This window comes from Haliotis cracherodii, unplaced genomic scaffold (assembly GCF_022045235.1).
Source record: "Haliotis cracherodii isolate W230 unplaced genomic scaffold, xgHalCrac1.p SCAF_8, whole genome shotgun sequence".
Taxonomy (NCBI): domain Eukaryota; kingdom Metazoa; phylum Mollusca; class Gastropoda; order Lepetellida; family Haliotidae; genus Haliotis; species Haliotis cracherodii.
Window position 1 is genome coordinate 23,973,444 of NW_027266341.1, and position 576,716 is coordinate 24,550,159.

Consider the following 576,716-nt stretch of genomic DNA (forward strand, 5'->3'; position numbering starts at 1 on the left):
TAAACCTAAAAAACACACAGTCCTTTTAGTCTCCCACTGCATGGTTCTGATGCCATTCTTCTGGAGGAAGTCTCTTGTTGCTCTCGCAGTGTGGGCACGGGCGTTATCATGCTGAAACTCGTGGTTGCGGCGACGTGGTCTCAAGACTTGATCAATGTACCGAGCTGCTGTGACACCATTGCCTCTCCCTGGACCGATGTTCCGGAAGACCACAGGGCCGACCTTCTGTGCAAGACCAATTGCAGCCCACAGCATGATGCTCGGACCACCCCAATGGTGGGCTGTGTTGCCCACTGAAGACGGTCCCCGCGATGTCGTGGTGTCAAATTGGGTCCTCGGTGTGGCCTGTGACAGTGGAGGTGTCTGCTCGCCAATCGTCGACGCACGGTGTCCGCACTTATGTGTCGCTGGTCTGTCGAGGCGTTTCCACAGCAGTAACATAGCGATCTTGAACATGCTGTCGCACAATCTGACGATCCTGACGTCGGGTGGTGAGCCTTGGTCTTCCACTACGTGATCGGTCATCTGTAGTGTTGGTGGTCTGGTACCGTAGCTGGAGCCTGTATATGGTCCTTACGTGGACTTAAAATGCACTGGCTACTTGCCGGGCGGTTTATCCAGGTTGCAATCGCCCAAGAGCTTGGTGTCGCTGATTGCTTGTCAATCTTGGCATGTGGGAGCAATTCAATAACGATCTGGGTGGATTTTGATAGGGCAAGAAATAGGGGAACGCATGTGCATTTCAATTTGCACGGAACTCACGTGCATCGGGTTACCATGGCCGTTGCCGTGATGCGTTTGGGCGATCGGTTTTATTGTCATCTGTTCTTTTATCATCAAATTTCATTTTTCCGGACAAGGTAATGTTAAATTTTAGAAACTTTGACAAACATTACCCAGATATTTAAATGACAACTTTTCATGCAATGTTACTTGGGGTGACGTTTCTTTTCCGGTTCAGTATATGTGTGAACACAATGCTATTTAAAAAGTTGTCAAATGTAACACACGTTATATTTGGGATAACACTTTCTGAGTAAAGTACAAATTCCCGTACTTTGTGTACAATATTTTTGAAACCGATGAGTACGGGTATGTTGCTGACAAACCTAGACACATAATCATGGCAAATCTGGGATTAGAACGCATATTTATTGATAACTGGCACGTCTGGGGGAGGCCACCTTGCACAGTGAGTTACGTCCCCTTAGACAGGCCCACCGTACTTTGGAAGTACACGTGCCAAGTTCTGTTCAAACCATCCTGTAAAAAAATAATTGTACTTGTTTGTCTACATACTCAGTGGAAAGGAAACAGAAATATAGAAACATAAGGCTTTATTGAGCAAAGATTTCATTGAAGTAGTTATACTTTAGGATATCATCAATCGTTACTATACATTATTTGCATTATGTTTACAAAATATAATATTCTGAAAAGCAGGACGACAAAAACGGCTATGAAACATTTCCTTCGGATAGCACAAAGGCACTTTGAATAAGAATATTTGTGACTGAAAATATAAAAAATAGGAATTATTAGCCAACTGTGTTTCCGTGTGGTATATATCGTATATTTAATTATGAATTGTATCTACGAGCCTGAACATAACACATACATATACTCTCCATTTCTAATATACGATACGGACCGCCTCCGTGGTCTAGTGGTAGAGCGTCCGCCCGGAAAGCGGAAGGCCCAGGGTTCGATCCCCGGCCGCGTCATACCAAAAGACGTGTAAAGATAGTACTTGGTGTTACCCTGTCTGGCGCTCGGCATTAAGGGGTTAAAGCAAGGATAGGTCGGCTCGGAGTTGGTATACTGTGTCTGAGTGGGGTATTTATGTTAAACTGCGGCGTGGTATCTTAGTGAGCTGGCACTACAAATCGGACTAGTACAAACACACACACTTACACACTTAATCTTGGACGCGACGTTAAACCCCATTCCACCTCACCTTATATACGATACGGATACAAAGGAAGGTAATAATCTTAGAGCGTATTAATAATACGCCATATTTATGGTGCTTTCCACATGCTGATTATGCTCAAAGCGAAATATCAATCGGTGTGGATTGGGATCACTCGAATGTCATTCTCAGCGCCCTGGGGAGTGTACACAACCTAAGCTGCCTGTGAGGCGCTAGATGGCCAACTCACTGCTGGGTAAACAGGCACATTTCGAACAAAATCCGTACCACGCGTGATACCTGTTGACCGAAGCCCTAGAAACTCTCAGCAACCTCTCCCGAAGAGTCCCCAAAACAAGGATTCTCCACCATCACGTCATTCTTAAAATAGTATTAGTATAAACACATTTTCATTCATTTGGGTAACTGCAGGAAACGCGTAGGAATACACAGGCTGAGTAAACCGCCTCATTTATTATATAGTGCAAACAACTGCCCCAAACTATGCATCACATCTACGGATTGAACATCTGAAAAGCTCTTGTTACATGCTCCCACTTGCATACTAGTATGTAGTATGTATCAGACCGTGATCCCACGTTTACTGGATTGGATTATCGCAGCATTACAAACCATGGCAATCAAAGGTCCACTTTTTGTAGCACGTTACGTTTGATCGCCGTTACCATAATCACCACCATATAAGCTATATAACCGCAACCAAGGGTGATATCACATATTTGCTAAAGGCGTTTTAGTGTACGAATGCACATGCATTTCTAAAGTCACCTTTTCTTTCCGCATATAAATTTGATAAGTTGAAAAATGTAAGTCGAATCGGCCACAAGAAAGAGTCCACCGGTTGCAACAAGAAGTGCAATACCAAGAAAGCCAATATTCTGAGCACTCGGTCTATTGTCAGGGGCACTGATTTTCTTTCGAATACTCTTGGATGTTTTCGTTTTGTCGACAATTAAATATGCGATAATTTCTTCAATTTTCTCCTCAAGAGTTTTGTTGTCAGTTGAATTGCACTTGCAGGAACATATTTCAAACCCCGTCTGGTTCCAAGCGCCTGTGAAAAAAACAACAACAATTGTAAGGCTAGATGTGGTCGTATAATACCTATGACCATTTTATGATTTCAAAACGTCCACGCCAGAGAATATACCACTGGGACAAAGTGGCAAAAGAGTCATGGGAAAATATGTGAATGGATCACTGAGACCGTGTGATCGCGAAAAGGGTAAGCATTTCCTGTCCTACTGGTTGGGGGCACGGGTGGCCCAGTCGTCTAAGGCGCCGCGATTCGCTGTGCAGAGTTGCGTCCCTTGGGCACGCCAGGAACCAATGATTGTGGCTTCGAATCCCGGTTCGCTCCGATTATGTTTCTAGCACCATACCCGTTCTCGTGGGTTTCACCGAAGTGGTAAACGTCTGAGACCTGCTTCACTTCGGGCTTTCCTCCCATATTAAGCTGACACGCCGCGATATGACTGGAATACTGTTAAAAGCGGCGTTAAACCCAACTCACTCAATCACTCACAGTCCTACTGGTCGCTCCCGTCGTTCACACAAAGTGCCTGTTTGTGGCCTGACTCTTATAGCAGTACACATACCATACTACTCATGCCATACGCGACAATATTCCAGTTACATGAGGTCGGTTTGTACATAATCAGGGCAGTAAATCCAGTGACTGACATCATGATCATCGATCTATACAATTAGGATACGATCAAATACATCAAACAAGTCACAAAGTCTGTCCACCCGATCTCCCATGTCAACTCTGTGGACAAGCATGAGTTACTGTGGACTTATTCTAACCCGGATCTTCAAGGGGCGATTTGTAAGTTATGAGTAATTCCGATAATGAAAGTACCGCGTATTCATAAGTTTAGATTTAACAAAATTAAAGACGGTGCCATAAGATGTTACTTTTATAACAAAAATATGTAACCTATAATATTGAAATATCCGACCTAATTTCAACATTTTCTATGAAGATTTTTTTTACAAAGATACGATTAATAAAGTAAAATGTATGCGAACACTCGATCAGAAATAGAATTCAATATTGACGGTTAATTGTTTATTGTTGTATGACGTATGGAGGCCATTTATTTAAGGTTTCGGGGGCATTTGAATTGAATTTGAAAAGGGGGAAGGGGTGAAATCATGTTTTGCCTGCACTGAAACTTTGTTGTCATCATACACTAAAATGAGGTGGCTATGATTGGATAACTGGTTCATTTAAAAAATTTTTTTTTTTTGCTTAACGCCGCACTCAGCGATATTCCAGCTATATGACGGCGGTCTGTGAATAATCGAGTCTGGACCAGACAATCCTGTGATTGACATCATGACCATCAATCCAAGCAATTGGGATACATTGACATACATCAACCAAATCAGCGAGCCTAACCACCCGATCCCGTTAGACAAGCATAGTCGCCTTTTACGGCAAGCATTGGTTGCTGAAGATCTAGTCCACCCCGGACCTTAACAGGTCGGAAAACTGGTTAAAGGGTGGGTTGGGATTAGAATCTATTTTCCCTGCTGTATCCAACATACTATTTATTTGCTGAGCACCATCAAACAAACTATTCATTTTCACTATTAACACTAACATTTTGACGACGGTTATTTTTTAGAAAGCAAACTATTCACTTTTCTGAAAAAACAATTCATTTGAAAAATTCCCTCCCCATAGGAATAAAATGGATGCTACCTTATTTACATCACAACTTGAAAACCAAAAAAGAATTTAATCCAAGCTGTCAACATGGATTTTTTTATGTTAAAGATTGCATACCAACGGTAGACGCTGTCCATGCTTGTGTAGTTGCGCTGATTGTTGGTCCAGTTGCTGTTGTAGTCGTCGCTGTTGTTTGTAAAACGGTTGTCACCGCTGTTGTTACTGTTGAATGAGTGGGAGTATTAGTTGTCACAGTTGTGAACATTGTTGGCGCAGACGTAGTTGTTAGTGTGGGTGTAGTTGTAGTTGCACTAGGTGTAGTGGTCGGGGTTGTGGTCGTTGTTGGAGTAGCAGTAGCTGCACTAGGTGTATTGGTCGGAGTGGTGGTCGTTGTTGGAGTAGTTGTAGTTGCACTGGTTGTAGTTGTAGGAGTATTCGTCGTTGTTGAAGTAGTAGTTGCCCTAGTTGTAGCGGTCGGTGTGGTGGGCGTTGTTGGAGAAGTAGTTGTACTACTTGTGGTCGGAGTAGTGGTCGTTGTTGTAGTCGTAGTTGCACTAGTTGTAGTGGTCGCTGTAGTAGTAGTTGTAGTGGTTGTAGTTGTCGAAGTAGTGGTCGTCATTGCCGGAGTTGTTAGAGCTGCAGGAGAGACATACATTCAGCATTACGTCATGAAGAAGTATCAATTCATTCTTTCCTTGTGTTATACAAATGAAAATCGCGATAAACACAAATGAATAAGACGATCCGAGCTGCTACCAATTTAAGCGACCCGTGAAGATTTTGGGGTAGAATAGGTCTTCAGCAACCCATGCTTGCCATAAAAGGCGACTAACGGGATCGGGTGGTCAGGCTCGCTGACTTGGTTGATGCATGTCATCGATCCCAAATGCGTGGATGGATGCTCATGATATCAATCACTGGATTGTCTGGTCCAGATTCGATTATTTACAGACCGCCGTCATATAGCTGGAATATTGCTGAGTGCGGCGTTAAACAACAAACCAAACCAAAACCAATTTAAGCAGAGTGTTCCTTACCTTGACCTAGAATGCACCCAGTATTGGGGTTGGAGCTGGTGTCTGGACTGTTCTGGTCATCTGTGCCATCATAGTCACCTGGAATCGAGGATATATAAACCGTTCGTTGGATATTCTATATCGGATAATACATTCTGCAAACAACAACACAGGAATGAGTGCATTCGATGTAACGCCGCTTTGGACAATATTTCGTTCATAGCATAGGTGCTAACAGTGAAAGCAAAAAGAGGCGAAAATGTGAGGCGAGGTGAGGTGAGGTGGGGCGAGGTGATGTGAAATGGGGTCGCGTCGCGTCCAAGATTATTGCACTTATATAACGACGTGCATGTCCGTGTGTGTGTATGTGTGTGGCTGCTTGTACTAGCCCGGACTATCAATACCCCACTCAGACACCGTATACTGACTCCGAGCCAACCAGTCCTTGTTTTAGCCTCTTCCTGCCGAGCGCAAGGCAGGGTAAGAACAAGTACCATTTTTAACGTCTTTTGGCAACCACGGACCTTCCGCTTTCCGGGAGGACGATCTACCACTAGACCATGGAGACTTTGAGGCGCAAACGAGGGGCGTAGCCTTTTTACCATTTAAGACAGACAAACCAAGGATCGTCATCAGGGTGATCATTATATTTGCTTAACGTCGCACTCAGCAATATTCCAGCTATCTGACAGCAGCCTGTAAATAATCGAAGCTGACAAGACAAACTAGTGATCGATAACATGAGCGACACCCGACACCGCCAGGGTTCGATGATAATCTTTGTTTTGTTTGCGTGTTTGTTGAAAGACGCACTCATCAATATTCTAGCTATATGACGGCGGTCTGTAAATAATCGAGTCTGGACCAACAAATCTAGTGATTGACATCATGAGCATCGATCCACAAAATTCGGATACGATGATATGCATCAACCAAGATAAGAGCCTGACCACCCGATCCCGTTAGCCGCCTCTGACGATACGCATAGTCGCCTTGAACGGCAAGCATGGGTTGCTGAAGACCTATTCTACCCCGGATCTTCACGCTGATATGATAAGCAATCAGCCAAGTCACTGAGCATTAACGTCCGATCCTTTTAGTTGCCTAGTACGACAAACATGGGTTCCTGGGTACCTATTCTAATCTAGATCCCCACCGGGACACGGCACAGTGCCGCATCACGCCACTGGATACCCATGTCCCCAAAACGAGTGAGTGAGTATGGTTTTGCGCCGCTTTTAACAATATTCCAGCAATATAACGCCGAGGGACACCAGAAATGGGCTTCACACATTGTACCCATGTCGGGAATCGAACCCGGGTCTTCGGCGTGACGAGCGAACGCTTTAACCACTAAGCTACCCGACCGCCCCTTCCCAATAACGAAGAACTTATACTAAACTTCAGTTCAACATGAGCAAAGTAAAAGCTATAAATAATATTATTATCAAGAAGAAGGCTGATGAAAAATGTTTCCTTAGTCCTCTGTCTGAACAAATATGTGATAGGGCAAACTAACCATTTTATCTCAGAATAATTATGTAGTTTATCATTTAACCGCGTTTCTATAAGAATAGAATATATATATATATTTTGGACCCGGCTTTTTGTTGTATATATTATCACATAAAACTTTAGATATGCTTATAAGGAACAACGGTTATAACGAACTAGAATTAGTGGTCCCCTTGAGTTCTTTGTAACAGTTTACTGTATATGAACTTTGGATTTGTTTCGAAGTTCTGTGGGTTGGAGAATACCGTGGTGACAGTGGTCACAGAACAGTTGCCAAATCCGATGACGTTAATAAAAGCGACAAACCCCTTCCATTCTCACAGGAAATAGAACCCAATGTACGATTACGACTACCATATACATGTGTTTATGAATCACTGTAAAATGGTGATGATATCAGGTGTTCGCGAAAAGTGCATCGCATCCTGCCCCACCTGTACGCCTATCCTGACCAACATTTGTAGTGGAGAGTAGGTAGACTGATAACCCCACTAGGCAAGCTTCTTGGGGTTCGGTTCTGACCCACACCTAGTCGGGTGAACTAGTTCAATACAAACCTCTGGTTACCCAGCGGCATTTGGATAAGCTCGTTGATAAGATAGTCATATGAATCTCCAAACGAAATGTTAGCTTTGGTTGAAGAAGCCCGTATGAACTATTTCCTAAAATTGCCTTTGAAAATAAAAATTGGCTGGTCCCACTCTGCAAGAACATATGAAAAGACCAACTGTCATAAGCTTCGACCCGTGAAGATCCGAGGTAGAATAGGTCTTCAGCAACCCATGCTTGTCGTATAGGGTGACTATGCTTATCGTAATAGGCGACTAACGGCATTGGGTGGTCAGGCTCGATGACCTGGTTGATGCATGTCAATGTATCCCAATTGCGTTGAGCGATGTTCATGATGTCAATCACTGGATTGTCCGGTCAAGATTCGATTATTTACAGAGCGCCGTCATATAGCTGGAATATTGCTGAGTGCGGCGTTAAACAACAAACAAAAAAACACAAAAAAACGTAAGCTGTCACTAAAAGTGTGTTTATGTTTGTTAACCCACCAATAAAACATTGCTTGGCGTAGAAAGTTGACGCAGTGTCCGGGCTGAGCAGTTGAACAGGGCTACTGGCTGTGTAGAAAGTGCACGTCGAACCGTAAGATACGCCCCAACACTCCCCGGATCCTCCTGTGTAGGTCAAACAGTCATTCTTACACTGAGCGGCGCTCGATATCCCTGATCTGGAGATGGTCACTAGCAAGTTTATATCCGCACTCTTAGTTTGTTGATGAAATCTGCAAGCTCCTGTGGAAATGAAAGCCAAATATATACTTTAATTACCGTTCGGAATCTTATATACAGACCACGAACAAGGGAACATCACTGAAACGCCTGCATTTGGCATTAATTTGTTTTGTTTTAATTCAATCTCATTAAAATCAGATCTAAGTTCTCGCTGCCGCTTAACAAAGATCTGAGGACATCCCATTTTGGGTCACGTCAGAACGACCTTTCGCGAAATTTGACCGACCACTGAAATGACTAACAAGAAGTCGACATCAGACAATTAGAAAGCAGCTTTCTCGAGCTTTACGGCACTCGTTTCAACCTGGCGACTTCCATTTCAGACTACGCTTGAAAAATATGTTGACACAGTTCTCTATTAAAATATTAAAACTGAACAAACGAACTATCCGGAATGTCTAATATATGGTTGCGATTGTATGAGTGCTTCCCACGTACTTTGCAACGCCTCCTCCGTTCAAATCATTTATCCCACGGCAGCGAGAGACAGACGATCATTGTGACGGAATCAGTCGTACGGGCCGGAACTGTCGTTCGTATTATCCAGTGTTAACATTTTCGAGGTTGCATGATTAGAAGACACATTTCGCCTGTCACTTTCATGATCTGGTAAGCGACGCTTTGATTGGTCGGATGAAAGGTCGTTATGATGTGACCCGTTATGGGATGCACTAAGATCTTTGTTTAGCGATAACTAAGATCTGATTTTAATGAGATTGGTTTTAATTCTACATTTAGATCTTCACTCTCAAATATGTATGCGCACTCAAACCTGGCTTACAAACAAGCTAAGCGATGCATGACTTACCTCTCACTTTCAACAATTTTGGGCGGTCGGGTAGCCTAGTGGTTAAAGCGTTCGCTCGTCACGCCGAAGACCCGGGTTCGATTCCCGACATGAGTACAATGTGTGAAGCCCATTTCTGGTGTACCCCGCCGTGATATTGCTGGAATATTGCTAAAAGCGGCGTAAAACCATACTCACTCACTCACTCATTCAACATTGTTACATGAAGTGACGGTAAATTCAGTTAATGGTTTTCAGAGACTGTAGATAACTTTGCAAAAGCTGCAGTCAAAGGTCTCTTCCAATTGAAGAAATATATTGACCTTGTGAAGAAACATTATGTTCTGACATGTGAGCAGGGATAGACTCAACATAAGAATACCTGTTATCGTACACTTGTAAATACTGTATGTATATGTCTGTAACTCTTCTATGGGGGAATAAGGAACACACACACACACACACACACACACACACACACACACACACACACACATCATTGTCACATACGGCCACAAGGTTGGGCTGAGCTCAGTATCTCGCACTGACTGGATAATTACGAATTCTGTCCTACGGAATTCTGCGCCATTCTGCTTGTAGCGTGTTGACCAGTTGTGGGAGTCTCTGCGACGTGTTCTGACGTTGACGTACACGTCGATCGAGTTCATCCCAGAGGTGCTCGATTGGTTTGAGATCTGGAGATATCGACGGCCAGGGCAAGGCGTTGATGTTGGCATTATAAAGGTAGTCTACCGTGACATGAGCTTTGTGCGGTGGAGTGTTGTCCTGTTGAAACATCTCCCTCTGGCGGTCAATGATAGGAAGAAGGTGAGCTTGAAGAATTTGATTCATGTAGAGATTTGCTGTCCTGAACCACAACCAATCAGATCTCGTGGTGTAGGATATGGTTCGTGGTGGTCGGCCGGTTCTCGGACGGTCTGCAGTGGAATTGAACTGCGTGTATCGGTCCCAAAGGCGGCAAATGGTGCCGTTCAAAAGAATACTGCGATTCCCCTCTTTGGATAGGTCCTATGGCGATGTTCCGATCGGCAGCGCTGAGTCTCGGCATTTTCGAACTTGAAAATGTTGACAATTGAATGACAAATTATTGGCTTATGCTTGCCTTTTTATAGCCACTACCACGAGTTACGAATGCCATAACTTGCACGTGCATTTTGCTTGACTGTTTCCCTCCATGACATATTTGAACAAGTGTGAAAACAATGCCGTTTAAGACATTGCAAATCGACAATGGCTGCGTTTTGAAGCTCCGTTTGTCGGATATGAAGCCACCAACTTTTTCCAATAACATATATCCAATTTATATACCGGACTTTTGTGTTGTCAGTTCATCAAGCGTCATACCAAATGACGTTGGTAAAGATGGTACTTGTTGTTGCCCTGTCTGGCGCTCGGCATTAAGGGACTAAAACAAGGGCTGGTCGGCTCGGAGTCAGTATACTGAGTGGGGTATTCATGTTAAACTGTGCCATGGCATCTCAGTGAGCTTGAACTATAAATCAACATCAGTCCGGACTAGTACAAGCAGCCACACATACACATTTGCACGTCGCTGTATAATTGTAATAATCTTGGACGTGACGTTAAGCCCCATTTCGCACCATTTCATTCACCTCACCTCACCTCACCTCACCTCACCTCACCTCACCTCACCTCACCTCAGATATCTTGAGAGCCTTACAAGTGCCAACGGCATCGTGCACTTTCTGCTGACAACGTTAAAATAGTTTATATATAACGTCAACGTTAGAGAGAACCCATCTCGATTTACCCACGAAACAGTTTCCATTGGACGTAAAGGCCAAATAGCAGTGAAACGTATATTGACGTAAAGGCCAAATAGCAGTGAAACGTATATTGACGTAAAGGCCAAATAGCAGTGAAACGTATATTGACGTAAAGGCCAAATAGCAGTGAAACGTATATTGACGTAAAGGCCAAATAGCAGTGAAACGTATATTGACGTAAAGGCCAAATAGCAGTGAAACGTATATTGACGTAAAGGCCAAATAGCAGTGAAACGTATTTTAATGGATCACTGAAAATCAATGGTGATACCAGGTGTCTGCGGAAAGGGTAAGCATGTCCTGCCTACCGTTTTTACCCGCCACCACACTAATAGCATAAGAAGGTAATTGTTGGTGACCCAACAGCGCACAGCAGTATTCATGTAAACAAACCAGACAAACAAATGATGGACCAGACTTCCAGTTACACTGAAGCACATTACTGTCTTTGTGAAACTTAAAAAGATATGTTAATTTTGCAATGCGTATGTTGTTAAAGGTTATGCATAATTATGCATGTATGACCGACACTCGGTAACACGCCTGGGCCCCGTTCCACAAAGTTATCTGAGGTCGTAACTCCTATACTTTAACATAGACTTACGACAATCGTAGCTCTATGATCGCTTGGTGGAACGACCACATGGACGTTTCATGCAACATACGTCGTACATTTTGGCGATTGTTGTAAATCGCGGCTCTGTCATTTATTTTAATGGGGGCACGGAAGGCCCAGTCCTCTAAGGCGCCGCGTTCCGCTGTGCAGAGTTGCGTCCCTTGGGCACGCCAGAAACCTATGATTGTGGCTTCGAATCCCGGGTCGCCCCGATTATGTTTCTAGGTTTGACAGCACCATACCCGTGCTCGTGGGTTTCACCGAAGTGGTAAACGTCTGAGACCTGCATCACTTCGGGCTTTCCTCCCATATTCAGCTGACACGACGTGAAATAACTTGAATACTGTTAAAAGCGGCGCTAAACCCAACTCACTCACTCACTCATTTATTTTAATTAATTTTACCTCCGACAGACTCGCAGAATAGCATTTTCTTCTGACTGCATGACTCTGACCTCCAGGCAAATCCAGCACCACTCTTGACAATCTTGACGCACTTGTTAGTCTGTTGGTTGAGTGGTTCCCCGCTGAACCAGTCAAACCAGGACGTCCCGCCTGCGTTTTGTGGAGTACAGCCCTCAGCCCAGCTGTACCCGAATGACGACGGGGATGCGATGCCATGTAGGCCTATCCAGCTGTCCTGGCTGGAACAAAATTGTGATATGAATTTTTTGCCTGATGCGAAATCAGAATCAATAAGGGTTTTTATAGCAATCTACATGTAGCTTACGTGAAGATCCGGGGTACAATAGGTCTTCAGCAACCCATGCTTGCCGTAAAAGGCCACTATGCTAGTCGTAAAAGGCGACTAACGGGATCCGGTGGTCAGGCTCGCTGACTAGGTTGATGCATGTCATCGATCCCAATTGCGTGGATCGATACTCATGATATCAATCACCGGATTGTCTGGTCAAGACTCGATTATTTACAGACAGCCGTCATATCGATGGAATATTGCTGAGTGCGGCGTTAAACAACAAACCACCACCAACAACAACCCTGGTTGGTTGACTTCTGACGTTATAGTAGAGAAGGTATGGAAGTTGACAATGGTTTATGCAGTTTTCGCAAACACCAACATCACCTTACACATTTCGGAAATTTAAACTTCAGTGTACTATTTACACTGGGCCCACTGTTCTTGCATGCTTTTTGTCTCAAGTTAAAGGGCGGTGGGGTAGCCTACAGATTGAAGTGTTTGCTCGTCACGCCGAATGGTCGGGTTCGATTCTACATATGAATAATTGTGCAATGTGTGAAGACCACTTGTTGAGTCCCTCGCCACCCCCCCACCCCGTGATATTGCTGAAATATAAACATTAAAATAAGTATCACGGCACCCATATATTTTTACCCTCATCTGCACGTTGATACTGATATATTTTTAATCTGTTTGCTCGCTGACTTGGTTGATGCATGTCATCGTATCCCAATTGGATGGATCAATGCCCATGATGTCAATCTGGTTCAGACTCGATTCTTTACAGCCCGCCACCATATAGCTGGTCTATTGCTGATTGCGGCGTTGAACAACAAACAAACTGTAATTTGTTTGAAAGAAAATTTTGTCCTTTTCTGTACACCATACATTATGTATAGGCCTGCGCGTGCCTTTGTGGTAGGACTGCAGCAAGGCAATACAGTTTGAGGTTGAAAAATACAATTGATTTCTGTGTCAATAATTCGCTATGGGGGACATAGCAACTGCCATTAGAAGAAAGATGGCAAATTATTAGAAATGCTGAATGCCGGTATGTCTCTCCGAGAGATGTTGCATGAGATGTCGGTCATCGTCCATCCACCACTAGCCGAATGGACAGGAAACACCAGCAAACGAATGACGTCAAGACAGACAGCGTTTAGGGCGACCCCTTGTGACAACTCAGCAGGGTGCTGGTCTTTCCGAGACTTACCAGACGTCATCCGTCCAGTTCAAGCGTCGAATGAAAACGAATGTCTTCTGTCTGACAAAATGGTGCGAAATTGGCTTAAAGCCCTTTCTTTTTGGCTGTAAAATGCCTCTTGTTTACAGCCTCAAGCCACCATTTACCTATTGATCTAGGTAGGTGGCACAAAATCCCTGCCAATGAACGAACGTGTAAACGTGTAAACGACATTAGCGACGTTGGTGATAAATTCCATTAAATTTTTCTTTGTCCTTTTCTAAAAACACCAACGGAAAATATATGTTCCAATTTCAAATGCTAAACCCAAATATGTTTAAATTTAAAGAACCTTTTAATTAAAAAAAAAAAGTGTTATAAAACACTTTGTACATTCTGTAATGTCATTATGAAATCTTCCATGTAAATCTCATGCAAATACTGTTTGTACCTCATTTGCCGAGTATCCCGGCCTGAGTGTTAAAAACGTTCTTTTCTCTTCTCACCTTCATATAAACGTATGGAAAGAGATCTTCCGTGTTTGTCTTTGCCGCTCATTTAACCATTAATTTCAATTTATGCAGATGGTGCAGTAAATTGTCACTTGAATGCGCATATTTGATATAGTGGATGGTAACATGGAAGTACGATGAAACATATGGGTGTTGCAATATCTTTTTCCAGGTGTATATTTCCAAAAGCAACGTAAAACCATACAAAAGATGACACTTTTTGATCACTGCAAAAATAAAGGGAACTTAAAGTCGGTAACCAAATAAGTCAGTTTAATTACATGTAGTCTCGGACTTTTTCATTAAGTTTTTTGTTGTTGTTTATTTCGTCCATGTATTATGGGATAGGGGTGGGTACATGGTAGGCAACGTCGCCCAAGGCGCCGCAATTCGTTGTGTAATGATGTATTTTCAAAGTCATGCCAGGCGCTGGTCGTTGGGTCGAATCCCTCCGTCCTACTGACTGCAGTCAATGGTTTGTTAGCACCATACACGTTCTATCGAAGTTCTGTGGTGAAGATATGGACTTTAAAGTGACATGCCGGGATATTAAAATCGAATGGTGCTTGATCGTTACATGATCATGACAGAACTGTTGTGATACGTCTGGCAACGACCGCTTTGTTTTGTGCGCAAATTGTGTGAGTGGCGGATGCAACCGGGCTTTCCTCCCACATTAAGCTAACACGCTGGGATATAACTAGAATACTGTTAAGAGCGGCGTTAAACCCAACTCACTCACTCACTCACTCACTCATCGCCCCATAAAATCTATATGGTGGCTAAAAGGGGACATCGCTTTATCGACGTCAGTTACGGCCGTGAGAAAGCGATAAAGCGATAAAATGAGACGAGAAAGCGATAGCACGCGAGGAGAAAGCGATAACACGAGGCTAAAAAGAGATAGCACGAGGGGAAAGAGCTATAGCACGAGACGATAAAGCGATATCATATATCGATCGCGTTCTCATCTCGTGTTCTCGCTATCTCGCGGTCGTAAATGACGTTTAATAAGTTCGTGTGTCTGTGCGTGCGTGCGTGCGTGTGTGTGTGTGTGTGTGTGTGTGTGTGTGTGTGTGTGTGTGTTTGTGCGCGTGTGTGTGTGCGCGTGCGTTTACCATTTTGATATAACAAGCCAGAATCTATATTGACAAGCATTAACGACTGAACAACGTACAAACAGCATTTTGGCTTGGGAATACATAGCTCGAATCAATCAAAGCGTGATGGACAGATAGACCTTTTGGGGTATACCAATGGCAATTACACGTTATTTCCCTTGTGGTTTGCAACTAGTAACGTGAAAGCTATTATAAATAGTAAACGCTGTTGTAGCAACTGAGTGTCGTAAACACCGCAGTTCACCCATTAACAGACAAGGGAGCGTCAAGACAACAAATGGTCATACGTTTTACAAGCTGTGTCAGGGAGCGTTGTTGAATAAACACAATAGGAAATTAAACGAAACCAGTGTTCATTTCGTTGCCAGTATTCTTTCACTGGACCGTGACGAGGTCTGTGGAGCTTGTCATTGTTGTCCTTTATACCTTGACTGAAAAACGCACAAATAAACATGACTTTATCCTTAGGGATCCCAACTGTTAGCCTCTTTTTGCCAACCATGTTGGTCTGATAACAAACACAGGGCCAAGAAAATAATTTCTTTATAGTTTTAAAAAGATGTAAGGGATCATAAAATATAAATGTCACTTCAAAGATACTTATTGCATCAAGGCCGGATGCATAAGAGTTTCATTATAATAGGTTTACATATACATCTTGATGATAAAGAAATCGTTTCTAGGATCGTTTTCATGACACAGCATCATCTTTAGAAGATAGGAGAAAAATAAAAACAGGTACAGGATAATTTGACAGATAGTGTTCTGGTATAATCTTGTTTCTTAGATGACAGTAATACGGACATACAAACGGAAAGTAAAGTTCATTTTCGAATGACATTATGGCATAATCTCTTTCAGTGGACATTTTCCTTCCTTCATTTATCATGAGATCTAACCGTCGAAGTCTAAATTAAATAAATGAACGTCTAGGGTTTTTAATGTTAATGTAGATAAGTACTTTTCTGGGTGAATAAGACTCTTAAAGGTTGTATGCAAGTCACACCTTGAACTGTTTTCTATGGTGGAAGACCATTCTTGGTGAAACTTATTTAAAGATTGTTTACGAAATAGTTTCAAAAAGAGTTTAACATCACCAACTGTTTGGTTTAACCATACAAAGCCGTAGCTTGAATGTACAAGTTAATTATAAGAGAGTTTCGGGATTCGGCGTCCACACATTCCAAGAATATTAAATAAGTATTTCAAACATCCGATTTGGGAATTGATATACAACGGGTATCTGCCACACTCGCCATTGACCGTACTATTTGGTGTTGAAGGACCAACAGATAAGATTTGTTTACAGGCTAAAAGATGTAGCTTTTCGAGATAGTCGTGTCGCTGAAATCCCCATACTTTTGATCCATATCACAGGATTGCTTGAATTTGGGCATCAAATAAAATATATATTCGCTGTAAAAGCTGCAACTTTCTGCGGGACAGACATTACGTTAATCATGGGCTTTTGTGAACGTGATGTTACAATGTAAATCCGAAACACATTGCTTCATGTTCCTAGGTCAAATGGTTCCACATTACACCAGGATATGTATTCAGAACAGTTACACATAAACAATCTTTCATTAAATGCCACCCGACCTCCTTTTCTGAAAATGTCAATATTTATTTTCTCGTAACTATCTGATATTTTCCACTCGTTGGTGTAAAATATTATGTTGGTTTTGTAATACAACAACAGAATCTGATACTAAAAAATGACGCCATCGGCAAAAAGAAGCGTCAGATGGTCTTTTACAACTGGGAACATTTGAATATCACGATAACCATTAGCCAAAATGTAATAATACAGTTCACTAATAAAATAACAGAGCAACAGAGCTTGAGGGCTCAAGATACATCATTGTCGTAAGCCAACAGAACAGTCAAAGACATCGTGCATATTTGGAAAAGAATCTATGAATGTTAACTTCTTTATCATGAGTAACACAGCGTTTCGGGGTACATACTTACTCCTTCATCAGGTGAATTAATGCTATGAAGCAGAGAATATGTCTATGTAACACCAAAAGTAATAAGACAAAGGGGGGAACTTGACTTAACATCCGTAAATTCTCTTCCTTATGTGTCTCATAAATGCCATTCAAAGACTTGATCGTACACATGATTTGATATTTGAATACATACTAGCTTTCAATATAGAGTACAACCCCCCTGTAGACCAATAGTTCTTAAACAGTGCCATAGTTTAAAACGATCAAGGGAGTCAAAAGCTTCTTTAAAATCGGGATTTTTGGACTATTGCTTACAATGTAAACATATGATCTGATGTTGAATATATTTTTTCCAACACCAGCCTGAATTTCGGGAATCTTTTCTCGCATAATCAGCCTAATTCGTAATCCTCGAATTAAGTACTAATGTAAAACATCTTCTCAAGAATACTCATTAAATATATTCCCCTATGGTTGTCTGGGTTGTTAAAGAGTCCTTTCTTTTGTATAAGGGTAATTATCGAACAAGATCAGCTACTAGAGAATATACCTCTATCAAGAATCCTACTGGCACATTTATGAAGAAAAGGCATCATCTAAAATTTGGAACATTTTATCATCTCAACAAAAAATATGGTCAGGACCAGCAGCCTTCCCACGTTTTCGGTACAGTATAGCGTCTAGAATTGCATTCTGTGATAGAGGTTTTTCTAAAATATGTTTGTCAACATCGGTGTAACAAGCAGAGGAAGCATCAGGCACATCGTCAAACACATCACTGTCAGTGTTGAAAACGATATCATTTGTAAAAATACCTTTCATAAAATGAATCAGCCACTCACTAGTAATCACACTAGACCCATGCGATTCGCTTCCATATCTTCGCCGCTTCGAATGACAAGACACAAAACAGTCTACACTTTAAATTTGTGCGCAGTGACAAATGGTTATGTAACGTCTGAAACGAAGTTTATGTGACTATTGGTTTTAGGGTTTTATCATAATTGAATGGATATATCAACACTGTACTATTGAGGATGGGTCATAAGCACAACTATGAATCACGCTCGATCCAAGTCTACACCAGCAATGATCGCATGACTTGATACAAGACTAAATAGAACAGATAATAACCCTTTACTTACAATTTGTTGTACCATATCCCAGTTTCGGCGTGAATCCAATCGAGAGCGTCGGCTTTGTCCTTGGTCCTGACCTCCAAGAGGTTCATGGACTTGGCGGAACAGAATTTGAGTGCATCATTCCATGTCCGCTTTGCTTGGAATAGCTTTATCGTCGTCAGCTGCCTCTGGCTATCAGTCACTAAAACATATCAAATGTGAAGAAGTATTATTATCTATCAACAACAATGATTTACAGTGACATTTTAAGCTTACATTCCTAATGCCGACTAATGAGGATTCGCTGGTCACAATGTGTAGGCTGGCTGAATTGTGTGTCATCGTACCCGGTCGGCGTCGATCGTTGCTCATGCAAATTGTATCCACCACCGTTGTTCCTGTTGGTTTTCTAGAGATTATTTCGAGATATGACTGGAATATTGCTAATAGCTGCGAATAATAACATTCACCCATTCGCATAATTTTAACCAGTAAAACAAACATTTAGAACAAATAATCGTCTTTAATCTGATAATTTCAATAACTGCATTTTCAATGCTTTAGCATCCATACTAAATCAAAACTCGTAAAACGTCAACGCCAGAGAAAAACTCTCGATAAGCCGAAGAAGCAAATTCCATTTGAGATAAAAGGAAAAAAATTAATACCATATGAATGAACCCCTGAAGGTCATTCCACATTAAGCTGACAATCCGCGACATAGCTGTAATATTGTTCGAAGCGACTTTTATCCCAATATACACACCCATTGAATTATTTCATTAATTCATTTTCGCACAAATAGACGTTTTATATAAAACATTATCGAAAAAAAGGTTAGGAACATATAACTATGTATACTATATAAATATAACTAAGAATGAGTGAGTATGGTTTTACGCCGCTTTTAGCAATATTCCAGCAATATCACGGCGGGGGACACCAGAAATGGGCTTCACACATTGTACCCATGTCGGGAATCGAACCCGGGTCCTCGATGTGACGAGCGAACGCTTTAACCACCAGGCTACCCGACCGCCCCTAACTAAGAATGAATATATATGAATTATTATGAATATACTGAAGAAAATCTGTTTAAATCCATTGGAATATTCTCCCATTACCAGACGTGTCATCAAATCCAGATATAATTTCACACTGCAAAAACATGATACGTCAGTCCTTGGTAGATATTAAGACTGAGTTTAAGTAGTTTAAGTAATTATTTTACGTTAATTACATGCACAGTCGGAATACATGACAAACGATCGAACAGAGAGAACACGGCACACCCATAACCGATGTACCTGTCAATATGCACTGTGCCATTAATGCAAATGACATGCAATGCAAAACTTTCATACGTTGATTAATCAAAGGAGAGTCGGTGTCTATTACTAGTCTTATCGATGAGACAAGCATTTCATGCCTTTCAACACGCAACTCCAAATATCTACATGTATATCGCTACCTAATTCAATCGTTAAATAAATATGAAATCAATATGCAGGCACGCTTATTTCTTGCACGGTTTGACGCGCTGGCCTATGCGTGTTCATTACTTCTTAAATAGTATATTGTTGTGGTAACTAAATGTATTACAAAATATTAATCATCTTATGTCGTATTATTTAAGGGATATTTGAAAATCGTTTATATCTACCGCGAGGAACATATGAAATGTATTTAGAACCATTTGTGTGTGTCATACTCTGAATGATTTCAAATATTCCCAGATGAATTTAATTGTTAAATCTAAGAGTTGGATATCATAAGAAGAATCCTCTTTGAGAGCGAGTGAGTGAGACTGTGAGTGACTATAGTTTTACGCCGCTTTTAGCAATATTCCAGCAATATCACCAGAAATGGGCTTGGCACATTGTACCCATGTCGGCGTGACGAGCAAACGCTTAAACCACTAGGCTAACCGACCGCCGCCCCCTCTTTTTGAAGTTGAATAACACTCCATATACACTGGCCAAAATAAGAAAGTTTTTAACGTATAACTGAATAATCAGTGTTTCATTACATGTTTAATGAAATAGGATTACACAATAAATAATGAAGATACAACAACCAAATTTTACACAGGATGAGGCACATGTTTCTTACACTACAAACAGTCTTTTAATGCTCTAAGGGACGTCTGTGATGGCACTGTGCCAAAGTCAGTACCGGGTGTTACCACGACGAGCATCGATCACAGCTCTGCACCGCCTGGGCATGGACTGTATGAGTCGTCAAATCTGGCGTTGTGGAATCCCTCTCCACTCATCCTGCAATGCATGGTTCAGCTGTTGAAGCGTCTGTGGTTGAGGCTGTCGGCGTAGTACACGTCTGTCTAACAGATCCCACAAATGATCAATGGGGTTTAGATCAGGCGATTTGGAGGGCCATGGCAGCACAATAACATCGTTGTGGGCAAGATAACCCATGGTAACACGTGCAGTATGCGGTCTTGCGTTGTCTTTTTTAATACTTTTTTTTATTTTTTCAATCATTTTACATTTATTTGATAAAAATGTGACATTCCAGTACATAGTTGATTAATCATCTAAATAGATGATGGCAAGTTGACCAAAATTTATAGAAGGGGCCAATGTCACACTCAATAATCGCTGAACATTTAGTAAGGTTGTAGTAGTTTCTTATTTCGTTCTGAAAGACTTGAAATGACGGGAGTCTCTTATTTAACTTACTGTTAAAATATAAGATCTACTGTTATCAAAAAGATGATATTTAGAGGGTCATTGCGCTTTTCTGGAAAACAAATCATCACATGTTTCTTTGTAATTTCGATTGGGATGTTAGCCTTTTGAAGTAGCCAAACTTCAAGTTGACGCCAGATTTGCTGCACCATATTACATGACCAGAAAAGATGGATTTGGGTCTCGATATCAACTGAACAAAAACTGCAATTTCGACTTTCAACATAACCTAATTTACACAAGAGAACATTAGTCGGAAGTATATGATGAAGTATTTTGTATTGGAGCCATTGCAGTTTAGTGTCTTTCGTACATCGAAAAGGCATTCTATTGTATTGGGACCAGTTATCAATTGAGTCATCCTTTAGGCTATTCTTTTCCCATTTCGTACAGTGTACATTTTTTGTAGTGATATCTGAAATTAGTAAGTTGTAGAAGCATGTCGATCCATTTGCAAATTTAAGCACATTTTCGATACTTGGGGGTATAATTGGATTTTGCAACTTGTTCAATTCTTCTAGTTCAACATTACTTGTCTTGAAATAGTGTTTAATGGCCACGATAAGGCCGTTATATAGTAAGAAGTTCGTTTTTTTCGCGAAAGATTTTGAAAAGGTGTTTGTTGTGAGCAAGATAATCAATGGTAACACGTGCAGTATGCGGTCTTGCGTTGTCTTGCTGGAAAATCTCTCTTCTGACGTCAATGGCGGGAATAAGGTGACATTGAAGGATTTCATCACGGTAGCGTACAGCAGTTAAACTTCCCTACACGTGCACCAGATCTGTCCTACCCTTCACGGATATGCCTGCCCACATTATGACACTTCCACCGCCGTATCGGTAGACTCATGGCGATACAGCATGAACCGCGACTCATCACTGAATCATATCCTTCTCCAGTGCACTGGGGTCCATGGTCGAACATTTCTGCTCCATTGCAGACGTACACGACGATGATGTTGCCGCAGAACGGGCGCTGTATATGGTCTCATTGACCGTATCCCATGCTGTCTTAGACGATTTCTGATGGTTTGCGCTGAGACTCTACGAAGACCAGGAACATTGTTAGTTGTTCTGATCGTCCGGTTGCGAAGATGCAACACCCGGATGAAGCGGTCCTGCGCCGCAGTTTTGACCCTTGGTCTTCCACTTCTCGGTCGATCTCTTGTAGAGTTGTGGAGTCTATAGCTCTGCCACAGACGAGAAATGGTACTCTGCCTCACGTTAAAGTGCCTGGCTACTGATGTCTGACTTTCTCCAGCTTCCAGACGTCCAATGGCTCTGTTTCTACAGTCTTCATTCAGTCTTGGCATCCTGAGAGTCACGCATACAGAATATCGGAGAGTGATTCGGCTCAGGACTGTCAAAGGTATAAAGGTTAAGTAGCCGTACTTGCACGTGCAGCATGCTTACAGCTTTTTCTCCATGCAATTTCTCCCAGTTTGGTTTCAAGATGCTGTATTTTGGCGACAAGTCACCAAATGTTGTGTTCGGGTGCAATAAATAAGTGTAAGGTCAATATTCACAGTTAGTAATGACATTTAATATTGAGTTCTAGCCTTCATCTTTAATAACAGTTGAAAAACAGATTTCAGCTATGCGTTTCTTTTTTTTGGCCAGTATACATCAAACACAAACATACGCTTCACTTTTTTGTATTACGAGGGAAGATATCTGTTCGGTGATATATAGTTTATGGTGAAATTCCTGTGAAGTGAAACACATCGTAAATGACGTCTTTTCTATGAAATCACCATTGTTAAATCGTGTATATCATGACTTTTAAATATCGGAGAATAAAATAACAAAAATAAGTAATTGATCACGGGTATCTGTGATTTATGAAAACACCAATAATCAATCTGAGACGTCGTGAATAACCCTAGTTTCGTTTTAGTGTATTATAGAAAGAATTAGTTTACAGTAACTGTTACATATCTGTCCATGCTTATTGCTTGACCTTTGTGCGCTACTGCCAGGTATTATGAGTGAGTTGGGTTTAACGCCGCTTTTAACAGTATTCAAGTTATATCACGGCGTGTCAGCTTAATGTGGGTTTTCCACCCACATTAAGCTGACACGCCGTGATATAACTTGAATACTGTTAAAAGCGGCGTTAGCGGCCCGAAGTGATGCAGGTTTGTTTACATGAATACTGCTGTGCGCTGTCGGGTGACCAACAATTACCTTTTTATGCTATTAGTGTGGTGGCGGGTAAAAACGGTAGGCAGGACATGCTTACCCTTTCCGCAGACACCTGGTATCATCACTGATTTTCACTGATCCATTAATATACGTTTCACTGCTATTTGGCCTTTACGTCAATATACGTTTCACTGCTATTTGGCCTTTACGTCCAATGGAAACTGTTTCGTGGGTAAATCGAGACGGGTTCTCTCTAACGTTGACGTTATATATAAACTATTTTAACGTTGTCAGCAGAAAGTGCACGATGCCGTGCGCACTTGTAAGGCTCTCAAGATATCTGAGGTATCTGAGGTGAGGTGAGGTGAGGTGGGGTGAAATGGGGTTTAACGTCGCGTCCAACATTATAAAATTGCGTGCGAGCACGTGTGTATGTGGCTGCTTGTACTAGTCCGGACTGATGCCGATTGATAGTGGTAGCCTACTGAGATGCCATGCCGCAGTTTAACATGAAAACCCCACTCAGACACTGTATACTGACTCCGAGCCGACCAGCCCTTGTTTGAGCCCCTTAATACCGAGCGCCAGACAGGGAAACAACAAGTACCATCTTTAAACGTCTTTTGGTATGACGGGGCCACTTATTACCACTTCGGTGAAACGGGTATTGTGCTGACAAACCTAGAAACATAATCGGGGCGAACCGGGATTCGAACCCATAGTTCGGTTTCTGGCGTGCCCAGGGGACGCAACTCAGCACAGCGAATCCCGTAGGCTGCTAAGAGACTATTCTAATGGGGAATCCCCATGGGGTATCAACAATATAAACTAGTATATAACTTTAACACTAATAAAGCCTCGCTTCTTTTCCATGTTATATTTTGGCTGGAATGGTACTCTAAATAATTAAGTTATCAGAATAACATATTTCAAATATTTCAATTATTTCAATAATATATTTCAAAATATTTAAGGTTATATATGAAATGTAAACGTGCTTCTCTTTGATCTTCTTAACAGTTGAAATTAATTTACGTTTCTTGTTTTTCCAACCGCCAGCAACATTCCAGTTATATCTTGGCGGCATGTGGGCCAAACAAACCAGTGACCGAGAGAATGGGTAATACATCACTCTGTCGGTGTACAGTGTAAACGATCTGCAAGTCACAAGGTCTGACAACTCGACCAAACTTTGTCTCCTATCAGCATCAATATCAAGCGTGGACATAATCCTACCCGAGTTTCCACGTAGGTTAAATGATAGTAAAATGTAAAGTGTGGAAAGTCTTACCTCCACTCAAACTCAGCAACCAAATTAATCCGATCAGAAGAACCATGCTATCTGAAAGATTGAAAATGTCTCAGTAAGAGCGTGTACGTCCTGGCACAGAATCATTCGATCCCTGCAGTGCCAGGGATAATCAATACAATTGATCAACGGGCTCAGCCAATACCTCAACACATCGTAACAGTTCTGGCCAACTGCTGGTAGATGTGTAACTAGGGGGAAAACAAACATGGTAATATTAATATAATTCCCCAAGTGTTTTGCATTAGGGGAGATGAAATGGGGTTTAACGTCGCGTCCAAGATTATTGCACTTATATAGCGACGTGCATGTACGTATGTGTGTGGCTGCTTGTACTAGTCCGGACTGATGCCGATTTATAGTGCTAGCACACTGAGATACCATGCCGCGGTTTAACATGAATACCCCACTCATACACAGTATACTGACTCCGAGCCGACCAGTCCTTGTTTTAGCCCCTTAATGCCAAACGCCAGACAGGGTAACAACAAGTACCATCTTTTAACGTCTTTTGGAACCCCAGACCTTCCGCTCTCCGGGAGGACGCTCTACCACTAGGCCACGGAGGCTGTCTGTTTTGTATTAATGACTTTAAGCTCATATCATTGTAAGATAAAGGAAATACATCGTTATCATCAGCCCATAACCAACCTTTTCCGAACCAAAGAGGATGCGTTTATAGTACTCTTATATTGGAGAGACAGAGAAGAATCAAAGAACACTGGACATAAATATATATTACAGATATGCTTATGACTTAGTCGGAATCATTCACTGTATCGCTGATGGTATTCCTATAACCCCATTGCAAGTCGCTACTCAATTGCGAACATGTGGGGAATCTGGTTGATTGGACCCTTACATTCAACGCTGGTCGTAAGAGGCGATTTATGGAGCTGGGGGTCAGATGCCTTAACGTGTCCGCATACCCCACGGTGTATGTCGTCGCTCACAATATAAAAGGTGGATTGTCTGGTCCAGTCTTGATTTTGTACAAGGGTATTGCTGGGGTATTGCTGAATGCGGCGTTAAACAAGAAACACACATGACCACATCTTGTCAACACCCAGCCAAATTGCTCTGTGTTAACTGCAGCTTCGTTATCTTCTCATCTCGAGAGTCATACTCGTGTTAACTGTGTACGTTACTTCTATCATGTTAAGACTGAGTGAGTAGGGTTTAACGCCGCTTTTAACAGTAGTCCAGTCATATCACGGCGTGTCAGCTTAATGTGGGAGGAAAGCCCGAAGTGACTCAGGTCTTAGACGTTTACCACTTCGGTGAAACCCATGAGCACGGGTATGGTGCTGACAAACCTAGAAACATAATCGGGGCGAACCGGGACTCGAACCTACAATCATCGGTCCCTGGTGTGCCCAAAGGACGCAACTCTGCACAGCTAATCGCAGCGCCTTAGACGACTGGGCCACCCGTGCCCCCTATCATGATATGAATTGACTTCGATATGTTTAACGTTCATGGAAGTATAAATATATAAATATAACCTTATTGTGCGTGTTTTCTAATCCATATTTTCGGAAAATGTCTAATCTGCCGGGCAAAAGATGTATACACCCATGCTTGATTGTGGCTAAAATGAGCAAACAAGAAATGGTTATTCTATGGTGATGTATTTCATACATATACCATAGTTATGTTTTGGACCTTAAGTTTTCAGTTGTTTAGTAACGTTCTGATAACGTTTGTAGTGTATTGGTCAATCCAATTTTCAAGTGTAGACTTTCTTTTGGCTGGAGGTGTATGTTTAAACAATTTTCAAAGGTTACAACGCATTTCGATTCTCACTTAAATCAATATTGCAACTTAACACTGCTGATTCAACACGTAGCGACAGTACAAAGTAAGACAACCTTTCAGAAAAACCAATACAGTTACCAAGGAATAAATAAATCTTCTTTCTGAAGTCCGTTGTATGTTGTCGATAACCTGATATAGCCAACACGCAACTCATGGCGATAACGACATACCAAGAGAAATTAGCGTTAGTTAGGTTACAACGTCGCCTGATCTTTAGATATACGGGCGCCAAGTGCCAGAGTACGGCTTTTGAAAGTTTAGAGACTGTAACTTCATAGGTTGTATAGTATATTGATTGACCTTAATCACTGATCGATTTATACATTAAAAGCCTGATTGTTTCAGCTTTTTGTTCCTCAGAAATACTTAAGTTAGTGAGTGAGTGAGGATGTTTGATGATTATAGTTTCACATGTCTTATTATTATTATTTATAAAAAAGGACAAGATCAGGTTTGTTGGCCTGGGTAGGGCTTAAGCTGTATACGGGCCTATTCCAAAGAATTTTGTATTTATCATTTTTCATGACGCCTTTTACATATTCTGGGTCGTATCATGGATGGACCACTGTGTCAAATCCACAAGCATGGCGAAGACGGTAATAGAATGATCGAGCCACGCAATCATGTCGCTTAAGATACTGTGCTTGTGCCAAAGCGGGGCAGCCTTTGACAATGTGTTGGACAGTCTCATTAAATTCATTGCATATTCTACATTTCATGTTCAGATTTTGATGCTAAATCACACCTTGACGGTTTCGAGTGGAAAGTGACTGGTCTTGAGCAGCAAACAGAAAGCCTTCTATTTCACTTTTCGGGCCAGCCGACGTCATCAAAACGAAGGACTCTACAGAGTTGCTGATCTTCTCAACATACTGCCCACTGTTGATGCAGTGATCGTTCAGATGGGGCCGATTATATATGGCACTTAGCTTGGTTGACACTCATTTCTGTACCGTCCAGCAGTACAGAATCATCAACAATATCAAAACTGACATGGAGATAATGTCCCACATACTTGGCTCGTTTAAAAAAAACAGTCTTGACATAATTCTGAGGATCATCAGACAAATAAATGTGTGCAAATGTGCACACTACAATTCTACCATGAAGAGCCTCCACGTAAATCAAACCACGTCCTCCCATTATAATTGGTTAACAAAAGCGATTGAGGGAAGAGCGAGTATGGTGGGATCTATTGTCTGACATGATTCTTCGTGTGAAGGTGTCATTACCGAGAATTTCTTGTTTCGTCCATTCAACAACATCAAAAGAATACGAAAGGACGGGTATAGCATAAGTATTTGAGGCTTTACCTTTATTGCGAGCGTTAAGCTCTGAACTCCAGAATTTCTTAAGTGTTCATTTGTACTATGCCCGAAGTTTGTCCTTGACATGGGCATTCGGGAGTTTGTGTCTGACCTGCATTCCCAAGTACGTATAGGCCTGACGTTCCACAAGATGGTCAATAACTCCTCCTCGAAGTAAACTGACTGATCCTCCCTCTTGTACCTTGCCACGTTTCAGATAAAAAATGTTGCATTTGTCGAGTCCAAAAGACATACCGGTGTCATTAGAAAAGGACTCGTAGAATCTGTTTTTTTTTTAGTGTGGATCCTCCTTTGACAATTAGTTCAAGATCATCCATGTAAAGGAGGTGAGTAAGGGGTATTGGGGATCTTTGTTAAGGAGGTCACGGATGATACCCTTCCTCTTTGTTGAGCAAAAAGCTTGAAGGATTTAGTGACAAACAGAAAAGCAAAGGGCTAAAAGAATCGCCCTGAAATATTCCACTTCTAGTAGAAATGGGTTCCGAAGTCATCACCTGCCCCTGTGAATACATCTCAAGTTGAGTTGACCAGCAATTCATTAAAGACGTGAGTAAAACAAGTAGTCGCTCGGGGAGGTCAATACATTCCAGTGACCTCAAAATCCATAATCATAAGACCCATGAAGATTCCGGGGTAGAATAGGTCTTCAGCAACCCGTGCTTGCCGTAAAAGGCGACTATGCTTATCGTAAAAGGCGACTAACGGGATCGGGTGGTCAGGCTCGTTGACTTGGTTGATACATGTCAACGGTCCCAATTGCGTGGATCGATGCTCATGATATTAATCACTGTATTGTCTGGTCCAGACTCGATTATTTACAGACCGCCGTCATATAGCTGGAATATTGCTGAGTGCGGCGTTAAACAACCAACCAACCATAATCAAAAACTTTTCTGTCATTGAAAGGTTGCGGTGGTAAGTTTTAGCCTCTTCAAGGATCATTTTCTGAACTAGAAGTTGGTCCTTACAACCCCAACATCCCTTTTTGGCTCTTTTCTGCTCCATGTTAATAATGTCATTGGATGCGCAGTATGACGCAAGATCTGTAACACACCCTGTAAATATTTTGTATTGTGTATTCAGACAAGTAATAGGGCGGAATGTTTTTGGATCAGTCAAATCACCTTTGTTTGGGAGAAGTATTGTTCGACCTTTGCACAACCAAGGCGGAACATTCCATGCATCCACAAGAGAATTAAAACAGTGAAGTAATTGTGCTTGGGCACAAGGGAATGCTTTCCAAACACGGTTACGAATGCCATCAGGCCCTGGTGCCGTATCAGAATTAGATTTGGACCTTTTAATTACATTTTTCAGGCAATCAGGTGTAATGACACACAACAATGGTGATCTTAATATTTCGTGTACAGAATCATTATATTCCTCTACCCATGGTTCCTCGAGGTTACAGTTGTCGGGTATAGAACACAAATGTTTCCAAAACACTGGAATCCATTGTGGGTACTTTCTAATCTTTGCCATTGGTTGCATTTAGTTGTCTGTAAAAATTGTTTTGTTTTATGAAATTATTTTTCTTGTCCGACTTTTTTTTCTCTTTCTGTCCAAACCTTTAACTTTGCTTTCAGAAAATTAAGAATTTGATTAAAAAATGCAGCAAAGAGGGTTTGGGTATTCCTGGCACAGTCAGGCTGGTTAGGCTCATCAAGCCTGACATTTCGAAAGCGAGGTCTGCATATTTGCCATGTTTTTCCTCAATCTTGTCAATCACATTAGTGTCAAAAGGGACAGATATTTCAATATTCGTCAGTTCTAAATCGTGTTAGTTATAAACGTAGTTTACTGTATATTCGAAAATGGAAACTCATATAGCTAAATTCAAGGACATTTTTTAAAGGGCTTCTCATTTGGTTGCAAAGACATTTTGATTGTCAGTTCTTGAAGTATTTGGTTACAAAGATAGTTTGTTTGTCAGTTTTGTAAGTATTCAATACAAAATGAGCAATGTCACTGGTTACAGAGGTCAAGGACACAACACTTCATTATCGTGTATGACCACCATTGGATTCAATACTAGCCTAACACCGAAGGTCATTGGAAAAAGGTTATTTCACAATGCCACAATATACGATTTGTCATTTTACTGCAGCATACATTTGGTTGTCAAGACACGTTCATCAAAAGTTTTTTTCTTCACAAAATATTGGTTAGATTTGTTTGATTCCTCACCTTCTCGTCCTTGCCGAATGGCAAATGAAAAGTCTTCCTCTTTCAAGAATTGCACCAGTACGTTTATGTTACAATCGAATTGCAAATGCATGCAAATATTGCAAAATTTATTCTTTCACATTTGATGGGTATTTAGAAAATGATCAATAGAAAATATTTCAAGTTCATATGAAATGGCTGAAGCCTACCACCACATACCACCTTATGCAATATAAAAAAGAGCAATAAAACGAATGTAGTTACCATGGTAACAACGGTAAACCCACGAGGACTTATAGATTATCATTCTTGGAATAGTGACGGTTTTATAAAAGTTTGAGTTAATTCAGACCCGTCTTAACTTTACATTTGCATCTGGCATATCAAAAAAGAAAACACAGTCAACAAAACAAATTTCTTTGAACTATATTTGCTTATTACTTCCCCGATAGAGAACTACCAATAAGCACAATACACAAAATGCAAATGTACATCGATTATTTAAGGGAAAATACAGTTTATTTATTTGGGGTGTAGTTGGTATTGTCTAGGGACACACACACACACACAACACACAACACACAACACACACATGCATACATACCAAAACATTCGAACTTATAGTCCTCAGAACAATATGTACATGGTGCATATATGACCCATACGTAGCATTTATTAACATATCATTAAAGTATTATTCAACTCATCCACATCTCAGTCCTGACTAGTAGTTGATACACCATTTTGAAAGAAAACATCTTGTCCTTCCACTGGTCTCTGACTAACGGACTAATGGCCGTGCCACTCTATAACAATAAGAACATAAAGACGACTTACTATGTATCTCCTGCGGTCGTGAATATATCCTACAGCGAATGCATGTTTTCGCATTTTCTGAACGTCCAAGCCATTTGTATAGCTCTTTCATTAGAAATTCTACCCGTGAAGATCCGGGGTAGAATAGGTCTTAAGCGACCCATGCTTGACTAACGGGGTCGGGTGGTCAGGCTCGCTGACTTGGTTGATACATGTCATCGTATCCCAATTGCGTGGATCGATGCTCATGACATTAATCACTGGATTGTCTGGTCCAGACTCGATTATTTACAGACCGCCGTCATACAGTTGGAACATTGCAGAGTGCGGCGTTAAACAACAAACAAACATAGGAAATTCATGTTTCGTTTGCCGTTGATCCTGTATCTGATACTACCAGTTCTAAGTTCCGTCAGACGCATTTGTTTGCTATGCAGTTCTTGTAATCGTGTCATTTCCCTGAAGTATTTTGCTAATGTAAATATGTAAATGAAGTTGTTTATGTGAATGGAGCCCAAGAACCCATTTCACCTTGGTAAAAGAATAAACTAGTAATATAAAACCGCGTGTACAAATGCACCAGTCAGTGCTACAATGCCAACTGCCAATACGTTCAAGGCAATTACCCCTTGTAAAGTAAGGTATAACTAGCCAGTATGTGTCTGCTATCGACCATACGTCAGTATACGTGCCTGTCACGCAACGTGTGAACATTGACGCTTTTAACCCAGTGCTCAAGTAAACCGACACCCTGTTGAGTTGATGGAGATGTAGGAGCTATCTGCCAACCATAACAAATATTCGTTTATTTTTCATCAAGTACCTTCAACAAGAACATTTTTTTACATATAAATTGAATTTTCGTATAAATAAACACTAGAAAATGTTAGGGTATGTTTAAGGCAATAATGTACAAATTAAATATACACTGATGGACACTCTGTTTTTCCAAGGGGGCACCGGTGGCCCAGTCGTCTAAGGCGCCGTGATTCGCTGTGCAGAGTTGCGTCTCTTGGGCACGCCAGAAACCTATGATTGTGGGTTCGAATCCCGGTTCGCCCAGATTATGTTTCTAGGTTTGTCAGCACCATACCCGTGCTCGTGGGTTTCACCGAAGGGTAAACGTCTGAGACCTGCTTCACTTCCGGCTTTCCTCCCACATTAAGCTGACACGCCGTGATATGACTGGACTACTGTTAAAAGCGGCGTTAAACCCAACTCATTCACTCACTCACTGTTTTTCCAGGTAGATGTAGACACACAGGTACATTGTTCTTGTTAAAGGAAATAATAGCTGATAAACTGTCCTCCTCGATAACTTGGGCATGTCTGGAATATAAGAAAGTCTTTGATGTCCAAATATCAAATGCAGGTTAAAAAGAAGAATGGAACAAACCTGACAAATACCATTCACGTTGTATTGTATTTTCGACTATATATTGTTTCTTGTTTGGTGTGAGGGACGTTTGGGTAGGCTTGTGGTTAAAGCTTTCGCTCGTCACCCCGAAGACCCGGGTTAGATTTCATACTTGGGTACAATGTGTGAAGACCATTTCCGGTGTCCCCCGCCATGATATTGCTGGAACATTACCATATATAATCCCTTATCACCGGATTGTCTGGTCCAGACTCGATTATTTACAGACCGCTGTCATATAGCTGGAAAATTGCTGAGCGCGGCGTTAAACAAGCAACAAACCCTCATTACCTACACTTGGATACCGTCACCATAAAACGTTATCATCGATATAGGACTTTTATCTTCCACGCGTGTGGGTAAGTTTAATTTATCACCGCTCTGGACGTTATCTATGAATAAGTTATATATCGGAGTGTCAGCTTTCGATTTAAAGGTCGCAGCGACAACGATGAAATAGTGGTAGGGCTGCGGCATTCAATCAAATTCATTGTCACAATGATGACGTGCAATAAATGTAGACTGGATAAATGAGAATGATTATACAGTGTATATAAACCTAATACACCGAGTTGTCTTCTCCGTTCCACACGCCAATTGGACCATAACAGCTTTTAGGCGTGTACATATCAATCGATTGTACACGCACATAGTCAGCAGGCTGCTATAAGAGCTCAGCCTTTTGAAACACCTATTGATCACATTTGTTGAACGTCTATTCCAACAACCTTTGGGATTTATCTTCATGTTTATTGTACACTAACAAAGCATGTGCGTATTGACAGATTGTACTGTGATGAAAGCACCAGATAGATCCAGCAAATGCATGTGTGAACCAAAAGTGCCTTCAGTATCGTTTTTACTTTTTGTTGTTGTCTAACGCCGCAATCAGCAATGTCTCTAAAGATTTGGGTTGGGTGGTTTGGTTTGTTGTTTAACGCCGCACTCAGCAATATTCCAGCTATATGACGGCGGTCTGTAAATAATCGAGTCTGAACCAGACAATCCAGTGATTAATATCATGAACATCGATCCACGCAATTGGGACCGATGACATGCATCAACCAAGCCAGCAAGCCTGACCACCCGATCCCGTTAGTCGCCTTTTACGACAAGCATAGTCGCCTTTTACGGCAAGCATGGGTTGCTGAAGATCTATTCTACCCCGGATCTTCACGGGTCCCACGCAATTGGTTTCGATGCCATGCATCAACCAAATCAGCGAGTCTGACCACCTGATCCAGTTAGTCGCCTCTTACGACAAGCATATTCGCCTTTTACGGCAAGCAAGTGTTGCTGAAGACCTATTCTATCCCGGATCTTCACGGGTCTAACAATTGACTAGACTATCCAATGATGGATATTTTGAGCAACGATCCACGCCATCGGGGTATGATGACACGCTAGGAAACCGAGTCTCACCGCCCGATTCATTATGTAGCCTCGTAGGGCCAACATAGGTCGCTGCCTCTGTCGGGGACCTATTCTGAGACGGAATACCCAAGGTTGCCTTAAGTGAGTGAGTGAGTTGGGTTTAACGCCGCTTTAACAGTATTCCAGTTATATCACGGCGTGTCAGCTTAATGTGGGAGGAAAGCCCGAAGTGACTCAGGTCTCAGACGTTTACCACTTCGGTGAAACCCACGAGCACGGGTATGGTGCTGACAAACCTAGAAACATAATCTGGGCGAACCGGGATTCGAACCCACTATCATAGGTTTCTGGCGTGTCCAAGGGACACTCTGCACAGCGAATCGCGGCGCCTTAGACGACTGGGCCACTCGTGCCCCCGGGACCTACCCGGAATTCCCAAGGTTGCCTTTAGTGAGATGTTGATATTTAAGAAGTAATGTCAAGCGATCACTGTTGAAAACGTGGGTAAACAGTTTGTCTCTTTCACACAAAAATCAATCCGGTTATATTTGTCTTCTATCATCTTTTGTATTTATAATATTGAAATCCATTTCCAGCAACTATTAAATTGCCTACTCGATCACGTGTTGCAGTCAATGTTGTAGTGAGGTAGCTCACGCCTGATCAGCAACACTGGACTGACCGGTATGGCATGATTTTTTAACCGTTGTTTGAAGGAAGTGAGCTGCTAGCTCCAGACATTGAGTCAAGGCTATGTTTGAACAAACGCAATCTTGGAGGTTAAGCTAGACTCACTGATTATAATGAAAATAATGCAGGAGTGATTCGGTCGAGTGCAATCCATTTCAAAAATATTTAAACATCAACACCAGAGTAAATCCAATCTCGATTATCCGCCGAAACCGGTTCCATTGGTCGTAAAAGACAAAATAGCTGGCGAAGGTTATATGAATGGATCACTGAATGTTTTGAGTTCACTTTTGAGTTTAAAACTGGGTTCAATTTTGAGTTTAATTGTCTGTATCACTGGAGATATTCCACAAGACATAAAGATAACTTCCTTTTTTTCCTTTGTTGCCAGACAAATTACACCAACTTTCAAACCGTTTCTGAAACATCCATACTTACATAACGCATGTCCTTAGTGTTCTGTTAAGAGTGAAATTAATTCAAGAAATAATATTTTTTACTTCAAAATAGTATTAGTCCTTTTAGTGGGTCACCAGTAAAGTAAGAGCGGGAAACATTTTCTAATGTCATACTACAAACGTTTCAGACGCGAGGGTAGTCATGGCAAATGTTTTCGAAATACAAGAACATAAGATGGCATGTAAATAAATAATTACGGAATGATAAGTTTCGGATGCAATAATACCTAACAATTGTCGCACAGGAAATTGTAACGTTTCTTAACATGGCACGTGGCCAACTCCATTTACACTGTGTAGTCTTTCAAAGAGGAACTGACGATAAGCTCGCTTGACATCTAAATGATTCATAAAGGATGACCTTTGTTGGTTGGTTGGTTGGTTGTTTAACGCCGCACTCAGCAATGTTCCAGCTATATGACGGCGGTCTGTAAATAATAGTCTGGACCAGACAATCCAGTGATTGACATTATGCGCATCGATCCACGCAATTGGGTTCGATGACATGTATCAACCAAGTCAGCGAACATGACCACCCGATCCTGTTAGTCGCCTCTTACAACAAGCATAGTCGCATGTTACGGCAAGCAAGGGTTGCCGAGGACCTATGCTACCCCGGATCTTCACGGGTCGGATGACCTTTGTACATTGTATGTGTCGTGAACGGTAATACCTTGATGTGTCACTTTCAGTGTATTTTGGCGTTGTTCTGAGATACGAAAATAACCATCTCTTGGGTATTGCCATTTCTAATGCATGGACATGTGCTTCGGAGTTTGTGCAGTTTCAGCTAATGAGGATTGTGTGTGCATTTCATAGACCCACATGCTCGCAGACTATGGCTGCAACGGTTCACCAATACTTCGATTCGGTTCGATGCTCGATTATTTCCATTCGATTCGATTATTTTCGATTCGATTCATTAGTCTAATAATATACAATAGTCTTCGCGTTGATATCGAGTCCATGCTTTCTTTTCAAATGGTTTGAAAGATTAGTCATGTTTCCGGCCTTGTACGTAATGTTCATGTAACAAACTTTACAAGTTGCAGCATCTTTCGACTGTTGCCTAAACCCGAATTGAGCCCAAAACTTAGATTTTAGATGACTGGTGACAGCACGTCGTCTGCCATGCTTTCAAAGGGAGGTCACTCTAATCTATTTTCGTTTTCAAGTGACAGTAGTCAAAAGTTTCAAACAAATGCATTTTTGGACATTTTCACTTCGTCGATATGAACGCAAGTCTTTTAATTTTTTTCGTCAACGAGGTAGGTTATTTTTGTTAATTTTAAATTCATTACAAAAATTGGAATGAACCGAATCGAAATCTAGACATTGTAGATCGAAGATCGAATCGAGACGACAAGTACCGCTTCTCGGTGCATCGAACCGAACCGTTGCAGCCCTATCGCAGACGCCAATGAATAACATTTGATTTGTTTCATTGGAACAGTTAATCAGTTTGCGTACAATTCGCAGAATATATGGCTTTCCCATGGGACGAGAGACCGGTCAACTGACCTCGAAATTGGCGTACATAAGCGTTTAAAGGTGAGTGAGTTAAAATTTAACTTCACATAGGCAATATTTCAGCCATTTCGTGACGAAGCGTTTAAAGGACAAAGTTTGAGAGTCATATGGTTTTCACGAGACTGTGGACTGTAAATTTGTTGTATTTACCTCTTTACATATTTATACATTAATCACCACATGTTCAGTAACAACTTTTTGAAAATCTCTCCCTTTGCGTGGATCGTGTCTGTCATTTGGATGTCACCATTGCGATAAATTTACTCTTGTCACGGTCTCGTGACCATACCGCTCCCTCGCTATATTTCCGACATCGCATTTGAAGCTGGAGAATTAGTGACCCTCATATTTTGTTCACTTGTTGTTTAATGGCACACTCATACCATGTATTGACTTGATGATTGTTATCTCCTACATGTTCGCTACCTTATTCATGTGTTAAAAATGTCTTTGTAAATATATTTGTCAAACATAAGAGGAATGTATATACTCTTCAAAAAAAAGAAACGCACAGGTAGATTTTCAGTAAATTTATTGTTCCAAATATAATCGATATATTTAATTTAATATCATGAATACAAATATGAAATTTTGGAGCTCAATAGTCACATGTTGTCGTTTTACAAAGGCATTGAAAACTGTCCATTGTCATGTCTCATAAGGCCACAAGGTTGCGCTGAACTTAGTATCTCGTGTGACCGCCCCGGGCAGCGATCACGGCTCTGCATCTCCTCGGCACTGACTGGATAAGTGTACGAATTCTGTCCTGCGGAATTCTGCGCCATTCTGCTTGTAACGCGTTGGCCAGTTGTGGGAGTGTCTGCGGCGTGTTCTGACGTTGACGTACACGTCGATCGAGTTCATCTCAGAGGTGTTCGAATGGGTTGTGATCTAGAGATCTCGACGACCAGGGAAAATCGTTGATGTCGTCATTATGAAGGTAGTCTACTGTGACACGAGCTGTTTGTGGTGGAGTGTTGTTACGTTGAAACAGCTCCATCTGGCGGTCAGTGATTGGAAGAAAGTGAGGTTGAAGAATTTGATTCATGTAGAGATTTGTTGTCAAATTTCCCTGAACCACAACCAAGTCAGATCTCCTGGTGTAGGATATGGCCCCCACACCATGACACTGTCGAATTCACGTTCACAATGTTGGGGAAAACGCTCATTTCGACAACGATAAACACGTTGTCTTCCATCTCGCCGGCAAAGAATCGTGATTCATCGCGAATCCACACTCGTCTCCAGTTTCTCAAATTCCAAGGCCATAAGATATGGCACCAACGCAAGCGTCGCTATCAATTGAGCTGTGGCAAAACTGGTACGATAACTAGTCTTCTGGGTCGGATTCCAGCCTGATGACGTAGTCGAATGTAGCGATCCTGTGCAGGGGTGGTAACTCTTGGTCGGCTGGTTCTCGGATGGTCTGCTGTGGAATTGAACTGTGTATATCAGTCACAAAGACGGCAAATGGTGCTGTGGTGGACGTTGAAGTGGCAGTGGTGTTGGATCACGAGTTACGAATGCCATAACTTACACGTGCATTTTGCTTGACTGTTTTCCTCCATGACATTTTTGAACAAGTGTGAAAAAAATGCCGTTTAAGACATTGCAAATCGACAATGGCTGCCATTTGACACACCGTTTGTCGAATATCAAGCCACCAACATTTTCCAATAACATATATCCAAGATAGACACACTTTTTATGGATAACAACTTCTTTAATACTGTGAAAAGCGTCGTTTCGGTATAGATCCTAATACCGTTGTCAAGCAAGACTGAATGGGGGACATAGTGCAGAATACATATAGTAGGTGGGGGATTAACAGTAAAGGATTAACAGTAATAACAATAGTATGCATTAGTCGGATAACATAGGCAGGTGTGACAACAAAGGGATGGTGCTGTCACAACACGATGGACAGAAAAACACATAGCTGGAAGCCAATAAACAGGATGAGTGATTATTGTTTGATGAGTTCATAGTAGGCGGTAGGGATGAAATAGCCTTGATCTCTGTTGATTGATGGCTTGTGGCAGCGAATGTGGACTGCTTCTGAAATCATGGAGGTTGTTGGCGAGGATTTGGACGTTGTCCCAGTTGATGATGTGATTGGGACAGTTGCTTATATGGTCCAAGATGGCTGATTTGCTGTCGGATTTGATGGTGTAGGACAGCAAATCAGCCATCTCGGACCATATAAGCAACTGTCCCTATCACATCATCAACTGGGACAACGTCCAAATCCTCGCCAAAAACCTTCATGATTTCACCAAAAGAAAATTAACAGAAGCAGTCCACATTCGCCGCCACAGTTATTAAACTATAACCACCAGGGGTATTTCCAAATAACGACATCTGGTGAGTTCCCACTGTTCTTTGTGTCTGTTTCTTCAGGCTGAAGAAATGAATTAACATGTGCCCTTTGTCGAAATCTTCATAGATCACGGGTAACCAATCAGTGTTCAAAAATGCGTAAAACAGATTTTTATTTAGCTATCCCTAGAGACGACAGTGTTTTTTCACGCACAGTTGTGTGTGTGTGTGTGTGTTTGTGTGTGCTAGTCCGGACTGATGCGGATTTATAGTGCTAGCCCACTGAGACACCACGCCGCAGTTTAACATGAATACCCCACTCAGACACAGTATACTGACTCAGAGCCGACCAGTCCTTGTTTAAATCCCTTAATACCGAGCGCCAGACAGGGTAACAACAAGTACCATCTTTTAACGTCTTTTGGAACCCCGGACCTTCCGCTCTCAGGACGGACGCTCTACCACTAGACAACGGAGGCGGTCACCAGGAGTTATTAGATATTATATATACTACTGAAGATGTAAAAGAAAACCCGATTTGTTTTCACATGACTACAGTTAATCTGTCATGGCTGGTGGATATTGCAACACACAACCTTTCAGTTGGGTGTTCTTAAACTGGTTTTGTGTAGTATATTTTGCTTTAGTGAACTATCGCAACCTTGATATCAACAAAAGCAATATTCCACATATGTGACGTCGGTCTGTAAATAATCGAGACAATCCAGTGATTGACATCATGAGCAATTCACGCAATTGGGATAGGATGACATGCATCATCCATGTCAGCGTGCCTGACCACCCGATCCTATTAGTTGCCTCTAACAACAAGCATAGTCGCCTCTTACGGCCACCATGGGTTGCTGGGGACCATCTAACTCGGAATCCCGACGGGGATATATAGCTCGACCCGAACCTACTGATTGGACTATCGGGACCTGCTTGTGGTAAAACGAATTGATTTAATGTAGTGTCACATACATCTAGGTAAGCAATCAATAGTTTTCGTTGTACCATGGTTAGGTGTAACACTAGACGAGAATTAAACACCTGTGGTGAACCAGGAATTATTAGGTGAGGTGAAATGGGGTTAACGTCGCGTCCAAGATTATTGCACTTATATGGCGACGTGCATGTACGTGTGTGTGTTTGTGTGGCTCCTTGTACTAGTCCGGACTGATGCCGATTTATAGTGCTAGCTCACTGAGATACCATCCCGCAGTTTAACATGAATATTCCACTCAGACACAGTATACAGACTCCGAGCCGACCAGTCCTTGTTTAAGCCCCTTAATACCGAGCGCCAGGCAGGGTAACAACAAGTACCATCTTTTAACGTCTTTTGGTATGACGCAGCCGGGGATCGAACCCCGGACCTTCCGCTCTCCGGGCGGACGCTCTACCAATAGACCACGGAGGCGGTCGTATTGTTTAAATACTAGAGGATATTATTGTTTAACATTTTCAGATACAAACTGCTGATATGATATTTTTGAAATGACTTTCCCTTCGGCAGTGTTCATTGGCGCACGAATCTACATTGAGTGAAGGCCAAACATGGTATGAGCGTCGTCGCAAGCTCCGCTGTTATATTTTAGCCGTAAACTCACGCAAAGTAAAAGTCATTGCAATGATTCTTCAAAAAATAAATCTATGGTTAAACGATTCAAATCGATTTGTTGTAACCAAACTAATAATGTTATTACTGGAGAGGAAACATACACTAATATTATCGCTCGTTTTGACGTCGTTTTCTGCGGCACAGAGGGACGTTAAAGGACCGTCAGTGTTCACATAAAGTCACATGTCTCGAATATACTGGTGTAAAAATTGTTCCACGGCAGTGTAGATCACCTGGTTATGCAGTACACAGCTTGGAATGTCATAAAAATCTTATGTAAAGTTGATGTCACTATTGAAATTGTAATATTGTCTGCATGGATATACAAAACAAAATATATATAGAACAAAAAGACTAACACGAAACCATAACTATATTTTTCATCCCAAACTTGCTCCCACAGGAGATATCGCTTGGGTGAGATCAAGCGATATCTACATTGTAGATATCGCTGCAATGAAATTGGTCATTGGTCGTAAAAGGCAAAACAGCAGTGAAGATTATATAAATGGATCACTGAACATTTGACTTTAATTGTGAGTTCACTTGGAGTTCAATTTTGATTTCAGTTTTGAGTTACGTGTTTCAATGGATATACTCGACAGGACATAAAAAAACTTCCCTTGCTTTTTTGCTTGACATGGATTACTCTTGTTCCGAACATCTTGTATGTTCAACAAGTTCTTGAAACACACAAACATAACACCTGTCCAAAGTGTGGAATTCAGGACATAAGATAGTTTTTTAACTACAAAAAAGTATTAGTCCTTTTAGTGGGTCACCAGTAAAGTAAGAGCGGGAAACATTTTCTAATGTCATACTACAAACATTTGTTCAGACGCGAGGGCAGTCATGGCAAATGATTTCGAATTACAAGAACATACGATGGCATGTAAATAAATAATTATTAAATGATATGTGTCGGAAGTAATAATACCTTACAGTGAGTGAGTGAGTATGGTTTTACGCCGCTTTTAGCAATATTCCAGCAATATCACGGCGGGGGACACCACAAATGGGCTTCACACATTGTACCCATGTTGGGAATCGGGTCTTCGGCGTGACGAGCGAAGGCTTTAACCACTAGGCTACCCGACCGCCCCAATAATACCTTACAATTGTCGCACAAGCAATCTTAACGTTTGAAAGCAACATGCCACGTGATCAACTCCATTCAAACTGGGCGGCAAAAAAAAGTATAGGTCGAGTTCCGTGATCGATAAAAAAATAACAAGAAGAGGTTTTGTTGTGAATTATAATATAATCTAGGGAGGGGTAACAAATGATTGATCAACCACAGTTTGAATGAAATTGTGCAATCAAAGGTGATGAAAGCTCAAGGTAAACAATGGTGGGGTGAGAAATTTCATTTTCAAAAGTTGTCTGAAATGTCACCAAAAGATTGTCAGACACACTACAAGTTCATTGTCGACACAGTTGCCTTCAATAGCGTGTATGACGTCCAGCTGCCTCAATGCATGCTGTGATACCCCGCCTCATCGATGACGTCAGCCTTCTGATGACGAGGACTGGAATCCGTTGCCACTCGTCTCTCAGGGTCTGCTGCAATTCTTGTCTGTTGACGGCAGGCTGATGGCGTGCAGTAATCTGTCTGTCAAGATAGTCCCACAGATGTTCAATAGGATTCATATCGGGTGAGTGGGCAGGCCAGGACAAAACGTCAACGTTCTGCTGGTTTAGAAAGTTCCGAGTCAGTCTCGCAGTATGGGGCCTGGCATTGTCGTGTTGAAACAATGTCACCTGCTGTTGGTTTTGTAAGAACGGTAGCTGCAACACTTGGTCTCTGTACTGCACAGCGTCCAGGTTTCCCTGTATAATCACCAAATCAGTCTTCTGATCTCCACAAATATCCCCATCCCCCACCCCCAAGCCGAATGGATGGACCTCTCGAATACACGCCGGAGCCAAACGTTCCCCTCTGCGTCGACAAACTCATTCGATGCCGTCATTACGAAACAAGTTAAACCGACTTTCATCAGTAAACAACACTCGACGCCAATTTCACACCTGCCTCGCCCATAGCAGTCTCAGGCGTCGATGTTGAGCACTCAGTACCATTCCTCGGAAAGGACGATACGCTCGGATCCCAGCAGCACGAAGTCGTCGTAGTACTGTACGTTGGCTAATGGGATGTCCCAACGCTGTTGCTGCCGTCGCCGTCGCCGTTACGAATTTGTTTCGCAGGTGAACCGTATCTGACCGTCTTCCACTGGTGTTGTCACTCGGGGTCGTCCGGTTCTAGGCCTGTCCTGTGTCCTCCCTGTCTGCCTGTATCGTTGAATCAGCCTGGCTACTGTCAATGGTGTACAACCAAACCTTCTGGCGATTTGGACCTCTCTCTAGATCTCTCTGCTCCTGTTACAGTCGTGGCATTTCTTTTGCGTGCTTTCATCCCTGCAGACGAGCACATTTATACAGCTAACATGCACGTGCAGTTTATGCCATAGGCGGGAAACCTGTTTCACCATTTTTTTGTCACCGCACGAGCCCCGTCAAAGGTGGCGCGTTCGGGTGAGGTGTTTTTTTGGTACCTGTTCCTGGACAGTCATATTCCCAATACCCACTTTCCACTAGTTTTCGCTGTTTTTAGGAAAAATACAAATTGCCAACCTATACTTTCTTTGCCCGCTTAGTTTACATTGTGTAGTCTTTCAAAGAGGAACTGACAATAAGCTCACTTGACATCTAAATGATTAATGAAGGATATCCATTGTTCATTGTATATGTCGCTTTCATTGTATTTTATCGTTGTTCTAGGATGCGAAAATAACCATCTCTTGGGTATTGCCATTTCTTATGGATGGAAATGTGCTTCGGAGATCTGAGGAGACAGTTGTTTGTGCAATTTCTACTGATATTGACCCAAATCCTCTCCGCCAGCAATGAATAATATTTGAAATTCGAGTAGAAGGACAATGTCAATAAGAATGAGAACAATAGTCTGTGACTGTAATTACGCCAAGCTTCCAATTGAAACATGACGTTTTTGATAATGGTTTGTCCATATGACAATACGCCCTTTTAATGATTTATGATTCCTGTTTCCATGAATTAATCTTCAAGTTAATACCTGAGAAATTCTAATGAATGTATTTGGGTCTGAAATCATCGGTTTATTCCTAAGTGGGGCGGTCGGGTAGCCTAGTGGTTAAAGCGTTCGATCGTTACGCCGAAGACCCGGGTTCGATTCCCGACATGGGTACAATGTGCGAAGCCCATTCCTGGTGTCCCTCGTTGCGATATTGCTGGAATATTGCTAACCGCGGCGTAAAACCATACTCACTCACTCACTCATTCCTAAGTTTCCAGAGGTTTGACATATTAATATTCCCTTATATCCAGAGAGGTATTACGAATTTTCATTGAACAGTTAATCAGTTAAGCGTACACTTCGCAAGATAAAAGGCATGATGCAATTAATTACATGTAAATTTGTGTGAAACGTTTACACGATATATAGTTTGTCCCACCGGACGGGAGACCGATCAACTGACCACGAAACTGACGTACATAAGCATTGAAAGGCGAGTGAGTGAGTTAATATTTACAATCACACCGGGAATATTTCAGCCTTACACAGTTCGAGATTCATATGATTTTCACGAGATTGTTTTCGAAGTGACGTGAACACTACCGAACTGCTTGCACTTTCCTGGGAATCCACGTCAATATATACATAATGAAATCTTTGATCACCTTGACACTTTAATTTTCAACACTCGGATTTCTTCATATTTTGGAATAGCTTGTGTTATTTTCTGAACCTCAGTTTTATGTCTTCGCTACGACTTATCGTGGTGAGGTGACTGAAGGAATGAGCACAAGTCCTTGTTTTATCCCTTTAATGCCGAGCTCCGTACCAAGATTGTATTCACCTGTATTCTGAAGCTTTTATTTGACACATCTTTACATTCTCCCTTAAATGATCAGTCAATTCAGCAATGATGACAAATACTAAGTCCTTGTTTAATCCCTATAATGCCGAGCTCCCGAAAAGGTAACAAGTACAATCCATTCAGGTCGTTTGGTATTGACGCGACAAGGGGGTCGACGACCTTCCGCTTCTCCAGGCAGAACAACGAAGATGATGAAACGAAAAGCAATGAAAGCCGATTAACGGGCATTATGTACTACACAACACCTCTTTGACCCTCCGAATAGTTATAAATTGGACCTTTTATTGAATACCAATACCACTTATACATTACGCACTTTCAATGTCTATTTGCCATGTGACACCAACGTCCCTTTGGCCTCTGTGCTTTTTGAATTAAACGACTCATGGATAGCGAATAGATCCACTGTATTCACTCGTGACACGGCATCAATGAGGAATCGTTAATCGCCAAAACGATTATTTGTCAGTTGGGTCGTTCACACGGCTTTGGGCTTTTTATGCTTTAATTAGCTGAAACAAATGTAATCTTTCATATCAGTTTCCTTTTTTACGCTTCGGGCAAAACGTTCAAGTTGAAAAATGTCGGATGGAGTGGGGTCGGTTTGGGGGTGATGCAGGTATGTGTGTCTAGCAGCACCCATTTTCTGAAACATACGGAACATTTAAAGTGTATAGGCCGTTCTGAAGCATACGGGACATTTAAAGTGTATAGGCCGTTCTGAAGCATACGGAACATTTAAAGTGTATAGGCCGTTCTGAAGCATACGGAACATTTAAAGTGTATAGGCCGTTCTGATGCATACGGAACATTTAAAGTGTATGGGCCGTTCTGAAGCCTACGGGACATTTAAAGTGTATAGGCCGCTATGAAGCATACGGAACATTTAAAGTGTTTAGGCCGTTCTGAAGCCTACGGAACATTTAAAGTGTATAGGCCGTTCTGAAGCATACGGGACATTTAAAGTGTATAGGCCGTTCTGAAGCATACGGGACATTTAAAGTGTATAGGCCGTTCTGAAGCATACGGAACATTTACTGTGTATAGGCCGCTATGAAGCATACAGAACATTTAAAGTGTATAGGCCGTTCTGAAGCATACGGAACATTTACAGTGTATAGGCCGTTCTGAAGCATACAGAACATTTACAGTGTATAGGCCGTTCTGAAGCATACGGAACATTTAAAGTGTTTAGGCCGTTCTGAAGCATACGGAACATTTTAAATTATAGGCCGTGCAAAAGCATACGGGACATTTATAATGTATAGGCCGTTCTGAAGCATACAGAACATTTAAAGTTATAGGCCGTTCTGAAGCATAGGTAACATTTATAGTTATAGGCCGTTCTGAAACATACGGAACATTTTAAGTTATAGGCCGTTCTGAAGCATACGGAACATTTAAAGTGTATAGGCCGTGTTTTGTTGTTGAAAATATCCCATTTGGATCCGCGTATGATTACAAAGTACTGGACATAAAATATTTCTTTTGTTTTATTTCGGAATATCCAATACGGGAAATGTTTCGTCCGAAATGTGTCTGGACTGATCCGCCTGAACATGTTTTGACCTCGTTTCGCAAGTTGACCTTTTACGCCCAATGGAATCTGGATAATCGATACTGGTTATTCTCTGGTTTTGACGTGTTTTTATTTCCCTCACACCTAATAGATCAAGATCGTAGGTTTGGATGATTCATGCCATCGTATTCCAATTGCGTAGATCGTTGCTCATGATGTCAATCTTTGGATTGTCTGGCCCAGACTTAATTATTTACCGATCGTCTTCATACAGCTGGATTTTGCAGTCTGTAAATAAACGAATCAAGGTCCTAGACAAACTAATGGTCGATATCATGAACAACATCCCACTCTGGGGTATGGTGACACGCAATGAATACTGAACTAGACCATTCCACCATTTAAATTAGTCGCCTTTTAACACAAGCAATGGAGCGCGAGGGACCTATTTGAACCACATAACCCAAGGGGATTTTGTTTTTTCTTTGTTTATTTGTTGTTTAACGCCGCACTCGGCAATATTCCAGCTATATGGCCGCGTTCTGTAAATAACTGAGTCTGGACCAGACAATCCACTGATTGACATCATGAGCATCACTCAACGCCATTGGGATACGATGACATGCATCAACAAAGTCAGCGAGCCTGACCACCCGATCCCGTTAGTCGCCTCTTACGACAAGCATCGTCACCTGTTATGGCAAGCATAGGTTGCTGAAGACCTATTCCACCCCGGATCTCCACGGGTCGAACCCACGGGGAGATGCTCCTTAAACAAACAGTATGTCATAAAACATTCTCATTCGATTGTGTTTGTTCCAGCTACATACAAAATATACACACTAGCATTTAGCTAGCAGTTTTTCAGACACAAACTTCTTTCACTTGCATTTGAAGGAAGTCAGTGTTGGTACGAGACGGAGGTCACGGAGTGAGCTCCACAAGACTGGAGCAATGCAGTCAGTTTTCATCAGAAACATGAATTTCTAATGTTTGTTTGTTTGTTGTTTAACGCCGCACTCAGCAATATTCCAGATATGTGACGTCGGTCTGTAAATAATCGAGACAATCCAGTGATTGGCATCATGAGCAATTCACGCAATTGGGATAGGATGACATGCATCATCCATGTCAGCGTGCCTGACCACCCGATCCTATTAGTTACCTCTAACGACAAGCATAGTCGCCTCTTACGACCACCATGGGTTGCTGGGGACCCCTCTAACTCGGACCTCTATAGCTCGACCTGAACCTACTGATTGGACTATCGGGACCTGCTTGTGGTAAAACGAATTGATTTAATGTAGTGTCACATACATCTAGGTAAGCAATCAATAGTTTTCGTTGTACCATGGTTAGGTGTAACACTAGATGAGAATTAAACACCTGTGGTGAACCAGGAATTATTAGGTGAGGTGAAATGGTGTTTAACGTCGCGTCCAAGATTATATGGCGACGTGCATGTACGTGTGTGTGTTTGTATGGCTGCTTGTACTAGTCCGGACTGATGCCGATTTATAGTGCTAGCTCACTGAGATACCATGCTGCAGTTTAACATGAATATCCCACTCAGACACAGTATACTGACTCCGAGCCGACCAGTCCTTGTTTTAGCCCCTTAATGCCGAGCGCCAGACAGGATAACAACAAGTACCATCTTTTAACGTCTTTTGGTATGACGCGGCCGGGGATCGAACCCCGGACCTTCCGCTCTCCGGTCGGACGCTCTACCACTAGACAACGCAGGCGGTCACCAGGAGTTATTAGATATTATATATACTACTGAAAAGAAGTAAAAGAAAACCCGATTTTTTTCACATGACTACAGTTAAACTGTCATGGCTGGTGGATATTGCAACACACAACCTTTCAGTTGGGCGTTCTTTAACTGGTTTTGTGTAGTATATTTTTCTTTAGTGAACTAATGCAACCTTGATATGAACAAAACTTGCATTGTTTTTTTTGCATTTTAAAGTAAGTATAGTGTGAAAGCAAGCCAAGCCATTTCAGGGAAATAAATGGTAGATGCCTGAGGTATTTCTGTTTGGGTCATTGACAGAATGTTAGAGATCAGAAAAAAGGTAAGATTGTTACAAATTGTCACTGTTGCCAAGATAACAAAAGCAACAAAACCACCGCCACAAACACAAAAACTCCTAGCATAATAACCATCACCAACCACTCACGACACCAGATATCCGACCCCAATGGCAGCACCCGTCACAAACACACGCACAGGCAAGAACAAAATCGGGGACGCGCTTTATGAGTCAAAACAGGGAACCGAGCCGGACACTACTCAGAGCGTCAATACCAGAAAATAACCAGTCCCGATTATCTGCCGAAAGAGATTAACTTGGAGGTAAAAGGTAAGCAAGCGGCAAAAAATATATAAATGGATCACTGACAATCCGTGATGACACCAGGTCTTCGCGAAAATGATAATCATGTCCTACCCTACTTGTAGCACCCGCTACTCACACAAAGAAATACACCAAGGAAACAAGGTGCGACAACGGTGACCACCAACAAACCGCTAGAATGGCTGTAGAAGCGTAGAGGGTCACAGTTTCATGTAAACATCATACAATACACACCTAGCGGGGAGAGACAATTGAGAAAATTGTAACCCTTGCACAACTGATGTTTCTGAATGATGGTAGGTTGTGAAGTCATAGTTTAGAGTGAGTGAGTTGGAATTAACGCCGCTTTTAACAGTATTCCAGTTATATCACGGCATGTCAGCTCATAGTGGGAGGAAATCCCGAAGTGATGCAGGTCTCAGACGTTTACCACTTCGGTGAAACCCACGAGCACGGGTATGGTGCTGACAAACCTAGAAACATAATCGGGGCGAACCGGGATTCGAACCCACTATCATAGGTTTCTGGCGTACCCAAGGGACGCAACTCTGCACAGCGAATCGCGGCGCCTTAAACGACTGGGCCACCCGTGCCCCCTATTTTTGAAGAACGCCATTATGTGACTACCAGGCTTTAAAAACAAAACATGAAACAGATCATCAAGCGTTAACGGATACGTATTTGCGCGTGCAGGTTACGTCACGATTCCGGGCTAGAATAGGTCTTTAGCAACCCATACTTGCCGTAAAAGGCGACTATTCTTGTCGTAAAGGGTGACTAACGGGATCGGGTGGTCAGGATCGCTGACTTGGTTGATACATGTCATCGATCCCAAATGCGTGGATCGATCCTCATGATGTCAATCACTGGATTGTCTGGTCCCGACTCGATTATTTTACAGACCGCCGTCATATAGCTGGAATATTGCTGAGTGCGGCGTTAAACAACAAACAAACAAACAAATCTCTGGCACAACAGCCCTAAAGCCCTGTACCGTTTGGCCTGAGTGACCACGTGACCTCTCATGTCCATAGAACCAAGAAGCACTTGGATGATACCTGGTACCTTTTTATGAGCTTATCTTAATTGATGCGGATCCTGTTGCCCTGGTTGACTTTGATAGCCTTATGTTTTTATTTTAAGGCATATTTTCCCCCTCTTTTGCCTGGGGCGGATTTCAATAGATAACCAACTAGCCGATGCAAAGAGAGGAAGCGGGCCCATTAGTAATTGATTGGGATTTAAACTCTCTAACCACAAAGGCAAACAGTGATGGCGAACATTACGACTTTGAGTAACGCAAACGTCTCTAGACAGTTCTCCGGGACACCTGTAGATCCTTGCACGACCATCAGCAGCTAAGAGAAGATCTTGGCGATGATGAACGGATTAAAAGCGTGGTATTAAGCATTCATTACAAATTTCCTCAAATTAAAACTGTTACCCTGGTAATCCCCAAGTACCAACATTCAGCGTGCTCATCAGGCAAATGTCAAAACCGCAATCCCTATAGATATCCTGTACGTTATTCCGTTAAGAAACGGTGACCACACCGGTATAGGCTTATCACGTAAACAAACGCGCTTATTCTGAAATAAGGGGCGGTCGGGTAGCCTCGTGGTTAAAACGTTCGCTCTTCACGCCAAAGACCCGGGTTGGATTCCCGACATGGGTACAATGTATGAAGCCCATTTCTGGTGTCCCCCGCTGTGATATTGCTGGAATATTGCTAAAAAGGGCGTAAAACCATACTCACTCACTCACTCTGAAATAAGAACATGCAGACCTAATGCAAGCTTGATGATGATGTTGGAGATTTAACGGGCGCTTCCGGTGCTGCCGATTTCGCTGCCGATGTTTACTACTTTGGTGAAACCAACAAGCATGGGTATGGCACGTGCTGACAAAATAGAACATAATCCCACTCCACAGTGTAATTATTTTCACAAGGGCTGAAGCATGCCGCTTGGACATTCATTTGACGTAAACACCACGGATATCATTCGATACATCTCAATGATTGTAACTGTGTAACATTGTTTCTGTTGAGACTCGGATAAAGACGCCCATTGCATTGTGGGCAGTGATCAGTCGTCAGGAAGTTACTATATTTAGATGTTTGTGTGGCGTGTAAACTCCCGGTTCGGTATACCGCGGACGGTGATCGTATGTTTTCGAAACAAGTGGTACTTTACAGTATCTGGTTGAAGTTGTATATATCGTGGGACAAGAGCGCGTTTCGAGATCTCTCGCGCATTTCACAGCTTTGGAACCAGCTTTCATGTGAGGATCGCTCATCATCCCTGATTCCCTGCCTAGCCCATCTGTCGCCGCTTGGTAAATAGACATCACTACTGTATTTGTGTATTTGATACTGATCACTGCCATCATATTATTTATTGCCATTTAATGCTGTACTACCACTCTGTTGTTTACTGCCGTTGCAATTGCTGTGTAGTAATTTGTATTGATTTGTAAACTTGTGCAACACCAATCTATGGAGAAGTCTTTCGACAAACTTTGTTGTTCTGAAATTCCCACTCTGGCAATCGGACTGTAGTAGAGATATTTAACCTCCTTCTTTCTCTCAAATCCCCATTGAGGTAACCGATACATTATTTACTTATAATTCCATCACATACTCATACACACATAGATTGACTTACACAACGTGGTGACCAAAGATCCAGTTACGTACCTACGTACCGAGGTTCAGGGCAATCTGTCAAAAAAGAGACCAAATGCCATCTGAAGTTTACTGAGAAAACAATGTGAAATGCTAAAATTTGGGGGTAAGACATTTCGGCAAGACGTAGGCATCTCCATGGATACCATTCGTACTCCCCGTCTTATTTTATTACTTCACGGAACAAGTCAAAACAAAGTAATTTGGTCAAGAAGTTTAACTTAAGCTTCATGTACATGATGTTTATTTACTTACTGTAAGGACAATTACAGGCTTCACTCAAGTTTGTTTTGTACCCTGTTGCAATTTGCATGTATATCGCTTATCTGATATCGTTCAATAACCAACAAATAGCCAATTTCCTTCCACTGATTTTGGGGCGATCGGGTAGTCTAGTGGTTAAAGTGTTCGCTCGTCACGCCGAAGACGCGGGTTCGATTCCCGACATGGGTACAATGTGTGAAGCCCATTTGTGATGCCCCCAGCCGTGATATCGTTGCAATATTGCTAAAAGCGGCGTAAAAGCTTACTCACTCACTCCTCTGATTAACCCACCTGAACCAGAAAAGTCGCTTTTATGTATTATGTACGTAATATATTTTTTAGAGTATGACTTATGAGTGAATTTCACCTTCAATATCAGGACATTCCTATTCATAGTTACAGAACAAATATAACATATGCTACTCATTGAATGTAGGTCAACGTCAGCTTGTTAATTCCAGTTAATTATGCCAGGATTTAGCCAATATATCCACGACAAAGACATCCAATGGTGTGCGTTCTTTTTGTCTAAGAAACCATATGAAGAAGAATTATTAGCAACAAATACGACACATTGGAGGTTTTATTGACAGTGGCGCCATCTGTGGGACTAACGGTTCCTATCAACGTCTCCGTGGATACTGGAGCTGTGTCTGTTAACGTCTTCGTATCTGTAGTTTTGACATCGATTGCTTTGGTGTCCGTAACATTAAGGGAGATAAATCCTATTCCCGGCAATCCTATGTCTCGGCATTCCGCTGGTAGCGGTCGAAGGACAGTCTGAGCCATGATGTCGGCAAGGTTAGGATCGCAGTTGAGAAACGCCTCCTTGTAACATTCAGCCTTCACGATTGACGCACTAAAACAGAGAATACATTTAGATATGAATATACACGTCAATGCCAGAGATTAACCAGTCCTGATTATCCACTGAAACAGATTCCATTTTCACAATAACTGTGAAAATTATATGAATGGACTACTGCACATTGTAAATAAAAGCGACAAAGCCCTTTCTATAAACATAAATAAAAACAAAAATATTTTCAAAATCATAAGAAATCACAACTCAAAATAGTCCATGTATGATTCCGACTATATCATGAGCTTGAGTTTGTGAATCACTATCAAATAGTGATGGTACCGGTGATCGCAGATCGCCTCCGTGGTCTATTGGCAGAGCGTCTGAGGACTGGTCGGCTCGGAGTCAGTATACTGTGTCTGAGTGGGGTATTCATGTTAAACTGTAACATGGTATCTCAATGGGCTAGCACTATAAATCGGCATCAGTCCGGACTAGTACAAGCAGCAACACACACACACACACACACACACACACACACACACTTCACATCCCCTGTGTTCGCGAAAAGGTGAGCGTACCCTTGCAACAACCGTACGAAAATAACATCCACTAACTTATAAGAAACAAGACGACAGAATTCATGGACATTTCAGTGTTTACCAATGCTATCGTTTCTAGTTAGGAGAAACATATCTTAAGCTAGCTACAGACACAACGCATGCCTCATCGCCACTACATTTGTTTTAACACAGCTATATTTATGCACTTTAATTAGCGAAATTCATTCATCACATCGTGCTACAATTTTTTTCTTATCTATGATCTATGAAAATTTTAAATTAAAGATTGACGTGTTGTTACTTGTAATGGGTTCAAACTCTTTGAAGTTACACTTTTTTGCACTCTGTTCCCAAACTATTTTGAACTTTCAATGTCTGGCATTATAATTTTTAGCTTGACCAGTTGTTACTTGAGTGAGTGAGTGAGTATGGTTTTACGCCGCTTTTAGCAATATTCCTGCAATATCACGGCGGGGGGCAACAGAAATGGGCTTCACACATTGTACCCATGTCGGGAATCGAACCCGGGTCTTCGGCATGACGATCGAACGCTTTAACCACTAGGCTACCCGACCGCCCCAGTTGTTACTTGAAATGGTTTAACTAAAGAAACTTTTTGTGGTTACACATCTTGCACTCTGTTCCGAGACTATTTTGAACTTTCAGTGTTTGGCATTTAACGTGACAGAGTACCAAACAAAGCCAAATTTCCTATATATCATTTTAAATAATTGAGACAAACCAGTGGTTGAAAGTATGAGCACTTATCTACGCCATCGGGACACGAAGACTAATAATCAAGTCCAATCGTTTTTAGTAGACTATTACGACAAGCACAGGGTACTGGGGACCTAATCCTTCCAGAATACCTTTCGGTTTGTTTATTTGTTGTTTAACGCCGCACTCAGCAATATTCCAGCTATATGACGGCTGTCTGTAATTAATCGCGTCTGGACCAGACAATCCAGTGGTTGATATCATGAGCATCGATCCATGCAATTGGGATACGATGACATGCATCAACCATGTCAGCGAGCCTGACCACCCGATCCCGTTAGTCGCCTCTTACGACAAGCATGGGTTATTGAAGACCTATTCTAACCCGGATCTTCACGGGTAGAATACCTTTGGGGCGTGTTTAAAGCATTGGTACAGAAGTCTATGAAACATTATACGCTTAAATCATAAACTTGTAAACGACTCATGTCCAAATGACTTTCCAGATGCTTCACTCCACTGGTTAGTATTTTTTGACACCTCGCCGAGTATTGGGACAGCTGTAAAGGTACAACTCACTTGCAGGCTGCTTCTCCGATATCCGTCTCATTAAACGTGGGATCGGTCTTCATGTCGTTAGCTGTAGTAGCAAACATGTTCTCACAGCTGCGTATGAACGGTTCAGAAATGTTGAAACAGTCGAGAGTCACCTGCTGAATGATGTCTGGAAGGTACACAAAGCTTTTAAATAAACATAATAGCCATACGTAGGAACTGGGACATGAACCATGCATACTACTCAACATTTGCTTAGAACCACAATTGAATACAGATGACTATTTTACTCCTAAGCAAATGTAGTATATTATGGCTGAGCAAGATCTGAATGCTGAGATATTGTATCTCATCATAATAAACTGCCGGGCAAAATAAAGTATACTCTCAAGTTTGATGGTGGCTAATAATGAAGCAGTTCGATGGTAATGTATTTGATAAGGGTATCATAAGAGTTTATGAGGTTATAAGAACAGACGTAAGAACAGAGTGAGTGAGTGAGTATGGTTTTACGCAGATTTTAGAAACATTCCAGCAATATCACGACGGGGGACACCAGAAATGCGCTTCACACATTGTACCCATGTCGGGAATCGAACACGGCGTGATGAGCGAACGCTTTAACCACTAGGCTACCCGACCGCCCCGTAAGAACAGAGAACACCGCGATCCACCATGTTCACGCCATAATCTGTAGTGTTTACAAACTTGTAGTTTGAACACACAGAAGTTGGTTTTTTTACAAATAAAAGACAATTACAAATACTAACATTAATGTAAAACATGATACACACCTTCAATTCTAGGGCACATCTCTCGATGACCTTCAAGGGCATTCTGAAGGTCAAATGTATACCTTAGCCATGTATCCCAGAAGCCATTGGGATACTTCAGCTCTCGTTCGTAACACTTGAATCGAGCCTCGTAAGTCCTGTGTGGAGTGAGTGAGTGAGTTGGGTTGAGGTTGTTTAAGTAATATTCTAGCAATAATACGTCGAGAACATAAAAGAATGGGCTTGACAGATATGAACCATGTTACGAAGCGAACCAAGGTATGAATATCGTTCTCGCTCATAAAACGTGCTTTTCGGCAAACTGATGTGACGAGAGTAAATTGGTCCGAGAATTATAAAAAGGGCGTAAAAAGGCAAATAATTAATGAAAATTGCGTGAATGGATCACTAACCACGTGTTCGCAAGAAGGGTAAACATGTCCTGCTCTGCTGTTAGTAACTACAAAAGTTTCATTAAAAGTAAGTGCCAGTAAGGAGGTGTTAAATCTCCACGTGAAGGTCATGGTATGGAATACATCGTCACGCATCATGTTGCCAACGTCCATACTCCTACACATCATATGTTAGTATCAGGAATTATCTGTTAAGAATGGTAAACCAATTCCTTACTGGCAGTCGACTCTCATCCCTCTGATAACTCCTTCACGGAGAGTCTTGGGCGCGGCGCCGTCCAGTTTAGCCAGTTTGGCGGACTCCTTTGCACACCGCATCGTGATTGGATCCTTGTTGATCGTGATTCTAAACAACAATAGACAAAGAGAATAACGTTTGTTTAATATCCATAAATATGAATGTGTCTGACTTAATCATTTCATTTCTGGTGTCCCCCGCCGTGATATTGCTGGAATATTGCTAAAAGCGGCGTAAAAACATACTCACTCACTCATTTAATCATTTCATATTTGAATGGTACTACTTATAATACGATTATTTATCAGCCCCTTAACGCAATGGGACGACCCTCCAAAAATACCAAAACAATGGTGACGGGCTTATTTCTACAAAGTGTAAAATATTGATTTCCTCGTGGTGTCATTGAGTAGTCGCTTATGTACGCAATAATCGAGGAAAATCGAGCATGGTATTTTAACATACAAAGGCACTATATTTTACGAACATGTATAATTCTTACGAAGTTTTGGCAACTGTTTTCACGATGCACTTCCGGGCAGTGAAGAGTGCGTAGTAATTCAGTAGGACCTGCTTCACATCCGGTTCACAAGAATGCAAGGTCTTATCCAAACACCGCGTTGTCTCGCGAGTCAAGCTGAAAACGTGGAGAAAAGGTTTCACGGCATTCAGTACCTGACAGTTTCGTAATTTCAGTTTCCAAATAAGTGTCGAGAGTTTGAACGTAACACCAATACAAAACGTGAGGTTTTACGTCATAAATCTATCAATGCGAAATATTTCTTTGATAAGTATGATAGTGTTGAAAAGTAGTAACGTGTACTTGATTGCATACAATAATAAAATAATAATAATAATAATAAGAAGAAGAAGAAAAAGAAGAAATTCAGGGTAGTGACAAACTCACACGAAGAATCATGTCAGACAATAGATCCCACCAGCCTCGCTCTGCCCTCAATGTAGATTATGCCATGAACTTAATGAAACTGTCCAATACATTGTCTGTGGATGTGCCAAACACAGTATCTTAAGCGACATGATGAAGTGGCTCGAACATTTTATTATCGTCTTCACTTTTTGTTTTGACACACCGGTCCATCCATGGTAAGAGCCAAAATATGGAGAGGGCGTCAGTGAAAATGATATATGCAAAATTCTTTGGAATAGTCCCGTATGCAGCCTCAGACCTAGAAAGGCCAACAAATCCGACCTTGTCATTTCTTATAGATCCAATGAAATCATTTATAGTGATGAATTTTCTGTTCCTTTTGACACGAATGCGATTGACAAGATTCAGAAAAAAACCATCGCAAATATTAGGACCTCGCTTTCGAAATGTCACAAGTACCAAGTTGTCCGACACCACATTGTTCTCGGTGCCTTAGGTTTGGTACTTCTGTTGTCTGACAGGAATACAGCCCTTCTGACAATCTCGGTAATGCAGACGACTGCAGTGTTGGGTAGTCTTCACATTCTTCGAAAGGTTCTGGGTAGGTTCGACAAGAGAGCTCTTCACTGGAGATGTCCCATTCGCTGTCTGGAATGCGTATAGAGTGGACATGGGCCCTGAGCTGATGATGAGCCTAACCAGCCTGACTGTGCCAGGATCACCCATGCCCTCTTTGCTCCATTTTCAAAAAAAAAATCTGTCCATAATAACAATAAGAATGCAAGCTGTTTTGGGCGGGCGGGGCTGGAGGGGAATATTTAGACTCATAGATTTAATGAAAAACACCTGCAAATGTAACAGGAGAAAAATAACTACTCCCCATACAAACTTCTGACCCTTCCAAAAAAAATATTATGATATGGTCGGTCCCCTAGAAAGTTTGTAGTTTTTCCACGATGTGTTGCCCATAACACTTAACGATCTTTGACCGAGCTGCTTCAGCTTGGGACAGACACAATGTTCTGTTATTTTAGTTCTGTGGACAGGTTTGAAAGTAGAGAGAAGTTCAGTAAGGTAAGGCGGTTCAAGGCGATGATGACATTTGGAGTCTTCAACTGGACCCTGGCATCTTCTGAAACCCCGTGCAGATTCTTGAGCGTTGGTGTAATGTGTTCACGTGGATGTTCTGGTAGTTATTCTAGCGGCTGTGATTGGATTGTCTAAACAATCGTCAGAGAATCTTGTTTAATGCCATAAAGGAGACTGTTTCGAGGACCGATCCTTGAAAGAACTAGGCCTTGGATCAAAGTCTTAGCTGCATTTCCAATGGTGCGTAAGTGGAAACAGCGTATACTGGTCTTGGTAATTATTCCTATCACATGGTATGCATATATAAGCAGTAGGTTATGTCTCTATCGTCTACCTTAATAACTACACATAATGCAATCATAACTTACTCGCAACCCAGGGGTCTCAGTGCCCCTCGAGATACGCCATTCCCGTACGCTGCGTACATGTGACGTAGTGATACGCTGAATCGTCGTGTGCAACGTCCCGCATCGGCCTGGCTGCTGTTGATGGCGCATAAGATGCGACCAGCTAATACTGAGGGATTAACAAAGATAACAATAATAATAATAATAATAAAAATAATCATCATCATCATCTAGATCAGATTGTTTCATATCAATACAGACACTGATAAAAGGCACCAACAATCACGTTATATTACTAACTCACTTACACCTGCTACACAAGACTCTATTTAAAGCGCACGTATCTCCATCATTGCCCAAACTAAGATCCAGTGCATTGTTCTTGATCACCATTCGTGAAGGGGGAAAGGGGATACTTTCACGAGTGGCGTATATCGCTTTTTCCCTTCACAGAATTAGAAAAAAACATGATATTACATTCGACACATGGGATATTCTCTCTTTCCTTTGCAAATATGTTCGAAGATGACTTTTACAAAAAGGATACCAACTCAAGTTTTATTTCCATTTTTTACCACTGAGGGTTGTTTAAATCACGAAGATAGTATTCGTGTTTCTTATTTAAAATTACATCAAGTAAAATATATAATAATATTTTTATTTTATGGACCTCACCTGGAATTTCGCGGCAAATGTCTTTGCTCCTTTTCTTCAAGTTCGAAGGGTTGAAGGTCAAAGCGATGAAGAAGTCAAGAGGGTTCTTTGCAGCCTGTCGAGGGATCCCCTTAGCCAGACACGGTATAATCTTCTTGTAACCCCTAGTAAACGACTCATTTTGTCATTTAAGGTTTTCTCAAACAAATCATCATTAAGTCTGAGAAAATATACCATGTAGAAAGTGTATGCATTGCCCAAAACTGATGAGAAGATTTCTGTCGGAATGGAATTAAATGACAATTTGAAGGAATGTTAGTTCCGAGATAAATGGATCTTAGTAGCATGTCAAACATGTTGCCAGGTAATAGTATAATGCCCTTAGTGCTTTAAGGCCGCATCAATGTCATTATCCTAAGTGTGGTCGTGGTTCGAACCCCAGGTTCGCCCTGACTATGAGCATTGCTTTGTCAGCACCTTTTTTTTGTTTGTTTGCCAAAGCTGTAACTCTTGTAGGACCTGCATCACTTCGGATGTTCTACTGGCACTGAGCTGATATTACTGAAACTCACTCACTCACTCGCCGTTTTTCTCTTATTTGCGAGATATTTCCCCCAAAATAGCTTCATGATTTCCGCTTGAATTTAATTTGACGATGACTTCATTAATCGGTGCTAATCACGTTAGTGCATCTTTTTCCTTGGATATTACAGATGGTCGCCCTGACTGACATATCGTCATGTACAGAAATACGTAAACAAGAAATAATCTCAATAACATCCCTAAGGAATCATGCTGTATCTCGACACAAAAACTATACAGACATCAGCTCATCGGAGCATGTGTATAGCGTCTATTGACTTCGTGGGTAATTTAGTCCTGTTACATTAAGCCTATTGAACATGTTCGTACTGTAAAGATCAATGTCTGCCATTTTCTGATTATTCCGTTGAGTCATATATTATCCCGAGCGATCATATCTTACAACTGCGAAAAAGGTAATAAAGTGCATTGGGTATTATATTTACAAATTAAAGAACTTGCGTGTCCGCCTCACGCTAACGTGACAAGAGTGCCACGGTGAAGGAGGTTTACACTGGGAGCCGTGGTCATTAAAGTGGCAGAGAGTTTACAGCCGAGTACGTCACTGCATGTTTGTGTTGAACGCTATTGTTGATGTTGCTCATCTGTGTGACATTGTTGTAAATACCGACAATAAAACTATGCTAATATCCAGTATACATTAAACAAAACACAATCAAATGACCTCATCGCGTGTCATCACCTGGTTTAAAAACATGAACCTGTCATCCTTTTTTTAAATTTCAAAACTTTGAAACGCTGCATTAAATCTCATTTCGTGATGAAGAACAATAAAAAGTGTTGATACAAGTAACACGTGTTTGTAATATCAATGAGAAAAATTGTTTGACTTGTATTTGACATCAGTAAGCACCAATTCTTGAGGGTTAATAACAACCGCGTTGTTATCCAGCTATCATAAGTAGGCTCACACATCGGCTTTACAGATAGTGGGTCTCAACTCAATGGCTACTACAAATGAACTATGGGTTACGCTTGTTTGATTGTCAGTATTTGTCACATGTTTGTGACATGTGACAAATATAACTGTTACATAAGATGTCACTTTTGTCTTGTTTGTCTCATTTGATCCCCCGGATAATATTTCACAGGGTGCAGAAAAGAGAGAGCACCTTTTGCTCTTGGGAATAAAACCCGAGGGATTTCTAGTACCTTAGTTGGACGGGAAGACCCCCAACAGATCCAGTCTACATGTAGACGTCCTATTAATCATGGCCTGAGAGAAATTGAGGCATTGTCTGTGTCTTATACTACATACAACCACTAGAATGATATACTCTATTAAATATTTAAGTAGCATTCAACCAAAGATAGTGTGGATTAACTTCACCAAGCAATTGATCCAAGTTTTGTCTGTACAAAGGAGCAGCCTGGTGACGATATCGGTGTTCACGGGTATATTTTATTGTCATCAGTTGACATTTACCTATTGTATTTCTTTTTTAAACAACGCTTTGATCTTTACAATACACCCATAGTCCGTAAGAAAATCGATTACGTAAATACACTTCATGTGCTCAAGGTATAGTTAAATTGTCGTAATGAATGTCAATTAGAAGGCTGTATATATTTTGCAAACTTCATTGATATCCTGGGATAGAGAAGATCACTCTGTTCATCACAAGACAACATAATCAATACCAATACTCCATTTATCGAACCCCGAACATTCTCGGACCATGCATCACGTGAAATACACAAACGACGCCATTGAGTAATCAAGGTATAGTTAAATTGTCGTAATGAATGTCAATTAGAAGGCTGTATATATTTTGCAAACTTCATTGATATCCTGGGATAGAGAAGATCACTCTGTTCATCATAAGACAACATAATCAATACCAATACTCCATTTATCGAACCCCGAACATTCTCGGACCATGCATCACGTGAAATACACAAACGACGTCATTGAGTAATCAAGGTATAGTTAAATTGTCGTAATGAATGTCAATTAGAAGGCTGTATATATTTTGCAAACTTCATTGATATCCTGGGATAGAGAAGATCACTCTGTTCATCACAAGACAACATAATCAATACCAATACTCCATTTATCGAACCCCGAACATTCTCGGACCATGCATCACGTGAAATACACAAACGACGTCATTGAGTAATCAAATAAATTAATGAAGTAGACACAATTTATGGACAACAACTTCTTATATAACTTATTATAGCGCGAGCAACCGTTACGGTTTAAAGCTGCATACTGGAACGTCGCTACGATAGTATATTAAAGAAGTTGTTATCCATAAATTGTTTTCACTTGACAACCGACAGAAATGCCTATCAAACAACAAACAGGTTGATTATGTGCACATAAAAGTCGTTTTTACATCGTAGCGTTTCTTAACAATCGATAATCTGAATATTGTTTTTGGGAACATTGTGTATGATCAGCAGTGCCTGAGAAAAAAACCACTGACTTAGAAGCTGTGACTCAACTTTGCATATATACAACTTATATGATTATTAATTGTTAACAACAATGATTACCCAATGTTGTCTGTGATTGAAACAATATTTAAGCAAATATATATTGTCTTTGACAGAAATAATTATTATACAAACAGTGTGTGTGACGGAATCAAATAATATTGATTACCAAACATTTTTAGATTGACAAAACACTTATGCAAACCTTGTTTGACAAAACAACACCCATAGATGTGGTGGTGATGGTGGTATTAAGAAAATGAATTGTTTTAAAAAAAAAATGAACAAATAATTTATCCTCAGATATCATACCTTAAAATATATTATTCAATATGCTGAATGGCCTGAAAAACTTTCTCGAAAATAATTTAGTTTTTCGGATAGTCCGTTCACAGAACCCCTACATACGGTACATCCATTTAAAGGGTATAGCTCACTATCCGCTGACTGACATACTCCGATGCGGTGGCGTTCCCACACCTTCCACACACGTACCTGCTTAACCCCTCCCCCCCCTAATATAGCTGGCATATTGCTGGGTGCGGCATTAAACAACAAACACATAAAACAAACACAGTTAACTCAACCAAATCTTATAGATATACATATGTTTAAACATTTTCATATACTGGTGAAGATATCTTAGCTCACCTGCACCATGAGATCAAGATGGCGACAATGGTGGACTCGTCAGCAGTTCTGTTCCCAGCTGCTTCTAATAAACACCTGGACCAGGCTGGCATCTGTTCCACGGGTGGGGCATCGGTGACGGTGTAGTTGGCAGTATCTGTGATGTTGCTGACGTCAGTAATGGCGTCAGTAATGGCGTCAAGGATGATGTCGGTGGTCACAGGGGTGACAGCGGTGGTGGCGATAGGGATAAGGCTGACGTCGGTGGTACTTGAGACAGGAGTGACGTCAGTCGTCACAGATAGAACGTCGACAGAACAAAGTGATAACACTGTGGCGACGACGACGACGACGGTAACTGGTGGATATATTATATATTCATGATGTCAATATTAATGAACGTAGTCGATTAGTGAACAATTTTAAGGGAATCAATATTTGAACTAAACTACCGGACAAAAGAAAGTTTACACTTGAAACTTGACCAAAAAATTACAAACGTTATCAAAACGTTACTAGGCTGAAAACAGTACCGAAATACTCCAAATTTGAGGTACAAGATACAACTATGATACCCATATCAAATACATCACCATCGAATAACCATTTCTTGTTTGTTTCATTTTAGCTACCATTTTTAACACGTATGTATACTTTCTTTTGCCCGTCAGTATACTTGTATGGAAAGACTACACACGGTTTAGTTATTCCGTATGCGAGGGCAGTGACATGGTTTGATCTTTTATTAGTTTGACATGGATATACGTTTTAAATAATTTTAAATGGATGTTCAAACACCTAATTCTATCACAGTGTTTTACCGTTGGATACGAACGAAAATCATGGTCTGGGTGCCGTTGTAAAAAGCGATCTTAGCGCTAAGGTGATCGTAACTCCCATACCTTATATAAACTCAAGTGAGTGAGTGAGTGAGTGATTATGGTTTAACGCCGCTTTTAGCAATATTCCAGAAATATCACGGCGGGGGACACCAGAAATGGGCTTCACACATTGTACCCATGTCGGGAATCGAACCCGGGTCTTCGGCGTGACGAGCGAACGCTTTAACCACTAGGCTACCCGACCGCCCATATACTCAAGACAGTCGTAGCGCTAAGGTTGTTTTGTACAACGACACCCTGTTCGTTTGAAGTCATATAATGCCACAAATAAGATATATCAGCTGAGAATTTAAAGCGACAAAACCATTTCCTTAATCATAAGAAATCTCTGCTGAGCGTAAAGTATCGGACTATATACTATACGATACTCTTAATGACGGCGGGGGCACGGGTGGCCCAGTCGTCTAAGGCGCCGCGATTCGCTGTGCAGAGTTGCGTCCCTTGGGCACGCCAGAAACCTATGATTGTGGGTTCGAATCCCGGTTCACCCCAATTATGTTTCTAGGTTTGTCAGCACCATACCCATGCTCGTGGGTTTCACCGAAGTGGTAAACGTCTCAGACCTGCATCACTTCGGGCTTTCCTCCCACATTAAGCTGACACGCCGCGTTATAACTGGAATACTGTTAAAAGCGGCGTTAAACCCAACTCACTCACTCACTCACTCTTTATGACAGCAAATGTAGGCCAACGTCCCATGTTTATATTTGATTATATGACGTGTAGAATACAAACAACGTCAACATATTTATATAAAATAGTTGATAAGAAAAAACATTTAATTTATGACATTATATTCTCAGAATGATTTTATATAGGAGCATCGCATGATAAAGGTACATGGCTAGATTTTGAATACACGTACCGCTTCCTGTGGCCATTAAAATTATATTTAAAATTTATTCTCCTCAGGATAAAGGCTATAGGCTTCTTTATATATTTTGTACGTAGATGTTTGTACGCAGAGCAACTAATAGCAAGTGATATTCATCCTCAAGATGACCATAAACTCATGAACAGGATTGGCATAGCATGCTTCAAAACGGAACCAAATCATCATCATATTTATTGTTTGAAGTTACTATTGAAACAGAGCTGTACCTCAAATGTATATCTATCAAGAAATTCATAGTGGCTCTAGCACAATTTCGATGTTTTGTCACCTCAACTGCATATTGAAATTCGTAGATATGTTAATATACCGCAAAGTGATCGACTGTGTTAATGTTGCAATTATGGATATATTCAGGAATATTGTAGGCGTGACATGAATTCAGATAAGAAAGATTTTGGATGGTGAAAAAACTGGTGTTCCCATATATATCCAAAACCAAAGCGAAACAGGATATATTCACATTTCGAAACCCAGTTGCGTTTGCCTTTATAGATGCCTGTGATATCAGCCGCACTCTTCACGCACGATGTGGTCAGGGGTAATCATCTAACACCAAGAAAGGGCTTACACGCCAACATATGTAGAGTTTCCGTCTTATCATTTTGATACAACCCCCATACCTCCCGGGCTATATCATAAGTTTAAGCATCACTATTAGGTAGCAGTGTGGCGGTGGACTGAGACGCTTGTTAAATATCGATCTTTTCATTGTTGTGGCTAGGTTTTGTTCTTTTACCGGCCCACGGCAGCTCTTTAATTGGAGTGACCTCCCTTAGTTGTGTACAGCCCAAACTTCGTACCAGCGCTTGACACCATCGTCACACTTCCGGTATCGAGAGCTCCGCTGTGAGGAGCTGGTTAAAATGCGTGTAAAGTCTGTGCTTTGTTTCTAAACGTTTTGCTGTACATGTGTAATTACGAGACGAGGGCGATTCGAGGTCCGCTTCTACTTCTTGACTTGTGACTTATTTACTTGCACAGGAAGGACGCGATACCTACCTTTTGTGCCTGTTTCCAACACTGTTTCCTGGATTCAAGTGAGTGAGTGAGCTGTGTTTAACACCGCTTTTAACAGTATTACAGTTATATCGCGGCGTGTCAGCTTAACGTGGGAGGAAAGCCCGAAGTGATGCAGGTCTCAGACGTTTACCACTTTGGTGAAACCCATGAGCACGAGGGTGGTGCTGACAAACCTAGAAACATAATCTGGGCGAACCGGGATTCGAACCTACAATCATAGGTTTCTGGCGTGCCCAAGGGACGCAACTCTCCACAGCGAATCGCGGCGCCTTTGCAACTGGGCCCCCTCCTGGATTCAAGAAGAGCACGCTGACTAATACTGGACTTATGAAATAGGGCTATTTATTTCTTGATGCTGTCCAATATTTATATTGCCTTCTTTGTAAACATAACCCCGTGTGCTCCAATATAATTTGTTAATTCTTCATTAGTCTTGTGATTATTTACTGATGCCACAATCAAGTTCTCTACGAAAAGATTTCGTGGTTAACATTCGCATTTCAACTTGGGAACAAATTCGAAACAACCCCTTATAAATATTCATAACGGGTGTTCGCGAAGAGGTGCCTGTCACAAACACATGCAAAGGTAAGTCAATTGTTCACCTGAAAACAACACGGGGAGATATGGTACAAGTCAAATTCGGGAATGCACCAAACATTATGTTGATGCTTTAAATTTGGAAATGTCGCCCACCATATAAATTGTTGAAAGCTTTACTGAGGCATTGAATGTTTTAACCCAGATTAAACAACTTATGAGCGAGAGAAGTATGTGGCTCTTCGAGGTGGATACACTGTATCTCAAAAGTTTTGAAATGTAGACACCAAAGGCTAGAGCTGCTACAAAACTGATGGACATAAAGGGGAACCTGACCATTGGAAAGTTGAAGCCATCCTTCTTGTCATACAGTCTTGTCGGTAGTGTTTTATGCAATTGCACTGGGCGCTTTCATTTCTTGCTCAAGTGGGTAAATCAGTACAAACTGGCAATGTGACAATTATTGAACGATATCCGATCATCGATCGACCTGAAGCTGGAGATGGCTTATATTTTTGGAAAGTGTTTTATCTCAATACGAGAACAATTTGATGTCGTACCAAGTGGGACGAAAGCCCAAAGTGATGCAGGTCTTAGACGTTTTCCACTTTGGTGAAAACGCCGAGCACAGACATGGTGCTGACAAACCAAGACACATAAAACTGGGATATCTGATACAAACCCACAATCATAGCTGAAGATTTCTGGAACGCCTAAGGGACGCAACTCTGCAAAGCGAATTCCGGCACCTTGGACGACCCAAGTTGAAAAAAGTAAACGATTGAATATTTCAGAAGAGTCCATAAACTATGTTATGGTCTCTGATTTCAGTGCACATCACGTCACCTACCTTTCCCCATGGCTTGATATGGTCCAATGAAGCTGTCTTAAGGGCACCGAATTATGACGAGCTTATGATCCCCGGACAAAGTATCCCAAATCAGTCAAGTCAGATATTACATCGTATGTTCCATGCCCCCTGTAACAGCTGTTCCTCCCAGAGTAGGCTTCGTGTGGCTTAAACTGGTGATGACACACCGCTGCGAGCCCCGAGGCTTGGTTCCGATAGGTGGCAGTTTGACATGCGGGATGAGTAATTAAATGTTATTTGAATTAATGTCTTTTAATATACTACTTTTTTGTGCTGTCACTGTCCCACAATAGGACAAGCACATCACGGACTTCGTGTTCACTTCGTAAGGATAAACAGGATTTTTTAAAGAGTTTTATCGAAAGTTCATGTTGTGTGATCTTTAACTTATGATTGATTTTAAATCATCAGTTATAATTCAAGAACCAGTTGCAGAATATTATCAAATAGTCTCCACTATATATGTGCATTAATCTTAAGCTTCAATCAAATGGTAAACCCCATGTCAATTAACCTCACCTAATGAATCATGGGGTTAGAAAACATGCCTTAAATGTGCCTGTTCTCTCGTGTTTCAAGTGGATCGCTCTGTCAGAAGGTGACGCCAGTGAGCTGTTGTCGAGTGTGTCAAGTAGATCGCTCTGCCAGAAGGTGACAACAGTGAACTGTTGTCGAGTGTGTCAAGTAGGTCGGTCTGTCAGAAGGTGACAACAGTGAGCTTTTGTGTAGTGTCAAGTAGATCGCTCTGCCACAAGGTGACAACAGTGAACTGTTGTCTAGTGTCAAGTATATCGCTCTGTCAGAAGGTGACAACAGTGAACAGTTTTCGAGTGTGCCAAGTAGATCGCTCTGTCAGAGGGTGACACAAGTGAACTGTTGTCGAGTGTGTCAAGTAGATCGCTCTGCGAGAAGGTGACAACAGTGAACTGTTGTCGAGTGTGTCAAGTAGATCGATCTGCCAGAAGGTGACAACAGTGAACTGTTGTCGAGTGTGTCAAGTAGATCGATCTGTCAGAAGTGGACACCAGTGAACTGTTGTCGAGTGTGTCAAGTAGATCGCTCTGCCAGAAGGTGACAACAGTGAACTGTTGTCGAGTGTGTCAAGTAGGTCGGTCTGTCAGAAGGTGACAACAGTGAGCTTTTGTCTAGTGTCAAGTAGATCGCTCTGTCAGAAGGTGACACGGGTGAACTGTTGTCGAGTGTCAAGTATATCGCTCTGTCAGAAGGTGACAACAGTGAACAGTTTTCGAGTGTGCCAAGTAGATCGCTCTGTCAGAGGGTGACACAAGTGAACTGTTGTCGAGTGTGTCAAGTAGATCGATCTGCCAGAAGGTGACAACAGTGAACTGTTGTCGAGTGTGTCAAGTAGATCGATCTGTCAGAAGTGGACACAAGTGAACTGTTGTCGAGTGTGTCAAGTAGATCGCTCTGTCAGAACGTAACAACAGTGAGTTTTTGTCTAGTGTCAAGTAGATCGCTCTGCCACAAGGTGACAACAGTGAACTGTTGTCGAGTGTGTCAAGTAGATCGCTCTGCCAGAAGGCGACAACAGTGAACTGTTGTCGAGTGTGTCAAGTAGGTCGGTCTGTCAGAAGGTGACACAAGTGAACTGTTGTCGAGTGTGTCAAGTAGGTCGGTCTGTCAGAAAGTGACAACAGTGAACTGTTGTCGAGTGTGTCAAGAAGATCGCTCTGCCAGAAGGTGACACCAGTGAACTGTTGTCGAGTGTGTCAAGTAGGTCGGTCTGTCAGAAGGTGACAACAGTGAACTGTTGTCGAGTGTGTCAAGTAGATCGGTCTGTCAGAAGGTGACAACAGTGATCAGTTGTTGAGTGTCAAGTAGATCGCTCTGTCAGAAGGTGACACCAGTGAACTGTTGTCGAGTGTGTCAAGTAGGTCGCTTTGTCAGAAGGTGACAACAGTGAACTGTTGTCGAGTGTGTCAAGTAGGTCGGTCTGTCAGAAGGTGACACAAGTGAACTGTTGTCGAGTGTGTCAAGTAGATTGCTCTGCCAGAAGGTGACACCAGTGAACTGTTGTCGAGTGTGTCAAGTAGATCGCTCTGCCAGAAGGCGACAACAGTGAACTGTTGTCGAATGTGTCAAATAGGTCGGTCTGTCAGAAGGTGACAACAGTGAACTGTTGTCGAGTGTGTCAAGTAGGTCGGTCTGTCAGAAGGTGACACAAGTGAACTGTTGTCGAGTGTGTCAAGTAGGTCGGTCTGTCAGAAGGTGACACAAGTGAACTGTTGTCGAGTGTGTCAAGTAGGTCGCTTTGTCAGAATGTGACAACAGTGAACTGTTGTCGAGTGTGTCAAAAAGGTCGGTCTGTCAGAAGGTGACACAAGTGAACTGTTGTCGAGTGTGTCAAGTAGGTCGGTCTGTCAGAAGGTGACACAAGTGAACTGTTGTCGAGTGTGTCAAGTAGATCGGTCTGTCAGAAGGTGACACCAGTGATCTGTTGTCGAGTGTGTCAAAAAGGTCGGTCTGTCAGAAGGTGACACAAGTGAACTGTTGTCGAGTGTGTCAAGTAGATCGGTCTGTCAGAAGGTGACAACAGTGATCTGTTGTCGAGTGTGTCAAGTAGATCGCTCTGCCACAAGGTGACACAAGTGAACTGTTGTCTAGTGTGTCAAGTAGATCGCTCTGCAAGAAGGTGACACAAGTGAACTGTTGTCGAGTGTGTCAAGTAGGTCGGTCTGTCAGAAAGTGACAACAGTGAACTGTTGTCGAGTGTGTCAAGAAGATCGCTCTGCCAGAAGGTGACACCAGTGAACTGTTGTCGAGTGTGTCAAGTAGGTCGGTCTGTCAGAAGGTGACAACAGTGAACTGTTGTCGAGTGTGTCAAGTAGATCGGTCTGTCAGAAGGTGACAACAGTGATCAGTTGTTGAGTGTCAAGTAGATCGCTCTGTCAGAAAGTGACACCAGTGAACTGTTGTCGAGTGTGTCAAGTAGGTCGGTCTGTCAGAAAGTGACAACAGTGAACTGTTGTCGAGTGTGTCAAGTAGGTCGGTCTGTCAGAAGGTGACACAAGTGAACTGTTGTCGAGTGTGTCAAGTAGATCGCTCTGTCAGAAGGTGACACAAGTGAACTGTTGCCGAGTGTGTCAAGTAGATCGCTCTGTCAGAAGGTGACACCAGTGAACTGTTGTCGAGTGTGTCAAGTAGATCGCTCTGCCAGAAGGTGACACAAGTGAACTGTTGTCTAGTGTGTCAAGTAGATCGGCCTGTAAGAAGGTGACACCAGTGCGCTGTTGTCTAGTGTCAAGTAGGTCGCTCTGTCAGAAGGTGACAACAGCGATATGTTGTCTAGTGTCAAGTAGATCGCTTTCAAGAAGGTGACACCAGTGCGCTGTTGTCGAGTTTGTCAAGTAGATCGATTTGTCGGACAGTTTACCTGCTATATTCTTTATAGTTAGACCGACATGATATAAAGGTGGGCCCTGCAGAATGATTACACCATCACCACGTGTAACGGATCAGCCGACTGGCCGAGAGTTAACATGAGTGACCTGGCTGATTGTATGTCATGATACCCCTACGACGTGAATCGATGGCCTTGCTATATTGAGACTCCCTAATTGACTGGATGCTGTAATATCATCAAACAAAAAGGGTGGGTGGGTAGCAAATGGTTAAGCGTTGGCTCGTCACACCGAAGGCCCAGGTTCGATTTACCCACATGGATGCAATGTGTGAAGCCCAATTCTGGTGTCCCCTGCCGGGATATTGCTTGGGAATTTTGCTAAAAGGAGCTTAAAACTAGTCTCACTCACTTAAAGAACGTTTATTAAATTGATCAATTATTCGCTCCAAGCTTGCTCCCCTCGACCCATATGCAATATTCTAAATAAGCGCGGTGAAAGCTTTTTTGTGAAAAGAGATAGCGTTTATATTATTTGGCAAATCGTGTTCTGTCACCGTGAAAATATATCAACAAATGAGACGGTCACTGTATTGGTGTAAGTTTAGTGTACCCGATCACCTATAAACTCTCGGAAATTAATTGATGTTTAGTTTGGTGCACAAAGCGATGCGGGTGGTCACCCCACTGGATTCGTGTGAACTAAAATGGCTTATTCCTCTTTCACGTACTGTTCACCCATACACATTGCGTTTATTTTATGATCTGTGTTCTTCCGATAGTAATGGTAAAGGTAGAAACTCATATTTCACTATATTCAGTGCTTCGCAATCTCGAACCTTGAAACCACGAGCTTGTTCACCCCAAGATCATGTGGAGTAAATCAGTGATAGAAGCAGTCATAAAATATCATAAACATTTGGATTCTGTTGGTGAGAAGGGTGATTAGGAGTGAGTGAGTGAGTTTATTTGACGCCGCTTTTAGTCATATTCCAGCAATATCACGGCGGGGGACACCAGAAATGGGCTTCACGCATTGTACCCATGGGAATAGCTCGGGAATCGAACCCGGGTCTTCGGCGTGACGAGCGAACGCTTTAACCGCTAGGCTACCGACCGCCCGTGGGTAATTTGGAAACAATGTATTTTAAACATACATTTCTGTCATATACATTAGTTGGATATTTCCAGTTTCGCTGTACACATTGTACATACTGCCCTGTGCTCAATAATTGAGACTTCGATTTTATATAATTAGGGTAATGATTAACTGCTAGATTGAAACATATGATAGAATTTCAGTTATAAGAAACCAACCTGTTCGGACATGAAAAATCAAATTTCTGCCAGGCATAGCCCTCACCATCACAATAATAATAATAACAACAACAACAACAATAATAATAATAATAACAACATCACCACCACCACCACCAACAACAACAACAATAATAATAATTGTTATGTTAAAACAGATTGGATTAACTAGTAAATTAGTACATCTAAACCTTGACTGCAAACAAGCAAAACATGACAATGATCTTATAATATCTAAGCCAAATACAACGATCACCTCATATGAATAAACAAATAATCTAAAATAAGAAATGTATATCATCACGACCTCATTTTGGATATTTCAGAAACACGTATTTTAGCATTTATCTTAATATCTGCAATCTGCATCCAGATGAAAGGCTTCATAGTTCATACTTTGTAACGTTGACCTGGGACGAGAGAGCAGTAGGTAAATCTTGACGTCCATGCCAACCTCATGCACACACATGACCTCCTGTGGGGATCCTGGCTAATACCTCAGCAGTATTTCAGTGGACTAGTGTTTGGAGTAGACGCGACGGAGCGACGTGGACAGATATAAACGGAAGCGTGCATTAAAAATATAACTGTTCAGCTTCTGCTTGTTTTCTTTCCTTGCAGTTTAACATTAGAATTTGGATTAAATGCATTCCTTACAATACTGGCATATTAAGTTTCTCATCACTTGATTTAAGTTTATGTTAAAGGATTACACATTATTCTTATATTTGATATGACAAGCAGTAGCACAATTTTGGCATTAGGCCTTGTGTTTATATTAAATGGTTGGCAATTATTTTAACACAATAGGGTCGATTGCAGTAGTCACATAAATTATGGTTTCTCAAAATTATTATCAATAGGTTGAATTGATTAAAGACAAAGCATGTGAAAAGGGGAATCGATACAGTGACTAGTTAAAGTAAATCTTTCATCCCCTACCTTAACCTACTTTTAAGGTTTCTATTTCTATAAAAACAAAACAATATCAGACCCGAAATGTCGGCCGATCTGTAAATCTGGTAATGAAGAAAAAATAAAACACTGTATGAAGTCCAACATAGTTAATGAAACAAAAGGGCTATCGATTAAAAATTATAATGATCAAAAGGGTGACTTCAAAGAACGTCATATAACTCTTGCTCAAAAGTGGTTTGATCAGTGTTACAGCATCTTTCAAGGTCATGCATAGTGAAGCTTTCAAAAGGTTTTGTGGTAGACATGTAAACGGTTTCAGGTATCATTGACCAAACCAATGTTCCGATGCAATGCAATTCCCAATTTTGACTTGTGCCATATGTTCCATGTTTCTGCAGGAGACATGGCCCTTGCATGTGTGTGATTGAGATTCGTTCATATTAGTGGCCGACCGTTTGATGATGATGATGATGATGATGATGATGATGTGTGTATGTGCCATCGTGCGTGTGCCTTTGCATGTGTTTGTGACGGGTGCCACCTTTTTGCAAACACCTGGTATCATTGTTCTTTGACAGTGATTCATAAACACATGCTTATGATAAAGTCGGAATTGTACAATCGACTCTGCTATATGCAGAGATTTCTAATGGATATGGAAAGGGTTTTGTTGCTTTAATAAACTGTTATTTTATCCTTATCCTCCACATGGGCAACGGTAACGGTCCAGTATGATAAAATAAAAACATAAAAAAGTTTCCTTAATATGTTTTTATTGCATAGGATAATGTAAATCTGAGAGAACATGTAAATTGGGTAAATAAATAATTCATATGATCTGGATGACGAATAATTTACAAATCTAAAATCTAAAACATACAAGAAATGAAATGCAATTTATGCAGGTACAAGCTAATGTTTTCAATACAGAATGATCATGAAGTGGTGTGTAACCTAATATCGTCAGATATATGTTATATGATTTAATACTGTTAAGCTAAGTACGTTTTCATTGGGATGATGGATATGTCATATCGATAGCATTATGTTTGATTGAATAGTCACTGTTAAACCTGCATGGGCAGGAAATAAAATTCTACTTAAATATTTTTGTCACTACAAAAAAGCATTTCAGTAAAAACAACCTTTGCTGTCTCCTATACTTTGACATACAGCGGTAAACAAAGATTTAATTCAACTTACATTTAGGTTTTGCCGTCGGATGCTAACCCTTAATTGTCCAACGTGTGAAATTAGTTCCACTTGTTGATATGTCGAATTGCAATATAGTTCTCATGGATTCGTGTTACGAAATTCCATCTTGATTTAAGGAGGTAATGAGGCACATATTGTTAGCACGAAGCTCGAGTATTTTACACTATATACATCAATCAGAGACCATTTGGTGTCTGCATCAATTTAATCATCATCTTGCTGTTTTTATTTTTCGTTCTGTTTTTGGATAATATATTCCTTCATTTTAATAAATACCAAAAAATAACATTGAAACATAAACAACGGGTATTTACCAACAAACATGTTCTTGGCAACATTGTTCCCAAATCCCTCCATCGTCTCACATCGTGTCACGTGACGAGGTGAGAGACTGCTGAGTGATGGTGATGTGCTGCCACGAGTAACAATGGACCCCTTGATGATATGTCTTCCTCAGACACATCATGTTACAGATAAATCTTAAGTAGAGCCCCGATCGGCAACAGCATCATGATTGCAGACACGTGGGATATTTCAGCGCCATTCAATCTTCCGAACATGGCGGAATAACGGGAGGTAACTCCTGTGTTTCTTCGGCACCGATTCGGAAGTCCCGCGAAGAAGAAACTGCGCATGATTTCCCCAGCCTGACTATTGCAGAAGGAGTAGACTTGGGTCTCACACTGGTAACGGGCGACAGACACACTGGAAGGAAACACAATGCGCAAATACAATAATTAATATATGTTAAGGCGCGTTCTGACCACAACGTGAACTTTTTGATAATAGAAAATTAACTAAAAATACAACACTTTAAAAGTGAGTGAGTGGGTGAGTATGGTTTTACGCCGCTTTTAGCAATATTTCAGCGGCGGGGGAGACCAGAAATGGGCTTCACACATTGTACCCATGTCGGGAATCGAACCCGGGTCTTCGGCGTGACGAGCGAACGCTTGAAACTCTAGGCTACCCGACCGCCCCCAAACACTTTAAAAACGATACCCAAAGGTACATATGGTGGGTTATTATGACAAATACGCATAACCAGAAGCATTAATTGATAGAAGACACTACGAAAATATGAAGTAAACCTACATATTCCGTTTATCATCAATCGGCAACATAGTTATCATTTTCTTCTTCCCTCATTCTACAAAAAACAGTCAGTTATCGAGTGAGTGAGTGAATGGCTGAACTGGGTTTTACGCCGCTCTGAACAGTATTCCAAATATATAACGGCGTGTCAGCTTAATGTGGGATGAAATACCAAAGTGTTGCAGGTGTCAGACGTGTATGCACGAATATGGTGCACGAATATGGTGCTGACAAACCTAAAAACATAATCGGGGTGAACCGGGATTCGAACCCACAATTATGGGTTCCTTGCGTACCCACTCTGCATAGCGAATCACGGCGCCTCAGACGACTAGGAGATATCTACAACCGGTGACCAACAGGCGGGTTCCATGATCGTCTATGTGATACAACATCGCAGGCTGTCTGTGGTTGTACCCGTTACTTACTTGCAGGCCACGTTCTCGAGGTCACCCTGGTTGAGACGTCCTTGACGACCGATGTTGACTACCTGGACGACGGACTGACGGAAGTTGTCATAGCAACGCTGCACCTGGGGTGTTGTCAGTAGACATCTGATGTTATCTTCCAGTCCTGGAACATGGGAACAGTACCTGTGATGCATGAGGTTCATTGGACGTATGCCAGTCAAGAGGGACAGTCTAACGGAGCTTGTTGGTGAATATGTAACAGAGTTCATCTCAATCTGCATGGGTGTTGAGTCACCCTATAGAAACATCGAGTGTTGTGGTCAGTATACAGAGGGCAAGGGATATATCATGGCGGTCAGTACACAGAGGGCAAGGGATATATCATGGTGTCAGTACACCGAGGGCAAGGGATATATCATGGTGGTTACTACACAGAGGGCAAGGGATATATCATGGTGGTCAGTATACAGAGGGCGAGGGATATATTATGATGTCAGCACACGGTGCGCAAGGGATATATCATGGTGGTTACTATACAGAGGGCAAGGGATATATCATGGTGGTCAGTATACAGAGGGCAAGGGATATATCATGGTGGTCAGTGTACAGAGGGCAAGGGATATATCGTGGTGGTCAGCACACAGTGCGCAAGGGATATATCATGGTGGTCAGTATACAGAGGGCAAAGGATATATTATGATGTCAGCACACAGTACGCAAGGGATATATCATGGTGTCAGTATACAGAGGACAAGGGATATATCATGGTGTCAGTATACAGAGGGCAAGGGATATATCATGGTGTCAGTACACAGGGGGCAAGGGATATATTATGGTGTCAGTACACAGAGGACAAGGGATATATTATGGTGTCAGTACACAGAGGGCAAGGGATATATCATGGTGTCAGTACACAGAGGGCAAGGGATATATCATGGTGTCAGTACACAGAGGGCAAGGGATATATCATGGTGTCAGTATAAAGAGGGCAAGGGATATATTATCATGGCAGTACACAGAGGGCAAGGGATATATCATGGTGTCAGTACACAGACGGCAAGGGATATATCATGGTGTCAGTATACAGAGGGCAAGGGATATATCATGGTGTCAGTATAAAGAAGGGCAAGGGATATATTATCATGTCAGTACACAGAGGGCAAGGGATATATCATGGTGTCAGTACACAGAGGGCAAGGGATATATCATGGTGGTCAGTATACAGAGGGCAAGGGATATATTATGGCGTCTGTACACAGTGCACAAGGGATATATCATGGCGGTCAGTATACAGAGGGCAAAGGATATATTATGATGTCAGCACACAGTGCGCAAGGGATATATCATGGTGGTTACTACACAGAGGGCAAGGGATATATCATGGTGGTCAGTATATAGAGGGCAAGGGATATATCATGGTGGTTACTACACAGAGGGCAAGGGATATATCATGGTGGTCAGTATATAGAGGGCAAGGGATATATCATGGTGGTTACTACACAGAGGGCAAGGGATATATCGTGGTGGTCAGTGTACAGAGGGCAAGGGATATATCGTGGTGGTCAGTATACAGAGGGCAAGGGATATATCGTGGTGGTCAGTATACAGAGGGCAAGGGATATATTATGATGTCAGTACACAGAGGGCAAGGGATATATCGTGGTGGTCAGTAAACAGAGGGCAAGGGATATATCATGGTGGTCAGTGTACAGAGGGCAAGGGATATATCATGGTGGTCAGTACACAGTGCACAAGGGATATATCATGGTGGTCAGTATACAGAGGGCAAGGGATATATCGTGGTGGTCAGTACACAGTGCACAAGGGATATATCATGGTGGTCAGTACACAGTGCACAAGGGATATATCATGGTGGTCAGTATACAGAGGGCAAGGGATATATCGTGGTGGTCAGTACACAGTGCACAAGGGATATATCATGGTGGTCAGTATACAGAGGGCAAGGGATATATCGTGGTGGTCAGTACACAGTGAGCAAGAGATATATCATGGTGGTCAGTACACAGGGGGCAAGGGATATATTATGATGTCAGTACACAGAGGGCAAGGGATATATCGTGGTGGTCAGTAAACAGAGGGCAAGGGATATATCATGGTGGTCAGTGTACAGAGGGCAAGGGATATATCATGGTGGTCAGTACACAGAGGGCAAGGGATATATCATGGTGGTCAGTACACAGTGAGCAAGGGATATATCGTGGTGGTCAGTACACAGTGAGCAAGAGATATATCATGGTGGTTACTACACAGAGGGCAAGGGATATATCATGGTGGTCAGTACACAGAAGGCAAGGGATATATCATGGTGGTCAGTATACAGAGGGCAAGGGATATATCGTGGTGGTCAGTATACAGAGGGCAAGGGATATATCATGGTGGTCAGTGTACAGAGGGCAAGGGATATATCATGGTGGTCAGTACACAGAGGGCAAGGGATATATCATGGTGTCAGTACACAGAGGGCAAGGGATATATCATGGTGGTTACTACACAGAGGGCAAGGGATATATCATGGTGGTCAGTATATAGAGGGCAAGGGATATATCATGGTGGTTACTACACAGAGGGCAAGGGATATATCATGGTGGTCAGTATATAGAGGGCAAGGGATATATCATGGTGGTTACTACACAGAGGGCAAGGGATATATCGTGGTGGCCAGTGTACAGAGGGCAAGGGATATATCGTGGTGGTCAGTATACAGAGGGCAAGGGATATATCGTGGTGGTCAGTATACAGAGGGCAAGGGATATATTATGATGTCAGTACACAGAGGGCAAGGGATATATCGTGGTGGTCAGTAAACAGAGGGCAAGGGATATATCATGGTGGTCAGTGTACAGAGGGCAAGGGATATATCATGGTGGTCAGTACACAGTGCACAAGGGATATATCATGGTGGTCAGTATACAGAGGGCAAGGGATATATCGTGGTGGTCAGTACACAGTGCACAAGGGATATATCATGGTGGTCAGTACACAGTGCACAAGGGATATATCATGGTGGTCAGTATACAGAGGGCAAGGGATATATCGTGGTGGTCAGTACACAGTGCACAAGGGATATATCATGGTGGTCAGTATACAGAGGGCAAGGGATATATCGTGGTGGTCAGTACACAGTGAGCAAGAGATATATCATGGTGGTCAGTACACAGGGGGCAAGGGATATATTATGATGTCAGTACACAGAGGGCAAGGGATATATCGTGGTGGTCAGTAAACAGAGGGCAAGGGATATATCATGGTGGTCAGTGTACAGAGGGCAAGGGATATATCATGGTGGTCAGTACACAGAGGGCAAGGGATATATCATGGTGGTCAGTACACAGTGAGCAAGGGATATATCGTGGTGGTCAGTACACAGTGAGCAAGAGATATATCATGGTGGTTACTACACAGAGGGCAAGGGATATATCATGGTGGTCAGTACACAGAAGGCAAGGGATATATCATGGTGGTCAGTATACAGAGGGCAAGGGATATATCGTGGTGGTAAGTATACAGAGGGCAAGGGATATATCATGGTGGTCAGTGTACAGAGGGCAAGGGATATATCATGGTGGTCAGTACACAGAGGGCAAGGGATATATCATGGTGTCAGTACACAGAGGGCAAGGGATATATCATGGTGGTCAGTACACAGAGGGCAAGGGATATATCATGGTGGTCAGTAAACAGAGGGCAAGGGATATATCATGGTGGTCAGTACACAGAGGGCAAGGGATATATCATGGTGGTCAGTACACAGAGGGCAAGGGATATTATCGTGGTGGTCAGTACACAGAGGGCAAGGGATATATCATGGTGGTCAGTACACAGTGAGCAAGGGATATATCGTGGTGGTCAGTACACATTGAACAAGAGATATATCATGGTGGCTACTACACAGAGGGCAAGGGATATATCATGGTGGTCAGTACACCTAGGGCAGGGGATATATCACGATGGTCTGTATACAGAGGGTAGGGGATATATCATGGTGGTAAGTATAGAGGGGTCTAGGGATATATCATGGTGGTAAATCGTGATTGCCAGTCTACAGAAGGCTAAGGGTGAATCGTGGTGGTCAGTCTATAGACGACTAAGGGTGACTCGTGATTGACAGTCTACAGAAAGCTAAGGGTCAGTCGTGATGGTCAGTGTACAGAAGGGATATGCTGTGCATACTCGGTAAATCTCCGCAAAGGCCCCTGTAAGCAGCTCGCATGTCGTCGGCGTTGAAGATCAAGTTGAGGAAGTTGTCATTGGCAACAGTTGAACCTCGGAGGCGGGTCTCAAAACAACGGATGTAACTCTCAAAGTTTCTGAAAGATACACAAGATGTGCCGATTGAGGCTAAGAACGGCATGTTTGTTAGCTGGAGACACGGACATATGTCTCTCATTTCCCCGAATACATCATATTCATCATCATATGGAAAAAAGTTCATGTGCTAAGTAGTTACTCCTTTAACGTGTCGGCGGAGTCTTCGTGCTGACGAAGCGAGCCTTTAGATTATATATTTTTCCTAAACGAAAGGCGTTGCCTGTGAACTGACATAAAACTTTACTTTGCTGCACACGCTCAATCGTATTTCAGCATTGACCTCATTGTGATCCTTCGTTTGTGAGCGCAGTACCCCTGCTCTTGGCTTTCACCAAAATGTAAGTCTGCGGTAGCATTAAACTAACACTCCAACAATTATTTGAAAGACAGTTTAAAGAGGCTTTAAACCTAACTCACTACGATTCAAACTTCAAGTTAATTATTTGTCAAAATCTCATGATAAGACATCATTAGGCAACACGATTGTTTAGTCTCACTGGCAGATGGCTCTGAAGGCATTCAAGGTGGCTGTCTGTGCGTTGTTCCTGGTTCGGGCCTGTCGTCTACCGTTGGCCTGTGTGGTGCCAAAGTTATTTTGGTTTGCCCGGACCTGCTCCGTTAAACACTGCTGGGCCACCGATTGTTGCTGGGCCGACGCCAGGTAACACTGGACACCCACTGCAGGTGAGACAAACATAGGTAAAGGTAACACTCGACGCCCACTGCAGGTGAGACAAACATAGGTAAAGGTAACACTCGACGCCCACTGCAGTTGAGACAAACATAGGTAAAGGTAACACTCGACGCCCACTGCAGGGGAGACAAACATAGGTAAAGGTAACACTCGACGCCCACTGCAGGTGAGATAAACATAGGTAAAGGTAACACTCGACGCCCACTGCAGGGGAGACAAACATAGGTAAAGGTAACACTCGACGCCCACTGCAGGGGAGACAAACATAGGTAAAGGTAACACTGGACGCCCACTGCAGGTGAGATAAACATAGGTAAAGGTAACACTCGACGCCCACTGCAGGTGAGATAAACATAGGTAAAGGTAACACTCGACGCCTATTTTAGAATTTAATTATGATTGCGTTTTTTTAAATCAACGCGTATGCCAACACTCCCAATTGTCCTACAATAAAAGCGCCAAAGGTGCGGATGAAAGATGTTTGTCATGATCGTACGATTGTACTATTCCTGGTAGTAGTAGTAGTAGTAGTAGTAGTAGTAGTAGTAGTAGTAGTAGTAGTAGCAGCAGCAGCAGCAGTAGTAATAGTAGTAGTAGCAGCAGCAGTAATAGTAGTAGTAGTAGTAGTAGTTTGTTTGTTTGTTGCTTAACGGCGCACTTAGCAATATTCAAGCTATATGACGGCGGTCTGTAAATGATACAATCTGGACCAGTCAATCCAGTGATTAACATCATGAGTATCGATCTGCGCAATTGGGATACGTTGACATGCATTAACCAAGTCAGCGACCCTGACCACACGATCCTGTTTGTCGCCTCTTTCGACAAGCATGGGTTGCTGAAGGCCAATTCTTCACGGGACCAGTAGCAGCAGCAGCAGCAGCAACAGTTGTAGTAGTAGTAGTAGTAGTAGTAGTAGTAGTAGTAGTAGTAGTAGTAGTAGTAGTAGTAGAAGTAGTAGTAGTAGTAGTACTTGTAGTAGTCGTTGTTATTGTAGTGGCACCATTAGTTGTACTAGTTATATTAGTATTAGAAGCAGCAGCAGCTGTAATAGCAGTTGTAGTAGCCGTAGCCGTAGCCGTAGAGAGGTAGAAGTGGTCACGGTAAAGTTAGTAGTATATGTGTAAGTGTACTTAACAAATATTTTAGAGCTGTAGTATACGTGTCTATCTACATAACCACTGCTGTACAGTTGCTTGTGCGTAGGTGTACATGTGAATAGATGCGAAGACAGCAGCACATCTGACTGTATGTACATCGTAGCATACATAGCAATGCGCATTCCAGGACTAGGTGAGGTGAAATGGGGTTTACAGTCGCGCCCAAGAATATTGCACTTGTATAGCGACGTGAATGCACGTGTGTGTGTGTGGCTGCTTGTACTAGTCCGGACTAATAAATGCCGATTTATAGTGCTAGCCCACTGAGATACCATGCTACAGTTAAACATGAATACCCCCCCCCCCCCCCCCCCCTCCCCACTCAGACACAGTATACTGACTCCGAGCCGACCAGTCCTTGTTTTATGCCCTTAATGACGAGCGCCAGGAAGGGTGAAAAGAAGTACCATCTTTTAAAGTCTCTTGGTATAACGCGGCCGGGGATCGACCGTCCGCTCTCAGGGCGGACGCTCAACCACTGGACCACGGAGGGGGTCATTCCAGTCATAGAGACAATAGCATAGATGAATGAGTGCATGACAGTCAGAGTGACAATAGGTGTAAAAATAGACAAGTACATGTGTAGACATGTATTATGACAGAACTCGCCTGTTCATGCTGTTGTCATCAATATTACATCAATGTTACAGCGATGGAGTTAAGGTAGTACTTGTGGTAATAGCTGATGTAAGAGACGTGATAGAACAGATAACGGTACTACGTCAAAGAACCAGGTGCATAAGATCATTATTGTCCAGTTCCTACCGCAACTGTACTCAGATTGCTAGCTTAAAGGTGTATCAGAAATATAAGGTGAGGTGAAATGGAGTTTCACCAATATTATTGCACTGTTATAGCGACGTGCATGCACGTGTGTGTGTCTTTGGCTGCTTGTACTAGTCCGAACTAATGCCGATTTTATAGCGCTAGCCCACTGAGATACCATGTTGCAGTTTAACATGACTCCGAGCCGACCAGTACTTGCTTTAGCCCCTTAATGCCCAGCCCCAGACAGGGTAACAACAAGTACCATCTTTTAACGTCTTTTGGTATGACGCGGCCGGGGATCGAACCACGGACCTTCTGCTCTCCGGGCGTACGCTAGACCACGGAGGCGGTCATCAGAAATATTAAAACTTGGTAGGTGTGGTAGTAGTCTTCGTGGTACATGAAGGGTGGTCAAGAGCTGTAGTATTAATGGTCTTAGGCATAACATAATAGACTACTCCAAAAGAGGTTAAAAAACATCCGATTTTTTATATTAATAAATCGTTTGTTCTTTAACTTTTTTGAGTAATATATATCATCATACCACATGCAGATGATGGTGCCACGCACTGATTTGCATTATTTCAACAAGGAGGCGAAAAGAAGCCTTGGCTGACAAAAACAAAATACAATTGTTCCAAGCAAAACCGGTGTTTGTTGTGGATGAAATTCTATCATTCACACACGTAAGGTAATTATTAACCGATACAACCTAATGTTTTCATTTCCAAGTAGTATGAGTTGAGATCACATAGGATATACAAACGCTTAGATACTCGCATGGTTCTGAGCTCCTCAAAGCCATTATTAGAGTCTAGAACAAATGATACGTCCTAATATTGTAAATACGTGACCTTCAGCATTTCAGATGAAAGTGAGTGTCGCTTCACGGTGTTTGCGTTGGGTTTAGAGAGGACCGCAGTCACCGTCCACGCAGAAAAAGACGACTGTTTCGGGGCTTAAAAACGGAATCCATTCCGAAAATATTGACACATCGCGCTTTATTCGGTGTTTCACAAATAGCAGACAAACAGTGGGGCAAAATAGGGACGCTGAACATTTCTGACGTGACTTTTCGAGAAGAAAAGAATTCATTACAATTCTTCTCTTGCCGCAAGTCAGGTGCCACATAAACATGTCGTGTGTGCACTGTAGGAGAAACACTGCAGGAGAAACACTGTTGGAGAAACACTGTTGGAGAAACACTGTTGGAGAAACAATGTAGGAGAAACAGTGTAGGAGAAACAGTGTAGGAGAAACACAGTAGGAGACTAAAGTAAAAAGGAAGTCAACGATTTGTGTAAGGGACAGACACTTGCGATAAGGGGAGACAATTTGCGGGGAGGTAACTCTTGTATGACAATCGTTCCGTCAAAGTGTTATATTCACTGCAGCATAATATCAAGTGTTATGTTCACTGCAGTATAATATCAAGTGTTATGTTCACTGCAGTATATTATCAAGTGTTATGGTCACTGCAGTATAATATCAAGTGTTATATCCACTGCAGCATAATATCAAGTGTTATGTTCACTGCAGTATAATATCAAGTGTTATGTTCACTGCAGTATAATATCAAGTGTTATGTTCACTGCAATGAAAATATCTCTTTTCTCAACTAGGAAAACTCAGTTTTTACAAGTATATAATAATATACTAACTGGTCAGTGGTATTTACTGTTCCCTAGGACGTATATACGCAAGACATGGGTACTTTCCGTTCCCAAGGGCCTACATTGCTAACGGGTCAGTGGTATTTTCTGTTCCCTTGTGACAGTGTATTTTCTATATTTTCTGATATTAATCACTGGATTTTCTGGTCCAGACTCGATTACTTTCAGACCGCCGTCATATAGCTGGGGTATTGCTGAGTGCGGCGTTAAACAACCAACCAACTGTAATATTTACCTTTGGTGTTGGGAGGCCCAGGATACAGATGCTAGGGAATTTAATCATTACCCCAGACATCGTACAAACCGGACACCGCACAGTAGGGACAATACATTAAATACACACTATTGGGTCACATGTCGTGATTTCGTGAATCTATCCAGAAGGTTAGTATAGAAAAGAAACAACACTCACAACACAAAACATACACATGCATCCCACGCAACGTGCATTACGTGACTTGCATATAGAGGAGTTCGGGCATGTTTAGAAAACATAAAATCTCTCTATTCGTTGATCAGGATGAATGTTGTGTTAAATGTTATGATTGGCCTCTTTAATTGTTGTCCTTTTTTGTTCAAATTCTCAAAACTGTTTATATATTTAAGAATACTGTGATATACTGTGTGGCCCTTGTAATATTTCATGCACACCAATAGGCATAATGTAACCATTCCATGTCTGATGCATGGTGCCTCAGTAGGCATGTATATAGCCGAGGTATAGCAGTTTTCACAGCTATTTTTCCCCTTTGCGGCAGTGGAATCTGTTTCGGCAAATGTTCCGGAATGGTTGTTTTCTTGTATTGATGTTTTATATTTATGATTATAGAAATTATTTTTGTCGCTTTAATTAATTATAATTACTTTGATCAATCTAGTATTTTTTAAAAGTCTTTTACTATTTTACTTTAATTACACCATCTAGACTTACACTGGGAATAGTCACCAGTCCGTTAACCTAGCAACTATTTACAATCATTCTTTTGGGGAGTTTCGTTATGTAATTATCCTAGCGTTTCAAATGAATAATATGATATCACAAACAATTATTTTTCATCAGAAAGACAGAAGACACAGAGGGAAGATAAAAGAGAATTCATTAATTTCTACAGGTTGAACTTAGGAACTTCATCTTAGTATTGCCGGTTGTCAAATTAGGGCATGACAACAGTTCGAGGAAAGTCCCTGAACCTTTTGTCTTAGCTATAGAGGATGATAGAGACTTCAAGAGGTTTTACATGGTCTTACGCAGTGTTGAAAAAGGTAAACTGACGGGCAAAAGAAAGTATACACCCAGTTTGATAGTGGCTAAATATGTAACCAACAGGAAATAGTTATTTGATGGTCATGTATTTGGTACTGGTATCGTAGTTATGTTTTGGACATTACCTTTGCTGCAGTGTTACAGCGACTATTTCAGCCTAGTAACGTTTTGATAACGTTTGTAATTTTTTGGTCAAATTCAATTACAAGTGTATACTTTCTTTGACAAAGTAGAGACAATGTATGGATAACAACTTCTTTATTAAATGTAAATGCAACGTTTCGGTATAGATCCTTATACCGTTGTCAAGCAAGACTACAACGGTATAAGGATCTATATCGAAACGTCGCCTTTACAGGAAAATTAATAAAGAAGTTGTTATCCACAAAGTTTCTCTACTTTGTCATCCGTCAACTTCTTAGTAATACCTATCAAACAATTTATACTTTCTTTGATGAATTTATGTTTTGGACCTTAAATAAGCAGTGATACGGGAACTGTTTTCAGCCTTGTAACGTTTTGATATCGATTGTAATTGAGTGTAATATAAGTCTTTTAAAATATATTCAAACATATCCTTCAGAGGAAGAATTCCTGAAGAGTTGGTAAACGCGTTATAAACGTGGCAGACATGGACGTCACTGTTCTTCAGCGTTCAGGTGACACGAAAGGAACAGAACTTCGCATCCGCATCTTATAACTGGAAGCATCCAGCTTCATCAACAAGATATTGATTACATCACATGTATAATGCAGGTTAAAGAAATCAACTATCATTCATCAAGTTTCAAAGTAACAAATTATATTTTTTCCAGTTAACTGTGTACAAATAAAAAAAATATACTACTTACCAAGAAGACACAGAACTACTCTCATTATGCCAACGTTAAGAATCCAACCACGAATCTCACAATATTCCACTGAGGTTTCCAACCAAATATAATACTTTGCCGAACAATGGAAGTCAACCAACACCTTCTTTCTTCTCCTTGATCTGCGGTCCGCTATTTCAGTTTGACCAAAGGCAGGGACAAGAAATCAACTAAATTCAGCTCGTATTTCCGTGGTCCTGTTGTGTCGCTGTCAAAGTCCTATGACATTGTTTGAGATGCTGGCGAGCCTACGTTCGGGAGGTCGACTCTCACTGGTTGCGCCTAGTGTGTCGACGCTTGATCCTGCCGTTCGGAGCTCCCACAGGTACGATACGTGATCTCCCGGAGTTTGAGTGGACCTCTCCCCACGATGTACGGTCAGCTGTTGTGAAAACTTCGTGTTATTACAAACTTTGATATACTGTATAGCGGTGGGGCGTATTTTTTAAAATTATTCGTGACATGGATTTTAGAAATAACGTGACATGGATTTTAGAAATAACGTTATTATTTTTTTTTTCACTTCGTTAATTAAATATATGTGGTGGAGTTCCTTTAATGAATTAATTGATATTTACTTCGGTATGTTAATATTTTTAGTATTTGCACCCTATGACAAAGGTGCGCATGTTATGCTAAACTTTCACCACTTCAGTACCAGGTCTTAGATTGTTTTATTGTTGACGACTTACACCCCCACCCCCCCCCCCCCCCCACCCCAACCCCCATTAAAATGAGAGGGACAAAAGAAACTATACATCTCAGTTGTTCTGTCATATGTTTAATTTTGATTTAAAATTGGAAATATTAATATCTACTTGGTTTGATTTTTAAAAATATAATTTGATTTAATTTTAAAAAAATAAAAAATGTAATTCACATAATACACAACTGCTGATGGGTATTTTGACATCTTGTCCTTGAAAATCAATACATTTGCTTTTTCCGGCTCAAATTCACATTACAGACATGGTAGGGGTCCTGTGGTTGCAAATTCATATCTTACCCAAGTCTTCATTGGACCAATTATTTTTTTGCGCAAAATTACTCAGCCACAGATTCCTTTTTAGAAACTGTTGCTGGAATGAATGACGACTAAATAAACATAATCATATTTGACAAAGGTTCTTTCAGTTTTAAGTTACATGGCAAATAAACTCGATATATATACAGTATATATCTCTGATGCGACAGTAATGTGGTTGAAGAGATTGTGGGTCCCTCTGAATTCCCCTGCTCGATTCCCCAGATGGGTAAACTGTGTGAATAAACTGGTTTATCTTCATTACAGGACCAATAAAAAAAATCTATGGCATGCGCATGTGTTTGTTTTCATAATCGTTTTTCATTTTCTAAAATGAAGTATCATACAAACGCATTTTACACAAAAATAGCTTTACATATTTTAAAATTTTGATCTGTGACACATGAGACTTATCGGATAGTCACTGGATAGTTCGAGATACCTACTTGATAGTCACCGGGATACAACAGAATCGCTATGAGATATGCGCTGGATAGTTACTGCATAGTCAAAACATTAGTCGATGGATAGTAACTGGATAGTCACCGGATAATCACCAGGTAGTACCGTTTAGTCGCCCGATAGTAACAAATTGTCATTGAATAGTCAATTGATAGTTACCGGCTAGTCACAGAATAGTCATGTCGGATTCTTACAGGATAGTTACCAGTCAGTCACCCAAAATAGTAACTGGACAATTACTGGATAGTCACCAGATAGTTACGGGATAGTTACCGGGTTATTATCTTAATCCAATAATCACAGGTAGGATAGTCACCGGACAGTAACAATTAGTAAGTTAAATCACACTTTCAGCATAGATATTAGATAGTTACGGGATAGTTTCAGGATTGTTACCGGAAAATCACCAGATAGCAACCAATAGTCATTGAATAGTTAACGGATAGTTAGTGGATAGTTACCGGATATTTAGTACATATATACCGGATAGTAACAAATAGACCTGAATAGTCACCTTATATTTCCGGGAAAGTTATTATCATAAACGGATAGTCACTGGATAGTATCAATTAGTCTTTGATAAGTCAACGTGCGCTTTCAGAATGGTCATTAGATTGTTACCGGATAGTCACCAGATAGTCCTCAATAGTGACAAATAGTCATTGAATAGTCATCTGGTAGTTACTGGACACTTATTAGATATATACCGGATAATCACCAGATAGTAACCAATAGTCATTGAATAGTCAACGGATAGTTGCCGGATATTTAGTAGATATCTACCGGATAGTAAGAAATGGATAGGGATAATCTCCATACTTTTCCGAGAAATTTATTATCATAATGGGAAAGTCAAAAACAAGTAGTGGGCACGGGTGGTCCAGTCGTCTAAGGCGCCGCGATTCGCTTTGCAGAGTTGCGTCCCTTGGGCACGCCAGAAACCTATGATTGTGAGTTCGAATCCCAGTTCGCCCAGATTATGTTTCTAGGTTTGTCAGCACCATACCCGTGCTCGTGGGTTTCACCGAAGTGGTAAACGTCCGAGACCTGCATCACTTCGGGCTTTCCTCCCACATTAAGCTGACACGCCGCGATATATCTGGAATACTGTTAAAAGCGGCGTTAAACCCCACTCACTCACTCACTCACTAACAAGTAACAATAAGGCTTTAGTAAGATCATCGTATTTTCCGGACAGAAAACGGGATAGTCACCAGATAGTAACAAATAGCCATTGAATAGTCAACGGATAGTTACTGGGTAGTCACCATTTAGTTACCCCGGCAGTTCATCTATGTTTCCCCCAGCCATATAAGTATACCTACAGTTTCAACACGAAACATTTGTCTTATACGACTCAGATTAGCAAAGCCTGGGTTCTGCGCAATTTTTAGTTTCCTTAAAGAAGTCCCGTGGATTAAGTGCAATTTGAGTTTCCTAAAGAAGTCCAATATTATATGCTAGATTAAAATATGTGCTTGTCGTGTGATCTGAGGATCATTATATTCGTTACGATAACTTTGATTGACAAGATACGTCTCTCTCTCTCTCTCTCTCTCTCTCTCTCTCTCTCTCTCTCTCTCTCTCTCTCTCTCTCTCTCTCTCTCTCTCTCTCTCTCCTGTCTTTGGCCAACAAGTCAATTTGAAACAACGTTTGATGTTGTATTTTGTACAAATATGTTCTCTGTTTGCGGGTTCCTTCACATCGACCTGTCATACAATTACTGTTGAAAAAGGAAGCAGGCGCAGGCCAATTCACTAAAACAACGAAAAATGCCCCCAAAACAAACTCCCCAAATCCGCACACGATTCTTCCGTGTGCCCATGCGATTTCACGGGACACTGAGAAATGATAAAAATGATGTGGTTGCAATTTCTAAACTTTTTGTTTTCTTTACTATGTGTTTTGGAGTTAGTGAGTGAGTTGGATTGAACGCCGCTTTTAACAGTGTCATATTGTGGGATGAAAGCCCAGCGTGATGCAGGCCTTAGACGTTTAGCACTTCAGAGAAACCCTCGAGCAGTGTATGATGCTGACAAACCTAGAAACAATCGAAGCGAACTGGGATTCGAACCCACGATCATAGGTTCCTGGCGTTCCCAAGGGACGCAACTCTGCACAGCGAATTTAGGTGCCTGGGAGGACTGGGCCACCCGTGCCCACCACTTTTTGTAAAATACACCCCAAAGTGGATACTAGTACGTACCTGGGTGGTTTTATCGCAGGTGTTTGTTTATTCCCCTCCTGACCTTGTGTTTGATTATCACAGTGACCTCTCTCTGTTACATCCATGACAAAGTCACGCTCTGTGTCCTTAATGTACACGCTCCCTATCCAACACCTTTTGTGGATTTCCGGCTCGTGTATTAGTGTACCGTTTTACCGTTATTGTCAATGAACTTCTAAATATCGGTAACGGATCTTTGAGCGTTTTTTTCTGGTGACACATTCCTGTTGAGTTTTTTTAACAATATTAAAAAGTACTTGTAAAAAATTGTTCTAAAATATTAAGACCATATGTTGACGCCTCGGCACACTCCGTGGTATAATAATCCAGGGATTTAGTATATTTGTCTTAACTTTGATATTTTAAGACGGGTTTAAATCATCTGTTTGTGTGAGCTTAGCTGAGCTGTATGATATCCTGGTTTACGCGAGTAGGAACGGGAAAGAAGACTAGTGGTCGGTGCGTTTGTCTGTCACACTTGGGTCATCGGTTCGAATCCCCATATTGGTACACTAAAAACCCTTATTGCGTTCTGGCATCGACGCAGATTTTGTTGACGTAGAATATACTCTAAAGTGTTTGTTTGTTGTTCAACGTCGCAATCAGCAATGTTCCAACTATATGACGGCGGTCTGTAAATAATCAAGTCTGGATTAGACAATCCAGTGACTGACATCATGAGCATCGATCTACGCAGCTAGGATACGATGACATGCATCAAACAAATCAGCGAGCCTGACCCCTGATCCCGTTAGTCGCCTCTTTCGACAAGCAACGTCGCCTTCTAAGGCAAGCATGGGTTGCGAAGACCTATTCTAACCCGGATCTTCACGGGTTTACTATAAAGTGAGTGAGTATGGTTTTACGTCGGTTTTAGCAATATAACACCAATATCACCAGAAATTGGATTCACTGTGGGGAATCGAACCCGGCCTTCATTGTAAATAGCGAACACGTTAACCACTAGACTATCAAAATGTTCGACCAAATGCAACTCTGCAACGCAACTAGGTTACAAACGTTACTCAGACATTCTTGTTTGATTCACTTTTCGTTTTTTATTTTATTCGTTTTATGATTGAATAGGAAATATGTGCTGCCATTATTATAATATAAGCGACAGTACTCTTTCCAGAACCATAAGACATATCAGCTAAAGCCAGAGTCCATTCTACGATTCCGACAATATCATAATCATGTGTTTATGAATCATAATCAAATGATGATGAAACCAGGTGTTCACAACAAGGTGAGTCGTGTGTTCACCTGACCAAACACGGGATCATTTAGTATAATCTAAATCGGGAATTGCATCGGACATCAGTTTGTCACTGATGCATTACATTTGGACATGTCCTCACAAACACATGCAAAGGCAAGTCGTGTGTTCAACTGACCAAACACGGAATCATTTAGTATAATCTAAATAAGGAATTGCATCGGACATCGTTTGGTCACTGATGAGCATGCTCGAATGTATTTCAAAAGTTGTTAAATGTAGACACGAAAGGCTGGAGCTGCTGGAATATACCTCGACACAGAGGGAAAGTTGACTACGGGAGAAAAATAAAGTCATCCCTCTTGTCATACAGTCTAATGTTTTATCACCCTGAATCTTTATTCATGTACCCACGTTACTCGCACCTGGTTGTTTGATAGCGGAGTTATCAGGTAAGGTTTCATATCTCAGATCTGAAGATCTGATTTCCCATTATATGATTAGGTTAAAGAATCAAATGCTGTAACAGATACCTGCACAAACGATGCTGATTGGTAATTTAAAGCGACATTACGTCGCATTATTTCATTGTTGAGAAAAATACGATATGACGTCATCCATTGTTAATGACGTCACAAAAGAAACCCAATATTGTTTCTTCATCATCTTTAAACCATTATTCTACATATAAGTCTCTACTTGAACCAGAGAAATATATTATGGAGTTATGTCCAAAACAAGGATCTTATCCGCATATTATTTAAATTCCGATGTTTGAGCTATAAGTTGGGCATTCAACACTTTCGTTACAATGACAAAGTCAATACTGATGTACCTAAGTGCAAGAAATGTAATCATAATATAATTGAAGATGAATACCATTTCTTTTCAGTTTTTTATGGAAAACAGAAAGCTCTGCATCCCAAGCTACTATTACCAGTATCCATCACGAGCAAAATTTAATCAGCTAGTAACAACAAAAAATGTTAAGATAATTAAAAATATTGCTATGTATTTGCAAAGAAATTTGCCTGTATAATGTATCATAAATATTGTATTGAGATAGTAAAACAGTTGTCCCACCTGTCCATGTGCAAATGTTTTATCTCATGTATTGAACTCTTGGCCATGCGGCCTTTGATACCGAATAAACTTCTTCTTCTTCAATATCTCCCTGCCTGAGTGTATCGCGAGCATATGTTAATGTCATTGTATATAGAACGTCAACGTCAGAGAGCAACCAGTCCAGATACATGACGAAACAGATTCCATTTGCCTTAAAAGGAAAAATAGCGGTGAAAATTATATTACTGGATCACTGAAAATCAGTGATGACACCAGGTGTTCGCGAGAAGAGTGAGCATGTCCTGCTCTACCGGTAGCACCATCTCGTTTCCTAAGCGCGGTCATAATATCGATAATCAACTTCTTTCAGTGGCATTTAGAAGTTGGTGTGATGAAGTAAGACAAGTTCTATGGATGAACCAGACCCACACGGCCACAACATCCAGTGGAACAACATCAAGATCCTGGCCAACAATCAATCAGACTACAAAATCAGGAAACTCCTAGAAGCCATCTACATTAAAAGGATCCAGCCAGCAATGAACAGAGCTCAAGGCTAATACATCCCGCCTGCTTACCATCACCTAATTGCTAAATCCCTATGTCCATCCAATTAATCCACTGGCTTCCAATCATCTCTATCAGTCTGCTTGTTGACTCTGTGTCCATTAGTCATCAACTGGCTTCCAATTATCTTAATCAGGTCTCTGTGTCCATCAATCAATTTACTGTATAAACATCGATGTTAACAAGTATATACACCTACGTTGTTTAGCACTATCCTATCCTTAAACTTACCCATCTCCAAATCAGAAATTAAAAGTGTCAACAAACCAAAAATCACCAATAGAAAAATGGCATAACCTATATCAAAACTCAAATAGCCAAAACAAAAAGGTTCTAAAAAAAACAACAACTAACCTAACCAAAAATTCTACATCCGTCCAAAAAAATCGACAGAGTAATTACTAAACTCCAAACAGGACATACCAACCTAAATAACCACCTCAAAATAATAAGAAAACACACGACAGGAACCTGCCCACATTGCAAACAACAAGAAACCCCAGAACACGCACTCATACACTGCACCCACTACCTAACACACCGAACTACACTACAAACCACCCTAAATCTAAATAAGGCTCTTACTCTAGAAGCAATCCTAAACCCACAAATAAAATAGAAAAATTCAAAGCCTTAGGCGTATACTTAATCAAAACAGGACTAATAAATCGCAATTATAACCCCAATAAACTACCAAAACCTAACCACATAATCAAACTAACAAACTTCCATACTCAGGTCCCTTAGTTCGCACCCCAAACCCTCTTGGCATTTTTTCCAAATCTCAAAATTTCCAAAATTCTATATAAGCAACCACTAAAACACCCCTACTGGATTGCCAAACAACTTTTTCCCCTTTTCGGAAACACATTAAGTAAGTAAGTAAGTAAGTAAGTAAGTAAGTAAGTAAGTAAGTAAGTAAGTAAGTAAGTAAGTAAGTAAGTAAGTAAGTAAGTAAGTAAGTAAGTAAGTAAGTAAGTAAGTAAGTAAGTAAGTAAGTACTATCCATCACCTGCTTGATAAAGATGTTAGGATCTACACCGAAACGTTGCACTAATTGTAATAAAGAAGTTGTTCATCCATAGAACTTGTCTTACTTCATTGATAATCAAGCTGTGTCGTTCAGGTGTTCGGGCACAATTATTATTAACAGAACACTATGCTAATCAAGTACCCAGTTATCTTATTAGCAGAATATTCAATGTTGTTTATTTATGTTATTTTATATTTGACGAGCTACATGCAATGTTTACATCATACAAGGGGGTCTACACGCGCTAAACCGCTTGTGACACGTACTTCGTCATGTATTAGAAAGCATGTTGTAAGACATTTCAGGAGATTAACAGCGGGTGTTTGTTTAATCCTTTATGGGCGTTTAGTATTAAATGACTTATGGGATTAGCCGCGCTTGAGCAGCAGGTTATAAAGCGACTGAGGTGAGATTTGAAATGATAATTCCAACATAGATATTTATCTTCCATGTGTAAATATGTTAAGTTGCGTGTTTCTTCTCAATCTTGGCAAAGAAGCTCGGAACATGGATTGGGTTTTAAAGTTACTGATATATTAACAAAAAACACAACAGGAGAATGTTTGCTACATCCCCTTTCGGAGAGAAAACGTTTGCCTAGAGGCGTTTGAAAGGATTAGATATTTATACAACTTGCCCTTGATGCGATCTGTGTAACAACAGTGTCAATCGTTGCAAATGAACTGGAAGCTTTATTAAACGTTTAAAAAAGGTGCATGCGCACTGAGAATCTTTACAAACAGCGGTAATAGAATATTTGTATTTGTCTGAGAAAATAGGCAAAAATATGCAAACTGGAGAAAAACACGTGTCAGTACTATTAACTTTTGGCTTAAATCTTAAAACCTGAAGACACGACAATTCTTCTTTTTTTAAATATAAAATTGGTACTAAGAGAGGTATATTGCTGGGTCCACCTATTCCCTGTTTCAAAGATTAACCATAATCCTTAACACAGCCGAAGAAGGTTTATTATTTATTTTAGAGTGAGTGAGTTGGGTTTAACGCCGCTTTTAACAGTATTCCAGTTATATCGCGGCGTGTCAGCTTAATGTGGGAGGAAAGCCCGAAGTGATGCAGGTCTCAGACGTTTACCACTTCGGTGAAACCCACAAGCACGGGTATGGTGCTGACAAACCTAGAAACATAATTGGGGCGAACTGGGATTCGAACCCACAATCATAGGTTTCTGGCGTGCCCAAGGGACAGCGAATCGCGGCGCCTTAGACGACTTGGCCACCCGTGCCCCCATTTATTTTAGAAAGTATTTGGGACAAGTTGAATTAATATATTTGGATTCTCAAAAACGCAAAGGATTTGCTTTAACTTTTGCAATCTCAGAAACGAACGAGGTTCAATTATGTAAAAACATTTTAATTTTCAACTTTTTACACCACATGACAAACTTATGGAAATACTTCATTCCTTAATCTATGAGGAATTTGTTATTAAACGTGATACCCATACATATAGATACATCTCTATCGTCAAATTTGTCAAAAATAATAGCAAATGTTATCCGAAGTTTACTTAGAACCAAATATGTGAAATGCTGGACTTTCTCACAGATAACTTTAGATTTGAGGATAAGACTTTTAGGCAGGAAACTGGCCTCCCATGGGAACCTATTGTGCTCCCCTCCTTGCTGATCTGTTTTTTATGCACATGAATTCAAGTTTCTGCGCGGATTGTCAAAATCAAAACAAGGGGATTTGGCAAAAGAGGATAACTTTAACCAATTCCCTTTTATGCATAATAAAGAGTGATAAAGCATATCAACAAAACTGTATGACAAGATGTATGACTTCAACCTACCCATAGCCATCTTTTGAAGTACAATCGAGAACTACACAGCAGACGTAACATTCGTCAACACTCGCCCCTTTCCGTAACCTGCAAGAAGACTCGTCCCCCTATCGATGAATGTTATGTGCGAAAATACGACAAACCAATCAGAATGCGCGTATGATTTCAAGTTCTTCGTCAAAGAATCCCTCAGAAATCATTTTTGATTTTACATATGTCTTGCATCTAAAAATATACCCATGACACAGTTACATGTGTTCAATCATACTGTATAAATCCGTATGTCCCGATGTGCTTTAAATTGCATCTGAAATATATATAATATATGGGGGAATATATGTTAACCATTAGGCAACGAGTTGACAATTGTTTTAGGTATGCCCGTTTGCGCTAAGACGGAACCCGGTCACTAAAATGGCCACGAGAGGGGCACGAGTCGCTATTCGGCTTGTCCCGGAATAACACGAGTTGGTCACGAATGCAGACGTAATTCAAAATTGTACATCGTTTTTATTACCATAAAATCAGTAAATGCCCTATCGTGTAACTGAATTTTCTTGTCCATCAATCTCAATTGATGGGTTTATTTACAGGCCGTCGTCACATGGCGTCAGGCGTCAGGCAATAAATGGTTACTTATTTCCATTGTGTGAATGGCGGATTCGACCGGTACGACAAGACATGATTACCCTTTTCGCGAACACCTGGTGTCACCACAGATTTTCATTGGTCCATTCATTTGATTTTCACAGCTGTTTTGACCTTTACGTTTCGCAAGGATAATCAACATTCGTGACCAACTCGTGTTATTCCGGGAAAGGGGCGAGTGTTGACGAATGGGATAATCAAGACTGGTTATTCTCTTTATATTTTCTACGAAGATTTCAAAGAGCGTCATACCACTCTTGTTCAAAAGGTGATCGGTCAAGGTTACAACATTCAAACCATAACCCGCACTGAAAGAAGTCGCGCAATTCATTTAGCAGACGACGAAGAGGAAGAAAACATTTTTTATTTATAGCCAATCAGATCGCTGGCTTTTATTCAGTGTTGGGTATGTCAAAGCCAAGGTCGTCTAGGGCGGACGGGGCACGGAAAAGGGCTTATTGAGACGAATAAATGTACGTCAACTCATTATACCATTAAGTTTATGTGTCGTGGAAAGAATGACGATGGGCGGGCTGACAGGTGCCATCGATTAATGTTTGGGCGCGTGATCTTTGTGTAGACGATCCAATAAACAAAATAATCGGTAAGTTAGCGGTACAAATTCGAGTAGGGAATTTGGCTCGGAAACGAAAAATCACAATATTTAGAGCTTCTCAAGCTTGATCTATGTTTCATTGTGTAGCCGAATGTATTGGCTTGAAATGAGTGTATAGTATTATAGGAGTATTTACAGTGAACATTGTTGAATTCGTCCTCGAACGAACTTGGTGTCATTGCACCCCTTTCCTTTTTATATAGTACTGATACTGGGTGTGATCATACGTCCTGTAGCTGCTTTTTACGTCACAAGCCCCTGTCTCTGATGCAAGTTCTATATATTCAGGTGGACAATTGACTTACCGTTGCATGTGTTTGTGACTGTACCAACCTGGTGGGGCAGGATACGCTCACCTTTGCGTACAATTGACTCTGCTTTTAGCAGTGATTTTTTATGATTATGGGAAGAGGTTCTAGTTTAGTTGGTTTGTTTGTTGTTTAACGCCGCACTCAGCAATATTCCAGCTATTTGACGGCGGTCTGTAAACAATCGAGTCTGAACCAGACAATCCAGCAATTGACATCACGAGCATCGATCCGGGATACAATGACATGCATCAACCAAGTCGGCGAGCCTGCCTCTTACGACAAGCATAGTCGCTTAATACGGCAAGCATGGGTTGCTGAAGACCTATTCTTCCCTGGATCTTCGCGGGTCGCTGTTATTTCTACTTATGATTTTGACTCTAATGTGTTTCTTTATTCGATATCTTTTACAGATAGTTAATTATTTATAGCTTCAGTAAACTTCTTAGTGGATTAACTTCTATGAATAGTGGATTAACTTCTATGAATAGTGGATTAACTTCTATGAATAGTGGATTGGGATTTACTAAAGATTTATATTCATGTCCAGTGATTCACGCCAACTGCTAAAATATGTACTCACCGCCGAAACTATAGAGACATATAGAGAAGTATTACGTTAAGAAGAGATGTTTCCTATGTATACCACTTAATGACAAAACAAACAATCAGCGAAGTGTTACCACAGCGTGCTTTAGCCTTAGTACGCTATGCTGCACATAATTTCCAAATGTACACACGCATCCTGCACGAGACAAATGGTGCATCTCGAGTCATGGATCTATGACGTCACATGTGATGCGTTCATGAATGTCGGTTCACATAACATACGAGTATGTTCGTTTATGAATCGAACCAATCTAATATCTCTTGAATATGAGTAATTCTTCATATGTTAACCAACATGTATGGTCTTCGCGTTTCTCTTGTCTGTGGGTATATAAACTTAGTATACCCCAGGATGCCTTCAATAGAAGACCCAAAACAATAAATAATGACAGAACACCGACAGTAGACAGTGAGTCAGAGAGCCGGCAAGGAGTGCGTGGATTTACGCCGCTTTTAGCAGCGACTCAGCAATAAAACGACAAGGGTCACGAGGCATGGTTTCTTTCGTCACCATATCCAGGAAATCTGCCCCCGGAAATCTGCCACTTTTCCAGGGCCCTATAACGCTTGTGTGGGATCGAACCCGGGTCCTCGTCGTGTCGTGTGAACCTTTTCACCATTGGACTACCCATCCCTCCTTAAATTCAACATGAAAGTACACTTCTCAGTTGCCTAAACAAGAGGTATCTTTTAATGAAGGCCCCGTGGGGTCATATTGCAGGGATAATGCTAATTGGCGTGTAAATAAAAGCGACAAAACACTTTCCATATTCATAAGAAATCTGTGCCAAAAGCAGAGTCGATTGTACGATTCCGACTGTATAATGCGCTCATGAATCACCACCCAATAGCGATAATACCACGTGTTCGCGAAAAGGTGAGCGTATCCCGCCCCACCGGGGGCACCCGTCACAGACACATGCAAGAACTTACCGTGTTGTTTCAGGTGAACAATTGACTTGTCTTTGCATGTGTTTGTGACGGGTGCCACCGATGGCAATATCGGATTCGAATAGACAATGAATGAATGTCTTGTTACGCCTCAGCCACAATTATCATACCTGAATCACGGCGACATGTCTGAAAGTCGGAGAAAGACAAACCAGTGCTTGAAAGTATGAGCAAAGATACACAACCTAGAGTACATTGACTAATAAGCGAACAAGTCGATTATTACATTTAATTATTAATTAACCATTGCAACAAAAGAAAAACTATCCTGCATGGGTAGGTATCAAAACCCAAGATAAGAATACAAAACTATATTTCGAAGATTACAAATATTTTTGTTCAAATATCACTCGATATCTTGAAGACAGAAATCAAACGCGTGAGCTACGTACCTGACCGACGCTCTCACTGCAACTGTTGCACTTTGAATGCATTATTTTCGAGGAAGTTATCTAACTATTTGAATCAGTTGACTTACGTGAGCTGTTAAAAGACTAGCGTAACAACATGAGTTTACCACATTAAAGCGACTAGAACTGATGAAGTAAGGACTTTGATATATAACCGTGCGGGACGTATTAATCAAGATCTCCGTCTCCGTCTCCGCTTCCTAACACAGCTTTAATGATATATATCTTTAAAATATCATTTCTGCACGTAAATCCTAAATGTATTTTTTGCTGCACGACACAATTGTATATACTACAAAATCTTTTTTGTGTGCATATATTTTGACATACTGTTTCTTCGTTTAGCTTGACCTGGCGTGGACTGACATTTAGTCCCAGAAATAAAGTTATCTTTTTTGAAAATATAAATTTATATCTACAAAATAAAAAAATTAAAAATAATTTCAAAAAGGACCACAGAACAATGCTTAATTGATTCAAAATCATTCTAAATTTGAGTTGGACTCCTTTTTGTAATATAAGGTGTAATGTTTTGTCTCTCCGGTCAGGGAGGCAGACGAGACCTGGCTCACAGAAGAGACTCGAAACTTTGGGTTTCGACAATCCTCAGTCCTGAGTTGGGGTATCGGAATTACGAGTGTTTTAGCACTAAACAGCTTCCTGAATTGGCAGCCAGATCTTCACCCGGATCTTCACGAGGTGTTCGAGAGTGTAGTGTAGAGAGTTCAACTGGACAGCTTCGCTGAATTGGTTGATTCGACAACGGTGTTTACCTGTCCAAGCAGGTTCGATTCCCACGTATCTTTGAGGTCCAAAGTGTTGATCCAGTTGTACAAAATCACAGATTGAATTTACCGAATACGTTGTTCGAAAGTAACGGGATAGAGTACTGCATTCTCTGGAGGCAACAACTGAGCCAAACACGAACGAGGCCAATCACAACATCAGCAGAAGAGAGACATCGATGTACACAAACAACTGATGAATGAACATTTATTTATATAGAAGTAAAAAATGTGAAGACATGTGAAACAACAAAGTGAAATATCTAAACGTCGTAATCAGTAAACGTGGATATCCCAAAACGTTTTCACATTAAGCAATATATACAAAACCAACGATTACTAATATTTCATAATTCTAATCACATATTCATTTTTTAACAAGGTTGTTTTGCTTAAAATCATAAATTAAAGTAAAATATAACCCCATTAGAAGAAGCTAATTGGGATCTTTACATAATGAAACGTAAATATCAAAATGAAATAACACCGCTATGTTGAACGTCCTAGGCAAGAATGTTTGTATCAATATACCATTGAAAAAAGTATTAAAAAAGCAAGTAATCGATAATAATATTTTCAATATATACAGTTGACTAAATTCTAAAGGAATTACTTTAGGAAAACACAAATAATATGAGTAAATGCCATTTTTTGAGTATTTTATAAAAAAAAGTGTAGATCAATGTTTAAAATAACTTTTCAAGGAACAAAAGTATTCCCAGATAGACATAGTGAAAGTAACTTTAAAGTCTTAATGTTATGTAACACACACACACACGCACACACACACACACGCACGCACGCACGCACGCACACACACGCACACACACACACACACACACGTTAAAATAGTATCTGTGAATACCTGAAAACATGTTCACATATCTTTGGACAAAGTATAAAAGACACGAAGTGGAATTAGATTGACACAGGAATTGGTTGAACACACATACACTAATCAAGAACTCACCCTAAACGTACCTCGCTTGGGGGGATACCTCCATCATTCCAGCGTAACACCAGATCCAGAGGTGGGGTACAGTTCGGGTGTGGTAGATCAGGGAAAAGATTCACATGAAGATATCATTTATTTTGTGACGTCATCAACAATTGTGACGTTATCCAATGGTGTCATTTCAAGCAACACCAGTATATGGGAGATGACATTTAACGTGCAATATGGTAGTATTCTAGCATAACAAGGCTTTGTAATATGCATTGATGCACCACCGTGCATTGTTGTCGATATAATGATCAGCTGCAAACAAACATCAATTATATTTGAAAGTTAAAGCGTAATATTGCTTAATATCTTACTTGTGTCGGGGGTACCCCCACCACACATTTCACAAATGCGAATAATTCAAAACAACTTTGTGGAAATCCCATCCTATTTAGTGAACGCTATGGTTTTGAAATAATAATCCGATATTTTGACAAAGGGATATATCTATTTCATCTGAATAAAACGTAATTATTTTTAGGTATTTTCACGCAAATATGATTTACTGGAGTCTACATTTAAGGACTCCAAATTAAACACACACCCTAAAGTGGATTAACAGTGTTTGTGTAAAGTTTACCATCTATCATATGTTTTACAAAACAAAATCCTATCTGAGCCGCTGTACTCTTTCAAACATATATATCCCGTTTCACCTTGCTCTGTATATTTTTTCCATGAAACTAAAGATATTTTTTAGATTGCTATTTTAACAGGAATAGGAGAATTGCCGACAACAGAAATTTGTACGAGTAGAATAACAGTACGTGATGCCATTTCTCATGAATGACACCCTATGATTCTAATAGTATATTATTACATATAATATTTATTACATATTACATACATTTTATGACGTTTCTGAGTATATGCTTACTCCGTCATCAGGTGATTAAATGGTAAGCATATACTCGATAATGGTAAGCGAAACGTTGTATTCCTCATAATAAAAGAAGTTGACATCCATAAATTCTCTTCCTTATGTGTATCACTTCTAAATGCCTTTCAAAGATTTATTACATATAGTGTGTACTAAAAATGGATATTTGCGATCATTGCCACGTGAGTTTTTCTCGATCCGAATTTGAATGTCGGTAAACGTGTTGCCAAATCGATGTACTCCACGTTTGGTGTGCAGTCGTTAACTTGGCACGAGACCTTGTAGGAGTAATGATTTCTATTGTATTCTAATATCGGTTTCCTTCACAAAAGAGTCAACACGTTAATGTTAACCCCGTCAGTATTTCTAAAATTATTGTCAATGTCAAGGATGAATTTGTATACAACTAACCGATTTTGAGGAACCCTTGTTACACGTCATATCAAGAGTATTTAGGTATGAGTAAATATAATGTATAACACCTTATGTACAATGGCGTATGTTTCCTGAAGAGCAATACAACACAAAATCAGTTGAGGCATTTAAATATCTTGCGAAAAGGCAAACTGTATACCACAGCATGTGAAGACGACCTGTGATTGTGCAGCGCAGGCTCACCCAATAAGGTGGCATAAAATGGCGTCTGGGTTTGACATCGGGATGCAATGAAACTTGCAAGCGAGAGATGCCAAACACAATCGTATGGGAAGACATTGAACGTGAACATACTATACAAGTCATGAGAATCCTAAGGCCACGTGCATATTTTTCTATGGAAATATTGTCAAATATATCCTATTTAATTATATACATACAAGTCTAGTGTTATCACACAGTGTCGTTATTTTTATTACAATATGATGCACGTGATTTCCAAACTTCACGAGACAAATTGTGCACCTCGAGTCATAGATATATGACGTCACATGTGATGCGTTCATGAGCGTCGTTTGCACATTTTCAATGCAGGACATCTTGAACTAATACATAATGTCCTGAAACACATTTAACAATGAATATAGTGTCAACGCTCAGCATACATTCATATCGTTTTAGGACATCTTAAACCAATTATACATATTGCTCTGGATGGATAGTGTTAATGTATTACGTACATCAAATCGTTTCACTGCTAGAGATCTTGCACCAATACATATTGCTCTTGAAACACATTGAACAATAAATAGTGTTAACGCATTACGTATATCATATGGTTTCACTGCTAGAGATCTTGCACCAATACATATTGCTCTTGAAACACATTTAACAATAAATGGTGTTAACGCATTACGTATATCATATGGTTTCACTGCTAGAGATCTTGCACCAATACATATTGCTCTTGAAACACATTTAACAATAAATAGTGTTAACGCATTACGTATATCATATGGTTTCACTGCTAGAGATCTTGCACCAATACATATTGCTCTTGAAACACATTGAACAATAAATAGTGTTAACGCATTACGTATATCATATGGTTTCACTGCTAGAGATCTTGCACCAATACATATTACTCTTGAAACACATTTAACAATAAAAAGTGTTAACGCATTACGTATATCATATGGTTTCACTGCTAGAGATCTTCCACCAATACAAATTACCCTTGAAGTAAATTTATCAATGAACATACTGTTAATGCAGAATGAAGATACACACATATGGTTTCACCACTAGAGAGCTCTAACCAACAAGTGTTTACCCTAAGGCTTGAAACACATTCACAAATGAAGATACACATTGCAGCAAAACGTTCACGCACAGATATACAGATATGTCGCATGATCAGTATTAAGTAAAGCACAAAGGGCCATGCAAGGAACCTTTCCGATGAGATCAACAAATAAATTAATAAATTTAAGTCTATAATTTGGTTAATATCACAATGCATCCAACCGGGGTTTCACTTGGTCGAGGACGAACCCCACAGATCTATAGAATGTGACGTCAAAGTCTACGACCCCTCGTTGTTCTTCTTTGACGGCGGTGAAGTATCTCTCTTCCATGCACTCATAGACGATGGGCTCAAAGTCAATGTGGAATTTGTTGGCGAATAATTCTTGGCGTTTTTGGAAGCGGGACAAATCGCCGACGCCGAAGATGCAAATGTCGTGGACGTATTTGCCTTGACAGTCGTCCATGAGGAAGTGGACTCCATTGTCCCAGATCTTGTAGCGGGCCAAAAAGGGCTTGATCTTGTAGTGAGTTTCTGGGACACCTGAAGGGATGAGATCAGTTCGTTAGCTAGGATTACAGGCGCAACTGTGACATCAGTGACTGAGTACTTGTATATTAGTGATGTCATCGTGGTCAAAATGTAGTAGTGAGTGAGTGACACCGCTTTTAACAGTATTCCAGTTATATCACGGCGTGTCAGCTTAATGCGGGAGGAAAGACCGAAGTGATGCAGGTCTCAGACGTTTACCACTTCAGTGAAACCCACGAGCACGGGTATGGTGCGTAAAAACCTAGACACATAATCGGGGCGAACCGGGATTCGAACCCACAATCATAGGTTTCTGGCGTACCCAAGGAACGCAACTATGCACAGCGAATCGCGGCGCCTTAGACGACTGGGCCACCCGTGCCCCCTACAGAAAACAGTGACAGAGACTTCACAGCTGTTAATGCGTAAAATCATTTCAAGTTTGTTTTAATGAAAAAGAGTGGATGACTGTTGTTTAATGGGCCAGCCTATACCCAAGCTATATCCGGGAGATATAAAGACAGAAAATTAGAACTAAGCCATTTATTAATGAATGAAAGAATGTAATATGTTTTACGCGGCTTATATTCAAACCGTTTTAGGGGCGTTGGGCTAGCCTAGTGGTTAAAGCGTTCGCTCGTCACGCCGAAGACACGGATTCGATTACCCAGATGGGTACAATGTGTGAAGCCCATTTCTGGTGTCCCTCGCCGTGATGTTGCTGGTATATTGCTAAAATCGGCGTAAAACCACACTCAATCATTATTATCATTGATACGGTATTAGCATATCGCTGGATGTATTGGTTCTATCCTGAACTCGAGGCAGATTAGCCGTTTCAAGGCGGGGGCATCATTGTCAATGACAGGCATCGAACCGGAGCCTGATCCTTCGGTTTATCTGTTTTACTGCTCCACCACCCCTTAACACTATGCGGAGATATGACACTTTAGCCAACAGTCTTTCTTCCGTCGTGCAGGTATCGATGATTCAAGACACAACGGCTTCATTTAACTAACCTTTGTAGGTCCCCGGTATCTGGAGCTGAGGGTTGTGGTTGAGTGTGGAGAAGAAGGTTTCATCCGGAATTATGGTCTTTCTAACCCAGTTGAGCAAATCCTTGGCAACCTGATTGTTTATGGCATAATCCACGAAGTCCCTGTTGGCGATGATGTGGACCGACCCCAGCACCGGTCGGATTCCGTGGGGTGGACTGCCGGCCAGCCACCACCTTCTGAGGTTCTCAATGTATCTGAAAGGGAAGACAAAGCAGCTCTTTGTTATTCACACGGGGATTTCTGATCCATGGGCAAAATTCATAATTCAGGGTTGGTCCCTATCCAACGAACCATTACGCACATATCATACTAGACTTGGTTCCGAGCAAAAACACACACACTCTCTCTCTGTCTCTCTGTGTGTGTGTATGTGTGTGTGTGTGTGTACTCGTGCGTGCGTGCGTGCGTGCGTGTGGGTGGGTGTGTGGCAGCTTGAACTAGTCCGAACTAATGCCGATTCTATAGCGCTAGCCCGCTGAAATACCATGCTGCAGTTTAACATGAATATCCCACTCAGACACAGTATACTGACTTCGACCAGGCCAGTCCTTGCTTTAGCCCCGTAATGCCGAGCTCCAGGCAGGGTAACAATAAGTACCATCTTGACATCATGAGCATTGATCTACGCAATATTCCAGCTATATGACGGCGGTCTGTAAATAATCGAGTCTGGAACAGACAATCCAGTGATTGATATCATGAGCATCCATCCACGCATTTGGGATACGATGACATGCAATAGCCATGTCAGCGAGCTTGAGCACCCGATCTCGTTAGTCGCCTCTTACGACAAGCATGGGTTGCTGAAGACTAATTCTAACCCAGATCTTCACGGGGAAAGAGTTTAAATGAAGATATAATACGCTTGGTACTCGAAGGATGAGCACAGGCGCTCAATCAATTGAATTCCATTGGTCTACCGGACACATTATGTATGCCAATCAGCTGCATTGCTGATCTCGTTAAATACTTCGATTCATACATGCGCTTTCGACATAGAATTTCACTTGACTGTTTTTACATGGGCACCTGTGTTTTGTCTTATCGTTGAGGGGCGCTTGGGTAGCCTAGTGGTTAAAGCGTTCGCTCGTCACGCTGAAGACCAAGGTTCGATTCCCCACATGGGCAGATTGTGTGAAGCCCATTTCTGGTGTCTCCCATTGCAATATTGCTGGAATATTGTTAAGATTAGGCGCAAAACCACATTCCCTCTTATAATTCATACGGTATTAGCATCTCGTGGGTTGTATTGGTTTTATCAGAACCCGACTCAGAATAGCTTCATGTGCCTTGAAAAGAGGATTAGATGGCCACAGTGAATCGACATCGTTGACCTTTAGCTCATGTTATCAACCATCGGATTGCCTGACCCAGACCCAGAACTGAAATCAGAATCCAACAGGCACTCCCTAAAGCAGAAAAAGAATATTTTTATCCGCGACGGAGCATTCTTTCGGATGTAAAATCATTCATGTTTGGCGAAAGAAGCGTCATAAAATACAGACCTCCAACGCAGCCTGTTACTGAATTCCAATAAGTCGAGTTGAATACAACTTTCTGCTTCGCGACATTTGATTGCTTCTGTCACAGTTTCCGATAATCAATAGATTCGTTTCCATAGTATAACCTATTATCTAATGTTGATAGCGGGTTGATGGCCGCATAAAGGCGCATGTCACAACCGAATCCAGATGACACCGTTCTCGCTCAACCTATAGTCAATAATCAATGAAAACCTCTTCAACCCTAACGGGAGGAATTCGCCGGCTTGCAGAGAACAGAGCTGGAGGCTGACAACGAACACCTGTCATGTCATGCAAGCTCCTCGACAATTTGTTTCGAAATAGTTACTAGGAAGGTGGCTGGATTTTTGGTCCATCACTTGATTGTCTGACTCGTTTAACATACCGTCGTTGCATGGCAGGATTACTGCTGTGCGGAGTCAGACAACAAACACACATTTTTTTACCCAAATTGGGCGAGTGGTGGTGCTACTTGTAGAGCAGGTCATGCTTACCTTTTTTTGTGAACACCTGGTGTCATTACTGATTTTCAGTGATTCATTTACATAATTTTCGCATCTATTTTGCCTTTTGCTCCCAATGGAATCTGTTTTGACGGATAATCGAGACTGGTTATTCTCTGGCGTTCACGTTTTTCATTTTGAGAGGGATGTGGGTTTGGTGTTGCTTTAAACAGTATTTCAGTTATATTGCTGCCTGTCCGCGTAATTGGGATGGAAAGTCTGAAATCATCAATACATTTACCCTTTTGTCGAACATGTCATCGATCCCAATTGCATGGATCGATACTCATGATATCACTCACTGGATTGTCTGGTCCAGACTCGATTATTTACAGACCGCCGTCATATAGCTGTAATATTGCCGAGTGCGGCGTTAAACAACTAACAAACAAACAAAACTTTTGTCGAAACCAACGAGAACGGCCTTGTGTTCTACACATTGGAAAAATGCAACTTCTTGTCATCTAGAGCAGGCAATATCGCTAAAAGTGTGAGATACAGATGGGTGGGCGTGTCTCCTGGGTCTGTAATATCAAATACCATTACGTCGGGTATCTTAATTTCGTGAGTATCTTATGTTCGTGACGCGATTTCAACCGCTTTTAACAGTATTCCAGTTATATCACGGCGATTCAGCTAAATGTGGGAGGAAAGCCCGAAGTGAAGGGAGAACCGGTATTCGAACCCACAATCAGGTTTCTTGCGTGCCAAGGGGCGCAACTCTGCTGAGCAAATTGCGGCGCCTTAGACGACTGGGCCACTTGTATCATATCACGCTAAACATATAAACGCCTTATACATTCTTCCTATGTCAATATATCAATATGTATATGTATCAAGCAGGTTGTGGGTGGGGCACCATACGTTCATTGTTTCGCGGACACCTGGTAATATGGCTGGCTCTATTTGATTTGTGATTCATAAACGCATGCTTCTCATATGGTCGGAAGTGTACAATCGCCTCGGCTTTTGGCATAATGCATATGAAACGGGGTTTTTTCGATTATATTAAGTAAATGTAAACGCCAACGTCTCGATTTTCCGCCCAAACAGTTTCATTAGGCGTGAAAGTCAAATTAGCGGTGAAAATTATGTGAATGGTTCACTCAATATTAGTGATGGCACCAGCTGTGTTCGTGAAAAGGGTTGAACCGTTTTTTGTGTGGAAACGCCTATGAAATAAAAAAAAGTATTTTGTAGTATTTTGTAATATTTTCCTCTATTTGGTTATCTGACTTTTTTCGATGTGCATTATGGTTCCAATATAAAGATGCCGTCAACATATCTCCTTAATGTGTTATTACAATTATTCATTCGGTTTCGAAAAATGAATATAAAGCCATTTCTGAGGAGAATTGATGAGTTCATCTCACAACTGTTATGCCAGTGAAATTCCTCACGCCACAAACATACGCTGATTTTATAAATAGCTTCATATGATTAATTGGGATAGCATACTTAATGAACAAATGAGGACAATATGATATGAAAATAGTTTTTAATATCTCAGAATTAATTAATTCAGACTTACAGCACACTGATCGTGAAGGTTCATGACACTGCCCTTGACCTTTACCTTGAGACACGTGACAGACGGTGAGGAAAATCAGGAAAAGTGTATTGAAAAGTATTGATTGAATTCAAAATTTTGTTTTAATGTTACATCTGACAGCCTTTACGTTGGACAAAGGTCAGTTTATTGAACTGAGACCTTTAGTCACACTTTTAGTCACACCATTAGTTAATTACAAATAAAAAAACTTAAATAACATCATAAACCGTTTGACCTTCACCTCGTCACCAGAAATTTGCGAGGACACATCACCGGTCTTTACTAGTGGTTTAAACATATAGTCCCAGAAATAAAGTTACAGGCTGAGGCAACGTTTCTTTTCATAAGTTATCTAGGGTCTCCTGAGACAGAATACAAGAGTTTAAACAGAAAACGGTGAGTGGGTGAGTGGGTGAGTGAGTTGGGTTTAACGCCGCTTTTAACAGTATTCCAGTTATATCACGGCGTGTCAGCTTAATGTGGGAGGAAAGCCCGAAGTGATGCAGGTCTTAGACGTTTACCACTTCGGTGAAACCAACGAGCACGGGTATGGTGCTGACAAACCTAGAAACATAATCGGGGCGAATCGGGATTCGAACCCACAATCATAGGTTTCTGGCGTGCCCAAGGGACGTAACTCTGCATAGCGCATCGCGGCGCCTTAGACAACTGGGCCACCCGTGCCCCCTACAGAAAACAGTGGTCAAGATGGACATTGAACTAACATTGTACCTCACGGGGATATCAGGATTTTTTTTGGAAAACTCAAATGCAGCATGTCGTGGGAAAGTCCTGAACATCAACAAGTTCTATTATTTACAGGCGGCCTTGAAATAGCTCGAATATTGCGGCGTTAGACGGCATTCCCGCTCTATGAAAAAAACACACACAATGATTGGAATTTTCATGTTTACTACTGAAACGAAGTTAAAGAACGCTAGGTTTTTCACATGAATACGACTCTTGCTCAGAAGTTGTTGATCAAAGTTACAGCATTCAAGGCTTTCAAAACGTGTTATGGTAGACATGTGGAGGGCATTTCCAAATTCCGCATCCGTGACAAAAAATATGTCCGATGCAATTCCCTATGTTGACTTGTACCATACCGTCCTGTGTTTATTCAGTTGAACAATTGACTTGCCTTTGCATGTATTTGTAACGGGTGCCACCGATGGGACAGGATTCGCTCACCTTTTCGCGAACACCTGGTAACATTACTTTTTGATAGTGATTCATAAACACATGCTCATGACATAGTCAGAATTGTTCAATCGACTCTGTCTTATGCAGAGATTTCTATTGGATATGGAAACGTGTTGTTTCAGTTAATCTGTCATGGCTAGTGGGTATTATTATCAAATAGGTGATCTGTCTTGGCTGTTACAACCGCAGCCTTCCTATTTAACTTCAGCTCACCACATGACTAACTCTGGCACTGGGGGCGGATGGGGAAAAGAAGCAAACCGACTAATTACAACCTGTCCTTATGTTTCCCTTCATCCTCATCACTGTCGTGCGAAGTGTTCCGAGCAGCAAGCACCAATGCGTGATTAATGCACCAACGCCCGAAGCGAGATGAGCATACCGCAATTAATGACGGATGATAACTGACATCCAAGTATGCGCTATCTAAGTCATGTTTCGACACATATCGGAACGTGTGGACTAGTTCGGTAGTTATCTAAATTTAGGAAACCTTAAGCATTCCACGTTGTTAGAGTATTGCAAGGGTTGCTGCTATCCTAGTGACCTTGACAAGGTCCTATCCTCGAGGGGATAGAAAACGGTTTTTTTCTAAGAGGTTGCCAATATAGATAAGATTATAATTAAACGTTGAAAGCCAGTGATTAGACATATCTGTATATTTTCTTATATATCGCGGTGCTGAATTAATGTTCCGTTCATTGGGAAATGGTCCCCCAGTTACTCATTCACCGGCTTGAATAATATCTCCCCGTCCGAGAAAACAAAACCCAATATCCCGTTTCATAAAATAGTATATCGTGAAGAAGTATTGTTTTTGTTTTCAGCGTCTTTAAAACCTCTCCGCTTTCGTAAAAAATTTTAAATTCACACCTCTGTTAAACAACTCTAAGTACTTACTTTTACAAAATGTATCTATGTACATTTATCATGCAATGATACACAGAAAAAAGTATTATGTTATAGACTCTACTACTGAGAATGTACAACTCATAAATGTACTATAGGCCTGTGGCCTCCATCAGTACGGAAATAAAGAAATTGATTCTGATTCTGCTACTCTGAGAATCTCATTGGGATACGCGCGTAGTCAGAAGCGCTACAAACACTTCCCCACCGTGATGGAACAACCGTACCTACATTAACATATAGTCCCAGATATATAATTATCTTATAAAGAAATATGTATCTAGGTATTAAAACGTAAAATCAATGGAGTCCAGAACAATACGTATTTCCTACCGCTGGGGAAATCTTGACTAGGCAAAACATTCTAGATTTGAGTGGAATTCATTTGAAAATGTATTCTAAAGGATCTGGGTTTGGTTTGGTTCGTTGTTTTACGCCCACTCAGCAATATTCCAGCTATATGACGGCGGTCTGTAAATAATCGAGTCTGGACCAGACAATCCAGTGATTGATATCATGAGCATCGATCCACGCAATTGGGATCGATGACATGCTTCAACCAAGTCAGCGAGCCTGACCACCCGATCCCGTTAGTCGCCTCTTACGACAAACATAGTTGCATTGTACGCCAAGCATGGGCTGCTGAAGACCTATTCTACCCCAGATCTTCACGGGTCCCAGGGATCTGGGAGACAGATTAGACTGTACGAGTACAGTAGTCAAAAGTGTTTATAGGGGGTCGGCGAAGCAGTCTCTCGCTATTTCGGTAGGAGAGAAACGTATGTCTCAACTGTATAACAACTACAGATGTAATGATCATAAAACTCCATTTCATTACGTTTATGTAATGCTGCCCTCATACACAAACCCATTTAACAATTACAGGCTGCAGTGCTATACAAATAGGAGCATTACAAATGTTAGCTGGGTCCCGTTTCTCAAAGCGTTGTGTGGTTACACCTGTTAGTTGTGTTAGTATAGTGGAGTTATGGTAACAGCAGTGCTTTGTGCAGTAGTGATCTCGTTTCACAAAGCAACATTGCTTAAATGTATTGGCATTCGTCACGTCTCTTACAAAGGGGAAATGAAACTAACACCATGTATTACAGGAATGTTTCTGTCCAAACGAACGACCTCTCTGACGTTATCTTAATAATGATAATCATCATCACCATCATCATCATCATCAATAATAATAATAATAATAATAATAATAATAATAATAATAATAGTCCTTATACATGGTGCTGTATAAGCATGCTCTAAGCGCTTAGACATGTATTACCCCGTCAATTGATCAGTGTGCACTCAACAATCATTCTCAGCTCCCTGGGGAGTATACAACATGCAATGGCATCTGTTATCTTGATGTTATTGGGACCAATATAAAAATCCGACCATGTAAAATGCACTGCCGGGCAAGAGAAGTATGCACATCAAAGTTGAATGTGCCCCCAAAAAATCAAACGTTATCAAATCAGTTGCCGAAACACTGCAACCTGAAGGCCCAAGACACATATGATACCTGTATCAAATACATCACCATGGAATAACCGTTTCTTGTTTGTTTCACTTTTAGCCACCATTAAACACGGGTGTGTACTTTCGTTTGCTCGGCAGTTTAGTAGAGTCTAGTATGCGGGTACGGAACGTTATATACAATGTCAGTATCGGGCGTTTAACAGTAACAAACTAGTAGAGTGTGTGTGTGTGTGTGTGTGTGTGTGTGTGTGTGTGTGTGTGTGTGTGTGTGTGTGTGTGTGTGTGTGTGTGTGTGTGTGTGTGTGTGTGTGTGTGTGTGTGTGTGTGTGTGTGTGTGTGTGTGTGTGTGTGTGTGTGTGTGTGTGTGCTTGTACTAGTCAGGACTAATGCCGAATTTATAGATACCATGCCGCAGTTTGGCATAAATACCCCACGCAGATACAGTATACTGACTCCGAGCCGACCAGTCCTTGTTTTGGCCCCTAAATGTCGAGCGCCAGGCAGAGTAACAAAAAATACCATCTTTTAACGTCTTTACGTATTAAGCGGCCGGGGATCGAACCCCGACCTTCCGACCTCCGACTAACGCTCTACCACTAGACCACGGAGGTCTTGCTCTGATATGGCTTAACAGTGCTATAAAGCGCATTTATCTTACTCAAAAACTGTACACACATTCACTAGGACGTTACCTTGAGACGGTCCCATCAATATCGTTGGCGCCGTTATACGCCTTCAGTATCCTCACCAACTGCAGATTCGTCTTTAAGGGGTACTCCTGACCAGTTAAGTTGATAAAATATTTCCATTTCTTGTAGCGTAGCAGGTCATTAATACACACAAGCTCTACCTCAAGAACCGAAAACTTTCCCCACACAACGTCCAACGTCTTGGACGCCATATTGACGTTGTCGAAACACTCCGTGAGTTTCCTCATGGCGGCGTGCACCGACCTCGGCGCCTTAGCGTCCACGTGTATACAGTAATGGTTGTTTGGCCTATACACAGCTCGTAATAACCTCTCAGCTTGCTGAGCGTCTTTATAAAGAACAATACTGAAAGCAATGGGGAAATCCTCCTCTTCCTTTGACACATCCATTATGTATAAACGATCCTGTTTAAACTTAGAACAGTCATTCGTTCCTGTTCTGATGTAAGCGTCGTCCATGTTAGCCCGGTAGTCGTAATCGTGAGCCATTTTGTATTTGGCTCTCTGTATTTCGGTTTTATTTCCATTGAAGAGGTACTGACAGTTGACAGCGGCGATGTCCTTCTCTTCGAGGTAGACAGGGACATTGTATGAGATTCTGCCAACACCCACGGCGTTTCTGAACACGTCATCAAAAACCGCCAGCACGATGAAGAATGAAAGCGAGGCTATGAATCCAATCCCCAGTTTCCTCCTCCACATTCCTCTGAAACGAACAAGTCCAAATATATAATACAAAGTTAGATGAATTCAGAAGATCTCGCTCCACGTCCCCTTAATTGTCATGAGGTGAGGGGGTGAGATTAAATGGGGTTTAACGTTGCGTCCAAGATTATTTTACATATATGCGCGCGCGCGCGTGCGTGCGTGCGTGCGTGCGTGCGTGCGTGCGTGCGTGCGTGCGTGCGTGTGTGTGTGTGTGTGTGTTGACTAATGCTGTTTTTTAGAACTAGCCCACAGAGATACCATGCCGCAGTTTAACATGAATACCCCACTCAGTATACTGACTCCGAGCCCACCAGTACTCGTCTTATCCCATCAATGCCGAAGGTCAGGGTAACAACAAGTACCATCTTTCAACGGGGTATGACGCGGCCGTTTGGTCATATTTTACCTGCGCCTTTAACATCTCTTACCTATTCACACTTTGTGTAAAATATTCTCACACCACGATTCGCACCACATCCACATTCTCGTTCCCATCCACTTTCATCCACACACCTCTCGTGTATCTTCGCGGCAAATCTCACTTATCTACACATCTCTAACCTGTATACATGGAAACGGCGCATCCCTCCTCCACTCGCTGCCTGTATCCCGTCAATTATCCACACATATAAGCTATATAAGCTGATGAAATGTTTTTGCTCGGTTAATGCCTCCACAAATAATGTCCAACAGTATTATTTACAATGCAAAGTTGAAAATATTCCTTTTCATCTCGGCGATAGTAATCAAGTGACGCGCACCTGCTACTATTCAAAGAATGTATTACTTCACTGTGGGTTGTCAATCATTCATTACCAGTTACACCACCATACTACCAATGCCATGCATCAAACAAGAGTTGTCTATATCAGCTACCTGGATGGGTATACTACATCATATCACCTCCTTACTGTCAGTGATATATTTCACATACATCTTTCACTTAGTCCTTCTTTGATAATATTGCTATGGCTATATAGATACATGTTGATTACAATTATTATGGAGGCTCTGTAATACATCTGTGTACATCTGTCATTTAGTCCTTCTTTGACAATATGGCTATGGTTATATAGATACATGAACACATAATGCTATTTTAGGAAGTCGTAAACTGTAATAAATGTTATATTTGGGATAACCCTTTCTTATTTAAGTACAGATGCTAGTACTACCTAGATCTGGATCTAGATCCAGATACAATGCCATGTAGATTACAATTATTATGAAGGCTCTGTAATAACGATTGTAACTCAATTACAAAGGATCTATTCCGTACTCACAATACTATTGTTAATATTAACCGGCCGGTAAGCGCGGGCAGCAACCTTCTATATACTGTAAAACTATCATTTAAGAAACTGTGTCAAAGAATATATTGATTGCGGTTCATTCTCAAGTAAATCTGCTGGGCCAGCTATTGTAATCAAATGAACAATACATTTGGAGCGAGACTAGCACAGAGACCATATCTCCCACGATATCATAAAATTCTTACGCGCTTACAAACGCATGTTCTTTATATGATGTTTTGTTTGTGAGTTGTTTTACGCCGCACGCAGCAATATTCCAGCTCTATGACAGCGGTCTGTAAATAATCGAGTCTGGACCAGACAATCCAAGGATTACATGATGAGTATCGATCCACGCAAACGGGTCCAAGTGTGATATGATGTATCTCTATTTCCCATTTAAGATACCCCTGCAGCTTTTTACATTAAAAACAGACAAAGAGCAAAAGTGTCGAAAGAATGTAACCATTGTCATTGCTATGACAATGCCATATGACTTTGCAGTGTGATTTTTTTATGTCTGACAACAATCATTACTTTTCATGTCTAATTGATAAACATGACGTTGATGTATATGTGAAAATAGATATGCTTGTTTCCCGGTGCAGATGTTCATGACTTAACTGACGAAATTGAGTATGATACTTGATACATCATACTGTCTTTTTGCTTCGTCATATGGAATTTAAAGAAACACAGGTTGCAAAAGTATATAAAATAAGATCGCTATATCATGTTTGTTAGTTATATGATTTAGTTTGTTATGTCATAAGTTCGACATAGCCGCGTTCGTTATATGAGCTAGTTCGTTTTGTCGATGTTCGCTATATCCATTAGTTCATCATGCGCATCAATATTCATAAGATACATAGTGTTAAAAGTGGGTATGCTGACGGGTTCGTCTTATCGGCAGTTCAGCATACTATGCATCTTCCCGAGGCAAGTGAGTCAACTGACTATAAAAGTCCAGTCCCACCCTTGCCGAACTAGACTGGTATTATGGAGTTACATTTTGGCTGGACTAACGAGTCTATGCATAGTCCAATCAAAATCACGCACCGAAATCGAAATCCGGTTCGTAAACTGTCGTGCAGATTTCGGTCGATTGAAAGATTTGCAAAGCATGTGCACCGCCAACTCGTTCTCAGCAGATATTTTCCGAATCTTTTAATGTTTTTAATCAAGGCGCCCCCGTGATTTGATGCATTTCGCGATATAAGACCCGTTTTATCCCAATACAGATCTTGATTATCGATCAGATCGTCCTGGCTCGGTGCCGCCATTTTGTGTGAAGCAAACGCAAATGATACGAGAGGTGGAATCTGATTAGTCCATAGGAGAGGCTTAGAAGGGACATAACTGGTAATAGCCACTGGTGGCGCAACGATCGAGTCCAGTAATTCCAGCCTAGTTCGGCAAGGGTGGAAACTGGACTTTTAAAGTCAGTTAGCTCTCTTGCCGCGGGAAGATGCATACTATGTGAAACTTACAATATCAAACCAGATATAAGCATACATGTTTGTTTCATCGTCTAGTACCGCGCTCCTTGCATTGGCATCGTGTTATTGCATTTTGTATATTACTCGTACAACACCGTTAATAACTGTCCCAGAAAATATTTCGTCCCACTACACGGGGCGGTCAGCACTGCACAATATTGTCAATCAGACCCGAAACCCCCAGTTGTCAATACGTGCAGAGCTATCCGTGTACCAGCTTGCATTGTAATTATTACTTGTGCTGTTCACACATTTTATTTAGTGTATAGTCCAGGTGCGAGGTTATACCTGTTAAGCTAAGGTAATTATCCATATAACGTATTTCAAGGACATATAAACTAATTTTCCTGTAACTAAATAACTCGTCATTGTATATCTGCTGAAGTATACATTTCGAAGCAGACAATTGTTCGATTGTTAATTCCCTTTGCAGTGGTCTGTTAATAATCGAGTCTGAACCAGACAGTTGTGATGACATCATGAGGGTCGACCTATGACATGTATCAACCACGTCATCGAGCTTCATCCCCTGATCCCGTTAAGCCAGTTAACCACAGTATGGGTTGAAGACCAATTCTTACCCGAATCGTAGACAATTAAGGTATCAGTCATTTTTGATATGGTGTGGGAACATATTTTGTCTCGGAATTGACCAGATAATAATATAGTTTGTTGTAAGGCGTAAGGTAAAACAAAAATAAAACAGAATCCTCTGGGGTAAATTATTTTTCAAAAACAAAAGCCAGCCTATCAAATCGTTGGTCCCTAATGACAATGATCCTATATATGCAGTTCCCATATCCCGCTCGTCGATATCAAACATTCTGTATGTCACTTCTAGGGGCAACTGATCGACCATTTGGAAACGTCTGCAAATATATGATGTAGGATTTACAACGCATATTCTGCCTTAATTAATTACCTCTTAATTGGTATACTTTACTCCGTCGAAAGTGAACGTTGGATATGTATTCCAAATCATGTAATTTAACTGTAACAAAAATATTCCCAGTGTTTCTTTCTGCACCAAAACCTTTTCATGTTAAAATAGTATGGAGAAAATACATATGTATATAAACCAGTGTGTATCACTGTTTCCGTCATTCGTGACCAACTCGCGTTATTCCGGGACAAGCCGAAAAGCGACTCGTGCCCGTCTCGTGGTCATTTTTGCGACTGGGTTCCATCTGAGCGCAAACGGGCAAAGTTGAAAGAATTGTCATCTCGTTGCGTAATGATTCACGGTATATTTCCCCCATGTAAATATATCGTCCAGGTGCGATTTAAAACACATCGTGACTTATGGTATTTATACAGTATACTTGAACACATTTAACTGTATCTAGAGTATATTTTTAAATGCAAGACAAAAGTAAAATCGTAAATTATTCCATAGAGATTCGTTGACTTGAAGTACTTGAAGTCATACGCACATTCGGATTGGTTTGTCGTATTTTCACACATAACATTCATCGATAGGGGGACGAGTCATCTTGCAGATTACGGAAAGGGGCGAGTGATGCCGAATGTGTTTCCTTGCCACGTCCCGTGTGCTTTGAGCACCATGTCTGTAGTCACCGCCTTACACAAGAATGCAATAATGTCAACCCACTACAAAATGTTCGCTTCCGCACATTTTAGATAATTTCAAATAATATTCCCAGGACAAAAACATAGTTTTTTTACTCTCATGTATACTGATGAACAGAATAGATTTTCTTCTATCTATTTACAAATCAGTTCGAAAGTTTTCTCTATCTATTTACAAATCAGTTCGAAAGTTTTCTCTGTTTAATTACAAATCAGTTCGAAAGTTTTGTCTGTTTAATAACAAATTAGTTCGAAAGTTTTCTCTGTTTAATTACAAATCAGTTCGAGTTTCAACAAAATACATAAGCGTGTATCTTTATTTAAAAAATCCACTAAGCAGTGGATAATTTCCAAAGATTGTGAATCGATATAAACGAAATATATTGTAGCCAGGCTCCATGGTTAGAGTTTTGTTTGTTTGTTGTTTGTTTGTTGTTTGTTTGTTTAATGCCGCGATTTTGCGTGAGTCAGCAATAATTCAGCACTATGACGGCGGTCTGTAAATAATCGAGCCTGTACCAGACAATCAAATGATTGATATCATGAGCATCGATCCACGCAATTGACATTCACCAACCAGCTCTATGACGGCGGCTTGTAAATAATCGAGCCTGGACCAGACAATCAAATGATTGATATCATGAGCATCGATCCACGCAATTGACATTCACCAACCAGCTCTATGGCGGCGGTCTGTAGATAATCGAGTCTGGACCAGCCGATGACATGCATCAACCAAGTCAGCGATCCTGACCACCCGATCCCGTTAGTCGCCTCTTACGTCAAGCATAGTCGCCCCTAACGACAAGCATAGGTTGCTGAAGACCTACACAGATATGGTGGAAACCTTTTTGTGAAGGGTCACATAATGTATGAGAAGTAAGCACTACGTCGGATGACGTCACTCATGACTGTTGTGTATAAATGCGCCACTACGAGAAGAGACAAAATGCATCAATTCGATGCTAAAACGGTGTGTAAGAAACAGATTATTGCACTCGTGCCTGTCAAATACCATTTGATTTACATCTCGTTGTTTCAAAGCATATTTAACTCGCTTTCCCGCGTTGGATATCTATACGTTTTGAAAAAAAACTCGTTGTAAGGTAAATGGTATCTGACAGACACTCGTGTATTAAACTCTATATACATTTGGTCATACAGCTATTATTCAGCTATTTGTACATAAAGTCAAATAGCTTCAGTGTTTTTCAGACAGTTATACATATATTCATACAGCTGGTCATGCAGCTGGTTCTGTATACGGTGCAGCCCACGATGGGCATTGATCATGACATTGTCAGCTAGGATGCCGGTATTATCGATGGAGACAGGATGATGATAAAACTATATGTGCACAAATGATACATGTGGTATTGGACTTGGCATTGAATAAAGAAGAACACATTTATTACACATTCTTAATAAGCCTCCTCTGGTTATTTGTCTCTCTCCTAAAATGTGGGGGTCTGTTTCTTTCGAATTCCTATTAAATAGTGCAAATTGTATTTGTATTGGATTTCGCTGCACGTTTGAATGTTTCTACATTGTGATACCACCTCAAGAAGCATAGACGCCAACTGTTGCCGACATCGACGTGAGTCATGTGACACATCAATGTCAATCTCAATCACACAATACCGACCAAAAGGAGATGTCATGTGCTGTGGTTTGGCCAGACTTTAGCCTATCTAACGTCTGACAGCTAGTTTCTAGCAACATGGCTTTGTTTGACACTGCAGTCAGTCATATCCCATGTATACTACCTAGGGAGCTGAGAATGAAAACTACACTGATTCGTTGACCTGAGTAACTAGTATCATACACATTTACATTTGCTTCAGTACCAGACAAGTCAGTGGTTAATGGCATGATCAACGATCTATGCCCTTGAGTGAGTGAGTGAGTGAGTGAGTGAGTGAGTGAGTGAGTGAGTGAGTTGGGTTTAACGCCGCTTTTTTACAGTGTTCCAGTTATATCATGGTATGGCAGCTCAATATGGGGTTAAAGCCCGAAGTGATGCAGGTCTCAGACGTTTACCACTTTGGTGAAACGCACGAGCACGGGTATGGTGCTGACAAACCTAGAAACATAATCGGGGCGAACCGGGTAACAAGGGTAACAACCAGTTCCATGTTTTTCGAGAAAGACATGTTTGATAATTTTTTTAGTAATTTTTTAGTAATCTAAGTAATTTCGTTATCGCTATCAGGATTCCCGTGTTCTGTTAATGTTTTTTTATGAAGAGTTGGAAAAAATGCATACGAACTGTTATATGAATATACTGCATATACACCTCTTTTTGTTGTTACGTACATTTAGACCACCGAATTTTATGCAATAGTTAATAACAGTTCACATTTTTATATTTATGATAATAAACTGCCCAGCAGTATTTCAATTAAATAACGATCAACCTATATTATAATAGTTTTATGAACAATGGCACTGGCAGCCATCTTGAATATACTCCATAAATAAGACAAACATAACATGATTAAAAACATCAGATCACCGTTTAAATAAAATGCAACAGTGCCAAATGAAATATATAATTGATCACAGATGCCTCTTACCAATTATTTGTAAAGGATAAGTTGTAAATGGCAAGTCGAGGCATTAATGAAATCAGGCTTGTTGAAACAGGTGACGCGACCTGTCAATAATATGTTAACACAATATTTTTATTTAATCTGTTTTTTTTAAGAACACAAAGATTGAAGTCAGACAAAAACGAAATAACATTAAGCTCGCATATTGCAAACTTGAATATGAACAAACCGGCATTTGCATAGTGACAAGCATCACTTCCGGAATTGTCGCGTAAGTTTCAAATGCAATTTTTGATCTTCATGTCTCTAGAAAATCGTTGCGAGTTAGTCATATCAGCATTCAAATTGTGTATGTTGCAAATCGAGGAGTGCACGACATGGTTTCGAAAAATAGTGAGTGAATGGGTAAGATGGGTTTAATAATTGCCGTTTTTAACAGTTTTCCAGTTATATCACGTCGTGTCAGCTTAACGTGGGAGGACAGCCCAAAGTGATGAAGGTCTGAGACGTTTACCACCAATGAAACCAACGAACACAGGTATGGTGCTGACAAACCTAGAAACATTATCAGGACTAACCGGGATTCAAACCTTGATCATAGAGCTCTGGCTTGCCAAAGAGACGCAATTCTGCAATAAGACGACTGGGCCACCCGTGGCCCCTGTCAGTTCTCGAAGCATCATATGACACGCCATTTTCCTTAGGATGCGTCATGTTGGTCATGTTTGCATTGTCAGTCACAATGGCGGACACAAAGGAAGAGCACAAGGAGTGCCCAAATATAGTGATGGTGTATGAAAGAAAACATTGTTTCCACGAAGGATCCAATTAAAACAAAAGTAAAGACTTACGGCCTTGGGCGCAGCGCTCGGGTCAGCCATCGCCTCGTCATCTTTTGAAGTCCCCACATAATGTTTTTGACCCAAGATGGCCTGACGAGATTCAAACTTACAAACCAAACGGTGCAGAATAGGACCGGTGTTCCTATAGCTCCACGTTGAACTATAGTTATCTGACGAAGGCTGAATTTCAATAACAATTGATGTATGTGTAATGTTAGCGCCATGTAGATCCAAGACAAATTCGATAATTTATTGAGCGAGTCCCCAGCTGTTGTATGATGACTGAGGAGGTAGGGTCGTTTTGACAGAGTGGGATCACCAGGTGTGCTCCTCTTTCTTCACGTTTTACCCAATATTAAATCAACTAATGTGAAGGACGCATGTGTTCTTCCATATAGTAGTATTTGTTACTGTACGCTCCCATACAAAGGCTGAGTGTGAGTGAGTGAGTTAATGCTTTACGTCACATCGACAATATTTCAGCCATATCGTGACGAGAAATTATTCATTTTTAACACATATATTTTTGCTGAATTAAAACCTGTCATCGATGGACAGTACTAGAATATCACAGATTAATATGTAAAACTAGGATACAACTATAAAAAGATATCACTATAAATAACGGTACAATATTAAAAGGGCTACAGATCGCCAGCAGCTGAAGGTAGATCACCATGCTAGGGTCCATGGGGACTTACAGTACCTTTGCTTCCTGCATGGACCCCAGCCGGATTTACATCATCCCGTCAGGTGTTGGCGATTTTTAACACATGTAGCCATATTGAAATAACATATATTCTACGATTAAAGACTGTGGTAAGAACAAATCTACTTTGAATGACGTGGTCTTACATACGCTCTCCAGGGGACAATCATTTACATTACTTCAACCCCCTTCGAGGATACAGCCACGTACAAAGGCTGAAGTCCCTTATCGTGTGTGCGTGCGTGCGTGCGTGCGTGCGTGCGTGCGTGTGTGCGTCGAGTAGTTTAGTATAGATAAGCATATGTGTGTGTATGTATCTCTATAAATCCGGTATCTGACACACGCACACACACACACACGCACACACACACACACGCACACACACACACACACACACACACGCACGCACGCACGCACGCACCCACACGCACGCACGCACGCACGCACGCACGCACGCACGCACGCACACACACACACACACACATGCTTATCCATACTAAACTACTCGACGTTAAATCAAATTTCACCTCACGTCACATCACATCACGTGGTTCACGCACGTGAACTCGACAAACTAGTGCTATACGACAACGAACTGTTTGTAACCCTTTACTTTGTGAAACATATGGTGCGGCCCGATGTCGACACATTGATATCACATTGATGCGAATACAATGTACAAATTTCCATACACAAACACAGCGTTCAGCCTGTCGCCACAAAAGAATATCATTTTGATTTTGAATATCGGAACCATATATGCCATACTGTTTCATGTTGAAGCTTTTCATGAATGTACATGTATTCAATTTTATAAACAGTGGCAATAGCTTATAAAACCCTATGGTAAGTGGTTCAGCAAAAAAAAAATGCAGGATTTTAAGATTCAGTGTGATATCACAGAAGATTCATTCATCACCCAAAACATTCGTCACCACTCGCCCCTTTCCGTAACTCGGCTTGTCCCGGAATAACACGGGTTGGTCACGAATGTACCCGACAAGCCGAATGCAGGTTACGGAAAGGAGCGAGTGGTGACGAATGCTCCTTTACCATGCGACAATGTTCAAACAACGCTGGGGTTATCGTAGAACTTACACGTATTTGCATCGGACAAGGTCCGTGCCTACGATGGTCAATGGCGTTGATATTGACTGAATTAGTCTCTGTGCGCAATAAGCACAGCTCTTCACCTGTTGCATTGTGACGTACATCATCACATCTACAGCAGGTGACACACGTCTACAGAGATATCGCTGTGCCTGTAGCCTTGCTAGGGGAATTATGGTATTGAAACTGGTGACAGAACTTGTGAATTTCACGCGACAGGATTTAAATTAGGTTTACTAGACTGAAAATACTTATCGAATAACACAAGAAGATACTTCCAGTAAAGACAGGCCATTTTACGATATCTTTGTATCATCTTTCACTACCTTTAACTGAATAGATTTTTAGATCTGAATTATGTAACTTTGAATGTGAACTTTCAACTTTGACATGTACATACAGTAAACTACGGTTATAACGAACACGCTTATAACGAACTAACGGATATAACGAACTAACTTTTTAGTCCCGACTATTTGCTGTAGTTATACTGTATATATGCTTATAACGAATTACGGTTATAACGAACTAAATTAGTAGTCCCTTTGAGTTCGTTATAACCGTAGTTTACGGTAGTACTTCAAAAGCTCAAAGTCTTCACATTGAAATTTTAACACCTACAATTCCACATTAAGCCACTCGAGTAAAGTACATCTCAGTGACCTTGTATGACAGGGCACCTTTTACGTTTCATCAATAAAATATGTAACTTCATAGAGTGGCATTTAGAAGCTGGTATGATGAGTGAGTGAGTTTGGTTTTACACCGCTTTTGGCAATATCCCAGCAATATCACGACGTGGACACCAGAAATGGGCTTCACACATTGTACCCATGTTGAGAATCGAACCCGGGTCTTCGGCGTGACGAACTAACGCTTTAACCACTAGGCTACCCGATCACCCCTGGTATGATAAACAAGGGAGATGGTTCTACGACTATACAATAGCTATTACAATGAATGCTACGTTTTGGTGTAGCGTTATCAAGCAAGTCGCATTCATTGCAATAATGAAGTTGTATATCCATAGAATTATCTCCCTTGTTTGATAATGTACGTATCACACAATCACAGCGTGCAAATGACGTCACAATAGACCCAGAGCAAGGCAGAACACTCAACAAGCCTATCCATTTTACGACGGTTATCTTGACCTCGAGGCCTGTCTCTCAAAACTATGGAATCCTAGAAGGGATATTGTCACGTTCTCGCATTGTCGCATTGTCGCCCTTCCAAAAAACAAGCAAAAGTGTCAGAATTAACCAAACCTCGACAGTGCGACAAAGCGTCAATGTCTTTTCTTGGATTCCATACAAACCTCTACATGTTTGGGGGCTTTTCTTTAAATCAACCTTAGCTTTCCACGCATGCCAATAGTATCTTAAGTGCTCTACAATGATACACCGGTCATCCGGACGGTGTCGTTCCTAGGGAAATCGCCCGGTTAACTACTTCCCGGATTAACGAATCATTCAGACGTAGTAATGTCCCTTTGTTTATGTAACGTTCGCTGGACGTGCCTGAAAATCTGTTCCAGATATTAAAGAAAGAAATCAACGGCACAGTGACTCCTCTAACAGAAATTCCAGGAACCCCTCACCAATCCCGTCCCCATACCACCACCAACAACATCATCTCATCACCATCACCACCATCACCACCACCACCACCACCGTCATAAGTAATACCTATGACAAACAGTATTCCTGGTGCCATATAAGGAAATAAATACAGTAAACTATGTTGTGTGTCTATGTGTGTGCTAAGCGACGAAATGATCTGTGTGTGTGTGTGTGTGTGTGTGTGTGTGTGTGTGTGTGTGTGTGTGTGTGTGTGTGTGTGTGTGTGTGTTAATTAAGGGTCGAAGGGATCTGTTGAGTGAGAGTGTGTGTGTATGTGTATGTGTGTCTGCGTGTGAGTGTGTCTGTGTAATTTAGTAACTACATTGATATGGATAAGCACAATTGGTGAGTCAATCGGAGTTTCCCATTATTCCGTCCTGTCACGAAGAGGATCACAAAACACGCATTCACACGGTGTTTATATGTAGATAGTCAGTCTCAGTCCCTGACCCATATTATTTCCGCTTCCGCCAGCCCTTACTGTAAATGCGATCGCCATAAATGACTAGATTTTCCGCTTCCAACTTACTGCGGCTCCTTTTCAATTTACAATGAGTTGCTTGTGTCTATAAAATTATATATTACCAGAGACTAAGCATTAGTCTACTATGAAGGCATCACCGGCGTTACAGGCCAATACTTTAGACCCTAACCTACTCCACCGATACACATGGAACAACCTGGATTCTTGACACACCTCACGACACTGCCTCGATGGTACAAGAGAGTCGTGGTAAAGAATTCACCTTTCATGGAAAATAAGGGCAACGAGTAGCAGGTTACAGTTCCTGACATTCAAGTACACCATGCTGTATAAACAACTACTGGTTGTGCCCTACAGCCCCGCCCCCCTCCTGCCCCCATCCCCACCACCCGCCCCTCCCCCCTTCCTGTTTCCCCCGGGGCCCAGATGACCACAGGCTCGTCTCAAGCCGTACTTGTTCCACCCCGATCAAGTAAACAACAGTTTCATACTCCTTCCGTAAAACCTTCACGTAGACATTATCACTGCCCCGTGGTGACATCAACTCAGATCTAACTCCATTAATTCGTCACCCTATTAATGTACGAGAACACACTGTCAAAACAAATCGGTTACACCAACAAGCTGATATGTGGTAATATCGGTTTGTCTGCAAATCCTCAATATGCTGTCATGTATAGCTTGAGTTGAACACACGTTCTGGTCTGTTCTCTGTTGAGACCGAATGTGGTGTTGGCAATGTTAGCAATAGCAAAATAATGTCACGCCTTAATCCAAACCCTGTCAATCAATGTAACCCAGATGTAGTTGAATTTCCCCGCATCAAAATACCGGCACAGGTATAACTCGTGGCACCTACCTCCAGGAGATGGGTTCCTTTTCGTTCGGAAGCACTTGATTTGTTTTAAGATTCTCAGTGATCAAACAAATATCCCAAATGAAGCTTCAATCCATCCTCACCATGCGAAGCCAAAGCTGGTGTTCCCTGCGCTCTATTTCCCATGTAGACTGAATTAGTTTCCAAGTATATAGCAGTCCGCCGTTGAATCAAGTTCTCCTTCTCTCAGAACACTACCTCCCCTACATCCTCGATATGCGGCGCCAGCCGAGCTTCTATGGTGTAGGTGTGTTACAGAGCTTGACGATACAGGAGGTGTGTTATATTGGGGTAATAAGGTGGTCACGGCCTTGCCCTTAAAAGAGTGTGCAGGATACCCTGGTGTACCGAGTAAGATTTGGGAGGTGTCGTTTGTAACTGGAAAGCTAAATGTAAGTGCTAATTGGCGTTAATGAGAAAGTTCGTTTTTGACTTGAGTAGTATGCATGAGAGTAGCATGTGTCTATCATATATAGAGCATAGTACCATGCAGTGCATAAGGTACTATACGCGAGCACCTGTCCTGTCCGTCCATAGAATGTTTGAAGGCATCCTTTGAACAGATTTCCAACTGAAAGATATGTATTTTAAATCTTCAAGACTAATTTTGTTTTCATATAAAACAAAAAATCGTTCTCCGTATAAATAAAGAAATCAACAAATAAGGAACAACCATGGCCTACCAATTTAGTGTTTTTCTCAAGTTTTGGAAGATCACAGAGATTGTTAATATTATTTTTCTAGAGTCACATTTCACACCGTACATTTACACTATCCGCCCTACAAGAAACTCAAGGATTAAATGTGTCATTGTTTGTTCTCGTTGCCCAGGAACAAAACATTAGCTTCTTTGCCAACGTGCTGCTGTTTGGGCTAGCAGGCTCTCAGAGGATTCAAAATGTGCTGAATGTTTCTGTACCCTTGAGGCGGTAGTACCTCTTTGTACCACATGCAAGGCGATATGACGCCTTTCTATACCGCTTCCCTCTGGTATGGCATCTGACAGTTCTCTAAGTATGAAAGATAGGAAAAGATAACTCTTTAGTTCGAATGTGTATATGTGTTTGTTTTTTGTTTTTTTACGCCACACTCACCAATATGCCAGCTATATGACGACGGTCTGTAAATAATTGAGTCTGGATCAGACAATCCAGTGATTAACATCATGAGCATCGATCTACGCAATTGGGATACGATGACATGCATCAACCGAGTCAGCGAGCTTGACCACCCGATCCGGTTAGTCGCCTCTCACGACATGCATAGTCGACCTATTCTACCCCGGACTTTCACGGGTCCATGTGTATAGTGACTTGTGTGTCATTGATCAACTTGCTCTGTTTCAGTTAGCCCTGAACTAAGATTGAAATGAGTTTGGAGCCTGCAAACCATGCTTTACTAGTTTTAGAATCGAATCACCACAGATGTCGGTTGCCCAGTCGGTTTGTTTGTTGTTTAACGCCGCTCTCGGCAATATTCCAGCAGTATGACGGCGATCTGTAAATACTCGACTCTGGACCAGACAATCCACAGTAATTGACACATTATGAGCATCGCTCTACGCGACTGGGATACGGTAACATGCATGAACCAAGTCAGCGAGCCTCACCATGCCTCCCTCGACATGCATGGGTTGCTGAAAACCGATTCCCGATCCCCGGTCGCGTCATGCAAAAAGACGTTAAAAGATGGAACTTGTTGTTACCCTGCCTGGCGCTCGGCATTAAGGGGCTAAAGCAAGGCTCGGTCGGCTCGGAGACAGTATACTATGTCTGGGATAATCATGTTAAACTGCGGCATGGTATCTCAGTGAGCTAGCACTATAAATCGGCATCAGTCAGAAAGAGTACAATCAGCCACACAAACACGTGCATTCACGTCCCTATATAAGTGCAATAATCTTGGACGCGACGTTAAACCCCATTTCACCTCACCGCTGTGTAGATTAACCGGACGATAGAGTGTGTCAGTTTTACTGTACTTTGCGGCCGTCAATACAACAGCTATATCACACGGGTCCATGAACGGTCATGTTTGGACCCAGCAAACCAATGTGTGATAGCAAGAGCAGCGATCTATGGCAGAGACAAGCAGAGACAGAAATAAGCTTCACACATTATACTCGTGTGAGGAATCGATCCTGGGCCTTCGTCGTGAAGAGCGGTCGCTTTAACCACTGGGCTACCCCATCGCATCTTGTTACTGAGATTGCCCTGGTCCCAAAAATAGATAGACCAACGTTTATATCTGTTCAGTTTTATGATCCGCCATGTTTCGTTTCCAGAGCTGACGGCAAAAAATCAAAATATATAAAGTGGTGAAGGGATGAAGGTTTTCTGGTGGCGTTCCTATGGAAACAAGCTCGAACTACACATGTCTGTAGTAGAATTCATTAGCCGCTGGAGATTCTCCACGAAATATGTCATGTCTACTCATCAATCAAGTTTTTTTCTCACTTTTTTTTCATTTTTGTTTTGAATACGACCGATAGCATTCGTCATCACACGCCCTTTTCCGTAATCTGTCCCGGAATGGCAGAGTGGTTACGAATTATGAGAGGGCGGATTTGGATTCATTTAAAGGTGCCAACATCCTGCAGCGAACACTTATGTTTGTCTATGCCTGACAAAAGTATTTTAAACAAAATAATTTTGTCAAAATATGCCTCCTTTTTAAAAAAACATTCCCCGCCATGTTGAAGACTATACCTGTCATGTTCAATCCGAAAACCCCATCAGCCCGATGAAGTGGGAAGTTACTCATGCTTTCGACCACTGGTTTGACACCACGACGTGGTTAAGCTTGAATGTTGCTTATTACGGCATTAAACAACATTCACATATTCTCCTCTTCAGTTTGTATACACATGTCGGTTTATTGTTTGTTTGTTGTTTAACGCCGCACTGAGCAGTCTTCAAGCGATATGACGGCGGACTGTAAAAACCCCAGTGATTGACATTATGAGCACCGATGTAGTTGGGATACGATGACATGTATCAACCAATTCAGCGAGCCTGACCACCCGATTCCGTTAGTCGGAGGCTTGGGTGGATGAAGACCAATTCTAACCCGGATCTTCACGGGATTCACATGTCTGTGTTTTATATTTGATTTATGTGTTTTATGAGACACTTTTTAAAGTGACACAATATACTATGATTTAAACAATAGGACGCTTGAGAGCCATGTTAGAGGTGACTCGATGGATCGGGTGGTCAGACTCGGTAAGTTGCTTTATTGCCACTAGGGGTAGCCTAGTGGTTAAAGCAGGGTCGATTCCCCGCGTGTGTGCAATGTCCCGTGTCCTCCGACCTGATATTGCTTGAAACCGGCGTGAAACCAAAACCATATATATATCCTATAATCACTAGGTGTAAATTAAATCAGGCAATATAAGACCTTTAAAAATCATTTATTATTGAAGGTTACATAGATACATATAATCCTGACATTCCCGGCATGAACTATATTATAACCAGCCATTCGACCATCATCTTCCATGATAAATGATGGTTGAACAGCCATATGTTGCCTGATTTACACCGAGTGATTATTAACGAACAACGGGAAGCACACGGGAGCATGACTAGTCATTGTATATATGCCTTGAATTACATTTGGTACACATTGCCTTGGTAGGATGCCTTATATGATAATGTGGTGTCCTTGAGGACCCTTATATGATAATGCGGTGTCCTTGAGGAGCCTTATATGATAATGTGGCGTCATTGAGGTGACGTTTATGATAATGTGGCGTCATTGGGGAGCTTTATATGATAATGTGGCCTCCTTGAGGAGCCTTATATGATAATGTAGCCTCCTTGACAAGGATTATATGATAATGTGGTGTCCTTGAGGAGCCTTATATAATAATGTGGCCTCTTTGAGGAGCCTTATATGATAATTTCCGACCTTGAGGAGCCTTGAGGAGCCTTGAGGAGCCTTGAATGAATATGTAAAGGTTGAATACCGTTATAACGTGAAGATACGGGTTGGAATTGGTCTTCAGCATCCCATGCGTGTCGTAAGAGGCGACTTACGGGATTGGGTGGTCAGGTTCGCTGGCTTGATTGATGCATTTATCGTATCCCAATTGCATATATCGATGCTCATGATGTCAATCATTGGATTAACTGGTCTAGACTCGATTATTTACAGACCTCCATTATATAGCTGGAATTCTTCTGAGTGAGACTTTCAACAACAAACATAAATATCCAACTCAACTTCAGCAAACAAGTTATCTCTAAGTTGACCACAACATGGAAGCATCTGTTAGCTCGTCATATTTATCAGTAGGTTGTTTTTTCTATATGATACATCGTGTTTGGTCATGAAAGGATTTTGCATGAACGAAGACGAAGTTGTTTACCAATCCAGACGTTTGCGAGATATAAAGAAAATATAACGAAATATACCATAGAATTCATGACAATATAACATCATGACATCACCCTTAAATGTTCGAGTACTTTAGCTACTCATATCGCTGTGTTGTCATTTCAGAAACGTCCACCTAATTATGCACTTCAAGTATGTTTGATGAAATTTTATTGCAGGATATTCTGGAATGTCACAAACATGATGCCAATGTTAACTTAAAACATGGACAAAACACGATGGCTGTCATTCGTGGCTGTTGTTTACGAGCACGTCATCCACGACCCCAGCGGTTTAATGGAAAACAGACACTTATATATTCACGAGGTTCGGGGCCACGCCACCTGTGCCAATGCGCCCTCTATATCTCTATCTACTCCAGCAGCACAAAGCTGTCTTGCACAGCAATATCATAAGCGCTAGCCCAATTGCTTGTCTGAAAACCTATTAGAACGATACTTTCCGATAAAGACCTCATAAAGGGAAGTGGCTTGTTGTACTATAAATCAGGGGCAAGAAAAACTGCACCTCTTAGTGGATTTTTTCATGTTTGATTTTCAATTGGAAACATCTTAAGTTAGAGAGAGTGTATCCCCAAATATAACTGTACTCGCGATTAGTCAGCACTCAAAGACTATTTCTACATGGATTTAATTTTTAAAATATAAGTTGATTTAAAACTTTATAAATCAAAGAAAACACAATACGCATAACACAGTAATGCTGATGGGTATCTTATACATCTTATCTTTGAAAATCAAAAACTTGGGGGTTTTTTAACTTCAAATTTACAATGGTAGGGGGTTATGTGATTGAAAATACATTGCTTACCCCGATCCTCATTGAAACAATTTATTTTTCCAAACCAAAAAAAATTCCCAGACACAGATTACTTTTTACAAAATTGTTGCAGGAATGAGTGATGTTTAAATAGACCAAATTTAACAACAGCTCTTTTATTTACATAAAAAAAACCTCTCGGTTTAGTCGGCGGGTGATGTTGGTAGCATATTGGTTAAAACGGCGTAAAGTCATACTCACTCACTCACCCATCTATATGACGGCCAGGGTTAATAATCGAGTCTGTAACAAATGATGTATTTGGGATAACACTTTCTTAGTCAATTACAGATTCTCGTACTTTTTTGGTTTGAGTCCCGTCTGGGACTCGAACCGACACTGCCAGAGTGAGGCATCTAGGCGCCAGCACACAAAGTCAGCAATCTAGCCAGCTCAGTCACCAAGGCTTCCTCAAAATAGAAGTCCTACAACTGGTCGTCTAGATCTCGTACATTGTGTACCCAGCTGAAAATTGTGTAAATTGGCACGGTTCCCATGACCGAAAGCTATGAACACACACTAACACTTGTTACAAATGTTATACTTGGGATAACAGTTTCTTAGTAAAGTACAGGTTCTCGTACTTTCGAGGCTGGCTGGGCACACCAGTGGTTGATAATATGATAAAAGACCCAAGCCATGGGGGTACTAGGCACTCAATAATAAATTTTACCTGTTGTTGCCACCCGATTGTTATTTATTCGGCTATTACGACAGGACAACGTGGACAGATAACACAAAATATAAGGTGTGAGCTAGGTGATCGAAGTTACCTTAACAGGAAAAGGATAAAAGATAACTGGTTTGGATAACAATAATAATTCTTTTGGTTCCTAGAGTCAAGTGGCATAGAACATGTAGAAAATGTTATCACTCACTCACTCACTCACCACAAGCCCCATCCACTGGTGCCTTTACTCTCAGCATCCTCTTCAGCTTCAACCAGGGGAACCCCATGGCGACTCTGTTTTAGATTTGATTGTTAACATCCCGTTAGTCGCCTTTTCACGGCAAGCATGGGTTGTTGAAGATCCACTCTACCCCGGATCTTCACGGGTCACTCCGGGATAGAATAGATCACTAGGAACGTGTTGTAAGAGGCGACTAAATGGATAAGGTGATCAGGCTCAGTAGATTGCGTGCATCGTACCCAAACCGCGTGGACCGTTGCTCTCACTGTCAATCACTGGAATGTCTGGTCCAAATTATTTACAGGCAGCCGTCATATAGCTGAATATTGCGGCGTTTTCTAAACAACAAACAAACTAAACTAAACTTTTAATTTTAATAATCAGAATGAATCCAGGTGAGCTACAGAGCCTCGTGTTTCTTATGGTTACAAGTGCGGCGTTAAACAATGAGCAGACAAAACCTGATGTCTATGTCCGAAAGAGAGAGTGAGTGGGTGAGTTTGTGTAACGCCATTTTGAACAGTATTTCAGTTGGCTTGATGCGTCAGGAGAGCACAGGTGAGGTGAGGTGAAATGTGGTTCAACGTCGCACTCACCATGCCACAGTTTAACATGAATACCGTACTCAGATACAGACTCCTAGCCGATCAGTGTTTGTTTTAACTCCTTAAAGCCGAGCGTCTTTAAACGTTGTTGATATGACGCGGCCGGGGATCGAACCGGCGACCTTCCGCTCTCAGGGCAGTGGCTCTGCCCACTTGACCAGGGAGGCGGTCAGGAATGCAGTGTGACCCAGTGACGTACACCACTCTGGTTACTCTACGAAACATGTTAATGACATCACTAGGATTGAACACACGCTGCAGGATCTTACTGGGTCCTTTCCCTTCCCTTTGCTTTACAAAAGTGCAGAGAGATGAGTATATAAATCCATTCTATTGACTATTTACAACACACACATACTCGGACGCAAAAGCATGAATGAGTTTACTCTTTTTGTTTATATGATAATCAAACAAAATTATTAAGTACAGCTTGAAAAAAATAATTCGTTGACACTGTTGACACTGAGTTTGGACCGCTAAATAGAATAATGTTAAGATCAAAATTAAATTTGAAAATTCATGTAATAGTGATCTACGAGATTCGACATTCGAGGAGTCTGAACCACAATTAGAGCTGGATTCGCGTTGAATAAGACGGCTGTAAGAGTATTGCATGCTTGTCTGAGTCTTAAAATACCTGTGTACCTCTATTAAGAATCTTGCAATTCCATTGGTTAATCAGGACCACGTGACCCCCCAAATCACGTGACTGACATTGACGTCGCTTATCTACTCGTCACATTATCAGTCTTCGGAAGCAAGATGGCGTCTGGTAGGAAGATTTCACGGTTCGCCTGTTTCTGTAATGAAACGGTTACTTCCTGATTGGTCGAATTCCTAGAATGAATTTGAGCTGATCGGTCGAAAATCGCTTTGAGTGCATTCCATCCTGATCGGTCGAATCGGTGTAGCTGGCCAGGCATGACGGCCGTTTGGAATCTACTTATTCATTTTGTGGGAGTGTACAACAAAAGTGAATTGGTGGTGACTGGTAAACGTACATCTTTGCATATATTGGAATATATTTGTTACAATATATATCTTCGGTAATAAAAATAACACCAAAATACACCACCTTTTCACAAAATATTATTCAAAAATTTTAACACATATTTTAACTCATACACCACTAGGTTTTCTTTATATCTTGTGGTGTGCCCGACATTACATGAATAGAATATGAATGGGTGGTGAGTGGCGACCTTTCCGATTATGTGAGCATGGGCTCAAGTATGTTTTGAAAGGACGATAAGGAGATGGTTGTTTTCATATAGTTTGAGAATCAGCTTATCAAGAATGAAGGCGAGAGACACAACCTTAACCTCAAGCCAGGCGTGTTTCAGATTGACTTTGAAAAAGCCGCTGCCAATGCTGCTACTTCAGTGTTTGAAGCCGTTCAGCTGAGAGGGGTTTCTTTTCATTATGCTCAGGCAGTGTGGAGAAAAATTCAGAGCTTAGGACTCGTCTCCAGGAATAAATAAGATGACGAATAAGTCTCTTCCTTTGTGCAATTTGACAAATTAGAGTGAGTGGGTTGTGTTTAACGCCGCTTTTAACAGTATTCCAGTTATATCACGGCGTGTCAGCTTAATGTGGGAAGAAAGCCCGAATCGATGCAGGTCTCAGACGTTTACCACTTCGGTGAAACCCACGAGCACGGGTATGGTGCTGACAAACCTAAAAACATAATCGGGGCGAACGGGGATTTCGAAACCACAATCATAGGTTTCTGGCGTGCCCGAGGGACGCAACTCTGCATAGTGAGTCGCGGCGCCTTAGACAACTGGGCCACCCGTGACCCCAAGCCAAGTAGAGGGCGTATGGGTCGGCACCATGGCAGAGGGTCCAGAGGGAGAACAAGGCGAAGCACATGGGCTACATCACCACAACTTGGATTAAAGGCCCCTGGAGAGACCTACCTGGAACCACCTTGCTAATGACAGCCACAGGACCCCAAAACAACATTGAAAGGTGGAACAGTGAATGAACTCCCTGACATCATGATCCCAACATCCATACTTTATAACCAAGGTAAAGGGCGAACAGTGAAGCAGCAAAGTGATCGGACACAGGCGTGAGGCAGCTAGAAGATTTCGACACGTCGCTGAGGATCAAGGTCTGAGAAGACAGAAAGATAAACTGTGAGATTGCTGCCATGGAGAACACGGATTCCGTACGAACATGCTGGGCGTGTGGAATTAAACTGTCTCTGTGTATGAAATGTGTAATCCTATGAACCTCATGGTGCTAAAATCCAAACACTGTCATTTGACTCCCTTGTGTATATTCTATCACTAATTATTTATCATTAATGTTGCTATCTGTGATTTCCAATTATTCACTTGTATTCAGTAAAACAGTGCTGACATGCAAACATTATCTTTTTTTATCTTTACACCCCTACTAGATAAATAGTGAACAGCTCTTTTTTTAGATTTTTCATCTCCAGGTGCTGATCCGTGGAATGTGCTTGAATATACAGTGTTGATCGGTCGGACATTGTTTTCTTATTCTTAACCATATATACGAGTGACCAGGACCACGTCAATGAGACAGAGGACAGTTTAAAGGCTTCATTAACTGTAATGTGAGTTTCTGTAGAGCAAAACAAATAATTACTCTTGACAAGGTAGTATGCGAAACAAGGTACCCTCGGATCCGATCCCTTCATTGATCTGGCCGGACCTCGGCCGCATATTACTGTGTGGTGCTGACAGACGAAGGATCATAATCGGAACGAACAAGCGGATTAAACTCAAATTCACCAGTACACCCCTTGGTCCGGAAAAAAATAGTATGGAGCACTGGTTTTACGTTCTATAATTTTCAATATTCCGCTTCAACACAGTCCTTTCATTTTCTTGTTTAACAATTTCCAACAATCATCAGCCAAAAATGCATAACCGTCTTCCTCATAGCAACTCTAACAAGGAAGAAAAAGATTCAGGAATAAATACAGATAATAGTGTGCGCTTAAGCTCCTAATGTAAACAGGTTTACTGTGTCTTCAAAAAGAACACGGGCCCATTATCCCATCATAAATAGTTCCAGCGAGCGGATGTCGGTATGTATGTAGATATATGGCCTGAAGTATTCCTATGATTATGCTAGAAGAAGAGTTCCTGTGGGAATAATCTTTTAACAGTCAGATGTTGGGAATGTTATAATGTCATGGCATCATGTTCATTTCATCCGAGTTCTCCTCTGCATAGATATCGCTTCATCGTTATTATAACAATGCGCTGCGCATTGTTTTTTTATCACATGACTATTATGTAAATATTTATAATGCGCCAAATCTACACGCTAAAGCATGCTCAAACCCCTCAATATTACCCCGTTCAATTCATCAGTGTGCACTGGATTTTCATTATCAGATCCCTCGGTGTATACAACCCAAACTGCCTGTGAGTTACGTGACCATCTTATCCTACCGGGTACCCATTCACTGTTGGATGAAGAAAGGCATATTTCGAAGAAAGTCACTTGAATGAGACACCACATATGCGTTACATGTACTTCGGTGTGGGACAGGACCAAAGCCCTAGAAACTCTCAGGGGTCAAGCTGCCTAACGCGGTCACCCATGCTACTACTCTCCGCAACCAACGTTCACCTGGTTTATGACCTGTGCGCTGAGCATAGGACCACGTGCCACCACAAAGACCGTTTATTCTCAGAGCCCTAGAAACTCACAGGGGTCAAGCTGCCTAACGCGGTCACCCATGCTACTACTCTCCGCAACCAACGTTCACCTGGTTTATGACGTGTGCGCTGAGCATAGGACCACGGGCCACCACAAAGACCGTTTATTCTCAGAGCCCTAGAAACTCACAGGGGTCAAGCTGCCTAACGCGGTCACCCATGCTACTACTCTCCGCAACCAACGGTCACCTGGTTTATGACCTGTGCGCTGAGCATAGGACCACGTGCCACCACAAAGACCGTTTATTCTCAGAGCCCTAGAAACTCACAGGGGTCAAGCTGCCTAACGCGGTCACCCATGCTACTACTCTCCGCAACCAACGTTCACCTGGTTTATGACCTGTGCGCTGAGCATAGGACCACGTGCCACCACAAAGACCGTTTATTCTCAGAGCCCTAGAAACTCACAGGGGTCAAGCTGCCTAACGCGGTCACCCATGCAACTACTCTCCGCAACCAACGTTCACCTGGTTTATGACCTGTGCGCTGAGCATAGGACCACGTGCCACCACAAAGACCGTTTATTCTCAGATAATAAAATCAGTGATACAGAGACATAGAAACGAGTGTTACATACATACCAGGCTCTGCGTGGCCTTGTCCCGAGATTTCGTAGTTCTCGAACAGACCCCACAGTGTATGTTTTATAAAACAATCGCCCTACATCCGATTCTCAGATCTAGCAGACTATATTCACCCCCTTCACTATTCACTCACAGCGTAAGGAAATTAAGAGGACTTGAGTATTCCTTTATTAATACTCGCGGGTTTGAGCGAATACATAACTTTACCTTATATTGGTGCTACGTAACTTAGTGAGTTAGGAATTGGGTTTAACGTCGTTTTAAACAATATTCCAATTGGGCTGGTTGGCTCGGAGTCAGTATACAGTGTCTGAGGGGGTATTCATGTTGGACTGCGGCATGGTATCTCAGTGGGCTAGCACTATAAGTCCGGACTAGTACAAGCAGCCACACATACACACGCTTGCATACACGTCGCTATGAAAGTGCAATAATCTTGGACGCGACGTTAAACCCCATTTCACCTCACCTCACCACAAGGTGACCTGTTAGAACAGACTGCCAGGGCTCACTGTACGATTTACAGCTCACGTCTCTTATTGGCCAAGTCATCAAACATGTTTGTAATACTTGCGTACTTTTCTCTTTTTAAGTATTGACCTCCACATGCCTATTTTGAATTTTGAATGAGGATTCTAGATCGAATTGCAAATTTCTGATTTTGCACATGTTTCCCTCTTCGTAGGCGTTGGGGTAGCTGTGTGGTAAACGCCTTGTCTCGCCACCAAAAGACTCGGGTTCCATCCCATCATGGTTGCAATGTTTGACGTCCATTTCCGGTGTGCCTCCGACGTGGTTAGGTTCGGATTAATCTCATTAAAATCAGACCTTAGTTCTCGCAGAGACCATATATCGGTATATGGTCTCTGGTTCTCGCTACCGCTAAACAAAGATCTGAAGACATCCTATTAGGGGTCACGTCAGAACGACCTATCAGAGCTTTGCTTATCAGATTATGAAAGTGACAGTCGGAATGTGATTTCTTAGCATGCAACCTCGAAAACTTTATTCCGAACAATAGTTACGGGTTTAACGACTGAGTCCATACAATCTAGCCCATCTATTAGCCATTCCATAATGTTCTTTTGTTCAGGTTTCAAATTTGTAATCGAGAATTTGTCAAAATATGTTTCGAAGCGTAGTCGCCAGTTTGAAATTAGTGCAGTAAAGAACGAGAAAGCTGCCTTCTGATTGGTCATTCCATTGGTCGGTCAAAGTTCGCGCAAGGTCGGTCTAGCGTGACCCGTAATGAGATGTCCTCAGATCTTTGTTTAGCGGTAGATTGGATTCGGATATTTCTCACTCACTCACTCACTCACTCACTCACTCACTCACTCACTCACTCACTCATCCGGCCTTCCACTCACATCAATATCCTACGGTAGGGTCACTTATGTTTATCCCTTTGTCTAATTACTTTTGTTTATTAACGTTAATGTATTGGGCTTTATCAATATCAATAAACGCCGTGTGTGTTTCACCATTCGAAGTTGAACAGCATCATGCACTGTCATGCAGGACATTATCGGGACATATTTTGTACATTGAGTCGTGCGCTATTTGAATAAAACACCCTCACTATAAATCGTACCTTGCGGGGCCGTGATGTAACTTCGAGATATCCGGACATTCGAGAGAACAGAGCATGAACATCCTTATTATAGATACGTAGCAATACGATTGCATACACACGAAATTATGAATACAACACGTGTATTCCGTGACAAATTGAAATGAATTTCGCCGGGAATGATTAATAAACAACTTATGTACAGTGTGAGTGACTTACTGAGTGAGTGAGTTGGGTTTAACGCCGCTTTTAACAGTATTCCAGGTATATCACGGCCAGGGAGGAAAGCCCGAAGTGATGCAGGTCTCAGACGTTTACCACTTCGGTGAAACCCATGAGCACAGGTATGCTGCTGACAAACCTAGCAACATAATCGGGGCGATCCGGGATTCGAACCAAAAATCATAGGTTTCTGGCATCCCCAAGGGACGCAACTCTGGACAGCGACTGAGCCACCCGTGCCCTCCTTATGTACAGTGTACATGTACCTTAATGGACATAGCATCAATCACTATTTAGTCTGTCCAAAAGTAAAAAAGAAAGAACATGTACATTCGAGATAACGGGGTTCGAGATAACAAGGTTCGACTATACAATCATGCACGATGCGTCAGCTTAACATGATCAAAACCCGAAAAGTCGTCAACAAGTGTGTAACCCGTTCTTGAATATGGTGCTGAGAGACGATATGGGCCCGCTTTTCTCAAGAGAAAACGGTAAATGGCATACTATAAGTAAATTCGCCCAACTGCTGAAATGAAACTATTAAACTATGATAAGAGTAACATACAACCGGTCTGAAGGTGGACCATCTGTTTGATTTCAGCAGTATGGATGAAACGGTTTCTTCAGCTTCGCAACGGGGCGGTCGGGTAGCCTAGTGGTTAAAGCGTTCGCTCGTCACGCCGAAAACCCGGGTTCGATTCCCGACATGGGTACAATGTGTGAAGCCTATTTCTGGTGTCCCCCGCCGTGATATTGCTGGAATATTGCTAAAAGCGGCGTAAAACCATACTCACTCAGCTTCGCAACAGGTATACCGTTTCTGATTACAAACTACTATATCTATCTGTCTCGATCTATCTGGATTTTGATCAATGGCTGTCCGAGAGAGAGGCTGGACTATAGTTAAAAGCGATCTGCCCGCGGTATATGTATGTACGTGCACAATCGTATCTTGATATCAAAACTACATAATAATGCTAAGTGCACTTGTATAGCGTTAAACCGTTAAACTAGATGTGATTCGACAGCGAACCTGTATGAAAATGAGTTTATGTTACAACAGAGGTAGGTCCAAAATTATCCTGGGCTCAAATTCCAGATTCCTTGAAGTATAAGTTTTAGTTTGTCAGCATTATACCAGTGCTCTGGTCAATGTATAGGTCCTGCATCACATCACACCGTGATATAACTGAAATATTATTGATAGTGGTTATAACGCTTCCACCCACTCACATATTAGGTGAGGTGAAATGGGGTTTAACGTCGCGTCCAAGATTATTGCACTTATATAGCGACGTGCATGTACATGTCTGTGTTTGTGTGGCTGCTTGTACTAGTCCGGACTGATGCCGATTTATAGTGCTAGCACACTGAGATACCATGCCGCAGTTTAACATGAATACCCCACTCAGACACAGTATACTGACTCCGAGCCGACCAGTCCTTGTTTTAGCCCCTTAATGTCGAGCGCCAGACAGGGTAACAACAAGTACCATCTTTTAACGTCTTTTGGTATGACGCGGCTGGGGATCGGACCCCGGACCTTCCGCTCTCCGGGCGGACACTCACATATTAACATCTGCCACACGCAATATCAAACTCAATCAAAACAGTTGATGTCATTGAAAAAAAATTGACAAAAATAATCTGATGAACAAAATGATTAAGTTGATGTGGTGTAGATATGACGCATCAGCAATGTAACAATGAGCAGGGTCATTAGCACTCTATAGCCTCCTTAACGAATACGTCCCTATAAACAACTGTCGCGTGGTATGCATTTCAATCCCATTATCAGCGCTGTGCAGCGCTTCCTACGTATAAACGGTCTGCATTATACAACAAGCAAACGCCTGCATAACGTTGTCACTACCTACCAAAAATCATAGGATAAACGCCCAGCTTCAATAAACGCCGGGTCAAAAAGTAATCAATCAGTAAAAGTTTATCAATCAGACATGAAAAGAAATTATTTCTGTCAGACATAAACAAAATCACAGCGCAAAGTCATATGACATTGTCACGGCAATGTCGATTACAATTTCGACACTTTTGCTCTTTAATTGGGTTGTCTTAAATGTGAATAGAGGTACATCTTATCAAAATAAGACCCGTCTTCAGCAACCCATGTTTTGCCGTAAACTGGTTGTCGTAAGAGGCGAGTAACGGGATCGGGTGGTCAGGCTCGCTGAATTCGTTGATGCATGTCATCGTATCCCAATTACGTGGATCGATGCTCATGATGTCAATCACTGGACTGTCTGGTCCAGACTCGATTATTTACAGACCGCCGTCATACAGCTGGAATATTGCTGATGCGGCGTTAAACAAACAAAGAAACAAACAAAGGTATTTGTTACCTCTTCGAAACTTCCTGTGAGACTGTTGAATTGTTTTATATTTCAAGATTGACCTTTTGGCCTGTTCGCTTAAAACTTAAAACTAAATCGAGAAGAGACATTTGACCAAAATTAAAAAAAAAAACGAGGTAAACGCATTAAATGAAAAAATAAACGACTACCCCGAATAAATGCCGTGATTTAGAATCTTCCGAAATAAATAAACAGGCGTTTATTCAAGGAGTTACGGTACACACCGATGAACCACCAGAGTTTGTGATACGAGAGAGACGTAATTACTTGATGGTTTACATAGCTTCAAAAATTCTGAAAGCAAGTTGGAGCAATGACTTATTTAATCTATGTTTATCGTATATTGTTATATACCTTCAGAGTGACCACCAGACTGAAGCCACGACCATTGGTTCTTCGCCCACTAATGATTAATATAGTATCTTTGATCAATAATCTTCATTTACCATGTTCTACGAGCGAACTGTCTGCTTTTAGCTAAATTGTATTGAAATTACAATCGCCTGTACGTTTCTAAATGGAATTGTCACAGTGTTTCAGTGTCATGGAAACAGATGTTTTGGGGTATTAATGGACTGGGAAACCATTCATTACAATCGGCATATACTTGTAGTGACTTTTTCTTTCTATCCGTGCAGATCCGGGTTGAATTGGTCCTCAGCTAGTCGTAAGAGGCGACTAACGGGATGGGATGGTCAGGCCTGCTGACTCGGTTGATGCATGTCATCGTATCTCAATTGTGTAGATCGATGCTCATGATGACAATCACTGAATTGTTTTGTCCAGATTCGATTGTTTACATATAGTGGAATATTGCTGTGTGCGGCGTTAAACAAACAAAACAAACAAAATTATAATCCGAGATATTGTTTGGAAGATGTTCACCAATATTCCAGCTACACCACGCTGTTTGTAATTAACAGCGTCTGAGCCAGACAAACAAGTGGCCGATAGCACGAGCACGCCATAGGAGTACAATGGCACTCAGCATATCAAGTCATCGAACCCCCTCCGTAGTCTAGTGGTAGAGCGTCTGCCCGCAAAGCCGAAGGTCGGTGGTTCGATCCCCGGCCGCGTCATACAAATAAAAGACGTAAAAAGATGGTACTTGTTGTTACCCTTCCTGGCGCTCGGCATTAAGGGGATCAAACCATCACTTGTCGGCTCAGCGTTAGTATAATGTGCCTGTATAAAACTGTAGCATGGTGTCTCAGTGGGCTATGCCAGGATTAGTCCGGACTAGTGCAAGCAGCCACACACATGTGCTTGCACGTGCTATATAAGTGCAATTATCTTGAACGCCCTAGAAACAACTGATTACTGGGGACATATTACAACAAGGGGGTTGTTACGAAAGCGCCCGCAATGCATGAGTACTTGAGGGTGATCAACGTCGCTTTGGAGAAACACGCCCCGGCTGGGGACACCAGAACCGAGATCCGCGAGGTCCTCAACTTGTTGGTAATCGGAGCTCGGGCTTAAGAACTAGAAGCAATATTTAAATGATATTTCGTGATTTTGTTTTTCAGTTCATTTGGACAACATCGACTTGAAATTATGTGATTGAACAAGGAAGTCTATTTGGTGTAAGGATTAACGTTATGATTGCTACTACAATTCTGGTCAGGCTCGCTGACTTGGTTGATGCATGTCATCGATCCCAATTCCGTGAATCGATGATCATGATATCAGTCACTGGACTCGATTACTTACAGACCCCTGTCATATAGCTATGTCTGAGTGCGGCATTAAACAACAAATAAACCAAACCAATGCTACGATTCGTGGGTTTGGAGCTACGTCCCTTGGTATATATATATATATATATATATATATATATATATATATATATAATCAATCCCTTGTCTTATAACTTGCGAGCAGTAGGGTGCATGTGTCTAGTAGATATACATGAACTCATTAACACTGGAAATATGCTGATATCAAACCAAAACACACACCCCATGTGAGGCTCAGAGCCCTCAGACAGAGCCGTGTGTCTTGCGTGTAGCCAACACGATATGAAACAGCACAGAAAGGTAACAGTGACATTGGTTTGATAACTGCTGCCGACAATAAGATTATGGATCGGCGTGTTGAATAACAATAAATATCAATATCAAATAGTCTGTGCATTGTCCCTATGCTACGAAAGATCCCAGCGTTGTAAAGAGGCGGCGACAGTTGCGGAGAACATGGTGCCGCATGAGTTATGCTTCTGTTATTACATTGATACTTCGTGTAGTGCTGTGAGGTGAAATGGGGTTTAACGTCGCGTCCAAGATTATTGCACTTATGTAGCGTGTGTATATGTGTGTCTGCTTGTACAAGTGCCGATTTATAGTGCTAGCCGACTGAGATACCATGTCGCAGGTAAACATGAATACCCCATGCTTCAACTTTCCAAACTTCAGGGTTAAGAAAAATCCTTATAACAATTGGGGCGGTGGGGTAGCCTAGTGGTTAAAGCTTTGACTGGTCACGCCGAAGATCCGGGTTCGATTCCCCACGTGGGTACAATGTGTGAGGCCCATTTCTGGCGTCCCCTACCGTCATATGGCCGTGATATTGCTAAACAATGGCTTAGAAACCTCACTCACTCACTCACTCACTCTTTCAATGGAACGCTATTACAGAATTCCTTCCGTGCGATCATCGAGTTCTGTAATCAGCGTATTGTTACAGTGACGCATTGTTATCCTGTGAAATTATTATCTATACTACTGATCAAATATAAATACAAGCTGGTGAAATAGATGTCGGCATTCTGTTCATTAATAAGTCTTGTTTGATTGGTTGGCTGGTTGGTTTATTTGTTTTACGCCGCACTCAGCTATATGTAGGCGGTCTGTAAAAAATCGAGTCAGGACCAGACAATCCAGTGATTGATATCATGATCATCGATCCACGCAATTGGGATCGATGACATGCATCAACCAAATCTTACGAAGTCTTGTTTAAGCCTGTGTGTGGGAGCCAATGTATTGTATTTCAATCAGTTCAGACTAACACCTACACTGCGAATCTAGACTACCTGTAAACCTTGATCAATAACAGGCAAATTTAAATTTAGAATCCGAACTTCAGGATATAACAGAATTATTTTGAGACATGTGAAATTACAAAATAAGACATATTTAGAAATGATTTAATTTTTCGTTGTGTTCATTGAAATTCCTGCATTCTGATTAGCTGAATTGGTCATGTTTGTCCATGAGCCAGACCCCAAAAATTTATAAAGCGGTACCACATGGGGTGGCAAAATCTCAGTATGATTTTTTAGAAAGTCATATATCCATAGATGAAAAAAAACTTTGAAAGCAATTCGGGACTCACAGCTTAGTGGTAGTAATCACCACATAAAGGGGGACCCCAGACTCGAATCCAGGGGACTAGATTTCGGGGTAGGGGAAACCAGAAAGTGGAATAACTTTACAAGCAATAGTCATATGGTGAATTATGACCACTCAAAATGTTCTTAACCTGATGCTCTACATGTTGGTATGTAATATAGGACTAATACAGTAAAAATGTAGGTCACCAGAAGTCAAAAGGTCACAACATTGACCTCTGCTTAAAATATTACCACCTGTCAGAAAATAAACTGCACATACCACTACGATGGGACTTTCTTAAACCAAATGGGATATGATTGAAGCCAAGAAGTAGCCAAGTCCGTTAATAGTCTGAAAAAAGTGACATTTATTATCTTTTTTTGGTGTGGTAAAGACCGTTTTTTGATGCATTTTAAGACAAATGTCGATTTGCACTAAAAGCATACAAGATTTGTATGAAGTTGGACTTCCTGAAATATGTCATTATGTTTTGATAAAAAGGTTTGCTCATAGTCATGCCCTATCGTTATTCAGATGATGGTTAAGTTACATTTTGATGTGATTTGGTTACCACTAATCCAAGAAGAATGCCATCTAGTACCAGATATATGAACTCGGTTTCAACCTGAATATATTACAAAGTTGAGTTAGAATAAGAAGGGACCTTTATTCTGCAAAAGAAAAGACAAACTTTTTGTTTTGTACTAAAGTTGAATTTTGAGAAAATGACTGCTCGCTTTCAATTGCCTCCTCTTAAGAACAAGAACAGGGATGTGAGCCAGAAGCATTATGTGAGCATAGAATTTTTTTTTTTCTATTGGAAATCAGTTGCTAATATTTAACTCTACTTAACATATGGGAAAGTTTAAATGATCAAATACACATTTTCCAAGTCACATTACCGGTACTTAACATTCTTATAAAGGAATCCGAACAGTGTTGTCTGCTTTTCAAGAGAGATAACTCTCATCTATCGTTTTTCAAAAGGGAGCAGTTCATGTTTTTGAATTCGCTGCTGAAGGACATTTCCATCGCTCTGGCTATACACTAAGCCTGGAAAGACGCCACAAGCCAAATCTAGTGCTGCTGCAGCTTCCACAGACTCTGTTTCATGCGACCTTGACCAAATATATACCCAAATTGAAGAGTATCCATATGATACCTGATGAGAAAAGCAAACCTTCGGATTATCCTGACAAACATTGACTGAGCTAGTCAAAGAAAACCAGAAGATAAAGGAACAGCTCCTAGATGCCAAGCAAGGCACTTCTCATTTTGATAAAATGATGATGAATGTATTTGTTATGCTTAGAAATGAAGTCAAGGGATAAGATGTTACAATGTCTTGGCCAACAGTATCAACAGAAATGAAAAATGCATCTGCCTACAAGTTCCCAAAGCCTTGCGAGAAGGAATATTCTGTTGGTATACTGACATGGTGTTGGATGTTTATCAAGAAGAATCAATCAAAACTGCAGAGAGAGCCAACAGAGAATACCAGCATGACATACCATTCAGGACCCTTGCACCCGAACATTGGGTCATACAGTGAATGTCCTCCTGAACCTAGAGAACAAGGCACACCTGATTTAAGTACTTGTTACTGGCTGGAGTGAAGATGAACGGAGAAGCAGACTTGCATAAGACTAACGGTGGAGCCAGTCAACAATGTTAAAGCCCTCAGATGTAGCCAAGAAGAGGCAGACACCAGACTCTTCCTTCATGCGAAGCGCTGTGCTGATTCTGGCTTTACTGCAGTTGTGATTGTGTCTGATACGATACGTATGTCCTTATTATTGACTTGGCATTACCATCACAGCCACCATCCTCAATTTACATGAAGGGTGGAACCAGGACATGAAATGAATATGTTGACGTCCAGAAAAATGCTGACACGCAAGATTGACAAATCTGCAGGCCTTCTCGGACTGCATGTGTTTACAAGGGGATTGCCTAAAAGTCGGGCCGGCCCGGGCCAGCGGGTAATACTAAAAATGGATTGCAGAATATTAAAACGAAATATGAATATCTAGGCAGATCGCAAATGTCCACAAACGTATAGTTTTGCTCATTTAATTGAGTTTGAATCAAAATGCATCTTCAACAATGTAATAAACTGATAATTATGACTACATACCGTGAGTTCTCGTAGAAAAGTCAGTGTCTTGACTGTGTGTTTTCTTTTATGAGAAAGTTTCTCACCGACCTTAGCGTGTAGGGGTGTGATGTCCAGGGCAGGAAACGACAGTGTTTTGACTACTCTTCTTTCAGTAATTAACGTGTTGGGCATCCCTAATTAACCTTTACTAATTCATGTTAAACCAACACAGGATGTTTTCTGGAAGTGGATATTCGCGAATGTCATAGGGCTGACACGACACGTGTTAAGAACTGTCCTAGCACTTCTAAAGTTCCTAACATTCTTTATACCTAAAGACTAGTTTTATATCTAATTATATACCACTTTATTGTCTCATATTGCGGTACTTACAGAAAATACAGTGCTCAAAGTGAAGCCCTTTTCCCTCTACATTCTCAATATAGTCTATCAGAAGTTTTGTCTGTGCTGGGTCAGACTTGGCCGGGGCTGTCAAAATCAACTTTAAACACACAAATGTCTCATCAAATGTGTTTACATCTATAGACTAGTATTATATCTACCTATATACCATGTCGTCATTTTTGTCTGCTTTTACATTTACTGTTTTTGTTTTTGGTTACACTATTGTTTTCGAAGTCGAATTAAATTATAAGCATTAACTTTGGTGTTTTCGGTTCATTGGTTCATACACAGTCAATCCTTAATTGAATGTTATCCGAATCGAATTTACAGATAAAATTAATTGAATTTGAGACATCTCGAATTTAATCGAAATGAATTTGAGAAAAGATGCGATGAAATCTCGACTTTTAAAAGTAATTAAATATATTAGTCTTTAAAAAAAAAGAAACGCAAAGCCAGATTTGTGTGAGATAGGAAAATACACTATTATCATTACACTCCAGGGTCATGAGCGAAAATGTTGTGGAGAGAACACTTGGTGATTGTAGTCATCTCAGTTATCGGTACATAGGAAAAGTCCAAGGTGAAGGTCAGCTGCCATCAATAACGGGTATGTCCACCGCAGGAATCGATACTGGCCTGACATCTCCTGCCCATGGAAGAGACGAATGTGCGAATCACATCCTGGGGAATGGTAGCAACCTCGGCTTGCAACCCAAAAGCCAACTGCTGCAACGTTTGGGGTTGTGGTTAACGTCGGCGTGGCCGTCTATCCAATTCATCCCAATGGTGCTCGATCGTATTCAAATCTGGGGATCTGGAGGGACAGGGAAGAACATCAACGTTGTTGTATAGACAGGCTCTTGTGGTCCGTGCTGTCCTGCTGGAAAATAACACTGTTGCCCTTTTGCTGCACTTGGGAGGATGTGCGGTAGGAGAATTTCTTTGATGTATCGCTGAGCCGTAAGATTGACCTTGATATGGACCAAACCTGTCCTGCCATGATGAGAGATATCCACCCACATCATAACGCCACCCCCGCCAAACCTGTCCACTTCCTGTACGCAGTTTCCGGCGTAACGTTCTCCCGGCGTCTGTGGACCCGTGCTCTTCGATCCCCTCGACGGAGGAGAAATCTTTATTCGTCGATGACATAGACATCTCTCCATCGCAGTTGAAGCCATTCCCTGTGTTGACGACACCAATGCAGTCGTTGTTGACGATGTTGTCGACTCAATATGACGCGTCGAACAGGACGTCTTGTCCGTAGACCTGCTGCTCACGGTTTCGAACGGTCTGTTCGGAGATTCTGCGCAGTCCGTGTATTTTGGGAAGCGGTTGAGGTGGATGTTGTCGTCCTTTCACGTAGGTGGCGCAGTTGAATGTAGCGATCTTGGGCGGGGATGATTTATCTTGGTCGTCACGTGTTGACACATGCTGTTAAAACCGATCCCATAGCCTTCTGATGGTGCTGGGCGCTACATTGAAAACACTGGCTACAGCTGATCGGGACTCCCCTTTCTACAAGCGGCCTCTGACATTGTTTCTTTGCACTTCTGTTAATCTTGGCATGTTGTTGAACTGTCACTGTTCGATTGACGCAGATATCAGGCAATCAAAATCCCTGCACGTTAGTGATGTTCACAGTGCTTTTGTTGATGCACTGGGTGATTATTCCGAATCGTACGTGTTTCCCGAATAATGGTTTGCAAGTCCTTGTTGTGATCATCATTTTGATCAGGGAAATTTGTCACTGACACTATAATACATTAAACCGCTTCATTTTGCACCTTTTGGCCCCCTAATTTTTCTTTTATGGCCCAAAATATCCGTTTTGCATTTCATTTTTTGCAGAGTATATTAAAATGGCTTGCCATATACTATTAAGGAATAGCCATCGAGCTACGGGAAATTACGGATGTCCCGAATGAATGAGCAGTCCCTAGCTTCAGGCGAGGATGTTACAGCATCCATTCACGAGGGACCACTAATCCGTAATACTGAGATTCAAAAGGTTATTCCATGTTTTTTGTTTTGTTTGTTTTTAACGCCACACTCACCAATATTCCAGCTATATGACGGCAGTCTGTAAATAATAAAGTCTGGACAAGACACAATCCAGTGATTGACATCATAAGCATCGATCTACCCCGGATCTTCACGGGTCTAGTATATATTACTCAATAGCATTTTATAGAAGGAAGAAAACGCAGAAAAACGTATGAAATGTCAAAGAAGTTTCATGGAAGTCACCTATTGTAAAGTTGACGTAATGTAATCGATTTATGACGTTTTGAACCATGGATGACGTCATATCGTATGTTCGCAACATTGCATCACTGTGACGTCATACGACTTCAACTGACAAATCAGCATTGAGACTCACTATTATCATTAACTGTTCTCCTTATATCCATTGTCATATCTCTCCACTTATGAGATCGTTCGGTTATTGCGTTTATCTGCGTAGCCCAGCTATATCTAATTGGGAACAACTTACTAGACACTTCCCTCTCAAACATAACGCCGTACAATATATGACGTCATCAAGTTGCGAGCGCATACCCGAATCACCAGAAATGACGTCATGATGTTTTATCGTGAAATAATTAAATTTTCCTTGTGTTCATGGAAATTCCTGCAATCTGATTAGCTGAATTGGTCACGTGTTATTGCATTCATTTCCCAATGAATGTAAAAAATTAAGCCACACCCACCGCGGCGCACTACTTTTATTACTGCGGAATGTCGGGGAATCCCAATATTACAGTCGAGGGAATTCCCATTCTGCTCACGTGTGTTGTCATGCAGAGGACATGGGCGTATACAGCTTTTTTGAAAATGTAAAAGGGGGGGTGCACAATTCAATTCAATTCAATTCTTTATTGTATGAAAGTCCACAGGCCCATATACAACGGAGTTACATAACATATTTTATATTGGGGGGGTGGGGGTGGGGGGTGGGGGGGGGGTGGGGGTGGGGGGGGGGGGATGCACAATTAAGATCTATTTATTGTCTTTAATGGTAATTTATACAGAAATAAAGATTTTTTCGAAATAAAAAGGGGGGTGCTATGTGAATGTAACACACTGAAGCATATACATGTTTCCTTTGGAGAATCGCCAAATATTCATTATGGTAAATGTATATAAATAGGTTGGATAAAATAGCCACTTCGGTCATTTCTTAAGATAATAGTAAATGTTTTCTTGAAGGAAACTAGTCACATCATATTTTTATTAATCTATTCACAAGTGTGGAAAAAGCTATTTGTTTAACGTATGGATTTTATCGTTTGATTAGCGGAACAAGATATCTAAAGATTGGCCGACTATGTACTATAAAATGTGGTTACATGTTTTAGGGGCTTTTTCGTCAGCAAAACAGAGACTTGAAAACATTTAGCACTATTTGCTTTTCAAACCAGTCTAGGGGGTTAAAACTTCAGTAATATACAACTCCGTTAAGTCAGAGGTTGGCCCAGTATCACGTAACCGCAATTCTCGCACAGCGTTGATTTTTCAAAAGTACGGGTCTGAAAATTAACTCGGCAACCAGGATTCGAGCGGTAATATAGTGAATCACAAGCTTTTGGTCAGAAATCTCGCGAGATCTGTGTTGTATGCACCTCGCCGCTCTGTGAATGCCGAGTTGTATACAACTTCAGTTCGTACAACTAATTGTATACAACTAGTTGCACCGTGTGAATGTCCCTTTATACATGTACATACTAAAAATAATAAGTTAGAAATCAATTTGATATAAATATTATTTTCCCCTTATTAGAAACTACATGTCCGCTCAGCGGGTCTTTTTTTTAATTAATTTCTGAACCGCATATATTACTTTGCACCAATATCCGAACGGTCGAATCATGGAGTTTGTTTCAGTGTGTTTGTTTTGTGTTGGGTTCTATCTTGCAAGTGGAACGGAATGGCCGATGAGAAATGCGTAAGTTTCTTTCTGTTATAAATATCTCAAACGCCGCTTTGAACAATATATAGGGAATATCATATGAGTGTTCATGTCATACTATGTTTACGACATGAGTGTCTAAATTCGGGTATTTCCGTATCGAGAGCGAAGGAAATACCGGCATTTAGGCACGAATGTCGTAAACATAGTATGACAAGAACACGAATATAGAGAGGATGTTCCATGTGTCGAGTGAAATATTATGTTTCTCTCATCTCGTGACATCTCTACACCACTCGTGAAAATATCCCCCTTCCCCACGTCACTCGAGGAGAGAAACAAGATATTTCACTCGACACATGAAATATCCTATTTATTATATTCTTTTTGTGTAGTTATTTTTCACTGCAATGAAATATCACTTTTCTCAACTTCAGAAAGTCTTTCACACTTAAGTATATAATAAAATGTTCAATTTAATACCGAAGAAGAAGACCCCAGGGCACATATGTTGTTGGGTTTTTTATGAACCCCGATATGATTGCCCTCGTAACGCTATTTTTCAGGGCATTATTATTTGCAGAAGCCCGAGGTCTTCCATTAACTGCCCGACGAAGGAGGGCAGTTGAAAAGACCCAGGGCTTCTGCAAATGATAATGCCCTGAAAAATAGCGTTACCGTTATTATAGCTAAAATGGATAGAATTTGTTATCACATAAAAATAAACAACAATATCGGTTTTGAAACATTTAGTGCACGAATGTCAGACCCACTATTACAAATATTGAAACGTCATATAACAAACCAGATAAGGTCACTATTTAATTGAACGTGACGTCATCTATCCCTATCCACATGACGTCACCAAACAACGGGCGTGATAAAGGCCCGTCGTCAAGGAATATAAGGGCATTATCAAATTACATTGGCCCGCTCATTTCTGATAACATGCGGGTGGTTTAATGATAATTCTATCCATTTTAGCTATAAATTTAAGTTATGACACGGTGTGTCAGCTCGAAGCGATGCAGGTCTTAGGATTCTGACACACAATTGAATATGTGTCATTATGGGATTCGAACCATTGGATCCTGGCATGACTAAAAACATAACTCTGCACAGTCAATCACCAGAAGACTATATGACTGAAATCATGTCAATACAAGAAAACACGGTGATTTATCTTAAATATTAACTATAATTTTCAATGCATGGAGTAATACACCGTGTGGCTCTGTGTTCCGTCAAGGAAATTAATAAGTTAATTAGTTAAATGACGTGGTTGAGACTGGTAACCGTTGCTAACAAGTTTTCGTAGACCATTAACCCATGTGGGGACATAAACAGATGACGAGCGAACGCCTTAACTTTAGTTTGTTTGTTTGTTGTTTAACGCCACACGCTGCAATATTCCAGCTCAATGACGGCAGTCTGTCAAAAATCGAGTCTGGACCAGACAATCCAGTGATTGACATCATGAGCATCGATCCACGCTATTGAGATACGATGACATGCATCAACCAAGTCAGCGAGCCTGACCAACCGATCCCGTTAGTCGCCTTTTACGACGCATTGGTAGCTGAAGACCTATTCTACCCCGGATCTTTCCGGGTCAATTGTTCAGAGAAGTACTTGTGATTGCAGGCCCCTCCCTGATCGCCCGGACCCTGACCCCAGATGTTATGTAGGTGACAGGCCGTTCTGTGCTGGAGGAACTGCAGGTATCCCAACTTTTAGCGAAACGGACGAAGTCGAGATCTACCATTCTGATTCGGAACTATTGCCTTCACCTATGGCACGTGTAAGTATCTAAAAAAATAACTTTGATCCAGAGTATCAACACGGCAGAGACACTTTGTAGCAAGTACCTATTCTGTCACAAACACGCACACGTGTAACCCAGAAGGTAACACCAATTGTAATTTACATGTGGTATCTCCAGAATAAGCAATCATCATATGATACATCTCAGTTTAAATATTTATGAAATACGAAAGTAGAAATAAAACATATTTTAAAAATAATACTACAATCTCATTAAAAGTCATATCACAATTCTCGCTACCGCTAAACAAAGACCTGAGGACATCCCAGTACGGCTCACGTCAGACTGAACTTTCGCGAACTTTGACCGACCAATGGAATAACTAACAAGAAGTCGGCAATAGCCAATCAGAAGGCAGCTTAATCGAGCTTTACGGCACGAGTTTCAAACTGGCGACAACGCTTCGAAACATATACTCGATTGAAAAAAAATTAAAAACTGAACAAAAGACCATTCTGGAATGGCTAATAGATGGTCTGTATTGTGTGAATACAGACATAAAGTCCATAACTGTCGTTCGGGATACCCTGTGTGTGTTTTTCGAGGTTGCACGATAAAAAATCACATTCCAACTGTCACTTTCATTATCTGCTAAGCAATGCTATGATTGGTCAGATGAAAGGTCGTTCTGGTTTACCCGCAGCGAAATTTATGGGGAAAGAGGGTGGATAGAGCTGGGCAGTCCCCTGTGCTTTGTATCCTGGCGGCCGCAGGCTAGTTGCGCAAGCGCTCTAGGTCAGAAAAACCAGTCTAGAACAGGGCGCGTCTCCTTCTTATGATTGTGCATCTCCTGAAACCATATCAAATGATTTCTCTTAAACGTTGCACATATTTCTGTTCAGTGGCAGCCATATTGAAAAATTCTTTTGAGCTATTTACTCTGCATGTATCATTGTAATGTAGGTTCGCTCTGCAGTCCTGCCTGCAACATTATTTTCCTCTGAACGAAGACCGACTCCCAAACCTTCTTCAAACAGTTGCCATACATCTTACACCAAAATAATCTTTCAACATCTTTTTTATATGGCTCTGACCCGTGAATAGGTCTTCAGCAACCAAAGCTTGTCGTAAGAGGCGACTAACGGGATCGGGTGAACTATACCATCGCATCTCAGTTGCGTGGATTGATGTGTATGATATCAATCACTGGATTGACTGGTACAGACTCGCTTATTTACAGACCGCTGTCACATAGCTGGAATATTAGTGAGTGCGGCGTTAAACAACACACATCACGTCACATCACATCACTTGGCTCCTGGTGGCATCCTGGATGCCACTTTTATCGCTTTTATTCTCTCGTTATATAATTACACTAGCATTAAAAGTTTCATCATAGTAAACTCTGAATGTTCGCATTATACACCAACTCATCTTTACTTGCTGGTTGCACATTGAATGGTTTCACGGCCAGGCGTGGTGGCCAGGCTCCGTAGCCTGGTTAATTGCGATTTCGATTTCGGAGACGAATCTTTTTTCTTTTTTTTAGGGGGGGGGGGGGGGGGGGGGCTGATGTTAACAGGTCTGTAATATCAACTTTTAGTGTTTTTTCGTTTTAAAACAACTGTTCTAATTGTCTGTACCCTGAAAATGAACGACATTACTATCGCAGGTATAGTTAAATAAATGTAAGACAGATGTTGCAAGCTAAAAACACCTCCCATGTGTTGCGTGTTGGTCTTGTGATGTGTTTTTACCAGTATTTATGTACCATGATCTATATGCTTTTCTTTCTGAAAATCACTTGAGGATGTCATTAGTTACTCAAGTATGTTTTTAGGAGGTGTTCTGAAAGCTTAAAGAATTCATCATCGTGCTTTAGAACCGCTCCCTTAGTGATTATTGTTTTGTTTTACCAACATATCTTTTTCAGAACATGACCCATGCGTCACTCTATATCAGGAACTTGAACACCGGCAAGAACTACACGCTTGAGTGGTATTCGTTCTTCAAGTTAGCGAACTGCATAAAGCCAAAGGTTCTGGACGATGACTCTCTCCTCTGGTGCAACCAGGGTGGGTCCTGTTTCATGGACTACGTCGTACCCCGACTGAAGACGGGGGAGCGTTTTCTCGTGGCTACGACATCAGGTACACTTTATAGCTTTCGTCCATGGGAGCCTAAGTCTTGAATGACCTTCATTGCATCCCCCACTAACATACTGGCGCAACTGAAGACGCTTATACTCTGGGTAGGCAGGTGCTTGGTCTATACAAGCAATAAATGCAGCCTTCCAGGCTTTATATGATATGGCATCTCCAGTAAAGACAGGGATAGATGTGTCTTTACCAATATCATGACAATGTGAAAGTGTAGTGCCCTACGATTGTAGCAACTTTCTAAATGTTGTCTCACTGGTTCATGATTGACTACCTGACTGATGGCCGACTGAGTTTGAATGACAAGAAGCATTATTTACAGGAACAGTTTTCATGTCCAACTTCTTTTCAGAATTGAACAATTGTGGTAGACAATATATTTGGAAGTAGCACCTGACCTTTTTCTGTACCTACTTCTTCTGATAGTTCACCTTTCTTTGAGAGGCGGTCGGGTAGCCTAGTGGTTAAAGCGTTCGCTCGTCACGCCGAAGACCCGGGTTCCATTCCCGACATGAGTACAATGTGTGAAGCCCATTTCTGGTGTCCCCCGCCATGATATTGCTGGAATATTGCTAAAGGCGGCGTAAAACCTCACTCACTCACCTTTCTTTGTGAAATTGACCATATTGTGTTTATCACCAACAGCCTCAAACATTTCTGACAGATTCACGATAGCCTCCAAAGCCTTAAGCTGGCAATTGCTTAATTTATCTATAGCTTCCCAAACTTCAATTCGTGATGGCATGCTTGCCGTAAAAAGCGACTATGCTTGTCGTAAGAGGAGACTAACGGGATCGGGTGGTCAGGCTCACTGACTTGGTTGATACATGTCATCGATCCCAATTGCGTGGATCAATGCTCATGATGTCAATCACTGGATTGTCAGACCCGATTACTTACAGACCGTCGTCATATAGCTGGAATATTGCAGAGTGCGGCGTTGAAGAAAAAAACAAAAAAACAAAACAGTTTTCATTAACGTCGTTTTTTCAACAGGTGCGACGTTCAACTCCTTTGCCGACTGGGTGCGACGTGACAACAACACTCAGGTCACGGGACAAGGGTTCTACATAGCCACGTCTCCAGGTCGGCCATCTTGCTTGTTCCGGTTGCTCCGTGTTGTGTGATGTATATGTGCATTTAGTGAGTGAGTGAGTGAGTGAGTTGGGTTTAACGTCGCTTTTAACAGTATTACAGTTATATCGCGGCCTGTCAGCTTAATGTGGGAGGAAAGCCCGAAGTGATGCAGCTCTTAGACGTTTACCACTTCGGTGAAACCACGAGCACGGGTATGGTGCTGACAAACCTAGAAACATAATCAGGGCGAACCGGGATTCGAACCCACAATCATAGGTTTCTGGCGTGCCCAAGGGACGCAACTCTGCACAGCGAATCACGGCGCCTTAGACGACTGGGCCACCCGTGCCCCCATATGTGCATTTCGGTACCGACAGAATGAAGTGAATGAAACGCCGCTTGGACAGTACTTCAATTAGTTAACAATTTAAAGAAAATTGGACAAATTGATCCACTCCTTATTGGAATAACGCCCCCACTCCACTATTCATAATCCCCACAGTCCCCACGTATCGTCGCCACAGAGAACATTAAAACTACAGTTTGCCTTTTCAGTTATAACATGTCATCGTCCCTCATATTATAGTAATGGTATGTGATCGTGTATCAAGGTTTATTTCCTTGCATAATCATACTACGTAGCACGTGGTAAATGTATGTTCGATTAATACCGTATAGCATTAATATAACTCCTACATTAATCTTATATCACATACCGGAACAAGCAGCGGTAACCCATCCAGATGTTCTTGACTCACTATAGTGATAATCATCTACTTTTATTATGCTGCAGGTGGACAGCTATGGTTTGAAGCTAATGACTGCGGCACGTTCGCTATTCGTGCATACGACGCACTATCTGACTTGGGGGTGAAGTTCTACCAGGCCAGACAGCCCCACTACAGCCGAGGCTATATCTCCGCGAAGCAGCCAACATTCCTGGGCAGTGTGACAGACATCTTTGGCCCGACCGGGAACCATACGCTGGCCAGGAACCTCGTGCAGTATTACAAAGAAGACGACCGAAAAGAGCAAGAGATGGAGTATGGTTACATGTACTTCAATGAAGCCTACTGGAATTACACGAAAACTAGCACTAGTATAATAATCACTAACGTCTTGGTGCCGCTTCCTGGTGGTCAGCCGTAGCTCATCGGCTGTCCTCGGCTGACTCCGTTACCTGTATAATAATCCGGACAGCAACGATTATTTTAATATCCTTTGGATTACAGATATAAAGTAACACCACCTAACAATCCTTAGCAATCAATAGTACATCATATGATAGTGTACCCACATTGATATGATAGTATATTCTATACTTTTATGATAGTACAGGGTATTTCGAAGACTTACAAATTCTAATTGTTCACTTAAAGGCCAAAGGCCATAGAGAAGCCTGTTTCCGTATCCTATGGCTGCACAATTTGACAAAACTGTTAACATACACTAAAGCCAGATTTTTGGTTTTGGTGTGGGTGATTTTTGGCACAAATATTCAGATCGGTAGGTCGAAAAAAATATTAAAAATTAAAAAATCCAATTTCAAATTTATTATGTTCTGTTTCTTCTCGCAATTCGTTATATATTTTTTTTAAATATTTTAAGCTGAATTATCAACAGGTTTTAATTATATATATTTCTGGTCAGCGGAATAAAAAATATAAAAACCCACCGCTTTTCATTTTTTTTAAATTCACATTTCAATTTTGGGGAGTCGGCGAATTCGTGAACCAAGTTTTACCAAAGTCTGGCCTACAGGTGTATTGCAGTTCATTCTTGTGTATTCCAACAAAGCACTCAGCAATATTCCAGCTATATGAATGCGGTCTGTAAATAATCGAGTCTGGACCAGATAATCCAATGATTGACATGAGCATCGATCCACGCATTTGGGATACGAGGACTTGCGAGCCTGACCACCCGATCCGTTAGTCGCCTCTTACGACAAGCATAGTCGCCTTTTACTGCAAACAAGGGTTGCTGAAGACCTATTCTACCCCGGATCTTCACGGGTCTCTCAACATGACTATACTCAAGAAACACCTAACAACAGCAAAACATTTGCAGCATTCATCTTCTCCAACAGTTTAATGGAGAGGCTTCCAGTGCCTACGTCAACTATCTAAGAATGAAAAGCGAAAAAAGTGATGCCCAACATTCAAAGACAGGACAAAAGACTGAGGGTTTCTTGCAATTTGATTGGCTAAAATATATCGGTTTAATAGGATCGGTATAATAGGATCGGTTTCTATTCTAAAATTGGTCAAAATGGACTTTGACGTAGGTTTTTAATCAAGGTTTTGATAGTGTTATGGGGGCTTGACGTTCCCTGATACGTGTTGCGACAGTATTAGATTCTGGCGACAGTATTTTGTTCGGGCAATGTGTGTTGCCTCGTTATGAGATTCTGGCGACAATATGACGTTCGGGCTATGTGTTGCCTCAGTATGAGATTCGGGCGACAGTATGACCAAGCGATAGTTGTGGACACTCCTGCTTAGTGATCCATGCAGCCAGCCCAGTACCTCTGCCATATGTACCGATTCATCTTATCTCACACATTCCATTTAAGTCACATGGAGACAATAACCCACACTCCTACAAGAAGCTGATATGAATTGGACTCAAACTGGGCACAGTGCAGTGAATGCTGGTTCCTCTGCACTACAGTTGGTTGGTTGGTTTGTTGTTTAACGCCGCACTCAGCAATATTCCAGCTATATGACGGCGGTCTGTAAATAATCGAGTCTGGACCAGACAATCCAGTGATTAATACATGAGCATCGATCCACGCAATTGGGATCGATGACATGTATCAACCAAGTCAGCCTGACCACCCGATCCCGTTAGTCGCCTTTTACGACAAGCATAGTCACCTTTTACGGCAACCATGGGTTGCTGTAGACCTATTCTACCCCGGAATTATGTCACATGGAGACAATAACCCACACTCCTACAAGAAGCTGATATGAATTGGACTCAAACTGGGCACAGTGCTGTGAATGCTGGTTCCTCTGCAGTACAGAACTGGTTTAAGAAGGTTGCTGCCATACAATGACAAAACCTAACATTTTCCTGAGCCCAACCTCCCTTGGACATAGGGAACCAAACCTATCCCCGAACAGTGTTTCCGTGGCTGTGTGTATTGTTACTGGTGCTGTCACATACCAGAGTCAAGTGAGTTTCTGGGTTGTCCACCCTCTTCTGGTATCCAGGATGCCGAGCCCTGTAAAGCAGCATTTCAGGTTGCTCAGGTTCAGCAGATCATTTGTTTGTTTGTTTGTTTGTTTAACGTGGCACTCAGCAATATTCCAGCTATATGATGGCAGTCTGTAAATAATCATGTCTGGACCAGACAATCCAGTGATTGACATCACGAGCATCGTTCCAAGCAAATAGGATACAATGACATGCATTGACCAAGTCAGCGAGCTTGACCACCCAATCCTGTTAGTTGCCTCTTACAACAAGCAACCCGACCTATTCTAACCCGAATCTTCAGCAGATGAGAATCACTATTGTGACAGTGTGAATCTGAGGGTCAACCCCATGACTAGTAGAGTGAGTGAGTGAGTGAGTGAGTGAGTGAGTATGGTTTTACGCCGCTTTTGGCAATATTCCAGCAATATCACGGCGGAGGACACCAGAAATGGGCTTCACACATTGTAACCATGTCGGGAATCGAACCCAGGTCTTCAGCATGACGAGCTTTAACCACTAGGCTACCCAACTGCCCCTCCCATGACTAGTAGAAACCAACACATCTAAAAGTTTCATTCATAACATTGCTGTCCTATATAGAATTTGGTAAAACCCACAAGCATGGTGCGGACAAACCAAAACATCATAAGGGTGTTGGGATTCGAACCCATGCTCATAGGATTCTGGACCACTAAGCGTTGCAACTGTGCAGAGTTAACTGTGTCCTTGAGAGATGCAAGAATGAAAAAAGGGAAACACAGATTTTTAAATGTTTATGACATATTGCACTTTACTTGTGTTACAAAAAGCTCAATATTAAATTCATAAATATTGTAAGACCAAATAACGCAACAGAAGCTGTCTTGTTACTTGGAATGTTGCCATGGTAAATTTGCAAATCAAGACAAGACCATCAAACGTATACTTCATCAATAGCATCTAAACTTATTCAAAACTTCATCTTCCCAACATTTCACTCTGTCAAATCAATTGTGTGTTTGTTGTTGGTTTATTGTTTAATGCCCCACTCAGCAATATTCCAGCTATATGACGGCGGCCTGTAAATAATTGAGTCTGGACCAGACAATCCAGTGATTGACATCATGAGCATCGATCCATGCATTTGGGATACGATGACATTCAACAACCAAATCAGCAAGCCTGACCACCCGATCCCATTAGTTACCTCTTATGACAAGCATAGTCGCCTTTTACAGTGAGCATGGGTTGCTGAAGACCTATTCTACCCTGGATCTTTAGGTCTTAAAATCAAATGAGAAATTCTGTATGAATATCACTGTAACAAGGAAACTAAAGGTGACAAACTATTATTTCATGGTACCCACTCACCTTGATCAAAAAAGCATGTTACTGGCAACACAGCTGTTATTTGGTTTTGTCTGAAGTCATCACTGATGGATAAACACTAAGTACACCAGAAATGGGCTTCACACATTGTACCCATGTGGGGAATAGAACCCGGGTCTTTGGCGTGACAAGCGAACGCTTAAACCACTAGACTACCAACCACCCATTGGGATCATGAATATGTTGGGGATATTTTGATGAAATTGTGTGCTCAGTCTACACTAAAAAATAAAGTCAAAAGACAAATACCAGTGCCTGCTATACTTAGTTGCTTCATCGCCTGAGAGATTCAATGAAAGAAAAGCAGCAAGAAATGCTGACTGCTGGAGTTCTACTGTTTCATGACAATGCCTCTTCTCACACCTCTCGACTTCCAAAGGCTGCTGTGTGAAATTTTGGAGGAAAACCCTGTGTAATGTAGGTCACGTCTGTCTACAGCTGTGATGAAACCCTCGACACTTGTATGTACTGACTGACCAAGGATCATAATATGGGTTCTGGGATAAGGGCCGCACCTCTGCACAGCAAGTTACCTGTCTCATGTCTCATTGGGATCATTGTGTCCCTGTTTAACATCTCCCACTCACATTGTTAACAATGACATGTGTTTTTACCAGTTGTCTAGATTTATACGTTCTTAACGTCCTGTTCACTATCCTACTTGATATACTTCCTCAGTAATCTGCAGGGATGAAATTTCGACTTTTTTCCCTACCTGCCTCATTCTCCATGGTGATCTCAGCAGCTAATATCAATCATAACCCCCATACCTTAACACTGCCATCATAATCGCCATGGTAACTCCCAAACCTAACCATAGACATCGTACAATGATCATAACTCCCATACCTTAACATAGACATCGTAACTCCCATACCTTAACATAGACATCATACAGTGATCATAACTCCCATACCTTAACATAGACATTGTAACTCCCATACCTTAACATAGACATCGTACAGTTATCATATCTAACATACCATAACATTGACATCGTATCTCCCATACCTTAACATAGACATCGTAACTACCATACCTTAACATAGACATCGTACAGTGATCGTTACTAACATACCTCAACATAGATATCGTAACTCCCATGCCTTAACATAATAAGGCTCGTAATAAGGCTAAGATCGTTTTGTGGAACAAGGCCCAGGTGGACCAAATCCAGGGATCTTCGAAAGTTTTACAGAAACAACGGGACAAACAACGGAATTCCAAAAAGGGTTGTCGTCCATACTAACATCTCATCAACCCAATTAAAGTTAGATCCAGACTCGATTAGTCATCTATATCTTGAATATTGCTGAGTGCAGCGTTAAACAACAAAGACAATGCTGATGATGAGAATCGCATCATGACAAGGTACCACTGCATAGGTACACATTTACATGGATTAATATCGATTAGAGAAAACATAGACAAATCTATAAAAAAATAATAGTTACAAGTGCTGAGAGCGATACAAATACATGCACTGGAACAGCATCCAACTTAACAGTGTCAGATAGCACAAGTCAACTGTACAACAACAAGCAATAGCACATTAGTCATTCACAGCAATCAACAATCAATGAAGCAAATTCAAATAATTTCAACAAGTATTTCATCAGCTCATCTGGCCACTTTTAAACACTGATGAAAGTGTGACACTGTAGAGAGAGAGAGTGAGTGAGGTGGGTTTAACAACGCTTTGAGCAGTATCCCAGTTACATCACGGTGAGTCAGCTTGATGTGGGATGGAACTTCCCGAGGAAGTATAAACCAGTTTATATTGTTACTGCCTTCTCTTATTGTCCACAGTGCCATCAAGACATCTTTAAGGCCCAGTGAGTATAGCTGCAAAAACCTCAACCCTTCAATGTCATCACCTAGCCCTCAACATAACAAGACCAAAGTTGTAAGCATAATGAAATATAATGAGTGAGTGAGTATGGTTTTACTCAGCCCTAGCAATATTCCAGAAACATCAAAGCGGGGTACACAAGAAATGAGCTTCACACATTGTACCAATGTGGGGAATCAACCCTGGGGTGTTCGGGGTGACGAGCGAACGCTTTAACCACTAGGCTACTCCACTGCCCCACATACAATGAATAATAAGATATAATAATATTACAAAACAAAGAGAAAACATGCACATTGGTTTTTCTGTACACCACTGAACACTTTCAGTCTGTGTAATTTACATATTTACCAAGACATCTATTAAAAGTGGCATGCAGTCAAAGAAAGGATACATACAATTATATATACAAAAGCACTATGATGTACACTGTTTTGTTATGTAACTACAACATTGATATTATAGCATGCAGGGATGGGTTGGGGGGGGGGTTGTAAGAAAATCCTGATTCATGATCATTGCCTGATGTCTGAGCGAGTCCAGACAACCTTCATGTTGGACTGGTCAGTTTATCCCTGGAAGCATACCATACCAATGAACACACTTCCGTTTTGAATACAGGAACCAACTCAATATTACATGAGATTGCCCAAACAATTTTGATATTTTGACACAATGAGTGAGTGAGTGAGTTGGGATTAATGCCGCTTTTAACAATATTCCAGTTATATCACGGTGTGTCAGCTTCATGTGGGAGGAAAGCACGAAGCAAAGCAGGTCTCAGCAGTTTACCACTTCGAAGAACCCAAGAGCACGAGTATGGTGCTGACAAACAAAGAAACAATTGGGGCAAACTGGGATTCGAACCCACAATCATAGATTTCTGGCATGCCCAAGGGACGCAACTCTGCACAGCAAATTTTGACACAATGGATGATGCATTCATGGAAAGAAAGAACGTTTACTAGATTCTGGCTTTGGGCAAGTGTCTAACTTGGCACAGTGACTATACATGTTACATTCAGTAAAAAGCACCAATAAAATATGTTTCTTCTAGGAACATAATATTTCCCAAAGGTTAGAAAAACATAATGTTCTCAGAGTCTACCATCCAGCCTTACAAAAATAAAATAAAATTATTCCATTCAGGAAACATAGTTAAGTACACATACTAAGTGGTCTCTTTAATATTAAACATTCGAGACTCGTTTTCCCACTGATCCATGTTTTTATAAATCTATTAGATTCTTAGCGTTGATATTCAAATAAATCAGAATGTACTGCAATCAAAAAACAACACCTTACAATCAGATTTACACACCTACATGTCCCAAATTTTTTAATAATATCTTTGTAGTATATATCTACAAACAAAAGTGACTGTCAGCAAGATTATCCTTGTATTAGTTATACTATAGCAACCTGTGAAATAACTTGAATCAGACAAACCAGGGGTTGATTGTGTGAGCAGCAAGCCTGGCACTGGGGATGGGGGAAGAGAAACATGACACAGTAGCTCTGCCATTACCAAAAGTTTGTCTTCCACCACGTTTCAGCGATACCTCTCATTGTGTCCATCTGATCCACATTTTAGTCATCACTTGAGACAAGTAATGGGTACTGAGGACCTTTTCCGACCCGTCTCCAATGTATGAACATGTTTCCTATTCTCATTACTGCCATATCCCAATGCTGGTCGTAACCCTGTGGGCTTCCACGTTAGACCAGGTCCCCAGACAACCTATGCTGGTCTTAACCCCGTGGGCTTCAAGGTTAGAACAGGTCCCCAGCAACCTATGCTTGTTGTAACCCCCTGGGGCTTCCAGATTAGAACAGGTCCCCAGCAACCTATGCTTGTCGTTACCCCCTGGGGATTCCAGGTTAGAACAGGTCCCCAGCAACCTATGCTTGTCGTAACCCCCTGGGGATTCCAGGTTAGAACAGGTCCCAAGCAACCTATGCTTGTCGTAACCCCCTGGGGCTTCCAGGTTAGAACAGTTCCCCAGCAACCTATGCTGGTCGTAACCCCATGGGGCTTCCAGATTAGAACAGTTCCCCAGCAACCTATAATTGTCCTAACCCCATGGGAATCCCAGGTTAGAACAGGTCCCCAGCAACCTATGCTTATTGTAAGAAGCGACTCAATGGATCGGATGGTCAGGCTTTGTGACTTAATGAGTGTATGTCATGCATGGAGCATTGCTCATAATATCTACCACTGGTTTGCCTTGTTCAGACTTGGTTATTTACAGACAGTGTTACAATTGGTCCCCAGCAACCTATGCTGGTCGTAAAGGTGATTAAATGGACAGGTAGACAGGCACAGTGACTTGCTTGATTGCACGTCATTGTACCCCAATGGCGTGGATCGTGGCTCACAATATGAATGGCTTGATTGTCTAGTCCAGACCTGATTAGTTACAGGCCGCCATCATATAACTGTAATATTGCTGAGTGCGGTGTTAAACACGCACACACATTGCTACAGTATCTCTTCCAAGCCAAGGAGAGGGAACAGCAGCATCAGTCTCCCAGGAAATCAGTATTGGCACAACAAAAAGTTACTGTCATCAAATTTATGAAAACTTTTCCAGAACATCGTCTAGTGCATGATTTGGTCTGAAGAGGGCAGTGGTCTTCTCCTGCTCTGATAGGTCGCTGATTGATCGGATAATCTTCTCTGAGTCTGTGACGTTATTTTGGACGCTTCTGCGAGTAGATCGCCTGACAGGTGTCACAACTGACTGAGTAGGTTGAGGGGTGCTGATACTAGCTGCACGTTTTCTGTGGACAGAATAGAGTGAGTGTATGAGAGTGAATTTGAGTTTAGTGCCATTTGAACAGTTTACCAGTTACATCACAGCGTGCCAGCTTAATATGGGAGGAAAGCCCAAAGTGATGAAGATTTCAGACATTCAGTATGGTGCTGACAAATCTAGACACATAATCGGGGCGGATGAGGATTCAAACCCAAGATCATAGGTTTCTGGCATGCGGACAGAATAGAACATTACACAACCCCAAGATGTCTTCCTTCTGACCAAAGAATGCTACAACTACTACAGTGGCTACAAATAATAGCGAGAACTGTACAATAATGGCAAAAATAATTCTCATCAGATCTAAGTGTAACCCTACACAAAGTCTTATAATTACGTTAATTCTGAATTGATAACACCATATATAAAAAAAAATTTAATTTAACCACAAATCCCTCTTATATTGTTTGATAGGCATCTCTTAGAAGTTGACAAAGTAGACACAATTTATGGATAACAACTTCTTAATACACAATATAACATAGCTGTGTGATAAATCGCAAAGAACAATGAAGAACGAGGTATGGCTGTTTTTATGATAAAACATTATTCTGTCATGATGTCATTTCTGGAGATATGAACTTGATGTTGTAAATTGTACAACGCTATTTTTGAGAGGGTAGTGAGTCGGGTCTCTTATATGTAGCTGGTAGCTAGATAAACACAATGACAAAACAATGCATATAAAAGTGGGCAAGATATGGCAACTTGTTAAGGGAGAAAAGGTACAGATAATGGCCATGAGATTTGTGAAAATATTCAGGAAATACTGAACTTGAACCACCTGTTAATAAACTAGACTTATCCGACATCAGTCATCATAATTCAAATAGGGTAAATATTTTTAAAGCTTGTAAATTAACACCCTTAAAGAGGCGGTAAAGAATGTTGCTATCTTATCTCATTGTGGTCATTGTTTAAACAACTTGGGGCTGCGCCCAAAAAGGTATATTCTCTCTGCATTTTTTTATTTAAAAAATACACAACAAGTGAAGGTTGTTTATCGTACAAGAAAACACTGTAGGGAGAATAAACCATAAGGGCCCCTTATGAGATATCCACATTATGTACAGCCTGTTTGAGGATGATGACAAAATGTACAAGTTTAAAAAATATTTAAATATGTTTAAATCATGATGACTCCCTCAATAGAATCCGACCTCGGCAATGTCAGACAAGTCACAATCTCTGCACAGATGGGTATTTACCGCATATTCTCACAATCCTCACGTTGATTACCGGTACCTTTTCTCCCAGTACCGATTGTCATATGCGATCATTCAGCCATCGCGTGTATCTGTGTTTCCCAACTACATCAAAGGGGAACAACTCAAAAATCATGTTGTCATATATACCATGTCATCAAGTTGCGAGAGCATGTTCGAATCTGCAGAAATGACGTCATGATAGAACAATATTTTATGTTCATCATTGATCTTTACGATTTATCGTGTAGCTATCTTACAATGTACGACTTCCCCTCGATATTTATATCTTAACTACAATTTACATACATGAAAGAGAATCCCTCTTGACCTGCTGCTTACCTCTTCTTGAAGGGAGTGACATTAGCAACACAGTAATGAATGGAGAATGGTGCTTCCACAGCACTCTCCTCAGCTCTCACTCGCTTCGTCTGCTTCAGCTCATCAAATACACCATCATTGTCGTCCGGAGAGGTCATGTCCTCCACAGCCCCATCCTCCGTTTCCACATGCTTCGTCTGCTTCAGCTCATCCAATACTCCATCGTTGTCATCCTGTGAGGTCATGTCCTCCACTGTGTCCTGCCCTGTCCTACCTGCTCCCTCTGGTCCTCCTTGTTCCGCTGTGTCTATGATGACAGCCTGGTTAGTCGCCATGGTCACCATCTCGGTGACGATGCTTGTGTGGAGGGCTGCCAGGTCAGACGGAGGCTGCAGAAATCATCAGTCAGGTCATTGTGTGCGAGTCAACAAATAAATTGCAAGTGATTCCATGCCAAATGATTGGCTAAGCAAGCAATAATCCATATTCAATAAGCCAAAAATGCAGACTGTTTCCTGTTTGGCTGATAATGGAATGGGTGGGGTTTGAATAGTTGTGGTATCTGACGAGCGAAAGCGAGTCAGATACAACAACTATTCATGAGTTTCATAAAATTGGTAACGTTTTATAACGTTTTTAGAATTATACTATTGAGTATGAATAGGCTGATACCTACACGATCCATGGCAAAGTCCAATTGAGTTTAACAGAATGATACTTCAAACACGTCAAAGGTTGAAACGTATGAATTTAATACCACACAACGGTCCATCTTTAGAATTCACAAAATTATCGTAGGGCTAAAACTATCGCAACTCACATTCCTATAACTTAGACTAATGACTGTCGTTGCGCTACAATATGATCGCCTTGTGGAACGGGCCTTGCACCTCAAAGTTTACAATAACGTCACAATACTCGATGACGTAATTTGTGGAATTTTGTTGCAAGATCCATCAGCGAAACAATGCCATGTTACGTCAGCCTAGCAACAAGGTTGCTGGGGTCATCGAGTGTGCATAAGCACCTCTCAGTGAGGGATGTTGAGAGCTGTCAATATGTGTTCTTGAAATGTGTTCCGTGAGTAAATAAGCACGCGTTTTGGTATTACACAATGTGTAATACTGCTGTATGTTAATTAAAAGGGTGATCAATTTAGTGTATGATAAACTAAGCAATAACATCCAGAAATTGGTAAATGAAGTGTTAATGATGGCTTGAGACACTGACCTGTGCCGAGTTGCTGATGGCCTGAGCCATGACCTCAATGGTGTCCGCTGGACATCCGTGTCGCTTGACCGTGTCCACCTTGCACCTGTAGAAGGGGGTGTAGTGGCGGGCCTGGGGAATGTTGTCGTAGATGCTCTGTAGCCAGGGCAGGAGTGTGTCCGTCGGGCAGCCCTACAGGGAACAAACAACACAAACTAGGAGCCACCACACTTCTGTTACACTGTAGCCAGGCTAGTAACATGTCCGTCGGGCAGCCCTACAGGGAACAAACAACATTAGATAGGAACCACCACACTTCTGTTACACTGTAGCCAGGCTAGTAACATGTCCGTCGGGCAGCCCTACAGGGAACAAACAACACAAACTAGGTACCACCACACTTCTGTTACACTGTAGCCAGGCTAGTAACATGTCCGTCGGGCAGTCCTACAGGGAACAAACAACATTAGATAGGAACCACCACACTTCTGTTACACTGTAGCCAGGCTAGTAACATGTCCGTCGGGCAGCCCTACAGGGAACAAACAACACAAACTAGGTACCACCACACTTCTGTTACACTGTAGCCAGGCTAGTAACATGTCCGTCGGGCAGTCCTACAGGGAACAAACAACATTAGCTAGGAACCACCACACTTCTGTTACATTGTAGCAAGATTAGTAGTGTGTCCATCGGGCAACCCTACAGGTAACAAACAACATTAGCTAGGAACCACCACACTTCTGTTACATTGTAGCAAGATCAGTAGTGTGTCCATCGGGCAACCCTACAGGCAACAAACAACATTAGCTAGGAACCACCACACTTCTGTTACATTGTAGCAAGATTAGTAGTTTGTCCATCGGGCAACCCTACAGGCAACAAACAACATTAGATAGGAACCACCACACTTCTGTTACACTACAGCCAGGCTAGTAGTGTGTCCGTCAGGCAACCCTACAGGCAACAAACAACATTAGCTAGGAACCACCACACTTCTGTTACACTGCAGCCAGGCTAGTAGTGTGTCCGTCAGGCAACCCTACAGGTAACAAACAACATTAGCTAGGAACCGCCACACTTCTGTTACATTGTAGCAAGATTAGTAGTTTGTCCATCGGGCAACCCTACAGGCAACAAACAACATTAGATAGGAACCACCACACTTCTGTTACACTACAGCCAGGCTAGTAGTGTGTCCGTCAGGCAACCCTACAGGCAACAAACAACATTAGCTAGGAACCACCACACTTCTGTTACACTGCAGCCAGGCTAGTAGTGTGTCCGTAAGCAACCCTACAGGCAACAAACAACATTAGCTAGGAACCACCACACTTCTGTAACACTGTAGCCAGGGCAGGAGTGTGTCCGTCGGGCAACCCTACAGGCAACAAACAACATTAGCTAGGAACCACCACACTTCTGTTACACTGCAGCCAGGCTAGTAGTGTGTCCGTAAGCAACCCTACAGGCAACAAACAACATTAGCTAGGAACCACCACACTTCTGTAACACTGTAGCCAGGGCAGGAGTGTGTCCGTCGGGCAACCCTACAGGCAACAAACAACATTAGCTAGGAACCACCACACTTCTGTTACACTGCAGCCAGGCTAGTAGTGTGTCCGTAAGCAACCCTACAGGCAACAAACAACATTAGCTAGGAACCACCACACTTCTGTAACACTGTAGCCAGGGCAGGAGTGTGTCCGTCGGGCAACCCTACAGGCAACAAACAACATTAGCTAGGAACCACCACACTTCTGTTACACTGTAGCCAGGGCAGGAGTGTGTCCGTAGGCAACCCTACAGGCAACAAAAAACATCAGATAGGAACCACCACACTTCTGTTACACTGCAGCCAGGCTTGTAACATGTCCGTCGGGCAACCCTACAGGCAACAAACAACATTAGCTAGGAACCACCACACTTCTGTAACACTGTAGCCAGGGCAGGAGTGTGTCCGTAGGCAACCCTACAGGCAACAAACAACATTAGCTAGGAACCACCACACTTCTGTTACACTGCAGCCAGGCTAGTTACCTGTCTGTTAGGCAACCCAACAGGGAACAAACAACATTAACTAGGAACCACCACACTTCTGTTACACAGTAGCCAGGCTAGTTACCTGTCTGTTAGGCAGCCCTACAGAGAACAAACATTGTAATCTAGGAACCACCACACATCTGTTACACAGTAGCCAGGCTAGTTACCTGTCTGTTAGGCAACCCTACAGGGAACAAACAATGTAATCTAGGAACCACCACACGTCTGTTACACAGTAGCCAGGCTAGTTACCTGTCTGTTAGGCAACCCTACAGGGAACAAACAATGTAATCTAGGAACCACCACACGTCTGTTACACAGTAGCCAGGCTAGTTACCTGTCTGTTAGGCAACCCTACAGGGAACAAACAATGTAATCTAGGAACCACCACACGTCTGTTACACAGTAGCCAGGCTAGTTACCTGTCTGTTAGGCAACCCTACAGGGAACAAACAATGTAATCTAGGAACTACCACACGTCTGTTACACAGTAGCCAGGCTAGTTACCTGTCTGTTAGGCAACCCTACAGGGAACAAACAATGTACCAGTAATCGAGGAACCACCACACGTCTGTTACACAGTAGCCAGGCTTGTAGAGTGTCTGTCGGGCAACCCTACAGGCAACAAACAACGTTAACTAGGAACCACCACACTTCTGTTACACTGTAGCCAGGCTACATTTAGTCACTTCTACAAGCACTGAATATTCTGTCTTACAATTACCCACAGGATAATGGAACCTTGGGACCTACTCAACCCTGGAATCTTTACCTGGAACATATTCTGGCCCAGAATTCCCAACACGTGTGTTGAATACAAGGGAACTATTCTTCTCTGGAATCCCAAAAGGAATATGGAATGCTGGGGATGATTCTGGATCCATTCTGCACCAGGATCACCACAGAAGTATTGAGTGCTGAGTTCCCATTCTGCCCAAGGATACCCAAAGGTAGTATGGAGTATCGAGGACCCATTCAACCCCATAATTCACAAAGATGTATGAAGTATATATCACCCACATTACCCAGAATCCCGTTGAGAGAACAGGGACCGATTTTGTCCCCGAATCCCTTTGTGGAAACTCACCGACTCAACAAGATGGTGGTACTCCTGGAGTATGGCATCCAGCTGCTCGATGACACTCTTCTCCACCGCCTGGCTGCATCTCCTCTTCTTGTCCTCCACAGCAGCAGCTTCGAACAGAGATGTCAGGTTCTGGCAGACATTGTCTTCTTTGGCCATCTTCTTTTGCTGTATAGTGTAACAAAGTTCCATACTTTCAGAGCAATGAATTGTTTTGTATAACGACATTACACTTCCAAATGTCTGAGTAACAGGAGACATGAATAGGCAATGATTTGTGTTCAGAATGTCAGTACTACATTACAGAACCCCTGATTTTTTTATTATGAGTGAGTGAGTGAGTATGGTTTTACGCTTTTAGCAATATTCCAGCAATATCATGACGGGGGACACCAGAAATGGGCTTCACACATTGTACCCATGTGGGGAATCGAACCAGGGTCTTCGGCGTGACAAGTGAACGCTTAAACCACTAGGCTACCCAACCGCCCCTATTTTAAATGAGGCTATAGTTAATCTTTTGTGATGATTTCATATGTCTATAGTTATAATCTGTCGTGATGTTTTCATATGACTATAGTTAATCTGTTGTGATCTTTTTATATGACTATAGTCACGTGAGATATGTGGGAGGAAATGTGAGATATATGTGGGAGGAAATGTGACATATATGTGGGAGGAAATGTGAGATATGTGTGGGAGGAAAGAAGAAAGTGAGGCAGGGTGTAGATGTTTTTGTCTTTGGTCAAGAGCACATATGTGGCATGAATATCAAAGGGCCAAGTTCTTGCCAAACATGGAATCTGTTCCTATGACCAACAGAACATGGCAGTAAGCATGTGATGTCCTAGACATCTAGGTCCACTCATCCATGAAGACATGCACTTATTTCAACATACAGCGTATAGTTTAGCATCTTACATAATCCACAACTTTGTTGGTTGCTTTATCTCAATGTATATTGCAAGGGTGCAGGGTATTATCGGTATATCAGTAAATTGAAGTTCATTCTTTCCATTATATATATCACAATATCATGTTTCAATGCTTGGTATATCCGGTGATTTCAAATAGCAATTTTTTATCATGTGTTTAATGTTATACACTTGCCAAATACATGTTCCTTCAAAATGTTTACATAATTTCAAAATGGAATTCTTCTGTGGCAGTGGTGTAACACCAAGTCATCACTGTCCCAGAGCGTGCATCTTTGTGTATTCATTGAATGAGTAAACATTAGGCTGATCCAGCATTTTGTTTTGTTCCATTTATGAACTTCAATTCCTGCATTGATAAAGTTTGGGTAATCCAATAGCCGATCGTAAAGGGGTGATTGATCGTAAAGGGGATCCAAGGGCTAAGGACAGAGTTTGGGGTTGCCTACCCTAACACTGGCGACATTTCGATGTGTTCACTGCCAATATAATATCTCCAATAAACTGCATTCTTGTGCATAATAATGAAAATTAATTAACCAAAATAATAACATATGTATATTTGTTCCCATTTATAATCATTTTAGCCACTTGAATTACAAGAAAAACCAAATAAAAAATAAATAAAAAATAAAAGTGCTTTCGTAAACTAGCGCTTGCTATAAATGCGCTGCCGCAGGCTATATTTAGTAAACAAATATTCAACACTCTCAACACCGCTGGGCGTCTTCAATAACATTGCATATAGAGATGATAGATCACTGGGAGGAGCTTATGCACACTCGATGACCCCTGACATCACAGAGCATTGTTTTGCCGGTGTGACTGGCAACAAAATACCACAAATTACATCATAGGGTATTGCCATGTGTTTGAAAAGTTTGTAGTACTGTATTCAAAAGGTAGGCCGATGTTTCTAATTGCTTCTGAATTCAAAAATTGAATTATACAATATATTGTGATATGTATCGCAATACGGCCTTGTGCGTTGTAAAACATTGTGATACACTTTAAACATCCAATACCCATCCCTAGTATATTGGTATATGTTGATAGTATATTGGTAAAGTGAGCTCCAGTACCTGTAAGGACAGCTCCTCCACTGTGATGGATCTCTTCATCTGGGAGTCCTGCTTCTTCCTCTCCGACATGGCAGCATCAAAGCACATGAGGTGTCGGAACTTGGAGGGAGTCTTACCCTTTGCTTCCAACCATGAGTTTAACTTTTGTCTGTCAACATGTAAATGTCTATGAGAAATGACACCTTCACATTAAGAAGGCAGCATAGTCATCTTCATCAATCAGTAGCCGCAAACACCAGACAACTTGTTCAGATTAAAATGAAATGCGATCACTTTGTGAAACAGAGCCCTGGGCATAAAATTACAACAAGAATCATTTCTAACATTGATGTCACTGTAAATACCTCATTGAGTCACTACTACAAGCATCCTTTGTCTTCACTGGGGTCTTCCTGAATGCCGCATGCTGCTGTGCCGGTGTCTGGGAAGGGGTGAGGAACTTCACATGGGACTGCCCACATGAGCTTGCTGTTTCCACAGATGAAGAGGGAGTCTTGATATCTGTCTCGGACTTCACAGCCAGAGCAGGCACGCAGGACTTCCTCTTCAAGATTCCCACGGGTCTCTTGGACATGCCTGCGGACAGTCTCCGCCTCGTGCCAAGACTGTGACGCTTGATATCGGTGTGGGGAAGTGCCTTTCTCATTGTGCTGCCAGGCTGTGACCGTTGCTTGGGCGCACCTACCACTAAGACAGGTTTCCTTACTGACACTTTGGCAACCTTTGGCGCCACCTTCTTGACATTTTCGTTGGTCTGAGAGGGTCTGACCATTCCACGATGTGAAGGTCCTGCCCTGGTGCCTGGCAGGGGTTTGGAGGTCGGAACAGAGAACGTAGCTCTTCTTTCCAAGCGTTTGGGAATGATGTGAAGTTTTGAGGACACTTCCTTCTTCTGTACTGAATTTGGGGCAGAGTGTATGGAAGGTCTTTTCATCACCCTAGTCTTGGTGCTGAGAATAAATTACAGGTCAATGAGTCAGTAAAAGATATTTGTTTTGTTTGTTGCTTAACGCTGCACTCAGCAATATTCCAGCTATATGACGGTCTGTAATCGTGCTTGGACATCATGAGCATCGATTTACGCAGCTGGGATACTATGATATCCATATCTCCATTCAGTTAATGTTGTGATAAATATCCTTGTACCTCGCCATCAAAACTTCATATCAGAAATGTAGACAGTGCGGGTGACCTTCCCTAGTGTGTGAGTGAGTTGGGTTTAATGACACTTAATTTTAACATTATTCCAGTTATATCATGGCGTGTCAGCTTAATGTGGGAGGAAAGCCCGAAGTGATGCAAGTCTCAGACGTTTACCACTTCAGTGAAACCCACGAGCACGGGTATGATGCTGACAAACCTAGAAACATAATCGGGGCGAACCGGGATTCGAACCCACAATCATAGGTTTCTGGCAAGCCGATGGGACACAACTCTGCACAGCGAATTGCGGCGCCTTAGACAACTGGGCCACCCGTGCCCCCGACCTCCCATAGATGAACACTACCAAGCTACCTGTCAGACGTTTTCTAATGAACGTCACTATGTCTCGTGACTAGGCTGTCAATTGAACAGAGACATACAGAATTTAAGTTGGGGAATTCATCAATGTCTAAAAATAATGTCAAATTGGGACTGTATCATCATTCAGTTCCTTCCAGACAGATCATGTTTTATGGCAGGTCACTAAAATGAAGTGTCCATTCGAGGTTAGTATACTTACTACAAGAAAGCAATATCTAAGCTTCACACTGTCAATGTATTGCTTGAAGAAGTCCAACCATGCTGCCAGAAGCATTAATCCCTGTCATCGGCAGCTCATCTAGCCTTAGTAGGACTCAAACACTCACACACCGTTCACAGAATGTTCATATTAATCCATTTTCAACCAGGTCTGGATTTCATTCTGATTCCAACTTTACTGGGTTCAACTTACAATTTCAAGTGAATGGAGCAGTCATTTTATAAAATTTGTAAGACAAAGGGAGGTAACTCCCAATGAATTTTTGGGGACAGATGACGTCACACCAAAAGCAACTCTCCGAAATGATATAGTTTGCTTCAAATAATTATTTGGTGTTTAAATGGATTGGTTTGTTATAGTTAATGTATCTGTCAATATAAGGATTGACGTTGTATGTGTTGACATTCATCAGCTGATGAACACAGTGTGCAAATTTACCATGAAGCGCTTCACGGATCATGGAATTTGCTCATGTAGCACTGTCGTCATCAGCTGATGAATGTCAACAAATACAACTTCAATCCTTTAGTGATGTCACCATCTTTATCTGTCTTATCATCACTTAGGGCAGGATTTCAGGAGTGTAATTTGCACCCTGCGGTTGGAATTGATCTAGTAACAAGGCTGTTGTAGTGACTGGGCCCATGGGACATATCAATATAGAATGGAGACATAATACACTGGATACTCAGGGTCACTTCAAAGTGTGCAGTATCCTAGATCTCCCATTACAACTACTGGTACAATACAAATAACCCACTCTTGGGAGGGGTGGGGGGTATTCAGATGACAACAAAGAAATTATTATAACTGACTAAATGTCATTCAGGTTCATTGTAATTTAACATGTTTAGTCACGAGCATGATTCAACAATTTCTTAAATATTTACATGTTTTGAGTCTCGTCTGTGCCTTTTCTGTTCAGTTATAACTGACTAAATGTCATTCAGGTTCATTGTAATTTAACATGTTTAGTCACGAGCATGATTCAACAATTTCTTAAATATTTACATGTTTTTAGTCTCGTCTGTGCCTTTTCTGTTCATTTTCCAATAAGAAAGTCTGTCCCTGGAAAGAACAGAGTCACAATAACAATCACAATATCACAACACATCTGTATGTATGTTTATCTCTGTGTCCTTAAACATTATTGCTCAGGTGATTAATTCTTTCCACTTAATTTTGGGAACGATATTGGTATAACAATATTAGTGATTATCATGGCAAGGATGAATATTGGATTGTTGCAATGGATTATGAAAATACAATGTGAAAAAGTATTCTACAAGGAGTCAGTGCAAGGTGTCAGTACAAGGTGTCAGTACAAGGAGTCAGTACAAGGAGCCAGTACAATGAGTCAGTACAAGGAGCCAGTACAAGGTGTCAGTACAAGGAGTCAGTACATGGAGTCAGTACAAGGAGTCAGTACAAGGAGTCAGTACAAGGTGTCAGTACAAGGAGTCAGTACAAAGAGCCAGTACAATGAGCCAGTGCATGCAGCCAGTGCAAGGTGTCAGTACAAGGAGCCAGTACAATGAGTCAGTACAAGGAGTCAGTACAAGGAGTCAGTACAAGGAGTCAGTACAAGGAGTCAGTACAAGGAGTCAGTACAAGGTGTCAGTACAAGGAGTCAGTGCAAGGAGTCAGTGCAAGGTGTCAGTACAAGGAGTCAGTACAAGAAGTCAGTACAAGGAGCCAGTACAATGAGTCAGTACAAGGAGCCAGTGCAAGGAGTCAGTGCAAGGTGTCAGTAAAAGGAGTCAGTACAAGGTGTCAGTACAAGGAGTCAGTACAAGGTGTCAGTACAAGGTGTCAGTACAAGGTGTCAGTACAAGGAGTCAGTGCTAGGTGTCAGTACAAGGAGCCAGTACAAGGTGTCAGTACAAGGTGTCAGAACAAGGTGTCAGTACAAGGAGTCAGTACTAGGTGTCAGCACAAGGAGTCAGTACAAGGAGTCAGTACTAGGTGTCAGTACTAGGTGTCAGCACAAGGTGTCAGAACAAGGTGTCAGTACAAGGAGTCAGTACTAGGTGTCAGCACAAGAAGTCAGTACAAGGAGTCAGTACTAGGTGTCAGTACTAGGTGTCAGCACAAGGTGTCAGTACAAGGTGTCAGTACAAGGAGTCAGTACTAGGTGTCAGCACAAGGAGTCAGTACAAGGAGTCAGTACTAGGTGTCAGTACAAGGTGTCAGTATACATGGAGTCAGTACAAGGAGTCAGTACAAGGAGTCAGTACTAGGTGTCAGTACAAGGAGTCAGTACTAGGTGTCAGTACTAGGTGTCAGCACAAGGTGTCAGTACAAGGAGTCAGTACAAGGAGTCAGTACTAGGTGTCAGTACAAGGAGTCAGTACTAGGTGTCAGTACAAGGAGTCAGTACAAGGAGTCAGTACTAGGTGTCAGCACAAGGTGTCAGTACAAGGAGTCAGTACAAGGTGTCAGTACAAGGAGTCAGTACAAGGAGTCAGTACTAGGTGTCAGCACAAGGTGTCAGTACAAGGAGTCAGTACAAGGAGTCAGTACAAGGAGTCAGTACTAGGTGTCAGTACTAGGTGTCAGCACAAGGTGTCAGTACAAGGAGTCAGTACAAGGTGTCAGTACAAGGAGTCAGTAAAAGGTGTCAGTACAAGGAGTCAGTACAAGGAGTCAGTACAAGGAGTCAGTACAAGGAGTCAGTACAAAGAGCCAGTACAATGAGCCAGTGCAAGCAGCCAGTGCAAGGTGTCAGTAAAAGGAGTCAGTACAAGGAGCCAGTACAATGAGTCAGTACAAGGAGTCAGTACAAGGAGTCAGTACAAGGAGTCAGTACAAGGTGTCAGTACAAGGAGTCAGTGCAAGGAGTCAGTGCAAGGTGTCAGTACAAGGAGTCAGTACAAGGAGTCAGTACAAGGAGCCAGTACAATGAGTCAGTACAAGGAGCCAGTGCAAAGAGTCAGTGCAAGGTGTCAGTAAAAGGAGTCAGTACAAGGTGTCAGTACAAGGAGTCAGTACAAGGTGTCAGTACAAGGTGTCAGTACAAGGTGTCAGTACAAGGAGTCAGTGCTAGGTGTCAGTACAAGGAGCCAGTACAGGGTGTCAGAACAAGGTGTCAGAACAAGGTGTCAGTACAAGGAGTCAGTACAAGGAGTCAGTACAAGGTGTCAGTACAAGGTGTCAGTACAAGGAGTCAGTACAAGGAGTCAGTACAAGGTGTCAGTACTAGGTGTCAGTACTAGGTGTCAGCACAAGGTGTCAGTACAAGGTGTCAGTACAAGGAGTCAGTACAAGGAGTCAGTACTAGGTGTCAGTACTAGGTGTCAGCACAAGGTGTCAGTACAAGGTGTCAGTACAAGGAGTCAGGACAAGGAGTCAGTACTAGGTGTCAGTACTAGGTGTCAGCACAAGGTGTCAGAACAAGGTGTCAGTACAAGGAGTCAGTACTAGGTGTCAGCACAAGGAGTCAGTACAAGGAGTCAGTACTAGGTGTCAGTACTAGGTGTCAGCACAAGGTGTCAGTACAAGGTGTCAGTACAAGGAGTCAGTACTAGGAGTCAGTACTAGGTGTCAGCACAAGGAGTCAGTACTAGGTGTCAGTACAAGGTGTCAGTATACATGGAGTCAGTACAAGGAGTCAGTACAAGGAGTCAGTACTAGGTGTCAGTACAAGGAGTCAGTACTAGGTGTCAGCACAAGGTGTCAGTACAAGGAGTCAGTACAAGGGGTCAGTACAAGGAGTCAGTACAAGGAGTCAGTACTAGGTGTCAGTACAAGGAGTCAGTACAAGGAGTCAGTACTAGGTGTCAGCACAAGGTGTCAGTACAAGGAGTCAGTACAAGGAGTCAGTACTAGGTGTCAGCACAAGGTGTCAGTACAAGGAGTCAGTACTAGGTGTCAGTACAAGGAGTCAGTACTAGGTGTCAGTACAAGGAGTCAGTACAAGGAGTCAGTACTAGGTGTCAGCACAAGGTGTCAGTACAAGGAGTCAGTACAAGGAGTCAGTACTAGGTGTCAGCACAAGGTGTCAGTACAAGGAGTCAGTACTAGGTGTCAGTACAAGGAGTCAGTACTAGGTGTCAGCACAAGGTGTCAGTACAAGGAGTCAGTACAAGGTGTCAGTACAAGGAGTCAGTAAAAGGTGTCAGTACAAGGAGTCAGTACAAGGAGTCAGTACTAGGTGTCAGTACAAGGAGTCAGTACTAGGTGTCAGTACAAGGTGTCAGTACAAGGTGTCAGTACAAGGTGTCAGTACAAGGAGTCAGTACTAGGTGTCAGCACAAGGTGTCAGCACAAGGAGTCAGTACTAGGTGTCAGCACAAGGTGTCAGTACAAGGAGTCAGTACAAGGTGTCAGTACTAGGTGTCAGTACAAGTTGTCAGTATAAGGTGTCAGCACAAGGTGTCAGTACAAGGAGTCAGTACAAGGATTCAGTACTGGGTGTCAGCACAAGGTGTCAGTACAAGGTGTCAGTACAAGGAGCCAGTACAGGGTGTCAGTACAAGGTGTCAGAACAAGGAGTCAGTACAAGGAGTCAGTACAAGGAGTCAGTACAAGGTGTCAGTACAAGGTGTCCGTACAAGGAGTCAGTACTAGGTGTCAGTACAAGGAGTCAGTACAAGGAGTCAGTACTAGGTGTCAGCACAAGGTGTCAGTACAAGGTGTCAGTACAAGGAGTCAGTACAAGGAGTCAGTACTAGGTGTCAGCACAAGGTGTCAGTACAAGGAGTCAGTGCAAGGAGTCAGTACTAGGTGTCAGTACAAGGAGTCAGTACTAGGTGTCAGTACTAGGTGTCAGCACAAGGTGTCAGTACTAGGTGTCAGCACAAGGTGTCAGTACAAGGAGTCAGTACTAGGTGTCAGTACAAGGAGTCAGTACAAGGTGTCAGTACAAGGTGTCAGTACAAGGTGTCAGTACATGGTGTCAGTACAAGGTGTCAGTACAAGGAGTCAGTACTAGGTGTCAGTACAAGGAGTCAGTACAAGGAGTCAGTACAAGGAGTCAGTACAAGGAGTCAGTACTAGGTGTCAGCACAAGGTGTCAGTACAAGGAGTCAGTACAAGGAGTCAGTACTAGGTGTCAGTACAAGGAGTCAGTACTAGGTGTCAGCACAAGGTGTCAGTACAAGGAGTCAGTAAAAGGTGTCAGTACAAGGAGTCAGTACAAGGAGTCAGTACTAGGTGTCAGTACAAGGAGTCAGTACTAGGTGTCAGTACAAGGTGTCAGTACAAGGTGTCAGTACAAGGAGTCAGTACTAGGTGTCAGCACAAGGTGTCAGCACAAGGAGTCAGTACTAGGTGTCAGCACAAGGTGTCAGTACAAGGAGTCAGTACTAGGTGTCAGTACAAGGTGTCAGTATAAGGTGTCAGCACAAGGTGTCAGTACAAGGTGTCAGCACAAGGTGTCAGTACAAGGAGTCAGTCCATTGTGTAATCTAATTCTTGCATATTGTTGAGTCAAAGATGGTGGAGGCAAAGGAGGGTCAAAGTTCACCTGAAGGGATGACATTAAAACCAGTAATAAACACTTCTTCAACATTTACTCCTCAAAATATTTCATATTACTGTTTGTTTTGTTTGTTTGTTATTTAATGCCGCACTCAGCAATATTCCAGCTATATCATGGCAGTCTGTAAATAATCGAGTCTGGACCAGACAATCCTGTGATTGACATCATGATCATCGATCCACACAATTGGGATATGATGACATACATAAACCAAGTCAGCGAGCCTGACTACCTGATCCTGTTAGTCGCCCCTTACCACAAACATAATCGTCTTTTACGGACAGCATGGATTGCTGAAGACCTATTCTACCCCGGAGCTTCACGGGTCATGACTAAAGATACCAGTAATCTGTCATGATCTAACAGATTAACTACAGTAATATGAAAGAATCGGGTGTTCTTTAACTTCTTTTGAGTGGTATATTTTGGAAAATAGCTGCTGATTACACAATGGTACCATAGTACAAATCCCCACAATGTTTTGTGAAAAAAACCTTCAGATTAAGAACAGTTTGTCTACATGGTCTACAAAGCAAACTGCTGACATCGCTATCAGTTTCATTCTTTAATACATTGTTTTACCTTTATAAATAAGTATGAGCCTATTTACCTCATGGTAAGCTGATCTTGAGTCTTCGGCACATTCGTCTCAATGTGGACAGGTTTGGGAGGATCAAACTCATGCGTCTCAAGGGGTACAGGCTCAGGGAGGGTGACTTGGTCGGTGTCCATGGCAACAGGACATGTTGCTTCAACTGTGTGAGGTTGCGTTCCCCCACAAGGCTCATCCTGCTGAACAACCCCCTCTGACCTGTCCTCCCTATTTGGCCCATCCCCGTTGACTGTCTGCTTCTCATTCTTCACACTGGGTTTGTGTTGAGCTGCATCTGACTTTTTTTCAACCTCTTTTATGACTTCTTTGACATTTCTATTTAAAAAAACAAGATGGAATCATTGGTATTAAGAGTAGCATCATCTTCCCGAGGAAAGGGAGTTAAGTGACTGTAAAAGACCAGTTTCCACCCTTGCCGAACTAGGCTGCAATTATGGAGTTACATTTTGGCTGGACTATTGAGTCTATGCATAGTCTAATGAAAATCGCACAGTGAACTAGACATCCAGTTCATAAACAACATGGATTTCAACATGCAGAATGTCGGTCGACTGAAGAATTTGCAAAGAATGTGTACCACCAACTGGGCGTTGATAGATATTTTGCAAATTCTTTCATGTTTTTAATTAAAGTGCTCACATGATTTGATGCACTTCATGGGGCAAGACCTGTTTTATTACAATACAGATTTTGACTATCGAGCAGATTGTCTTGCCTGGGCGCCACCGTTTTGTTTGAAGCAAATGCAAGTGATATGAGAGATGGAACGTTATTGGTCAATAGGAGGAACATACAAGAGACACTGGTGGCGCTACGATCGAGCCTGGAAATTCCAGCCTAGTTCGGCAAGGGTGGAAAATGGGCTTTTATAGTCAGTTAACGCCCTTGCCTCTGGAAGATGGACCAAAATATGATACAGTCTTAAGACAGATTCTTCCCCAAGCCTACCCCACTCCACTCCCAATTTTATGTGACAATTTTTCATAGCCTCCCCCAAATTCATGTAACATTTTTTCATGGCCATGCCAGCATGTGTGCACCCCTACCCACCCCACATAATACATGACCAGTCCCAACACTGCTCACATAGCAACATATTCAAATTACATTGAGGAGAGCAAAATGATACTGAAATATCTTTATTATTTCATATTGTTTCACACCTAATGACCAGGATGTTTCACCTCAAAATCTGTGTACCAATAAAGTCATCAGAAAGTTATTCAGTATTTCTAGTAATACCAATCATCTCTTTGGCCAAGTCCAACTTGAAAACTTTTTTTTAAATTATTCAAAGCAGGAACTTTGGTAGGGAGGTCTTCTCACTGAGCTAATGTTGCAGTTGACAGGTTAATATATATGGCTGTGACAACTTAAAAAGTCTCATCGTGACCAACTGAAAAAAGAAATAAGGTTTATGAGTCAAATATTTACCTGTCCTTTTTTTTCTGAAGTGTTTTGTTGTGGGTATTTTTCTCTCGTAACGGTTTTACACATTTTAAGTTTTCCTTTTCCTTTTTCCACTGCTCATATTTTGCGAGATAGAGTTCTGTTGAAATGAAACAGGATGTTAACATGTTAAAAAAGGAAAATATATAAACATGGTTGAAAAAGTCATAGGTTGTTTGACTATAACATCATACAGGGTTTACCTTGACTTACAAAGTGGGGCTCCAAGGGATCCCCAATAACATATTTTAAGGGTCAAGTTCAGGGGCATGTACTGTACCGTATTCGACATAATAAGCGCCCAGGGCTCTCTCAAAATTAGAAATAGGGGGCTCTTGTTAGAATATTATTTTGGTGAAAAAGAACAGTGTGGAAACCTTGTAAATTTCGTGGTTTATGCTGACAGCCTGAAATGTTTATATACGGACAGATATATTTTTCCAGAATTTAATTTCTCATAATTAAGGATGCATATAACACACGTATTTTACACGAATAAATAAGTCTTGTGGACATTGATCATTCGGAAGGGATGCTAATTAGGATTGTTCACTAGCCAATGTATTAGCAAATATCGCTGTGGGCGCTTATTACGTCGAATACGGTGATAAAATTGTGTAGTGTACCATACATTTTGATTACTTTAGAGCCTGGAATGAATCAATGGTCATGTGGACAGAGGCCATGCTTTATGGATGAAATGACAGACGCCAATAAATGCTGTTGATATGCTGTAGGTACAAAGATTATTAATGTGCATCACTAGGCACCAGTATATTTTTTCTGTATCCATTCTCTACTGGACGCATACTGGACGCACATTTGTGCATCACATAAAACCCTGCACCATGAGTTGTTTGGTTATAACATTGTCAATCTTGATTGCTTTCCATGTTCTAAAATGTACAGAAAACAAAACTTCTTACCATGCTTACTGGTTATCAATATAATATAAAACATTCCTACATCAGGAAACATCATAACGGTTAAAACTAGGGCTGGGACGGGTAACTCGGTTACTCAGGTCAGGTGGGTACTGAGCAGGCCCTGGGTACCCACAGGACTACCCGGAACTGTGGTTAGTCACAGGATATATTGTTTGATGACTAAATGTATCTAAAACCCAATGGTCAGACTACAAGTCACTAATATGGCCATTTCTCTCTGCACTCATTCCATCTGACTGTTATATGTTTGGAAAAAAAAAGATAAAACTTCATGCAGTTAACTTCAGTGTATGCATGACCAGTTCGTTTTACATGTGCATCTAAATACATTTTGCCAGGGCTACGGTCAAACTTTACCCAACTGGGCAGTTTGGAGCTATGTGGCAGTGGCAGTGTGTCATTAACATCACTGCTTTGACTTTGATGTTGATGATTGCTACTGAACAGCCTTTCTGTGGATATGTAACGTCAAACGATGCAAGTGAGAGAAGTGAAAAGCGCATCTTTCAAATCAAATCTACCACTATAATGTTTATTCATAGGAAACAGTATAGAGTCTTCCTTATTTCGTTTTCGTAGGTGGCTGATATGCCATGACTGACATCTTGGCAGCATGAATGATTCACGTATGACTATTCCATGGTCGGGACACAGTAAACAGCTGTAAACAGCTGTAAACGTGCAAGAATCTAACATATTTTATTTCTCTTCAATATTCGAGCATAATTTCCTGTTTAGTCTGAATCGAGTATTTGTGGTAAAATCAGCTACCAACATGCAGAGTTTATAATACAAGTAATGCAGTTTCACAACCTCTCTTAGATTTGTTTTCCAATTCTTCCCGTTGCATTTTCCTTGCGAAATGTCTGTTTGAATGTGGCTTCTCCGGTTTGAGTATGTTTTGGTTTTCGTACTTGGCGGTAACGGGCACACTTTGATTTCATTGGTCGATATTGAATAAAGGGGTATAACTCTAGTTACTCTCAAAATTGATATAGAAATCGAGTTGGCTCCTTATTCCTGAGAGTTCAAACCTCGTTCGAAAATAATATATCTGTTTAACTTTCCAGATTGTTTTGTCTAGAGAGGCAAAGGAACTTTTGTGGTAAGGTTCTTGTAAAAAAGGTTTGAAACATTAGTGGTCAAAAGTAATGAAGTAGTATAGACAATTTTGGGTCACAATCAGAATAATTCACATGGCAACATGAAGGTTGTTGATTGTTTACATTTTGGGCATTCTTCTCAAGTAGCTGTTTTTGTTTGTTCTTGAATTATTTATCTAAAACATATCCACAGTCCAAATGGAAATAACCAGGTTCTACACAGAATATCCACCCTCGATGAGCCAGTGTATTATATGTCTATGTATCATACTAGATATAGTACACTGGATAATCGAGGATGAGGAATGTCTTGGTCGAAACATTTAAGGCAGGTCTTCTCAGCTTTAATAACACCGTTAGAGTGAGTGAGTACGTTAGACCTGACAGTCAGCATATTCCAGCTATATCACGACCTCTAAATGATCAAGTCTGGGCCAGGATAACCTGTGATTGAACCTACGAGCAACAGCATCGGGGCACGATGACACGCCGTCAACCAGGTCACCGACCCACATCACCAGCCCCTTTTTGAGAAAAAAAACACACCCCTCTCAATCACTAAAATATGATCCGAAACTTTCACAACTCGAATCCCATATGTGGGTGGCTATCCCAATTCGAGTTCGAGGTTAGCAGAATGGATTCTGCTGGAACGATATGAAACATCTGTAAACCGCCAGGCAAAGGAAAGTATTCGCTTGAAAACTGTTATTTGTCCAAAAGTTTACAAACGTTACTAGGCTGAAAAAAGTGGCCTGTTATAAGATTCTCACCTCTCTGGTGCATGTAATATCTCCCGTGATAGCCGTATCAAATAAACCACCATCAAATAACCATTTCTTATTTACTTCATTTTTAGCCACCATCAACCCTGGGTGTATAAGATACCATGCTCACGATCCGATACATATCACGATACCGTCCTCATGATCCGATATAAATAACGATACCGTGCCCAGATCCGATATATATAACGATACCGTGGTGAAGATCCGATATATATCACGATACCGTGCTCATGATCCGATATAAATCACGATACCGTGCTCATGACCCGATATATATAACGACACCGTGCTCATGATCCGATATATATCACGACACCGTGCTCATGATCCTTCATAATTCACGATACCGTGCTCATAATCCGATATAATTCACGATACCGTGCTCATGATCCGAAATATATCACGATATCGTGCTCATGATCCGATATATATCAGGATACCTCGCTCACGATCCAATATATATCACGATATTTGCCCGTGCTCTTATCTGCGGTGCGTATTGAAGTCATCTTTTTCATAGACAGCACGACCAAATATCTTCCAGGCAGTTATTGAAGCAAACGTTTAAGGTAAGAATCGATATTTTTTACTAAGTGTGCGGTGTATGGAGAAGCAAAAAATCGCGATCCACCGATGCATCGGAGTATCGCCCCACTACTAAATTAATAGATAATAATAAATAGGTTTCAATAGGCTCCAAGCAACCTATGCTGGTCGCATGAGGCGATGTAATGGATCTAGTGGTCAGACTATGTGACTTGGTGACATGGTGACTTGGATCGTTGCTCATAATATTTATCACTGCTTTTTCAGGTCCAGACTCATTTACAAGCCACTGTCATACAGTTGGAAAGGTGCCGAGTACGGCATAAAACAACAAATAAACAAACAATGTATGCAGATGATGGATTTCGGAGCATGAAATCTCACTTTATTTTTTCTGACAAGCCGCGATCAAGGAAAGAAGGAGCATGTCTTATTCATCATGCAGTCTTGATTTATCTCACCACTTCTTAATACCGTATTTATCCCCCTGTCGACAAAATAACAGTATACAGTGTATTTGTAAATATGGAAAGGTAGAGCCCTGAAGATATTACACTGTTGTGATAACCGTAACTTGATAAGTGCATTTACATTTGTTATCTTTTCCCTCCGGTCTTGAAAATATCTCCACAATTCAAGCACTTCTTGGCACAAGTATCCATGTAAAAAAGTTTTTTTTTAATTTTTATTATTTTTTTTAGTCGTAAACTGCATAACTTTATGAGCTCATATGTCTGTGAATTACGTCTATTGCAAAACACGTTTTCTCTAGCACAGAATGCATAAACATAAAAGCAAAGTTTTAACTTTACACGATTCATAACCCAAAAATCGAGTGAAGCGCTCGTAAAATATATAAAATCCCCTAAGGTGTAACGGTGCAGTTTGCAACTCAATTCAATTATAACATAGTATCAATTAAAAGTTACAGGCTTTGTCAATCTACTGTTGATAATGTTACATTTTGCTAATTTAGTATAAAAAGTTACTGTTTAGTCATAGCGATATGAGTTTTATCACATTAGTATTTACCATACTACTTAATTATACAACATTAATGGTAAATCTGAGTTCCACCGTTTGTAAAGATACACAATGAAAACTTATCCTGTTGTTGTTGTTTGTTTAACGCCGCACTCAGCAATATTCCAGCTATATGACGGCGGTCTGTAAATATTCAAATCTGGACCAGAAAATCCAGTGATTGACATCATGAGCATCGATCCACGCAATTGGGATACGGTGACATGCATCAACCAAGTTAGCGAGCCTGACCACCCGATCCCGCCGCCTCTTACGACAAGCATAGTCGCCTTTTACGGCAAGCATGGGTGGCTGAAGATCTATTTACCCCGGATCTTCACGGAAGAAAACTTATGTAATACAGACCAACGCGGATGTCGACCAAACCTAAATGTCTGAAGCTATGCTGTGAAAAACAACAAAAAAACACTAACAACCCTGATTGTCGATACAGTCAATAACGATGGCTTTGAATAAAATTTCATCTTAAATACTCACTAAAAACGAAGACTCATTTAATCTTTGTTTCCGAATACAAGTCGGGCGAAGTCTTGCCTGAAATAATTGAGATCCGAGCCGCTATCAGTTTTATTACAATAATTATTTTTTCTGAAGGCTCTCATTGTCTAACCTTTGACAAATGCATATCTGTTAGATACCCTTTTCACCGACATAAAAGACCACCAGAAATAAATCAAATCCTGTCAAGGCCGTAGGTTAATAAATGCCAAGATCCTTTACCGTTTTTAAGGAAATAGTTTTTAGCTGTGAATACTTTACATCTAATATGATAGGGGGGATTCTTACCCGATACACTTCACAACGTAAGAGAAGACTGGTGAGGAGTTTAATTGCGGCGACGTCACAACTCCATCGCGTTGTATAATCTTTACTACATAACACATATATCAAAGATTGTGAGAACTTTGGCATAAAAAGAAGGTATATTCACTAATTGCAATTTGACGTATGTTAGACACACCCGTAGCTCTTACACGGCGATTAACAAAGTAATATTCAGTTCAGGAAAGCTATGAATTTCGTGAAAACAATACTTTAATTTTGGTAAATTGCCCCCTCCGTAACCAGCCTACTCTACCACCAACCCATCCATCCACCTAACCATCCGACCCGTAAAGATCCGAGTAAGAATAAGTCTTCAGCAAACCCATGCTTGCCGTAAAAGGCGACTATGCTTGTCGTAAAAGGTGACTAACGGGATCGGGGGGTCAGGCTCGCTGACTTGGTTGATGCATGTCATCATATCTCATTTGCGTGGATCGAACACCAACCCACACATCCACTCAAACACCAACCATCCATTAACTCAAACACCAACCATCCATCCACTCAACGAACAACCATCCATCTACTCAAACACCAACCCACACATCCACTCAAACACCAACCATCCATTAACTCAAACACTATCCATCCACTCAACAACAAACCGTCCATCTATTCAAACACCAACCATCCATCCATACAAAAACCAACCCATCCATTCACTCAAACACCATCCATCCATCCATCCACTCAAACACCAACCATCCATCCACTCAAACACCAACCATCCATTCACTCAAAAACCAACCATCCATCCACTCAAACACCAACCATCCATCCACTCAAACACAATCCATCCATCCACTCAACGACAAACCGTCCATCTATTCAAACACCAACCATCCATCCATACAAAAACCAACCCATCCATCCACTCACACACCATCCATCCATCCATCCACTCAAACACCAACCATCCATCCACTCAAACACAATCCATCCATCCACTCAAACACCAACCATCCATCCACTCAAACACAATCCATCCATCCACTCAAACACCATCCACCCATCCATCCGCTCAAACACAATCCATCCATCCACTCAAACACCATGCATCCATCCACTCAAACACCAACCATCCATCCACTCAAACACTATCCATCCATCCACTCAAACACCAAATATCCATTCATCCAACCACATATCCTCCAATCCACCACTCACTCAACCACTCACCCAAGCACCACCGCCACTCAACAACCAATCCTTTGTTTATGGATGTCCCTTAGCCTCCCGTGCATGCAACCATCAAACCAACGAATCACGCTTCCCGAGTCACCACCCACCCAACACCCGCCTCAGCCCAACAACCCTGCCTTCCACCACCCGATTCCCAGTTCAGTGAACTCCAACCACCAGACTGCTTCCAAACCCATACCATTCCCAACTCCTTACTCCCCTCAACAATCACATAACACGTTGAAGACTTTGTTACTTGGCTCCAGACACAATCTACTTACAAAAGCAGAAGGAAAATACAAATATGTCTGCACTTTTCGAAAAAAGCACTGATTTGTATACCTGACTGTTTTCCTTTCTTCAAATGATGTAACATGTGTCTGAACGTGTCACAGCGCGAACCACGAATGTGTTCTTGGGAGTCCTGCTTACATGTCAATGTCATTTCTAAAATACCTAAGTATCTGAATATAAATAAATACCTGGGGGAGAAACCATTTGATTTTCAGGAGTGGGAGCGAGATTTTGTTTTAAGAGCAGCGGGTTTTTTATATATTAATGATTATGAACTTAGTCATTTATTTTAAACATTAACCTGCAGGTGCTAAAGTATTCGAAATAAATAAGTGAATGAATGAATGAATGAATGAATGAATGAATGAATGAATGAAAATTGTATTCTTTGGCTTCTTTAATATGATATGTACAGGTGGTCAGTTTAGAGGTCACAGGTGTCAGAGGTTAGAAGAAAAGGAAAACATCATATTTCCTACCATGTGGGGCATATGTCATTTTTTTCAGTAAATCTGATTATCGTTTCAGAAAACAAACCCCGTTCCTTTGTACCATGGCATTGGCTGGGGGTAATATACAAAATATGACACCCCAACCACCATCATCACCGCTGAATTTAACAGTTCGAACAACACACCCACTGAAGTTAAATATTCGAAAATATTTCCCCCTGATTCGCATCTGATCGGGACGTTTGTGTGCACATCCAAACCATTACGATGCTTCTCATATTTTCAACGAAGTTCAATATTTGCACATTTCGCTTATTGTAGATCAATGTAGGGCATGTGTTTGCTGCTAGTGCATGATATTGATATTGTTTTAGTTGCCTTACAGAGATATAAAAAAACACACGTCGAGTCGTATGTGTGTAAAAGTTTGCTTGTATATATTTCACACACCTTATATTTCATTTACAAAATATTCATTCAAAAAGAGTTCCTCTTCACCCCACTATTGACTATAAGAGCAATATTTGTATTCCATTGCGTATACATCAATGTTTGTAACTTTTCATTATAACTGGTCATGTTCATGTTTTGTACCCTGCCCCCTGTGTGTCCATATGTACAATAAATATTCTTCGTCGTCTTCTTCTTCTTCTTACTAGACGATATTACAAAAATTAACCTTTACAAGGCAGATCACCAATCAGATCAATTAAATGTTGATTTTATCAAGAAAATGTTATACATCTTTGAAAAAATGTGAAGCCAGTCTTCTTCTTCTTCTTACTAGACGATATTACAAAAATTAACCTATACAAGGCAGATCACCAATCAGATCAATTAAATGTTGATTTTATCAAGAAAATGTTATACATCTTTGAAAAAATGTGAAGCCAGTCTAAAGTGTTATCCATGCAACGCAGTCTTCATCCCCAAACTGTACAGAGTATGTCCACACAGCGCCAGGGCCTGACGGGAACCGAGCGGGTCTTGCTGTGTGTATATGTACTCTCACAGGCTTCTATTCACACCACAGAGTCGCAACACGCTGACTAGGGAAAGAAAGGGCCCCCAAGGCTATAAAAGAGGTGCGGTTTGTCGGCAACGGGGGTAACTTGAGCTAAGCCCTTTGACTTTATGAATGGACAAACTGGCGAAATGTTGGCCAGACTATAGCACGCCACACACGCGCTATCAAATAATCGATGCATGTATTTATGTTCGCGCATGCCTGGTATTTGTGGGGGACACACGTGCAGTGGTTGATGTTGGGGAGCTATGTGAGAAAGCTCGTGATCACAATTTATGAATCTATACCCACTGCTGAATTATGGAACGAAAACCTTGAATCATTTGACGTTTTTGAGCAGTAAATGTCCTTCCCCGTATAAAAGATGGATTTATGATTTTTTTTTCAAGATATTGCTATCGGGTTATTAAAGATAAGGTCGTTTCCAGATCCACGGCTTGGCAATTTACATAGGGGCTTATCGGAGTTTAGTTACAAGCCTCGATACTAGTTATGTAAATCTTCACACAGATACAGTTATCGGGAGGGCGATAAGGAATCATATCTTTGACGATCGGCGTTATCCATAGCTCTTAGTTTGCACAAGAATTGATACAGAGGTGCTGATTTGAAAATTTTAAATGGCACCGGCAGTTTAAACACCAATAGCAGCATACGACTAAACTGTTGTGGTAGAAGATGGCTTATATAGTATAGGCGACTGTGGCAGCAGCAGTAGTAGCAGCAGTAGTAGCAGTAGTAGTGGTGTTGTAGTAGTAATAGTGGCAGTAGTAGTAGTAGTAGTAGTAACCGTAGACGTAGAGGTAGTAGTATGGCAATAAGTAGTAGTCGTAGTAATAGAACAAAAAGTAGTAGATGCAGTAGTAGTATTATCATCATCATCAGCAGCAGCAGTAGTAGTATAGCATTAGCAGTAGTAGTAGTAGTAGTAGTAGTAGAAGTAGCAGCAGCAGCAGCAGTAGTAGTAGCAGCAGTAGTAGTTAGTGGTAGTAGTAGTAGTAGTAGTAGTAGCAGCTGTAGTAGCAGCAGCAGCAGTAGTAGTTAGTGGTAGTAGTAGTAGTAGTAGTAGTAGTAGTAGTAGTAGTAGTAGTAGTAGTGGTGGTGGTGGTGGTGGTGGTGGTGGTAGAAGTAGTGGTGGTGGTGGTAGTGGTGGTGGTGGTGGTGGTGGTGGTAGTAGCAGTAGTAGTGGTGGTAGTGGTGGTGGTGGTGGTGGTGGTAGTGGTGGTAGTAGTAGTAGCAGGAGGAGGAGGAGCAGCTGCATTAGTAGTAGTGCTGGTAGTAGTAGTGGTGGTAGTAAGAGTAGTAGTGTTGGTAGTAGTAGTGGTGGTAGTAGTAGTGGTGGTAGTGGTGGTGGTGGTGGTGGTGGTGGTGGTAGTAGCAGTAGTAGTGGTGGTAGTAGTAGTGGTGGTAGTAGTAGTAGGAGGAGGAGGAGGAGGAGGAGGAGCAGCTGCATTAGTAGTAGTGCTGGTAGAAGTAGCCTGGCACTAACCTCAGTAGCATAATAGTTGATCGATGACGATGACATAGATGCTACAGCAGTAGCAGAGGATATACATGTATATCAGAAACTTCAGGGATACACAGTTACGATAACACACACATACACACACACACACACACACACACACACACACACACACACACACACACACACACACACACACAGTCGTGGAGCATTCATTGGCGAACGTTGATGAGGATTGTAATCATTATTATAACAAACACAAGCAGCGTTGTGGTCTCTATCTCCGATGTTTCAATCTTGAACAAATACGACAGACGACCCCTAGCTTCATATCGCATATCAGAGTGCACTGTCTCCCTGAGTCAATAACACCAACTTAAGGTTAGATAATTTGTCGTGTGTGAACCTACAGGTCGAGAGTTATAGCTACACATGTCTGGGTGTATGTACCCCTCCTTCGCTGAATACCTTTCAATAGCAATATCTTTAGAGAAACCTTGTCGTTTTAATGTTTGATTTGAAAACATATGTTTGCTCAATTCCCATTCACGAGACTCCATGTGTTGTATGCACAAAGCAAGAAGACGGTAACGCACTTGAGTAATGGAGGTACGTGCACATTAACCGCATACAGATGTAATTATGATACTGGATTACGATGCTTTTGAAGGTAAGTAAATATCGTTTCCTGGCCATTTTAATAAAAAGTCGGAAACACAATCGTCGTTATAAGGGTAGACTAATAATGAGTCTATGAAAACATTTCTTTAAAATAATTGTAATTTTTGAAAAAGCATTCCTCTACTGCTGTTTTCATATGTGTGGAATCAATGAAATTAGACTTAATTGAGTCTGTTCTAGATATGCCTATGCATTGAGTAAAAAATCTCTCTCTCTCTCTCTCTCTCTCTCTCTCTCTCTCTCTCTCTCTCTCTCTCTCTCTCTCTCTCTCTCTCGTGAACAGGTGCTCAATTACGAACTGTATTGCTTGGACACTTGTCTGCAAGGAAAGGGCACACAATTGTTTTCCTACAATGCGAGGCATTTGCGTTTTGTTCTTAATAAATCAAGGGATTAAATGGGGTATCTTTTAGAAAAGCGAAATATTGTCTCGAAATGAAATAAATTCACTTCAAACTGGGAAATGCTGTAAAGTCATGAAAGAGGTAGCATACTATTGGTTTATAGTGGAATAGAATGGTTTTAAGGTTTAGAATAATGAAAATAAAATCGTTTCAAACTTACTGGGAAATGTTATCAAGTTGTGAACGAGGTAGCATTTTGTATATTTAGAATGTATATTAAGAAAAATGTATATTACACAAAATGATTCAAATAAAACTGATATCGCTTTGATGCTTTTTTACCTGTACTTATCATTATTTTATTAATTTCCATCATGATAGATTTGTCGTCATGGCGGGCGCTATGGTTAGTTGTGTGTACCATGCGTCCTTCTTCCTTCCGCTGCAAACTCATTCTACAAGGCCTCGCCAGATTCAGGTGAGATAGACGGAATCATGTGGTCGTGAAGCCCCACAAGTCTACGCGAAGCTATCAGCACTATACATCGCATTCATCTCCCCACACTGGGAGAGAATTTGTTGCAATACACAATAACCACGTGCTCGGCGTGTTGACATAAAACATAGCTGTCAATTAATTACTTGTCCCGCCTCTTAGACAACACTCATCGAGGAGTTAATCGATATGACACAGCGATGGGCGGAGCTTGATATATAACACCGGCTGTGATTGGTGGATGTGCGGCCCGCGACATGCGGCATGAGGTTTTTGTGTACATAGTTATGCAAATCAGTGTACCGGAAATAAACGAACAGAGGTCGAGCGTAATCTGATGCGTGTAATGTTATTGGGTAAAAAGGTGAAGTATGGCTCTAGCGGCGAAGCTAGCTCACACCAACTTTTGTGAGGAGAAGATAGTTGTGCATTTCTCACTCATCTGAGAAGATAGTGTATGCAACAACTTGCCTCGCCTGTGTTATGTCAGGCGGCCTATTGAGGCTTGGTGGATCGACAATGGAGTCCCAAATACCCCGTGCGGTACAGGTAGCCGTTGTGATTTTGAGTGTGGCTACTCTGTCCTCTCAGGTAATCCTATCACCGAGAGATATTTTAGTGGCAAATCGGAAAATAACAGTGCCGCTTGGACGTTCGGTTTTTGTAACCCCGAATGATTTGCAGATCAGGGTTTGGCCAGGTGACAGTTGTAAAGTTACTGTATTAGACACGACAGATGCATTGTCCCAGCGACCAGGTAGGCTAATGCCTTCGGAGTTTCCATGTGACTTCGATATGCAAGATGTCCAGTATTCGCATTTCGGAGCTCGTAATCCGGCCGAGGATAGAGTGCGATTACAGATTCGATATGATTCTCCGTCTCAAACAATCATCATTCCGTTCACGATTCAATTTGAAGTGTCGTTCGTGCAACTGGAAGTTGTCACGCGCAACTTGCCCATTGCAGTTTCAAAGTTGATGGGAATTAGTGAACCGATAAATAAGGAGGTGTTGGAGTTTGCCTACGATCGTCCTAACCGGCGTTGTAAAGTGACAGTTTTGAGCAGTGCCAGTGGATTACCCCGTTACGGCGTTGTCATGAACGACACCACACGTCTGCAGATGGTTGACTGTGACGAGTTTTTGGAAATGGGGGTGAGATACCAACACACTGCTGAGAACAATTCCCCAGACAGAGATTTCATACCCTTGGTTGTTGAATTAATGGACCTGGATGGGAATTTAGATAAACAGGAATATTTCCAAGTTATGGCCAGAATTCAGGGTGGGTTGGAAAACACCCGTCCACAAGCGAGTTACAGTGCCTTGTTAGTTATGGAGGTAGACCAGTTTGTCATGACAGCTATTACACCAGAGATTCTTGCAGCAGAAGATCTTGAAACCTCACCTGACAAATTGATTTTCAATATCACAACCCCCCTCAGTCCAGGAGAGGGTCATATTGTGAGTACTGATGACAGGAATCTGCCAATTAAGTCGTTTTATCAGAAAGACATTACAGATCTCAAGATTGCTTACAAGCCACCCCCGGAGGACTCCTATGTTCAGAGAGTGTTCCAGGTAGCTTTTCAAGTAATTGACTCCGATGGAATGGCATCAGTGGATCCTATAATGTTAATGATTGTTGTTAAGCCAATGAATACCCTTGCACCTGTTGTGACAAGGAATACTGGAATTCAGTTGTTTGAGGGACAGTCTAGGGTATTAAGAAGTGACATAAACTTTCAAATTTCTGATGAAAATGATTTGGAAAATGTGAGAATTTTTGTCGCAGATGGGCTCCGTCATGGTCAACTGGACATGCCTGCTGGTCAGAAATTTTTCACTCCAGCCGATCTGGACCGTGGTGCAGTAGTTTATCGCCATGACGATAGTGATACTTACAGTGACAATATCATCTTTCGGATGACCGATGGAAAAAATGAGGTTGAGTTTCTTTACCCGATTACAGTCTTCCCTGTGGATGATGAACCACCGATCCTGAATGTGAACACAGGATTAGAAATCAGGAAAAATGAAGTGGCCGAAATCTCCCCATTTGTACTGAGTGCTACAGATATTGATAGTGATGATGCTAGCATCAGATTTGTCCTGGAGCGCCCCTTCTCCACAGAGGGAGTCATCCTCCGGCGACAGTTCCAGACACCACCAGATATTGAAAACTGGCAGCTGAGGAGTGGAGTTTACGAGCAAGTTGTGAGTGAATTTACCCAGCAGGACATTGTAGATGGGAAAATGTTCTATCAACATGTTGGTCCACACAGATCTGACTTTGTGATTGACAAAATCAGGTTCCGATTGGCTGATGGGGGTGACCCTCCAAACCAGTCTGGTTTGGAAGAGTTTATTGTGAAGATTGCCCCAGTTGATGATCAGCTCCCTTACCTATATCCAAATACTCCTCTTTCCATGAGTGTCAGCGAATTTGAGACAACCACGTTCAAGAGGAAGTTCTTGAGGTACACCGATGATGATACCGATGACCGGAAGCTGAAGTATGATATCACAGTGTTGCCATTTGACACAGATCTGAACACTCCTCTGGGACCTGGAACCATTGTAAAATGTGATCACCCAGGTAGGGGTGAGCTGTCCTCTTTCACACAATCTCAGGTGAACCATCACAAGATCTGTTTCAAGCCTCCTAGCGCTGATATGGGAACTGTGCCGAGGATTATCCAGTTTGCCTATACAGTAACAGATGCTTCTGGAAATGTGCTTCCTGATCAGAGATTTACCATCAATGTGAAACCTGTGGATAACAAACCACCTGAAGTATTCAACAGAGGAGTTGAGATTGAAGAAAATGGGTACGCTATCATTGACACCAGCATGTTGGATGTGCAGGATGTAGACACTGGTGATGATGGTATCAAGTTCGAGCTTGTGGAGATCCCCCTCCATGGAATTCTGCAGCTTGATGAGGTAGACATGGTAGTTGGGGACCTGTTCGGCAAGGATGAGCTCAGCAATGGCCGAATCCTGTACTTAAACACTGGGGATGAGATAGATAATGATAGATTCAAGATAGATATTACAGATGGAGTACACCATGTTCCCATTACTTTCAAGGTTAAAGTGAAGTCCATTGATGACGAAGCCCCCAAACTGCTTGGAAATGTACAGGCAGGGATCCTTGGGATTTCAATCGAAGTGCCAGAGAGCTCTCTCGTCACCCTTACAGCTGATGATTTTAAAGCAACTGATCCTGACACAGAGGATTTGAGGTTGAACTTTATTGTGGAGAGAGTTCCTTATGAAGGATTTATTCTGAACAGAGGAGAGAATACTGATAGGTTCACTCAGAAAGACATCATTGATGGTCACATTCAGTACCAGCACACTGGTGGGGAGGTTGGAGCTAAAGGGAGGAATGACAGTTTCACACTGTTGCTGACTGATCGGTCAGATGAATTCAATGTAGAGGGGAACAAGATAAACAGAATCAATGTGGATGTCAAGATCCTGGCTGTGGACAATGAATCTCCCATTGTGACTGTAGTGGAAGCGTTTGATGTTCGTGAAAATGACAAGTCTCCAATTCTTCCCATTCATCTGGACGCCATGGATATTGATACAGACGACAATGAGATAGTCTGTACTGTAACCTCGGCACCAACCTATGGTTATATTGAGAATGAATCAGCAGCGCCTGGTTCTGAGAAATCCAGAGTTGGAATGCCAGTTTCTGCATTTACTATTGGCGATGTCAGAAGAGGCAGCATTAACTATGTCCAAAGTGTTCATGAAGGAGTCGAGCCAAGGCGGGACAGATTTGTGTTCAGGTGCTCCGATGGTATCAATAACTCCCCAAGTTACGACTTTAACCTGGGTATCGTACCAAACAATGATGAAGAACCCAAGGTGTTTCTTAGAGAGTTCATGGTCCTTGAAGGTATGAATCTGATGATTGACGAACCCATCCTGAGTGTGGTGGACGGTGATGACCCACCAGGGGAAATCACATTCTACATCACCAAGAAACCAGAACATGGTGCTATTGTTCAGCAGAGGCCAAGTGGAACATATCCCATCGACTCCTTCACACTGATTGACATCTCTGGAGAATCCACCATAGAATATGAACATGATGACACTGAAACCACATCTGACTCTTTTGAATTCCTTCTGACCGATGGAGTTCACAATGTCACCAAGACAGTTCCTATTATAGTTATACCAGTGGATGACGAAACACCGCGACTGACCATCAACAATGGACTTGAGCTGGAGAGAGGTGGGGAGATCAAGACCATTACAGATGAACATCTTAAGGCTGAGGACTTGGATTCCAATGACCCAGACATTATTTTCATTATCAGAAGAATACCCAAGTATGGATATCTTCAAAGAGATCTCGGACGTGACAGGTACCAGAACTTGACTCTTGGACAGAACTTTACCCAGAGAGACATTGATGAAAGGAAGGTCCAGTATGTTCACACAGGACTGGAAGGAGTTCGCGATCTCATCAAGTTTGATGTCACTGACACTCTTAATCCCCTGATTGACAGATACTTCTATGTGACAGTGGAAGGAATTGACATGACATTCCCATCTGTTATCAACAAGGGCGTGGAACTCCCCGAGGGAGGGAGGGTGACTCTGACAACTGATCTTCTCAGCGGAACTGATCTCAACACACCAGATGAGAACCTTCAGTTCATTGTCACCCGTGCGCCAGGTCGAGGTCACCTGGAGAGCACTGACATGCCTGGTGTCCCCATCACTGCCTTCACACAGCTGGAGTTGGCTGGAAATAAGATCAGATACGTCCATTCCAGTGAGGATGAAATGAAGATGGACAGCTTTGAGTTTGAAGTGACGGACGGATTCAACCCAGTTGCCCGAACCTTCCGGATCTCTCTCAGTGATGTGGACAATAAGAAGCCGATTGTCATGTTCCAGCCTCTGAGACTGAAAGAAGGTGACAATAAGCTTATTACTCCCTTTGAGCTGAGGGCTGATGATCGAGACACCTTGGATGAGAACATCCTGTTCACCATCACTCAAGTTCCTGTTCATGGTAACATCCTGTTCAACAAAACCAAGATTATTGCGACATTTACCTTAGAAGATCTCAATGAGAACATGATCAGCTATCAACATGATGGATCCGAAACAAACAAGGACAGTTTCTCCTTCACCGTCAGTGATGGCACACACTCCGACTACTTCGTCTTCCCTGAGACAACATACACAACCAGGCAGCCTCAGATGATGCATATCGAGATAGTCCCGGTGGACAATGGCACTCCTCAAATCGCCATCAACAAAGGTGTGTCTACGCTTGTCAGCATGGATGGTGGTAGTCTTGGATTCCCTATCACGGAGAAATACCTGCGTGTGGAGGATCGTGACAGTCCTGATGACGGCCTCAAGTACACCATCACAGTGGAACCGGAGCATGGTTACATCATCAACACCAACCTCGGCAACAAGAGCATCAGTCAGTGGACACAAGGTAGGCATCTCTTTTCTTCAAATGGGCCAAAAAGGGTTGTAATTCCAATTATTTCCTCAACCATTTGTTCCTTAAATCTCAAATAAAATGTTTGGATAAAAAAATTATTTTCAGTTTTTTTATGGTATATAAAATTGTTTCTTTTGACAGAAACATTACTTGGTTGAGATAAATAACTGTACATGTGGAAATACATATCTTGCACCATCACCTCATTTTTCCACCAAGGCTCCTGTTGCTCGTTTTGATCTGGTCTCCCCCCACCCTCTGCCACCAAAAAAAAATAAAAAAAAATAAAATAAAATACAAAAGCACTTTATTATGAAATGTTTATTGTTTCATGACGCTCCCCTGGAGACTGTCATATTTTTTGGTGACACCCCCCCCACCCCCGCCGATGCCCTCATTCATTAATGTTCATTCAGAAAATATATCATGGAACTATACCATGACGCCAAAAGAAACGTGAATACCACATGTGTTGGTTAATATATGAAGAATTACTTGTATTAAAGAGATATTAAATCGGTTCGATGTACAAAGAGGGACACGGATGGCCCAGTCATCTAAGGCGCCATGATTCCCTGTGCAGAGCTGCATCCCTTGGGCACACCAGAAACCTATGATTGTGGGTTTGAATCCTGGTTGCCTTGATTATGTTTCTAGGTTTGTCAGCACCATACCCGTGCTCGTGGGTTTCACCGAAGTGGTAAACGTCTGAGACCTGCATCACTTTGGGCTTTCCTCCCACATTAAGCTGACACGCCGTGAAATAACTGGCTTTAAGTTAAAAGTGGTGTTAACCAAACTCATTCTTTCACTCACGCATGACATGTGAAGTCATAGATACATGACTTGAGATGCACCATTTGTCTTGTGCAGGGTTGGCATGTCAAGTTTGGAAATCATGTGCAACATATCGTGATAAGAATAAAGACATTCTTTGGTAACAAGTGACTGATTGTTAGTTTTGTCATTAAGTGATGCACATTGGAAACATCTCTTCTTAAGTTACATACGTCTCTATATGTTTCTATGGTCCACGTTTCTTTTGGCAGTCAGTATATATCAACTACATTGAGTGCACAAGAATCACATCAGTGTTATCAAATATGTAACCTTCAAATTTTGTGACTGTAGATCAAAGAACCATGATCTTATGCTACAGGAGATTTGTTGAAAGAATTCTGGTTTACAGATCCTGTTTCAACGTTTAGACCAGGCCATTGTGTTCTTGTATTTCCATGCTTTAACTCAGACTACAGTCTATCCATAATTTTGCAAAATTATAAACAAATGTGCTATATTTCTGAGACAATATATGCATATTCTGAACATCTTTAATGAATATTCTTCATGAGATTTCTTATGAAAAGGAAAAGGGTTTTGTCACATGTATTACAACTGTTATGGCAAAGGGGTTTAACATGTTTAAGAGCAAAAAAGCCCAAATGTACTCCGGCAAAATCTATATTTTCTTACTGCATCTTCGTATTTTTACCAAAAAGGGTAATACCAGAATACATTTGGCTTGGACTTTTGTATTTATGTTATACTTCTCCAAAAAAGTTAATGACCACCCGATTCTATGGTTAAACTGTCTTGCCACGACAACAGATTATCTATAGTAACATGAAAGAATTGGGCGGTCCTTAACTATTTTTGAGTAGTATATATTTTTCACTTCTGCTATTGAATCCGGCAGAGGCTGTGATCTGCATTTCTGTATGTGTGTATTTAGACGTAGACAGTACTTGCACCCTTCACATTCTCTCCAGGAAAGAAACAGACACAAATTCATCATGTTTCTTTCAGCCTTTACAGAAATACTTTGTTGAGTGTGAAGAAAATAAGTATCAACATTATATTTGTGTTGTCATGGTTACATGTATTTTCTTTGCATATTGGAATATAATGAGAGACAGGTTTACCACCTCGGAATCGGTAAACTATCGTCAGCCAACACATGCAACCTGCCAGCAAGACATTTGTTTATTTCAGCAACAAATGATGTACTGGATGCGAGACATGTGATGTTATGTCAAGTCCGTTTTTTTTTTTATTATTACTTTTCGTGAACACCTGGTGTCATCACTAACTTTCAGTGATCCATTCTTATAATTTTCACTGCTATTTTGCCTTTTATGCCCAAAGGGATCTGTTTCGGCAGATGATGATTTATTCTGTCTATCAGCAAGCAAATTCTCAACATGAACAAATGAAGTTAAACGGAGACAGATTATCTATAGCATAAATATTAAAGAGTCTGTTGTTCCTTAACTCATTTTGAGTAGTATACATGCTTGTACTGGTATCCCGGGTTCTTTTTGAAAATAGGGGGTGCGGGGGTGGCCGACTCGTCTAAGGCGCCACAATTCGTTGTGCAGAGTTGCGTCCCTAGGGCACGCCAGAAACCTATGATTCTGGGTTCGAATCCCGGTTCACCTCGATTATGTTTCTAGGTTTGTCAGCACCATACCCGTGCTCGTGGGTTTCACCAAAGTGGTAAACGTCTAAGGCCTGCATTACTTCGGGCTTTCCTCCCACATTAAGCTGACACGCCACGATATAACTGGAATACTGTTAAAAGTGACATTAAACCCAACTCACTCACTCTTGAAAATAGAACTTGCTATTTCAGCAACAAATTGTGCATGTTTTAAAGTCATCTTTTTATTTTGTCCTCAACCATATTTCTCTACAGTTATCCTTTTTGGTGTATTTATGGAATTTCTTTGATAAAAATATCTGGCTGTGAGTCCATTTTCCATGTATAATTACTTTAACAGCATGGCCCATATAAACAGAGGCAACAGTTTCTGCTAGACAGTGTCTGATACCTCTGCATGGGTGACGTGGATGTTCCACATGACCTCCCAAAGGTCATAGGTCATGTCAAAGCGCTCCCTGGAGTGGTGGCTAGTCATGCTATGTCCATGGCAGTACCCTGTCGTTAGCTGGCAGTGATTGATGGCCCTGATCAGCCTTGATTCAAAACATCATAGATAAAAAATGACCCCTCCTCATCAAATAGACATATTTATTGAGCTCATCAGATTTTTTTGATGGATTGCATGATTTTGTTGAAAATTTAGTCATGGGTGAGGAAAAGAGGGTTTGATTGTGATATTGCTTTAGACATTTTCTTGACTTTGCGTTTAGTTTAAATATTCATGTATTCATATTCATATTTTAATTGAGTTAAATATGGCATCTGTATCGTAATTTTTTATGGCGTTTATTGTAATGTTTAATTAATTGAGTCACTGATTTTATTACTTTGAGCTTCTTGTCTTCATTTTACAATACACTACCCAAGGAAATGAGACTTTTTTTCAAGAAAAGGCGAGACAAAATGGATTACATCAATCAATTAGTGATTAAGACACTGTAATTCCTTCACAGAGATAACAAAATTGATTTTATGAAATTTAAGAAAAACAAAATGATCAAAGTGCCAGCCACATGATTGTGTGTGAATGCCAAAAGTTGTCACAAAACTGGAGTGACAGAGGTTTTCTATGAATAAAACAGAGTTAATCTGTTACCCAGTGACTTATTCCATTGTTGGGGAATAATGTGATCTCATCAAACAGATGTTACAGTGTCGGAGTGACATTTTCCAGGGAGTATCTGCATAAACACTTCATCTCTGCTCCCTCACAGCCAGGTTTGCACTTACCAACATTCTGAGTATAACTTCGGGGGGGCGTTGGCTGGCTCTTGATGTGGAAGGAATTAGCGTGGTTAGACATACAAAACACATCGTTCGTTTGTTACTTTCCAGGTGTAGATATGAGGTGAAAGTGGGAACATGTACAATATTTTCAGGACTTGATGTATATTTCCTTGAATAACTCAAAATCTTCCATTTATGGAGTCGCTTTTTATTTGATGAATTATTTTAAATATTAACATCAGCTGATGCATTACTCAAAATTAGTAAAAGAACACCTGATTCTTTCATATGACTATACTTAAAGGGGCACTAATCTCAGGCCCTTATACTATCAATAAAAGTGACAATTGTGCTTACAGTTGGCGAAGCACAGGTCGCAAACTAGTTGAGATTTCTGGGATATAATCTGGGTATCCATTGTTTGTTTGTTTGTTGTTTAATGCCTCACTCAGCAATATTACAGCTATATGACGGATGCTTGAGTGAATGCGTTGGGTTGAATGTACACTTGCACAAGTCTTAAAGGACATGATTATTTATTAATCATAATTCTTAGATTGTATGAATAATAAGAACAAGATGTTCCTAGACTTGACTGTCATAAGGACAGAATTACTGTACATCCTTGGACTTATCATTCAGTACAGCCTTGGAGCAAGGCTAGTTTTAACACCACTGTGAACAGCACTATATGACAGCATGTCAGCGTTACTGTGAGGAAGGCTCAAGGTGTCATAGACATTTACCTCTGTTGTGTAATCCACTGGGACAGGTTTTGTGCTGACAGACTTGGGTCATGATCACAGTGAATCTAGGAATCTTGTGAATGTATAAGAGTAGATATTATAAATATGTTTTGCTGTTTGAGTGCTATAGGGACATGAGATATAAAGTAATATTAGACTTAAACTTAATATAAATATATAATTATAATTTTGATAGAAACAAGCAACTACATTTAAATTGAAAAGGAGGCCCATATGAGAGTTCTGAACCTATGGGGAATCTAGACTTGCTTCATTTAGTACTATGGCATTACAGTAAGGCTGGGATGAAGCAAAATAGTAGGTTTAGGGACTGTGAGACAGACTATAAGCAATACATGCAGACCATGCCTCTGTTCACCCAGCAGTGAATGGGTACCCGGTAGGATGAGATGGTAATTTGACTATTAACCTTCTCGCGCCTAACAGGCAGCTTTGATTGTATACTCCCAAGGGAGTTGAGAATGAAAATTGAATGCACACTAATCCATTGACTGGGGTAATAACGTATCACTTTGAGAATGCTTTAGAGTGTGGATTTTGATTTTGTTTTATTTTTATTTATATTTTTATTTCCATGTTATTTGACCTCATGCTGTCCTCATTTCATTATGATTGGTAACTAAGAAGTACAACCACATTTTTCTTTTTTTAACAATATAGTTTCACAATTCCCCCTGTCCTTGAGTTTACAATTACATTCAAAATAACGTAGCATGACAAGGTTGAACACAGCACAGTTGATGTACCTTAAATTTAATGAATGAATGAACACATCCTTCCAGTTTGTGCAGCCTTTGTTAGCCTGTTTGAGACTTCACAATGGTGTATGTTCACGTGAACAAGAACAGAAGATGAACACATGCTATCTCATACCTTGTATACCATTGTGTCCACAACAACATTCATTGATAAACCATGAAGAAATTCGAACAAAGGTGTACAAATTTGGCAGGAAAATATTATTTCGGTATTCACCATGTTCATGGAATGGAACCTATTCTCCCAAGGATATACATCAATATGAATAGAAATGTGATTGCAGGTGTATGTCATAAATCCTTAAAAATGTTAAAGCATCCTAATATTTAACATTTTCATCGGATGAAGGTATGTGGTAGTTGTTTCATAAACAAGAGAAGTGTTGTGTTGTTTGTATAGTCATAAATTGCATCAATCTTTCAACAGAAACTATTCATGTTGATGTTATGTAAAAAAAAACAATAAAAGTATCAAAGTTGTTTTCATGAAACATCTTTTTGTGTTATCTCAGTATGTTTAGGGTAGCACACCTTGAAAATATGCCCTGAATGTTAGAGAGAATGTGGGGTACGGGGATGCGACCTCCATTGGAGTGTTAAAAAGAGATTGCCAGAATTTTCTATTAGGTATTTTCACTGCATATAAAGCCTATTAACATTATGGGAGAGGAGCTTCTAAGCCAACAATGTGTCAGGGATCTGATTAGCATATTCGTGTCTCTCAAGGTGTCGTTGTAATAGTTGTGCTCAAGTTACCTGCATTTCTGTCGGGGAATATAAACCCGTATTGACATGAGTGCATGTGCTGGTATTGAGTTTTAATGCTATCGGGCATGTCAAAGGATTATTGATGTCATGTTGGGTCATAATAATAGCATTTTTGATACAGAGAAGTTAAAGACTTAACTAAAGTGTGATTTAGCCCTTTATGTCAATGATCAATGAAATTTTTTAAATGCTGCTCCATTTTTCTCATGGGAAAAGGGTATTGATATGTTGTTATAAAATTAGGAGTGATGATTTTTCTCTTGAATGTTGGAGTCAACAAGGTGTCGAGTTTAACATGTGCAACAGGTTGTTTTTAACTTCAGCCAACTTTACTCTTCTGAAGTCAAATACTGCGAAAAACAGTCAAATCAGCACATTCTTTAAAGCTATTCTTTTTTAACTCACACTACCATACAGCCGCCTCGTTAAAACATAATTATGATTACCATAAAACAAATAATAATGTAATGTTTGATGCGAAAATGACCGATCTAATAAGATGTCAAATCGCCAACTTTAACGTTTTATATAATCAACCTAATTATTGCCAGTGTTGTTTCTATACATGATATGTACACCATATACGACCTGTCAGTTTCAACACTCTATATGCTATAGCTTTTTACATCACACATAAGATATATATTCATGCATTCCTCACATACCATGGTGTAATCACACTTTGTCACTAGGCTTTTCATAGTCAGTGGTCGATGAAATTTAAACCTTTGGATGTTTTGACTATCACGATCGTCATTTTTTTCGTTTGCGATTTTTATGGCCATTGTCATTATATGCTTATAAACTTGAGAAGAATTAGTGACTGTGTAGAAATTTGTCATTTTCATACTGTATGTGCAGTGTAATATTTTGTACTGTTTATCAAAAAGGTTATTCAACCCATGTTTTGATTTTGATATACCGAGTTGCATTATTTTGTAAACATTGGGATTTAACAAATACGTAATGGTGAATTTTCTTGAAACCAAGGGTACTGCAGTTCACTCACATTAGAAGTCTGCTAGTTTTGAGGTGGGTGCCATCTTGTTTCCCAAAATCTGTACCAATATTTGAAATAAAAATTAGGAGGTATGTGATTAAGGAAGAGATTGGTTATTACATTTTGAAAATATTTTATTATTTTAGCCAAGCAGAGATGTAGAAAGGAGCTGTAACTGCTACAGCAGAAATCTGCTAAGTTTTCTTTTGGGAAGATCTGTTGTCCCAAGCAGCAACATACAGAAAAGCTGATATTAAACGAGGAAGATTATGGTATATGATAATCGCAGCTTAGGGACTCCAATGTTAAAAACAGTCTCGGACAACAGTATGAGACGCCTACACTAACAGGTAGACATAAAGACTATTTACTAAGTTTTTAATCAGGAATTTATTATCCAAAATTATAAATTGGACAAGAACTACAAACAAATAGATAATTGTTATGGCAGAACTGATTCATCTTGAAGGGTTTAGCTGGGACGAGGGAATTATGTGAGATATGTCAAACCTTCCATTGTCCATCCTTAAGGGATATGCATACACTGTGTATAGTACATGCTCTATCACGGCGATGAACGATTGACAATAATCAACATCTGTATCCAGACCTTTGGAATAATGGGCTTCAGTTGTATAAGTACAAACTTCCTTTGACATTTTTGAAATTCCTTGGTGAAACTGCATATACACAGGTCCATTGATTGAGGTTTCAAATCCATTGAGGGGTTTCAAATCCATTGATTGAGGGTTTAGCTCCATAGAACTATATTCAGTGATGGGTTAGCTGTAGTACTGTATATTGATGATGCTTGTCAAATCAAGGTAACGCATTTCATGCCAAATCTTCGGTATAGTGTTCTTGAATAGTATTTACTCTTGGTTGATTGTCACGAATAAATAAGTTTGTGACAAATTTTCATCTGGCTGTTAATGTATGTGAAGAGTTGCTGTGACACATCTGTGATAACAATACATCAGGGTTTCATACTAGGAATATATTTGTTGTTCGTTCAAAAGAGGCCTTGGAATATTACTACTGCACAAGGCGTGAGTTAGCCTTACAAGGGGTGTCAGTCAAGTTTTGCACCTTGTGTAAAAGGTTCTAGGCTATTTTAGTCTGATGAAACTGTCCTATGCCTCACTGCCCATAAATAGAACAAAATATTTTGAAAAGGTTTTCTCAACCAGATTTTGTAAAGTATCTGGCTGCCATCTTTGGGGAAGTTAAGACATGAGACTGGTATTTTGGCACATTGAAAATAAATGCTTTTCAGGCACAGTGAAGTGTAAAGTTCTGAAGTATATTTTTGTTATGTTAATTATGTAAGGAGATATTGGAAATGTTCTATGATATAACAAAACTCAAATTTTCCCTTTTTTATTCTGATATTATCATGATTCATTATTGTTGTATTTTCTTATGAAATCCCCTTTTTTAACATTATAATAACAATAATCAATTTCTTTTGGATATTCTTGATATACAAAATGCTAAAAAACGTCTTAAATTAAATTTAGATTAATGCCCGTATAATTTCGTACCAAAAGGTATAGTCTTTACAAAAGAGATTTTGTGTGTTTAGGATGTTTTTTTAAAAAAAGTCTTTAATTTTTCTTCATTTTGAATGTTTCCCAAATTCAGCTTGTTAAATGATGGGGGCACATTTTATGATATTTGGATAAACCCAAGTTGAAATTGATATTTCACAGGAGTTTTAGGTAAGCGAACTTATAATAACGGACATTTTTAGTGCTATTGCGTTGCTATTGAGGTGTGTCACATTGAAAGACTACCCATGAAATAGTTTCTACCTCACAACCAGGACCGTTCAACTGTAAACTTACTATCGCCAGTCTGCCCAAGCAAATATGGCAATGTCTGGTCCATGAGGCCATCAAAATTGTCCGTCTTTTTAATCGTATGAATAGATGTTACAATTTTCTTCTACCCTATTTAACAACAACTGACTAATTTGTTCCCGCTCACTGATGACCTCTCCCTGATCCTGCCCAATGAATTTTATTTCCATTCTGGAATCCTAAATAGACTCCATGATCACATATAAGACAGGCTTGTAGATTCCTCCCCAGCATGCTCATCGAATGGATGATTTCCTGTAATGACTAAATCCACCTCGTATATAGCTCCTGTTCACTTAAAGAGCTCTACGTAGTGGGACTATACGTAGGTTCAGCTGTAACTCAGAGAAAAGTCGTCATTGTTGAGATTTTCAGGTGTCAAAATCAAACACTTTTCACCTTTTTGAACCGTGTTATATTCAAATTACCTGCTGATGTATTTTTGTGTGTCAAATGTGTCAATTATTGGCTTTAATTCTGTGAAATGGAGATACCTAATAGTTCCATTATGTATGTCAAATCCGTTTCACTGACATTGATAACACTACATTTAATGCTTTAAATGTTGACCTGAATTTTACCAGAGTTCTGCTTGAATTCTTTGATGCTAGGTGGCTGTGATGTCCGTGTTAAATCACGCTTCATGTGACCCATGTAGTGGCCTAGATTGTAAATATGGGGGCTTAATTTACACATTGAAGCAGACGGGAATTTAGAATTACTTTTGTGATCTGAATGAGTGAGTTTTTTCTAAAAAAAACCACTTTGTGTGTATTTGTGTTAATGATAGTTATTCTGTCCTCTGTATTGACAGACCGCCATACAAATGTAGCTCGAATATTGCTAAGAGCGGGCTTGAACAACAAACAAAAGTCCAGTGATTGATATCATGAGCTTTGATCCATGCAGTTAGGGTACGATGACATTCATCAACCAAATCAGCGCGTCTGACCATCCAATCCCATTAGTCACCTCTTACGACAAGCATATTTGTCTCTTACGATAAGCATGGGTTGCAGAAGACCTATTCTACCCCGGACCTTCACGGGTCACATGATGAAAGTTAAGAATCAGGTGTGTAACACCTTTCAATGACATTTGCAGTGTATGCTTTATTTAGTCTGAAAAGTTCATAAACAGACCTACGTGTCATTTTAAAGAAGGGTATTGGGGTTCTGAGGGACCCCTTTTCCTACTTCTGGTATTTAAACCCATAATGTGGGGCCCTGATATGACAAATGAGTGTGAAAGTTGTGTTACACCACAGAGAGCAATATTCCAGGTATATCACAGCATTTTTGTTTCTTTTTTTAATTTGAGAGGCATTTAGAAGTTGGAATTCTAAGTAAAAATAAGATATATGGATAAACAACTTCTTTATTACAATTTGGAGCGACGTTTCAGTGTAGGTGCTAACACCGTTATCAAGCATGTGATGTACAGTATGGTTGACAAGTATATATACAGGTATGAGGCAGGGTTTTTACAGTTGAGTTGATAACGGTGTTAGAATTACACCAAAACGTCACTCCAAATTGTAATAAAGAAGCAGTTCATCCATATATCTTATCTTTACTTATATCACAGCAGCATGTATACTATTGACACTGGTCAAGGCAAAAAAGTGGTTGATAACATGAGCAACGATCCACACTGTTAGGGATGATGACAATCAGCCTGGTCAGACATTGTTACCATCCAATCCTCATTGTAGTGCTGTTATGACAAGCAATGAATACTAGGGACCAACCACACAGGTAAGGAAGAACTTCATAGATTTGTTTTACTTTAAAGCTTGTATGATAAAATCTGTAATTAGTGTCAAAGTCTCATGTGAACTGTATTTTATTGAATTATTAAAAAATAACTTTTTTTCACCCTTCGTTATTTGCAAAGTGCACAAAAATATTTTCTCTCTGAAAGAGAGCTTTAGATTTCAAAATTCCTTTACATAAACCATTTCTACTTTTAATAGTTAAGATTCAATTTTTCAACATCAAAGGTTTTGCTAGCAGTAGGCATGTATACCCATGGTGTAGAATGACACCAGCAACAAAAGAACTTAAATCCCTTGCTCCGTCACCTAGAATTAGAATATAATACAACTGAAAGAAAAAATTTGACCTGCAAATATACTTCCTAACACATTTTATACAAAGCCAGTCATGGCAGATAATAATGTTTGTAAAGACTGCAATTTTTTTTTCAGCAAATATTCCCCTGGGGTATGGTAGTCATTAGAAGTAACAGTATATCAGACGATTTGGAAATCCTAAACTTGTCTACAACTTCTATTGTTGTCGTGGTAACCAAACAGAAGGTTGACATATTTCGTTGGGAGGTGAAGATGATGTAGGATGTCATCATGTCAATTTCTCTTATTAAAAGTGGCTCCGAAATATTCTTGTCTCATCTCCTGTTTTTATTGCCGATTGTTGTTTCAAATTTGAGTCATCTCTTGACACACATGGTGTCAGTTTTCTCCCGCTAGATTCAAAACTAGAGTCCAGATAGTGCCAGATGTCATCCTCATTTCCTTCTGTATGAATTAAGCAGGTCATCTAGAAGTTTCATCAACCTCATAGCCAGAGGGTTGTGTTGAGGGTAGCTAGAGATTTTACTGATGTCCTTTCACCAGCTTTGATGTTAAAGTAATTTATTCAACACGTTTCCGCAATTTGTTTGATTCAGATCAGATAGATCATCCCATTGAAAGTTATCCCATTCTGAGTGGTAAGTTAACGTCCCTTTACACCAAGTTAAATATAGAACAATGATCAGATACTTATATCTTTTTATAGGTTTGAATTCTGACGTTATATTAATAATTTGTCAAACTACAGAAAATTGCATTGTGATGTTGATAATAATCCTAAATACTCAATATGAATTAGATTTACACTTTGTCCCAGAAATAAAGTTATCCTATTTAAACCATATATATACATACAAGATAAAAGATGAAATACAAATGGAGCCCAGAACATGTGTAATTCCTTGGGCTTATATAATCTAGACTTGCCAAATCATTCTAACCTTACTTGAATTGGAGGATGCCAAATCATTAAGACTTTAAAACTGTGGATTCAAATTGAGGAGCGAAAACTTGTGTGAAAAGCGTTTACCTGGAGAATGGTTACCCTGACAACAGGAAAAGAGTCAAGATACTGGGATACCTCTGTCATTTGACAGATCAAATTATGAAAATGCATCCACGGTGATGAGTCTAAACCTACACCAGTACAGTCAGGAGTTATGTGATATCTGTGATGTCATTCATCAAATAAGTCTTGAAAGAATTTTTATAAGTGAAAATAACTTGAAAATAGCCTTACATTTGCATGTGTCACCTAGCAACAACTGAGAAGTCTAGTGGAGAGTGTCCTTGCTCCGACCCATGTTAGATTCGGGTATGGGGAACCATATACACATAGATGCTAGTCATGCTTGGCGCCACCCACGGCGATATGGCAACACCACTACTGCCAACATTGTGGAACCCCACAGTTGCCCATATAGGCTAACAGAGATCAACATATAACCTTGTTTTAATATTGCTGAAGGAATGTGTGAAATGTTCCCCTTCCTGAAATTCAAACATTGGGGTTGGGACAGCGTGACTGTCACAGTAGAATTCCACTTCTGATTTACCTCTGCAATTACATTGTGCCTCAGCTGTCGCAATGCTTGGGGATATTCCCTGATCATTTGTTAAATACTCTTTGTTAACATATGGTTTGAAACTTTCAGGACTAGCACACGGGAACTGTCCACAAACTCCAGCAGTAAACAGTGTTTAAAAACCCATCAAGGCAATTCCTGACCCAGCAAGGCATGGTCTGATGTATATATCACCACGACTACACAGTGTTATGGCCATATTACACAGTCAGACATTTTGACAGTCATAGACAAAACGGTCTGGATATCCCAGACGGATGTCATGACATGATGTAGGGAAATTTTGATAGGGATATCAAATCTGTTGGATATATTTAAATACACACTTGACATATGAGAATCAGTTTTGTGTATCCAGGAAAGATGAAAATATCCCTTTCAAATGTGAAGTAGTATATTTTAGGCACATGTTTACTGGAGGACATGGGATGGATGAGACTATTTTGAGATATTAGATTTTTGTAAGGAACTAGTTATATGGCTAACCTATCATGGCGCACCCTTGCTTTTACGGAGCGTATCACTGCTAAGACACTGTAGCGTTACTTATATTTCATTGTCTTTTTATTGGTGACTTCAAGACATGCTAAGGTTGCCTGTGATCAAGACCTTCAGAAACAATTCTCAATTTCACGCTTATATTGTTTTACCTGCCTCGACTTACTCGGGATATGAGGTCTGTCTTGAACGCGTCTTATAGGGTCTTTGGGTGTATTGTCAATAAAATCCCCATCCAATATAATCTTTTGGCTTCAGGTTATGGTGATACAAGTGTCGTCTGTCTCCTTGATCAGAGTTTGTCTGCCAACGCGTGATTGCTTGAGGTGTAAGCTGTGATTTGATTGGTCATAATCCAATATGTCTTCAGCTTATTGTTTTCTGATTGGTCTTTTTTTTAAATTTAGAAATTTAATTTGAAAGAACCATTGTATTCGCCAAAGCTCTGATCAGAGATTGTCTGCCAACACCTGATTGCTGGATGTGTAAGCTGTGATTTGATTGGTCAAACATCTTGTATGTCTTCAGTTTATTGTGTTCTGATTGGTTCAACCTTTGATTAAGAAATTTAATTTGAAAGAACCGTGGAGGGATTCTTGTTAGACACAACTCTGCACTGCTGTGGTTGTTTATTTACCAACCTGGTTGAGGCTTTGAAAAGGTTAATTTGTCAGACCTCACCACCCAAAGTGTTAATTGTTTTTGTAGTCAAACTTTGATGATAATTAGCACAGGTTTCATTGTTTAAGAGATACCTTGGAGAAATTTTATGAATTGTTTAGAATTGAGTTTTTTGTTTTTATTGTCGTCAGGTGTATCAAATTGTTCCTTGAATGTGTAATTACATATTTGCAAGGCGTTCAAGACAGGATGGGTATGATTCATCACCATCTTTTAAAACTTATTGGCATGAAACCAGAATATTTGTTTTCTTAAATGTTTTCAGGTTGTACCTCAAAATAAACCATGTTTCCAACCAGGTTTCTTCTGGAAGGAAGCGCTTAACATGTTAATTTGTACTGAGAAGCTGCAGGCATGTAATGAATGCTACAAGAGAAGCCCCTGTAAGGAGTTTCTGAGACCTATGTTTCTATGTTAATAACTCCACTATTAAAGAAAGGTATATTGATGGTTGTGTGGTAGAGTTTGCCTTGTGTTATAGTTTAGCAAAAGTGTTTTGTCGGGCGTTAATATGCTTGAAGGGAGATTTGTGTTTCAGGATTCTTCACTGAAGATGGTTTGGGCACTTTGTGTGCTCATTTAAGTTACTAAGTTGAGTGCTTTGTGAGATAGTTGTTAAAGGTATAAGGTAAAACTCTTGACTTCAAGGAACTTTGGGTCTTTACGTTTGTAGTTACAGAGATTCTAGCACTGGAGAATGGTATTGATACCAGCAATGTTGTCAACTAAAGATAGGGAGAAGGGAGAGTTAGACTACATTTAGTCCCAGTTTTATTTTAGAATATATAGCTACAAAATATAAAATACAATCCAAATGGAGCCCTTAACAGTATTAAATTTCAGCTGAGAAAATCTGAACATGCCAAGTTTTTCTAGACTTGAGTTTAATTATTTTTCTAGGGTCTAGGACACAAACTAGTCATAAGTATATATTTCTGAGAACCTTTCACCTCTAATTTAATCTTTAATCCCTACCAGATATTGTAGATTTTGTAGAATCCACAACAACCAAGATGCAAAAATATCTGTACCTTTGAAATTATCATATAAGCAGTTATAACCATTTTATGACCGAAACATATTTGTAGTTACAAAAAACTTGATTAAGATATATCCGAGATATGTAGTCAAGGAGCAGTGAGATGCATGGTGTGCTAGGTGGTACATGTGCATACACGGGTGCAAGGCATTTGTGAAACTTTAAGTTGTGTCAATTTGATTGTGCCAAAAGAAGCATTTATTATTTATCGTCCTTTTGATAGTCATAGACACATGCTCATGATGTGGTCGGAATCATTCAACTGACTGCGTTTGGCAGAGATTGCTGTTGAATATAGAAAGGATTTTATCGCTTTTTGTACAAAAATGGAAGCCGTTGGTTGATAACATGTCATCTAGACCTGTGAAGATCGGGGTAGAATAGGTCTTCAGCAACCCATGCTTGCTGTAAAAGGCGACTATGCTTGTCGTAAGAGGCGACTAACGGGATCGGGTGGTCAGGCTCCCTGACTTTTTTATGCATGTCATCGATCCCAATTGCATGGATCGATGCTCATGATGTCAACCTCTGGATTGTCTGGTCCAGACTTGATTATTTACACAGACTGCTGTCATATAGTGGGAATATTGCTGAGTGAGGCCTTAAACAACAAACAAACAACAAAAACATGTCATTTATCCTAATTGTGTGGATTGATCACTGGATTGTCTGGTCCAGACTCAATAATCAATAACAATCTAAATAAATGTATTCATAAAAATTCAAATGAAAAATGTGGGAATTGTCCATACTGTTAACGGCAATATAAAGTAATGGACCAACCATAGACCACATCCTTGACCAAGGGTCAAATCTACTCAACCATGGGATAAAATCCAACCCTTTTGGTTAAATTATCAATGTAGAAATCATGACCGTTTTATTACCTATTTAACTTATTTGTAGAAGCTATTAACTTCGTTTTAGAAATATCTGAAGCATTTTCAAGATACATTTAGATAAATGTTGAACGATGTAGTACAGATGGCTGTGATGTTGCTATGCATTAAACTGTGTTACTGCCGTAGGGTGTCGGTATGTCCATGGTGGGTTGGTTGGATGTGTGTTCCTATGAGTTTATATACCTAGAATGACCTATGGTGACCTGTGGTCAACATCGTCTTCTGAGCGGATCCACGTTGACGTTTGATGACCACAGGGAACATCCTGGTCTTCGCAGATTTTGTATTCATTTTTAATTCATTTATGTATGGTCAAGCAAGCTGAAACTCTAACTGATTTGAAATTAGAGCTGTCCATGTACAGGGCTGATTTGTTTTCTGTTATGGCCCTAAACCTGTTTATTGGATTTGGTTGTGTTGTAGATTAAATGTTATTGTCAACTGTCATACAAATCCTCCATGCATACTAAGAAGTAATCTTCAGGATAATGGGATATATCTGATCAATGCAGGTATCTACAAAAGATCCTAAACCACTGTAGACTTACAATAAGTATCCTACGCATACTCCCTGGTATGGATCTAATATAGAATTCAGTCCATAGATCCAACAATCCATTGGCAAACAGACATTTTCTTTCTATCAAGAATAATATAAATAGGCAATTACTTTGGTACAATTTTCATAAACATTTTATCAGTGATGCATTGAAATGGCCAAGTCTCTTTAGCAGTGTATATTGTGATTTTGGATGGTACAGTGCACTATGTTTATAACGAACCTGCTTATAACGAAGTGAAGTATATATCAAACTGTTTTGTTTTTTCCTGTTCATTTGGTGTATATATGCTTAAAATGAACTATGGTTATAACGACTTAAAATTAGTGGTCCTTTTTGTCTGTTATAACCGTAGTTTGCTGTACTTGGTTATTATGGATGGTACGATCTTTTAGCTCTACGACTGTCATAATTGTTATACTTTAACATGGCTTCTGAGATTATGTCATGGAATAGTTCCAGGAGCCAGTTCCGGGTTAACTTACAGCTGCAATTATTGGAAGTCTAGTTTAAAATATGGTCGTTGAAGTATGAGATTGCTTTGAGGAGCATGGTCCTGGTGGTTCTCTTCTGTTCAAGGGGCGGTCGGGAAGCCTCGTGGTTAAATCTTTTGCTTGTCACATCGAGGACTGGAGTTTGATTCCAAAAAAACATGGGTACAAGGTGTGAAGCCCATTTCCGGTGTCCCCCGCTGTGATGTTGTTGGAATATTGCTAAAAACGGAGTAAAACCAAACTCACTCTTCTGTTCTGTCTTAGTGCCCTGACTGTCATACCTCCCATTCTGACATAGCCATACAAAAGCAATAGCACTTGTGCTGTCTTATGGAACATAACCATTGCAGGTCTACTGTTCCTTCTTTTTACTACGACTGTTGTGTGTCTTACACTTTAACATAGACTTGTGGTGCTCTATTGATTAGAGCCATTGCAGGTCTCCTGTTAAGCCTTAGTGCTACGACTGTTGTAGCTCTTGTACTTTAACATAGACTTGTGATGGTCACAACATGGGACTGCTCAACTGAACAAAGCTATTGAAGATCCGGGCTAGAATAGGTCTTCAGCACTATGCTTGCCGTAAATTGCAAATAATGGGAGTGGGTGGTCAGGCTCGCAGACTTGGCATGTCATCATATCCCAGTTACGTGGATCCATGCTCATGATGTCGCTCACTGGATTGCCTAGTCCAGAATCGAATATTTACAGACACTGTCATACAGCTGGAATATTGCTAAAATGTGGTGTTAAACAACAAGCAAACAGAGCCACTACTTTTGAATCGTAGTGCCACAACTGTCGTAACTACTTCAGCATAGACTTACGATGGCCATTATGGTCAGTTTGATGGCTGATGTCCAGTTTTCTGATGAATAATAAGGTAAAGATTTGAAAAATCACAAATTCTTCTAGATTTTATTTCACTCTAGCTCTATAGTTATAGATGATACTGACTGTCTTTGAATTGGTCAGCCATCCAATAAGATGGCAGCTTTTCTAGGTCAGTGACCGCTGTTTTGTCAGAGTTGATTTGATATAGAAATTTATCATCTACCCTCCAGGATGGGAAAAACCAATGACAGCTTCATAAAAGAACATATCCGGTTTCATAAAGGGAATTTGTAGTTGTTCAGTTTACATCTCATGGTTGGGGTGGCTGGAAAAGCTGGTGTCGGAGGGTATGGTAATCTCATTTAGATCAGGCAAAGATAGGGATATCTGATATTACTTAACCTCTACGGACTTCGTGTAAAGAGGGAAATTTGATTCACAGATTTTATCGTTGTTTCAATAGCGTTTAGGTCAGCCATCAAATTGTTAGACTTCATGCAGTAGTGAGAGACTGTGCTGGCTTATCGGGGCCTTTCTTTGAAAGCAATCAAGGAGTTAGTATCAGGTTTAACACAGCTTTTCACCTACTTGTGTCCGTTTTCACCTGCGAAGGATCTGAACAAGGCGTTGGAGAGATGAAAGATTGGTCAGCAGGGTTGCTGAGATGGGTATATGATGGGGCAGGAGTGGCCATTTATGGATGGATGGTATTTTAGATAGATTGATGGATTGGTGGGTGAATGATTAGATAAATGGATTGGTGATATTTATAAATAGATTGATTGATTTGTGGGTCTATGTTTAGATAGTTGGATGAGTGTATGTTTAGATGGATGGTATTTTGATAAATTGATTGTTTGATTGGTGTATGTTTAGATTGTTGGACGGGTGGTATTTTTGATAAATTGATTGTTTGGTGGATGGATGGATGGTATTTTTGATAAATTGATTGATGGTTGTTTGTTTGGATGGATGAAAGGTGTTATAGATGGACTGATGGATGCTTGTTCAGATGGATTAACAGATGACTGGCTGAGAGGGTGAATGCTAAGATGGATGGGGGGTAGTAGGTATTTTAGATGAATGTAATTGGTGCATGTTTAGCTAAGTGCATGTTTTGCTGGATTGAAAAGTTAAACAAGAGGAAGCATCCGGGGATTCAAACCACTCTCCTTTCTGTTCTTTGAAGTTCATGCAATGATGTATACATTCACAGGAACTACCTGACATGATAGCTCTTCAGAGGCATATCATAATCTAACTGTCGAAATTCCATGGTACTGAAATTCTTTCAGTAAAAAACCAATGTATATATCATAATGGAAACTTCAATATTATACGTACACACATTACCAACAATAATAGCATTCAAAGGCAAATAACAGTCTAAAATTCCATGTTGAAATGCTTTCAGAAAAAAACAATAAACATTATCATAATTGATCCTATTGTAAAAAAATCTATTTGTCTGTAGTTTAAGGCATTGTGCAGAATAAGCTGTCGGCTAGTGTCAGCAGGAACACCTTTCATGTGTCCCACGTGACATATATAGGGGTCACAAGTGATGTACGATTGAGGAATTACTCTGTGTTCAGCTTGTCAAATCAATAGTATTATACGATTCAAAAACATTTACTCATCACGTGTAAGAGGGTCCTGATGGGGGAGGTCACAAGTCAATAGTTAGTCAAGTTTGGGACCTTTAGTCGGTAGTTATTATTTTTGCAGCTTGGTCAGAAATAGCAGACAAGCTATAAAGTTGAGCAGACAACCTATAAAGTTGAATCTGAAATACAAAATCATCTCTATACAAATTCAAATCGTTGGTCTGTCTGTAGTGAAACATAGGGGCCAACTGGTTCTGTAGTCTGTCTTACAGACCCTGATTCAAATACGTATCAAATACAGCCCATGCAAGTCTATAATCTTTGGCATGTCTAAAATGAAGAAAGTCACTGGGCTCCCTTTTATTATATTTTTATTAAGATAACTGAACAACTGTTTTTTTCTGTACAATATGTTCATTTCAGAGACTAGATGTTAGTCTACTTGTTCTGCTTTTGTTTCATTCACAATTCGTGTGTTGCAAATGCCAAACACTGACAGGTTTTGTTGTGTCGTTAGATCAGGATATATATGACTGTTTTTTTAGCTCAATCACAATAAATATAATGTTTCAATTTATGCTGAGCAGCTTTTTATGGATATTTTATATTAATCCTTTTTCGATGAAAGTTGAACTCATGTTACATTTACCATAGATATTTATAGTTGTTTTTTGCTGAACAGTGTACCCATCTAGACCCTCCTGTAATTACATTGGTGTGATGTTGTTTGTATTGATTCCTAGTTGCTCCTAGTCTGAAGTCGAGACCCTTCACATCAAGTGTTAAGGTTTACTTTATTTAACTGATGAGTCACTCAATTGATTTATGTTGGTAATTTTCCAATTTTTGAAGTAAACATGTAATTATGATAAGCCATGTTTATGAAGTTAGAAGTCAAGAGAGACCAGATATGAATGCCTCTAAACTAGGTTTATTATGTTGCGGATTTTTATGTTCACATTCTGAATTAGTTGTGTTTGTGAAACTGAGAATTAAGAAGATCAATTCGTCACCTCAATGAACAAATGATGGTCTGGTCAATATGATGTAATGCAATAAATGATCTTGTTATGCCTGGTAAAATAACTCCATTCAAAAATCAATAGTAAGCTGAAGAGGAATGTTAGTCACTGACGAAATAACTTTTTTATCTAATTTGTGTGAGTGGCGGGTGCTACCAAAGACAGGATCTGCTTACCCTTTTCGCGAACACCTGGTGTCATTACTGTATTTCAGTGATCCATCAATATAATTTTCTCCTCTATTTTGCCTTTTATGCCCAATGGAATCTGTGTTGGTGGATAATCCAGACTGGTTATTCTCTGGTGTTATCATTTTATATTCATATGAGAGTTGTACATACTCAATTCTTGTTGTATAGCCTTACGATTAGCCACTGTTTTCCTCGTGCACAAGCCATTGTTTCACAGTCTTTGAAATTCACGCTAGTCCGCTAGTCCGCTAGTCCGCTAGCCCGCTAGCCCAAGGCTACTGAATTGTGCTAAAGACAAGTAAACATCCAATGGTAGTCCTCATTGACAATCAGCATTTGAGGGCTGTAATTTTGAACAAATTTTCCATGCTTCAGTTTTGCTTCAATTTGGAACCGAATAAAACTGACAGAAAGTGTAAACAATGCAAACATTTTTGTCTCGTTCAAGCAAGACTAGCTACAAGCTCTGAGGTCGTGTTGAATATGTTTTATGCTAGACCACTTTGAGCATGAATTCTACATGGAGGGTAGCGCATTATACGTGCACATTATTATGATGATGATTATCATTTATTTTATTTTATTTTATTTATTTTTTATATTTTTTATTATTATTTTTAAAAATTATTATTATTATTTTTAAAAATTATTATTATTATTATTATTATTATTAGTCTTTAAAAAAATGAATTTCTGAGGCTGTTCCCAAGCCATTGCTTGTACACAATGTGAAGTATATGTTACAACTCATGTTCGTATTTCTGTAATATTGCTAAGAGCTGTAAAACCTTTCTCACTTCAGCTGTGAGAGTTGGGCTTTTATCCTGCATGACATAGAACTGCACCTGCTTTGAGACTGCCCAATAGATACTTAAATACATTGGCCTGTACGGAGATGCTTGGTAGTCAGGAGTGACTTGATGTCATGTTATACATGCTTGAGTAGAACTGTTTTCTCCACAACTAGTCATTGAAATGTCATATTGAAAAGACCTCCAGGAGGTAGGTATACACATGTTTTCATTGTATGCTCTGCTGGTGCTTCAAGGATCAGAACTCCCCAGAGAGAAATGTTAAAAAAACACTAGACCTATGAATAAAAGCCACTTTCCGAGTTTGGACAACATGCATGCTTGTAGTATCTCAAGCACTTGTGAAACTTCTTCTTAAAGCCTTGCATTACTGGTTTATTTGGCCCAGCTCTCCTTCAAAGTCGGCCTAAATCCTGTTTAGTCCACTCCAGACCAAGGCATTTTCTTGCTTTACAGATAAGAATACATAAATTAAAAGAAGTGTCAATGAAAGAAGTGTTTTCTAAAAACATTTGGTTCATTTATTATTGTTTTGTTTGTATTTTTGTTATTTCATATTTAAGGACAATTTGAATATATGAAACATATTCACAAAATTTCCAAACTTTCTGTCTTGGAATATATACTCCATAATGATACATGATATCTTCAAGGATGATGATGATGATGATGATGATGATGATGATGAGAACAAGATGAGAACAATATAATGTCGACCTCTGTTTTCATTTTTTTAACACTGCACTCAGCAAGCAAGTTATGTGATGGCAGTGGTAAATTATCGAGTCTGGCCCAGACAATCCAGTGATTGACTTGATCTACACAAATGGGATGCAAGGCTAACCCATCAACCAAGTCAGTGAGCATGACCATTCGTTTGCCACCCTTTATGACAAGCATGGGTTGCTGAAGAGCATTGCAACTTCATGGTGGCTAGCAATAATGAAGTCATCTATGGCCCATGTTGTAAGACCATATATTAACATATACAGCTTATATATATATGACTGGATTGTGTACAGTTTGTGATCTATTGTCATTGTAAACAATGCCTCTTTGTTACTGGCTGACATATTGAAATTTGACATTTTAAATACCTTCACTAGAAATACTCAATTGTTGGCTTGCTTAAATTGAGTAACTTTTCTGTGATTCTTTTGAAGGAAGATGTTCATAGTCTCAGATGTTTGGGAATAAGTTTTTTGTAAAGTATCATTGCAAATTCTTTGTGTGTGTTTGATACTGCATATTGACAACATGTCATTGACACAACTGTGTCCTATTGCTCTGGAAAGAATACATTATGTTCACAAGTATCAACTCCTTTCAAAACTCATGTCACCTAAGGACCATTTGAGATCAATGATACTCAATATTTTCAAAAAAGGATTTTTTTCATCATTGTTCAGAAAACTTAATCAGATCCATGCAACAGATTTACCATTATTTTTCTTCACAGCAGCAGCAACATCTGCTTATGTATTTAAGCAGCTTGTGAATTGTTGCCACATTTATTTCAAATAAATCTGTAATATTCATTTTCATATTTTCCTGTACACATGCTTCAGACAAATAGCATATGCATGAGTGAACACATGTGACCAAATGCATGCAGGATTTAGAATCTGAATGTGCTTTTAGGTAATTATATATCATTTCAATAATTGGTTTCTAATCATAATAATCCTTCTGAGTAAAATATTTATTATTCATATTGTAGAAATATGACAAAAATTATCTTTTTGAAATTTGGTTTATGAAAAGGAATCAAATTGTTTTGCCTCCAGTTGAATGGCTTGAATTGATTAACCAATATGTTAAACATTTAATTTGTCAAAGGTTTTATTTTTTAACTTGCACATGTGCCCCATATTGAGGTAATGATGTAATTATCATCAAGGAGGATTTCAACGATGAAATATGTAAATTGCTTATTTCACATCAGTAATTACTGTCTCTAACAAAATTGACATTTAATCCTTAAAAACTGTCTCTAATCATAAGCTATTTAGCCTTGCACCTTTTTATGGTGTTATTACACCAATTAGGGGGTACAGAAGGAAGCATACATGCAGAAAGTATTAAAATTGAATCTGTTAATCAATGCTTATCGATGTTTATCCCTCTGATGTTCAACAAAAGCTATCAAAAAATAATTTTGCACAATGAAATCTTTTTGAGGACATGTGCATACTCAGTAAACATTCTATTGTCAAGAACCTCATTGGGATTTCATGTCAAATTCAATCTCCAGTTCCAGGGATCTATCTGGTCCTGCTCAGAGGCAGATGTTCGGCCATAAGTCTGCAGCAGATGTCAGTCAAAATTCCCAACTTAGAATTGCAAATGTTCTAGTTAATGCTATATAATATTGAATGAGTGAGTTTGGTTTCATGTCGCTTTGACATTATTCCATTTGTATCATGGCGTGCCATGTTAATGAGGAAGGAAAGCCTGAAGTGATGCAGGTCTCAGACATTTTCAGTTTGAGCAAAATTTGAGCAAAATATTTTTTTTCTCAAAGTTACCTGCCAGGGGCAATTAGTGTGGAATCTTGGATAAATTCCTGAGTGCCTTTGGTTATCATTGTATAGCTGAAATATCGCTGACTGGGTGTAAACCAACACTCACTCTATCATCATGAGCATACTGGTATAGAATAGGTCCCAAGTGCTCCATGTTTACCTCTTCACAAACACCTGGTGTCAAATCATCTTGTTTTCACTGCTATTTTGCCTTTTTTGACTAATGGAATCTATTTTGGCTGGGACAGGTAACTCGGGTTCTCGGGTCGGGTCGGTATTGAGCAGAACCCGGGTACTTGCTGGACTACCCGGACCCATGGTTAGTCATGTGATATATTGTTTAATGACAAAATTTCACTATATAAATACACAACAATTTTAAGTGTCTAATGTTCGCATTTCTTCATGACTATGAATGCGTTGAATTATATATGTTTGAAACAAAGCTAAAACTTCAGTCAACTTCAGTATATGCATGTCCACATCGTTTTATACGTGTATCTAAATACATTCTGCCAGGGCTACTCTCAAACTATTCCCAATCAGACATTTTTTACCTATCTCTTGACACCAACAGCAGGTACCCGGGTAGGGTCGGGTAATAGGGGTGTGGGTACCCGGGTTGTAAATTTGGACTCGTCTCAGCCCTGGTATCTTTCATCGACAGTAAAAGACTAAATGAAAGTCTAGGTCAGGAGGACCACAAACGTTTATGGCCGCTTTGATGACACTGACCCAGTCACGATTGTCTTACATGACACAGCATAGGTCCTTCAAGCACATAACTTGATTATCTATCACTTCAGTGTTATATTGCTATCGGTTACCTATTACACGATCCCAGCCCTTGAACGACCAGGCACTTAGCACCATGCGACCCACAAAATCCTCCCTGACCTGTCGTCACAATCCGCCATGCACACGTTGTCACCAAACTGTTGTCGTAAGGAGCTTTTGTTCAGTGCAATTATCATGCCAAGCTCCCTATACAAATTTTTAAATTGAGACATGGAATTTTTATGTAATGAGGATTTTCTTCCCTGTGACATATTTGTAGTTTGGGTATTAATGAATCAAAATGTCATAATCCAGATGACAGCATCATTCAACAAAGAGGTTTCTGTCAAATAAACTCAAATGAAGTGACTAATCAGTTCAGTCACAGAAATAAGTAACACCAGCAGGAGGGAGTCCATCATGAAATGTTTGATGTTCATACATTGGAAAAAGTGATCGTTCAGGCATCTATAGCACACGGAGCAACCGAAACCATGGCCAATTTAGGAGTGGGGAGCTGTGCCTGTTACTGACATCAGCGATCTTATTAGAGGTTGAAATAAGTACATCTGACCCTGTCATTGTTCAGTGTGGATCAGTCGGTCTTTTGTGACCGTGATGCACTGGTAGCAACATTGCAGGTGTGGAGAGAAATAAGTGCCGTCCGTGTTTGGAATTATAAAGCATTATTGACCTTTACCTCCAAAAAATAAATCTCTTAATCACATGCTACAGATTACGTGACCTCTGTTGTAGCAGGTGCTTGCTGTGTTTGATCTGGCAAAGACCTGCATATATTTGGAAAATAGCTTGAAGGTAAATGTGTGCTATTTCAAATATCCCACAAATGAATAAGGGCATTTTTGCAAAATTCTGAACAATTTTTTTGTAAGAACATTCTAATGATCTCTACAAAGTTTTCACGTTAATTAAATCAAACATTGTGTACCATTTTATATGATCCTCCCTCGTTAACTATATTATGTCCTTTTTGGAAATATGAATGCTATTATCTTGACAACAGATTTACATTGTCAATTTGAAGGACTTGTAGGACTCTGCCATGTCAGTGACTAGTTAGTGTAAACACGGTAGGATACTCTAGAGTTATAAACCTGGTAATGAAATGTGGAAAGGGAGTTATGTACTAAATTGGTGTTAAGATTTCATCCATCAAAACAAAATACTTTTTTACGGGATAAACTAGCTTTCTTGTCACATTTACAAAAAATAATCAGTGTAAACTCGTTTAACCAGTCTTCCTTCTTAAAACATTAAATGAGAGAAACATATGCCAGAAGCCTTTGCCCAGTTCCAGACTAAACAATAGTTGTCATCATGCAGTATATTTGTCAAAGGAAGAGTTTCAGTTTTATCTTCCCTCGGGGATAAATTAGGGACTGAAGCAGTTAATCATTACACCTCTCAGCTAGTTATAGAGTATCACAGTCAATAGACCTGTCAGCATCAACATCCAGATGTCACCAAGGGGAGACGACCCAGCCCACCAGCACTGGCATAATGAGGATGCCAGGCCCACTTACACCTCAGCTGTTGTAGCCCCATGCAGTAACATAGAAGGGTCAGGAGCATCCCCATGATCATGGCTTCCACTAGATGTCATGCAGACCCTGAAACAAATATATCCAATACAGCCCATGCAAGTCTGTTTATTTGTCTTAATGTATTATTATTAAGTCTAGATTACTGCAGTTGCAGTATTTGAAAATGAAGAAAGTTTTGGCTCTTTTTTTTTATAGTTTATAACTGCATTTTACGAACCACATGTTGATTTCAGTACGCGATTTTGATTGGACTATGCATAGACTCGTTTAGACTAACACATTTCTTTAAAATAATAATTATTTTTTCTTTGAATGAACCTTTCCCCTTCTGTTGTTTTCATAGTAATCAAGGAAACTAGACTTGGTTTAGTTTGACCTAGACATGCCTAGGCTTTTAGTTAAATTATATATATATATATATATATATATTGATTAAGACTCGTTAGTCCAGCCAAAATATGACTCCATGATTCCAGCCAAGTTTGTCAAAGGTGGAAACTATAGACTTTTTTAGTCAGTTAACTCCCTTGCCTCATGAAGATAGCTGATTTGTAAATCCTGGCCCTCATTAATCCAAATAGATTCACTGGGAATTGATATGTCCAGATAAACAGGGTTTTACTGTTATGCTTAGACTGACACAGAGCCTATGAAATCTTGTTTTACACAATACATTTTTCTCCTCCTATATTCCACTGATGGTGCAATGTAATGTAATATTGATGTTCAGATGTTGAAAACTGTAGTACTTCCAAGAACCCTGATGAGTTCTTGTAATAGCTGGAACCTAAGCCTGCTTCCTGTGTGTCCTGAAGTCTGTGCATGAAGATCTGGCTACTAGAATGACACAATGGCTGCAAGGAGAGACAATGTCAATACACACGCACAGGATCAGTAGATGGTATTACAGTCATTGCCTGTCTCACATCACTGCGTTCTTCTGCAGCTCTCAGTTCAAATTCCTTTTCCAAGTTTTGCTTGATTGACTCATTTTTTTCCATTTTAGTCTTTCAAAAGCTTTTCTTCATATTCTGAAGTGAACCCTTGCTGAGATTGTAGGTTTTGCATATATTTAACTTTATGATATTGGTTTTCTTGGCCTCATGGCTCTATGATTCATTGTAACAATGTTACAAGTTTAAGACAATGAATTATATGGTAACTTCACAGGGCATCATTTTACACTGATTTCCATAACGTATGTTTATCTGTTTCAATATAATTCAATTTAGACTAACATATAGTCTCTGAAATGAACATATCGTACAGAAAAACAGTTGTTCAGTTATCTTAATAAAAATATAATAAAAAGGGAGCCCAGAGACTCTCTTCATTTTCAGATACTGCAGTAATCTAGACTTGCCAAATATTATAGACTTGCATGGGCTGTAGTTGATATATTTGTATCAGGGTCTGTAAGACAGACTAAATTCAATTGGGCACGGTATATGTAGTGATAAGAAATATTGCCAACTGTACTTAAGAGAAACAGAACATGAATATGTTCTGTAGTTTGTTGTTACATGATTTGAAGTTGGTGGCACGATTCCAAGATGTCTGCAGCCCAAAGTCATATAAGGAATATGCAACAGGGAACTGTTGGATACAAATCTGTTATGGCATCGCTTTTTTGTATGCATTGTATTGATAAGAACAATGTAGAAAGGTTAACGTGTGTTAGACTAACATCTAGTCTCTGAAATGAACATATCGTATAGAAAAAACAGTTGTTCAGTTATCTTAATAAAAATATAATAAAAGGGAGCCCAGAGACTCTCTTCATTTTCAGCCTGCAGTAATCTAGACTTACCAAACATTAGAGACTTATAGACTTATAGGGCTGTATTTGATATATATTTGTATCAGGGTCTGTAAGACAGACTAAACGTGTGTCTACAGAGGTAGATGCTATGGTTAGTTTCGTCACAGAGTGCACTATTTACGTATACAGTTATATATCTAACAGCGCAAGAAAAACATAATGAACTGACTCAAATGGTCTTTTTTTATTATTCAAATACTTACAAGTTATCCAAGTTCTTTTTAAGTCTATTTGATACGGTTTATTTATTTTTAGGAAACATAAAATTTAACTGAGATGCTATTAACACCCTGATCAAAATCACAATAGCTGTGATAACTCAGTATTATTTTAGTAATTAACTATTACAACAAATGTTACATCTGGACTCTTACCACATTCAAACAAGTCACAAACATTGTTTAAGTGACGCAAAGTCTACCAGATACTATCTACTGACAACTAATCTGGTTGGAGAAGTATTCTGTTGCAACACCTTTTCACACCTCTGTGTATCAGATCACAAGATAGGACCACACCTCCTTTTACAACCTACAACTCTACGCAAGGAATATTTTGCCATACTAAATTCGGGAATATTCTTATCATTTCAGATGATGATTTTAAAATTCAGAATTGTATAAATGAGCCATTATTGAGTGTTGAAAGGTGACTGAAGATTCCTTATTTCATGGTGAAAGTTTACACTGTAAAGATAAGTGACCTGCTGTGATACAAACTTGGTAGCAGATTTTATCGTTTTGTGTGTCCCTTTCTCTAGTATCTGCCCTGACATGGTAGTGTATTTGGAGGAAATTGTAAAATTAAAATGATTGGATATTGTGGTTTGTCATCATTCACTGATACTTTTTTTTAGATGGAAGAAAGCTTCTCATAAGAATAAGTCCACTTCTATGGTCTAGTGGATAGAGCATCTTCCCGGAGAAGTAAAGTTCACGTTTATCAAGAGATGTTAAAAAATGGGATTTGTTGTTACCCTGCCTGGCACTCGGCATTAAGGGAATGAAACAAGGACTGGTTGGATCGGAATCAGTAAGAACTATTAATCTGGCAGTAGTTCAAACGAAATGTGCATGCATCTCCTGAAGTACAATAATCTTAACGTGAAGTTAAACCCCATTTCATCTCACCTCTCATAAGAAAAATGCAGAGGTCTTATCTATCAGAATATACAAACCATATGTATGCATGGAAACTCTGGTCTGTGATGCCAAAATAGTCCACTGTTTTTCTTCTAGTAAGTTCTTGGGAAAAAGATGCTTCTTTAAATTCTGCTTGAAATGCCAAATTATACACATTTTGCTCCTAAAAAGTCCTTCCTTAAAACATACATAAATATTGCTCTGGAAAAGCCATTGTAGGAAAAATGAAGGCAGTATGTCTGATGTAGTCCGTGCATGAAAATATACGCTCTGAAACCATCCTAAACTTGATGTTTTTGTTGTTTGAGGGAATATCTTTCTTCACTCCAGCTGTTGAGATGGTTATTACAACAGTCATAACAAGATAATAAGTCTCTTAACTTTTCCAATTTTCTTCAAATGTGATGGTAATGTGTATATTCAGTGTTCGGCTAATTACCTTGTGTCTCAATGATCTACAACTAATATAGCTTCCAAGAATTTCAATTATATTTCTTTGAAAATATGTTCTGTTTATCTTAATTTTTATAGTTATGTTTTAATTTTTCCTGAAGGATATTGACGTCTGAATCATCATGAGAATAAAGTATTAACAAAAGTAATTTTTAATAAAATAATATCCCCAATTATTAGTCAACCCTATTCAATTTATATTTAGCTAGCTCACCTTCACTGCAGCATCTACATCCTTACTGCATATCAAATAAGGAGATAAACCTACTGTTTTGTCGTCACGATATGGCTGAAATATTGCCGATGTGACGTAAAGCATTTACTCACTCACTCACTCACCTACTGTTTTGAAATTTGGGGTAGTCTAACTGTAGATATAATACCTCTTATTTTAATATGGAATCGAGTGCTTCAATTTCCAAATTCATTGTAGAATTTCACAATGATGCATGAAAAATGAAAATATTTAGGTTATGCCGCTTTTGAACCATCAGAAATTGTACCCACCTTTCCTTACAAGTTCCTACTCATTGATAACATCTTTCTGGGCAACAGACTATATCCTAAAGACCAAAGACTAAACAGTTTTCCTGTTATGCATTCCTATCTTGTTCATTATAACAACATTCAGTTTCCTTCATACTCATATTAGTAGGGCTATATCAATGATTGTCCAGTCTCGTGTATCCACGCCAGAGTTATAAAACCCAGCACACAGACAGAGATATATATATGTATATTCTTTTCCTGGCCCAACACATGTTCGGGCTGGTGGGTAGTTGGGATGATGTTTTGCATCCTGGAGCTTGCTATTAATACATTTGTTTTTTGTGGATGATCATGTGTACGAGACACAGTGACCATGTGGAAGCTCTGGGAAATGTTGGGAACATTCAGATGTCATGGATTTAGAGTGAGTGCATGAGTGCTGGAGCGTGCGTGTGTGCCAGCAATATCATGGCAGGGAACACAGAAATGGACTTTACACACTGTGCCCTAGACTAACATTTAGTCTCTGAAATCTTATATTACACAATATCCTTCTTGACTCTAAAAATAAAAAAATTCCCTATGCTGATTTCAGATATAGCTAGCTTGAGCTGGCTAGACTTGCTTTTTTATGCATTTCTAGATTATTATTTTTTCATAAAATAAATATATTCCACGGTCATGGTGCAGGACTAACTGTGCCCATGTGGTGAGTCGAACCCGGGTCTTCAGCGTGATGAGCAACAACTTTAACCACAGGGCTACTGCAGTGCCCCGATGGATTTAGATGGTTTTATTTTTTTTATAAATAAACACAAGGTTTGTAAGGTAGTGTGGTGGCTAAGTGGTTGAAGCATTGACTTGTCTCGTTGACAGTGTAGGTTTGGTTACCTATATTGATAAAGTGTGTGAAACCCCTTCTTGATACGGTTGATCTGTACTACTCAATTTATGATAGGGATAATCAGATATGTCATTCTCTATGAAAAAACACTTGACATCTCATGAGAATCAGTTTGTATGTCATGGAAAGATAAAAATATCCCTATAAAAAATGGAGTATTATACTTCTAAACTCAGATAATAAACTCTCTGACTGATATCCTTTGAAGAAACACTATCTTGCATTTTATCATAAGCATCGCAGATTTATCCATACCTTTATCTCGTTATAATAAATATGTGATTATACTTCTACTAAAAAAAAGTTAAGGACCACCAAATTCTTTCGTATGACATGCCAGATTAACTATAGTAAGTTTAAGGGTCCTTAACTTTTTTTGAGTAGTATTCATAAAATGAAGATTTAAACTAGTAAGCTGGAAGTTACACCTATGAAAATGACATTAAAACCAGATGTTAAGAAGATGGATGACATGTTCTGTCAGGAGTATTTGTAAAGGTCTGCATCAATGTACCGTTGCCATAGAAATATTCTACATAACACATTCCATGGTAAAAGAAGGACTTACTTTTTAATTCATTTAATTAAACTTCAAACCATGAATTGTGGCGGTCGGGTAACCTAGTGGTCACGCCATAGACCCGGGTTCGAATCCAAACATGGGTACAATGTGTGAAGCCACTTTCTGGTGTCCCTCGATGTGATATTGCTGGAATATTGCTCAAAGTGGCGTAAAACCATACTCACTCACTCAACCCATGAATCAAGTTATCCTGGCTATAGCCACAAGATGTGAGTATACAGAAAGCAACAGACATGCTACATTCCTTATCCTCAGTTACTAGGAAAATTTCCGCTTTTTGATCTCTACATCATTGAAATGGAACAAGGAAATAGTTTAATGGAATATTTCCGATGTTTAAATGAGAATGTGTGATTTTAAGTATGAAGAGTATTGAACATAAAAGCATATTTTCGTTTCTTTGTATACTAGTCCTTTGTATGAGGCCACATACCACCATGACCATGTTTTCACCTTATACATTTCGAAGGACACATCTCAACTAGAACTATTCATTCTAGTTGTACATCACTGACTTCAGATCCTATCATTGTTCAGAACATAACAAGTGTGGACACTTAGAGTCAATAAAGTGCAAGTTGGTGCTTCATGTATGTTTTCAGGACTAAACTCATCAAAAGTGGAAGTTGACTTTTTTAATAAGTATATACATGCCATTTAGGAGAATCTTTTTACGCCATTATAAAGTTGACCTCCGGTTGATTTGTCGTCTATTGAGATTAGAGTGATACTCGCGTGCATGTTTTTAATGTTGTAGCTACATATGCGTTTATTCCTACATTTTCCAGTCTGGTGAAAGCTTTATCCTTGGTCACGGAGCGTAAGACCCTTGCACCTGCTTGAACCACCTCGTCTTCTCCCTCGCTAATTAAGCAGATACTTTTTGTGCCCATCAACCAAACTGTTTGAAACACGCTCCTCGCAGTGATGTATCCGCTCTGAACAATACCTGTTGTCAGAAGAATCATTCACACCTTGAAAATATTTTACAGTAGACTGTCTGTGCATTGCTGGTACATGAAAAGGTTTTGGTAATACATGATATATCAGGTTCTAAACAATATGAGTTGTCAGAAGAACGTCATTCGCACTGTGAAAATATTTTCCAGAGGACTGTCTGTGCATTGCTGGTACGTGAAAAGGCTTTGGTAATACAGGATATATCAGTTCTAAACAATATGAGTTGTCAGGGTAACATCATTTGCATCTTGGTAACGTTAGCCTGAAGGCTGCTTCTTTCTTGTGATGGTACCAAAGCTGAAACGACTATGGTAAATCAGTCATGTGCTGGCTCCTTGTCCACCATTTATACCATGAAACACATTTTTTTGAACACTAGGAAATCTATTTGTAGTATTTGTTGGAAGATATCTTCTGCCTCAGTATGTACATCTGTTAAAGCAGTAAACAAAATGTAAATAGCAAGGCTTGTTTACACTATGTGGCAGGAGACAAAAGCTGAATTGAAATCAGATCAGAGTACAAAGATGCACATGATTACTTTGAGAGGTTTTATTTTGGAACAAAACTAATTATAGAAATGTTTTGTGCCTTATGCTTTGTTTAGCATCAGTTGTACCTGAACTTGATGCGTCAGTGAAGACTATGATGCTGAGCTTCGTATGGGGTTTTGATAAGAAAGCAACAGTTATTCACAGCTAATCAAATCGGAAGAAACAACTTTTTTCACAAATAAAACTTATTGTATCTAAAATCTCTTTGTCATAAATAAGATATGGAAATAGATTTGTATCACTCAGGAAAATATAATAAATAAAATTTCAGTAGCCGTAACTAATTTTCAAAACAGATTGATTCTATTTTTTAAAGCACACAGGTCATAAATAAGATGTTCTTGGTCACTGAGGTTTGAAATTGCCATGACAGTTCTATGGTTTGAAAAATGACCAGTTCTGGTGTTTCTGACAGTGGAATCTCCATCCAATTGGCAAATATATGAGTTTCAAATAAGTTGTGTTGAAAACATTATCTGTCATGTACAACTGAACTGGCTATGTAGACTGGACATGTTTACAGCAATAAATCTTTAAGTTACACAGCCTAGTGCACGAGCACATTGGACAGACTACTCGACTGACAACTGTTTTTGTATTGCAGCTGTATGTTGGTTCTCAGCCAAGTGTGTCAGGTTTGGTTGGCTGACAAGTGGAGACATCTTTGACAGTTTATTGTGTATGAGGTTAAAGACATGCTTAAAATGTGACTGCTTGTTGGCAGAGACTCCGAGTGGCGATGCTAATTGGAAATACTAAGTCATGTTCTGCTAAAAAATACAACCGATTTAATAATGTAGGGCAAATGATGTTTTCTTTCCTTTGCATAACACTGTTACATGCCAGTACTGTTTTGGCGGTCTGGAGCAAGCTACTACACTTAAATAACATGACAAATAGCTGAGCACATGTCCAAAACAGAAGTGCAGCTTTTTGGTAATCTGATATAAATTCAACCAAACACTTCCTTGGTTCTTGCTATTATTAACATGAAACTACAAAGAAACTGTTTGTTGATGAGTTTAAGTTAAAGATGGGAGTCAGACATGACCAAGGATCATAATCAGTCTGAAATTGGATTCAAATCAACCGTTTTAGATCCTGGCACAACCAAGGAATATAACTTTGCATCATGAAATATAGCATCTTAGACCTCTGGGTCATTGTGTCCCCTAGCTTGTTAGTGCTTATACTCGCTTATCCAAACTGGCAAACAAAGTTTTCTGGTTTCATGAGGCTGAATTTTATAGCATTATCTCTTAAATCTCAAAATTTCTAGCTGAGATAAATGAACAATTACCATGGAGGGAGTAGAGATTGACTTGAAGCCATGTTGAGAATCTAGTAATTTACAGATGAATTGTTATTGTTAAATGAATGGTTTTTTTTCTGATATTCAGGATTGTTTCACTTGTATAGTGAAGCACATGTTTTTGTGCCTGCTTGTACTAGTCCGGACCAGTGTTGGTTGTATAGTGCTAACCCACTGCCATGCCAAAGTTTAACATGGATACCCCACTCGGATATATCCTACTGACTCAGACCCGACCAGTCCTTGTATTAGCCCCTAAATGCTGAGTGCCAGGCAGGGTAACAACAAGTACCATCTTTTAACATTTTTTCTATGATACCCCAGGGGGTTGTGCCATGGGGCTTCTATTCTCTGATCACACTTACATATGATTATGTTGGATTTATAAGCAAACACCCAATTAATAATGTGATACTTTGTCCAGTTACGCCCTCACAACACACTCACAACTTCTGTTGATAATATCCTTGCACATGAGGTTCAGGTTAGGCGCACATTAGTCCCAGAAATAAAGTTATGTTATTTAAACATATACATGTATCTTCAATAAAATCCAAAAGGAGCCTAGAATGATGTTAAATTTCAAAGCAGAGGCAATCTAGACTTGCCAAACATCCTTGATTTGAATTTCGATTCATTATTAATTTATTCTCTAGTATCTAGAAAACAAACCAGCTTAAGGTATGAATGGTAGCTGAGTGGTTAAATGGTTTGCCCAACACAAGGGTTTAATTCCCACATGGACAAAAGGTATAATGCAGTTCTAGCTGTCTCCATCACAAGGCCATGACTGTGTAATTTATATATATAGAGAGAGAGATATATATTTTTTTACTAGAAGTCTAGGCAAGTCTAGATAAAACTAAACCAACAGAAGAGGAAAGGTTCTTTTGAAGAAAAATATTATTATCATTTTAAAGAAATATTTTCATTGACTATGTGTTTACCACATTGCTAGAACATGGCTTTAAACAAAACTAATGTGAAACACATTATTTTAACTAGTCCACAGAAAATGTTCAACATGAATTGCTTTTTTTTTTAAGTAAAAGCTTCAGACTCGAGTTGTGCATCAGCTGTATAAGACAGAGAATTCCAGGCAGCAGCGCAGTGTGTTGTCCTGTCGCCTTCATTAAAGCCTCCTCACGTACAAGCCGTTCCGACCACCTCCGACTGAGATAAGCATATGTTTAGAGTCGGGGCAAGGGGGACCTGCAGAACTGGCAACATACAAAACAGCTTACCTGTCATTTAAAGATTGTTATCATGCATGTTTGGCAGAATTAATGTGTGTAATGATGGTGGTTGGAGAAGATGAAAAAGTTTATTGTAATCTTTAAATGTTAGTTTTTTTGTGCACTTCATGGAAGCTGTTGGAGTGTGTTAAACATGTTAAACAGCTTTCCTTTTTAGCTCACCCAGGCCATAGATATATCCAGATTGCCTGATTTAGAATTGAAATTAGGTTTTAGTGTTAATTGAAAATAAAAAAGTAGGAAACGATGTTTAGCATTTTTTCAAATAAATAAGACCCTTTCCATAGCCCCAAGAAATAAGTCACTCCTCAGTAGTGTGACGTTAGACTTCATGTCATCATCTAGCCCAAATAGCTGCAATGTGCTGATGTCACTTAAAGTAATATTTACTCACTCACTCATGACCTCAGCAGCAATGCCTGGACCCTGGTTCAGCAGGTGAGCTACAGTGTCTTTTATATCAGCTAACTTTACATAGAGATATGAATGTAAGTTTAATAACAAGAATTATTAATTCTTTGCAGACTATAGGATACTGTTACTGGACAAAATATATTTTTTTTATATAATTATATAAAGTAAATGTTAATGTTTGAATATATAAGCTCTTGAAGAATATTCATATAAATGTAACTCAAATGCTGGGTCAACTATTTTCATAAATTTATGGTGAAAAGAAATTTATGTAAATCAAAAGTCTTAAATAAACCAAATGATCCCGATTTTATAAAACATTTCCCCAATTTATGAAAAAATAAATTAAAAACCCTAAATCATAATAACATGTACAATACAAATTTTTTAAAGTGTAACGTCAAAACATATCATTCACCAGTGTAATAGAAGTTGCTACTGAAGTAGCATCGGAAGGCCAAGTAAGTACCTATTAATGAACCTCCCCCTGCCTCACCATCCAATACTGACCCTCCGGACCACACAGGTATGATAATGTATCGGGGAGTCACTGTGAAATAAAGGACTTGAGACCATGGTATTGACAACAGTGGCTAAGCATACTACAGGTAATAAACCCACAAAGAGCATGCTTTATTTACACAGTGAGCTCGGACACTTGTTGAGTGTGGTCAGTTCTGTCCACTGACCCAGACGTGACCTCCTGCTCGTTACAGGTGTTAAAACCGATGGCCAGGTAGGGCTGGTGACGTTCTGTCTGTGGCCACCATTGCTGTGTCACAGATCTGGTAGATTGATGGTGCAGTTGGATTCAAGTTAATTAAACATGTTTGGGAGGATTTGCGACACAAATTATAGATACTCTTCTTATGTATACAGCTCAGATATAGTATAATAATAATAGAATAAAATAGATATAATATAATTATATAGTATGATAAAATTGCTGTGAAAATTAATGCCATGAAATCTTAATTCTTTGACAAGGTTAATAATATACTACTAAAAAAAGCTAGGTACCACAAGATTCTTTCATATTACCAAAAATAATCTGAGAGAATTGGGTGGTCCTTTACTTTTCACTTTTCAAGGTGAAAAACTGAATGAGAATTTATGACAATACGCATTCAGTGACAAAATTATTTGGTAATTTCTTTTCAATCTGAATAGACATTCCTATCGGTATGATTACACAATGCCATTGTGTCCCTGACGGGACTCAACCCCAAAAAGTACGAGAATCTGTACTTTACTAAGAAAGTGTTATCCCTTTGAATAATATTTTGAATGCTTGACTGTGTGAATGTTTCTTAAAAATCACCTTGGCACCATTTCCAATACTTGTATTTAATTTTTCCCAAATGTAGACATACATTGTCTTCAGAATGTAAGGGTGACTATTGCCCTAAATGGCCATCCTCCTCATGTAACAGGGAAAAGGTGAAATAAAATGTATACAACGAAAAAAGAAAGTGTTATCCCAAATATAACATTTGTTACATTCCTATCGGTAGTCCTTCAGAAAGTAGTATTTGCAGATTTGGGGGGCCAGACTAACAATTTTAGCTATTATATTTCCAGACTTGATCCCTCCAATATAATTTTTACTGCATTTATGTATTTTGCAGTAATAGTATAATTTTAATGCAGAAAAGGGTATTTTAATTTTTAAAAGTATCATAAGCTTTAAAACAATTTGGTCTATATATATTTGGTCTAGAAATATATATATGTAACATCAATCTGGTAAGTATAGACACTGGAATGAAAAGAATCAGCTGGATATGAGGGCTCACTATCAGCTGTGATCAATGGACCTATTAAAAACAAGAGTTGTTGGCGTATATCACGCCCAGAGATGAAGGAATAACAGTGTCCATTTAGGAAGTTTCTAGGAAAACACTTTTGTTTGTACAGGACCCTTTGAGGTTGTTACTTGTAGGTTAAAATGATAGAGGATATCTGTCTCTGTACTTTGTCTTGTCAACATTATTGTTTGAATCGTCAGATGTGTGATAATGGTTTTGTCAGTGAAGCATTACATTGTAAACTGTTTGATAATCTTCAGTCCTATATTTAGATTTGAGACAGTTTTGGAATTTGACTTAGAGGCTTTCTTGCATAGTTTTTTATATAAATTGTGTGAGTGACAAGTGCTACTGGTAGGGAGGACATGCTTTAGCCTTGCTCCAAGGCTGTACTGAATGATAAATCCATGGGTGTTTAGTAGTACGCCAGTCTCTTAAAGTGACAACTTGGTCTTAATATTTATATATTAAACTAATAGTTATTGCCTTAGAGACTTGTGCAAGTCTAGGCATGTTTAAACAATCACCCTTTTCACGAACCCCTGGTGTCATCACTGATTTTGTCATATTTGTCACTGCTATTTTGCATTTTATGCCCATTGGAATCTGTATATTCGGATAAACGAGTCTAGTATTCTCTGGTGTTGATGTTTTATATTTGCAAGATTCACATGTCAAGGTAACAGGTTATGTTTCTAGGTTTGGCATCACCATACCTATGCTCATGGGGTTTAAGCAAAACTCTCGAAAGGAAGTTTTCCAAGAAACTTAATCAAATTAAATAATTTTACAAAGAAATTACCAGATAGTAATGCTGTAACCGCTGCTTCCCTCTCTTATAGCTACACACTTGAAGTCCAACTGAACCATATGATAACCTGTTATATCATCCCAGCCTTATGGCACCTATGCACCCAACTGAAGACCTCGAGCATCAATTCATCGCTGGAGGTCATCTTCATGCTGAGTCAATTATGAAGCGGCAAACAGTGCATTACAAGTGCACAGTTACATAGACAACTGTAATGAATTAATTTCCTGTTTGTGTTCGGACTTCTCGCCCCGAAATGTGCCACATCGTCCAATGTGTTGCGCCTCACTTCAAACACTCTTATGGCTGAAACAGATGGGAGGAACTAGCCGAAGGGCATCTGGCAAAAGAAGTGTTGTTTCAGCACGGGGGTAGTTGAGTCTGGCCTCCTGTGAACCCAACCCTAGGCTATCTAATGCCACAGATACCTACATTGGGGTGGGACGCTTGATGGGCAGGGTAAACTGTAAAACATTAGGTTGCAGTTTGGAGAAGGGTTTTATTTATTGACTTGATCTGAGGGTTGGCTTCTCGATGGACATGTGCAGGGGAAGTGGGAGGCCTGACTGTAACAAGGTTGAAAGGCTTTTTATTGAAGTATTTCCTTGCATGAAGTTAACCTGAGACTGCTGGACGCATTGGATACCGACAGGAGGGTGGGGAGGTTGATGGGTAGGGCAAATACTAAAACATAAGGTAACAGTTTGAGGGATTTTGGTGATTTGATGTGAGGCTGAGTTACATGTGGACAGTGTACAGATACAAAGGGATGGGGTGAACGTTTGTACAGATGCAAGGCTGAAAGCTTTCTTGTTGAAGTTTAATTTACCCCCTGAAACAACTTCTTGGATTAGTCAGAGAGGGAAAGTCCCGTGGGATTTCCTCTGCTGGTTGTAAGATCAGGTGGTCAGGTTCGGTGACTTGGTGTGTTTACAGGCTGGTGTGATATAGCTGGAATACTGCTGAGTGTAGTGTTAAAGAACACAGACATACACTCACACACACACGCAGACAGAGACACTCACACACACAGATACAAAGAGACAAACACACACACACAGATGCACACAGACAGGCACACACAGACAGACAGACAGAGAGGCACACACACACACAGATACAAAGAGACAAACACACAGATGCACACAGACAGGCACACACAGACAGACAGACAGAGAGGCACACAGATACAAAGAGACAAACACACAGATGCACACAGACAGGCACACACAGACAAAGACACACACACACAGACAAGGAGACAAACACACACAGATGCACAGAGACAGACAGACAGTCAAACACATAGATGCACAAAGACACAAAAAAGACAAACACACACATGTGCACAGATACACAAAGACAGACACAGACAGACACGGATGCAGACACGTGAGTGAGTGAGTGAGTTTGGTTTTATGCCACTTTTAGCAATATTCCATTGTACACATTGAACCCATGTCGGGAATCGAACCCGGGTCTTCAACCTGACGAGTGAACGCTTTAACCCTAGGCTACCCGACCGACCTTTGAAGACACATGAAGCAGTCTGTGAATTCTGATCTGCTTCAATACAAGTACCAAGAACCATTTCCATAGTCATTGGAAATCTCTTCTAAAAACAGAGTCGATTGGCTATATTATAAGCATGTGTCTATGAATCTCTCTCAAATAGTGATGAGACCTGTGAAGATCTGGGTTAGAATAGGTCTTCAGCAACCCATGCTTGTCGTAAAAGGCGACTGTGCTTGTCGTAAGAGGCGCCTAACAGGATCGGGTGGTCAGGCTAGCTGACTTGTTGATGCATGTCATCGTATCCCAATTGCATGGATCGATGCTCATGATGTCAATCACTGGATTGTCTGGTCCAGACTCGTTTATTTACAGACCGCCATCATATAGCTGGAATATTGCTGAGTATGGCGTAAAACAACAAACAAACAAACAAACAAATAATGATGACACCAGGTGTGAGGTGTGAAAGGGTAAGTGTATCCTGCCCCACCGATGGCACCGTCACAAACACTTGCAAAACTAATGCAGATAAAGAGGTCATGCTGAAACAGAAAATTTAAACATCAATGTCACGAAAGCATAACCTAACATAGTATCCGCAGGGGGAACATTACTTGTAACGTATTTGAAAAGAAAGTTTTAATTTTTATGAAAATTTGATAGATTGTGGTAATGAAACCAAAGAAGATGAGCAAGTCGAAATTTGATGATTAACAAGTTTATTTGAAGTGTCAATCAAGAGTTCCCTGAGGGTTAAACACATTAATTGGCATAAAGAGATGAAACATCACACCCCCTCTGTGTGCATGATCACACTCAGCTTGTGAACAAGTCTGTCTCCTAGACCCTGCAGATTGAATTAGAAGCCTAGATGGCCCCAGCTCGAGGAAATTAAGCATTGTTCTGGGCTCCATTTGGATTTGACTTGATATTTTGTTGATATGTTTTTGATAATTAGATAACTTTATTTCAGGGGCTAAATATTAGTCTACCTCAGAGCGCAAAGCTTAGTTTTGTCAAGCGGAATTGGAGTTTGTTATTTCTGTTGCTGATGTGATTGCTTCAGCTTAACGTTAATAACTTCATGGACTAATTTGGGTCTTTGTTTTCCTGAAATGAAATGTTTCCATTTGTTGAGATTCAGTAGTACTATCCTGTGAATCTCAAGTCTAGGTTCCATTTTGACTATATCCTGCTGTTAAGAACGTTGAAACAAAAACAGATGTTTGGAGAGAATGGTTTTCGAATTTGATTGTTTCAGTTTGAACAAGATCAAAGGTTGACCTTGTATGACCTTGTAATTGACCCAGGACTGTGTTGTAAAGTCAGCCTTGTCTCACATGTTTGGAAAACAATTCTTAAAATTGGCAGAATTGAGGTGGAGAACGAGATCAAGATGGATGTATGGGGAGCATGGGATCGGGCACAATGGAATAGCAATGTTACCAGTTGGTGTTGTCTGCTTCTTGGTTCACAAGCATTGCCAAATGTTGAAAGTTAAAGCTGAGAACTGTTGTGTTAAGTAAGTATAAGCGTCGGATATGATACAAAGTGGGCATTCAGTGATTTTGTACGTAAACTGTTGTGAAATAATTTGTTTGGAACCATTTGTTGGGGATTTACCACTACAGGGAAACTGAAGATCATCATCCAGAACAGATATGTAAAGGTGAAAATAGGACTGTGAAGTCTTGCCACCAACCCCTTCAGTTCAATAGGACTTTCCTGGTAGAATCTTATTCAGCACTATGTTATAATATATATTGTCACTTTGCTTTGTCACATTTAGTCATTCTCAGGGGTGGGGTTGGTTTGATTTTGGGTAAAAAGTGTGAAACCCATTTCTGGGGTTCCCCTGCTGTGATATTGCTGAAATATTGCTAAAAGAGTAGTAATACAGTGTAAAACCTCACTCACACACTCACCTCACCTCACCTCACCTCACCTCACCTCACCTCACCTCACCTCACCTCACAAGTAATAATAACCAAGGACAGAAAGTAACAACGCATATTTATAAGCTCTTCTGGGGGTTGAGTAGCCAAGTGGTTAAACCGTTGACTCACTCACTCAGTCACTCACTCACTCACTCATGCTGCCAATGAAAGACATTTTATCCCTCTCCCCACCCATCCTCCCAGAATATGAAATGACTCACTGGACTCATTGAATGCGACATTGCCTTTTGGCTACTATTTTCCTATGAACAGAATGTAAGACACCAACACTGAAAGTGCTGTATATTTAATATAAACATTGTGTATCTGTGTCAGCATAACAGGTTTACCTTACAAAATGTATGTTTGGGTCAGTGTCATGTTTTCTGCTAACAATTCTCTTCCTGTTTACCTGAGATAGCAAACTGAGCAGACCTAAGAAACTCTCATGGTCTGATTAGCTGTATCCTCAGCATGTGTTCGACAAACGCTCTACCATGCCTCGTTACCGATTGGTCACATTCAGCTGCTACACTCTTGTAAAAGGCAACTAAATGGATCGGATGTTCAGGATCTCGTTATCTTGGATGTCATCATATTCCAGTTGTGTAGATAGATCCTCATGATGTTAATCACTGGATTGTCTAGTCCATTATTGATTGTTTACAGACTGCCGTCATAGCTGGAATATTGCTGAGTGTGGCATGGCTTAAGAAACAAACAAACCTCATTCAAAGGTCAAATAAATGTCAAACAATTAAAACATGATCGTGTAAACAGATTTCCCCAATTTACCATAATTTTTACACATCAAATGGAATTTTGACGAATTTAAAAACATTTTATCAGAATTTGGTCTTTGATTACAAGATATTTCTTTTTACGATATTGGAGGATGTTTTTGTGCAATATCCGATGCTTTTGCTCATGCTGTTAAAGTTAAGTTATCTTTTGTGTACAAAACTACAAAACATCTTAACAAATGAGACATTATTTACAAAACTTATCATTGTAATAATGGAAAAACAATATTTATAGATACATGATATATTTAATTATAACAAGAACACTATCACAATTCACTGATAATGTCCCAAGCTGGATATTCCATCTTTTCCATGTACGGACTGACAGATCCTGGTACAACTGATAACTAACATCTCACTTTTCATTCTATATATCTCCCAAGACAGGCCTTTCTCTTCTCAATTCCTCAACATGTCAACAAGGCTGTTTTCAAGGCTGTTTTTACAAATTTTCTTCCTAACCCTGGCTATATTTCATTTTGAGATGAAGGAGCCGCCTCGTTAGCATGGTTCCTTGACTCAGGATGGCTCCAATATCCAGTATCTCGGTGCTCATCCCACAAAAAACAGACAAACGTTGTTGACATTATCAATACGATGATGGCCGGACATGATATCCCGTGAAGACATATCAATGCAGACAGCTGGGAGAGGAGTCTTATTACTGCATAAATATACAAATATAATTTTAATGAAATCGTGTCACTATTTCAAAAAAAAATTAGTGACAGATCTTAGCTTTTAAAGTATCAACTTTCATTAATTTTTGCTGTTTATGTGTTTTAGAAATTTTGTTTTGAAGAATGAAAAGAATATATGTGTAATTGTTTAGAAAGAAAGTTAATGTATTTAAATCATATCTATTGTCTAAATACTTTTTTTATTATTGAATTAATTCATTTTTGCTCTTTACAACAATATACTTCTCAGAGTTTGAAATGGAAAACAAAGGTCGCATGAAAATGATGATCTCCTGGAAACTATTCCCATGTACATGGAGGGCATCTTGTCTTTCACATTTCACTTCTCTTGTAATTGATTCTCAAGGGGTGTCACATACAGGCTTGTTTCATAGTGATGTCCAGTGGTGGGTACACGATGAGCAACATACGTAATTTTATAGGATGGTAGGATAAATAGCCTAGCGGTTCAATTCCTTGCTTGAATGAAATGTGTGAAGCCCCTTCTTGTTTCCCTTGATGTAACATATGTCTGGAATGTTGCACTAACTCACTCACTCACTCATGAACTGGTGAACTCATAAACTCATGAACTCATAAAACCCACTCACTCATGAACTCACTGCTCCCATGGAATAAAAGTTTCATGATCAAAACCATCTACTCATTCAACATGCATGGCATCGTATATGAAGACGTCTTCAATGACCTATTCATCTCAAAGTTGTCAGTTGGTACAAATTTCAACGTTTTCGCCGCTGGTATGTACGGGACAGCAGCCATATCATTCCCCTAAGATGTAGACTAAGATATGCAGCCCAGCCGAGCCAAAAAAATAGAGCACAGCATCTACAAGAGACAGACAGGTCCGAGACTTACCTTCACAGGATATAAAAGTCTTTTATTATCCTGTCAATGAATAAAAAATACATTATCATTACTGATGAGTCCTCTCGCCTTTCAATATCTGCGGGTAGGCCAGACTGACAATACTTTCCTGAAGATAGACTATGTGTATACGATACAAGAGATGAGGAAACACTAAAACTGAGAACGTTGTGAAAAAATACCTCTTTTTTTGAAATTGTGACATACCATCCTGTTTCTGAAATTATATCTTGTCATCCTATTATATTTTAGCCAATTATTTGTAAGATCTTTGAACTTTGACCGAACTTTTTGATGTTGTTTCAAATTAATACATTTTGATAGTGTGGCTTCTTTTGAGGAATTTGGTTTAGGTGTTGAACCCATTGTGGTCATTGTGTACCTTATCGTAATTCTCTGATGAGAAACTTGCTCAAGTTACATCGGTCGGTTCAACAAGATCAAAAGGCCGAGGGACATTGTTTGTTGATCCTAGGGATGGTGCATTGTGGGATGAAGGAGGGTAGAGAGTGCTGGCAAGTCAACAATCCAGAACTGAACACATGCACAATGTTTTCTACTCTGAGATATGGTTTATTTTCTTGGAAATAGGGTCAGGATGGATTTTTTGGGTCATTGGATGACTTTTCAACAGTCGTAGTTATGACATCAATATTTGATTTTGGGATTTGTGTGATTGAAATGTATTTCTGACACTAGTCGTTATACCTATATCAACAGAAAAGGGATTTCCACAATTTTCATGTTTACTTTTAATAAACAATCATCATCATCATCTCTGTATATAAATAGGTATTCTTGTTGTTATTCTTATGTATTGTTTACCTTTTCATGATAAAGACCTGAAGCCCATTTCTGGTTCCCAACATGGGTACAATGTGTGAAGCCCATTTCTGGTGTTCCCCGCCGTGATGTTGCTGGAATATTGCTAAAAGCGGCGTAAAACCAAACTCACTCACTCACTCACTCATGATAAAGAAGACATATAGGTCATTGTGTAATCGATCATATCTCACATAAGCTACTTTACAAAACCATTCAAGACTTAACATTAGTATCACAGCTTTTTTCCTCACATAATATGACAACATAGGTGTTTGTATTGTCTGGTCGGGATTAAGAATGATCTGTCAGACCTAGGGGAACTAAAGCAAGAAGTCTTCATGATAATATGATATAGGTATGGTGTAGTGTGTCTCAAACAGTGATTGGCATGTCATAATATTATCCTGAAACTGCTTATGTACATTCTCCTCTGGTCTACAGTCCTGATCCGTCACTGTCAAGATGGCCGCCAACATGGCCGATAGGACAATGACAGTGCTGACTGGACCCAGACCAGTATAATATGATGTATTATATGTCTAGATCACTGGGGTCTTTCTATTCAAGCAGATTTAAATGTATCCAAGGACATTATTTAGGTTGGTGACAGCAAAGATTAATGTCCTGCATGTGGTACATATGGAGTCAACAACTGCTGGAAATATTTTGTTTTGCTGAATCAATATCATCAACACAAACATGATAAGTCTACAGTCATTTAATAGTAATTTTAGGGTGAAAACTGAATTTGTCTGTTCCATAATATGTAAATAAATACGGTCTTGTGAGTAATAAAAAGCTTCAGTGGTCATGTATGGGAAACATTTCAATATGACCCTTATCGCTCTCACAAAAACTTGTATCGGAGTCAAGCCTCAAACCCCTTCTAATTTATCGTCCATGACCAAAGAGGTTTTTTTGTCGCAAACATTAGATGATGTATCGTTACAATTTCCGAGCTGACAAAAGAAATAAAAACATTGTGCATTCTGTGAATGAAGAGTTTAAATTATGCTTTGATAGGGTTATCCCATTTATTCCATGTTGACATGATCTGAGTGCTATTGGCCTGAAAAGCTTCTATCTCAGTGCCCCTTTCAAATTTTGAGTAGTATACAGGGATTTATCTAGACCTGTATAGAGGTCAGTGTTCATCCCCACACAATTAGGATCGATGACATGCATCAACCAAGTCAGCAAGCCTGACCACCCGATCCCGATAGTCGCCTCTTATGACAAGCATAGTCGCCTGTTATGGTAAGCATGGGTTGCTGAAGACCTATTCCACCCCGGATCTTCATGGGCCAACGTGTATATCACTGACAACAGGACCAATACAGAGATTTAGGTATTCATGCTTATCTCTACAATGTTAAAATTAAATGTTAAAATACCTCTGAATTTCGGAGGGGGCACGTGTGGCCCAGTCGTCTAAGGCGCCGCGATTCGCTGTGCAGATTTGCGTCCCTTGGACATGCCAGAAACCTATGATTGTGGGTTCGAATCCCGGTTCGCCCGATAATGTTTCTAGGTTTGTCAGCACCATACCCGTGCTTGTGGGTTTCACCGAAGTGGTAAACGTTTTAGACCTGCATCACTTCGGGCTTTCCTCCCACATTAAGCTGACACGCCATGATATAACTGGAATACTGTTAAAAGCGGCGTTAAACCCAACTCACTCACTCACTCACTCTGAATTTCGGAAAATAATAACTTTTAAGAAAATCCCAATTTTGAATAAAATGATGATTTTTCCCTATTTGCCTGCCAAGGGGTCTTTAATAGTTTCAAACTCTAGATAAATCTCTAAGTAATCATGAATGTACAGAGTAGGAGCTGCACCTGGTTGTAATTGTTTCATGTTCTTCAACATTCAGTTTGGGGATAACAGTTTTCAAATCAAGTAATTAATGTGTTATTTTCCACATTGTGTTCAGAGGATTGTCTCAGAACCATACCTTTTGGAATACTGGAGTGACTGTCTCCGTGGTCTAGTGCTAGAGTGTCGGCACGGAGAGCGGAAGGCCCGGGGTTCAATCTCGGCCACGTCATACCAAAAGATGTTAAAAGGTGGTACTTGTTGTTACCCAGTCTGGTGCTCGGCATTAAGGGGCTAAAAATAGGACTGGTCGGGTTGGAGTCAGTATACTGTGTCCGAGTGGGGTATTCATGTTAAACTGTGGTACGGTATCTCAGTGCAGTAACACTATAAATCGGCATCAGTCCGGATCAGTACAAGTAGCCAAACACACAAACACGTGTGCATGCATGTCGCTATATAAGTGTAATAATCTTAGACGCGATGTTGAACCCCATTTCACCTCCTCTTGAATACTGGAGCAATTCGCTACAAGTAGAAATTGTGAACTGTTTGTGATGTTGAAATCCTGCTGTTCCTGTATAAGAAGAATACAGTGTTGACCTATATGTATCCATATGCCGTCTATGTATTAAACATGATGTGATCAATCATTGTGAGACTGGGAGGATCATTTCATGTGAAGCCTCTGCCTAACTGAGATCAAGAGTTGCTCTCACAGAAGTGTGTTTCTATGTCTATTCTGGCATCCCCTGTGAAGCCCCACTTGTATTGGTATACGTGTCTACGAAGTCAAGAGTTGCTCTCACAGAAGTGTGTTTCTATGTCTATTCTGGCATCCCCTGTGAAGCCCCCACTTGTATAGGTATACGTGGCTACGAAGTCAAGAGTTGCTCTCACAGAAGTGTGTTTCTATGTCTATTCTGGCATCCCCTGTGAAGCCCCCACTTGTATTGGTATACGTGGCTATGAAGTCAAGAGTTGCTCTCACAGAAGTGTGTTTCTATGTCTATTCTGGCATCCCCTGTGAAGCCCCCACTTGTATAGGTATACGTGGCTACGAAGTCAAGAGTTGCTCTCACAGAAGTGTGTTTCTATGTCTATTCTGGCATCCCCTGTGAAGCCCCCACTTGTATTGGTATACGTGGCTATGAAGTCAAGAGTTGCTCTCACAGAAGTGTGTTTCTATGTCTATTCTGGCATCCCCTGTGAAGCCCCCACTTGTATAGGTATACGTGGCTACGAAGTCAAGAGTTGCTCACATAGAAGTGTGTTTCTATGTCTATTCTGGCATCCCCTGTGAAGCCCCCATTTGTATAGGTATACGTGGCTACGAAGTCAAGAGTTGCTCTCACAGAAGTGTGTTTCTATGTCTATTCTGGCATCCCCTGTGAAGCCCCCATTTGTATAGGTATACGTGGCTACGAAGTCAAGAGTTGCTCTCACAGAAGTGTGTTTCTATGTCTATTCTGGCATCCCCTGTGAAGCCCCCACTTGTATAGGTATACGTGGCTACGAAGTCAAGAATTGCTCTCACAGAAGTGTGTTTCTATGTCTATTCTGGCATCCCCTGTGAAGCCCCCACTTGTATAGGTATACGTGGCTACGAAGTCAAGAGTTGCTCTCACAGAAGTGTGTTTCTATGTCTATTCTGGCATCCCCTGTAAAGCCCCCACTTGTATAGGTATACGTGGCTACGAAGTCAAGAGTTGCTCTCACAGAAGTGTGTTTCTATGTCTATTCTGGCATCCCCTGTGAAGCCCCCACTTGTATAGGTATATGTGGCTACGAAGTCAAGAGTTGCTCTCACAGAAGTGTGTTTCTATGTCTATCCTGGCATCCCCTGTGAAGCCCCCACTTGTATAGGTATACGTGGCTACGAAGTCAAGAGTTGCTCACATAGAAGTGTGTTTCTATGTCTATTCTGGCATCCCCTGTGAAGCCCCCATTTGTATAGGTATACGTGGCTACGAAGTCAAGAGTTGCTCTCACAGAAGTGTGTTTCTATGTCTTTTCTGGCATCCCCTGTGAAGCCCCCACTTGTATAGGTATACGTGGCTACAAAGTCAAGAGTTGTTCTCACGGAAAAAACACCTCTTGAGTAAACATTTTTACCTGAGTGCCATTGAAAAGACATTTGAGAAAAGCCTATGCACAATTTAACAATACAAATTACAATACAATTCATTTTTTGTATCTGAAAGACTTGCTTCTCTTGCCCTCCTAATGGCTGGGGCTTTTCACAATAAGATCCATAAACCTACTCTTGCCCAAATTTTGACAGGTCTCGTGATCTTTACTACAAGAAATCATTCTTTTTTTATCTTGTATATCCTTTTTAGTGATGCAATATTATATCTCCTAGTTGTGCAAGGATAGCAACTGATCATAGGTTCAAACCTAGCAACCCATGCTTGTTGTAAGGGTACCCGTGAAGATCCGGGTTAGAATAGGTCTTCAGCAACCCATGCTTATTGTAAGGGTACCCGTGAAGATCCGGGTTAGAATAGGTCTTCAGCAACCCATGCTTGTTGTAAGGGTACCTGTGAAGATCCGGGTTAGAATAGGTCTTCAGCAACCCATGCTTGTTGTAAGGGTACCCGTGAAGATCCGGGTTAGAATAGGTCTTCAGCAACCCATGCTTGTTGTAAGGGTGACCTATGAGAATGGGGTGGTCAGGCTCTCTGACTGGTTTGTGAATGTCATTGTGTCCCAATTGTGTGGCTCAGTGCTCATTATGTCAATCACTGGATTGTCTGGTGCAAACTCAATTATTTATAGACTATTATCATACAGCTGGAATTAAACAACAACAAAAAAGTGGCAAATGTCTATGACCTGCAAAACTTTAGGCTTTCCTATAGCAACAAAACTCATTCAACACTGGACTCAAAAAGTTATTTGTGGCAAGAATTTAAAAAAGGATAAGAGTGGTTATTAGTGGTAATACTGTGTTGGTGCTAGGAGGGCCTGAATTATATAAATTATGGTATTTGGAAAATACGTCATTCAGAATGATCAGCAGAAACACTGGCCTGGCTCCTTTCAATGCTGTTAATATCTGACATTATCGCATTTCATTTCAAGAATGACGTTTTAATGACGCACACTGGTTTCTAAATTTGTAAATACTATCTCTGTCCAGTGGTTTGACTGACACAAGGTGGTCCAGACCTGCACGCCACATGGCGGCTGCTCTCCGACTGCAGACCTGCCCCCATGTAACAGAATCGTGTATATCAAGACCGCTGACGGTGTACTTTTCAATTAAACGTTACTTGCTTCTCATTTCATGAAAATTTGATAAGATACTCTTGTTGTAATCTGCAATTGGGGGATGTCATCAGTTTCGCTGCTGATGTTGGTTTACTTTGAAAGTTTTTATCTTGTTTATAGCAGATTATCAACGACCAAAGTTACAAGCATGCATAAAAACACTTTGAAGGAAGGGAGTGTTTGTGGCAGTAATTGTTTTTGTTGGAGGATGAGTGAAAAGGGGTTATAAGTGCTCAAGCTATCAACCACTGGTTGATTTGTTCCTTTTTACATGAGACAATGGTATAACCTCATTCTTGAATGACATTTTAGCTTACATGAAAATACAAAATATCCACTCTCAAGCAAGTCTGTGGTCCCGTAGCAAGTTTAGATTTCTTCATTTTCATTGTCTGGGTAGCCTAGTGGTTAAAGCGTTTGTTCGCTCATGACACCGAAGACCCGGGTTCGATTCCCGACATAGGAACAATGTGTGAAGCCCATTTCTGGTGTCCCCCGCCATGATATTGCTGGAATATTGCTAAAAACAGCGTAAAACATACTCACTCACTCACTCATTTTCATTGTCGACAAAATTAAAGAGAATCTTAGGCGTCTTTCTATAATATATTAAAAGACAATTATTTTCATTTTGGTGACAATATTTGTCTCGTGATCAATAGCATCAATTGCAACACTGTCCTCTGTTTGCCTCCAACTGGTCACAAGATGGAGTCTCAGGATCTGACAGATATGAACTCTAACAATCTTTGTTTGGAACAGTAGAGTACAGTATCATTCCTAGAATGTTCTTTAAACATTACACATATCGCACAGAAATGGTCTGCCAATTTTATTTTATTTCCAGTTTTTTTATTTGAAATATATTTTAAAGAAGCAGCTATAATTGTCAGCATATAATGCACGTTGCACATCAGTATCAAATGAACCATCAAATTTATTTCGACACATTCCTCCCAGGAGATCAGAACTTCATAAACACTGCATCATAAAATTCACTTCCGAAAACATCCTGTAAGCAGTTTATCGGAATGATTCATGACTGATTCTACATAAATCATTTCCGAGGTTGCCTTCAACAACCACAGTTGTTCCAACAAACACATCACCCTAGCAAAGGCCAGTGCTCTGCTACTTGAGATGGCGATAAGCCACGATTGTGTCTCACTTGTAGAAGAGAAATTATCCCGAGTTTATCAAAGGGTGGAGTGCTCACTTTTCCTTTTGTGATCGGTGCCTAACATTGCTCCAGCTGTGTGATAAGGATTCTGCAGGGGCAGATAATTTGGAAGACTCGGGTGATGAAGCTGTAACAGGTTGCAGGGGAATAGTACGAGTATTGGAATGTTTGCGACTATTCTGGGATTTTTTCGAAGGTTGATGTTTGAAATTAGATTCCTTATCGATCAGGTGTGATAAAAAAGTTTTTGTTTTTTTCTTTCCGTAAATTGTATGAATACTTTCGGAATCATCCATGTTTTCTAACTGACATCACAATTGCTATTGTCTGTGAAGAAGGTTGTGTTTTTTTCTTTCTGTAGTGTGGTCTTTGGTAATTTTGAACATGATTTATGTGTTTGATGTTTCTTCTCATGATACTGAAACCTTTATATTCTGACCTTGCTGCAAGTATTGACGTCACATTATTGGATTTGTGTTTGAAATGTGAAAGACATTAATTTGTTTGAACTTCTGTTGGTTTGATTAGCATGGATATAAGCTCCTTGATACATACAAAATTAAATTGAATGAAGTAAAATAGATATAATTAAATAAGATCAGATACCTGGAGCCACAAATTTATTTGCAGAGACTTCAAATTGTTAATGTTTGACAGTCTTATTAGAATTTGCTCTCAGTTAAAGACTCAAGGTCCCCTTCTCACAAAGCAACCTGAGCACTACGACTGTAGACTAACATCTTGTCTCTGAAATGAACATATTGTACAGAAAAAAAATAGTTAAATTATCTTAATGAAAATTTAATAAAAAGGAGCCCAGAGACTCTCTTCATTTTCAGATACTGCAGAAATCTAGACTTGCCAAACATTATAGACTTGCATGGGCTGTATTTGATATATTTGTATCAGGGTCTGTAAGACAGACTAACTACGACTGGTCAATGTACGGGAGTTGTGATCACTTAACCTTACGATCGCTTTGTGGAACAGGTCCGGATCTATGTTGGCTTTGGTTTACATGTGGTACATTATTTCCTCATCAATGCATGTTAGACACTAATTTGTAGAGGACTGTTTGTTCCATTAACCAGCATTAGACACTAAAGCTGGTCCGCTGGTTCAAGTCTAGTACATTTTCTAAGGACCAGTGAAATTAAACAAATGCTGGTCAGGTAGTCTTGTGTTATTTTGGGGACGAACAAAGTAATTTAAGTTTATATGTATTTTGAAATCAGCGATAGATTGAGTTTAAACTTGAAGCATCACCGGCCACCTTAACAACCTGCGTGGTACATCACCGGCCACCTTAACAACCTGCGTGGTATATCACCGGCCACCTTAACAACCTGCGTGGTACATCACCGGCCACCTTAACAACCTGCGTGGTACATCACCGGCCACCTTAACAACCTGCGTGGTACATCACCGGCCACCTTAACAACCTGCGTGGTATATCACCGGCCACCTTAACAACCTGCGTGGTATATCACCGGCCACCTTAACAACCTGCGTGGTATATCACCGGCCACCTTAACAACCTGCGTGGTACATCACCGGCCACCTTAACAACCTGCGTGGTACATCACCGGCCACCTTAACAACCTGCGTGGTACATCACCGGCCACCTTAACAACCTGCGTGGTATATCACCGGCCACCTTAACAACCTGCGTGGTACATCACCGGCCACCTTAACAACCTGCGTGGTACATCACCGGCCACCTTAACAACCTGCGTGGTACATCACCGGCCACCTTAACAACCTGCGTGGTACATCACCGGCCACCTTAACAACCTGCGTGGTACATCACCGGCCACCTTAACAACAGTACAGTTGTTTCCTTCTTGACTGGCTTCTCTTTCCAACTGCCCAATGAATAATACCTTTTAGAAGCCTTTTGGGTCAAGTCGATTGTGCCAAGTAGAGATCCAACACGACAAGTAGATTTTTCTTTGTGCTGGTCCTTTGAACCACTGACATGTTTTGGTCCGTGTCAGGCACTGTTACCTTGTAATAAGACCGTGCAGTATGGAAGATGAGAAACGAAACATTGTTGCTTGTACTTCAAAACAATGCCTTGTGTTCAAACAAGAGAGGGACCGCCTCCGTGGTCTAGTGGTAGAGCGTCTGCCCGGAGAGCAGACGGTCCGGTGTTCGATCCAAGGCCGCATCATACCAAAAGACGTTAAAAGATGGTACTTGTTGTTGCCCTGTCTGTCAGCATTAAGGGGCTAAAACTAGGACTGGTCGGCTCGGAGTCAGTTTACTGTGTCTGAGTGGGGTATTCATGTTAAACTGCGGCATGGTATCTCAGTGAGCTAGCACTATAAATCGGCATCAGTCCAGACTAGTACAAGCAGCCACACAAACACACACTTACATGCACGTCACTATATAAGTGCAATAATCATGGACGCGACGTTAAACCCAATTTCACCTCACCTCACCTCACCTCAAACAAGAGAGATTTCAGGGGACCAATTCTAACCAGGAATCCCCACAGAAGGTTAGCAGAAAGTAATGTTTTGAAATCAAAGTCATTCTTTGCAGTGTCTGATGTCTACCTCAGTGGAATGCTAGCCTCATGTCATCTACAGCAATTAAGGAAATCTGTGCTGTCTCCACATGGCTAATTAACTAGTCTAAGTGACGTATTTATTTATACCCAGGTCAAACCTATGCAATTTATATACAGTTAAGTTAGCTTCATGAGTGCTTGGCCATAACTTTTATCTTCATGGCTTTAAATTATTTTCAACATACCTCTGGCAACATTTTTAAATGATGTTATCATTCATGAAGCATGATAAAGTTCGCTGTAGGCATGTCTTGGTGGGTGCTATACTTTGGCAGGACATGCTTACCCTCTTTAAACACCTGGTGTCATAACTGATTTTCAGTGATCCCTTCATATAATTTTCACTACTATTTTGCCTTTTACGCCCAATGGAATCAGCTTCTGACATTGATGTTTTATGTTCAGATGGGTGGTGTCTACTGTTTGTTAGTTCCTGTCCTTTTAACATTGTTAGTCAGATTATATTATATTTCGCTTAATTAAAACAGGGGCGCTCAGGTAGCGTAGTGGTTAAAGAGTTCGCTCGTCATGCAAAAGACCTGAGTTCGATTCCCAACATGGGTACAATGTGTGAAGCCCATTTCTGGTGTCCCCCGCCGTGATATTGCTGGAATATTGCCAAAAGCGGCGTAAAACCTCTCACTCACTCACTCACTCACTCACTCACTCACTCATTAAGTAAAACATGAGTTAAATTCAGACAATTGAAGTTTTAGGAACTTATGATGATTGTGATGATGGAATATACAAATGACCTAAACTGTACCATAATTATGAAAATATAATACCTGATGAAACATATCTCCTTTTTAATAAGTTAAAAAGTATATACCTGCAGACAACAGAAGTGATACCTTCAGTGTACGGTGAAGTAATGGCTGATACATTCTGAGATACTAAATGATGTAGGTCATCAGGATACAATAACTTATTTCATAAAATACTTCAGTATTTAAAAATTAACTTTGAGATGACAGCAATGCATGCTCATATAAATGATAACATTTAAAGTAATAAACTACTCATAGCTACCAATAAGAGAAATGAGGTCTTTTGTAGCCTTATGCAACCTTGAGTAGCCATGGTAATAAAACACATCAGAAAGTATATTTCAGAGAGGCTCTAACTCAAACTGCAAATACGCAAATGGGCTCCTTATCGCTTCAACTTAATTAGAATCAGTGTATGCAGAGCTGTGTCCACCCACTTGAAGTCAAAGTTCAAAGCCAGGTGATTTAGACCGAGTCTGGTGAACAATGCCATGCCATGGCTGGCCCCTTTGGTTCATGTCAGCAGGGTCAGAAGGGGCCAGTCAGATGGACCTGTGGAGACATTTGTATTCATGAAATGCCGACTCAGCTCTTTGTTTAAGTGATGATAGCAAATGCATCCCATTACAAATTGCAGGATCAGCTTTCCCCATTCTGCCGAGTTTCTTTTGATGTGTCATTTTGTTTTAATGACTTTTCTTGAAGTTTGGATGAACTGATTGATTTGAGGGAATGTTGAGTAAAATGTTTTTCTTGGCACTGTGATGAAATGGATCTCATGTCAGTGAAAGGTCATTGAATAATCATGTTGATTTCCCACAGTGTTACTTTTTTTGTGATCCTTTTGAAAATCTGTGAAATTGGGAATTCATTAAATGTTTACATATACAACAACACTTTTGAAAAGGATATTTGTATCTTTCCATGATGAACAAAACTGATTCTCATATATATCTGATTATCCCTTTCAAAAGGTGAATAGTATATTTGTTACTACTACCCAGTACACTGACTCCAAGTGAGTGAGTATGGTTTTACACAGATTTTAGCAATATTCAAGCAATATCACCGCGGGGGACATCCGAAATTGGCTTCACACATTGTACCCATGTCAGGAATCGAACACTTTAACCACTAGGCTACCCGACTGCCACCACTGACTCCAAACTGACCAGTCCTTGTTTTATCAACTACACATAGAGATGGTCGTCTTATAATAGAACGTTTTGTGATCAGTATGTATATTACATTTAATCAGTTTCAATAAATAATCAGAAAATACCAAGTTAAAAAATGAATATTATTAAGTTACATTGTTTATATTTTAAGGATCCCAAACAATGATATTGAATCAGATGTGGTAAATGTGATCAGTTATTTTGCTTGAATCATTAAATATCCATGTACCAGCGTAGAGTCAAGACACAGATAATTACGCCTCCATTGCTTATTAAAACAGGGTTGTCATTATAATTCATGAAATGCTCAGTCACATCTGGAGTTGGAGGTGAGAGGAGGACAAACTAACATGGATTTGGCATGTTCTTCCCTCCAGTGGTAGCTGGTAGTGCCTTCTGTCTAAACATGGCCCCTCGTAGGTGGTCAGGCATGCCACTACATATGGTGAGAGATACGCGGAGACCCTCCCCTGGGGCCACTTCGCCACTCATGTTGTGTATCCTTGTTATTCGATGTGTTCACAAAGTTGTACACCACGGACAAGTGCTGGGATTACCTACTTGCAGTGCCATACCACTAGATATGTGTAGGAGTTTAAGAAGTGGTAGTGGTAGTGGTAGTGGTAGTGAATGTTTTGGGTTTTTTTTATTGAAAGTTTGTCAGATTTTTGGTTCATAAATTTTTAATATGTTGGTATTTTAAATAATAATGAAATTATGTGAGGTACCATTTATGTATTATTTTGATGTGTTCAGTAATAACCTGTAAGATGTGGTGTGATAATATAATTTTTTTCTAAGAAAACTGGGATAAATAGCCTGTGGCAAAATGATGGAAATGTTCGACAACCCTCTTGGTTTAGGGTGGTTGAACCTGTACTACTCACCTATGTAGAATTTGTGGATTTCAGTAGTTTTATGTGTTTAAGTCTTCATGGCATATTAAAGAATGACTGAGATATGAGTTAAAACTATTTATCAAATGTTTTCAGGAAAGTGGTGTGAGTGCTCAATAACATTACCTTGAAGTAATGAAGTAAATTTAGGTCAAGACAGTTTGAATGGTTTTTTTAATATTTTAGGTTGCGTTGATTTATGATGTGCTTGTACTTTACAGATTTTGAAAAATGTAGCTAACGTTGAAGAAAATACATCAGGAAAGAAGACAGTATTCCAGCCATATTTTGAGAACACGACTCAATCTTGGAATGTACTGATGGCGTAGATGGCATTTAATACATTTGAATCAAAATAAACACACAATAAAGAATTTTCGTGCACAGCCCTGTATAGAGTTTAAGAATGAGAACAAATCACCTTCATAGAGGACTGGCTTACAGTCTAGATTAGAAACAAATTCTTTCTTACCAAAATACATTCTACCTCAAGCCATCACTAAATTTAAGCTCCAGAATTAAGATGAAAGTGACCCAAGTTGTAAATATTGATAAATACCACCGACAAGAGAGTCAGAGAAAACATATATTACAGTGAATGTTGTGTGTATATTTGGTGTTGTTTTATCATCTTCATGCAGATCAAGTTCTTCTCTGCACCCTCTTTCCCTTGAACTATCTCGAAACTTGTTTAAGAAACATTAATTTCATTTTTTCCTGAGAAGACAGCAATGATAAAACTCAGTAATGGTTTCTAGCAGATTTTATAAAAAAAATATTTTAACTACAAACATTTTGATTAATTATCTGTACAAGGATAGAAATAGCCCAGATGGGTCAAACGTTGTTCTAGGGTTGTTAAACTCTGCTGTGGCGTAGATGTTAACATTGCAAGTGCGAACACTGTCGCAGAGGACTTCTCTAAACATTCTGCCTTCAGCCTGTAGTTAGCGATAACATGATAAGGGGGAACAGATAGCACCCTGGATGGCAAAAGGTGAACTGCAAATGGGAATTTGTTGAGAAATCTTTTTAAAAGCTACAAATGTCTTTCAATTAGGAATTTGGAATCAATTTTAGCTATTTTTAGTTAGATTCATTATTACACAATTGCGTTTGTCTTTTTGAGGTCTGGCAGAAATAATGCCCATGTGACATTGAATTTTAACTCACTCAGTCATGTAATGATCATTAGGTCAACGAACCAGACCACCAATTCTTTTGGTCGCTTCTAATGACCAGCACAGGTTGCTGAACTATCTGAACCAAGAAAGCTCCACCTTGTTCTCATTTGTCACATATATACATGTGTGTAGTGTTAATTGCTGCAGTCAGCAATATTATAGCAATATCATGGGGAATGTTTTAAGTTATTATTCACTAAGAATCTGGACCAGTCAAACCAGTGGTTGATAGATTGAGCAACCAGCCGACTGGATTATGTCAGCCAAACAACCAGGTGTGCCTGGTGCTCACAATTTGCCACCGATGCATATTGGTAAAGTGGCGCTGATTGCACCGTGGTCTAAGGTACTGCAGCTCAATGTGCATATTGGTAAAGTGGCGCTGATGGCACCGTGGTCTAAGGTACTGCAGCTCAATGTGCATATTGGTAAAGTGGCGCTGATGGCACCGTGGTCTAAGGTACTGCAGCTCAATGTGCATATTGGTAAAGTGACGCTGATGGCACCGTGGTCTAAGGTACTGCAGCTCAATGTGCATATTGGTAAAGTGGCACTGATGGCACCATGGTCTAAGGTACTGCAGCTCAATGTGCATATTGGTAAAGTGGCGCTGATGGCACCATGGTCTAAGGTACTGCAGCTCAAAGTGCATATTGGTAAAGTGGCGCTGATGGCACCATGGTCTAAGGTACTGCAGCTCAATGTGCATATTGGTAAAGTGGCGATGATGACACCATGGTCTAAGGTACTGCAGCTCAATGTGCATATTGGTAAAGTGGCGCTGATGGCACCGTGGTCTAAGGTACTGCAGCTCAATTTGCATATTGGTAAAGTGGCGCTGATGGCACCATGGTCTAAGGTACTGCAGCTCAATGTGCTTATTGGTAAAGTGGCACTGATGGCACAGTGCTCTCAAGTATAACATCTTACTGTTATGTGTTCCTTAGCCAGGATCTAGTAGTTATGGCTTTCAGATTTATCCAATTCATCATTTAAATTTGCCAATATCATGCATTTTCTCGTGTATTCCACATTCTCAACTTTCCAATACCTATTTTAGTCAGATCCTGCAAGTCTCTGACAGATTACCATATTTGTCACTATATTACCAGATGATTCACCCTCGATTTACTGATGTGATCAGTTCAGTTAACTCAATCATTGATCAGGATGCAAAAATCCAAATATTCTCCAACTAGCCATGTGAAAACACAAGATATCCAAGATTATTTTCCTTTCAAATCTTTGTATTGATTTTCTTGATTAGTCATCAAAATGTTTGGAGAAAGCTAAGATATTTGGGCATTTAAACAGGTTATACCACCGATTCCATCAGTGCTGCGCTTAGTGGTTCTACTTCGTCTCTTTGATGAGGATGCCTGTTCCTGAAAACTTGAACGTAAACTCACATACATGTTTGTTGTAGGTCTACCGCAAGTCGTAATTCTGGAGTTATTACACGCGTCTCTCTAACTGCAAGGCCACATGGGATTCCTGTTCTTTGCATGCATGCGTAAAAAACACAAGCATGCAAATAGACTTAATGGCACGGTGCCAAAACTTTGGGTCACGATGCATTGCACTTGAGTTTTAGACTCAAACCACTGCCAGATTCCTCTTTCGCGTTGAAATGTTAGATGAAGTTATAAACACTCTTCAACTTCAAATTTTCAAACCTGCTAATTGATTCTGGAAGACATTTGGCAATAGTCCAGAATTTAAACGGTTTGCACATATGGTTTGAGGAACATTTATTTCTTGATGTAACTTGTGGACATTTAAGGGTCATGCATGTGAAATATATATAGACTTACAGACTGATTCAACATCCGACCCATGTGGGATTTTAGGATAGAAGAGCACCATGAGTTAGTGAGTGATCTTGGTAGGGGTTTGTATTGCTTTTATTAGTATTATCAGTTATATCACAGCTTTTCAGGGGGCAGTGTGGTAGCCTAGTGGTAAAAGCGTTCACTCATCACACATCGAAGGCCTGGGTATGTGCCCGACACGGATACAGTTGGTGTCCCTTGCTGTGATATTGCTGGAATACTGCTAAAAGCGGTTTAAGATTGCTCTCACTCACTCACTCACTCACTCTTGTCATGATATGGCTGAAATATTGCCGATGTGACGTAAAGCACTCACTCACTCACTCACTCACACACTCACTCACTCACATATTGTCAGCTCGATGTGGGAAGAGATCCAGAAGGGATGGTTTTAGATGTTTACCGCTTTGATGAAACCCTCGATTAGGGGCATGATGCTAACCTACTGAGAAACATGCCATATTTTCTTGTGTATTATTTGCACCGCTCGTTATTGCATACATGTTTCGGAAATAATTGTTATTTTATATACTATGTGCAGTCAACACCTTGCCTTCATCAAATATTGCTTCAAGTAAACGAACAGGGTCAATGAAAATTGCCATAAAACATTACTAGGCATAATTTTCAGTCCATTTTCTGTTATGCTAGACATTTATTTAGATGCAGTAATTAAGATTATAGCATGTAATTGTCTTATCATATGAGCCCGAAATAGCAATCAGTTGTAAACACATTTTCTCTGTGATCTGCCTGTGATTAAATTATATAATACCTTACTTACAGAAAAACCTTATGATAGATTATGTAGATTTTACTATATATATATTTTAGATACAGTTAATCATTAGGACAGCTTTATTATTTTCTACATATGAAAATGTTTGTTGAGTCAGCATTTGAGATCAACCAATCTCTATTTGAGATCAACCAATCTCTATTTGAAATCAACCAATCTCTAATTGAGTCAGAACTGACTATCGACTCTTCTTTGAGCATAGATTTCTGATGAATATGGAAAGGATTTTGTCGCTTTTATTTAGGAATTTAAATGAAAGGAATTAAGTTAATATGGCCTGAAAAAGGGCAGTTTCTCAACTAAGATTTTAAGGCCCTATGTGCAGACAGGACCATCTGAAACACAGCACAGTTTAAAAGCTTGCAATTAACCCTGGCTGATTACAGGGCAGATAAAAACATTTCAAATGTTACAAGCCCAAATACGCTAATGTGCAACAGTTTATGTAAGAAAGGAAGTCTGGTCTGTGTGTAGAGGAAGCATGGTTCTGTCTTCAGTTCAGTAATTCATTACTCCAAGGCCGTCAGTCACAAGGGGAACTAATCCTAGATGGCCATTTGGAACACTCCTGCTTGGTAATTGTGGCTGGGCAAAGGATTAGTCGTCCTAGACATGTTTATTGCTTTGGAAGCATGGATGAATGATGTTCATATCTCACACTGATTGCAGGCCCCACCTCCATATCTTGTCCAGGTTGATATTGGCCTGAGGTTGTTAGCTTTGAGTAATGGTAGATGCTTTTGATGTCAAATCAGAAGCAGATCACAACAAATGTTGATTTGCTGAATGTACGTTGTTGTATTTGAAGATGTTATATAGGCTCTGATGCCTTTATGGTTGCATATGTAAGCAACTTTGTAAGACTACGCTTTGTTAATCATGAGGCTATGTTGAGATATTTTGCTATGAAAATGTGGACATCGCAGTGTGTGAGTCGTGACCATGGCTTTGTTAATATGGAAATTTGGGGATGACGGAAAAGAAATGTAGTTATTGTTACTGTAGGGAATTACTTAGTCATACTGCATCTAAAGTAATATAACCTCCACACGAGTAAGGTTAGAGAGGGTATGTTTTGATAGGTGACCACTAAGCAAGGCTCTGGGATATGACTTGTGATAATCTCCACTGTAGGCAGCGACTAACATGGCATCGGATGACAGGCAAGGTTGGGTATATTGAATATGTTACCACTAAGGAAGGCTCTGAGTCTGAGTTTGGATCTGGTTGATTCTGCCTGTATCAGTTTCAGGTTTCCTAGTCTCTCATGAAGACCCTGAAACAAATAAATATCTGAAATATCCACAGCAAGTTTACAATATGTTTGAAAAGCTATTCTTTATATTTAAAATTTTCATTTTCAATTTATTTTTTTAAAATATTGAAATCTTTAAATATTTTCATTTGAGTTACTTAATCTTTTTTTAATGGTTTCACGTATGGGGATCAGGGCCCCATTTCCACAATGCCGTCTACGCACTAAGAACAGCATGTGTCCGTCAACATTGGGGAGTTACTCAAGTTACAGTCCTGGCCAGTTATGTTAGTTAAAGTCCCAGGGAGTTATGGTAGTTATAGTCCCAGGGAGTTATGGTAGTTATAGTCCCAGAGAGTTATGGTAGTTATGGTCCCAGGGAGTGATGGTAGTTATTGTCCCAGGGAGTTATGGTAGTTATTGTCCTAGGGAGTGATGGTAGTTATTGTCCCAGGGAGTGATGGTAGTTATTGTCCTAGGGAGTGATGGTAGTTATTGTCCCAGGGAGTTATGGTAGTTATAGTCCTAGGAAAGTCCCAGCCAGTTACAGTAGTTATTGTCCCAGGGAGTTATGGTAGTTATTGTCCTAGGGAGTGATGGTAGTTATTGTCCTAGGGAGTGATGGTAGTTATTGTCCTAGGGAGTGATGGTAGTTATTGTCCCAGGGAGTTATGGTAGTTATAGTCCTAGGAAAGTCCCAGCCAGTTACAGTAGTTTAAGTCCCAGAGAGTTATGGTAGTTATTGTCCCAGGGAGTGATGGTAGTTATTGTCCCAGAGAGTGATGGTAGTTATTGTCCCAGGGATTTATGGTAGTTATAGTCCCAGGGAGTTGTGGTAGTTATTGTCCCAGGGACTGATGGTAGTTATTGTCCCAGGGAAATATGGTAGTTATAGTCCTAGGGAGTTATGGTAGTTATTGTCACAGGGAGTGATGGTAGTTATAGTCCTAGGGAGTTATGGTAGTTATAGTCCAAGGGAGTTATGGTAGTTATTGTCACAGGGAGTGATGGTAGTTATTGTCACAAGGAGTGATGGTAGTTATAGTCCTAGTGAGTGATGGTAGTTATTGTCCCAGGGAGTGATGGTAGTTATTGTCCTAGGGAGTTATGGTAGTTATTGTCCCAGGGAGTGATGGTAGTTATAGTCCAAGGGAGTTATGGTAGTTATTGTCCCAAGTATGTGTTGTAAAATGGGGCCCAGGGCTGGCCTACAAGGAGATCTGAGAACTTTGACTTCCATAAATCTATGTCATTGTATAGCCGTTTTTTATTCTAATTTTTTTTGTATCTTGGAGCCCTGTCACAGATTTGGTCCATCACTCCCAGGGAAAATGTCCCAGCAGCCAAACTTGAGGGTGATACAATCACTGTTGCTTGTAGCTCCAAGCTATTCATATTAAGATTTCAGATTATTAACCCATCCGAATCACTGTCATCAAACTTTTTATGTCTCTAAAACAACATTAGTGGATAGAGATCCAAGTTTCGTACATACATTAACGATAAACTAGTCCCATCTGTGTGAGAGCATGAGTGATTGTTACTTATTGCCATACAGCAATATACAGCTATATCAATGGCCGAGTCTGGATGAGGCAAACCAATATCAGAAAGCACCAGCAACATTCCACCTGATTGTTTTTTGTCTGTTTTTTGTTTGATTGTTTGATTGATCATTGTTAAACGCCACACTCAGCAATATTTTCAGCTTTATGACGTCGGTCTGTAAATAATCGAGTCTGGACCAGACAATGCAGTGATCGATTATTGATAATGATGACATGGAGTAAACAAAGTCACAGAAGCATGAATCATCTTGTGCTATTCTGAAGCAGTCTTGTACAGTCTTCCCACTCCTCTTGCCGTTCTCTTCCATAATGCACCTGGCACCGACCTGATCACTTGTTAGTCACCTGCAAGCTTTAACTCCTGATTATCATAGAACTATCAGCGATGTTACACAGGCCAGCACTTCTGTGGTAGAGTTGTAGCTGTGTGTGACTGTGTGGTCCAGGGATTTAGTACGTGTAACATGTCAGTTTGCTGGGACCTTCTCGAGTGGCGGGGACTATTTCAAGTACCGGAATTGTCTGTTTCACCATACTTCTGGCTCCAGTGATGATCCACAACAAGTGTTTGTGTACCAAAGTGAAAGCTTCTAAGATATGGTACTAAATATACCTGGGGACTCTGTATGTTAGGATTCACTGATAAAAACTATTTACATTCAGTCCTGTTATCCTTGGCACTGAAATAATGGCCTAAAACGTAACTTCATGTTTTGTGTCAGGCCTTACAATCCACATGGGTAGCACAGATGTTATGGTGTTTGCCTTCTGGCACACAGCCTGGGTTTATTTACAACGTGGGCAGAATTTGTGTTCTCCATTTGTAGTGTCCACCAATGTCCCACAGCTTCAAACCAGGATTTTTTAGAAAGGTTGGCTGCACATTATACCCAAGTCTGAGGATGTAGTTAACATGTAAGGTGTCTGTAACATCCCATCCCTGCACCCCCAACCCCCTACCCCTACCCCTATCCCATCCCTGCACCCCCGACCCCCCTACCCCTACCCCTAACCCCATCCCTGCACCCCCAACCCCCGACTCCCTACCCATACCCCATCCCTGCACCCCATCCCTGCACCCCTGCACCCCCTACCCCTAACCCCATCCCTTCACCCCCGACCCCCTACCCCATCCCTGCATCCCGGACCCCTGACCCCCTACGCCATCCCTGGAACCCCCAACTCCTCTGGATCCACCAGTGAATACTACTGACTTGATGTCTCCGGGACATAAACTGAATCTTTGCTTGCTTGTCATGGTGATCTTGAATCAAGCTTTGGATAAATTCGGGACTTGTGACTTTAAGATTTTCTAGTTTTTTGTTTGGTTTCATTCCACACTTAACACTTATAAGGTGTAACTGAAAACCCTTTTTCTTTTTTATTCAGCCAATAAGAGCTTAGGCGATTCCACATCACTTGTTTCAGTTTGTTCCGTACAAGTCTACATGTGTACACTCTCTGGGGGCTGTTTAACAATGTATGACATTGGAAATTTGATTTAGCAGTTGAAAAATATAATTGTTGTACCTCTTCTCAGCAATTCTGTTAAAGTTTCAAGGCCTTTTATTCAAAAACATAAAATGTAACTGCAGAAATAGATATTCTTGTCAATGTTTATGATAAACGTTGTGCGATAAAGAGCATATGTTTAGCATCAGATCTGTTTGAAATGGTTTGAAAGGTTTTGTTTCACTTAAATTTCCTAATCAGATTACAGCATTTTTATCTGCTGCTTTCAATTATCCAACTACTCAATATAAATAAAATATGTGTTTTGTTTTTAGGAAACATCTGTCCTTCTTAATGATATGATCTTAATACAATTAGTGTTAATGAGGTTTGTATTCTTTGTAAAGGCGACAATGGAATCTGAAGATAAAGGTATTCAGTTTCTGGAAGATAGTATCTTTTCCAGATCCTGAAAGTATTCAAAACATGAACAAAAAAAACACATCGCTTATGTTTGGCTTCTATCAGGCATGAACAACGCAAGACCAAATGTGGTGGATAAATTGAATTTCCGCATTTGTTTTCAGTGGCTTAGCATATTTCCAGCTTAAGGTCTTGGTGACCCAACTTCCCAGAACTTCAGATCCTTGGGATTCACATCATAAATAATTGAAGAAGCATGTAGAACTTTGAAGCTTCACGTTGAAGACTTGGCAGCGAATATTGCAGTCAAGGCCTCTTTTGCTCTGACTCATCTGTTATGAAATGGCATTGTTTGATGTGCAGTTAAGGCTTCCAACTTTGGGAGAAATGTTTCTGTTCAGATTTCTTGGACCAAAGTTCACTGAAAACCCAGAATTTTAATCATTAAAAAATGGATTTTTTTTGCCATGTTCTTTATGACTTGGCATCAAATATGTTTTGAAAGTCTACAAAGTTTTGATTTGGTTTTTAGAGTTTCGAATTGGAACTATGAGCATGTAATGAAATGTGTTTCCACGTACACCAACATAATATCACCCAGCACACATGAATGTCAGTCAAGGGTTAACGCTTTCAAACCTTGGTGTCCCATGTTTCATAGTGCAGTGTCATAAGACTGGTTAGAGGAATTGTGGGTATATATTTCCTCCCAGTGATACAGTTCACATGTTCCCCCCTCACTCATACAGGGGGCTTAAAGAGTTTGCTCATCAGTCTAAAGACCTTGTGCATTTATTCCCCCATCTGTGAAATGAATGAAGCCATTTCTTCGTGTTTCTGACATAATATGGCTGGAATAATGATAAACGGGGCATAAAACTGTACCCACTAACAAAAACAACTTCTTTATAATACTGTAATAGCGACGTTTCGGTATAGATCCTTACACTATTGTCAAGCAAGTTTTCCCCCCACATTAAGCTGACACGCCGTGATCTAACTCGAATACTGTTAAGTGTGACCACTCACTCACTCACTCACTCACTCACTCACTCACTGTAGTATTTACCATTTCTAGTTTTTGTTTGACATTTCCAGGAATTTGAATCCTGATAGTTTTGAGTTTAAAGTGCCTACAGACTAATGGGTTCTTCTTAATCAGGAAAACAACTGGATATTCTTCAATTTCTGTTTAGTTTGTCCAATTTTCACCTCTCCAAGAATATCAGGAATTCTAATGGGATAGTAGCTTCTCCAGTGCCAAGACCAAAGTACAGGCACATGCTGATTGCTGAGCTAATGAGGGGAGACAGGTGACAGTTCTTGTTGGTTTGCCCTGAAATGGCTGCTCAGTGTTTATGTTGCATGATTTAATAGACACTGAAAGAAGGGGAGGAATTGTGTTTATCATTGAGCAGCGCCATTCATTAAAGTACCCATGCACCAATTTGTATGCCGTCATTGAAAGCATTTGTTTTTGTACATGTAAGGAAAATGTGCATGGTAAGCAGGAAGAAGTAAAGAAAACATCTTGGAAGTTTTTTATCTTTGTTGAAATAATAGTCATATTGTTTAGTGTTTGAGAAATATTGGCTTCCATTATTATGATTTGGTTTGGTTTGGTATGTGCATGTGCCTTTAATTTTTCATATAATTTTTTAGATTTCTAAATAACATTTCTAGTGGTTTTAGATGATTTGTGAAGTATGAGATTATATTTTGGGGAATCAATTTATGAAAGTATTTAATTTTGATGAAACAAAAAGTACATTCCACTCTACTGCAATGAACAGACTGCCTCTGTAGTCTAGTGGATGGAGCTGTAGGTCATGGGGCTGGGTTTGATTCTCTGTCATGTCTTCGCAAAAGACGTTTAAGGATGGTACTATTTAGGGAACAAAACAAGGACTGGTCGGCTCGGAGTCAGTATACTGTGTTTGAGTGGGGTATTTATGCATTTCTCCAATGAAGAGGTATACCAATTCATCAGTACTCAACACGGTGACTTAAGCAAGTCTAGATGGTGTTATTTGATGACAGTGTCCTCAGTGTTATCACTAAATTCTTGCAAATTATTCTACGTCAATAACATTTGTTTTACATTGCAAAGTAATGTTGTAAACAAAGAAAGAACAACCCATAAAGAAAAGTAAGTGAATAACATGTTCTTAGACTAATGCCTAGTCTCTAAAATATATAATTTTTAGGGAACCAATTTCATTTAATTTCAAAAGGAGCCCCAAGTGAGATGAGAGATTCATGACCTGAACCTGTGGAAAATCTAGACTTGCTTCATTAGGGCTATGGCATTACAGTTAGGGCTGAGAGGAAAGGAAAATAATAAGGGACTTAACATAAGGAAGAGAATGTATGGATGTCAACTTCTTTATCATGAGGAACACAACGTTTCAGAGTATATGCATTGTGTTCCTCTTAATAAAGAAGTTGACATCCATATATTATCTTCCTTATGTGTATCACTTCTAAATGCCTTTCAAAGACCAGGGACTTGACATGTTCTATACTCTAGTCTCAGCTGATATTAGCTTATGTCTACTTGAGTTCATTTACATGTAGATTCCCTAGATAAGGCATTTATTGTTGTTGAGGGATAATGCTTCCATGACAAGATCTCAGCTGATAAGTGTATATTGTTGGGGTTCTTGGTGCAAGTTTTTACAGCACCGTCTTCTCTGAACCTGTTTTGTAGGCTTCAACAATAAAGGTATTTGATATGACATGGCAAGCCATCATGCTGATGTAATGAATGATCAGCAGGCAGTTTTAACCGAGAGCTGTATTAATCACAGCGATCATGGTTGAGTGACACAACATGAACGTCAGTTTCATCAATCCTCGTCTTTATGTTGCGATCACTACACGCAGCCTGGAATCAGAGAGGGCCATGTATTGTATGTCTTGGTCCCCCACAGCTCCCTCTAGACGCAAGGACCAAACACTTTTTGTTGCATTTTGATTAAATCTGTTCCATGGTCTACTAAGAATGGTGTCAGTCTAGACAGGATCGTGTTTTGGCCGAGAACATAAAAAATAATTTTACAGAGGAATCAGGTTTCCTGCATATTATGAGATGTGTATGGTTATTTATTCATAGTTTTACAAAATAATGCCCAAGTATTCTTTGGCCAAGTTATATTCTAGATGAAGTCTCTTCCCCTGCAGTCAATCAGTTATATCCAAGGCTTCAAATTCATGCACACAACAATGGCACAGATCACAGATGGTCGAATTATATGTTGGACCAACTGATTGTTGGATGCTATGATAATTGTTTGATTTGTTGGTTGACTGATTGGGTGGTTATTTGATGGGCTGGTTGGTGGATTGGCTGGATGGTTGATCAGTTGGTTGGTTAATTGATTGGCTGATTGGTTGATTGGCTGGATGGTTGATCAGTTGGTTGGTTAATTGATGGGCTGGTTGGTGGATTGACTGGATGGTTGATCAGTTGGTTGGTTAATTGATTGGCTGATTGGTTGATTGGCTAGATGGTTGATCAGTTGGTTGGTTAATTGATTGGCCGATTGGTTGATTGGCTAGATGGTTGATCAGTTGGTTGGTTAATTGATTGGTTGATTGTTGGATTGGCTGGTTGATTGGCTGGATGGTTGATCAGTTGGTTGATTGGTGGATTGGCTGGTTGATTGGCTGGATGGTTGATCAGTTGGTTAATTGATGGGCTGATTGGTGGATTGGCTGGTTGATTGGTTGGATGGTTGATCAGTTGGTTGGTTAATTGATGGGCTGGGTGGTGGATTGACTAGTTGATTAGCTGGATGGTTGATAAGTTGGTTGACTGATCAGCGGGTGGGTTAATTGATGGGATTGATGTTTGATTGGTTGACTTATTTGTTGACTGATTGGCTGGATGGAAGGTTTAGGATGATACAGTACATGGTCTTGTTACTCTGAGCAAATGGAAAGATAAGGCACACCATATGAAGGTTTCACATATTTCTTTCGACCTGTGAACATCCGGGTTAGAACAGGTCTTCAGCAACCAATGCTTGTCGTAGAAGGCATTTATGTTTGTCATAAGAGGCGACTGACTAGATCGGGTGGTCAGGCTCACTAACTTGGTTGATGCATGTCATTGTATCCCAAATGTGTGGATCGATGCTCATGATATTCATCCTTGGATTGTCTGGTCCTGACTCAATTATGTACAAACCACCGTCACATAGCTGGAATATTGCAGAGTGTGGCATTAAACAACAAACAAACTATTTCTAAACTGTTCTATCATCAAGATATATGATAGGGAAAAAAGAAGTTCTGTCATTGCCAAGTGGTGTTTTACTAACAATTCAGTTAGTTACACCACGTTCAAAGACAAAGGAGGTATGGTTTAATGTAATTTATGCAATGGCCAACTATGCCTGAATTAGTAGAACAGCATCCATCAAAGGCAGACCAAATACTGATGGAGGTGTTCCTCGATTACACCAGATCATCTATCCAAGTGATCAGGGAAAGGAACCAGCAAAGGCAGTTGGTACACATGCATCATACAGGACACCAATCCGCCATTTTTGTTTGAAGCTTCTTATAAAGTATTTTGTATCTACTTTGGTAATTTAACATTTCATTTACTTACGAAAGCATTTAATTCAAGCCTTTGAATGGGGGGCAAACACACCAAACCCCCTGTTGTTTTAACGAGGCAAAACAAATGGCGTCTGAAAAACAGGAACCATTACTAAGGAATGAGCTCACGCACATGCCTTACCAAAATGGAGGAAGGTGTTCGGTATACTGCATTCTTACCAGGCAGTTTACTAGATCCTGCCCAGCACCCGTAGACCCTCCCGTGGGGGTCAGGTAAACTAGTCTTTGTGTGTTTACGCCTGAGGTGTGTTCTAAAAGTGAAAATTACCTGTAACGAGTTTATATGTGAGACAAAGTAAATGCAATGAACTTGGTGACACGTGAAGGAGTGCCTCTTCCTGAATTGATGGCCATTGCTGAGAACACATTTAAGAAGAGAAACCTCCATGTTTGGTTCATGTCTCTCCATTGTATCCCTCTTTGATTAGATACCCAATCTGGTTGATTTGTGAGAACCACATTTAAGCAGAAAAAACGCCATGTTTGGTTCATGTATCTCGCTTGTATCCCTCTTTGATTAGATACCCAATCTGGTTGATTGCTGAGAACCACATTTAAGCAGAGAAACCGCCATGTTTGGTTCATGTATCTCCATTGTATCCCTCTTTGATTTGATACCCAATCTGGTTGATTGCTGAGAACCACATTTAAGCATAGAACCCTCTCTGTTGTGTACATGCCCTTGTTGAATCCCTCCTAGATGGGATATCAGAGTTCATAGTTACATTGAGGAAAATAGATGTGGTTAGATTCTGCATATCTTAATATAATGGGCTCTGAAAGAGAAACACTTGAAAAAAAAAAAAATTTGTGAAATGATATCATATTATGTAGTGGGTGACAACCTTGTGTTTATATGTTGTAGTTATCTCCCCTGATTGTCTGAAGTTTGAAGTACATTTCTCATTGTTTTATTTTCCCTTTAAAATATTTACATCAGCCATAGAGAAGGTCTGGACTGCATCTGCTTCTGTTTATTATGATAACATAAAATAAATGCATCACATTGTCTAAATACAATTACAGTAAGACAAACAATTACAAAAATGAGTTAGTTTTTTTTAGAATTTTTACTGGAACAGCTCCATGATGTAGCAACGTTTGGAAACAAAAACTGTACATAGCCTGAAATTTATATGCACCTGATACAACCTAGTGGTTTTGTGGAACACTCAAGGCTTCAAACACATCTGCATAAACAAATACTTCAGTACCAACTTCTTGATGGAGCAGGGGTTAGGTTTTCTGCTTGTTGTTTGCCTCGTTGTTAACTTCAGGAATAGTTCTGTACCAAGGAACTTTGCTTGAAAGGTGTTAACACTAACCCCAGTGCCACCCTACTTCAGCAAACCATTCTTGCCGTAAAAGGCGACTATGCTTGTCGTAAAAGGCGACCAACGGGATCAGGTGGTCAGGCTCGCTGACTTGGTTGATGCATGTCATCATATCCCAATTGCGTGGATTGATGCTCATGATGTCAATCATTGGATTGTCTAGTCCAGACTTGATTATTTACAGATTGCTGTCATATAGCTGGAATACTGCTGAGAGCGGTGTTAAACAACAAACAAACTGATTTACCCTGTGGGTTGGTCTTTCTCCCAGACCCTCAAGAAGAAATAAAATAGTCTCAAGTCGAGAAGAGTTTGGCAAGTCCAGATTGCCTCGTCTCCTTTGATTAAGCATTATTCTGGGCTCCATTTGGACTTTATTTTGTTGATATATTTTTGTGAAGACTAGGACTTCTTTCTGGGACTAGATGCGAGTCTACATGAACGGATGATGGGTGTGAATTGATTCCCAGTATTTGAGTCATGTCAAGGGAGTTAACTGAGTTTGGGATTCAGAGGTCAAGGTCTGTGAGGGATATTTGCTCATGTTTTTGGTCACTGGTTTGCAAGGCTCAGACTCAATTATTTACAGGCCACCTTGACATAGCCTGGCTGTAGCTGATGGGTGTAAGACAAAACAAACCTTCTGATTCAGGTTTCCATTGTTAATAGAAGCCACAAAACCCTTTCACATTCATAAGAAATCTCTGCTGAAAGCAGAGTTGATTGTACATTTCTGTCTCTATATATCATGAGCATGTGATTATGGTTCACTATCCAATAGTGACCATTTGCATATTTATATTTCTGCAAATAAACATTTTAACGAAGACAGAAAAAGGAAAAAATCTCATTTCCCACTGTGGTGTCAAATGCTGTATCTCGCTCTATCACGAACATTTCTCCAACTTCTATTTCAAGAATACATGTATTTGGGCTGAGTTGCAACCTATCTTCAGACACTCTAAGAAAATGATAAATGAATACAATTTTAAAAAAACATGGCATGATTGGAGGTTGTTTCCGTCTTCCATTTTCAACATATGGCAGCATAGTTTTGCATTTATTTGTTTCTGCTGCATCTGTTTCATCATGTTATCAAACATCCTCTCCTAACTGAGCTCCTTCTCTGCCAGTCTGATGCAGCCCAGACTGTGTGTGAGACACAGGTTATCTTATCTCAGCCCACCTGTCATCAGGTGGAACCAGTTCAGACATTTTCCAAACTTAAAATGCAGAAAATATCATTCGTTGCTGCCTTTTGTAATATTGTTCCCAGAAAGGTGAATCTTCGCAGGCAGTGGCTGCCCTCAGGATGAGAAAGGCTGTTATGTTGGAAGGCAGGTTCTAAAATAGCCTTGCTCCAAGGCTGAATCGAACATACAATGCTGCAGACATCTGAAATAGAATTTTTAAACTGACACATCATAAATCCTTTCAATATCATACAAACAGAACAGTAAGTCCAAGCCTTGCTCCAAGGCTGTACTGAATGATAAGTCCATGGATGTGTTGTAATTCTATCCTCTTAAAGGCAAATCCAGGTGATGTGGACAGTGCAAGGACTCCAGTCTCTTATATAGGGACAACTTGTTCTTATTATTTACATATTCTAGAAATTATGTTTTAAACTAATATTTATTGCCTTAGAGACTTGTGCAAGTCTAGTTCTGGAAGGGCTTCTGAGCTTGTGGGATGTACTTAGACTTGCACAAGTCTCTAAGGCAATGATTATTAGTTTATATAATAATTTCTGGATTATGTAAATAATGAGAACAGGTTGTCCCTATATAAGACTTATCTGGACTTGCCTATTTTAAGGATAGAATTACTACACATCCATGGACTTTTCATTCAGTACAGCCTTTGAGCAAGGCTTGGATTTACTGTCTATTAGTTTGTATGATATTGAGAGGATTTATGATGTGTCAGTTGGGGAATTCTATTTCAGATGTGTGCAGAATTGTATCATCGATTCAGAAGGGCTATCTTTTCCTGCCCATTAAATCCTATTGGAAGATAAATGTTGTTTGATGGTGTGTACATTATGAGAACAAATATCCCGTAGATTGATTTACAAGGTCAGATTGATTAATGTCTTATGAACCTTAATATTTGTATTTAGAGTGGGTATTCAAAAGCAAGCAAATTTTCATTAGCATACAATTAAATCAATGTTTGTTCAAAATATTATTTTATAAAAAAATATAAATGAGTTATATGAAACTTAGTCTTTCTCTGTCATTCAAGTTCATATGTGTTCTATCAGTAAAGATTATCTTATCTTTCATTGGCTTCCATCAGAGTGAGGTACAATGTGTGAAGCCCATTACTGGTGTCCCCCGCCGTGATATTGCTGGAATATTGCTTAAAGCCGCGTAAAACCATACTCACTCACTCACTCACTCACTCACTCCATCAGAGTGAGCATTATCAGAGTTTAAAAGGAACAGTCCAGTAACGGCTTTGTCTGTCTTTTATCTGTCTGGTTGTAAGAGTGAAACGGGTAATCCTGGCTTGTTGACAGACTCTGTCACTGTTTGGCCATCTTTCTGAGCATGAAGCAGCCAATGATATGCCAGGTACAATCTTCCTTCAAGGATAATGATGAAAACTGTTGATGGAGGTTTTTCGACATGATTTCATCCAACAGATGACCAATTTAATAATCCTAAAAACTTTGAAGGAAACATTCGTGAACATTTTAGCAACAACTGGAGACATAATAATGCAGATAGAAACAGATTGCATGTTTTTCAGCGACTAGCCATTGACACTCATCAAATACATAAAGAACAAAACACAAAGTGGCTCAAGTCGTTCAGTAGGCATTTGATAAGCACACTAAGACTACTTAAAATAGGAAGCTCTCTGGAATCCTATTAACGTTTTCCACTTGATGTTCTATGGGTTACTGAGGCCAGTCTTTATCAGTATAATGTTTATTATGGCTTATTTGAAATGACTGTGAGGAAAGTTCTTTTAAAACCACTGGGGTACTTTGAGTGATGATTTGTTTAATAGACAACTCTGCTTTTGTTGAATACTATAGGATGCCTGCTCCACTGGAGTAGTCTGTGGGGGTAAATGAAAGTACTTACATGAATGTCCTTCAGCTTGATGTTCTGTGTGTCTTTACTAGGCACAAGCCACGGTGTGATGCTATTAAGCAGAAAAAATATTGTTTGCTACAAATCCTTATATTGTGCTGGGCCAGTGAGGGGGGTAATAGTGAACCATTATACTGAAGTGACTTCAGCTTTTATCATTTGTTGAATGGCTTTTAAGAAATTATTTTCAAGAGGGCTGTGGCTGAATGTTCATAGAATGCCTTCATGTGTTTTCTCTGGCTGGTTGGAAAGTAACTGTTTAATGATCATTAAATGAATTCTGGTATAGATTTTCTGTGGTGTGTAGCTGAGGCACAGTAAGTCCCCATGATCTTCTGTTTGGTGGTAGCCTTAATCAATGATGGCCTGTACCCGATATGTCACTAGTTTAAATGTAAATATAAATGTAGATGACTTATTTAACATTTTAGTAGTTGAACAAGTTTGTTTTAAATATTCACGCTGAGATACATTTCTAATATTTTACTGTTTGTTGTTGACAATTTGTTGCCTTATCTTTATCATGTTCTTATCTCTCTATGTGGTTTAAATGTTGCTGATGTGAGGAGATCTATTTAACTCACTTTCATTTGTGGTCTGCTGTTTGTGTCAATTCACCAAATCATTTTTAGAATTTTCTGCTTTTAACTTATCACTGTTACATTGCCTCATCTAGTGTTGCAAACTTTGGAATATTATGTACATTCTGTCAACAAATTTTTTAATTTGAAATATTTATCCTAATCTCAAGAGAAGCATACCACCTTTAAATAAACCCGCAGAAGGTATCCGCAAACCTTTATCTACAAAGGTGTTAGGAAAGTATCATCTCTATATTATTTGAAAGAAGACGTGTTGAGAGAGCTGTTGACAGATGGGAGGGACCCCACCTCCACAAGATAATGACCAGAACATGCTCTCCTCACGATGAAATATATATGATAATTGAGGCTCTGCTATACACTGACCCATTTCTGTGATCATTCCAACCCCTTTGATGCTAGGACACAAATTGTATGCTACCCCCTGTCTGACAGCCTTCCATTCAAGTTGGCTAAAGTTGTCCATCTGGCAACCCCAACATGTTATCATTAGTTGTAAGGAAACTAGTATCTATTCCACAATCAGTTGTATGGAAGATAGTATCTGTTCCAGCTCTCTCACTAAAACCCTAATAGAATCTTTCTAATACATGTAAGACACCTCACAAGTATGAATGTGTAGTACAATTACAGGGTCAAGTGGCGCTAATAAAAGACATATAATTCCGTGGATTTCTTGTGTAGATTGTGTAGACAAGGCTCATTACTCTTGTATGAAAATCCCAGACGTAAACAGTCTTCATGTTGGCATGTATTTCACATGCTGACATGATACTCAATATTGGACAAGGACTGTTGGAAGTAAGTGTCCGTGGGTTATCTAACATGGATTTCTGTATATGTACAAATTGTTGTCATTTTTGTAATGTACAAGGTAGGTAGGGCAGTATTTGTATAACGGACACTTGAGAGTACAGTAGATTCACTCAATTTGGAAAGGAATTTCTTCAAGACAGTTTAATGCATTTGCCATGTGTGTTATCTGTCCGAGATAGACGTGCTTGTATTTCACATCGACACATCTATACACAGTGCTGTCGTTCAAAGTGTTGTCAAACCGGCTTAGCCATGCCCAAATAAAGAATCAGACTTCATCAGAAAAGTTTAAATTTCAAAACAAAAATCTTTCAAGTGATAAGACCCAGCATGGCTTGTGTCCTTTGGGAAGTTAAGTTTCATAACATGCCAGGCTGAATATTTTGATCCGACAGTAATGTTTGATGATCAGATAACATCCTTCAAACACTGGTAATAATCTTCTCTCCATGCCCCAGTGCATGGAAACGGCCTTCATTAGCACCGCACTTCACTAAAATAGAACCTGCATGTCCATATGTCTCAGATCAAAACGACCTACCCAGGGGGAGATAACTCACTAATTAGTCATTTTCCTTGAGCTGCCTATCACTTCATTGGAGATAAGTTATTAATTAACATGATTCCATGCAAGGGTAGTCAATGTTTTTGACATCAATCTATTCCAGATAATTGACTTGTTAGGCTAAGTTCTCTTATCCTAAAATCAGTGAGCCATTTTGTTGAAGCAAACTTCATCACCAAGATGAAAAAATGGAATTAATGAAGTGCAAGATCTTGAATCCTTTGCACTGAAAACTTAGTCAGTTCCATGGAATTATGTTTTGAATCTTTAATTTTTTTTGGAGGTAGTGCTCTTTATGCCTCTTCAGCCGTACAAAAGGGTGCTGTTGTACAAAGCAATCTTTGCGCTAAGGTGATCGTAACTCCCATACCTTATCATGGACTGATAGTCGTAGAGCTGAGGTTGTTTTATACAATGGCACCCTGGTAATTGTCATATGTCTGTTGTGTGATATTTAACTACCTCACTGGTTTGTTAGATTTTATTTGAGAAAATGACTGATTCCTGTGAGTGCCATTTAACCAATGCTAAGGTGTTACAAGTTACCGATTCCAAGGAGAGGCATGAGCTGATTCAAAGGTTGAGTGTCAACATAGTCAACAGCGTTAAATTTTTAGATGTTGAAAATATCCGACTGAATTGAGGGGTGATTGATAACAAGTCCTTGTTCTATAGCAGTCGACAAGCTAGCAAATACAGCAAACTGCAATATTCTGTCTTAATCACTACATGACAGATTAACTATCATCATATGAAAGAATCGGGTTTTCCTGAACTTCTTTTGAGTAGTATACAATCAGCCAGATTTGATCTATTTTAGTCAACATTTACAACAAGCATATTTTACTGGAACCAATTCTACCCCCTAGTTATAAAGTACTAAGGAAATAAACAAGACTTAATTGAGTGACATGAACTGCTGTAGTTTCTGACATTTTCAAGGCACTGAGAAGTATTTCCTTTAAATCGTGTTTAGTACCGATTCCATTAGGTGATATATGGCCTTGTACTGGTTCCCTGCTGTGATGTATTGTCTTGGACTGGCGTGAAATGGTCAGTGTACGGTGGTCAGTGTAAACATCAAAGTATAGTGGTGAGTCTAGCTGATTCCAGTTGGTCAATGATCCCCCTGCTGGGGGCAGCTGAAGAGTGATTTATGTAATCAGGAGGTCATTCAGTACAAAGATTGGAATCTTGTTCATTAGGATATGACATGTGTTGGGTAATTTGTGCAATTAGGAAGAAATTCTCTGTAAACATTGAATTTGTTGAGATTATCTTCCATTTGGGAAGTATTGTTTGTTTACTAGGGGTAATTGGGAGAATTCTTATTAAGGTGGTGAGGGGCATCTAGGGTCCACTGTACTTTGTATTTGGTGACATTGACAAACTGAGATATTGTCTAGGCTGAAGGTAGCCTAGTGGTTAAAGCAGTCTCACTCGCTCACTCACTCACTCACTCACTCACTCACTCACTCACTCACTCACTCACTCACTCACTCACTCACTCACTCACTCACTTTATAAGTGCAATGAACTTGAACATGATGTTAAACCAGGTTTCACCTTGCCACCTTTAGGGATTGGTTTAGTCTGTCATGCAGACCCTGAAGCATATGTGTCCAACACAGTCAATGCAAGTCTAATATTTGGCAAGTCTAGATTACTTCAGTATCTAAAAAAAAAAGTCTCTTGGCTCCTTTCTATTATTTTTTAAAGCTAAAATTTAACAACTGTTGTTTGTTTTTTTTAGATATGTTCAATTCAGAGACAAGATGGTAGTCTTGGATTGGTTGTAAATTGATTAGTAAGTAACAAAGATTAGTAAGAAAGGTGTGAAGATAATCCTGCATCATTAGTCAGAGTTAAGCTTCCTGGCTGGAGTTCCAGTGCTGTTGTTCACCTCCACCCCTTCCTGCTGAGCTCCACCATCAGGTCGACCAGATTCACATGGCACAAGGTCTGGCCATGTCTTCAGGCCACTCCCTGGAATTATGTAGGCTTGATTATATTTCCAGTGGTACACGCTTCATGTGGTTGAATTTGTTTTCCAAGAAACATGTTCAAGTGTTGTCCTACACAACCAGTACTTGTGTCATCAGTTGGCCTTCCTTTTATACATTTCTTGTTTGTGTCAGTGACTTGGAAGATAATCCATGGCATATTATCATTAATATCTGTGTACTTTTCATGCAACCAGGTTCATCCTTTGTCCAGCAGAGCTTCCACCTGCCCTGCCCTGCCCTGCCCTGCCCCGCCCCGCCCCGCCCTGCCCCTCCCTGCCCTGCCCTGCCCTGACCCAAACCACCCTCATACACCACACCATGCTGTGCCAGGCCGCGCCACGCCACGCCACGCCACGCCACGCCACGCCACGCCACGCCACACCACGCCACTGCTCTCAACACTTCTTAATCTTCTGACACTCTCATACACCACACCACGCCATGCTACGCCACGCCACGCCACGCCACGCCAGGCCACAAGACGCCACGCCACACCACTGTTCTCACCACTGCCTAATCTTCTGACACCCTCACACTGCCAATTATCCCAACAGTCATGCCCCACCCCATTTCTGTTCCCCACCGTGGCCCAGTCGTCAAAGGCGCCGCGAATTGCTGTGCAGATTTGCGTCCCTTGGATACGCCAGAAACCTATGATTGTGGGTTCGAATCCCGGTTCGCTCCGATTATGTTTCTAGGTTTGTCAGCACCATACCCGTGCTCGTGGGTTTCACCGAAGTGGTAAACGTCTGAGACCAGCATCACTTCGGGCTTTCCTCCCACATTAAGCTGACACGCCGTGATATAACTGGAATACTGTTAAAAGCGGCGTTAAACCCAACTCACTCACTCACTCACTCACTCACTCACTCACTCTGTTCCCCACCACCTCTGCAATATTGCTAACTGTTTTGCTAAACAACAACAACAAAATCAAACATCATTTTCTAACTGTTAACACTCATCCGTCATTCTTGCCCAGCCCGTTCCACTGTAGCCTTGCTCCAAGTCTGTACTGTATGATAAATCCATGGATGTCTAGTAACTATATCCTTATAATAGACAAGTCTTGATAAGTGGACGTCAGTCGTTTATGGGAATAACATGTCTTATGATTTATATGATCTAAAAATAATGATTTAAACTAATATTTATTGGCTTCCAGACTTGAGCAAGTCTAGTTTCTCTGCATCTCTCTCCCACCCCAGGGACTGATGCTATCACCACCTTCATTGCTCCCCTTCCTGCCCTTCCCAACAGTGTCATCCCCTCACCCCAGGGGCTTCCTGACCCATGGGGATGACACGTGCCCTTCTGTCTGGCAACACAGAGAAAGCAACACAAGCAAGGGCACATGCTGATTGACTCCTAATCTGAGAAAACAAACGGGGTATCTGGTCAGCCTGAATGGAGTGAGCAGCTTATATCAGACTGAAAATCAATTGAGCTTTTCTGCTGAAGGAGCTTCTGGAATCCTCCCTGCCAGCTTGGTTGTAAACATAAAATTTGAGTGAAATGCTAATTGTGTTTATAGACATTTTTCCAGGTGTTTCTGTAAAATTTGTACCCATTAAGAAATATTTTCGGGGAATAAACTCATTTTCAAAAGAAATACCAGTCTGTATAGTTAATCTTCATAATCTGGAACAGTGTGCATTTTCCACAAAAGTAATTTGCAGATGTGTGGATTTAAAAATATACTTAGTGCATTTTTTGCTTAATATTGTATCAGACTCTTCATGATGTATGTAATTTGAGTCCTGTTTTTGTGATCTAGTGGCTACTCCTGTACAGAGTAGAAGGTCGGTGGTTCGATGTCTGTCTGTGTCATACCAAAAGATGTTAAAAGATGGTATTTGTTGTTGCCCTGCCTGATGCCTGGCATTAAGTAGATAACACAAGGACTGGCCAGCATACACTTTGCTATTTAAGTGCAATAATCTTAAACACAAAGTTTAAACCTATTTCAACTTGCCTCGCCCGCTTCTCTTCGCCTCGCCCCGCTTCATATCGCCTTACCTCACCTCACTTCACCTCACCTGTAATAATAACCAAAGACAGAAAGCAACCACATATTTATAAGCTCTTCTGGGGCGATTGGGTAGCCAAGTGGTTAAAGTGTTTGCTCCTCATGTTGAAGACCCGGGTTCGATGACCGACATAGGTACAATATGTGAAGCCCATTTTGGTGTCCCCAGCTATGATATTGCTTGAATATTGCTTAAAGTGGCATAAAACCATACTCACTCAGGCACTTTACTTTTGCCCATGAGAATTGTGGGGCAGCGTTGGACATCAGTGCCCCACTCACTCACTCACTCACTCACTCACTCACTCACTCACTAAAAAACCCACCCACCCACCCACTCACTCACTCACTCACAGCTCTTCTTGAAGAGGTTCTACTGCCAGCAAGCCAACAATGGAAATGGAATACAGTTTTACACAACATATTTGTTTATTTTTTCTGCTGGTGCATGTAGACACAGATAAACTGCATCTGAAAGGACAGGGATCATAAAAGCATCCAGACAAAGAGTGTCATATTACACACTATCATTCATAAATAAATACCAGGCATATTAATCAAACATGCTGCATATTTGCAAACAATGTCAAATATCAATCTTTCAGTCATCCCGAAATGACAAACACAGGAGTTTTCTTTTCTCTCCTAATCTGTATCAGGTGTTGAACCAATTGGCTGACCGTGGAGATCGACATCTCCCAGCTGTTATCTGGGTGTTCCAGCTGTGGTGGCCTGAGGGGGGAGACAAGATAGACCATAGGCTTTACCATAGTGGTTTGTTCTTTACCTTCCTTGAAGTATTGCCTGGATGGAGTAATGACAAATGTATGAGTGACGGGTTCTACTAGTCGAGCAGGACATGCTTACCTATACATGAACACCTGGCGTCATCACTGATTTTCAGTGATCCATTCATATCGTTTTAATAACTATTTTGGATGTATACTAGACTAACATCTAGTCTCTGAAATGAACATATCTTACAGACAAAAAACAGTTGTTAAATTATCTTAATTAAAATATAATAAAAAGGAGCCCAGATACATTTTCAGATACTGCAGTAATCTAGACTTGCCAAACATTATAGACTTGCATGGGCTGTTTTGGATATATTTGTAGCAGGGTCTGTATGACAGACTAGGTGTATACTTTCTTTTGCCCAGCAGTTTACATGATGAAATATATTAAAATACTAATATGCTTTATTATAAAAAAAATGTTTTAACATGATTTTTAGTTCACTCACTTAAAAGTCTAACAAAATATACCATTGATGGTTAAAGTATTTGTTATTATTATATTACTTCTGTTGATTAGATAAGAATTCAGAAAAGTATTATTTCAAAACTTCCAATTGTGAAAATTGTTTTGGAGTAAGCGTTAAAATGTAAACACTGGGGGAATAATATCTGAATGTATTTTACTGTATCATTTAAACACAGCATTTTGGTTTACAAAAGTTTGTTACTCCTACAAAATAGAGGTAGGCATATCAGTAAAACAACAAAAGGATTTTGGTGAATAATTATTATTTTTTCTCTTTGATGTAATTGTGCCAATTCTTGAGTCACATGATAAATACCTAACCAGGGGAGTGTTACAATGCCTTCCCTATAAATAACATAAAACTGTATGGGAGACCTACGTTTCTGGACCCACTCACCCCCACCAACCCATTGTACAGCTGTCCAGGACTGACAGTCCCTCCACATGCTCAACATGTGCCCCCAACGCATGAAAGAAAATATTATCTCCTATCAGTGGCGTGTGCCTAAAGCAAGGGAGCTTACTCTGTGAAAACTGACCACCCTTCTGGTGACTGATGGGCACATGACCTTTGTAATTAGTTCTGAAGCATGTTCACTTGATCAGTCAAAATACCGGATTAGGTAGCACCTCATTCAAGACGCCTTGTCAAACAATAATTGGCCAAGCAGGTGCTCTTTAAGTGCTTAACTCTTCACATTTGTCAGATATCTTGAAGTTTGGAGGATTTGAAATATTGAGCTTGAAGGTTAAGTGGTGTACAATGTGCATGTGTTTCTGTAGTATGGAGACGGGAATATGAGGGGAGAGCAATTGATGTAATTACTCATATTCAATTTTATCAATTGATGAAATAATGTGGTATAACTGATATTTCTTGATTTATATTGGGAGATTAATCGTAACAGATTTGTTGATTGAAATCATCAAAAGATTAGTTTGCCTCAATCTCCCCCCCCCCCCCCCCCCCCCCACCCCTCCTCCTCATCGTCCTATCATCATCATCATCATCATCTTTCATCATCACCATCAGTATTCTCTCCCACATCATCTTCATCATCTTCGTCATCACCATCAGTATCCCCCTCATCATCAAAGGTATTCCCCTCCTTCTCCCCTGATCATCAAAGGTATTCCCCTCCTTCTCCCCTGATCATCAAAGGTATTCTCATCATCATCATCAAAGGTATTCTCCTCCTCCCTTCATCATCAAAGGTATTCTCCTCCTCCCCTCATCATCAAAGGTATTCTCATCATCATCATCAAAGGTATTCTCCTCCTCCCCTTCATCATCAAAGGTATTCTCCTCCTCCCCTCATCATCAAAGGTATTCTCCTCCTCCCCTCATCATCAAAGGTATTCTCCTCATCATCATCAAAGGTATTCTCCTCCTTCCCCTCATCATCAAAGGTATTCTCCTCCTTCCCCTCATCATCAAAGGTATTCTCCTCCTCCCCTCATCATCAAAGGTATTCTCCTTCCCCTCATCATCAAAGGTATTCTCCTTCTCCTCATCATCAAAGGTATTCACCTTTTCCTCATCATCAAAGGTATTCTCCTTTTCCTCATCATCAAAGGTATTCTCCTTTTCCTCATCATCAAAGGTATTCTCCTTCCCCTCATCATCAAAGGTATTCTCCTTTTCCTCATCATCAAAGGTATTCTCCTTCCCCTCATCATCAAAGGTATCCTCCTTCTCCTCATCATCAAAGGTATTTCCTCCTCCCCTCATCATCAAAGGTATTCTCCTTTTCCTCATCATCAAAGGTATCCTCCTCCCCCTCATCATCAAAGGTATTCTCCTCCTCCCCTCATCATCAAAGGTATTCTCCTTCTCATCATCAAAGGTATTCTCCTCCTCCCCTAGTCATCAAAGGTATTCTCCTCCTTCTCCCTCATCATCAAAGGTATTCTCCTCCTTCCCTCATCATGAAAGGTATTCTCCTCCCCTCATCATCAAAGGTATTCTCCTCCTCCCCTCATCATCAAAGGTATTCTCTTTCCCCTCATCATCAAAGGTATCCTCCTTCTCCTCATCATCAAAGGTATTTCCTCCTCCCCTCATCATCAAAGGTATCCTCCTTCTCCTCATCATCAAAGGTATTTCCTCCTCCCCTCATCATCAAAGGTATTCTCCTTTTCCTCATCATCAAAGGTATCCTCCTCCCCCTCATCATCAAAGGTATTCTCCTCCTCCCCTCATCATCAAAGGTATTCTCCTTCTCATCATCAAAGGTATTCTCCTCCTCCCCTAGTCATCAAAGGTATTCTCCTCCTTCTCCCTCATCATCAAAGGTATTCTCCTCCTTCCCTCATCATGAAAGGTATTCTCCTCCCCTCATCATCAAAGGTATTCTCCTCCTTCCCCTCATCACCATCATCACCATCACCACCAGCACCCCCCTCATCACCATCAATATCCTCTTCCTCATCCGCAACAACTTCATCATCCTCTTCTTCCTGATTTATTTTTCATTAACAACCACAGTAAAATTGTTCAAGTATTGTTTACAATCACAATGGAGACCAGGAACCAATCAGTGTAATACAAACAACATGGTGGATACATCAGTTGTATATACAAATGCTTTCAAAGGGGCTATTCAACCCTGTTAGGAACTCACAAATCATCAGCTATTGTGGCATATTTGAAGTTATGTAAACATAGACTCCTCGCAGTGTTTTTACCAGCATCCCAGTAGTGACTGTGATTCTAAACACAGCAAATGGAAACGGAGTCTGGCATCAGCCCTGCCATACACTGTAAAACATCTACTATGTTATGGTGCGTTGGTTGGTACATCCAAAATAGCTTGCCTTGCATTCTCAGTAAGTGCTGTGCCATCGTTAGACAAAACTTACTCGAAGTCAGATACTGCGTCTGAAAAGAAATTGTTTTGTCGGTTCCAACATGTCCAATGTAAGTTTGTTTCTCAGCCTGGCTGCCATGTCAGTATTCTTGTTAATGATACTTGTCATTCTATGTGATACTCATTATGGAGTGTCAAGTTGGTTTTGGTATTTGGCTAAGTTATTGTAATTGACGTAATAACCTAGATTTGTCATCACTTAAGCTTATATATTTCACTAGTATAAATAAAGCCCTTTAGGCAAACCATCTTAATTTTATGTTTTACAAACTTTCATGGCCAACATCCAATTTGCAGGAGACAAATTAAAAAGAAGGTTTTCAAGGTTTATTTGAGGTTCATTTCCAAAGAGAAATAAATACAATAAACAGACAAATTGAAATACAAATAAAAGAAATATATTTGTGAATGAAATACTTTTTTATTATTTTTTTATTTTGACTTTTGCCAAATTTGTGGTAGGCTTGCGCTTGTTCATTGAACAACAAATTAGTTGGCCCTTCCTAGGATGTAGTTAACGTGTAGATGTTTTATGTAGTCTATTGATGTATATGTAACCTATATAGTAGTTCTTCTAGATTTCCAATCAGTGTTAATACTGATAGCACATTGTGTGGTAATAATTAATGGTGATCGTTAATTGGTGTTTGTCTATGCAGGCTGTCATTAGCCACTGTTGTGGAATGTATATACAGTTAATGACTCCTATTTATTTGTTTATGTCTTGATGATTAAAGTACCAGTGAAGAAATATCTCAAACAAGACATTGAAATATCCCCCCATTTAATCCCCAAATAAATCCTCCCATTCATCCCTCTGCCTAGCCATTAACACCTGCAACAGCAACTCGTCCATCTATCTATCTATCCAGACGCTCAACCCATCATTCATCCATCAACTATCCCACCATCCATCCAAGTATAATGTTTTAAATATTTAATGATTGATGGCCAAGATGATAACTATACAACTAAACAATCCCTTTTCCTGTTAATAATTCATTCCTGTCCTTTTCTTACTGTTAGTTGTCATAGTTTGCAATTGAAGAACTATAAAATTCTCAAGTCTTTTGAAAGGCATTTAGAAGTGATACACATAAGGAAGAAGATTTATGGATGTCAAGCTGATGAAGGAGTAATGATATACTCCGAAACATGTTCCTTATAATAAAGAAGTTGACATCCATAAATTCTCTTCCTTATAAAGTTCTCACTTATATTCTTGCAGATCTTTTGGATCGAACTCTCAAGAGAAATAATCTCTTCCCTAATTCTTGCAATACTTAAATGACACAAGCAGCAAGGGTTAATTAATTTCCCACTACGTTGTGACATGAAGGGTTAATGAGTGTTACACACAAGTCATCCATCATGGCTGGTCATCCAGGTGTCTGAGCCAGCACACACAATGTTGTCCTGTGGGTATGATGTATCACCTGTCGGTACTGTTTCCCACACCACTTTACTTACATTGCTGTGGTACTATTTCACTCACCACTACTTACATCTACATTGCAGCAGTACTGCTTCCCCCACAACAACTTATATCACCATTGATACATTACAGCTTCCCCCACAACTACTTATATCCACAATGCAGCAGTACTGCTTCTCCCACAACTGTTTATATCAACAGTGATGCAGTACCACTTTCCACAGTGCAACCATCATTGCAGCATCTGACATAATACATCTTTCAAAGATATATGTTATTTCTTTTTGTTTTGTTTGTTTGCTGCACTTAGCAATATTTCAGCTATATGACGACAGTCTTTAAATAATCAAGTCTGGATCAGACAATCCAGTGATTGACATCATGAGCATCGATCTATGCAGTTTGAATACAATGACATGCATCAATCAAGTCAGCAAACATATCACCCGATCCCCTTAGTTGTCTTTTATGACAAGCATGGGTTGCAGAAAACCTATTCTAACATTTTCATCTTGCTAGTAAAATATAATCGTTCTGTTTTCGTCAAATTGCTATCAGAGTTGTAGGCATTCAATTATTCTTGGTAATTTAAAGTGAATCAGTTCTGAAACCTAGCTTGCAATATTGTTTATAATTTTTAGTTATTTTCGTCTTCTCTGCTTTATACCCGGTTGTGTTTATTTTTTCATATAATCTTGCGTAAAATTGTTTGGTCTTATCCCTGGTAATATTTATTGTTATGTCATGTCATGATGTAAATCATTTTCACTTGATTTAGACAGTCACTATTCATTAAGAGATGAAAAGGTTATTTGTACATCCGTTATCAACAAGAATCTAATTAGATCACACATGTTTTAGAAACCTCCCACAAAGCAGCGCAGGAATGTTTTTCCAGCATTCTAAACAAACTTCGTCAGATTTCAGTTATCGAAATTCCAGTCCACTAGACATTTAGCATTAGTTGTTCATTTATATCAGTTGATAATGACCTGTAAGTCATTTGCATCTTCTCCTGCGTTATCAGTTGATGATGGAAAACATCTCATAGCACCTGTCTTGTTGAACTGTATGTGGGCAATATCATCCGTATCGTCCTATATGATTTGGAGCAATATGTTTGCTCTGTTGTAGGCATTGTGGACTATCTGCATGTTTATCGAAGCGTGGGTATATACATGCACAGGTGATAACGGCAAACCGGAAGACGAAAGTAATCATTATTATCACTCTAGGATCCGCATGACGCCATGTAAATGTTGATATTCCATCTTACCCAGGTGGAAATGTGTTTCCTGGGTCATAATGACCGAAACAGCTTCAGACTAGTTGTGAGGAAAGTATTTTATGCCTACAGCACAATCTATCTTCAGTATGCTGAAAAGTGTTTCCCTAAAGAGAATTTAAAGACTTTTTTGTGAGACATGTGAAATGCTTTATGTTTTGGTGCACCTCTCCAGTGCACATAGAGAGCCCAAAATACTATGGAGTATACAGTGGAATGTGTGTAAAGATGTGTTGCATGGCCATGAAGTTGTTATGTTCAAATTTGGACACCTTTTCTATCCATGGTATTTTAAAACAAATACATACAGATTTGATGTAGTCATAACAAATCAAGTAAATTGTTACCCATGATAAGGTAGTAATATGTCCCGTATGCATTTTGTCTTCACAGCCACTTCATGTTGTCTTTATTGATGAGTTTGGGGCACGGGTGGCCCAGTCGTCAAAGGCGCCGTGATTCGCTGTGCAGAGTTGCGTCCCTTGGGCACGCCAGAAACCTATGATTGTGGCTTCGAATCCCGGTTCGCCCCAGTTATGTTTCTAGGTTTGTCAGCACAGTACCCGTGCTCGTGGGTTTCACCGAAGTGGTAAACGTCTTAGACCTGCATCACTTCGGGCTTTCCCACATTAAGCTGACACGCCGTGATATAACTGGAATACTGTTAAAAGCGGCGTTAAACCCAACTCATTCACTTATTGATGAGTTAAAGCAATATGGTGTTGCTTATTTGTTGAATGGAGCCGTGAGATGAACTTGGAAAGTTGCTATGAGGATTGATTTCAGATATTTAGAGATTTAGGTTTCATAGATACAGTTTTCTTAATGTAAAACTAAGTAAAAAGTAACTAAGCATATACTATTACTGGTCCTGTTGTCAGTGAAATACCTGTCATCTTTCTACAAAAAATAATATTAGTTGAAATATGAGTTGGGAAATTTGTATTTCCAATTAGGGAATGTTAACTGGCATTTGGGCGATAATTGGTCTCTGAGCAGGTGTGAAAAAATCCCTGTTTATTGTTTTCTGTTCCTCAGCCTGTATTTGCACCTTGATTGTTTCACACCTGTAGACACATGCTCGTAGTGGCTATTCTTAGAAGTAAACTTGAAACAATAATTGCAACACATTTTCCTATATCTGACTGACAAAAATCCCGGGGGATCATTAAATGAGTAGTAACTATTTTATTTAGCTAGTATATCATCTTGTATCAATACCGAAGAAGACGTATCATGCCTCATACCGGTTCTGAAAACTCAACAGTACACTGGTGTATCGTTTCACCTCTGGTTACAACTTGTGACCTATCTGATACGCTGTCATAGTTTACTGCAGTGTTTTGTTGCTCATGCCTTCAACCATTGAACGTGAACCAGACTTGATTTTTTACAGGCTGTTGTGCTACAGGTGAAATGCTGCTGGAAGATTATGCTGCGTAAAACAACATTCACTACATTGAAAATAGTACTGTATCTTTTATACAATTAAATCAGATTTAGGTGTTATGGACAAACATGATTCCTTTCTTTGCAAGCAATGATATGTGTGTTCTTGTTTTTGCAGGAGACGTTGCTCGGCACCAGATTGAATATGTTTTGATCCCGGGGGTGAACGCTACCGCAGACAGTTTCTTCTTTAAGATTGAAGACAGGGGTAAGTTGCTATTTGTTTTAATTCATACAAGACAATTGGCATAATACATTCATCACATGTCACATATCTAGCTTCAGGGTACATGATCAATGCACCTTTTCAAAGCTTGCGCCAGTTGTTAGAACAACTAACTGCAGCCAGGACATGATTTGACTAGTATAAGTGTAGTTTTATTTGTCAAACCAAATGGAACATCGACATACACAGAATGACAACAGGAAGTAAGGACGTACACAGCAATACACACAGGAGATAACTCTTTTAACGATATATATCCATAATACCACTAAACAGCCAGTGTTGGGATATATTTAAATATACACCTCTGTTAGATAGTACTTTATATCAGATCAATGGGTAGAGGACACTTTGTCACGCAATGTCCCAGTTCGGTGTGGTTTCATCTGTCGAAGGATTCTACCAGCTGCACCTGTCAAACAGTTTTATTTGTAACTGCAATTGTGTCCTCACTTTACACTAACAAAGACAAAAATATGAAACATTTGATTCAAGGCAGTACACATTTTGCTTACACACCTTATATGCAGCTTATGTAGACTTAACACTGAACAGCCTTGTTCTCAAGATCTGTATCTGTGAAGATCCGGGGTAGAATAGGTCTTCAGCAACCCATGCTTGCCGTAAAAGGCGACTATGCTTGTCGTAAAGGGCGACTAACGGGATCGGGTGGTCAGGCTCGCTGACTTGGTTGATGCATGTCATCATATCCCAATTGTGCGGATCGATGCTCATGTTATTAATCACTGGATTGTCTGGTCCAGACTCGATTATTTACAGACCACTGTCATACAGCTAGAATATTGCTGAGTGCGGTGTTAAACAACCAACCAACCAAATCTCAAGATCTGATTGCATAAAAAAACCTTCAAAATGTCAGCATTTTTTTCTGATTTAGGAACAAAATCCACAAAAAAGTTGAGAAGATAGCATTGAGAGCATTGCACTAAAACAAATATAATCTTACATCCATGTGGTTCATGAACATAACAAAGTTGTTGACCAAGAAACAAATATCTTCATATATCATCCTTATAGAAAAGGATGTCTTTTTGCCATGTGCTGTACAGACGTTTTCTAAAGAAGTGGTTCTACTTTCTGTCCCTTGTCTATGGTTCATGTGTTTCTATACTCTCAGGTTTCCAATGAAAAATTCATGTATACATGTGCAGACTGTGTGTTATGTGGAACGTCCTTCTCAATCTACATTGCTCATCATGAAGTGTCACGCAAGTGTTTTAACATACACATGAAAGATCATGATACAGGTCCAATATTGTCTAGGATCTGACATTGATATCCCACGATGTGTCCATTACACTGAAGATGGTGTATGAGAACGCCCAATACCAGCACCAGAACGCACCAGTTCATTCTGTCCCTTCATCAGTCATAGTCAAGACTGGGTCTCACTGGACATGGCTACATCTTCAAGAATGTCTAAAATTACTTCAATTAACTCAACATCTGTCACTGATTCAGGAAACAAAGCATTCAGCACAACTGGCAATTGTGGCCAATAAGACATCAACTCCAGTTGGCACGGTATGCTTGTAAGATTGTACTGCCACTAACATAGAACTTCTTTCTTTGTTGGGTAACTGCCACTTGTTATTGTGAAGCTAGCTTGCACATCTTGACACCCTCAAGAGATGCTGAGTCTATGCTATCATCTTGCTTCAGGAATAGTCCGAACGAGAATCACAAATCTTCATGAGTACAATTTTCAGCTGCCTAATGGTGCCATGACTTCAGCTTCATGAAGAATTGGTTTATATTGTGTGGCTGTTGAGTTTCTCTTACCGATCACAGATATGTTTTTGTCTTTTTTTATAAGTATACCATGTTCATAATGAACACGCTTATAACGAACAGACGGATATTACAAACGTTTGTTTTTTTCCCTGCCATTTGCTGTATATATGCTTAAAACTAACTACGGTTATAACGAACAAAACATGGTCCCTTTGAGTTCGTTATAACCGTAGTTAACTGTATAATAGTACAGTGGGGTAGCCTAGAATGTTAAAGCTTGCGATTACATTCATACAATATTAATGTTGGATAACCAACGAAACAGCCTTGTCTTACTGATGCAGACCATAGGTCAGTGCTGTTGTGAGAGGGGTCATGATGCTTCCCCTAAATCACCCACGTTCAGATGACAGCATGGACATGAGACAACAAAGGATAGCATTACTTCCGCAAATGTTATACAAATAGCAGTCTGGAAAACACTACTTGGAACAAAAAGAAAATTCCAGGACAAATGACCAAAGCATGTAGATGGCTGGTATGTTGGACAAAAGTGGACACCGACATATCAATTAGTTGTCCCCTGACAGGACTAGAATGTCGTGACCCTGTACAGCCCATGTCATGGTCATGGTGAAAAGACAGGACCTTGCTTGTCAGGGAGAAGTGAGTCAATGGGTCATTCACCCACTTTGATTTTTTAAATATTTTTTTTGTGAGATGGTTTTATTTTTTATTTCAGTTGGATGATTATGTGTCAAGAAGTTACTTTTGGAACCGAACTAACTTTTAATCACTCAACTTAAATCTAACAGGAAGAAGTACATGGTTTTTTTTCGTATATGGTTATTGTAGGAATATGTACTTTCAACATTTTGATGTTTCTTGCAAACAGTTGCTCGTAAAGTTTGTTGATAACTCTGCACTCAGCAATATTCTAGCTATATAACATTGGTATGTAAATAGTCGATTCTTGACCAGACAATCAAATGATTGTCATCATGAGCATTGATTTACCAAATTTGATACGATAACATGCATCAACCAAGTCAGCAAGTATGACCACCCAATCCCATTTGTCACCTCTTACGGCAAGCATGGGTTGATAAATACCACTTCTAACCTGGTCTTCATATGCTCATAAAGAACTACCTTGTATTTGAAGACTGGCCCATAGCTGTGATGCTTCTGATCAAAAGGCGGAATCATCAAATGGAGCTTTAAGATGCTGAGAAGCTAGATTTCCAATAGCTGAAAGTAATTTTTTGCACTCATTAAATTAGTACTGAATGTATTTCATTCCTTCCCACATAGTTCCTCAAAATATGTTGGTTAATTCAGCATAGTCTTTGAAGAAGGTAGACTCACATGTGCTGAACTAATAGGTCAATGAGTTCACCCTCTCTGACTGATCTGTCAGAACAATGACAGCCCTGGTAACACCTACCTCCTACAGCTATGTCTACCAGTAATGTGTTCCTGCATAACATATGTGGCTGGGTATGTGGTGTTGCACTTAGTCTGATACTGTGACTGATCTGATGGAGACTCTCGGCAACATCAGCAGCGGCATCAAAGACATCCCAGACTACAGTTCCAATGATCTTCATCATCTGTAACGTTGTCAGCGTTATCAAAGACATCCGATTCAGTGATTGGTCGATGGGGCACTTGGTACTGATGAGACAAAACTCATTGGGCTGTGATACGTCTTTGGTCCGACATTGGAATTTCTTCTAGATTGGTACATGGTAGTGTTTTGTTAGGCGAGGAATGGTGTTTGTGTCCCGCAATGTCAGATGCTAAGTACATCGTCAGATGCAGAAAATAATAAACTTCCGGGGTTTTAAGCTGTCATAATCATCAGCAGCAGCATCTTCATCGTCTTCATCATCATGTCATTATCTTAATGGGTTGCAATCTTTTCTATGAGGCTCTATGAATTTCTATGCAGTGTTCCCTGCCATACTGTGACAGGATTTACTGACTTGTTTCAAATACCAAATATCATCACCACCACCACCACCACCACCACCACCACCATCATCATCATCATCATCATCATCATCACAACCATCACCACCATCATCACCACCACCACCATCATCATCATCATCATCATCATCATCATTATCATCATCATCACCATCATCATCACCACCATCATCACCACCATCATCACCACCATCATCATCATCATCATCACCACCACCACCATCACCATCACCACCATCATCACCACCACCACCATCATCATCATCATCATCATCATCACCACCACCACCACCACCACCACCATTATCATCATCTCATCATCACCATCATCATCATCATCCCTATTAGCTACATTGACTCACTGAACCTCATCAGGTGTGCTTGTTGGTCACAGATTAGTATTTCTTGAACGTGGCAGTGTGGACGCATGTAGTTACCGCTGAATGTTTCTACTCATGTAGATTTGTCAGTGAAAGGTAGGTACACCTTGTGTGACCATTTTGGGTCAAATCAGCTAAGAAGCTAATTGCTAACAAAAATTAGGATTTGTATCTTCTGTCATCATCATCATCAGCGGAAGCAGCAGCAGCAACATCATCAGCATCATCAGCATCACTGTCATCTTCACCATCTGCACCATCTTCATCATCAGATCTGCTGCTGTGTGTGTTCTTACTGATGTTTACATGATAGTGTGGATAAATATCCCTTTGAAGTGGCATCATGCATTTGTCGTAGTTACAGTCTTGTTAGTCTGATATATTTGTTTTCTTGTATTAATCAGTTACGTGTGTCACCAGCGGGGTGTACAGGATTTTTCAAGCAGAATGGAGACCAAAGTGGAACACGTTCAACTCCAGCTCACACATCCACTAATCACACATGAAACAAATGTATCAGTGTGTTTATGTTTGTGTGACAAAGTCAGACCAAAGTAGGACCACCAGAATAGTTCAGAATGGTTACTTATAATGTGGTCAGTGTCAATTGTGACATGACAAAGAGATGACATCATATGAAACAATATGATTTCATGATGTCCATACAGGCCATCGGACAAACTTGTGTGGGCTTTTACCAGACTGCAACTTGCCAATCAGATAGCTGGATTTTATGGATTTTCTTGAGAGCTGGAAGGAAGCAGTTTGTGTCTTGTTGGTTGGTTGGTTTGTTGTTTAACGCTGCACTCAGCAATATTCCAGCTATATGACGGCAGTCTGTTAATAATTGAGTCTGGACCAGACAATCCAGTGATTGACATCATGAGCATCGATCCACGCAATTGGGATCGATGACATGCATTAACCAGGGAGCCTGACCACCCGATCCCATTTGCCGCCTTTTGCGACAAGCATAGTCACCTTTTACAGCAAGCAGGGGTTGCTGAAGATCTCTTCTACCCCCGAATCTTCACAGGTCTGTTAGGCAGTTTCAGACTCATGTAATAAAGAGTAAATATAGTTGGTCATGTTCGCACTCTGATTCTGTGTGGCTTGTACACTACACAGCATGGTTGAATAATGTAACACCAGGTATCAAGTCATGGCATTATTCCAAGAAAGATGTTAGAAAACCCTTCCATTTTAATTCTGTGGTTTAAAGTGACATTAAACCCAACTCATTCATTTAGAGCGCTACACATCTGTACAGGCAACTGCACACTTGTTAAGCTGATTTATTCAAAGTAGACACAATTTTATGGATAACAATTTCTTTAATACTGTAAAAGGGACATTTAGGTATAGATCCTTATACCGTCAAGCTTGACAACGGTATAAGGATCTATACTGAAATGTCCCTTTTTACAGTATTAAAGAAGTTGTTATCCATAAAATTGTGTCTGCCTTGTCATTCATCAACTTCTAAGTAATGCCTATCAAACATTTTGATTTATCCAAAGTTCCATGAATAAATTTTTATGCTCTTTAACAACCTCATCAAGGTTTTCGTGAATTGTTATAAGAAGCCTTTCATAGATACCCTTATAGCTATTGCCCTCGACATATTGAAACGCAGGACAGATACATTGTAGCTATCAGCACAATCAGTTTATATCAGGAACAAACAAAGTAAGAGAATTCAATGTAAATATATCTGATTGAAACCCCTTCAGCAAGTATGCTGCCATTATAATCATACCACTCTGTTAGTCAACTGATTTCTGCGATGATATCACTGTTATTTCAACGTTCTGAACAAAGCATAACGCCCTGGCCCAGCTTATCGTATGACCCGATCGTTGAAGTTATCAGATAAGTATTATAACAGTAAATAACAGTCTCACCTTGATGACCCCCGCTGCTACTCAACAGGTTGTTTCTACATCACGGAATAACATCATCACCTGAGGTGAATCAGACCATTGTACATCCCGAGCTCTTCCGCATCTCGTACAGCAGGGGCAGGAGGATGGATGCTGATGTTTGTTCAACCTGAAGTTGTGCACTGAAATTACCAGGTGCCATTAAATATCAACCAAGCACTGCCTTCTCTGTAAATAATCGAACATGGATGCTTTGTAATGCTATTTATTTTTTGACTGTCATTTGCAATTCTGTTGAAGATTCCCCTGCCATTGAGTACACATTATTAAGTTAGGTCTGTGTAATGATAGGGACGTTCAACATGTGATCAGAAGCAGAGTAAAGAGGTTTTGATGGGGTGTGAGGGGAAGTGGGGAGGGTTATGTAATTACTGCAACTCTGTCCAGCTTCATCACTTAGACTGATGTTATGCAACAGAAGACTCCCACGTGGAGGCAATGGCCTGGTACAAGTTTACTGAATAGATAAGTTCACTTCTTACCAATCTACTTGTTTAAAGTTTGTGTTTGAAGTTAGCATCATGACAATATTTACCCAGTTTGGATTCCAAGGAAGAAGGGGGCCCATTTGTCTAAGGTTGTAATTGGCTGTGCAGAGTTGTGTCCCTCAGGCATGCCATGAACTTATGATTGTGGGTTCGAATCCCAATTCGCCCTGATTATGTTTCTAGGTTTGTCAGCACCATACCCGTGCTTGTGGGTTTCACCAAAGTGGTAAACATCTGAGACCTGCATCACTTCAGGCTTTCACAGAATTATTTCATAGGCATCGCTGAGAAGTTGACGGATGACAAAGTTGCCAAAATATTTATGGATTTCTAACTTTATCTACACTCACTCACTCACTCACTCACTCACTCACTCACTCACTCACTCACTCACTCACTCACTCACTCACTCACTCACTCACTCACTCACTCACTCACGCACAGGTTTTATCATAGCAGCAGGAACCCCTGAACTTATGATTCATCACACAAGCCCCTGTGTCTGCCAAGAGTCTTCGAACCTGAAACAAACCTGGATGGAAAATAATACAATGTGAAACCTCATTTTATTCTCAAGTGATTTCTTGAAAGCCTTTTAGGTTTGATAAAAAGAAAAAAGAAAAAATCCTTTGAAAGACAAGTCAAGGGTTTAATTTGATTTTTTTTTATTACTGACATTAGTTAACAGACTTTTTAGTGGAGGGGTGGGGGAATGTTGTTTTTTTAATTCCACATTTATAAAGCTTTGGGTCAACAAATAAAAAAATGTGAAAAAAAGTTTCATGCACCTTACAGCTGGCGTGTGGCACAGCTTCTCCATCAAAATAGATGGTTTAATAATGGATATCCTTTCATGTATAACACACGCCGGTAGCCTACTTTAAATAGTTTCACCAACCCCTAAGGCTATTTTGAAGTATACATATATATATAGGAGAGGATTAAGTAGGAGTGTGAGCATATGGAGACCACATATATGTACTGGAGACACTGGCCATTGAGGAATCTAGTCAGGGCTTTCTTCAAACACCTAGGAACAACTTTGCCAAATTTTGGTTCATGTCATAATTCCAGAAGGCTGATGTAGCAGAAATCAGCTTGGTGCTGTGATTATTCTTAGTCAATCCCAGGTAAAAACCTTACATAATAGTAGCCAAAAGTGTTGCTTTGCAAGAGCTGTGATAATGTCTTTATATAAAAATGTGAGTTTGTGCACTGAATTATAAGGAATTAAGCAAATGAGGCTGGTATGGTGTAACAAGGTGTTGCTGGTGTCAGATTCATTGCCGATATGTTGATGGTGCTTGAAATAGACTAGTTGGTGTCAAGTGGTCCCGGGACAAGGGGAACAAGTCCTGTTTACAGTCCCACCTGCAAGGAGGAAGATGTATGCGGTATTTCATAAGTGATTTGGACGATATAATCTCAATTAATGACAGAAATAGAGTTGCTGATATACAATGAAAATGCAGGTATCCTTTACATATTTTCAAAGCTGGAGGATCTTGAGGTACAACGAGACAAAAAGTTGTAAGATACCTGCTGACCGAGACATGAGACCTACCTTTTCTTATAACTTGGAGTGGACTTGATGGCAAAAGTGGTATAAGCAGCAGCCTCAGTTCACTTAGCAGAGTTGCATCCCTTACTTGTGTCAGGATCTGATCTGGGCTTCAAATCCCGAATTTTCTGTTTCAAATAATATTGAACTGCTCTCTTCCACAGAACAAGAGTAAGGAGTGGACTTGACATTGAAATATTTAATGGCCCTTCAACAAATTAAAATTTATCAATTAGAACAAAATAACTGAATTAGGCAGATATAATATTGATAAAAAATTTCAATGACGATGTAGAGTCTTTACTCAATAAGCAATGTCATTGAAAGAGATGGGGGAGTGAAACCAGGATTTGTCCTGAAGTAAACACACTAGCTACTGAGCTACCCAAGTGGCCGAGAAGAGCAACATTTGAGAGCTACCGGTTGAATATCTTTCCTTTCCCCTTTCCTTTGATTTAAACGATATAGTTTGTTAGCCTTCCTATTTCAATATCAATGTCTTTGAAAATAAGCAGCCCATTATGACTCAGTAATATAAATAAATGTTGGGAGCCCTTTTCTGTATTTGTCAAAGACTCATACGCAATCATTTACCCTATAAGCTGACATAAATGTCTGATAATACACTCCATGTTGAAATAACATAGGCGGTATGTTCGTGGTGGGTGTCAGACTCCGATTCAGGAAATGGTTTCAGACCACTCTACTCTGAGAAGGACCCTTTGATCATATTAGCCTAGTAGGCTTGTAGCTTAATGTCAAACTGTTTGAAATTGGTGTGGTCTTGCAGAGCAATTTCCTCATGGGCAGCTGAAGAGGAATATTATCTTTAATGTCTGTCATACTTTATTTGCACTATGTTTAACAAGCAATGCCTCGATCAAAAACTTAAACAGGGCCATTTGGGTAGTCTAATGGTTAAAGTGTGTGCTTGTCACACTAGTTCTATTCTAGATGTGATCTGATACAAGCAGTAAGTATTGCTACTCATAGAACTGAGCACTGGTTCGTCTGATCCAGATTTGATTTCTTCACATGATGATGAAATGTAACTGTCATTGCTAGAAGCAGTTTGTAACCTACAGTTTCAAAGTCTTCATCCCAAGAACACTATGGTAGAAGTATCTTGACTGTATTGAAGACAATGGAATCCTTTACTTCTGCCGGAGCGGTCAGGTAGCCTAGTGGATAAAGCATTTGCTCATCATGCCGAAGACCTGGGTTCGATTCCCGACATGGGTACAATGTGTGAAGCCCATTTCTGGTGTCCCCGCCGTGATATTGCTGGAATATTGCTAAAAGTGGGGTAAAACCATACTCACTCACTCACTTTACTTCTGCCAATGGGAATTGTGGGGCAGCGTTGGACCTCAGTGCCCCATGCTGGTACATAGATGTGACTTATGAAGATATGAGGGTTACAGTGGCTGAGTGTTGCTCATGCTATCAGTCATTGTTTTGTCTGGTCCAGATTCCTTCACATGCTGCTGAAGACACTGCTCATCTTCCCAAGGCAAGGGAGTTAACTGACTATAAAAGTCCAGTTTCCACCCTTGCCGAACTAGACAGGAATTACGGAGTTATATTTTAACTGGACTAATGACTCCATGCCTAGTCAAATTAAAATGAAATTGCCATTCGGTTCATAAACAACATGGCACTTGCTATATAAATGTTGGTCAATTGCATGATCTTCAGAGCATGTGTACCAATCTGATTGGTCAATATTTGTGACATAGAAGGGACACAACTCATAAAAATAGCCATGCTGTCATCGTGCCACAAAATTCCAGCCTCGTTTGGCAAGTGTGGAAACTGTCAGTTAACTCCCTTGCCTCAGGAAGATGCACACCGCTCGGCTTACAACAGCTAAAGACAAAATACACAGTTCTTCATCCCACCTACCAACCACTAAACCATGACTTAGTTACTACACTTTTACTTCCCTGTTAGAGTGATAACCCATGCTTTCAGTGTAATGGTACATGCAGCCCATCCATGCTTACAGTGGAATGGTACGTGGGAATACCTCCAAGATGACAGAGGAATGGTACGTGGGAATACCACCACGATGACAGAGGAATGGTACAATATTCTGGGCCTACTTCACATGAAACAACTGTAGAAAGAATTCCTCATTCTCAACCACATAATGCTAGAAAATGAACAAACTGAAAACCATTGGCGCCTTGCCATGTCCCCATGTGGTTTGGGTGTCTGCAACAATGGCACCTTGGAGATGTAACTGTTTTTGTTGAGGGGATAATCTATTTCTTAGTGTTTCATGTCGTGTGAATACATAAATGTGGTAGCATCACCCTGGCGGGAATGCACACCGTTAAAGTCAGGTTAGAACTGTCTTTGTCTTGCCAACTAGAACACGACTGCAGAATTTGGGCATCATAAATTACAGCCTTTTTATCGCTGTTTTTTGTGTGTTTTGATCCAGGAGTTTGTTGGGGAACTGAAGTGTGTTATTTGTTTGTTCTGATTGCTTCTACAGCATGTCATAATAAGGAGGATTTATTGGAATGGTATTATGGTACATATACTGCTCAAATTTCATTAGGGAATTTGTTTGATTCTGGGCCAATTGCTTCTTAGTTGTTTTAATCAGTTTGGTGTTTCAATGAATAATAAGAATATTGATCCAATTTTAAGTGGAGTAGTTTATATATGTGTGATGTCACAGTTTGTATGTATAAGTATTTACATTTAACTTTCCTCCATGGTCTAGTGGTAGAGCGTCCGCCCGGAGAGCGGAAGGTCCGGGGTTTGATCCCCTGTCGCCTCATACCAAAAGACGTTAAAAGATGGTAATTGTTGTTACCCTGTCTGGCGCTCGGCATTAAGGGGCTACAACAAGGACTGGTCGGCTCGGAGTCAGTATACTGGGTCTGAGTGGGGTATTCATGTTAAACTGCGGCATGGTATCTCAGTGAACTAGCACTATAAATCGGCATCAGTCCAGACTAGTACAAGCAGCCACACAAACACACACACGTACATGCACGTCACTATATAAGTGTAATAATCTTGGACGCGACGTTAAACCCCATGTCACCTCACCTCACCATGTTATCTTTATAAAATACAACTTGACAACATTTTTTATCGTTATGGAAGTGCATAATTCTTATTAATTTAATGATAATTAATCATAAAAATATTAGTTAGATAATCAAGATTTTATGGTTAGCATGTAAAGATCATTTCAAGACATCAAACATTATAAATTTAAAATTGCTCTTGTGTCATGCAATGAAATCTCGTAAGTTTTGCAAAAAGTGATTGCATGTTAATTTTGTTGCTTAGGAACCCTACTTACATGCATCAGCTGGCATTGGTAACAGGAGCATGCTGTTTGAGGTTTCCTGATGACTGGGTCAATTAGAAATACTCGGAATGTTTTTCAGTTACAAAAATAAAAGTCTGGGGTTTTGCTGCTTCAGTTCTTGCTCATAGTCATCATAAAGTGGAGTGAGTCGTAATCTGAGAGAAAATACGTCCTTTGGAAAACAGGATTTGGACCATAACATACTTACAATAATAAGCCAATCTATAGATATATCAATGTGTTTTGCTGTGAAAAGTTATGTTTCCCTGTTTGGGAATTTATCAGGATTAGAGGATTATCAGGATCAGGTTGTGAAAAGATGATTTCTTTTCTTTTGTGGTTACGTCCCAATTATGTTTCTAGGTTTGTCAGCATCGTACCCATGCTCGTGGGTTTTACCAAAGTGGTAAACGTCTGAGACCCACAGACTTTCCTCCAACATCAAGCTGCCATGATATAACTGGAATACTGTGCAAAGCAGTGTTAAAACCAACTCACTCACTCAATGATGCTTTCACTCTTTTCTATTGGAATGAAACTGTAGAAAGAATTCCTCATTCTCAACCACATAATGCTAGAAAATGAACAAGCTGAAAACCATTGTCGCCTTGCCATGTCCCCAACTCACTCACTCACTGATGCTTTCACTCTTTTATATTGGAATGAAAAGCTGTAGCGTTATCTCCAGGAACTTTCAATAGCTTCTTTATCTCTTGCAAACCATGGTTGGTTGGTTGGTTTGTTATTTAATGCCGCACTCAGCAATATTCCAGCTATATGACGGCGGTCTGTAAATAATGGAATCTGGACCAGACAATCCAGTGATTGATATCATGAGCATCGATCCACGCAATTGGGATCGATGGCATGCATCAACCAAGTCAGTGAGTCTGACCACCCGATCCCGTTAGTCGCCTTTTACGACAAGCATAGTCGCCTTTTACGGCAAGCATGGATTGCTGAAGACCTATTCTACCCCGGATCTTCACAGGTCTGCAAACCATGGGGTTTCCAGGTAAGAATATTAGTCCCCAGAAACCTATGCTGGTTGTAAGAGGTGACTAAGTGACTTTAAACTTATCCTGTTGAGCAAATTTAGTATTTATCACTGTAACTGTATTATCTAAGAATAAAATAAGCATTATAATTCACAAGAAATTAAGAGTTTGAATTTAGTGAATGCAGATTGTTTGATTACATTTTAAAAAAAACAAAAGCTGTATTCTCAAATTTGTTTCCACATTGTGAAGAAATAGCAACATTGAGATTACACATGGTATCATGTTCTTGGAATTATTTATAAGACATTGACATGGGGTGATGGCAGTATTGTCTTTCTGATTGTTGGAACATAGACAGGTTAGGGCATTTCAAAATAATCAGAGAAGAAATGTTTTGTTCTGGTAAATTTGTGCTGTTGCATTGCACAAACGGAAGTAAAGGCCATCAAGTACTGAAAGTTAAATACTACATATAAAACATTGTATTAAAGTCACTTTAATATAATGGTCTTGTTTAAATGATCAGGTCTCCACATATCACCCTACGTGGAAAATAAAAGTATATGGAAAATATAGAAACAAACTTATATGGGAAATATACTTTTCAAACTTTGTCTCATCAGTGACCAAATGATGTCTGATGCAATTCCTAGTTTTGTCTTGTTCCACATGTATTTACAGGTGAACAATTGACATGCCTTTGCATGTGTTTGTGATGGTGCCACTGGTGGGGCAGGATACTCTCACCTTTTCGGAAACACCTAGGATCATCACTATTTGATAGTGATTCATGAACACATGTTCAAGATATAGTCGGAATCGTAAAATGGACCCTGCTTTTTGCAGAAATATCTTATGATTACAGAAATGGTTTTCCAAACCTGCAGTACAAACCTCCACAGTAAGAAGAGCATTTCAAATTTCCAAAATCTAAACATTTTTCTTTGTTGATGATTGAAACTGTAGGATATTAGCGAAAAGAAAGTGGACTTAAACTTAAATTAACTTTCATCACTTTTTTGTTCTTTATAATCTACTTCTGTTATCTATAATCTTGTATCAAAAGACAAGGAATTTTACGTAACAGAGAAGCGGTATTGCTTGGTATAAATACATCATGAAGGCCATACTTGCGTATCATTTTACGCATAATTAATCCCGTTTTACACATCATTAATCTTTTACAAAAAATTGTCAGGATGTGTACCTACTGTATGGAATATAAAACGCAAAAATGTCATACAGTGTTTTACATAATGTTTCACCTTTGAACGTTTGTGAATTAATTAGTACACACACTGTCAGGCTGAGGTACAGATCATGTTGATTGCACTGGAAGACTCCCTGGTTACATCCAAACATTCCGACAGTCCCACATGATGTTATCCAATCAGCATGGCAACACCAGAAAATCTCTAAACGTTTGGCAAAGGTCCAGCTCCAAGGGAGTAGAAATGTACGATAGAGTCGTAATGACATGCTTCTACCCTAACATCTTCGAAGATAAGACTCCCGAGTCTTGGCATGGTAATCTTGTTTTGAGATCACCAGTTTGTAGTGAAATGGTTGGACAGTTGTAAAACCAAAATATCTTTTCGAACTACGTACAATTAGAGGAGAAGGAATGTTGTACGTTTCCTTGTCTGAAACTCAAGGTAGAGGGACGATCCTGTTAGGTATGGAAATGTTTAAGGTATGAAATAAGATATGAACGGGAATATCCCATAACATGTTTTCGAGCCTCACCTTTGTTCGAGCCCCTTAAGAATATGTGACCACATCCTTAATGACGTAATCAAGAAAGATGCTTGAAAGACTACTTCACTTAACTTCACTAATCACAGTTTTCTAATCTATTGTTTATCTGCCAGATTTTACAGTGAGAGGAAATATTAAGTTAAATAGTGTTAAATATTTTACAGTTTCTATAAGGAGTTGTTTACAGTATCAACAAAAGTGAATCATGTAACTCCAAGTCAGCAATATTTCAACTTACAATATTACAGTGGTCTGTTCATAATCAGGTCTGGGCCTGGGACTGCCAGTGGATGATAGCACAAGTAATACTTCATTTGTGACCACCCAATCCTCAATAGTCTTTTGGCTATTGGAGTGGCCTCGATTATCTGCGGATACAGATTCCTTTGGTCGTTAAAGACAAAATAGCAGTGACAGTTGTATGAATGGATCCCTGGAGTATGATGATGCACAAGGAGTAGTGCGGGATAAGTATACAAATATAAACAAATTTAAGGATTTTGCTTGGATCAATTGGGTCCCACTTCGTGACCACCCAATCCTCAACAGTCATCTCTCTAAATAAGCTTGGAGGGCTGGGGAACTATCCTAACCGTAATCCCTGTGTGAAGAAGAAATGGAATAATTTGTCATTTTAGTCTTATTTTATCTCATGCATGTTTAAATGAAATCATTCGTATCATATGACAGATTTTCCAAAGAAAATCTCAGAATGTTATATTCATTATTATATCCTTAATTAAATTTGTTGTTTTTGAACTTAATGGTTGTTATGCCAAGGAACAAAGTAAGAAAGTTATATATATATTTTTCAGGAGTGATTTTATGTCAGTTTTAAATTGAAATTTGTAATTAGATTAAACTTAATTTAAAGAGTTTTCTCTGAAAAACAGGTTTCCAATATTTTTATTCTATTCAATTTTTGCAAACTTTGGAAGACTGGTACATCGGAGTAATCATAGAAACATTAATTATTTACAGTACAAATATGCAAGGGTGTGTACGAAAATACATATTTATTCACGGAATGCTCTGGTTGTATTCTGTGAGCAATGAAGCAAGTCTAACATTCTCCACGATGTCTGAAGCACCAACTGGAAACTTTCTCACGCCAGCAAACTGTTACATAAGAAGCTGCATAGCTACATGGTTCATAATTGCACACACATGGATCTGGTCGTAATAGCCTGCAGATTAACTCATCAGTCGATGTTCAACATAAAAATCATTTTCCCCATACACATAAAAATTTCGTCTTGTGAATTTCTATTAGGAACAGAATACCTAGGAAATGATGATGTATATCTGAGTATTGCTGTAGTGTGTTCAGTGATACTATGGAGCAGTCACACCTGCATATAGACATATGCCAAAACACAGATTAACATCGACAGTTAAGGAGCAATGGCTGGAAGCTCATTGCCTTGGTTTCTGGAAAGGATTACCTACCGCTCGCCAAAATCTTATATCTTCTGATAAAGAATAAGCCGTATCTAAACTTGGATGTCGGCTTGAGAAGTGTTAATGTTATACAATAAAATCTGAAATTGAGTTTAATTTAGCTGCAGTTTCTATTCGAATCACTTATCAGAATCACCGGGTTGGCTAAGTTAGACAACTGCCAGACAGTGGGTTGATAATGGATGTGTGATTACTTCAGCCGTGGACACAAGAGTAATAATATACTACTCAAAAGAAGTTAAAGAACACCTGATTCTTCATATTGATGTAGTTAATCTGTCATGCCATGACTTGGGTTAATCTAACTTAAACAATGTTATACAAGTACAGTGTGTCTGATTTTAGTTCCTTATTCCCCGTGTAGAGTTGCTTCCCTTGGACACACCAGAAACCTATGATCATTTTTTTCAAATTCCAGTTTGACCACATTGTTTCTCAGTTTGCCAGCACCATACCTGTGGATAAATATCAAAGACCTGCATCACTTCAGGCTTTCCTTCCTCATCAAGCTAACATGCCATGACATAACTGGAATACTGTCAGGGAGGCGTTAAACCAAGCTCACTCAATAGTTCCTTATTCAAGTTGTCCTACAGAGAGATGCAATCAGATTAAATAGAAACATGAACTTTCATGTATATAATTTGTTTTGAGAATAACAGAAGTATGTAAGTTATGACACAACATTTTTGGATTTTAAAGCTTGATTCATGAAAAATGGCTCACTCCATTAAATATTTACAAATCTGTTAAGATTCAACAATCTCATCTTTATTGCATCAATGTTGATAAGACGGATGTAAAATATTAAAACATTTCTACCGACGGCCATGTGTAGAGGCCTGTGTTGTGCTCCCAGCGCACCATCTCACGTGTACACACGCTTGATTTATCCGCTCGCCAGCATGCCGTCCTGATTATATCACTGCCCTCTGAGGTCATCGTGTCTTCACATCATACATTCAGGGGCAGAGGGCAGGTTTTGTTTGTTTTAATATTTTCACTCAGTGTCTAAATATTATGTCTAAGTGGTGATAGAATAACTGTAAACATGTCTGTGTATGTAGGAAGTGAGAAATGACACAATCAATGTTGTACGAATATTTCCTTTATTCAAACACAGGAAGACATAGTAGAACAAAAATAATAATTATTAACTCGTGCATCCGACAAGGCTGAACATATTGCTGTGTTTTAAGTTATTTGCCAAAATATAGAATGTTATGGAATTTCTTGTATTATGATTGATTTGTAAAAATAGATATCTGTGGAAGCTGTATCCTCAGTAACTTGTAAATGTATATTTGGGGAACAACCAAATATTCAGTAAACTCCTGATTGTGTTCAGATAACAAAGAATACAATGACATTTATTTCATTCAAAATTTTTCTATAACCATAAGAAATTTCTGCTAAAAGCAGAGTCCATTCTACAATTCCGACTACATCATGAGCATGTGTTTATGGATCTCTAACAGTGATGACACCAGGTGTTCGTGAAGTTAGGTCCATGATCTCATTATCATTAATGTATAATATTACTTTCTCATTTAAATGTCATTTGAGTTTCCCCTTTGGAACCTTGACCCGGGAAGACCCGGAGTAGAATAGGGCTTCAGCAACCCATGCTTGCCGTAAAAGGCAACTATATGCTTGTCGTAAGAGGCGACTAATGGGATCGGGTGGTCAGGCTCGCTGATTTGGTTGATACATGTCATTGATCCCAGTTGGGTGGATCGATTCTCATGATATTAATCACTGGATTGTCTGGTCCAGGCTCAATTATTTACACCCTGCTGTCGTATATCTGGAATATAGCTGAGTGCGGCGTTAAACAACAAACCAAACCCAAACCCTTGGAACTTTAATTTGAAGAAAAGATGAAGTAGGGAACAAGTAGACTTGCACAGGTCCCTAAGGAAAAGAATATTAGTTTAAATCATCATTTCCAGGTTATATAAATAATAAGAACAATTTGTCCCTATAAGAGACTGGCATCTACTCATCTAGACTTGCCTGTTATAAGGATTGCATTACTATACACCCATGGACTTATCATTCAGAACAGACTTGGAGCAAGGCTAGGGAACGAGAGACAATGCTTTATTTATACCTAACTTTCCTTACATTAGGTGACCAGGCTCTGAGATAAGAATGTTTATGTGAACCCATCACACTGCCTGGGAATTCCATCAACAGCAGACACCATCACTTCTGAACCATTAAAATTCAATTTAAGGGTTCAGGTCTAACATGCATAGCTACATCCCTTGACCAGCTGATTAGATGTATATTTGATTGGAAATGCTGGCCATGTGGTCATTGGCATTGATGGATATGTTTGACACAGTTGATAACTGGACCAGATTCTCCCTGTTGTCTGTCAGACCTCTTCCGAATCTTATCTCTGGTGGAACTGGTTAATTAGTGTCATCCCCTGGGGCATCCCTCCTTCCCCCTCTCATCCCAACACCCCCCCTGCCTAAACTATCACAGAGGTAGGTGTATACTATTTATTGGACACTTAAATGACCTGTTTTAGTCGGCAGCCATTTTATTTATAATCTGGCACCTGTAGAAAGACAAACCATTGGTTGATAACATATATTGAGATTATTGGCCAAGTGTTTTTTTTGTATCATATATACTTCTAAAAAGGTTTGAGGCCACCAGACTCTTCCATCTTACAATAGTTAATCGTTTGTCATGACAAATCGACTTTAGTATATGAAAGAATCGGGTTGTCAATAACTTTTTGGGGTAGTATATTTAGTGTATTAGGGTAATAATCTCTTTATCATATGCCATTCTTAACATAATGGATCCCTTAGACATACTTTCACTCTGTGTGAGTGATAGGTACTACTGGTAGAGCAGAACATGTGTACCCTTTTTGCAAACACCTGGTGCCATCACTGACTTTCAGTGTTTTATTCATATAATTTTCTTCACTATGTTCCCTTTTAAGCCCAATGGAATCGGTTTTGCAGATCATCGAGATTGATTGTTAGCTGGTGTTAACATTTTATATTAAGAAACCACGTATGAACACAATTTTGGAGTGAATCACCCAATTTACACTGTAGTGCCAAATGTTTGTCACCATGCTTTGGCCACACTTTGGGAAAATATCTATCTGAGCATATTGAGAAAGTAAGTCAATAGTTTATTGGGGAAGAAGGCACCAAATTGATGTATGGAGCTTGAAAGTAGTTCCAGCTCCGTGATCTAATTTGCATATTTATCAGATAATGATAACAAGGTTATCTGATTCTTCAAGGGCGGATCCACCATGTTAAGGGAGGGGTCGAAATATCAAGATCCTCGTTCAGATTATTTTACTGCCAAAAATTTGGTTTAAAAAAAATTTGGTTCTGGGGATGGGGAGCGGGGACTGGGTCCCCTATCTGGATCAGCCTTTGTTCTTTCATAACACAAGCCTTGATATAATAAAGAACAATATATACGACTGGTATTTCCACTCATCCAAATCACTCACATGATGATACCACTTTTACACTCATGTGACAACATTTTGTGTCACTATGATGGAGCTTGTCAGGAAGGCAGTCGCTTCTCTTCTTGTGGATCTCATTCATTTAACATGTGATGTAGAGTTATGTTTATTGTGTGAAAGCTAACCAATTAACAGATCATCGGTAAGGGGAGATAATTGATGTCCATCCCTGGTAATGAATGGTAATGGTGAGTTTGTGTTGCTGCTGAGACAGGGCAGTGATGGAGTGTGTTGTTGTAATGTGGGGTCTGTGTTGATACTCCGACAAGATAGCCACTTGTCCACAGAGGTGATCTACGATAATCACAGTTATATTGGGAGCATGTGGCAAGTCTGAACCTCGTTGTGTTTAGTTTCAAGTGCATGTTTCAGTTTGGCTGATTTATTGTTTAATTGACAGATAAGAAGCATTTGGGCAGAATTTTGAGGAGTGGTCTCCATGTTCATTTGTTAATTAGACATCCGTGTTATCGGTACTCTCAGGATCTAAGGGATGTAGTAAATACAATCTTCATCATAATGTCTATCGCATTCATGCTACATGCTGCTACATGCTGCCCGTGTTATTTCAATGTCAGTCTTCATAAGCTATTAAGTTCAACTGACTGCCTGCTTGGTCTAGTGGTACAGCAGAAGGTCTGATAGGGAATAAAACAAGACAGGGTGGCGTATCCATGTTAAACTGTTCTGTGGTGTTGCAGTGTGCTAGCACTATAAAAGCAGCACAAATGAAGAGTAGTACAAAGCTACACGCACACACGCACACATGCACATCTCTTTATAAGTGCAAAGATCATGAATGCGATTTTGTTTTAAACCTCATTTCACCTCACCTGCCCAGACTTGATAATTTACAGACAGCGACGATATTGCTGGAAAATTGCTGACTGAGCTATAAACCAACATTCACCCACTCACAGAGTGTGAGTGAGTTAGTTGGGTTTTATGGTGCTTTTAGCAATATTCCATCAAAATGGCAGGGGTACACCTGAAATGGGCTTCACACATTGTATCCTGAATGGGAATTGAACCCTGGTGTTTGGCTTGATGAGCAAGGGCTACAGTAAAAAAATTCCCAATCAGACATTTGTACCTATCTCTTGAGACCTACAGTGGGTACCCGGGTTGGGTCGAGTAATAGGGGGAGAGGTTCCAGGGTAGTAAATTTGGACTCGTCCAAGCCCTACAAGACACCTGCCAATGTCAAGACAGATTTGTCTGGTCTTGGAAAGGGAACATCAGTCTGTGATTTACTTGTTCCCTGTCCCAATGGTCAACTGTTCAGAGCTCACCTAATCTCAACCTGGAGTCAGTTTACACCATGACACCCCAAGCATGGTGGAATGTTTAGAATTAATGCCCAGTCTTGGCCATGTTGTAACACCTTAATACTTTTTGAGCCATCTTGTGTGGGTGTGTTTCGGGGGTCAGCTGACCTTTAGTGCTGGAATAATCCCTAGTCCTTATATCTTGCAGTCCTGTGAGGTCTTGGCTAGGTGTTGTGCTAAGTGATTCTCATCTTCCAGATTCGCTGATTTAAAGACACAAAGATGAAATTTGTTTCACAAGTGTCAAAAGTAAATTTGATAACCTATCAGAAATCTTAAAGATTACACTAGATTCGGTATCTTGCTATAGTGTGGTGGCCTAACTGTGGTTGCTGGTGATCCCTAGCCCATTTTTATAATGTATTATTCGGAATAGTCACATTTTTATGGTAACATGCTAGTTTTAAGTCTATATCTGTGATAGTCTAGTGCTTTTACTGTCCTTTGTTGACAGATCTTAATGTATATATGAATGTATTATTACTGTATAACTTGATTTAGTCACTAAATGGCTGAAATATTGCCGATGTGACTTTAAATCTTAACTCACTCACTAACTCACAGTAACTTGCTAGGTATGATTATATAAAACAATCAGCAAAAGTCTTTGTTATATTTAACTTGTTTTTTTATCAGTTAAGGTTATGTGTGACAATTGAGACAAGTGGCACCATTTCAAATACTGTTTTTGGGGGCGATTTTATCAGAACTTTGGAATGTCATAAATGGTTTAATGTATTTATTGTTGTGCCTAAATTGAGGAGATATTCTTCTTGGTTTTCTTCTTCTTGTAAAATCAACACTTTCTGCAAGCACAGGTGGCCCAGTCTTCTAAGGTGCAGCAATTTGCTGTGCAGAGTTAGACATTCCATAAACTATGATCGTGTGTTTGAACCCTTGTTTGTCCTGATTATGTTTCTAGGTTTGTCAGCACCAAGTCAATGCTCATGGGTTTCACCAATATGGTAAACATCTAAGACCTGCATAACTTCAGGCTTTTCACCCACATCAAGTTGACACAACCTGATCTGACTGAAACACTGATAAAAAGGTTGTTAAACCCAACTCACTCACTCAACCATTTCTTGTGACGATGTTCCTGCTCTTAGTCTATGTTGCCCCAGCAAGCTATCACAGCGAGCATGAAGATTGGGGTTTTCGTTTCATGATTTTGAACAAAATGTTTGAAACTATTCCTGTTGTAATACCATTGAACATTGTTTTAAAATTTCACCTTTCCATTTCAACCTCTGGCTTATAAGGTGAGTGTTGCCTTTAAAAAAGTAGAATCTAAATAACATCAAATAAAAGCTTGTATTCATTCTGATACAAAAAGACCTACAGGATCGGAGTTTATTCGGAAGGGTCTGAGAGGGGGCTCTTCTGTAAGATGTTTTTATCACAAATTTTATACATCCATCAGATCCATTCGCACAAAACGCTATCAACCTGTCATTGCCTCAAAGCTGTTAAGGTACCCCCTTTGACATTCATGGGGATTTGTGTGTAGGTTGGCAACTCTTTTTCACACATTGTCTCTCTCCTTTGGCACCAGGGCATGGTGACATGTAGCAGGAGGCATAAGAAACACTATCTGTGAGTGCAGTCTGGTGACAAATGATGACAGATGGCTGCTATGGCAACACTGGTGCTGTGACTTTGGTCAAAAAGTTGAAACCCTGTTAGATAAAGTTTTTCTTTAAGTTTAAAGTCATCTTTGGGATAGGGTAAAGTATGAAATGTTTGATAGGCATTACTTTGAAGTTGAGGGATGAAAAAGTAGAGACAGTTTATGGATAACAACTTCTTTATTTGCTTGCTTGACAAGAGCCTTGCTTGACAACGGTATAAGGATCTATACTGAAACGTCGCCTTTAAAGTAAATAAAGAAGTTGTTATCAATAAATTGTCTCTGCCTTGTTGGAGTGAAGTATCATAGCACGTAGTAATATTTTTTTCTTAAAGGTAGCCCAGTGCAGTCAGAGGATGCAGAAATACCTACTGTAACATTTGGTTGTGATTTTCGTTTCATTTCTTTGATTACGGGACAAGTAATCAATGTAGTGACAGAGAGTATCAGTGTTTTCTTGTGGCAGGCATTATGTGGTGTTAGATTGATGGCCAGATAGAGGAGCAGCTCTGCCAACTGAAGCAGACGGATTGTTCAGGAGCAGACGCACTTATGTGAAGAAGCAGACGTCTCCCAAAATAGCTCTTCATTGTCAGGAGGTTGCCTCTGTAGATGGAAATCACTGAACAACAGATTTACTTCAAAATGTCAGATATAAAGGCAATTTTACAATTAGGACTATTTTGCAAGTCAGAACCAACTTGATGGAATCTTCTTGGAAAAGACCTGCCCTGTCAAAAATCTATGATTCTGTTTGGAAACTTGTCATTGTAACTGACAGTTTTGTAAGATTTTTTTACTCATCACTCAGTGTAGACATAAAGAATTAGGCACCGATGTCTAGACTGCTTCGCAGCCTCTCTCACTATCACAGCTGAAGTGAAATTAAAGAAATGGGGATGAGATATCTCATTGAAGGAATGATGAGCTTCATGAAAAGTGGGTGATTGTGAGTGTATCAATATCTTTATGGGGAAATGTACATGGTGAACATTCACAATATCGACCCGTGAAGATCCGGTGTAGAATAGGTTGTCAGCAACCCATGCTTGCTGTAGAAGGCAACTTTGCTTGTCATAAGAAGCGACTAACGGGATCGTGTGGTCAGGCTCGCTGACTTGGTTTGATGCATGTCATTGTATCCCAATTATATTGATCGATGCTCATGATATCAATTACTGGATTGACTGTTCCAGACTCGATTATTTACAGACTGTCATCATATAGTTGGATTATTGCTGAGTGCTGTGTTAAAAAACAAACAAACAAACAAATATTTACAATATCAGTAAACTGAACTTATATATACACAGTCAAGATATTGATGATCCTGTCTTGAAAAGTGAAATACAGACACAATTGAACTTATAATAGATTCACAATATCAAAATGAGCTGATCTTAAAGGGGAAGAATCTAGTATAGATATCTATAATTTCAATCACTGGTTTGTCAGGTCCGTATTTATTTACAGGTCACCATTATGTGCCAGGAATATTGCCGCGTGTTGTGTTAAACAAAAATTTGTATTGAGGGACTTTTATGACAGGTAGGGCTCTTGTAAGGTTAAATAATGCAGAAAGAAAAGAACGAAGCAAGGGAAAGTGACAGTATAAATATACTGAGAAAACTCACACATAAAAAAACAACCTCATCTTGGCATTGCAGCAGGATGACTCAGAGAAGACCAACATAAACCTGTTCACACTAGAGGATCTGCAACAACAAATCATGGTGGGCGTCTCGGCTCCACTAACTGACTTTTAAAGATCTTTTCAGGTTTCATCACTCCTCGCGTAATTGCACTGAAAGTGGTGAAAACTGAAAGCTCTTCCCTGATTCTGTCCCATCCTTATCTACCTGACATGGCGTGAAACAATCAACTTCAGTATTGCTGAATAATTTCTCAGACACAGAGCTTGTAATCAAGCAAGAACAGGGGAGATTACTCTCAAACTCTTCCAAGAATATGACACAGAGGAGCCAAGTTTTCTAGGTGGCCGAGCCAGAGAGAATGATTTGCAGATCTTTTATTGTGAAATATGGTCCATTAGGGAGGTCTTCCAAGTTTTAAAGCATGAAACAAAGTAACCAAACACAGGGTGAATCTGAATGTCCTGCAATTATTTACGTTCCAAAACAGAATCTTGCAGAAAAAAAGGCTATCCCTTTGTCTTGGTATGGAAACATAAGAATAACACTTCACCACCTCACATGGGCGGAACAACCTGTAAAACAATCATATAGACGTTGTAATACATTGTTGAGAAATGAACAGAGGGGTGTTGTTCTATCTATAGCCGACAGGAGCTATAACATACTCAGCGCCTTCTATGGGTGGGTCGCAGCTTGAAGCAATTTATTGTTACATGTTGCAAGCCATGTGACACAGGGGCTTAAGACACTTGGCACCTCTTTTGTTTGATTTTATTTAGACGGGTTATTTAGATATCTAAAATATTTTCTTTTCATGGTAAGCGAGTAAGGGATGTAGTATGTGAGAGTGTTTCAAGATTAAAGGCAACCTTGTTTAAAGTGTGTTGGCTTAGCTACAAGGCAAGGCTTTAGTCATTTTTCAGCAGGACCGATGATGATTTCTGAATCTTTTATCATTGAAAACTGTAGTTTTAAAGAATATGTTGCTGTTTAGAATTTAACTTAATGGCTGGTCAACACTAAAGAATATACAAGATGTTTGGTCATTATATTTACATCTACATCATTTGACCTTCCACCTCATGACCTCAAGTCTTAGTACCTTGTTGCATGAAGGTCAGTAGATGAAGATATTAAAACACTGAAACCTCCATTTACATGATGGGGCATGGATGTAGGTGAAAATATTTTCAGTAATTTCCACTCAGCAATATAACTGGGCGAGTTCATTCGAATTGGTCCATTGTTTTCTGAGAGGCCCATAGACGTGTGATGTAATATTGACGAATTTGCACAAATAATTGAAGATGATGCTATGCATTGTTCACTACATCACAAATAATTTATAATTTTATATGAGATTGTTTCTACAACGGAGTAACTGAGCCAATGTCTCCAATTGAGATCAGGAAACACAAATGTTTCGACATTTTTTAGGAAAGTGATGATGGGTAATATAAAGAATAACCTACTAATTTCTGTCTATCTGAATTCATGTTGAAATTAATTCACTCAGGACAGTTAAACCGTCGTTAAATTATTCTTTTAATCTATTTTGAAGACAATGTAAGATCGAGGTAGTGAGAGGCTGATAAGTGAAGATCTGGGTCTGATGGTGACACCTTTCTATGGATAAGTCAATATATGACAAGATTTTACTATACTACTTGAGATGAATATTCAAAAAGACAATGAACTCTTGGACTGTAGGCTTCTAGTTTTGAAGGTCAAATTGATTCATTGTAATATAAAGGATCAAAGCTATTTCTTCAAAGAGAATTATTATTTGATCATTGACAAAATTACTACAATGGACTACGGAATCAGTCAGTATGAGTATTATTTTATAATCAGTCTTTATTATTCTCCAGTAAGAGGCGACTAAGGGATTGGGTGGTCAGGCTCGCTGACTTGGTTGAAGCATGTCATTGATCCCAATTGCGTGGATCGATGCTCATGATATCAATCACAGGATTGTCTGATCCAGATTCGATTATTTACAGACCTGTCATATAGCTGGAATAGTGCTGAGTGCGGCGTAAAACAACAAACCAAACCAAACTCAAACTAATATTCTCCGAAACGGATTCCACTGTGTGTTGTGTAAAGGCAAAATAACAGTGAAAATTGTATGAATGGATCACCAAAGCTCATTGATGACACCAGGTGTTCAAGAAAAGAGTAAACATGTCCAGCCCTACCATTAGTAGGACATCTTAAAGAACGTTCATTAACCAGCTGAACTGGTTGTTTATGCCTGAAATGTGTTAAGTCTGTATGTACACATCGTTATGACACATGTCATTTAGGATGCGATATATTTATGTTCGATGCTACATTCATTACTGATGCAGCACTGACAGCATATCACTGGTATATCAGTTAATCAGCATTTCGACACAACATAAATCTTTCCTAACATCGATCAAGTCCGAGTTGGATGCTAGTACATCTCCATTAAGTCAGCATTAATGATGGGAGCTGGGGGTAATTTATAACCACGTGTTGCCTCAACTGATGTGGGCCGGAGTCTTGTGTGTTGCCCTATCAGGATGCCTCTGAAGCAGCATGTGCCGTAGTCCGCAGTTCTGGCTTATTGGGGCCTAATTAGGCTTGTAATGAAGGGAGTCAGGCTTGTGGGCTGATAGAATCACCTGCAGCAGAGCCACACCTGTCAGAGTCATGGTTATCGGGTACTGATATCATTGGTTGTCATCAGATACAACCACAGGCTGAGGTCTGATACCTCGTCAGGTTCAGATACCTTTGGAGGATTTGGTCATTATAATTATCATCATTAAAATTAAGGTTTTGATTGGCATTTAGAAGTTGGAAGATTGTGAATACATGAATGTTTTATAGATAACAACTTCTGTAATTTAACAAGGTCTCAGGGCTACTTATTTTCCCTTCATCAGATGAATTGTGTGAGTGGTGGGTGATACCGGTATGGCAGGACATACTGACCCTTTTCATGAACACCGGGTGTCATCATGGATTTTCAGTGATCCATTCATCATTCGTCACCACTCGCCCCTTTCCGTAACCTGAAGAGAAGACTCGTCCCCCTATTGATGAATGTTATGCACAAAAATATGACAAACCAATCAGAATGCGCGTATGATTTCAAGTTGCTCATCAAAGAATCCCTCAGAAATAATTTTTTGATTTTTATATATGTCTTGCATCTAACAATATACCCAAGGCACAGTTAAATGTGTTCAATCATACTGTATAATTCCGCACGTCCAGATGTATATAATATATGGGCAAATATATGTGAACCATTACGCAACGAGTTGACAATTGTTTTAGGTATGCCCATTTGCGCTAAGATGGAACCCGGTCGCAAAAATGGCCATGAGAGGGGCACGAGTCGCTTGTCCAGGAATAACACGATTTGGTCACATATGATCCATTCATATAATTTTCACCGCTAATTTGCCTATAATGCACAATGTAATCAGTTTCAGCAGATAATCAAGACTGGTTATTCTCTGGCATTCTCAACTTCAGTGTATGCATGACCAGATTGTTTAATTAATATGTGTACATGTAAATACATTTTTCCAGGGCTACAGTCAAACTATTCCCAAACGGACATTTTGTACCTATTTCTACAGTGGGTACCCAGGTAGGGCCAGTCAATAGGGGTTTGGGTACCTGGGGAGTAAATTTGGACTCGTCCCAGCCCAAAACCTGACGTCATGAATGTGTTAGATTATTGTCTCGTTTGGTCTCATGTATCACCTATCTCTCGGGTCGTTAACATCATCGGGGGCACGGGTGGCCCAGTCGTCTAAAGCGCCGCGATTCGCTGTGCAGAGTTGCGTCCCTTGGGCACGCCAGAAACCTATGATTGTGGGTTCGAATACCGGTTCGACACGATTATGTTTCTAGGTTTGTCAGCACCATACCCGTGCTCGTGGGTTTCACCGAAGTGGTAAACGTCTGAGACCTGCATCACTTCATGCTTTCCTCCCACATAAGCTGACACGCCTTGATATAACTGGAATACTGTTAAAAGCGGCGTTAAACCCAACTCACTCACACTCACTCACTCACGTTAACATCATCCTGCCAAAAATTGTGTAGGTGTTGTCCTAGTCTGTCATACATACCCTGATACAAATATATCTAATACAGCCCAAGCAAGTTTGGCAAGTCTAGATTACTGCAGTATTTGGGCTCCTTTTTATCATCACTGTTTTCTTTCTGTAAGATATGGTCGTTTCCATGTTAGTCTAGTGTTGTCCATTTGTCATACTTTGTCACAGATTATCATTGATGTGATGAATATATATCCCCTTCTTATCTCGTTATCTCCCCTCCAGCCTGATATCACATATTCCGCCTGGCTGTCAGTTCTGATACTCTCTTTACCAAAGGTTCCATAGTGAAGGAGCACTAATTGTTGCTATGATTTGGTCTGCATGGCTGAGGCTGATATAGTAGGCTAATAGGAAGAGAAAGTCAGTCCCTCAGCTGTGTGATTGGAAGTGATAGGGGTACACATGGTTGTTTACCTGTCCACAATAGCTTGAAGCCTTATGTTATTCATTCTGTTGGGAAGACATGTTTGTTAAACAGTGTATTAGATGGATGAAAGATTGGAGGTGATGATCTTTTATTGCCTAGAATTATCTAGCTACACCAGAACTAGATGAATCCGTTATGGAATGTAGTTTTTTGTGGTCTATGGTCTGCAGTCTGTGGTTTGCAGTCTGCAGTCTGCAGTCTGTTGTCTGTGGTCTGCAGTCTGTGGTCTGCAGTCTGTGGTCTGTGGTCTGCAGTCTGTGGTTTGCAGTCTGTGGTCTGCAGTCTGTGCTTTGCAGTCTGTGGTCTGCAGTCTGCAGTCTGTGTCTTAGCTGGTCTTTACAACAAGGATAGAAACAGGAACTTGGGTAGTCTGTCTTACAGACCCTGATACAAATATTTTAAATACAGCACATGCAAGTCTATAATGTTGGGCAAGTCTAGATTTCTACAGTATCTGAAAATGAAGAGAGTCTCTCTGGCTCCTTCTTCTTCTTTTTTTTTAAAGGTGATTTTTTTTCTGTACGATATGTTCATTTCAGAGACTAACATCTAGTCTCTGAAATGAACACATCTGACAGAAAATTGTTATTAAATTTATCTTTATAAGATATAAAAGGAGCCCAGAGACTCTCTTCATTTTCTGATACTGCAGTAATCTATCCTTGCTGCACATTATAGACTTGCATGGGCTGTATTGGATATATTTGTCTAAGGTTCTGTAAGACAGACTAGAACTTGAGTTATGAGGCATAAGGCATGATCTATTGTTTGATGTTTCTTGGCATCTAATGCACTGCAATTTGATTGACAGAGTTGGGTTCCTTATAAGTGCTAGACCTTTGACTGTTGGTTTGTATCACAGTTTTGCCCTGATTATGTTTCTGGGTTTGTCAGTACCAAACCCGTACTCATGGGTTTCACCGAAGTCCATATATGTCCAAGGCTTGTATCATTTGGGTTTTTTCTGCCACGCGAAGCAAACATGCTGTGATTATGACTGAAATACAGTTCAAGGGGGCACTGAATAAAACTCCCTCTTTATTCATTCCTTTGATTTATGGTTATTCTTGGTCATGTACAAATGGTGTTAACAAAATTACACATTACAACATGTTTATATCATTCATTTAAGTAAAGGTTGAACCGAAACATTAAGATACCTATGTCTTGGTTGCATTTATTATTGCATGTTGATTTTTTATTTCCGTTAACAAAATATCTCTCAAAATATGATACATTTGGTGAGTATTTTTTCTATAAATTAATTACATTTTTGATTTTTTAATTTCATTTTATGAAGTTCCGTATCCTGTGTAATTATCTGTTCAGTTAAATGTTTTTAGAGGCAAAATTGAATATGAGACTTTCTCTTCTTTTATCTCAAAGATGTGTCATCTTGAATGATCTCTGGAACTTTTTCTGTTTCCACTTGTGTGACATTTAGCAGATGTTACAAGGCTACATAGGTCAGGGTCATGTCATAGAAATGTCAAGGTCACCTGACATAGGCTAGAGACGTCTAAGAGTTGTATGATTGTGGGATGGACTATAAAATAACATAGAGCAGTCTCCAGTAAATCACACTTGTTATGGAGATGTTGTAGAGTATATATCAGTGTACATATTTTCAGGAAAGCGAACAGAAACACCAGTTTGTGTTGCCATTGCCTTATTTATGTTTTTATACTTTTAACCGATAATGTGTTTTGATTAATTTTTAAATTGTTCAACCGTTTTCAAACCATAATTGCTTTGTCACATGTTAGGAATTCAGTATTATTTTACGTCCATTGTCATGAGTTCTCTTTGTTTCTCTGTGCGAACATTTAATTGCAGATTTGAAAAAAAAATATTGACATTTCTTCCCCCAAAACAAAACCTAAGTGCTTTATTTTCTTATCACAGTTTGAAACTTCATCTTTGAAAATGTGAAAAAAGGAAAATCATCCTTGGCAATTCAAATTATCAGTGTAAGCCGATATTCTGTTCTAAAAATACTTAACATTCAGAGCATGGAAGGATCCAAACTTTAACCTGTTTTGTTGTTTTCAAACATTAAAACTCACACATATCCTATGTCTGTTTCTATAGTAACGTCTTGAACTGGAAATTACGTGCTTCTCATGTGTGAAATATTTTTTCAATTCACAGCATATCTTTGGCAGTATTTTCTTTGTCTTGGACTTTTTGGGTGACGTTTGTGTCATTTGATGCACGTTGCAGAGACAGGAGACATCTGGGATGAGGATAGTCTTAGATTGGAAAACCCTGGTACATTCTGAATGTATGAGATACAAGGAAATAGATTCATATGGTAAATATTAAGTGGTGTTGACATTGAAAGCTCGGAGGTGTGTTGCTGGCAAAAGAATCTGTAAAAAATGTACAAGAATGTGAGATGTCGAAAAACCATCCTACGTGGTGTTGTTTCGGTTTATGACAGGTATTGGTGCTTGGCAGGAGTATTCCTTTGCGAAAATATCTATGGGTTTAAATACTGTGATTATCTGTTTTGTACTGTTTTCACAGTTTCAAGTTTAATTGTTTTGGGGATAGACATAGTATTTTTTCCTTAAACAGGGTTTTCACGTTTGGCATATTTGCCATGCTGCTCTCGTCAGTTTGAGTTTCAGACATGGAAAATGTGATGTGGACTATATGTATTTTTAAATGCATATTTTTGTATTACATAAAATGTCTAAGAATTCTTGCAAATTAAAAGGACAGAGCAAAGTGCAAAACAAAGAATAAATCACAAAACAATGGCGAAGTTAGTGCAAAGGCTAATATTTCCAAAGCAATTCCGAAGCTAAGGAAATATGCCAGAAAATAATCTATCTCGATTATCTGTCACAACAGATTCCACAGTGCGTAAAAGGCAAAACATATGTGACAATTTTATCGATGGATCACTGAAAATCAGTTATGTCACCAGCTGTTTGTAAAAAGGGTAAGCATGTCCTGCTCTACTGATAGCACATGCCACTCACACAATTTGCATAAGACATGAGCGTTTGTTTGTTGCCTAATGCTGCTCAGCAATACTCCTGCCATACCACGATGGCTTGTAAGCAATAAAGTCTTTACCAGACAATCAGAAAAGCAGAGAACAAAGTAAAAACCAGACTTGACACAAGTCTCTAAGGCAATAATTATTAGTTTAAATCATAATACTAGATTATGTAAACAGTAAGAACAAGTTGTCCCAATAAGAGACTGGAGTCCTTGTAGACTTGCCTATTAGGAGGATAGAATTACTACACATCCATGGCGCTGCGATTTGCTGTGCAGAGTTGCGTCAATTGGGCACGCCAGAAACCTATGATTGTGGGTTCGAATCCCGGTTCGCCCCGATTATGTTTCTAGGTTTGTCAGCACCATACCCGTGCTCGTGGGTTTCACCGAAGTGGTAAACGTCTAAGACCTGCATCACTTCAGGCTTTCCTCCCACATTAAGCTGACACGCCATGATGTAACTGAAATACTGTTAAAAGCGGCGTTAAACCCAACTCACTCACTCACTAAGTTGGTTTTGTCAGGCAGATTTATTGAATACACACCGAGTGTAATATTTTATTATATTTCTGGAGTCAGGAGAACTTATTGCTTAAATACCAAAATGTCCACAGGGATCATTTAAAAAATGATGAAGAGCTATAACCATGAACCTTCCTGTTGAGAGGGCGTATTTTTTTGGTTCATTAACTTTTTAATAGTGTGGTATCAAACCATGGGTGATTACCCCCTGTAACCTAACTTTTCAACCACTAAATGAAAATGGGATACTGCTTACTTGGTTGTATATGATGCCTTTAAGGAGACTGCCCACTTAGAAGGGTTTCATTTAAACGTGTCAGCAGTGATGAATGCGCTTTAACATTATTTGGTCATAAAATATCAACTTTTTTAGCATTAGCATATTTTGGCTATCAGGGTTCGCTTATGGTGGAGTTGTAATGTATAGATATGAAATATGGATAATAATTCATGAAGTCTGTGCAGTCAAAACCGGAAATTTCCTTTATATTTATTTCAAAGACGATTTTCAAGTATATTGTCAAGGTAATATTAATTTTTTATATCATCTGAAAAAAAAAGCAGTTTGAATACCTGAAATTTCACCTCTATTGTAAGAATTGATCTAATGTTCAGTCATACTTTGAAGGGGCGGTCGGGTAGCCTAGTGGTTAAAGCGTTCGCTCGTCACGCCGAAGACCCGGGTTTGATTCCCGACATGGGTACAATGTGTGAAGCCCATTTCTGGTGTCCCCCGCCGTGATATTGCTGGAATATTGCTAAAAGCGGCGTAAAACCATACTCAGTCAGTCATACTTTGAAAGAATATAAGGTTTGAAGTGTGTTAACTGTCTTTATGTACAGTGGACAGATAATAAACAGTGTTTACTCATTCTTTCTCGAAAAATTATAAATAGGGTTTCTGTTTATTTGAAGAATTCGGGGTGAACTTATTTCTGGAGACAAAAATGAGCTGATCAGAGAAATAATCCAATCTTGTTGTCTCCAAACGTTATTACCTGCTTCAAAGAATCATCACTGAAAAAATATAAATGACTTCAGCCATTTGGAAGTAAATTAGAAACATTTGTTTTTGATTCTCTTCCTCCAATGCAATAAATGTTGTGTATAATTTGAATAAGTTCAGCTGAAGGTGGTTTTAATCAAGCCCAGGGCTCTGGTGTGAGTGGTTATTTACCCAGCATGTCAGTAGCAGATTGATTAAGTCAAACACGGACCATCGCAATTACGTTTCAACTTGGGTGGTGTATGCATAATCACGAGCAGTAATCCATACGTTATGGTTCTGTGGTGCCTGAATGGTATGGAGGATTAAAGAGTCAAGACTTCTATTATTTTATTCATATTCGTACTGAATAATGGTCCCAGAAATTTAAATCTGTAAGATTTGAACAATAAACTAAATTGGATATCTTTGTTGTGATTATTTATCTGTGAACAATTTGATCGATGTATGTTGTCTTCCAAGTTATTTTTTTTGTGACATGGGTATTCTGGGTGGCTGAGTGGGCAAAACAAAGGTGTCGCAATTTTCCATGTGGAATTATATCCTGAGCTGATGTGATCATGAGTTTGAATCCCATATATGTCTTGATTATGATCCTTGGTTTATGTGGGCACCACAGGTTCCACGAAATTGGTCAATGTCTAGCTCTTTGGGCTGCCGAATAAGGGAGTAAGTGAATATGATCTTAAGACGCTTTTTGTAATATTCCAACATCATTGCGAGAGTACCAGAAATTGGCTTTACATACTGTACCCATGTTGGGAATCAAACCTGGGCCTTTGACGTGATGAGGAATGTTTTAATCTCGAGGCTACCTTTTAGGGCTGGTACAAGTCTAAATTTACTACCCGGGTACCCACCCACCCTATTACCCGACCCTACCCGGGTACCCACTGTAGGTCTCAAGAAGAAGGTACAAACAGTCCGATTGGGAAAAGTTTGACCATAGCTCTGGTAAAATGTGTTTAGATACATGTATGAATCGATCTGGTGTATACACTGAAGTTGACTGAAGTTTTATTTTTATTCAAACATATAAAAGTCAGAGGGAATGGGCCTAGTAGTCAGGCAGAACTGCGAACAATAGTGACTTGTGGTGTAACCATAGAGTTTTAGATACTTTTTGTCATTAGACAACATATCACGTGACTAACCATGGGTCCGGGTAGTCCTGTGGGTACCCAGGTCCTACTCAAAACCCACCCCTGACCCGAGTTACCCGTCCCAGTCCTACTACCTTTCCACCTATCCTGTTTTAATCTTACTGACCAAATGGCGCTACTTCAAACTCACCCACTCAACTATGGCAATATCACAGTAGCTTGAAAACTCTAGACCCAACTTTTCAAGACACAAGCCACTATACATGTCACCCCACTTCCCCCTCATGACGTAACCCTTGGACTTGGGTGCCATTGTACAAAACAACCTTAGCGCTACGACTGTCATAAGTCTATGTTATGGTATGGGAGTTACTATAACCTTAGCGCTAAGATCGCTTTGTACAACGCCACCCTGGTCCTAATTATCTACAGACAGATGTGATATACCTGGAATATTACCGAGTGTTGCATAAAACAACATTCATTCACCACTTCGATAAGTGTGTAACTGAGGTTTTTGGCCCAAGACATTGAAGTGAGACCAGCCCAGGTAAATCAATGCTTGATGTAAGACCCCAGTTGCAAAACCTGTATCTGCTTGCTTCATCAGATACCAGTGGGAGCTCAGTTTCTTGTCAATCATGTTTTTGTTAGAGGTGAAACATCTCCTGTATACTGTTGTGTATGTGTTCACACGAGCAAGTAATGACTAATTATCAACAACTCTCGTCAGTCTACCAAGTGGATGGAAAACAAGAACGTCTTTACTCTTGGCTGTACTTCTTTGGGAAGAGGCAGGAATGTGGAACAAGGATGAAACAAGGGATGGTGAGGAGGGGTGCAATTATGGGGTGTGTTGGGGGGGGGGGCTGCAGCAGAGGGAAGAGAGATGCTTATTTGGGATTGAGTTAGAGGGAAAGGTGCTGAAGACGGAGTGAGAGGTAATTATGGTGTGGGTGGGTAGGGGGAGGGATCGAGAGATGCTCAAGAGGGAGTGGGTTAATTATGTGTGTGGTAGGAGTGGGGGGGGGGGGTGATTTTGTTTCAGAGGAGAAGCGTGAGATACTACAAAGGGAAAGGGTGAGTGAGTGAGTATGGTTTAACGCTGCTTTTAGCAATATTCCAGCAATATCACGGCAGGGGACACCAGAAATGGGCTTCACACATTGTACCCAGCAGCCTATACTCTTCCTTGTCTCAGCTCTAGCAGCCTGTACTCTTCCTTGTCTCAGCTCTAGCAGCCTGTACTCTTCCTTGTCTCAGCTCTAGCAGCCTGTACTCTACCCCTTTCTCTGCTCTAGCAGCCTGTACTCTTCCTTGTTTCAGCTCTAGCAGCCTGTACTCTTCCTTGTCTCAGCTCTAGTAGCCTGTACTCTTCCCCTTTCTCAGCTCTAGCAGCCTGGACTTTTCCTTGTCTCAGCTCTAGCAGCCTGTACTCTGCCCCTTTCTCAGCTCTAGCAGCCTGGACTCTTCCTTGTCTCAGCTCTAGCAGCCTGTACTCTACCCCTTTCTCAGCTCCAGCAGCCTGTACTCTTCCTTGTCTCAGCTCTAGCAGCCTGTACTCTACCCCTTTCTCAGCTCTAGCAGCCTGGACTCTTGTCTCAGCTCTAGCAGCCTGTAATTGACCCCTTTCTCAGCTCTAGCAGCCTGTACTCTTCCTTGTCTCAGCTCTAGTAGCCTGTACTCTACCCCTTTCTCAGCTCTAGCAGCCTGGACTCTTGTCTCAGCTCTAGCAGCCTGTAATTGACCCCTTTCTCAGCTCTAGCAGCCTGTACTCTTCCTTGTCTCAGCTCTAGCAGCCTGTACTCTACCCCTTTCTCAGCTCTAGCAGCCTGTACTCGACCCCTTTCTCAGCTCTTGGAGACTTTAGGCTTCCGTAAAACTCAAGGCTTCTTTCATGGAATTATGTTTATTTAATCTCATATATGTCAGGGACTACATGTTAGTCTACCAAGGTGTGGATGTCTGAAGAAACATCCGATGGTCTACAGTTGGACTCGTTTCCATCAAATTGTTTGCCAACACCCTTTGTTCTTTCATAAGCAGGGGTGGTCGGGTAGCCAAATGGTTAAAGCGTCCGCACGACATGCCGAAGACCCGGGTTCAATTCCCCACATGGGTACAATGTGTGAAGCCCATTTCTGGTGTCCCCAGCCATGATATTGCTGGAATATTGCTAAAAGCAGCGTAAAACCATACTCACTCACTCACTTTCATAAGCAGAAGTTGGGTTCCAACTATGAAAAGAAAGCTGATAGGAAATGAGATATGTCATCTTTCTTAACGTATGTCTGTGTTGAAAGCCATTAAGATGGAATGAGCATCAAGCTCACATTGGAGAACGTTTATTTCACAGTGTGCCTATGACCTGAGTACTTAAGGATATGAGTAATGAGGGCAGTTGGTATGATTAGCATAACAGTTAACGGGAGTAGCAAGCAGTTTTGCATAGTAGTATCACATGATGTTACCTGTACGCATGTATTACCTTATTCAACAACTGTATGATGTATTGCCCTGACTCAGCTGCCAACTATCCCGAATATTACATATTTGTTGAGAATTTGCAAGTAAAATATGGAAATAAGATTTGTCCTCAATTCATACGAAAATATGCCAATCTACAAGGACTACATTTTACATGGACACTGGTAAAGGTTTACTGGTACCGTATTCCCTGTAATAAGCGCCCAGGGCGCTCTCAAAATTAGTAATAGGGGCTCTTATTAGAATATTATGTTGGGGGAAAAAATAGAGTTGAAAGATAAATTTCGTGGTTTATGCTGACAGCCTGAAATGTTTTGGTACGACAGAATATTTTTCTAGAATTTAATCGCCCATAATTAAGGGTGCATATAACACACGTGTGCGTATTATACGCGAATAAATAAGTCTTGTGAACATTGATCAATCGGAAGGGGTGCTAATTGGGATTGTTCACCGGCCAATATATTAGTAAATACCGCCGTGGGCGTTTATTAGAGCGGGGCGCTTATTACGTCGAATACGGTACTGGTATTGCTGGTATTTAGCCTTACACAGTCTGGTACGAATGTGAGTGAGTGCATCTTGTTTATCGATGGGTACAAAGTCTATTTATAGTGTTGCATCTGCCCAATCTAGACACTCCACTTGTATCTTGCTAAATAAAAACGGCAATGAAAGTATAAATTGAGTTTTGGAATCATATGGCTGTTTTGTACTGTAGATGATTCAAAGCTGTCACAAAATAAAATACAAGAGAATGAATCTGAGGCCAGTAAGGGACCAGCCTCCAGGATAAGTACTCAGTTTATGCAAATAGTTCCCCCAGACACCTACTCCTTCTGAGTCTACTTCAGTAATTAGTTGAATTGGGTAAACCAATATTTTCAAACAGTCTGATCGAGCTTTGCTGGAGTTGTCGAAAGGCAGTTGTTAGGGTAAAAGTATTTAGGTAGAGTGATCAGTTTGTTGATGGTGTTTGTGTACATGAATGGGTTGCATGTGTTGAGAGGCCAGTGCCTTGGCATTGCTGACTTGCAAACACAGGTATGGTGTAATGGCAGGTAGACTTTGACTAGCTGGCAGTGTAGGGGAACAGGGGAAGAGTGTTGCTGTAATGGCTGCACATGTAGCAGGCCCCATGCCAGTCGGTACATACACATTCATGTACTCCAGATTTAATGGAATGTTTGGTCTGGATGTGCATTGACTCTGAAATGATTAGGAAATGAACGTTACAATACCCCTCTGGATCATGACGTCCCCATAAAAGTTGGAGTCAGTTCAAGACCACCCAATCAAAACGAGAGGAACATAGAACTCAATTGCCAATAATATTTCAGCAGTTTCAGTGCTGCTTCCATTGGCACTTTTTAAGTAGACCATAATGGATACATAAAGAGAAAATATTTGTTTAGCTAGAACACTTTACTTCAGGCCTCTTTAGATTGTTCTGATCTCAACACTGAGAGTGTAAATGAATTTGAATCTATATGGATAGATAATGAGTGCATACATCAATAACACAATATGTGTTATACACAATATGTGTTATTGCCGTTGACATCAATATACAATGTCTGTGTTATAACCACCACTAATCATGTTCTTTATTAATAAAACTAATTTACCGATCTAAAATTCAAAATAATTCAATGATATTTTTTGTGTGCAAAATTCAAAATAATTCAATAAAAAAAATTATGGGTTTTTTTCATTATTTTTCTTTAAAGCGAGACTTTTTTTCCAAGAAAACTAATCATTGTGTAAGTAACTAGAACAATGGTGGTCATGGCCATGTGAAGGTGGCGTGGTTGAATCTTTCACAATAAATTTGTTATGCTGGCTGCTTTAGTAAACCCTCCTGTATATTCAGGATTTAGGAACATGTTGCTTCCACAAATCAAATCCAGTGAGTTGCTGAAATAGAGAGATTAAACTGTCTTGCCCTAACCTACATTTAGTCTGTGAACATTGTCAGCCAGTGTCCTTATTCCATCTGTGTCTTCCTGTACATCTCACTGTATCATGCCCACATTATGTCAGCTAGTTTTAATGCTGACGCTAAATCATGATCATTTTTTCGTCTAAGAATTTGTGAAAATGCAAATGTGTTCACTTTTTAGCATCAAGGAATGTTTTCTGGCAGTGTTTTGAAGACCTCCCAGGCTTCAGTTCAAACTTTCTTCACCAAGCAGCAGGGGGTACAGTTTGGTTTTGACAATTGAGATACTTATCTGTGCTTTTCAGTCATATCTTTTACATCTTGTTTTTGTACAAAAAGTCCAATTGAGAACCATTTTAGACAACTTTTGTAATGAGAATGTAGGAGTTGCTTCTGTGATATTCAGTCACTTGTAAGAAAGTACTTTGTATAAAGACACCGTAACACGAGTTATATGCTCAGCATCAACAAGTAGACGGCACACAAGAAAGATGTAAAATGGATTCTTAATGAACACCGACTTCAAAAGAGAAATGTTTTGAAGACCTCCAACAGATCTTAATGAAAAACTTGTAAATAAGGTTTTATGATTTAATATGTATTTGGTAAGGGTTAAGTGTGTGAAATGTTCCAAACATATAGTTTCTGCTTCAAGAGTACAATATTTAACTTCAATCATCACAGAGCTGGATATATGATATGATAAACTGTTTGAAAAAGATGCTCGTTCTTTGCTCAGTAGTTCCATGTCAAAAAACATTTGACAGACAGAATCCTTTCCCATCTGTAACAAATTCCAACTTTTTCATAATTTTTGTCTACCTATATGACCTTTGTTGAGGAGGGACTAATTTCATTTCTTGTTTTGTGGATTATATTTGTCAGTATGCCAAGAGGGAGGGCAAACAATAATTCAGGAAATATTTTCAGGGGTGATATGAGTCCAATTTACTCATGAAAAACTCTTAATGAAACAACAGTTTACCAAGAAAATACAAACAAAATACAATAATCAATTTCATCAAAATATTCTCAGTATGTTTCTTTTTGCTAACTACAGAATGTTAAGTGGCTTGTCCCAAAAAAGAAAGAAACTAATGAAGTTGACCTATCTTTTACTTTCTGCAATGACTAATGTATATTTGAAATACAATGAATAACAATGTTATAGCCAAGGAATGGTCAATTATGGGAGTTATTCCCCTATTGGGATGAACGATGTTAGACCACAGATTCCTGCCTCCTCACACAGTACAATACTGTTTCTCCTTCTAGGACAGGCCATCTCTATCCTAATATCCTGAATCAATTTGATTAAAATTTGCTGAGTAATTTAGTTGTTTCATCAGCTGCTTTCCGAACATTATTCAAGGATAAGCAGTGCCTCTTGGATCATTTTGAGGGCCAATTGACTGTTGCTCTTTTAAACATTTCTAATTACATGCAACAAAATTATTTTGGTGGCTGAGAGGGTTAGATCACTGACTTTGTGTGCTGGTGCCTCACTCTGGAAGTGTGGGTTGGAATCCGGTCGGGACTCAACCCAAAAGTACTAGATTCTGTCCTTTACTAAGAAAGTGTTATCCCAAATATAACATTTGTTATAAACTATTTCCATATTCATAAGAAATCTCTGCTAAAAGCAGAGTCCATTGTACTATTCCAAATATATCATATGCATGTGTATATGATATATCATATGCATGTGTATATGATATATCATATGCATGTGTATATGAACCACTATGTAATAGGTGTTTGCAAGAAGTTGAGCGTATCCTGTGCCGCCGGAAGCAGTCACCATCAATGTCCCAATCCTGCTTCCACTTTTTTGTTAGTAACTATTATGAAAGCCCATAGTCTGTCCAACCAGACACATTACTTTAAGTACTATAATTGTGGATAAATGTTGACCTCCATTATGCAAACACCAGGTCAAATAAGCTCAGTTTGTCATCCATCAACTTGTCAACTGTCGGACGTATGATTAAAATTGCAAAGACTATCAACAAACATCTTAATAATCTTGTTTTTTACACAGCCTGTCCAGAAACATTTCTAATATTATGTCAGACTTGTGGACACGGACAGATGGCACTGATCTGACTATTGTGGCGGCCGTCATGTGTCGTGTCCTTTGGTAGGAGACATGGCCTCTCAGTAACAGGATCACCTGACCATGACATCTTTATGTCAAAATAAGCCTTTGGTCACACTTCAATATCTCCTCATTGTGCCTCTAGGGGGCGCTGGCAGTCTCTGCATACAGTGTATTGTATAGTCTATACTGGACAGTAGACTTGCTTCTGGACAGTTGTATATGAACGTTAAGTTTCTGTTATTGTCATACTGAAATATTAGAAATGCAGAAAGTTTGTTTAAATAATCTGTAGAGTTAGTGAGTTGGGTTTTACACTGCTTTCCAAAGTATTTCAGTTATATCATGATGTGTCAACTTGATGTGGGATGAAAATCTCTAGAGATGGATATGTTGCCACTTTGGTGAAATTCATGAGCACAGAGTATTATCTTGTGTGGACAAACCATGAATAATTATCTGAGTGAATCTGATTTGAAACCAATATGACCACGGGTCCCATCTATGGGAATTCTGATGCCTTTCATAAGTGGTTCACCTGCAAAAGATGTAGAGAGATGAATGGAAAGTATGGTAAACATAAATGTGACACTCCAGCTGGTCAATTTTGCAGAAGTGCAGAGTATTGAACATAATTTATTGTGTATTTTTGTGTGCTAATATGATGTTTGATCGTTGAAGAAACCATTTGATAGCAAATGGTAGGAGCGTATGCATTAAACTTGTTGTATCATTAATATTTATAGCAATCATTTATCACTTACTCATCATGGTGGAAATATCACTTAAAGGCTCCATGGTTATTGAGGGATTTTGTGCTAAAGGCACCCAAAGCAATGCAGCAAGTCTATGTATATATCACACTGCAACAGGATATATCCAATTTATCTCCCCATTGGCCACCTATGGATTTGTAAGCTGCGCTCCGTTATCGTCCACCCCTATCACAATAGGGTGTTTATACTGCCCACTAACCGGACAATGGACAAATAGCCCCAGGCCAGTCACTTTATGACCCAGTACAATATGGAGGAGGTCTCTATAGAATGTCCATCTACAGAAAGCCCAGGGTGGTATAATGGTAATTATGTCCCCTGTTGGGGGGTTATCTCCCTTGTCAAGAGTTCTGATTTCTAGATTGGAGAACATTTCCATGTAATATGAGTTCATGGTACCTTTCGTCTGTTTCCTTTGTTCTGTGAAAACCTATTCATGTTTTCGAATATAGGTGTTTGATAAATGTCACCTTTTAAATGACATATGATGCGAGGGAATGAAGGCTACCATATTCCTCTATTAGATGCCTTGGCATCTATTAATTTTGTACAAGCTGTTGACCCAGCGTCTGTTAGAGGCCGGTGTTTATTCTGTTTAATGCTAGCACAATGGCAACTTACTTCCTTACAGAATCCCAATTCTACAGTCATACAAGGGTACAAATGCAGGAAACAGTCATTATCAAGCACAAACACATCACAGTATTAATAGGAAACTGTTCTCTAGGGCATTCATCAAATAATGAAGCCGGCCTCAGTTAGAAACCTAGCTTCTATTTTTTGGATATAACCGGTGTCAATTCGAGGCCAGTGTGTATTGCAGACCCAGCTTCTAATGGAGGAAATAAGGCAAATAGTATAAAAGAAGGAAAGGATACACCAATCCAGACCCTAAAGAATGCTCAAAACACTACACCATTACCCCAGTCAATGGATCAATGTCCACTCGAATTTCATTCCCAGCTCCCTGGGGAGTATACAACCAAGCTGCCTGTGAGGCTCCAGAAGGTTAACAGCCATATTACCATCTCATTCTACCAGGTACCCGTTTACTGCTGAACGAACAGAGGCATATTTCAAGAAAGTCACTTGCTTTAGGCAACACTCAAGGTGCTACATGTGTTTCAGTGTAGGGGCAGGACCAAAGCCCCAGAAACTTCCAGGAGTCAAATTTTATTTGGATATGGGGTTGATAATGAAGGCATTCTCAAAGAAAATTTCGAACACTTTATAAAAAATAGAGAAGGCGATTTCAGATTTCAGATTTCACATATTGTATTGTCCATCAATAATAAAGGCCCAATACACTCAGCAACTACTGTCCTCATTCCCATGGTCAGTTAACCATATACAGTTTAGTCTATATTTTATCACATTTTAACTCATTTCCGATTGCAACATCACTGTGATGAGAAAACACAGCTTGGAGACTTAATGATGTTTCTTGACTTGAGGTTTCTGTAACTACATTTCATTGTGCAGTAGTATTGTAAAGAATTATACAGGTCAATCTCTTTATGAAGTTCAGAAAAGGTTGGTAAATGATGTTTAGTTCATTACTTGCCTTTGCATGTGTTTGTGATGGTGCCACGGGTGCGACAGGATACACTCACCTCACAAACACCTGGTAGCACCACTATTTGATAATGATTTTTAAACACATGCTGATGATATTGTCAGAATTGTAAATCGACTCTGCTTTTAGAATAGATGCCTTGCGATTATGGAAATGTTATTTGTCGTTATTTAACGATTATGTCAGTTATAACCGTTCATCTGTTTGTCTGTTTGTCTGCGAAACGTAGAATTAAAACTTGAAGTGATGCAGTTAAAGTTATTTACCACAAGTGAGCACAGGTATGGTTCTAACAAAGAACACACAAACAAGCCACCAGAAACTAGAAAAACAGTTTTTAGTTTAATAGTATACTCAGTATTTCCCACTAGCCTTTCTCCAAGGCTGGACTGAATGATAAGTCCATGGCTGTATAGTAATTCTATCCTTATAATAGGCAAGCCCTAGATGAGCGGACAGTATGCCAGTCTTATACAGGGACAACTTGTTATTATTTATATTATCTAGAAATTATGATTTTTAAAATAATTATTGTCTCAAAGAAGTGTTCAAGTCTATATTTCCCATCTTTAGTCTCCTTTCTCCATGACACTGCTCATGTTGTTCACACTGATGCCTGTGAAGATCCGGGGTAGAACAGGTCTTCAGCAACCCATGCTTGTCGTAAAAGGTGACTATGCTTGTCGTAAGGCTAATGGGATCATGTGGTCAGTTTCGCTGACTTGGTTGATCCCAATTACGTGGATCGATGCTCATGATGTTAATCACTTGATTGTCTGGCCCAGACTCAATTCTTTGCAGACCGCTGCATATAGTTGGAATATTGCAGAGTGCAGCGTTAAATAATAAACAAAGTGAAACCGAGTCACATGATCTGAGAATCTGGCCGAAATTCCTTCAAGGTATCTGGAAGTCGCAGCCAGGACTTGTACAAGGAAGAGGTCTGATTATGTAGTTCAGTTTGTGGACAATAATCTTCACACGAGAAAGCGCCAAATAAATCTGTCAGATTTGTTCGATATGATTCACACATTGGTAAAAAATACCCTTGCTATCTGCCCTTCTCTGAAAGAATGAACTAATTTTAGACTGTGTGTTCCCTGATAGCACCGGAGGATTTCAGGCTGGTGGGTAGTTGAAGATTTATTACCTCAACATGTTTTACATGGTCGGGAATGAGGAAATAATGCATGTTTGTGGGCTCTTTGATAATAACAAAATAATTTGGCTTGACTCTGAATTTTTTTTAAATGGTATCCTTTCATTCATAATTCTTTTTTATAAATTTGAACTTTTTGTAAGACCTGTTGAATAACATTTATTCAAGTATAAAGATCGTTTAAAGGATTTCTTTAAAATGATCTTGTGTTGAGAAATGGAGGGGTGAGTGAGTAGGTTGGGTTCAATGCTTTTTGTGGTAATCAGCAATATTCCAGCCTTATGGTGGTGCCTAGAGATAGTCATGTCTGAACCAGGTGTGAGTCAGGTGAGTTTGATTCTGTTTTGAACAGTATTTCAATTATGATGGTGTATCAGTTTACTGAGGGAGGAAAGCCTGAAGTGATGCAGGTCATAGATGTTTACATCCAAGAGATTGCTGTTGAACAACCAAGGATCTTAATCAGGGCATATCTGGGAATCAAACCTTGGGAATCAGCAGATGACAAACAAAGGGATGCAACTCTCCATAGCAGTGACTTTGGCAGCTGGGCCACCTCCTTCTTTGAGATGAGACAGCAGCTCTAATCTTCACATTTAAAAATCTAGTTTTGAGTATGATGGATGCACTGTCAATGTTGATGTTTTTTTTCAACCGAGAAATTGTTAATGTTAGTTGTGGAGCTAAGCCAGGAGAATGACAGAAATATATTTTATCTCTTTCAAGCAGCAACTTTTCTTCCATGTGCTTCATCTTTTTGCCATGTGCACCTAAAACTTCAAATGATAGACATATCTTGAGAGAGAATGAAGTATTAGTCTCCTAATCATAACAGATAGAAATTAAGTGATGATTTTGTTTTATCCACCTGACATTAAAAAAAGTGCAGTTGGCACCCCCTCAAATACAGTGCAGAGGGACAGATTGTATCTTGGCAGTTACAAATGGCATCAATTTTTATCTTTGTGTCTGAGTTACTTGGATGTCTGGTTGAATATTTTATCAAGATTTGTGGAAGGCAAAAAAATCCACTTTTTATGTAAGGTTAATGTGAGGTTGAATAATGTGATGTTGAATTTCCACATACAAAAGTGTCTGGTGCTGTTTTGAGGCCTCATTTCTACATATCTTCTGATGTTGTAGTTCAGTTTGGAATCCTGCTGACATTAAAGCTTGGATCAGTATTCTCATTCTCCAGTTGATATGAAACCATTTGAAATGTAAGAAGGGCCAAATCCGAATGAGGACTAGTCAGAGTTTTAGGCTTGGCTGCAGATGAAAGGTTTGGAAATCCATGAAATCCTGTCTTATGACCCCTGAAGCAGAACTAAATTGGTTATTAGTATATATGAATATCCAAATATTAACATTGCAAATAGGCTGTATGATAATTAGACTTTAGACATTCCTTTGACAGAATGTAAAGCTTCGATAAAGTCCCGGAGGATGATGTTGCCAGCAAGACACCTCCTCCACAATGAAGTCATGCTGACATCACAGGCCTCTGTTCAAGAGGAGCATTACTCCTGACTCCATTGAGTGGGGGTTGGGTATTACAGACCTCCTTATGTTGTGTGAGGGATTCCAGTCAGGGTATAGCATAGAATATTTCTGTTAAAGGGACAATCATCCTGAGATAGACATACCTAGTCTAATTTCTTCAGGAGATGAAAAACACTTAGCTGTTTTTAGTTTTTTTCCAAGCTTAATTTCTGACTAGAAGGTACATATGCTCAACAAGAAAAGTAACTGTGCTCATGTAAAGTTATTAAGTACTTAAATGTATGCTGTGTAAAGATCTGAGTTTGAATTTTTGTCTTTAGCAACCCATGTTTGTCATGTGGGGCGACTAATGGGATCAGGTGGTCAGGCTCGCTGACTTGGTTGATCTGTGTTATCTTATCCAAATTGTGTAGATTGATGCACCTGATGCCAATTACTTGAATGAGTGGTTGAGATTTGATTATTTACTGATTACCAAATGTGGTGTTTAATCACAAACAAACAAACAAATAGACTTAAAATGTTTAACAACTTTGATGTTACATGTGTTCTAAGTACCGTATTTTCTTGAGTATAGTGCGCACTTTTTTTCCAAAAAACACAGCTGTGTAGAAGGGGGTGCGCATTATACACGAATTATGAGTTTGGATGTTTTTTCCCCCCATGGAAAGACATTACCGTGAGCACGAAACACCGGAAATACCATGTCAACAAATCCATAATAATTATGTAATTACACTGTCTGTCTATAAAAAGTGTTCTTTGTATTTCTGGACTTATGTTTGTAACTTACTTTTTTAATTTTATTCAAAATTCCTTATAATATTGTTTTTATTAATTTCGGCGAAATCGTGTGTGAAGCGATCGGAAGATCGCACAACTCACCGTTATTAACAGCAACCACGGTCAGAATACCGCTATTGACGCCTTGAAACGAACTTTAGTTGACAGAGAATGGATACATACATCATAAATGACATACTTTGACTCGTTAAAAGTCATATTTGTTTTTGTTTGACGATTCTATGTCAACATGAAATTCTCGCGCTCACGTGATCCCGTGCGCGTGAGCTTTGACGGTGACTGGTCAGACATGTTCCATGTAAAAAATAATACCCGGGAATAGCGATCAGCTGCTTCGCTTAGGGTTATTATTATTTTAAATATGTTTAGTTAAGGCTGCATTTAATTAAGAAAATAATGGAATTTATTATTCCTGATAAATAAAATAGTTTCAGATACAATTGTTGCCGATCCTTGCATTAAAAATCCTATAAAGTTATATCATTGGGTATGTCTTGACCGAATCACCGGTCGATTCCAAGAAAACGTGTGTACAGCTGATTGCTGTTTCAGGCTTAGTTTACGAGAAAATACACAAGGTAATCTTAATCCCTAGATATAAAACAATGCCTAGCAGAACAATCAATACTATTTAAACGGTAAATAAACATGTCTGGTGATTTTTTATCTCAAATTTCGAATTTGTACTGACGGAAGTCTCTCAGCACCCGTTTGTTTGCCGGACTTCGCTGAAAGGGTACGGTGTAAATTTTTTCTGCGCATAATATTCAAATTTCTTTTTTTTCAAAATATTGAACCCGCTAGAGGGGGGTGCGCATTATACATGGGTGCGCACTATACTCAAGAAAATACGGTAAACACTTCTAACACTTGTCAGTACCGTGTCGATTATCCAACAGAACCGATTCCATTGGGTGAAAATACTAAAGAAAGTAGTCAGACATTTAAACTCATTTAAAGAACACATATATTGCGACAAAAGTTAAGTTTAATTATTTCCAATTTTGTAAGTTTATATTTTAAAAAAATACAATATCTTATGAAATCCTATGGGGTCCATTTTCAGCTTAATGTAATGCCTGAACTTTCCACACTTTCAAAGAAAATAATAGTTTTTATATAATTGAGACATATGCTTCTAAAAAATCACAATATGATGAAAAAGAATGTTATTACGCTAACATTTGTTGTGGGTATATTTATGTCATTGAATTATTCTTTTTAAGAGGGACATAGGTAATAGTTTTAAAAATATACCACCCAGCCACAATGATAGAGGTATTTGCTTTTTTTTTTTGCCTCGAAGTAATATTTAACATGTTACATTTTTAACTATTTGGGATTGCAACAGAATTGTAAAGAAATAGAAAATAACAAAAAGCAAAAACGAAAACCTTAAATCAGGAACTGGTGTATATAACATCACATGATACATGTTAATTTTGTACATGTAGATATGTTTTGCTCAGGTGTTTGAATAACTTCCAATCTTTTAAGAACTAATTTCATACATGAAAGGGTTTTTCATTAGTTTAAGAACTTGCAAGTGTATTTTCATGAGATCTTCCCCTTGAGAAAAGTTCAATTTAATCTAAGTAATATCTTAACATTACTCTCCACTTGCTTTGCAAATTACACTTTTCGATTTTAACTTCACCCTATTGGGAAAGATGGTTGCAATTCTTTGAAAAAATGTTTTGTGTGAAGGTCTGAAAGGTGAGACCCTATCCATCTTCAAATGGTCCAACTGATAAAATCATGTTGTATAGTTGTATGGAAAACAGTCTTTTGTCCTCAGAAGGGTAATCAAAATGATGTGTTGAAAGAGGGACAAGAACTCTGATATGGGCTGTTTGCACAAAGTGACCCCAGTTAGGAGAGTGTGAAGTATAATAAAGTAAAAGTGATAGCCTAGTTCACATATAATGGGTCCAAAGCCAATCATTTTAAGTCCACAGTCAGCAATTCCTCATCATTTCTTGGTGTGAAATGTGTCAGGATCACAAATATCTAACAACATTATTATATTTGTTGCCTCGGGAGGGTGGAGAATAATAATGAAAGGTTATGAGATGACAGATTGTTAAAAAACTCCGCAAAGACGGATCACCCCTTGAGAGGGTTGATACTGTTTTCCTAAACACTGGTCCTAACACTATGGTTCCAGCTATCAACTTGATATCAAACCTTCTCCTGGTGATCAAATTGCATTTCTTTTCAGATGAAAAACATTGACTTGTTAGGTCCCTTATTGATTTTGAAGGAAGTCTTTATATTGAATTAGTAGAGATTTGGGGAATGTATTGCAATGTTATTCATCGCTCTGATCAATGACTGCACACGTTCTCAAATAATCGAGTTCTATTATTCTCTCATGTGTCACACTTAGTGTATTTGGTGTGGGATGTTTTCAGAATTAGTGTTTCTGTCAACAAGATGTCTGTGGCATCATTCATATCAGCATGGGTTTTGGCTTGGTACTGAGAACGGTACCATGCACACTGATGTATCACCACAGGCTGGTGCCACTGTCCATTTAAGGTGTAGACTGTCTTCTTCATGCCCTATGTGAAATTGTGAACCTAACTCCTGTAACCATGGTAACTAATAATGAAGAAAGAGATATACATCAAAATGTTTTTTGTACTCTGAAACTTAACTACAGTGGAAATAAAAGTTGACAGTCAACTAAATTTTAAAGGACATTATAAATTTAATGGATGTTATATGTCAATCATGCATGCACCCTGTGACGATCTGGGCTAGAATTGGTCTTCTGCAACATATGTTTATGTTGGGAAACGACTAACTGGATCGGGATGGTCTGAGGCTTGCTGATGCATGTCATCGTATATCCCAATTGCATAGACTGATGCTCATGATGTCAATCATGCGATTGTCTGGTCCTGACTTGATAAGTTACAGACTACCATCTTATAGCTGGGATATTGATGAGTTCGGTGTTAAACAACAAACAAACAAAAATGCTAAGACAAGTTGGGGAAAAGAGTTCTGCCTTTAAGAGAATAAGTTTCTGTGTGGTCAAGTTCGTTTCTTGGTTGTGTTTTGTATGACATCTAATTTCATGGCATGAACAATGGTGTAATTTAGGCCATATTTCTTCACTACGCAGTAAGATCATCTCTGGTCATCAGGAAAATATCCCCTTTCTTAGATAAGTAATTGAAACATTCAAAGAACATTTCTATTGTATCCTTGTGGAATTATCTCCCATCAAAAGGACAAAAGTAACAATTTGTACAGCAGTAAGTCATATGATGTACGAGAGATGACATGATCACAAAGATTAGAGTTGTGAAATTTAATCGCCTTAAATGTAGCTTGCAACACAAAATCAACACCTCTTCCTGGACATAATCCACCTCTTCGTCTCAGCAGTGGGGATGCAAAAAAAGTTCAAACTCCAAAGAAAAAAGTTCAAATATTCAAAGAAAATAATATCACATGTTACATTCCGTAAATTCTTCCTAAAATGAAATTGAAATAACTACGAGGGGGATCTTTTGTACACATCACTGTCTATGTAGATCACCCAGACCACAATCTCCATGCCTGGGGTTATACTGGAGGTAAAGTTTAAAACCAGAATACTGAAAAAGGTAAGGATATTAGGGTGAAGTACATGATGGAATACTGGAGCTAACATTCTCAAGTTGCTTTTGTGGGCTAGTATGTTTTTTGAGGACCACCCGGTAGCTTCTGTATTTTCATAATGCATTCAGTATATGTGTATTACCATACGTCGTGTAACTTTGTGATCAGGCCGATCCAGACAGTGAACACACTCGACTGTTTCGCTTTGGCTGCTCCCAACAAAAGTCTTGTCTTTGAATATCAAAACTATTGAAATATGTCATTGGATGTGAACAGGGATGATTATTTGTTGACAGAATCTTCTCTAAAGAGATATTTGTTTGTGATAGGGGAGAGAAGCAATCATACTTTTATGAGGATGTGATATAAAACTCGTATCCTGTCCTCTGTGTGGTAAATGGTTCACTGTATGGAATGTTCACACCAGCTTTGTCATTAGAATTTCATACAGGGAGGAATATTAAGACTTGGGTTAGCGTCTGAAATTTGACATTTGGCTGAGTTTATAACATGGATTTATTCCCACTGAGAATCTGTCACAAAATTGTTACATTCAGATATGATTGATGATTTTGTGTAGTCTAGGTCATGTTCGCTTTGAGCAGATGCACGTGTTCAAGACAAAGATGATTAGTCAGACATTAATAATAAACATCTTTTACTTCTGGGGTATGACATGTAACCTGTTGATATTTTCTTAACATTGTGAAAGAATTAAGATAAGTCGTTAAAATGTCCTTGAAAAGTCCAAACAAACATCATATCTTTGATGAAATTATAGCCATTATGAAAACTTTGCACATGGCTCGTACTTTTCTGTTTCACATAACCTGTAGGTTAAAAATTGGAATAGACAGCTAAGAAATGAGAAAAGGAGAACTCAAATGCTTCTCATGTGTATTGCATTAACACAGGGTAAGGAGCAGACGTCTTCATTTCAAGGGACATACCACTTAATTTATGTGATTTTTTCCCTCCTGTAACCCAGTTTTTGGGTGATTAGGCTTGATTTGGTGGAAATGATTTAAAAAAAAAGTTTGTAGTCAATAGAAAGATTACCCGCCAAGCAATGAGCAACATGACATATAAGACATGGCTCTTCATTTCTGATCTTCATCTTGAAATGTTTTCTGCTGCATTGTTTTGACAGGTCTGACATCATCTTCTAGAGAGTGGTGACACTCCTTCATGTTATATCTAATCAGACGAACAATATCCTGATTTATCTTTTATAAAACACACTGTTTCAATCCATCATCTGCTAGGTGTGAAATACAAATGTCTCAATCTAGAATATGTCTACAAATTGAACGCATGTAGATTTTGATTTACATCAGATGCCACTCATTTCCTGTGCACTGTGGCGCCCCCTGGTGTTTATGTGTGATACGTGCATCGACACGTGCCATCGTTGCAGGCACGGCCAGACACAAGATGTGCAGTATGCATTGAAACGCAGCAAGACGCGTGTTACATTCTGCCCATGCCTGCAGAGGATATGCACCTCTCCTCATAAACATCCTCTCGAGTGAACTACAACAAGAAGATTGAAAATAACATGTCAAAGTTCCGGGATTTGAAGAACATCAAAGTAAAACCCTGTATTGTAGTTTGTCAGTTTTTCTGTTCTCCACAATGGAGAACGTTTGTCGGAGTGATATGACAATAAACATATAGCCATAATACAATTAGTTCCAGAAAGTGAAGGAACCTTTGTCATTAATTTCTGTCACATACAACTATGTGCTGTCAGATTTTTTCTTTAAAATTATAGTTTAAAAAAAATGCTAAGTCAGCTAGTTTGTCATCTATTTTGCTAAAAAGGTGACATGTATTCTGTGCCGAGTTGAAAGCTCATCTGTGCATGAAGCTCCATTCGAAGATTTATGGAATATGGTATGGTTAACCATTCAACGATGTTGATTAACTTAAAATGCCTTCTGGAATATGTTTCAAGAAATTCCTTTTGGAAAGTTTTAAGTTTGACATGTTAACATATTTTACATGTTTCTTTGTTAGAATGTCTTGCTTAGAGTCATCTCGATTACATAGATGCTTAAATTTCATGTTATTTCATTCACAGATGCTTCTATGCCTAAAGAGATAAAAAAATATAAAGAAATTAATAATGTCTGAATTTGATTTATTTTTTTATTGTATAAAAATTTTAAAAAAGTTCTGAGCAAAAACACTCATCTGGCCTTCACAATGTGTCTGCTAGCTATATTACACATGAAATCAGCACTAGAAATCAAGATAAAAACACATTAATTTTGTAATAAAAGATTGAATGGTCCACAAAAACACAAAGAAAAATATCTTCAAAATAAGCATGTTTTCAGCCAAAACCTTCTTTTTTTTAAAGCAACTTCACATGAAATACATAACTTTAAAAATTCTCAGTTTCAAATTCAATACGTCTGTTGTGCCGATTTGCACATTTTAGCATACATATGATATCTATCAATGAGACACAGATGAATCTTCTATATTCTTGTGAGGCAGACTGCGAGTATATTTTCTCCCTTTTGCAAACCGTACGAATATCTAGTCAATAAGTTTCACATACATCCTTTGATTATTTCTTCAAAGCAGTTGTCAGTATGTCTTTATACTTGTCATTAGAGGGCTTCCAAATACAAAGGAAGTGTTTATATACCAACACCTGCATGTACTGTTGGTGCTACAACTGCTCCCAAGTCCCTAACAAAGAGAACATGTGGTGAATTAGTTTGAAGGGAATTCCTTTGTTTTAAATATTACCATTAAGTGACCTTCACATTACATGCAATGGCGATTCTTTGTCAGTTCTTTACATATTGATAGATCTGTATATTTCAGACACAAAAACTTGGTTCCAAAACGAAGAAAGACCGTAAAACCCATCTATAAGTGAACAAATATGTACTTGGTACATTCACTATTTGATAGTGATTCATAAGCATATGTTCACGATATAGTCAGTATCGAACAATCCACTATGCTTTTAGCAAAGATTTTCTTGTGAATATGGAGATGGTTTTGTTGCTTTTATTTATGGGGAAATGTGTTATGAACCAATATAATGAGTTATGTTTTACGCAGCTTTTAGCAATATTCCAGCAATTTCATGGCGGGGAACACCAGAAATAGGCTTCACACATTGTACCCAACCCGGGTCTTCGGCATGACAAACGAACACTTTAACCATTAGGCTACCCGACCGCCCTATGAACAATATAAAGGCTTTGGTTTAACGGGGGGAATATGACACTCGGGGCAACATGGCCAAATGATAAGTAAATTGAATACATAAATATATATATAAGCTTAAAAACAGATTGTATCAACCCACAAGACAACAACCCACTCTTAGCATTTAAAGTTTAGGAGTTCTTCTTTCCTTCTCATCTCTCAGACATCCCCAAAACACACCCTTCCCTTTCAAGGTGCTCACCTCACCCCTTACCCCTGCTATGCGAGCACTGACATCCCCACCGGGCAGGTATTCCACAGGTATTCCACAGGTATTCCACAGGGAGGCAGCACACCCCTACAGTTCCTCTTGTTTATTTTGGCTGGAGGTCCTCACCTGCATACCTGACTCCTGAACACCCTGTGGGGGGGGCTTACAGCATGGTACAAATTGTACTGGTGCTAAGTTGTTTACTTTTTATTTTTTGTATTTACATAACCATTATACCTAAAGGTTTGACAGATTTAGGAGAACATAACTCAACACATTTGGGCTTTTTAAAGTGTCCTATTGAAATATGTCTTGCAAACGAAATAAGACCTAAGGAGCTACTTTAAAGCTGGTCAGGTATTACAATATGTCAACGAGTAAGACAACAATGTTGTTTACTTTTTTCCCACAATGCAATTTTCCGTGAAAAATAAACAGAAATGAAAACAAAAGCCCTTTCCATAATTGTAAGAATACGGGATTCCGACTATGTCATAAGCATGTGTTAATGAATCACTATCAAATAAGGATGATTCCAGGTGTTCAAGGAAAAGTGAGCATATCCTGCCCCACCGGTGGCACCAAGAAAAGACAAACAGTGCACTAACAATGTGTAGCTACTGTATCTTACCTGATATGCATTCCATCATTTGATAACATCCCCGTTACAAACATAATGATATTTGAATACGATGTTGCTGTTTGGATCAATAAACCAACATCAATGAAGGATGTGACAGGGGTATGTCATCTGCTACCTAAATCCACCCCAACCACCGCAACTCACCCACTCACCACACCTGCACCCCACCCACCACACCTCACCCATCGCACCTCACCTTTATCTCATATAAGGGCATTGGGATGGCCGAGTGATTAATGCAATCGCTCATCATGCCGAAGGCCCAGTTTCAAAGCATTTGATGGCCCACATGGGTGCAATGTGTGAAGCCCATTTCATGGGTTCCTGTAGACTAACATCAAGTCTCTGAAATGAACATATCGTACAGAAAAAAACACTATTTAAATTATCTTAATAAGAATATGATAAAAAGGAGTCCAGAAACTCTCTTCATCTACTGCAGAGTATACTTGCCCACTATTATAGAGTTGCATGGGCTTTATTGGATTTATTTGTTTCAGGGTCTGTATGACAGACTAGTGTTCCTGCCATGATATTGCTCACTGACATATCATATTATCGGATGTATGAATGCCAAGTTATGAATCGCAACACAGGTCAAGGTGCAGAACTGATTCCCTTAGCTTCCAGGATCTGCTGAGTTTGAATCTGAAATTGGCTCTGGTTATGATTTTTGCATGTGTTTGTGACGAGTGCCACTGGTGGGGCAGGATACGCCCACCTTTTCGCGAACACCTGTTATCATTACTATTTGAAAGTGATTCATAGTCGGAATCGTACAATCGACTCTGGTTTATGCAGAGATTTCTACTGGATATGGAAAGGTTTTTTTGTCACTTTATTCACTGAGGTGGTAAACATCCACGACTTGCGTCACTTTGAGCTTAATTCCTCCCACGCTAAGCTGGCAAGCTGTGATATTACTGGAATACTGTTCAAAGCATCGTAAAACCCATCTCTGGCGATGATGCGTCTTAATTGATGCTACAGCATGTCCTACAACCAGGAAATCTTCCAGGGTTACCACTGGTTGTGATGAATATTGCTGTTTAATTATTTTAGATAATGAATGCAAGATGAGTTGATCCACTTTTCAAACAACTTCTCCCACACTTAGTTCACTGTTAAATATCATACCCCATGCTTACTGCCAGCTAGAACATATTCAGGCTATGGTTTAGTACCAAGCTGCAAAAACCATCACCGTATGTGAAGAGCTACATTTAGATCAGTATTTCTAAAGTTGTCTTTTAATCATCACCATCACAACCGATAAACATCATGATCTTAAACTAGTCATATCATTGCCTGATAATAAGTTGGATTTACTTCATGCTAGTTTGTTGTGTTTTTAATTAATGTATTTGTACTCTGTGCCAACATCTTTCCACCTGGGTTTAATGTAAAACATGTTTTCTGTCAGGGCTTAATGATAGCGTGTTACCATGTTTGTTAACCAAGAAGTATTTGTCATCCTTCTGCTTGACTTATCTTTTGCTAACAGTCACTTTGATTCTGAAAAAAGAGTGAGGTGAAAAACAATTCCGTGGGAGCAGATTACAGTGATAAATCTGTAGACTCAGCACTAAAGAATATTAGTCATCAGGAAACTTGTACTGATTGACTTTTGATAGATTGTGATACTTTCATGACAACTAGTTGTGTTACACATGAAATAAGTAACTATTTTGGGAATTGAAATGATGAGTGTGGTTATGTAACGACTTATTCTATCGCATGTGGTATTAAAATAGAAAAATATTTTGAAAGTAATGTATTTAGCTTAACAGAAGATAGCAACAAGGATAGTAAATGTTTGTGAACAAAAGCAATATATAAGTCATTTATATATCCCACATGTATCATCTATTATTTTCTTATTATTTGATATATATACTTTTGTCAATAAGGCTATTAATTTTTTTAAAGAAAGTGTATAGAAATTATGAATAAAATGGTTTCCCTCCTGTTTCGATTAAAACATTTTTATTTTTATGTACCTGTTTTTTTAAACATCTTTGACATCAAAGAGAGAAAATGACATTCTCTTCACCTCAGTGTTAAGGCGAATGAGATTGTACTGGATATGAATGTTCCCCTTACTTTCTTATGTATAATTTTCATTTGTAAATATAATTAATCTTTTTAATATCACATGGCTGGTATAAAAGCAAAGGAATTGACACTTTATTTTTATTGATTATTTAACACTTGAAGTAACTTTGATAGAGCTTTTATGACTGTTTACATATGGGAATTGTGTTTCAATGGTATGGCCAAGTTTACCTTCAACTCAAAGAGGGGTTAAAGAGATGGGTCACCACGAAAGATTTAAACACTTCAATGTGAAACTAACACCCTTGTTGTATAACAAATGTGGGAAGAATCACCACTGAGTAATACAGAATACTGTTTTCTTACCAACACATTCTATATATAGATACTTCCAGTCATGTTGGCAGTGAAGTTCTGTAAAAAAAAATATCAAGGTATTTTCTTTACAATGAAAAGGGGTAGGTTTTAGGTTAAGCTGTATAAACAAGCAGCATTGAAAAAAGTGGATGTTTGCTGAAAAAATAACTTTGCTTTATTTATTTTTGAAGTGTTAGTGGAATTTATGAGGTTTTAGAAAGTAAGTTGTGCCCAGTCCTGGATTGCATGGAGGAAGAAGAAGATTATTTAAGGGATAAATGTGTTTTCTGTTGTATATACAAACATGTAGAAGTATTTACCAGCTTACAAAAGATGCAACTGTTCGGAAGAGTCACACTTATATTCTCCTGTTTTACTTTGAGAGTGTTTTTTTATGAATGTCACACATACATTCACTTACTCAGTCTCAAAACAAAAACAAAAAATGCAGACAAAGAAATGAACACAATAAAACAAAGAATTGAAGTCGATGTCCATATGTTAGGCTTGATCAGATTATTTTCTTGTTTGATGGAAGACTCCAGATAAATATTTAAAAATGTTGTGATTAAAAATTTGACAATTTTTTTAAGATGTTTGAGGAAATTGGTATTGTACTTTTGTTAATAATTATATTTTAGAAATGAGCCTCAGGACAACCCTGACAAATGTTTTTTGTTAGTTATTGTTCCTGCATTTAAGCAAAATGAACAGAATAATCCATAAAACAGAAATCAGGTTGATAGTGCCCTGTAATTCTCTCACACCCATGTATTGTTCCCACCATGCTGTGCCTCGTGTCCTGCTCACTTAGAGATCCCGGGAGCCTGAAGATGATGAAGAACCTCCTTCATCCCATGTCAACACTGTTCCTCTCCCCATCACTTTGTCTCATAGTGCATCCATGAGGAATAACACATTATCAGGAAATGCCAAAAAAATAACATAATTCAATAATTCCTATGAAGAGGGTGCGGCAGTGAAAACGTAAATGTCATGTAATAGCAGGGTTGATAGAGCTGTGATGGACGTCATTTTAAATTGATCGAGACAGTCCATGAGGCTGAAAATGTTTTTGGGTGTGGGTTTTTTCCAGAAATAGATAAAGATTGAAGTTGTTGGATAGCTGATAACACTTTGAAGTGTGCCGAGGCATCCAATGTTTACAAATTGGTTATATTTGGGTGAATTTATTAAGAAATATGTGGAGCAGATGATAGATGATTTTTTTTTATTTGAGGATTATATTTTTAAGAAATTCGCATTGGAATGTTCTTATTTCTTGTTATTGGGTTGCGATTTTGATATAAATTATTTCTGTATTGTCACTCCAAAATGAATATGCCAAAAACTGGGAAGTATTTTTTATTTATACTCTTTCATAGATAAAGAAATTTCGTACATTTACGAAATTCTTTTTCTATTAGACAAAACATACTGTTTATTTATTTGTCCTTTACTGTTTATACATCTCTCATTAAGGGTAAATAAATGATAACGTAAACATTGGGATGTTACTGTACCCTGTGGTAACGAGAAGTTCACATGGAATTAAATCTTTAAAGTCAAACTGAAATAAACATGTTTTGAGACTGTGATAATATGTTGTGGAAACGCAACATTCATGAGCTGTTTGTATGCATGATACCATTTGAACAACCAACATCCAACCTGCCTTCTGGCACAGTTACGCAGTCTGGTATGGTTGTTTTGTAACTTCATCAACTTGGGAAGCATCCCTCGTATTGCTTGTATTATTTTGGTCTGGCCTGAGAATAGTAGGGTGGTTGATACCTGATATTGTTTGTAGTTTTTTGTTTAAAAAAGGTGATTTAAGTGATTTTGCCCAAGACTTCTTCAAGGTGGAGTGAAAGGTTGTCTCGCTGGTTCCCACTGGAAGGGATTCCATAATGCAGCATCTGACTGTCTAGCGTGACTGTGTGAGTGGCATTGACACATTGTTGTTTCCGGTTTTAGAGTAGTTTGTGTTTTTGCATTTTTTAAGATAAACAGGTGTAAATTAAAGAGTTTGAGAAACAATATTGAAGAGCCTGAACTGATTTTACAAGGGGATTATCATTTGTAGAAGAAAAGTGAAAGGTGATATGGTACATCTTCTGGACACTTCAGATCAGTATGATACTTCTTCTCGACACTGCAAACCACCCTGATACCTATTCTGGACACTGCAAAGCACTCTGAGACTTTTGGACGCTTCAAATCAGTATGATACTTCTTCTGGACACTTCAAATCAGTATGATACTTCTTCTGGACACTTCAAATCAGTATGATACTTCTTCTGAACACTTCAAATCAGTATGATACTTCTTCTGGACATTTCAAATCAGTATGATACTTCTTCTGGACATTTCAAATCAGTATGATACTTCTTCTGGACACTTCAAATCAGTATGATACTTCTTCTGGACACTTCAAATCAGTATGATACTTCTTCTGGACACTTCAAATCAGTATGATACTTCTTCTGGACACTGCAAAGCACTCTGATACCTATTCTGGACACTGCAAATCACCCTGAGACTTCTGGACACTGCAAAGCGCTCTGATACTTCTTCTGGTCACTGCAAATCAGTATGATACTTCTTCTGGACACTGCAAATCATAAGCATAAGCATGTCCTGCTCAACTGGTAGCACCCGCCACTCACACAAGACATTACTGATGAATGCAGAGTTCAGTGTAGTATTCCAACTATATTAGTTTCTTTCCAGATCTGAAATCCGAGTTTTGGGGAATCTGTTTCAATTTCAAGTTTTACAACTTTCCTTTCTTTAATGCTTCTATTTTTTATGATCCCCCAACAATATGCAGCTGGTCTTGCTGCCGACATGCGACCCAGTGTAGACTGTTTACAGCTTTGTTGAATGACAGACCAGGATTTGTCTATAAATCATTGCACAAATCATCCATGTCTTTGGCCCTGTGCATCAGACAATTCTATCTCACAGGTCATTAAACTGACATTAAAATCGACTTTAATAGTTTTATATGCTGTCACTGCGAAGATGAGTCACACAAGTCTTCAGAAAGCTATAAATCATTTTAATTTTCAAGAATATTTAAAAGTCTTTTCTCCATTCTCAGAGCACAGGACATCTGTTTTGTCAAACATTTCACAATCTGACAGAAACATTTTGAAATGTTATTCAACTTTACTTTAACTTCAGATTAAATAGCATGAGCTTTCGCGAACACCTGGTTTTATCACTGATTTTTAGTGATCCATTCATATAATTTTAACAGTTATTTGGCCTTTTACGCCAATGGAATCTTTTTTGTCAGATAATCAAGAGTGGTCATTATCTGGCGTTGACATTTTATATATTATTATGGAAAGTGTTATTGCTTTCAGTTACAGAGCATCAAATCATATTGTTGGTTGTAATAACTGTCATGGTCTGTTTGCAACAAACTTTATTGTTTTAGGTTTTCATTTGAATATTATTATTAAAATAATTTTGTTAAGATATTAAGCTGGAGACCATATTCATATATCTGAGCCTAGTTATAGAAGTGAAGGTGGTGTACAGTCAGAAGGTCTCATTGTGAAGTGTCATTTTTAAGGATTTTGAAGTGTCTTGTCTAGGCCAATTTCTGAAGATGAAGATATTTGTATTAAGTCTGTCTCCTAGACTAACATCTAGTCTCTTAAATGAACATATTTTACAGAAAAAACAGTTGTTGAATTATTGTTATGAAATATGATAAAAAGGAGCCCAAAGACTTTCTTCATTTTCAGATACTGCAGTAATCTAGACTTGCCAAACATGATAGACTTGCAGGGGATGTATTGGATATATTTATTTCAGGGTCTGTCTTCCAGAACATAGAGAAAAAACAAAGAAGAGCATCCAACTCAAGTCTAGAATGATTTGGCGAGTCTAGATTGCTTCATATTGTTCTGGGCTCCATTTGGATTTGATATTATATTTAGTGGATACAGATTTTTTAATATTTAAACTTTATTTCTGGAACTAAATGTCAGTCTAGTTTAGATGGTTGAATGCCTGATGCCTGTGTTCAAGATTGTTGTAGGAACAATCCACACGATCTGTCAAAGTTTGAGACCGGTCCCCTCCCCATGGAATGTTTTAGCTTTGAAAAAATAATTGGTGAGACCTTCATTTGAAATAGAAGTAGGTTAAACCACAGGACTTTTTTAGTGAAATTGGAAGGCAAAGGGTGGTTTGGACAGTGTGCATGCATACATTTCGCTCATCAGACTCATCAGGACATATTGGCTTTAAGAATCTGTAAAACAAGATCAAGTCTTGGTGAGGCCCATGGTTGAAAAAAAAAGTAGGTTAACTGTCAGAAGCCATGTGTAGTGATATATTTCTGGCACAAAACTTTTGCATAAAACCTTTTCAACAATTTACCTCTGTCAGTTTTATTATGCATCTCTTGCTTTGTACAGGGTATAAAACCACCATGGATCTCCCCTAATTCCACCTGTCTGGTTTGAATGCATGTCTGGCGTAGTAATACGTAACTCACAAGGAGGTCGCAAGTCATGCTATCCAAAGGTCAGGGGTTATCTTTTATCAAACGTAAGGAACTCCTAAATAACCAAGCCCATCCCCTTCCCCTTTTTACATATTATTTAGAAACTGCCTGGAATTGCAACTTTTGACATTGATAAATGTATGTATGCTAGATTCATGCAGTATGCTGACGTCATGTCAGATTGGTGAAGTCAGATGTTGATGGTTGGGGTGGTAAAGGGTATACACCTGCAATGATTGGATAGGAACGGAGATGATGAAGAATTTGTTGTTTGGAAATTTGCGCTTTGAAGTTTGGAAATGTTGCATTTCAAGTCAGTTTTGAAACAACCAGCAACCAACATTTGTTTGTTTGTTTTTTAACGTCGCACTCAGCAATATTCCAACTATATGAGGGTGGTCTGTAAATAATCGAGTCTGGGACAGACAATCCAGTGATTAATATCATAAGCATCAATCAACATTATTGGGATGGATGACATGCATCAACCAAGTCAGCATGCATGATCACCCGATCCCGTTAGTCGCCTTTTACGACAAGCATATTTGCCTTTTAGGGCAAGCATGGGTTGCTGAAGACCTATTCCACTCTGGATCTTCACAGGTCTCAGCAGTAGTGATTAGGTGAACAGCTGACTGTGCATTAAAGAACATTCACTTTTTTGCTGCACTCAATGTATGAAGTCATGTATCAATTGGAAAATATATTTGTGTACCTCTGAAGGACATTTATTATATCAAAACAATTTACTGTTTTCTGACCATGTGTACATGTATTGAAAGGTCTTTATTAGTTTAATGGACTATGTTAAATCATAATATATGTACCATACCATACCATACCATACCATACCATACCATGAACCGTATAATATCATCTGCCATAAACCATACCATACCATGAACCGTATAATATCATCTGCCATAAACCATACCATACCATGATTCATACAATATCATATGCCATACCATACCATACCATAAACCGTACCATACCATACATAAACCATACAATACCATGAATCATACAATATCATATGCCATGCCATGCCATACCATAGCATAGCATACCATACCATACCATAAACCATACCATACCATATCATACCATGAATCATACAATATCATATGCCATACCATACCATACCATAAACCATACCATGAATCATACCATGAATCATACCATACCATACCATGAATCATACAATATCATATGTCATACCATACCATACCATACAGTAGGAATATTGCTTAGTATGGCATTAAACAACAACAACAACAAAATCAAATGATATATCATATCATCAAGATCCATATCATATCATGATCATACTATGACACAGTGTAATATTACAGCCTACTTTCCCTGCATGACACCATACCCCTAACTTCAGTACTGGAGTTTTTCACCTTGTGCATCAGTTGTGTGACGTCAGCTTCTGATTGTGGTGCTCCCAGTATCATGTGGGAAGAGGAACAGTGTATACGGGGGAATGAAGGTCAGATGGAAAATAATTATTACACATAACACATACATGCTCAGAGAGATGTTGATGTGTTAAAAAAGAAGAAGATGATAATGTACAGTAGGTCATCACGAAAACAATGAAACTGTTGTCAGCCGAGTCTTCATCCATTAACGATACACACACTTGTGTGGTGATGCAGACGTTTCCTTCATGCCCAGGAGTGTCCAATGTGCTCTTAGTTAGAGACGAAATATCAACTGCAGAATTTGTCAGCCTGTTGGGATTCCACTACCTCCTGAGATTGTGTTGTCCTGTTGATAATGTCGCAAGCTGCTGCACAATTTTGATGTAATAATACACGGTTGGGGGACACAGAACAAGATTAGAACAGGCAAGGCACAAGGAGCATAAATTGTGTGGGTTTAGATTAAGTAGGAACTAGTATATCAATCATAGGGTATGTGTGGCTGGCAATGAGAATACACATATGACCAACGATGACCTGGAGTGTTGACACTTGCATTTTCAAGAACTATCGTTCCACAAGACTTCATTTTCTCATTCAAACAACGGTAGTGCCAGGATCTGCTGATGATGGGTTCGAAGCCCAGATTACCCCCAGTCATGACTTTTGGTGTGTCAGCACCTTGTCTGTGCTAATGGGTTTCACCAAGTCAGTATCTGTCTACAGCTTGTGTCACTATGTCTTCCTCCACAACAAAGTGACGCAATATCTGAAAAGTGTTAAAATTGGTAAAGGATACTTAAATTGAACTCACTTATGCAAAGTTTACTCTTCTGACAAGAAAAGCTATAAAAGTTTCCTTGCAACTGTGTTTTAAAAAAGTTGATGTGAAATCTTCCTCTGTGTCATCTAGTTCTTCCTAAAAACAACATGGATGTATAAACAGGTCAGTAGTCCAGGTGTACAAATTCTATATCTCCCACCCACTTGACCTTCACCTTCAGCCAGACATTCCTTCGTCAGCAGGCATCCATGTAACTCTTGGAAACATTGATACACCATGTTGATAGCCCTGCCAGAAATCTGGCCAACCCCTCCTTCAGGGAAGCGCTATTCCTTCAGAGGAAGATCAGAGCGGTATTGCTGTGGCTGGGACTCTCGGCATGATGTAAGACACAGTATGTGCATGTTACAAGACTATATCGACCCAGCCAGTTGAGTGTTATCCCATGCTGAAACACCACATTCACTTGCTGCTGTAACAGACCAGAGCAGGTGGCTTACTTATGCATTGGCGGAGAAAATTTTCGTCTGTAAGAAATGTTAGTAAAGCTATGCTTTGCATCAGTGGAAAGATTGTTATCCACTGTTTTGTTTGTTTGTTGTTTAACACTGCACACAGCAATATTCCAGCTATACAATGGTGGTCTGTAAATAATCAAGTCTAGACCAGACAATCCAGTGATTGATATCATGAGCATTGATCTATGCAATTTGGGTATGATGACATGCTTCAACCAAGTCAAAGAGCCTGACCACCTGATCCTCTTAAAACAAGCATAGTCACCTCTTATGAGAAGCATGGATTGCTGAAGACCTTTTCTAACCAGGATGTTATCCAAAGACAGCAGAGTCTATGACTTGGTTTGGAAAATGGTTGTATTCCTTCTCGCAGACTTTTTTGAATGACAGGAAATGAAGCTCTGTTGACCTGTCAGTGATACATTTACTCCTGGACAATTGGCAGAAAATGTCCTGATCTGGAATGATTTTGTTTTGTCTTGAAACTGTCGATAACTCACCTGTGGTCAGCAGACATTCCAGAGTTCCTCATCCAGTGCCAAGATTGAGGACAAACAAACACGTCCACAAAACCATCTTAGCGCTACTACTGTTGTAAATCTATATTAAAGTATGGGAGTTACGATCATCTAAGTGCAGCGCTACGATCGCTTTGTGGAACAGGGCCCAGGTGCCTAGCCAATATAAAAGGAACTACGCTTGCATCACCAACAAGTTGTAATCCCTTGAAAAATCTACATTGTGGTCAAAATTGCTGTATAATGGACTGGGAAAGGCACCGACTGTAAACTGGACAGAGCTATCAAGAGTGCCTGTAACTGCTGTCTGCTTTAAACCAATGGTTTCATTCACTGATGAAGTGATTGTTCCTATGCTGATGTAGTGAATATGCTGGTGTTATCCAGGTTTCATGCTTAATGTAGTATGGCCGTCAGGTAGCCTAGTGGTTAAAGCGTTCGCTCGTCACGCTGAAGACCCGGGTTCGATTCCCGACATTGGTACAATATGTGAAGCCCATTTCTGGTGTCCCCCCGTGATATTGCTGGAATATTTCTAAAAGCGGCGTAAAACCAAACTCACTCACTCACTCACTGAATATAGTGACAGTTCAGATGTTATAAATCAGTTTCAAGGATTAGTGAGTGAGTAAGTTATTTTTCTGTCACATCAGCAATATTGCAGCTATACCATGATGAGAAGTTACACAGTAACAATAAGTAGTCTTTTACAAAAACCTACCAACTCTAAAATAACTAGACTGTCACAGATTTATATTACATAACAATACATTAACAAACTATAGATCACCAGCAACCAAACGCCACCATGTCAGGGCCATATGGTACTACTGCTACATGCATGGTACCCCAGCAGGAGATACACCTTCTTTCTAACAAATGTTCAACAAGTTAAATACATCAATTCTAAGGATTTAAAAATCTCCATTCTTTCAGTAATCCATGCAGAACAAACCCATTTAAACCCACTCCATCATCTGTAACACTGCATACATTATCATAACATCAGTTTTCTTAACACTATCCTCAAACATCGGAATATGCTGACACAGCTTTTTCGCTACCCTGCATAGACATCACAGATCTCACATCATGCAGCCTCACACCTGAACAGTGTTACCTGAGCTAACGAGGCAGGTAGACCTGTGTACCTGTGCAGGTGATGTAGGTGATGTGATTAGGTTACGTATTACCATAAAGCATACATGACCAGTCATATGTTCACTGTGTAATGGTAACATGTGATGGGGCACCTGCTTCCTATGTACTGGGTGATCGGGCAGCTATGCATATTATGAAGAAAAGAGGATTAATATGTGATAAATGGCGCTATGAAAAAAAATTGCTGGTTGTTTGAGGATCATGTTCTGCTTGAGGCTAAAGATATAATGCTGAGATGACTCGTAGCAACGTTAGATTGTCTATGCTAGAACAGATGTCATTGATTTAAATCTTGAGAAGGGATTTATAGATGGGAATAATAATAATAATTATGATAATGATAATGTGTACTTATATCACACTCAGTACATGCTCATTATAACATGTGATAAGAAAAAGTGTTTTGCAGAATTAAATTCTTATTACTTACAAATATATATTTGTGTATCTTTCTTTCTGAATAGAATTTGTTTTCATTTTTCAATGATGAAACCTTCCCTTATCCAATTAGAAAAATATCTTTGATTATATAGCATTTGAAAACAAGAAGATTTTTTGTGATAAATTGAAAGGAATAGTTTGTGATGAAAGCTTTGGTCGAATTACTTTTGTATCGAATTCATTCGCTGCGAATACATCCTTTATTTGTAATTCCTCGTCTGTGTGACATGATGATAGCCCAGTGGTTAAAGTGTTCTCTTATCACACCTAAGACCAGGTTTAATTCCTCACTTTGATATGGTGTGTGAGCCCATTAGTAACGTCCCAAATGAATGTGAAATGACTTGAGTTTTGCTAAAAGCTGCATAAAACCATACTGACTCGCTCACTTTGTCTTGCAGGTAGCAACACACTGGGCAACCAGCCCTTCCATCTCAACTGGGCCTGGATCTCCCTGGAAGCTGATAAACTCTTTGTTAATGAGACAGGCAAGGAATTAGAAGTGACCCTGAGACGGCGAGGTTACCTGGGCGAGACATCCTTTGTCAGTAAGTAAATGCATACCCGTCACTGTAGACTAACATTTAGTCTCTGAAATCTTATATTACACAATATTCTTCTTGACTCTAAAAATAAAAAGAATTCCCTATGCTGATTTCAGACTAACATTTAGTCTCTGAAATCTTATATTACACAATATCCTTCTTGACTCTAAAAATAAAAAAATTTCCCTACGCTAGACTTGCTTTTGTATGCATTTCTAGATTATTATTTTTTCATAAAATAAATATATTCCATGGTCATGGTGCAGGAATAGAGCTAGCTTGAGCTGGCTAGACTTGCTTTTGTATGCATTTCTAGATTATTATTTTTTCATAAAATAAATATAAATAGGAGCATAGAATCTATATATATTTACACTACCTCGTTGTGTACCAAAATGTTATCGGTTCAGAGGACGGGAGGTTCTCAGAAAGTTTTCAACAACATCTTTAATATTTAAATTGTTCTTTTTGTAATGTTAGACCAATAACAATATTATGTTATTATTATGGCATATCAATATGTTGTATCGCTCTCCGTTGCGTTTGTTTATAGAAAATATTTTAAAATTAAAATCATCGAGCGTGAAATCCATTACGGTTTCGGATTTAGACTTACACATTTGATGGCGACAATCACGAAGAAATATGAAACAAATAAGAGTGAAGACTGCTCTCCAGATCAATAAATAGTAAATAGTTGACGAAAAATTGTAAATTATGTATTTTCTTTTGAATTTGAATCTATTTCGGAATTTCTTTATGATAGCTTACCAACTTTTGCATATTTTGCTTCCATGTGTCACATGCGGTACGTGCTTCCGGTTTCAGAAATGATAGCTAAAATTGCAAGTATCTTGATTATTTCTCGTAAAATGCATTATTTTGCTATTGAATGGTTTACCTAGAATGTATATCAGTTCAGATTATGCGTAACATCCAATATTTGTCATTTTTCGCAGTGTTTGTTGACTTTGTTCAACTCAACAAATCGCGAGTTAGGCCACGCCCAAACGTATCACTGACGTTTGTCGGCTTGTCAATGTGTCGGAAAGTTTATCAAACGAAATCATTTGCAAACTCTTTAAAAATGAAATTCTTTTTACAAAGATTTATACATGCGTGTCAATAATTCTAGAAAATTAAGTTAGATGTAACAAAATGATTGTAATAGTCTAATGGGATAACTATGCATGTGGAGTTGTTTGTTTACCGCTGTTTGCCATGATCGTACAAGTTCCATCCAATCGATGATGTTACGATTCAGATTGTTTTTGTTTACAATTAGTTACACCGAAAGTTGCTAATTTTTAGAAATAAAGGAACATGAGTGTTTTCCTTTCGTCCGCAAACAAAAAATTATGATCGAATAGGAAAAATGATGAAATTATAAAGAAAATATCGGACTGCATGCCGCTCAACGTGAAGTGCCAAAAGTCAACAATGGCCGTTCCTGGTAGTTGTGTGCCGAGAAGTTTGGCCGAAACTTTTTTAACTCGCGATATTTTCTTTTTGAGGTAAATAAATGATTGAACGTTTTGATATTGAGCAAGCTGAGCATTTATGCATGTCATACGTAATTTAAATGTTACGCAAAGCCTTCTTGGTAAATAGATATGGTGAGTTTTATTATGGGGTGTTGTTATGCTATTCGCCTGTCGAATGGGTTCGACATCAGATGCACGGGGATGGACACCTCTGTCGAATGGGTTCGACGTTAGCGTGCAGAGCTTTAAGGAAGTTCAAAGGCAATAAAATAATTGAACCAACAAAAGTTCACTGACAGGAGAGGGCAATGAGGACTAGTTTGACATGAGTGGGTAGAAATGTTGACAAAAGCAGTGATAACTCACCGGATGTCTATTGTGTAATTCCTATTCTTTAATTGACATTGTTATGTACTTGTTACAACTACAGCTCAATAAACTGTGTTTGTGTACATAATCAGGTTGGTATTTATGCTATCCAAAGTGTGCAGTAAATCTTATTGTTTATAGTCATTTTGGAAACATAAATGTGAAGTTTCACTAATGCGAACAAAGACCACTCGCATTTTTCACATTTAATTCACGCTTGCGTTAATTTCAAGATTTACGGTGTGTTATTATGTTCATATATTGTAGCTGAAGGATTGATGCATGAAAGTATCCTACATCATGACCTTGGAGGATGCAGTAGCATGGCTAACTATGGCTTTAGTGAAACTGGGGGATTTTACACACAGGGATTTATCCTTTTACGTCTGTCGTTCATGACATTCTTAGGCAGAGAAGGTCCCTTTGTATCCAGCTGAGGATTGGGTGGTCACCTTGCTGACCTGGATGATGTAGATTGTTCTTCATGCTATCAACCTCTTGTTGTTGGCCCAGACAGTTCCATAGAAACATCCTTGATATAGAAGGAATGTTGATAACTGCCATAAAAGAACTTCCACTCACTGCCTTTAAACAGTTCATGTGTATTTGTCCTATGTTTTGCACAATGCCCTCTGTTTTTTTCAGCCATATCTGTTATCAATGGAACTGCTAAGGTTGGAGAAGACATCAATCCTCGGTATGCTGATCAGGTCCAGTTTAATCCTGGTAAGTACAGATTTAATTTACCTCATTTGGATTCTTCTGGCCCCTGGACCAGGTTCGATTCCCGACATGGGTACAACGTGTGAAGCCCATATCTGGTGTCCCCCGCCGTGATATTGCTGGAATATTGCTAAAAGCGGTGTAAAACCATACTCACTCACTCACTCAAGAAATTAAAATAGGGATTGGCTGGTCACAATGGCAGTTTAGTGTCAGTAGAACTTAGAAAAAGTGATCGTGTGTCATCGTACTCTAATGGCATACTTGTTGCTCATGCTATCGACTGTTGATGGCCCAGTTGCCTACGGTTCCCAATTTGCTATGCAGAGTTGCATCCCTTGGTTGTGGCAGCATCCAATGATCATAGATTATACTCACAGACTTGCTCTGATTGTGATCTCTGTTTAGACTAACACTTTAAAATAATAAAAATATTTTCGAATGCACTTTTCCTCTCCTGCTGTTTTCATAAGCAAACAAGACTTGGTTAGTTTGATATAGACTTGCCTAGGCTTTTAGTAAAAAAATAACAACCTAAAAAATATAAATTCCACAGTCATGGTGCAGGACTAATTTCTGCTTTGTCAGCAATTCTTGTGGGTTTTACAAAAGTGGTAATAACCTAAGACCAGAGAAGGCTTTCGTTGCTACTGAAACACTGTTCAAAGGAGCATAAACCCAACTCATTCACTCACTACTGTGACCCTTGAAGATCCGGGGTAGAATAGGTCTTCGGCAACCCATGCTTGTCGTAAGAGGCAAACGGGATCGGGTGGTCAGACTCGCTGACTTGGTTGATGCATGTCATCGTATCCCAATTGCGTGGATCGATGTTCATGATGTCAATCACTTGATTGTCTGGTCCAAACTCAATTATTTACAAACTGACGTCATATAGCTTGAATATTGCTGAGTGCGGCGTTAAACAACCCACAAACAAACACTCACTACAGTGGTTTAATTTTTATATTGCTGACATCAACTGTGGTTGGGAGGATGAGGGGAGGGCACTAGAAGCTATGGGTCACATGTTTAATAATATATCATTGTAAGTAACACAACACCGCATCTCCATCCAAGACCCACTCCACTAAACCTGGTTAGAGCAGCTATGTTAACTAGGGTCTATCAGTTAAACTATATTACAATGTTTGCCCTGAGACATATTGCCCTGAGAAGTCATTTTTTGTGTACATTTATCACTAATCTAGATGTGTTTCCAGCATCAACTGCCGCCTGATATATGCTATATACAATACTGTATAAATATTCAGCATTCATCTGATGCTATCTATAACCAAACTTTTAAACAGTGTCCACCCAATGTTTGCAGTGTGTCTTTCGATAGTTCCTTGTTTAAATTTTTTGTCACAAATGACTAATATTTGTCAATATCTGTTATCAGAACAGTTTATTTGAGTTAACCCCCCCTTGAAGACAGCAATTAAATCAGTGTGTGATACGATTCCAGTTAGTCACCAGGGAATATGGTCAATGTCAAACAGACAGTTCATGTAAACTTTGTCCTGCCTGGGTCGCCATGGTGATGCCTTGGAATCAGGAAATGGTAAACACAGATACTCTGTGACTCAATGTGGCAATTTGCAGCAATCTTTCATGGTGATTTGCTCTTTGACTGTATTTTTTATAGGGACTGGTATTTGAACTGGTTCGAAGGTTTGTGAGAAATTCTTTTATATACCACCCATGAGAGTCTCGTTCCCAAGGGATAACTTGAAGTTGGATAAAAAATGTTCTAAACTGCAATCCCCTCACACCTTGAAAGACATTTATTTAGAAGTTGAATGATGCCTCCTCCCATGAAATATTTATATCTGTAGCTAATATTTTATAATTTGTACCCATATGGTTTAAACATATTTATTTTTCAACTGAAAATTGGGATCGGTGAACAAGACAGCGCTTCTTTGAATACCTCTCCCTACATAGAATTCAGGTAACAGAAAGATAGTCAAAGTGTATTCATACATAATATTTACACACAAAATAGCTTGGTGGTCAGCAGTATCTGGTTTTGATAGCCAGAATGATGGGGTTAAAATTTTATTTTTTAATGTGTATTTTTAAATACGATTACTTATTTTCTGGGACTAAATATCATTTTACTAGGATAACTAATTTCGGGGTCAATATTTATCCCCCCAACCTATGTTTGAAAAATTGAAAAAGGAGTCCAACTAAAGTCTAGAATGATATGGCAAGTCTGGATTGCTTCAGTTCTGAAATTATGGATTGTTCTGGGCTCCATTTGGATTTTATTTTTTTAGTTTGTAGATATATATTTTTAAATAAGAATACTTTATGGCAGGGACTAAATGTCAGTAATTTTGGGGTAAATATTTACACACACACACACACACACACACACCCCACAACCTATGCTTGTCATAAGCATCCACTCACTGGATTCATTTTGATAGAAACATGGCGTTTTCCTGTGTCCTGTGTTCCTGTGTTCCTGTGTCAAACCACCAAGCACCTGTTGAGTCTGATTCATTATGCATTCAAGGTATATTTGGGGAATGGTTCCTAATCCTTGTCTCTCTCATGTGGGGATTTTTCTATTCCAGGGGTAAGTAAATAGCATTTGGACTCCATGAAAAATCAACACATGAAGCGTGTCATGGAACTCGTTAAACTCAGCATCCAAGACTGATGGTGTCCCCCTCAAACATTGTAAATCATGTAGACATAGCTGCATGTCTGCCTGGGGTCCCCTCTTCTCTCAGATCTCTTACAATGGTTATCTTCCCCAGTGTTCAACTGCCTAATTTAATATCAATCCAGTGGAGACAGACACATTAGTGTAGCCTCATTGCCCTCCGTATCTCCACACACTTGTCTTCTGAGAGCCGCTGTGGTAGGACATTGGCTGCTTGTGTTACAGTGTTACATCTCCCTCAGCAGGTGCCCCTGTAATACCTCAGACTCTAATAATACTCTGTTGCTGCTGTCTGTGCCAAAAATGTACAAGTCTGTACCCAAAAGTTATCTCTTGGCATCATTTTCTGAGGATTATAGTTCTGATATAAGACAAGAAGTTGAGCATACGAGACAAATCAGAAGTTTAAGAGACTTGTTCTTAGGACTATTGTTGCTAGTTCCTCAGTTCTTTCTGATTTGGGGGCCACAGGTGACCCAGTCGTCTAAGGCGCCGAAATTTGCTGTGCAGAGTTGCGTCCCTTGGACACACCAGAAACCTATGATTGTGGGTTCGAATATGGGCTTCGCCCTGATTATGTTTCTAGGTTTGTCAGCACCATATCCGTGCTCATGGGTTTCACCGAAGTGGTAAACGTTTAAGACCTGCATCACTTCTGGCTTTCCTCCCACATTAAGCTAACACGACGGATATAACTGGAATACTGTTAAAAGTGGTGTTAAACCCAACTCACTCACTCACTCACTCACTCACTCACTCACTCACTCTTTCTGATTGGTAAGAGGGGCGGTCGGGTAGCCTAGTGGTTAAAGCGTTAGTTCATCATGCCGAAGACATGGGTTCGATTCCCAACATGGGTACAATGTGTGAAGCCCATTTCTGGTGTCCCCCGTTGTGATATTGCTGGAATATTGCTAAAAGCGGCGTAAAACCAGACTCACTCACTCACCCACTCTGATTGGTAAGGGTACAATATTTTACATTTTCAAGGTTAAGAATGACCCTCCTGTAGATTGAGGGTGTGGCAGGGTGGAATGTGATCCTGTGTATAGCTAGAGGGTGGGGACTGTCCCTGCAGTGCCTGAACTCGGCCAACTCACACAGTGGGAGGGCAGCAAGAGGGAAACACGGAGGTGGCTCTTGAAAAAGCAAACATTGTGGGAGCATTACTAGGAGTAAAATAAACTTCCAACCAATTACACAACAGCTTGCAGGAAAATGTAATACCCGGGGCCATTGGCATTGTGAAAACATCAGGGACGTGTAAAATGATTTTGAAGAAAAGATAGTGCCTCACAGCAAAGTGGAGGAGGTTTTATGTCTGTATTGTAATTAAGCCAGGGAATATGCAACACTGGCCAAATTTGTGAGGTTTCGCATGTTAGTGTGACAGTTCATTTGGTTGTGCAAACAGGAGTCGAGCAAAGATACATAGGTCGACAATTCATTATTTGAGAATGGAATTAATGTCTTTTATTATATATAATTAGTTTTGCTTTTTCATTGTAGACAGTATCAGAAGCAGTCGTCACAATTTTCTCCAATGGAATTGAAGCAGATATGAACTATTTGTCATTTCTTTTGAAGAAAGTATTACATGAATTTTGATATTTGTTGTAGTTTGTTGTAGTTAATTAGACGGCACTGAAAATATATCTGTCAAAAGATATTTTCTGTTCACACTATGGGCAAACATGGGCAAACATGAATCAAATATTTGCTATCCTGCTGCTATGCGGCTAAAAAAGAGGGGGCAGGTAACTCTAACCACACATCATAGCCATGGGAATGTACATTTAATACATTTGACCTTTCGTTTACTTTCCAAGGGACAAAAAAGAAATTATTGCACACATTACTTTCAAGCCAAAAAAATTTGCCTAAAATTTAACTGCATGCAATGTGATGCCAATGTGATGAAATCTCACTGTACAGTTTGACATGAAATGGAACTGATTGCTTAAAAATGTTTTATACACATATTTCTCATTGGGTAATATGACCCGTGAAGATCCGGGGTAAAATAGGTCTTCAGTAACCCATGCGTACAGGGTGAAACGCTAACCTCAACTTTAAATCCTTAATGACAGCTAGGATTTGTTACAAACTAATCTACTTGAAATTTGATGGCTATAGTATATTCCTAGGTCCCTGTTTATGAGGATTTTATAAGTGTTCTAAGTGTAATGGATGCTTTAGTCAGTGTGTTCTCTGACTTTATGAGGAAAATTTAAATTAATGAGATACTCATATGCTGCTAAAGAATAAACCTAAACCACGACTACCTTGCACCTTGTTATGCTTAGGACTTTAGAATATTCCATGATAGAGATTGAAAATTTGATATAAAAAAATATTTTTAAAAGCTGTAAAGTGACTGTTCAGCGAAAACAAAATGGTATTGAGAAAGGATGCAACAGTTTGATACATAGATAGGATCAGGTGGTCAGGGTCGCTTACTTGGTTGATGCATGTCATTGTATCCCAATTGCATGGATCGATGCTCATGATGTCTGTCACTGGATTGTCTGGTCCAGACTTGATTATTTACAGCTGGCCATCATACAGATGGAATATTGCTGAGTGCGGCGTTAAACAACAAACAAACAAACAAATTTAACAAACAGAAAACATTGGTTTATGTATAGTCTGAAAAATGAAAGGGTTTTGATATTTACTTTTGTCAAATCGTTATAAATATACAAATATACATTATAGCCAAGTGCGTTTCCGTATCTTAAATATCATATATTTAGGAATAATAATTGTATTAAGCAAGCCTTAAAATAATGGATGTTAAGACATATTATCATTCTATACAGTAGCTTCAGAAACTGTGAATGAAAACATGTTTTGAGTGAATCGGTCAAGTTATATATAGTGTAGTGCCAAATGACTTGCAGCCTTGATTTTACCCACGTTTGGGTGACACGTTGGAAAATTGCTAACTAAGCATAAAGGGATCATTTGTTATGGTTTATTGTGAAAGAAGGCATCATATTGATGGAAGATGCTTGCATATAGTTCCTGCTAGGCAATCTCATATGTATCGGCTCATGATACCAAGTTTAGTGATTGGATCTCATGGATAACTCAAGCCTTTATATGATAATAGAAGTTATGTTGCAGATTTAGTAACAACATGTGTATTTTCTTGTCAGGGCATGACATCAACATGATACGTAATTCTTGGTGCCCCCTACAGTCTTAAAGCAACAATATCTTCAAATAAGGCAGAACATTTCACAATTTGAAGCTGGCTTTTAAATTTGTAGTTGTTTCCTGAGTCAAATGGGGGATCCAGTTGTCTGAGCCTATACAATTAACTTTGCAGAGTAGCCTCCCTTTGTCATGACAGAATCCAATTTTGTTGGTATAACTCCCTGATTTGCCTTATTATGTAAGCATACCTATGCTTGTGGGTTGAACCAAAATGTTAAATATTGAGGACCTTCATCTATTTGATGTTACTGAAATAGTATTAAAAGTTACATTTAACCAAACTCACTCATTCACCCTGAGGGGCGGTGGGCTAGCCTTGTGGTAAGAGCGTTTGCTTGTCATGCCGATGACGCAGGTTCAATTCCCATCATGGGTACAATGTGTCAAGGCCATTTCTGGTGCCCTGCTGTGATATTGCTGGAATATTGCTAAAAGCGGCATAAAAACACTCACTCACTCTCACTCACTCACTCACTCACTCACTCACTCACTCACTCACTCACTCACTCTGAATGTAATAGATGTTGTATATATTGTATTTCAGGCCAGACAGAGAAGGTGTGGAGGCTTAGGATCTTGGATGATGAGAAGTACGAGGAGAGAGAGACCTTCAACCTGGAGCTGTCCAAGCCAGTCATGGGTGTCCTTGAGTACCCAGATGTGGCCAAGGTGACCATCACAGACAAGGAGGATGGTGAGTTTCAACATGTCAGGTGGTCTTACATTCCTCTCACCCCCCAGAGCATATACATTATGTGAGGCATTCTCCTCGATTTCCCTCTAGCAACCTGTACTCTCCCCTTCTCAGCTCCAGCAGCCTGTACTCTCCCCTTTCTCAGCTCTAGCAGCCTATACTCTCCCCTTTCTCAGCTCTAGCAGCCTGTACTCTACCCCTTTTTCAGCTCCAGCAGCCTATACTCTCCCCTGTCTCAGCTCCAGCAGCCTGTACTCCCCCCTGTCTCAGCTCCAGCAGCCTGTACTCTCCCCTTTTTCAGCTCTAGCAACCTGTACTCTCCCCTGTCTCAGCTCCAGCAGCCTGTACTCTCCCCTGTCTCAGCTCCAGCAGCCTGTACTCTCCCCTGTCTCAGCTCCAGCAACCTGTACTCTCCCCTGTCTCAGCTCCAGCAGCCTATACTCTCCCCTGTCTCAGCTCCAGCAGCCTATACTCTCCCCTGTCTCAGCTCCAGCAGCCTATACTCTCCCCTGTCTCAGCTCCAGCAGCCTGTACTCCCCCCTGTCTCAGCTCCAGCAGCCTGTACTCCCCCCTTTTTCAGCTCTAGCAGCCTGTACTCTCCCCTGTCTCAGCTCCAGCAGCCTGTACTCTCCCCTGTCTCAGCTCTAGCAGCCTGTACTCTCCCCTGTCTCAGCTCTAGCAGCCTGTACTCTTCCCTGTCTCAGCTCTAGCAACCTGTACTCTCCCCTTTTTCAGCTCCAGCAGCCTGTACTCTTCCCTGTCGCAGCTCTAGCAGCCTGTACTCTCCCCTTTTTCAGCTCTAGCAACCTGTACTCTCCCCTTTTTCAGCTCCAGCAACCTGTACTCTCCCCTTTTTCAGCTCTAGCAACCTGTACTCTCCCCTGTCTCAGCTCCAGCAGCCTGTACTCTCCCCTGTCTCAGCTCTAGCAGCCTGTACTCTCCCCTGTCTCAGCTCTAGCAGCCTGTACTCTTCCCTGTCTCAGCTCTAGCAACCTGTACTCTCCCCTTTTTCAGCTCCAGCAGCCTGTACTCTTCCCTGTCTCAGCTCTAGCAGCCTATACTCTCCCCTTTTTCAGCTCTAGCAGCCTGTACTCTTCCCTGTCTCAGCTCTAGCAGCCTGTACTCTCCCCTTTTTCAGCTCCAGCAGCCTATACTCTTCCCTGTCTCAGCTCTAGCAGCCTATACTCTCCCCTTTTTCAGCTCTAGCAACCTGTACTCTCCCCTTTTTCAGCTCCAGCAGCCTGTACTCTCCCCTTTTTCAGCTCCAGCAACCTGTACTCTCCCCTGTCTCAGCTCTAGCAGCCTGTACTCTCCCCTGTCTCAGCTCTAGCAGCCTGTACTCTTCCCCTGTCTCAGCTCTAGCAGCCTGTACTCTCCCCTTTTTCAGCTCCAGCAGCCTGTACTCTCCCCTGTCTCAGCTCTAGCAACCTGTACTCTCCCCTTTTTCAGCTCCAGCAGCCTGTACTCTCCCCTTTTTCAGCTCCAGCAGCCTGTACTCTTCCCCTGTCTCAGCTCTAGCAGCCTGTACTCTCCCCTTTTTCAGCTCTAGCAGCCTGTACTCTCCCCTGTCTCAGCTCTAGCAGCCTGTACTCTCCCCTTTTTCAGCTCCAGCAGCCTGTACTCTCCCCTTTTTCAGCTCCAGCAACCTGTACTCTCCCCTGTCTCAGCTCTAGCAGCCTGTACTCTCCCCTGTCTCAGCTCCAGCAGCCTGTACTCTTCCCCTGTCTCAGCTCTAGCAGCCTGTACTCTCCCCTTTTTCAGCTCCAGCAGCCTGTACTCTCCCCTGTCTCAGCTCTAGCAACCTGTACTCTCCCCTTTTTCAGCTCCAGCAGCCTGTACTCTCCCCTTTTTCAGCTCCAGCAGCCTGTACTCTTCCCCTGTCTCAGCTCTAGCAGCCTGTACTCTCCCCTTTTTCAGCTCTAGCAGCCTGTACTCTCCCCTGTCTCAGCTCTAGCAGCCTGTACTCTCCCCTTTTTCAGCTCCAGCAGCCTGTACTCTCCCCTTTTTCAGCTCTAGCAACCTGTACTCCCCCCTTTTTCAGCTCTAGCAGCCTGTACTCTCCCCTTTTTCAGCTCCAGCAGCCTATACTCTTCCCTGTCTCAGCTCTAGCAGCCTGTACTCCCCCCTTTTTCAGCTCCAGCAGCCTGTACTCTCCCCTTTTTCAGCTCCAGCAGCCTATACTCTCCCCTGTCTCAGCTCTAGCAGCCTGTACTCCCCCCTTTTTCAGCTCTAGCAACCTGTACTCTCCCCTTCTCAGCTCCAGCAGCCTATACTCTCCCCTGTCTCAGCTCTAGCAACCTGTACTCTCCCCTGTCTCAGCTCTAGCAACCTGTACTCTTCCCCTGTCTCAGCTCTAGCAACCTGTACTCTTCCCCTGTCTCAGCTCTAGCAGCCTGTACTCTTCCCCTGTCTCAGCTTTAGCAGCCTGTACTCTCCCCTGTCTCAGCTCTAGCAACCTGTACTCTTCCCCTGTCTCAGCTCTAGCAGCCTGTACTCTTCCCCTGTCTCAGCTTTAGCAGCCTGTACTCTCCCCTGTCTCAGCTCTAGCAGCCTGTACTAGCCCCTGTCTCAGCTCTAGCAGCCGATACTCTTCCCCTGTCTCAGCTCTAGCAGCCTGTACTCTACCCCTTTCTCAGCTCTAGAAGCCTATACTCTTCCCCTGTCTACGCTCTAGCAGCCTATACTCTTCCCCTGTCTCAGCTCTAGCAGCCGATACTCTTCCCCTGTCTCAGCTCTAGCAGCCTGTACTCTACCCCTTTCTCAGCTCTAGAAGCCTATACTCTTCCCCTGTCTACGCTCTAGCAGCCTATACTCTTCCCCTGTCTCAGCTCTAGCAGCCGATACTCTTCCCCTGTCTCAGCTCTAGCAGCCTGTACTCTACCCCTTTCTCAGCTCTAGAAGCCTATACTCTTCCCCTGTCTACGCTCTAGCAGCCTATACTCTCCCCTTTTTCAGCTCTAGCAGCCTGTACTCTCCCCTTTTTCAGCTCTAGCAACCTGTACTCTCCCCTGTCTCAGCTCTAGCAGCCTGTACTCTTCCCTGTCTCAGCTCTAGCAACCTGTACTCTCCCCTGTCTCAGCTCTAGCAGCCTGTACTCTCCCCTTTTTCAGCTCTAGCAGCCTGTACTCTCCCCTGTCTCAGCTCTAGCAGCCTGTACTCTTCCCTGTCTCAGCTCTAGCAGCCTGTACTCTTCCCCTTTTTCAGCTCTAGCAGCCTGTACTCTCCCCTTTTTCAGCTCTAGCAGCCTATACTCTCCCCTTTTTCAGCTCCAGCAGCCTGTACTCTCCCCTGTCTCAGCTCTAGCAGCCTGTACTCTTCCCTGTCTCAGCTCTAGCAGCCTGTACTCTTCCCCTTTTTCAGCTCTAGCAGCCTGTACTCTCCCCTTTTTCAGCTCTAGCAACCTGTACTCTTCCCTTTTTCAGCTCTAGCAGCCTGTACTCTTCCCCTGTCTCAGCTCTAGCAGCCTATACTCTTCCCCTGTCTCAGCTCTAGCAGCCGATACTCTTCCCCTGTCTCAGCTCTAGCAGCCTGTACTCTTCCCCTGTCTACGCTCTAGCAGCCTATACTCTCCCCTTTTTCAGCTCTAGCAGCCTGTACTCTCCCCTTTTTCAGCTCTAGCAGCCTGTACTCTTCCCCTGTCTACGCTCTAGCAGCCTATACTCTTCCCCTGTCTCAGCTCTAGCAGCCGATACTCTTCCCCTGTCTCAGCTCTAGCAGCCTGTACTCTACCCCTTTCTCAGCTCTAGAAGCCTATACTCTTCCCCTGTCTATGCTCTAGCAGCCTATACTCTCCCCTTTTTCAGCTCTAGCAGCCTGTACTCTCCCCTTTTTCAGCTCTAGCAGCCTGTACTCTTCCCCTGTCTACGCTCTAGCAGCCTATACTCTTCCCCTGTCTCAGCTCTAGCAGCCGATACTCTTCCCCTGTCTCAGCTCTAGCAGCCTGTACTCTACCCCTTTCTCAGCTCTAGAAGCCTATACTCTTCCCCTGTCTACGCTCTAGCAGCCTATACTCTTCCCCTGTCTCAGCTCTAGCAGCCGATACTCTTCCCCTGTCTCAGCTCTAGCAGCCTGTACTCTACCCCTTTCTCAGCTCTAGAAGCCTATACTCTTCCCCTGTCTACGCTCTAGCAGCCTATACTCTCCCCTTTTTCAGCTCTAGCAGCCTGTACTCTCCCCTTTTTCAGCTCTAGCAGCCTGTACTCTCCCCTGTCTCAGCTCTAGCAGCCTGTACTCTCCCCTTTTTCAGCTCTAGCAACCTGTACTCTCCCCTTTTTCAGCTCCAGCAACCTGTACTCTCCCCTTTTTCAGCTCTAGCAACCTGTACTCTCCCCTGTCTCAGCTCCAGCAGCCTGTACTCTCCCCTTTTTCAGCTCTAGCAGCCTGTACTCTTCCCTGTCTCAGCTCTAGCAACCTGTACTCTCCCCTGTCTCAGCTCTAGCAGCCTGTACTCTCCCCTTTTTCAGCTCTAGCAGCCTGTACTCTCCCCTGTCTCAGCTCTAGCAGCCTGTACTCTCCCCTTTTTCAGCTCTAGCAACCTGTACTCTCCCCTTTTTCAGCTCCAGCAACCTGTACTCTCCCCTTTTTCAGCTCTAGCAACCTGTACTCTCCCCTGTCTCAGCTCCAGCAGCCTGTACTCTCCCCTGTCTCAGCTCTAGCAGCCTGTACTCTCCCCTGTCTCAGCTCTAGCAGCCTGTACTCTTCCCTGTCTCAGCTCTAGCAACCTGTACTCTCCCCTTTTTCAGCTCCAGCAGCCTGTACTCTTCCCTGTCTCAGCTCTAGCAGCCTATACTCTCCCCTTTTTCAGCTCTAGCAGCCTGTACTCTTCCCTGTCTCAGCTCTAGCAGCCTGTACTCTCCCCTTTTTCAGCTCCAGCAGCCTATACTCTTCCCTGTCTCAGCTCTAGCAGCCTATACTCTCCCCTTTTTCAGCTCTAGCAACCTGTACTCTCCCCTTTTTCAGCTCCAGCAGCCTGTACTCTCCCCTTTTTCAGCTCCAGCAACCTGTACTCTCCCCTGTCTCAGCTCTAGCAGCCTGTACTCTCCCCTGTCTCAGCTCTAGCAGCCTGTACTCTTCCCCTGTCTCAGCTCTAGCAGCCTGTACTCTCCCCTTTTTCAGCTCCAGCAGCCTGTACTCTCCCCTGTCTCAGCTCTAGCAACCTGTACTCTCCCCTTTTTCAGCTCCAGCAGCCTGTACTCTCCCCTTTTTCAGCTCCAGCAGCCTGTACTCTTCCCCTGTCTCAGCTCTAGCAGCCTGTACTCTCCCCTTTTTCAGCTCTAGCAGCCTGTACTCTCCCCTGTCTCAGCTCTAGCAGCCTGTACTCTCCCCTTTTTCAGCTCCAGCAGCCTGTACTCTCCCCTTTTTCAGCTCTAGCAACCTGTACTCCCCCCTTTTTCAGCTCTAGCAGCCTGTACTCTCCCCTTTTTCAGCTCCAGCAGCCTATACTCTTCCCTGTCTCAGCTCTAGCAGCCTGTACTCCCCCCTTTTTCAGCTCCAGCAGCCTGTACTCTCCCCTTTTTCAGCTCCAGCAGCCTATACTCTCCCCTGTCTCAGCTCTAGCAGCCTGTACTCCCCCCTTTTTCAGCTCTAGCAACCTGTACTCTCCCCTTTTTCAGCTCCAGCAGCCTGTACTCTCCCCTTTTTCAGCTCCAGCAACCTGTACTCTCCCCTGTCTCAGCTCTAGCAGCCTGTACTCTCCCCTGTCTCAGCTCTAGCAGCCTGTACTCTTCCCCTGTCTCAGCTCTAGCAGCCTGTACTCTCCCCTTTTTCAGCTCCAGCAGCCTGTACTCTCCCCTGTCTCAGCTCTAGCAACCTGTACTCTCCCCTTTTTCAGCTCCAGCAGCCTGTACTCTCCCCTTTTTCAGCTCCAGCAGCCTGTACTCTTCCCCTGTCTCAGCTCTAGCAGCCTGTACTCTACCCCTTTCTCAGCTCTAGAAGCCTATACTCTTCCCCTGTCTACGCTCTAGCAGCCTATACTCTCCCCTTTTTCAGCTCTAGCAGCCTGTACTCTACCCCTTTCTCAGCTCTAGAAGCCTATACTCTTCCCCTGTCTACGCTCTAGCAGCCTATACTCTTCCCCTGTCTCAGCTCTAGCAGCCGATACTCTTCCCCTGTCTCAGCTCTAGCAGCCTGTACTCTACCCCTTTCTCAGCTCTAGAAGCCTATACTCTTCCCCTGTCTATGCTCTAGCAGCCTATACTCTCCCCTTTTTCAGCTCTAGCAGCCTGTACTCTCCCCTTTTTCAGCTCTAGCAGCCTGTACTCTCCCCTTTTTCAGCTCCAGCAGCCTGTACTCTCCCCTGTCTCAGCTCTAGCAGCCTGTACTCTTCCCTGTCTCAGCTCTAGCAACCTGTACTCTCCCCTGTCTCAGCTCTAGCAGCCTGTACTCTCCCCTTTTTCAGCTCTAGCAGCCTGTACTCTCCCCTGTCTCAGCTCTAGCAGCCTGTACTCTTCCCTGTCTCAGCTCTAGCAACCTGTACTCTCCCCTGTCTCAGCTCTAGCAGCCTGTACTCTCCCCTTTTTCAGCTCTAGCAGCCTGTACTCTCCCCTGTCTCAGCTCTAGCAGCCTGTACTCTTCCCTGTCTCAGCTCTAGCAGCCTGTACTCTTCCCCTTTTTCAGCTCTAGCAGCCTGTACTCTCCCCTTTTTCAGCTCTAGCAACCTGTACTCTCCCCTTTTTCAGCTCTAGCAGCCTGTACTCTCCCCTTTTTCAGCTCTAGCAGCCTGTACTCTTCCCCTGTCTCAGCTCTAGCAGCCTATACTCTCCCCTATTTCAGCTCCAGCAGCCTATACTCTCCCCTGTCTCAGCTCTAGCAGCCTGTACTCTTCCCCTGTCTCAGCTCTAGCAGCCTGTACTCTCCCCTTTCTCAGCTCTAGCAGCCTGTACTCTCCCCTGTCTCAGCTCTAGCAGCCTGTACTCTCCCCTTTCTCAGCTCCAGCAGCCTGTACTCTCCCCTTCTCAGCTCCAGCAGCCTATACTCTTCCTTGTCTCAGCTCTAGCAGCCTATACTCTTCCCTGTCTCAGCTCTAGCAGCCTGTACTCTACCCCTTTCTCAGCTCTAGAAGCCTATACTCTTCCCCTGTCTACGCTCTAGAAGCCTATACTCTTCCCCTGTCTCAGCTCTAGCAGCCTGTACTCTTCCCTTTGTCAGCTCTAGCAACCTGTACTCTTCCCCTGTCTCAGCTCTAGCAGCCGATACTCTTTCCCTTTCTAGCTCTGGAGAAATGAGGCTTCCTTGGTACTCAATTGTTCCTTTAAAGAATTATTGATAATTAACCTTAAACATAACATTATTTCAGGACTACGTGTTTGTCTAATATTTCATGTTCTTTATGTCTTAAAGTAGTCAAGTATGCCGAGTAAAAATGCCAATATCTTCTCTGTAACTGTTTTTGCACTAAACATCAACATTTGAATGGTTTGCTTTTGGTCAAATGCATGAATTTATGCCTCGAACAAGATTCAACAGTTGGTTAAGGGTATAGAGAGCTCTTCAAGACAGTATAGAAATTAGATCTAAAATATTATATATTGGCTTGCTTAGTAGTGGACTCTACTTTTAGCAGATATTTCTAATGACTATGGAAAGGTTTTGTTGCTTCTGTTTAGTTGAGGCTCTTATTTTTGGATTTCGAACATGAAAGCATTTTTCTGATATTAAATTGAACCAAGCACCTAACTACTCCATTTTTCCAGAATCGACTGTTTCAATCCCGGAGAAGGAGTACCATGTGTCTGAGGACATCGGGGAGATCCTGATCCCTGTGAGGAGAGAGGGAGATCTGTCAGATGAGCTCATGGTCATCTGCTCCACTGTTCAAGGTCAGTAGGGGGAGAGAACTCTTGTAACCATCATTAAATGATACAGGAGACATGAGGCTTTACAAAACAAGAGGACATGCTGTTCAATATGTATTGCAGTACCTGGGTTAAAATATGTTATTTAAAATATTACAATCATATATAATCTGAATCTTGGTGACTTTCGACAGAACAAGAACCTCATCAAATCACCATTGAATTTCAATCTTGGATGAATTTCATTTGTTTTCTTGAAAGTCACATTTGTAAGCTTAGTCTGATATTTGTATGTTATGACGTCCTTACGAAAATTGGGGTGGTGTTCGCTCGTCATGCTGGGTTTGATTCCCCACATGCATACAATGTGTGAAGCCCATTTCTGGTGTCCCTGCTGTGATATTGCTTGAATATTGCTAAACGTGGCGTTTAAACATACTCACTGATTCACTCTCTCTTACAAAAAAATCCCCTGTGAAGATCCAGGTTAGAATTGGTCTTTAGCAACCCAGACTTGGTATAAATGGCAAATACGGGATCAGGTGGTCAATCTTACTGATGTATGTCATCTTATCCCAATTTCATAGATCAAAGCTCATGACGTCAATCACTGGATTATCTGGTCCAGACTCGATTATTTACTGACCATTGTCATATAGCTAGAATATTGATGATTGTGGTTTTAAACAGCAAACAAACAAACAAAGGTAAATATAATGTATTTGTATCACAACCCTTTTAGATTGATACATCAAGAGTCTTGTATCAATACAACCCTAGGTGTACAGTGAGTTAAGCAAAGACATTCTTTGCAGCAAATAACCTTTAATCAGTTGCTATGGAAACTTGGTGTAAATAGTTTCACATGCTCAGCAGCTCTTGACTCTGTATCTTTCCTCCCACATTAGGCTGACACGCCATGATATAACTGGAATACTGTTAAAAGCAGCATTATACAAACTCACAAACTTGAATCTGTACCTAACCAAACTGAAATCATCCTTCCCAGGGTCGGCAACAGGGACTACCCCCAGCACGGTGACGTCCTTCTCTGACTACATCACCCGCAGCCAGGATCACCGCAGCATCGTCAGGTTCGACAAGGATGAGAAGGAGAAGTACTGCAACGTCATGATCATCGACGACTCGCTGTACGAGGTGGAGGAAAACTTCACTGTCATACTCACTGAGCCCATGGGAGGCAAGATCGGAGACAACAAGACAACTGTTCTCATTGAACCCGATAAGAATGATGGTCAGTTGCTAAACATGCAGACTTTTTCGGATTTTGTAATTGGGATATTTAGGCTCACTGACTTAGTTGATGCATCTCATTGTCTCCCAATGGCTTAGATCAATGCTCATGATGTCAGGATTGTCATTGGATCATCTGGTCAGTCAATTTTTTAATTTTTTTTAAATGCTGTCATATAACTGAAATAATGCTGAGTGTGGCATTATTTAACAAAAAAATTACCAAAACTTGGTTTCAAAAGTTAGATGACCCTAAGTGTTAAATATTTGGGTATAATTTTTCATGAACTAACCAGATATCTGGAACACATCACTATGCTACTGTCTTTACTCTTTAGTACTCACAGAAAGTAATCATTTTGTCATGGAATTGTTTTATCTCGAAAACAATGACTCAAATGAACATAATTAACTCATGAAAGGGAGGTTATACATAGCTCAGTGGGGTGTGCACTTGACATCACACCAACAGCCTAGGTTCGATTCCGTACACTGTTTCACTTCCCCTATCTGCTTGTGGTAGCATCATACCACAAAGACAAATGAACCCAACCCAACTGATAACCTGAAGTCCATGTCTTGACTGTCTACACACCACCTTGAACTGGAATCACTAGTAAGAACATCAGAGTCTTATATCTAAAGTATCATCCATTGACCTCACCGGTGACTTGTGACCTTAAGGTCATTACCAATCAGCATTTAAATCTCTGCATTGGAATTTCTGTGTCTTTTTGAACTTCGGTAAATTCTTACTGAATGAACCATTGAACATTGTTTGTCCTTAATGAACCCTTGGCCATGGGCATTCTCTATCCTAGGTTAATGTCGGAACAGATGGTAAAGATGCTCATAGTAAAGACAGATCATTGATGAGTGAATTTGCAAACTTTCACCAGGTCCTGTCTGTGTCTACATCAGGGGCGTTACATGTTTCTGTGAGAGGGGATAATGGTCTTGATGTCAGACTTGAATGTTCTCCAGGCGTGGCAGGGTAATGATGGCACCAGCTTCTGACCATGTCTACATCAGGGGCGTTACATGTTTCTGTGAGTGAGGATAACGGCCTTGATGTCAAACTAGAATGTTCTCCAGGCGTGGCAGGGTAATGATGGCACCAGCTGCTCGGGGCACTGCCTGGAGGACATCAGTGTTAGGGATGATGTGCTGAGGATAGAGCTGATCACACAGCTAGGGTATTTGTCTGTCAGGCAGAGCATGAATACAATCTTGAAAAAACACAAGTCTAAAATGTTTAGCAAGACTAGATTTATTCAGTTTCATGGAAATTTCTGATGACTACGTTCACATGAGTCATTGGTATTACATCTCAATAGACAATTGAGTTTCAATTGAACAAGAAAATCTTACAATATTATCCAGTCAGGGACTTAATGTTAGTCTTTTTAAGAATCGACTTCAGTTTTTGGGTGTGTTTTTTTAATATAGGGGTATGCACACTGGCATTAATGTTTATATCTCCATAAGCACGGAAATATATTGAAGTCACTTCTTTTGAATAGTAAGGTCAGCCTGCCTCTGTGGTCTAGTGGTAGAGCCTCCCAGAGAACCGAACGTCTGGGATTTGATCCCTGGCCGCATCATACCTAAAGACGTTAAAAGATGGTACTTGTTGTTACCCTGTCTGGAGCTCGGCATTAAGGGGATAGAACAAGGACTGGTCGGCTTGGAGTCAGTATTCTGTATCTCGGTGGGTCATTCATTTTAATTGGGGCATGGTATCACAGTGTGCTAGCACTATAAATCAGCATCATTCCAGACTAGTGCAATCGGCCACATCAATCAGTGCGGTCAGGCTCAGTGACCTGGTTGATGGCGTGACATCATACCCCAGGGCATGGATTGTTGCTCATAACATCAATCACTGAAATTGTCTGGTCCAGACTCGATTATTTACAAGCTGCGGTCATATAACGTCAAACAATGAACGGACGCACACAAAAATACATGCACATGCCAGAAGTAAGTTGCAATATGTCTGTTCCAGAGCCTACCTTCTACTTCGGAGAATCTGAATACTCTGTGGATGAGAGTGACGGCTTTGTTGAGATCAAGGTCTGGAGGACAGGTACTGACCTCAGCAAACCATCGAGTGTCACTGTGAGGTCACGCCGAACTGATCCACCTTCGGCAAAATGTAAGTAAAGTCAGGAGGAGTTCCTGAAGTGTGTCTGTCCCAATCAGTTTTGGGGCGGTCGGGTAGCCTAGTGGTTAAAGCGTTCGCTCGTCACGCCAAAGACCCGGGTTCGATTCCCAACATGGGTACAATGTGTGAAGCCCATTTCTGGTGTCCCCTGCCGTGATATTGCTGGAATATTGCTAAAAACGGCGTAAATCCATGCTCACTCACCCAATCAGTTTCAAGGATGAACATGGCATATCAGGGTATAGGGAATTACATGTAGTATCGAGGTATGATGTGGCATGGGTAGTTCTGGACCATGACTGCGGAATATCTGCATTGAATTCAACCACGACCAGTCTAGCTAATAGACGTAGACAAGCTAGCAATATTCCATATGAAATCAGCAGTAAAAATTTAACAGAGAAATGTTTTGCATAATAAAAGATTTTTATATTTATCCATAACAATGGTTGCTGTGTGTTGTGCAGAGGACACAACAGGTTGTTTAAGTTTGTTTATGGTAATTCTTTTGAATACCTTACCTCTATTATATCAAGATAGACATAATTTTATGGATAACAACTTCTTTAATACTGTGAAAAGTGATGTTTCGGTATAGATCCTTATACCGTTGTCAAGCAAGACTTGACATCCTCTTCACTGCCAGCTATCTAATAACTAGTTGCATGGGAAACAGTATTAAAACTGCCCTACTGCATCAATTAATGTTTATGATGTCTGGAACATCTAGTCGTGGCACTTCTACACATATATGAAGAAAATCCTGTCTTAATTGTTCTGAGGTGTGGAAATGTTTCTGTTGTGGACATGAAACTTGAGTGACCAGGGTTAATCAGGACACCAGTCCCCATGCTGGCCATTAGAGCTGACGAACATAAGGGTTGGGTGTTTACAATGTGTGACCTGCTGATTGAATGTCATCATATCCCAACACCATGGATCGTTGCTCATCCCATCAACCACTAGTTTTGTTTGGCTCAAATTTAATTATTTACACTCTGCAGTGATATATCCTGACTGCAACCAATATCAATTCCCGAACTCGAGTAGATTTAGTTGAGTTATCAATGCAGATGATAATGTAATTATCGATGAGGTCATTGTTGAATGTTTAACAACGTGAGACAATAAGAATTTTTACTAACTTATGCCTATTACCACTGTATTGTGGGCATTGTTGAATGTGTAACAATGTGAGACAATAAGAATATTAACCTATGTACTCCTGTTACCACTGCAATAGGACTCAACAGGTAAGTCTTGAAACAAGCACAGCAAGCGTTTGGATGTTCTTCGACATCCATCTGTAACTCCACATCACCGTATTTGCCATTAAGCCATTTAACACACTGCTTAATACCCTGCACCCTCTGGTTCTATTCCGATCAGGTCCCCAGTACTCTATGCTTGTTATAAGAGCTGCCTTTGAGGATTAGGCCCTTGGAGATCTGGGGTAGAATAGGTCTTCAGCAACCCATGCTTCCCGTAAGAGGCGACTAAAGGGATTGGGTGGTCAGGCTCGCTGACTTGGTTGATACATGTCATTGTATCCCATTTGAGTTTATCGATGCTCATGATGTCAGTCATTGGATTGTCTGGTCCAGTCTCTATTATTTACAAACCGGCCTCATTTAATTGGAATATTGCTGAGTGTGGCGTTAAGCAACAAACAATTTTAGGATTGGGTGGTCACAATGGCGAGATGGCTGATTGGCTTAGAGCTCCAGATTTCGTATTTTCGTTAAATATGCACCGTGACCCACCCAATCAATTTGAGTTGCTTTAGTATAGCTGAAATACGTCAAAAACCCAATGCTATAACAACACTGTGAGTACCCAAAGTAGTGTTTTCAGTGTGCAGGCCTATATTTCTAAACAGTTTTTTATTTTCTGATCAGGGAGGTCAGGTAGCCTAGTGGTTAAAGCATTCGCTAGTCATGCAGAAGACCCGGTTTGATTCCCGACATGGGTAAAATGGGTGAAGCCCATTTCTGATGTCCCTGCCATGACATTCCTGGAATATTGCTAAAAGCTGCGTCAAACCAAACTCACTCCCTTATTTGCTGATCGAATTCAGGCATCAGATTCACATCAATTCTCCTGCAGGCGATAACGCACAAATTGTAACCTGAAACAACATTTTCTGCAAAAATATGTTAGAAATTGGTTATTATGGTTTGTAATATCCAGTAGACTTGACCCAAGGGAGTGAAAATAAACCCAAAAATAATACCCAAAAATATATACCCATGTGAATGAGAACATGTGAGTAAATACCTGCAACCCTGCTGTTTAGCATCACTCTCTGCTGGTGTTGATGGACCTGGGCTGTCAAAACCTGTTTTTTTCTGGCCATGACAAAAAAACATTTACAGGCTGTCGTGATCTAGCTGAAGTATTGCTGACTGTGGCCTAAAACAACATTCACTCACTCATACACTGGTTGTTTGTGGAAGTCAAATCATATGGCGTGGAGCTTGGTTTTCTTTTCATATTTCCACTACATGCTTTCTTTCATGGAGCGCGACATTAAGCCCCATTCACCTCACCACCTTTCTTTCATGTATTTGCTGCACAGGTTTTGAGGAAGGTTTGTCTTGACACGATTCAACAGATCTAACCTAAATGTTTAAGTTTTCAAAAAGCAATATTGAAATCCTACTGTTATGCACACATTTTCTAACTCTTGTCAAATCAATCATAATTAATTTGAATCAGTTGATAGAAAGTAGCTTCAAGGGGTTAAAGCACCTTATAAACATGGGATCAAGCACCAAAGGTCTTTTTCTCTGGTTTGTTTAGTTTGCACAGTCTTAAAGTTCAAGTGAACTCATCATATAGACAAACTATAACTTTCAATATTTTTTTCTTCTCAGAAATATCTGAATTGATGAATCTGAATCTTTGAGAAAATGTCTTATAATTTTAGGACTCTACTCAATAAGATTGATAATTAAGGTGTATCTTTAAATGTGAAAAGCACAAATATTTATCCTTACAACATCCAAAATATTTAAGTATTCATCTGAATGTTCTTGGTGAGCTACAGTGCCTTTGTATGTTATTTTCTATTGCAAAATCAACACAGTTTGACATTTATCATAGTCTTTTTTCTCCTAAACTAAGTCAAATCTGATGTTTCTTGTGTGACAGGCCATAGGCCCAAATATATGAAGTGGACACAATACAGTACAGCATAATTTCACAAATTGAATCACATGTTTCATTTCTGTACATTTCTGATCTTGAAGTCATATTGGAATTACAACATAACAGATTTTAAATCTTGATAATTTGAGGTTGCCTTAAGACTGACAGTCGAATTAAATATTTATTTGGTATGTATTGCTTTTGAATATCTTTTAAGAATGGGCATGTAAGGTGAAATCATACAAACCTTCCATATTGATTACATTACAAGATAAACATAATTTTTCAGATTTTAGAATTTGATGATGTCTCCCGTTATCAATATTAAGCCATGTACATCCCACGCGAGCAGGGGTGGTCGGGTAGCCTAGTGGTTAAAGCGTTAGCTCGTCATGCCGAAGACCCGGGTTCGATTCCCGACATGGGTACAATGTGTGAAGCCCATTTCTGGTGTCCCCCGCCGTGATATTGCTGGAATATTGCTAAAAGCAGCGTAAAACCATACTCACTCACTCACTCCCACGTGAGCACGAGCAAAATCGGTAGCAAATGTACACCAGGAACAAACCAAGGTTTATTTGACAAACGACCACCTCCATGGTCTAGTGGTAGAGCGTCCGCCCGGAGAGCGGAAGGTCCAGGGTTTGATCCCCGGCCGCATCATACCAAAAGACGTTAAAAGATTGTACTTGTTACCCTGTCTGGCGCTCGGCATTAAGGGGCTAAAACAAGGTCTTGTCGGCTCGGAGTCAGTATACTGTGTCTGAGTGGGGTATTTATGTTAAACTGCGGCATGGTCTCTCAGTGAGCTAGAACTATAAATCAGCATCAGTCCGGACTAGTACAAGCAGCCACACAAACACACACGTACATGCACGTCGCTATATAAGTGCAATAATCTTGGACGCGACGTTAAACCCCATTTCACCCCACCTTATTTGACAAACCACTCTTGAAGGCACAAGGTGAAGGCAAGTTAAGGTCTGAACCAAGTTCCACTGGGATGTTAAGTGATTTACACGGAACATGGGCATTGCAATACCTTTGAGATGAACAAGGAATGACAATTCTACACCCTGGATACACATGATGAGCATCACTGATACAGATCATACTGTTGATGTGTTGTACAGTCACTGAAACTGTTCATCAGATCAGTCTGATCATGTTGTTCACCTTAGGGTACAACCCTTCTGACAGCGGTGAGGCACTGCCATTAGACACCCAACTGCAGGGGATATGCTGTAAACTGAACATGCGCTATTCCATGTGCATCCCTATCACTTCACCGAGGAAAATGCCAGCTTGGAATTGGCACATGCTTGAAGGGGGTTGTTCCCAATGACACTTGCCTCAAGGTGTTGACTTATGCCAAGAACTGTCAGAATATACACAAGGAAAATATCATCAATTGTAATCTGGGGCTTGGTTTTCATGCTGCATCGTTTATGCTAGGGTTTGCTATTTTATCCGTTTTTTCCTAATGGATGGTGTCATGGTTTAGGGATGAATTAAATTTCAGGAAAATGGTGGTAATGCCAGCCAGCTATGTAAATTTAGTTTCTTGGCAAAGGTTACTGGAGATAATGGTTTGTATGTGGGAGTGATTGTTTGAAGAGAGACAGGTGAAATATGTATTAAAAATGTAGGAACTCTATAAACCCGATGAGTAAATGCCACAGGATGGATAAGGGCCATGGTTTCACGATCTTTTTGTTTGGGGCACAGTAGGCTGTGAAGAGTTGTCTCCCTTGTCAGAGTTTGAATCCCAGATTGACTCTGATTATGATCCTTGATGTGTCAGTACCATACCTCATCACTCATTCAATTATGCTAAATCAAATAAAATCAAAATGTTACTCATTTGTAGTGATTTGGTTGATGTTGAATTAACATACATGTAGAGGGTATCTTTAAGATATCTGAATCTGTTTAAAAAATCATTGCAAACCAAATAAGGATGGTTAAAACTGTCATATTCCCATATTGACAGTTTCAAAAACAGGAATTACGTCTTAAAATGATCATCTGATTCGACATGGGTTTCTTTGTTTGAAAGAAAATTAGGTGAAATTTGGGTTTTTATATAGTTTGTTTCTTTTTAACTTATAAACAATTACTTTTTGTCTTCACAGCTGGACTTGACTACATCGCGGTCAACAAGAATCTCGACTTCGCCCCTGGCGTGACAATGCAGACAGTCCGTATCACTGTGCTGGATGACCTTGGCAAGCCAAGGTTAGAGGGCACAGAGACCTTCCAGGTCGTGCTGCGTATGCCCATGGCGGCCATGTTGGGAGAACCAAGCAACTCTGTTATTATGATCAATGATTCCTACTCTGATGGTAAGTTTAAGTAATGCATGAACATTATCTTACTTCATAGAAGGGGGCATTGGTGGCAATGTTGCCTCCCTTGGGCACGCCGGAATCCTATTTGCCCTAATTTTGTTTCTAGGTCTGTCAGCACCATACCCGTGCTCATGGGTTTCACCAAATTGGTAAATCTCTTACCACATTAAGCTGACATGTCATGATCGGACTGGAATTTGTTCAAATCAGCATTGAACCCAACTCATGCACTCACGAACTTAATAGAGTATGTGTTTCAGCAATAACTGTAGCTGCATTTCACTTTGCAGGGTTGTGTCCCTTAGTGGTACCAGTATCTTAAGATCCATGATAATGATACTTGGTTTGCCAGCACCTGCTCATTCTTAAGAATTCTACAAAGATGTTTAACATCAAGAAAGACGTATCCCTTGGACTTTCTTCCAACATGAAGCTGACAAGGGTTATACTGTTCCAAATGACATTAAATCCAACTCACAGACCGTTTCCTGTGGATCGTCATTTAAAATCATTGCACTGAATCTATGTGAGTCATTAAAAGAAGCCAAAACCTGTGTACTGAAGAAAACAATTTTGAGGTCACCATCTGCTTCATTCACGATTTAGTGTTGTTTTTTGAAAACTGTTTGTTTTCTCAGTTGTCGTCTTGCAGGTGCATCGTGGGAGTTCAAAATATTCGTTTCTGAAATTTGCGTTACTGTAACAACAAAACTGCTGTCGTGTTTTTCAACCACCGACTCATGTGCATGTGCGATACAGAAACACTGCCATGTAATGATTCATTATATTTTGTGTGAATCTATTTTTTATAGCAATTTGTGTAGCAATTTGGGCTTGTTACAGAAATTAGTTTTGGGAATGGAAGTTAAAATACATGCCGGTAGAGTAATAGCTATGGCATGAGAATGGCATGACATTTATTTTTCGTTGCCGACATAACTGTTATTGAGACAACACCTGCTACTGAGACATTGTCAAAACACACAGAATCTGATTTGATGTAACTAAATGGTTACACAACCAACATATGGTTATGCTGGTACTCCTTGCACTCACTCACTCACTCACTATATGACAGCCTCAATGGGTTCTCAGTCGTACCCTAAAGCATTTTGATAGAAATGGCCCCATAGGTCTTCAGAAACCCTTGCTGTAAAAGACGAATGTGCTTGTCGTAAGAGGCAACTAACAAGATCGGGTAGTCAGGCTCGCTGACTTTGTTGATGCATATCATCGATCCCAATTGCGTGGATCGATGTTCATGATATCAATCACTGGATTGTCTGGTCCAGAGTCGATTATTTACCAACCACTGTCATATAACTGGAATATTGCTGAGTGCGGCTTTAAACAACAAAACAACAACAACAACAAGATATTGCACCTGTAGGGATTTGGGTTAGAATTGCTCCCCAGCAACTTCTGCCAGTCATAAGAGGCGACTTATGGATTGGGTGGTCAGACTCAGTGACTTGGTTGACTAAATGTCATTGTATCCCAATTGGGAGAATTGATGCTCATGATGTCAATCACTGGATTGTCTGGTCCAGATTTTGATTATTAACAGGCAGCTGTCACATAACTGGAACATGTTGAGTACAGCATTAAACAACAACCAAACAAATTCAGTAGATGGCCCCCTTTATGTAGCTCACCTGGCCTGAAGGGCAGTTGGATCTCATTGATGGAGGTCCTTCAGTGTAGCAGCAATTGTTTCTGACTTTATATTTTCCAGGGTCACAATTTAAGAAAATGTTTTTCATCACAAAGACTATTGTTACACCTATACTTCAACATGGACTTCAACTGGTATTAGCACTAAGATCAATTTGTGTATCTGGTAATAGAAGTGGTTGATGTATAAAGCTGCAACCTTGAGATAAATGGTTGCAGTTTGTTTAAGGCGTCAAAAATTTAAAATTGAGTAGACCTACCAACCAACAATCTTCACATGATTACAATATGTGAAATATGAATTAAAGCAGCATCAAGTCTCTTTAACTGAATATCCACTTCTTTGATTTGTTTAATGTGAAATGTAAAAGCGGTAATATTGAATATTGGAAACACACTACAAACAACCTATCATCTTTCAGTTCCATCCATGCAATTCAAGGACAGCAAGTATGAAAGTTTTGAGAATGATGGCACTGTCAAGGCATTTGTGGTGAGATCGGGTGATGCAAGTCACGTGTCAACCGTTCGCTGTTACACACGTCAGGATACTGCCAAGGTCATGGACGACTATTTTGAGAGGCCTAACACCAATGCTTCCGTGATTACTTTCATGCCAGGTAAGACTCTTGTTACCTCAGACGTTTTGAAACTTGTCTTTAAAATAGTAACTTGTTATATGATGTTATACCTTTGGTATACATTGATATGTCTTCTGGTAATGTCTTTATGTGAAAAGATCCGGGGTAGAATAGGTCTTCAGCAACCCATGCTTGCCATAAAAGGCGACTATGCTTGTTGTAAGAGGCGACTAACGGGATCGGGTGGTCAGGCTCGCTGACTTGGTTGATGCATGTCATTGATACTAATTGCTTTGATCAATGCTCAGGATGTTAATTACTGGATTGTCTGGTCCAGACTCGATTATTTACAGACCGCCGTCATATAGCTGGAATATTGCTGAGTGCGGCGCTACACAGCAAACTAATACAAATGCTTTATGTGAAAATATGTTTAAAATATAATGATGTTCCAAATATATCAATGATATATGTACATGGGAAACATGTCGGCATGAGTTAATGATAAGAAGAAGACTACACTGCTTCACTGTTAGCCTGAGAATACTTCCAACAATTCTTGGTGGGATGGCCCAGTGGTGGCTGTGTTTGAGCTTCATGCTCAAATCTCAGGTTTATTCAGTAAACCTATTCTTTGTGTTCCTACCCTCAAATATTGCTAAGGGGCGGTGGGGTAGCCTAATGGTTAAAGCGGTCACACCGAAGACCTGGGTTCTATTCCCCACATGGGTACAGTGTGTGAAGCCAATTTCTCGTGTTCCCTGCCATGATATTGCTGGAATATTGCTAAAAGGGGCTCAAATCCAAACTTACTCACCCACTCAAATATTGCTAAAAGTGTAAATCAGTATTAGTGTACTCTTCGCCATATTAAGGTGATATGCATTCCGGATTAAGGAAGGTCTCAGTTTGAGAATCCACACCATGGGAATTCCGAGTGAGTGAGTGAGTGAATTTGGTTAAACACTGCTTTTAACTGTATTCCAGTTATATCATGGTGTGTCAGCATAATGTGGGAGGAAAGCCCCAAGTGATGCAGGTCTCAGACGTTTACCACTTCGGTGAAACCCATGAGCACGGGTATGGTGTTGACAAACCTAGAAACATAATCGGGGCGAACCGGGATTTAACCCACAATCATAGGTTTCTGGTGGATCGTTGATAACAATATCAATCACTGGATTGTCTGAGCCGGACTCGAAATTTACAGTCTGCTATCACACAGCTGGAATAATCCTGATTACGGCTATAAACAACGACCAATCATAAAAATCCAGCAGTCTTTTTATGTCTTCAGGTAGCGAGGCAGAAAAGTTGAAATCTATATTCTGAGAAAATATCCTATCCCCAAATATCAGTCATCAAATCCTTGTTCAAAGTGAAACCAGCTGAATAATTGCTTGGGATTATTTCTGGCGCTCTTTCCAACTGAATGTTCATCTCAAAGAAAATTTGGCAGACTATATTTATTCTGCATTATTATATCCTCTTCCTTGTGTATTTCGTCCAGACAAAACAAAGGGAATACTGACGATCAGCAGAAAACCTATTTACCTTGCCACAAACTATAATGTTGCTTATGACATTCAGCATATGCTATGTGTTTTTCCTCGTAATAACATCTTTGTTTAAACGTGGTGGAAGACAAAAGAGAAATTTGGGGATCTTTGTTTCGGATGAAAACAATATCATGTTGAGCGTACGCTGACAGGACATATGCTGCTTGGATCTCTTTGCTTCAAAAACACCATGCATCTTCCCTCCTGCTGTGTGGACAAAAAAATGGCGTCTGAAGTACAAGTCACGTGTGTCAGGATCCGCCCTGCTGGAAAGCGAAAACATTAAGATCAGTGTCCGAGTAAGACACCTACGTTTGTTCTGGCAACGGTTAGATAATGAGTTGTGCAAACCGAGGGGAAGTAGTATGTTAGGACAACAGGGAAGTGACATTTCGTTTCAGAAATGGGAAGCACCTGCTGCAATCATCACAGACTTCCTACTGCTTGGTGGAAGACTAATTAGGTGTACAATAACATGCAAAGGAAATTAGGAACAAAAGGAAATATGTAAGCAATATTTCTGGTCTATAAAGTAGGTATGCCTAGTTGTATTTCTTATTTTCTTGATCAATTTCCTAAGAACTTTTTTTAAGAGTAGGCAAACAAATGAATTGTCAGGGTTGTTTTGAGGTTATTTCCTTATCTTATGAGTAAAATATATCTTCGAATAAAATTTTGACGGTTACTACAATCAAACCACATTAAATTTATTTTATTTATTGATTTTGGTGAGATTAAGGACAGGCAAATCTGTTAACTAGGAAATTGGTGAGGCTATGAGTATTATTGAAACTGTTATAAATTTTGCAGAGATGATTTATTCTTTGGTAATATGTAGTTATTCTATATTCCCAAAGACCCATGAAGTGGGTAGAAAAGGTCTTCAGCTTCCCATGCTTGCCGTAAAAGGCAACTATACTTGTCGTAAGAGGTGACTAACTGGAGCGGGTGGTCAGGCTCACTGACTTGGTTGATGATGCATGTCATCATATCCTGATTGTGTGGATTGATGCTCATGATGTCGGTCTCTGGGTTTTCTGGTCCAGACTTGATTATTTACAGACCGCCGTCATATAGCTGGAATATTGCTGAGCAAGGCGTTAAACAACAGACAAACAAATGCAGACTGATAATGTAAAATAACCATTACCACCGAACTGTCTTTCCACACCATCAGTCACCTTGCCTTTAAAAAATAAGACAAACATGATTTGCTACCAGAGCAACTGTTTTGCTTTCAAAAGAGTAAGGAGCATTGAATGCAACCCGATCGCTGTGTAATAATGCAAACGTGCAGACCCAAATGTTCCGAGTGCAGGAAGTGGCAGAATGTGCACTTTTTCACGCCAAAAATGCAGTTTGGTGAGATATATGTGAGTTGTTGCTGTTCAGTAGCATTTACCCAGCAAATGTTTCCCTGAGATATCCTGAAAAAAATATACTGGAGTTTTCTCCCTTTGCAATAAAAAAATTCCAACTAATTATTGTATTTGAGGGATATTACTTCTATGTATCGGTACTATAAACATAAACCTTACAAACATATTTACTCACTTTTGTTTTTTGTATTTGAATGTACAGGTTTTTTTAAATTGAAATTATCTTTTTAAATATATTTATTGATATTAGAAAAGTGAAATGTCAAAATGTTTTCAAGTATTGTCTAAGTGTATGAGATTATTATATTTATCTGAATGTTATTATAACCCAGACCTGAAAGGGTAGGGATTATAATTACACCAAAGAATTCTGTCAGTCCGTCTGAGAGCATTTTTGTTGTTGTGACATACAACTTGAAAAATACTACATAGATTCTTTTCAAACTTGGTGAACACTTTTTATACCTATAGGAGAGGTGCAGCGCACAGTTTGATTTCAATGTTTGGATTTTCTGAAAAAATACAGCTTTTTTTCCCCCTTGGTTTTTTATTTAGAATTTGTTTACTAAAACATTTGTGCGTCATATAACTAGAAAACAACTTCATGGATTCTTTTCAATTTAGTGAACCATAATAATTTCAATACTAATCAAAGCAGTGCAGTGGCAAGTTTATTTTTAGTATGTGCGTTTTCTGAAAACAAAAAATGATTTTTTTCATGTTTTGAACTTAGAATATTTTATGACTTCAACATTTATGCAAACTTAAACTTAAAAACTACTTCATAGATTTTTTCCAACTGGGTTTCCATACAGTTTTCATACCAAATGGAGAGATGCAGTGTAAAGTTTGATTTTGACAAGTGGATTTTCTAAGAAAATATTGCTTTTTTCATGTTTTGAACTTAGAAATATGTTGGTATCGAAGTCGGGGGTATTAGTGAGCCCTGCTCACCTTTTGTCTTGTTTCTTCTTGTTAAGGCTTATAGTTTATATGGATTTCACTGAAAATGGCTTGTTGAATGATAATTTCAGATTAACCAAAGAAGTCAATATAATTTTTTTTTTATAATTTAAAATATTTTCATCAATCCGTTTCTCAATATGTCTGAGGTGGTGTTAATTTCTTCTAAATTAGAGCTATCTTAAAAAAATAAACATGTATGACAGACGAGTTTGCTTTAAGCTTTTTCAAACATATTTTGATTTAATATATCTTCAAATATTTTATCTTACTGATAATGGTTTCAGCTGCTGTTCACACAAGTTGATGTAGGATGTTATAGTGTTTATTGCATTAGGCAGTATCATCTACATCCTTGTATACACACAGATGTGTATGCAAACAACATCAGATCTGTCAGGACCATCAACAATTTGTTCTGAAGTTTATAACGGTTTGTAGAGACCTTCAGATAGTAGAGGAAGTGGCAAGATAGGCTAACTGTCTCTCTGAATTCCTGCGAGTATCTTTATGTTTATAGCACACCGAACCTTTCATAGGATGTCGAAATAAATGGCTTACACATTTGAACGGCACACTGTGGAGGATCTTTGTCAGTCTTTGTTTTCAAACTCAACAAGATGGAAAACAGATGTAGTTAAAGCCAAAACACAGCTCTCTTTATTTCACTGTAGAATGGTATTGACATTACCGTATTGGACATATTTCATGCTCTGACTGCTATTGACATTACCATATTGGACATATTTCATGCTCTGACTGCTATTGACATTACCGTATTGGACATATTTCATGCTCTGACTGCTATTGACATTACTGTATAGGACATATTTCAAGTTCTGACTGCTTTTGACATTACCGTATTGGACATATTTCATGTTCTGACTGCTATTGACATTACCGTATTGGACATATTTCATGCTCTGACTGCTATTGACATTACCGTATTGGACATATTTCATGCTCTGACTGCTATTGACATTACTGTATTGGACATATTTCATGCTCTGACTGCTATTGACATTACCGTATTGGACATATTTCATGCTCTGACTGCTATTGACATTACTGTATTGGACATATTTCATGCTCTGACTGCTATTGACATTACTGTATTGGACATATTTCATGTCCTGACTGCTATTGACATTACTGTATTGGACATATTTCATGTTCTGACTGCTATTGACATTACCATATTGGACATATTTCATGCTATGGCTGCATTTTGGAACCAGGTTTGTCACCACTGATCCATATTCTACTTTTGGTGCCAAGATATATTATGAAAAAAATCCCTCGGGCACACTAGAAACCTATGATGGATTTGAATCCCGGTGTGCTCCAATCATGTTTCTTAGTTTAACAGCACCATACCCGTGCTTGTGGGTTTCACCTAAACATCTGAGACCTGCTTCACTTCATGCTTTCTTCCCACAATAAGCTGACATGCCGTAATATAACTCGAATACTGTTCAAAGTGGATTTAAACCTAACTAAACATTGTAGGATAACATGCTTTGTTTTTACTGGGCAATAATGTTAATCTAAACCTCGATTTATATTTATTGATTTACATTATCCTTGGAGCCAACACTGTTTTTCAAGGTGACCTTGAGAATTGTGTTGTCCCTAAGGATAATGCTTTGGCTACCAGAAAAATGGAAACAAATATTTGGAGCCATTTAGCATCTGAAGAAAATGATATAAGGCCTGATCCTAGACTGGCAAACATCAGTAACTTGTTGGATTGTATCGCATTGTTATCCAACAGTATGAAGCACTGCTCACAATATCAATCTCCAGGTCAGAATAGGTCCCCAGCAACATCTACTGGTCCTTAGAGGCAACCAAATAGACCAGATGGTCAGGCTCTGAGTGAGTGCTTGGTTGCAGGGGTCCAGCTCATATGTGCCAGACATGTCCATTTGGGAATCTCAAATGTCCGGTTTAAAGTATTGCTTACCGGACATTTAAATTTTTTCTGTCCAGACATTTTAAAAAACAAACAACGCTACCTTCGAGGTCCAAATAATTGATGAGCGTTACTGTATCCCTTCAGCGAATTCAGGTGAATTGTATGAAATTTGATATAAAATATCACTAGACATGGTGATTTACCATTTATAATGTATTTCCCGCTCTCCAAGGCTTTGTTTTATCAAGGGGCGGTCGGGTAGCCTAGTGGTTAAAGCGTTCACTCATCACACCAAAGACCCGGGTTCAATTCCTGACATTGGTACAATGTGTGAAGCCCATTTCTGGTGTCCCCCGCCATGATATTGCTGAAATATTGCTGGAATATTGCTAAAAGCGGCGTAAATCCATACTCACTCACTCGCTCACTTGTTTTATCAAGTTGGTTGATTGCGTGTCATCGTACCCGACAGCATGAATCACTACTCACAATATCACAAGATTCGATTATTTACTAGTCGCCATCATATAGCGGGAATATTGCTGAGTGCTGCATTAAACAACCAAACAACAATGTAATATTAATCACAACTTTGCCGTGACCAGACTTGATTATTTATTGGCTGCCATCATATTGCTGAGTACTGCATTAAACAACCAAACATGCTTAACTAAAAACTCTTGTGATGATAATAGTTGTGACTTTTGAGGTCATCATCAAATCCTCTGGTTGCTACAGGCCTTGCATTCCAGAAAACAGCCTCTGCTGTTCTGTTATTCTTGGTGCCAAATTTGGTAACTATGGTAATCTGGATTAGGATGTCGTTTGCCCGCCTGGCTGTAGAAATCATTATATTAGGCCAAAGATGAGAAGCGCCCCAGCTCTAGGGGGGATGTATGTTTACATGGAACATGTGAGTGGAGGAATGAATTACTTTTTTGTGTTTGCTTCTGAAATAAATCTTAAAAAATCTTTGCCAACATATGGTTGGTTTCAGTTGCAGGAATTTTACACGAAGGAAAGAAATTGCATCCTTTGTTTTTGTGTATATTGGATGATAAAAATGGATCCAATGCTTCATCCATAATTTATGAATGTATAGTTTTTTAGAATGAATCATTTGTACAGCGATGGGAATGATACTTCATTGGTCTTTAGGAGTGGATTGGATACATACCAAAAATACTTGGATTAAAGTGAGTGAGTGTGTCAGTTGGGTTTAACGCCGCTTTTAACAGTATTCCAGTTATATCACGGAGTGTCAGCAGGTCTAAGACGGTTACCACTTCGGTGAAACCCACAAGCACGGGTATGTTGCTGATAAACCTAGAAACATAATCTGGGTGAACCAGGATTCGAACCCACAATCATAGGTTTCTGGAGTGCCCAAGGGACGCAACTCTGCACAGCGAATTGCGAGGCCCTAGACTACTGGGCAACCATGCCCCCACTTTGATTAGATGTAAGAAAACATTTTCGTCCACTTTTATGAAGAAACAATATGTTTCAGCATGGGGCAGATAAATAAAATTGTATGTATTGAAAAAGGCTGAAAAAATCATTTGCAGCCCCTGGAATCCAGGAAGATAAAATGGATGACTGTAAGGAAAGTACCACCAGTATCCTCATTCACACACATAGTTTAGCCATACCATACAGTGGTGGTCATAGAAACCAATTTAATCCATTTAGAAAAGAATATATGTTTATTCAAATTATTAATGTCATTTTGTTACTTTCAAGGTGAATACGAAAAGATCTGTGAAGTTCGTCTGACCAATGACAGCATCTATGAGGAGGACGAGAAGTTCCGCTTAGTACTTGGCAACCCACTCAGTCCAGGGTTTGGTATCGCCAAGATTGGAGAGAAGAACTTCACAACCATCACAGTCAAGGACAATGGAGATAGTGAGTTGACTAGATAGTGTTGACCTTACAACAATGAACATACTGTTTTGATGGCTAGTATAAACCAGTGTTAAAAATCTCCCGATTTATACATATAACTTGTGAGACCTCCAACATTGAATGCACTATATGCTTCTACGTTTGACAGTGGGGGGACACAGGTTAAAGAAATGTTTTGTCTGACACGAATGGACCGCCTCTGTGGTCTCGTGGTAGAGCATCCGCCCAGAAAGCAGAAGGTCCGGGGTTCCATTCCCGGTATCATACCAAAAGAAGTTAAAAGATGTTACCCTGTCTGGCAATCGGCACTAATGGGCTAAAACAAGGACTGGTCGGCTCGGAGTCAGTATACTGTGCCTGAGTGGGGTATTCATGTTAAACTGTGACATGGTATCCCAGTGTGCTAGCACTATAAATCGGTCTGGACTAGTACAAGTAGCCAAACACAATTACATGCACGTCGCTACATAAGACAAATGGTTTTCAATACTGTTGTGAGCTAGAAATGCTGATTATGTTATGTTTCTTGCTCAATTAAAACTGTAAGTTCCAAATCCAGGAAATTTGAAAGTACAAGCTATGTAGCATAAATGAAATCATATAATATATCAAAATGCATTTGAAGCCCAAATACTGTATACATGCAGCCATTATTCCACATGATGTCAGGGAATGGTGGAGAACATATACAGTCTTCAGTTCTTACTTGGGACTGAGGTTTGGGTGGTCAGTGTGGTTTATGGCATATAGCACATAGGTCTTCCATGTTACACGTGTAGTATAGAAACATCACTTTAAACTTTCAGGTAGAGATTGAGTTGCTCACATTTAGACCAGATTCTCTCATTTTTGGGTTTAGGGATTTTGATAGTGAAAGATTTGGTCAGTAGATAGAAAAAAATAAACAAATAAAAGGCATGGTACAGGAATATTTTAAGCTTCTTAATAATAAATTGAAAAATAATAATCTGTTCCTGGTTGTTGTTGCTGTTGTTGTTGTTGTTATTGTTGTTGTTGTTGTTGTTGTTGTTATTATTATTATTATTATTATTATTATTATTATTATTATTATTATTATTATTATTATCATTATCATCATCATCATTATTATTATCATTATTATTATCATTATTATTTTCTGACAGCGCCATTTCAATGGCCATCTATTGTCAAAGCAATCTTGACCGTCGGTGGTAAAATATATAGGAAGTTTCTTAATTATAATACATCCTCTCACGTTCATCTGCTCATCTGTTTTGGCAGAACGATGGTTACAGAAAGTATTGTAATGTACATATGTTTAGCCTGAGCAGTAATATATAGGAAGTTTCTTAATGATAATATATCCTCTCATGCTCATCTGTTTTGGCAGAACGATCATTACAGAAAGTAATGTCGGAAAAACAACCGTAATGTCATTTGTAGCAGTCAGCGTAACGAGTGTGTGTATTACCCCTGTGAGTGAAATATGTATGAGAACGTGCATAATGGAAAGTACACCTCAGTTTCACAGTCTCTTGTATTGGGGATGTGCCAGGTTCAAAAAGCTTGTAAAGTTTATCACAGGAAAAATCAGCCCAAACTCAATTATCTTTTATTTTGTTTGGCTGCTACTGGTATGTGCCAAAAAAAAAGGATGAACTTTGAGATAAGTCGCAACACATGAATGTTATGGCTTTAATTTTGATTGATATGTTCACATGCAAGCTACACAAACAAAACTACATGGTGGAGGATTGATGCAACACAAAGAAAATTTTCACACCTGGGTCAACCTGTATATTTATGAGATCTGATTGGTACACGAGATATTGATGAAACTGTGTAACCCGCCTTGGACTGTAATAAATTTCTCAGCGGAGGAATAGATCTCTTATACCCCGCCATGAGCAAGTCAGGTTGCAAGTGAATTTCTGAGAGGCAGAACAAATCCTTTATTCAAAGCAAAAAGTAGAACGCTTTTCCCAAGTCAATGAAAATCATGTAACTCAGCTCAATAGAACTATTTTCTATAAATTTTGAATTTGTAGGAATTCTTTTACAATGTAAAATTGAAACATGTTGGTAAGATGAATTCGTTGCAGCAGGATCACTCAGGGTACATGGGGTTTTATGCCTCCCTCTTTAGGTGTTATACCACTCGCCTTCAACTTATAATGGTTAATTTTGTATAAACTTTATTTTATTTTATGACCTTCTCCGTGGTCTTGTGGTAGAGTGGAAGGTCCGGGGTTTGATCCCTGGCCCTGTCATATAAAAAGACGTTAAAAGATTGTACTTTTTGTTACCCTGTCTGGCGCTCGGCATTAAGGGGCTAAAACAAGGACTGGTCAGCTCGGAGTCAGAATACTGTGTCTGAGTGGGGTATTCATGTTAAACTGTGGCAGCACTATAAATCGGCATCAGTTAGGACTAGTACAAACAGCTACACAAACACATACACGTGCATGCACATCGCTATATAAGTGCAATAATCTTGGACGCGACGTTAAACCCAATTTCACCTCACCTCACCTCACCTATTTTATTTTATTTTTAAAAATGATTTCAATGTGTAAGCACTTGCTTTTTTGTGCTGCATAGTAGCTATACAAGTGCTTACTATCCTTTTTCACCCCATGGGCACCCAGGGATAGAATTGGTCCGCAGTAACTGCAGCTTGTCATGAGAAGTGACTGTATTGACACTGATTGTGTGACATCATACCCCAACATTGGTCAATGCATAAAATGTCAACCTCAGGTATGTCTGAACCTGATTATTAACAAACTGCTGTGATATTACTGGAATACTGCTGACTGCAACATTAAACAACAATCCAACCAAACAATGATATCACTATTGTATGACATATGTTGTCCTTCAGAATCTGTGGTCATGTTTGAGAAGACCAAGTTTGTGGTGAAGGAGCCCATGTTTAAGGAAGAGACGTCCATCGTGAAGATCCCAGTGATACGTGTCGGAGACGTAGGCGAGACGGCTGTCGTCACTGTCAACACCAAGGATGGATCAGCTGATGCTGGCAAAGACTACAATGGCATCTTCAAAGGTAGGTATCAGGGTAGACTAACATTTAGTCTCTGAAATCTTATATAACACAATATCCTTCTTGACTCTAAAAATAAAAAAAATTCCCTCTGCATGCTGATTTCAGAATAGAGCTAGCTTGAGCTGGCTAGACTTGCTTTTGTATGCATATCTAGATTATTATTTTTTCATAAAATAAATATATTCCACGGTCATGGTGCAGGACTAGTATTAGGGCGGTCGGGTAGCCTAGTGGTTAATGCGTTCACTCGTCACGCCGAAGACCCGGGTTCGATTCCCGACATGAGTACAATGTGTGATGCCAATTTCTGGTGTCCCCTGCCATGATATTGCTTGAATATTGCTAAAAACGGTGTAAAATCAAACTCACTCACTCAAAGGTATCAGATCATCAGCCTGTGTTTATTAATTCTGGAGATACACCTTATTACTTATGCCTATACATGTCACTGATATTAATAGGTTTAGTTAAAGTTTTTTAAGTGTAAACAATCATTGCATATCTTATGTTTTAGAGGTTTATTATTCAATGAATGTTTTACTTCAGTGCTGACATTTGGCAAGAATGTGTCGAGACAGGAAGTGGAGATCGAGATATTGCATGATGGGAAAAAGGAGATGAGAGAGGTATTCACTGTCCATCTCAAACACAAAAGTGGTGTCGCGGAGATCAAGGTGAGTGTCCCTGTGGTGTACACTGTTCCAAACTAGACATGGTCGACACTTGAAAAAACTTTTAATTTACTTATAGGATATTATACTTGATTTGTGAAATTTGAAGCACAAACAAAAACTTCTAATTCTTGCAAAATACTACACCTCTATCACATCATTCTCCTGATGTGATAGAGGTGGTATTTCTTAGAATTATTCACAATGATAACTATTGTTATTTTATATTTTTTTACATAACCTATCTCAAACTATGCATAGTATATAAATATACAACTTAATGTAAAATTTTCACGTTTGTACTTTTGTTGAGACTTTTATTTCCAGTGTATTTTTATTAAATCAACCTCAAGTCATCTCTGAAAATGTTTATATTCTTATGGCATAATTAGCAAGAAAATTAACCAATTAAACACATTTGTTCAATACAGTGTCTGACTGTTGACTTATTTTTTTTCAGAATCCTAAAGTGATGGTGTTCATTGAGGAAAGAGTGAAAGTAGCTGATGTGACGTTCCCGTCACGCCCTGCTGTGGTGTCACTCCGAGACTATGACAGTGTCACCGACACCCTGCGCAGCCCCATACAGGGCTACCCCGTCGTCTGTGTTACAGTGAGTAGATGACATCTTCACTACTGATCCAGGGGCAGTCGGGTAGCCTAGTGGTTAAAGCGTCCACTCGTCACGCCAAAGACACGGGTTCGATTCCCGACATGGGTACAATGTGTGAAGCCCATTTCTGATGTCCCCTGCCGTGATATTGCTGGAATATTGCTAAAAGAGGCGTAAAACCATACTCACTCACTCACTCCACTACTGACCCAGGGTCCACTTGCACAAAGCAACCTTAGCTCTACGATGATCGTAACTTCCCTACTCTAACATAGATTTGCGATAGTCATAAGCTTTGATCACTTTGTGCAAATAGTCCCAGGGCCTTGTTCCACAAAGAGATCTTAAATGCATCTATCTTAACACCCATACTTAAACATACTCTTACGATATGATCACTTTGTGAAAATGGTTCCAGAGCCTTGTTCCACAAAGAGATCTTAAATGCATCTATTTTAACACCCATACTTAAACATAGTCTTACGATATGATCACTTTGAGAAAATGGTTCCAGGACCTTGTTCCACAAATAGATCTTAAATATAGCCATCTTAGCTCCCATACTAAAATAGACATGCTGCTCAATCGTGCCTTAAAGAGAATCCATCAGATAAAAATCAGCCGTATGGTCGAAAGACTTCCCTATTGGGATTCAGGAGCAGAATTGGTCTCACTGTTTTTGTGATAAATCAGAGTTGAGTGGTAATAATGACTGCTTGGTATTTTTGGCTGGATTACCATGAGAAACGACATCGTTATACCCATTGACTACTGCCTTTTTGGTCCTCTGACTTGATATGTTTAACAATGGCAAAATTATTTGTTTGTTTGTTGGGTGGTTGGTTTGTTTAACGCCGCACTCATCAATATTCCAGTTATATGACGGCGGTCTGTAAATAATCGAGTCTGGCCCAGACAATCCAGTGATTAATATCATGAGCATCTATCCACGTAATTGGGATCGATGACAAGCATCAACCATTAAGCGAGCCTGTCCACTCGATCCCGTTACTCACTTTTACAACAAGCATAGTCGCCTTTTATGGCAAGCATGGGTTGCTGAAGACCTGTTCTACCCCAGAATCTTCATGGGTCACAAAATTTATTTGTGTTGTTGCCCCTTAACTTCACTCTTGCTCTTCTCATGATCAATGGTGCAAACAAACCAATGTCAATGATATTGCTGGAAATTTGCTTAAACCATGCCCACTCACTCAATCACAAAATAATGGTGAGTAGTATGAACTCAAGTGTATGAGACCGCCTCCGTGGTCTAGTGGTAGAGCCTCCACTCGGCAAGCACAAGTTCTGGGGTTTGATCTCCGGCCTCGACATACCAAAAGAAGTTAAAAGATGGTACTTGTTGTTACCATGTCTGGCGCTGGGCATTAAGGGGCTAAAACAAGGACTGGTCGGCTCGGAGTCACTAAACTGTGTCCGAGTGGGGTATTCATGTTAAACTGCGGCATGGTATCTCAATGGGCTAGCACTATAATATCGGCATCAGTCTGGACTAGAACAAGCAGCCACACACCCACATACACAGGTGCATGCACGTCACTATGCACAACACTATATAAGTGTAAAAATCTGAATCATGACTTTAAACCCCATTTCACCTCACCTCTGACCCGTGAAGATCTAGGGTAGAATAGAATTGACGATGTGGACGCCACTGCATTGGTCACACAGCCAGGAGCAGACGGCTTCTCTGTCGACTGTGAGCCATTGTTCAAGGTAGGCTACAGGTCTATCATGGGGTTAGATTATGAATATTTTCATGAATATGAATATGTCTTTTTCATTCTACAAATATTTCCTATGTCCTGGACCTGTGAAGATCCTGGGTAGAATAGGTCTTCAGCAACCCATGCTTGCCGTAAAAGGCGACTATGCTTGTCGTAAAAGGCGACTAACAGGATCGGGTGGTCAGGCTCGCTGACTTGGTTGATGCATGTCATCGATCCCAATTGCGTGGATCGATGTTCATGATATTTATCACTGGATTGTCTGGTCCAGACTCGTTATTTACGGACCGCCGTCATATAGCTGGAATATAGCTGGAATATTGCCGAGTGCAGCGTTAAACAACAAACCAACCAAGCTCACATCATGTGTACGTTCTACAAGGTTCAAATAGCACTCTTTATTTCTACATATCTATTGGAAGATTAAATAAGGCACAACAGCCTCACTGGAGGATGATATTGTCCTGTATCACATTTCATGACTGTGCCTTCAATTACACAAGAACTAAAGTGTAACATTGTTGGAACTTTGTATCACATTTCACAATGGAAACACTATCACTCCCATGTCAATGAAAACCTGTGGATTGGGAACTCAAGCCTTCATGAAGCCTGTATCCTGTAGACAGATTTTTTTGTAAACATGTAGAAAAACAAATATCTCAAAGGGAAACACAAAGAATGCATTCATTCTTGTTGGAAAATGTTCCCACACATTGCTCCCTCATGCAACTGTGATGGACTAGGTCAAGCTTGTGACCAGCCACTTAATACAGGCAGGGTGGTCAAGCACCTGCTGACCTTGGACATTCCACAATCTGTGGAACAGTCCCCCAACCGTATTATTTTCCTTGCGGTAGTACTTCTTTCCCTAAATAAAGCAAGACTATATTTATCCCTGAATAAAGCAAGTCCATATTTTCGACAGATTCTGAATCTCCTATCTCACTGGGGCTCCTTTTCAATTTAGATGGAGTTGTTTGGTTTTATCAGAATTATACATTTTCAGAGTTTTAAATGTTTGTTGTTTAACACTGCACTCAGCAATATTCCAGCTATTTGACGGGGTGTCTGTAAATAATCGAATCTTGACCAGACAATCCAGTGATTGACATCATGAACATCTATGCAATTGGGATATGATGACATGCAGCAACCAAGTCAGTGAGCCTGACCAGCCGATCCCGTTAGTCGCCTCTTACGGCAAGCATGGGTTGCTGAAGACCTATTCTACCCCGAATCTGCATGGTTCTTTGGGAATGTAGAATATCCACATATTGCATATTATAAGTCATCTCTGCAAAAAAAATATAAGTTTCAATAATACTCATAGCCCCGCCAATTTCCCTACTCTACAGAGTGCCTGCCCTTAATCTTACCAAAAATGATTAAAAAGATAGAATATATGTGTTTTTATTGATAGTCGCCTCTTACGACAAACATGGCAATTGTGTTTCTAGGTTTGTCTGCACCATACCCATGCTTGTGGGTTTCACCAAAGTGGTAAACGTCTGAGACCTGCATCACTTTGGGCTTTCCTCCCACATTATATTGACACACCGTGATATAACTGCAATACTGTTAAACCCAAATCACTCACTCACTCACTCACTCACTCACTCACTCACTCACTCACTGTATATCCGTCCCTCCTGTCTCCAGCCCTGCAACCCCAAACACCCAGACTTCCTGAAGACAGGAGAGCTCTGCTCCAAGGAAGGCATCAACAACACCCTGACTCTGTTCCGATGGCGGACCTCGGCACCCACGGGTGCAGATGGTGTGTCCAGTGACCTCAAAGACGTGTCATCCAACACTTACTTTGCATCTACTAAAGGCATCGCCCTGGACAGTATCTACTTCTCTGGTGGTAAGTCAATTCTTTATTGTAGAACTTTCTCATTCTTTTTAGATTAGGGACCATCTAAAAAAATATAATCTCATTATTAATAATGGAAGTTATCCCAAATTTCCAAATGTTTGCTCATTCAAAACAAATTCAATATATGCATGTTTCATATTTTTTGTTGAGGTCCAATAACCCCTCACAGTTTTAACTGCCGGGACCACTCAAATTCTTGTTCAATAATTTTTGAAAGCATCTAAAACCATGATGGTTTTCAAAATCTCAATTAATTTATCACAGTTGCTGTTGCAAAAACATATGTTTGTGTATGGCTGCAGGGCGGTCGGGTAGCCTAGTGGTCAAAGCGTTGGCTAGTCAAGACGAAGACCCCGGGTTCGATTCCCCACATGGGTACAAAGTGCCCATTTTCCGGTGCCCCCACCATGATATTGCTGGATTATTGCTAAAGTGGCATAAAACCATACTCACTCACTCACTCTTCAAAGAATCCTCATTTATGTAATTGACAGGCAACTACATGTATATTTATGTAACTCATCCAAACATTGATATTTGGATTTTTCATCCGACATAAATGTAACAAATTGATTTTATTAATATGATGAGAGCAGCCTTTGACATGACCCCTGAGGCACGAGGTGGTTCAGATAGAATTCAATATGTCTGAAAAATTCAGTTAATTGCTCCTTGAAGGGTATCAGCATTGTCTGGTACTCACTAAAAGATGAGGGTTGTCTTGTGTTTCGGTCAAATGGTATTTGATATTACATCAAGATTATCGCGAGGCTTTCTGCAACTACTGGTTTGGTTTTATTAGAGCTTAACTGGCCATAAAAATTCTCGGTGTTTCTTTCTGAGAAGGGTGTTGGAGGCATACAGGAAAACAGTTACAATGTGACTCACGAAAATAAATGCTGTGATCCAGTAAAAATCTGGAAAGTTTACGATGTTTCACATTTTACTGCCTTACGGAGCAGACCCTTGTCACTTTGTAACAATAATTATTACTTTTAGTCTTTAAATATTCAGAACAATTTGGTTCATTTTTTAGTGGCTGCTTATTTCTTAAAATATTTTGTGTGTATCTGTTATAAACTTTGATATGTTTTACATTTCCTGTGAAACCTCTTAGCTTATGAAGATGATGTCTTTTGAACATATCTTATAGATGTATGATTTTGAACATGTCCAAGTTTGTTGTTAAATTTAACCTTACAACAAGATTTTTACAAGTAAATTTTTTACTTTTATTTTGTGTGAGTTTTGTGTTATCCTTCATAGAGTTACCCATGAATGGCGAAGTTTGATTTCTGTGATCATAAACTGAGACAGACTGATGTTTGTGTGTTCCAGGCAGCAGGATCCAGTGTGGAGCCCGTGCTGTCAACACCGACGGCGACCCCGGCCTCGAGCTCCTCAGTGAGCCGGTCACAGTCAACACAGACATGGGAATCTGTGAACCACAGGAGATGAACTCCATTGGCGCCGAGCCATTTACAGCCAAAGTCCGCTACACAGGTAGGTGCTGGGAGAGAACTTGTCTGATATTATATATTATATATTATATATGTATGACCAAAAATACATTTTCTTATCACTGAGCAATTGATTAACTGGGTCCTGTCCGAAATCAATTGCACACAAAAACAATACAATAAGACAGTTTGAAAGAAAATGGAAAAAAATTGGCAAATGAATTGTCTAATTAATATGTCTGTATTTCTTTTTAACAAGTACAATTTCCACTAATGTGCTATGAGGATTTAACTTCACACTTAGTTCATAAACATGGCAAATGTAGCCTGCCCGTTTCACCATTTGTGAACATTGTTGGACACCTGTAGCCAACTAAAATTTGCTGTCTGCTGTATAGGTATGTAATAAGTATACCACAAGACGTGTTATTCTATGTATAACTTTGTAATATCATATACCGAATTGAATAATAAATATTTAAGAAAACACACAAAAAACTGGGTCCTGTTCTACTAAAACCACCTGTGGTCTAGTGGTAGAGCGGATGCCCAGAGAGCGAAAGGTCATGGGTTCGATCCCAGGCCGCGTCATACCAAAAGACGTTAAATGATGGCACTTGTTACCCTGTCTGGCGCTTGGCATTAAGGGGCTAAAACAAGGACTGGTCAGCATGGAGTCAGTATACTATACACACGTCGCTGTATAAGTGCAATAATCTTGGACACAACGGACCTCACCTGTTCTACTAAACCATCTTAGTCTTAAGATGATCGTAATTATCTTACTTTAACATAGGCTTTACGATAGTCATAGCGCTAAGAAATGGGGCCCTGGTGGAGATTTTGGTTAAGACCGGGTCCTTAGGAACCTAGGAACCGATGCTTGTCTTGTTGGTAATGATAATGTTGTGGATCGTTGCTCATGCTTTCAGTCACTGGTTTGCCGCAGTAATATATCTGGAATATTGCTGCCTGCTGTTGAAAAACATTCACTCACGCACACAACTTAAAACCAAATGCAGCTTTACAATGATAAACAGTTGACAAAGGATCAGTAATGTTTCTTTGTTTATTTGTTGTTTAACGCCGCACACAGCAATATTCCAGCTATATGATGGCTGTCTGTAAATAATCGAGTCTGGACAAGACAATCCAGTGATGACATCATGAGCATTGATCAAAGCATGCATCAACCAAGTCAGCAAGCCTGACCACACGATCCCGTTAGTCGCCTCTTACAACAAGCATGGGTTGCCTTTTACAACAAACATGGGTTGCTGAAGACCAGTTCTAACCCCGCTCTTCACTGGTTGATCAGTAATGACTGAAATCCTGACCCACAAGCAGGGGTGACTAAAATGTGCTATGCTCTTTAATCCAGGTCCGGATGATCTTAAGTACCCCAACAAGGTCCGCGTTGCCGTGACAATCCCACACCGAGATGGCATGCTGCCGATAGTATCTACCCGACAACTGTCTAACTTCGAACTGACCCTGAGCCGAGACGGCACGCGTGTGGCCACACATCGTTGCTCCAACCTGCTCGACTTTGATGAGTACGAGACTGAGTATGGCTTCATCACCAACGCCACCAAGAACCCCAACATCATAGGCGAGACAGAGCCGTATCAGTACAGCGCAGACATCAGATCGAAACCAACCCTCAGGTTCTACAGGTAAGATCTCACATACTGTATTTAACATAAAAAATAATTACATGGTTCAGTACATTTCCAAATATAACAAAATCTTCTTATATCTCAAAGGGGAGAACTTTTCCATTTTGTTGATGGGATAATTTTAGGGAAAGCTGCTTACCGTATTAAACGCCCCACTCCAATAAACACTTCATCAATCTGTAATAAATCTTTATAAGCGCCTTGTCCAAAGTTTTAAAAATTAACATGACAGTCCATATTTTCATATGTGAATTCTTATGATTTATGATGATCTCTTATGTTTTCAGAAACCTGAACATGGACTCGTGTTTGTGGGAGTTCGTCAGCTACTATGACATGTCAGAGCTTACTACGGACTGTGGTGGAGAAATTAACACAGATGGACAGGTAACACAATTTGTTTACAGTAGGACTCGGGTGTGTCAGGCAACACTGAACTACTTTCCAACTACTGTCTGTAAATAAACAAGTCTGGACCAGACAATCCAGTGATCAGCATCATGAGCATCAATATCCTCAAAAACAAGTTATCAACCAAGTCACTGAGCCAGACCACCCAATCCTCTTTGTCACCTCTTATGACTAGCAAAGGTTGCCGGGGACCTTGTAGTCTTACCCAGAATTCCCACTGGTCACTTCCCAATATATTTTACATTCAATATTGTGGTTACAAATGTATAATTAAAGAAGAATTTAATAAAATATTGGTCATGACGTTTATTTTTAACATGGTGGACAGATTTTGATTCTGATAATGTTCAGCTAGTGGCATCTTGGGATTGTCTCCAGTATTTTGTCGGTGTCAGACCAAGTGGTTACAATGTGTCACCTGTCCGTGTGTCATTGTGACAACGTGAATCATTACTTATGCATAAAACACTATTCACTCACTCACTCTTTCCTTTCATGGAGACATGTAAATTTGCTGAAGGTGTTAGCATACACCATACTTGATCTGGCTTACTCAATGATATGTTGTGAGCGAGTTGGGTTTAATGCTGCTTTGAACAGTATTCCAGGCTATAACTTATGAATGAATAATGAATCTATTTTTCAATTAAGTTGTGATTCAGTTACAGAAATTCTAACTCCTGATTTCAGGTGATGTTTTATCATTAGAAGATCTACATCATACCCATTTATGGAGTAACTAGTTTAAACTTGAAACTATGGGGTGTTGCAGGTGCTGAATTCCAAGCAGTCGTATGTCTCGATGCGCGTACCGCTGTACGTGTCGTACATCTTCCACTCCCCCGTTGCCACCGGCGGCTGGACCCACTACGACATGCAGTCACAGTTACAGCTCACCTTCGTCTATGACACCGCCATCTTGTGGCAGAATGGAATTAGCTCCCCTGAGGGAGAGTCAGGACTTCAAGGTACTTTGGCCAAGGACAATGTCAAAGATAAAATATGTACAATGGAAATGTCTGATCTCAAATAGAAGTCTTGATGAATATGTGCACTTTAGATGAAGGATATTTTTGTTAAATATACAAAAATTTTACTATCTACAGTAGAGCACAGATAGAACAAACAAACAAAATCCCTCATTTATCTCCTCTATATTATCATATAAGATACAGGTATATAACAAACTCTTTACAGCGAACTCACATATATAGCATACTGATATCCGATCCCAAACAAACCCAAATACCACTTATTAGTGACGTGTATAGCAAACTGAGAGTGTCATTCAGTGTCAAGTGTCAGTGACAATTGACTGTACGCATCAGCAGCGAATCAACACAATCAGCGGGGATGATTCAACCTTGTCAATCCTGCTTTATGTTAACCCTACCTGTAATTGGACTAATCTTGTAAACATTAAACATATAAATTTCGCGAGTGTCCGTTCACACTTACGAATCTTATGAAAATGTTTTTAATTAAATGCTGTCAAGTGATCTCTGTTATTATAAGTCAATGCTGCAATTATGTATACTACTCAAAAGAAGTTAAGGATCACCTGATTTTTTTCATATTACAATAGTTAATCCCTCATGCCATGACAGATTAACATTACCAATATGAAAGAATTGGGTGATCCTTAACTTCTTTTGAGTAGTATATTTTGTATTATCCAGCGGAAGTTTCCAAGTGAAAACAAATATAACAATCTGGTTTCTTGAGTCCCTTGTAGTTCTTTCTATCCATGTTCTACTGTATTTTCTTTACATTTTTTATCGGTTTGGGCAAGATGATAATGATAAAGTAGCAGATATAATGTTTCTGTTTTACCACACCACTCTAATGCACTCCCAACACTCTCTACACTGTGATATGTTGTCAGGTTACCTGTACCCGACTACCATGAGGATTCGAGATGATGACCGCCTATCTGTCACATTCCGGACTGAGGCCAGATTCAGGGGACAGTTCGTTCTTGGACACAAAGGTAAGAGCAGTGATCCCTAACCATGCAGAGCTCATTGAAAACATAACTACTCTTCAAAAAGTAGGCCAATTTTTGGTTTACTTCTTCAGTTTGTAATTCAAATATTGTACAATTTCCTCGGCATAATGGAACTTGCATAAAAATATTCGTTCTCACAACAGATATTGAACAAAATTATGGTATTTCATAATATGTATGTTATAATATAGAGGATAATATTTTGTTAATGATAACATGTTAACAGTACACAGCAAATAAGTATACCAAGTACTGTAAATCATGAAATTATTGCAAGTGCCGACCCCAGCCCTAAGATGCATCATGAAGTTAGTGCAAGTGCCGACCCCAAGCCCTAAGATGCATCATGAAATTAATGCAAGTGCCGACCCCGAGCCATAAGATGCATCATGAAATTAATGCAAGTGCCGACCCCGAGCCCTAAGATGCATCATGAAATTAATGCAAGTGCTGACCCCAAGCCATAAGATTCATCATGAAATTGATGCAAGTGCTGACCCCAAGCCATAAGATTCATCATGAAATTAATGCAAGTGCTGACCCCAAGCCCTAAGATGCATCATGAAATTAATGCAAGTGCTGACCCCAAGCCCTAAGATGCATCATGAAATTAATGCAAGTGCTGACCCCAAGCCATAAGATGCATCATGAAATTAATGCAAGTGCCGACCCCGAGCCCTAAGATGCATCATGAAATTAATGCAAGTGCCGACCCCGAGCCCTAAGATGCATCATGAAATTAATGCAAGTGCCGACCCCGAGCCCTAAGATGCATCATGAAATTATTGCAAGTGCCGACCCCGAGCCATAAGATGCATCATGAAATTAATGCAAGTGCCGACCCCAAGCCCTAAGATGCATCATGAAATTAATGCAAGTGCCGACCCCAAGCCATAAGATTCATCATGAAATTAATGCAAGTGCTGACACCAAGCCCTAAGATGCATCATGAAATTAATGCAAGTGCCGACCCCAAGCCATAAGATGCATCATGAAATTAATGCAAGTGCCGACCCCAAGCCCTAAGATGCATCATGAAATTAATGCAAGTGCTGACCCCGAGCTATAAGATGCATCAGGACATTAATGCAAGTGCCGACCCCAAGCCATAAGATGCATCAGGACATTAATGCAATTGCCGACCCCAAGCCATAAGATTCATCATGAAATTATTGCAATTGCTGACCCCAAGCCATAAGATGCATCATGAAATTATTGCAATTGCTGACCCCAAGCCATAAGATGCATCATGAAATTAATGCAAATGCCGAACCCTAGCCATAAGATTCATCATAAAATTAATGCAAGTGCTGACCCCGAGCCTTGAGATTCACCAGGAAATTATTGCAACTGCCCCTTATGGAGCAGGCTGTCATCTTGCCAGGTCATTGTTACATATGCAGAATATGGGGATGAGATTAACATGGGTTTTGTTTTCCTTCGACTTCTGTTTCCAGTATCAGTATGTGGCAGTGGACCTGATGGGACACCAGTATCCCCAGACAAAAAATGCATCAGTTTATTATTACTGCCAAAAAGGGACACGCACAATTTTTACATTAATTTCATGATTGACACTATCTTAGAATTCCTGTGTCTCCCATTGGGATTCAAGGTAAGAAGTGTCATCCCCAGTAACCTGTGCTGGTTGTAAGAGGCATCTTAATGGATTGGGTGATAAGACTTGGTGACTTGGTTGATTGTGTGTCATCGAACTGCAACATTTGGGGTCATTGCTCATAATATCAATCACTGGATCCAGACTCTATGTTTTACAGGCTGTCAATATTTAGCACGAATATAGCTGAGAGCTTTGATTAACAAACAAAAATGAACATACAGTACCGGTGTAATTGCAGAGACAAAGTTGGAGTCCATGGTTACCTCCCCTGACCATCCATCGCTGACCTTCACCCTGAAGCTTATTCGAAGTGAACCTACCTTTGAGCAGCCAGAACAGCTCTGGGAATTTGTGTCAGACTATGCTGTAAGTAAAGTATCACTGTTTTGGCAGTGAATGTATGTGAATGAATTTTGAGGATGAATAGCTTCTTGACAGGTCTGTTGAATGTTAAAAATGTTTAAAAGACAATGTGGTCATATTGTGCCTGAAATTTTACTGACTTGGCAAATAAACCCGAAACACTCAATAATGTATCCTGCCTTTTTCACTAAGTGTGATATATACTACTCACAAGAAGTTAAAGAACATCTGTATATGTTCATATGACTGTAGTTAGTATATCATGGCTGGTGGGTATTGCAACACACAGCCTTCCAATCTTGGGTACTCTTTAACTTGTTTTTAGTGGTATATATGTATATTTGTTTGTCTGTAGAGTAGCGTTATGATTATGATGTTTGTGAATGCAGGCCCCTAGTTTACATTGGCAAAACAAAATATCCATGTTGGATTGTTGTGAGCGGCAAAGACTCCTGCCAGTAACCAGGTTGCTGTGCTGAATATGTCCCTAATACTTGCCATAACGTAACGAGAAATGGAGTTTAACATTGCGATCAAGATTATCGCACTTGTATAGCGACGTGTGTGTGATCTCTGTCTGTCTGTCTGTCCATCCGTCCGTCCATCCATTTGTCTGTGCTCGTCCCAACTATTGCCTGTTTTATAGTGCTAGCCAACTCAGACACAGTATACAGACTCTTGATTGACTAGTCCTTGTTCTATCCCCTTAATGACTAGCACCAGGTAAGGTTACAACAAGTACCATCTTTTAACGTCTTTTGGTATGATGCATTTGGGGATGGAACAACCGACCACCCACTAGACCATGGAGGCGATAACTTGTCTTACGAGTCAACTATTGAGTTGACTATTGAGTTGACTATTGAGTCAACAATCTGTAGCCCTAGCTTTCTTCCACAAGGTGAAAAAAAAGTCATCTACAGCCACTACTGTTCAATCATGGGCTAGGCCCGTGAAGATCCGGGGCAGAATAGGTCTTCAGCAAACCATGCTTGCCGTAAAAGGCGACTATGCTTGTCCTAAAAGGCGACTAACGGGATTGGCTGGTCAGGCTCGCTGACTTGGTTGATGCATGTCATTGATCCCAATTGGGTGGATCGATGCTCATGTTATCAATCACTGGATTGTCTGGTCCAGACTTGATAATTTACAGACAGCTGTCATATGGCTGGAATATTGCTGAGTGAGGCGTTAAACAACAAACAAACAATCATGGGCTAATGCAGTGTTGAAAATACCCGCCTGCCAAACAGTCTGAGGCAGCCAATTTTGCAGACGGATGGTCAGTTTTGAAAACTTGCCTGCCCGATGGTCAGGGGTTTAATAAAGTTGACATTCCACCAATTTATTGTTATTTTCAGCGAACTAACATTGAACAATACTAATCTTATATTTATCCTTTGTTACCTTTGTTCATTGGTCTAGAAAATTCTGGACTGGCAACATTTTATCTGGCCTAGTAACCTTGCAATGTTGCCATTCTGGTTGTCTGACTGAAATTTTGAGGAATTTTTTACACTGAATAATGATCACTTGTTTGTGTGGCCCAGATTTGATTATTGGCTGTCAGCAGAAATATAGTTTCTTTATTGCTGACTGTGGCTTGAAATAATGTTTTGTCATTCGATGAACAGGTGCGTGACTACTCCGGTCTGTACAAGATCCAGCTCATCCCCTGCACAACGTCCATCAACCAAGAGTACTCCGTCCCGCCCATCTGCAACCCACGCAACCACCTCAACTTTGACCTCCCAATCAGGTTCCAGCAGGTCAGTGACCCAGTGCCCACCAAGTTCAGTCTGGACACGGACTTCCACCTGATGCGGAAGAGGGCGTTGTGGCTCGGAGACGGATCAATGGGCTTCGGGGACGAGACAGACCCGGCCTTCACACCTGGTAGGTTGACACAATATTTACACCTGGTAGGACAACACACCTGGTAGGTCAACACACCTTCACCTGGTAGGTCGACACACCTTCAAACCTGGTAGGTTGACACACCTTCAAACCTAGTAGGTTGATACACCTTCATCTGGTAGGTCGACACACCTTCACACCTGGTAGGTTGACACACCTTCATCTGGTAGGTCGACACATCTTCACACCTGGTAGGTTGACACACCTTCATCTGGTAGGTCGACACACCTTCAAACCTGGTAGGTTGACACACCTTCATCTGCTAGGTCGACACACCTTCACACTTGGTAGGACAACACACCTTCACACCTGGTAGGTCGACACAATATTCACACCTGGTAGGACAACACACCTCACCTCGTAGGTCGACACACATTCACACCTTCTAGGTTGACACACCTCACCTGATATGTCAATGCTACTTCACACCTGGAATGTCAACACACCTGGTAGATCAAGACACATTCACACCTGGTAGGTTGGAAGAACATTCTTAATGATGAACTGTGCTTGGACCATATGGCAATCATAGCAAGTTTGATTCAAGTAATTCAAAACGTTAAGTTCAAGTTCTTCAAAACCCACCTTGTCTGCAAACAAAAGTTTCAAGATGTTTATCAGGCCATCAGCTACTGAAATATTATATGTATATATTTGAGAATGGATTGTTGGTTGAGTCTTGTTCTTGAACTTATTCTGAATCATTTTGATATTTATTCACAAGTATTTGAGGTAGCCATTGGGGCATTGTCTGGCAATGCAGCCTTGTCAGACGTCTCAGCAGTTATAAAACAAAACTCATTCAAGTCTGTGCATCATTGATGTTACTGTACAGCCTTGTCAGTGAATGTCAACAGTTGAATGCCATGCTACTGCACATATCACCACATGTATACAACTTACGTCCAACATGTATTCCGCAGCCGACAAGATCTACGGTCGGATCAATGTTGACCCTGTCCAGAACCTGGGCAGCTCGTTTGCTCTGACCATCGAGAAGGTGTTCCTGTGTTCTGGGAAGGATGGCTACATCCCCAAGTACGACCCCGCCAACAAGGAGTTCGGCTGTGTGGCAGAGAGCGAGAATCTGCAGCACGTCTTCAAGATTCTGGTAGGTTCAAGACTTTCATAGCGTGTCACTTTTGTCACTTTTCAGCCTGGTACTCTTTGAGTGACATTATAGAAGTTTGAATCTGTGAAGGGAAAAGATCAGGGCCCACATGCACAAAGCGATCTTAGCGCTAAGACTATGGTAAGCCTATGTTAAAGTATGGGAGTTCAGATCATCTTAGCGCTAAGATTGCTTTGTGCAAGTGGTCCATGATAAGGAATATTACTCACATAATGAATAAAATTTGAAAAGTGTGCCTTTGAAGACATCCATTTTGCTAGCGATAAACCTCATCATTGAGTTTCAATCTTGTGGTTGCAATCAAGGTAAAAATTAGCAGTCCTGTTACTGTGAGCAGTTATGTCTAGCAGTGTATGCAGCAGATGTATATTACCAGCAATAATGAAAGAGGAAAATGTGCAGATGTATTTTAAGCGCTATTGACCAAATTCAATGCCAAATATTACCGCAGCACACTGTGAATAATATTCCTTATCACCGGAATGGCTTGTTCTCCCTTTGTGTGGATCAGCACACATATGTAGTTTTCCTTGTTAATTAATCATCACAATATTTCATGATTCTATTTCAAGTGGCTAGGACAATAATAACTTTATCCGGGGATAAATGTGAGTCCAAGAGGATGCTGGGTAATGATGAAGTAATCATTTGTGACGTGTACCTTTACTTGATCTATCTGTGTACCAGGACAAGGGCGCCCCCTACACTCAGAAGGAGAGGTTCCGGGATATTCCTTTCAATGCCAGGCTAGCACTTGACGATGTGGACGCCACTGCGTTGGTCACACAGCCAGGAGCAGACGGCTTCTCTGTCGACTGTGAGCCATTGTTCAAGGTAGGCTACAGGTCTATCATGGGGTTAGATTATGAATATTTTCATGAATATGAATATGTCTTTTTCATTCTACAAATATTTCCTATGTCCTGGACCCGTGAAGATCCTGGGTAGAATAGGTCTTTAGCAACCCATGCTTGCCGTAAAAAGTGACTATGCTTGTCATAAGAGGCGACTAGTGGGATTGGGTGGACAGGCTCGCTGACTTGGTTGATGCATTTCATTGTTTCCCAATTGTATGGATTGATGTTCATGATTTCAATCACTGGATTGTCTGGTCCAGACTTGATTGTTTACAGACCGCCATCCTATAGCTGAAATATTGCTGAATGTTGTGTTAAACAACAAACAAACAAACAAAGAAGCTTCACTGCTGACAGCCGTTGTTCAAGGCAGGCTACAGGTCAATCATGGGTTTAGATTAGGAATATGTTAAGAAGCTTCACTGTCGACTGTGAGCTAATAGATCAAAGACATTTTTCACTCCTGATTTTTTTGTCATCAATGTTTAAGCTTTTTACGGTGGCTTTTATGTTAATACAGGGGTGATAGGGTAATCTAGAGGTTAAAGCATTAACTATTTTCACAAAAACCCAGTGCTCCTTTGTTCCACAAGAATTACATTTATGAAGGTGTGATATTAGTGGGATATTGATGAAAGCACCTCCAAACTCACTCACTCACTCACTCATTGTTTTTGGCAGGTTGATGGAGGACGTCAATGGTTCTTGCATGCAATCTACACTGTCCGTTCCAAAGAAAATGCTGCTCGTGGAATCGGTAAAAGAAGTATTGAGTACCATGCTGTTATGGATGCCTCCCGTGTTAGACGAGACACGAGGGATGCTAACGGAATGGGCAAAGATGGAAAAGGAACTAACATGGCGCGTGTGGAACTTTCTGCCCTAGACGAGCAAGGCGTTCAAGAAGTTGGAACCAACGTAGAAAATGAATATCCAATTTTGTTAATCGTTATCATATCATGTATCGGTTTGTTATTATTAATCTGCATTTTAATCATCGTTATATGTATCGTTAGTCGTCGTAGGAAACACACGTCACCCCCACCGTCACCCACCAACACCATCGTGGTTGCCGGCAGTGCAGGGTCCTCACGTGTCGTGGCGGCCCAGCACTTTAACAACGATAGGACTGAAGTGTAGCAGATTACGTCAAGTGTTACAATAATATCTACATTACATATGAGGAGTATTCTTTTTATTTGCTCAAACTCTCAAAATGGAACTGAAAGGGAAAAAATATATATTAAAGGAATATTAATGGTGAGAATTTTCTCAGATTCCATGTGAAAAAAACACTAAAGTATTCTATTCTCATTCCATTTAGAATTTGAAATATTGGAAGGATACGTAACTTTGCAAAGGACTCAATTGTTCAAAGAGTGAAAAGTATAAGAACGACTAGTGCTATGTGAATTCGATACTTGATTGTTTCATTAAAAGTATTGTTTGTTCATTCGATACTTGATTGTTTCATTAAAAGTATTGTTTGTTCATTCGATACTTGATTGTTTCATTAAAAGTATTGTTTGTTCATTCGATACTTGATTGTTTCATTAAAAGTATTGTTTCTCCACTATGCACAGACATTAACGCCCATATAGGCCAATCCATGGTGCTATCCAGTTTATACTAAATCCGCGTTTTTTACAACTAACACCATAATTGTTTTTGTGAGATATTCTCCCATGTTGATAACACATTGCTTTTGAGCTTTGCTGTGATTTTCACTGACACAGCTAGTTAGGCTATGCTCAAAAGGGAGAAATTCATTACAAATGTTTTAAGATATTGATGACAGTGTATTAAATTGTTATGTAAAATGTTAAAAATGACTCCGAGTAGTCTTCAACTAAGAAGTCTGTTTTTCAAATTTCCAGTTATTTTGAAATTTTAATTTCAAAGCCAGTTTCAATTAGATTTTATCCTTTTTTATCCAATTTACATGTCCTGCTTAAGGTGTAAATTTTTTTAGTTTTGTTCTGATATTACCGGTAATGTGTATATTATGAAAACAAAGCATGGGTTAATAAATTTAAGAACATTTTGACTTAAACATTGTACGCAAATGTTTCTTAGGCAGCACAGAAACTGCAGATGGGAGCCTTTTTGTTTGGTGAAAAGATCTGCTTCCCTAGTGTGATATTTTATTTTTTGTTTTGAAGCAGGCATAAAATGCTGCCGTATGAGATGTTTGTCTATGCGATGATTCTTAAGAAGCACCTGTTGGTTGCTTATAACAAGGAGTGTCTGTAACCTATGACCAGCTATCTTGTGAGATGGTGAAATGTGTGTGAGCCTAGCTGCATTTAGTTAATCCCGTTCAGCGTTCCATCCTTTGTTTCTTTCAGCATCTTTGTTTTTGCATACAGTTTCACCCCGTTCTTTCAGATGTTTGTTCAGCATTGTCATAGTAACGATGATTTAACGGATGAATGATACACAGTGCGTGTACACTCACAACATTAGCTATTCACACTAAATATGTTGGCCTTTGTTTCATTGATGTTAATGACATCAATAATTAAACAACGTTATCAAAAATATGTGAACACATTTTTGGACAAGTAAACATTCATGGCCATCAAGTTAATAATTTACAATTACGAAATTAGCAAAATCATTTTTAAAAATGTGAAGTTATATTTTAATATTTTGTTGACTACAGTTGAATTTTTCAATGTTCCACCATTCTTATTTTAAAATTAACAACCCAACCATAAGTGAATATGATTTCTAATTTTATTAATTTTTAATTATCCCCGTTGATATGTCATAATGGATATGCAAGAAGATGTGCCTTATCAGAAACTGCTGATATGCCATATTGCATTATAATGCTGGGTGGCCCAGTAAGCAGTGTCAGCTTGTCACGGACATGGTCTGTGTTTTATTCCCACACGAGCAGAAACTGTGGTGCCCTTGTGTCCCTTGTCTGCTTGTCATCATCTGATGAATGTACCGTAATTTGGCTGATACAGCTGAATCATGAAATGTCATGCTAAACATTATTTGCTAAAAACTATTCTAACGTCGCTACTTACTGAAAACTTAATGCAAGATGTTCAATTGTCACACAACAACATTTCATTTTTGTGGAAAAAAATACCTTAAAATATGACATGATTTCTTATGTGAAGCACCTTTGTATGAAACTGATTCGTTCATCTTTAAGACAATAGGTAATGCCCGGTTTCATGAGCAATGCAGTTTGTTATACACAGTGTGATACTCATCATGTTCTGGTTGTGTTGCAAATGGGCTGTGGATGAGATGTTTTATTATATTATGTTCTGACTGCTTTAATAGGCTGTTACAAGTCTCAAACAGATTTTTAAAACTTAAAATTAATTCAATATTAACTTTAAAAATTTAAATTTGAAAAAGTGATGTTTCACCGATTATATTTTAAAGATTTTTTTTGGTTTTAATTTTTTTCAATTTGAATATAAAATATCTTAATTCAAAAAAATAGTTTTTTTTATTAAAAAAAAATAAAAATCATAATCAGAATAAATTGTTGCCGTTCTTGAAAGACAACTCGGACAATATTTTTTTTCTGTGAAGTTCTGTTGCATTTTTTGGGCCAAGAAAAATAATAGATGTGGACTTGAGTCATGATTTAGGAAATTTGAAACTGATCAGAACAAGCATCAGTAAATGCTTTAGTTTAGCAGGGACATGTCTGAATGGTATTCTAGTGCGCTGGAATATTGGTAGAGTAGTTGTGGGTTGAGCCAGTGTGTTGTAGTGTGACCCAGCAACCCAGGAGAAGGTGCAACAACCATAAACCGACTTTTAAAGAGAATTTTATATATAAATCATTCATTCCAGTTGTGTCCTGCTAACTGGGATCCTCGTAGACATGGCTGAACAATGCTGGAACATAGGACACATGTATTATGTAAATGAAAATAATAAATCCAACTCAAAAGAAGTTCAAGAACACCTGACTCTTTCATATGACTATAGGTAATCTGTCATGATGTCTTTAACTTCTTTTGAGTAATATGTATACTACTCAGTTTTTGATAAGAAGTGCCCAGGTGAGGTCTGAATATGACTGACTCCTTTGGAGATGTTGCCATACTAATAGTATTCAATATCAGCATGGAATAGACATGTTTTCAGCTTTGTTTCATGTGAAATAAAAAGGTACACATTTCCGAAAGTTTTCATCTAAGCAACCTGAGCAATTGTGGTTGTATATTATTATAAGTAGTTAATAATAAATAAATTTTGATAAAGTTTTGTATATGGTTTTGTGAAAGAGACTTTGTTTTGTGCGACAATATTAGTTTTATCAGTAGTATTACAGTTCCACTTTGATGCCATGGGTCCAGCTTTTAGTAGGACATGATAAATTATTTATTCTTCTTCATAACTGATCATTATTCAATTTAGTAAATTCAGATTCATATAAAAGGTAAGGAGAGGTTGCTTGGAAACAGTGGTAAAAGGGATGGCCAAGTTCATCGTTACTAATATTTTGATGTTGCCTATTTTGTTTAGGATTGGTGTGAATTACCTAGCAACTTATTGCATAATATGGAGATGATTCTGAAATGATTATCCTAAGAACAATTATTCAGTTGTGTTTGAATTGATGTAAGTATTAACATAGACGTTTGTTATGTCTGTTTTAGTTAGCGAGTGATAATGAATGTGCCTACATCAAACCACATGTCTATAGCTCTCTTTTTTAATCAGCTTTTTTAAATTGACGCTTAACAAATGAAGACTTTTGACAATATTTGGAAAGAATTGTCATGAATTTTGAAGATTATGAACAACATGTATAAGTTGTTTATATTTATTAGTGATCATGTGTAGTGTTTTATATGTCTGGATGTTTTATTTCTTTCTTGTAATGATCTAAGTAGTATTTAGATTTCTGTAGCTGTTAGAACTACGACCGTAAGCAGTTCAATGTGAATAGATTTTTACTTGGATTGAGGAAGGTGTATATGAAGGTTAAACGATTTCAAACTGTAATGGAATTTCAAAACTTTTAGTATTTTATGAGAAAAGAAGAAAAATATATCATGAAACATATGAGAGCTGAAAATTATTATTTTTCCTAAGGTACCAGAGACAGGATAGGATTTCCCTGCAAGGCTCTCCAAGTGCATGGGTCAAGTTTAATAAATTTTACACAGTGGTTAAATTGTTTGCTCATCACGCCGAAGATCCTGGTTCGATTACCGACATGGGTACAATGTGTGAAGCCCATTTCTGGTGTCCCCGCCGTGATATTGCTGGAATATTGCTAAAAGCGGCGTAAAACCATACTCACTCACTCACAGTAATATAACTGTCATAACGCCTAGACTCTATGACAGTCCTACAGCTATGACTGCTTTATGAACCTGGACCCAGTGGTAATGCCAGATCAAGGTCAACACTGATGGGGGGGGGAACACGGGGGGGGTGCACAGTCGTCTAAGGCGCCACAGTTTGCTGTGCAGAGTTGCTTCCTTTGGGCTCGCCAGAAACCTATGATTGTGGGTTCGAATCCCGGTTCGCCCCGATTATGTTTCTAGGTTGGTCAGCACCATACCCTTGCTCGTGGGTTTCACCGAAGTGGTAAACATCTAAGACCTGCATCACTTTGGGCTTTCCTCCCACATTCAGTTGACACGCCGTGATATGACTGGAATACTGTTTGAAGCGGCGTTAAACCCCAACTCACTCACTCACTCAACACTGATGGTCACACCCTACATCTCCGACTGTTGTACTGGTATATATGTATTACAAACATAAGGGACATAACTCTGCTTGCAGTGTGTCCGCTGAACCGTTTTTTAAACTGCAGATTATCAATATTAGATCTTATGATTATATAATTTGAGATTCCATTAACGGTGTAAGATTGAAACTAATACTACCTCCGATATTGCCATATCTCATATTGAAGTAATTACAAAAACCTGCCTCCTACATTTGTCATATTGTTTCACAGATCAGGGACTTGCCTTCAATGTGGCATAGGAAATTTCAAAATGTCAGTTAATATTTAGAAAGTAGAATCTATATACATTTATGATTTTTTACACTTGATCATAAATTATGACCGGTAATTAGTCCATAGTCATGAAGTTTCAGATGTATACAAGGACATTAAACTAATTTGTAAATCCTAGATTTAAAGCGAGTCTGATCCCAGTTAGTGGTTAAAGCGTTTGCTCGTCACGCTGAAGACCCGGGTTCGATTCCCGACATTGGTACAATGAGTGAAGCCCATTTCTGGTGTCCCCAGCCGTGATATTGCTGGAATAGCGGCGTTAAACCATACTCACTCTCTCACTCTTTTGGTTTGACGTAGATGGGAGTCCAACCCCAGACCTTCTGCTTTCTGGGCAGTGACTTGCTCCACTAGACCATGGGCAGTTTGATTAAGAAAGGGGTCAAAGGTGTCTTGCAAATAATGATGTATATGTGTATGCATATGTATACACACTGGCATTAAATGAAGGATTTACAGCAGTTTGAATGCACCTGTTAACCGACTGAATATTCATAAGACTATAAGTTTGAACATACAGTAATATGAATATTCAGGTATATATCTGAAACAGCATGGCAATAACTCGTGTAGTTCCTTAAACTTGACATCAGTGAAGTAATAAATTTGTCACTTTGTGTATAATTTAGATTTTGTTTCTGTTTTAACGATCTCAGCCATTGTTTGCCACATTTTGAGGAGGACACCTGGGAGTTATTTGCTTTTGTGATACATAACATCAGGCTATTTTTGTTTCTTGTGTTGGTGTTGACGAGACAGAAGACGAGAAAAAACAAAAACAAATGTCATGCTGGATTTGTTAATTCTTACATTTTTAAAAAAAGGGTAAAACAAATAATAAAGACAAAGTACAAATGTTTTTAAGAGTATATACCTTTTTATTCGTCTATTTTTATTACTCTTTAGGGTACTCGTTAATAAGACAACAGTTAAGTTGGTCTGGACATGAAGTAGGTTTTGAGAATCAAATATAGGACTAATGTCAGTTTTCTTTATGAAAACAAAATATTCTTTTCTAGATGTTTTTTTCAGATTTGTCAAAGTTGTTAAAAAAGCACCTAACTCCCATCATCTACCTCTGAATATGTCCGTGTCATATTTATATTGTGTTCTGTTATAGTCTGTCTCTCATGAACGACAACTTCATAGCCAGAAACATGTTAATTGTACGCCAGTACCCAAACCTACCTGTCAGGTCTGTTTTTCTGTGTTTCACAAGCATTTGAATGAGATTACAAAGTTCAGCAATGTTACAAATATTACAACCCTGATTCTGGATGTTTAGTTGCATTGTTACTTGTCTAACGGCCTTCAGTACAGTGTTGAAATAATGCAGTATTAGCAAGAAGTTTGTACAAATTGTTTCCTACTTTCTGTACTGTATATCATGGCTTTAAGTACTGATCTTGTTTGTGAGAATTAAGCATTGGCTTAGTCACATGTACAGTGCTCCTAAATGAGGTTTTAATAAAATACACAATGAATCTTTTGTTTCTGTTGTCATTATTAAATGAATGAAAGTGTTTGATGCAATCTGATCTGGTTTGAAAACATGATTAAATGTAGAATGTTTTGAAACAGGCCTGTGTCTTCTCTTCAATCCAGAGGGCCGGCGGGGTAGCCTGGTGGTTAAAGCGTTCCTTCTTTACACTGAAGACTTGTGTTCGATTCCCCACATTTCTGCAATGTATGAAGCCCATTCCTGGTGTCCCCTGCCACGATATTGCTGGAATATTGCTAAAAGTGACGTAAAACCATACTCACTCACTCACTCACTCTTGAATCCAGGATAGTCTTGGAACCTGGCAGAATTCCATGTTTTCAGATAAGTATCCAACCACACTTGAAAAGTAGATAAGACAGCTCAGGTCTAAAAAGGACTTGAATTAACCTCTTCCCACGCTTATGTAGGTACTGCCTGCCTAACAGAACCTGTCCTATCCTGAAACTTCTCGAATGTTCAAGCCTGCCATGGTTATTAACAACAAGGGGCAGTAACTCTAAATTCCATTCATTTGCTGCCACTGCCAGCACTCAACATTTTACTGTGGCTTCAATCATTTGCTGCCGCTGTCAATCACTACAAATAAACGTACAATCTCTACTGCCACACAACAATACGTAACCAGCATCCGATATCTGTTGTAAGAACTGAGTAGAATAATGATCGGGTGATTATGTCAACGATGATGAGTTCTACATGGAATTAGTTCCATCCGAAACAAATATTTTCAGTGTACATTTATCTCGCCCAGTGACATTGGGCACGTTGACGTGACTCTGTGAAGGTTGATTTATACCAGGACGTGACACTGTGACCTACTCAATGTTTCTATGGTAGTTTACAGGTAGAACATGTTACTTTAGAGAGGAGGTAGGTGAATTAGTAACCAAACCAATTCGTAGCCATGGAGAATTCGTAGCCATTCCCAGCTCGTAGACAAAATTGACGGTGCACTCGCAGACAAATGCAATACAGTGATGACAATACAACTGAATAATGATTTATTAGACATAAATATTTAAGTGGCATATGTATTTCAAATCACTGATCTAAAGCAATTCCCCGGGACTGGTTGTTGCCTGCCTTTGTTATTGTATTTTCCCCGTGAGTACAGCAGAAACCTAGACTAGTTCGCGACCTGTGCTGCGCAATTCGTAAGCGCATTTGTCACTTTTATTGATAGTACGTGTATAAGGGCGTATGGTTACATCTATCAACAAAATGAAATACAGTTTTGGAAATAATAAGGAAATGTAGGTATCTATGTGGGTAGTATCGGTAATGGTGACGAACCTTTGATAAGTCACTTGCTTGGTAATTGTGCGATTTTCGTTTACACTCTTTTGACTTGCAACACAAAAATATTTCTCCTGAGCATTGCTTATTTTATCATGTTTATATTTTTACAGTCAAAATGTGCAAAATTTTCATTTAGGAAATTTATTAAAAGCCTGAATATTCATTTTTTTCAAATTGACTGGAAAATATGTCCATCTGTATTATTTTGATAACGAATTCCAAACATTTTTATGTTTAAAAGTGTATTTGGTCTGTTGAGGCCGTTTGTATATTGGTGGCAGCCATTTGAACGTGATAGGGGTCCAAAATGGACACAAAACGAGTACTGATCAGTGATCAAGTTATTTTCACTTTAGAGAAAAGTACTCCCCAACAAATTCATGACCGCATGTCACAAGTATATGAGGATAATTGCCCAAGCTATTTCACTGTTAAATGTTGGGAAGCTATGTTTAAGGTTGGGAGAACAAGTCTTGATGATAACCCTAGGTCTGGACGTCCCATCAATGAAGGTTCAATCAAGGAGATGGAAAAACGTATACCGTCAGATAGACGTATTACTACCATTGCTGAACTTGAGGAAGACACAGGTCTGATCCATGGATCCATTGAAACTATTATTCATGAACATTTACAGATGAATAAGATATTTGCTCGTTGGGTGCGAAGGTTTCTAAATTCTGGCCTTAGGGGAAAAGGGACTGACATTGCCATAGAAAATTTAGAGCTAATTGAGGAGGATTTCGTCAATTCAAAAAGAGATTAGTTACGGGTGATGAAACATGGATCTACCACTGTCATCCCGAGTCAAAATGGCAATCCATGGAATGGCACCATTCCACTTCTCCGGCACCAAAGATATCCAAGTCTTCAAGATCAGTGAAGAAAGTTATGGCCACCGTATTCTGGGATGCAAAGTAGAAAGTCAAAAGACGATTACCGGTGCCTACTATGCTGATTTGCTTCATCGCCTTAGAGCTTCTATCAAAGAAAAGTGACGAGGAATGAGGGCTGCTGTGCGACAATGAGGGTTCGAAAAGATTCCTCACCCTCCATACTCGCCAGACCGGGCACCAAGTGATTTCACCCGCGCTTCCTAAACTGAAAGAACACCTTCGTGTAGACTAACATATAGTCTCTGAAATGAACATATCGTACAGAAAAAAACAGTTGTTCAGTTATCTTAATAAAAATCTAATAAAAAGGGAGCCCAGTGATTCTCTTCATTTTCAGATACTGCAGTAATCTAGACTTGCCAAACATTATAGACTTGCATGGGCTGTAGTTGATATAAATGTAACAGGGTCTGTAAGACAGACTAACCTTCGTGCTATGACGACAATGATGACCTCAAAGCTGCCATGGATGTTTGTTTTGTTTATATTGTGGCTTTAGAAAACTTCTCCCTGACTGGAATTGAAATGCTTCACTATCGATGTGAGAAGTGTATTGGAAAGCAGGGATATAGTGTTGAAAAATAAAATTAAAAACACTTCCACAATTATCGGCTTTGTTTGTTAGGCTTAGAACCTTTTTATTAGCCGTCGTTGAAAAACAAAATAATAATAATATAGTAATCCGCTCCAACTAGCACTTACCGAATTAACCTCTTGTCCTTCTCGGCTTGAATATATACTTACCGAAGTATTTGTTTAGAATTATGGATCCTTCAAAAAAAATAAAAATACTAATACTTACCGTAGTTGTTATTTAATACTTTACAAAAGGAAACACTCAGAAACATACACGAAACTTGCAACCAATGGAAATGTGTATTTCATCTGTGAAGTGACGCACATGTTGTGAACAAAAATGTTCTTGAGGAAAGTTACAGAATCGGACAGTAATTATTATCATTCAATTTTAATATTGTTGTTGAGGAAAGACACGGATAGGAATTATTAAATCAATTTCAATATAAATAATATGTCTACGAATTCACTCCAGCTTGTCTAAGAATTCACCGTACATTGTGTCCACGGGTTGGGAGTGGCTACGAATATGGCTCTAGTTTAGGAATGTGCTTGAACATTGAGTAATTATATAAGTAAGTAAAGCACGTGTGTACATCATATTGTATAAAACAATTACTCTGTAGTTTTGGTTATACATTCAAGAGGGTGTCTACCGAGCTCACCATACACAAATAAAGCTGGTGTTGATTGCCTGCTGTCAAAAAACACGACCACAGATGGATTTCTCACCCCAGACTTCACAGACATACAACAAAAACGGTTGTTACATTTCAGTTAAATCTATAAACATTACTTTTTTCTGAACAGCCTCATTATTAAAGGATACATTACATATCAAAACTGTAGAAAAAAATCTACTGTTATATTTGGGATAACACTTTCTCAGTAAAGAACAGATTCCACAACAGTACGTTTTTAGGGTGAAGTCCCATCCGGTATTCGAACCCACACTGCCAGAGTGAGGCACCTAATCCACAGCTCACAAAGTCAGCGATCTAACCCACTCAGCCACCGAGGCTTCCACAAAAATGATGGGACTTGGATTGGACCCCCCCCCCCCCCCCCCCCCTCCCAAAAAAACCCACTAGAATCTATGCTCTGCTATGATCTGTTCTGTTCTGTTATGCTCTGCTCTGCTCTGTTCTGTTCTGTTCTGTTCTGCTATGCTATGCTATGCTATGCTATGCTATGCTATGCTATGCTATGCTATGCTATGCTATGCTATGCTATGCTATGCTATGCTATAAACGCCGAGTGGGAGTTGTTTATCGTAAAATAAAACACTGCAGGGAGAATAAACCACGAGGGGCGCAGTTATCATTCTCAACTCCCCGTGGAGTTTACGACGCAAGCTGTCTACGGGCGCTAGGGGGTTTTACAGCCACCTCACATGTCGGGGACCCATTCCTTGCTGGGTGAACAGAGGCACATTTTAAGTCACTCGCCCAGGATGACGTACAGCACAAGCTTGGACAATTGTGTTTCGGATGCATGTACATATTCGTGTTTCCACCATCTGGTCATCTACCATCGGACGAGTGGGTTCTTTTGAGTGCACAGGGTGTATGTACTGTACACTGGGGTTAGTGGCATCACTGCCAAGACCTGTATATCCCAAATATAACATTTATTAATTTGACCGCTTTTTAAATGGCACTGTGTATTCGTATATAAACATTACGAATGGAAGAAAGATTACACGTGGAATGCATAATACACATAGTATGCATATGTTCACATGCACTTCTAGAAAACAGATGACGTCAATTTTTAAGTGTGCAAATGACAAATATAAATTCGTCCTATAAATAATTGGATCATATGGATAACATAATTACATAATTATATTTTCGCAAAACTTGAACCAGGGTACTTTTGATAATAAAAATAAAAAACAGCATTAATATCGTATTAGTCGTTAGAGCTTTGACGGGCTTAAAATAAAGATATCAGTATGAAAATCATCAGAAACCCTCAGCAAGTCTATGCCTGAGTCGTCGTCGCACTTGTGGAATTCCCCGTATGACGTCACATCATGGCGCCGACAGAGGTGAGTTGCTCGTGACTTGATTGCCTTGAATGATTAGGCTTTCTCGCTATAGGTTGAAACTAATGATAAACGAAATGATATGGGTAAATAATACACCTGCTCTTTAAAGATCCCCTACGATTTGTCCTTTTTGCTTTATTTCTGTGCACATATGGGTAAACTGGATACCCGGACAAAGCCCCCAGTTTTCGCGCACCTGCGCTACCCTTGGGTGGTGTTGCCAATAACCTCAGAAGCATAACCTGATTAGTCCAGTTTGTAAATAATACATGAGTCAGACAACTGAGGCGGTGATATATAAAATGAAACAAAAATGTGTCTCTAATGTACAACAATTTTATTGATCTAGATGTACTCCTTTTCCAGGACCATAAAGCTAAAGTCGAGCAGGCATGCCAGGCCGCAGAAGAGTTCTCCAAACTCTACTATGAACACTTTGACAAGAAAAGACACGTGAGTTTTAGACACACTTTACAATTAGCCCGAATGTGTAGTACCAAGGGAAGCATTGAAGATGTATTCTTGGATATGTATACATTGCTGCTCAATCCTTTTAATTATATATATATTTTTAGGGGGGATACAGGCTAAAGTATTCTGATGTAAAATTGGCTAACAAATAAAAAATATTGGTCTTACAAATCAAAGCCATGGCTTAGCCCACTATAGGAGTCGCTAGCAGTGCTGAAGTGATGACTCAGCGTTTAAAGAAACTACTGCACACTTTCAAAATTATTTACTGTCTACAAATGCTTATTTTTAGTCCAAAAGTGGGTGCAATATGTTCGCCGGTGTGACTGGCAACAAAATACTACAAATTACGTCATAGGGTATGATCAGGTGTTTGAAAAGTTTGTGTTAATCTCACAACACTAAATGTTGAACAGAGTTGCATGTAGAGTAACTGCAAACTATTTTGCCTTTCTTATTACAAAAATCACCTCAGGGCTGTTGGACTTATCATCTTGTGCATGTTCCCGTTCATTAATATGTTTTTATTTTCTAGTGAGTAGATACATATTCAAAAGTTTGAGTCACATTTGTTGCACTGCTCCCCAACACATATTGTGCTCTTCATGTTGAATCGTGGTGAATAAGAGGACATTCATGAATTAATACCATTTATATTACCTGGTACGCAGTTTAATTTTCCTAACCATTTGGTTGAAATGAAACAAAATATATATTTATTACGAATAGCCTAAAAATATGGTTACTTGGGTAAAAAGTAATGAAAGAAACTTCAAGTTTTTCAACAAGTCCAAGAGTCACTTCCCTTTAATTTGTTCTTAAAGTTTTACCTCTACAGAATGTTTGGGAAACACTAATAGTACAATCTGCTTTGGGAGCTTATAATTCAGGATTAGGCAAGATCAACATATTGTCTTGTTTTTGGACATGATTACCTTAAATTTGAAATGTAAAAAATAAGATTTTAAATAAAATTTCTGTTTTGTTTTTTTTATTGAAAATCTGCCGGAAATAAAACTCACATCAACACTTTGAGCAATTTTGGTTTCTTTTATTTTGCTTCCTGCTTTTGACCAAATGATGGTTTTGTTACCAAAAAGTAAGAAATTAAATTGATCTGGCCTTAAATTTTAAACATAAGTTCCATACTTGCTTGAGGGTATTTAAATCTGTGAATTCAAGTTGGACATTGCCTTATTTGAGGTATTTTGCATCTTCCAACAGGGTTGACTCTACTTAGGAGGGATGGAAGACAAAATTGAGGCACTGACTCCATCTGGCGTCCCCACACAGTATATAAGAAGTTGTTATCCATAAAATTGTGTGTATCTTGGCAACTGTTGTCTTGGAAACACCAGTGGTTGTCGACCGATCAAAAATGGACAATTCCCTAAAATTCTATAGAGCACTGATTGAAAATGACATGAACATGGTAGAACATTTGGTGAAAAATCAAGACGTGCACATTGATATGATTTTCATGGATGGTTTTACCTACGTTCAGCCCACATTCCAAGGTTGGGGAGCATTGCATATAGTGACCAGACGAGGACTGTCAGACTCGCTTCAATTACTCGTCTCATTAGGGGCTGATGTTTTCCTTAGCAACAAAGATGGTGACACAGCTCTTCACATCGCTAGCAGATACGGCCATGTGCAGTGTGTGGAGTTTCTGCTGGAATGTGACATTAGACTAAAAGATTATGTGAATAATCAAGGCCTAACACCACTAATCAGGGCTGTTTTCAAATTTGAGCATGCATTCAAAGGTCAATACAGGAAGACGGTGAAAGCGCTTCTTACTGCGGGATGTGACACAAATATCTGTTCATTGTCAAAAGTCACACCTCTCCATCTTGCTGCTGGACGCGGGGATGCCTACTTGTCGAAGATGTTGATTGACGGAGGAGCAGATGTCAACGCTATCTGCAGCCAAGGTTCTAGTCCTCTCCTCAAGGCCCTGTATGCTTTACGTGTGAATTTAGAGTGCGTCAAAGTCCTCCTTCAAGCAAAAGCAGACGTCAACATTGCTACCATATCTGGCCGCACCGTTCTTCACTTAGCCATTTCAAAATGTGATGAAGAATGCGTTGAAGCGATTCTCAAAGCGGGAGCTGACCCAAATGCTCAAGATAATTATGGCAAGACTCCCCTATGGATTGCAGTGCAGGAAAACAACATCAGGTTTGTCCCAATTGTTGCTCGATACGGAGGACACATCGACTACAGCCTTGCTCCCCAGAACCTGTCACTTCTGTCTCTCGCCATAACTTGCCAGTCAACAAACATGGTAAAGCTTCTCCTTGACCTTGGGGCTTCGGTTGACACAGAAACCATCATGCAGGCGTCTCCTTTGTCCCTTGGCATAGAAACTCTCAACATTCCTATCATTAAAGCTTTATTACGTCGCAACTGTCGTCTTAATGTGGTTGGAAATGCTCGCCATACTCTTATTCCACAGTCGCCAATACAGATTGCATTTGAACTTGGTAACCTTGAAATCATCCGTCTGCTCATGAGAGCTGGGTGCAAGGTCAAGGCTGTCTGGCTCACATCACAGAAACTTCCACTAGTTATGATGAACAATCAAAGTTTGTTGCAGTGGGTAGAAAGCTACTTCTATTCCGTGCCTTCCTTGATGCATTTGACAAGAGTCTGTATACGAGAGATCCTCGGACCAGATATTCAGCCCAAACTTCAGCAGTTATCACAGCAAGAACTGTTGCCAAGGAGAGTTTTAGACTATCTCTTACTAGAAGACCTTTTAGAAGACACTTTCTGAGAAATGTTAGAACTGTTTGGGGTTCAGTATACAGTACAATGATTGTGAAAAACCTGTTCATGTCGATCAGATTTTCTTAAAATGTAAAATGTCTTTTTGCAATATATACTTATCAGATACATTGTGGAAGGAGTTATGTAAGAATCATCATGATCATATATTTGTTTAGGCCACAAGAAATTTCTTAATTTTTTTCAATGATTTTCTAATCAGATACAGATGACTCTATTAACATGATTAAGATGCTTAATTACCTCACTTACCTAAACAGGGTGGTAGGGTAGCCTATTGGTTAAAGTGTTGGCTTGTAATGCCAAAGAGGTGGGTTGGATTCCCCACTTGGGTACAATGAGTGAAGTCCATTTTCCGGTGCTCCCTGCCATGATATTGCTGGAATATTGCTAAAAGCGGCGTTAAACCATTCTCACTCCTTGCCAAAACGTATAAAATGAAAAAAATGTTTCAGGTCCAACATTCACTAAGGATTTAAGAATTATCTTAAGATAACATAAGCTCTAACATCAAATATGTAATTATTTATTGTCCTCCATTTGATGATATATTAAGGGGAAAGTGTAGACATCATCAGGGTTTTTCTTACATGAAACAAAATGCAGTTTTATGGTTCGCTTATATTATTGTTTGAAAGTATGGTCTCCATTTTTGTCTTCTCCATGGTGATCTTGGAAAATGAAATGACTAACTTTAGAGCTGTTCCTTTGAACAGCAAGGCACCAATCAGTGAACATGTTCGAAACAGATGCCTTCACAGTCTCACACACCAATACCTATCAGGCAGAGCATATTTTTGAAAGGCCTAATAATGTCATATAATTCTAAATTGGCACCAATAACGTCTTATTCTAAGGGACATCAGCCATGGTGTGTTGTCATGGAAACAATGTCTGTAGGAGTGAAAAATATGAATAGATTTAGCACAAATCAGTTTGTTAATTTCGATATGTTTTGTTTTCTTAGCCATGATATTACTTCAAGAAGACATCTTGAAATGTACAAGAAAAATAATTCATTTCAGTGTGAATTTGCAATTCAACATATTTCAAGAGTTTTTTAAAACATAACCACTAAATAGTCTCTAAAATGTCACGTCCTACTTTGGTGGTAATAAATCCAAAAGTCAAATTGTGTATTTGGAGGGGCCAAATGTAGATTTATATGAAAGTGAACTGCATAATTTGATGAACATGATGAAAGGGTATGATGTATTTGTCTCCTTCAATTAACATGAGAAGTCCCAGAGTGACCCCGTCTGTGTTCCAGTTATTAAATATTATTGTGGTGTGGTTTTCGTAGATTATATTCAGCTATAATGTTATAGTGTTGTTATTTTCAGGCATGTGATATTTCCATCGAAAGTGGGAATTCCATATTACTAATCTCCCCCTAGACATGCGATCCACCCCCACCCCCCACCCCACCATGGCATTTCAGTTCTTGTGTCATTCTTCAGTTAGATGCCTTTATATTTAACTTCTCTATGTCTTTGTAATATATTAAATCATTTTAACTATTTCTTCTTACATGCGATTATCAATGTTAAACCCAGTTACCTCCCTTTAGCCTACCTTTTGCTCAAGATTATTGTGGGCAATCTCATCACAATCAAACACCTCTCCAGCAAGGTCTGACAAACCCGCATACTTTGATTGTTCAATCAGGATTGGGTCCTTGTGCTAATCAGATTTCCACTTTCTGCACAATTTCTTACCAGTTGCATCCCTTGGACATGCCATATACCCTATGCTCCTGGGTTTGAATCCTGGTTATCCCCAATTATGTCAGCACCATACAGATGCTCATGGGTTCCACCGAAGTGGTAAACGTCAGAGACCTGCATCACTTCGGGCTTTCCTCCCACATTAAGCTGACCTGCTGTGATGTAACTGGAATATTTTTCAAATGCGGATTTAAGGCCAACTCACTCCCTCTTATTGAAAATTTAAACCCGGGAATTGTTTTTTTGCAACAGGATTGGGTAGTCAGGCTTGCTGACTTGGTTGATGCATGTCATCGTATCCCAATTGCGTAGATCAATGCTCTTGATGTCAATCAATGGATTGTCTGGTCCAGACTCGATTACTTACAGACTGACATCATATCGCTGTAATATTGCTGAATGCAGCATTTAACGACAAAAATTAACTAAAGTCCCCATGCTTAAAGTCTTTCTTATCGGCTGATTGCCTTCCTATGGAGAGTTTGTCAGACCTTGACCGGGAGGCATTGGACAAGAGTGAAAGATGATAAGATTTTGATTGCAATGTAGACTTTTCATGGTCGACTGTAACAGTATAACAAATTGTTCATGTAATGATGTGTTCACACATATTGACAGTAGCCCAGACATTTTGGGTGCCAGAATTTGATGCTGCGCCTGTTTCCATGTCAGCACCATACCCGTGCTCGTGGGTTTCACCGAAGTGTTAAACGTCCAAGAACTGCATCGCTTCGGGCTTTCCTCCCACATTAAGCTGACATGCCGTGATATAACTGGAATACTGTTCAAAGCAGTGTTGAACCCAACTCACTCACTTGCTCACTCACAAGTATCCATGTGATCTGGGGCGGTCGGGTAGCCTAGTGGTTAAAGCGTTCGCTCGTCACGCCGAAGACCCGGGTTTGATTCCCGACATGGGTACAATGTGTGAAGCCCATTTCTGGTGTCCCCCGCCGTGATATTGCTGGAATATTGCTAAAAGCGGCGTAAAACCATGCTCGCTCGCTCGCTCCATGTGATCTGTATGTCTACTGTTCTGAACGTGACCCTAATGTTAGAAGTCAAAGATTTAGGTGGTCCCTCGATTCCAATACCACAGGCGAAGACCTGTATAATATTTTGAACATTTATATTTACAGTAAACTACAGTTATAACGAACTCAAAGATACCACTAATTTTTGTTCATTACATCCGCAAGTACATAGTTTTCTTTATTAATAATTTTATTATATCAACCAGTTATGTTGATAAAGTGATTACTTTTTAAACAGTTGTTTAAAGTTACCATGTATATCAAAGAAACAATAACATGTTCAATATTATTCAGGCATGAATAATGAGGATGAAAAGGAATATTAATCATGTTAATTGGAATAATTGGAGTTGTTACCTAACTGAAGTGAATGGTAATGGGGTTCGATTTCACATATCTAGCAACATGCTTGTAATCATCCAGGTTACTGCCAATGCTATAGTGCTTGGCCACTGGGAGACTGCTGCATTTAAACATGTATACACCCCACCCCACCCTACACACACACACACACACACACACACCACCTCTCCGACACAGTATACTGTTACCAAACCTACCAGTCCTTGTTTTACCCTCTTAATCCTAGTGCAGCCAGGAAGGGAAACATCAAGCACCATCTTTTCAACTCTTTTGGTATGATGCGGTTGGGGATTGAACCCCTGACTTTCCGCTCTCCAGGCAGACGCTCTATATCCACTTGATGATAGAAATGGTCCCTTCCTGGTAGTCTTTGTGATAGTTACATAATCAATAACTGTTAATGGTATTAGTTATTTTGGTGATGGTGCTCTATACACAATTATTGTACATTAAGATATATTGTTTACAGTTTTGCCTTATTGGAATTTTACCGGACACCTTCCACCATTTTGCTAAGGATGTGCATAAGCTTCTAGCTTTGTAACGGTTTCAAAGTTTTTCAGGCACCATGTTTAGCCACCTCACTACATTTTGGGGGACTTTCCCCTCCAAAACAGCTTGAAGTAAATGCTTTTGTAAGTAAATGTAATTTTCAGTCACCAAAGTTAATGAAAATTGCTTTGTGTTTCTTGAACTCTAGCCCTGAAGATTTTCTCGGCAGCCATTTTTCGCCACCTCTCTAAAGTAACTGGGTTTTTTCGTCCTACACAATGGTTTGAACACATGTGGAAATAACTGCTTTTTGATCGAAAGTAATTTGTGAACATGGTGAAGGCTTTGTATATTCTGGAGTCATGTGCATACAGATATTTTGTTATATTCTACTCAAAAGAAGTTAAGGATCCCCAATTCTTTCATATTACTTCTGGTAATCAGTCATACAGATTAACTATACATGTAGTAATATATGTGTGTGGCTTCTTGTACTTGTCTGGACTTGTCGGTTTTATAGTACTGGCCCATTGAGATACCAGTTTAACATGAATACCCTACTCAGACACATTACTGAATCTGAGCTTGCTAGGCCTTTCTTCCCTTAGTGTTGAGCGCCAGGCAGGGTAACAACAAGTACCATGTAGGTATGATGCTGCCAGGGGATCAGACCACCAACCTGCTATTGAGGCAGACGCAATAATGCTGAATTTTTGCTGATTCATGTAAGAATCAAACTCCCTTAGTGTTGAGTGCCAGGCAGGGTAACAACAAGTATCAAGTTGGTATGATGCCGCCAGGGGATCAGACCACCAACCTTCTGCTCTCGAGGCAGACGCAATAACGCTGAATTTTTGCTGATTCATGTAAGAATCGAACTGAGGGGACCTTGACAAGAATATGCCAGTGTGTACCTGCTTGCTTATCAATTTAAATTTTGTGTGTGACAGTGAGCCTACATTGCTGATTTTTATTGTTATAATATTCATAAGTGTGATTCAGTTTGGATGGAACTTGTTTAATGGTTGGTTTATTCTTCTGTCTTTGTTTGTGCATAATAGAACAGGGGCATTTTGAGTGTGACTATACAAAGTCAGGTCCAAACCTGGAGGTGAGCTGGAGGTGTTACAGATTTTTATAATGGGGCCTTTACACAGGATGGCGACCTCTGTGCCTCCCGTGTGCGACCATAACATTTGCCAGGTTGTCGTTGGAGGCCCAAAGGAGACAGATTGGTTGCCTAGGTAGTTCCAAGATGCCACACAGGAGGTTCAGACATCGCCATGGATGCCATGGTCGCCTTGAATTTTTGAACATGTTCAAAACAATCGCACAAAGGTCGCCGAGGAGGTTGGTTGCTCAAAGGAGGCAGAAGGGAGGCACAAGCATTTTCCTTTGTTGCAGAATGAAGGCACAGTGGTCGCCAGGTAACAGATGCCTTCTGGTGAAATATTTTCCCGTCAATCTGGGTGATGCTTCTGCCTCCCCTGTGCCTCCTTTGGGCGACCAACAGCGTGCATTGAATGATGACTGTGGCCAACACCGTGCCTCCATTCGGCGACCACCCTTGAGACACCATGGCAATGCTTCTGCCACTTTTCTGCCTCCTTTGAGCTACCTGTAGTGCCTCCTCAGCCTGCCTATATAAAAAGAGGGTTTGTACCTGCAGTGTTTCATTGTGGTTGCAGACGCTGAACAACTCGAGCAATTTCATAGAAACATGATTTTCTGGATTTAGGCGACCATTGAGCGTCCTGGCCAGTTTTTGATCGCTCAAAGGAGGCACAAAGGTCACAGCCCTGTGTAAAGGGGCCTTAGGTGAAAACTTTGGTGGGTAGGCAGAAAAACGAAACTAAACTAAAATCCATTCTACTGTATTTTTTTAATCTCTTCAAACTTTGATTTAGATTCCCATATTTTAAATCAGTTAAATCTTGGACTTGTTTGGTTCTTATAAATATAAATATAAATATAAATATAAAATCTTGTAATCATGTATTATCGTTGGGGAAACAAATCTGTTTTAGACATATAAAAATACCTTGGACTTTTTTTTGTCAATGCAATATTTACCAGCGGCAGAATGAAAAAAACTTGTCATCCTGATTGATTAACTTCTTTGATAGGCATTTAGAAGTTGGAGTACTAAGTAAGGATAAGAATTTATGGATGAACAACTTCTTTATTACAATTAAGAGCAACGTTTCGGTGTAGGTTCTAACACCGTTATCAAGCAAGTGATTGATTGATTTATTTATCCTGAATTTTCGATTTTTAAGGTTGACAGATCGTAAAGCAGGCAAAATAAATGTTAAGCCCTATCATCCATCTGTTATGTTGGGATAAGAAAAGAAAATAAGATCCATCTCGGTATGGCTGCTGCCTTTTGTTTCCAAAGTTGGTTTTGTTTTTGTTCTTATTTATTGAATGTGAGCTGTGATCTGTGATCTGTTCTTGTTGATTTGTGGAAATTTTGTGATAAATTATTGAAAGGTGTGATGATATTTGTATGATAATAAACAATTCTCTTACAAATGTTCATGTTTCTTTGTTGCTTTTTCTGCAGTAATGTGATCAAGATTAGGATTCTGGAAAAGCTGCCGTCATGATCATGTTCAGTGAAAACGTAAATTGTTTCAGGTTGGGACCAGATCCCCAGAATTTCTATCCATGCCTCAGATTGCCAGGAGCCAGAACCCTGACCCCTTATATCACAAATGCCGCCCCCCTCCCCATGTTTTTACGTCAAGAAGGGTATCCTGGCCATACGTCTGAAACAAGGCCCATCATTTCACAGGTGATGCAGGCTTGACTAAGCTACTGCAATTCGCTGTGGACAGTTAACAGTTAAGGGGTGAAACGATACAGCAAGACCTCGATACGGTACGTGTCAAGATACATAGGTAATGATTTGATACATATTGCGATACACATATTTACATCAAATTGCATGGAAACTTCTTGACTATAAATATTTCGGAGCATGTTCTAAAGGAAAAGCTAGCTGTAGACACTTGTTCATAGCTGTTATTTTTAGTAGTGAGCTAATAACAACAGATTTTGTAATATTTGACTGGCAAAATTGTTTGGGGTCATTAAACGAGTAGTAAGTATTATATTTTAGCTAGTGTATCATCTTGTATCGATACAAAAGAAAATGTATCCTGTATCGTATCGTCACATGAAATCTTATGATGCACTGATGTATCGTTTCACCTCTAGGGCAGTTGCATGATTGCATCCCTTGTGTTTTGGTGCTAGATCTGTAATTGTAGGTTTGAATCTCATATTTGCCAAGATTATTTTTCTAGTTTTGTCAGCATCATACCCATGCTCTTGTGTTTCATCGAAGTGGAAGACGTCCGAGACCTGCATCACTTTGGACTTTCCTCCATATCGAGCTTACATGCCATGATTTGAGTTACTAGTAACCATGGTAACTAGAATATTCTTCAAAGTGGCTTTAATTAATATGGTTAAAATCAATAAGAATCCTCTTACTTGGAGTCCAAGTACCAGAATTTGCTTCATTAGTGGCACTGGACACCTGTGTTTACGGTAGCAACCAGACATATCCATTGCCAGGAATATTTCATGTCACAACACTTGGTGTGATGTCACAGTTCATGAGTTGACTTTTCCTCTTTATGTCAAACTGCAGTGTCCACTTAAGAGCCATTTAATTGCGCTATAAATATACTACTCAAAAGAAGTTGAAGAACACTAAGAATCTTAAGGCTGTGTGTTGCAATACCCACCAGCCATGATAGATTCATTATAGTCAAAATCGGGTGTTCTTAACTTCTTTTGAGTAAGGAAGAGAATATATGGATGTCAACTTCTTTATTATGAGGAACACAACGTTTCGGAGTATATGCTTACTCCTTCATCAGGTTATAGAATGAATGCCATGAGGCAGAGAGCATATATATGTACATGTAAGGACAACAAAATGAATAAGATAACAAAAGGTGGAAAATAACAAAGGAAGCCAAAAGATGATTGGCGCCGATAAGGTGATTAGCAATAGACAATAGAAGCCAACACTTAAGTAATCATAGTTAAGTAATAGGTAATGGACACTGGGCAAATAGGGGTGGGGGGTAATTAGCACTGATAGGTGACTACTTGTATGTATAACTGACTTGTAATGATGGAGTGGGGAAGAAGTCAGCTTCATGGACTTAGTGTACAGTAGTCAATCTTGTACACTCTGAATAATCTTGCTGGCTGGCAAAGATGCAAAATTAGCATCATGAAATTCAGGCAAGTGAATTTAAGTATGGTGCAAGTGACAAATTGTTTAGATCTTCATTGTGATAAAGGAGATTTATGAGAATTTTGCAGAATAAAGAAAATTAAGATTGTATTGTTATTCCATGTGGTCATTTGCAACATACATTTACCCAAATCCCAAATATGACCATCACCATCAACACCATTCCACTGCTTGTCGGTGGCACCAAAGAGGAAATGTCTAAGACCTGCATCACTTTCCTCACAATAACACGCGGAAACTGAAATATTCGACGTAATAAGCGCCCCCCTCTAATAAGCGCCCACAGCGATATTTGCAAATATATTGGCAAGTGAACAATCCCAGTTAGCACCCCTTCCGATTGATCAATGTACACAAGACTTATTTATTCGTGTATAATACGCACTCGTGTGTTATATGCACCCTTTATTAAGGGCAATTAAATTGTGGAAAAATATATCTGTCGTATATAAACAGACAGGCCACGAAATTTGTCTTTCAACTCTGTTTTTTTCTCTCACCAAAATAATATTCTAATAAGAGCCCCCTATTTCTAATTTTAAGAGCACTCTGGGCGCTTATTATGTCGAATACGGTACTCACTCACTCACTCACTCACTCACTCACTCACCATTTTGAATAGTATCTGGATCATTATCTGTTACAGCTGATACGCAAGCTGTACCTTGATACATCAACTGTGGTGTGGAACGGCAACGTCTGTAACGGCGGGGAAGCCATCAGCAATCACTTTGACGCCTTGCCAGCCTCCGAACACACCATCAACTCCCTCGACACACAGCCTCTTATTGGTAAGTAATGCCATATTTGGAAAATACTTCATACTCAGGATAACGTGTTTGGAGACTATGTACATATGGTGTATTTCATCAAGTAGTGAAAAAAGGTAACCCACAATTGCACATACAGTTATTTAAATTGCCTACTGACAAAGACTGAGAAAGAAGTACATTTCTATAAACTTTTGTGGTGATGCGGCCATCAAATGGCCTGTTTCAATCAGAGGCGGTTATTCTGATTTGATACCTCTGATTGACCAATCAGAATCGAGTCATTTCCAAATTCATGGTAGAATTGTCATGATCTGGACTCATAAACCAGTTTAAGCCAATCATTAATGCCTGATTTCTTCACCCATGGCTGGATAAGAAGTGTCAGATTTGAGAGCAGCTTTCCTTATGCAAACTGCACATGATCTTAAACTCCTTGACAAGTCTTTCAGGGCTGAAATATTATATGTACCAGGTATCATGATCACTTGTTCATGATTCAGTACGTATCATGATTTACTACTAAGGAATACAATGTGTCATTATTTCCTAATGTGGAGGTAAACAAAAACAAAACTTACTCTTGGCTAAGAATGATCACTTAAAATTATGTTTGGTTAGAGGAAATCAATCGGAAACAAATCCAAGAAAAAATATTTAGGGTGAAATGGTTATACTTCCTGTTTGTCCTAATTTGAATGAAATAAATCATTACGAATAGCCTGAAGGTATTCACTGAGAAGGAAAAAGACTGTCCTTACCCTAATTGTTTTTTCTTATTCAACGTTTGCGAAATTTATGGTTGGTGTTTCTGTTAAGCAAATAATTAAACAAAATTTGTTTGATCTCAGAGCCCCTGAACCCCAACGAGATGGCCATAGCGGTGTCAGTGTTCGGGACAGTGAAGTACCAGAACAACAAGAATAAGGCCTTCACACAGAACTTCACGCTGTCTTCACAAGGCACTGTTTGGAAGATTGTCAGCGATGTCCTCCGATTTCTCGAGAAGCCATGATCTGTTTCTGATGTTTTCATTCCCATGTGGACGATTTCAACTACAGAGAATGTGGACTTGACACTGAGACTGGAATATTTTTGATCTTTCTTTGTTATTATCAGTAGATGTTGAATAAAGTGCCCTGGGTCAATGAAACATTATGATACAATGTCTCAAAAATAGCGTTACCGTTATTATAGCTAAAATGGATGGAATTTGTTATCAAATAAAAAGAAACAACAATAACGATTTTGAAACATTTACTGCAATCAACACGAATGTTGCTGACCCACTTTTACAAATATGGAAACATCATAGAACAAACCAGATGACGTCACTATTGAACGTTACGTCACCTATCCCTATCCTATGACGTCACCTAACAACGGGCGTGCTAATGGCCCGTCGTCAAGTAATATGAGGGCATTATCAAGTTACAGTGGCCCGCTCATTTCTGATAACATGCGGGCGTTTTTATGATAATTCTATCCATTTTAGCTATAAAATGTCTCAACATGCTCTGTACAAACAGGCATGATGTACTACGATCTGCAGCCGCCTCGTCAAGATCTGTTGTAAGAAGTGCCTTAAGCAGGAGGCATTGTCTCTGTAGTACAGACATTGAGTTATCCAGAATTTCAGTCAAAGTACCCTTGGCAGGGAAATTTGAAAAACATTTTAGTGCTCAAGGTTCTTTACTGATCCTGTCCAGTAAATACAAGTCACCTTGACCTACCCATCACTTTAGTTATAACGAATTGGGAAAGTTCACTGACATTTGTGCATTGGGGCTGAATATCCATCTAGATAAATCTTTGTTTAGGTGCTGCTAGATTGATGTGACTTGAATATAAAATGTGGGTGTACAAGGAAAGAAAGTTGGCTTTGAGTGACTTGAATGAAACTTGCTGGGACTGGCAATGAGCCTGTGAGTGTAGTACTCCTTTAAGAGGAGATAGATGCATCTGTTCTAAGGAAGTTGACGTCACACAGTGGTTTCAAGAAAATAACAAATTTTTTAAAAAAATTTTCAGAACTTTTGTGAACAATATCTGAACATCTCACCTTTCATACTGTTTGTTCATAAAATTAATTTCATTGTTATCTTGAGGTGTGATTCACAGCTATCAGTTGGCATGGCAACATGAAAGGTATGAAAGTGACAATTATGTTTGTGAGGTTGAGGATTTATGGGGAAAATATTGTACATTTTTTTGTTAGAATTATTTCTTCTTTACCTTAGAAAACCACCCATGAAATGATACATCAAGTGATATGAGTGGAATACTTCATTATGATGTTTTTTGGGTTTTTTCAATGATTTTAACAATGTTTGCTCCTTCAATTTTTTACAGTAATAACACTTATCATCATTACTTCATGTGAGGAAATGTTGCCTTCATTCATTGAGAAATGTGTTGATACATTGAATAAAGGTTTATGTGTTAAAACTTACTGTGTTTGTTTTATTATTTCTGGTATATTATGAAGGTCTGTCATCATCAGGCCGCCTCTGTGGTCTAATGGTAGACTGTCTGCCCGGAGAGGGGAAGGTCTGGGGTTTGATCCCGGGCAGTGTCATACCAAAAGATGCTGAGGATCAAGTTTAAAAATATCATCCAACAAGGGGTGCACGGGTGGCACAGTCGTTTAAAACGCTGCAATTCGTTGTTCAGAGTTGCGTCCCTTGGGCATGCCAGAAACCTATGATTGCGGGTTCGAATCCTGGTTCATCTCGATTATGTTTCTAGGTTTGTTAACACAATACCCGTGCTCATGGGTTTCATCGAAGTGGTAAACGTCTGAGACCAGCATCAGTTGGAGCTTTCCCCCTCATTAAGTTGACACACAGTGATGTGACTGGAATTCTTTTAAAAGCAGCATTAAACACAACTCACTCAATCACTCAATCACTCATCCACCAAATACGGACTGAAATATCCCCATATACAATTATTGGGTAAGCACGATATGACCTCAGTTTCATGAGGGATATGACCTCAGTTTCATGAGGGACGGTGGCGTGGCCTAGTGGTTAAAGCATTCGCTTGTCATGGAAAGACCAGTTCGATTCCCCACATGGGTACAATGTGTGAAGCCCATTTCTGACGTCCCCCACCTTGATATTGCAGGAATCTTATTAAAAGCCTGGTAAAACCAAACTCACTCAATTTCATGCTGAACGGACAGATGTATACAGTCTTGACTGGGGGCTCAGTCATGACTTGGGGTTGGATCAGTAGAGTCAAGTCATAAGGAATGGGACATATCACAGTAACTCATTGTGTGAAGCAAGGGAAATGAGGTGAGGTGAGATGAAATGGGGTTTAATGGCGCATACAAGATAACCACACCTACATAGCAACGGGCATGCACATAACGTGTGTGTGGCTGCTTGTACTAGTGCGGACTTATGCCGATTTATAGTGCTTGTCTATTGAGATACCATGGCGCAGTTTAACATGAATACCCCACTCAGACACAGTATACCTACTCCGAGCCGTCCAGTCCTTGTTTAGCCCCTTAATGCAGAGCACCAGACAGGGTAACAACAAGTACCATAATTTAACGTCTTTTGGTATGACGGGCGGGTTCGAAAACCGGGACCTTACGCTCTCCTTGCAAACGCTCTACCACTGGACCACGGAGGCGGTAGACAGGGAAGATTCAAGTGAGTGTTAATAATGCAAAATAGTGAGACAATTATATGAATGGATCCTGAAAATCAGTGATGCCACCTACATACCTCGTGAAAGACTGATGTATTTATTCCAACAGAATATGAAGGAAAATAGGATCGGTTTAGTTTGGTTGGAAAACTTGCAAGGCCATTAATCACACACACACACACACACACACACACACACACACACACACACACAGAGGGTTTGTAATTATTAGGGGTTAGGGAATATCACAGGAACTACATGTACTTAAGTCGGTGATAAGTCATTATAAGAAGAATATCACAGTAGGTCATTATAACGAGGCGAGGAATATCACAGGAGCTACACGAACTTATAAAGAGGTGGCGATATCACGATAAGTCATAATAAAGAAGTGGGGAGATCACAATAAGGTATTATAAGGAGGTCGGGCCCGGGAATATCACAGGAACTACACGTACTTATAAAGAGGTTGGGATATCACAATACGCCATTATAAGGAGGTGGCAAGTACCAAAATCAGACACAATAAGTAGGAGAAGAATATCACACTCAGTAAGTATAAAAAGTAGGAAATGTTTGAAACAGACATATCTGGAGATAGGATTTGTTTTTTTGTTTAACGCCGCACTCAGCAATATTCCAGCTATGACGGCGGTCTGTAAATAATCGAATCTAGACCAGACAATCCAGTGATTGAGCATGAGCATCGATCCACGCATTTGGGATACGATTACATGCATCAACCAAGTCAGCAGCTTGACCACCCGATCCCGTTAGTCGCCTTTTACGACAAGCATAGTCGCCTTTTACGGCTAGCATGGGTTGCTGAAGACCTATTCTACCCGGATCTTCACGGGTCCAGGAGATAGGATATATTTGTAGAATGAGAAAGACAGTGTAAAGAACAAGAGGCGTATCACGGTACGTCATTATCAGGAGGCAGGGAATATCACTATAAATAAAAGCGACAAAACATGTTCCATAATCATACGAAATCTCCATTTTACGATTCCGACTATTGGGAGTTAATTCTTATTATTAATCACTCTCAAACAGTCTTGATACCAGGTAGAACAAGCTTGCTGGATTATTGCAACAGACAGTTGCACTACATATGAAATGAATTCACGCCAGCAAATCTTAAAAGAAGGACCAAGCGTCACTGAATCTTTAACATTTGTTTTGTCTGTTGTTTAACGCCGCACTCAGCAATATTCCAGCTATATGACGGCGGTCTGTAAATAATCGAATCTGGACCAGACAATCCAGTGGCTGACATCACGAGCACTGATCCACGCAATTGGGACACGACGAACTACCTCAAATTTAGTTTCAAAGAAAAACCTAGGTCCATGTTTTTTTATTAAAGGAGGACCTGGTTCCATTATATATTTAAAGAAGGAACTACCGCCATTGTACTTTTAAGGAAAGACATAGCTCCATGTTTTGTTTCAAATGAGGGCCAGGCTCAATTATATCTTTAAAGAAGAACTAGCCATTGTATCTTTTAGAAGGGCCTAGCTCCATTGCACATTTAAAGAAGCAATTTAAGGCAAGGCACAGGAACATATTCAAATAGGGAATTGCATTAGCCATGGTTTCTGTCACAGATGCGTCAAATTTTTAAATGTCCTCGACATGCCTTCCATAAAATTTCAGGAACACTTTATTGCAGCATTGAATGCTGTAACCCGGATCAAACAACTTTTGAGCATGAGTCATGACTCTCTGATCATTTCTGAAGCATGTTCTGTGAAATGACATCTGACCCATGTTCTGCAAAGTGACGTCTGACCCATGTCCTGCAAAGTGACGTCTGACCAATTTTCTGTAAAGTGACGTCTTGCTCAAGCTCTGCAAAGTGACGTGTGACCCATGTCCTGCAAAGTGACGTCTGACCCATGTCCTGCAAAGGGACGTCTGACCCATGTCCTGCAAAGGGACGTCTGACCAATTTTCTGTAAAGTGACGTATGACCAATGTTCTGTAAAGTGACGTCTTGCTCAAGCTCTGCAAAGTGACGTGTGACCCATGTTCTGCAAAGTGACGTCTGTCCCATGTTCTTCAGATAGAGGTATAACCCCTGAGTGATGTGTCTGATGTCTTCGGTGTGGCCCGTCTACTTTCGATGGCTCGTGTAGTTGTGTCAGCAGACAATGGGTATCGTGAGAGAGCCATTGGACTTATTCAACCAACGACCATCTTACAAAACCTCACTGTCTGGAACCAATAACGCCATTTGTCACACACCAACTAGATAAACTGAAAGTAGCAAACAAAACAACCATAAAACAATGATAAATATCAAGAAGACATACTGAAACATATCCCCTTAGAGAAAGCAACAATACCCTTATACAAGCAAATGACCAACATAGGGGTTTGTTGGTTTGCTGTTTAACGCCGCACTCAGCAATATTCCAGCTATATGACGGCGGTCTGTAAATAATCGAGTCTGGACCAGACAATCTAGTGATTGATATCATGAGCATCGATCCACACAATTGGGATCGATGACCGTGCATCAACCAAGTCAGCGAGCCTGACCACCCGATCCCGTTAGTCGCCTTTTACGACAAGCATAGTCGCCTTTTACGGCTAGCATGGGTTGCTGAAGACCTATTCTACCCGGATCTTCACGGGTCCAGGAGATAGGATATATTTGTAGAATGAGAAAGACAGTGTAAAGAACAAGAGGCGTATCACGGTACGTCATTATCAGGAGGCAGGGAATATCACTGTAAATAAAAGAGACAAAACCTGTTCCATAATCATACGAAATCTCCATTTTACGATTCCGACTATTGGGAGTTAATTCTTATTATTAATCACTCTCAAACAGTCTTGATACCAGGTAGAACAAGCTTGCCCGATTATTGCAACAGACAGTTGCACTACATATGAAATGAATTCACGCCAGCAAATCTTAAAAGAAGGACCAAGCGTCACTGAATCCTTAACATTTGTTTTGTCTGTTGTTTAACGCCGCACTCAGCAATATTCCAGCTATATGACGGCGGTCTGTAAATAATCGAATCTGGACCAGACAATCCAGTGACTGACATCACGAGCACTGATCCACCCAATTGGGACACGACGAACTACCTCAATTTTAGTTTCAAAGAAAAACCTAGGTCCATGTTTTTTTTAAAGGAGGACCTGGTTCCATTATATATTTAAAGAAGGAACTACCGCCATTGTATCTTTTAGAAGGGCCTAGCTCCATTGCACATTTAAAGAAGCAATTTAAGGCAAGGCACAGGAACATATTCAAATAGGGAATTGCATTAGCCATGGTTTCTGTCACAGATGCGTCAAATTTTTAAATGTCCTCGACATGCCTTCCATAAAATTTCAGGAACACTTTACTGCAGCATTGAATGCTGTAACCCGGATCAAACAACTTTTGAGCATGAGTCATGACGCTCTAATCATTTCTAACACATGTTCTGTAAAGTGACGTCTTACCCATGTTCTGCAAAGTGACCCCTGACCCATGTTTTGTAAAGTGATGTCTGACCCATGTTCTGCAAAGTGACGCCTGACCCATGTTCTGCAAAGTGACGTGTGACCCATGTTTTGTAAAGTGACATCTGACCCATGTTCTGCAAAGTGACGCCCGACCCATGTTTTGTAAAGTGACGTCTTGCTCAAGCTCTGCAAAGTGACGTGTGACCCATGTTCTGCAAAGTGACGTCTGTCCCATGTTCACGAAAGTGACATCTGACCCATGTCCTGCAAAGTGACGTATGACCAATGTTCTGCAAAGTGACGCCCGGCCCATGTTTTGTAAAGTGACGTCTTGCTCAAGCTCTGCAAAGTGACGTGTGACCCATGTTCTTCAAAGTGACGTCTGTCCCATGTTCACGAAAGTGACATCTGACCCATGTCCTGCAAAGTGACGTATGACCAATGTTCTGTAAAGTGACGTCTTGCTCAATGTTCTGCAAAGTGACGTGTGACCCATGTTCTGCAAAGTGACGTCTGTCCCATGTTCTTCAGATAGAGGTATAACCCCTGAGTGATGTGTCTGGTGTTCTTCGGTGTGGCCCGTCTACTTTCGTTGGCTCGTGTAGTTGTGTCAGCAGACAATGGGTATCGTGAGAGAGCCATTGGACTTATTCAACCAACGACCATCTTACAAAACCTCACTGTCTGGAACCAGTAACGCCATTTGTCACTCGCCAACCAGATAAACTGAAAGTAGCAAACAAAACAACCATAAAACAATGATAAATATCAAGAAGACATACTGAAACATATCCCCTTAGAGAAAGCAACAATACCCTTATACAAGCAAATGACCAACATAGGGGTTGGTTGGTTTGTTGTTTAACGCCGCACTCAGCAATATTCCAGCTATATGACGGCGGTCTGTAAATAATCGAGTCTGGACCAGACAATCTAGTGATTGATATCATGAGCATCGATCAACGCAATTGGGATCGATGACCGTGCATCAACTAAGTCAGCGAGTCTGACCACCCGATCCCGTTAGTCGCCTTTTACGACAAGCATAGTCGCCTTTTACGGCTAGCATGGGTTGCTGAAGACCTATTCTACCCGGATCTTCAGGGGTCCCAACATAGGGGAGCCTGCCGCTCAACACTGATGCCTTCCGTCTACCCGCGATCTATATAGAAGCGATCAGCTGGGCGTTGTCATGGTGATCATCACACCTGTACCAGTCTATCACTGTATAACTCACATCCTTCTTAGTATTTAATTGTGTATCGCACTCTACACACGTCTGCGCGTGGACAGTGCGTCAATCGTCCCTATGCATGCTTAAACTGTGAAATACAACAAGCTTTGATCTTTAAACGAATCGACGCATGACGTAGTTTTCAGAGGTGTCTGTTGAGTGGCGGATCCAGAGGGGAGGTGGGATGGTGTAGACAGACAGACAGACAGACTGACACACGCACGCACGCACGCACGCACGCACAATTGTGTGCTCATATCCTACCATGATAACATGTTGAATTGGTTGTAAAATGATTAAAAATGGTTGTTTATATACAGTATTTGTGATATTTTGGGGTAGTCTATTACGCATGTTTTTGTTACTTTTACTTAAACTGATCAATGAATATGTTTGGTTAAACAGACAATTATAAGATCAGATTATGTTCACAGTTCTGTTTCATTACTGTGGTGCATTATTGTGAGCTACAGAAATCTGTCCATAGCCACAAGAAATCACCGCCAGTAGGGGGTCGATTGTGCGATTCCGTCTGTAACATGATTTTTTTCTTGTTCCATACATTACCTAAACTAACATGAACTGTTCATGTTTGAACTCAGATTTCCGGTCACTATTTTTTGTCGTCATTTTAGGACATTTCCAAATTTGACATATCAGAGACAAAAATGATGTCCAATTCAATTCCCTATTTTGACTTGTACCAATTGCTTCCGTGTTTTTTTTCTTCAGGTGAACGATTGACTTACCTTTGCATGTGTTTGTGACGGGTGCCAGTGGGGCAGGATACGCTCACCTTTTCGCGAACACCTGGTACCATCACTTTGATAGTGATTCAGAAACACATGCTCATGATCTAGTCGGAATCGTACAATCGACCTATTTTTTATGAATATGAATTTGTCGCTTTTATTTACGATATTAAATATAACAATATGGATGTCTCAACTCAGAAGAACATAACTGACTATAACTTATATAATGAACCTTACCATATACTGAACCAATGAATAATCTTGAAAAGTTACAACGAGCGATGTTGCCTAGTAGTGTCAATTTTGAAACAATGTATGCTTGTAGTTTAACGTAGTTTTGTTAACAAGCGCCCCAGACCTTAATCTTCCTAACCCATCCTTGAACGACTGTTGACGTCGTCATACTAGCTAGGACACGAGTAAAATAACAAAACAAAAAAACAGTTCATTTTTCGTTTTTCAGGGGGCAGAGGTGGCCAAGTCGTCTAAGGCGCCGCAATTCGATGTTCGGAGTTGCGTCCCTTGGGCACGCTTTAACCCGATGTACGTGGGTTCGAATCCTGTTTGGTCCCACTTATGTTTCAATGTCAGCACCATACCTGTGCCTGTGGGTTTCACCAAAGTGGTAAACGTCTGAGACCTGCATCACTTCGGGCTTTCCTCCCACATGAAGCTGACTGGTTGTGATATAACTGGAATAATGTTAAATGTTTTATAGTTTTCAAATGTAATTGGACGTTTATCTTGCAATTGTGATTATACTCGTTTATAGAGAACGAACTTTCACCTTGTAATTAATAGTGAGAAAACTCTTTCCATAGTCATAAGAAATCCACATGTCTTCCATAAAACTTTTCGAAAGCTATACTGGGGCTAATGCTGTACCATTGATCAAACAACCTTTCAGCATGCTCTTTGAAATCTGTATTGTACCTCCAACGTTGTGAAATGTAGACACCAAAGGCTGGAGCTGCTGGAATATTGCTCGACAGAAAAGGGAAAGCTGATTATTGGAAAGTTGAAGTTCAGGCTGGTAAATCAGTGGAATTGATTTGGCTATTTGATGTTTTTTGAACGACATCAGATCATCGATATACATCAAGCTAAAGTTAAACTTCTCGGCCAAATTGCCTTGTTCCGACTTTGCCAAACCGAGCAGAAACCCCGATTGATATGCAAAAAGAAACAGATCAGTAAGATAGGGAGTTCAATTGATGCCCAAGGTTATGCATAATCTTGGCTAAACGTCTTACTCCTTAATTTTGCGTAGATGGAATCTTCAGATGACATTTTCGATCATTTATGACAAGTGGTACTTAACCTCTGAAATTAATATGTAACTATATCTATGGTAACCAAGTTTTCCCTAAAATCCCCCGTCGTGTGGGATAGTGGTGTACAAAGTTGAAAAAAAATATTCTGACATAATTGAGCTTTGTTTTTTCCTGAGATTGCAAAATATTCAAGCTAATACTTGGAGATTAAGAGAATCAACCTGGAATTAATTCCACTCGCCATATTTCTATGAATATAAAGAAAGTAAAAATGAAACATGTAGCACATCAATGTTCCCGATTACCATTTATTTGTCTAAAGAAATATCGAAATATATTATAGATCGAGTCAAATGGTTTCGAAAAATCAACAAATAATTCATTTACTAAATAGTAGTGATACCGTTGTACCTTCTTGATAATAAATGTTGTATAGTATTTTTTAACAATATTGGTCGTTGTCTTAATCCCTCTTAAGCTTAATTGGTTTTGTCGAAAGAGTTTGCCAAAATACCAAACGCATATACGTTATCAAGAAATTAGTTCATCGTGTTCCTGAATAATCATTGTAGTGGAAGATAGATCCATTGTGTTTATTGCAATTTAGCAATTGCTAGATTATACTGCAGAGTCACCCGGAGTGGGTAAAGGTTGTTGTTGTTATTACTAGGCCGTGTAAACAATATCTCTCCATTCTTCATTCCCTTCTTTCATTCCCAAATGAGTGAGTGAGTACGGTTATAACGAACTCAAAGGGACCACTTATTTTAGTTCGTAATAACCGTAGTTCGTTATAAGCATATATACAGCATATATACAAGAAATGACCGGGACTAAAAAAATACGTTCGTTATATCCGTCGGTTCGTTACAAGCGTGTTCGTTATAAACGTAGTTTACTGTATTTGTAAACATTCTGGAATAGGAACATTTATACATTGGTGGCTATGTATCCATATTATATTCACAAGTACTTTAGGTCTGAGAACCGTAATACTCAATACTCTTGACTTTCTTCTTTGATAGACATTTAGAAGTTGGAGTACTAAGTAAGGATATGAATTTATGGATGGATGAACAACTTCTTTATTACAATTACAAGCAAGTGCTTGATAACGGTGTTAGAACCTACACCGAAACGTCGCTCTTAATTGTAATAAAGAAGTTGTTCATCCATAAATTCTTATCCTTACACTTGACTTTGTGTGGCATTAGAACATTTCATTTTTAGAAGATGTTAGAATAGGTCTTCAGCAACTCATGCGACGTTAAACCCCATTTCACATCCTACCCTGACATTGCTAAACGTTGCCTAAAACCTCCTTCAATCGCCCAAGCACAATGTGACGCTGACTCGGGAGATGGCGTTGCACATTTTCCCCAATTATATGTCTGTATTACCAGGTAGTAAAGTATAGCGTACATGCATCTCTATATACTTGACACCCATGGACTTATTATTCAGTACAGCCTTGGAGCAGCGCTACCAAACTAAAACAAAGAGAACTGAGTAGTCGTGCATTATGTTTGCAAACTTTTCGAAATTTATTCTTTGAAATAGATTTATTATATGATCTTTACGTTTTCTTATACGACATATTTAAGCCAAACGTAGACAAAATGCTACAGTTATAAACTCTAAATGATTAAGTTGTCAAGATAACAATGATCACTAAATCTGTTCACGCCATTATAACCACACCGAACTATAGACAACTCTATTCTACTGATTCTATGTGTGCGACACTTCGAGTCACAGTCTGAACACACCAGGGCGATGTGTGACACACATCCCGTGCCCAGCACGTGCCGCCATTGTGATCTCCAGGGTGCGCGCGAATGTTTGTCACGCCGAGTATGATTGCATTCAAGAAGGCTCTAGTCTCTTCTTCATCGTGTAGAAAACAGGAAACTGCTCCCTGAATATAACGGTTGCATGGGTAAGTGTTAATCAGCGACCGGGTATAAAGGGTCCGAGAAGCAGGATGATAAGACAACCTCTCTGGCTCTGACCAGTGAGCATCTCAAGGTTCTCCAGGACGATGAGCGGCCAAAGACGGACGGGTCTCATGGCATGAAGGTAAGTATATCGGCTGGTAGCTTAATCTAATCACATGTGTAATTGAAATATTCACTATATTTATACTTTACCTGGGAGAAAATTAGGCACTGCGTGCTATGTATTTCAATAATTAAAATAATTTCCATTATATCGTATCATATTCTTCATGTAACATGATGTGAATCATGTGTCCATCTAGAATAACGTAGTGTTAATGTACTATTTTATATATGATATCTAAGGCATGAGAGATCAATGTTATATGAGAATGTTTCCAAACGATACATGGACGTTCATGATGTAAGACTCAAAGAATTTAAGAACACCCGATTCTTTAAGGAAGAGAATTTATGGATGTCAACTTATTTATTATGAGGGACGCAACGTTTCGGAGTATATACTTACTCCTTCGTCAGGTACATCAGCGCTATGAGGCAGAGAACATATATATATATATATATATATATATATATACCTGTAAGAACAACAAAAGTAATAAGATAACAAAGGTGGAAGCGTAACAAAGGGAGCCAAAAGGTAATTGGCGCTGATAGGTGATAATAGGCTCATAATGAGAAGTTGACATCCATAAATTCTCTTCCTTGTGTGTATCACGTCTTGAACCGATTCTTCTTCACTACTATAGTTAATTTGTCATGGTATTCCATTTTCATCAGCAATATATGTTGTCACATACAATTTTCCCTGTTTTTTAGCTGCAGTTTATGTTTATATTCAATGCTGTGTTCTAACCGACTATGAGGAATTTAGTTGCAGAGTTAGTTCCCCTGTTTCTCGATTCTAACACCTGCCGGTATGGTTTTGTAAGATAGTCATTGGTTGAAGAAGTCCAATGACCGTCTGGCGATACCTACCGTTTGGTGACGTCACGACCAACACAGAGATGCCGCAACAGAACGAAACAGATGACGACAGACAGAAGGTGTGGGATGACTTCATGAAGGTATGTTCGATGATTACTCCATGACTCATATCAAGAAAGGTGCTATTGTAGACTTATATATTAGCATTTCGATATACCCAGGATACATCTCATCCATCTCATTTCCAAACGTCAACGGGGCGGGCGGGTAGTCTAGTGGTTAAAGCGTTCGCTCGTCACGCCGAACACCCGGGTTCGATTCCCGACATGGGTACAATGTGTGAAGCCCATTTCTGGTGTCCCCCAGTGGGATATTGTTGGAATATTGCTAAAAGCGGCGTAAAAGCATACTCACTCACTCCAAACGTCAACGCAAGATAATAATCAATCTGGATTATTTTTCGAAACAGATGCCATTGGGCGTAAAAGGCAAACTAGTGATAGAAATTACCCGTGAAGATCCGGTATAGAATAGGTCTCCAGCAACCTATGCTTGCTGTAAGGTCAGGGTCGCTGACTTGTGTGATGCATGTCGTCGTATCCCAAATTGCGTACATCGATTATCACAATATCAATCACTGGATTATCGGGTCCAGACTCGATTATTTACAAACCGCCGTCATATAGCTGGAATATCGTTGAGAGCGGCATACAACAACACACACACAAAAGTGATGGAAATTATATGATTGGGTCACTGGAAATCAGTGATGACACCAGATGTTGGCAAAATCCTGTTCTGATTTGAGCAAGTGTTTTGTGTAATGCTGAGGTCTCAGTTTTAAATTGACAAACAACAAACACCTTCTGTTCTTTGCCTGCATGGGTATCTGATAAATACCCAAACAACATTTTGTTTGCTCTAATAATAAATTATGCTATCGAACAACAGAGTTAAACTTTCATGGACGACGTCAACATGGGTTCTTCCTCTAGGCAGTGAGGTTTTGTAAGATGGTCATTGGTTGAAGATGTTCAATGGCCTTCTCACGATACCCATTGAATAGCGACATGCCGACACAGCAGACGACACACATTGAGGCAGCAGACGACACGCCATCACCGAAAAGACAACACAAATAGCGGGATGGGAAGAAGCAAATCCATTATCTCATCCTGTATACAAACATCAGAAAAGACCACAATTCAAGTTGACCATGTTCTATATTCTTTGTGATGATCGTTTTCAGCCAAAGTTTTGTTTTATTTGTTTGCAATATTCCAGCTATATGACGGAGTTTTGTAAATAATCGAGTCTGGACCAGGCAACCGAGTGAATGACACATTGAGCATCGATCTACGCAATTGGGATGCGATGGCATGCATCAATCAAGTCAGCGAGCCTGACCACCCGATCCCGTTGGTCAAAGAAGATATGTCTCACAAGTCATCTTTCAGCCGCAGGAAACGATGTTTCTATCAAGAGCATGAGTTGTATGGTGTAATTTTGATGTCTCGGTTCTATAGTTTAAAACTGGATGTCTCTTACACCACTCAACTCCAGCCTCTCAACGTCCGACACCTTCCATACACGCAGCCTCGATGACGCCCTGTGGTACGCACACGTCATGGTATTCTAAATGTTTTTGTGTTCGTAACCTTAGTTTCACTGAGTCCCATTCCGCCCTGATCTAACCGGAAAATGTCTGAATGTGGTGTATGACAACATTCACTTACTCACGGTTCAACAACTGACCAGGGTTATCTCCCCTTCTGATTAGTACACAGTCTTGGTGTCATTTGACTGGAATAATGATAAAGCGGCGTAACAGCGTATTCAATTGCTCAATTTGTTTCCGATAGATAGCGTTTACAAATCTGATATTTAAGTTGATGTTATATACGTTCTTAGCTGACAGAGTTGACTAGGGCTTTGTTCTAAAGATGATAGATCATATTTCATATCCATAGACATGCTTCTAACACCAGAAGGAGTATGTATCTTCGTCCCACAATGCGCAATTACTGGTACATGTTTGGTAAGTGACAGGCAAAACAGGACTAGATTGATGTTGGAACACGCTGCGTCACTTCCGGTACAGATCCAGTCGTCTGCCAGTGAGGTTTTGTAAGATGGTTATTGGTTGGAAAAGTTCAATGACCTTCTCACAATACTCACTGACTGATGACGTCACAACTTGGAGCTCGATCAGTCGACTTGACGCTGGCAACGCACTACTTTCCACGATGTAAGTGTGTTTGTTTGTTTGTTGTTTGTTGTTTAACGCTGCACTCAGCAATATTCCAGCTACATGACGGCGGTCTGTAAATAATTAAGTCTGGACCACACAATCCAGTGACTGACATCATGAGCATCGAACCACGCAATTGAGATCGATGGCAAGCTTCAACCAAGTCAGCGAGCCTGACACCCTATCCCGTTTGTTGCCTTTTACAGCAAGCACGGGTTGCTGAAGACCTATTCTTACCCGGATCTTCACGGGTCAGCTATAAGATGTCAGATGTTATAGTGTTTTTAACAGCCAAACAAGAATTTATGGTTATGATGTAATTGTAGTAAGGTATTCAATGGAATTATGGGCAATTATGGGCATCACACTTTGTACCCATGTGGAAAATCAAACGTGCCCAAGGATTCGAATCCACAATCATAGGTTTCTGGCGTACCCAAGGGACACAACTCTGCACAACAAATCGTGGCGCCTTAGACCACTGGGCCACCCGTGCCCCCTGAAAAGGATTAAATGAAGCAGGTCAGTCATTCACCATGTTGGTGCAACCCACTGGTATGGTGCCAACTACCAAGGATCATGATCATTGCAAATCTGGGATCGGAATCCATAAACAGCGGATCATAGCACGGCTAAGGGATGCTACTCCGCACAAAGAATCCAAGAGCAGGTGGTTATACACAATTATCATATTTTTGGTGTCTGTTGTTTAACACCACACTCAGCAATATTCCAGCTATATGACGGCGGTTTGTAAATAATCGAGTCTGGACCAGACATCGAGTGTGTGACAAAATGAGCATCGATCTACGCAATTGGGATGCGATAACATGCATCAATAAAGCCAGACAGCCTGACCACCCGATCCCGTTAGTCAAAGAGGATATGTCTCACAAGTCATCTTTCAGCCGCAGGAAACGATGTTTTAAAAAAAGTTTCTATCAAGGGCAAGAGTTGCATGGTGTAATTTTGATGTCTCGGTTCTATAGTTTAAAACTGAATGTCTCTTACACCACTCAACTCCAGCCTCTCAACGTCCGACACCTTCCATACACGCAGCCTCGATGACGCCCTGTGGTACGTAAACGTCATGGTATTCTAAATGTTTTCGTGTTCGTAACCTTAGTTTCACCGAGTCCCATTCCGCCCTGATCTAACCGGAAAATGTCTGAATGTGGTGTAAAACAACATTCACTTACTCACGGTTCAACAACTGACCAGGGTTATCTCCCCTTCTGATTAGTACACAGTCTTGGTGTCATTTGACTGGAATAATGATAAAGGCGGCGTAACAGCGTATTCAATTGCTCAATTTGTTTCTGCTAGCTGGCGTTTACAAATCTGTTATTTATGTTCTTAGTTGACAGAGTTGACTGGAGCTTTGTTCTAAAGATGATAGATCATATTTCAAATCCACAGACATGTTTCTAACACCAGAAGGAGTATGTATCTTCGTCCCACAATGCACAATTACATGTTTGGTAAGTGACAGGCAAAACAGGACTAGATTGATGTTGGAACACGCTGCGTCACTTCCGGTACAGATCCAGTCGTCTGCCAGTGAGGTTTTGTAAGATGGTTATTGGTTGGAAAAGTTCAATGACCTTCTCACAATACTCACTGACTGATGACGTCACAACTTGGAGCTCGATCAGACGACCTGACGCTGGCAAGGCACTACTTTCCACTATGTAAGTGTGTTTGTGTGTTTGTTGTTTGTTGTTTAACGCCGCACTCAGCAATATTCCAGCTACATGACGGCGGTCTGTAAATAATTAAGTCTGGACTACACAATCCAGTGATTGTGATCCACGCAATTGAGATCGATGGCAAGCTTCAACCAAGTCAGCGAGTCTGACATCCGATCCCGTTTGTTGCCTTTTACCGCAAGCACGGGTTGCTGAAGACCTATTCTTTCCCGGATCTTCACGGGTCAGCTATAACATGTCAGATGTAATAGTGTTTTTAACAGCTAAACAAGAATTTAAGGTTATGATGAAATTGTGGTAAGGTATTCAATGGAATTATGGGCTTCACACTTTGTACCCATGTGGAAAATCAAACCGAGGCCTTTGATGTGACGAGTGAATGCCTTAACCACTTGGCTACCCCGCTGAAGGAATGAGTGAATGGAGTCATTGTGGTATGTCCATATAACATCTGCCTGCATTGAGGCATAGATCAGGAAAACAGTATGAGAACTATCCAGATTATTGTGAACGGAGCTTTCCTCAACCTTTTTCGATTGATGCAGTTCTGTGGCACAGTATTGTACAGTGTGGCATAGTATTGCAAACTGGCAGTGGGTGGGTGGGGGTTGAGGAGAAGCCTGGCCAAATGTTCCCATTGTCTGCTCTGAAGCTTTGACTCCTCTTTTGTGTGTTTGTGTGTGTGTGTGTGTGTGTGTGTGTGTGTGTGTGTGTGCGTGTTCGCGCACTTGTACTAGTCTGGACTGATGCCGTTTTTAGCCCACTAAGATACCATGCTGCAGTTTAACATGAATACCCCACTCAGACACAGTATACAGACTCCAGCCGACCAGTCCTTGTTTTAGCCCCTAACTGCCGGGCGCCACAGAGGGTAACAAGTACCATCTTATAACGACTTTTGGTATGACGCGGCCTGGGATCAACCCCCCCCAACCTTCTGCTCCCTGGGCTGACGCTCTACCACTAGACAACAGAGGCGGTCTTGACTCAGATAGAAGTTCTAACCTTGTTTTTCTTTCTCGACTACTAGAGTAAAACATTTAGCTAGTACACATTAAGTAGCAAGAAACATGATTTCACATATTGCTTCCACCGAATCACCATGATTACAAACAGGTTGCACATTGTAACCATCCAATCTTCATTTAAGTCTTCTCTTACAACCAGCTGGGAATCGGAACTGGGTGAGTGAGTGAGTGAGTATGGTTTTACTCTGCTTTTAGCAATATTCCAGCAATATCGTGGCTGGGTACACCAGAAATGGGAATCGCACATTGTACCCATGTGGGGGATTGAACACGGGTCTTCGGAGGAGCGAACGCTTTAACCACTACAGTCTGTAGACTACCCAACTGCCCCCCTCTGACATGGAATCCTCATGGGGTTGGTTCTCTAAACAAAACACAACTTATATATAGGAATGCATAAAAAAGATGAATTTATTCACATATAGCACACAGAAACATTCTCAAACAGCACTGTTTCGGGCAACAACTTAATATGCCCAGCATGGGTAGTGGTGAGAGCCACCTGACTACCTGCTGCACATGGCTATCTCTCATATATCATACAGGGGTGTCAACCAGTATCTGACATCAACACCACTACACACCTAGACAGTAACTGGCATGTATCCCAGAACCAATGCCGATGTTCTTCACACAGCATTGGTGCCCTTTTCATACAAGCCCATAGCAAATATACAAGTGAAATTTGAACTACCATATTGCAAAGAAATATACAATTTTTTCACCAGTAATATTTGCTACCAATACTTTAAAGTTGTGGTGTAAATCTGAGTTGATGGCTATTTCAAAGGATAAGAGTGTTTCCAAAGTTGTCCTATTTAACAAATAAATATTAAAGTATAATTTGGAATGATGCAATAGTTTCAACAAACCTGGTTTCATTTTTAGAAAATAAAACTGATATCATTCAGTGCTGTTCATGGATTTCTTGAAAAGGGAAGAGCTAATTTTCAGATTACACCACAACTTAAGAGCTGTCACTTCTAAGTGTGTATGCCATATTGTGATAACACCTTTGACACCACCAACTACTACAGGTCGTTACCATAAGCAGAATGTTCAACTTCAGATTAATATTGAATAATTTAATCATCTGTCTTTTCCCATTTTTAAAGTGATACTCATTTGAAATGAAACATATCAATATGGAGAGGATGCTATTACGGTTGTGACTGAAATAATTATCTAGAAAACATCTGCTAGGACAAACTGGGAGATTTTACAGAAATTAAACACTGTTTATTATTTTCCCAAGAAAAATGTATTCTTTTAATTTTTATTTATCAAAAAAAAAAGTTTCTCATAATAGCTTTGTCCTCAGCACACAAAAAATGCATCAAATGTTTTGTCTTGCAATTAACATTCACATTTCAGAAATTTAATATCTATATATTAGGTTCAATTAATGTCTTGTAACATTGCACACAAATCAATCCAACCAAGTCATATCAAGCTCATTCAAAAGTGTATATGTTCCTCAAACACTGCCATGAGTACATGGAATCTATGCTTACAGACTTTCATATATTCATATTCCATCTACCAACTATTCACATCTACATCTGGAGACTCGCTTTCTTCTTGGCTGTGTTATTTCATGATTCAAATAGTCCACAATCAACAAAACACCAGCACAGGAGATGTTGAGCATAAAAATGAAATCAATTTCTTCACACTCTAAGACAAAAAAAATGTATAATGTAACATAAATGAACTATGAGCTAGCAAATGCAGTAGTTAACCTGGGCTGCAGTGTGCAGTGCAGTGCAGCGCAGCCATAATTGCAGCATCGTAATGAGAAACATGACTTAGTTCGTTTTTTTAACAGTAACTCATCCTCCCAGATGCAGGGAACATTACACATATTCTCTTTGTGCCTTTTGAAAAGTCCATGCATACATCAGAATCAATCCAATTTCCCACCCCAGGTAATTCTATCTAGACTTTGTGCCAGTCCCCTCAAACACTGTACAAGTTGAAGTGACGATATAGCCAGAGGCTGCTATGATCCAATCGGCTGTCTTGGAGAGGTGTAACATTAACCAATCAGAATTGTCAAAGGGCAAGAGTCAGCTGATGTTTTTTGAGTGAGTGACAATGGTTTTAAGCTCCTTTTGCAATATTCCAGCAATATCACACTGGGGGCACCAGAAATGGGCTTCACACATTGTACCCATGTCGGGAATCAAAACCGGGGTCTTTGGCATGACAAGCGAATGCTTTAACCACTAGGCTTCCTGTTTTGAACAGTATTTCAACAGCATGTTGCCCTAACCGATGGAAAGCATTAGTGAGTGAGTTGGGTTTAACGCCGCTTTTAACAGTATTCCAGTTATATCATGGCATGTCAGCTTAATGTGGGAGGAAAGCCCAAAGTGATACAGGTCTAAGACGTTTACCACTTTGGTGAAACCCAAAAGCACGGCTTTGGTGCTGACAAACCAAGAAACATAATAGGGGCGTGCCCAAGGATTCGAACCCACAATCATAGGTTTCTGGCGTGCCCAAGGGACACAACTCTGCACAGCGAATTGTGGTGCCCAAGGGACACAACTCTGCACAGCGAATTGTGGTGCCTTAGACCACTGGGCCACCTGTGCCCCCTGGAAAGCATTAAATGAAACAGGTCAGTCATTCACCATGTTGGTGCAACCCACTGGTATGGTGCCAGGTACCAAGGATCATGATCATTGCAAATCTGGGATCGGAATCCATGAACAGCGGATCATAGCACGGCTAAGGGATGCTACTCCGCACAAAGAATTCAAGAGCAGGTGGTTATACACAATTATTATTTTTTTTGTTTTGTCTGTTGTTTAACACCACACTCAGCAATATTCCAGCTATATGATGGGGGTCTGTAAATAATCAAGTCTGGACCAGACAATCCAGTGTTTGACAATTATAAAAATGGTCAAACTTGCTTCAGAATATCCTGTAGGTTTGGTTTTCACTGATTTTCATGAAGATAGAATCACCCAAGAGTTTCAGGAAAGTCAGACACGCAATGTTCACATTCTGCACCCAATTCATGAATGATCATTGGAGTGATCTGAACACCTAGACTAACTTTGACATGATTATGCTGAGAGTATGCACAGCATAAAATGCCATGCTCTTTATTCAGTGCAATAGGAGAGAGGTGCCATCACCAGCAAAGGAAATGAAGACCCCCCTGGTGTTGACCTAACAAGTTCTAACACAATGTCAATCCTGTTTTTACTTATCTTCATACACCCTCAACTACAGCTGTGTCATGAAGCCAGTCTTTCATTTGCATATCTTGACACTGAAGTATGAAAAAATATCATTGTAATAAGAATTCTTCAAGGTTGGACCAACTTCATTTCTTTGTGAAAATGACCACAGGAGTAAGAATGAGAACAACAAAGTGTTGATTTGTAAATATTCTCCCAAAATGAAACACAAAAAGATGTCAAAATAACATTATTCAATTACTACAATTTCTTTTACAATGTTAACTTTAGGGTCAGCTCCCTTGAAGCAAAAAAATATTTGTCTGAATAGAAGATAAACTGTTGACCGGGACAAAATATATAAGAAAACATTTTCCAAAAGCAGAATTTTACAAAATCAAAACGTTTGACAGTTGATCAGGTACAGATTGACCAAAATATCTGTTGACATTGCTTGTTAATTATGCAAAATGCTTCAATAAATATAACTATCTGCAAAATACATCCACTAACTGAAAGGGCATGATGCAAGAACTAAGTATACATCACATTTGACAAGTTCCAGTTCTAATGCATGGTCATATTTTAATCAAGTTTTGCCCACAAACCTGTATTCAAAGAGAAAGGTATACATACTACTACTCTTGATAGGAATATTTTTTCATCTTTCTATGATAACTGATCCAGTGAGTGAGTGAGTATGGTTTTATGCCGCTTAGGGGAAGAGAGAGAGAGAAAAGAAATTCAAATTAACACATTCCTGCAGAATCCCCAGAACAGTGAGTCAATTGGGTGTCATGTAGCTTGAATTTTAGGTTAGGCTAAAAAATTATAATAAAAGTCTTGGTTCTCAGGCACTGCCTGCATCATCATAAAGTGTGCTGCACGTTTCGATTTTATTTCCATTTAAAAAAAAAACATATATAAATCCCAATACTTAAAAACAATTTGATACAAAATAGCACACAGTTACTTCCCTTTACATGCACACTGCATTACCATGCATCTTTGGATATGGTAATGGCTGCAATAGGAGTTTGTATGCATGTTCATGTAGGGAGGCCCTTTCACACAACTGTATATTTGGTTACATACTAGCTTGAACAAGCCCCCCAAAAACCAACCGCCCGTCTGCACTATATCTTCAAAACTCAGTGTCTGAGAACCAATTCTTTTATTTTTTTTACGCCGTGAATAGATTTATATTTGGACCATTTTTATTGGTTCATATCTTGGAGAAAAAAAGCAAAACACGACGAGCAGATCCTGGCATGGACAAGGGAAGCAATTCTGCCAACTGACGCAGCACTTTTGACCTTTAGTTGAACTCCATATGTTATTAATCAATTTCTATTTTATCTTTCAAACATTAAACTTAGCTTTCACATGATGCACTTGCTGAAAAATTCATTTGTTTAAACATGAAATCATCTGACCCCATGTTGTTACCCATGTTAACTGAGCAAGTTTCTCCACTGGCCACGACTCCCATCCAACCCCAATTTGATATCGTCATTGCACTCTTGTTAAACGCTAATATTATCAAAGAAGACAGTTGTAAATAACATAGCAAAACAAAATTTCTTCAATAAAGGTTGTATAGCAAGTATGTTGGTGCTTTAGTCATCGTTATTCCAGCTTCATCATGGCAAACTGTTAATAATCAATTCTTTATCAGGCAGGGTTGATGGTAAGGATCCATGTCAGATGGCACGCCATCAGCTAGGCATATTGATTGAAAGGGCTTAGAAATTTGGAAAATATAACTTTTGGCAATTATGGTTCATCGCTATAGCTACTAACGTTGACTCGTAACCAGTTATGAAATCTTTCAGCAATGTAACCAGGGTATTCCATTACATCACCATCAATCAATATTTCAGCCATTGAGTTGTTATCTTTATCGTTACTGTAAGTTTAAGTTCTCCTACCTATAATAAAGCCCAAATTACAAAAGAAATGGGATATATGTTTGAAGGAGATTTCCAATAATTCCATAAAGCAAGAACGTATTTGGCATAACTGTTCCCTGAAAACGGTCACCCAGTCACTTGGGCAAGTAGCAGTTAAATATGATTGTTTAATTACATATCTCCACTTGACAGGTGTTTACATGAAGATTTTATGAGCTCTTCACAACTGTGTTGAAAGAACAAAAACATGTTTATCTTACAAATTGATCGAGAATAAGATTGCTACACGAGATAAATGTCATCAATTCCATTGGCCTTAAATATCAGAAAATACAAATGAAAGATGCTAGAGTTGAACAAGTAACAGTGATAGGTTAACAATAATCTTGTTTCTTTAGATTTTACTACATGGCATGGAAAAGTTACTCTTTAACGACATGGACAAATTTATTTTGGTGTCATGTAAGTTTTCATTATTCTGAATACAATAATGAAGAAACTAGAAACGCATTCTTAAACAACATGACAAACTCAAATGAACCTTCAGTTCAAGTCAGTGAAAAACCCAAAGATCTTTCTTGCCTTGTTTCAAAGTTTATGCCTTTTGGTTATATTACAGAAGCACTGTGTCCGAGGTGGCTAACGGTGGGTCAAAATACATCGGAGATACATCAGAAACATGTTGGATACAGGACCTCTCAATCTCTTCATCACGTTTTGAGGACTTAGTGATGGTTGTCTCACTAATTATTGATTAGCAAAGCTGGCATAGAAACTGACAAAATCCACACAATGTGGCAGATTAAAGATTCTAGAAGGCCAAGCGCTGAGGGTACCAAGATGCCTGATAAACCATAGCGTGATCCTTCACAAATCTGAAAGGGAAGCTTATTTCTGTACCGACACTGGAAGTTGTGATATGATATGTATAGCCATTAAAGGGGTGTGTTACGATTCATATTGCAATACACCAAAATTCAATATTTGATGTTCCCACACGATGTATTGTCAGATCTAAAGCACAGGATTTTGCTCAACTCAAAAAGAGATAGTTTCAAGCATAAATGAGTCACAACACTGACCAGTTTGCATGAATGCTTATTTTCATTTCCCACAGATAATGTACAACCTGATTTTAGCTCCAAAATATGATTGACTTTTAAGTTGATAGGATATCATTCTTTCCATCATGGCGTCACAGATGACACTGAGCTCCTCTAAAGCACCAGGGTGCTGTTGTACAAAGTGATCTTAGCGCTAAGTTGATCATAACTCACATACCTTAACATACACTTACGACAGTCTTAGTGCTAAGGTTCTTTTGTACAATGGCACCCTCATGTTTTGTTATCTCATACATAAACAGGACTGATTAATTTCATCTATGCTGCAAGTGAGTCGGACATAAACAAAGCTTGCAGCTACATTTAGGAAAATGCAATGAACCATTAGCTCCGAAGATGTTCCTTGCTCCGGTATTTTGAGCAACGACAAGCTATATCTCTTGGCACATTGGAAGTGTTCCCGTACTACTTCCCAAAACATATTCCAATAAATAAATTTCCGAGAACCTGAGATGACCCTTCCATCTCATACAGTCCACAGAGTAAAGCTCTCAAAGATATGCTATATTCTGTACAACTGAACATTTCCGCTTTCAGCAGACGCAGCACAAGAAATACAAAACTGGGGGTAGAAATGCTGGTTTGTGACAAGTCAAATTCAGCTGATAAGTCAAATATCAGCTGGTTGAAAGGTAAACATCAGCTGTGACATGTCATACAATGTATATAAGTTGTCAGGAATACATCTTCTGTTGTGAAGAGTCAATATTCTAGTTTAATGTGGCACAGGTCCCATTTCTATACAAAACTGGTTTGTATCACCTCGGAAATTCTCTCTACGCACTGAAGACAGAAGAAACACAATCCATACAAAAATCACATCAATTTGTATCTTTGCTTTGAACGTTTTACACACTGGAGTTGCGCAAAAGATCTTGACATTGTTTGGGAATACGTTCAGAAGCACTGCGTGGATCAATGAAAGAAGAACAGTGTCAGCTTCTTCAGAGAGATCAGTAAAGCGTCTCGTGATAAGCTGAATTTACAGCCCAAAACAAAATTCGCCCTGGGTTGTATGATTAGTGTGTACACTGTAGTTTTCAATGTGTCCAACACGTCCCTGTAGTGTACACCATGGTTCAATGTCTCTACGTCCCTGGTAGAACGTGACGCACCTCTTGGGTGAAAGTACCAGGACATCAATGCCAAAATCCAAGAACAAGGACTTTGTGTCGGCCATAACAAGTTTCCCACGTGGGGAGTGTGAATTACTAGAGTATCACAGTGTGTCGGGTTCTATGACGTGGAGCCGTTGGCAACAATCTGATCAGGCTGTGTGGAGGGAGGGATGATGAACGCGGTTGCATATGGAAACACATTATGACATCGGGCCTGGTAGTCCTGGGCTTCTTTCTCGCAGCTGCCAAAGTCTCCTCGGCACAAACATTCCAATACTTCTATGCAGTTCTGAAACAGAAATTAAATACACTGAATCCCTTCAGCCATACTCAGGCCAGATCTTTCTTTAAAACTCCCACCCCTTCTTTATTAAATTTTAAAAAAAAATAATCCTACCCACTTAAAATGTTTAGGAAATAAAAACCAACATTGACAAATTTATCTTAGATTAATGGTGGAACGGAGCCCGGACATGTAACCAGACAGTACCAAGATGTTCCAAACAAGTATTCTTCATCATTCAGTACAGGAATACTGGAAAGCTCTTGTTTCCATAATGTCGTACTCAGCAATATTCCAGCTGTATGATGGCAGTCTCTATCTCTCTATATATATCAAATCTGGACCTGACATTCCAGTGACTGACATCATGGTCATCTGTGCAATTGTGATATGATGACATGCATCAACTTTCTTCACAGGGAGGGGGCTGGGTCTCCCTTGAGTTCCAGCTGAGTACCTACATGTAACATATACTTCTATTTCATTTAACACTTTCTAAGAAAGTACAAATTCTGGTACTTTCCCATCTGGGATTCAATCCCACTCTCTCAGAGTGAGGCACCTAATCACCAGCACACAAAGTCAGCGATATAACCTACTCAGCCACCGAGTCTAGATCATGTACTTTGTGTACCCCTCTGACAAGTGTAAACTGGGCGAAAGCTATGAATACACTACAGTAAACATGGCACTGTACAAACCTTGATTGTAACTCCTTTGATATCATTGGACAAAGATGTTGCCAGGGAGATTGCTTTCAGCTGCGTAGTCTGGTCTAGTTCGTACATCATTCGGGCACCTGGCAGGAATAACAAAGAAGTTGTTGAATAAAAGAATGCAGATACAATTATTCACTTAAATTGTAAGATACTAAAAGATTTTATTTTCCACCATAAGGCCTATGTGTGCCCAAAAATCGACCTTCATAATTGGAGTTCAGCTCCCTTTTATGAGTGAGTCAGTGAGCATGGGTTAATGCTGTTTTTAGCAATATCACTGTGGGAGACACCAGAAATGGGCTTCACACATTGTACCAATGACAGGAATCAAACCTGTGTCTTCGGCATGACAAGCAAACACTTTAACCACTAGGCACCCAGACTGCCCCCTCCCTTTTATGAACATTCATTAACATTTGAATACAGACAATGAAAACAGTCACACATAGGGCCACTACTTGACAGAAATTAGCACCAATGTATTTGACCCAAGCAGCAAGTTATAACAAAAATAATACATGGTTCTTTAGGGCAGTTTCAACTTTGCTCTGGACCAGACAAACCAATGATTGATATTATGAACAATGTCCAATGCCTCCTGACTTGCAATCCGTCGCTCAATCTGACCATGGGATCCAACAATTAGTTGAAACAAGCATACAGTGCTGGGGTGAGTGAGTGAGTATGGTTTTACACCGCTTATCATGGGCGGGCACACCAGAAACAGTCTTCACACACTGTACCCATGTCAGGAATTGAACCCAGGCCTTCAGCATGACGAGCAAATGCTTTAACCACTAGGCTACCCCACCGCCCCATAGGTTGCTGGGGACCTATTTAAGACCTTGTGAAGTGTCAATAACCTGCAAGTAGATGTTCTAAGGATTTGGAGTTTCTAGCAATGAACTCGTCGTTGAGCGTGTCTGCAGACTTTCCCTCGTACACTCGCTCCACTTCCTGGTTTATCACAGACTGCAAGGGTTCACTCAGCTCACTCTTCTTCACTGAAATCCACAAAACAGAACTCACCAAGAAACCCAAACTTACATCACAGAGCCCTTCATGCATGATAGACTGGTGTTTCCGTTCAAACAAAGAAATCAACACCCAAATGAGTGAGTGAGTGAGTATGGTTTTACGCCGCTTTTAGCAATATTCCAGCAATATCACGGCTGGGGACACCAGAAATGGGTTTCACACATTGTACCCATGTCGGGAATCGAACCCGGGTCTTCGGCGTGACGAGCGAACGCTTTAACCACTAGGCTACCCGACCGCCCCAAATGAAGTTGTGAGGGATTTTAAGTTAACCACATCAAACCAACTTTTATTTCTGCAAATTACAGTCAAATCAAGTAGAAACCGGGCAACTAGAAAAAAAATGGATTAAAAACTTTTATTATTTGGTTTCAAATTGGGTCATTTATTTATAACTCCAAAATGTGTTCAATTTGTACCATTGTTTATTGGGGCAGTCAAAAATTGATAGTCTTTTCAAAACTTGTTCAATTACTATGCATCTATTCTTCGTGCTGTAATTTCACTCTGTGATTGTATTAACGAGATAGGTGAGGTGAAATGGGTTTTAATGTCCTGTCCTAGATTATTGCACTTATATAGCTATGTGCATGCGTGCGTGCGAGCGTGTGTGTGTGTGTGTCCGGACTGATGCCGATTTATAGTGCTAGCCTACTGAGATACCATGCCGCAGTTTAACATGAATATCCCACTCAGACACAGTATACTGACTCCGAGCATACTAGTCCTTGTTTTAGGCCCTTAATGCCGAGCGCCAGACAGGCTGGGGATTGAACCCCCGACCTTCCGCTCCATCACTATACCACGGAGGCGGTCACGAGATATCAGAAACAGTAAATGTTAGAAACACCTTTTCGGAGAACTAGATAAGGGGTTGAGCAAAAAGTATCCACTTGACTCGCCTCAACGAGTGGACCGGAAAAGATTTGTTTGTGTTGAAGAGTAGAGTAAAACAGAACTTGAAAGTCCAAAACAACTGTTTCTACTCACCGAGCTGAAGATACCTAATTTTACATATGTGGAACTGGGGATCGTAGGGGTCGGTCTGGAAGCCTCGCTTTATGGACTGCAACATCAGTAATAACTTTCCTGCAAAGTACAAGGAGAAACTAACATACTGAACACAAACAAAACATCTAGCCAAAACTATAGTACAATCGATTTGTATTCACACTGAAAACGGATCACCCGACTTTTCGCTCAACACTGAAACATTACAATTGAAGTTTGACAATTTCAGTCACATGAAGGCAGTTTAGTTCAATGTGGGGGGAAGTGACCAAGTTGTAGATATTTACTATTCGGGATAAACCCAGGAACAAGTTTATGCATAGATTTGGCCAGGAATTTAGAAAGGAGTACATTCGCTAACAGTTTCGGTTAAACATTGATTATCACCTCTAGCCTTAATGTCATCATCATCATCATCGTGTTCAATATTTCCTGCACATGCATCATCATCATCATCATCATCATCGCGTTCAATATTTCCTGCACATGCATCCTGACTCGCTATATGTCTTCCAAAATCAAACATATCAGTTATTTTTTGTTTAAAAAAGGCATTTTGACAGATAACTGCCGTCTGTATTCCCAGTTCAACAAACAGAAAGTCTTGTGCAGCATGAAACAAATAAACATACCTCTTGGATTTTCTGGAATTGACTTTAGTTTTGACAGTATGATTTATAGTCGTGAGTATATTAAGCCTAATTTCAAGATTTTACTGTTGAAACAGTAATATTTCGTGATTTCTACACCAGTATTTAAAAACACCTCACACCGAAATTCAATAATGCATGTTTGATGTTTTTCTGCACAATCTTTAACGCATTACTCGTTTCTGAATATGTGATAATGTGATAACTAAAATTACGTGAATCCTACAAACTAGGATCGTGGCAAAATCAAGAAAAAAACCACAACATCACTAGACATGATGATTTACCATTTAAATTGTATTTCCTGTCCAGCAAGGCATTCATTTATATGCAGGCATTAAGACTACTACGTGTATTTTCTCATAAACTAAGTGGTTATGATTATTTCTTACCTTTCCTAGAGTAAATTTCATAAGCTAAAACGTGTGTTTCTACCCTCCGGGGGGACAGCAGTTGCAGGGGCTTCATGAAGCGCATCGCCTGCTCCAGGGGGTCTTCAGCCTGGAAGGTCGTGTGTACAACATCAACATCGTTGGCATCTGAGGCACAGTGGCCATTCATACGACATTTCATTTCTCAGCCTTAGCAATTATGTTCGTTAGTTTGTAGCTGATTTCCTCTCAGCAATGTTTCAGCTATAGACGGAGGTCTCTAAATAATTGGTTTGGGACCATACAACCAAGTAATTGACATTATGAGCACCGATCTCCGCAAACGGGATACAGTGACATGTATCAACCAAGTCTGACCACTCAATCCCGCTGCTCGCCTGTTACGAAAAGCATGGGTTGGTGAAGACCAATTCTAACCTCGATCTTTACATAAGTGCTAGTATGTAATCATGATTACAACAAAGAGCATAATTAATATAGCCTTCAGGATCAACTGAACAATGCCAGGCTTGTATGGGTGAGGGAAACACAGTGTACAAAATGGAAATGGCACTATTCATTTGATGTCTAATGACGCACTAAGCAATATTCCAGCTGTATGATGTTGGCCTGTAAATAATCAAATCTGCACAAAACAAAGTCACCCAGCCTGACCAATCCATGTAGTCGTCTTGTATTACGAGTATAGATAACGGGGGAACAATTCTTCTCCAGCATCTCCACTGGGTCAAACCTGAATTGCACAGCGGGAGAATGTTGACATGACCTCTTTTATCAGTGCGGTGTGGTGCGGTGCGGCGTGGCGTGGCCAGGCATGGCGTAGCATGTGGTGTGTCGTGGTGTGGTGTGGTGTAGTGTGTGTGGTAGCGTGTGGTGTGGTGTGGTAAAGTGTGTGGTGTGGTGTGGTGTGGCGTGGTGTAGGGTGTGGTGTGGTCTGCTATAGTTGGTTGGTTGTTGTTTAACGCAGCACTCAGCAATATTCCAGCTATATGACGACGGTCTGTAAATAATCGAGTCTGGACCACACAATCCAGTGCATCGATCCACGCAATTGGGATCCATGACATGCATCAACCAAGTCAGCGAGCCTGACCACCCGATCCCGTTAGTCGCCTTTTACGCCAAGCATAGTCGCCTTTTATGGCAAGCATGGGTTGCTGAAGACCCATTCTACCCCGGATCTTCAGCGTGTGGTGTAGCGTGTGGTGTGGTGTAGCATATGAGGTGAGGTGAAATCGGGTTTAACGTCGCGTCCAAGATTATTGCACTTATATAGCGACGTGCATGCACGTGTGTGTGTGTGGCTGCTTGTACTAGTCCGGACTGATGCCGATTTATAGTGCTAGCCCACTGAAATATCATGCCGCAGTTTCACATGAATACCCCACTCAGACACAGTATACTGAGTCCGAGCCGACCAGTCCTTGTTTTAGCCCCTTAAAGCCGAGCGCCAGACAAGGTAACAACAAGTACCATCTTTTAACTTCTTTAAGTATGGCGCGGTCGGGGATTGAACCCCGGACCTTCCGCTCTTTGAGCGGGCGCTTTACCACTAGGGGTGTGGGATGTTGCGTGGTGTAGCGTGGTGTAGCGTGGTGTAGCGTGGTGTAGCGTGGTGTGGCATGGCGTGTGGTGTAGCGTGTGGGGTGGTTTTTGTGTAGCGTGATGTAGCTTGTGGTGTGATGTGGCGGGGTTTGGCGTGGTGTAGCGTGGCGTGGCGTGGCGTGGCATGGCGTGGCGTGGCGTGGCGCGGTGCTGTGTAGCGTGTGGTGTGGTGGGGTGTAGTGTAGCGTGACGGGGTGTGGAGTAGGGTGTGGTGTAGTGTGTGGTGTAGCGTGTGGTGTAGCGTGTAGTGTGGTGTGGTGTAGCGTGTAGTGTGGTGTGGTACAACTGCCTGTGATTCCAGAACAAAGTGTTTTATACCTTGGCTAGTTTGTCTGGCACCAGCTCCTCTTCTTTTGGACCATCAAGATCTCCGTCCTGGCTCTTCTTGTTCTGTAATTCTCTCTTCTCCATCTCGGCTCTCTGCCTTTCCCGAGCCATCTCCGCTATCTTGGCTGCCTTCCGTTGTTTCCGTTTCAGCTTTTTTAGTTCACTAGGACTAAGATTTTCTGTGGAATTCAAGAGGGAGCATAACTACTGGTGTCTTGTCAGTTCATGCAAAATGATAGCAAGTCCACAAGGGAATATGATTTATTTAAGGGCTTGAGTAATCTGAAAATTAAGAGCATGACAAGGCTCCCGAGTGTTTCTAAAACATTTGCAGCATTAGATCATAAAGATCGGAAAGGAAAATGAGAGTGAGTTGGGTTAAATGTTGCTTTGAGCAGTATTCCAGTTATATCATGACATGTCAGCTTAATGTGGGAGGAAAGCCTGAAGTGATCCAGGTCTCAGACGTTTAACACTTCGGGGGAAAACCAGGTATGACTCGGACAAACCTAGAAATATATTTGGGGTGAACCGGGATGCGAAAACACGGTCATGGGTTTCATTACCATTTTCAGTTCCATTCATTGTCCTTGGGCATTTAAATGTCGACATCTATTTATCAGAGTGAAAGCTACCTTCCAGCTCAATACAGCAACATATCTCTCAAGCTCTCCACTGATCCAAATCTGAGGACATTTTTGTTCTTATCACAAGTGAATTCATTCCTGTTTGTTTGTTTGTTGTTTAACGCCGCACTCAGCAATATTTCAGCTATATGACGGAGGTCTGTAAATAATGGAGTCTGGACCACACAATCCAGTGATTGACATCATGAGCATCAATCCACGCAACTGGGATACAATGACATGCATCGACCAAATCAGTGAGCCTGACCACCCGATCCCGTTAGTCGCCTCTTACAACAAGCATTGTCGCCATTTACAAGCATGGGTTGCTGAAGACCTCTTCTACCCCAGATCTTCACAAGTTCATCCCTCTACGGATGCTCTTACCTGTATCTAGGTTATTTTCTTGTTCATGTTCCGTGAAGGGGTGGTCGTGTAAATGTAAATAAATCTGCAAGGAAAGTAACCACCATGAAATCATTTCTTTGAACAATGGTAAGCACTCATACAGAAGATGAAATTAACAATCCAGTTCATCACGTTTGTACACCCAGTATTATTTCAGCAACTTGAGACTGACATTTGTACTCTGCATCTTTGTCCAAACATGTCTACATTAAACACTTTACTGCATCAGTCAAAGTAGGCTTCATGTGTTTCAGAAGGATCTATTGTTAACATCATGTGCAGCAACATTAAGACTGTACGCCCAAACCATATTATTATTTCTTAACACAAGAATTATTAGTTATTTAGATAAGTTTCAAATACTGAGAGGGTGCGTGTGTGTGTGTGTGTGTGTGTGTTTGTGTGTTTGTGTGTGTGTGTGTGTGTGTGTGTGTGTTTATACCCAGCAATATTCCAGCTACAAGAGTGAGTGAGTGAGTGAGTTGGGTTTAACGCCACTTTTAACAGTATTCAAGTTATATCGTGGCGTGTCAGCTTAATGTGGGAGGAAAGCCCGAAGTGATGCAAGTCTCAGACGTTTACCACTTCTGTGAAACCCACGAGCATGGGTATGGTGCTGACAAACCTAGAAACATAATTGGGGCGAACCGGGATTCGAACACACAATCATAGGTTTCCGGCGTGCCTAAGGGACGCAACTCTACACAGTAAATTGCAGCGCCTTAGACGACTGGCCCACCCGGTCGCCTGACAACCTATTACCTAACACTATCCTACACAACATATATACACTCTGATCATGCATTCACTGAAGTTGACTGAAGCTTCCTTACGCAAGTCAGAAGGAATGTATGCATCATCAGAAAGATGAACCAAATCACAGACAAGCATGGGTTGCCTATTGTAACCAAGGACCCAGAAATAGTGAGTGAGTGAGTGATTGAGTGAGTGATTGAGTGATTGAGTGATTGAGTGAGTGAGTGAGTGAGTGAGTGAGTGAGTGAGTGAGTGAGTGAGTGAGTGAGTGAGTGAGCGAGCTGGATTTAACGCTGCTTTTAACAGTGTTTTAGATATATCATAGCATGTCAGCTTAATGTGGGAGGAAAGTCTGAAGTTATGTGGTTCTAAGACGTTTACCACTTTGGTGAAACCCATGAGCACGGAGAGTGCTGACATACATACGGTGAGTGAGTATGGTTTTACGCCGCTTTTAGCAATATTCCAGCAATATCACGGCTGGGGACACAAGAAATGGGCTTCACACATCGTACCCATGTGGGGAAATCGAACTTGGGTCTTCCACGTGACGAGTGAATGCTATAACCACTAGGCTACCCCACCATCCGTATCATACCTGGAAACAATTGTGAGGAAACAGGACTTGTACCCATGGTTTCTAGCATGCCCAAGGGACAAAACTCTACACAGTGAATTGCAGCGCCTTAGACATCCGGGGCAGGCAAACAATAATTAGGAAATTGGGAGACTGCGCTAGACCATTACCTCTATTGCTATCCTAGCAGCCCTGTAGTAGAAGGGGTGACTTCTCAACTTGTCTTCTAACCTCAACAGGCCAACATACGCCCGTAACGTCATCTTCCTCATACAGTAGGTGTGGAAGTCAAACTGGTCCTCAATGATTTCTGTAAAATGCTGAAAAGACAAATGATATTTATCACATAAGGAGTACACCTCGCACATTCTCATTGTGGGATATACACCTTGTGCATGTTCATATTAGAGATCTGCATCTATCTCTACTGCTTGCAATCTAGGATTTGAAATCAAGACTAACAGATTGTACACCCAGTCACATTAGGGCGCTGGGCCACCCGAGATACTTTGACATATGCCAGTTGAGTGTCACAGTAAGCAATTTTCTTGCCATATGACGGAAGCCTGGACCTGACAATCAAGTGATTGATATGGTAAGCAGAGATCCATGCCATCAGGGTACGATGACACACCATGAAGTCACTGAGCCTGTAACTGTATCATGTAACTGTTTCATGTTTGTTTGTAGTTTAACGCCGCACTCAGCAATATTCCAGCTATATGACGGCGGTCTGTAAAATAATCGAGTCTGGACCTGACAATCCAGTGATTGACATCATGAACATCGATCCACGCAATTGGGATCGATGACATGTATCAACCAAGTCAGCGAACCTGACCACCCGATCCCGTTAGTCGCCTTTTACGACAAGCATAGTCGCCTTTTACGACAAGCATAGTCGCCTTTTACGGCAAGTATGGGTTGCTGAAGACCTAATCTACACCGGAATCTTCACAGGTCAACTGTTTCATGACAGCCATGTGTATAACCATGGTACAGGGAACCAGTATTATTTCAGCAACTTGAGACTGACATTTGTAATCTGCATCTTACTACTCTTAGTCGAAACTAGCTACATTAAACACTTTACTGCATCAGTCAAAGGAGGCTTCATGTTTTTCAGAAGGATCTATTGTAAACATCATGTGCAGCAACATCAACATCCAAAAACATCAGGCTTTGTAAATATTTGGCACACTTGTTGGGAACCAAACCGCAGTGTGTCAAGTGAACGCTTTAACCATCAGGCATCCACCAAATGGCTTCAAAGGAGATGTTAGTAAAAACTTTAATTAACAACCACCAAGAATTGTTTGTTTGTTGTTTAACGTAGCACTCAGCAACATTCCAGCTATATGATGGCGGTCTTAAATAATCGAGTCTGGACCAGACAATGCAGCGATTGACATCATGAGCATCGATCTACACATCTGGGATACGATGACATGCGACTGACATGAGCCTGACCATGAGCCTGACCACCCGATCACCTTTTACGACAAGCATAGTCACCTTTCACGGCGAGCATGGGTTGCTGAACACCTATTCTACCTCGGATCTAACCACCAAGAAACCATGATAAATGCTTGTATGAAGTTTCACAGCTACAATAGATGATGACAGACTGAACAGTAATGAAGTGCAACTGAGAGGCTCTGGTGATATGACTTGGATTTTATCTCAAGTATTCCTATACCCCCATCATGATTCGACTTGGACTATTACTTATTATATATCTTAACATTTAATAGGTGTATTATGGGACTTGTTCAAAGGCAAAGCTTGATTGTTGGCAGTTTAAAACTGCAGTCAACAATATCCAGCAAAATCCAACATGGGACAGACAAACCAAAGGTTGATAGAATGAGTAAACATTCCATGCCCTTAGAGCCTGACAACCCAATATCAGGGTGCTGAGATCTTAGTGCTAAGGTGATAGTGAGTGAGTGAGTTTGGTTTTACACCGCTTTTAGCAATATTCCAGCAATATCACGGCTGGGGACACCAGAAATGGGCTTCACACATTGTACCCATGTCAGGATTCGAACCCGCGTCTTCGGCGTGACGAGCGAATGCTTTAACCACTAAGCTACCCAACCGCCCCCTAAGGTGATAGTAACTCCCATACTTGAGCATAGACTCATGCAGCGCTTACCCAGGAAGCTCCACAGGGACACATACTGCTTACCCTATCTATCTCATGGCATTTCTTCAGGGCATCGCCCCACTTGCCTAGACGCTGGTATGCTGCCGAACTCTCCGTCTGGAACCACATACACTGCATCTCATTCAGGTTCTCTGTTGCAGAAACACCCTCCTGAAAAAGAAGAAGTTTCAATTCAAAGCATTTCCTTTAAAACACAAGACCTAAGGACAGCAATTATCTCAACTTCTAACACATACCACTAAAAAAAAAGTTAAGGATTTTTTCATACATGTATTATTATAGTTATTGTCATGCCATACTGATTAACTATATTAATATGAAAGAATCAAAGGGTGGGGGTCCTTAACTTCTTTTGAGTAGTATATAAACTGAGGCTACATTGGGCAGTGGAGTGATTGGCTGAACTGGAGGTTTAATCATGGCAGCTTGAACAGTAATTCATCTTCCCGAGGCAAGGGAGTTAACTGGCCATAAAAGTCCAAGTTTCCACCCTTGCCGAACTAGGCTGGAAATATGGAGTTATATTTAGGGTGGATTAACAAGTCTATGCATAGTCCATTCAAAATCGCGTAACAAAACTGGTTCATAAACTGCCTAGCAGATTTCTGTCAATTGCAGGATTTGAAAAGCATTCGTACCATCAACTCAGAGTCAACAGGTGTTTTCCAAATCTTTTCATGTTTTTATTCAAATTGCTTGTAAGACAAATTTTATTACAATCAGACAATATAGATCTTGATCATCGGCCAGATCGTCTTGGCTGGGCACCTCCATTTTTTTTAAAGGAAATGCAAGTGATATGAGAGGTGGAATCCGATGGGGCAATAGGAGGGACATGGACGGGACATCACTCATAATAGCCACTGGTGGTGCTACGATCGAGCCCAGGAATTCAAACGTTCGTAGCGCTAAGATGGTCACAACTCCCATTCTTTAGCATAAGCTTATGACGGTCGTAAGGACATCGTCTCGGGGGATAATAAAACCAATTCTGTGTAGGAAAGAATACCGACACGGACGAAAATGTCCAAAATTCAACATTACGCATAAGGTACCAGGTTAGACCAGATCTGAGAAACCTTTGCGTGGGTATGACCAGCCTCCATTCATGATACCTACCCTGGTAAACTTGGCACACATATCAGATGCCTCCTGAATGAGGTTACCACGCAGCATGTACTTGGCACACTTGGAGTTGATGTAGCGGTCGGCTGTGTCCAGACTCTGTGCCTCGTCCATCAGCCGCACAGCCTCCTCAATGTCACCTGCATGCTGCAAGGAAGGGAAGACACGTTCACATTACAAAACATTCATACCAGTGTTCAAACTCAAGCATGGATTTCAAGGAGTCCTGGTCATAAAGTAATGGAGACAGTTTAAGATTTAGGGGTACCAGCAACTCCAAAGCGCCCCCACTTACTTTCGAAAACTGTACACACAATTGTTTTCTTTCTTTCTCATCTTATACAGTTGCTCATTTGTTGTTTAATGCTGTGCTCAGCTATACTTCAGCTATATGACAACGGTCTGTAAATAATCAAGTCTGGACCAGACAATCCTGCGGTTGACATCATGAGCATTGATCCACGACTTGGGATACAATGACATGCATCAACCACTTCAGTGAGCCTGACCACCCGATCCCGTTAGTCGCCTCTTATGACAAGCATAGTCGCCTTTTACGGCAAGAATGGGTTGCTGAAGATAAGTCATACCACCCATAACTCTTTTGGAATGTCTTGTGTTAACCTTTTCGAGACTGAATGATTAGAAACTGCATTTGGATATTCACTTTAGCAATCTGGTAAGCCATGCTGATTAGTCAGATGAAAGGTCGTTCTGACGTGACAGGTAATGGTATGTTCTTAGATCTAGTGAGTGAGTGAGGTTTTACGCCGCTTTTAGCAGTATTCCAGCAATTTCACAGCGGGGGACACCAGAAATGGGCTTCACACATTGTACCCATGTCAGGAATCGAACCCGAGTCTTCGGCGTGACGAGCTAACGCATTAACCACTTCGCTACCCGACCGCCCGCTCTTAGATCTATGTGAGAGGTAGCGAGCTTTAAAATCTGAATTGAATGACTTTGGGACTTTTCCTCAAGAATAACTTACCTTATGTAGTTTGGCCTTGAGGACGTAAAGCTCTATTAACAATGGAGTGTGTTCAAGGCCCTGATCACAGTAGTGAATGGCCTTACGGATGTCTCCGAGGTAGTCAAAGTGCTGAGCCAGGTAATAGTACGTCCACAGCAGGGCTGTAGCAGGCTCCTTCTCTTCATTCTCTCCTTAGGGAACAACACATAATGACACTTGTCACACATACATACTGATTCATAAAGCCATCAACATGCTCAAGAGATGAATAGCCAACGTAAAACAAGCATGAAATACTCATATACCCCGCCAATATGACATGTCGGGTTGTGTGCAAGGCAATAAATATTGTACGGTTTTTAAGATCTGCTCAAGAAATTAGCACAACTGACATTTTCAAAGTCAAATCCGTTGCTATGGAAACTTGAAAAATAAATTTTTCAAAATCTCAAACTACCAAAAGGCACCAGTTCACCACTAGACCTAACTATTTGACAAGTTTGGTTAAGATATCTCTCATGGTTTTTGAGTTCTGCACCCATTCCTATATCCCTTCCACTTCGTGGTGGGGGATAATAATACATATCTAAACGATTAAATTCCCTGATTCCCTAAATTTGTCCTTACTTGTCCACACTAAAGGCTATAAGATCTTCAATATCCTTGAATCAGTTATATCTAGCAGTGTGCGATATGAGGTGAGGTGAGGTGAGGTGAGGTGAGGTGAGGTGAGGTGAGGTGAGGTGAGGTGGGGTGAAATGGGTTTTAACGTAGAATTCATGATTATTGCACTTATATGGGATGGGGGTGATGGGGTGAGGAAAGGAGAGAGGGATAAGAGGAAGTGTCATGGGGACCTTGAGGTATGCTGCTATAGTTCAAAAGGGTAAGAAAATTCTCTGGACACATGCTCAGTATAAGTAGCAATGAAATGTACATCGTAATCTTTGCAACTTTTAACATAAGCGTGATAAGGATCCCTTGACTTTCTTGCCTACTTAACGGTCAGTGTTGACAGGAACTTACAGAAATAGTGGTGCCTGTGTATTGTTTGAGGACATTCCAACGACTACAGTGTACTTACCCATATTGGTATCAAAGTATCCTGTAGTACTCAAATTATTCACATATCCTAGGATCAGATCTTCTATAATTTTCACCTGAAACACATTTAGATTAAGATAAGATCAACTTGGAAGAAGGATTTCCTCACATGAGCATCAATCCACGTAATTGGGATACGATGACATGCATCAACCAAGTCAGCAGGCCTGACCATCCCATCCCGTTTTTTGCCTCTTACGACAAGCATAGTCGCCTTTAACGGCAAGCATGGGTTGCTGAAGACTTATTCCAACCGGATCTTCACAGGCGCGAGTGAATCATTATTGCTTCATGCTGCATTTGCAATCTTGCAGCTATTAGCAGGGAGATCAATACAATCTGGTTTTGAGAACAACCAACAAACATGGGGTAATTACGAGCTTTCCTTCCTTGGAAACACCCACACCATGTCTATTGCTTTATCATTCATTGTCTTACCTTTTCAACGTCATGGTACAGGGGTCGCATTGCCACGAACAATGGAGGAACGCCTTTACGGATAGCCTTCTTCAAATATTCATCCGCGTAATCCCTCAAAACATCCTCTACAAGAAACAAGAGTTGATTACTTTCAATGCTGTTGCAATCAGCATTCACTGCAATCACAATTTCAGAGAAGAGTTATACACCTGATGTGAAGAGCTAGTGTTCTAGTTTAACAGTGCAATGGAGTTCATCTACAGTAAACTACAGTTATAACGGACCAGTAATATAAGTCTGTTATAACCGTAGTTATAAGCATCTGTACAGCATATATACAGCAAATGGCTGGGACCAAACTTAAGTTCGTTACATCCATCCGTCCATTATAAACGTAGTTTACTGTATTTGTTTTTTGTTTTAATGCTGCATTCAACAATATTCCAGCAATGTGTCAGGTGGTCTGTAAATAATACAGCCTCTGGAAAATTCAGTGGAAGAAATTATAAGATGAATGAATTATGGACAGATTTAAGACATGTGGTGAAGTGTGGTGAAGTGAGGTGAAATGGGGTTTAACGTCGCGTCCAAGATTATTGCAGTTATTTAGCGATGTGTGTGTGTACATGCGTGCGTGGCTGCTTCTGCTAGTCAGGACTAATGCCGATTTATAGTGCTAGATCACTGTGATACCATGCCGCAGTTTAACATGAATACGCCACTTAGAACAGTATACTGACTCTGAGCCGACCAGTCCTTGTTTTATCCCCTTAATGCCGAGCACCAGAGAGGGTTACGACAAGTACCATCTTTTAACGTCTTTTGGTATGACGCGGCCGGAGATCGAACCCAGGACCTTCCGCTCTCCGGGCGGACGCTCTACCACTAGACCACAGAGGCTGTCTTTAAAACATGTGGACATACATTGACATAGGTGAGGGGGGTTGAATTCAATGTCGTTTTAACATGGCGTTCAAGATGATTGTACTTATATAGTGACCAACATTGATATGCCTGTATGACTGCTGTAATAGTCTAGAATTAGGCTGGTTTTATAGTGCTAGCCCACTGAGATACCATGTCACAGTATTTCAACATGGATATCCCACTTGGATACAGTACTCCAAGCCGACCAGTCCTTGTTTTATCCCCTTAATGCCAAGCAAAAGACAGGGCAATAAAAAATCCCAACTGTTAACATATTTGGTATGATGCAGCCGGCGAATCAAACCATCCACCTCCTACTCTCCAGACGGATGCTTTATCAACTGGACCAATTTCTCTAGCAGGGGACACCAAGTTAGTGAGGGAATGCTGTTTTATGCTGAGGTCAGCTAAACCACTACAGCCTGTGAATGATGAAGTGTGGGTGTGTTTCTAAGGGTTAACAGCATGAGCAATGACTGCGCAATCAGAGAAGGATGACAATCAGCCAGACCACACACTGATACTGTTCAATCCCCATCTTCCTTGTCAAGCATTGAGTACTGAGGATGTACATCTGTCGTGGAATCCCCACAGAGCTACGTATAAAAGTAGCGCCTACCGGTTAAGAATGTTAATGGTATTCTCCTTGGTGTGGATGCCCTGGGATACTTCTCATGCACATCCCTGTACAGCTGTAGGCGTTCAGCTTCCGTTTCTGGAACAAGGTGTTAAAAAAATAATAACAAGGATAAATAAGAAGAATTACAATTATATGCACACACAATGGCTGTAAGAAGCAATACATTTTGTGAAAAAAGACTTTAATCCTGTGATGCAGTCACAGACGTCTCTTGTTTTTTACGTCAGCAATTTTTGGGTAAACAAAACATGATCTAGTGTCTGCATTGTTTTTACCTTTTATAACAAAGTTGTTATGTATTATTTCTACTTATTATTGCAATTTTCGAAAGTTACTACAGATTCCCTTTCTGGACATTGTCTGGACATTGTCTGGACATTCTTGTTTAGACATGCATTAACTGAAACCTTAAAAAACATAAACATGTACATAAAAATTCTGGAAGGTGGTCAAATTAACATGCATTGTATAGGACAATATATAAATAATTACTCCGAGGGCCCTTGCTTTCACATATTGACCTGACCTGTGAAGATTCCGGGTGGGAATAGGTCTTCAGCAACCTATTCTTGCCGTAAAAGGCGACTATGCTTGTCGTAAAAGGCGACGAACGGATACATGTCATCGATCCCAATTGCGTGGATCAATGCTCAGGATGTCAATCACTGGATTGTCTAGTCCAGACTCGATTATTTTAAAGACCGCCGTCATATAGCTGGAATATTGCTGAGTGCGGCGTTAAACAACAATGAAGTCACTGAGCCTGTAATTGTATCATGTAACTGTTTTATGTTTGTTTGTTGTTTAACGCCGCACTCAGCAATATTCCAGCTATATGATGGCGGCCTGTAAATAATGGAGTCTGGACCAGACAATCCAGTGATTAATATCATGAATATCGATCCACGCAATTGGGATCGATGACATGTACCAACCAAGTCAGCGAGCCTGACCACCCGATCCCATTAGTCGCCTTTAACGACAAGCATAGTCGCCTTTTACAGCAAGCATGGGTTGCTGATGACCTATTCTACCCCGGAATCTTCACGGGTCTTTGGATATGATAACATGCATCAACCAAGTCAGCATGTCTGCCTAGAATGGTGTGAGTAGCCTCTCCAGTAGACATGGAGAGATCCTGCTTGACACCAGTTAATGTAACAGGGCTTTCTCACTGATTAATTTACAATCATGGTGATGACGTCAACAATCCATTTCATCACATCTAAGATTTTACTGCATCAGTCAAAGTAGGCTTCATGTGTTTCAGAAGGATCTATTGTTAACATCATGTGCAGCAACATTAATGTAAGCGTATTTAATTATTGTACCCTCCACCCCTAATACACTTCTTAACTTTAATTACAAATATTAAAAGCCTTTCCAATGTGGGTATAATCCAATGCAAGAGCACAGAACATTATTACAACGTACCTGGATTGACAGATTCTTCTAAGCCTCCGTAATATGCCCAATTTTCTGGATTTCTGTTGATCAAATCACGATAGATGTCCACTGCTTCTGAAGCTCGTCCTAACTTGGTAAGAATTTCCGCCTTAATCTCCTGGAGGGAGAGGCGATCGACGATCTGGTGGTCAAACGTCTTCAGGTGCTCTAGTGCCCTTTGATACATCCCTGCCTCCCTCATCACCAGGTTTTGATACATCAGCAGTTCCGAGTGTTCGTAGTCGAGTGGCTTGGGCTAGAAGGATAAACAGACAATTCAGTCAACACAATGAACAGGATGAGAGGAGTGAGTGTGGTTGCTTGTACTTGTTTCGATCAATGCCGATGTTATATGTCTAACCCACTGAGATACCATATCTCACTCAAGACAATAGTATACGGACTCCGAGCCAACCAGTTCTGGACCCACTTGCACAAAACAATCTTAGTGCTAAGACTATTGTAGGCCAATTTTTAAGTATGGGAGTTAAGATCATCTTAGCAATAAAATCGTTTGGTGCAAGAAGGCCCTGGTTTTAGGCCCTTTATGCCGAAACCCAGGCAGGGTAACAACAAGTACCATCTTTTGATGTCACTCGTTATGACAGAGTGGGGTATCAAACCGACCTTCTCTCCGGCAGTTGCTCTATCCACTAGACCACAGAGGGTTACCGATTTCCTAGTAACCATACAGCATTTGCTTATCTCCTTCCTTGTCAATAGCTTGAGCTGCATCAGTAATAAGTGACCTCACAGTAATCAGAAGGATCTATTGTGAACATCATGTGCAGGCAAGTTTTTCTGTTTGTTTTATTTGTTGTTTAACGCTGCACTCAGCAACATTCCAGCTATATGACTGCAGTCTGTAAATATTCAAGTCTGGGCCAGACAAGCCAGTGATCGACTTCATGAGCATCAATCTACGTAATAAGGGTGAGATGACATACAATCAACCAAGTTACAGACCCTGAACACCCGATCCATTTATTCGCCTCTTACGGCGAGGTGAAATGGGGTTTAACATCGAGTCCAAGATTATTGCACTTATATCGCAACGTGCATTCATGCTTGTACTAGTCCTGACTGATGATTTTATAGCTCTAGCCTACTGACTCCGAGCAGACCAGTCCTTGTTTTAGGCAGGGTAACAACAAGTACCATCTTTTAACGTCTTTTCTTATGACGCGGCCAGGGATCAAACCACCAAACTTCTGTTCTACCGCTAGACCACGGAGGAGGTCTCGTCTCTTACGACCAGCATAGGTTGCTTGAGACCTGTACTTTTTACCCGGAATCAGAGCTCCGAGAAGTCAAAAACTCTCTGCAGAAGCATTTACCATTTGTGTTTTCCTAAACTCATCTAGAATCTTGAGAGCCATATCGTAGTCTTTGAGAAGATGATATGACATAGCGTAGCCAATCCATGACGCTCGTTGACCTGGCCGCAGAGCCAACAGTTGGTATCGTGTTTCCTGCAAGAAAACCAGACAAATAATTGATACTGAGAGAAGACATACATGGTACCTGTTGTTGAAATCATTTCCATTCTAGCACTCTAATACTGAATCACTTCAGTTTGGAGAAATCAAGTACGGATATCAAAATAATGCATCTAAGGATGATTCATTTTTTTAAGTGTGGCAAAACGTATATGAAAAGTTACTAGCTCTAAAAACACTAACATGAAAGAATCGGGTGGCCCTTCACATTTGAAAGTATACTAGGTCAGTCCTTAGTGTTTTTCTAGATGTATATTTGCAGATATATGTAATTGTTCTAATAATTGATAGTCAACTTCACTATTGGGCAGTGCATTGTCAAGTTACTCACCCTGTACCCCTCAAGATCCCGCATCTGTATCTGTAACAACGACAAATCTCGCAAGATCTGAAGATTGTCCTGAAAATAAAGATGCCCTCAACATTACACATCTTGAAACAAACATTAATATAAAAAACTGGTTTCCATCAACTCTTGCTTTGATGAATATCACTGTGAAATTTGTAAATTTGCTGAATAGCATTTTAGTTACCATGGTTACATGACAATGAGCAGCCCCTTGTGAGAGGAAAGCTTTAGGTGATGCAGACCCTAGACATTTACCTCTAGAGGTGGGTGTGGTGCTGACAAACTGGATCACAACAGCCAATTTAGGATCTAAACCCACAACAAAATATACTTGAGGAAAATGTCACAAAAACAAACCTTGTCCCACTTGAGTGCATTGCGGTAACACTTGATTGCCTCGTCGTACTTGCGGTCAGACCTCTGGAGAAGGCCATAGACGTGCCAGCCTGGGGAGTGTGGTCAAGGATGACAACAAATAATCTTATCTTTCTCACGTTAATCAAGGACTGAAGGCAGGAGCAACTGTCCATGCGGTTTGTCTATTACGCAAGGGAGACAAGCATGGACTACTGGGGACCTGTTTCAAACTGGTATCACCCGAGAGGGACAGGCATGGCAGATTTGGACATGGCCCCAGGTCCATTAATACGAGACGAATAAAAATTGCGAGAGAACAGTTGATTTCCGGTTACTTGCCCTACATTCCTGGAACCTGGTTGTCCACCGCTAGTACCGTGACCCACATATGCTGCAAGGTTCTACATTTCTGGTATGTGGTACCTTGCCCTACATTTCTGGTACATGGCCCTACATATTATGGTACCTGGTCCCATATATATGGTAGCTGGTTCTACACAACTTGCACACGGTTCTACATTTCAGGTACCTTGCCCTACATATTCTGGTACATGGCTCATTTCTGGTACATGGTTCTACATTTCTGGTACCATGCCCTACATTTCTGGTACATGGCTCTACACATGATCCTAAATATCTGAAACAAGATCCTAAACTTGTGATACATGATGGGTGCTCTGCAGTTTCAAGGATACAGACATGGCTCTTCAGGTCGTTCCTCAGCCCCCGTCGGACATAATCATAGGCTTCTTCCTTGCGGCCCAGACAGTTCAGTGTCAGACCTTTCATAGCTAGAGTCTCTGTAACAGACAACAAAGGACACAATGAACGTCTCAGATTGAAAGCCAGCTGCTTTGTTCGTCGTTTAATGTTGCAGTCAAAAACAGTCCAGTTGTATGACCACGACAACAGAGGTCTTTAAAATGAACCAATTCTAGGCTCATAAAACCGGTGGTTGATATCATGAGCAACATCCCACACCATAAAGTACAATGACACATGATCAACCAAGTAACATAGCCCTGACAATATTGTTTGTCTGTTGATTAAAAGTCATTCTTAGCAATATTCCAGCTATATGATGGCAGTCTGTAAATAATCAAGTCTGGACCAGACAATCCAGTGATTGACATCATGAGTATCGATCTATGCGATTGGGATATGATGACAGCAACAAAGTCATCGAGTCTAACAACCTGAGCCTCTTACGACAAGCATGGGTCGGTGAAGACCAACTGTAACCTGGATCCTCAAGGTTACAACAACAATAGACTCCTGGGGATCAATTCTTTTGTTTGTTTGCTTGTTGTTTAACGCCACACTCAGCTATATTCCAGCTTTATGACTGCTGTCTGTAAATAATCAAGTCTGGACCAGACAATCCAGTGATTGACATAATGAGCATCGATCCATGCAATAGGGATACAATAACATGCATCAACCAAGTCAGGGAGCCTGACCACTAAATTCCATTAGTCAACAAGCGTAGTCGCCTTTTACGGCAAGCATGGGTTGCTGAAGACCTATTCTACCCCGAATCTTCACGGATCCTTATAATTTCAATATCCCTACAGGGTTCAGCCTGTTAAATATACAAGAATGGTTTGTTCATGATGAGTCAATCTCATTAAAATCAGATCTTAGTTCTCGCTACCGCTAAACAAAGATCTGAGGACATCCCATTAGGGGTCACGTCAGAACGACCTTTCATACGACCAATCAGAGCGTCGCTTACCAGATCATGAAAGTGACAGTCGGAATGTGATTTCTAATCTTGCAACCTCAAACACTTTAACACGAGGTATTCCGAACGGTAGTTACGGGCTTAAAGACTGAATCCATGCAATCTAGACCATCTATTAGCCATTCCAGAATGGTATTTTGTTCAGGTTTCAAATTTTTATTGAGAATTTGTCAAAATATATTTCAAAAGTGTAGTCGCCAATTTGAAATTAGTGCCATAAAGCACTAACTAGTAAGCTGCCTTCTGATTGGCTAATGTGAACTTCTTGTCAGACAAATATTTCATTGGTCGGTCAAAGTTCGCGCAAGTTCAGTCTGACGTGACCCATAATGGGATGTCCTCAGATCTTTGTTTAGCGGTAGCGATAACTAAGATCTGATTTTAATGAGATTGATGAGTGGGTGAGGTCGTATGACTTGCTATTCTCAATCACTTTCTACTCAGTGGAATGATTAAAATAATTAGGAATGTATCAGTCAGTATATATACTACTCATAGGAAAAGGACAAACAGATTCTTTCATATCACTATAGTCAATCTGCTATGCTATTAGCCCCCAATTCTTTCATATCACTATAGTTAATCTGCCATGCTACTAGCACTCTATTCTTTCATATCACTATAGTTAATCTGCCATGCTATTAGCACTCTATTCTTTCATATCACTATAGTTAATCTGCCATGCTATTAGCACTCTATTCTTTCATATTACTATAGTTAATCAGATGGTCCTTAACCTCTTTTGAGTAGTATATATATATATATATATATATATATATATATATATACACACATATATATATATATATCATGGTTACCTGCAACCAAGTCTGGGACGGGTCAACAAGTGGTTGACAGGATGAGCAATGATCCATGCCACCATGGCATGTTAACATGGTTAACGCAAATTCAACCAGTTACAAAATGTAACCATTGCATCTCCATTTAGTAACCTATCATGCCAAGCACTGAGGGTGTCAGGGGTAGGCTAAGACTTGACTGGTCAGCAGTTGATGTATTATTTATGATAGTTAGTGAAACAATAACAAAATAAATTATGTGACATGGTTTGTTAATTATTAATTTATCATACATTAATATACTTCACTTATCCAGGTACTAGTATCTACTAAAATGTGACAATGACCAGTGACTATAATACTGTCAAATTAAATATAAACATGATAAAAGAGTGTTGTCTTTGAAGAAATCTATGCATATATTAATATGTTCTTATGGATATTTTAAGGGTCAGGGTATGTAAATGCACATGACTGCATATTCATTAGTATTCGATTCTAGTGACCACGAATAACGAATTCAATTGATGAATGGATACGGTTCGATTCACCGAATACACGAGTGAATCGTAACAGCTCTAGTATACATTATATATATATTTCTGCTTGAATATTGCTAAAAGGGTGCAAAACATAACACACTCCCTCATTCTCACATTTCCAATTATGAACGATATTTCTAGAAAACAATTAAATGGTTCCTACTCCATTACAATGACATTATCAAAGCCTGTTGTTATTTCTGTAAAGGCACTGAAATGTTACTATATAAAAATGTCATTTTCCAGAACCAATCATGCCAATAATATTATCTGATATTACATTTCAATACAATACACAAAACTACTGAGAACTGGTTCCAAGTTTTTTTTATTTGAATGGCACTAAAGGGCATTTCCAAACAAAACAGGCTACAGAATGCCATTGGTGAGTTCTATGTGAAAATGGTTCTACATCAAATGGTATGCTGCTGTATATTTTCTCAAAACTAAGAAGACATTCACAACAAACATTTATCAGTAAATTCTCTGTAACTATTGGGGGTCATTCCATCTTCAACTATTGGGGGTTATTCCATCTTCAACTATTGGGGGTTACATTCCATCTTCAACTATTGGGGGTTACATTCCATCTTCAACTATTGGGGGTTACATTCCATCTTCAACTATTGGGGGTTACATTCCATCTTCAACTATTCATGACTATTGGGGGTTATTCCATCATCAACTATTGGTGGTTACATTCCATCTTCAACCATTGGGGGTTACATTCCATCATCAACCATTGGGGGTTACATTCCATCTTCAACTATTGGGGGTTACATTCCATCTTCAACTATTGGGGGTTACATTCCATCTTCAACTATTGGGGGTTACATTCCATCTTCAACTATTGGGGGTTACATTCCATCTTCAACTATTGGGGGTTACATTCCATCTTCAACTATTGGGGGTTATTCCATCATCAACTATGGGGGGTTACATTCCATCTTCAACTATTGGGGGTAACATTCCATAATCAACTATTGGGGGTTATTCCATCTTCAACCATTGGGGGTTACATTCCATCTTCAACTATTGGGGGTAACATTCCATCATCAACCATTGGGGGTTACATTCCATCTTCAACTATTGGGGGTTACATTCCATCTTCAACTATTGGGGGTTACATTCCATCTTCAACTATTGGGGGTTGTTCCATCTTCAACTATTGGGGGTTATATTCCATCTTCAACTATTGAGGGTTATTCCATCATCAACTATTGGGGGTTACATTCCATCTTCAACTATCGGGGGTTATATTCCATCTTCAACTATTCATGACTATTGGGGGTTATTCCATCTTCAACTATTCATGACTATTGGGGGTTATTCCATCTTCAACTATTGGGGGTTACATTCCATCTTCAACTATTGGGGGTTATATTCCATCTTCAACTATTCATGACTATTGGGGGTTATTCCATCATCAACTATTGGGGGTTACATTCCATCATCAACTATTGGGGGTTACATTCCATCTTCAACTATTGGGGGTTACATTCCATCTTCAACTATTGGGGGTTACATTCCATCTTCAACTATTGGGGGTTACATTCCATCTTCAACTATTGGGGGTTATTCCATCATCAACTATGGGGGGTTACATTCCATCTTCAACTATTGGGGGTAACATTCCATAATCAACTATTGGGGGTTATTCCATCTTCAACCATTGGGGGTTACATTCCATCTTCAACTATTGGGGGTAACATTCCATAATCAACTATTGGGGGTTACATTCCATCTTCAACTATTGGGGGTTATTCCATCTGCATTCAGAGTATCAAGTTACCACCATGATGGTTAGAGTTGGAACCCATTCAAGACCTTAAGCAAGCTTCATCACTGGAAAATGTTGTTGATCCTGTTAGCAGCTCTTCCGACAAGTATTGTCGCCTCTAGTTGCAAGCATGGGTTGCTTAAGACCTATTCTACCCCGGATCTGCAAGGGACTCTGATGGTGAATCACTTGTACTTGATAGATCTGTTACTACAAGCATGGGATACTTAGGATATGTTTTAGCTGTCAATCTTAGGGTGCAACTACAAAACTTACCTCCATGTTCTGAGAACTTGGGATTTGTTAGAATTTGTTTTGCAAATTTCAACCCATTCTTGTACTGCTTCTGTTCATAGCATTTCTGAAAACAGAAAAGATCATGTATTATTAGGAACATAGAAGCCAGGCTTGTAGATACATGTTTGAATTTGGTGTTCTCTTGGATTTGTCATCTTTGCTGTATTTTTTGTTGTATGATGCTGCACTCAATATACCGGTGACCTACACATAATCAAGTCTTGACCAGACCATTCAGTTTTTCATATGACAAACAATGATCCACATCATGCTGAGTCACCTGAATTGCACACTGGAATCAACTGAATTTGTTCTCTTGGAATGTAAAGAAACATGGACGTGCTCACCCACCAGTGTGTGCCAGTATCTTTGTCTAGTCAGGTCAATCTTGTCTTTCAGAAATTTTTCAGAATGAATGGACACTTAATGATAATAATCCACTTAGCAACATTCCAGCCATATAATAACAGCCTGTAATATTCAAGTCATGGCCAGGAAAACCAGTGGTTTATAGCATGAGCAACAATACAAGTAGTCAAGGCATATAAGTCCGTATTACAGCCATCTACTCTTCAGGTGATGTGAAATGGGGCCTAACGTCGCGTCCAAGATTATTGCACTTATATAGCGACGTGCATGCACGTGTGTGTGTGGTGTGTGTGTGTGTGTGTGTGTGTGTGTGTGTTAGTCAGGACTGATACCGATTTATAGTGCTAGCCCACTGAGATACCATGGCGCAGTTTAACATGAATACCCCACTCAGACATAGTATACTGACTCCGAGCCGACCAGTCCTTGTTTTAGCCCCTTAATGCCGAGCGCCAGACAGGGTAACAACAAGTACCATCCTTTAACATCTTTTGGTATGACGCGGCCGGGGATCTAACCCCGGACCTTCCACTCTCCGGGCAGACGCTTTACCACTAGACTACGGAGGCGGTCCAACTACTCTTCAACAGACAGCTCTTACAACTGTCAGCATGACCAGCATATCTGTGTTCCAATTTAACATGAAAGTTTTGTCTGTCTGTTCGTTATTTAACGCCGCACTTAGCAATGGTCCATCTACATTATGGCGGTTTGTAAATAATCAAGTCTCGACCAGACAATCCAGTGATTGACATCATGAACATTGATCCACACAATTAGGATACGATGACATGCTTCAACCAAGTCAGCGAGCCTGACCACCCGATCCCATTAGACGCCTCTTACGACAAGCATAATCACCTTTTACGGCAAGCATGGGTTGCTTAAGACCTATTCTACCCCGGATCTTTCCGGATCAGCATTGAAGTCAAAGTCAACCAGGATACACAGCAGTGACAAATCAACAATTCAATCAGGCTCAGTCTGAGAGTAAAAACCCACACAGTATTAGCTGGGATTAAGTTGGTAAACACAAAAAGCCAATTCACTAAATGTTTTAGATACTGCTTCACATAAACTTGCTAAATCTTACATCCATTTCTTCAACATGTTCAAGCCATTTGTTTTCAGGAAAAGTTTACAAAAGTGACAGGACAGATAGTAGGAATTCCTTTCATTCATCCATCCTTCTTTTGATATTGTTTCCTTCTTGTGTGTGTGATGAACTAGATAAACTGAACACTTCAGCATCTTTATTTCTTTTACCAAACATTATAAAACACATGACATAAATCTTATGTATATGCTTTGTTACTTTTAACTAGTTTCAATCATTCCAGAATCCATCTTTTGCATCCCATAGAACTTGCAGTGGATATCATTTGCTTTCATTCTTATTTAAATATATAGGATGGAACATTTGTGCCCAGTAAAAATGTGTGTGCATCACCATCAGTATAGGATTTGTTTCCTGAATCATTATCAATGATTTGTGCACACCACTTCAGAATATCATGATTCACAATGCATATGCTAGAGTTATGCAAATTAAAAGGAAAAGTTTCTGGCCCAAACATAATAGGACCCATTATGATAAATGAAATTCTACTAGGATACCTATGGATACCTATGACATTAGAAAAACTGACTCCTGCTAGCGTCCTAGTACCTAGATGCATGCGTGCTACTATCATTTAGAAACTTTGTATCAACTTAACAATTTCCATGACAAGTAGAAAGGCTTAATGTGAAGATCAAACATTTAATTCATCAGCTTTAATATTATTTAAACAATTGCTTGAGTTTGTGGCAATGGCAAGGACAAACATGATTAATACTCCTTTGAACATGTTTAGATAAATCATGATGTGTCTTGAAATAGCTAACAGAACAACCAATCAATTAGCATGATTAGTGGCACCTGTGCATAATGCAGTTTTAGTTTGATTTCTTTTCTATTGATACGAATTGTTTCAGGCATATATTCATCCAACAACAGATGACTTGTGTGTGCTCACATGTCCATGCATTAACGAAGATTAATCACATATGGCAAGTCTGAAGTGTCAAAGTCCACAGAGTTAAGCATATATACTTACAAAGCAAAACTCTCTAATACATCGTATAAATAGGGCCATCTACAATATCATAGTCGCACTGAGGTAAGACTTCGGCCTGTATCCCCCCTAATAAAGTATAACTGAATGACATTATTTTAGAGGGGGGACACAGGTGGAACGCTTCCGAAATGTATATGTGACTTACCTATATGTGTATTCATAACACGAATGGCTAATGTTGTCAAACATTTGCAAATAGCAAGATAATCTAAACAGTATCAGTTTTAACATTGTCGAACATTGATATTACAAAGAATCAGTTCAATCACATAGCCTATGCTTCCTCCACTTCATCAAGATACATTCAAGTTTCAATGAACAATTTATTTTTTATCTTGTCAATGTCAAATAGACTGCATGTCATACATCAATAAAAAAATCGCATGGCCAGCGCTCAGAAACATCCAGATAGATACAAGTGCATCTTTGAGTGATTGTAACGATAGACCCCTAGAGACAGGTCGAATGTTATATCCTAGGTCAGATCTCGCCTGTGTCTATTGTCAGCGACAGTTACTTGTGTCTGATGCGTTGTCTAGACTTCTGACTATAACGATCAATGTCGTACTTTTGACAACAACAATACATTTCCACCACAATCCCACAAAGTTGCGTGATCGGTAACTAAACAACCTAAAATACAATAGTCTTCAACATGTTCATGCTCACTGCAACAAATCCCCAACCCACGCCCTCGCAAAATTGTGAAGTAGGATACATACCAAAATTCTTTTGAACAGAGCATTCTCTTTTGGGGGTAATGGGTTACTTGTTGGCATTTTGATAAATTTATCCTGGAGTACGCTAGATTCCAGGTGAGTTTGACTTTAACAAGTGCGAGCACCACGAGGTGCAAATTCCAGTATGGCGGAATCTAATGCTCAAGACAAGTGACGGATGTACGTGATTTGGTAAATGATAATATGATACACACTTAAATAAAAAATATTCATTTTTATTACAGAAAAATGCAAATTAAACTTACTTTGTTGTATAATAGGGACTTTTAAAAAATAAATATTACTCCCATAAACCCATATGATTTCGACTACGACAACAAAGATGGCCGCCTACAGTGGAAGTCTGTCGTAATATGAGGAGTTGTGTTGACTAAGTGAACACTCAGCTTGAGCATTCGTTCTTTTAGGTTAAAGTGTTGTTGTTTCTGGTAAATAAGTGCTATCCAAATATGAGTTCAGAGGGGAAAACAACTGACAAAGCTGTCACTGAGCCTCAAACAGCTGAAGCGAAGGCCACTGGGTCTGTCAAAGTTATTGAGAAACAATCACAAAGACGGATCTTCAAGATAATTGTAATTGGAGACTCGAATGTGGGAAAGACCTGTCTGACATACCGATTCTGCAGCGGCAAATTTCCAGACAAGACTGAAGCGACTATTGGTGTTGACTTTAGAGAAAAACAGGTCAACATAGACAAAGAGCAAGTCAAGGTATAGCCTGTTAAAATTTATATCCGTGATATGGCATTTAATGTCAACATTATGACACGGCGTCTATTTTTGGAGTAGGCCTAACAGAAGTGTGATAGCTTTCAAATATTTCGTTCATGGAAATAAAAGTTTGACCTTATTATTTATGTGGTGTATGTTATCTGACATAAGTCTCCATCTTATGTCGATACATTTGACACATCAACATGATCGGGATAAACCAGTAAACATGGTAAAGCTGAAGGTGTCGTCGGCGCGGAGAAGGAATATCTTTAAATTCACTTAAGTATTTAAGCAGGGGTTATCTGGGATTTTGATGAGAGGCATATTGTTGCAATCGTTTTCTTTCTTTTAAAGTGCATATTTTTTAGATTTATGTAATACTTATCATGTTTATAATATTACATTTCCATTTTATTAAATAAACAACATTGCAAATTATGAAACTAAGTCACAATCTTTAAAAAAATAATAATCATATCTAGGTCCGTAAAATTTGTATTCAGATACCAGTCTGTGATTTTAGCTTTTGGTCTAGTAAGCTTAGCATCTGACACCCGGTATGCGAAGATAAAAGTGTAATGTCTGCTGATAGTAGACTTTCTTCACAAAAAGGTCTTTTATAAAAAAATATGGATACCCATCAAATAATCAATACTTTCAAATAGAGATATATTGAACTTCAGTGAATCAAAATTAAATTTAGACAGCAGTCCAGATCAGTGAGATTGGCCATAGATATTTTACCAGGAATGAGAAGATTAGCTGCATCAATTACACTGAAAAAATTGCCCTGAGTTAAGTCCGGAACCTGGGGCTGGAAATTTCCTATCCGGGTACCCTCCACCCTATTACCAGACCCTACCCGGTACCCGTAGTAGATATTTAGAGATAGGTACAAACTGTCCGATTTGGAAAGGTTTGACCGTAGCCCTGGCAAAATACATGTGTAAAACGAGCTGGTCATGCATACACTGAAGTTTACTACAGTGAGTTTTATCTTTATTCAAACATATAAAAGTAAGAAGGAATGGGTGCATTGTCAGAAAGAAATAGGAACATTAGTGACTTGTAGTATATCTAATTTTTGTGCGTGTGCGAAATACGCTCCAGTCGGAAAGCGCACGTTAAATCTCCAAACGTAAGTAAGTAAGTAAGATAATTTTTGTCATTGAACAATATGTCACATGAATAACCACGGGTCCGGGTAGTCCTGTAGGTACTTGAGTCCTACTCAGGACCCACCCGACCTGAGTACCCTATTTACCCGTCCCAACCCTACTGGAACCCCAAATGAAGGATTCCTGCATTAATTAAAGTTTACTTGAACTAGTTGAAGATAAGTTAATGTAGATATTGTGTCCTGTTTACATGAATTTGCCCATGTCTGCTTTTGACATATTCTATTGTACATGTTAATGGACCCTATGTTAAACTATGCTCATTTTCTCTGTATGGATTATTACAATAGAGGTCATCGGTAGATTATATATGACTTTATGTTGCAGCTTCAACTATGGGATACTGCTGGTCAGGAAAGGTTCCGGAAGAGTATGGTTCAGCATTATTACCGAAATGTTCATGCAGTTGTATTTGTCTATGACGTCACTAAAATGAGCTCTTTTGAGAACATGCCTGGATGGATTGAAGAGTGTGATCGGCACAATCTCAACAAAGATATTCCACGAATATTTGTCGGGAATAAGTGTGACATGAAAGATAAGATTGCAGTCAACACAAACTTGGCACAGAAATTTGCAGATTCCCATAATATGCCGCTGTTCGAGACGTCCGCAAAAGATGATGAGAAAGCAAACCATGTGGATGCAATTTTTATGACAATTGCTCACAAACTGAAGAACTCAAAGCCCATGATGCCCCCCCATCTTGCCCGCTACACCCCCGGAGAGCCTGCCCAGTCCGAGGTGATCAATCTCAGAGGCAGCCCCCAACATCGGGGTCTGCAGTCCGCAACACATGCCACGTTTGAGGAGAAGGCTGAGAACTGTGCATGTTAACATGGGCAGGACAGTACTAATACGTTAATAGTAGGGGTGTAAGGAAACAACATGATCCAACATGGACAGGACAATGCTAACATTAATTGTAGGGGTGTAAGGTTGCATTGTGAATAGGACGGTAGTAATTAGTTAATTGTTGATGATACAGAATGGACTGTGCAGTACTATTAAGTTTATGGTAGATGTTACAACATGAACAGGACAGTACTATGTATGTTCATTTTCATGGTTGTAAGGATACAACATATACAAGTGATAGGGTGAGACAATTCACACTGTAGATAATTATCTACTGAGAAGTGTGCATGGTTACTTGGACAGGGTAGCATTTATACTTTGATGGTTTGGAACTTTGGGTGTAAGGAAAGCTCTGTACAGTAGAATACTAATGATATGTAACAATTCCCAGTGTACACTTGTGGTTACCTGGTCAAGTCAGTAAAAGTACTGGCCACACTGGTTACTGGCAGAAAAATATTAATTTTTATTTATCATGTTTATGTTTCGTTAAATAATTTCTCAGAGTGAAGGGGATATGAGACACAGAACCAATAACATGAATAAGGTCTTATTGATTAAGCTAAAAAAAATCTTGCAGTGGACTTTCGAACAAATATCTACGTAGACTGCAAAAGTGTTTCCTTTTTGCATCGACAGTTGTCACTGATACTTGCAAGGATATTATCGGATGTCCTCTATGGTACACTGGAAAAATACCTATATATTTGCTTTTGATATTAATATGTTGTTTATCTCAGATATTCAGTTTTGATATACTGCAGCCCTGTCCCAGGGTTAGAAACTAACAGTTTTTGTCCACTAGTCCTTATGAAGATAACAAATAGCAAAACCCTTAAAATGGGCCAATTTCTACTAGTCCTTAGGATACCTTTACTATTGGGCATTTGGGTAAGGACTACAGGACTAGTGCCAATTTCTAACGCTGCTGTCCTGATATTCATATGGTCAGACATGTCAGATTAACATTAACATCTTGTAACCATGGTAACATTCTTCTAATTGATATTCATCTATACTAGGTATCACCAATGTGGGTGTTTGCCACCTGTCTGTCAGCATTGTTGCCAGTGTTTTTTCCCCGAATGCTGGTGGCAGTCTACTAAATTTTCAACAAGGGCAAGGGGAATGAAGTTGTCTGAAATGGTCGTCTGGGGGTAGCGTTATGTTTGGTGCAGTGTGTTACTGTTAGGTAGACACTATTGTTATATTCATCCTGCCCCACCTCATTTCGGACTAGTGGTTATGTAAAGTTAGATGTTTGGAGAAAGTTATTTGACCCTCACATTTTCAGACTAATGTACGAGGGACCTGTCCATTGCTGTGGATTATTTCACTGATTCTGGTCACTGTCAGAAACTTGTCATCGGTAGATGTGATAGTCTTATGCTTCATCACTTGAATGTATGGTTGAGGATTTCGTTTTGGTTTGTGGAAGCATGGTCAAGTTTCATGGGAAACACTGGTTATGAAAACAGGTACATGTTTTTGATACACTGATACATCTATGAACATATTGAATGTATAGGGTGATTATGAACATGGGATGATGGTTTTATATCAAACTGTTGTATTTCATTCTTTTTGTCTTGGACAATTGTTATGGAACAGTATTGAATCATTGTCTACTACTGTTTATGCTTAGTTCTTATCATTCACATGATTAGCTTGTTTCTATAGTAACAATGTTGTGAATATTCATTTTTTATGTGAACTGGAAGAGTATTAGAATTAAATGTTCATAATTATAAGAATACTTAAGAAATGCATTGTAGATATGTATCATGCTTGAAGGTGACAATGGTCCATTTCATTTTACATTTCAAAGAAACAAATTAATCAGCAAGAATAACATGGCAATGTTGGCTCATGAATTGTTTGATAGGCATTACTTAGAAGTTGACGGATGACAAAGTAGACACAATAACTTCTTTAATTACTGTAAAGGTGACGTTTCGGTATGGAGCCTTATATTCTTGTCAAGCAAGCCTTGCTTGTCAACAGTATAAGGATCTGTACTGAAATGTCACCTTGACAGTAATTAAAGAAGTCATTATCCATAAATTGTATACATACAATGTTGGCCATGTTGTAATGGTTATGACTGAAAATTGCCAATCTTTGTTTTGTGTCTTAATCATGCTGGGGTGGCCCAGTCGTCTAAGGAGCCGCGATTCTCTGTGCAGAGTTGCGTCCCTTGGGCATGCCAGAAACCTATGATTGTGGGTTCGAATCCTGATTCACCCCGATTATGTTTCTAGGTTTGTCAGCACCATACCTGTGCTCGGGGTTTCACTGAAGTGGTAAACATCTGAGACCTGCATCACTTCGGGCTTTCCTCCCACATTAAGCTGACACGCGGTGATATAACTAGAATAATGTTAAAAGTGGCGTTACACCCAACAAAGTCACTCACTCACTTAATCATGCTGCTTCACAAAGCTGTGCGTTCTGTTCTTGTCTTGTAATGCACTTGACCCTAGTTACCATAATTAATGGCAAAGTTCATTGTTCCATGTAAAATGCTCTTAGATAGCCTGTTGGCTTGAATTTGTTTACTGTGGTAAAGTTATTGATGATTTACATTTATAAGGCCTTTCATTTTTTATTTGTTGGTTTAGAACATTTTTTGTCTTAAACTTCAATGTAGGTGGTCACATTTTAAAAATATGCTACTGAATGAAAACCAAACAAGTCTTGACATAGCAGGATACTGAGAGACAACATTTTTTGTTAGAATAAAGATTTTTTTAACCATTTCTTACGAACAGCAGTGATAAAGTCTTATGTGTTTTTTCCTCATTTCATTTTTTTTTTGTTAGGTCTCATAAACCAACTTAAAAATACACCTTTTAATGTTTTTTATTTTGTTGGTAGCATGATTAAGGGATTCATTTTTCCAATAGATCTTGGGTTGAAGTATTTTGTGCATGTGATATACACATGTGATATCAACCATGATGAAGCATGTCACATGGTTAATGAAAGCTTCATCACCTGCGACATTGTAAAATGAATTGGACTGTGTCTGATTGGTTGTGAATCATTGCTAAATGGATTGATCCCAGAAGCCTTTTGATTATTCACTGCATATGAATACTTTCCTTGATAAATAACTTTCTTTCTATTTTCTAAGCCCACTGCTTGGTGAAATGGATGCCGTATTAATTATATATTAATCATGTTTGATCACTGTTCATCCATTTTATAATGACATCATAGCATTCCTTGGTGATGTCATGTCTGTCTCAAATGTGAGGGTTTGAAAATAAGTGATAACTTTAGGATTGCACAATGTCTATAAAATCAGATCCTAAGAAAATTCCCATGCATTTAATATTCAAAACCACCTACAAATCTGAAAACATGTACTGTTTTCGCCGTATTAAGCATCCTGTTCCAATGAGTGGCCCTCAGATCAACTTCTAGACCAATCTGTAAGTAATCTTTATAAGCAAATATTTTTACACAATTTTAAAAAACGGCAGCGCAAAAGGGTATGTGTAAATTGCATGGTAACTATATTCAAAAACATTTAGTTTCATCAGTGTGGTATTTAGAAGGGTTACCATTTGTCAATTTTATAAGCGTCCTGGGTTCTTATTATGGCAAATACGGTAATGTTTGTTGTGCTGTATTTAAGTGATATTGGTAAAATAACAAGGTTGAAATGATGCACGGATCTCCAATGAACCATGATATGTGGCATTCAATACGTTATGAGTTATGTACGGACCTGTGTACAATACAATATACATATTTGTAACTGTCTTCAACCCCATATAAATTGGGATAATTCGAGCCCGAAACGATGCTGTCTGGGATCCTTTTGGCGTCTGATGGCAGTGTTTCAGATACCTATCTGCCCGACAGTCCAAGACCATCTATTTTGCTGGCAGACGGTCAGTTTTGAAAAGTTGCATGCCCAATGGTTTGGCTATTATTGTATTCCCTAAATAACATTAGCATTCTAGTTTGAATTCAATGTAAGAGGTAATTTAACACATTAGTAGCATTAAACACGTTATTCTGTCACTTCTGCGTATGTTGATATCAAGTTTCTGTCCTCATACAATTCTTATGTTTACCCTTTTGTTACCTTTGTTCGTAAGTCTAAAAAATTCTGGACTGGCAACATTTTGTCTGGTCTAGTAACTTGGCAAGGTTGCCAGTCAGGTAGTCTGACTGATAGTATGGGGAATTGTATACAATAGTGATGGAACTTAACATGAAAGACCCAGTCGGTCACGACTTTCCACTCATCTGAGTATTTCAGTTCATGGTTGTTGTGTTGTTATTCTTGAGCATTGTGGACAGTGTATGGAGACGGAAATCGAATTGAGACCAGTGTATCATGATATGTATCATATCGTGATCAGCGTATCGAGATATGTATCATATCATGACCTTCCACTACAGCCCTGATGGTATAGTGACAAAACCCAGAGATAGGGATTTGAGCTTCATTTATCAGGCTTCTTGTCTTACATGTCGCCTTTTTGAAACAAATCAATGTTGTGCCATTCCAGTTTTTTGATTTGCATATATGGTATAATGAGATTTTTATCACTGTTAAAGACAGAATTATTTGCCTTGTTACTCATTCGTGTCTTCTGTAAAGTCGTTTTTTTTGTTGCCTTGACAACACAATATTTGTTGACGTGTTGAAATGTCATTATCATATATTTATATCCTGTCATTATGCTTGTCAGTATCTATGACACTGTGATTGTTGTACATCAGTACTTATGCTTCTAGTAAATGTGATGCTTGAAAAATTTGATTTGAACATCGTGTGTATATGATGTAAGGTTTATGTACATGATATTATATGTGTCTGAGTTTCAGACTCTTCTCTGTTTTGTTGGATCTTGATCACCATTTCGCAAAGCTTTTGATATTTGTGATATCATCAATGTATGTTTGTCCGTTTGGTGCTGTTGCAATTAGTATAGGGTGATAATTTACTGCTGGACTGAAGTCTCGGTCAAGTTATCTTTGGGATCGTTACATGTTAGGCTAAATACTACATAATTGGACCTTATTTCTTGCACTTATTCACACTATTTACTTCCCAAACAATATGGTTGGTTGTCAATGGTAATATACTATTTTTAAAACATGTTTTTTGAAAGTATTGTCTGTTTGGTGAAACACCTGCATATTTGATGACATGTTCAAGAGTTACCTCCCTTCCACTATTTTGAAGTTTTCATTTCTGAAGAACATATATTATTTGAGACTTTTAATTTTGATCCATTTTGGTGAAAATGTTGGTTAGTTTATTCATTAACCATGTAGTGTAAAAATGAATGCCTTGTATTCTAAAAACACCTCTTTGAGTACAGATGTTTGAATTTGTAATCTAAATCTTCTTTAAAGTTTTTAATTACCAGTATGACTAATTTGTTAATTGTGAAATGTTTTTGTAATTACATGATTTTCCGCACAACTTTTAGGTCTTATTAGAAAAAACAACATACTTGACGTAAGAATAAGATAGATTTGTGTTTTTTGTGTACGTGATTTTTAATACCTAGTTTAACCTTCAATATTACCATTGATTACAGTTATCAAGTTTGTGTTCATATCATAAGCATAAATGTCTTTCAGTATTGGAGGGTTGTCTGAACTTTACAGTTGAGGTTTGGAATGAATAAGTCACATTAATCAAACAAACAAACAAACAAACAAAAAGAGTGTAAAAGTTCATGTTGTTTGTGAAGGGCTGTTGGAGAGGAAATCTACTAACTGCTAGTGGTTAGGAAAACGTCATGAAGGGAGTGTATAATATCACTTAGTTGTGGCTTCTAGTTTTGACAATACGCAAGTGTATGTTATAATCCTAAGCCAAACCTTTCCCTTTGTTAGTGCATGACAGAAACATGGAGTTGAGATCTTTGTGTGTTGAGTTCGTCGCTAACCTTCTGGGTTTGTGCATGGGTTTGCCAGAGCTCCATGCCTTGAGGGTTCATTCCTAGTGAAGAAGTATTAGCTTTTGGCTGTGATTAATTATAACTGTGTAACAATTGTAATCCAACATATACTTTCAGCCCAGTCTTTTATTATATACCACAAGATATCATATACAGTCTTGTCATGATATACAAGATGTATATAACATGCTATACAAATTTATTTAGTTTCTGATTGTTTAAGAGAAAACTCCTCCCTATGTTTGATGTTTTTTGTGTGGGATATAACCTACAGTAGTCTATCTACCTGCATGTGTAAAACAGTTCAGATTATTGTGTGGGCAATGGCTATTGCTTGGGATACGTATATCCAGCTACTACTGATTAATGGGAAACTGTAAGTGAAACTGCACTTTTTGTATATTAATGGGTCTGTTTGTATATATTGTCTCTGTATGGTATCAATGTTTGATTGGATAATGATCATGTGAAGTCAGTTATGAGGAAGCCCAGTGACCTGTGGCACATCAATAAACTGTGCAGAGTTGCCTCCCTTTGCCATACTAGGATCCCTGATTTGCCCTGATTATGACCCTTGGTCTCTCAGAAATTTATGTGTTGTTTCACCCAAATTGTAAAATTGTGCTAGTTTCATGACTGGGCCCATACAAAGCTGACCCACTGTAATCTCACTGAAATACTATTCGAACCCAACTCACTCAATGATAATTGACAACATAACCCTTTTGATGATTTTCAAAGTACAATCAGAATAAGTTTTTATTAATTATTCCTAATAATCCCAGTACATATATACAGCAATATATCAGAATGTTGTGTGGTGATGTAGGTTTGCTTTATTTAACGACTTTGTTACATTGTCAGTAAGGTAAGTGTACACGAGACAATACTGTACACTTTGCAATCTTCAGTACATAACATATAAACATAGACTGTCTGCTTGTGATATACTCATGGAAAATAAATACAGGACATGATAACACTACTGTAGGAGAAATATAGTTATTAGTTTGGTAAAACATCAGGTTAATGTTTTTAATGCATTTTTAAGAACAGATTATTTTGAAAAGACAAATCCCTGGCCTCCACCATAATATACTCCTAAAAAGAAGTTGAAGAACACCTGCTTCTTTCATATCACTATGATGGGAAGGTATCGGGTGTTCCTTTACTTCTTTTGAGTATTATATATGCTGTAAAGACAATATAGCTGATCAGTAATCTACTGGAATGAATGATATATAGAAGATATACTATATAAGTTCTGAAACTGAGGGCAACTTTTGGAAATGTTTATTTAATGTTTTGTTAACTATAAATAAAGCCCAAAATGTGTCAGTTCCATGTCGGTGGTGAATACTATTTGTACAACAACATCTCCAAGCTGTCAGATGCTGTCAGATTATCCCTTTCCAGTGCTGAGTAGTATGTATGTATTCAATGTTGGAATGTTTGTTGTAGTTAAAGGCTTGATTTTGTTCTTTGTTGAGGGCTGTTGTCTGGAATCCTACCATATGTATAGTTTAGTCAAATTTCAAGTCCCAGAATATCCGAGGTGCACAAGTACTTTATGAAATGATCCATGGGTTTCTCAGTATGTAAAAAACCAAAAAGTTTCATCTTTGTTGTATTTTTTTGTAAGCTTAAGCCCATAACCCCTGCCTCAAAAGTTAAAAAAAAATCATAATCCCTGGCTCGAAGTATTAAAAAATCATTTAATGATTAGTATAAGGTTGTCCTAACCCAGCCAAACTTTGATTGGTTTGTTTGCTGTTTAACGCCCACTTGTCTGTTGATTAAAAGTCATTCTTAGCAATATTCCAGCTATATGATGACAGTCTGTAAATAATCGAGTCTTGACCATACAATCCAGTGATTGACATCATGAGCATCGATCCACGCAATTGGGATACGATGATATGCATCAACCAAGTCAGCGAGCCTGACCACCCAATCCTGTTAGTCGCCTCTTACGACAAGCATAGTTGCCTTTTTACGGCAAGCATGGGTTGCTGAAGACGTATTCTGACTGAATCTTCACGGTTTGCCCCCATTGAAGCAGGGTTTATGGGTGGAAATCTTTCCACATTTATTACTCCTATCGTTTTGACTGTAGCCTTGGAATAAACTTACAAACATATTTGGCAAGGATGATGTGTGTCGTTGAGTGTTCATGGATTTAATGGTCTCATTACTACATTCAACAAACTATTTTCCTGAATGCAGATAACAGTTAAAATGTATGTATTATATTTTGTATATACTATTTCAGCATGACTAGTTCAACTAGTGGAATGTTGCATGTTTAAACATATTTGTGGATATTGCAATATGCTTTGTGTTTCATTATATAGATTTCCTAGTCATGGTGTGGTTTGACATTTCACACAAGGATACAAATATACATGATTGATAATTGTCACTGTATCAGTCATGTAAGATGTGTGGGCCACAAACTGCTTTGTAATATCCCCAGGGAGTTATAGTTAGATTCGTGAAATATGGAGCATCAGAATCTATTTGTCTTGTTGATGACTCAACTTGTGGATGAGATTATGAGTATCAAATGTCAGTGGCGTGGTGTTCAGGTTGTTATTAGTATACCGTATTCGACGTAATAAGCGCCCACGGCGATATTTGCTAATATATTGGCTAGTGAACAATCCCAATTAGCTCCCCTTCCGATTGATCAATGTACACAAGACTTATTTATTCGTGTATAATACGCACTCGTGTGTTATATGCACCTTAAATATGGGCAATTAAATTCTGGAAAAATATATCTGTCGTATATAAACATTTCAGGCTGTCAGCATAAACAACGAAATTTATCTTTCAACTCTGTTCTTTTTTTCGCCCAAATAATATTCTAATAAGAGCCCCCATATTTCTAATTTTGAGAGCGCCCTGGGTGCTTATTACATCGAATACGGTACTAGGAGAATGGTCTTGCACAAACCCGAAACAAAAGGTCAAGGAGCATTTATTGATGTCGAAACAAGGCACTGGTCATTTATTATAAGATGGGTGGGTCAGAGGAAATCGGGGGGGTAACCCACAATGTGACAGTCTTTTGGGCTGGGTCACACATTTGAGGAGGGTCATGAAAAAGTGGACATTTTATGATAAAGTATATAAAGTGCAATTGCATTTTGTCATTTCATGGAGGGTCATGTAAAAATGTACGAGGATTTGGGGAGGGTCATCAAGTAATAAATGACCAGTCCTCAAAGGTACGAGAATTTATTTTGGGTGACAGTAAGGTTGATCCTACATTTGATTCTCAAGACATTTCAAAGATGGACCAGTCTAAAGATGTAAGTAAGCATCATAATCCCAATACAGGCTGCCAGCCGACTTGTGTTGGGTGTTTATTGTTTATTACTTATTGCTTGTACAATGCTCTCGGTATTTGAACTATTTATCAACATTGTGCCAGTTGTGGCCGGGGCGCCATTCTACCAGATCTTAGCACTTGTGAGTCAGCGTTAAAGTATGGGAATTATGTTCATCTTAGCGCTAAGATCACTTACTGGAATGGAGCCCGTGAATCACTATTGTGCAGTGCTCCGTTCTTCAAGTGGTCTTAGCGCTACAATGGTTGTAAGCCTATGTTAAATTATGGGAGTTACGATCATGTCAGCACTGAGATTGCTGTGTGGAACGGGGCCTTAATAATTAAATTTGTTGGCTGTAGGGTCGTAACCTGCTGAACCAATAGGAGGGTTGAATTGTTTGATCGGCATTATTTAGAAGTTGACGGATGACAAAGTAGACACAATTTATGGATAACAACTTCTTTAATTACTGTAAAGGCGACGTTTCAGTATAGATTGATGGTTGAAACATTTCATCATATATCAATTGCGTGGATCATCCTTTTCAGGATCTATACTGAAGCGTCGCCTTTACAGTAATTAAAGAAGTTGTTATCCATAAATTGTGTCTACTTTGTCAATAGGAGGGTTATAGTGTAGAATGGGATTTGCCTTAACTGGGATAGAACTAGCCCCTCAATCAAAGCATTGACATAATTCATTATTGAGTCCATGGTAAAAAAAAGTATAGCCCAGGGTTACATGGATAATTCACACATTTAATAATGTTTAGTATTCTCTTTATAAATATGGTATCATTCATGTACATGTTGAGCTGTGTAATAAACTTGTCCGAATACTTAGCTGTGCTGAGGAGAGCTTTTTGTTTTTGACATTTAAGAAACAGGTAATTTTGCAGAAAAGGTTGAACAATGAGTAATATTTGATGATATGCTGGCTCAACACTGGTGCTTAGTAATTCGCTGTAAACATGTTCCTCTGAGCTTTCTTTACATGTTAAATATAGAAAACAGTGGTACAAACAACTTATAATGTGCTATTTTCGTATGTGCTTGTCTGAACATTGAATATTCAGTGGAGATTGTTCTGCAGACATACAATTTGCAATGAATTCATATCAATGACAGGAATTATTGTTTAAGGCTTTAGATCATCTGAAACAGTTAATGGCAGTGCTTTTTTCCCCTTAAAGTGCTAGACCTGTTGCCAGGAAATATATTTTAAACCCATATGTTTGTTGTTTATTCTGATAAATCATCAATTCAGTATTTTCAGCTTTTATTGAAAGGTGTAACACTAAACACACTATGCTTATACATATATTATTATTTTTTGGCTGGACTAACAAGTCTATGCATAGTCCAATCAAAATCATGAAACAAAATCGACATCCAGTTTCTTAAACTGTTGTTCAGATTTCGGTGGATTGCAACTTGGCGTCAACACATATTTTCCAAATCATGGTCACATGATTTGCTGCACTTTGCGAAGTAAGACCCGTTTTATCACAATATAGATTTTGATAATTGATCAGATCATCTTGACTAGGCGCCCTGCCATTTTGATTGAAGCAAATGCAAGTGACATCAGAAGTGGAATCTGATTGGTCACCAGGAAGGACGTAGAAGGGACATAACTCATTGTAGCCACTGGTGGTGCTACGATTAAGCCCAGAAATTCCAGCCATGTTCAGCAAGGGTGGAAACTGGACTTTTAGAGTCTGTTAACTCACTTGGCTTGGTCGTGTGCTGGGAACTCTTTTCCGATGAGATCTCATCACTTGATCACATGGTGTACATTTATATTCTTATAAATGTGGAGACTACATTTATAGGACTGTGCTGCACATGCAATATATGCATAACTTGATATTTAGTTGTGTGATAGAGATGTCATTATCGCAATGTGACAACTGCCACTCAAAAATACCCACTACGTAAGAGAGGAATTTTATTCATTGTCAACGTGATGTATTTGTAGGCTGAATGGTTCCTTGTTGGCCAGGTAATAATGTGTAATATCACACAGGTCTATATCTGTGGACACTTAACTTGGCAACAGAATTTGTAAGTTGATTATTCAATAACTGAATGAGGGGTCTTATAATATTATGTAAAATTTGGGTTTATCTATCCTCATTTTTCATTGAAATGAACCTAGAAAGACCTACCTGACAGTTAACCCTTTTTATGTTATTTCAGTGTAGCAGACATTATTTGTGAATGCACTGTCATGTTAAACACATGGTGGGTTAATAAGTAAGCTACCCTGGTAATAGATGACCACCAGTACACACCACTATCAGTTGTTGACGCCTGTTTGTGTGGCGGCAATGAATGTCACATACATACATTAGGCCAATGTCAAGGCCTAATTTATCACAAAATAATGGAATATATACTCATTTGCCTTGACAGTTTCTCTATCTCTGCTATCATCAATTTTGGTGCTGAAATAAACTCATGAAACATTTCTTTTGCCAGACCGAAATAAACAAAACTACAGTAGCACTTGTGGACATGCTGGTCCAAGATTGAACAACAATGTGACATTCTTTGAAATATTTATGCTCAGTTTATTTGTCAATGTTGTTTCCCAATACATAAATTTTGTGTATGTGCTGTCATAGTTTTATTTTTTTTAAATATCTGATAGAAATCATTTTTTTTCATTCCAGTTAAGAGCTATTTCCAGATATGCTTCTCAGTGAACACTTGACACAATTTTGAGATCTCTAAACCACTGTAGCACTCAGAGGATGCCATCAGAAATCTCTCAGGCCTTTGACTGTATTAGCACAAACTGACTTTTCAAAATTACCATGTTAAACCTGCTGAATCATGATCAGGATCGTCAACCGCAGGCAGCAAGCAGTTAATCATTGTTACGAAGAAACATACATAACAGAAGAAGGTATAAATATGTTTTTAATATACGTTTTCGCACAATTCGATTCTTTTGTAAAACAATTCAAGTGGTCATGTTTATAAATGTCATCAAACCTGTGTGTTGTAATCTGTTTTAAGTAAGGCAGTGTTATTCATATTGTGATTCGTGTTCTGTAATAGTTGTGAAATATTTTGTCTTCGAAAGGACATCAGTAGTTATTCATGGTATGTTACAAGTGTAACCTGTCTTCATTGTAACATTTCGTTTGTAATTCAGTCTTTGAGATTTTGAAGGTGTCGCCACGGTTACATCACATACTTTCTCCGGTTGTTACGGCCATCTTGTACAAATGTCAGTTCAGTATTTACTGTTTTGGACGTGTATGGTTCATTTGTCTATAAGCACAGTGGAATGATATGTGATTAAATCTATGAAAATGTATCCCTCTTGTCTTCCTATATCAAGGAGCATAGTTGACCCAGTGGTCTGAAGCAATGCAATTCTATGTCAAGAGTTGCATCCCTTAGTCATGCCAGGATCTGCTGATCATGACTACAAATCCCAAATTATGATCTATGACTAACAGCATCATGCCTGTGCATGTGGGTGTCACTAATTTCACTAATGTCTGTGACCTGTATCACTTATGGCTATTCTTGCAATACGGCTCAAATAATGCTGATGTGACGTTAAGTTTTAACTCATTCATGTAGCACAATCACACATTCATTGGCTCTTTGTGTTACCTTTGCTTGTCCTCAGAATAAGCATGTGCTTTAGAATCACTGGTTATTTGATAGTATTTCAAACATGTTGACTTCAAAACATCGTTATAGACATGAGGTTTCAGATTAAAGAGAATATGATAGTATTCTCTCACAAGTGGAAACAGTGTTTACATATTTTCCTTCTTAATTTCTTGTATTTGCTCGTCAATCATCATTAAAGCTGAGATGATTCTGGTTTGTATTTGGCGTATCATAACTATATTGTGGACACGAAAGTACCTGTTGTCTGTATCTTTTTTTCATTCATATCTTTTTTTAAACAAAAATTCTTAAGAATTAATGTTTTGGGGATAATCTGGACCCAAACTTTATGTCCCGTGGGTTATGTTAATGGAATTGGTTAATGATTATATAAAATTAAACATATTTCAAACTGCTTGTGTATTTAATCAATTCCTGTCATATATATATATTTATGTATTTTTCAACACATTTTGGAAGAAAAGTCATGCAGATGTCTATGCATTCCTTGCATTTGTGCCCCTATGGTTTCCGTCATGTCAATGAGTCAATCTCATTGAAATCATATCAGATCAGTTCTCGTTACCGCTAAACAAAGATCTGAGGACATCCCATTACAGATCACGTGAGACCGACCTTGCACGAACTTTGACCGATCAATGGAATAACCAATCAGAAGGCAGCTTTCACGTGCTTTGCGGCACAAATTTCAAATTGGCGACTACGCTTCGAAACATATTTTGACAAAATCTCGATTACAAATTTGAAACCTGAACCAAAAATATTTCTGAATGGCTAATAGATGGTCTAGATTGTATGGATTCAGTCGTTAAACCTGTCATTATCGTTCAGAATACCCCATGTTAAAGTTTTCGAGATTGCATGATTAGAAATCACATTCCGACTGTCACTTTCATAATCTGGTAAGCGAAGCACTGATTGGTCGGATGAAAGGTCGTTCTGACATGACCCCTAATGGGATGTCTTCAGATCTTTGTTCAGCGATAGCGAGAACTAAGGTCTGATTTTAATGAGATTGGTCAATGACTGTTCCCTACACATGACCTTGACCCCTTACCTGCAATGCCTATGTGTGCAGAGTAGCTTCCCCTGCTGTGATGGGCTAGGTGTAGGTTTGAATCCCAGATTTCCCTGGTTTTGTTCCTTGGTCTCCAAAATGGTAACTGTTCAAAACCTGCTTAGCTTATTTCCACATTAAGCTTTCATGTCTTGATATAATTAACAAACTATAAAAAAAGAAGTTCAGCCAGCATAAGTTCCAACATACTAACTCCAATAACTATCTGAGCCAAAAATGTAACATTCTGTCAACAGCAAGTTAATTTGCATACAAAGTAATTAATTCAAGAAAATACAAAGACTTTCCACTCCCAATTCCCGCATCACACTAAGATACCGATTCTTTTGCCACGCTTGTTTTGATTTTAACTGTGTACATATAATCAGTTTTGATAATGACCCCGATATATTTGTGTCATTGAGTGGTATAATGTGTTTAGGTGTTGTATTGCCCACATATCAAAAGCATCACAGTGATATGATTAAGTGACCAGTAACCAGTATGTGATATTAGATTGGTTCAGATTTCTTTGAATAATATATATACTGACCTACAAAAGAGGTGCAAATTAAGAATAGATAAAAATGAGTCTGCATTATTCCGGCTATGTTGCATCAGCATGTAAATATTCGGGTCTAGGAAATGTCAGTCTCATTAAAATTATATCTTAGTTCTATAGCTACCACTTAACATCTGGACATACTGGTCACGTCATCCAACCAATCAGAGACTTGCTTACCAGATCAGGAAAGTGACAGTCGGAATGTGGTTTCTAATCATGCAGCCTCAAAAACTTAAACATTGGGCATCGAATGACGATTACGGGATTAACAACCATATAGACCATATATTAGCCATTCCAGAATGTTTTTATGTTCTGTTTTCAAATGTCTAATCAAGAATTTGTCAAAATATGTTTCGAAGCATAGTCACCTGTTGGAAACTAGTGACGTAAAGCACAAGAAAGGTGCCTTCTGATTGGCTAGTGTCGACTTCCTGTCACTCATTCCACTGGTAGGTCAGAGTTCGCGAAATGTCGGTCTGACATGACCCATAATGGGATGTCCTCAGATCTTTGTATAGAGGTAGCGAGAACTAAGATCTGATTTTAATCAGATTGAGGAAGGTAGACCCATGATCAAGCCAGTATGCTCTTGGGTTATGACACACAATCAGCCACCTGATCCTCTTTTGACAAGCATGAGATAAAATACAAGCTGATGTTACATTTGTCAAAATGTTTTGATATGATTACTGCAGATCACTAAGTTTCTGGTATTTGAGGTTCACTATGCTGATTATTTAAACCATAAGTTATTTCAATCCACACATAATGTTTATGTTTTGCATTACTTTTTTGGGTCTGTATCTATAACAAAGAATATTTGGAAATTAGTAAACAGGCAACACTGACTTAATCTGTTTCACATACAAGCTTCTCTGAATTTATCAAAATGGAATAAAAAAAACAGTAAATAAGAAGACTGCATTAAAATGAAAGTATGATTTCTAAAAACACCTTATCTTTGTATCTGGTAATTTTTGTTCATTAAAATGGATTTTTTTGTAAAATTAGCCTAAATCAATCTTGTTACAGATATATTTTATTTTAACGTCTTCAGATCTGTAAATTAAAATGTTCTGGTATATGTGAAAATGTGGATTGGGTGGGGGGATAGGGTATGAGGCGAGGAGAGTATTTGCAGAATGTGTGATAGACCCGACCTGATGTCATAACGTTTCTTATCATAAGTAAACATTTTAATATTGTCGTATTGTATTTTCTATGATTGATTATTCCAGACTAGCTACACCGAGAAGTGATCGCCAATGGGGAAAGTAGCAAAATAAAATTATCAAGAAAGTGTGTCATTAAGAGCAGTTAAGATTCAATCAAGATTAATGTTTCTTAATTATATCTGTGTTATGTTACCACAGTTGACAATTTTGGAAGTTTGATACTTCTAGAGGCAAGGGGGCGGTCGGGTAGCCTAGTGGTTAAAGCGTTCGCTCGTCACGCCGAAGACCCGGGTTAGATTCCCGACATGGGTACAATGTGTGAAGCCCATTTCTGGTGTCCCCCGCCATGATATTGCTGGAATATTGCCAAAAGCGGTGTAAAACCATACTCACTCACTCACTCACTCACTCACTCTAGAGGCAAGTAACAAAGACTTACATCATTTCACTGCATCTAAAAGTTACCCTTAAATTTTGTTTGAAATTGTTCATTCTTGAATAAAATGGTATCACGTTCACTTCTCCAAGTAAGGAACGACATACATTGCTAGCATTTCGATTGGTCCTCATTTCCCTGTGTACTGTAACTTCTCAACCTCTACACAGATTCTGCCAACATTGTGGAGCCTTCTACTTGGAGCCACATTGTGTTGAGTTGTGTTTAATGTGTTAGTATTGTGTTGTGCATTGTGTTGTACATAATGTCAGCGGTTGTTAATGGCAGGCTTTTGTGAACTTCTTGGAATTGTCTCGGTAATATTTTCACTCTTGTCACACTTCTTCCAAAATAAAAATGCCAAAGATGTCGGATGTTTGTGTTGTTGTTTGCAGAGAGGGTAAAAGCGTTGATGCCATCATGAAATGCCCAAACTAAAGACAAAATGTTTTTTTGATGATTTAGGAAACAAGATTGATAAAATGGCAGCACTCTGTGAGTGTATAAGTCTTGAGATATCCTGCAGTTGGCAATATTCCAGCTGTTTAAAGGTTGCTTGTAAATAACTGGGTATTGGCTTGGCAAAGCGTTGCTTGATACCATGAAGAGCAGTCATTGCGGTCGAAGTACAATGCCATGCAATCAAGCCCATCATCATACGTCAGCTGGGGCGGTAGGGTAGCCTAGTGGTTAAAGCGTTCGCTCATCACGCCGAAGACCCGGATTTGATTCCCGACATGGGTACAATGTGTTAAGCCCATTTCTGGTGTCCCCCGCCGTGATATTGCTGGAATATTGCTAAAAGCGGCGTAAAACAATACTCACTCACTCACTCACTCACTCATACATCAGCTCTCAGAACAAGCATGGAGTACTCTGCACCTAGTCTGCCCTGGAATCTCCATAGGGTTTAGTGAAGACTAACACCTAGTCTCTGAAATGAACAGTTTACAGAAAAGGCAGGTCTGGGTCGGAACTAAATTTGAGCGGAACAAAAACATGCGTGCGGACTGACTCACCACACATCACGTAGCCAATACAGTAGGCATCTCTTGTGAGAGAGTTGAGAACATTCGAGGAATGAACATGGCATGACAAAGGTTTCAGCTGGCTAGGTTCCAAGGCTTCTGACCCCTGATCAGAAATGCCGAAAATTCATCATCTCTCGTGAGAGTTTACGTCGTTTTGAAGCAGACCCAGCTGATTTTGTTGAGTGATTGGTAATCATGGATGTGTCTTGTGTTCACCACTACACAACAGTCAAAACAGTGGAAACATCTAGGGCTGGGACGGGTAACTCGGGTTTCTGAGTAGGACCCGAGTACCGATAGGATTACCCAGACGCGTGGTTACTCATGTGATATATTTCTTATGACATTAACAATAACATTTCATGGTTACACTTAAAAGTTTAAGTTGCTAATGTTCGCATTTCTTTCTGACAGGCCCATGAAGGACCGGGGTAGAATAGGTCTTCAGCAACCCATGCTTGCTGTAAAAGGTGACTATGCATGTGAGTAAGAGGCGACTACCGGGATGTCATCGTATCCCAATTACGTGGATCAATGCGCATGATGTTAATCACTGGATTGTCTGGTCCAGACTCGATTATTTACAGACCGCCGTCATATAGCTGCAAAGTGCGGCGTTAAACAACGCGACCACCGAACCAAGTGAATACATGCCCTCTAGGTCCAGCTGCACGTCACGTAAGTAAAAGCTGGTGAAGGTGTTTTGTTAGGCCCACTGACAGCTGGAAACTCCTTGTTCTACTGAGACTGATGTCCATGAAGCGAGAGTCTTGGCTAAGGCTCTTATTTCGTGAGCTGAGCAGGATCCGAGGCATGGCGTGGAATTCTGAGCCTGTTTATAGCTTTGTGCAACTGTGGCCTTCATCCATCCTGCTAAAGTAGCCTTTGTAAAATCCTTGTTCGATTTGGTCTTACAGGGTACAAAGAGTCTCCTTCGATGGCTTCTATGTGGGTCTGTAGCCGAGAGATAGAACTTGAAAGCTCTGATGGGACATAATAGTCTGTCTGGTTGATCCACTGTTGGTCTCAATGCTGGGATTGTATAGTGTCTATGACCCAACAGTCCCTTTGTGGTAGATTGGTTTTTGGCTTCGAATTTTGGGAGCGATCTTATCGTTATAGACGTCCAATGTTGATCATGGGTAAGACTAGAACTCCAAAACTCTTGCTGCTGTAGCCATTACTAGCAGAAACGATGTTTTCCTGGCTTTTTGAAGAAAGGTAGCCTTTGCAATGGGTTCGTAAGGTTCCATTTACAGTGCCGATAATACCACAGATAGATTCCACTTGGGAAAGATACGAGGGGTCCCGTGTCTGAATTTGTTTTCTTGACGTAGATGAAGAAGGAAGTCCACTATCATAGGGATTGATACAGCATTATCAATAATCCGTAGTCATCATATCCAGTGGACCATCTTACGTCATATAACAGGGAAGATGATGGTCGCATCGATCTTGCCACAGCATCTGAGGCAAGCTAAGAGTATCCGGATGTTTGCAGCTTCTGCGTGATAACTTCCAGGCGGTTAGATGTAGGCTGGGCAGATTTTTGTGGAATATGCTGGACCTGGGCTGTTGTAGCAGATCCCAATGAAGTGGCAACTGTATGGGATCCTTAATAAGAAGCTTTAATAGTCTGGGAAACCATGCCCTGCTGGGCCATATTGGGGCTATCAGTATTATTACCAAATCCGTCTCCTACACCTAGTGGATGACCTTGTCTAGGAGGGACCATGGCGGGAATGCGTAGCCGAATATATTCGTCCAATCCATCAAAGAGCGTCGATCTGGTGATCTGGACTGACATAAACTTGGAGTTAGTTGTTCTGGCAGGAGGCAAAAAGAAATATGTGTGGCATGTTCCATATCTTTGTTATCCAGCTGAAGATCTGTGGATGTAATGTCCATTCTGTTGCCACTATTCTCCCCCGATGTGAGAGGCTGTAGGCCAGTATGTTCAGTTTCCTGGGTATATGTCTCGCTTCCATCCCTCAGTTGAAGGAGTCTGCAAAGGCAAACGATCGTGTAGTCTCTGTTATCAGGGGGTTGGATCTGGTTCTTCCCTGTTTCTGAATATATGGTATGAGTACAGATGTTAGATGAAGTTGTGTTCTCCATTCCCTGCAGTTGATATGGAGGTCTTTCTCCTCTGTGTTCTACGATCCCTGAACTGTGAGATCGTCCATATGAGCTCCTCATCCCGAATCTGACGCGTCTATGAATAGATGATGTTCTGCCATTGGAAAAGTCACATTCTCTGTGATTCCACCAATGGAGGTCTCTTAGTAATCTGGGAGGTAACTGAGACTGGAACTCTAGGCCCTTTGATTGTATAGAGTTTACCCATGTCTGTAGAAGATGTAGCCTCAACCTTCCTCCGAAGCATATCCTGTAGAGATGTCAAGTAGCCTAGCAGAGACGTCCACCACCTCAGCGACTTGCTGGGTTGACTTGAGATTAATTGGATCATTTTTATAGTCTTGTCGAATCGATCCTCTGGTGGACATCGATATCCCGTCTAGCTGGAATCTTGCTCCAATGAATATGATGTCTTTGACCGGAGTGATCTCTGACTTGGCTGGGTTGACTAGGAAACCTAGGTAAGTAATAAGTTAGACCAAGAATATCCTGTTCTGCTGTGGGTGATTTTTCCCTTTGTCGGCCGCTAAGAAGTCGTCCAGATACTAGCTAGAGATGGGCGAACTAGCGCTGCAATTCTGGTGAATAGCCAAGGCTCTATTTATGACAGAAGGCGCCCTCCCAGTAGGCCCGGAGTCGGCGTCATGTCGAAAAACGGTAGGCGTAAATTGCAATCCATAGACGTAACCAGGTCGAAAGGGTCTATAACGTCGGAGGGGGTTGTAAGGAAGTCAGAATTTTCTTTCCCCTCTGCCACAGCAATTATATTCCCTTGGTGGCAAAAAAAGAGTCCTGTGACGATTGTGGCTTGTCGTACCTCCGCCTCGGTTGGAATGAATCCTTCCCAGAGGGGACAAAGTTCTTCTTAGGAGGCTGTTTGGACGTAGATGACTTATGGTCCCAGGGTCGTTTGTGAGACTGTGATGACTCATGCGCTGTAGCCGCAGGGACTATGGTTTAAGTCTGGAACACTCAGCTGTATCCTGCTTGACTTCATCTATCACATTTCTGAGCTTGCCGTTCAAAGTTGTGGCCGCTGATATTGTTTGCGACGTCACAAACTTCTTGGTCTGGCTAGATTTGGCACTTGAACTAATATGAGACAGGAGCTGTTGTCGCTGTAGTCTCGGTAACTGTGAGGAAGTCCAGACTTGGGATGCTAGTAAATCTTCCTGCATAGTAGGTGTATAGTACTCTATCACACACAGAAAAAAAGTGAGGTTGCCGCCATGGCTTGGGTAGTTACGAGACTACTTAGCGACAACTAGTTGACAGTAAGAGGACATCTGTTGAAAATTTTAGTTTGTGTGATTGAAGCCAAAATACAGAATTTCTGGTAATGGGAAAAAATGACATTTTCAACATGGCTGCTATGGCATCTATGTCTAAAATTGGATTAAACTTTCTGGCAGTTTTTTGAGCCACCACAGCAAGGACCATTCACGCAAAATGTCACTTTTATAGACATTGTAGTTTCAGAGAATGTCGAAAATGCATGAACTGTTGGCATGATGCAGCCAGGGGATCGACCACCAACCTTCCACTCTCCAAGAAGGCGATCTATCTATAACACCATGGGGGTGGTTGCACTCAAGATGACCTTAACCTGACCCTTCCGATTCTCTTAAAGCTGGTTTTCCAGGGTTGACAAAAGCTTTAATACTTTTGTCTCAAGTGTAACCCATAAATTGTCAGAATCACATTTTTCTCATGAACTTAAACCTAGCCAAAATAAATCTATGGAAGGATATCCAATGTTAGTCATCATTGAGTAGTAGCTAATGGCAGTCAAATTCCTACAAAACCTCACAGCAGTCATGGCTTATGTTGCTTGAGGGGCCAGAATGAATGAAACATGTTTGATCACCAGTAGTACGAATATATCAGCAAGACAGTTGCCTCATAGGACTGTTGTGCTTATGGGGGAACACTTGTGGAATGTTATTCCTAGGAGTGACCATGAACCAAATCCACCATGAAAACAACTGGTCTCAACATGGCTTCATCAAGTTACTGATATACTTGACGTCCATCACAATGTTTCTCTAGTTGGTCAAGGTAACATTTCTCCACCTATGATGTCTGCATTACTGGAGAACATGATATTTTGGCACCTGTTTGAGACTGCTACAGAGGTAGGGGGCAAAGATGGTCTTGTCCTTCAAGGTGCTGCAGGCTACATATGGGATCATATATAATATTGTGATATTCTCGAGAAACAACGTCTAAGAATATCTTTGATACATTCCAGTCAGCTAAACTAAACTAAACACATAACACCAAAAACAACAACAAACTGATTTAGTAAACTCAAAATTTATTTAATCTTGAGCTAGACACATCATTTAGACAGAAAATAAAAGTTATCTCATTCAATGTTCCACATTATAAAGATGGAATACAAGACGATGAACATACACTACTGACTATCACTTGTCAGAAGTCGAAATATATTATGAAAATACAAAACACTCACACTTTTGATTAAATTATTTGAGCTCCCAACCCCTTAAAGAATTCATACCCTGAATTTGAAAGATATGAGGTCTGTTTCAGTAATATGTTTCTTGCAATGGTCATGCTGATTTCTCCGCAAACAAAAGTTAAATATTAACATAACTCTGGAGTGAGCAAGTAATTATTGCTTTAGGATGCATCAGCAATTTGGCAGACATTGGTGAAGTGGAATTGGAATGTTTCTTCTAAGTCATGTAGCACTGTCATCACGTTATGTTTGTGACTAGAAAACATCAGAATAACTTCTTTCATTCATCAAACTTTCAAATGAGCACTCTCTATGAACTAATGATATAAAGTGGACCATTCAATAATTTGGTTTCAAAAGTAAAACAAGAACTCTGGAAAAAGTACAAAGTTTGAATAAATATAGGCAAATAAATTATCCAGACTTATTATTGAACTTTTCAAACCAAATGACACTGTCTGAGACAATAAAATATCAATTGTAAAAGAAAAAAATATTCATAAAACAAGTTGATAACAAAATGAATTTTGAATGAAGAGTAAAAAGTAATGTCATATTTGTACATGTCACCTTTTGAGTCCTTATATTCAATATCAGTTAAATCTGTGTTCCCAATTATGAACTGTGAATATTTAAACATCGCAGAATTGACAAAAATTTGCAGAAATGTATTTCTAGAATAAAACTAATTCCATGATCACACATTTGTATCTTATCCAAAAATATATTCAAGTGCTATAAGAGACATTCTGTAAAGAGACAAGACTACACTAGTGAGAAAAATGCCCTTCACACAGATCGCAGTCAATTCCATGAACACGCATACCTTACTGCACCAATGTTATTTTGCATAGACCTGCCGTGCAGTTACTGGAACTCACACTGGGTGATATCTGACCTAGACGTTGATTTGTACAAGCACCCCTATTCTAGATGATTCATTTTTACACATTTACAGTAGGAAACAAAAGATTCATGCACCATCTTTGGATTGAACAATAAGCACATTCTTCAGCACATCTACACAATGTACAATTGCAAGGTTTACATATCTACATATATACATTCACGTTTTATTGTATACACTCATGAAAGTACTGATTTGATTAAGCCTGTTTTCAGATGAGATCCAATGAAACACATGTACAGTCTGGGATGTCAAATCCCTCATCACGAACACCGTTTGGGATGTTAATCTCTTATCCCCAACACGGTCCAGTTGTACAAGGGTGAGTGAGTGAGTGAGTGAGTGAGTGAATGAGCTTTTTACACAGCTTTTTTTCAATTTTCCAGCAATATCACAGCAGGGAAACTATAAATAGACCATTGCACAAGAGGACCCTAATCTGTTGGTTCTTCCTTCACTACAGGAGGTGGGCTAGTTACAGGTGCATCAGCTGGGGTTTCTTCAGGTTCTTTGACTGGGGCTTCAACAGGCTCTTTTCCGATTGGCTCACTAGGCACTTGAGTTGCAGGTGTCACAGACTCCTCCTCCATGCTGATTGGCTCAGTTTTGACTGTGACTGAAGTGGGTGTGACTGTTGTGACTGTTGTGACTGGGGAGGAGACTGGGATTGGCTGGGTGGGAATGAGGGTAGGTGGTGATTTGGATGAGTCGGCTGTGACCGCCTGTATCTGTTGGACAAGAGGGTTTTCCTGGGAGGTGGTGGTTGGAGTGGGTGATGGTTCCAGTATTGTGCCCTAAAACAACGAAAGGTATAACAATAATGCATCTCTTCACAGCAATGTCTTGACTAAACTATAGATGATGAACTATTATCATTATATACAATTCAGGAATAGCTACCAATTGTTAATTCAAACTAGTCCACAGCTCACAAGTCCACTGGTGAAAAGAAACATCACCATCTTTCAGAGCAATAATTTGTCCTTCCAGATTTTTAGTACTCTTTGATAAGGGTTCATGTCTAACGTTGCCGTTTCTCACAGAGACAATGTGAATATTAATCTAAAACCTGCAATTTACCTTTTGTTCCCTAATATTTCATAACATACAACCCCCCAAAAGTTAAGGGCTAGCTGATTATTTCAAATGACTATAGTTCATCTGTCATGCCCTGACAGATAAACTCCATGCTCCATGACAGATAAACAATAGTACAGTCAAGTCCCGTTAATCCAACATTGTTGGTTGCATATGATTGTGTCGAATAAACGAAATTAGGTAGTATTAACATTCGTGATTCAAAATTGGACAACTATACAATACATAACGTTTCAAACATGTTGTAATAAAAAGAAAGAAAAAGAAAATATTCATATTGTGGTGTTACATTGTTAGCGGAATATGTTTTCTAATCATGCAACCTCTAAAGCTTAACACAAAACTACTCTTACAGACTGTATGATTGATTCAAAATACTTTTTAAAGCATAGTCTGGAATGGAAGATGCCAATTTGAAACTAGTGCCACAATGCTTAAGAAAGCTGCTTTCTTAGTAGCTAATGTCGACTTCCTGTTAGTAATTTGATTGGTTGGTAAAAGGTTGCGAAAGGGCTTTCTGACGTGACCTGTAATGGGATGTAATGTCCTCTGCAGTAGCGGGAACTTGTATCTGATTTATTTGAGGTAAACTAGGAATGTGATTCATCCTGTTTTCTTTATTTAAAGCATTAATTGTTCATTGTTAAGCAAGATTATCTCTGCAGCCGTTGAAATATGCAGCTACTCGCCAACTCACATGAGGCTGTGTACTCGCGGGCAGATGACCACGGAGAACGCCGATCACTGTGTCTGATTAACAAGACTGATTAATGAGCGATTTCAGCAATTCGTTGCAAATTAGGTGTTTCGGAGTGCGAGACGGTCGGATTAACAGGTCTAAATGGCACTGATTAGTCAGTTCCCATCATTTGTGTCGGATAAAGCCGATTGTCTGATTATCGAGTGTCGGATTAACGAGACTTGACTGTAATACAAAAGAATCAGGTGGTCTTCAACCTCTTATGAGTAGCAAAAGCAAACAGATATTAAAAGAACATTTTTTAAACCAACCTCTTCTCTTGCATCCTGGAAGCAAACAGGATGGTATGTCTGAAAATGAGAAAGACGATTCATTATTATTCTATAATCTACATATATTCTGCCAACTAATCATATTTCACATTAATATTTGAAGATATTGTTGATGAATGACTGCAATTTGTTTGTTTTTTAATGTTGATGAAACAGGTCAGGTAAGTTACTCATTGCCTAAAGTGTTACTCATTTCTGTAGCAGCCACTACCTACCTTCTTGTCAACTCGTACAGCATCACGCAGATGCCAATCTTCCGCTTCCTCGTTCCAGTACTGCTCAAATGGATCGTGACAAATGCAGCACACCTGAAACACATATACAACATCATTACATGTATAGTTCATGATTACATTCTTTGTGTGGTAGGATCACTTTGTTCTTCAAAAGTCAGCACAAAATCATATAGGCCAATAACACAAAACAAATCTTTTAATCTCTAATTAGAGAACTAGAAACCCAAATACACTATCCAAAATAAATCCCTTAATCTTTTAGTTACCGTACAGTTATTGTTTTTTTTAATAATGCTTCAGCCAGCAATTTGCAGGTACATGACAGCATCCTGTAAACAACCAGAGTCTGACTGATACTATAAGCAATCATTCCATGACCCGTATGAACCCACTCTCCTACCCAGAGTTCTATGCGGCCGGCAGCCAGCTAGCATAGTACCTCTGCCACAGGCCAGCGCCATGTGACGATTCGTCACATCTTTCACAGTCCATTCAAGATATTGCTTATGCTTTTCATCCGTTTAATGTTTGACAAGTCTACACATTTTCATAAAAAAATGTCAAAGAATGGTTAACTTTCATTGAGAAAGTATGCAAATACGTAAAAATCTACTTGTTTTTGCGTAGTTATCCTATGTTACATTGGTTGTACGGCTCCACGTGCTGTCATAGAAGCCCAGAGCTAGCGACACGGTCACTTTGATGCATAAATATATATTGTCATGCAACTCTCTGTCGCAGTTGTAGTAGCATATCTATATAGTTATGCAAAACAATATGTAAAGCGCCCCCAAATACTTGCTTAAGTCCGTTCTATACTGATTTCTGAAAAAGTGCGTTTGTTTACAAACAAGAGAAAAGTCCGGTCACGTGATATGCAAATTAGCCTGTGGCAGTGGTGTTATGCTGAGTCAGCACTGCGACGGAGTGTGGTATGAACCCTGACGAACACACATGAATGGTACTCACATCATCCTGCTCATTGCCTGTAGCCGGGGGGCAGCTGATGAAAGCCACACCTGGTGGGGGATTGAACCCAGACCCAACTGTTTCTGGAACGGTCTGTCCTTGACCTTGAAGCATCTTGTCAAATATCTGACTGTGAGCTGGAAAAAGAAACATTATCCATGAAAAGATCTTTGGAACTAACAGATTAGTCTCAATCTGTGAAAATGTTAACTTCATATGAAATGTTTTGACAGATATCAGACAACAATTCTCAAAAACATAAAAAAAAGTTCCTTGAAATGCTTACCTTTTTCTTCCAAATCTCCGAACTCTTCATATTGAATCCAATCCTGAAGAAAGAAATGATTATATTTGATTATCATACCCTTTGACATAAAACAAACAATATTATTACTAGGAACATATGCTGTACGTATGTGAATGACAAGAGTATTAAGTATCAACTTACGTTGGTTTTGTAGTACCAGTTTCTATTTCTTGCCACTTTGGTGTCATCTTTCCCGCGCTTGTTCTGTCTAAAGTGCCAGTCAAGATGCTCTCTGTACATATCCGTGTCCTCCATTCTGAACCGGGTACCACAAGATGAGCACTGGATGCCGTGATAGATTTTTTGAATGACTCCTTTGTAGAACCTGAAATCAAGAATACTTCTACTTATAGCATGTTTGCTATGTTGACTGTAATAGAATGTACTCACTCACATATGTCGGCTGGTGAAACCCATTCAAAATAGATGGTCTCATATTCATTCACATAACATGCCAATCTAATGTAGGACTTCATTGAAATTTTTTATACCAGAGTACTCAAATGAGGATGGCTTCAAACTGAGGTTACAGTGTCCTTTTCTGTATCAACTAATATCATGTTCCTTCACCCTGAAAACAGCAATTGTTTATTTGTTGTTTTAGGCTGCACTCAGACAAATTGCAGCTGTGTGACGGCAATCCGGGACAGAGAATCCAGTGATTGACATCATGAGCATTGGGATATGATGACATGCAATCAACCAAGTCACAGAACCTGACCAACGGATCCACTAAGTCGCCTTTTTTTTCCAAAGGGAACAGGAGCTGACACAATGAGTTAAATCTTGATAATTTACAGCTCATTTCGGACTAGTGGTTTATGTATAAGTAGATTATTGGTGGAAACATTCCCTATTTTCTTTCGTCTGTGGATTAATAGGCTCGTCATCCGTTCTAACATGCTTTCTGGCCCTTGTCAAATTTGTGCATACTAATGTGCATCAATTAGTTGTTTTTTAAATGATTAATGTTGATATTGCAACAAATTTAGAAATTAACTTGGAACATACTTTTTCATTGTGTCTGTCTTGGCCAGGACAATTTCTGGAATTTTATCATCCATGTCTCTGTTTTGTGATACCTGAAAGAGCATAAAATGTAAATATTAACAAAAAACAAATCAAATGACACCACTCTACATGATCAGTCAGCATCAAGCAGGAACGCGTACAGGTATGTTCCCCACATCTTGTCTCCAAAATAAGTGTAGCTGTGAACCACTGATCAACACCCTCTCCCCTAAAATTCATATCATCATTTCCAGGGGTGGTGAGGTGAAATGGGGTTTAACGTTGCGTCCATTAGTTCAGACTGATCCCATTTTATAGTGCTAGCCCACTGAGATACCATGCCACAGTTTAACGGCAGGGGATCAAACCCCGGACCTTCCTCTCTTGGGTGGACACTCTACCCAATCTCATTAAGGGTCACGTCAGGCCTACCTTGCGCAAACTTTGACCGACTGGAATGACCAATCAGAAGGCAGCTTTCTCGTGCTTTACGGCACTAATTTCAAATTGGCGACTATGTTTTTAAACATATTTTGACAAATTCTTGATTACAAATTTGAAACCTGAACAAAAAACCATTCTGGAATGGCTAATAGATGGTCTAGATTGTAAGGATTCAGTTGTTAAACCCTTAACTATCTTTCGGAATACCCCATGTTAAAGTTTTCGAGATTGCATGATTAGAAAACACATTCCGACTGTCACTTTCAAAATCTGGTAAGCGACGCACTGATTGGTCGGATGAAAGGTCGTTCTGACGTGACCCCTAATAGGATGTCTTCAAATCTTTGTTTAGCGGTAGCGAAAACTAAGGTCTGATTTTAATGAGATTGACACTCTACCACTAGACCACGAGGGCAGTCTTGTTTCCGGGGATTGGGACATAACCTTTGGACACTGAATACTAATTCCATGATCACATCAACCTTCAAACAAATATTCTCTCATTACCAAATACTTGAACATTCATTCTGAAAACAGACTAATCTAATCACGGAATTTAGCGACAACTATTCACCACAATACTGTTCACTTTAACAGCATACCTTTGAACGCCCCCCTCTGTCACTCTTCTCCCGTCTCTCATGCCTCTCATGCCTGTCATGTCTGTCGTGTCTCTCATGCCTTTTGTCAGATTTTTCTTTAACATCCTTCTTGTTGACGACAGATTCAGCAGGCTTGTCTTCAGTCTTCTCTCCCTGAGGTATGATACCAGCAGCCACCAGCTTTTGGAAGAGGGAACCAACATCTACAGAAGCAGGTTGTGCACTTGGAACTTGCATACCACCTGTGGACATAAAACCATGGAAGTGAGTGGTTGGGGTTTAGAATGCTCTTAGCAATATTCGAGCCAAGAATCGGCTTCACAAATTGTATGTATTTACAGGATTTATCTAGACCAGCTCAAAGGCCGGTATTCACCTCTACGTCTGCAGCAAATGTTCTTAAACATTCCCACTTAATGAAATAATTAACAACAAATTTTATGGCTTAGTAGAGGTTTTCCTTATTTCATGGAATGCTATCAAAATACAACATTAAAATACATCTGATTTTAAGGAAATAAGAATTTAAAAAAAATCCCTGACAGGGTCAACAGGGTGCTGAGCCAATGTTCTAACCACAAGGCTACCCCTACGCCTCCAGAAAACCACGCATCAGCATACTTATATAACTAAACTTAAGTCCATGAAAGTTAGAACTCTTTCGTATAAAGGAAATTTTACAAGCTTTGTGAAAGGAAGATCAAATTCAAACACAGTTTGCTATTATCACGTGAGAAGGTGAGTGCTGATATTCCAGCTAAAGCCGACACCAAGAATGGGCTTCACACATTGTACCCACTAAGGGAATTGAGACCAGGTCTTAAGCATGCCAGGCCAACGCCATAACCACTTGGCTACCCTACCACAAATACACTGATACAGAAAGCACAAAAACATATAACTTTACCTGCTCCTGGCAATAAGCTGCTCAAGACACTGGGCAATCCGAGACCCTGGCTCACTGGTGTACCTGCAATAGAAAACAACAATTACTAAAAAAAGAGAACATTCATAATTAATAATTACTTGTATGCATAAGTGTGAAATGGCAATTTAAGATGAAATTCAGCCATGTTGAACAGATAACTACTCCTTATTCAAGTAAATGTGCCAATGCGTACAGAAGATTGAATGAGGTTTTATGCAACGTCTAACTTGGCAATAACACAGTAACATATTCTACCTTACTAGAAATCAATCCTTGGTTGGCTGACCAACAGCAAAAGGCTACCCCAAAGCCAGCCAATTGAGTGCAATGAGTTTCTAAACAAGATGACTGATCCATTAAATTCCACAAAACAAAGAAAATGGTATCAACCAACCTTGCTGCATAAACATTCCTCCCTGTTGCATTGGCATCTGCTGAACTCCGCCCATCATCATTTGACCCTGCTGCATCTGCATCCCTCCTATCATGGACTGCATGCCGCCAATCATCTGGTTCTGCATCATCATTGGTCCACCTTGCATCACCATTCCACCCTGCATGCCTGGCATAGGTTGTGCTATCCCTGGCTGAGGCATCTGTTGACCTGGAATCATCGGTTGACCTGGCAGCATTGGTTGGGGGCCGTCTTGCATCATTGGCCTTGGACCACCTGGACCAAAATTCTGAGGACCCATGGGACCAGGTCCTTGCATCCGTTGACCTTGAGGGGTCATGTGAGCATGTCCATGAACACCCAATGATTTCACCATGGCATTCTCATATTCTATGGGCACTTCATCCATAATCTTCACATTGGGAGTAGGTCCCTCAAGACGAATAACATGTGGTGTGTGTCCTATCACGATTTCTCTTGGCACATTATCAAATTTAATCTCATACCTTTTTCCATTGATGATTACTTCATGAGCCGGACCACCAAATGCCAAGTAATGTGGCTTATATTTGATCCGAACTTTGTCTGCTTTGTCCATTGGTACAAGAAATCGATAGTCATCAATGATCATCTCTCTTGGGGGACCATCAAACCTAATTCCATGAGGTTTCCCATTGTATATAACAACTGGAATAGCCCTATCCAGGATCAAGTCACAAGACTGTCCATCAATCAAGATCTGCCGAGGAGGGGCATCAAACCTAATCTCATGAATAACATTATCAATTAGAAGTTGTCTTGGAGGTCCCCCATATGTCCCCTTTTCAAGGCGGTCTACAAGAATCATCATGTCTCTGCCATCTATTTGGAATCCTCGTGGTTTGCCATCAATTACGATATTTCTTGGTGGGGCATCAATCCTTAGCTCATGCTGAGTTCCATCTAGCCAAACAGGCTTTGGCAAACCATTAAAATAGACAGTGTATGTTTTCTGATCAAATTCTATCTGCTTAATAGGTTCTCCAAATTTATAGTACAATATTCCATTTATCAGTATTGCTCTCTGAATCGGATCAGCATAAATTTCCATAAAGGATCCCTTCATTTTTAGTTTCTTTGGCTTGTTCCCAATTTTAATCTCGTAAGCTCTGCCATCAATAACAAACTCCTCCCTAGCTTCAAGTTGCTGAAATCCTTTCATAGCTTGCCAACGAGGATCTTGGTATGACTCGTGCCTACGTGAACCACCTTGATTAGAACCTCTGCCACGTCGTTCCCATCGATCAGGAAACCGATCATCTTGGGGACCATCCCTGAAATTGTCATCTCGTCTGGAATATCGACCTTGACGATTATCATGGTGACGTCTAGATCCAGGTCTATCCCTATCTTCAAATTCAGGTCGAGATCTTGGGCCTCTTTGATCAAAATCAGATCTTGGTCCTCTAAGGTCTTGATCAAGATTCTGAGATCTTTCTCTTGGATGAGTTTCAAAGTCTCTTGGTTGTGGCATATCTTCCCTAGGTTCAAACCTGTCTGGTCTTTCATTTGGTCTTGGTGGCCCACGAAAGTCTAAGTCTTGGGGTGGTACCCTCTGATCCAGATCTTGTGGTGGACCAATGTGATCAAAGTCCCTAGGTGGACCTTGTTGGTCAAATTCCCTCACTGGTCCTCTTACGTCAAAATCTCTTGGAGGGCCACGACTATCAAAGGTTCTTATTGGACCTCTGGGATCTATGTCGAGTGGTGGGCCCCTTGTGTCTATGTCGACTGGTGGTCCTCTTGTATCTATGTCGCGTGGTGGACCTCTTGTATCAATGTCTCGAGGTGGGCCTCTTGGGTCAATGTCCCGAGGTGGGCCTCTAGGATCAATGTCTCGAGGTGGTCCTCTTGGATCTATGTCTCGAGGTGGGCCTCTTGGATCAATGTCTCGAGGTGGGCCTCTTGGATCAATGTCTCGAGGTGGGCCTCTTGGATCAATGTCTCGAGGTGGGCCTCTTGGATCAATGTCTCGAGGTGGGCCTCTTGGATCAATGTCTCGAGGTGGGCCTCTTGGATCTATGTCTCGAAGTGGGCCTCTTGGATCAATGTCTCGTGGTGGGCCCCTTGGATCAATGTCTCGAGGAGGGCCTCTTGGATCAATGTCTCTTGGCGGACCTCTTGGATCTATGTCTCGTGGTGGGCCTCTTGGATCAATGTCTCGTGGTGGGCCTCTTGGATCAATGTCTCGTGGGCCTCTTGGGTCAATGTCTCGTGGTGGGCCTCTGGGATCCATGTCTCGCAGTAAACCTCTGGAATCCATGTCCCTTAGTGGGCCTCTGGGATCAATGTCTCTTGGTGGACCTCTCGGATCTATATCGCGCAGAGGACCTCTTGGGTCAATGTCTAGCAGTGGGCCACGAGAATCCATGCTTCGTGGTTGGTCTCGGGGATCAATGTCCCTAGGGATTCCCCTGTGATCAATATTCCTAAGAGGGCCACGGTTATCAAAATCTTGTTGTGGGCCTCTGTGATCAAAGTCTTTAGGCAATGATCTTTGTCTGAGATCACGATCTCCAAAATCACTAGGAGGACCATGTCTGAAGTGAGGGTCTTCACGAGGAATACGAGGGGGACTGTGTCTCATGTGCCTTGCATCAACATCCATCGGGTGCATTTCTAGATGCCTTGGCGGCATGGATCGATCATCAACATCCATCTGGCGACCAGGTCTTTTTATGGGAGATTCCAGGAGCGGAGGTGGTCTCATATCCATGTCACCAGGAGTTGGAAGTAGAGGTTGCCGTGGTACCCTTTTCCGGATGTCGGTGTCAACTGGCTGTTCAGAGCTGGCAACTAAACTTTGTGGTTTCTTTTCAACCTCCCTCGAAGATTTCTTACGAACATCAATATCACCCTTTGGCTTCTTTCGAACATCTACATCTTTAGTTTTTTCAGCATCCTTAGACGGTGAAACTTTGATTGTAGCATCTTTGACTGGTTTCTGGCGATCATCAACATCACCAACAGGCTTTTGAGTTTTCATCTTTTCTGGTGATTTCTGCCTACTATCAGTGTCGCATGGTTGCTCAACAGTCAGCTTAGATGGCTCTTCAACCTCAGCAGGTGGCTTTTGCCTGATGTCAACATCAACTAGGGCTGATCTTTGGCCTATATCACTTGACAAATGTTGTCTAATGTCCACATCATTTGAAGATTTCTGACGAATATCAACAGATTGCTTAGCCTGTACTTTCTGCCTTGTTTCAAGATTGGTTAGCACTTTGGATCTAATATCAACATCAGTTGGTGGTTTCTGACGAATATCAACATCAGTTGGTGGCTTCTGACGAACATCAACATCAGCTGCTGATTTCTGACGAATGTCGACATCAGCTGCTGAATTCTGATGAATAACAACATCAGCTGCTGGTTTCTGATGATTATTAACATCGACTGCTGGTTTCTGACGAATATCAACATCGACTGCTGGTTTCTGACGAATATCAACATCAGCTGCTGGTTTCTGACGAATATCAACATCGACTGCTGGTTTCTGACGAATATCAACATCGACTGCTGGTTTCTGACGAATATCAACATCAACTGCTGGTTTCTGACGAATATCAACATCGACTGCTGGTTTCTGACGAATATCAACATCAGCTGCTGGTTTCTGACGAATATCAACATCAGCTGCTGGTTTCTGACGAATATCAACATCAACTGCTGGTTTCTGACGAATATCAACATCAACTGCTGGTTTCTGACGAATATCAACATCAGCTGCTGGTTTCTGACGAATATCAACATCAGCTGCTGGTTTCTGACGAATATCAACATCAGCTGCTGGTGTCTGACGAATATCAACATCTCCTTGAGAAGTCTCCTTCTCGGCAAGACCTTTCCTCTCATCAACATCCGTCGTTCTCTTCCGAGGGTCTCTCCTTGGCATTTTTTGTCGAATGTCAACATCCATAGGATCCTGCTTTGTCTGCCTATTGACAATGTCACTTGGAATTGGTTTCCTTGCATCTACATCAGTGAACTGTTTCCTTTTGAGATCAAGATCTGCAAGTAGCTTCTTGCGAATGTCTGTGTCACTAGGCACTGGCTTCCTTGAATTGGTGTCACCATGTTTCCTTTTATTATCCAGGTCTGAAAGAAGTTGTTTACGGATATCAATGTCACTCTGAGGTTGCTGATCAACCTCAAAGGCAGGTCTTTTCCTTATGTCAACATCCAGAGAAGTATCTTTCCTTATGTCGATATCACCTCCAGTTTGTCTCCTATCAACATCCATCAAAGATTTCTCAACAGAATCTTTGGAAGGTCTCCTATGGTCAACATCTTCACTTGTACCAAGTGGAAGATCAGCAGATTCATTCTTTACTGAACTAACACACACATCTTGCACTATTTTCTCTCTTGCCTCTCTTGCAGCTACTCTTGGGTCAACTCTGGTTTGTTTCTGCCTGATTCTCTGAATGTCAAAAACCTGACTAAGTTGCTTCAGGAGATCTTGATGCTGTTCATGAGAGAGAGTACCTGCCTGCAATTGCCTCTCTGCTTGGATGAGGATTTCCTGTTGTTTGTCCAACTGGAGTTCCAATGGAATGGACACATTGGTAGTTAGATCGGCTGGTGGCATTGGTGGTGGTCTCATTTTAATATTTGGAGACTTAATTCTGCGTAAATCGACATCTTGCATATGGTCATCCTCCCTGGATTTCCTTCTCTCTAGTTCTCCTGCATATTCATCTGGCCGACTAGTCTTGTACTTCAACCAGCCATCATGGACAGGAGATTTCAGTGGAGCTCCAGCAAATCTGTAGTCTATATCTTCACCTCCAAACAGGTTTCTGTAATCCAAAAAGAATATGTTACACATATGATAAAAAACTGAAGGGGAGATTGTGAATTAGACATACGGTTTGTGTTGACTTTCTACAGTCCAATTATCATAAGGAATAAAATATGAATCAAGAAGGCCATACATGTTCATGTCAAGAGCTATCTTATTGTAAGTTAGATGTTATTCAAATATAAACTTACTCAGATGATTCCACCTCCCCAGGGCCTGTATCAGTGCGAGGACGCTTAGAATCAGGAGGGCCAGTTTGCCTCATACCTATTGACCTTTCGTCAACATCCATTTCAGGAGCTTCTCTCTTCACACTAAGTGTATTCAGTTTGGGAGTTCGCACATCAAAGTCCTTTGGTAAGATCTGGTCTAATGGCATAGTTGGAGGCAAAGGCAAATCTGGCAATGTCTTCATTTGATGATCAGGTTCTTTCTTTACTTCAATTTTCTTGTGAGATTTCTGGATTCTATCCTTTTCCCTTCTTTGAGGTGATCTTGATCTTCTGGGAGACCTCTCAAATTCATCTTTACTCCCTCTCCTGCCTCGTACCATTTCATGTCTTGGTCGGTCTTTCTCACCATTTCTTTGTCGGAACCCTCTTCCAGTTCGAGTCATGCGTCCAAATCGATCCTCATCTTCATCTTCATTTGCATTTCTGTGAAAATTTTGCCTTTTGAATCTAGCATATTCTTCATCAGATGACCTTCGTTCTTCCTGTTCTCTTATTTTAGACTTAGTGTCCTTATCCTTACTCACAATTCTGTCTTTCCTTGGACTGATACTCCTACTCTTTCTGGAACTTTTGGCTTCTCTCTCTTTGGATTTTTCTCTGGGGTCAGACTTTGGCGATTTTTTCTTAGTGTCTTTTGAGGGCTCCTTTAATTTCTCTCTAGAGCTCCTAGTATCTTTCTTTGGTGATTTTGATGTGCTATCTTTCTTCTCAGATTTTTTGGAGTCACTCAGCTCTGTCTGTTCTTTCTTATCGGGAGATGGCTTTTTAGATGATGATGAATCTTTCTTGACATCTTTTGAATATTTGTCTTTCCTACTGTCCTGTTTTTGAGACGGTATCTTGGCTCCAGTGCCTACATTCGGATCAATATTAGGAGCTGGGGTACCTGCAGCTGGCTGACTTCCCATTAGCACATTGCTCAAAGCAGCAACAACATTAGTGTTCTGCAAGACAGCCAAGTTCCCCCCAGTGGATGGGGGTGCTGTACTTGGAACCTGTCTGGCATCTCGGGCTGCTTTCCTTGGATCTCTAGAAGAGAGTCTAGGATCTCTTGGGCCACTGCTTGCTGACTTAGAAGGAATTGGAGGCACAGGATCAGGAATAGGCATGCTGGGCGTGGTGGATCCATGATTTTTCTTTTGTTCGGCATGATATTTCTGTTCAAGCTGGAAGGCAAAACATCAAATTTAGTTTTGGATTAACAAGATAGATGAACAAAGTCTGATAGAAAAGAGACATTAGTTGGTAAATACATGACTGTTTAAGACTAATCAGATTCATGTTCCAGTAAGCATTCTAATAGTTACGTTCGACAGGAGAAAGTACAGACTGACTTTAAATGTGAATCAATAAGTATTGCTGTACACATCAACAAAAGTGTACAGCTGTTTGCAAACCAACCAAAGAGAACAGAATAGGATTGATATGTTTTTAAAGCAAACTTTCGGACAGTTTGACATTCACCAATTCACAGACACATGTCCAAAATATCCAACAATTCCCTCTGTATTGTCTTATGGATTCTATACCTAGGCCTTCATCTCACCTGTTTCTTTTGTTCCTCTAACTTGGCCCTAGTTTCAGCCAATTCTAGTTCCAATTTAAGCTTCTGCAATTCTTGTTCCTTGGCTTGCAGTTGTTGCCTCATCAATTCCTCTGCATCATCCATGGGAGGGGGAGAAGGGGCAGGAGGAGAGAATCGAGCCTTATCCTCTGCACTCTGTGAACCAAATTGAGGTATGTATTTAATGTCTATATGTCAATGTATGTGGAGTATGTCATGTATTTATTTAGAACTATAATCATATTGTTAAAATATGTTCTGCATCCATCAGAATTAACATTTTGTAAATTTAAACAGAATGTGTGTGTAATGAACTTATCACCAACCACAAATATGTACGCATCAATGTTCAAAATTATACCCAAAAATCAAGGGGTCCTTGTTTTTCCCAAATGTTAAAAGTTGAGTCCCCTGAATCTACTACTATAGGAGCAAATCTCAAGGGAACCCCCCTTAATTTTGAACACTCTGCAAGTCACATCACACAGGTTGTGGACATGTACCGACATATTGATATATGTGTTGTGTATATCAATAGAATAGGGGGCGAGTCGCTTCATTTTCACTTAGCTCTTGAAAATGTGCTTTAGAAGTACTGGAATCACATTTAATGCTAATTTATTATTTCTCGGTGCAAAGAACAGTTTGTGGCAAGAAATGATGATTTTACATAATAAACTCCCTAAAGGTCCCGAGCAAGTTCAGGGAAAATATTCCAAATATGGCTCCACCAGACCAAATAATTGAGTCAAACCATCTCTTTTATATATTATAAACAAACTCAGGCTTAAAATATATGCATATAGAACCGGATTGTTCAGGACATTTTAGACGTCTATCACAAAAAAAAATGTTCTAGTTAGCCTAAAGTGTTGCAATAATACGACTATTGATAATTAGACAATGAGAGTGAGTATTTGTGTGATAAAGCCACACTTTTCATGGCCCTGCCTTTAAGATTAAGATGTTAACACTGTGTTCCATGTGATGTGTGTGTCAAAATTTACCTGTACAAGAAACTTTGGGTTTACATGTATATTTCCTTGCTCTGGAGCCTGAGCTGTGATAGGCCATGCTGGATCCATCATATTTACACGTACATCGATAGCATACAGTCTCTTGTTGGGGAATATATCTTTCCATGTTTGTCTCAGCTTGAAGAGCGACTGACGCGTCTTTTCATCTACCTGCATTCCAACAGATTCAAAAACATACATAATCAAAGAAACCAAAGACTCAAAGAAATCCACAATGCTCAACATCAGGTTTCATACCATTGACCAGTACCATCTTTTTCAGGATTGCCGATGACAGAAAACAAACCTGGAATTCTGCATATGGACAGCCAGTTCGGTTTCACCATTCACTCTAAATGTTATAATTAGTAACTGGTGTTGAAACGCCATCTTGTGACCAAGAAGCTATTTCAATACCTCATGCTTATGACAAGCAATGTGTTTCAAGTGAATACGGCCTGAATTAACATTAATAGGAATCTTACTCCTATTTCTCCTTTGTATTTATGTGCATATGTTGGTGTCATAAGGTTCACAGCATGTGTGTTCATGTAAAAAAAACCCAGGTTGCCATCTTCTTTGTTGGATATTTCATGTTTGTCTTGTCTCCAGCTGGTATGTGTGGACACTATCATATCACTCATGGTACTAAGTGTAAAAACCTTCAAGTGGAGTCACACGTCCTGCTGTGGGATCCACAGCAGGCAACAGCGCTCCTGTTCAGCTTCCTTGCCTCACAAAATTCTAATATACATAGTCATGAATGAAACACACCATATGATAGGGGCATCATCAACTGGAAATTTTAGTATTGATATATTGACTCAAAAGTATCATGATATAGCAATTAACAAAACAATTAGATCTAGTTATTCTGTGTGTTAAGATAAAAATTACTTATGCAGACCTGAAGGTAATTGATTTAATGGAAAATATGAATTAGGCTGATCCATTGAATGTTAAGATTGTATTTTCTATCTTCTTCTAGTCCATCTTAACCATAGTAAGAGTGAAAATCTCCATGTTTATTTGGCAGTGAATTATTAATTTAACATCACTATTTCTACATTTGTCTCGACACAGAAATTTAGACACACTGATATTGTGATATCCAATGACATCCCCACCATAAGTTTAATGCCTCAAGATTTACATTACATTGGAGGAAAGCAGAAAATGGACAATAAACATTGTACCAATGTGGGGTATCAAACCCAAGTCTTCAGGATGACAAGCAATTGCCTTAACAACTAACTACAAAAGTTAGCATTTGGGTTCAAAGACACCTTGTACAATATTCTCTCATATAACAGGGTGTTTCCTTATTGTGAAGGAAAGCCCCAAATGATCCAAGTCTTGAACATTTACTGCTCAGGTAAAACCCACCGGCACCGACATAACTTGTATATTAGAAATTAATTTCTCATGTTTAAATGTAGAAAATCTGAAACTGTGCTTTTCTTAAAGGTAATGTAAGCTTTCAAACATATTACACAATGCTTTAATAATGAATCAACAAAACTATAATTAGCTATTATGTAATTTGTAGTGGTCTGGCATTCAAACAATTGCACGTTTTTTTATACTTTTTCTGTAGACATTTTTCAAATAAAGTAGTAAAACCAATTATGAAAACCATACAAGGGTTAAATCTGTCCGTGATTGCGAGGAAGAGAACAAACTTGGTTCAAATGTCAGCGATGCTAAGTTTTGTTAACAATAGTTACTAAGCAAGCATACACCCCTTTAACAAAATGTCACTGCTGTACTCTGTAAAAAAGATTTTTAACATAACAGACTCGTGAATGTTTGGTCATTTTTTTTTGGGGGGGGGGGGGGGGGGGGAGAGAGAGAATGCCTATTAAAATTACTACCAGATTGGTCTAGATGATGGTGATGGAGGAAAGTGTTTCATACGATGAATACGGCAAGTCAAATCACTGATTAGGTTTTGAAATTGCATATAAAAGACAATATGAAGCGGAAAAATGAAACATTAGCGCTGCATTAAGTGGCCTCTGTCAAAAGCATTCAAGCTATCACAGCTAGTATAACATTTTTCATGAAGACAATGTTAAGACTGAATGTACAAGGTTTCAGAGTGAATGAGTGGTTGAGTATGGTTTTACGCTGCTTTTAGCAATATTCCAGCAATATCACGGCAGGGGACACCAGAAATGGGCTCAAAGTTTCATAAGCCATTCTGAGCACATGTTGGTGTCCTGAAAGCGCAGACTTCAAGTCCACTATTCATTACATTTGACGTCACACTAATGCTGAAGTTGATTCTGAGCCAGAAATTCACTGGCAGTTCTGAACGTGCATTCCATAAGCAGGTACACCAGACAACAGGTCATTATGCAAAATGATACAGAAATGGATGAACCATAACACGGTTTAAGTTGGAGAAATCACTCAAATCTGTCGATTCCAGAGGAATCAACTTGCCCTTTCCATTACAAAATCAACTGCATCAGTGTAACACCTGAGAAGTACCCAAGTCCAGTCTGTGACTTAAGACTTCCGTATCTACTAGCACGAATTTGTCTTTGTGTCCTCATTACATTTTAATCCCAATTTGGACTATTAGCTTGGCATACAAGACAGAAAGAAATTTAACAAGTTTCTGATTAGTGTCTACTAAAATACCAGCTGATCACGTGTAACAGTGGCCCCTGAAAACCAGCAGAAATGCACCAACTACTTTAAGTTCTTATCCTTCATCACGAGTTGTATACATAATCAATACAATCTTGAACTTGAACTCAAACTCCTTCCAAATTGTAACTACATGGTTCAGATAAGAAATGATAAATCAATAAGTGTATGATTAATATGTAATTCAGATTTTAAATTTGTAAGTGCATGATCAATATGGTGAATGAGTAAGTATGATTTTGCGTCACTTTTAGCAATATTCCAGCAATATCATGGTGGGGGACACCAGATATTGGCTTCACACATTGTACCCATGTCGGGAATCGAACCCGGGTCTTCTGCGTGACGAGCGAACGCTTTAACCACTAGGCTACCCGACTGCCCCTTCACGATCAATATGGGAACCAGTTTTTACCTATTCTGATCCAAGAAGGACTTTGTGTTCAGATTTCTAAGAATTAACACAAACACAACCACGGACAATCATTTTATTCTACAGCAGATCCCTGAAGGTACCCGGCTGGCACTGTTTGGGCTACTGTGTAATGTGAGCAGGATGCTGAATCTATGAAAAGAGATCAATGTATTTGTCAAATATTGACTAGTTCTAAATATCAATAATAAATGAATTTATAATTAAAAAACTATTTTTGTATCAAAATAGCAATCTGAATTAATTCTGTTGAATTCAAGTAAGATGTTTATGAATTTTCCTTGGGATAATAAAGATTTCTAATAAAATTACATCATTCTCAATTTTTCCAATGATCTCCTTTCATAGACCGTAGTGTAGAAATATTTCACTGATAGATTGTACCATGAACAAATCTTGCATCTGGTACTTCGCACTCACTTGAAGGTCCCTTTCAAATCATCTAGTCATATAATCACGAGGCTGACAATCTGTCTGCCAACTCCGTGTTCATGGTTGAACACCTCAACTGTTGTGTTGAACACCCAGTTCTAGGATGAAAGATCCCACAATGGTATGAAATGATATTTGCATTGTGGAAATTCAACTTCACAACTTATTGCAATAGCCTTTATTAGTATATTACACATTATCAATACACAGTCTATAGCATATTGTTCACTCCCTTTTGCAGATCATCAGTTTCTTAATGCAAAAAATAGTTACGGAAACCTTTGAAATAAGAGACATTTAATTGTAAGCTTAACCCATTTTTGCGCGATTTTAGAAGAAAAAAAAGGATTCAGGTAATGTGCTGACCTCTTCAAATACCCCACAAAAAGTCTGGGTAATATTTTGTGATAATTGCTTTGGATAGAGAGATGATGGCAGGTTCTTGATAATTGAGTCTATCAGATACATTGTGGGCAGCTTGTGTGAAGACTTCACCTGTGAAAGACATGAAATTAAAACATTAAAGTTACATCCCAATACAAACACTCCACCTCTACTACGCCATCTGCCAAGACAGACTTGCCATACTTACAGAGCTGCATCCATTGCTTTTAGTTTTACAAGAGCAACCTTGTTACCCGACCGCATTCAAGTCAACCTTTACTGGGGCCAGGGTAACATTGTCACTCTGATAAAACAAAGCAGATACTTACAAAAGGCTGGCAGGAAACGGGACTAGTGACGACAATTCAGGACAGAAGTTCCCCACCATCATTCATGTCAGCAACTGAGACTGCAGCATGTTCTGGATACAGGAGTAGATACAGGAGTAGAGACAGGACTGGTCGGAACTACAGCCATCTTCAACAGCAGTCTTCAGCAGCAGGAACAGCAACAGCAATGAGGACAGCATGGGCAGAAACTGGACCCCCGTCAGTCACCATCTTCATAGACAATATACACAACCAATCTTCTTTCAGCTTCTGATGACCACCAATGCCATCTCTGCACTGAGTGCAACGTTCTTTTTGAGCGCTTTTGTCACAATTTGACCCTAAGATGATATATATCTAAAGCTGGTGCTTCTACACTGTTTTCCGGACAGTGGATATGACAAGTGGAAGAATTCAACAGATTTCCAGAAATTTACAAATTATATATATAGATCTGTCCATCCTCATTTATCCAGCATATTTAGATCTCCATTTTATCATAATCACACAGGACCCACAAGCAACCATATCTTTGTTTAAGTGCATTGTGGATAACAACACAAAGCCAGAACACTCAAATTACGTGGTTCTTTGTTGCTTAACGCCGCACTCAGCAATATTCCAGCTATATGACAGTGGTCTGTAAATAATAGAATCTGGACCAGACAATGCAGGGATTGACACCATGAGCATCGCTCCACGTAATTGGAATACGATGACATGCATCAACCAAGTCAGCCCCATCCCGCTAGTTGCCTCTTACAAGTATGATGGTAGGAAGCAACAACATAACCAATACTTGAATCGCTTATTTCGTGCCATTTCAAATACAACTGGGACGCATAAGGACTGTAGTCTTCTGATCACATTAAATATATTAGAGGGTCAACACTTCACAAACAAAGTTTGGTGGTGAATGGATCCAGAGTATATATCTGATCAGAATGGAGATGATACACTGGATAATGAAGGAGGATATCCACCAAAAACTGACAGGTTGAAAAGTGTTAAAATCTTCCAAGTCCATCCATGAGACGCTTCCCTTTGAGGGATGCTATTTGCCTTCATAAGAAACACAACCTTGAAACAACACATTCCATCTGTTTAACATCCATGTTTAAAGAAGACAAATCTTACATTCAGAATTATCAGCAAGTACATGTGTATTACATTCAAAGTTGTGTTCCCATGCAGCAATCGAAGCAACCAAGTGCTGTCATAAATCACAAACTCTGCATCAATGAAAAGAATCATTGGCTATGTACTTTGTTGATCATTTCAGATAAAAAAACCTTTATACAGTTCACAAATGTTACCATATTCACACAAAACCAGTGACAATACAGTCTTATAGTTAGAAGACATTTCAATAATTGAAATGATTTTCAGCTTAGGTTTTGATACCTGTTACTAGTTTTTGATTTTAAAATACATGTAAATGCAGACTTTAAGATTAATGACAGCCTCAGCCTGTAGGACTAAACCTAAGTCAAATGTTGGAAACACCAAACGAGTCATTAACAAAAAACATATTTCACAGTTTTGTTTTTCTTTCACAACCTTACAACTTCACTATAAAAATTATTTCTACAAACATGACTCTTTAGGTGTAGCTTCAAATGACCTAAGTCATCCAATGAATGAAAATACATTTGACGTTTGTATACCTTATTCATTCTTAACTTATAATGAAGCCTAAACAAAACAAAGCATTAACAGGATACAAACATCAAGATGTATAAGCATTTTGAAGTTAAACTGGAAGGAGATTGACAATGCTGGATTCAATTTAATTTCCATTTGCTGTGTATAGGAACAGTTTCTTGTATGAATCATTCAGAAAAGATGAAAACTTGTCTAATTTCTATTAAAGTCTGAATCAAGCATTGTCTACAATTTATAACAAACACATGTATCAGCACTGTTTATTGTACCAAAAGTTTACAGAAGAATGGATATTAGAAATGAAGTTGCCATCACCGTCAGAGAGGGCTGAATCTACCACCAAGAGTCCATGCATATGTATATGTGCAGCATTAGGTCATCAAATTCTGCACCCGTGTTCTTACATAACCCATTAGAAATTTTAAATACACTAGTGTCATCGGATGTAGAATCATGACAATATCTGACAAAGTACTCAACGAAAGAAGGCATGAATGTTTGTCAGTTTGGATTTGTCATATCCTAGCTTGAGTATAGGTTGATTTACACCAACCTATTTCGAAACATTGATGAAACGCGAATATTTTTTCCATTTGACCTACATAAGTGATTGATATACTATTTGACAACTATTTCAGCGTCTTATGTTCTTCTTGTCTATATCTCTTTCAGGATAAATGCTACAGATTTGAGGTGTGCATAATCATGACAGGAACTGGATGTAACTGTTCAAGTTGATTTGGGTAAAGAAATCCATAGAGATGTATCAGAGATAGCAGTACATCATGCTAAGTGAAGAAGGAAGGCATCAGTCATTTTGCTAAAAGGTAGAATCTTTAAATGTCGCAGTTCGAAGCATACAAAGTCATGTTTGGGATGTTGAAATGAATCTGCTCAATCGTCGCCAATTTCAGGCAATCTTGGAAGCTTGTGCAATGTGGGAATATGATGTGAATATGGCATCTATCAAAGCTGATCACAGGAATCGATGTCGGAGGATTGATGCTACTTTTGCTATGTGACAGAAATCTTCAGATGAAAGAAAATCATATGCAGACTTAAAGTCATTATCCAAACACAAATGTGAAGAACTGACAAATGTTGACACGATTTCACTCATAACCAAGACACTAAGATGATAGGTCCATATTTGAAACTCTGCGCTGATGTTTCTTTTAGAAGTTAAAATTAATTTCTTGGTTAGAACTAATAAGACTTGGTTCTCGAGTCAAAAATGCATCAGACAACATACCTGCTGAGCCATCATGACAGCAGCGTTAGAAATTGGCACTAGTCCTAAAGTCCTTGCCAAACTGCCCAATGATAAAGGTATCATGAGGACTAGTAGAAATCTGCCATTTTTAAGGGTTTTGCAATATGTTATCATTATAAGGACTAGTGGACGAAAACTGTTAGTTTATAACCCTGGAAAGAATCTAATTTTTGATATTTGAAAATGAAATCGGGTAGGACCAGCCTGCCCCAAATTTCCGATGTCTTCAGCCTAATTGTCAAAAAGGGTCAAATTGTGCATGTCAGGACAGGTGTTTCATATACTTTCAAATTTAAACTTTACCTCGAATATATTAGGGGCACAATTACTCTTAAGTTGACTTTTAACCAGGTAAATTATTCACTCTGGCAAAAACTCTAAGTCAAGGGCTAGAGAGACATTGTTCCATATCTCTTTGCACTGTGTTTTACAGGGTTCCCACAGATCTGAAACATTTTGTATTTTTAACATTTGGAACACTGTCTTTTCATAATATATCAATTAAATCACACACAAAAATAAATACCTGAACTAATATGTTTCTGTAACAGGTGTAAAAATGTAAGCAATCAAAAGACAGGGTAAGACTACCAGATGTTGCCCTTGCCAAAAAATACACATTGAAATTGCGTCCCCTTTTTGAATATTACCCCAAAATAAATTTGGTGGGGGGAAACATACGGCCCTTTTTCCGAAGACTGCTTTAGTCAAATTAGACTAATGTATTGACAAAGTAAAAACAACAGCCACAGATTGTAAATTATTTTAAGTATATTCTATCCAAATCTAAAATCCCCTGACCAGTAAACATTCCAGCCCGGTGGGAACCCTGTTACCAGGAACACATGTCAAATATCAGAGATATAATTTCTCAAATATTAGCTGGGTATGCCCCCAGCAGGGTCATGTAGGTGATACCAGGATTCACAGTAATACCCTGTTTTGTCAAGTCATAAAAGCTATAGGCAATACTTGCAACACTAAATTGTTGCAACATACAGTTCATGAGAATGGTTCTGCATTACTGACATTATCACGTAGTACAATTATGACATTATCAATTGAGGCTTACTTATAAGGCCTGTCAGGTTGTACAAGTAATCACCATTCAGTTGCTTCAATCAGGTCAAGGTTGAAAGTTAAAAAAGAGAGACAAATTATTCTAAAAACAAGCCAGAGCGAGGAGAATATTTTGCTGATTTAGAATGAGATAATGTACTTGTTAGGGACCAGTTCAAAAGTTTGATGTTGGATAAAAAACTTAATTCCTTTAGTTTTGAGAAGCACTCTTCCCTTCCCTCCTAATACTGTTGTGAAAATGGAATCATCGACCAAAAGCTTTTGAGATCACAAGCCCAAACATGTCTATTGGTACAATCATCAACAGATTTTAGTGCTCATAACTTGAAAATTAGCTGAACTTACTAGACAGAAAGCTAAATTACTAGACTCACTTTGGTCTAGTGGGTTAGGCTGAATGGAAAAGATTCAAGAACACTAATTTCTGCGATGACAATGGTAATTTCAATAAAAATACCAAGAAAGCTCATACTTCACAACAACTTGCAAAAAAAAAGATTTTTTTTCTCTGAAATGATCATGTAACTGGCAATGTAAAGATACTCTATACAAATTTTAAAAGAAAGGACAATTTCTTTCAATGTTGAATGTAACAGATTGTGACAAAGCTTAAAAATAAATGGAGATTTTGATGTTCCCTATTTCAAATTCACAAAAGGAGAACAAATGTCCCTTGCAACATCTGACTGTATACATTAGCTGAGTAATCATTGATAATGCCACATTGTACGTATTTGTAAAGCAGATCAATTCTGCATGAAACTCCATCATTAAGACAACAGATAATAAACAACAATGTGTAAATCACTGTCTTTATTTATTTATGATATTGAAAATAAAATCTCTGAAATCAAATAATGCCTTATGTACACAATAAAGGAAAGGAATGTTGCATCAAATTTGTAAAATCATTGATACCAGATGTATATTTAATAATCAAATTAAATTAAATTTATGTTAAAGGGAATGAAAGGCAATACCATCACCTTTTCCAAAACATGAAATTACGAATATTGCATGAGTGTTTACCTAAAAAGACTACTCCAGAACCATGTGGAAGCATAACATATTGCTACCAACTTACAACTTCTGATCAAGTTATGAGTTGGGCTGGTTCAGCTTGTCACTTGCATACAAGAAAACGTTACCGCGTGTTTCAGTTTGAAAGTTAAATTCATAAATTTCGAAGAATCCAAATGGTTTACCCTGCTACGTATTAATATAGGTCTATTTATACGAAACATATGCCTAACCACGTGATGATATTCGTCATGTGGCCTAGTTTTTCGGAAAAACAGACGCCATTTTGTAAAACAACGACTACATTTTCAAATATATAGCGTGTCATTTTCCTTACGAAATAAATACGTAAATGTTATCATCAAAAATAAGAAATTCGTTTGAACCTGTTCAATGTGTTGTTCGATAACTTGAACGATCTGTGGTGCATACTGCTCGTGATCTTCCGCCAGCATCGTCAGCATGTTGATCAGCGGTTTGCTGTTGAAGGTCAGATCTTGAAGAGACGAACTGTAACTTTCTACTATATCTTCGGCCATGGTTAAAGGTGTGTCCGGGAATACTTAGGTTACAAACAAATTACAAAATGTACATATGACTTACAACTTAGCATTCTACAACTTAACAGCTAACATACTGTCGGACAGCGTTCCCATCCGATGTCCGACAAGTGCTGCCCTGAAATGCTCAACGTTTCTAACAACATCGTTGGTTGGGTGAGAACACAAATCAAATACGAATCACAACAGTGCTTAGAAATCGCTTCGGGATATTACAGAAGTATCCAATCATGGCCGACTTTACAAAAACGACCTCATGACGTCATCCACATCCTATTTACTTCCTTCAACTGTGATGTCGACAAACTCCACGTCTTATGTTATCGTGTCAGCAATGAGTATAATTCTGTTGTAAGGTTATTGCTCATAGGTGTTGGTCTATATAGTTTGACACAAACAAAATTCCGGGGTAGACTGTGAGCTTTGAAGAGATTGAAGGGTAAATATAGCTGAAATCGATTAAGATTTACTGCAAAACACATCTAATTTGCTTGGTGGAAAATAGTGCTTTCTGTCGCAGTGTTGTGATTGAGAAGGATATAGCTTGTGTGAATGTGAGTTTAGTTATACTGTTGATATGGATATTGCCACACTCATTTTATGTGTTGTATGAATTACTGAAATAGAGCGTAAGTATTGCTTGTTCAGATTGTGATAATTAGGAATTTGGGTGAAGACTTTGATTAAAACTAGGGCATAAATGATATCTATATTTTTATAATGAAATCCCTATTTTCTTTAATATTTATGTATTGGTTGAAAAGCTATTTCATTCAGACAGTGAATGATCAAGTATTATAATCTGATCTGAAGTAGGTGTCTGTGTAACAACATCCTCAATCCAGTCAACCATACTGAGGTAAAGGTCTACACAGTAGACAATGTCAAATTAGGTTAAAGTCGCAATGTATGCTTTCAGTAAGGACAGCCAGTTATGATCAGAAGGCACTTGCTCCTAGGACATGGATTATTAGACAAATAAGTGATGCTTTAATGAGGATTGATCGTTTTCAGATACAGTGAAAAGTATGGCTGCAATTTATACAAATGTTTAATACATATATGATATGATTGATCTGAATTGGTTTATATATTGAGGGTATTTCGTAATTAGGTGTATTTCTTTGGGTTTTATCAATAATGAAATAATTAAAATCTTCCTGGTACAGTTGGCCTCACTCAAATATGTCAAGTACAAACTGCTATTCATCACTGGGTTACTTCCTGTCACTGTGATGAGCCTCGTTCTATAATTGCAAATGGCTTTGAGCCTCTCGACTACAAATTTGTTACCAACAAAAAGGAAAAGTCAACATATGTCACTATTTTGCTCTTGAAACAATGAAGGGCAGTTTGAAAGTGATAGAAAACATCGTTAATGGCAACATATTGCAATATTATACATATCACAATACAGATCTAATTATCGCAATATTTTGCAATCCAGTAATCGAGCCCTAGTTGAAAGTCTTAGCATTTGATAGGGATGACTTTTCTATTATGTATGTACTTAGGGTATCCTATATACTTATTGAATGAGGGGTGGTCAGGTAGCCTAGTGGTTAATGCATTCACCGAGGACCCGGGTTTGATCCCGGCATGGGTACAATGTGTGAAGCCCATTTCTGGTGTCCCCCGTCGTGATATTGCTGGAATATTGCTAAAAGCGCCATAAAACCAAAACTCACTCACTTATTGAATGGTTGAACTATATAATGAAAACCTAGTTAGCAAACAAGAGTCACATGTCATGTGATTTGCCTTATAATTATAAACTCTTAGACATCCTATTCCTATTGATTGAAAAAAGATATGACCTTTTCAGCATCATGAATAATATCACCAAGCAGCAATGTCTAACTGAATAATTCTTTTTTTCTCATTTATTTCAGAAAAAAGCTATAAGACATCTGTCACACATGGAAGACTACAAATATCTGTTTAAGGTTGTTCTCATTGGTAATGCTGGAGTTGGCAAAACATGCTTGGTGCGGAGATTTACTCAGGTAAATTTCTTTCTTTATTCAATTCAAATACATATTGTATGGAAGGCCATAGACCTAAATACATGACATGTATACTACCGGTATACAGTGTAGTATCATTTCTCAAATAGATTCAAACATTTCATTTAAGTACATTTCTGCCCTTGAAGGCATACTTGAAATATAAGATGCAGGTTATAAATCTAATAATTTGTGGTTACCATAAGGGGAGTCAATAGTTGGACTGTAGGTCGAACTGGATATTGTCATGGATATTTTATACATCCTGCCGTTTCTGGGCATCATGGCATTAAAGATGTGTACTATCTAGGGGATATTTGTTTTCAGTAGTGGTTTTCTTATTGGTGAGGCTGAAATTTCCATATTGAAGTGGTAAAGAAATGAAACAAATAATTTTAAGAAGCTGATATCTGATTTGTTCAAGAACCCACACATCCTTTCGTTGGATTGGGGAGGTCAAAGTTCATGCAAGGTTCATCTGCTGTGACCTATGGAGGTGTCCTCAGAGCTTCATGCAGACAGGTGTCATATCAGAGATCTGATTTTCATGAGACTTGTTACACCATTAAGTAGAAGTATCAATCACATCAGGCATGTTTGATTGATATGTTTATTATGGATATGGATATAGTAACATGCATGAGGACATGGAGTTAGGCAATTAACAACGCGTGTGGTCTGACGTTAATTAATGAATAATTTGCATACTCGTATATATGCAAGAGGCAGACGTATGGTTCTCAGTAGGAAGTGACATCTTGGAGACGATGGCTTGCAGTATATACAGATTTACTTTATACATGTAGATATATACATACAAAAGACTCTATGTGCCAGGTCAGCACCCAGCCTAACCCTAGCTAGGCTAAGGGTAAGACCTTTCTTTTCTCCTCTTTCAAACTCTGACTGACTGACTGATATAGAAGATTTAACGTGCGCTTTCCGACTACAGCGTATTTCGCACACGGGCCTGGCCGGACCATTTAGTGTATTCCGAAAAGGGTGAAAGTGGTGTGTGCAACCTAAGAGGGGGCTTTTAGGAGTTGCTTATATTGATTTTTTGAAATTTTTTAAATTTGGAATAAATGCCGAGGTGGGTGGAGGAGGGAACTAAGGGAGCCGGGTAAGGTGGGTGTTTGTATGTTTATTGGATTTTGGATTGGTAGATTCATTAATTTTTAGATGCGCTTAATTAGGTCTGTTTTGATTAGGAATACGCCTAGGGCCTTGAAGTTTTCTAGTTTATTTTGAGGGTTTAGTATTTCATCTAGAGTATTTCAAACTCTCTGGACCAAGGTTTATATAGCCAAGGTCACCTGACTTTAAGAAGTAATAAATATAAATATAAACAGTAATTCATCAGTGCCATACTTGCACATCTCGTTCAGGATGGCAGACGCTCGATGTACACAAAAATGGGGATTAACAATTAGGATTAGCATCTTATAAATAACAGCAATTAAGTCTTTCAAGGCATATAGATGTCATGGCTCCAGGGTAATGAGCCTTGCAATTAAATGTTCTCCAGACAATGGGTGTCGTAAATCAGTCGCTATGACACTGTGATGAGATTTAGGGGTACAGTTGAATCTTTTTGTGTCAAACTTGATGTGTTGAATTCCTGGTTGTCTAGAACTTGCCTTCCAGTCCCAGCAAATTCCTTATATGTTTATCGTCATTTATACTCTGATCTGTCAAACTGGATGTGTCAAAGTATTCAAATAAGCATGTAATCCCCCTGGTGACTCAAACAGTTCATAATAAAAACTAACGTCCACACACCTACACATGCCAAACTTTAAACTTTGAACTCACTTCACACACAATTGTCTGATCTCATTGCACTTGCCACAATTACATCAAAGGCAGGATACTTTCTTACAACGTGAGGGGGCACTGAAAGCCCAGTCGTCTAAGGCGTCGCGATTCGCTGTGCAGAGTTGCGTCCCTTGGGCACGCCAGAAACCTATTATTATGTTTCTAGGTTTGTCAGCACCATACCGTGCTCGTGGGTTTCACCGAAGTTGTAAATGTCTGAGACCTGCATCACTTCGGGCTTTCCTCCCACAGTAAGCTGACACGCCGTGATACAACTGGAATACTGTTAAAAGCGGCGTTAAGCCCAAATCACTTACTCACTCTTACAACATGCCAATATCCAATCAAGCCAAATTAACAATCACACCTTACATCAAACGTCCAATCTGATTACTGTATACACGTCAGCAGCAGGTCAATTAATCTGTTCTCACGTGACTGCTGATGGCATGTTAAAAATTGAGAAATGAGTAAAACAGATTAAGGTTATGTTCGAAATCTATAATTTGAGAGTTCAACAATGACCAGCGTTAGAAATTGGCACTAGTCCTGTAGTCCTTACCAAACTGCCCAATAGTAAAGGTATCTTAAGGACTAGTAGAAATTGGCCCATTTTAAGGGTTTTGCTATATGTTATCATTATAAGGACTGGTGGACAAAAACTGTTAGTTTCTAACCCTGCAATGACGCTTATATCAATTGGGACAGTGAGATTGATGATATGCCTGAGTTGACGCCACATTCACTACCAGCATCTAGACACTGACATTAACGTACCCCTTGAAATCTAGTGTTGTGCCTGGACCTTGTCATGACCTCTCATAACATGATGTTTGGTTTTTCTAAATAAACTTGAAAATGTCTCGGTAAATACAGTGAGTGAGTGAGTGAGTGAGTGAGTGAGTGAGTGAGTGAGTGAGTGAGGTTTTACACCGCTTTTAGCAATATTCCAGCAATATCACGGCGGGGGACACCAGAAATGGGCTTCACACATTGTACCCATGTCGGGAATCGAACCCGGGTTTTCGGCGTGATGAGCGAACGCTTTAACAACTAGGCTACCTGACCGCCCTAGTAAATACAGTGATTTTGCTGGTCATGATTGGTCAGACAAGACAAGACAAGACAAAGGATGACTGTTTTTTGTCAAGAATAGACTGTGAATATATCTTCTACTGCATTTGTTGTTGTGACTTGTTTGTTTACAAGTGCCAAGGTCATGCCATGTAAACATAACTTGGGTAATATGATTTTAGGTTTGTGAACAATAGTTCTATATGTTCAATGGTTATATTTTCTAGTGTAGTTTTCACAAATAGTTTCACTGAGTACCCATGTTGAATAATTACTTTGAAATTTGATGAAGTTTTGCAAATATTTCAATAAGATACAATCATGGTGGTCTTCGGATAATTATTATTGTATCAACATATCAATATCATTTTGTGCATCTATCAGTATTAGTAAACAAATTGTCACATCAGTTTCAATTCTCAGTGACAGCAGTAGCTATCAGTTGTACATTAGACACGATGGGTATTGGTCTGACTTGGTTATTGCAGTTTAATGTCATAATGATTCATGTATTGCGATACATACCACAATACATTGCATGCTTTCTTTCATTTATAATATTGGTTATGAAACTAATAAAAACTAACCTAAATGACTTGAAAAGGACCCATACAGACTTCCCCCAAACATTTTTTACAATTTCGAAGTCGACCGCGATTTTGTTGGATGTTGCTATGGTCACAATGTATGCATAATAGACACATGATATGGGGAAGGCTACCAGTATAGGGACCACATGAGTGATCACCATTTAGGAGATTTCATTAATTCAATTGGGGCGGTCGGGTAGCCTTGTGGTTACAGTGTTCGTTCGTTAGCCGAAGACCCGGGTTCGATTCCCGACATGGGTACAATGCGTGAAGCCCATTTCTGGTGTCCCCCGCCGTGATATTGCTGGAATATTGCTAAAAGCAGCATAAAACCATACTCACTCACTCAGATTAATTCAATTATTATTTTTATGCTATAAGAGTGAAAAAACAGTTTGGGTAATTGACAAGTCGCGACATCACCAGTTTTTAAGCTATTCAGTTAATTTTGTTATTTTGGAGGGATGACATTGTAGATTATGAATCCACTCATGACTCAATACCGACTAGGTGGCCCCTTTACTGGTAGTACATGTATTGCCCATATACCTGTATACAGGCAGACTGGTCTCACTGTTTCGAGCACCGGAATCAGTTTGTAATTTCTGATTTTTATAATTTTAGTTTGACTTATGTAAACTTTGCCAAGAAGATGAAATATACATGATTTTGAAAGACACATGATTTAATAAAAATATGAGTCTTTTCCAAACATACTGTGATACATATATATTAGGATTTCAGATCGTGGTATCCCCCAGTATACTGGTAATACAGCGCACCTTTGTACGTTAGACAGTGACCTATGGTTTTAGCCCTTCCACTGTTGGGCTATTCTTGTGAGTTGCCATGTTATATGTACTTGCTGCTTGTTAAATCTGTTTCTTCAGATCAAGTGACAAATATCAGCAACCATCTTGTCTTGAGACCCTGATAACTCAATGTGAATGTTACTTTGAACGTCCAGTCACTTGGAGTCACAAGGCTGTGTGTATTTCAGGGTTTATTCCCCCCGGGGCAGGGTGCTACGATTGGTGTGGACTTCATGATAAAAACAGTGGAAGTAGAAGGAGAGAAAGTCAAGGTAAGTGCAGTCAGCAATGATCAATAGTGAAGTACCGTAGTCGACATAGTAAGTGCCCAGGGCGCTCACAAAAATAGAAATGGGGGGCTCTTATTAGGTTATTATTTTGGTGGAAAAAACAGAGTTGAAAGATAAATTTTGTGGTTTATGCTGACGGCCCGAACTGTTTATATACGAAAGATATATTTTTCCTGAATTTAATTGCCAATAATAAAGGGTGTATATATAACACACACGTGCATATTATACATGAATAAATAAGTCTTGTGTACATTGATCAATTGGAAGAGGTGCTAATTGGGATTGTTCACTTGCCAATTTATTAGCAAATATCGCTGTGGGCGCTTTTTCGAGCGGGGCGCTTATTATGTCGAATACGGTAATACTAATAGTGACAGTTTGGGAAATTTTGAACTTGATTCCACCACTTCACACTTCCTGGGATATATTCAGGATTCCAAACTAATTGACTGTGGCAGGCAATTTGGGAAACAAATCGTTATTTTGCGAATTACAAAGCCATAACATAGCTGATAACTATATAATATGAATTAGAAGATTAATACTTCCAGTTTGGGAATTGTTACTGACATTTGTTGTGGATGGGGCTGAATATCAGCCTCTGAGCAGGTCTAGACGAATCCCTGCTTCTCTTAAGGATATGTATTGGACTGAGATCCCAGTGGGGATTTTAGTACAGAACAGGTCCGTGATACCCCATGCTTGTTGTATGAGCTGACTAGTGAGGACTGGGTTGTGAATGTGTGTGATGTGGCGATTGTGTGCATCTTGTCCTGAGGTGAATCAAGTCGCATGCTGTTATCTGCTTGCCTGCTTGGTCCAGGCTAGATTATGTACAGTATGCAGGGATATGGTTGCAGTAATGGTGACAGCCATGCAGGGCTCCAGACAATATTTTTAGCAAATTGAGTATTTACTCACATGTTATCATTCACAATGGGTATTTGATACTGTAAACAGGGAATTTTTTGCGACCGTTTTATTATTGCGAGTTTTGCGAACGAGACTCAATCACAAAAATTAAAAACGCAAAAATAAGTATAAATAATACATACATACTTTATTCATTGCAACACATCATCAAATGTTGAAATCATCAACCAGAACTACAAATTACTCAATAAGTTAAAAACACAAATGAATGCAGAATGGTCACACAATACATCACAAATGACAGTGTAAACAGACCAGTTAGTGTCACTGTTACCTCACAGTAATTCTGCCTTCTTCCAACCTCGCTTGATTGCGTCAGTGTCCTTTGCAATTTTGTCCACACATGACATGACACTGAGTTGAGTCAATTATCGTATTTGATAATTGGTCGCAATCTCTTCCGGTCAACTTTCCGGACAACTCAGAAAAACTAGCTTTGGAGAGAAGCGGTCTAGTGTTTGGTACGCGAGGGGTCATCTCAACACGGCAACTCGCAAAAATATCTCGTCGCAGTATTGTCTTTGGCGTGGTATTCGCAATATTTTAACGGTGCAGAAATAAAGCTGTTTACAGTAGTTTTCTTTATGTAATTTGTAATGCCCCAAGTGAGTCATATGTCGCAATTGCTCACAACAGCGATACATGACTCAGGTCCAATAAACAAGACATGGTCGTGGTGGCTGCATTCCATCAGTAAATATAGATCAGTAAAGATGTTTGGTTACGCAAACTGAAAAGCATACATGGATGTTGTTATACTATTTGGGTTGAAATTGTTTGTGTGTGTCTGTTCACAAGGAACTCAATCTTGGCTGTCGTAGCAAAGGGAAGTAACTCTGCACAGTGAGTTGTGAGACCCTAGGCCACAAAGCCATCTTCCCATTATGTTCTCATGGGGAACTCCAGTGAACCCTATTTGGGGATTCAGATTAGAATATGTCCCCAGTAACTTATGCTGGAGTTGATCGACTTACGGATTTAGTTTTCAGACTTGGTGATTTGGATGATAGTGTATCACCGTACCCTGACTGCATAATACTATAATATCAGTGACTGTATTGCCTGGTCCACAGTTGATGTCTGCTTATAAATGTTCTTGCGTATAATACCTCCTAAAGTCGACAATGAACAGAAATACATAAATATTAATGTAATTAGTATTATATTTCAGTTGACAATGCTCATTGGATAAGCAAGAATATACCTACATTATCTAGTAACATAAACTGCATCATTGTTTGAGTCACAAAAATCAAGTACAGTTTCCACTAATATACAATTTCAAGACTAGTGCTATGACTTGTACATATTATAATTATTTGATAAAATATAATTTCAAATGCTTTTGGCTACCTACAATATTTGCTTGATTTCTTGATTTTACCACTGGAAAAAAATGCTTGTAGCCATATGGGTACTTGATAAAAATGTAAACTTTGAGGCCTGTATCCATAAGTGTGTTTACGTTGGGCCATGTTTTCAGCTGCAGATCTGGGATACTGCAGGCCAGGAGAGATTCCGCTCCATCACCCAGAGTTACTATCATTCCGCCAATGCTCTTATTTTGGTGTACGATGTCTGCTGCCAGACATCATTTGAGAGTTTGCCCCAATGGCTTCGAGAGATTGAGATGTATGCAAGTACTAAGGTCCTTGCCTATCTAGTCGGTGAGTTCACATTTTTCTTTCTGAAGCTTGGCAGCGTTAGGAGTGAGTGATGCACTCGGATGAGAAGATACATGAATTCTGCAGATTTTGTTACGCCAAGGGTCACTTTTGTGGTGCATGCATTACGATATACACATTAATCCCAGACTCAAAGCTAACTTTCAGTGATTTATAAACCGACACAAGTGTTTTTTTAAAATAACATTCTCATCCCTGGATACGAAACAGATCGAAATAACAACCCCCTGATACCCAAGTGCTAGTGGTGTTCCTATTGAATGGTTCAAGTGCTTCTTTATCCCCAAATAAGGCAGACATTAGCAATTTTTAGTGTGTTTTGTCCTTACCATGACCACAGTATTTATGATCAAAACGCCTGAGATGCTTCCAGTTAGAAGTACTATATGGAGGATATATATAAGTTTAGACAAATTCAAAGTAGTACTTTCATTCACTGTACCATTGTCGGCCATTACCTGTTAATTTCTACAGGTAGTGAATGTTATAATTTTCACCATTGTGGAGAAGCTACAGATACGTGCATGAAAGTTTTTATTGAAATTGTCATGGCCAAGGTAATGGTGTGTTATATTCAGCTTATTACCCAGGTGCCATCTACGCTTTGATTAGGCTTGTGTTATAGAGGGGATATATTATTTAGCAGCAATAGTGAAGGCTTCTAGACTGAAGGTCCGTTTAATATGAGGAGTCGTTTTGTAGGCAGCTATATACAATAGTAGCAGTGAGCAATGGCAAACAAGCAACCCCTCATTACAAAGTGCATGATGAATTAGACATACTGTATTCGACGTAATAAGAGCCCCGCTCTAATAAGCACCCATGGCAACATTGGCTAGTGAACAATCCCAATTAGCACCCCTTCCAATTGATCAATGTACAGAAGACTTATTTATTCGCATATAATACGCACTCGTGTGTTATATGTACCCTTAATTATGGGCAATTTTTTTCTTGGCAAGATATGTTGAACCAAGATGTTTTTCTGATGGTACTCACACTGCGGTGTTGTGTGCAGAATTCAGATGTACTTCATCACCCACACAGTCGCTTGCTCCTGGTGTAGCTCAAGGCTTGAAATCAAAACCATCTTCCTGAGGCAAGGGAGTTAACTGACTGTATAAGTCCAGTTTCTGGACTTGACGAACTAGGCTGAAATTCTGGAGTTATATATTGGCCGGACTAACGAGTCTTTGCATAGTCCAATCAAAATATCGTAACAAAATCTATATCCGGTTCGTAAACTGCCGTGCAGATTTCGGTCAATTGCAGGATTTGGAAAGCATGTTTTCTGCCAACTCTGCATCAACAGTTAATTTCCAAATATTTTCATGTTTTTAATCAAGGTTCTCACATGATTTTATGTACTTTGCGAAAGTAAGACACGTTTTATCACAATATAGATTTTGATTATTGATCAGAACTTCTTGACTAGGCATTGCCAATTTGTTTGAAGCACATGCAAGTCATATGAGAGGTTGAATCTGATAGGTCAATAGGAAGGACATAGAAGGGATGTAACTCATAATAGCCACTGGTGGTGCTATGATCAAGCCCAGAAATTCCAGCCTGGTTCAGCAAGGGTTGAGACTGGACTTGCCTCGTGAAGATGACCCAAAACATCTGCACACCTCAACATCAATCAGAATTTCTAAAAATCAATCTTGTCTTGTGCCTTTACAAGTAATATGGCAAAGATATTTATGTATTGTGACCATGTTTCGTATGATTCTAGGTGATGAAACTATCTTAAAAAAATTATAGTTTAGACCATTATTTTTCAGGCAACAAGACGGACCAGATAAACAAACGAGAGCTGCCTACACACGTTGGCCAACAGTTTTCTGAGAGATACGAGATGAAATTCATGGAGACATCTGCCAAAGAGGCTGATAACGTGGAGAAGTTGTTCATGGACATTGCCCGAGACTTGACGAAACAAGCCCGTGAACACGACCTGAAGCCGGAGGTCCATAAACCCTTCCCCTCCGGAGGTTCTACACCAATATCAACCTTCAGCTGCTGCAAGATCTGAACACCCTCTCCAGCATAGTGGACTCTACCTTTACTGTAGGTGGAACATGCCATTGTGAGCAGATGGTGTGATTTGACAGGTGCCAGGCACGCACAGCTTGTATTAGAACAGGAAGCTTTGTGCTACAAATTTCATTATTTCATGTGGCAGATTAGATGGTTATGGTGCTGTGAAATAGTTGGACTGTATCTGAGATTATTATATCATGCAAAGATTTCCACTATATTCATTGGCCAAGAAGCAGTCATACTATTTCGACAGAAACACATATTGACCTAAGTCAGGTCTGATAAGTTACGGTATTGACTTTAGTTACTAAAAATAGACTGTGAATTACCCAGCAGTGGTATTCCCCCAAACAATGCCAATCAGATGTCTCCATTTGTTTGAACTTTTCTCTCTTTATTATATAAAAAAACCACACAAAAAACACGGAAATTAAGCTGTTCAGCCTTTCCTTGCTAACTTTTCACCATTTTAGCGCAATCAATCCTAACCAATGTTATTGCAATATGTTGCTGATTTTCGAGGCTATCATGCTGGAGAAGAAGCTCTTTTCAGGTTATTTAACATGAATAAAAAAGAATATGATGAAAAGTTAATAATGTTGAAATGTTTTAAAGTTGCTTGCTCTTGCTCTTAGAGAACAAACAAGTAGGATTTGTAAATGACATTTTGTCAGTCAAAACTTAATACTTTATATCATTGTTATAATTTTTGCCGAAGTAATTGTGAAACAACTAGAATTAATGGCCAGGACCCCGTTCCACAAAGCCATCTTAGCGCTAAGGTGATCGTAAGTCCCATACTTTAACACTGGCTTACGATAGTCGTAACGCTATGATCGCTTTGTGGTACGGCACCCTGGTCTTACTGTGAGTCTGTTGGTGTATGCCAGCCTCCATATCCTTGTAATGTGCCACATGTATATGCCCTGTGAAGGCTATGCCCTGGTGATAATGTGACTGTGTTAGTCGATGCTGCTTGCGGGAAGATGTTGTGTTCAAATGTTTATTTTTTAAAACCAAGTCTTTAAGACTTGCCACTACAGCAAAAGCTTTTCTGTAATATTTGAAACACATCTGTAACTTTTGCATACAATGTGCACTTTAAGATGCAAATTGTGTTTAAATTTCTTTTCTTTTGTGTATAAAGTCATGTACAATGTTGCCAGAGAATGTATGTCTTTTGAAAGTTTCAAACAGCTTCCAAGTTGTGTTTAGATTTACCAATGTCCATTTATTGTAAACAAGTTATGGATGAAGTCCATTGTATTACTGTTTATTTGATTTTTGTAAACCAACAGTATTGTTTGTTGTGTAAATACCCCACCGAATGAGGGAATAGTCACCAATTATACACATTATTTCTGAGCAGAAGCACTGGTATGTGTGTTAAAACAATGTTATTGTTGTGATACACCAGTTTATGTGTGGTCTTTGTGAGTACAGTGATAAAAAAACCATTTCAACATGAACGTAAGCAAATTATTGACACCTGAGTCTCACACCGCTTCTTTTTATTGTTATTACTATTAGAATGCTGTTCCTATTTAAATATAATGTCCAAATATTATAGTGTTACCTAGTCAAATGCGATACACATCTACATTAATTATACATGTTCTTGGCCTACTTGTGCAATGTTATTGTTTGCAGTTTCATAAGTGGGACCTGTAACCTGTATTATAGTAGAAATTTTAGCAATGTTTGCTCATCCCCAAAGAATACTCATTTTGATAAATGATCAAATATGCATATTATTTTTTCTACTATTGTTTTCTGATTTTTACTCTCTTTCTTTTTTAAGCAAATAATCAAACTTGCCTTTAAAATTCATGATATAACAAATCTTGCGACTTTCTACAAATGTTGATGATTTTGTTTATGTCCTTGAACACAGAATACAAGAGGATGAGATGCATGGTTGACATGATGCCAAAATGTGCATCAAGGATAAAATGTGTAGAATGGACACCAGAAAGAAGAGTGTTGCACCCCAAGGGACACACACAAATACTCATTGTACCAAATTCTTGACAAGAAATCAATTGTCCAGTAATTAGAATAATGATCAAATCTCATAGTATAGTATACTACACAGTGTCACACTTTCATATAAGTAATATTTTAGGGTCTTTTTAAGGTCAAGGTTATACCCTGACAGCTGTCTGTACAACTTGTGTACAATAGGATTTTCACTAGTTTCTGAATTGCATTTATTAATCTATTCAGATATTTAAACATCACTGAGGTCAGTAAGAAGGACAGGTCTGAAAATAACTGCTCATCCGACATATTGCTTTTATCTGAAAATATTACATGAAAATACATATAAAAATGTATTATAAAATGAAGATTCTCATTGAATCACTAATATTTGGTAATATGGTTTACGTTAACCAAATTATTGATATCTGAATATTCTTAGTATTGGTTACCATGGTAATGATTTTAGTTTTCTCCCCTGTTTATACTGTACTGATGAGCTACCATACCTTCCTCAGCTTAATGAAGTGCAGTATTCACTTGGTAGATTGTACAAATATGTTTGTTTTTGTATTATATTGTTACAACTTTGTAAACTATATCAGTTTGTATTCAAGCCTAGTGCTGGTTAGAAAACATTGTAATGAAGTGCTAAATTTTTCTCAGTTTGAATAAAGAATAAATTATTAATAATGAGAAATATTGTGTAAAAGCGGACATCTTTATGCTTGTGTTTTATTTACATTGCATGTATATGTTCGTTACTGACTAAAAATGTTTCCGTATTTGTCGTTACGTGTGAAGTGAAACACTAATTGTTCTTCAGATGGTAAGACATGACTTACTACTGATGGAGCATCAGAGTATCACTGAGATGTGCTCAACTGGTTTAGAGACTGCTGTAGTTGATATGATTATGTATTGTAAATCAACAAGCCGAGAGAACCTTTAGTTTGACTTCAATGACAGAAAAAAAGAGGCCCTCTTAAGGTGTAGGTCTTTGGACGTGTCTGTAAATGGGGCATCTTCCGTGCCTATTTTGATGCTGCAATGTTGATTTAACTAAATGTTTTGCCTATATTTGCTTGGGATTGAATAGAACTCGCTTCTCTATGAGTTGGTTGTTAAGGTCATGCATTTTGATGAGACAGTTTTCACTCAGATTTTCACCTGAAGTTTGGCTTATCTGCAGCTTGGTCATGTGATTGGGAAAGGAGGCCTTTTAGGGGTTAGTCGATCAGAATTATTCAAAATAAATGCATGTTTGTTCTACCAGTTGAGCACAGTCTCCAAGTTAAAATATGTAATGGTACCATCATGAAATTAATCATCATGGAATGGAAAAGTGTTTCTCCATAATTCATATCATTCATATCCCAAATTAAAAGATAACATGAAATGAGGCTATTACTAAATATAGAGACATTAATTCTAAATTTTTGACATGATTGAAGCTGACAAAATATTGGAAATAATTTGCAATAAGAGTTTAAGTATTGTTAGACTAAGTGAATAGCACATAAGATAAAGATATGTCCTTGAATAAGATCTATTGGATTTCCATTTCATTTAAATGTTTCATTGTCAAGCCTAAGATTTTTGTTTTTCTAGTCTATTCTTTTAAAAAAATTATATTGATTACCTCAGGGTGTGAAAGTCATTTGTTATTAACTAGTAAGATAACAAAACTTGTTTTATGGTGCTGTTTTCTATAGGACATGATAGAGAGCAAGTGACATTTATGACAGGGATTATCCCTAATGGATAATCCTTATGCTTAATAGGTTCAGTACTAGGCTATATTCCCATTGTCTTAGTTTGACATTTATCGGTATATATACTGCCTCCTTGCTTCTGGCAATATGGACAAGATTGCCTGTTGGATAATTATCATTGTTGAATTGTTACATTCAAACACCAGTTCTCTCCCTTAGGCTAAAGAGGGTAAGGACAACTTGATTCAGTGGTATAATAGGGTGACAATATTAGCATTGTTTTAATTCATTACTGGTATCTAGAGGCGGAAACAAAATTGGGTGTATTTCTGCTGACCTGTTAAGTGCCTGAGTACCAGTAGTAGTATTTGCTGTATTATCACAGTAAGAGCTAGGTCAGAAGGAGATATTTATAATCTCATGGTTGGTTTCAAGTCCAGCAGTATCTTGTTTAACTTACTGGGCTTCCAGTTTTGCTGTATACTCCCCAGGGAGTTGATAAAGACATTTAAGAGCACACTGATCCATTGAGTGGTGTAATAATTAGGGCTGGGACGAGTAACGCGGGTACGCGGGTCCGCGGGTCGGGTGGGTACTGAGTAGGACCCGGGTACCCACAGGACTACCTGGACCCTTAGTTAGTCACGTGATATATTGGTTAATGACAAACATTATCTAGAACTCTATGGTTACACTACAAGTCACTAATGTTCGCATTTCTTTCTGACTATGCACCCATTCCTTCTGATTTTACATATGGTTGAATAAAGATATGACTAAATCAACCTCAGTGTTTGGATGACCAGATTGTTTAATACATGTATCTTAATACGTTTTCCCAGGGCTATGCTAAACATGTTCCCAATCGGACATTTTGAGACATCTCCTGAGACCTACAGTGAGTACCCGGGTAGGGTCGGGTAATATGGATGGGGGTACCTGGGTAGTAAATTTTGACCTGTCCCAGCCCTAGTAATAATGTTGAAGCGCTACAATCATGCCGACAGGTGTAAAACTGTGTGCTACAGATGTAATCATGATTATCATTATTATTAATATTCTATGTAAAGCTGAATGTTTTAGGGAAACATACTCCACATTCAAAGTTAGGAAGCATTTGAGAGTAAATTTACCCTCTACAAGGTAACTGGATTGTCCTTCAAACATAAACCTGTTTGAAATGGACATGTTGATCTGAGTCATACCAGAATCACTACTTTGCAACATATAAAAATATAGATCTGATAATATAACAATTGTTTTGTCATATTCTGACTACAGGCAAGATTCCTACAATTGCCATGTGCTTTAAGCATTCAGTACTCAACACTATTGTGCAATGCTCTCCAGTTCCTTTGAGAATCAAGTTTATTTCATTCTGATATTGTACAAATGAAACGTATATGATGCTTTGTTTGATCGGTATTACTTTGAAGTTGATGGATGACAAAGTAGACACAATTTATGGATAACAACTTCTTTAATACTGTAAAGGCGCTGTTTCGATATAGATCCATTTAACATTGACAAGTAAGACTGGCTTGACAACGGGATACGTTGCCTTTACAGTATTAAAGAAGTTGTTATCCATAAATTGTGTCTTCTTTATATGATGCTGTTCGTTCTCTGAAACCCCAAGTTTAATTACCAGTTGTTATGAAGAAATATGTGTGAAAGAGTTAACGAAACAAATCTTTGTGTTTTTTCTGTGCAATTAGGCCAAACCATGTTAATTTCTGTGTTTGCAGATTTCATGGTCAATGTGCAAAATGAAAAAGCGATGTTAAAGTTTATTTGAGGTTCGTTTCTTGAAAATTTCCCTGAAATAAAAGTTTTACCTTCATTTTTGATATGAATATGTTTACAAAACATATACCGAGGATCCAATGAAACATAATTTATTTTTATTATTCACTCGTCCACAAAAAATAAATAAAAATATATCTATCTCAATCTTTGTATCAAAGGAAAGTACTTTGTATGTTAAAGGTAGATTTGCTATGTGAAAGAGATGTAATAATAAGATGAAATAGAGTGGTACCAGCTGTAAAGGACGTGATGAGATCTGTAAACATTCTCCCACAACTTCTCTTTCTATTTCCTTACAGTTCTGTCAACAGGAGAAGCATTATGAGATAAGATGCAAAGATACATTGTTCTCTGTCAGTGTCCTGTCTCTATACCAACAACAGACTAAGGTGGATGAACTCCCTACAGCAATGTTGTAGTGTTCAGAACAAAAGACATCCTGTGGTGGAGCTTGGCTATTGTTAATGTGATTGATCATGTGCATGAAAAAGCAGTCTGGATTCTGGACACTTTCATCAGCCTCATGTCTGTTGTCTGGGTAGTGAGCAAGATGACTGTTCCGGTAACAGAGTAACCAGTTTAAGGGAAAAGTTTTACAAAGATAAAAAAAAATAATTTTTTTTTTTTAAATTGAGACAAAAAATATTATAGACAAAGTTATTCAATATGTCCGAAATGGAATTATTACAAATGCTGTGGTTGTAAATGTTTTTGAACATTTTTGTTTGTTTAAAATAAATTAATCAATTACCCTCAAATTAAAACTGGCAAAGTATGGTTAAGGTACTTTTTTAATTTTACCTACCCGGTAATACCTATTGGTATATTGACCATGAAATCAGGTACGGAAGAACAGAAATTGAATTTGTTCCAGCTTTACATATAAAATAATGTAAATGTAAAATAATAAATACATCATTTCAGTCTGAGTTTCGAGATCCCTGTATAAGATAGTTAATGTGTATTGTTTTTTCTAGTTACCCGATGAGATGTTTAGACAATTGACACACATGTCATAACAGACATATTTTTAAAGATGACGGAGACCTCAGGAGAGTCACACTGTTGATTATTTGTGTTTTGTATGCTATGACAGTATTGATGTTGATACATTGTACAGTGCTGTGGTCCGTTACTTTGTTACATGTATATTGTACCTCACTCAAGCACCTGTCTTACATTCAGTGCACATCCAAATTTAAATATTTTTTAAAACAAAATCTGCAAGGTGTGCCTCAGTCTGTGATAAATTTGTGTAGATATTCTAGTCCCACCTAAGCTATTTTTTGTGTATTCTTTTTCTAAAACGTCCACTTTTAAATCTGACAGTGCTATGTGTTATTTTGTATTGTTTCTAGGACCTATTATTTGCAATTGTCAAGACGCAATAGTAATGTGATGCTATATCTGTATTATATACCTGTAGTATGTATCTGTATTATATATTTGTGTAAATGAATTGATAGGTAAACTGTCTTCAGAAAATCTGTGTAGTTCCTACACAATGACATCAACTTAGCATTTTGATGCAAAATTGCTTACCAAGAGTCAAGTAACATTCACTCGCTTCAACAGAGTGAGCATTCATGCTTTGTGGATTTGCATTAATCATAGCCAATTTTTGACCAAAAAAACCCAGTTAAGATATAACAAAACGTCAAAAGACGTTTCATTTTCAGAAACTGCAGTAATCTAGACTTGCCAATTATTACAGACTTGCAAGGGTGGTGTTGGATATATATTTATTCAGGGTCTGTATGATAAGATTAAAAGTAATGTGAACTTGGAGTCTTTCTCAAGTTGCCTTATCACTAAATTGAGGGGCGGTCAGGTAGCCTAGTGGTTAAAGCGTTCGCTCGTCACGCCACATGGATACAATGTGTGAAGCCCATTTCTGGTGTCCCCCCCCCGTGATATTGCTGGAATATTGCTAAAAAGGCTTAAAACCATACTCACTCACTCACTCACTAAATTGAACTCTACCTAAAATGAACTCTACCAACTAGTCAACCTCTATTATAACAGACTCTACCAGCTCGCCAACCTCTACCTAAAATGAACTCTACAAGCTGGCTCAGCTGCAAGTTTTTCTTAATATGGTTTACCTGAAGTTCCTGCCAGCATTGTGTGTATGTTGAAATCATTTTGCCTCTTCATATGCATTTATTGAGGAATGCTGTCTCCTGATCCTGTTTTTTGTTTATGGTATTGATCATGTTTATTTGTGCAGTTTAAGTCATTCTTGCTCAAGGTAGATATATGTGCTTCAGGTAGTTCTAGATGACGATAATCATGATGTCACATAAAGCTGATGTTCAGAGGAACTCAGCTGTCTTAATGGAACTCTGTCCTTGAAAAAAGTGATTCCCTGCTATAAAAATCTGAAATGACATCATATACTACCCAAAAAAAGTTAAGGATTGCCTGATTCTTTCATATTACAATAGTTATTCTGTGATGCCATCACTGATTAACTATAGTAATATGAAACAATTGTGTGATCCTTAATTGTTTTATTAGTATATTTGGTCGATAAATCAAAATTAGAAAACTCTTTGACAAGTCTCAATTGGATATCACATCAGAAGAACTTGGTTAACAACCAATCAGCACCAAGGCTTCTAATTTGGTATGTGCCAGCTTTGATTTCAGAGCCGCATATCTGACTTCTATGTTTCGAAAATGAACATAAACAGACATTTCCAAATGTAATATAATGGTTGTGCTATGTACCTGTCGTTTCTAAATGCCATGGCATCTTCACCCAAGATGTTCTATCACAGGAATATTTAGGTTCTGTGTAGTTTTTTTTTTGTTAAGTAGAATTTCGGAATCAAGGCGGCACAGATATCTTATTGGCTCAAAAACATCATTCTGATTGGGTGGTCAAAATTTGCTCAGGGTTAGCCTGGTGCGACTTCATTTTTTATGGTTTGGCAGATACTCTTGCAGAAATGTTTTGTATCGGAGTAATAGATCTGATTTTTTTTGGTTTTGGAAATAGAGCCTTCTCTGTTTAACCAGAGGACGGATCACTTATATTAGATTTCCAGTAGTACATCTAGTCATGGGAAGAATCTTCACAAGAGACCACATGAACCCATTCTGTTTTCATTCAGGGAATCAAAAACAATTCATGAAACACTTCTGTCTTAGATTGTAGTTTTGAAATGCAGAATATAGAGCCATTTTGGCTGCTTTCATTCACCGAATAGTTAAAATGAATGACAAACCAAAGATGTTTGATTTATTTATGCAAACACGTTTTTCTTGCCATCAGTTGAAGTCTGTGTGAGTTAATGTTTAAGTTGCATGTAACCTGAATATATTTTGTCAAACAGAATTCCATAATTGTGATCTTCACAAGCCATTGCCCAGTGTATTCATTTATTGAGCATGATATAACATATATCAGAAATAAACCGATACATTCACAATTTGTTGGTTGTGTCAAGAGTCAGCCCTGTGTTAGCACAACCTTGATTCAGTGTCAATACCATCCTCTACATCGCCATGGCTCGCATTTCGGTAAACCCACTCATCCACACATAGACACACCCAGTCACTCATTCATCCATTCATAGACACACCCAGTCACTCACTCCACTCATAGACACACCCAGTCACCCACTCATAGACACACCCAGTCACTCACTCATCCACACCCAGTCACTCACTCATCCACTCAGACTCACCCAGTCACTCACTCATCCACTCAGACACACACTCATCCACTCAGACACACACTCATCCACTCATTGACACACCCAGTCACACACTCATCCACACATAGACACGCCCCATCAACACTCATCCACACATAGACACGCCCCATCACTCACTCATCCACACATAGACACCCAGTCACTCACTCATCCACTCACAGACACCCAGTCACTCACTCATCCACACATAGACACACCCAGTCACTCACTCATCCACACATAGACACACCCAGTCACTCACTCATCCACACATAGACACACCCAGTCACTCACTCATCTACACCCAGTCACTCACTCATCCACACATAGACACACCCAGTCACTCACTCATCCACACATAGACACACCCAGTCACTCACTCATCCACACATAGACACACCCAGTCACTCACTCATCCACACATAGACACACCCAGTCACTCACTCATCCACACAAAGACACACCCAGTCACTCACTCATCCACACATAGACACACCCAGTCACTCACTCATCCACACAGACACACCCAGTCGCTCACTCATCTACACATAGACACACCCAGTCACTCACTCATCCACACAGACACACCCAGTCACTCACTCATCCACACATAGACACACCCAGTCACTCACTCATCCACACATAGACACACCCAGTCACTCACTCATCCACACATAGACACACCCAGTCACTCACTCATCCACACAGACACACCCAGTCGCTCACACATTCTGCCGGCCTGCTGCGTCTAACATATGGCTGAGACAAGGACCCAGAGGGAACCTTTACACCACGGTAGTTGGTGCAGTCACTGATATGTTTTCCTGTGTGTAATCCCAACGTGTCACTTCCTGACATGTTTGATACACAGATCCAGAGGCGGGGTATAGGGGCGTGCCAATTTTGAAGCATACAAATGATGACGTTTGAATAATAACATAACTAAATCATTTCGTGAAATCTTTTCAACAAAAATATTACTTAATTGACTCAACTATGGCTAATAAACACAAACTGCCTCCCGAATTGTGCGCTGGCATATTTGTTTTCCAAGTGTCCGCGCTTGTATTAACTGACAACCTGGAACCACGTGAAGTTCTTCCATCCACGCACTCCAGTAGAATTATCTCCCTTTGACCAATTGCGGCGTATTCTGGGATTTTATCGACATATATTGTCCCGGAAAATGCTTGAAAACAAAATAATTATTATTCAGATTGGTGAAAAAATACTTGTATGACACAAATAAATACATTGTTGCAAGACACTTTGAAATATTTATTATTATTTAGGCTCATAGCTTTAATTTAAAAGTATATCTGATTTTGTAATTGTAGCTAACATAAATATCCAATCTGCATACATCCAGTGACAGACCCACTGGCATTGTGGCCAGGGTTTTCACAGCTTTGTGAATATTCGGATATAGATCGTGTAAAGTTTGAATTATTAATTTCATTAACTGATGGTAAATATAGGTTTACTTATTTAAAACAAATGGTGTTTTTTTGGTGTAAAAAATGAGCTTTTCTTAAAGCGTAAGCAATTGCTTTTCTGCTACAATAGTAGTTTCGCCCCTGCGATCCTCTCGATCACAAAACATAATGTGATAGAGTTGATATAAGCAAAAGATTAACATTCTCGACATGGGTACAATATGTGACGCCCTTTTTCTGGTGTGCCCCGCCGTGATATTTCTAGAATATTGCTAAAAGCGGCGTAAAATCATACTCACTCACTCACTCAATGCAACAACCACCAATCAAAGGACGGTGATGATTTGTTCCATCTTCACCCGTGAGGTATCAGGGTATATAACCATTATTCAAGGAACGTGGCTTGCTACACATAATGGTTATGACGTAGTTGGTCTATGTCTGTGACTGGCCACGTGATGGAGGGCCTACTGCCATTTCTATAAGTGATCCCATCATGTCACTGTTTAATTAACTCCAATTAGACTACGAGTCTGTTTTGCTGCCTGGTGTACATACTGTACTCTAACCTTGGGCGACGTTTACACGTTCCGTGACAAAGAAGTAAATAGACTTGATCATTGTCTCCTTCATGCATAGTTGATCCGCCAGTTGTGAGAAAGTAAGGCGGTGAAGTTTGGTTTTGCAGGAGTCATTATCAATGGCGTTCTTTGCCTCACCTCTGACGATGCCTGACTGATATAGACACTGTTGGTGTTTAATCTAGCCTAGTCAACTTTTGTTTTGGCAGGTGTTTTGTACAGAGGGCCGATTGCTAATATTTTCCATCAAGTCTGTCGTGTGTCAGGAGTGCAGTGTCTTACAGTCTGATTAACTCTAAATACGTTGAGATGGCATATGGACATCATCAAATTTACAACACAAGTTTGATATACTTTAATTGCTTCAATTCTTAATTCCTCTTGTACAATCCGCGACAATATAACATACCATGCAAGTATCATCTCTCATTTTTCAGGCACAAAAAAACCATCGGTGATATTTCATGGGATATATAGTCTCTGGGGCACTGCACGTGTCACGTTTTGCCATTGTGAAGTATATGTATCTTGCCTGCTTGGGGAGTTAATGAAAAGTGTCACAGTTAATCATACTATATAGCGAACAACAGCAAACGATTTTTCGAGGCGATAATACGCGAATCGAGGTTTTTAGATTTTCAATTTAGCAATTTCTTTTACGAAGATAAAAACCATAGTTTTCAATCAAGCGGTTTTTTATTTAGCAATTCCATTGCAGTTCAGTTAGCCGATTTGACCAATTGACAAAAGTAAACTGCTTAACTTTGTAGAAGGATATTCCTGTGACAAATAGCCTTATAAAAGACGCTATCATGCGAACATTCCATATAAGGATGATATTCCATACCTTCTTTTTCAGACTAATTTAAAGTTATAATATATATATAAGTGTGTAGTTTCGTATCTCAGAATATCCCAATCATAGGTTGGGTAGTATATGACCCAAGGGACACAGTGAAATGAAGGTCAAATACCACATAGCGACAAATAAACAACAAAACCATTTATCAAGTCTGTCCGTATCGAGTAAGTGAATTAGATCACAACGTAATAGAATAACGCGTAAGTTAAGTTTAAGAACTACATTTTGTAGACAAAAACTACTTTTGTGAAACCCATGAGCGAAAATATGGTGGAGAAAAACCTAGGATCATAATTCGAGTGAATCCGGGATTAGAACCCGCGTCCAGAGGAACCTGGCACTGCTAAGGGAGGCAATTCTGGACAGTTAATTGCGGCGCTATAGAGAGCCACTGGGTCATGCGCCCGGGGCCCCAGCTACACGCATAAGCCACTGAAAATCGTTGAATGTAGTGGTATCTTGCTGTTGTGTAATTGTTTTGAATATAAAGACATTATTCCCCCAATCGTACTTAATAAAAAATACCCATCTGTGCAATTTACTTGTATTTTATGTCGACCCCCCAGTCTCGATTTCGTTTGATGCTGAATCAGATCCCGGCATCACAACACGCCATTGCTTTCTCTGTTACTAAATCGGAATTGGTCGGTGCTTGGCGGCACGGCTTGTCGTTCTGTATTGATATGGTGTACAAGAAAGTTGTTTGCTGTACAACGTAAACCACATCAAACACAACTGCTCGTTTACCTTGCTTGTGATCGAGAAATGCATGAATGCCTCCACTTCTTACCCTGTGCATAAGGCTCAGTGATGTTTGGACTGGCACGGGCTCGAAGACCCTAGCCGTAAAATAATAATCACGAAATTGCATAACTGTTGCTTGTAACATGAAAGTAGGGTTTAAGTGACTAGATAATTGGTTGGGTGCAATCATTCGGAAAACACTTTGGAGTTTCTGTGAGGTAAATTGATCTACATATAACTTGGATCTTTCATAGAGAAATTAGCCTTTGAGGGATCAATTTAATTCTCCAGGTTGTACTTTGAAGATTTATAATTGACACTGTTCAAATGTATTTTTATCGATTTTCTAGGTGAATGTTATATTTTTGTCCAGGTGAACGACGAAGGAACAAATATAACGCACAGTAAGCAAATACAGTCCAAACAATTTGATGTTGGAAATTGTTACTTTGACATGGAAAAACCATAATGTTCTGTATCGATTCAAAATGGGGAGGGCTGGCTGTTGCAGCAAGGGACGCTCTACCACTAGACCACGGAGGCGGTCTCACGAGTTAAAGGTGTAAAGCAATAGTGTTATGGTGGCGGATAAACACGTTCACTCAGTGCTGCTGCACAGATTCGGAGTAGGGCTTGTTTTCCGTTATGGAGGATATTCTACACACGTCTATATGTCTAATTGACTGGGACTAAATTCACGTCAGCGCCAGAGAATATTCAGTCTCGATAATCAATACCGAAACCGAATCCATAGGGCATAAAATAGTCTGTCTCACAGTGCCTGAGACCCGTGCAGATCCGGGGTAGAATAGGTCTTCAGCAACCCATGCTTGCCGTAAATGGCGACTATGTTTGTCGTAAGAGGCTACTAACGGGATCGGGTGGTCAGGTGGTAAGACTTAGTATCCCAATTGCGTGGATCGATTGCCCAGGATGTCAATCACTGGATTGTCTGGTCCAGACCTGATCATTTACAGACCGCCGTCATATAGCTGGAATATTGCTGAGTGCTGCGTTAAACAACAAACAAACAAACAAACAAACAAACAAACACAGTGCCTGAACCAGACTATAGTCCCTTCTGCCCAGGCCTTACTGTAATGCTACGGCCCTAAAAAAAGGCAAGTCTAGATCTTCATCAGGTTCTGAATCTCACATTGGCTCCTTTTCAATGTAAATGGAGTTATTTGTTTCTATCAAAATTATACATTTTCAGAGACAAAGCGTTAGTAAAAGTCAAAATAGCGTTGAATATTATATGAACGGATTGCTGAAAATCAGTGATGACACAACCTGTTTGCAAAAAGGGAAAACATGTCCTTTATGTAGCACCTGCCACTCACATACATTGTATGTAAAGAACTTTTTCATTAAATCTATTGTTCTCATTATTGAGTTATATCAGTTCAATTGACCAATCAGCATTGATATTCTCTAAAATGCACATGTTCAAATATTGGAAAGTTACATTCGTTCTGACCTCTTATAGCGTAATTGGGCAATCGTATGCTTATTACCTATGGGCAATGTATGCTATTATCTATATGGACCAAGATAAGCAATTTAATAAGAAGCAAAGTGGGAATGAACTACACAACTTATTATATGTTTATGACGTCATTCAGCAAGCATTGGTGAAACTATTGTTGACATAATGAACAATGACGTCACAATAGTTCCTGGTATCAGCATATTTCGTGATGTCATTTTTAGCTTGACGCGGTTATGAATAACAATACATCCCTCATTAAGTGTGGATAAATATATAAATTACATTCGTAGGTATATCCAACATTCTCGAATATTAAATTCCTGTATTTCCCTTGCACTTGCAACATTTTGCTAAGACACATGTGATAATCACTATTTACGAAACTAGTGTAAGAATTCATGTATTACCCCTCGCGTCCGAGGGGTATTATGTCTCCCTAGTGCAGAGGTCTGTCTTCAGGCAAGAAGATAAGTGATGTCATTTGACATCAATATTCCATGTTACATTTAATGGGAAGAAAGCGTCCATACGCCATGCTCTGACACTATGGACTGGACCCCAGCGAGTGCTTAACTGATGTCAAGTCATGGTGTATATGCCGTCATTCCATGACATAATTCCTCTCTCAACGACAAGCCTTAATGTATCGATCTCCTTTCATGGAGTCATGCTGACAAAGTGATGTATTTTCCATTGAGACATTGTGACAGTTAAGCGATATCCTATAAGTTGCTACAGACTCAAAATTGCAGAGAGCTATGGTCTGTTCCGAGGAATTGATGACAATATTAACAATCTCCGCAGTTTAGTCTCAGCAGGGGGCAAGAAGTGGCTATTTATGGGCGCTTAGTGCCGACCACAGCAGGTCTCTCACTGGCACGAGAAGGTTCATTCAATACACCGCGTGAAGCACACGTCTCCAATGTAAGATAATTGTGAGCGGCTTACACCTGCACAGCTGTCTCTACGACTACGACTACGATGACCTGTGTAATACGGACGTACGTCAGACGTTGTGCTGTCGATGTTCTTTACAAGTCTGGCCTTTGTCAATGCGTTGACAGGTTTCAGATATCTGGCCTTGTAGACGAAGAGGCTGAAGCAGGGTAATGGCTCTCAGATACAAACACACGGCTACAAAGCTTGATGTTGGCCCATACACAGTGGATCAATATATTTAATTGTTTACCCATCACGTGAATCACCAAGGTATAGAACTAGGTTTAATATTTGTTGTGTTTTGTAAAAATATATGTGAGCCAAGTTTGATTTTTGTTTTCTGTTTTGGTATCATCGTTCACTGTGCAGTGTATTTTGTCAGTGCGTTTCTATTTTTTAATTGAGATAAAGGGTTCGCGAAGGAAAAGGTCCTAATATTTAGTATTTTTCGTAAGTTTGTTTGTTAGTTAGCGCCATGAAGCACGATGTGGCCCATACGTCTGAGACGCAACAAATCGCTGTGCAGAGTTGTGTCCCTTAGGCGTGGCAGAACCCTATGATCGTGGGTTCAAATCCCAGATTCGTCCTGATTATGTTTCTATTTTAAAAACACCATATCCGCGCTCGTGAGTTTCTTTAAAAAGATAAACGCCCAAGACCTACATTGTTTTAATATTTCCTCCCACATTAAACCGACGCGTCGTGATATTCTCGTATAACTGAAAAGCTGCTCCAAACAGCAAAAAAACCCACTCACTCACGCATTCCCTAGGTTAGCGGGTCTGTCAGCACTGTAAATAATCGAGTCTTGACCGGACAATCCAGTGATTGACATCATGAGCTTGCTTCGATCTACGCAATTGGGATACGATGACTTGCATCAACCAAATCAGCGAGCCTGCATGATCACCCGATCCCGTTAGTCGGTAAAGTGAAGATGTATTCTTTCACAGACATATACCAGTGACTGATATTACGAGCAACGCCTAACGCCGTCGATGGACGATGATCAGCCAAGTCACCAAACCTCATCACCCGATGCAGTCGCAGCGTCTGGCCCACACTGGATTGTAAACGGTTATACAGCTGTACTGTTGATGAGTGAGCATGGTGTATGGTAGACACGTGGAGGACATTTCCAAATTTGACGCCTCAGTGACAAAAATGATGTCCGATGCAATTCCCTATTTTGACTTGTACCCTATGTTCCCGTGTTTGTTTTTTCAGGTGAACAATTGACTTGCCCATGTATGTGTTTGTGACGAATGGCACCGGTGGGGCAGGATACGCTCGCCTTTTCGCGAACACCTGGTATAATTCATATTTGATTGTGATTCATAAACACATGCTTATGATATAGTCAGAATTGTACAATCGAGATTTCTATTGGATGTATAAAGGGTTTTGTCTATCTATTAAATCCGATTTTAGCAAAATTCCAGCAGCATCACGGCGAGGGACACCAGAAATGGGCTTCACAGATTGCACGCAAATGGGGAATCGAACCCGGGCCTCCGGCTTGACGAGCGAACGCTTTAACCACTAGGCTACCCTACTGTCCCTATAATACAGATGATTCTACTGCACCATTTACTCGCGCATCAACTGGCGCATCCGTTACGAAGACCATGTAGGAAGACTGGAATAGATGAAGAGCAAGATGAAGGGTTGTGCTATGGTTGACGTTTCGATTTTAATCATTCAAATCTTTGAACTCTATTGGACTCCAAGAAACGTTAGTCAGTCACTTCGCATACATTGATGGCGTTGTGTTGGCATCGATCGTACCACTCATTCTCTCCGAACTGTGTCAGGGTCAATCTGATATTGACTAGTTTATCTGGTTGATGGTATGGTTTTGTAAGAATTACATAGATTTCCTACTTCAGATTGAACTCTGTCACTCAGCGTCAGTTTGCCCATCGTCTGCACCACATCCACACGATACACTTGTACCTTCTGAAGTCCAAACCTTCATTCATCTCCGCAATAAGCAAGTTCAACAGACTTTTAAGTGGTGGAGAAACTCCGAAGTTATGATTGGGGCAGTAAACTTGAGGGCAGAAAGGCGGGGGAAAGTAAGACCAAGGGCGAAGGTCCTTTCTTCCATCAATATAGACTATATATAAAACGTCAAAGCAAGAAAATAACCCATCTTGATTATCTGCCAAAACAGATTTCATTTGGCGTATTTGGCAAAGTAGCGGTGAAAACTGTATGAATGGACCAATGAAAATCATTGTTCCAGGGGTGCATTCGGGTATCCTATTTATTAATTTATATTGGTCAAAGCGTTCGCTCGTCACGCCGAAGACTCGGGTTCGATTCCCGACATGGGTACAATGTGTGAAGCCCATTTCATGTGTCCCCCGCCGTGATATTGATGGAATATTGCTAAAGGCGGCGTAAAACCATACTCACTCACCAACCAGTCAAGTGATCTATGAACCAGACAATCCAGTGACACGATTCTGACGTCCTGTAGTTGACGTAAATGTACTACAGCGCGCTGTGGCTGACTTACTGATGCAGTTCTTTCTCATCTAGTGAGGGTATTATTTAAATCTGTTCGTTTTAAAAAATATGTTCATTTTGAATTACGTTTGCTGTGAACAAGTGCGAAGATATCTGCTGCTAACGTTTAAGAGAATAATATATTCGTTTTGCGATACAGCTGGGGACAGTTTTAACACTTCTTGTGCAGTTGCCTCAGCATAGATAAATACAAATGAGCTTTTGATGAAACTAATGGTGGACTTAAGGCAATAACTATTTTTTGTAAATCACTCAGAGGCGATATCACATTTCTGATTATGGTCAATTTACAAGAACCTGAATGCCCCTTTTTCAATTAGATATTCCAATTAAAAATTCTAAATATTTTCAAAGAAGGCCTTCGAAAACCTATTCCTTGAAGCTGTAAGTGTGAGTCCTAAGTGGCTGAATTGGTAGCGAGCTCGGAATCATTAACGAAATGCCATGTGGTGTTCGGGTTCCCCTGAAAAGGGTATGGCAGGTTACTGTATTGAATGTAGCTGTTTGTTAACACTTACCAGAGAAGAAACAGGTTATTAGGTTCTTTGTAAAGGACCATGTCAGCGGAGATACAGGTAATTGTGAAGTTTTTTAAAAATCTACCGTAGCAGAGCTATAGGTTTATTACGAAGCATAGGTGGCTTGGGGACCTGTTCAAACCATGGTGAGTGAGTTGGGTTTAACGCCGCTTTTAACAGTATTCCAGTTATATCGCGGCGTGTCAGCTGAATGTGGGAGGAAAGCCCGAAGTGATGCAGATCTTAGACGTTTACCACTTCGGTGAAAACCCACGAGCACGGGTATGGTGCTGACAAACCTAAAAACATAATCGGAGCGAACCGGAATTCGAACCAACAATCACAGGTTTCTGGCGTGCCCAGGGACGCAACTCTGCACAGCGAATCGCGGCGCCTTAGACGACTGGACAACCCGTGCCCCCTCAAACCATGGAGCCCCTGCTTGTCAGCAAGTACCACAAACGGTACCTTGTAATTATGGTTGTGTGAAGCAAAGTGAAGAAAGTAAACTTTGATTCTAAATGTGTGAGAACAAAGCAAAATCTTCAATGAGATGGGGACATGAAAGGCATCCGGTTTCCAGACTAAGTCTGGCGCTCACACAGAAGGCGATAGGTCAAATCACCAAAATAAAGCATCTCCATGTTAATCAATCGATATGTCTGACATCGAACGGTAGTGAAACACTACGTGCATGTAGGTGATGTCCCATGTCATAGCTCACCTTACAACATGTTGCATGTTGTACTAAATGTAACACTTGCAAATTGAATTTGGTCAAAAAGATCAAACGTTATCAAAACTTTAGGTCCGAGTTTGCAGCTAGATATTCGCGAAGCATAGTGTGTAACGCCGAGCTCAGAAATAAAACTGCTATATGGCGTCGTCCGTCCGTAAATAATCGAGTCTGGACCAAACGAACCACTGATTGACTCCACAGCCATCTCGGCAAATTGCTTTTGAACTGGTCTTCGGCAGACCGTGCTTGTCGTGACAGACGAGTAACTGGATCGGGTGTTCAGGCTCGCTGACTTGGTTCATTGGTTTCATAGATCGATGCTCATGATGTCAATCACTGGATTGTATGATCCCTACTCGATTTATTACAGACCGCCACGAGAAACGTTGCAAAAAAACTATGACTGTAGGTATGAAAGATATTGGGTTTCAGACATTGGTTGTGTACTGTTCTAAAGTCCAAAAAGGATAATCGAACAATTTTCCAGGATTACCAATAGATTAGTTTGATCTTGCATCTGATAATCAGGCACATGACGTCATCGTTCCTTTCACGCGTTATAGTTTATGGTCCACTTATTATGAATTCACAACAGACAAGGAATTATCTGTGTTTGTGTTATCAAATGCAGTGCAGAGTTGTCTCTCTTAGTGTGCAAGGATCCCTGGCCATCACCTCGACAATCAAGTTAGTTTTGATAATTTCGACCCTTTATCTTGAACTCAGCATTTTAGCAAAAATTGAGGAAAAAGTCAGATAGTTAGGCTGCATCCTTGCTATGACCCATCTACGAAGAAGTGCACACCATGAAGAAGTGATCGGCCAACTGATCAATTACTTGTAATCGCCACGGATGTATTAACAACCTCGGAAATCCCTCCCGTCACGTTTGTCCTGACGAAAATTTTGACGTCCTGCAGTTGACGTAAATGTACAACAATGCGCTGTGGCTGACTTACTGATGCATTCATTCTCATCGAGTGATGGTATTATTCAAATCTGTTTGTTTTAACCTAGCTACAAAAGATGTTACTGTAGAGCAATTTCGATCCCCGGCTGCGTCATACAAAAAGACGTTAAAAGATGGTACTTGTACGCGACGTTAAACCCAATTTCACCTCGCCTCAACTCACTCACTTTATATCCTCCAACTGGGTCAACAAGCAATTGTTATTCTTAATTCATGACATTTGAATTCTACTTTTGCCTCTTTGCATCATCTGATGGGGCGTAACATTGTGCATCATTTTCACCGTTCTCTCTCCGATCATAATAATAATTTCCGGTGTGTGTTTGCCTGGAATCACTAAAACAATTTGACAGTGAAAGATCAGTGATTAAACTCATGAATATTTTATAAATCTTTGGGGCCTTAAAAAGTGAATAATGGTCCCTAGTGGTCCCTAATGGTCTCTCTAGTCTACAATAATTTCAACTTTTTACTTTGACATAGGCCTACGATAATATTGAGAATTATACTGTCGAGCAGATTCCATGTGCGGTCAAACAACGTTTTGAGTCGAACACACACAGTACTGATATATTGCAGAGGGCTCTTGTTATTTCTCAACATTGCAGTTTAGCACACTTGCCCGATCTCTTCTCCAGGTCAGGTTGGGGCGGTGGGGTAGCCTAGTGGTTAAAGCGTTGGCTCATCACGACGAAGGCCCGGGTTCGATTCCCCACATGGGTACAATGTGTGAAGCCCATTTCTGGTGTCCCCCGCCGTGATATTGCGGGAATATTGCTAAAAGCGGCGTAAAACCACACTCACTCACTCACTCGTGTGCAGGGATATTTCTCTGAGTGTATCAGTGTGTCAGAGCCTTCTTTTTGACCACCTTTGTATTAAGTTCATCATTTGGACCGAAGTGTTAGGTTCGTCAACCATTGACAACAGCAAGTCTACCAAAAACCGCCAATGTATTTCCGTTTAAACCACACACAAACGCACGCACGCACTCACGCGCAAACTCACACGCACGCACGCACGCACGCGCGCACACACATACGCACACGCACGCACACGCACACAGAGGGGGCTATATTCTCACTATACCACTCTTCGTCACCACTCGAATGTGTACATCACCTACAACAAGGATTCGGCTTGTCCCAGAGTGACCATGACCACGACGGCGGTCCCTCTGACAAAAAGACTATGTACGATTCTGTTTGTTTGTGCTTGTTTGTTTCTTGTTTAACAACGCAATATTCCAGCTATATGACAGCGATCTGTAAATAATCGAGGCTGAACCTGATCCCAGTGATCGGACTATGTACGAGAGGATGTCACAAGGGTTTGAGCCTGGCATTACTGACCCGTGAAGATTCCGGGGTAGAATAGGTCTTCAGCAACCCATGCTTGCCGTAAAAGGTGACTATGCTTGTCGTAAAAGGCGACTAACGGGATCGGGTGGTCAGGCTCGCTGACTTGGTTGATGCATGTCATCGATCCCAATTGCGTGGATCGATGCTCGTGATATCAATCACTGGATTGTCTGGTCCAGACTCGATTATTTACAGACCGCCGACATATAGCTGGAATATTGCTGAGTGCGGCGTTAAACAACAAACCAACCAACCAACCAGCCTGGCATTACTAGGTTGTTGTTATGCTTAACTTTGCGACCTATATTTGTATTGAACTGTGTTTGTTGAGTCATCTTTCACAGTGTGTTGTGCTTGAGTCCAGTGGCCTGCTGATAATTGACTTCAACTCAGGGTAACCTTCTCTGCATTCCAATGAACAGAACTGAGTGTAGAGCAGTCACCAACTATTACGCCCTACAGCGCCAATCATTAAAGAATATTGATGAACGGTGTTTATGGGCAGGCTGGCCCATCATATGCTGTAATTGAATGTTGGATGAAGGAATTTTAGCGTGGGAGAGAGATTCTGGAAAATGGCCTCAGTCAAGTCGGCTCAGCACTAGCACCACGAATAATACATTGACGCCGTCCACAACCTGGAACAGAACAGTAGCATTACACTCAGTGAGGTAGAGATAAACACAGGCTGCTCATATGGGTCTATAAGAAAGGTGAAATAGGGTTGAAATAGGGTTAACGTCACATTCTAGATTATTGCACTTATATAGCGCCGTGCATGCCCATTGTGAACTAGTCCGGACTAATGCCGGTTTTACAGTGCTAGCCCACTGCGATTCCTTAATTTTACAGACCGCCGTCGTATAGCTGCAATATTGCTGAGTGCTGCGTTAAACAACAAACAAACAAACAAACAAACAAATAAACTTAATGCTGAGCGCCAGGCAGGGTAACAAGTACCATAATCTTTTTGCTATGACGGGTTCAGGATTCGAACCACCGACCTTCCGCTCTATCTACTACCGGAACTGTTCGTTTTAAGCCCTGGGCTTAATTACGGACTTTGCCTATTTTAACTGAGTCACATTTACAGGGCTTAAAAATCAAAGAGGACAAAACGTGATAGGAAGAATGAATATTCCAAGTTTAATGAAAAACAATACCCACAAATGAAATGAGAGAACCACAAACGCGTTCAAAATTGAAATGACAGCTGTCACAAAAGTAGCAACAAAACAAATGCGTGTGTATCACATGCTTTTAATATGCACGCTGAGTATCCATGCTGAGTTGTATAATGCCGCACTGATCCGTATACCAGCTTTATGGCGGTGGCCTGTATATAGTCCAGTCTTTGAGCAACGTCTCTTACGACAAGCACAGATTGCCAATTCTACCCGGAAGTCCTACCGCTGTGGTTCTAAGAAATATTTTTTGGCAAAGAGAATTAAGTGGGTTTCTCTTGTAGGTTGCTGTGATGTTTGAAAGAATAACCTCGTGTAGCATCTATATTTCCACTGCTCCTATCTCGTTTGTGTAGCTCTCTAAAGACTGCAATGGGAAGCTGTTTTTTATCTGATGAAATCAGGAACATATGAGATATGTGTTGTATTCCAAAGAGAATACCGACCTCTCATGTAACATCCTGTTCCTCTCTCAGCCTCGTTTGAAGGTAAACCTTTAGCAAACTAAATCAATACTGACGCAGAATGCCGTGCGACAGTGGAATACTCTGCCACATTACTGACTGAGGATGGTTTTACGCCGCTTTTAGCAATATTTCAGCAACAGTGACGAACAAACGTATCATTCACTAAGCCACCCAACCGCCCCTGCCATATCAGATGAAGCGGAAAACTCATTTGATTTACAAAACGTGACGGCTTAATCATTTACATCCTTTGTCCTCTTGAAACCTAACTTTAGAAAACTTTATAGCAAGAGGTTATTTGGGTACAGTTAACTACGGTTATAACGAACTCAAAGGGACTACTAATTTTAGTTCGTTATAACCGTAGTTCCTTATAAGCATATATACAGCATAACTACAACAAATTGTCGGGACCAAAAAAGTAAGTTCGTTATACCCACCAGTACGTTATAAGCATGTTCGTTATAACCGTAGTTTACTGTATTTTATTAAACTTATGATGGAATGTAAATAAGTGAATGAGTGAGTGAGTGTCACCGTTGTCAAAACCATTACAACTATATTCCTGCAATACTCTGTGCCAGACAGCGGTGGAGCCCAGCGGAAGTGCGAATAATGAATGCGATTTTAGGATATTCAAGATCTGTCGGAGTAGCGGAAATGACAGAAACAATTGAATCGATATGAATTAATTTAATGTACTTTAATATTAAAAATGACTCCCACAGAACCTCTAGGAATGTTCCACACCTCCCACAACAATATTATAAGCATCTCATCTTTAATAAGACTAAACGGCTGTCGGAAGTCCAGTGGTTAAGGCCCGGGTTCGTATCTCACAATGTGTGAAGCTCATGTCTGGTGTTTCCGCCGTGGTAGAGCTAGAATATTGCTGAAAGAGACTTAAAACCACACTCACACAATGATTGATATGAACATATTTGTATGATGCATAAATAAAAAAAAATCATTTCAACAGTGAAAAAAATCATTTTACGTTGACAGAGAAGTCGTAGAATATTTGCCTACAGTAAACTACGGTTATAACGAACACGCTTAAAACGAACTGACAGATATAACGAACTTTCTTTTTTGGTCCCGACTATTTGCTGTAGTTATACTGTATATATGCTTATAACGAACTACGGTTATAACGAACTAATATTAGTAGTCCCTTTGAGTTCGTTATAACCGTACTTTACGGTATATTCAAATTTGTTGTCTGATTCAACGCAAGACTGGAGTAAGATTATTAGTTTTTGCTAAAGATTCTTTACCAAATACGTTTGTTGTCCTCACATCTTGATATAGCTATGCCAAACAAAAATCACATCTGAACAAAATTTACTCACCATCAAAAGGAACTCGAATACCATACATGTTGGTAAATATATAAAGAATTACTCATATTCAAGAAATATTAGGTCGGTTCGATGCACAGACGAACATTGTTGTGGTGTTGCGTGAACCGACGCTCATGAACGCGTCACATGTGACGTCATAGATCCGTGACTCTTGATGCACCATTTGTCTCAAGCAGGATTAGCGTGTAAAGTTTGTAAATTACGTGCAGCATTCGTGATGAGAATAAAGACACGCTGTGGTAACACTTTGCTGATTGTTAGTTTTGTCATTAAGTGGAACGCATTGTAAACATCTCTTCTTAACGTACATGCTTCTCTATATGATTCTCTGGTTTGCGTTTCTTTTGTTGATGAGTATACATTTATTAGTAGTGCAATCTTAAACATGACCATGGTAAACTAATTTTATGCACCTCCTTTAGCTAAATAACACTATATAATTAACTCAATCGTCATAAAGTTTTCACCGGTTATGTCATCAAATCCAATCGGCTTATTCCGTCACCTAAAAAACACCTCGGTTTTGCCATCAATTTACATTAAAACCGTATACCGACCAACTAAATAACTTTGGTGCAACATGACGGCTGATTTATGGTTAGGTGTCACAAAATGTTCCGAGACCCGTGATGGGATTCGAACCACAGCCCTCCTCATCCTACGTCGAACGCCTTGTCCACATGACCAAAGACTTTAACCCATCAGCAAATTGACAGCGTACGGTTGTGATCTGACTCCTCGCACTGCTTCATACGTCCCCGTCCACAGAAGGCACGTCCTGGGCTGAATAGGGTACTGAGACTTATTCTTCTCAAATTTGATATGAACGTACTCAGCCCATGTTTGGACCAGAAAAATCCGATTCCCGTAGCGGGATTCGAACCACGGACCTCCTGATCCTGATCCTGACCAAAGAGGTCTACCCCGACAGTTTTGATACACCAATGTCCTTAAAAAAAAGCTCCTCCCCTAATGCTTGTCATATTTTTGGATAACTCTCCACATGTCCTTATACATCTTTTTCATGACCCACCCGAAATGACAAAATGAAAAAAAACCCACTTTATATTTTTTGGTTATCAAACATCTATTTTAACATGATCCTTCCCAAACAGAGATGGCTGGTACCTTCGACCGCATTAATGATGACCACCCACCTTTGTATGCTGCCAACACGAATATAGATCAAATCTGATTAGCGTTATGTACTATTTCCAGAAGATGGACTTCGCTCTCAACATCCTTCTTAATCCTTCTCTTTAATAAATTCTTGATTCATCAGTTTAAAGTAAGGAAGTCCAGTTTACCCCAGTACACAAGTTTCTATTACAAATGTGAACCTGTTGCCGTTCAATCATGTTAGCTTGGTGTGGTCGGGTGAAGAAGAAACATGCTTTCCCCTGGCGAGGGGAAATGGCTAACAGGAACAAGAAGTCCAGGAGTCGACGAATTGGGGAGAGGAAGGATATTGCAATTGATTTTCGAGTCCTTATCTGTATACAGTTACAACTTGAATTGACAAACGTGCTGATGCCATTTCGTTGACATTAAAGTCGTTTTTGTTCAATCAGTGTCAGATATTCACGTTTCTTACGCCGTAGCAGGGTTGACTGGCAGAAAGAGGAAAATAAAAAGTAGGAACGTAAATATAGCTTACCGAAATCTCACTCCAAAATCTTAAGAGAAAAAACATCGTCTTGTGGAGTCTAGCTTTTCTCGTCATCCTCATAGAGAATTCCCACGAGAAACATAGTCTGTTTGACGAATTTAAAGATATCTAGTCTTCAAGTGATCTAAAACCAGTATTTTCTTCTTTAACCAAATGGCAAAGAACTAGAAAAAAATTTACTTGAAAAAATGACGTTATTGTTATCACAATATATTATTGATTTTCTTTTAGATTAGCGAACCTTAATGAGAGTCAATCACAATAAGCAGTGAACACTTAGTGGTCGTTAAAAGCTTGTGCACCTTGGGAAATCGAAGACAAAATAAACATGTGGCGCACTGACGGTGATAATACAACTGCGTTCTTACACAAAGGTGACTTTGTAGAAAGTATATGGTAGGACTGTGCTTAGATGAACAGTCTCCTCCTCTCCCAGGGGGTCCTGTCCACCCCCACCCCCCTCCATCCACCCCTGCCTTTTGAAAACCAAATGTAGTATGTTGTAGGCAGTTAAATTATCTGAGAGAGGACTTTGATACTTTGGACCCCCCCCCCCCCCCCCCCCCCCCCTCCCACCCTTTTACAACTGCTGGATGCGCCCTTGCTCCATCCTTCCTATAGCGCGAGCAACCCTTCCCCCAGAACCTTGCCTAGTAAGATAAACAGTTCAAAGTTGTAACTAATCTAGTTGAACACACACGCTCCCTTTGACGAGTATACTAAACATTCATACCTATGGAAGTTTTATAGGTGTGGGTAAATTTGGTGGCGGTGGGGCTGTTGTGGATATATGTCTGGTAATTATCGGTAGCAGCAAGTACTGGTAAAGAAAATCAAAGCTGGATTTGAACAGTAGTCAACAGCAGCGAGTGGAGCTTTCCAATATAGTTTTGTGGAAGCACCAGAGTGGAGTTATCTGCCCTTATGCACCTGACCTTTGCAGGCTTGATCGGTTAAGGCCCGGGTTCGTATCACTGGATGGGCCAGTGTCTAAAAGGCTGACTGTACCTATATTGTAAATGCACAATGTCCATATAGAAAGTGGTCAAATGTAACACATGTTATACTTGGGATTACACTTTCTTAGTAAAGTACATCCACGACTGTACACCTTTGAATGAAAGTGATTTACCGCTGCCTGTCTTTGTTGAAATCGCGAATTTGTGGTAGTCGCCATCTTTGTGAAGCTATACGAGATAAGAACAGCGATCTGATTGGATATCGCGTTTAAATTACAAGAGCACAACTCGTGACGCCAGAGTCGAGCCAAGACAAGTGGCATTGATGTGACAAGGATAGAAACTAAGCTTGGTATAGGCTAGTGGACACGCTTGCCTCGGAAGGATGGATTTGTTACTGCAATTATAATTTAGTTTTGAATACATGACACCTTTTATGGATAGCAACTTCTTTAATTCTATTCCACGACGTATCAGTGCTAATGAATGCCGTAACAAAGAAAAAAGAAACTGCTACGGTGCTACACATAAAAGGTGTCATGTATTCATGTTCCTCAGCTTCTAAATACTTATCAAAGACTTCAACTTGGTATTGGTTCACGCCAGTAGTAATACATCGTCATGAGATCCTCTATCGGTGAGGTGAGGTGAAATGGGGTTTAATGTCGCGTCCAAGATTATTGCACTTATATAGCGACGTGCATGCACGTGTGTGTATAGCTGCTTGTACTAGTCCGGACTGATGCCGATTTATAGTGCTAGCACACTGAGAATAAATAATCCCCTGTGTTTGTTTTGTTGAGATTCTGTCCTTGTCAATTCAAGTTTTCTGAAACGTCTAATATCCTGAAGATCAATAATTCCTTCACCATTTCGAAGTAAATGCAAATATATAAGCCCGTGGTGATTTTCGAAAAACGTCAATGTCGGAAACGGGAAATTAGTCGAAGCTTTGATACGTGATACTTTATGAAGCATCCATGCCATTCTGACAGGTAGTTGTTGAAAACAAGAAATGTGTTCATTTTTCTGACAAAGCTACTGAGCCGAGGACCGATAATCGAACCTTTGCGAGGATGATCGAATCTGACCTTTGCGCTAAAGGTCAGGATGAATTCACGTGAGCTAAGATTTTTAACGTGTCTCTCCAAACGACCCGAATTGCTTCACGTTGTAGGGGTGTCGGCTCAAACTAATTACAGTAGAACTTATTTATCAACATTCATTTCATAACTGGCTTAGTTTAATTAAAATTGTACATGTTTTTTAAGTGATCACTTATTTATCTCTTGTTAAATCACACTGGAAAAACCCACCTTGCTTTGTCCTAACGACTGCTGCCGAGAAGACTCGGTAGATGATTTGAAGGTTTCGGTTTGATTGTTGCACTCAGCAATATTACAGCTATATGACGACGGTCTGTAAATAATCGAGTCTGGACCAGACAATCCAGTGATTGACATCATGGGCATGGATCTATACAATTGGAATACGATGACATGCATCAACCGAGTCAGCGAGCCTGACCACCTGATCCACTTAGTCGCCTTTTACGACAAGCATAGTCGCATTTACGGCAAGCATGGGTTGCTGAAGACCTGTTCTACCCCGGATCTTCACGGGACTATTAGAAGGTAATGTTGCTTATGCCACATACTTATCCTAAGCATAGTTTAGGAAGTAATGGCGTAACAAGGTCACTGACTGACCATACTGCATGTAGAGCATTTATAACACGGATAGACCGCCTCCGTGGTCTATTGTTAGAACGTCCGCACAGAGAGCGGAAGGTCCGGGGTTCGATCCGCGGCCGCGTCATACCAAAAGACGTCAATAGATTGTACTTGTTCTTACCCTGTTTGGCGCTCGGCATTAAGGGACTAAAACAAGGACTGGTCGGCTCGGAGTCAGTATACTGTGTCTGAGTGGTGTATTCATGTAAAACTGTGGCATGGTATCTCAGTGAGATATAAATCAGCATCAGTCCGGACTAGTACAAGCAGCCACACTCACGTGCTTGCACAAAGTTGTATAAGTACAATAATCTTGGAGGCGACGTTAAACCCCATTTCATCTCATCTATTACACGGACACTGGTAGGAGTCGACAAAGAGTGTGACCGGATATACCTGGACCGTGGGTGCCGAGTCCCGTGTGTCGACCGCCACTCCGGCCGTGTCTCCTCTCTCTTGTTGTTGTTGCATTAGGTGTTTAGAGGTCGCCTTCTGCCTAGGCAATTTCGGCCGACCTGTCCCTCTTTGGGACTCC

General features: G+C 40.0%; 13 protein-coding genes across 13 annotated transcripts; 6 read left to right on the forward strand and 7 right to left on the reverse strand.

The window, feature by feature from the left end:
- Positions 1 to 2,390: 2,390 nt before the first annotated feature.
- Positions 2,391 to 24,476, reverse strand: LOC139450454 (uncharacterized). Its single transcript, XM_071232160.1, has 7 exons — positions 24,392 to 24,476; positions 18,272 to 18,449; positions 12,061 to 12,299; positions 8,203 to 8,445; positions 5,651 to 5,728; positions 4,731 to 5,249; positions 2,391 to 2,987 (listed from the first exon to the last, which is right to left on the reverse strand). The coding sequence occupies exons 1-7, from the start codon at positions 24,435 to 24,437 to the stop codon at positions 2,698 to 2,700; spliced, it is 1,593 nt and encodes a 530-aa protein (XP_071088261.1). The 5' UTR covers positions 24,438 to 24,476; the 3' UTR covers positions 2,391 to 2,697.
- Positions 24,477 to 51,223: 26,747 nt separating this feature from the next.
- On the reverse strand, positions 51,224 to 65,627 carry LOC139450870 (uncharacterized). The gene is made up of 9 exons (XM_071232706.1): positions 65,618 to 65,627; positions 61,432 to 61,768; positions 57,757 to 57,899; positions 57,103 to 57,250; positions 55,259 to 55,393; positions 54,736 to 54,864; positions 54,127 to 54,263; positions 53,357 to 53,501; positions 51,224 to 51,554 (listed from the first exon to the last, which is right to left on the reverse strand). Exons 1-9 carry the CDS (start codon positions 65,625 to 65,627, stop codon positions 51,224 to 51,226), a joined length of 1,515 nt encoding a protein of 504 aa, XP_071088807.1.
- Positions 65,628 to 72,916: 7,289 nt separating this feature from the next.
- LOC139449411 (uncharacterized) lies at positions 72,917 to 84,718 on the reverse strand. Its single transcript, XM_071230782.1, has 5 exons — positions 84,694 to 84,718; positions 78,781 to 78,961; positions 78,146 to 78,282; positions 73,973 to 74,117; positions 72,917 to 73,154 (listed from the first exon to the last, which is right to left on the reverse strand). Exons 1-5 carry the CDS (start codon positions 84,716 to 84,718, stop codon positions 72,917 to 72,919), a joined length of 726 nt encoding a protein of 241 aa, XP_071086883.1.
- Positions 84,719 to 101,817: 17,099 nt separating this feature from the next.
- Positions 101,818 to 120,049, reverse strand: LOC139450138 (beta-1,3-galactosyl-O-glycosyl-glycoprotein beta-1,6-N-acetylglucosaminyltransferase-like). Its single transcript, XM_071231802.1, has 4 exons — positions 119,972 to 120,049; positions 111,463 to 112,185; positions 103,560 to 103,792; positions 101,818 to 102,552 (listed from the first exon to the last, which is right to left on the reverse strand). The coding sequence occupies exons 1-4, from the start codon at positions 120,028 to 120,030 to the stop codon at positions 102,215 to 102,217; spliced, it is 1,353 nt and encodes a 450-aa protein (XP_071087903.1). The 5' UTR covers positions 120,031 to 120,049; the 3' UTR covers positions 101,818 to 102,214.
- A 29,685-nt stretch (positions 120,050 to 149,734) lies between these two features.
- LOC139450871 (bis(monoacylglycero)phosphate synthase CLN5-like) lies at positions 149,735 to 155,859 on the forward strand. The gene is made up of 5 exons (XM_071232707.1): positions 149,735 to 149,745; positions 151,354 to 151,510; positions 153,408 to 153,624; positions 154,630 to 154,719; positions 155,504 to 155,859. Exons 1-5 carry the CDS (start codon positions 149,735 to 149,737, stop codon positions 155,857 to 155,859), a joined length of 831 nt encoding a protein of 276 aa, XP_071088808.1.
- A 6,377-nt stretch (positions 155,860 to 162,236) lies between these two features.
- LOC139450000 (cytoskeleton-associated protein 2-like) lies at positions 162,237 to 182,966 on the reverse strand. Its single transcript, XM_071231610.1, has 10 exons — positions 182,881 to 182,966; positions 181,106 to 181,220; positions 179,669 to 179,986; positions 174,588 to 174,644; positions 172,177 to 172,782; positions 171,833 to 171,980; positions 169,819 to 169,983; positions 166,710 to 166,880; positions 165,501 to 165,868; positions 162,237 to 163,918 (listed from the first exon to the last, which is right to left on the reverse strand). The coding sequence occupies exons 1-10, from the start codon at positions 182,915 to 182,917 to the stop codon at positions 163,711 to 163,713; spliced, it is 2,193 nt and encodes a 730-aa protein (XP_071087711.1). The 5' UTR covers positions 182,918 to 182,966; the 3' UTR covers positions 162,237 to 163,710.
- A 9,717-nt stretch (positions 182,967 to 192,683) lies between these two features.
- LOC139449894 (FRAS1-related extracellular matrix protein 2-like) lies at positions 192,684 to 412,026 on the forward strand. Its single transcript, XM_071231483.1, has 25 exons — positions 192,684 to 197,799; positions 286,702 to 286,791; positions 353,048 to 353,194; positions 355,690 to 355,770; positions 362,217 to 362,366; positions 370,058 to 370,183; positions 371,169 to 371,414; positions 373,422 to 373,571; positions 378,866 to 379,075; positions 381,178 to 381,375; positions 388,899 to 389,063; positions 391,930 to 392,112; positions 392,659 to 392,786; positions 393,244 to 393,396; positions 396,807 to 397,014; positions 398,365 to 398,529; positions 399,868 to 400,162; positions 400,453 to 400,552; positions 401,349 to 401,544; positions 402,462 to 402,566; positions 404,444 to 404,571; positions 406,203 to 406,464; positions 407,409 to 407,596; positions 408,305 to 408,451; positions 409,156 to 412,026. Exons 1-25 carry the CDS (start codon positions 192,798 to 192,800, stop codon positions 409,612 to 409,614), a joined length of 9,282 nt encoding a protein of 3,093 aa, XP_071087584.1. The 5' UTR covers positions 192,684 to 192,797; the 3' UTR covers positions 409,615 to 412,026.
- An 8,764-nt stretch (positions 412,027 to 420,790) lies between these two features.
- Positions 420,791 to 433,924, forward strand: LOC139449738 (NTF2-related export protein 2-like). The gene is made up of 4 exons (XM_071231259.1): positions 420,791 to 420,827; positions 421,194 to 421,280; positions 432,633 to 432,777; positions 433,608 to 433,924. Exons 1-4 carry the CDS (start codon positions 420,813 to 420,815, stop codon positions 433,769 to 433,771), a joined length of 411 nt encoding a protein of 136 aa, XP_071087360.1. The 5' UTR covers positions 420,791 to 420,812; the 3' UTR covers positions 433,772 to 433,924.
- Positions 422,552 to 427,210, forward strand: LOC139449737 (ankyrin repeat and protein kinase domain-containing protein 1-like). The gene has a single exon (XM_071231258.1). The coding sequence runs from the start codon at positions 422,677 to 422,679 to the stop codon at positions 424,078 to 424,080; it is 1,404 nt and encodes a 467-aa protein (XP_071087359.1). The 5' UTR covers positions 422,552 to 422,676; the 3' UTR covers positions 424,081 to 427,210.
- A 17,485-nt stretch (positions 433,925 to 451,409) lies between the features above and the next one.
- LOC139450756 (N-alpha-acetyltransferase 15, NatA auxiliary subunit-like) lies at positions 451,410 to 486,310 on the reverse strand. The gene is made up of 21 exons (XM_071232576.1): positions 486,158 to 486,310; positions 482,926 to 483,010; positions 478,479 to 478,583; positions 477,784 to 477,872; positions 477,409 to 477,477; positions 476,916 to 477,050; positions 475,567 to 475,834; positions 474,112 to 474,207; positions 472,584 to 472,690; positions 472,126 to 472,201; positions 471,060 to 471,232; positions 470,063 to 470,215; positions 468,965 to 469,093; positions 466,944 to 467,093; positions 465,420 to 465,483; positions 464,398 to 464,585; positions 462,475 to 462,583; positions 461,412 to 461,510; positions 460,247 to 460,387; positions 459,366 to 459,463; positions 451,410 to 458,670 (listed from the first exon to the last, which is right to left on the reverse strand). Exons 1-21 carry the CDS (start codon positions 486,212 to 486,214, stop codon positions 458,500 to 458,502), a joined length of 2,562 nt encoding a protein of 853 aa, XP_071088677.1. The 5' UTR covers positions 486,215 to 486,310; the 3' UTR covers positions 451,410 to 458,499.
- Positions 486,311 to 486,503: 193 nt separating this feature from the next.
- On the forward strand, positions 486,504 to 489,284 carry LOC139449626 (putative Ras-related protein Rab-33). The gene is made up of 2 exons (XM_071231101.1): positions 486,504 to 486,885; positions 488,394 to 489,284. Exons 1-2 carry the CDS (start codon positions 486,625 to 486,627, stop codon positions 488,901 to 488,903), a joined length of 771 nt encoding a protein of 256 aa, XP_071087202.1. The 5' UTR covers positions 486,504 to 486,624; the 3' UTR covers positions 488,904 to 489,284.
- A 21,316-nt stretch (positions 489,285 to 510,600) lies between these two features.
- LOC139450677 (uncharacterized) lies at positions 510,601 to 536,287 on the reverse strand. Its single transcript, XM_071232475.1, has 15 exons — positions 535,993 to 536,287; positions 530,222 to 530,350; positions 526,324 to 526,503; positions 525,299 to 525,472; positions 523,711 to 524,918; positions 518,677 to 523,517; positions 518,262 to 518,324; positions 517,355 to 517,596; positions 516,309 to 516,379; positions 515,439 to 515,622; positions 515,277 to 515,319; positions 514,991 to 515,127; positions 514,001 to 514,093; positions 513,765 to 513,803; positions 510,601 to 512,449 (listed from the first exon to the last, which is right to left on the reverse strand). Exons 1-15 carry the CDS (start codon positions 536,143 to 536,145, stop codon positions 512,090 to 512,092), a joined length of 7,917 nt encoding a protein of 2,638 aa, XP_071088576.1. The 5' UTR covers positions 536,146 to 536,287; the 3' UTR covers positions 510,601 to 512,089.
- A 1,776-nt stretch (positions 536,288 to 538,063) lies between these two features.
- Positions 538,064 to 549,525, forward strand: LOC139449505 (ras-related protein Rab-30-like). Its single transcript, XM_071230929.1, has 4 exons — positions 538,064 to 538,172; positions 542,655 to 542,738; positions 545,176 to 545,359; positions 547,162 to 549,525. Exons 1-4 carry the CDS (start codon positions 538,086 to 538,088, stop codon positions 547,410 to 547,412), a joined length of 606 nt encoding a protein of 201 aa, XP_071087030.1. The 5' UTR covers positions 538,064 to 538,085; the 3' UTR covers positions 547,413 to 549,525.
- The last annotated feature ends 27,191 nt before the right edge of the window (positions 549,526 to 576,716 follow it).

Excerpts from the sequence above, each read along its gene's own strand:
- LOC139450454 (XM_071232160.1), bottom strand. The coding sequence starts at position 24,437 with ATGGTTCTTCTGATCGGATTAATTTGGTTGCTGAGTTTGAGTGGAG. Across the intron at positions 12,300-18,271 it reads GGGATATGGTACAACAAATT|CCAGGACAGCTGGATAGGCC; the intron begins GTAAGTAAAGGG and ends ATTTTGTTCCAG. Across the intron at positions 5,729-8,202 it reads CGCCAAGCAATGTTTTATTG|GTGACTATGATGGCACAGAT; the intron begins GTGGGTTAACAA and ends CCTCGATTCCAG.
- LOC139450870 (XM_071232706.1), bottom strand. Across the intron at positions 57,251-57,756 it reads CATTTGCCGCGAAATTCCAG|TATTAGCTGGTCGCATCTTA; the intron begins GTGAGGTCCATA and ends TTAATCCCTCAG. Across the intron at positions 51,555-53,356 it reads ATCGGAGAAGCAGCCTGCAA|TGCGTCAATCGTGAAGGCTG; the intron begins GTGAGTTGTACC and ends TCTCTGTTTTAG.
- LOC139449411 (XM_071230782.1), bottom strand. The coding sequence starts at position 84,718 with ATGAGAGTAGTTCTGTGTCTTCTTG. Across the intron at positions 78,962-84,693 it reads AGTAGTTCTGTGTCTTCTTG|TGGGTGTCCAGTGTTACCTG; the intron begins GTAAGTAGTATA and ends TCTCACCTGCAG. Across the intron at positions 74,118-78,145 it reads CCTTTGCGGAGATTTACCGA|GACTGGAAGATAACATCAGA; the intron begins GTATGCACAGCA and ends CCCATGTTCCAG.
- LOC139450138 (XM_071231802.1), bottom strand. The coding sequence starts at position 120,030 with ATGTGGGGACTTCAAAAGATGACGAGGCGATGGCTGACCCGAGCGCTG. Across the intron at positions 112,186-119,971 it reads CGAGCGCTGCGCCCAAGGCC|AGGAATGTGGAGGAGGAAAC; the intron begins GTAAGTCTTTAC and ends TGTTCGTTTCAG. Across the intron at positions 103,793-111,462 it reads ATTGATGGGACCGTCTCAAG|ATACATTGAGAACCTCAGAA; the intron begins GTAACGTCCTAG and ends CTTCCCTTTCAG.
- LOC139450871 (XM_071232707.1), top strand. Across the intron at positions 151,511-153,407 it reads TGCCTTCACCTATGGCACGT|AACATGACCCATGCGTCACT; the intron begins GTAAGTATCTAA and ends TATCTTTTTCAG. Across the intron at positions 153,625-154,629 it reads TCTCGTGGCTACGACATCAG|GTGCGACGTTCAACTCCTTT; the intron begins GTACACTTTATA and ends TTTTTTCAACAG.
- LOC139450000 (XM_071231610.1), bottom strand. The coding sequence starts at position 182,917 with ATGCAACGGGAAGAATTGGAAAACAAATCTAAGAGAG. Across the intron at positions 172,783-174,587 it reads ACAGACGAGACTAAAAACAT|CACCAAGACTAGGGTGATGA; the intron begins GTAAATATTTAA and ends ATTTATTCTCAG. Across the intron at positions 166,881-169,818 it reads ACCACCATCTTGTTGAGTCG|GGCTGCCCGACGGACACACT; the intron begins GTGAGTTTCCAC and ends TGTTCCCTGTAG.
- LOC139449894 (XM_071231483.1), top strand. The coding sequence starts at position 192,798 with ATGTCAGGCGGCCTATTGAGGCTTGGTGGATCGACAATGGAGTCCCAA. Across the intron at positions 389,064-391,929 it reads AGTCAAGGACAATGGAGATA|AATCTGTGGTCATGTTTGAG; the intron begins GTGAGTTGACTA and ends GTTGTCCTTCAG. Across the intron at positions 400,553-401,348 it reads AAATTAACACAGATGGACAG|GTGCTGAATTCCAAGCAGTC; the intron begins GTAACACAATTT and ends GGGGTGTTGCAG.
- LOC139449738 (XM_071231259.1), top strand. Across the intron at positions 421,281-432,632 it reads ACTTTGACAAGAAAAGACAC|CTGATACGCAAGCTGTACCT; the intron begins GTGAGTTTTAGA and ends TATCTGTTACAG. Across the intron at positions 432,778-433,607 it reads CGACACACAGCCTCTTATTG|AGCCCCTGAACCCCAACGAG; the intron begins GTAAGTAATGCC and ends GTTTGATCTCAG.
- LOC139449737 (XM_071231258.1), top strand. The coding sequence starts at position 422,677 with ATGGACAATTCCCTAAAATTCTATAGAGCACTGATTGAAAATGACATG.
- LOC139450756 (XM_071232576.1), bottom strand. The coding sequence starts at position 486,214 with ATGCCAACAAGTAACCCATTACCCCCAAAAGAGAATGCTCTGTTCAAA. Across the intron at positions 477,478-477,783 it reads ATGCACTCAAGTGGGACAAG|GACAATCTTCAGATCTTGCG; the intron begins GTTTGTTTTTGT and ends CTTTATTTTCAG. Across the intron at positions 469,094-470,062 it reads TGTGTGCCAAGTTTACCAGG|GAGGGTGTTTCTGCAACAGA; the intron begins GTAGGTATCATG and ends CTTCTTTTTCAG.
- LOC139449626 (XM_071231101.1), top strand. The coding sequence starts at position 486,625 with ATGAGTTCAGAGGGGAAAACAACTGACAAAGCTGTCACTGAGCCTCAA. Across the intron at positions 486,886-488,393 it reads TAGACAAAGAGCAAGTCAAG|CTTCAACTATGGGATACTGC; the intron begins GTATAGCCTGTT and ends TTTATGTTGCAG.
- LOC139450677 (XM_071232475.1), bottom strand. The coding sequence starts at position 536,145 with ATGGCCGAAGATATAGTAGAAAGTTACAGTTCGTCTCTTCAAGATCTG. Across the intron at positions 523,518-523,710 it reads GGGGAGGTGGAATCATCTGA|AAACCTGTTTGGAGGTGAAG; the intron begins GTAAGTTTATAT and ends TTTGGATTACAG. Across the intron at positions 512,450-513,764 it reads TCCAGGATGCAAGAGAAGAG|GGCACAATACTGGAACCATC; the intron begins GTTGGTTTAAAA and ends TCGTTGTTTTAG.
- LOC139449505 (XM_071230929.1), top strand. The coding sequence starts at position 538,086 with ATGGAAGACTACAAATATCTGTTTAAGGTTGTTCTCATTGGTAATGCT. Across the intron at positions 538,173-542,654 it reads TGGTGCGGAGATTTACTCAG|GGTTTATTCCCCCCGGGGCA; the intron begins GTAAATTTCTTT and ends TGTGTATTTCAG. Across the intron at positions 545,360-547,161 it reads GGTCCTTGCCTATCTAGTCG|GCAACAAGACGGACCAGATA; the intron begins GTGAGTTCACAT and ends ATTATTTTTCAG.